The sequence below is a fragment of the Canis lupus genome, chromosome 33 (assembly GCF_048164855.1).
Source record: "Canis lupus baileyi chromosome 33, mCanLup2.hap1, whole genome shotgun sequence".
NCBI lineage: Eukaryota > Metazoa > Chordata > Mammalia > Carnivora > Canidae > Canis > Canis lupus.
The window spans coordinates 31937342-32425163 of NC_132870.1; the positions used below are offsets into that span (position 1 = coordinate 31937342).

Here is a 487822-nt window from a genome sequence, read left to right on the forward strand (position 1 = left end):
AACAAAAAGTAAAATCAAGATGGTTAGGAAAGAAAGAGATGTAGTCTTGCCAAACCCTCCCCCCACCCCACACACAGCATCCCTCAATCAGGAGGGATCTCACAAACTGAAGCTTCTCTCTAAGGAGTGAGCGGTTTTTGCCCCCCAGGCTCTCCAACCCAGGACCTACAATGGAGAAATGAGACTCCAAAACATCTGGTTTTGAAACCAATAGGGCTCACATCCAGGAGACCCAAAGGGCAGTAGGGAACTGAGAAACTTCTCCTAAGGGGCTTGTGTACAGACTCACTCACACCAGAGACCAGAGCAAAATCAGCAGTTTGAAAAGCACCTAGACTATATGTGAAGATGATTCATCTGGTAATCTTATAGCATCTGCCAGAGGGGCAGGGGTCTGTTGGCACACTCTCCAGAATTGGAGACACTGGCAGGCACCATTTTTGTGCTCTCCCTCTACCATGATAATTTTGATGGATGTGCCCAGACCCTGTGCTCTTCCACTGCCTCACAAAAAAATAGGTGCATCCTAGCCCTGTATTTTCCTAACTCCCTATTAAAGCAGGCAGCCATGCCCCAGCCCTGCACTCTCCAACTGCCTTGTTAAAGTCAGAGAGCATATGCAGTCCACAGTAAGAGATGCCCCTTTATCACCTGGATCTGGTGGCCAGGAAGAGATTTGCATACCTGAGTGCCACAGGACTATAACAATCAGAAAGACCATTTTTGGCAGACTACCATTCCAGGGCACCATAAAGACAACAAACTGAAACACACCCCCAGACTTTTTGTTAAAAAAGGCATATTTACTTTTTTGGACCTTCAACCTGAGAGGCAGACTTCAGATTTGCCACATATCCATAGGTTACAAAAGTGCTCTTATGGAATGTAGATGGAGGGATACCATCTTTGTGCTCCCCCTTGGCCTCATTACAACTCACCAGTGTCTCCCAGAAAGGAGCTCATACACTTGTCTGAAGCTCAAATTTTTGCCACTGTCACCCAGGAGACATCTCTAGATTGGTCTGATCTGGAGGCTGGCAGAGTATGATTGTGGTACCAAGGAACTATATGTATTTGTTTATTTTAAAAGCTCCTGTCCAAGGTTCTGGCTTCCAATTAGCCTAAAAGTAGGTGCTGACTGAGAGTCCTCTTTTTGGAACACTGACAGATTTTGGAACACCCTCAACAACTGGGAACTGTTAAGAGTAAGTCAGACTGCTTAGACAATTTACAAAGGTTTGAGAGACAACCAAGAGCCAGGGCAAGGTTAAAAGATAAGGTCCACCTCCTACAGAAAGCCAATTCTTAAAGACTGGAAGAGATAGCTGTTTCCTAGTACATAGAAACAAACACAGAACCAAGTGAAATAAGGAAATGGAAGAATATGTTCTAAACAAAGCAACAAGATAAAACTATAAGGGAAAGCCTTAATGAAATAGAGATAAATAATTTATCTGATAAAAAGTTCAAAGTAAGGGTCATAAAGATGTTCATGGAATTTGGGAGAAGAATGGATAAACACAATGAGAACTTCAACAAAGAGATAGAAAATATAAGAAAACACCAAACAGAAGTTATAGATCTGCCTTCAGTTCTTAATACTGAACTGAAAAATACACTAGAGGGGTTCAACGTCAGACTAGATGAAGCAGAAGAAAGAATCGGTGATCTATAAGACAGAGGAAGGCAGCTCACACAAACAGAACAGAAAAAAAATTTTTTTTAATGTGAAGATACCTTAAGTGACCTATAGAACAATATCAAGCAATATAACATTTTCATTATAGGAGTCCCAGAAGGAGAAGAGAGAGAGAAAACAGAAGAAAATTTATTTGAAGACATAATGGCTGACAGCTCCCCTAACCTGAGAAAGGAAAAGACATCCAGATCCAGGAAACCCAGAGAATCCCAAATAAAATGAGGCCCAAAAAATCCACACCAAGACACATTATAATTAAAATATCAAAAGTTGAAGGTAGAGAAAAAAATCTTAAAAGTAGCAAGAGAAAAGCAAGTTGTTACCTACAAAGTAACCTTCACTAGACTGAGCAAATTTTTCAGCAGAAAGTTTGCAGGCCAGAGAGGAATGAAATGATATATTCAAAGTTTTGAAAGGAAAAAACTTCCAACCAAGAATATTTTACCCAAAAAGGTTATCATTCAGAATTGAAGGATATGGTTTCCCAAACAAATGAAAGCTACAGGAGCTCATCACCACTAATCTAGCTTTAAAAAATGCTAAAGGTACATCTTCAGCTGAAAAGAACATTAATTAATAGCAAGAAAATATATGAAAGTATAAATCTCACTGGTAAAGTTAAATATATAGTAAAGGTAGTGAATTAATCAGTTATGAAGCTAGTATAAAGGTTAGAAAGCAAAAGTAGTAAAATAGCTATAATTACTATAATCAGTTAAGGGATACACAAAATTTTAGAATGTGAAATGTGAAATCAAAATATAAAACATAGGTAGGGAGACTCAAAGAGTACAGTTTTAGAATGTATTCAAACTTAAGTGTCTAGTAACTTAAAATAGAGTAATTAAGCTAGTATATGTAAGTTCAAGGTAACCAAGAAAAACTTATAAAAGATACAGAAGAAGAAGAAGAAGAAGAAGAAGAAGAAGAAGAAGAAGGAGGAGGAGGAGGAGGAGGAGGAGGAGGAAGAGGAGGAGGAGGAGAAGGAGAAGGGAGAAGGAGGGAGGAGGAGGGGGGAGGAGGGAGGAGAGGGGGAAGAGGAGGAGGAGGGAGTAGAGGAAGAGAAGAAGAAATGTATAAATTCCTAGAAACATACAAAAATCTCCTAAGATTTAATCATGAATAAATAGAAAATCTGAATAGGCCATTTAGCTCTAAGGAGATTGACTCAGTAATCAAAAACCTCCCAAAAAACTAAAGTCCAGGACCAGATGGCTTCACTGGCTAATTCTAGCAAACATTTAAAGAAGATTTAATATTTATTTTTCTCAAACTCTTTCAGCAAATTGAAGAGAGTGTTCTTCCAAATTCATTTTATGAGGCCAGCATTACCCTGATAACAAAATCAAACAAGGACACTACAAAAGAGAAAAATGCAGACCAATATTCTTGGTGAGCTCAAATGAAAAAATCCTCATCAAAATATTTGCAAACTGAATTCAACAATACAGTAAAGGAATCATTTAGTATGATCAAGTGAGATTTATTCCAGGGAAGCAAGGATGGTTCTATATCCATAAATCAGTATGATACACCACATTAACAAAATTAAAAAGAAAAATCATATGACCATCTCAATAGATACAAGAAGAGTATTTGACAAAATTCAACATCTATTTATATTAAAATCTCTGAACAAAGTGGATATAGATGGAATGTACCTCAATATAATAGAGGCCATATACAACAAGCCCACAGCTAACAACATACTCAGGAGTATGAAGCTGAAAGCTTTTCTTCTAAGATTGGGAACAAGACAAAGATGATCACTCAACATTTTTATTCAACAGGGTATTGGAAGTCTTAGAGCTATTAGGCAAGAAAAAGAAATAAAAGGCATACAAACTGGGAAAGAAGTAGTAAAATTGTCACTATTTTTGTGGACAACATGATTTTACTTATAGAAAACCATAAGAGACTCCTAACTATAGGGAACAAACTCAGGGTTGTTGGAGGGGAGTTGGGTAGGGGATGGGGTAATTAGGTGATAGGCATTAATGGAGGCACTTGATGTAATGAGCACTAGGTATTATATGTAACTGATGAATCACTAAATTATACCCCTGAAACTAATAATCCACTATATGTTAACTAACTTGAATTTAAATAAACTTAAAAAAAAAAAGAAGAGAAAACCTTAAAGACTCTATAAAAAAAAAAACTTTAAATAAATTAATTGAGTAAAATTACAGGGTATAAAATCAACATACAAATATATGTTGCATTTCTATACACTAAGAATGAACTATCAGAAAAAGAAATAAGAACACAATTCCATTTAAAATTGCATCAAAAAAATAAAATACCTAGGAATAAATTTAACCAAAAAGATGAAAGATCTGTCCACCAAAAACTCTAAAACACTGATAATAGGTATCAAAGAAGACACAATTAAAAAAAAAAAAAAGAAGAAGACACAATTAAATGGAAAGATATTCTGTGCTCACAAATTGGAGGAGTTAATGCTATCAAAATATCCATGTTACCCAAAGCAACCTACACATTCGAAGCAATCTCTACCAAAATACTAATGGGATTTTTCACAGAACTAGAACAAATAATTCTAATATTTGTGTGGAACTTCAAAAGACCCCACATAGTTAAATCAATCTTGAGAAAGAACAATACAAGAGGGCATCATTTTCCCTGATTTCAAACTATACAACAAAGTTAAAGTAATCGAAACATGATTTGGCATAAAAGCAGACACACAGATCAACAGAACAGAATAGCAAAACCAGAAATATACAGTAAATTAATCTGAGACAAAAGGGAAATATTTATAATGAAAAAAAGACAGTCTCTTTAATAAATGTCATTGGAAAAGCTGGATAGCCCCATACAAAAGAAAGAAACTAAACTACTGTCTTACACCATCACAAAAATTAACTTAAAATAGGTTAAAGACTTAGACTTCAGGCAGCCCAAGTGGCTCAGTGGTTTAGCACCGCCTTCGGGCCAGGGTGTGATCCTAGAGACCATGGATTGGATCCCACATGGGGCTCCCTGCAGGGAGCCAGCTTCTCCCTCTGACTGTGTCTCTAACTCTCTCTCTTTCTCTCTCTCTGTCTGTCATGAATAAATAAGCAAAATCTTAAAAAAAAAAAAAAGACTTAGACTTCACCATAAAATCTAAATCATAAAGCTTCTAGAAGAAAATATAGTTGATAATCTCCTAGACATTGGTCTTGGTGATGTATTTTGGGATTTAACTCTAAGAGCAAAGGCAACAAAAGTCAAAATAAATAAGTGGGACTGCATAAAATTAAAAGCATCTGCACAGCATGAAGAGGCAACCTGTTTAAAGGGAGAAGATATTTGCAAATCATATATCTAAAAAGGGTTAATATCCAAAATATATAAATAAGTCATATAACTGAATAGCAAAAAGATAAGATTTTATGTATTTATTTTTAAGATTTTATTTATTCATGAGAGACACACAGAGAGAGGCAGAGACATAGGCAGAGGTAGAAGCAGGCTCTCTGGGGAGACCCTGATGGGAGACTCAACCCCAGGACCCCAGGATCACAAACTGAGCCAAAGGCAGATGCTCAACCACTGAGACAAAAAGATAAGATTTTTAAAATGGGCAGAGGTATTTTAATTTTTTTAAATGGAAAATAGAGGACTTGGACAGTCATTTTTTCTAAACAAGACATACAGATGGCAAACAGGCACATGAAAAGATCCTTAGCATCACTAATCTTCTGGGAAATACAAATCAAGACCACACTGAGATATTACTTCAGACCTATTGGGATGGCTATCATCAAAAAGACAAGAGACAACAAATGGGGAGGAAAGGGATCCATCGTGCACTATTGGTGGGAATATAAATTGATTTAGCCACTATGGAAGACAATATATAGGATCCTCAAAAAATTAAAAACAGAACTATCATATGCTCTAGCAATTGCACTTCTGGCTATTTATTTGGAGAAAATGAAAACATACATCAAAAAAATATATGCATCTCTATGTTCACTGCAGTACTATTCACAATAGTGAAGATACGGAAACAACCCAAATGGCCATCAATGAATGAATGGATAAAGAAGATGTAATATGTATATATACAATGGAATACAACTCAACCATAAAAAAGAATGAAATCTTGCCATTTGCAACAATATAGATGGACCTAGAGGTTATTACACTAAGTGAAATAAGTCAGACAGCAAAAGGCAAATACCCTATGATATCACTCATATGTGTAATCTAAAAAACAAAGCAAAGCAAACTCATGGATATAGACAATTGGATGGTAGTTACCAGAGGGAGTGGATTTGGGGAGTGGGTAAAATGGGTGAAGGGAGTGGAGAGGTACAGACTTCCAGCTGTGAGATGAATAGGTTATGAGAATGGTGTGCAACACGGTTACTATAATCAATGGTATTATGGTGCATATTTGAAGGTTGCTGGGAGAGTGAATCTTAAAAGCTCTCACCATGGGATACACCTGGCTGGCTCAGTCGGTGGAGCATGTGACACTTGATCTCGGGGTTGTAAGTTCAAGCCACACATTGGGTGTAGAGATTACTTAAAAATAAAATCCTCAAAAAAAATGTTTTTTAAGTTTTCATCATTAAAAAATTTTACAACTTTTTATGGTAACAAATGATAAATAGACTTATTGTACTGATCATTTTGCAGTGTATACAAGTGCTAAATCATTACATTTTCCACCTATAACTAACATATGTCAATTATGCCTCAGTAAAAGATTAATAACTCTATTTTTATCATAATTATATTTTATACATGATTTATCTATTCCCTTTATGTGAACATTTAAGTTTTCAGCATTTTTCCAGAGATCAAGCCCTAAACTAAACACAAGCTCCAGAATGGCAGTTATCATGGGTTAAATTTGTAGAGTATCCATTCACATTTTTCCTTTCCAAATAATGGCCCAAGTTTCCTTCATGCATTCATCTCCTCCCCCATAAAACCCATATGTATAAAGAGGCAATTACCATATTGTGAGCTCCAGAGTAAACCTGATTGGTTTAAATCACCTCTGCCAAGATGAAATCAGAGAGGGAAACAAACCATAAGAGACTCTTAATCATAGGAAACAAACTGAGGGTTGCTAGAGGGGAGGGGATGGGGGGAAGGTAACTGGGTGATAGGCATTAAGGGGGACACATTATGTTATGAGCACTGGGTATTATATAAAACTGATGAATCACTGAACTCTACCTCTGAAACTAATAATACATTATATGTTAATTAATTGAATTTAAACTAAAAAATAAAAGCTTAGGATGACATACATAAAATAATAAAAATAAAATAAATCACTTCCACCACAGTGATCAGGTCAAGAATACAGACATAATCCTATTAGCATGATCACTGACCTAGCCACAGGATTAGTTCAGGAATGGATATATTATCCAATTTATTTATTTTTTAAAAGATTTTATTTATTTATTCATGAGAGACACAGAGAGAGAAAGAGAGGCAGAGACACAGGCAGAGAGAAGCAGGCTCCATGCAAGGAGCCTGATGTGGGACTTAATCCCGAGACTCCAGGACCATGCCTCGGGCCGAAGGCAGGCACTAAACCATTGAGCCATCCAGGGATCCCCTGTTATCCAAATTATTTTTTTTTTAGATTTTATTTATTTATTCATGAGAGACACACAGAGAGAGAGAGAGAGAGGCAGAGACACAGGCAGAGAGAGGGAGAAGCAGGCTTCATGCAGGAAGCCTGACATAGGACTCGATCCAGGGTCTCCAGGATCACCACCTGGACTGAAGGCGTCACTAAACCGCTGAGCCACCCGGGCTGCCCTGTTAACCAATTTAGACCAATGAAATGCAAAGAATGATTTACATAGAACTCATGGGAAATAGTTTTTCTCACTCTTAAAAAAAGGAACAGAAAAAAGTTCTCGCTTCCTCTGAAAATCATGAAGCAGCATTGTGAGCTTAAAATTACTGCAGTCATTTTACCTCCATGAAAGGAGCCAGCCTGAAGATGAAGCCAATACACAGAGGAGTGTGCAGCTGAGCAAACTGGAGAAACAGCCAGAGCTATTGGATTATGCCAGCCTGAAGCCCATCTCCTCTGAATTTTTGAGCATGAGCACTAATGATACTTATGTTTGTTTAAGCTAGTTTAATTTTGTATTCTGTTACTTGCAGCCCTAACTCACATATATAAATTCAGACTCCCTCGAGTAATTTTATACTACTATATCCTTTCAACAAACATCTATACAAAACGCCCTCTTGATACCAGTATAACATTCCTTATTCATGTGGAGTGGGACATTAATAACTTTTCTCTAAGATTTGAGGTTGTAGGTCTGTATTTTTCATTTCCGGAAATGTTGTTAACTTCTTTACTTCACTATTTCTCATCATTGCTACTCCCAGGCTTTTTTACAGTTTGTTCCTGGCTACTACATCATATCAGAGATCAGTAGAAGGAAGCTAAAAAGAACCTCAAGATTGTTTTCTGTATTTTATTCCTTATACTGCCTGAGTCATCCTTCACATAGGACTCTGATGCAATGACTGAGGGTCACATGGAAAGTCACTGAAATAACATTGGTCAAATTGAGCACTTACTGCAGTGAAATCTCACAGGTTAAAAAGTAGGGAGTGTGGGGGGTGCCTGAGTAGCTCTGGTGGTTAAGCGTCCAATTCTTGAATTTGGTTCAGGTCATGATCTCAAGGTCATGAGATCAAGCCTCACATCCAGCTGGCGCTGAGTGTGAAGCCTGCTTAAGATTTTCTCTCTCCGCCTCTCTGCCCCTTCCCTGTCCTCTCCCCCCTCTCTCTTTCTCTCTAAAAAACAATTAAAGAAAACAATGGAACAATTGGTAAATAGTTGAGGTCTAGGCACTTCAAGAAATATTATATAGTTATGCAGGGGTTTTTAAAATTATGATTCTAGAGACTGTGGTAAAACATGAAAGAAAAACTTAGTTATAATACCAAGTGGAGAAAAAAGTTGTATATACAATAGTTATTGTTATGTAAGAGTCACAAACCAAAAAGACAAAATAAAACATAATTTTTAAAACCCTGAAGCACATAAAAAGTAAAACAAACACCAAAATTACACTAACAGTAGTTGCCTTAGAGACTATAGAAATTTTTCCTATTTTTTCTTTCATGTTTTTTAATGAACATAGATGACTCAATAAGGAAATTTTTAATGTTTTAACATAGGATGCTATCATCATTTTCACTGACCACTTTTTTTAATTGGCAGACTTGAGGTGGACAAAGATAAGAAAGTTAAGGAGGAAACATTTAGCATCACAGAGCTTGAAGATCTCAATGTCCACTTTCCCAAAGAAGTTTTCTAGGTCAAAGGAGATATACAGGATCCAAAATAAGACCCTCCATAAATTTAAATACTGTCCCCCAGGTGTTAAGAAACAGAAGACCACCAGTCAGGTCTTCTGGGTCACTTGGCAATCTCTCAGTGTCCTCCAAGAGTAGTATCATGTAAGAAATAAAATAGCTGACAAAGGGACAAAGAGGAAAGGACAGAGTTGTGAATCAGTCCAACTTAGACTATGCAAAGTGAAGTAGAAAGAGGCAAGGAATTAGATGAACACTGGATTGTGGGATGCCTGGGTGGCTCCGAGGTTGGGAGACTGCCTTCCGCCCAGGGCGTGATCCTGAAGTCCTGAGATGAAGTCCCACTCCCTACATGGAGTCTGCTTCTCCCTCTGCCTGTGTCTCTGCCTCCCTCTGTGTATCTCTCATGAATAAATAAATAATATCTTGAGGGATCCCTGGGTGGCGCAGCGGTTTAGCGCCTGCCTTTGGCCCAGGGCGCGATCCTGGAGACCCGGAATCGAGTCCCACGTCGGGCTCCCGGTGCATGGAGCCTGTTTCTCCCTCTGCCTATGTCTCTGCCTCTCTCTCTCTCTCTCTCTCTCTCTCACTGTGTGCCTATCATAAATAAATAAATAAATAAATAAATAAATAAATAAATAAATAAATAAATATAAATAAATAAATAAATAAATAAATAAATAAATAAATAAAATCTTGAAAAAAAAAACCCACCAGGCTATAAATCTGTATGTACCATTATCTTCCAAAAGTGAAGCACAAAGTGAAAGGTGGAAAAGAAAGGGAGACAAGATGAAAATTCCAATTCACTTTTGAAGGAGATGGAATTGGGAAGATAGATGACAGAGATATGTATATAAAAGAACAAATTTTCAAAAAAAAAAAAAAGAACAAATGATAAACCAGAATTATGGAGAGAGAGAAAAGAGTTAATAGAAAGGGTAGAAAGAAAGTGAACAGGCAACCAAATGAGAAAGGATATTCCCAGTGGTGTCAGAATTGATGATGGAAACCTTAGTGAGACCCTGGGAAGGGAAGGTGGAGGTGAATGACAAATGTGCAGCATCAAAATAAATCATCTTTTCTAGATGTTCTGCAGGAATAAATTTTCCAGAGATTTAGATTTGGTAAACAGACCAACCTGGATCACAGTGAGGAACTTATAGGGGATTTGAGATGTCAAACACACAGAAGGCAAGGTTTGCCTGTAATGTGGAAAATAACACCATGCTTGGCCTTTTAGTATCAGGATCATTTCAAATAACTGCAGTTAAGAGAGATTTCTCTAAAAACCTAAGACAATATATTAGTTTTTCTTTAGCTGTAGGGTATCATTCATATTCAATTTATATACCCTTGTTAGTTTTCCTCACACTTGAAAACTATGTATTGTATCCATGTATGTTTTGTATTATTTAACATATTTACATTTAGTATTTGAAATCAACTCATTATTTATTTATTATTACATGAGAGAATTATCTGACTGAAAGAAAACACATTTGAAAATAATCTGTATTTCCTGACTTTTAAAATTAAAATTCTTAAAGCACAAACTGTTAACTAGAAGCAAATTTTGTGCTTGAAGTTGCTTTGTCAATTTATTACCAGAAAGATAAGCACAGCAATTAAGAGAATGGGCTCAGTGAGAGAGCCCTGCCTGGATCCAGGCTACAGTTTATTGGCAGGTTAGGCCTGTTCTTAAGCTCTCTGACCAAGAATCTCTCCATCTATGAGATGACAGTCTCAGTAACTGCCTCGTGTGGCTATTATGAAGATTCAACAAAATAATACATATGAAATACTTAACATAGTACCTGGCACATAATACTTAGTAAATGCTGTCACTAGTTCTAAAAGTCACCATACTTATTGTCAATGTCTTTGCTAATGTTATTGCCAATATTATTGTCAGTGAGAGTGAGAATTTTATTAAGACAGGAAACATCATTTCTTACTTACTTTGCTGTGTACTGTATCTCAGACATGCTGTAGTCTGTGATCTTTCATGTATGATTTCCTCTGCCTAGATCTCAGACGCTACCTCTTCCATGCTCTCTTTACCTAGCTAATTCCCACTCATCTCCCACTCTCAGCTAAAACATGGTCTCCTTCTAGAAGTCAGCCTTCTCTCACTCTGAAGGATAGAGTTGTTACCTAACAATCTGCTCTTCCCCTCTGCTGTTGTGATCCCATTACATGGTAATGCCATGTTTATTTTATTGATCTGTATTCCCTCTTATATCACACACACACACACACACACACACACACACACACAATTTCAAGTTCCTTGAGAACATAAATCTCTTCTAGGCCTTCATTTCTAACCCAAACATGTACTTAAAGCGTGCCTGGCAGCCTAAGTTCCTAATAACTATTCTTTTAAATAAATAGAGGACACTTAGCAAATGGATGTTAAGTTTTACAAACCCTATGTGCCAGGCTGAATCATAAAATATTTACTAATCAGAAGCATTCCATAATTTCTGAACTATTAAGTTCAATGACTACTTGCAAAGAGTATCCTAAATAATTTGACAATAAATAAATAAAATAGCTTGACATATTTATGCAGATCTTTGAAGTAGTAAGCTGAAAAATATGCCCTTCTAACTTTTTTAAATTTTTTTAAAATTTTTAAATAATATGCCCTCAAACAATTTTTACAAAATTTGGTCCTTTCCTGAGCCCAGCTATTTTAGTAGCTCCTTGAATAGAAGTTACTTTTATTGGAAGAGTCATAGAAAATAACCATCAGAACTGAATGAAAAAAATCATCTAATAAACTTCTGTACCTGCTATGCGTTAAGCGCACAAGCAGATCAAAGAAAGATGAAACACAGCCCTTCTTCTCAATAAGTTGACAGCTTAAGTGGCATAAATAATAGAGAATTTTTTCCATCCATTGACCTCTCCCCACTGAATTCTTCAATTAATGACATTTATTTGCACTTTATATGCACTTACTTAGTATTGAATCTAAGAAATGTCTAGTTTGAATCTAGAAATCTAATACGTCATTATTAGACATATATATGACATATTACTTATTTCCTTTGCAACTGATATGTACTGATGTATTTGAGATAAATTAAGGATGCCAGTTTGTATCACAACTTTATGATTAATTTTGTCTTTTGAAAATAAACCAATTTCTCCAAGAGCACATGCTTATAACATCCATCATATAGACAAGATGATTTGTATTTAGCCTCTAAAATTTTACCCCACAGCATCTAATTATTTTTCCTTTTGGCAAAAGCCTCTGAACACCTGTTGAAGTCATTACTGGTCAGTCCTCTGGGGGCAATAGGAGAGCTCAGCTCCCTCACACACTGCATATTTCTCAAGATTCACCAGGAACCTCATAGACTTGCTGCTGCACAACGTGAGCCATTTAACAGGTGGCTGGTCCTGCTTCTACTCCCTACCTTCTCCAAAAATGATATACTAGATTTCTTTTTTTTTTTTCATTTCATTTCTTTTCCCTTATGCAAATATCCAAAGTAGTGGAAACTTTCTCAGAAGAAGACAGAATTTAACCCAGAAGGTTAACTTCATGAACCTACATGGAACAAGACCTTTGCTTGTGAAACAGGAGATGGATGGGTTTTTTCCTTTTCTCAAAGCTGAGAAAAATGGGCGAGGAGTATAAAGGTATCAGTTTTTCCATAATATGAAAGGTTGGTAGAGAAAAAAAATCATTTCAACAAAATGATGGATACTAAATGGGTTATTGAGCACTGTGACCATTTCCTTTTGAGAGTTAAGAAAATGTTAATTTGTAATTATATATTTTGCCTTTTTCTCACCAGGGCAATGCTTGAAGCAGCACTTAGGCTGTATATGTGTATAAAGAAAGCTTTTGTTTGAATATGCTAAAGGACTAGGATGCTGTGGTTCCCAGCATCTGGTTGTTGAGTATTACCTTCCATCCTTCCTGCAATGCAGTTCAGCCTCAATTGGTGACAGTCTTATTTCAAATTCTGAGACTATGGTTCTATTGTCCATAATACTAATACCTCCTACGGTGTCCATCAGGATCGTCGTAGGAAACAGATTCAATCCAAACCATTCACATGAAAAGACTCCAAAGAAGCAAGAATTTACATAGTTTTAGGCAGGGTTATGGTAATAAGCAAGAACAGTAAGGCACCTGGAGACTTCAGTAGTGGGAAGCCATTACCACCAATAGTGCTGAAGAGAGAAGGGGAATAAATAGTATTCTAAGAAACCAGGGAGCCCTAATAATGAAGAGGAGGGACCACTGTAGCAGGAGCTGTAGCCACAGGAGACATTACAGGAGAAAGAAGTAAATATTCTGACCTTTCTCTCCTCTCATTCTTTCATTGATTTCCTATTGGCCAAACCCAAGTGGATGTTGCAAATCAGCTACATCTGGGTCTAGGGAATAGCCTGCTGAAAGTATAGCACAGGATAAAGAAGGGCAACAAATAGACTTGGATTGAAACAAATATAAAGAAAAAATGTATAGGCATATCCAAACAGAACTTAGCAAGTTATCAAGCTGGTCCAGACTACTATCCCCAGTAGTCTAAATAAAAGAATCATTGAGAGTTCTCCAGATGAAAACTTTACAATTATTTGTATGTAAAAGGATGAAATAAGGGTCCCCAAGAGAACTTCTTTAAAAGATTGAAAAGTCTGCTCCAGAAGAGCAGACTGCCTAGCAGTAACCTTGCTGAGGTACAGAAGTTCATAGGTCAACCCTCTACTACTCCTGGCACAGAGCAAGAGAGGGTCCTTAGCCTCTGTTCTTGGGAGTTTAGGGGCACAGATCCTGATATCTGACTGTATTTGGAGAAATAAAGACAGCTGCTGGCTAGAGAACATCCATGATAGCTGGGTGAAGAGAGAGTAAATTGGTGGGATCATCCTAAATTTCCACGGACTAGGCTGACACTGAGGAATAATAGATGGGCATAAGACAAATAAGAAAACATTGTCCAAATGGCTACTTTTCAGGGCCATGAATACCATGAGATAGAGGTTCTGTGGGTAGACTACAGGATGGAGGTGGGGAGGTAATGGAGGCAGGAACAGAAGAGGGCTAATGCAATGTCAAGGTCTCTGCAGGGGGAACTACAAAACACCCAAAAAAGGTGGTGTTCTATCTTTCTTTCCCCACCTTGAAGGAACCAGAAGGGAGAAAAGAGGCAAAAGCCAAAAACCTGAAACAACAGCTTACCAGATCCCCCTAGCCCGCTGCTCACCACTGAATCACTCAGCAACAAAAAGAGAGAAACTTTGATTTAAAAATCCGATAACCATCTAATGATCAGCTAATTATAACAACCATAATATTTGCTTCTCTTGATTAAGTGGTACAAGTGGGCCTTGTACACACTTGTACAAACCCAGATACTGTGGTCCTCACTGAATTCAGGAAGCCCATTTTCATCTCCAGCCTAGATACTAGTGCTACAACTACTATAGTACTTCAGGATGCTGGTATACCCTTTAACAATGCATTTCTCAATTTGAGGGTGAAAAGAATAAATTCTAAACCTGCTTGGATCCCAGGACTGAAATAGATAAGCAACTCAATAACATCTATAATACAAGGAGGAAAAAAATCTCTAAATCTGACAGAGAATTGATTTATATGACCACACTGGAAAAACTTGGCTCTTCACCCAATTATCACTCAAATTCAGTTTCCAAACCCAGAGCCTCTTGAATGAGAGAGATGTTTATGATAGGCAGAAGGAAGGAAAGAGGAAGCCTATGATAGCATCACCGTTAGCACATGGAGACTGGGGTGAAGGCAGGTGGGAGAACTGTGGGTGGCAAGGAAGAAGAGTATGTTACAGGTTTAAAAAACTAAACATTCATCTTTCACAATAGTTAATCTAAAATTGACAAATCAAGGAATAGGAGAGTAATGATGTTTTTTCAAGAGATAGAGGTAAATAGAAAAATTAGCTAGAAGAATTAGAAAGGGGTGCTTCTGAAGAGTTGGAATTAGGGAAGAGTAGGATAGGAACTGGCCCAAAATTTTTGCTATTATGAGCTCGAATGTATTATTTAAAATCTTAAATATATTATATATATATATTAAAATGTATACTCTGTGTGTGTATATATATATATGTGTATATATATATACATATATATATAAAACTTTCATACAGATTGAAGTTTATGCTAAAAATAAAGAATCAGCAATAAAGTACATTACACTTACAAGAGTGAAGAAACCAGTTGAATACTTAGAATTCCACATATGGGTCTAATAGGAGATCATTTAATCCACAAAGAAAAGGAAAGCCCCAATGGTCACCACCTAGAAATCATGTAAAGCAAAGAACAATGTAACACCAATAAGATAGTTTCCATCTCTGGCTAGAGTGACTTAATTGTGTCTCAAATTGGATACACTCTGTAATATTTAATTTTAACATAATATATGACAGACTTTGGCCCTTCCTTATACACAGAAAGGGTTAAATATCTATTGACTTTAACAATTGTACAGAAAACTGAATGCAAAAATCAATGAAGTCCCCACAATTCTTTTGCAAAATATAACTTGGTGGTAAAGGGCTTCTAATGTGCTTCCAAATGCGGAAGCCAACTGGGAAGAGCCAATGTCAAAATAATCAGAGGCAGAGTAGCAGCTAGTCACGATTAAAGGTGTGAAACAAAGTCAGTCTATCCAATGTCTAATTGGAGGGACTAGAAAAACAACATAAGGGGTCCCTGGGTGGCTCAGTTGGTTAAGCATCTGCCTTCAGCTTGGGTCATAATCCCAGGGTCCTCATTTTGAGCCCATCAGACTCCCTGCTCAATGGAGTGCCTGCTTCTCTCTCTCCCTCTGTCACTCCCCTTGCTTGTGGTCACTCACTCTCCCTCTCTGTCAAAAAATAAATAAAATATTTTTAAAAAGAAAAGAAATAGAAAAACAACATAAAGATTCCTACTTATCAGAAATGCCCTAAATCCACCCACACATGGTTAATTAATTTATGAAAAAGGAGCCAAAAATATTCAATGGGGAAAGAAGATTCTCTTTAATAAATGGTATTGGAAAAAACAGGCAGCCACAAGTACAAGAATTAAATTGGACCACTCTGTTCTGAGATACACAAAAATTAACTCAAAATGGATTAAAGACTTGAATATAAGCTCTGAAACCATAAAAAAAAAACTATACAAGAAAACATAGATGATAAGCTCCTTGACATCAATCCTGGCAATATTTTTTTTAAAGTTTGACACCAAAAGCAAAGGCAACAAAAGCAAAAATAAACAAGTGGGACTATATCAAACTAAAAAGCTTCTGCACAGCAAAGGAAACAGTCAACAAAATGAATGGCTACCTATCAAATGGGAGAAAATATTTGCAAAATATATATATGATAAAGCATTAATATCCAAGACATATAAAGAACACATACAAATGAATAGCAAAAAAAATCAATTAAAAAATGGGCATAGGATCTGAATAGGTATTTTTCTAAAAACATATAAAGGGCCAACAGAAATACGAAAAGATGCTAAACATCACTAATTATCAGAGAAATGTAAATCAAAACTACAGTAAGATATCACCTCACACCTGTTAGAAAGGCTAATATCAAAAAGACAAAAAATAACAAGTGTTGGTGAGGCTGTGGAGAAAGGGGCACTCACACATTGTTGATGAGAATGTAAATTGGTACAGCCACTATGGAAAACAGCATGGAGGTTCCTCAACAAATTAAAAATAGAACTACCATATCATCTAGCAATTTCACTTAAGAGCATTTATCAGTAAAAAAAACAAAAACACTCTCTCAAAAAGATAAATACAGCCCCATGTTCACTGCAGCATTATTTACAATAGCCAATATATGGAAGCAACTTAAGTGTCCACTGAAGCATGAATGGATAAAGAAAATATGGTATATGCATATACAATGTAATATTATTCAATTGTAAAAAAAAAAAAAGAGTGAGATTTTTGCCATTTGCAACAACATAGATGCACCTAAAGGACATTACGCTAAGTGCAACAGAGAAAGACAAATACCATATGATCAAAAAAACAAAAAAAAAAAAAACATATGATCTCATTTATATGTAGAATCTAAAACCAAAACAAAATCTGAGCTCATAGATACATAGAACAGATCAATGGTTGCTAAAAGTCAGGGTGGGGAATAGGTGAAATGGGTGAAGAGGGTCAAAAGGTACAAACTCCCAGTTATGAAATAAAGAAGTCATGGGGATGCAATGTACAGCATGTTGACTATAATTAACACTGTATTGTATATTTGAAAGTTATTGAGAGTAAATCTTAAAAGTTCTTATCACAAGAAAAAATATTTTGTAATTATGTATGGTGACAGGGGAGAAATTACATTTCCTTGCTCTAGAGGCAAACAGTTCAGCCAAATAGTGCAGTTGCCAAAGGCAAATTCAACAAGCTCACAATAAGCCTCAGTGAGGATGGTATATCATAAGGAATATTCCTATCCTGTTTGATGAAATAGGAAAGAACCCATTCATCCTCTGAATTAAACAAACACTTATATTCTAAAATGTCTACATAAAAATATGTCATCAGTGAAAAATGTTTACATGCAGAGATTTTTACCCAAAGAGAATGTACATTAGGCCCAAGCATAGTTCATCTGGTATGTACAAGTGCTGCAGGGAAAACTAGAACACCTGCATGAACATTTGATTACTTAACCAGGCCTTTTGTCTAGTCTGTCAAATCCCTCTGTTAGAAATCTCTCTTTCTGACCCAATAACAAGAGAACCAGTTTTTCAAATGAATGTTCTTTTACTCCAAAGAGCAAGCCAGGACTCGTACTCTCCGTGTGTGTCACCATCTCCTTTCAGGAGACAGTTGGTAATTACTGCAAGGCTTCACTCTGCAGAGGGTTTGCCCCTGCAACTTTCACTGATTTGTTTAACTAGCAGTGAAATATGATTTACATGCCTTTCTCCCAAGGTGGTCTTCTCTAAAAACCACAGCAAAATGATCATCTGCAAGCTGAGCTCATGGTAAATAAAACCAAGGCTCTTCTTTTCTAAAGTGGAAGGTCTAATCCTGTAGTCTTGATTGCTTTCCTAATTACAGACTCCAATCATTGCCACAGTACCTAGTGGTGGCAAGAACTCTGTAACTGGTTATATATCCCATCTTCATCATGAATCTTCTCATTTAACTGCAATACAGAACCAACTTAAACCCACAGGTTTCAGGTACTGAAAACTTCACTTAGGTGAGGGCTTCATTCCCCTTTTCATTCATTCTTCTTTCTCCCCACCACATTTTTATCTTTCTTACTATTATGTCATCAGAAAAATATGCTTTTTTCTTCCAATTAAAAAAAAAACTAGTCCAAATGACTAGTAGCATCTCCTATGAATAAACTACTGAGGAATAACAAAGCAACTCATATTCTAAAATCAAAAGGGACTTTGTTTTCTTGGCTCATTTCTCAAATATAGGATCAGTGGAGACAAGGAAATATACCCCACCACCACCACCAAGTTTGGCTGGATAGAGGACAGATACAAGTTAACTAAGAATGCAAAAGTCTTATAATAAAATAAGAGATCCAGGCAACTCATTTCAGGACTAAAATTCACAGAGAAACATGAGTACATCCCAGAAGACCTCATCTGAAGGAAACACTGGCCTCCATCTGCCCACACTTTTTCACCTGACCATATAAAAAAACCATATTCCCCTGAAGATATGCCTTTGTCCTGGGCACTACTCCAACTCAAATCTGGAAGGAGGAACAGGAAAAAAATTTAACTGAAACTTAGATATAAAGTTTAGTACTTTGCAATTCAGTAGCACCACTTCATATGTCTAAAGTACTTTGCTAGTATAAGGTTTTATTAAGCTTCTTTTCAGAAAACAAGAAAGCAAATTGAGATAAAGGACTCAAGTCTAAACTCAGCCTACAAAGCAGTAAGAAACAGAGGGAGGAGTCCAGAAGCCCTTACTGTGAACTGGGCCTCTGATGTCTTCAGATGCTGCCAGTCACCCCAGTTCTGAACTCCCAACCTTAAGAAACAAGGCAATACAACTATTTCTGAAGAGGATTAAAAAGGTGACAAGAAAAATCTCATCAGTGAAGAGGTCACTCTGAGGTCACCATCTACCACTCAACCTTGGAGATTAAGGAAGCAGGGAAGAAGAAACCACATCAGCTCTCCCACGCCCAGCTGAAGGTCTATTGCTTCACTGAATAGCAATATTATGATGCTAACTCAGCTGGTCCAGACAAAAAAGTGTGCGAGGTGAGTAGTGAGTTTTAATTTCTATAATTACTAACTCCAGTAAGAAATTATCTACCTAACCAGTTTTTTTCCACAAAAAGGGAGTGCAAATAAGGTAAACAGAGTCACATCTTTAGTTTCATTTTCCCCAACTAACTCTACAGTGAGTTTCATACATTTGAGGTGTTTTGTGACCATTAAAAATATGTAAGCAAGGACACTTTATATGTTTAAGGTAGAGAAATTATAAAACTGCTAACATTAATAATTAAGGTATTTCTCTCTTCCTTCCAGTAAGTTTCTTCTCACCCTCCTCCCTGGCAATGTGTAAACCGGGCAGATTATGATGTCCTAATGAAGGCCACACAGAAATAGAAATTCACTAGCATCCACTTTCAGAGAATATATTCACTTATCCCACATCTTTGCCTTGTAGGCAGTAATTCCTTTAGCCAATTTTCTAGAAAAAAAACCTTTCTTTTTGATCACCAATAATTGGTTAACCTGCCCAGTATCAATCAAGACAAAATCAATCAATCAAATTTCATCTGATGGGATGTATCAGAAAGATTAGATCTATCAGACTAGTTTATGTTCAAGGTCTTTATTGTCCAAATCATGGCCCACTTTCATGCATAAATATATACAGCTTGAATGAGAGACTATAAAGGAGTATATGATTTAATCTCACTTTAAAGATTCTAAAACATTTATATTTACCACTTCATATTCTTTTTTATCACTTTATATTCTTAAACACTTATATTTCTGGGTATCACTGACATTCTTTTGAGCTGAGCTATTCGTAATATGATTTCTAGTTTACAGATAAGGAAACTGAGGTACCAAAAAAGATGTTAGATCTATCATTGTTCTTCACAGTTAGGAGGCTACGTTGACAGTATTAAGAGAGACAACAGAGCAAGTCAAATACTGAGCTGGATTAAACCTTCAAGGTTTCCTAGGTTTATGCTTGATCAAGGAACCACCTTGTCATTCCCACATAATCATGGAGGTCAGTAAACATTTTATAATGTCACCAACTTTAAAGGAGTTCTATCTTTTGACCCTTTATCTTGGTCCTTCCTATTTCAGATCAGCTGTCTGCATATTTCCATGTTTTGAGTATACTCAAGAGCAAGATTGTAAAGAACACAAAAATAAATCAGTCCATAAAGATTATCAGCCTGAATGCCACTAGGAGACAAAAGAAGCTGCCACAAGGAACAAGGGAAATTAACATTCTTTCCTATCCACCTGGCAAGAACTGAGATCAAACTGAACTTGTTGTCAAGCTCTGTTAAAAGTTTGTCTAAAATATTCTGGAGCTACTAGTAATGAGGTTTTCAAGGACCTTTTTATCATTTATCATTCTTCCCCACTAACACCATGTTTTGTGAGATTCTCCTTATCAAAGTGCCTTGAATTCTTTCTGAAAAATCATAAAAAATGAATTAATGGTTGGATGAATAGTAGAATATGTGCAGGCTTTATAATTAGAAAGAACTTGGCACTGAATACCACCTTTTGCACTGACCATAGGTGACACTGAACAATTTGCTGAGCCTCTCTGAATGCCAGTGTTCTCATCGGTTAAAAAAAATAGGTAATAATGTTTTCTCTTACGATGATTGAAAGAGAATGTACATAAAGCACCTGGCACATAGTAGACATTCAGTAATTTTTGGCTATTAATTTTAAGCTTCTAATCAGCTTGAACTACCAGTAAACCATTCTGTATCAATGTAGCTGCAAAAAAGAGAGAGGTGTTATTTGAATTAGATGGTCTACTTTATCACATGCAAATAAAGCATTCTATCTAGACATTTTGGAAATAGTTTGCAGGGGCCCATTTATGATTTTCAAGATTCAATAGACATAAAGGGATTATAAATAGATCAAATACAATGTTAACATTCTCTACCTCTCTGTGCAAAAAAATAATGCATGTCATCAATGTCTTTGGAAAGAAATAAGAAGTTCAAAATCCCTTAATCTAATTCTCTGAGTCTGTTAAATGATTTAATGTAATATTCAATCTTAAATTCCAGTTACTGTAAAGTCTTTTTTAAGAAATTAAAAATTCCTCTATTACAATGTGGGTTCTTAGACTTAGTCAATTGAAGTTACATGATGTTAAATATGCCATTTAAAACCTTTTAGCTGGGCAGCCCAGGTGGCTCAGCAGTTTAGCTCCACCTTCAGCCCAGGGCATGATCCTGGAGACCGGAATCCAGTCCCACGTCAGGCTCCCTGCATGGAGCCTGCTTCTCCTTTTGCCTGTGTCTTTACCTCTCTCTCTCCTCTCTGTGTTTCTCATGAATAAATAGATAAAATCTTTTAAAAAATAAAAATAAAACCTTTTATCTGATTTCTCATATGTTTAATGAAAGAGCTGAAGTAGGTTTCTATTTGAAGTGTTTCCTTTTACCACATCATGCATATTGTGCTTTAATTATGGGCAGTGGTGGATAAGGAATACTAGTGTAGTGAGAGAGGGAAACAGATAAAAAATAATAAGTTATTGTCCTGCAAAATTGAAATATGTAATCCAGGTTACTCATGCAAGTTCTAATATTTTATGGTTCTCAGAAGACAAGGGTAGTATCATATATATCTCTTTTTTTTTAAGATTTTATTTATTTATTCATGAGAGACACAAAGAGAGAGGCAGAGACACAGGCAGAGGGAGAAGCAGGGTCCATGCAAGGAGCCCGATGTGGGACTTGATCCCGGGTCTCCAGGATCATGCCCTGGGCTGAAGGCAGGCGCCAAACCGCTGAGCCACCCAGGGATCCCTCATATATATCTTTTGATCTCTTCCCCACCACACGTCAATATAGTACTTTCCATACAGTAAATATTTAATAATATTTGTCAGTGAAGAAACAAATGAACACATAACTTTGTTTTACATCTAAACATTATAGTCTAATAACCAAAGAATTATCTAGAATTGTGCTCTTCTTATATACTTTGATTTCAACGCATGAATACACAACAATCACGATTTGTCTCTGGAAACATTTCCAGGGTAATCTCATAAGAATGGAGGACTCTATGGAAAATAGCTGCTATGGTGATTGATCACAAAATGGAAGAATTGCTAAAATTTTCTAAAAAGGGAAGCAAATGACATTTTCTGAGTTTCTATTTCAAATGAAAAGGCAGTGGAACAATCAGCAAAATGCCAAGAAAATTAATTCAATATGCATGGAAGATAGAACACCAAACAATCAGCTTCAGAAATCTATATAGCCATGTGGTAGGGACTCAGTAAAAGACCAAGGACTTCTGTTTTAGTTTTACACTTACTTTGACTGAAGCCACAAACTTTGCAAACCATGTGATGGATACTTTCTGCTGGATATTTTTAATTTGATCAAATTGTTCTCGACAGTTCCTTTTACCACATCATGCATTATGCACATTAAAGATGAGCAGTGTGTAGGGAAAACTATTCAAGTGGGAAAGGGAAACAAAAAAAATACATATTATTTTCCTTTAAAATTTAAATAAGCTATCCAGATCATGCTAAACTGTATGATTTTACATGAAAAAAAAAAGGAAATGAAGTTGGCAAAAATCACATTAGATTCAGTGTTGAAAGTGTTAGCTTAATTATCTTTTGAATAATTCAATAGATTATCACACCTACAGTGAATTTTATCTTTTAAATTATGTTAAATCAGTAGTCAAATTTTACTTAGGAATTAAGGTAGTGCTTTATTGAAGCCTTCATTTAAGTAAGCTGCCATTTCACTGTGGGATTGGAATGAGATTTATTAACACGTTTATACTCCCAGACTTTGTCACCTTTCTCATCTCTTCATTCGACACCTCTAGCAAAGCATTGGCTTGGTCACTCAACTTCATCTTCTTTCCAATCCTCTAAGGAGAGTTCCATCTTGCCAGTCTAGTGACCCTGCTCATATTTTACTGGAGATCTTCACAGATACTCTCAGAGTAACTTGAATATCTCCTGGGCACCATTAGTTATAGGCCCTGAATAATATTGATTTCTTACTAGTTGACCCTAGAACAATAGAGACCAGTGAGTCACATAATAATCAGACCAGCTGCTTGCAGTTCTGAATACATCTATTAAGTTATCTAATATTCTTTTTTGGATAGGCCAGCATGTGTTGTTAAGTGACCTATCCAAGTTTTGACTCTGACTTTTAAATATTCCTTGCTAAAATAGCTAGGATATCCAGGCAGGCTAGATTTCCAAACCCAAAAGAGGTTATTGAATTTAGCCAGTAAATAATAACAATATAAAAAATAATTAATAATACCATTAAGAAAAGTTTCAGTGGTGATGATATTAGGAATTAAAATTTTAAACATAAATAGGAGAGCAGAGAGTGAATAACTAGAGGATGTGGGTATATTATTCAAACAAATTTGTGAAAAGACATGGGGTAATAGTTGCTAGATGATAGAACATAAAGCATGAGCTTAGATCAGCAAACTATGGCCTACTGTCTGCTTTTGTAAATAATGTTTTATTAAAACACTTCCACATCAACTCATGTGCATATTATCTATGGCCGTTTTTGTACTCCAAGCATAAGTTTAGTACTCACAATAGAAACCATATGACATACAAAGCCTAAAATATTTATTACCTGGCCCTTTATTTAAAAAAAAAAAAAAAAGTTCAGCAAATTCTATTTTAAGCTTTAAAATTTAATGACTACATTGTGAGGCAAAAGACTATGATTCAGTTCATATTGTATGTTCACACCTCAAATTATTTCGCACTTTAGGCTATTTGAGTGATCTTAATTTCACGATTTGGTCAAAGTGATAAATTTAGATAAATCTTTTCTAGATTACTTATATAATTTTTCATATGTAAAGCTTCTTAGATAAAGTATACCCTTGTCTACTCCTGCAAAATATTGAAGAGCAGTATTTCTTTGCATATATGAATTGTAACATTTTTCAAACAAAAACTGGAGTACTGTAAAAATATTTGAGAAGGATGAAGAAAAATAAGAGGCCTTTAGTGATGTTTTAGATAAGGGAGATATTCTGAACGAAACTAGAGAAGGAGCAGGTATTGTCAAAGATCTTCATAGTAAAAAATTTCTGGTAACCCCATGTTAATTGCAGTATTATTTACAACAGTCAACATATGGAAACAACCTAAGTGTCCATCAATGGATGAATGGGTAAAGAAATTGTGATTTAGATATAGTGGAATATTATTCAAGCATAAAGAAGAATGAAATCTTGCTGTTTGTGAAAATATGGATGAACTTTGAGGGAATTATGCTAAGTAAAATAAGTCAGCAGAGACAGACAAATACTGTATAATCTTTCCTAAATGTGTAATATTAAAAAAGGAAAAAAAAGCTCATAGGGATGCCAGGGTGGCTCAGCAGTTAAGCGTCTGCCTTCAGCTCAGGGTGTGATCTCGGTGTCCGGGATGGAGTCCCTCATCGAGTTCCCTGCATGGAGCCTGCTTCTCCCTCTGCCTATGTCTCTGCCTTTCTCTCTCTCTCTGTCTCTCATAAATAAGTAAATAAAATATTTTTAAAAACTCACGGATATAAAGAACAGGTTGGTAGTTGCAAGAGGCAGGAATTGGGGGTAGAAGAAATGGAACTACTCTTTTTGTTTTTGTTTTTTAATTTAAATAAATTAAATCCTAAAATTTTTAAAAATCTGGTAACCATCTAGTGATCAGCTAATTATAACAACCATAATATTTGCTTCTCTTGATTAAGTGGTACAAGTGGGCCTTGTACACACTTGTACAAACCCAGATACTGTGGTCCTCACTGAATTCAGGAAGCCCATTTTCATCTCCAGCCTAGATACTAGTGCTACAACTATTACAGTACTTCAGGATGCTGGTATACCCTTTAACAATGCATTTCTCAATTTGAAGGTGAAAAGAGTAAATTCTAAACCTGCTTGGATCCCAGGACTGAAACAAATAAGCAACTCAATAACATCTATAATACAAGGAGGAAAAAATCTCTAAATCTGACAGAGAATTGATTTATATGACCACACTGGAAAATCTTGGCTCTTCACCCAATTATCACTCAAATTCAGTTTTCAAACCCAGAGCCTCTTGAATGAGAGAGATGTGTATGATAAGCAGAAGGAAGGAAGGAAGAATCCTATGATAGCATCACAGTTAGCACTGTAAATCTCCCCTCTACCCTCTCCTAAAGGGAATTGGAACCACTTACACATCCCCATCCATCCCAGGACTTGTTTAGTAGCTTAGTGCTACAACAGGACATATTTCAAAACTTATTTTCAGCCTCTATTGTGAGGAAATACCTCACAAGATATGGGATGTTTCAGGATGTGATATGCATTCTGAACCAGCACCCAATATACAATACTGTTTTCAAGTAGAAGTAATACGTGGGTTTAGGGAGCAAAAGATAAAAAGAAATGGCAGACTTCATTCTAAATCCCAATGATTCACTATCAAAATTTTTGCCTCTCAGTACTAGAGGTCCCTGAGACATGTCCAGCAGGTGCACGAGGTCAAACTATTTTCATAATTATGCTAAGATATCATTTGACTTTTTTACTGTTAATATTTGCCCTGATGGTGGGTAAACCAAAGCCATAGCACCAACTGTACTAGTAGCCATTGTGTTTTTCACTTCCTTGCACTCACTATATTTTACATATATAGTATATGTATTCCACATCTTCCATCTTCTTTATCCATCTGCCTATACATGGATACTGAGGTTGCTTCCATTTATTGATATTTTGTTTTCTTCAGATAAATACCCAGAATGGAATTACTGGATCATATAATATTTCTACTTTTAATTTTTGAGGAATCCTCATACTGTTTTCCACAGTGGCTGCACTCATTTACATTTTCATCCAACATTACATGAGGGTTCCCTTTTCTCCACATCCTCACCAACACTATTTTTTGTCTTTTTGATAGCAGCTAATCTGATAGGCATGAAATTATATTTCATTGCAGTTTTAATTTGCATTTCACTGATGATTAGTGATGTTGAGAATCTTTTCATGTGCTTGTTGGCTGTATGTATATCTTCTCTGGAAAATGTCTATTCAAGCCCTCTACCTACTTTTAATTGTTTTTTTTATATTAAGTTGTGTAAATTCTTTATATATTTTGAATGTTAACTACTTATTGGATGTATGATTTGCAAACATCTCCCATTCAGTAGGTGCCTTTTTGTTTTTTTAATGGAAGACAAATGGATTTTAAAGTAAGAGAGTACTAAAAGTTTACTATTGTAGTATCATATTTCACATTGCAACTAAACTGCAAAAAAACAAAATTTGCCAAGTTTTAGTGGATATCAAAAAGGATATTCACAATTATATGAAAAGACTATTAAAAAAAAAAAAGAAAAAAGAAAAGACTATTGAAATCCTCTCTTTTTCCCAACTACATATCTGTGTGAACCGGGACTGTTTATATATTTCAACTAAAACGGTTCATGCAATATTAAATCTAGAAATTCAGCTGTCTTCCATTAAGCCAGACATTAAAGAGACTTGCAAAAATAGAAAATGATGCCACTTTTCTCCTCTATAGTTAAGAAGATGCTTAACCATCTGAACTACCCAGGAACCCCTATACTTATTTTTCATTAAAATATATTCTATGTGTTAACATATAATGAGCTCATTATCACTGTTTTTAAAGAAGTGAGAGAATAGGGGAACCCTGGGTGGCTCAGCGGTTTGGTGCTTGTCTTTGGTCCAGGGCGCGATCCTGGAGTCCCGGGATCGAGTCCCACGTCAGGCTCCCGGCATGGAGCCTGCTTCTCCCTCTGCTTGTGTCTCTGCCTCTCTCTCTTCTCTCTCTCTCTCTCTCTCTCTCTCTCTATCATAAATAAATAAATAAATCTTAAAAAGAAAATAAGTGATTAAATATGTCAAAATTATCTTCAATTTAATTTCTAATATAATGAATATCAATCACTATAACCCATGTAAACAAATGCCCTTTGGGAACTTAAATACTTTTTAAAAGTATAAAGGGAATGGAGTAACAAGGAAATGGGCATTAAGGAGGGCATGTGATGTAATGAGCACTGGGTGTTATACGCAACAGATGAATAACAAGTCTACATCTGAAACTAATGGCACATTAGTTGAATTTAAATAAAATAAGCTTAAAAATAAATAAAATTATCAGCCTCTTTGGAAAAGCACTATTAAATAGAAATAAGCTTGGGTGGGGTCATCCAAATTTAAAGCAACTGCATAATTGGAAAAGTTTATAGACATTTTCTAATGACACCATAAAAGAAAATAATACAGAAGGAAATAAAAAGCAAATATAACTGATATTCCTCTGATTATTTGTGAAATGCATAATGCATTTTATAAAATGCTTATTTGAGAAATAAGACAGGAGAGATAACAATGAAGCATTGTATTAGATGTTGATATTTTCTCAAGAGAAATTACTCCAACTATAACTGACATCTATTTCTGTTTTCCACCATCGGTCAGTCAAATGCACTGAACTCTCATGATCTTCCCACTATTCCATGAAAAACAGTTTTTTTTTATTTTTTTTTTATTTATTTATGATAGTCACACAGAGAGAGAGAGAGGCAGAGACATAGGCAGAGGGAGAAGCAGGCTCCACGCACCGGGAGCCTGACGTGGGATTCGATCCCAGGTCTTCAGGATCGTGCCCTGGGCCAAAGGCAGGCGCTAAACCGCTGCGCCACCCAGGGATCCCGAAAAACAGTTTTCAAGAAGCTGATATTTATAGATTTACTTTATAAAGTTAATATTGTTAGAAGCTAAAGAAAATAAGTTATAATTCTGTGTATTCTAAATTCCTTTGGGAAAAAAAACTAGGATAATTAAGAAGATTAAAAACATCCTGATTTAAAATATTCATTATTCATAGTAAAAATTCCCAGAAAATATGCCTTTATTATCAAGGGACTACCTTTTAAAGGTTGTAAAAATCAAGAAAGAAAGAAAGAAAGAAAGAAAGAAAGAAAGAAAGAAAGAAAGAAAGAAAGAAAGAAAGAAAGAAAGAAAGAAAGAAGAAAGAAAGAAAGAAAGAAAGAAAGAAAGAAAGAAAGAAAGAAAGAAAGAATCATTTAGAAAAATTATTGATTCTGCAATTTTTGTGTTTCTAGAAAAAATAAATCATTCTAACCTTGGTTTTTGAGAAAAGTATCATGTATGGAGAAAATTCTCAAATAAACATAATTCAGTTCCTTTTAACTTTCAAAATAACAATCCAACCTACAGAGCTTTGCAGATTTTATGGGCATTGTAAGAATCCTATTTAGAAAATTAATATAGCAAAATAAATTGTTCCTTCTCAAGAGTTGGTGCTATAATGTCAAACTTCTAATAATCTTTTTCAACATAATGATCAAGAACTCTCTTGTTATCTTTATAAAACATAGCCATCCAACTCCCCCCCATAAGTATTTTTTAACGTAGTTAATCCATAAATTTTTCTCTAACAATTTTTTGTTTTGTCTGGATCTGAGTCTGAGTCTTACCGTTAAATCCCTACAATTCAAGATATATTTATTGAGATTCTCAAGTATGCAAAGCTTTGGGTTAAGCACTATTAAATCCCTGAATCCTACTGCAAAATCCTGTTTTGCCTACATCAATGAATCCATTTCACAGGGTAAATAACTAAAATAACCTTTTAACTGGTCCCTATAACTTCAAATTATTCCTCTCTAACTCCACCTGAAAACTACAACCAGAGAAATTGTAGACTAGAAATTTAATGACTTTATTTTTTAAAAAGCACAAAGCCTCACTTCTCTAAAGAAAGTTCACATACTGTTTTTAGCTATGGAGACCTCTGTTTAAAGAAAATATTTGAAAAAGTGCAATACACAAAACAAATGAAGGTAGTTATTTGGGTTAAGGCAGGGAAGAGAGAGCAAAGGATTCTTGGGTTCAATGGATAATGTTTAGACTTCTTGCCTTGCATCAAAGATATTCCTCAAAATAACCTGTACTCTTTAGCCACTATCTTCCTCATACTATCTCCATTCCTGAAACTTCTGGATCATCCAGACATAGTCATTTTCTCTCAAATAAACTCTAAATAATGCTACCTGTCCTTTTTTATGCTATTATTTATGCTATTTATCCTACCTTTTTTATGCTATTTATTCTACCTGTAATAACTTTCCTCCCACCACTTTGACCACTTCCATAATTTCTAACCATTATTTGAGGCCTAGTAAAATTCTGCCTGTTTGCATACCTGCCCTACTGCCACAAGAAATAGTGAACATCCTCTCCTATGCTTATCACATGGACTGCCATTCAGCATCATGAGGTAATTATGTTAAGGAAGCTTTTATATATTTTAAGATAGTTTTCCTAAGATTTCTGCATTGATTTATAAATATTCTCCTGGTTAAATAACTTCTAGGCAAACAGTCTAAAAGAATCTGCTTCTAAGCTCACTTACATGGATGTTGTCAGTTTTCAGTTCCTTGCAGGTTGTTGGACTAAGGACCCCTATTTCCTACTGGCTTTCAGCCAAAGGCCACCCTGGTTTCCTGCTGTATGACCTTCTTACATAAGCAGCTAACAACATGGCAGCTTGCTTCATCAAAGCTAACAAAGGAGAGAGTGTCTCCTTGCCAGACAGACATTATAATCTTATGTCACATAATCACATACACATAAATCATGTACATACCATTACCTTTGCCATAGTCTACATATCTAGAAGCAAGTCACAGGTCCTGCCCACACTCAAGGGGAGAGCATTATACAAAGGCATAACTACCAGGAAACAAGGGTCATGGGAGCTGCAAGTCTGTCTGCCAATCTGCTAAAATTACTATATCAGTGAAAGGATGCTTAGATTATATGAAGTCAAGAAAACTTTCAAGTTGGTTCCAGACATCTGAAAAATCGGCACACACATTAGTAAAAGGTGCACACATGTTGCAATACAGTTAAGTAGTTTTATCAATAAGTACTGTTAGGACATGGAAGGAAATTTTTTCAGAACATATATCAAATATCTGGTGAAAATTAGAAAGACTAATCTAACTTTGCTCTTCCAGAATACTTGTTAAGGAAAGAACCTAAAGCCTTGGAAATTGTGAATTCCATGAATGCTACTTACCAAATACAACCAGGTTTGGAAAAGACTAATTGATTTAGGACAGAGTGTAGTATATCATTATCAGTGCCTTACAGAGGCATAATTTTTTCTTCCAGAAAATTTGGCCAAAAGCAGAGGACCATGATTCTCCATAACTTTAGAGAACAGGGTTCAGTGAAAGTCTGGGTCAAACTCAAAGGCTAAAAATCTTCTGAGAGAAGATTTGAGGGGAATTCAGAGGAAAAACAAAGTGGATAAACTGTCCCTAAAGTGTCATCAAGTCAAGCTCCACACATAATTCAAAATTCTCAATCAGGAAATCTGCCAAGTAAATTAAGCAGGAAGACAGAGATTGTTTTAACTAAAATATTATCCAAAAGTGGAACTAGGTATAGAGTCAAGTCCCAATGTTTGTTTTCTTTGGCATGTCTCAAGCCCGGGCACTAAAGTCATTTATCCATTCATCCCTAGAAAGACGCACATGAAATATATATCTCAGTGAGGCACCTTAATCTAGTAAGCTTTTCTTAACTTCCTTGATAAGAGAAGAGATTTGGAAATTTTCACACTATAACACTTTGGAAAGGCTACATTAAGGTCAACGTATTTAGGCAACTATTTTTCTAAAAATGAATTCTAATGGCTTAATTAAATATTTTATATAGTTTCTCTCTACAGATTCCTTGTAGGAATAGGTTTGCGTCAAAGTTTTAGAACTCCCTAATCATTTTCTAGAATTAAATCTATGCAAAGATTATATCGAGAAGACTCAGATATTCTGTGCTTGCTTGCTTGCTTGCTTTGTTGTTGTTGTTGTTGTTGTTGTTGTTGTTGTTGTTGTTACAGATGTATCTCAAGTGCCTAAAGCAATACTTGGAATAGTAGATGCTCAACAAATATTAGTTTAGTGAATGAACAAAAAATTAGAACTTGGAGTGATTTCAAAGCTCATGTAATTCAGTTCATGATTTACTCAGTTTAATGGTCCCACAGCTTCCAAATTTTGAGTCTCTAATATTTGTAGAGTACTTTAGAGTTGACAAAGTTTATTTTTATATATCTATATTTTATTTTATTCTTTTTAAAAAAGATTTTATTTATTTGAAAGAAAGAAAGAGAGCACAAGCAGGGGGAGTGGCAGGCAGAGGGAAAGGGAGAATGCGCTGTGTTCAGTATTAGTACCTTTAACTTAGCAGAAGGAAAAACAGACTCCAAAAAGTGAAGTGACATGCCCAAGATAACACAGAAGTGGAGTCACTATTTTGTCCCATTAATTGCAATTTCATGTACTTGGCATTGAGGCTTGAGGTACCCATATAATAAAAACCACTTATACTGTTTCATGCCAGCCTGAACCTTCTCTTGAACTATAAAATCACCCCTTTGCGGGTAAGAGCAGGGTGAGCCAAGCACCTTGAGCAACACCAAGGCCACCAATTTCCTGGAAAGGCTGTCAGCACCCAGGCTGCTCTATGCCAAGCCATTCTTGTTGGGAAGGATGTCTGCCCTCTGTTCTAAAGATTCTGACAAAGACCTCACTATGGTAGTTCATACCATACCCCAGCACCTCATCAGCACATCAGCATAAAAAAGACTATAGTTGTTTGTCAATACCTTAAATCTAAGGCAAGAATGAAGAGAAAAAAAAGAGCTAAAATATTCTCACAATCACTGCAATCTAGTAGGCATTCAGTGAATATTATGCTAATTAGTTAAATAATTGTCAACTTTGTCAAATACAGGTTTTTCAAAAGCTGCTTTTACTAACACTATTTTTCTTTCTCCCTTAAAAATCTAGGTGGGGTTCTTGGGAATACAGATCAAAAGCAAAAAATAGAGGGGGAAAAAAACCCTGTGTTTAATTGTGGCAACAATATGAAACTAAAAATAACTAAAAGTTCATTCAAATGTAATCCAGATGCCAGCTCCCAGGATATCCACAGGTCTTCCAACCTATTAGGTCAGCCTTCCCTTTGAATCTTTTTTCCATTTATGGTAGGACATCTAGAGTTCAGCCCCCTGTTTCTTCAGAAATTCAGGATAATGGGGTAGTTTAGGTAAATTCTTTTTTTTTTAAGATTTTATTTATTTATTCATGAGAGACACAGAAAGAGGGGCAGAGACATAGGCAGAGGGAAAAGCAGGCTTCCCACAGGAAGTCTGATGTGGGACTCCATCCCAGTACCCAGGGATCATGTCCTGAGCTGAAGGCAGACACTCAACCACTGAGCCACCCAGACGTCTCAGATTAGGTAGATTCTAAATACTTCTGGCTCCCAGTTACTGCTCCACCATAATTCTCTAACTTTTAAAGCACATTGCAACTTTTCCCTATTCTGTTGCTCTTTTGAGACTAATCCTAGGGTACCAACAGAAGTCAAAATTTTATTAAAAGTTTAGGGCAAAAGATCACAATACAGAAACTTAAAACTTAGCATGGATGCATCCCTAAATATTATTTGGGGGGGGTTCTTTTTGAGCTTTATTTTAAAATGTTATAATTTAGTACATAATCTTCTGACACTTGCTTTGCATCCTATTTCTAAAATTTATCCATACAGTTGCTGCTTCAACAGTAATGATAATGTTCTCATTCTTAGGTGGTAAGTTCACAAGTGTTTGTTTTATTATTATGTTTAAAAATTAAATATCATTATAATTTCATATGTATCAAATATTATATCCTAAAAACATTTTAATTAAATATTAGCCACCTTGATTCTTAAAATTCCAACAGCTATTAACACCTCCAGGAACTCCTCCATTCTCCATCCAACTTCTCCATCTGTTCCATGGGGCTCAGTAGAAGACCAGGTTACTTGGCTCTAATCTCCCTTCCTTCGTCTTCTCAATTGCTTTCCTCTAATTGCAGCTCTTAATCCGTGGACTCCTGTTACTAATTCTTCTAAATGTATTATTCAATATTAACCTGCAATGAACAACTCCAAATTCCAATATCACAGTGGCTTCATTCAAAAGTCTTGCTCATATAAAATCCAAAGCTAAAGTTCTTGGCCAGGAGATGTCCTGGAAATCTCTTCCAAGTGGTCAGGTTTCCGGTTCAGGCTCTTTCCATTGTGTGTTCCACCATATCAAAATCTTTCCCTTCAGGTTGTGTGATTGGGAAGGAAGAGCAAAAAAAGATTGCATGGCAACTTTTATGACCAGGCTTGGAGGTGGCATGCATCATTTCTACTTGCTATCCATTCAGAGTTCATTGACACAGTACCCCCAGACTCCAAGGGCTGCTGGAAAATATATGTCTTCCTGTGTCTCCAGGAGAAAAACTAAACACTTTGATAAAATTGTTGTATAGTTTCTGATGTTTTGCTTTACCTTGCTTAAGATACTGTGGGAGATGGGGAGGCAGAAGGTAGGAAATATATATATATATATATACTTAAGATTGCATGTATAAGTAGAATAATATCAGGCTATTTTCTATACAAAACAAAACTCTTTATACGAGTGAATCTCTTACAACCATATTATGGAAATAGGGTGCATAATAATAAAAGTTTTCCCTAATAAGCCTTGTTTTGGTACTGACATTCCTTAAAATAGGAAAAGAGACCAGAATGTCAAAGTCAACTGAAGTACTGAATCTATTTATTTTTTTCAATTTTTTTTTTCATATTCACTTGCCTTGAAAATCAAGAGAGGACTTTAAGAGTGAAAAAGGTATACTTTAGTACAAAAAGCTTGGTTTTGCATATAAAGAGTCACAGCCTGGAGGACTAATATAGAGTTTGTGCCATAACCCTAGAGTATGAGAAATTTAATCATGAAGAAAGAAAAGTGATCTTAACTCAAAAGGAGGTTATATCATCCAGTAGATAGGAAAGGAAGAAATTACGGTGACTTACTAGAGCCTAAATATTGGTAGCTATTTGAGAAAAGATCTATTCTCCATCTTCTTGGGTAAATAACAGTTGGTAAAAGTGACAGGAGTGAAAGAGGCATCTTTGGGTATATGGACAGAAATCTGAGATAAGTGTGAAGAGATCCCAGAACAGAAGGATCATTGCCTGGCTATCAAGAGTGTAATCCAGGAGCTGGGTAAAGAAGTCCTCCATCCAATACTGCACTTGAAATAGTGTGGCTGAAGGGGGTGCCTAGATGATAGGCTTGTGAGCTTCCTCCTACAATTCTCAGCACTCCAGAAATGTGTGGATGCAGCAGCCAAGAGTTATCTAGCAACCTTAGCAGAATGCAGACTAGACTGAGTGAGAGTCAAAAGCCCAAAAAAGGCCTGCAGTGGGAATAATAACTGGAGGCCATGATGAGGTGTGAATTTAGTATCAGAGACAGAGGCCAACATCCAAGACCAGGAGAAATGAATGACACCTCCATGGAAGCCAAAATACAGAATGTCCAGCAGGTCAGCTGGCCAGCTCCTAATGCCAGAAGGAAACACAAGATAACCACCATTACCACCTCCCATGAGGGCCAGAATGACATAATCATAATTACTAAGTTGTTACCCAAAACAGGCTAAAAGTTTAACTGAAAGTGCTAATTATCTTAAATTGGCAACATTGAGTTGTCCCTCATTATTAAAAAATGGGGACTCGAGTCCCCATTTATAGGAAAACAAAGAATATTGATTTTTTTGGTTCATATCTAAGTTGTAACCATTTACAACTTTATCTATTCTTTAAACTACCTTTTCTTTTTGATGTTGCATTATGTTTTAGGCCCTGAACTAGGTGTTAAGTATACAAAGATTAATAAATCTAAGTTCCTTAACTCCTTTTATAGTCCTAGAGTGGAGTGAGTATATTAGCTAGGCTACGGGACCTGTTGTATCTGAATATTTGTATTTGAATACAAATATTCTTAAACAGGGGCTTAAGCAATAAAGTTTATCTTGCTCACATCATGGTCAAACTGTAAGCAGTTCAGAATAGACATGGTAGCTCCCCAGTATCAGGGACAATGGTCTTTTCTGACTTGTTGCTCCACCAACCTGGGGTGTTGCCCATATCTGTATAGTCATCAGGGACTCATCATACCCAGATTCCAGTAAGTGAGGAAGAAAAAAAGAGTAAGGGAAGGCCTTTACTTTAAAGGTGAAGAACTCAGTTACATAGCCACACATGGTGAAAGAAAGGCTGGGAAATGTTCTCACTTGTGCAGCCATATGCCTAATTAAATCCCAGCACTGCATGTGAACAGACCAGACATCGGGAGACAATTGTAGCATCCTCTTTAGTCTCCTTCTCTAACTTCTCAAATATGCCTGATACGTGATCCAACAAGGGAAAGACACTAACTTCTAAAGATACAATAGAGAAAAACAGAGGGAGCAAATAGCATGCCTATCAGGGAGGCCTTCGGAGAACTAATGCTTGAACAGAGTCTCATAAGGTGAGTAGAAGTTCACTAAAAGGACTGAGCAGAATTAGAGCATTTAGAGTAAAGGAAAATAAGAACATATGCAACATCACAGAAGTATGAACTTTGCAGTTACATTTAGGGAATTGCAAATAATTCTTTGAGGTCAAACCATATGGAAGAATCAATGGAGGTGAAATTAGCTAGATATAAAGAAGTCAAATAATAAACAGTCTTCTGTGGCTAAGAAGGATTTTGACCTTTGTTCTGCAGGTAAAAGGGAAATGCTAATGAATTTTAAGTAAGGAAGTGACAAAATCATATTTATATATTTAAAAAGTTGTGCTTGAGACAATGCTGAGAATAAATGAACCTGAAGAATGGGAATAAGATTTAGGAAGTAGCTCCAATTATACAAAAACAAGATTATAAGGGTATAACTTATGGCAATACGTACAACAAATAAAAGCTTTAGGTGATGGATTCTGTACAACTTGGCAATTAACTGGCAGTAGAAGTGAAGAGGCAGCGAGATTACTGGATGCCTAGGTGGATGCAGCTTAAGATAAAGAATTCAAAACAAGTTTATGATATATTGAGTTTGAAGGTACTATGGATACTAGGAAACATCTAACTTAAAGTGACAAATATTCATTTTTTAAAATGAGGATTTGGAGCTCAAAGGGGAGATCTGAATTGAAAATGCATATCTGGGAGTCATCAGAAGTCCGAGAAGCACCATGCCTCAAATAAATAGTCATCATGTGTATTTGGTAGTTGAAACATTTGCTATCAATCAATGAAAATACATAACTTGAGAAAAGAAGATATCTGAGAGTGGAAGTTTACTTAGTATGCAGTGTCAACTAGTATTAGAGACACTATAAGGCATTTCTGGAAGTCAGATTTCAAGGTTCTGGTCTACACAGGTAGTTATTGTATTCAAATACATCAAAAGTCAGTGTAATTGGGAGTTGACAGTGAATCAGTAAGGAGAACAGATTCTGTTGTGTTGTATTATGTTAAAGGAGAAACAAAAGTTTAAATAATTGTTATAATAAAGTGTAAATTAGGAGATCTGGATGCAAATTCCATATTCCTTGCTGGGAGACTGACCATGGACACAGAGAAAACAGATCTTCACAGAGAAAGGAGAATCATGTGCAGAAAGAAACGATGACAGGAAGTTGAAAGAAAACACTGTATTTCCAACATGTTCTCCATTACTGACTTTCTTTAGAATTCCTTCATTCGTAACTTTGAGTTCCATGAAATACCACTGTAATTTCTAATAGATTTCCCGTTTCCTCTTAGTTCAGAGTAAAATGATTCATTCCTTGCAACGATAAGACCCTAATACACAAGTACAAAATCTTTTCAGAGAGAGAAATTTTATTTTCTCCTACATGGATATGTGGTTTGTCTTAGTCCAAGGCTGCACTTTTGGATTCTAGGTAAGGGAAAAGGAAATGTGAGGGGGGCACAGGGGTAGGAAAAACTAACCCTAACTGTAGCATAGATGGTTAGTTATCACCTCGTATGCATTACTACTCCTGCCTCAGTAAGAAAACACACATTTTAATTGATAATTGGTTGAAAATACTTTTGCAGTCTCCCTTATAGTGAGGCACAACATGTGACAAAGTTCTGGATGATGAGATAGGAGTGGAAGATGATATGGAACTTTCTAGAAGACTACTGAAAGAAGACTAACTCATTTAGGAAATACCTGTTTGTCCTTTCTTCCTTCCTCCTTCCTGCATTCCGGGTAGCTGCCATGAGGGCAGGAATTCCAGCAGCCATCTTGGACCAAGACATGATTTTGAGAACTAAAGCCATCCACAGGGTGGTGGAATAGGATAGCAGAAAGAGCCCAGGTCTCTAATGACCACATTAGAGACACCATAAAAGCCTTGCATACTTTTCTCTGTTTTATTTTTACATGGAAAACAAATAAATGTCTATCCTATTTAAGAAATTTGGGGTTTGCTGTCATGTGCAATTAGACTTAATTATAGCAGATACTTTAAAAAAATCAATATACTTTTCTATAATTTATGCAACTCTAGTTCTTAATATTATTACTGCATTTACTTCAGTAAGTATTTCTTAAACTAAAACATTATTTATTATTTATTTCTTCCTTAAATTTCTTTGTAGGAGAAATCAAAGTGATGAGGTGGGAGAAATCAGCCAGAAAATTAAGAATCTTATATTTAGATGTTAGTTATATTACTTTATTAAACAATAAAACTTTAGGCACTTTTCAAAGAACTTTAAAATAAGGGATTTGAACTATAAGATCTCAAAGATCCTTTTCAATTACAAAAATTTCCCTTTATGTTTTGCTTTCATTACAGGATTATTGAAAAATTCAAGTGTATAATTATTTAGCAAAATACATGGCACTGTGCCAGGCACGTTGCAAATATTAATCAACATAAAAAAACTTATTAAGTAAGTGCTACCCATTTTACAGGTAAGGAAATGGAGGCATAGAGAGGTTAAATAACTTGCCCAAAGTCACACAGCTTATATTTGGCAGAAACTGGATTCAGACCCAGGAATCCTGACTAGATCTCTGCCTAGAGATACCCTGCCTATCATACCCTGCCTCAAATAAGCAGAGCAGTAAATAAGTTCTACTTAACCAAGAGACTACAGTTACTCAAGTGCAAATGAATCAAAGAATCTAACAGGACTTGTCCATTTTATTTATAAATGTTTTTTAAGATTTTATTTATTTTCTTGACAGAGAGACAGAGAGTACACAGGGAGAGGGAGAAGTAGTCTCCCCACTGGGCAGAGTCTGATGTGGGGAGGGGTGATCCCAGGACTCTGGGATGATGACCTGAGCCACCCAGGTGCCCTTATAAAATGTTTCTAAATATGATTTCTTCTAACCCTTTATACTCATTATTGGCAGAAAGCTCTTAGTACAACATTGACTTTAGAAGGGTGCCTGCACCATATTCTGAACTAGTTAGAATATACTCTTTCCCTGTGAAGCAATTCCCCTGAAGAAATTTTCTCACAAGAGCTTGGGGAGCGAAGGTGCTCATTCTTTGTAATATACCAAATTTTTTATTTTAAATGTTAGATAAATGAATAAATAAACCATTGTCTATCATTTTTTCAATGGCGCACACCATTGATCTTGCCACTGCCATGCAGCAGATGGGCTGCACTCTGGCATGCCTGATGCTGAACTTCCATCTATCAGTGGCCCCTGCCACTATTCCTCCTCACTTCCTCGGCATGTGAATATTGGGTTTCACATAGAAATGCAAAAAATGCCTTTAAGCTCATTTCTACATGAAATACAATATATTTGCCAGATAAGCTGGACCTTCATATTATTCATAAATCAATTATGTTTATCCTTAGCCAAGAAAGTACTAAAATCTTTCCTCATTTTGAAATCCAATCTGATATTCACAGTAATTATGCTGCCTTTCATATGAATCATTGTCTCATACTGTAATCGTTAGTACTATGGCTGATTCATTTTCTGCCTTATAGTATTTGAAATGATCATTTCACTTGTGGTAGGATTTGGAGAGTTATTGAAGTAAATCCTTTTATTCACTAGACTTTCCTTTTTTTATCTCATCTTCAGTCTCTTTGTTCAGATTTTACACCAAAGTTTACTGAAAGCTGTAGCAAGTAGAAGAAGAACAAACCATTAAATCCTACTGAAGCCAGCAAAGCCATACAAATGGATAGTGAAGCCTCTCTCTCCACCACTTTTTCTTGATCTTGCCTTTCCTACCAGAGTCACACCATACCAGTTCTATTTTCCTCTTTCATCTCTCTGAAATAGTGCCATGTCAATATTATGTGCTGAAATGCTTTTAAAATATTGAAGTCTTTATTTCTGATCATTATCCAAATATGCACAAATAAAGCATTATTTTCTAGGTATCATATACATCAGCATTTTGGAAAAGCCCCATTCAAAGACAGATGTCTGTTGCCCTGGCACCCACAATAATACACTATTCCATGCATATTAAAAAGGTGTCATGGGATCATCTCTGGTTCAGATCCCCTGGAATGTAAGGCTTGGTCTTGGGATTATGCCCTGCTACCCTTTCCACATTAAATGCTCCACTGTCAGGATGAGTGGAAACAGGTGGAACCAGCACAAACAAGAGCATCTGACTCAGATGACCAACTCCCAGGTGGAATGTAAGGAGATAGAAAAGCAAGAGCCTTTGTCATTGCTATAAAAAATGTAATTTTAAAAAGGGGAATTGTGTCTGCAGATATTAGTGAGGATCACTCCAATGAGAAACTCCTTTCCATGGCCGCAGTTACAAGTAGGTTCTATTTCATATCCATGATAGAACAAGTTGTTTATATTATACTGTATTTAAGAGCTATCCTTTGCCTAGAAAACTGACTGAAGCTTATCCTTCAAATTTGCATTTGAAGTACCGAGCTTTTCATTTTAAAATATTAGGTATGAAATTCCATCTTCATAATGAGAGTAGCCATTTATTGAATGTGTACAATGTGTAGGACACTGTGCTAAAAACTTTATAGTCACAAGCCCACTTGAAACAAAACAACGTTTTGAGGTAACTATTATCAACCCTTCTTTGTAGATGAGGACATAAAACATCACACAATATTAAAGGGAAGATCTATTTCAAAACCTAGACTTTGGGGACTCCAAAACCCATGTTTTTAACTAACATCTCACAGTGTATTTGCTTTTGCAATCACACGTGTATTGCCTAAGAGCTACACCCAATTTTTCCCCATGTCATAGCCAGCATGTCTTGCTGCCACCAGTTGGTTTTTAGAAACTTCCTTTTTGCTTTCCAGTTTCAATTTTCACAGTGTTGTTTTGTTTCTTTTTTAATAGAATCAGATTAAGTACAGAATAATGACAACATTATCCAAAAGCAGAATTTGTTTTAAATGGTTGAATTTCAATTATTTTCTTTATCAACACGCACATAAAAATATACAAAATTAGCTGGATTTTTTGACTGAAGATGATCCTGCATTTTGTAAAATGACTGGTTTTGTAAGAGACAGAATGACAACAGAGCAACAGAGCAGCTGGCCTTAAAACGTTGTCAGTAGTCAACCCCTCCCCCGCCCTTACCTTCTAATACGGAGCTGCCATGACATCTAGTGGCCAAATATTAGAAGAGATATTCTTAATTCAGAAAACCTGTAGGAGTTCTAATTTAGAAACACATTTACAATCTTACATAGCTAGTAAAATTTCAAATTAATACAGTACTTCGCAATTTTCAATTCACTGTTATATCAATTACTGATTTGTGGAGTTTAATGCAATGTCTTACCTACATTTAAATTTTTAAAATATTTATTATAATTATTATACTAAAGCCATTGTTTAATGAATAATAGGATTTGATTCTTTGTGTTTTCACTTCCAAAAAATCAATAATTCTTTAGGTTAAATATCAATGGTTAAATCAAACTTAAAGTTTAAATGAGGGTCTAAGTAAACAAGTAATGCATTTCTATTATCTCAAATAAATTAAATGACAATTCTCTGTGTCTTTTGCTGAGTTAATTGAAGGGAGATTTTTTTTTAATTGAAATATATTTAATGCCACTATAGGAAGAAATCGAATACTAGGTATTGTTTTTAAAAGAAAACAACTAGGGGATCCCTGGGTGGCTCAGCGGTTTCGCGTCTGCCTTTGGCCCAGGGTGCGGTCCTGGAGTCCCGGGATCGAGTCCCACGTCAGGCTCCCGGCATGGGCCTGCTTATCCCTCCTCCTGTGTCTCTGCCTCTCTCTCTCTCTCTCTATGCCTATCATGAATAAATAAATCTTAAAGAAAAATAAAAATAGAAAAAAATAAAAGAAAACAACTAAAAATGAACAACCTGTGGCCATTTTCATTAGATTTTTACATTTCAAAGTCATATTCTGTAGTAATTAAGTTTTCTGTAGTTGAAGCTAAAATAAAATAATTCATGGAAACCATAATATGCAAATGATCAGAAATAATTTTTTAAATATTATTTCTAATGTTTCTCATCCTAAGAAATGCCAAAAGCAGAGCCTGAGAGAATATGATGCATTAGTGGTTTATTAAAGGTTACAATCCCAGGAGCAGACGTAAGGGACAAGAAGGGCAAGAAGAGACAAAAGTGCATAGAAAATTAGAGATAGTCAATACAAAGTTGCAACATGGAGTCAAACACTCCTGGGTACAATAAGGTGCTAAATCTCTGGCACCTTCTGAAAAGATTTATTGAATGTACTGTATTTCCAAAGCATCTGCTGGAAGGATGAAAGAGTAAAGCATTTTTCTGTCAATATACATCCCACATTGGTCAAGATTTGCCTCATAAGTCACAAATTCCCACACCTGCAAGTTGTTCATGTGTGTTCAAGCATCTCAGGATGTGTCAGAGAGGTTCATGTGGGTTGAGGCAAAGCAATACTGATTACAAATACACAAAGCAGATCAAAGTCTATGTAGAATTGTTCCCTGGAACCATGACGAATGAAAGATGAGGCTAAGTGGACCTAGAATGGCACACAAGGGATGTCCAGTGCATATATATATATGTGATATCTGTGTTATGTTCATAATAAATAGGTCATTCACATTTATTGGTAGGGATACTTTTATAACTATGGACATTATTAAATATGTTGATTAATTGATGTAATCATCAGCCTGGCCAATGCACAGCAGGAGTCAAATTACAAAGAGATCTTGAATTAGCAGTAAAATCCATTCATCTTCATTGGCAATTATTTTTTTCCATTGGCAATTATTTTAGCAGTTTTACTTCAAATAATGTTCATAGCAGGAATTGTTACATGAAAATATTTTAATCTTATAAAAAGCCTATATTCAGGGGCACCTGGATGGCTCTGTTGGTTAAGCATCTGCCTTTTGCTCAGGTCCTCAGAGTGGTGGGATGGAGTCGCACAATGGGCTCCCTGCTCAGCGGGGAGTCTGCTTCTCTCTTTCCCCTGCCCCTCTATCCCCGCCCCTCTGCTTGTGCTCTCTGCTTTCTTTCGTGTTCTCTCTCTCAAATAAATAAATAAAATATATATTTTTTTAAAAAGCCCACATTTGAAATCAATTTTCTCAATGTGAAATCCTGTTATGGTGGGAATAACTGACTCCTGGGAAAAAAGTCTGTTAAGCTTTCATAGAAATCCCAAGAGTAGATGTTTTCCAGAAAGAAGAGAAACATAAAATGAGAGTGAGAATAATAGAAAATTAAAATCCTCAAATAATGAAAAAGATTTCCCAAAAGATAAATTTAAATTTTGCCTGACAAAGGAAGATTGGTATTTTGTGTGTCCTTGCAGTGCTCAAACTGTTCACTTTATCATCCTCAAAAAGTTAAGCTTTTCTTGGATACTTTTCCCCATTACTGCTATCAAATTCAATTCAAGCTAAGTCAGAGACTTAAATATAAAAATATATAAAATCATTAAATTCCATCAAAACAATATAGGTGAATTTTTAAAATAATTTTTAGGATGAGGAAGGCTTCTTCAGCCAGAAATCTAAGACAAGTAAATTTTCTTATATTCAGTGGTAAGGCTTATATGGTACAAACAAATGTCAAACAAAAAAACAAAATACTTGTAGCATGTATGACACACAGGTAGTTAATATCTATAATACTAAAAGAGCTCTATCAAATCAATAAATAAAATATGAATTTCATAATAGAGTATACTAAATAGCTTGAATATACAATTAAAGAATGGAAAAGTAAAATATTAGATAATATGAAAAATACGCCAATAACTAACATTTATTGAGAGTAAGTTTACCAAGAAATGTTATAAGAGCTTTATGTATATTAATTCATTTAATCCTCAAAACAATCCTACAAAGGATAGTACTATTATTATCACCATTTTGCAAATGAATCACCCACGAAATTAAAAAATTAAATAATCAGCACAAAGTCAAAAAACAGTTAAATTAATAGGTTGGATTTGAACTCACATAGTCACACTCCAGAGTCTGGGATCCTAACCAATTGCACACCTCCGTTATTAATCCAAAATGCAAAAGAAAATAATGCTTCAGTACTTTCCACCTAATCAACTAATAATGATCTTAAAGATTTTCAGCTCTATATGGACACTCATAAATTGGTGATGGGAGTGTCAATTGATACAATCTTTCTGAGACACTCTAGCAATATACATCTATGTTAAATATCATCTGTGTCTCTGATACCCTTCCTCTAATAGAATATCCCAAGAAAATAATCAAATAGATGTATAAACAAAAATGTTAATAATAGGAGGAAAAAGGAAATGGAAATAAACACAATGTTCATCAGTGGAATAGTAGTTAAATAGCTTAAAGGATAACCATACAATGAACAAACAAACATACAGCCTTAAAAGGGTGATCTATTCACTAACATGGAGAGTTCTGAAGAACACTGAGTACAAATTCTAATAATAAAGCAGTACATAGGTAATGCTTTTTGATATTTTGCTGTCACATATCATGAGAGATTTTAAACAGGCCACAAATAAAAGTGGCTCACTGAGTCAATAATTCTCAGTTGGTTAAATAAGGAGAGCATAGTCCCCAGTTATGAACCATTGGTATATAGTATGAGCATATACATAATGATTTATTTATTTATTTATACATATAATTATATCACTCTGTATGTGTATGTTTGCCAAAAAAAAATAATGGGTTGTTTGAATTTTCTATATAATTGGATATTCTCTATCAAATCAGAAAATAAACTTATTTTTCATCTGGAAAAAGAATTAATGGTTTTGACATGTTATTCTTAAGCTGAGGAAGACAAACAATCTTTGTTTCCCTATAGATCATCAAAGTTTATAGACACCTTATGACCAGATTCCTCTTCCTTCATCTGCTGGGTTACTTGTGGGCCTTCAAATAAGGGCCAATATATGTAAAATGAATGCTTCCTTTATCAGTGACACCATAAATATTAAGGTTAAATACTGAAAACACAGAAGGAAGAAATGTTGACCTGCTTTGTGACTTTCAAAGAGCCAACCTCCTCCTCCCACAAGAGGTAACTCCTTACATTCCTTAAGGCTTTAGCATATCCTTGTTCCCTGGAGGAGGAGAGTGCACCAAATTTCAGGAACCAAGGACTCCCTTATACATTAAGAAGTCAATAACTCACTTCTACCAGGATTAGATCATTGATTCCAATGTGATCTTCACAGAAATGTTTAATGCCAGCTCCCTCCCTGCTAAACCTCTTAGTATAGTATGTTCTTAGGCCATATCCTCCCAAGAGAACAGCAGAGTAGATTCAAGTTAAGAAACCTAAATCAACTCATCTTGGTCAGTAGCTCAGCTACATGGCTTCTAAAAAAAGTCTATGCTGCAAAATGGGAAACCCTATACCTTGAACCAGCCCCCCGTTTCTAATGAACCTAATAGAATCTGAAAAGCTCTTGATGTAGAATCTGAAAAGCTCTTGATGTAGGATTTTTAGGAATCAAAAATCATGTACCATATAAAAACAGAACACACTACAATAAACCAAATGAAAAACCAGAGCAGAATATTCTCAAAAGCCAATAATTTTTTTCTGTGAAAATATGCATCACACACACACACACACACACACACAGGATGTGGGGAGAGACAGAAATTAAAATGGCAAGGGCACCAGGCAGCTCAGTCGATTAAAGGTCAGACTCCTGATTTCAGCTTAGATCATGATCTCAGGGTTGTAAGATGGAGCCCCTGTCAGCTCTACACTGAGTGTGGAGTGGGCCCAGTGTTAAGCCTGTTTAGGATTCTCTCCTCCCTCTACCCTCCTTTTGCCCCTCCTTCTCCCTCTACCTCTGCCTCTTCCCACCCCTCACAGACTCTCTCCCTCTCAAAAAATAAATAAACTTTAAAAATGTAAAATGGCAAATAAATGTGGATAAAACAATCCTTTTCAGGAAACTATACATAATTCATCAGGGTTTGGTAAGTCATTTAGTAATGACTTTTAGTAAAAAGTCATTTATCCTCATTTAGACAAAAGTTGTATTGCAATACAATAACTATTTATTAAACAATTTTATTCTGCATGTAAAAAATCACTTAGTCTTTAAAACAAATGATCTAGAAATAGATGTTTGGGGGCACCTGGCAGTCTTCAGTGGAGTATGCAACTCTTGATCCTGGGCTGTAAGTTTGAGCCCCACATTGGGTATAAAGATTATTTTTAAAAATTAAATCTGTTTTAGAAAAGCAAAAGAAAGAAATAGATGTATGGCTGAAGAGATCTAATTCTAAATTCAGGTCAGAATTTAGGTTGTAATTTCATGCTGTACACCTATTCTGAGTAACAGGTATTATTATTATTATTATTATTATTATTATTATTATTTAAAGATTTTATATATTTATTCATGAGAGACACAGAGAGAGGCAGAGACATAGGCAGAGGGAGAAGCAGGTTCCCTGTGGGGAGCCTGATGCGGTACTCGATCCCAGGACCTCGGGATCACGACCTGAGCTAAAGGCAGACACTCAACCACTGAGCCATCCAGGCACCCTTGTAAAGTCAAACAGTAAGTAAATAGAAGGACCGGAAGTAGTGCCTAGATCTTGACTATGAAGTCCGATTTTCTTTTTGCTGCTCATGATTCCTCCAGGACATTATAAAGAGAAGTTTATCATTCAGGATGGCTAAGAAAGAGTTTTTTATTTGTTTAATTTTAAAATATATAAGAACACAACATATAATTTCTTCAAGAGAAAAATAATGGTAGATTGGAAATATTATTCATTACATAGAAAGTTTTGATGCCTTTGAGTGAGTTTAATTACTAAAGTAGTAAAAACAAAACAAAACCCATCACTATGGGTTTATTCATCTACATGAATCCTGAGGATAGTAGAGCAGCTACTCTGCTGAGGTTTCACATTGGGGCATTAGTTGATGGTAAGGTGGGACATGGGGCTATCAGTTTTCCCCAGGCAACAGGTTCCAATTTAACCACAAAATAGAATGTGTGAGTCAAATACAAGTTTTATAACAAGTCTGCCCTTTGAGGGAGAGAGGAGTGTGGGGATGTCTATCAAAATCATTGGAACAATGTTGGGAAAGGAGCCTACTTACCAAACACAGAAAGAATGATGCTTGGAAAAGAAATGAGGACTACTCTGGCTTGCAGGAGATATATCATTGCAATATTCACAGGTTTCAAGGCTGTATGAAGGCCCTATAAATGGGAAACGTGGTAGGACATCAGAACTAAAGCCAGAGTTAAAAGATTGGCTGAGGAAGTTGTAGAGGAATAATTACAACAGCTACTGAGAAGAGTTTGTGAGCCATCCCAAAAAGGAAAGAGAAAGACTGGAACAAACGGAGATTCTAACAATCAAGCTGCTGGTACCCAGAGCCAAAGGTTAGAGTGAAGCTTATGCTAATGTAACAACCAGCTCTACAATTATAGTATTTCAGGTTGACACATTTTTAATTCACATGGTCTATCAACCATGTTTCTTCCACCTTGCTACCCCACTATCCCTTAGGGCATTTTCCCCTTTTGCTTGGATGAAGCTGGGCTGCAGACACATCTGTTTTTCAGCTCATTAGATATGCCTTAAGACCCAAGCCCAGAAATGTCATACCTAACCTCTTATATACCTGTGGTAAGAATTTAGATGCATGGACATGTCTAGCTCTGAGAAAAAAAGGATATAGTATTTGATTTAGCTAGTATCATGTAGTTCTTAGTTTACCTTAGCTACAATTTCACTATTAGAGAAGGAGAGAACAAATTTTGGTGGACAATCAATAATCTCTATCAACTAGTAGTCTTTTATTTTCAATTACATATTTTTATTCACATGCCCATTGTTGTACCATGCCCCCACCCCAGAAAGCTAGAAGTTTGGAAAAGAGTACTGGAAAAGAGTACACTTAATATATGTACATGACTCCTACAACCTTTATGTGTGTAGTATATAAACCGCAGTGCAAGTTCAGATTTCCCTCAGTAAAATGCTTTGTTGTATCCATAAACTTCTAGGTTAGAAGAAACTCATAGTAGATTCCTTTGGGTGAAATATGTGAACCAATGCCCAGGATGTCAACAAGTACCCTTCACATAAGAGAATCTATACTTGCATATAAAATACATTGCTGCAGTGTATCTTTATAAGTTTCTCATCTATAGTCATTAGCTTTTACACATCAATGAAAATTTGTGGAAAGCATTTATTAAAAGAACAGATTTCACCTATAACTGAACATTTTTTCTATAAAAAAAGAAGATCCAACACAAACAGAGGTAAAACTTTGTTTTTGCACATAATTTATTTGAGGAAACTTAATAAAAATCAACACTCCAATGGTTCAACTTTTAAAACAACTATATGCTAAATATAACTGGAACTTTTTCAGCCAGATACTCTGTGTACAAAAACAAAGTATATATAGAACTTTTAAACAGCATCCTTTCAGGGTACTGTGTTACAATTACAGACCAAGAAATTGGAATTTTAATACTTAAAAGCTTCAAAATGTGGCTGAGTCTATAAAAATTCATATTGGCTTGGCCATTTTCAATGCCTTGACATAATTTTCTTAAAACAACACTAATTACATTTAGTGAAACAATTATAAATTGTTACTTAACATTAAAGAGTGTTTCCTTTTTCAAAAAGTTAATTTGGTGTCACAGAGATGTAATTTTAAAATTACCTCCATTTAACAGAGTCTACTGTACAGTCCTATTGTGTTTTAAATCACATTTTAATGATATTATTCTAATCAATGTGATTAAATAATTTTGAGACTGTATTAGGAATGAAAGAGATTTGAACAAATAAGGATTCTAATAATTAAGCTGCAGGTCCTCACTGCCAAAGATGGGTTAGACTGAAGATTTCCCAGTCTATGTTTTCTCAAGAAAAGCAAAAGTATGATAGTAAAAGAATGTTCCTTTCAACCCATGAGCAAAATACAAAGTATGCAAAATGGAAAACTATCTTTAGAAGAGAAATCAGAGAAATATCTGAATTTAATACTGAGATTCTGTTCCAGTTAGCATTGAATGTAAGGTCTAAAAAAAATTTTTTTTAGAGTTTTGTATTTCTAAAATTTTGTGTTTCAACACAAAAATATGGACCAGTTTGGTGAATTACATGTACCTCTATTTTTACATGGAAAAATCATCAGGCCAGCAGCAAAGCGGGCTCAAAACACACTGTGCCATCAAATTCTTGATCTTAAATTTAAAGAGAGAAGAAACAGACAGGAGGACAGTTGTTAAGGAATTCTGGAGGAATCTCTGCAGAGAGAGAAGTTAATAGGTGTAATAAATGACCCAGGGCACCGGGAGGAACAAATTATATAAATAAACTTAAGAAGTTATACAAAAACCTGCACCCAAACAAATGTGAACCTGTAAGCTACAAATGCAAACTCAGGATGGCACAGCCCAAGAGCTGTTTGGCTTGACGCTCTTCTATTCCTTTGTCAGTTATAGGAGTATCCTCTTAAGTTGTCACTTTTAAAAATGTAAGCAAAATAATTTTATAAAGAGATATTTTGTTTTATTAAACACTCTCTCTAGTATATAGGGAGAGTATGTAATAGTTCTTATTTCTCTCTTAGTTTGAAGGAAAAGTGAATGAATATTGGAGCAGAAGGTTTACATTAAAGTTTTTATTTAAATCATCATTACCATGGGGTCTTAAATCATCTAATGATTCGTTTGCTTTGCAAACCTAAAACAGAACTTTTAAGATAAACTTTAAGTTGCTGCAAATCATAAAATTATTTCCATATAAAGTCTGTTTATTAAATGTGTTAAGCTGTTATATGGTCCCTTTAAATTTATGGAAAGCCAAAGAATTGCCTGGCTGGAATACCTGCAAAAGCAATATACATCATAAAAAAAAAAGAAAGAAAGGGAAAAAAAACTTTTATACTATAAAAATAGAGAATACACACAGAATATCTGAAATATCCAAGGCTGGGAATTGAATTACTGTCTAACATGAGCCAAGATGATCTCATTTTATGTGGAGCCATCCTCAAGGCAAAGATTACAGCACTGAACTTTATCTATTAGACTTTCATTATTTTGGCGAATTCTAAGAGGAGGCATTTCAGACTTCTTCATCTCCTGATTACAAGGAATTTAATGACTGATTGGGGTTCAACAACACATAGCCTTTTCCTCATTTCTGAATGTAAACAAATTTCTTAAAAAGATAATTTTACAAATTACCATAGCTCCCAGCAAACAATGATAAGGTTAATATTTTAGCCTCTCTGGGATATACCTGTTTCTTGCAGAGATTTTAGCTGTAGAAAAAATCATAGCTCTCCTGCAAGGGAACTATCTATGGCCCGTTTAGTTTTGTAACACCTTGCAATTGGCATGTTAAGCCATTACAAAAATTATTAGTGACAAATGCCCTGTTTCTGTCAAACAACAAAAATTCCCTGAAGTAAAATTGTACTGCTGCATCAGCAACCAGACATTATTTTTTTTTCATGGCAACCTCATGAATTAACAACAGCAGAAGCTCTGCAAAGTGTCAGAGCTCCAAAGAGACTATATGGCAGATTTTATAAAGGCTTCTTTCTGAATGAGTAGCTATAACTTCTATTTACTTTTGGGATATTATACAGAAAAACAAGAGAGAGAGAGAGCTCCATGACTTAACTTCGTTAGTGCATGTCAGAATTAGCAGTTGTGAGAATATTACTTTAGAATATTTTTTATGTCAAGTCTTTAGCCCATAAATCTGTGGTCATTAGACATTGATTTTCTTTCCATATTTTCACAACCACAGTTCAAAATGAAATCATTCCTAACCTCCTACTACTCACTAAGTCAAATACCCTTGAACATGCACAACAGAGAGCAAGTAGTATAGTTCTCTAGAATGTTTTCTTATAGATTTGCCACTTTAATTTATTAATTTAATTGCCAGCAAAGAATATTACATTTTCTGATTAAGCACTTAAAAGTCTGTCAAGATAAAGACAACATTACATATGACTGTCTTGAAGTAGTGACTGGTTTCTTCATTGTCAATGAGAAATATAGGGAAAAATACGTGTAACAGGCTTCCATCTAGATATTATAGAGCATGAGGTCTAAGTATTCTGAACAAAACTCATCTTGGAGGCGGTTAGGTTTTTATTATTGCTATCGTTTTTTTAATTTAATGTTATTATCATTTTTTGACAGGTGTGGCATGAACCTGCCAAATATATATTTAAATAAAGTAGTGCAAGAAAAATGAGAGTTATGTAGTTTGTAATTTACAAACACAAATTCATTTGGTATGTATGTAATCTCCTCATCAAGGCCTGAAAAGCAGAATACAGTGCAGTTTAAAGTTTAATTAATATCTAGGACACACTTTGACTTGCCATCTCATTTAATTCTCAGAAAGAATCACATAATACAGATGTTATTATCCTCATTTTCCAGTATATTGACTGAAACTTAGATGTTGAATAATTTTCCCAAAGTTATAAAGCTAGTAATTGATGGAATCTGATTTTGAACCCAGGTTTTGAGATTTCAAATTCAATGTTCTTTCAACTACACCATGTAACATCCTTACACAACACTCAATATTCTTTTCAGCTGAAGGACAATACTGAAAAAGTTCACCAGATGACTCAACAGATGACTCTGGGGTACCTGTGTGCATTTCCAACTTAAGACATTCGTTGAGAGATAAGCAAGCAGCCAGGAGAACAGCAGTAAATCCCTAAGTGTCATTCAACAGAAAACACCCCAGAGCCATTCATCTTAACCCTGGCAAAGGTGTACTGACTTTGGTTTAGCTTCCCTTTTCTGGATTTCATTAAAAGATGGTGCATGCATAAATCAAAAAATATATATATATATACATATATACACAAGAAGAATGAAAATTGTTTTAAAAAAACTGATGGGTAAAGGAGAGCAGTTTTATTTCACAAATGCAATTTCTTTATAAACAAATTATTTCTGACACATTTTATGTAATTAATATAAATTAAATTTTATTTTAATTTTTTGGAGGAACTAAAGGAATATTCAAAGGAATATGTTGATTTAATTTTTTAGTAAATAGTAATTTTGAACATACCTGTCTATAGACAATACAACACAGTGCCTAAAAGCAGGGATTTCGGAGTCAGACTTCTTAGGATTTAATTCTGACTCCTCCACTTAGCCATGTAGTCTAAAGCAAGTTACTTAACTTCTCTGCATCTCGGTTTCCTCATTTGTAAAATAAGAGGCTGATCAAAGCAGTGTTGACCTCACGGGTTACTGGGAGAGTTAAAATGAATAAGTATATATATAAAAGTACCTGAAAAAATAAGTACTGGCAAATAGTACTGTTAACTAAACGATTATTATATTGCTTAAAACAATGTACACTTCTGTTACAAATTACTGCTTATTTGGGATCTGAATAAACACTGTGTAAACATGTAAACATAATGCAAAGTTATCAAAACCATATTAATACATTATTGACCATTATACTTTGCCTTTGGCTATAAGCTAAATCTCTATAACCAAAGATATAGTTAGACAAGTTTTCAAACACATGGAAATAAGTATTAAGGAACACATAAGTAAGCCTATGAACTGAAATAAAGAGATAGGTAGATAGGAACTATATCCTTACAGAGATAGAGATATATACACATTAGGTGCGCACACACACACACACACACACACAATATGGCAACGATATAGAAATACACCTGACTACTAAAGGGAAATGATAGTTTGCCTACCTAAGTGTACCAAGAAAATCTTAAGGTCTTAAAAATTGCTCCTTCTCAGATGCCAAGAGTCCAAAGCTCTGCTGCTAAAAGACTCATCTTATTGAATAAACTTCCCTCAATTTGTTTTTTTAAAAACAAAGTTGCTCCTAGGAGTAGCTAATCACACAGCAACTAATTCATAGTAAGGTATTAGTGACTGATCAGATTCTTTTTTCTAGGAAAATGGAGGAGCACAGGACAGAAGTTTCCATTCTTGTTAGCACAAAGCAGCCCTAGATAATAATTGAACAAGTGAGAGTGGTTGGTTTCAATAAAACTTTACTACAAATACAGGCTGAGGGCTAAAACTGGTCCCTAAGATATAATCTGCTGACCTCCACTGTAAACTAGTTGCTATTTGAGATTTTCTGATTAACTCCCCCATCATACTGCCTCATTTAAAATCAAGTTAGTGAGAAAACTTTGAGAAAAGTATTTCTGTAAATATGTATATACATATGTATATACACTCTATACTATATTATATACTATATACTATATATATACATATATATATATGTATATATATAGTAATATGTGTAAGCCTTTAATCCAAGTAAAATGCAGGGTAAACCAAAGCCCTTTTTGCACATATCTGTTATTTCAACTCCACAACAGAGAGAGCGCATAACCTCAGGTTATCTCAAGCTGATATTCTGGAATGCGATATTCTGGAATTTGTGAAGGTTGTTCTGACTCACTGTTTTCTTTTCCTGGACCCATCTCACATAAATCTCACAAAGATTTCTCCATTTTAACAAATAAGGAAACACATTTTGCTAAGGAACCCAAAATCAAGCTGGCAAATGGCAGCATCTGAATTAAAAGCTACATTGGTCTAACTCCAAAGTCCATGCTAACAAAAGAACTTTGACTTATCCCGCCAATGGACAAGTTATCTTCACTAGAGCCCATAAGATAATACTGGTAACATAAGCACCCATCAGGGGTAAAGCAGGATTATTGCAAAAGGGTTTTAACTCTGAAGGTTTTGATAAAGGTATCTGTAATAGTATCAGGACTCTAACAGTTACTATTGAGTATTTTAAGAAAATGTAGAATATATACACTCAGCTTACATTTTTGTTACTCTAAATATTTTGAATAATTCTTTTATTTTGGAAGTACTCAAACATAAGTCAATCATCATTTTTCAGAGTAAGATTTGTTAGTATTTCATTTAAAGCTATATCTTTTAAAAGATGTGTCCTGGAAGGGGGGAACATCTTTTTTTATTTAATTTTAAGTAATCTCTGTACTCAACATAGGACTTGAACTCACAATCCCGAGATCAAAATTTGCATGCTGCATCAACTGAGCCAGCCAGGTGCTCCCAAAAAGATCTATTTAAAATTTTGCTAAACATTGGGGTAAAATACAATTGGTAAGTCCAATTTTAAATGCTTATTGGTCTCTTACTCAAATAAACTTAAACATGTATACAAATTAAATGCTTGAAGAGATTTCATAATGTAAATTTTAAAAGAATAATCATGAAAGGTAGATGGGGCTTCAAATTAAAGAAATCCTTCTCACAAGAGGTCCGCTTGTAATTATTCACACAGTAAAACATATGATGTCAGTGTACATTTTATTTACAAGAGATTAGCTGGTTATATCCTGAGAATAAATACAACGCACTTTGGATTTTTACTAGGCTGCTGAGATTATATCATGACATTGATTTCTGTATCTGTCATCATATGGTAAACTTAAAATGTATAGCTGACCCAGTATAGACTATCTCAGATCTTTGAGTAAATCTAAAATTTCAAAAGAATCATGACAAAAATATTGCAATTTATTATTACTGAAAATCTAAAAAAGAATTCCAATTTTATATCATTTTCCCTCTGATATTCAGATAGTTTCTAATGACTAAATCAAGTACATTCTATATAAGACTTTCTAAAACATGGTTGTAGCAATCCAGGAATGACAAAGTAGGTAATTCAGACAAGTACTTAGGTAGAAAACCTGAGCAAACTATTTAAAACACACACACACACACACACACAAAACACACACACACACACACTTTCCAAGGCATCAGACCATGACAGTGAAGAATCACCAGGCCAGGATCTGGGGATAAGCCTGGCATTGGAAATTACTTATTTTCTGGGGGAAAATTCAGAAGGGGCAATTCAGTGGCTAAGATTCTGAAAAGTGCTTCCAACAGTTTTGTAGAACTAGAAAGAAAGGGGATACTAAGCTTTCTTTGAATTAATGCTTGCATGGCATATCTGGATTTAAACTCAAATAGGTTAGTATTTACATTAAATGAAAAATAAACTCAATTTCAATTAAAAGAAAAAGCTTTTCAGATTGAATTTTTTTAACTATGTGCTATAATAGACACACCTAAAGCAAGAAGATACAGAAAGTTGAGAGTAAAAGAATAATGTGCCATGCAACTCTAAACAAAAAACACAGCATAACTGTATTAATACAAAACACAGTGGGATCCCTGGGTGGCGCAGTGGTTTGGCGCCTGCCTTTGGCCCAGGGCGCGATTCTGGAGACCCGGGATCGAGTCCCACGTCGGGCTCCCGGTGCATGGAGCCTGCTTCTCCCTCTGCCTGTGTCTCTGCCTCTCTCTCTCTCTCTGTGACTATCATAAATAAATAAAAATTAAAAAAAAAACAAAAAACAAAAAAACACAGTAGATTTGAAGGTAAAAACCATTACTGGAGATAAAGCAGCATACTTTATAATAATAAATTATGAAACCTATGTCAAATTGTGTTTTCCCGATGCTTTTCAAAATTTAAATATGCTGGGAAAATAAAATAATTCTACATTTGTATACACAGTACGGTATAGCCTCATGATATATAAAACCAAAACTGACAGAATTACAAGGAGACCTAGACAAAGGTACAATCATAAATGAAGATTCTAACATAGCTCTTAGTAAATATTAGAATAAACAGACAAAATATCAGTAAGAACTTAGAAAATTTGGACAATATAATTAATAAGTTTGATCTCATTAACAGACACAGAACACTTAACTCAGTAAGCGCAAAGTAGGCATCCTTTCTAAGCATATATAATTAGTTTATAAAAATTGACCTTCTTGTGAGCCATGAAGCAAATTTCAAAAAATTTTAACAGGCTGAAATCTACACTGTAGTTTCTAACTAATTAAGGTAAAATACATTTTAAATTTTTTTAGAAAAAAACTCCTTATGTTGTACATTAATCAGTACACCCTAAACTGTTTATAGGTTCACCGCAACCCCAATAAAAATCTTAGCAGGATTTTGCTTTATTTGGTTTTATTTGGTTTCATAGCATTTAACAAGCTGATACTAAAGGTTTATAAAAATAACGGAGGCAGAAATTATCCTGATATCAAAATTTGTATAGAACTACATTAATTAAAATGGTATTGGCACAAGGATAGATAAAGACTCATGAACCAGAACAGAGAGCCAAGAAACACTAACTCATTTATGTACAGTTGGTTTATAACAAAGATGGCACTGCAAAGCAACAAGGAAAGAATGATCTTTTCAACAATTTCTGCTGAGACAGTTGGATGCTCATATGGAGAAAAAAATAAAAATTGACCTTGACCTCATACCATATGCAAAAATATGAAGGGCAAATTTTACTAGGTTCTGGAAGGTAATATTAGAGAATATATTTATGACCTTGGGGTAGGGAAATACTTCTAAGATGGAACAGAAAAGTCATGAAAAAAGTTGATATATTAGACTACATTAAATCTAGTCTAATTATAAAATATTATGAAAGAAAGGGTTTATAAATTGGAATGCATTAAAGTTCAAAACTTCTGTTTTTCAAAAGACACCATAATGAGAGTGAAAAAGCAAGGCACAAACTGGGGAAGATACTTAAAATACATATGATCAGCAACAGATGCAGATCCACCAAAGATCAATGAAAAAAGTCAACACAATAGTAATATAAGCAGGAGACTTAAATAAATACAAAAGAGGATATCTAAATAGCCCATAAACATGAAAGGTGCTCAACTTCATAAGTAATGAGAGAAATGGAAATTAAAGCCACCATGAGACACCACATGACCCAACCAGAATGAAAATGTCCAAATATATCAGTATTTGAAAGTATGTGGAATAGTGGGAATTCTAACACTGATGACAGTAGCATTAGTAGAAGTAACATGGAAGACAATTTAGAACTATCTTTTAAATCTGAAGATACGTAGATCCTGGGACCCACCATTTCCACTCCTGGCTATACAGCCAACAATATGTGCATATGTGCTTCAAGAGATGTGTTCAAGAATGTTCATAGCAACACTGTTCACCATATCAAAGAAATGGAAACAGCACAAATGCCAAATAAAGGGAAATTACAAAGCATAGTATATCATGCAATGGAATTCTATGCAACAATAAAAAATAAACAAACTACACCCAGACAATAACATGAGTGATTCTTACAAACAAATCTATCAAGATGATATCAGAAACAAAAGAACTTATGTCAATTTAATTTACATAAAGTTTTTCAAATAGACAAAACTAAACTATAGGGATTATGGACATGCACTTGAATTCATCTATAAAGAAAAGCAAATGATTATAATATTATTCAGGATATTAATTTTAGGAAGGATAGAAGGAGTATGGATGGAGAGGGGAGGAGATGTAGCAGGTGGTTTCTGTGGAGGTGACAATATACTATTTCTTGATCTGAATGGGTTACATGGGTGTTCACTTTGCAATAAGTTTCTAAGCTATATTTTTATTTTGTACACTATTTTATACATGTGTTACATTTCACAGCTTAATGGTATTTTTAAAAATTACCTTCTGTATTAGGACTAAAATTAAAATTCAAAATATTCTTTTGATGGCTATTTGGTACTGCAATGATGTGCTTGAAAATGAGTAAAAAATATTGACATTGCACAGAATATGTACCAACAATTAAGCCAAGCAAATAGTAGTGACAATGACAATATAATATTAATAATGGCTAAGACATATAGCACTTAAGCCCAAGCACTTCATGTATATGAACTAATTTAACCTTACAACTCCTATAAAACATACAGAACAGAAATACCAGAATGTATATCCTCTCTTCTAATCTGAATCATGGGGATACTATTTGTGGAGAAATATATGGCACAAGAAAAACAGCTCAGAATATAATAGCTACCATTCTTCCCAGGGGTGCACTCTTCTGCAAGTCACAGGTCACGACAAACAAAAACACTTGTCAAGGAGTTGATGCCAATAAATCAAGAAGAGATTAGATATTTTAAAGAGATCATATCTGTCCATCAGCTAAGGGTGGGAAGCACTATAAATAAATGAGTTTAGCAAAACATTTTTTTAATTTTTATTTATTTATGATAGTCACAGAGAGAGAGGGGGGCAGAGACACAGGCAGAGGGAGAAGCAGGCTCCATGCACCGGGAGCCCGACGTGGGACTCGATCCCGGGCCTCCAGGATCGCGCCCTGGGCCAAAGGCAGGCGCCAAACCGCTGCGCCACCCAGGGATCCCTAGCAAAATATTTTTAACCCAGATTATCTAATTAATACACCCATTTTTGGACATCTTTTGCCTTAGACTCTACCTCAATATTTGCATGTAGTATATATTTCTTTTTTTATTTTTAAGATCCCAATATAATGCTGAAATAACATTTACTTAAATCAGCTAATATCCCAAATGAAATTAAACTGATATTGTAAGGTCAAAATAAGAAATAGCCATCAATGTTTCATGGTTGAAATGATGTGCTCCACTAAGAAAGTAACCATTAACTATGTAAACATTGAAGAGTCTTTGAGTTGCTAGGAAGATATTTTGATCTATTTTAAATTCTGATTGAAAGCCCACTGAGAATTGTGTTTTAGTTTGTGACAACTTAAATATCCAGTCCACTATTTGGTAAAATCAGTTCCCTTAGACACACAGAATGGCATAATCAACTAATTCAAAATTGATTGAATATTTCATTTTCAATTCTACATGTGTGTTTGGTATAAACACACTGCTTGTTTGAACTCCTTGGCTCTCTCAATATATAAAATAACTACAGATGTAGAAAACTATTCCTCCTATAACTTTGATCAAAAAAAAAAAAAGATCACTGTGGGCCTTCTGCATAGTAACATCACTTGAAAGGCATGATAGTAGATATCAACATATAAATGTTTTTCTGCTAACTTTGACTACAACTCCATTAGAGAACAGTTCTGTTGCATCTGGATTTATTGAAAAGTTGAAAATATTATTAAACCATGGTGTTGAAAACATACACAAGATAAAATTATTTTACCAAAATCTATCTTCTTAGTAAATTAAATTATTTACATTAAGGAAAACTAATTTCTTTTTTTCTCCTTACAAATAGTTATATAGCCATTTTCACAATAGAAATATTATAATGATATAGTAAAAAAATAATTCTATTAAGTCATTAAATTGTATCTTTCTTTTTTTAATTGCATCTTTTTCACAAGCAGGATGCTATGAAGTATGATCCAAATTTTTAATAAGTTAACAGACTTAATTTAAATAGGAACATTAGGATACAATCCTGTGTACATTCATCAATTCAGTTCTGAGTTATATTTTGCAAACCCTACTATATGTTTCCAATTAAGCTATTATTTTGAGATCATTCTAGATCATATGCAGTTGTAAGAATAATATAGAGAACTCTCATTTACTGCTTACATCCTGTTTCCCAATGGCAACTTCTTGCAAATCTACAGTAAATATCACAACCAGGACAGTGATATTAACATAGTCAAGATACAGGCCATTTCTCTTACCATAAGGAATCTTCATATTGCTTTTTTATAACCACACCAGCTTCTCTGTCCCTCCTTCATGCTAAGTCCCTGGCAACTACTAGTCTGTTTATTTCTATAATTTTGTCATTTCAATAATGTATATAAATGTAATCATACTGTATATAGCTTTTTGGAATTGGTTTATCTCATTCAGCATAATTCTCTAACGACTCAGCCAGCTGTTACATGTAGTTTGTTATTTTTATTGTTGAGTAATATTCCATAGAATGGATATACCACAGTTTATTTAACCATTTACCTGATGAAGGACATCTGGATTTTTGCTAGTTTTTAACTATTACACATAGAGCTGCTATAAGCATTCATGTACATAAGTTTTTGTATTAACATAAGTTTTTAACTCTCTGGAATAAAGCCCAGGTCTACAGTCACCAAGTCATATTATAGTTGGATGTTTAGTCTTTTTGGGAACTACCAAGCTCTTCCCCCAAAATGGCTGTACCATTTTACATCCCCACCTACCATGTCTGAATGATCTAGTTTCTGCACATCTCAACCAGAATTTTGTGAACCCCACTATATTTTTTAATGTCAGCATCTTGCCAGGACACAAATATTCAGACAATGCATCTATGTAAGTAGTTCCATTTCCTTATAAAATTATTTGTTCAAATATAAATAAATAGGGATCCCTGGGTGGCGCAGCGGTTTGGCGCCTGCCTTTGGCCCAGGGTGCGATCCTGGAGACCCGGGATCGAATCCCACATCGGGCTCCCGGTGCATGGAGCCTGCTTCTCCCTCTGCCTGTGTCTCTGCCTCTTTCTCTCTCTCTCTCAGTGTGACTATCATAAATAAATAAAAATAAAAATTAAAAAAAAAACAAATATAAATAAATAAAAGATGACCAGGTACAAAAAATTAAGAATAAAATTGAAACCAATAAATTAGGTGACCACTACATGTCCAGTATTACTACACATAGTTCGGTAATATAATTTTTATGAGTCAATGATTTATCCTCTGTAAAAAATCATTTGGACAAGCTCATCTTCACCAATCACATTTTAAGTTCACAGTTTTTTATAAATATGCAAAATCTGTGTATACATATGTATACACATTTATCTACCTATCTCAAAATCCAGTCAAAAGAAATCAACCTATCAGCCTGAATAGATGACTAAAAACAGAGTATCATTACATGCATTCGCTTTATTTTATTTTTTCTTTCTTTCTTTCTTTTCTTGGAAGGGATATTTATTTTCTCTTCAGATTATTCATCTCAGCCAGTTGTTACCTCTCAAATACATTGTCAACAGAAGTGCTGCTAATCATTTGAAAAGACACAGAAAAAAAAGTTATAATCCATCTAGACTCAACTCACTACCTTAAGAAATCCATGGGATTATATGCCTATTCAGTTATTTAGGGAGTTAAACCCAGGTTTAGATATAATAAAAGCTTGCTAAAATGTCTTTTGTCCTTTTACTGGAATACACAGTCTCACATGCAAAACAGAGAAGCAGGAAGCAACCACAGGAAGAGGAAAGATAGCACTACAAACTGAGAATAACCAGAACTTGTTCTCTTGTGTTTTGAGTTAGCCTCTGCTTTCTATACCTTGAGAAGCATCAAATTAAAAGAATGTGACTGGAGACCACAAAAAAAAGTAACCGCATAGATTTACAGGCATGCTCATAAGTCCATGTAGTTGCACAGCTCCAGGCAGAAGGTTTATGTTCATTTAAGAGTGGAAAATTTTCAAGTTCTTCCAGAAGCACCATCTGTTTCTCCTGGCTGGTCTTGGTTTGAATTATTTATTACAATAATCTCAGATTTATCAGGTTAACCTTTGGATTGCCTCCGAAAAATAACCATGGAATATTTAGAATTTTTGAGTAATACAGTAGACAACAAGAATAAAATTCACTATTTTACTGGAAGAACTTTAAGGTCTTTATCATAACAAAAAAGATAGAAAAACATGTATCATTTATCACATTTAATAGGTTTGTTCCCTACAGATAGATAATTGGTCCACAAGGTGGCGCTAAGGTAATTAAAATTTTTACAAAGTTATTGGTGCAATTTCAAATAACTAAAAAAAAAAAAAAGAAAGAAAAGAAAGAAAGAAAATTTCCCACCACACTTATCACAAAATATCTGCCTTATCAGTCTGTTAATGAGAAATAGAAAAAAAACAGAGTTTCCAAAATCAAAGACAGGACTTTAAAAGCTGACAAACAGCTTTCTATGAATCTTTATGATCTGGTAAGTCTCAGTATCTTAAGAAAAATATAAGTGACTTCTTACAAGCAAAGTTAAAGATAAACTGCATACTATGAAGGGATTAAATATAGAAACATTGGGGGGGACCATTTCCAAAAGGCAGCAAAGCCTAATTCCCTAATGCAGAGTTATGTGAAAAAAAAAATTATATGAATCTCCATGAGAGCTATTTTTAAGAAATGGAGGGAGAGAATATAATTTTCACATATTTAAGAACTCCACTTACACCTTCTTGGATTTTATAGATTGGGACAACAAACTTTCAGTTAAAAATAGACACATTCGGAACAATTAGTTAAAAACTTAATTACCATATCAAATTGATTAGTCAATATCCACCTTTTTAAACTAAGTCACAAAGTTTAATGCCTGCAGGCATTAACACAGACAGTCTCATTCAACTACATTTTCTCAAGACCCAGTACAGGATGACTTCTACCTGGCTGAGGGCATTAAAGAGCAGTGGAGGTACAGGACTGCAGTTCCTCCTAAATGAAGATATCAACTTTTCTTTTTGTATTTCTTCTGGTTTTGTTGAGGCCATATTTTTTTACTTAAGTCCTTCCCAGACTTATCTCTAATCCTTTTTTTACTATTTGGGACCAGCAGTTATTTCTCATTTTTCTTCATTTGAAAGTGTCACTTTAGTGAATATTAGCCATTTATAAAGGTATGGATAAATTTTTAAGTTCATTAGCACAAAATTACACATGAAAAAATAAAATAAAGTCCTAATGGTTTTTGAAAGTATAAAAAGCCACCTAGAAGAGAAGTTCAAATCCTATAAGATCAATTTTTCCCTTCTGGGGAACATTTCAGAGTATGAGTCATGTGTAACTTAGCTAAGAATTTTAAATCTTTAAATCTTAATCCTTTGAATCTTTATGGAGGAGCATCCTTAAATGGAAAGCATTCCATACCTAATTCTTAAATGGCCTCAAGTATAGAATCAAATTTGCAATGCCATATTGTAGTTATATATTACTGAGCAAAATTTTCAGAATTCATTTCTTGATTATCATATTAATGGTCAATGGAAGGAAAAACATATCCCTTTCTGGGTTCATCTTCAGTTTAATGGCTATTCAATAATATTTATAGCCAAATGGAAGAGAAAACAATTTCACGGTAGCCTCTCCATCTTTATTTCTCTGCTCAGTAAACAGTATTGAGTCCCTAGGATATATTAGGCACAGATAAACTCAGACAGGAAACAGGAGCCCAGAGTCCATATCCCAACATCGAATGCTGAAGAACCCTGCCAGGAGCATTGGTTCAGGAAGATAGAGCATAAGATGGTAACATAACATTGCATTGCATAACATGCAAATGCAGTTAAGTATGACATATACTCTGAATCTGAAGCATTAGATTAAGTTAAAAACTTACCATATCAGGGATCCCTGGGTGGCGCAGCGGTTTGGCGCCTGCCTTTGGCCCAGGGCGCGATCTTGGAGACCCAGGATCGAATCCCACATCGGGCTCCCGGGGCATGGAGCCTGCTTCTCCCTCTGCCTGTGTCTCTGCCTCTCTCTCTCTCTCTCTCTCTCTCTCTCTCTCTCTGTGACTATCATAAATAAATAAAAAAATTAAAAAAAAAAAAAAAAAACTTACCATATCAAATTGATTAGTCAATTTGATGTTCAAGATGAATAAGATATTCATATATATCCAAGATGAATAAGATACCATCCATGGCCTCAAAGACTTCATAAGTTAGTTGGGAAATAGACACTTAACACAAATAATTACAATGGCACCACAAGTAGGTCTGAGATGCTGTGGATATAAGACCCTAACTGCATTTTCTACTACACTCAAAACAGAACTATTTAGAAGTATTCGTCAAACTTACCTAAATACAATGAATGATGTCAAAGAAGCATTAGCTCTTTACAATGTCCTTATATTCAAAATGCGATCTTTCTAGCTTAAACAAGAAAACTAATATACAAAGAACATTGGACAGAGTCCCAGCAAAGATGTAAATCCAACTGATATTGTACTACAGCAACTATAAAATCTCTCTGTATTTCATTGTTAATATCCTCAACCATGTAGAGCTAACACACAATAGAAGTGCTTTCTTCACAATCACACACAAAAAAATAAAAAGAGAACAGTGAGTGTCAACTTGACACTGACTCTAAATTATAGATGCTCCAAAAAGTTTAAGCAGCAGTAATAGAAGAAAGATGAAAAGAGAGGACTTTTAGCCTCTATCCTCTCTACCCCATTGAAGCTACACTTTTCAAGGTCAATAGTTTTCTGGAGGGACAGCATACTTCTGTTATGTTATTCTTTCTGCATCTCCCTCACCACACCCAGCCAGATGCCAAACCCTGTAGCTACTTCCACAATGTCTCTCACATCTACCAGTTCCTTTCCATTCCTACTATCTTTATCAGTTAGAGTTTCCTCCCAAAATTACCTGCACACACTAAAGGATTAACTGAAGGGGGTTAAAGAAAGGAATTATTCACAGAGACCTAAGGTATGGTGAAGCATCAGGGACTTAGAAGAGCTGGAAGCCACTATCTCCTCAAGACCTGAAAGAGTAAGAGCAGGAGCTTTGTTACCAGATGTCTGTGTACTTCTGAGAGAGGGGCACCTGACAAGAAATGTGGTTGCAAGGGTAAGGAAGGCAGCAATTGCCAACACCATAACCCAGAGGTATAGATGTGCAGTAAGAATATGCCATAAGGAATAAATATTCAGGCTTTTTTTTCTCCTTTTACTTTTCAGTCTCCTGCTCTTATCTCTAGTTGGCCATACTCAATTGGAAGCAAAAGAGCCCAGGTGATGTAGTCCACAGGACTCAGGAGGGCAGAGAATAGACTACCAGAGGCAAACAGAGAAACAGCACACTACACTCAGAAGCCCCAGAATGCCTAACCTAGATTATTGCAATTCCCTGACCATCCTCTTATTCAATCCTCCAGCCCATGTATTGTTTTCTTAGTTGAAGTCACACATCAGAAAGGCATTCTTTGACTTCCTCCCTATCTCTCTGTCTCTACCTCTTCCATTGTTCTTTTAGCACTTCTCTCTCTAAAATTATTATATTTACCTATTATGTTTATCTGCTCATCATAGATTTCCTTAAATCTACATGCAATTAAGCTCCCTAAGAGCATTGTCCTAGCCCTGTACAGAGAGGGCACTCAGTTATTGATGGATGAATAAATGCACATGAATGATCAGTGTATGCTGAAAAAAAGTGATCAGTGTATGCTGAAAAAAGTGATAGATACAAAATGAGTCAGTCACAGAAACTGAATCCAAAGATGTAGAAACTAATTCATCATTTTAGTGCCCAGCATCCAAATCTCCTTCATCTTTGGGTAGAATTCCCAAGATTGGGAATTCTGTATTATTGACAGGTTGCAGGGTCCTCACCTTTTATTACAAGAGCAAAAGGGGAGAAATTACCTGTTTCTCCACCCAATGGCAGTGAAGACCTGGGCACATAGTTTATGCCCAGCCATTCAAATGCTTTCACTTTGAACCTTGAAGGAGTAAGAAACAGAAAAGTATTTCAATCACATGACTTCTCTCAAGGATTCATCAGTAATGCCTATTAAGGTATTTTGTATTAAGGATAAATTTCTTGGGATGATAACCCAGATTTTCCAGATCCTTCTTGTCTATCATTAGATTAATAAAGTAAAAGTTGAAATCAGAGTTCAATTTTGCCAGATCTTTCCAACAACAACAACAACAAAAAAATGTTCTGCTCATATATACCTGTCTATTTGACAAATGTTACCTGTGACATCTAATGAGTGAATCAGTCAAAAAAGAATTAGTGAGTTGGGCATATATGCCTTTTTACTCTATAAAGCCAAGCAACTGATTTTATAATCACAAGATGTATCTTTAAAAGTTTCTAAACATGCAAAAAAATTTCTGAACATGCTTTTCAAGTGAGAATTTACTCTTATTCATTGTGAACATGCCTTTTAACATTAAATGCCATTTTTCATCTCCTATAAATTAAGCAAGCGACTAAAAAAAACAACAGCAAAGTAGTGTACTTCTCTAGCCTGTTCAAGACATTGATTTTGGTATTTTAAGTCTTTAAATCATGAAGCAATAAGCAGTATGTATAAATATTTGAGTTTTTTGATTTAACTGTTTTTTTTTATTTTATTTATTTATTCATGAGAGACAGAGAGAAAGAGACACAGGCACAGGCAGAGGGAGAAGCAGGCTCCATGCAGGGAACCCAACATGGGACTCGATCCCAGGTCTCCAGGTTCACACCCTGGGCTCAAGACGGCGATAAACTGCTGAGCCACCAGGGCTGCCCTAATTTAACTGCTTTATTGAAAATTCACCACTAATTATTTAAAGGAGAAGGGGAAAAACCTAAAAACAACATTTTAAAAGGTTCTTTAGAGACTAATCATTCCTAAGCTAAAACCACAGAATTTCCAGTTCAATTCAATCAGGTGACTATAAAAATATGAATTACTATTGCTGGTCAATCCTTAAGTGTACATGTAATCTGAGGCACCATTCTTACAATTATAGCACCATGAAGCTACAGAGGAAAAGAATTCAGGGAAGGTAAGGGTTATATTTAGGTTACATTTAGGGTCATGTTTTGTATCACTAATGATATAAATAAAATAATATTGCAATTCACCATTCATGGGTCCGGATAGTCTTTTTTTAAGATTTTATTTAAATAAATATTCATGAGAGACACAGAGAGAGAGAGAGAGAGAGAGAGGCAGAGACATAGGCAGAGGAAGAAGCAGGCTCCCTGTAAGGAGCCTGATGCAGAACTTGATCCCAAGACCCCAGGATCACCACCCGAACCAAAGAAGATGCTCAACCACTGTGCCACCCGGGTGCCTCCAAGTTAGTCTTATATTAGTCTTTGATTAAGAACCTGAATCTAGGTCCAACATTAGTAATTAATGAATTAATAATTAAGGTGATTTTAGGGATAACAATTTTCATGAAAAAATTCTTCCATTGGTGGAGAGCAATTACAGAATACTAGAAGTTAGATAAATAAATTATAGATAGAAAGAGATAGAAAATGATGATAGATATTGAGATAAACTGAAAGCTTTATGATATGGTACTGAAAATAATACTAATTTTCCTGGACATAATTTCCAGTATATAAACACTGGTGAAAGTTGAGAAATACTTCAATATATAATCTCTGCAATTTATCCCAAGGCAACAGGAAACCACTGAATGGTCCCTGGTGTAAGGAGAGTTTAAGTCATGTCATTACTTATTGAGGTTGTATAAAGCACATGTCAGCAGCATATCATACACCTACAAAAGTAATTACTGGTCTTGGTTTGCAACACTTTAGGATTTCGCTACTTATCTTGAAGAGTGTCATAAAATTATCAAAACAAAATTATCATCCTTGATTTTTAAAAATATGTCTTAAGACTCTGCAAAAGAAGAGAGGGAATATGAAAAGTAAACAATGAGATATTGCAGCTCCAAAATTGCAGGAAATCAACAATCTTTGCCTATAATAGCTAAACATATTGATGGCTAAAAGTCGGGGAAATTACTCCAAAAAAACCTATGGAGAGATTATTTGTCTAATGCTATAGCTCCATCCAGTGGCAGTTAATGCTAAGCTAGACCCTGAGGACTACAGCCAAATAAGAGAGCAAAGGAAGATGCTCTCAGTGGAAAGGGGGCTTCTGTAAATAATCAGGTCTCAGTCACACTAGGACTGCCTTTTACCAACATGACTGTTTCTAAGTATTCAAAGAGTCTCAAAGCTGCAAGATCACTTAGAGAAAAATAAATCATTCAATACACCACAATTATGTCTACAGTGTGTAAAGAATCCAGTGGAAAGTGAAAAATTAGGTTAAATGTCTAAATATTTGACTGCATAAATAAGAACCCTGGGATTGATTTTTCCACTATATATTCTTGAGTAACATGTATTTCTGAGACTAGAATCTAAGTATTTTTCCTTTATTGTTTTCTCTTATTTCCATGACATTTCTTGTGAAAGGTTTCTTTCTTTGGTATGTAAATTCAATGAAAAAGAATCCATCTGTCTGGTTATAGCTGCATTCTAGTCTCAAAACAGTGCCTATATCTCATATTTTCAACACATATTTATTGAGTTAATGAAGAAATGTGATTCTTCTAAAGGTACTTTAGAGATGTGGTTATTTACTTTTTATGTTCACAAAAATCTTTGAGAGCCTGATAAAAGTAATAAACTCTTCCTCCCAAAATATGCATATATAATTATTTATACGATTTCAAGGGTTTCTTGGACTCTGTCATTCATGTTTATGGGCCATAGGTTAAGAAGTTCTGCTCTAAAAAGAACATTAAGATCAACTTCATAATTGGGAAATTGAGATGTTCTATTGAATGCATTATTTTTGTCTGCATTGTTTCAACCACTAATTGTCTCAGATCCTGGTCTGAGAAGAGCCAGACTTACTGATGGTGAGATTAAAAGTAATGGGGAAACTGGGGCACCTGGGTGACATAGTAAGTTAAGCAATTGACTCTTGGTTTCGGCTCAGGTAGTGATCTCAGGGTCTTGAGATGGAGTCCAGCATCCAGCTCTGCACAGAGCTCGAAGTCTGCTAAAGTTTCCCTCTCCTTTGCCCCTCCTGCCTCACTTTCTCTCTCTCTCTCTCTCTCATAAATAAATAAATCTTTTAAAAATTAATGGGGAACAATAAGTTCTATGTGAAAGTCATACTAAACATCAAAAAATATGCAGAACACCAAAAAATAGATTAATCTGATAGATTAACAGAACATTCATTCTATGGTCATCCCCCACTGTTCTTCACTGGGATGTGTCCAAAGGGATGTAAATAATCTACAGCCTGAGAAGAATGAGATTCACCAGGTTCAAGACCCTAAAGAAAGCACTCCTATAATTTTATTCCTATTTGCCAGAAGGGCCAAGTCAGTGCCCAGACACTTCCCCACAAGGCAATGATTCTGCTTCTCAAAATGACTTGACACCAAGACAGTATGACCCCAGACCCAGCTCTGGGCCCTGAAATCTTTACTGCACCAGTAGTTGTACAATCTCCCTTTCATGTGCCCTAGGTTTTGCAACCCTTCCATACCTGCACCTTTGTTGTAGAATATAAGAATTGTCCAACTATTCTCTCCTAGAGTGTGTCTATGAGCAGAGCTGGCATTGGTTCTCAACCTTGGGAATTGCCTAGGTGAAATCTGAAACTGATCTCCAGTATATAGAAGGCAGGGAGAGACTAAAGAAAGACACAGGCCACTCCAGATTGGTGGGTGGCAAGTTGCAGCAAGAGAACTTACATATAAGGTTTGTTTTGGGTGGCCATAGACAGCCCTCTGCACCGGTGTGCCAGAATCGTAAAAGTTTATATTAGAAGCCTTAACAGAGTTCAGTCATAAATATAGCCCAGGTGGCTTCAACAATACATTACTCTCTCAAGGATGCATTCTTGGAGCTAGTATGGGAATGGTAGACAGAATATACATTCCAAGAACAAGGGAGGGAGTAAGGAGCCTCCGATTGCCTGGGTCCAGCTTATGGGTCAACTGGCAGTCACAGCCTCTTGATGACCTCCCTCAACAGCTACCCATAGCTCATGACAGCCATCTACTTTAATTCCGTTGAACCATTATTTATTGATTGATAAGCCCTAAGCCCTATGTCCCAGACTCTACTAAACATAGTGGAGATGGTGGGGGAGGGGGAATGCCCAGCAATTCCACTCCTATAAATGTGCCTGAGAGAATTAAAAACATATGCTTACATAAAAATTTGTTCATATCGTTATTGTTTATAACAGCCAAAAAGTGGAAATAACTGAAGTGTCCACCAACTGAAGAATGGCCAAACAAAATGTGATGAATAGCTAAACAAATTGTATTTCATACAATGGAATACTTATTCAGCCATAAAAATGAATAGTGTTGACACATGCTACAACATGGACGAATCTAAAAACATCATGCTAGATGAAAGAAGCCAAACATAGAAGACCAAGTATTGTTTGATAATGTTTGTATGAAATGTATAGGATATGCAAATCTATAGAGACAGATCATAGATTAGCAGCTACCAGGAAAAGTTTAAAAGATGGATTGGAACTAACTGCTAATAAACACATTCATTATTCGAGGGAGGAAGACGGAGAAATTCTGGAAATTAGATTATGGTGATGCTGCAAGGCAGAGTAAACATGCTAAAGACAACTAAAGTGTACACTTTAAAGTGGTGAATTCTATGTTGTGTGAAATATATCTCAATTTTTAAAATCCTATTTAAAAACTGTTAAGCCAGTCAGTATCTTTGGTAGGACAACAATTGAAAAGGGGCACACAGGGAGTTTGAGGGAGCTGGCTGTATTTTCTTTTTTTTTTTTTTTTCTTGATTTGGGTGGTAGTTACACAGATGTTTGTTTTAAAATAGTTTATTAAGCCATGTCTCTTCTTTTGCATAATTCTGAATGTATACTTATTTCACAATAGAATTTTTTAAAAGAAAGAAAGTAGGAGATAGTAAACTAATATCTATATGGTATTATTTCCAAAAAGAAACTTAAGTAACAAAATTAACATGGAATTTTATTTATTTAGAAGTTAGATAAATTAATATATATTTAAAACAGTGAATTTTTACATATGCTATATGAATCAGTATCATTACATATTCATATATTTCAAATAGGCTTCCTAGTAGATGTGCATTGTTGAGGAACCTCCTTTCTGGTCTCAACGCTGACCATTCTGTGCCCTTTGATCACTGAGCCTTGACTCCCAAACCTGCCATCAGTTCTTTATATTCAACCATCAATAGGCTGTTTCCCCTTTCTGAAGTATTTTTCACCCTGCCCCTTTCTATCCTCTATTCTTTCTTTCATTCCTCTTACTCATCCTTCAATCTAAGTGGAAGTGTCTCTTCCTCAGGAACCAAGCTACATGCTCACATTCTTGTCTCACAGCACTCTATGTTTCTCCTTCATACCACTTAGCAAAATTGAACTTGACTACTTGTGCAAGTGACTACTTAATATTTCTCGCATCTACTAGATTGTAAGCACCATGAAAACAACAAGCTTCTATGTCTGAGTTGCTGTTGTATCCCAGCATCTAACCTGGTACATGATACATAATAAATAAAGGAAGGAATGAGTGGAACTTTATATATTTATTCCCTTGCATTTCCTTAAGTTAAAACTTAAGAAATTTTATGATGAATGTAGATGCTAAATATACATACTTAGCCTAGGACAGTGTCAGGCTCCATAAATATTTATTGCTTAATAAATATTGAACAATATTGTTATGAGTCAATACCTGGCCATAAAGTCATAAAACAATTACTGTAAGTTGAGACTATTCTTAATCGCTCCCAAAATATTGAATTTCCAAAAATAAGAAGAAAATTTAAATGTGAGTTCTCTGTTTTAATATCTGTAGCATTTAATCAAAATTCTGTAGCAATGAAACCAGTATGGCCCATATCACTGGCTTGGAATGTTATGTTTGGTCACATCCTGTATTTTCCACTGAATTGCTCTCTCCGCCTCCTGCCTTCATTAAGTGAAGGTCCATTATCTCTCTTGAGACCTACCCTTCCCACTTTAAGCCTAGAGGCTTACTCATTCTAAATGCCTGGAGAAAACAAGAAAGCCCCCAGCCCAACACAGCTGTTGTTTCTGTCACTGCCAGAAGATGTCACTGTTGAGAACCAGGTCTTCATCTGAGGGATACAAATCTCTAACCTGCAACAAAACCCTTTACAATCCTAGTCCTTGCACAGTTCCACACCTGAATGTAAATTCATACCACTTTAATATCCTACTCATATACTCAATTTTTTTCCCTAAGGCATGACAATTAAGCATCAATGGCTGAGTCCAAGAGGGATTTACAGCCTCAGCTACATACAACGCCACAACCAACCTGTTTGTGACTTGCAAATCAGAGCCACTGGATTGGATTCATCTCTTTGATATGTTTTGCTAATCCACATTCTTTGAAAATTCACATAAAGTTTTTCACACAAAAGAACAGAATTTCCAGTACCTCTAGAATAATATTGCAATACTGAGCTCTTACCTAACACAGGGACAACCTCCTGAGGTAACTTGTAAGGATTTCCTTCAGACTCATACATGCCAGATGACACGAGGCAAGTACTTCACTACAGTCTTAACCACTCGACATTCATTCTTTGATGTTGGCTGTTACCTGCCACTGAATTTATGATGCCTGCCTGTTCTGGACCTTGATGGCTATCCAAGGTCAACAATCCAATTACTCTCTTTTCTCACAAGTGTCCCTATGTGAACCTGTGGGTCATTACCGGCCATCAGATGTCAGTCAATGCCATGTTTGTCCATGAGAGAGGTCTCCAAGGTCTTTCCTCCCACAAAACTCATTAAACCCCCAAACATCCAGCAACAAGCTCTGCAGACAAGGCCAGTTACATAATTTATAAAGCCCAGTGCAAAAGGAAAATGTGAGACCTCTTGTTCAAAAGGCAGGAAAAAAAAGGTGTCAATAAAAATACTACACTATAAAACACTTTCCTTTCTCCTTCTGTCCCTCTCTCAGAGTGTCATGGTGGTTTTTAGTTTTTTATTTGCTCTTTCATGGTATGCTCCCTCAGATATAGGAATACATGTAGGACAAGTGCAGACCTTCATAGGTAACCAAGGACCCCACTGCAATTCTATGTGTCTGGATCATCAATGCTGGGATTCATCTCCCTGTACTTTCTAGGCCCCTGCCACTGCCAGGGTAAGAAAGTCATCTCCCCTTCCCATGGCCCCACTATCCTAATCCATGGTGGATGGGCAACCACCCGGGGACCATAACATCCATGCCAGGATGCATTTGGCACCTAGACAGAAGGTGGGCAAAAGACTCTCCCCCATCAGTCCACCTACCAAATATGCCATGGAGTTGCCAACCCAAAGAAAGGACGGCCGCCACTCTGCCTTACTCCCAGATGCTATGAAGTACATGCTGACCATGAACCTCACGTGCCACTTCTAGGGCCAAAGAGGGATATTAGTATTCTTCCCACAGCAACCTCCCAACCTCCTCCTTGCCAACCCAAACTGGTTGCCACTCAAGCAGAGGGCTATAGCAGTCAGAAAATGCAGACAGAGTAGGGGAGGTTGAGTATGGCCAAGGTATAAGGGATTGGAGAGCAGACAGCCAAGAACCCAGGCTGGGGAAGTGATCAGAGGTACAGGAATGAGCTGAGGCTTCAGTCCTCCAACATATGCTTCACTGTGCCATCATACTTCACTTACAAAATACAAATTATAAGAAAAGATAATTAATAAATTCATAATAGCTACAGAGCATCAAGCCCCAATTGTGGGCTCTTCTGAGAAGGAGATGTGTGATTGCACTAGTCCCTCCCCATTGTGAGCCAGACCTGCCAGCAGACCATGGAATCTGAAGAAAGGTATCTTTGTCAAGCCACAAAAACTTTTTTTACACTTTTCCCCTAGGGCCGTGGGTTCCTACTCATTTTGTTTCATAACCTACTAGTGTACCCAGGTGACTCATGTCTCAAGGAAAGTCTGTTTCAAGGAAGGTGATTTTCTCTATGCACCTAGGCATAGAGGTGGCTGGCAGCTTCTTATCAAAAACATCATCATCATCATCATCATCATCATCATCACCATCAATTCTTTATCACCAAGCAGCAGCAGCAGCATCATCATCATCATCATCATCATCATCACCATCAATTCTTTATCACCAAGCACTATAGTTAGGAAAAGCATATGCTCTAATAAATTCAAATTTTTCGAGAAAAGTAATTAAATCATTAGCAAGATAAAATAATAACAATGATGATAAACACATAAACAACTTCTACATCAATGGTATCTCAATAAAAGAATTTCACAAGCACACTTGTGTTCATTCAGATCTGATTCCTGCTCTTCACTTTTAATTGAATTTGGTAGAAAAGAGACCTAATATATATGCATACTTTTTCAAGTGTCAGAAAGAAAAAGTAAACATAGTGTGTTTGATCTTTATCCACATTCCCGCACATATCTTTTGGAATATCCTACCATCCTATCCTTTTATCATTATAAGAATGATAAAGTTGTCTTGATATTCATAACAAACCCCTTTCAATCACACCTAAGTACATATTAATGAAGTGACTTTGGAAAGTACCTAAGGATGGGGACTGATCACGAGGAGAACTAACCACGTGATTAGAGTATTGAAACTTTCAGTCTCTTTCTTGGGAAAGGAAGAAAGGCTGGAAATTGAGTTCAATATCAATGGTCAATGATTTAATCAATCATGCCTATGTAAAGAAGCATCCATAAAAACCCAAAAGGACAAGGTTCAAAGAGCTTCCAGGTTGATGAACCAGATGCTTCCACATGCCACCTTGCTGGGTCCCAAACTCTATGAGGACAGGAGCTCCTTTGTTCAGGACCTCACCCTACTTAACTCTTTACCTGGCTACTAATTTGTATCCTTTGATATCCTATGTAATAAACCAGTAATCTAGCAAATAAACTGGTTTCCTGAGTTCTGTGAGCCACTCTAGCAAGTTAATTGAACCCCAGAAGAGGTCAGGAGAATCTCTGATTTACAGCTGGCAGGTCAGAAGCATAGGTATCAACCTGGGTTTGCAATTGACATCTGAAGTGGAGGACAGTCTTGTGGAACTGAGTCACTAACCTGTGGGATCGGATGCAATCTCTGTATAGACAGTGTCAGAATCGAGTTGAATTGTCAGACATCCAGCTGCTTCATGGTGTGGGAAATCTCATACCCATCCCACCATCACACACTGTAACTTGTGACCAGAATCACTATATAATATGTTTTATTATGAGAAGTTACCAAATCCTATTGGCCAAAGTTTTCTGAGGATCACCAAGAAACAAATATTAAAACAAACTGGCTATAGCTTAATGAGAAGGTTCAGCTTTCCTTCTTAAACAAGATCGGTAAGAAGCAGAAAGAATTTTTTCTTCCTTCACTTCATCTCTTTTCTCTTTCCATCTACATACATTACATTTCGAGTACCTCTGAACTTCACCACCTTTTCCTCTTTTATTCACATTATTTCAGCATGTTCGATATGAAGCATATCAGACTATGACCTTGATTCATAATTATATTAATTGAATTTGATGCTCTGTTAATGTAATTTCAACATTGAGGTTATCGTGGTTTCATTACAAATACATCACACTATAGTAGTGCTGATCACTGGCTCAGGCTATAGCAATAAAGATACTGGAGAAACAAAAAAGTATATTAGTTTTATAAAGGATAAATCACTGTAAAAACATTCAGTTTTATTTTATTAAATAAATAAATAAACTGGTTTATTATTTCAAAATTCCCTTCCATAATGTCAATGGTTTTCATTTTAATATATGAATGCATACAATACACAAACGGATTTGTGACTGTTCCTATAATAAGAAAACTGAAAAAAAATAAAAATAAATTTTAAAAAACTGTAATTAAATTAACATAAAAGGGGAAATTTTGCTATCTACTACTTTGGAGGATCACCCTATCATTATTCTTAATCTATTTAGTACATGATTATGTGATTTTCTGCCTCTATGTTACTTCATTATCTTTGGGGGAGAAAAATTCCTTTAAAAATCCTAGCTTCAAAGAGATTTGAAGTGTCTTCAATTCCAGGACTGCAGTATACTCTACCAACTCTATCTGACCTCCTCAATTCCAGCGGCTTCCATACACTTGAGTAAATCTCTCCACAGCCCTACTTTGAAATTTGTCTTCAACTAACTTTCATTCATTTTTTAAAACAACACAACCAAAAACATCTCCCAATCCCATAGTTCCTGACCCTTTTTCCTACCTAATGGTTTACATTTCACATCTTATTTTTCTCATCTTACCCTCATTCTATTTGTATGCACCTTGTTAAATCTTATTCATCTTTAAATTACAGTGCCTATATAATTTTCTTAGGAGAAATCATTTTTGCTGCCCAAGCTTGATCACTTCCTTTGTCAAACACTTTCAACAAACTATGTTCCATTCCTTTAGAGAATTATCCCAATTTGTAATTGACCCTGTTCACTGTGGGAAATAGACATTTCTTGAAGTTTCTTTCCTCCTCTGAAACACTTAATTTTCAGATTATTGCCCATTAAACCAAGTTATAGGCTATTCCTAAAAGGAAACTTTAGAAGTTTTGTTTTATATATCTACAAATATTTTGAAATCTCTTCCATTTATTGAGTACCTATATGACAAATGTTAATTTGGTCTATTGACTTGTTTCAAAGCAATATACTGTGTAGTAGATCAAACATCTACAGTGATCTTCATTCCTGAATATAACTACTTTAACATGCCGCGGAAAAAGTTTTCTTTACCAGAAGGAAGCTTAGCCAGACCAACTTCAACTTCACATCCAAACTAGGACTTTGATACCACTTAAATTCCCTGATGAAAAGATGATGAATGTGATGTAAAAATATGATAATGGAATGTCCATTTTTAGTGAGAAATTTTAATAATATATTAAAAATTAATTTTTCATTGATTTTACATGTGCCTTTTTTCCAGAAAATATGATTTTGGTTCTTTACCACAGAGTTTTAAAGGTTTATCTTTTTCAATACTCTTCTATTCCTATAATGCATTGTCCACCAAAGTGTCTGCCTTGGATGTCTAAATAAAATAAATAAAATAAAAAGAAAAGAAAAGAAAAGAAAAAATAACATTTTTAAAATGTTGTATTATGAATTTACCAAATGAAACTCCCATCAAAGAAAATGAGCTCCTCTTCCTCTCTTTATTTATTTACTTTTTCTTTCATGAATACTAAGTAGTAGGCTTGACTGGTCATCCAATAGTTCTACCATAGAATACATTTAAGTTAAATTCCTGAGGTAAGTTTCAGCTGGTATTTCTATTTCTACAGACATCATCATGTGGAAAGATGCTCTAAACTAATAATAATGTAAATCTTAAGGAAAAAATTTAGCTAAACAAATGTAGCTGGACTTCAAATAAAGTGTTCAATTATGTGTTATTGTATTGGAAGTAATGCTATTAAGCCCGAAAGAGTCCTCTTTTCAAGTCCTCCTAAATAAGTCTTCATTGTGTTAAGTTCTCATTATGTTAAGTATTATGTCCAGAGGACTGATACTTACTAGGGCTTCCTAATGATATTTAGCAACAATGCTAACGTAAGAAAGGAGACATATCTCAGCCAAATAATTAGGTTAGAAACATTTAGGGAATTAAAAGAGTTGTAAAGGTTATTAACACAAAGAGCTGCATAGCTAAGGAAAGGAAAATGAATCAGGGACTGTTAATGTTTCTCATAGACAGCATATAAGCCAAAAATGTGGATTGTAATTATGGTGTATGCATAGATGTGCTTTTAAAGACACATTGTGGTGAAGCCAACACAAAAATAAATAAGCTCAAAATAAGCTCAAAGCATTGGATCAGACCCTTTCTAGTGATAGCTATACACCACTAATTTACTAACAAAGGTATCACCTCAGTTTGCCTTGAAACTCCTTGCCTATGCTAGATAGGTGTCTTCTTTGAAGAGTAAAACCAGGCAGCATATCTTGATGCTCAAAACTGGCATTGTATGGTGATTCCTCAAAAGATTAAACATGAAATTACCAATAGTTCAGTAATTCCACTTCTAATATTGGGTATATAGAAAAGAATTGAAAACAAAAGCTCAAAGAGATATTTGTGCACCAATGTACAGCATTACACAAATGACAGCATTATTTACAATAGCCAAAAGATAGAAAGAACCCAAATATCCATCAACAAATGGAAAAACAAAAATGGGGTATATTCATTCAATGGAATATTATTCAGCCTTAAAAAGGGATAAAATTCTGATACATGCTACAATATGAACTTTAAAGAAATGCTAAATGAAATAAGCTGGTCACAAAAAGACAAAGATTACATGATTCCATATATATGAGTACCTACAGTAGACAAATCCATAGAAGCAGAAAATAGAATGGTAGATATCAGCGACTGGGAATGGGGAGTTGTTTAATGTATATGAAGTTTCAAGTTGGGAATATAAGAAAATTCTGGAGATGGATGGTGGTGATGGTTGCACAACAATATGAGTATACTTAATGTTGCTGAACAGTACACTGAAAAATGATTAAATGGTAAATAGTATGTTATATATATATTGCCAATTTTTTAAATCTTATAAAATAAATAGATGTTAACCATATACAATTTAGAAAATTCAGATAAGCAAAAAGTGCTTATAATTTTACAAATTTCATAAAATTACTATTAACATTATGGGAGGAACCCTAATATAAATGATTATACTGAATGTGACATGACTATTCACATTTCTTAAGGAAAAAGTAGAACAGTTTAAGCAAAACCAAGTTGAAAGGGATCTTAAAATTCATCTTTTACATATAAAAAACAGAAACAGAGTTCCAGAACACCTAAGAACTTCCAACTTCATAGAATTTAAAATACAAGATGACTGTTATCTAGTGTTTATTAACAAAATAGTTTGCATAGGGATCCCTGGGTGGCGCAGCGGTTTAGCGCCTGCCTTTGGCCCAGGGCGTGATCCTGAAGACCCGGGATCGAATCCCACGCTGGGCTCCCAGTGCATGGAGCCTGCTTCTCCCTCTGCCTATGTCTCTGCCTCTCTCTCTCTGTGTGTGACTATCATAAATAAATGAAAAAAAATTTTAAAAAAAGATAAAAATATGTTTAAAAAAAACAAAATAGTTTGCATAAATATTTTATTCTACATACAAAAAAAGCTAATTGAGGGGCACCTGGGTAGCTCAGTCAGTTCAGCATCAGACTCTTGATTCCTGCTCAGGTCAATCAGGGACATGAGATAGAGTCCCTCACAGCTCTGCACTCAGCAGAGTCTTCTTGAGATTCTCTTCCTCTGCCCCTCCCGCTCTCACACATGCCTGAGTGCACTCTCTCTAAAATAAATAAATATTTAAAAAAAGAAAAACAAGGCTAAGTGAGTCATAAACAAATTAAATCTATCCATGGTAATGTGTTTCACATTTAAAATCTTGCTGAATAGATATAGATGGCACAAGGCTATAGCACTTTAATAATTAGCAGATAGAAAGGCTGTGGGAAAGGATAATTAAGATGACAGCAGAGTTTCTATTAGGTAGATGAGTACCAGAAATGATGTCTATTTGAGTCCAACATGATTGTTACTGCTTTGTGTTTTCATCTTTTTTCCCCATACATATTGATTACTCACTATCACATGGCTTCTCAAAAGCCTAAAAGGTAAGCTTTGGTGTGGAAAGGGAAATTGATTAACACACTGAGCATGTGCCACGGTCTTACTCAATACTTCATGTGGGCTCACTGCAGTAAGATGGAAAAATCCACTTAATCTAGAACATAGTCCTGGAAATTCAACATGGCTTGAATTTTAAATAAATATGTATATGAACACTCCATGAGTGCACCATTCAAAGTTGAGGTTTATAAACAGTATATTTCTATTATGCACATGCTCAAAAGAAGTTTGTGGGTTTTTTAAGTACACACACCTGCATTACTTACCTCACAAACTCACCTAACCTGTTTCTTGTTGTGTAGCTAGTCCCATTCACGTGTCTTTTTTTTTAAGATTTTATTTATTTATTCATGAGAGACACAGAGAGAGGCAAAGACATAGGCAGAGGGAGAAGGAGGCTCCCTGCAGGGAGCCAGATGTGGCACTTGATCCCAGAACCCTGGGATCACAACCTGAGCCAAAGGCAGATGCTCAAGCACTGAGCCACACAGGTCCCCCCTCCTTTTTAAGAATTTTATTTATTTGAAATAGAGGAGTTGAGTAGAGGGAGAGGAAGAAGCAGACTCCTCACTGAGCAGGGAGCCTAACATGGGACTTGATCTGGGACCCTAGGATCATGACCTAAGCAGAGAGTTTAACCAACTGAGCCACCCAGGCACACCATTGATATTTCATATTCCAGAGAAAGGCAAGGTAATTTGTTACTTAAAATAAACCCTACTTCTCGGGACACCTGGGTGGCTCAGTGGTTGAGCGTCTGCCTTTGGCGTGATCCCGGAATGCCTGGATCGAGTCCCGCATCGGGCTCCCAGTGAGGAGCCTGCTTCTCCCTCTGCTTATGTCTCTGCCTCTCTCTGTGTGTGTCTCTCATGAATAAATAAATAAAATATTTTTAAAAATATATAAACCCTACTTCTCTCAAAAAAAAAAAATCATGGTGAAATTTCTTGGTAAGGTCCCAGCATTATTAAGGTATAAGAGAATACCATAGCAACTTATCCAGAAAGGGAATGTGTTCTCTTTCCAGTGATCCCTGACCTTATTTGTAACTGTGTTTCCTCCTTCCCTGAATGCTTATTATCCCCATAACCCCAAAGGAGAAATGATTCATCTCCTCAAAGATGAACTTTTCAGGATATTTATTATTTGAGATTTGGCTGACTCACACATACAATGGAATTTTTATTGTTCTTCTTTGATTTCTTTTGTTCAGAGGTTCCTGATCATGATCTTTTTCACCTCCCATGACTTGTACATGCTTTTCCTTAAGAAGAAATGCTCTTCCTCAAACACCACTTTCCTGATGAGCACCCATTTGTCTTTCAAGTCCAAGTTAATAAGAAACCCCCTCTGAGAAGCTTTTCAAGCTCCTCATTCCCATCTCTCATTGGACTGATCACACATACACCCCTATGCTACCAGAGAGTCTTGACACAGACATCTATTGTCCACTCACTCCACTATATTGCAATGTTCTCACATTCATAGAGGAGAGAAATGTGTGCTCTTCTACTTACTATAATATTGCTCTCCTTTCAGGGAGAGATTTTTTTTCATCTCTGTATTAACTGCACCTAAAATTGTGGGTGTCAAGTACTAACAGTTCCTCAATTAGTTTTTCTTCAGTGTTGATTATTTAACTCTAAATTCTAAAAAGTAGTCTATTTTTTAAAGATTTTATTTATTCATTCATGAGAGAGCAAAAGAGAGAGAGAGGCAGAGACATAGGCAGAGGGAGAAGCAGGGTCCCCACAAGGAGCCTGACATGGGATTCGATCCCGGACCCCAGGATCACACCCTGAGCCAAAGGCAGATGCTCAACCATCAAGCGACTCAGGTGTCCCCCAAAAAATAAATAAACAGAAAATAAAAAGCAATCTATTACCTCGCTTGAGGAGCTGAGACTCAAACCTAGGTTTGTGTCTAAAGCCTAAGACATTCCTCTTTCAGCAAGTTATCTTTTTACCTGTTTTTGCCTCCTGACCATACAGCTAGACTTCATTTCTCAACAATATGTAAGTAGAAATGAAATATGTCACTTTAGGGCCTTGTCCCTAAAAATCACTTCCTGTCAGTCTTCTACCACTTATTTCTTCTGTTTGCTAGATTTAGAAGATTCAGTAGAGGAATCTAGGACCCTAGAAAATGGTAGAGCCACCAGAGAGTTCCCTAAGTCACCATGTGATGGATACCAGATATACCCAAGTAAAACTATTGTGAGAGCAATAAATTATTTTATATGGCTTTAAGCTCCTAAAATATTTGAAGCTTTTATTCAGCAGTTTGCCTCCTTAATACATTTCCAGAATTCTAATTTTCATACCTTTTTTCCTGATTTTTAAAGATTATATATAATAGTTATGTATAATACACACACACACACACTGTGGAAATTTAGAGATAGAAAAAGAATAAAGAAGAGAAATAATCCTCACCATTCAGAGATAAACACTATTTTGTTTTTGTTTACATCTTTGCAGTCTTCTTTGTAGGGAGTTGGGGGCTGGTGATAGGAGGTGTAGATATAGTAGAACAAAGAGATATTATTTGAAAAATGAAAGCAGAGGTTTTATTAGAGAAGAGAACTATTTTTCTCCTTAATGGAGTATTTCACTGTAAAGTAATAAGCCCCGGGACATAGTAGGGAAAGCAGAAAAATGAAAAATTCTATTGCCTTGCACAATAAGTAAAAGAATTTTGAGATTCCCTGGGCAACGTAGCAGCTTAAGAGAGGAGTAAAGGAGCCAGGGGCAGGAGAAGGGAAAAAGGAGGCTGGTGAAAAAGAGAAAGTTTCTATCAAGATAGGAGAAGGCTAGACCCTAGAATGGCAATGCCTTTGAGAGGTTCCAAGCATTAAGAATTCCCGAGACACATTTAAGAAGAAGAATGTCTAATACTCACTCTTACATTGTTGCCACGTTGTGTCATGCTAGCCTATTGTGCAAACCCCCCTTCTACCCTTGAATATAACCTCATTAGACTTCAGAAAAATTAATAAAGTCTTACCTACATGAGTGTATGTATGAGTTGTGTTTTAAGAAAATTAAGGGAAATGGTAAGAAGTGAAACATAATAGAAATTGCAATCTCAGAGGAAGCAGGACATCAGAGGAAGAGAACCATGAAAAACATAGGGCCTTTCCCTCCTAAATAACATGTCATGTACTTTTGCCCAATCTTTAATGTCTCTGAAAATATGCTCTTTAATGGCTGGATGCCATTCCAGTGTATGACCGCACTATTTACTCAACTTCACCCCATTTGGTGTATTTAGATTGTTTCCAATTCTCCATTGTTAAACATAGTTCCTTAGCAAACTTCCTCTTCATAAAATTTGGGTTCAGATCCATTATTTCCTGGCTTAGCCAAGGCTCCTCTTGTTGTAATGAACAAAAATCCACTAAAATCTGCTTAGGTAAAGAAGTGCGACTTAAGGATCCAGAACTACTGCACAAAACCCACAACCTTTGTAATTAGCCCGATGAGAAACAGGGGAGCTATAAAATCACCAGCAATTGCATCTCAGTTGCTTCTTTCAAAGGACACTCATGCTCACTTATCTCTGCCTCTACGTGTGCACATGAGAGTTTACTATTAATATTCATATTAGATAAACTATAAAAGATACAGTAGGTTCTAGTTTATTCTTGTAAGAAACTGCTAGATGGGGGGATCCTTGGGTGGCTCTGCGGTTTGGCGCCTGCCTTTGGCCCAGGGCGCGATCCTGGAGACCCGGGATCGAGTCCCGCATCGGGCTCCTGGCACAGAGCCTGCTTCTCCCTCTGCCTGTGTCTCTGCCTCTGTCTCTCTCTCTTTGTCTATCATGAATAAATAAAATCTTAAAAAAAAAGAAACTGCTAGATGTCTTATAACTAATGACTAGACTATTTTCCTTACAAATCCTATGTCCCACATTTTTTAGTTTTCTTTTTCTCACATACATTCTTATTCCACGCGTTTGCAATGGGAAACCCTGTTCAGGGCTACCTTCAATCCCATTCATTCACTCCTTATCAACTCCAAAAATGTCTAGTTAGTACTTCTACTCCATCTCTCTCACTTGAGTGCTCTGTCCTTAGAGAATGCTTACTATATTCTGGCTGCAAAAGGAGGCTTCTTCAGTATAATGGGTTGGGTGGTGACAAGGATCTACGTCTTTTCCATAATCCCTCACCTTCTCCTGCCCTTGTGGCCACATTGGGATCTTATGTCTGGCAAGCCTTTGACTTCATCCTTGTTCATGACTTTGGTTCTTCTGTTCTTGTTGTGGTCCATGGAGGTGTTTGTCTTGTTTTTGGATCAGTCATGTTCTTTCATATATCTCCTCACAATCTATCTTTTTGACACAGAGAAAGATGTATCATAGCCTGGAAGTCCTCTCTACTTAACTCTTCTCTTCCTTGTACCTACTGACTTTCTCTCCACCTCAAACATTCTGACATGGGGGTCTCCCCCGCTCAAGGGTCTAGAGAAGGAGAGCACGGGCTAGGCAGTACCACAAAATATGTGTCGACACATCCTTAGAATAAATTTCTAGAAGTGGAATTTATGTCTCAAACGTGTAATAGTTACAGCTTTTGATATATATTATAAAATTGTCCTCCAGAAGACTTAAGTTATGCTTCTACTAGCAGTATGAGAGAATAGCCAACACAAAGTATCCTCAGGAGTTGTGATTAATAATTGGCATTTATTCAACATTACCCCTGGTGAGGTCAAAGTCCTGAATTATCTTTCCCTTTCATCATAGTCATACTTCAGGGAAAGCAATGTTGAGATAATAGCCTGGCACTTCCTGGATGCCCATCACAGAGTTCTCTTCCCAGACTGCATCTTTAGACTTACCTTCACGTTCTTGCATGAATGCATCTGAGCATATGGCATGTGCAATATTGTGATTTATAATATATATATATGTATATATATATATGTGTGTGTGTGTGTGTGAACTTCATCCCTATTTCTGGCACAGAGCCCCTAAAATCCTTGAAATTTCCAGAATGATAAGAGCCATACAGAGGTGTTGATATTAATAACAAATCCCTTCTAACCACACCTGTGTTTATATTAAGTCACCTGAGATGCTTTTGGAAGGTACATAAGGATGAAGGCTACTTGCCAGTGGAACAAACCATGATTAGAGGATTGGAAGCTTTAGTCCTCCCTGCAGATCACTGGGGGCGGCAGAGGGAGGAAGAGGGCTGGAAGATGAATCACTTGTCAAAGGCTGATGATATAATCAATCATGTCTGTGTAATAAAGCCTCCATAAAACTCAAAATAATAGGTTCAGAGAGCTTCTGGGTTGGTGAACATGCAGAGATTCTGGCAGAGTTGCACACCAAGAGAGCATGGGCTCTCCATACTCCTTTTCACATACTTTGCCCCATGCATCTCTTCTATCCAGCTATTCCTGAGTTATATTATAACAAACTGGCTGCAGTAAGTAAAATGTTTCTTTTAGTTTGATAGCCTCTCTATCAAATTAATTGAACCCAAGGAAATTTGGGTAACCTCTGAAATATAACTCGTGAGTCAGAAGCATAGGTGACATCCTGGACTTGCAACTGGTATCTAAAGGGGCAGAGGAGGGGAGGGAGACTTGTGGAATTGAGCCCTTAACCTGTGGGACCTGATACTATTTCCAGGTAAATAGAATCAGAATTGAGTTAATTACTTGATGGTGTTGGAAAAAACATATACCGTAGGATGTCTAGTTATCATTACATAGAATCTATGGACTAAGCATTAGTATTTTAGTACAAATTTTACCAGGATATCTGATACTAAATCCAGGTCACAAGACTTCTTAAAGGCATATAGGCATGTGCTTATACATTTTTATTATTTATTACTTCTAGACTAAGCACTAAGGGCTTGAAAGAAACTTTATTAGGAAAAAAATGTTATTACAATACACAATGTCAAATTCAGGTGGAATGGCTCTCTGTTTACAACCATCCAAAACAATCATGCTAGGGTTTGAGAAGATTATATTCAGGGTATAAAAGACTCAACAGATTCCGCTGTCATTTCCCCTAACCTGACTGGGCCACCTCCTGGATGCACATGGCCAAAGACTCACACATGAGAAAATTAAACTTATAAAAATAACCAATATAAACTTATAAAAATAACCAATTAAACTTATAACCAATAACCAATATAAACTTATAAAAATAACCAACCAGTAGAAGTTTGTTGTTTCTGCCCTCAGGCTCAGTTTCCCCTGCTTGTGATATTTGCATCTAGATTTTGTTAAATCCATGAAATTAAGGCAGTGTGGACTCTACATTACTTTTGGGGGTGTCTGTATGACTCAACATGGGCCATTCTGCTATCTTCTGATCACAAAGAATGCTCCAGGGATAGACACTAGTAGAAAGGAATAACTTCTTCTTCACTCTTGATATTTCCTTTGTTTTCAGGACATTCAAATACTGTAACCAGCCCTCTTTTTCCCCTTCTCTCACTCCACCCAAGAAGAGATGGAGAGATTTACCTGATTGTTACAGGTGAGAAAAAAAACACAGGGCATGTTCACCTCAACATCGTCAGGTATTCTCTGAAGAGCTAGTTCTTTGAGAACATAGGATCTGCTTTGCTCCCACAGTGACAAGTTGAATGAGCCCTTACAGTGGAAAAAAAATAGCTGCTGGAAAAACGTGGGCAAATCTACCATTGCCATCGCCTGTTAAGTACTCTGCGATATTCTCAGGTTCAGTCATCAAACCCATTTTGCTCTTATACTAAAATAATCTTCTAAATTATCTATCAGTAGCAAATACTATCAAATGCAATCCAACAATAATTGGCTTAAAAGTAGATATGAAGAAATTTTTCATCTCCACTTGTATGATGGCTACATATGAACATGTTTTTCACCATATAGTTTGCAAATTCTCAAAGACAGGGACTATGACTGGTTCTTTGTGATTCTCTTGGCACATAGTAGGTACTTAAAAAATATTAGAGGCTTTATTGAATTGTCAAATCAGGTTTTTTCTGGTTTTATTATTTTTTTATCGTCTAAAATGTGTGTCCATTTAATTGACGGGTTTCTATTGTTTGCATTGTTATAAGAGTAAATGGGAAAATGAGTTCAGTAGGGCACTGGTCCAAGAAAGAGAATACAAAGTGTTCCCAGTATTGTTCACAAAAGAACCTTAAGAAGATATTTAATCCTATTTACCTAATAAACTCCCCCAAGATAAAAAATGAGAATGTTCTTTTACAAGATACATGGAAACTTGACATTAAAAAGACTGAGGAAAAATAAAATAAAATAAAATAATTTAAAAAAGACTGAGGAGGAATAAGAAGCAGTCCCTGTTCTCAAAAAAAAAAAAGCATAAGGAAAAAATGAAGATAACAATAACTATTACTCAGATCATTTTCTTAAATTTAGGATTCAGACATACTATAAACCCAGGGAGTTTTAAGGTTTTGGGAAGAGATCTACAGTTTAATAAATAAATAAGTTGCTGCTCTCAAGATTATTTTCTTTTACCTCATTTTTTTTAATTGGGAAGCCTAATTAAAAGAAAATCAACTTTAAAAAAAAGTAAGTTCTGGGGGCACCTGGGTGGCTCAGTCAGTTTAGCGTCTGACTCTTGATTTCAGCTCAGGTATGATCTCAGTGTCCTGCGATCAAGCCCCATGTCAGGGTCCACACTCAGCATGGAAACTGCTTAAGGATTTTCCTTCCCTCTCCTTCTGCCCCCCCCCCCCACTTTCTCTCTCAAATAAATAGATAAATCTTTAAAAATTAAACTAAATTAAGTTCTGGTACCACTACCATTAACTACAACACTGATAACAGAAGCAAATCCCTTAGCCTTGTTGCGATAAAGCTATGAGTGCTCTGACCTTCTGGCAAATGTCTTGTTGATTAATGCAGTTCATGGAGAAATTGCCATTTCAGGTAATGTCTTGATTTTCTGCAATTGATAAAGCAATAGTTCCCAAATTCTAAAGGACAGAAGAGATTGATATGCAATATTTGTTTTACTGGTTGCAGACTGTACCCCCCTCCCCGAGATTTTGATTCAATAGACTTGGTGTGGGAATGTTTCAGTGATCATAAACCGTAGATGACTCTGAGGCAAGAGCTCTATGGGATGTGTTTTGAAAAATCACATAGGTGATTTTTCATTTAGGTGTCCTATATTTATTTCCTAGGTTTCCATGAATATCTGGATTTGGGTATGAATCTATGTACTATGGGCTCTAATAAACTATAGTGGCACAGATAAGGAACAGACTAATTTTGCTCCATGAAAAGGGAAAACAGGAAGAGGGTAAGAGAAATACCCCCAAAAAGTAGGTGATATTTGATTTGAGATTTAAAAGATGGGAAGAAATTTTACAGCTGGAAAGGGACAAGAAAAGAAACAATGATGAAGAAGGAAAATGTATGCATAAGAATGACAGGTAGATATGGCAAAATATAAGACCACAGGTGTAACTTGGGCTTCTTATATGGAGCCTTGAGTCCTCAGAAGAGAGGTTTACCCTGCGGGTTTGTGGATCCTAAGTACAACAGCTGCACCAGAAACCTCCTAATGTTTTTATCAAAATGTAGATTCCCAGGACCTCCAGCAGACTCACTGAATCAAATCCCTTGGGGAAAGATCTGGACATCTGGACTTCAAGAAGCGGCCCAGGCACTCTGATTAGCAGCCAGTATGGGAACTACTGGTAAACCAAGGACTTATCCAAACTGAGACTCTAGGTCCCTAAGAGAACACAGCATTTGACTATTAAGTCAGGAAATACCCAGCCAGCAAAGCACAATATAGTCAAGAAGAAGTTCTGAAGCCAGAAAAAGGACAGTCAGAAAATTTCCATAGAGTAAAGGATAGATTATAAAGATGAGAATTAGATAAATGAGTTGGACTAAAAAAAAAGCAGAAGATGTGGACACAGAAGGCAGTTTCTAGAATATTAGAAAATGTGAGACGGAGAAGTGTCCCATGAGAGATGAAGCAGAGGTAGACTTCTTGAACTGTACAAGGTATTGTCCAAGGAGATGGTTTAACAGCATCTGTAATCAAGCTATTGATGAAAAGATACATAGTTCAATCATAAATTGAAAAGACAAATTTAAGGGAAAAAATATGGATTGCGATTTGGAGATTATGATTCAATAGAAACCTGACTTTTAATCAACAGAATAGAGAAAACAAGGCACCAAATCATCAAAAGAAAAGAGGGTAGTGTGTGCTGGCACTCTTAGTTCTGTAAATCACATAGGTTTACGATTCAACTCGGTTTTCCTTCCTCTAAGCATATAAAACTGTTCTTAGAACTACCAGCAGATGGCGCCAGGGTTTTGGTTTAAAAAAAAAAAAAACGGGCAACACCAATGACAGTAAAGTCAGTATCTTGTTTTAAGAAAAGAAAAACTGTGTTAAAGAAAGACTAAAACCAAATCAGGAAACTAGATCAATATCTGAAGTCTATTTCTTGTCCGAGACTTATATAACTCCGATTTTTACACTCTACTAGTTTTAATTTACGACCAGTAAATTGTATAACCTAGCCAGCAATGAAACAGATCATGAAAGCCACCAAACATTAAAAACTCTGAAGAATGTCAAAAACGGTTGCCATTTAAGATGTTTATTTGCTCTACAGCAGCCAGCTATTTTCAGTGTGTTATGACTCATGGGCTTTGGGCACTTTTACTTTCATGGGTCTCTTCCTCCATTATATTTATATCATATATAAAATAAAGACAAATCTATTCCAAACTGGATTAATTTTCTTCAAGAAGGCTCCACACCCAATATGGGGCTTGAACTCCTGAACTTGAGATCAAGAGTAGCATGTTCCACCAACTAATCCAGCCAGGCACCCCTAAACTGGATTAATTATTAAATATTATTATTTTACTCACATTTTCATCTGAGTTTAAAATATCTTTGTGGATCACTGAAAGTGTCAGGGCTCCTATATACTGTGTCTATTATACCTAATGGATAAGTCCATCCCGGCTACTTTAAGTTATCCAAAGAAATGAGACTTAGAGACTAAAACTTGGGGGAAAGAATAAAACTGAGAAAGAAAATAGCCCAAACTGTCCGTTGCAAAAGTAAAATTCCTCTTAAGTTTCATGAATTTTCTTAAAGCTATATTCAAATATGTCAAGAAATGTTTTAAATTACTTCCCAAATATCAGAAAGGGAGACAGAACATGAGAGACTCCTAACTCTGGGAAACGAACAAGGGGTGGTAGAAAGGGAGGTGGGCGGGGGGTGGGGGTGACTGGGTGACGGGCACTGAGGGGGGCACTTGATGGGATGAGCACTGTGTGTTATTCTATATGTTGGCAAATTGAACACCAATAAAAAATAAAAAAATAAAAAATAAATAAATAAATTACTTCCCATCAGGGAAAAATAGGAAAAACAATTTCATAACTGATTCATTAGTCAATGCATAAGGTGCAACTGCTGTGAATCTAAAACTCTCAGAAATTAACTGCTGAGGGAAGCAGAATTCAGTGTGCACATATGACACTGATCGTGTGTAGTTGCAACAGGAAGTAGAACCAATCTATAACAAATCTAGGTTTCTATTTTGTCAAGAGGAGAAGGATGTAAAAGCAGAAGAGCACTGCTGTTATTTTTCTCAGGATCTAATTGTGAAAAAGGAAGTTTATGACTGCACTACTTGAGAGTCTACAGTTTTCAGTAAGGTCCTCCATTGTATGGTAGTAGCAACTTTAAATATAACTCAAAATCTTAAGTGTCAGAGAACTGGAGAGAAGGGCCTGGTAACCGAATTCCTTGGAGAAACAAGGAGAGACATTCTTAGACATTCTGAGACAACACAGCAGGGTGACATGATATGGGGTGTCCAGCAGCAGGGACCACAGTCAGGAGTATAGGGCCACTCTCCTACTGGACTGATGTCTTTGACCCTTGCTATGGAAATTGCTTTATTTGAGCCAATCTTCCATGATTTTTTGCTATTTTGCTTCAAGTACAGCTATTTTATGGGGAATGTTTTAGTTTTTTATTTGTCCTTAACATTTTACACATTAAAATAATAAAACCATCAAAAAACTTTCTATATTGGCAAACAAAAACCTCTTTCATTCAAATTAGAATGACATGATTTACTTTTTTTAACTCTAATTTTATTTTAATGTTCACAATTCATAAAGACTATGGGGAAAAAACTATTCATCTATATATTTTTTTTAAGATTTTATTTATTTATTCATGAGACACAGAGAGAGAGAGAGGCAGAGACACAGGCAGAGGGAGAAGCAGGCTCCATGCAGGGAGCCCGACATGGGACTCAATCCCAGGTCTCCAGGATCACGCCCTGGGCTGAAGGCAGGTGCTCAACCGCTGAGCCACCCAGGGATCCCCCTATTCATCTATATAATTAATTAATTCTCCCTATAACCTTTTTCAAAAAGTTAGAGCTCCAAAAAAAAAAAAAAAAGAAAAGAAAAATCTTAAAAAGTGGAAATAGTAGGTTTTTGTATGTCCTGCTGTAATAAAAACAAGCTAACATCAAATTGAAATTTATTCAAATTTCAAAACAAATAATTACTTATATTCAACTTAAAAACTTTTGGCACAAAAGTACCTGTGTAGGCAAGGACGATTTCCCAGAACCTGCTGCATTAATGATTCAGAAAAAAAAACAAAAAAACAAAAAAACAAAAAAAAAACTGTTGAACGAGTATAGCCTTTTATTGAGGGGTGATTCTCAGGGGATTTGAGTTCAGTACAAGGTCCCAAAAATGGTGGTGAAAGAGTAGCCCACCGTACCCACAATTTTTCTCAGACAGCTTGTTACCTGCTCTCCCCTGCCACTTTACCCCCGGAGAGGTAGAGAAGGTGGGAATAATAGTCTGTCCACCAGCTCCTGTTCTTTCAGAAGTCAGAGGAACAACACCACAAAATGACTTTAGTGGCAGTCCTCCAGTTCCAACCCACAAGTCTGATCATGAGATCTGGAGAAACTGGGTGGGTGTAGGATTCCTAGGGAGTAAGGTATACATGGAGAATAAACAATATGGATTGTTTATGCATCTCCAAACAATCCTGACCTGTGGCAGCTCCACTCTACTCATGTCAATCTAATGCAGGTCACTTGGCATTTGGCACTCATCTTCCAATCTGCCCATTAAGCTTGCACTACATCCATCGTGGAGAGTGAATTCCCTGATGACCAGCCATTAAGAGAAGAAAATAGGGTTTAGAATCAAATTGCCTGGGTTCAGATCTGGCCTCTGCTACTTATTAGTTGTTTGTTATCCATAACATGGAGATGATGATAATAATATGTACATCAGAAATATCTAATAAGGATTCAATATGATAATTCATATGAAAGCTCCTAGTTCATAGCACATGGCACAGAATGAAGAGTTCAAAGTTAGATATTAGTCATATTATTTGTTATTATGGGAAATGACACTTCAGGACATGTCTGTTAAAGATGGCTGAGGTCCCTTATATCACATAGAAAAAGCTGGGGCAGGGAAGTGTCCCCCAGTGCCCCAGCCAAAGGCAACTTAAAAGTTAGACTTTTGTTTTTGAATTGCAGAGGTTCAACAGCAGCAAACAAGAAATAAAGGTCACCAGCCGTTTCCTCTGGAATCTGGCTAGATTTGTCATCTGGGAATTGGCTCAACTTGTGGGTATAAATAAATAAATCTTCCTCCCTGTAACCTTATATAAGTATGTAGGGTTATTAGAACTCTCTTCTTTACCTAATCCTGACTTCCCAAAAATGTATAAAATAACTTCCTTTGTAAGCCCATTTGGCACTTTTGAGGTATGATCCTAAATGGCAAAGACGCATATTATTCTGTGAATTCTGAAATTGTTTTTATTATGGATTTAATAATAATGATGTAGACATGCTCTGTATTGAAATAGTATGTAACCCCTTAATGCCAAAATTTGGCCTTTATTTCCTTTCACATGCCACTCTTACTTTACAGTATATTACTATACTATTATTTATAAAGCATAGTTAGTCAATACTTGATTCAAAATCATTGTGAAGAGTTATCTCCCATAATTTCAGTTCTACACATTTTCCACCATACCCAATTTGTTTCCAGCAAAATAGGAAAAAAATCCCTTTCTGCACAAAATCATTGCTTTCTTATAGAGAATAGGTCATTTCATCAACATCCTTCAAGGTCTCTCAGAGATGAAGAATCAAGTAGCATAAGAAATGAAGTCTGTACCACAATTAATATCTAGCTTGTATTCATTGAGACTAGTTGGAGAATTTTTTAAAATCCCTTGCCTCAAGTCTGTGCTTCTATCCTTTAATTTGTGCTGTATACCACCTAAAGTGAAGTTGTCTAGATATCCATTTTCTAAATTATTCATCCTCTCTCTGTTAATAGACTACTCACAGAAATACTGTGAAAGTTTTAACATAATCAAGCAAACATCTTGATTTCTTCATTGATTCAAAAACATATTCATTGAATACCCTCTATCTCAGGCCTTGTGCTAGGTGTTGCTTATATAGTGACAAAACAATTATCACCTCATCCTCATAGGACTCACCATTAAGTGGAGGAAGCATATATGAGACAAATAAACAAACAAAAAATATATAATTACAAATTATAATGAGAAAAAAGTAGAAAGGAAAGCATATGTTATTATAACAAGGAGGTGCTCAACTGATGCTGATGGATTTTAGATCTATCTCTAAAATAGAATATGTAATTTCAGACCTACAGCATTCCACTGTGGTTAGCTATGTGAAGATTTGGGCGGGGGGTGATTGTTCTAAGCAGAGCACATATAAAGTCCCTAGGACAAGAGAGACCTTGTCACATTAAGAAACAGAGAAAGTCCAGCACTGGATGTTATACTATATGTTGGCAAATTGAATTTAAATTTTTAAAAAATGTTTAAAAAAAAAACTGAGAAAGTCCGATATGCTAGAACTTTGTGAACAATGGGGAAAATCCTAGCCTAAGAACTTAAGCTCATATAACTTCTTTGAATTCAAATTTTTTTCCAGAAAGTCAATTCAAAAAAAATCCTTCTAGATAATTTACAATGTGAATTTAAATTTCAAGTTCCTAGCAAAATTATGTAAATAAGCCTGTTTTCCAACTTGTCATATTCTACACTCTCCCATACCACTCCCGTAAGCCCTGCCTCTGCTTAACGATGCCTACATCTTTTAAATTATTTATCAAATAATAGTACAGTACAAATATGAAATATCAGTGCAGTACAAACATGAAATGATTTTTGTTTTTCTCTTTTTAACCATATTCTATAAAATCTCCTATTTTAACATCTTAAGTAGATTCCAGTCACATCCAGTTTTAATGTCTAATAACCTAGTCTAATTCAAATATTAACATTTCCATTTCAGTCCAGTTCTGTGTCTTCTTTCCCTCCTGGCACCTGCCATATTTGGCCTAAGTGATTTGGGAAGGAGAAAGGCAAGTTCTGCTCATCTACTCCTGTCCTATGCCTGGGTTCCTTTTTCCTCGAGGGTGTTGGTGAGAAAGAGGTAGGGACTAAAAGGTAGGCAAGGACTAGACCTAAAGAATCTTCTATGTAAAACTAAAGAATGTGGGCTTGGGGGGGGGGGCTTTTTTTTTTTAAGAGGTATAGAAAACATTAAAAGGGAATTACACAAATAGGATTTCATTTCAGAATGGTCCATTTGCTACACTTTAAAGGGGAGACAAGGCAAGGATTTGGATTACAGAAAGAATGCTGGCCTCTTGAAATCTCACTGACTGCTCCCTTCACAAGCTTCTTCACACAAACTTCCCCCAAACACCATGCAACCTCTGTTGGCTTTGAAATATCCCTAAAAATTCTTTCCCTAGACTTGGCAAGCCTGACCATCATTTTTAAAATTTATTAAACCCCGGTATGGAAGAAGTGGCATTTCTGCTTGATCCATCCTGGCTGTGAAATAGTCAGATATTAAAATGGGGCTCTTTTGTCTTTAAGTTTCACCAGTGGCCCAAAGCCTAAGAATAATGTCTGATTGAGGTGCTAGACCACTAAGCAATACATCCTAAGGACTATGAAATTGATTCTGCCAACATTGTTCAATCTTCATTGTTCAAGAAGACTACAGAGAATGCCTTTGAAAGAGTTGTGGATGCTATTGTTGCACTGACTATTGTCTTGTAACAAATTACATCCAAATCAGTAGCTTAAAGAAGCATTTTATTATGCTCACAGATTCTGTGGATCAGGAATTTGGACAAAGCATAATTCAAATACCTTGTTTGTGCTCATAGTCTGGGGCCTCAGTTGGGAAGACATAATGGCTAGGGGTGACTCAAGGGCTGGGAGCTGGCATCATCTGGAGATGTCTTCTCTCATTTGTCTGGTGGCTGATGCTATTTGTCAGTTGTGATGTCAACAGAGGTATCAATTGGAACACTTTCACCGGGTCTCTCCTTCTTGCCTGGACTTCCTCTAAGTGTGGCGACCTCGGGGTAATCCTTACTGATTGAAGAAATCAGAAACCTGTTAGACCTACCAAGCATTTCATTCAGATCAGGAAAGAATAAGTCCAAAAGTAAGTTTGAAAATAATAGAAAATAATTCACACGCTACAGAGTTTAATTTGTTTGATCAATGACTACACAATTTATAATGTCTTTTGAAGCAGATATAAAACAAGAGCTATGGAGTCAACAGAAAACAGGAATTACATAGAAAGCAAAAGCCAGGAGCACCTGGATGGTTCAGTTGATTAAGCGTCTGCCTGCCTTTGGCTCAGGTCATGATCCCAGGGTCCTGGGACCCATATCGGGCTCCCTGCTCAGCAGGGAGTCTGCTTCTCCCTCTCTCTCTGCCACTGCCCCCCACTTATGCTTTCTCTCTCTCATTCTCTCTTTCTCTCTCTCTCTCTTTCTCTCTCTCTCTCTCTCTGTCAAATAAATAAATAAAACCTTAAAAAAAATAAAAAGGAGCGCAAAAGCCATCTGGTGGCTGTATTGAGGCAAGCTAAAATCCCTGGACTGCTCAGGTTAGGATTCATATTATGAATGAAAAGATGAGATAGTACAATCATTCGGACAAGTCACAAAAAAAAAAAAAAAACACAACAACAACAGAAGAAAAACTGGGTTACACTGATACACTGATAAAATAACTCCTCATTATTTTATACTTTTCTGTTAAAAATGTATTGGATTCTTTTAAAATTTTTTAGTAATTCCTGGAAGCCCAGGGAGTGTTAAGCAACATGGGATTAACTTAAGAAGCATAAATTATTCTGTTGTAAGAAGACATACATGATGAGAGCTAAAGTGGCACTAATAAGCTAGAGTAAGCTCTATATGAATCTCTCTTTTCTGCATGCAGTCTGTTTTCTATTTCTTCCCAAAAGCTAGACAAGAAGCTTATATTTTTTCTTAAGGAAAATTATGTCTTTTATAATATGTCCTATAATTTAAATTTCCTAAGATAGATACATGTTTTGTTTTGTTTTAATGATCAGAAATTCTTCTGTCAGTAGATATATAGGACTTGTAACTCCTCTTCAAAACTCTGGTGAGTATGTGACCCACTTTTAACCAATATAGTAAGGTGGAAGTGATACAGCATGACTTCTAAGGCTACGTCAGAAGAGGCATTACAAGTCCTACTTTGTTTGCTTAAATACTAATTTTGGGACCCCTGAGTGTCACACAGAGAGGATTGCCTTGAGGTCATCAAACTTAGAGGAAGTCCAGGCAAGAAGGAGAGACCCCGTGAAAGTGTTCCAATTGATACCCCTGTTGACATCACAGCTGACAAATAGCATCAGCCACCAGACAAATGAGAGAAGACATCTCCAGATGATGCCAGCTCCCAGCCCTTGAGTCACCCCTAGCCATTATGTCTTCCCAACTGAGGCCCCAGACTATGAGCACAAACAAGGTATTTGAATTATGCCTTGTCCAAATTCCTGACCCACAGAATCTGTGAGCATAATAAAATGCTTCTTTAAGCTACTGATTTGGAAGTAATTTGTTACATGACAATAGTCAGTACAATAGATTTTTTGCAAAATATTGACCAATCTGGCTAATTTCTAGAATTTACAAACTCCACCAGTCTCTTTAGCCTATCAGCCCAATTTTCCCTTATACATCTGTTGAGTTGTGTCCCCCAAAACTTCAAATGAAGTCCTAGCTCCAGTACCTCAAAATAGTACCTCAGTATCTTACTTGGTGATAAAGTTTATTACAGAGGTAATCAAGTTAAAATAAGGTTATTAGAATGGGCCTGGTATTCTTATAAAAGGGATATTTGGAGACAAGTATATATACAAGGAGAAAGCCATGTGAACATAAAGATGCCCATCTATCAGCCAAGGAGGGAATCCTAGAACAGATTCTTCCCTCACAGCCCTCAGAAGGAACAACTCTGTCAATGCCTTATTTCTGACTTCTACCCTCCAGAAAATAAAGTTGTTTCTGAAGAATTATAAAGAATAATTTATGCTTTTTAAATTTCTAGCCTCCAATAAATTTCTGTTGTGTAAGCCATCCAGTTTGCAGTGCTTTGTTATGGTATTCCTAGAAAACAAATATAACATTGAAACTAGAGTTAATAGGGAGAATTCCCTAGGTCCAGGATAAGTGCAAGATTTCATAGCATCACATAATCTATTGTTGGAACTGTCCTGATATAGTAGTATCATCTAGAGTAGTACAAACATATATGGTCTGCTAGTTGATGTTATTTGTCAGTTGTGATATCAACAGGGGTATCAATTGGAACACATTCATGAGGCCTCTCCTTATTTCCTGAGCTTCCTCAAAGTATGGTGACCTCAGAGCAATCCTCTGTAGTGATAAGGATATTACTATGCCCCTAAAGCAGCCATTACATCCTTAACCAACTCTGTTAACTATTTGCTGCCAAAATCATCTTGGGATCCTACAGATCGAATTTAATCCACCTTATAGAATAGTCCTTATAGAAAGTCCTTTACATGTTCTCAGACAGCTGCCTATCTCATCTGATATATTCTTTTTTTTTTAATTTTTTTAAATTTATTTATGATAGTCACAGAGAGAGAGAGAGAGAGAGAGAGAGAGAGAGAGAGGCAGAGACACAGGCAGAGGGAGAAGCAGGCTCCATGCACCGGGAGCCCGACGTGGGATTCGATCCAGGGTCTCCAGGACCGCGCCCTGGGCCAAAGGCAGGCGCTAAACCGCAGTGCCACCCAGGGATCCCTCATCTGATATATTCTTTAACAAAAAACACATCCCCAGTCTCTTACAGATATTTCTTATGTGATATGATCCCATGTCTCTTCACCATCATGATTATTCCCTTTTGAATTTATGTCCATTTATGACAGAACAAGAAAGAAATATTTTACAATAAAAACCATCTGGTAATACCACGGACTACCTTAAATGGTGGTGAGTTAACTATCACTGACAGAAGAGCTTTGAAGATTTACTCAGAGATATTGTAGAAAGATAACTAAATCAGAGAAGATATTAGACTGGCTGTCTTCAAGGATATTTTTCAATTTTATGATTTTATAACATATTAGACACCTAAGATTCTGTTATATTCCCTCAGAAACCATAAGATATCCAGAAAAAAATGAGGAATTCTTTTCTAATCTTGAAAGGGGAATGGCCTTTATAAGCATAGCCCCAAATATCAAAGCCATAAAAGAAAACTGTTAAGTTTAACTTCATAAAATTGTAAAACCCTGAATGGCAGTAAATAAATAAAAGCAATGGCAGCAGAAAATGGGTCCTGGGATCAAGCCCCACCTCAAGCTCCATGCTTTAGAATTCTCTTTCCTTCTCCCTCTACCCCAGCCCTTGCTCTCATGCTCAATCACATGACCCTGGGTTCACAACCTAAGCTGAAACCCAGAGTGGGATGCTTTACTGACTCCACCACCCAGGTGCCCCTAGCATTCCTTTTTAAAAATAAGACCCAGTGTTGTCATGAGTTCAGGGAAATAGAGCTTCCAGATAAGTTCCTAGTCCTGCCAACACCTTGTTAGATACTAAGCAGAGGACCCAATAGAGCCACACCATACAGCAGTGTTGAGTTTGTGAGAATTTCATGGAGTTTTACCACTTATACTGTATGATTACTTTTAGGTATGCTTTTAGATATCCATAAAATATTTAAACAATAATGTAGCTATCAGTTGTAAGCTAATGTTTACAGTCCAGTTAGACATTGTCAGTAAATTTGTTATATACATTTATTTATACATTCAAAAAGGTAGTAGAATTGAGTAATTTAAATTTTTTAAATTAAAATGGTTTAAAGTATTACACAAAACTAGGCACAGTACTTTTTCTTAAAATAGTCTTTTTGCATAATGCTTCACATTTGTTTTTGTAGTTTGCTCTCATTTCTTTGAGAAACTTGTAGAGTACTTTTAGAGCACTTGATAAACCATCACCATGGTTTTATAAGGACATCAGAAAACTAGAGATGACTTGAGAAATGAATCGTATATATATCCTTGAAAACCTGCCAACACTTTCGATCTTGGTTCCTATCTTCCCTTTCAGTGTATATGCCCTAATACCTACTAAAAATCTATAATTGCTTTTTATCTGCTTTAGTTATGGCTATTTTGCGGGTATTTAAAAAGATTTTATTTATTTATTCATGAGAAACACAGAGAGAGGCACAGACACAGGCAAAGGGAGAAGCAGGCTCCCTGAAAGAAGCCTGATATGGGACTCAATCCCAGATTCCAGGATCATGCCCTGAGCCGAAGGCAGACTTTCAACCACTGAGCCACCCAAGTGACCCAAGTTATAGCTATTTTTATACCATGATCTGATTTTAGGCCAGACTTACTCCTAGAATTCCCTAAAGGGTCATCCATTCAATATCTTCTCCATCTCCAAGTCCTGATTCTTCCTGGTCTTCCAGGTCCTTCCCTCTCATAAGAAATATCTAAAAATGTGATTTTCACAAACTAAACACACCTGTAAAATGAGAGCCAGGTAAAGACACAGAACACTACCAGTATGCCTCATGGGGTAGTTTACTCAAAGTCTAGATGAAAATCTATTAAAATCACTTATTTATTCTATCAATATTATAGTGCATCCATAATGCCGGTCCCACTTCCAGATGCTGGTGCTACCCTGGAAATCCATGAAGCAAATTTTTACTTCTGGCTCTGCTATGTTCTTGCCATTTTGATCTTAACTGGATTAATTAATATTTCTAAGCCTCAATTTATTTGTATGTATATGGTATTAAAACATTTCTAAGGTTTTCTAATTACCTAAGGGTAAGCCTTTATTGGGAAAATATGAGTTAAGAGGGGAAAAGACATAGATTTCCAGTAAAGCATAATTAATTAGGCATATTTCTATTCTCTTTCCTAAATGAATAAAAAAGAAGAATTAAAAGGAGATGTAAGAAAGGAAATTGAAGGAGTATAAGAAAAAAACAAAGAATAGACAACAGCAAATGAGAACTATTTCAACAAATTTAGTAAAAAAGAAGATGGAGAGGGGATAACTAATTTAGCAATGTAATTTGTAACCTAACTGCAGAGACATATGCAAGTAAACAGCCAATTTGTTCTCTGGAGGCTCAGGTTTAGGATATTTGAGTTCCCATGGAACACTGTGCAGGGGAAAGTATAGCTCAAGCTAAAACCAAACAAGGGCCTAGTCCAGAGTCTGTGTGTGTGTATACAAAGCAGATAGAATTCTAGGTCCCCATCCCATCTCACTCATAAAGGACTAGAAAATAACTCAAAGAAGCACTGGACTCATGAAACCGAAGAACCATGTGGGGAATAGAATTAATTTAATAGGATTAAGTGAAAATCTGAATACTGAAAGCTGAGACTTTCAGCCACTTTTTTCTACCCTACTTTCAGAATAGCAGCTACACATACACACCCACTCCCTCACATTTACCCTCACTTCCCAATTCATGTTGCATTTAAATATATTCAAAATGTTGCTGACAAGCATATGACAGAGATGTAATATTTGGAAAAATTAACAAAAGGATCTTAGCAACTTTAGTAGATGAAAAGATGAGAGAATTATTATTAACTTCAGGAAAAAGTATTCCATGAGAAAGAGGTGTGGTGTACAACATGGCTTAAGAGTGCATAACATTTGCACAGTCATAATAATGTTAACAGCGAGTATTGATTTAGCTCTAAATTATCATGTACTACATTGGAGGTAAGGGAAGGAGAGTGGTTGGACGTGGGAGTGTGCTAAGTATGATTGGTCTTCAATATACATGCTCACCTTTTCAATATACCTCCTTAATTACAGGGGCCTGGGAAGCTAAAAATGGCCATATTTTCCAAATAGCCTTGAAGCTACAGCTCTGGATACAACTAAGTTCTGTCATAAGATGCACTTGCTTGAGATTTGGAAGGCCACAGTGTGCCAAAGGCCATTTCCTTGTGGCTGTGACTACTGGTAAACAAGGTTGAACAGATAAGAGTGTTTGCAGGGGACAGACTTCACATTCCAATGTCTATTTAGGACTTTATGGGTATGCCATGCACTGTACTCTATCTGGTATGCCATTGAATCCAATAGTCCTGGGCTGGCCTTTGCCTCGCATTCAATTATTGCCTGCCCCATCCCCCAACAGTTTGGTAATCACCTAGTTCTCTGCTTGAATGCCTAGAAGAGTCACAGTTTCCAGAACTGAACATTGGTACCGGGAGAAAACCTATATCCCAAATGACAAATTGAGAAACAGCAGTATGAGCACATTATTTAGAAATCTAGGGGATCCCCGGGTGGCGCAGTGGTTTGGCGCCTGCCTTTGGCCCAGGGCGCGATCCTGGAGACCCGGGATCGAATCCCACGTCGGGCTCCCGGTGCATGGAGCCTGCTTCTCCCTCTACCTGTGTCTCTGCCTCTCTCTCTCTCACTGTGTGCCTATCATAAATAAAAAAAATAAAATTTAGAAATCTAGAATTTCTTACCAGGGAAATCAGCTAACAGCATGGGACTGAGTAGCCTTCGGGATACATAGAAGTGAATATAATTTCTATATCATACTGCAGGTATCCTAAAAGCATAAACTGGATTTGGCCTCAGTCATCTAAGATTATTGTCATAAAATTAAAGGTAACATTACCATAGGACTGTTTTACAGTTTTACACATATGCATATGCCAATTCTTTTCTCTCAAAGTTTTTCCTATATCGGGTTTGTAGTATTCATATAGCCAAGGGAAGAAATATATTCAAGAATGTCACTATATGTCTCACCAGACATCCCTTCACTGACCTCTGAAAATAGAAGAATCACTATGTATTAATGCAGTGTTTTGATGCTTTCTTTTAAACCCCCGTATACAAAGAGTCTTACACCTCCCTTCCCCCAGATCTCTAGGAATTTTCAGGAAGCTTGTCTCTGATCATTTTTGGTTCTGTTTCTAACTGAATTACCATTTTGCATTTGCTAATTCTTGCAGCTTGGATGGGTTCACATAAGGAGCTTAGCTCCTTTTCTTGCTTTTCTTCATCCCATTCCTTCAACCATACACACACACACACACACACACACACACACCACGCACACACACAACCACTCATTCATATACTTTGACAGGTGCTTTTGAGAGAAGCTGATGGTCAAAATTTGGGGAAAAAAGAGGAAATTTACTTTGGAGAAAATATAAGCATCTAAAAAAATAAAGTTTTACATTTTTGTTCCTAAAAGACCTGTGATCTTTTCCACATTTGCTTCCTGCCATGCTGTTCAGGCTTCTAGGTCTTCTCTCTCGGGCTCCATCCCTCACAGGAGAAAAAAGTCATATATTCTTATACGGAAAAATTAAAGTCACGCCAACTTTCTCCTTCAAACTCATCTCAGGGCTTCCCATTACACAGTGTAGGAGTCAGCAGAAACTTTAAAATTACAGCTGTCAGGTCAGCCATGGAACATTTTCAGAACAGAGTCAAAACCTTCCCCAGGGCAGGTTTCTAGGAAGGGAGGTTTTTTGTTTTAAATTTTTATTTATTTATGATAGTCACACAGAGAGAGGGAGGCAGAGACACAGGCAGAGGGAGAAGCAGGCTCCATGCACCGGGAGCCCGACGTGGGATTCGATCCCGGGTCTCCAGGATCGCGCCCTGGGCCAAAGGAAGGCGCTAAACCACTGCGCCACCCAGGGATCCCTAGGAAGGGAGGTTTTAATTCACATTGCATGGAGAATGATTTTCTGACTATCAGAAAAATAAAATAATGAAATGAATGCCAAAAAGAAATGATAATGCATCATGTTTGAAAGTATTTTTTTTAATTGTTATTTATTTATGATAGTCACAGAGAGAGAGAGAGAGGCGCAGAGACACAGGCAGAGGGAGAAGCAGGCTCCATGCACCGGGAGCCCGACGTGGGATTCGATCCCGGGTCTCCAGGATCGCGCCCTGGGCCAAAGGCAGGCGCCAAACAGCTGCGCCACCCAGGGATCCCTCATGTTTGAAAATATTATGAAAAGATAAATAATAATCTCTCTTGAATGATTTAAGGAACATTTTGATTATCTTTTTGCCACTGTGTGATAAATCTTTATTCATTGCCTCCCTTAGGAGCACGTAGAATAAGATTAGGTAAAGAAATTCAAAGTTATCCTTGAAAATAAATTCCTTACTCTGTGTGTGTGTGTGTGATGTGTTTTTATTTAATAATGTCTTCATATCATTAAAATTTTTTCTGCTTTGGTAAACATGTCATTGGCAATATTTTCCAATCATCTTTGTAATATTTTGATTTCCATAAGAGCAGTTATTGGATTATTAGCATAACTCAAAAACATTTTCATTCAGGAAACTAGTTTTTAAAATTGCAGAGAGCTATCTTTTTCTTCAAAAAACTATACTTATTTAGTTTTGTGGACCCACTTTCCTCATTAAAGACTGAAGCCAGCAGATGAAAGAAGCTGAAAACTGAAAGGTCAAATCCCCGGAATATGTATTTATTGCTTCCATTTAGTAATAAGAAATATATAAGTGAATTTGTGATTTTTAAGGCTTTTTAAATCAACTTGATGGGGTTATAATTTACATGTCAGAGGATTCATCTGTTGTAGGTATACAATTATTTTTAGCAAATTTATAGGGCTGTGCAGCCACCATCACAATCCAATTTTTAAACATTTCCATCACCCACAAAAACTTCCTGATACCCATTTTCAGCCATTCCTATTCCTACTCTCAGTCCCAGGCAACAATGGATTTATTTTTTGTCTCTAGAAGTTTGTCATTTGTTAATATTTCTTACAAATGAAATACTATATGTAGTTTTCTGTGTTTGACTTCTTTCACTTAACATAAGCTTAAGGTTCATCCATATTGTAGTATGTATCAATAGCTAAGCCTTTTTGTTCCTAAATATCTCATTGTGTGGATGGATATACCATATTTTGTCTATCCATTCAGCAGTTCATGGACTTCTGGATTGTTACCACTTTTTTGGCTATTATAAATAAAGCTGCATAAACATTCATGTGAAAATTTTTGTATGGATACAAGATTCTAATTCTCTAGTTGCTAGGTCATATAGCAATTCTATGTTTTATTTTTTGATTACTTTCAAAGCAGCTGCATCATTTTTGTATTCACACCAGCAATGCATAAGAGTTCCAACTTCTACATATCCTGCCAAAACTTGTTATTGTTGCTTTATCATTATTATTATTATAGCTATTTTGGTAGGTATGTAGTAGTATCTCATGGTTTTACGTTGCACTTCCCTATTGACAAATAATATTGAGCATCTCTTCATGAGCTTATTAGCCATTTCTTTTCTTTTTGTTTTAAGTTTTATTTATTTATTCATGAGAGACAGAGAGAGAGAGGCAGGCAGAGACACAGGCAGAGAAAGAAGCAGGCTCCATTGCAGGGAGCCCAATGTTGGACCGATCTGGGACCTCAGGATCACGCCCTGGGCCAAAGGCAGACATTCAACCGCTGAGCCCCTCAGTCATCCCTTATTAGCCATTTCTATATCTTCTTCATGAAATGTTTATTCACATCTTTTTGCCCATTTTTAATTGAGTAATTTGTCTTACAATTATTGGGTTATAAGTGTTCTTTATACAGTCTGGATGCAACTACTTTATCAGATATATTATTTGCAAATATGTTCTTCCAACCTGTGACTTGTCTTTTAATTTTCTTAATACTTTCAGGGTTTAGGGCAGCCCAAGTGGCTCAGCGGTTTAGCACTGCCTTCGGCCCTGGCCTGATCATGGAGACCTGGGATCAAGTCCCACGTTGGGCTCCCTGCATGGAGCCTGTTTCTCCCTCTGCCTGTGTCTCTGCTTCTCTCTCTCTCTCTCTCTCTCTCATCCCGTGTCTCTCATGAATAAATAAATAAAATCTTTAAAAAAAAAAAGACTTTAGGTTTTAAAATGGGGGAAAAAACGTTAACTCAATATTATGTAAGAAAGATACTTAATCTCCTAATAACTTTATTTTTTAAATCCTCAAACACAAACTTTAGACCTTCTGGGTAATAATGCAGAGTGAATTTAACTGGAATTAAAGTCTACCTCCTAAAGGATAAACTATAATGCAAGAAACATCTTTTATAATAATATGCTTTGATGTAAGACTAGTGGTTTACAGCTAACTGGCTTGCATGAGGTGAGGGTGGGAGGTGATATGTGTGGAGATCCTGATTTATAAGAATTTCCAATTTCCATGGTGTAAATACTTCCCCTGTACTATTCTAAGGTACTAATGGTGTAACAACCAGCTCACAAAATACTTGAACATTTAACTATTGTATCTAGAGAGCCAGAAGAAGCTACCTCTAGTGCACTACTGAATATCTGTGATTGGACTGGTAATAAGAAGTCTGGAAGAGAAATTCCTCTTTAAAAAAAGAAAAAAAAAGCAACTGCTTTGGAGGCATTTATTTGCAGATTACTAAGAAGTCACTGACACTTCACATAAGAATGAAAGGAAGAGGAGTTTTTAGGAATCCAAGTCTACAAATTATAAAAAAAATATAAGTAAATTCTACACAGGATTAAAAACGAAAATAGAAGTATTTTCTGGAACAGAAAATGGAGAATATTTTCTAACAGTGGTATCACTACTATTAATCAGGCTAATCTACTGGTGTGAACTATGATAGTTGTATGGAACTCATTCCATGTGGTTTGAGTGGCACTGACCTTTCCCATCTCCCTATAGCTGCAAATACACAACCCTTGTCATCCAGAGCTCTCCTTGAACTTTTGCTGGAAGGAGCAAGAAAAAGGTCTACTCTTCTTGCTGCTGTCACAGGGCATGAGGACAATAAAATCCTGGAGTTGTGGTTTCTCAAATGGTAGACCACTCTTCTCCCACTAGTGATGGGATTTGAGAGGATTAAAAAACATCAACTCTTCCATCTCTCTACAGTGCAAAACATTCCCCCGGCTAGGGTGCTGATCTAGAAGTAATCCAATTAAAACCAAATTTAGGACTTTCAATTCTCTCTTTCCCAGGAAGAGAGAGACCTAGTGGCCTCTAGCAGTCTGAGAAAAGTCAGCCTAAAGATAAACCTAACACAAGGAGGATGGCAAAGCCTACAGATTCTCAGAAAAGGGTCCAAAGTCCTGATAAAGCTATTCTTGAAAATGGTGTGTGAATAAATAAGTCTTTCTCTCTCTCTTTCTGGTCAGTTTAAAATCAATGATATTTTACTTACAACAAAAGCTTTCCTATCTGGTTCAACATCTTTCCATCCTGAGTTGTTCTGTTTTTTCAACTCTTGGTACCATTGCTAAGGATACCACTGCCAATCCCTTTTTGGAATTTTGTCCTCCTGAGCTTCAACCTTTCACTCCTCTTCTGCTCTTTAAAGTATGCAGCATATCCACAGAAACAAGCATGGAGAGACATAAACAGCACAGAACATTGCTATCGATCCAGAACCATTTCTCCTTTTTTCACCAGCAATCTCTTTTCATGCAGATTTATGTAACCCAATTTTGGACTGTATGCTGACTCTAACCTTGCACACCATCAGTACAGGGCATCTGCTAATTATTCACTAACTCACTATGGAGAACTCTGATCCCATGGGTTAAGAAACATCCTGCTTTGGAGCCCAGCTCAGGCTCCTGAGACTTGTCCAGGCTGAGCCCACAGAACACCCTTGGCAAAGAGGGAATCACCTATGTGTGTCAGCACCTTCTACCAGTTCCCTTACTGCCTTTTCAACAACTCTTATTTTTTTTAAAGATTTATTCATTTATGATAGACAGAGAGAGAGAGACAAAGAGAGAGAGAGAGAGAGGCAGAGACACAGGAGGAGGGAGAAGCAGGCTCCATGCCAGGAGCCCGACGCGGGACTCGATCCCAGGACTCCAGGATCACGCCCTGGGCCACGGCAGGCGCCAAACTGCTAAGCCATCCAGGGATCCCCCCAACAACTCTATTTCCATTCTTTTCAATAGCTCTACCTGTCATGCCTACTTCCTAAACATTAGCACTTCCCCAGGTTTCGTGCCATATAGTAATCCCAAATTTTAGTCAAATAAAACTAAACCCACAGAAATTGAGTGACCTGTTTGAGTCCAAAGGGACAAAGTCAGACTTGGAATTCAAATTTCTAAAGCCCAGGGAAGTGTTTTGTTTACTTCTACAGCAGGTGGAACAGCCTTTGTTGAGCAAACTCCATGGAGCACTTTATATTTGATCCCGGGAATGATATTTTAAGCAGAATATTGATATTATATGTCACTCTAAGAAGGAAAGATCCAAAAGCCATTTTCAGGTGAGGATATTAAAGGGACTAAGAATTATCTCTTAGGAAGAAAACTCATAGGAGAGAGCAGACAGCTGTCTTAAACATCTGGGTTATGTAAGGAAAACCAGATTTATTTCATGCTTCTCATGAGAAAGATTAGCAACAATGAGCAAAAGGTACAATCAAGTCAATCTGGGTGACATACATAATAAGAGAAATTTCCAATAAGGAGAATTGTTCCCAAATGTTACCTTGTGATGTGGTGAGCGCCCATCAGTAAAAGATTTTAAGCAGAAAGTAGATGTCAAGAAGTTACAGATATAGGAGACACACACTCCTGATTTGAATGATCAGAAGGCTTTTAAGACTCCAGATCCTTTTTAAATTCTAGAATGTGTCTCAGATGAAATACAAGGAGTAAAATTTTAATTGGTGCTCCTCAAATTTCAGTGTGCATAACAATCACCTGGAGAGCTAGTTAAACTGCATACTCAGGGCCCCACCCCACAGAGATTCAGATTTAGTCAGTCTGAGGTGGAGCCCAAGAATTTGCTTTTCTAATAAACTCCCAAATGATGCTAATTCTGCTGGTCCAGGGACCACGCTTTGAATGGATCTATAAATCCTAAGTATTTATTAGATATTTGTGAAGAGATGAAAGAAAATGAAAAGGCTTTGGCAAGCAAAAAGGGAAATAAAAAGTAATGTGCACTTGGCATTCATATAGGAAATAAAACAGTGTAATGACTACTTCAAAGGAAAAAATCCTTCCAAAACATAGGCCACATCTACCCGACAGTATAAAAACATTTGGAGAGGAAATTAATTGGTACATATGGTTGTGGGTGTTCATTTCTAACCATACTAAACATTCCATCAAAGCCTTTCTTTTACTCATTCGGTTAAGAAATTCCAATGAAATGATGCTATGTAAAAACTTTCTATTTGGAGTCAGATATCAACTCAGACCCACGGTCTCTTCTGCTTATCTCTAACACCTTCTTTAGCAATTCCATTTGGACCATAATAAAACTGAGGGTGAGCTTGTCAGAAGTAGTAGAGTGCTATTTGGGACAAATATTATAATTCAACTTCTAAGTGCCTTTACCATTGAAATGGAAATCTGAGGCAATGATTTTAAAAACATTTTAAACACATAAGCTCTCCAATGGCAAAAGGAAATCCTTATCCATCCTTCAAAGTTCATCAAATTGCACTCCCCCATTAATTCTTTACTGATCCTATCAACAGACTGTGAGTTCCAAATCCTTATCTCATGTTCAGATGTTTTTCTTTAAAAAAAAAAAAAAAGTTATTTGACAGAGAGAGAGCACAAGCAGGGGGTGCTATAGAGAGAGAAGGAGAAGCAGGCTCCCCGCTGAGCAGGGAGCTTGGCTCAGGGCTGATTTCAGGGTCCCGGGATCTTGACCTGAGCTGAAGGCAGACGCTTAACCAACTGAGCCACCCAGGTGCCTCTCTTAAACACTATATCTATATGCTAAGTTGCAAATGTTATGTGTTGCATCAGTATAGGCCCAGTAACACAGTGGGTTAAACAGAGAGTGTATAACATAAATAATTATTAAATTCTGATACATGAATATTTAGGAACAAGTATAAGGAAGCTAAGTGGTAGCTTAGGGTGGAGGGAGAGTAGCCATGGAAGAACAAAGTTGAAAAGGATTCCTCTTCCTAAGGCTGAGGTTCAGATCTCACTGGAGAAGATATAGTTTAGCCCACTGGATAAAAAAGGAGTTCACTAGTTTGCCCTAGCCAGGGCTAATTGGGGTGACGGGGAACAGGAGGTATTCCTCTGAGGATAGCTGATCAGCAGCCAGAGGTGTGGGTGTGTACAACGGAAGGGGGCCTTGGGAACAGGCAGTTCACAGGGGCTAGAAGAGGGAGTGATGGCTCCTGGAATGAAAATCCTCCAGGCTCCTGACAATCCACATGCAGGCCTGCACTGGGAATTAGAGCACTGATGTGGGCAGGAAGCCTTCAGGACACCAGTCTCTACGTCAAGGAGGGGGGTGCTATGGGAATCTTATTACCAGGCTAGACTGAAGCTGCAAGATCACCTACTGATCACACATTACAGGCATATGGCTAAAGCAGAGCTCCACCAGATGTCCTCATGCACTCCACCAGCTGGAAATAGCAGGAGACACCCTCCTAAAAGCCTCTACTGAGAAAGCTTGGCATCATGCTTACTGTAAAAAAGAGGTACTTAAAAGAATTCTGTCCATTTCAGCATATACTGAAGAACAAATTTGAAGGTAAGAGGTAGTAAGTTGATAATTGACACATTTGTGTAATTCCTAGATTGTTGGTTCTTTTAAGACTAAGAACTATGTTTCATCTTAGTAGTCTCTGTGGTGCCTAATTTTTACAATAAACTATGCCTTAGTAAATATTGAGAATTTCCAGCTGTCTTTTTTTCTTCTTTTCTTTTTTTGCAGAAATTGACAAGATGATCCTAAAATTTATATGGAAATGTGAAAGACCCAGAATAGCCAAAACACTCTTGGGGGAAAAAAAGAAGTTGAAGGACTCATATTTCCTGATTCCAAAACTTATGTCAAAGCTACAGTGATCAATAAAAATTAATAACATTACAATAAAATACAATAAAAATACAAACCAATGGAAATTCATTGAGACTCTAAAAATACATCATGAAGTTTGTGGAAAAATTGGTTTTTGACATAGGTACCAAACTATTCAAAGGGAAAGAATATCTTTTCAACACATACTACTGCAACAACTGAATATCCATATGCAAAGATTCAAAAGAATGAATTTGGAGACCTACCTCACATCATATAGAAAAATTCACTTTAAATTGGTCTAAATGTTTAGAACCAAAAGAATAAAAGTCTTAGAAGAAAAGATAGGAGTAAATCTTCTGACTTTGGATGAAGCAATAGTTTCTTAGCTATGAAAACAAAAGCAGAAGTGTCAAAATAAAAAAATTCATTGGGGCACCTAGGTGGCTCAGTGGTTGAGCGTCTGCCTTCAGCTCAGGGCATGCATGATTCCAGGGACATCAGATCAAGACCTGAATCAGGCTCCCCACAGGGAGCCTGCTTTTCCCTTTGCCTGTGTCTCTGCCTCTCTCTCTGTGTCTTTCATGAGTAAATAAATAAAACACTTTAAAAAATAAAATTAAAATAAAAAGTACATTGGATTTCATCAAAGTTGAAAACCTATGTGTTTCAAGAACATCATCAAGAAAGTTAAAGACATCCCACAAAATGGGAAAAAGTATTTGCAAATCATGTATCTGATAAGGGACCTGTATCCAGAATACATGAAGAACTTTTACGAAGCAACAACATAAAACAAATGATCTAATATTAAAATTAGGCATAGACTTAAACACTTTTCCAAAGATACACAAATTGCAAGGAGAACATGAAAAGAGGCTCAATATCATCGTTGTTAGGGAAATACACATCAAACCCACAATGATCTACTCTCTCATACCTACCAGAATGGCAATAATCAAAAAGACACTAATAAGTATTGGGAAATATGTGGAGAAATTGGAACTTTCATATATTGTTGGGACTATAAAATGGTGAAAAATGATCTCATAGTTTTTCAAATGTTTAACATAGAGTTACCATATGACCATGAATTCCATTTTTAGGCATATACAAGAAAAATGAAAACATACATCCACATAAAAACTTGTACATGAATGTTTATGGCAGTATTATTTACAATAGCCAAAAAGTGAAAACAACTCAAATGTCCATTACTTAATGAATGACACAAAATATGCTATAACTGTACAGTGAAATGCTTATGCTGTAATTAAAATGAATAAAGAATTGATACATGCTAAACATGGATGAGTCTTAAATACATTATCCTAAGTGAAAGCAGTCACACACAAAAGGCTACATATAATTCTATTTATATTAAATGTTCAGAATAGAAAAATTCAGAGAGAAAAAAAGTAAATTAGTCATTGTCAGGGGCTGGAGGGGAAAGGAGAATGGGGAATGCCTGATAATGGATATGGTGGGGAGAGATTAAAATGCTCTAGAATTAGGTAGTAGTAATAAACACACAACATAGTGCACATGCTAAAAACCATTGGATCACACACTTCAGAGTGAACTTTGATATGTGAATTATCTCAATAAAGCTGTTATTTATTTTGAGAGCTAAGATTTCAATATTTACTTCCATTTTCTTCTTCCTTTCCAAGTACAGTTACAGTCAAAGAACCTGTATTGAAAACATAAAATTTATCTTTCTTTTCTTGGAACAATGAGGATATATAGAAAACTGGAATGTAACAATCATTGACTTCAAGTTTCAGACATCCTTTTTTTTTTTTTTTTAATTCATGAGAGACACAGAGAGAGAGAGAGAGAGAGAGGCAGAGACACAGGCAGAGGGAGAAGCAGGCCCCATGCAGGGAGCCTGATGTGGGACTTGATCCCGGGTCTCCAGGATCACACCCTGGGCTGAAGTCACCGCTAAACCACTGAGCCACTTGGGCTGCCCCCAGACATTCTTATTAAGATTTCTAATTACAGTTATGGTTGTCAAGAACTTTGAAAACTCATGAAAACAACTGAGACAGGAGAGACTATGGGGCTAGATAACCAATGGAAGAGAAAACTTAAGCAAGCCACTTCATCTCTTTCGGGGTTTCCAATTGCTCACCTGTGAAAGAGGGAAATTGGAATAGATGACCTCCAGCATCTACATGTCTCCCTGGAAAGTTAGCTTTAGAATCAAATTTTCAAAGGCCTTTAATGTTCATGAATTAAATAAATAGTAATAAGGATTATTTTCTAACAAAACATTTTATTAAATGTGGAATTATATATTATGCTTTTCTTTTTCTCCTGTAAACCTGTGTCTTTTTATCACTAGGCTAAAATATATAATTCTAACCCTGTGTGCATGTGTATTATATCATATTTTTTTAAAGTTACTTTTGTTTGTTTATATTTATTTACTTATTCTTGAGAGAGAGAGAGAGGCAGAGACACAGGCAGAGGGAGAAGCAGGCTCCCTGCAGGGAGCCCGACCTGGGACTCAATCCCTGGTCTCCAGATTCACACCCTGGGCCGAAGGCGGCGCTAAACCGCTGAGCTACCTGGGCTGCCCTATTATATCATATTTGAATTTTTATGTATTCTTTGAAGGAATCTTTACCCACTTGACAACTTGGCCTTCTGATTTCTATATATATACTTATGCATACTTTGATTACATAGATTTCATTTTTCTCTGTGTAAAGTTAAAATACAGGCAGCTAAAAAAAGCATGAGCTATTTCCGCCAGCCGTCTCCTGGGACTTTGTTCCCAAGTTAGGCAGTTATTTAAAATTGAGCAATTGTACTGTCTTTTCTTCTAATGGCTATCATTTCAAAAACTCATGGCACTTAAAAGACAACAACAACAAAGAATAAAGCAAGCGTCCCTCAGCTGGTCAGTGTACTCCCTTGAAACACAGCAGATACTCTTCTATCTATCTATGTTTGGATTTAGGTATATATTTAGACTCTTTATCCTAGGGAGCTGAGTGCTTTGCACTCTGAAAGCACATGTTCTCCTATTAATCATCTTAAGAAACCATTTTTTCCCTTCCCCCTTCAAGAAAAAGTATAAAGGCTAAGAAAAAATAATTTGATCAGAGCAGATAGGGAGTATAAACCAGTAAGAAAAAAAAGCTTGGTAAATCAAGTTCCTTGAGTCTTTATGTCCATCTGCTCTCCATAAAAGATCACTGCCTACTCACAAAGCTCTCCTTGATCATTGCAGTCAAAATTAACCCTGCCTTTCCTCTGTGTACTCACAGTGTTACTTGAGACTCTGTTTAATGCTTATTTTATTCTGCTATGCATTATATTACTTAAATGTCTGTCTCCCCCATCAGAATTGTATTTCCTTGACTAATGTGTCAGAATACCACTAAGTCACATCGAATAGAAACTAACTCATTTCCCAATTTAAATCTCTTCAAATTCTCCTAAAATGGGAAAGGATATCTACTCTATATTTATATTCCTTGAATAGCTCTTGATCATAGTATAATGATTTCATGAAGGAGGTTTCAATACAGGTGACTGAATTAAATTCACCTGTGATGTCATCAGTTAAACCATATGAAATGGCAATTTCCTCAGGTCAAAATTTACTAAGAATTCTATTACCCTGGCCCAAATGCATATCAGAAACCCACTGTTCGAGTGTCAGCTTTTTCTCTTCCTGTAGATGGGCTCTCCTATCAGGCACCTCACATTTAAGTAAATTTGTCAACATTTTATGTGGGTCAATTTAATAATATTTCACCAGAATATAGAACTATATTCATTATAAAAGCACTATATGACATTAATTTCCTCCCATTTCTTACAGACTTGATATTTAAAAAGTGTAACAAGGTAGGGTACCTGGATGATGTTCAGCATGGAGTCTGCTTGGGATTCTCCCTCTCCCTCTGCCTCTCCTGCTCATTCTCTCTCTCTCTCAAATAAATACATCAATCTTTAAAAAAAAGTGTAACAGGTCAACAGGGCCAGTTATTTGTGAATGGAATAAAAGGTAAAACAATGCTCCTTAGTCTTCTGGAGCAAAATAGTACCTTTGAAAATATGAACATATTTCCCAGAAAAATACACACACACACACAACACACACACACACACACACACACACGCACACACACACCATTTTGCACATAGTTTCAGCAGGTTAATAGATCTTTTCGTCCCCACAAAGCCATCAATTAATAACTCCTCTTCGAGAGAACTGCACTCAGAAGATTAAGAAAGTGTTGAGTAATTGTCCAGATTCTAGTCATTTCCAAATTTTAGAACCAGAGAAAAAACATAATCTGTTTTGGGATCTACCCGGTCCACAAACTACTAGATGGTTGCTACTCTTTGCCTGTATAAATACAATTAAAGTGGAAGATTGGGGATCCCTGGGTGGCGCAGCGGTTTGGCGCCTGCCTTTGGCCCAGGGCGTGATCCTGGAGACCCGGGATCGAAACCCACGTCGGGCTCCCGGTGCATGGAGCCTGCTTCTCCCTCTGCCTGTGTCTCTGCCTCTCTCTCTCTCACTGTGTGCCTATCATAAATAAATAAAAAAATTTAAAAAAAATAATAAAAAATAAAGTGGAAGATTGTGTAATGTATTGTCCAAACTGAGACATTTTTGAGGGTGAAAAGAGCATTAATAATTACAGTAAGACAAATCATCTGTTAAGAAAATATTATCATTAAATATTTAATATATCAGACTTCTATTGTCCAGATAACCATCTCATTTTTCCATTTTTCACAAAGAACTAATGTCCATCACCATAAAAAATGACCAAATTTATGGATTTTTTTTTCCTTTCATATTTCAAGTGGATTAAGTCAGTTAAATATATAGGACTTAGGGCAGCCCGGGTGGCTCAGCGGTTTAGCGCCGCCTGCAGCCCAGGGCGTGATCCTGGAGACCCTGGATCGAGTCCCACGTCGGGCTCCCTGCATGGAGCCTGCTTCTCCCTCTGCCTGTGTCTCTGCCTCTCTCTCAGTCTCTGTGTCTCTCATGAATAAATAAATAAAGTTAAAAAAAATTAAAAAAAAAATATATAGGACTTAGTCTCCTTACCAGTAAATCCATAGGTAGAATAGATAGATGCTCTCTTAAGGTTTTTTTTTAAATTTTCCAGCTCTACCATCCTATTAATCCAAAATGGAAGTGCTTTTTATCAGAAATGTTTCTATGTAAAGTTTTCTAATCTTCCTGATTAGAAAAAAAAAAAAAAGATTTTTAAAATCACAGTATATTTGTAAAAGGCAAATAAGCTTAATTGATTAAAAGTCACTAATGGTTTACAATCTACCAAAACCTAGTTTTGAAGCATAAATTGTTAAAATGTATTATTACTGACAACCATATAACTAACATGCATATATACTATATGCCAAGCACTGTGTTAATAAGCACATAATGTATTTTCTTATGTAATTATCACAAAGAGGTACATATCTTAGTTCCACTCTATAGACAAGGAAAACAGAACTTAAATACTTGACTGAGGTTATACTGCTAGTAAATAATAGAATCAAGGTCAAAACTCAGTCTGACTGCACAGCTTTGGCTCTTCACTGCTGCTAAATTAAAGCTAATGTATTTACTAAGTAATGTCCCTGCTTTGAACTTAGCTGTCATTTCACCAGTACCCCTGAGGTTAAAAAAATTACATTTCCTAGGTGTCATAAAAGATCCCTCTTTCACAATCACTTCATTGCTTATTATCATGGTAAATGATAAAAGCCACTCTCTTGGTTTAGATGGGGAAAATATAGTATATTCAACTACTGTTAGTACATATTAAATATATCAAGTCTGTTGAGACCAATCATCGAAGGAGTAATTCATAATGAACTATATTCTTGAATATGAAATAGCTGCAATCGCAAGGGATGTGACTCCATCTGAAAGGAATTTTAAAATGACAACCTAGAAATCATTCTATATTTTTATAAGTAGTACTTAAAATCAAGTCCTATTGAAGTTTTTTTTAAATCTTAAAATATAATTTAAATGTGAAATTGTCAATTGCTTTTATTTTTATTTTTTTAATAATAAATTTGTTTTTTATTGGTGTTCAATTGTCAATTGCTTTTAGTATTGAGAAGCTACATTAGCCCAACATACAGTTCCTACTAATACCATTCTTTTTTTTTTTTTTTTTTTTAATCCATGTGAGACACAGAGAGAGGCAGAGGGGAAGCAGGCTCCATGCAGGAAGCCTGATGTAGGACTTGATCTGGGAACTCCAGGATCACGCCCTGAGCCCTGAGCCAAAGGCAGGCACTCAACCACTCCTGAGCCACCCAGGTTCCCCTTACTAATGTCATTTTAAAGACCCCACCTTATATTACCTAAATACCACCAGAGAGAAAGTCATAGACTATAGTGAATTTTTAAAACTAACAATTTTGAGGGGCACCTAGGTGGCTCAGTGGTTGAGCGTCTGCCTTTAGCTTAGGTTGTGATCCCAGGGTCCTGGGATCAAGACCCGCATCCGGCTCCCTAAAGGAGCCTGCTTCTCCCTCTGCCTATGTCTCTTCTTCTCTGTGTCTTTCATGAATAAATAAATAAAATCTTTAAAAAATTAAAAATAAAACTAACAATTTTGAAACCTAATATTATAAGTTAACATGAAAGATTATAATGCAGATTTTCCTGAAGATATATGGATACAACAAGCCAAATTTGGGCATTTCATTAAATAACAAAAGTGAATCACTTCACCAACACTTAAATAAAATTGTTGAGGACTATGCCATTTTATATGCTCAGAACTATACAGTAAGTATATAGTTAACAAACATAAACAACCATAGGGTATCTGCCTGTAATTGCCCTCCTTTCCTTACATGAATTGGCTAATTTAGGTCTGGGACAAGGAATTTTTTTTTTTCAGAATAGAAGTCTTTGAAGACCCTGGGGATGTCCCACTAACTCATTCTGACATTTTCTCAGCTCCAAAACATTTCTTAGTTGTATAAATGCTTTGTATTCCCTGTGAGATTTTTTTTTCCCTGTGAGATTTTAAGCACTCAATAACAAGGAAGATCTTTTAAGCAAATGTGTGATGCTAGCAAAATAACAAAAATAATAATATCAGAGGATGTAAATATTAAATTAGTCTAGAGTCTTGGTGATCTAAAAGCTATAAACTTTAGGAAATATCTTAGAAAAGACTTAAGTGTTTTTGTGCCTTTCATCTAGCACTTAAGTTCACGTAAATCTTAATACTAACATAAATTATAACCAATTTATTTTCCTCCTACAATTATGCTGAGAGTAGTATAAACTTCCATCGGGAGGCCATATCAAATTGGGATGTATACAAAATTACACAAAGCTAAAAGTAAACATTTGTGCAAAATGTATCGAATAGAAAGCCAAAGCTGGAGATAAACTGACTTGTAAATTGTATAAAAAAATACGTCCAAAATCAAAGGCATCTTTAAACACAGTCCAGAAATTGTATTAAATCAAAGGCAAAACTTGAAGGTTGTTATAGCACTACTATCCAAAAACTTAAAACCAGCTGGGTACAGGAAAAATAGAGGGAGGTTTCTTCAAAACCACCCACACAGTGGCTGTCTTCCTCCTACCAGGGCTGCCCATAGAGACCAGCTTCCTGCTCAAGCATGAGGAGCACACAGTGCATATGGAAAACTATGGAGTCAGCCAAATTCCCACCCACTTCAGTTCCTATCCTCAGCAGCTCCCTGACAACCCACAGAAACCAATCAGTTCAATGTGATGGCAAGATGAAAGCCGAGACCCACTTCTCCTGTAAATGGAAATGTTTAGGTACATTGCAGAGACTCAACAAAGCCCCCAGAGTAGATTAATGAAACATCAATAGTTTTAAAAAGCAAAAGTTGAAAAGGAGCATTTTATTAGAAAAGGAGATTTGAGGCATGAAGGAATGGAGTTTTCTTAATTATAAATGGAGAAAGGAGCAAAAGATATTAAGTATAGTTGATCTTTGAATAACATGGGTTTGTGCTCACTTGGGCAGCACATGTACTAAAATTGGAACAAAACAGAGAAGATTAGCATGGCCCCTGTGCAAGGATGACACACAAATTCATGAATAACATGGACTTAACTATAGAAGCCCACTTAAACACAGATTATTTATAGTGTGATAAGTGTATTTTTCTTATAATTTTCTTTTCTCTAGGTGACATTATTGTAAGAACACAGTATATAATACATGTAACATACAAGATATGTGTTAATTGACTATTCATAGTTAAGCCTCCAGTCAACAGTAGGCTATTAGTTGTTAAGTTTTGGGGGAGTCGAAAGTCCTATGCAGATTTTTGGCTCCACAGGGGTTGGCACTCATAACCCCTGCATTGTGTGAGGGTCAACTGTGGTCATACAAAGAAAACTACTATGAAGAAATAAATCCCTTTCAAAGGCACTAGGTTATAAGAAAATAAATGGAGTGATGTAAAAAAAATTAAAAGTTTGTCTCTCCAGAATCATTAGTGATTGAATTAAGGTATGCAGAGTTTTCAGAGAGCTGCAAGTATATCCTTTAACACAGATTTAAAACAAATTTAACCATCTAGGGGCCCCTGAGTGGCTCAATTAATTGAGTGCCCAACTCTTAATTTCAGCTCAGGTCATAACCTCAGGGTCGTGAGATCATGCCCTGAGTTGGGACCCCAGCATGGAGCCTGCTTAAGATTCTCTCTCCCTCTCCCCGCACCCGTGTGTGCACTCTCTAAAAAAAAAAAAATTAACCATCTTGAATGCAAATATTTCTAAAATCTACTGTATATCATTTTGACTTCTTAAATGTGCTTATTCTTAAAAGTTTTTGATAAGAAACATTGTGCAATGATTTACAAACTTCAACGTGAGATCAGGTGGTAGGTTGACTGATAAGAATCATTTGGGATGCCTCATAAAAAATATAGAGGGTTGCCTGGGTGGCTCAGTGGTTAAGCATCTGCCTTTGCTCAGGGTGTGATCCTGGAGTCCTGGGATGGAGTCCCACATCAGGTTCCCCTTGAGGAGCCTGCTTCTTCCTCTGCCTGTGTTTCTGCCTCTTTCTCTGTATCTCTCATGAATAAATAAAATCTTAAATATATATATAGAGAGAGGGGGGTGAAGATTCTGATTTTCTAGGGCAGGAGTAAAGCACAGAAACCTGTGCTTTTTAAAAACTTTCTCAGGTGATTCTGATTCAGAGCCAGTTTCATCAACCGACTATAAGAGAAAGAACACTTGCTTAACTATTAGTATTCAGGTAGCTTTATTTGTAATAGTTGCCCATGTCTCAATACACATTGATTTGGCATCTAATATGTCCTAATATTCAACACTGAAAATGGGCTTTGGTATATAAAGATGAATAAAACATGGTCTGTCAAAGAGTTCATATTCAAATAGGGGAGCCAAATACATAATTATGGTACAGTGAATCAATCCAATTACAGGATGCCATGAAAAACAATCACTGGACAGTGAAAGACATCTTATTCTAGCCAGAGCTTCCTGGAGAAGACGGCATCTGAGGTGAATCCTAAAGATTGAGATATTAGCCAAGTGAATTTGGAGTGAGAATGAGAAGGGAGAAGTGGGCAATGTACTAAGTCTCCCCCTAATTATACATATAGTATCAGGAGTTGATAGAAAGCAGGGAAGGAGCAGACAGCAGTTCGGAGTTCATCTTGCAGGAAGCAGAAAGCTGCTGTAACATAAAGTCACAGAGTGTCACTATCAGACTTGCATTTCAGTCAGATGTTCTTGGCTGGATAAGTGGTATATAATTTTAAGAAGGTTAAGAAATGGAAGGAGAAAGAGGATTTAGGTATCTATGGAAGAATTCCATGTATGATATATCAGAGATCTGATAAAGGCAGTGAAAATTGACATGGAAAAGGGAATACAAATTTGAGAAAAATGGAGGCAAAAAGACAAGATGATTGATTAGATGGGTATGGCAGGTGGGGAGGATAGAAAAGGATTGGGAAGGAAAACAGATCCAAGGATGACTCCACCCATTTGCAAGACTGTACGGCAAGTAACTTATTCTAAGTGTCATTAATAAAACGTGGAGCCTAGGCGTGCCTGGTGGCTCAGTTGGTTAGGTGGTCAGCTCTTGATTTCTGCTCAGATCATGATCTCAGGGTCTGGGGATCAAGCCACACGTTGGGCTCCCCTCTGAGCAGGGAGTCTGCTTGAGATTCTGTCTTTTTGTCCCTCTGCCCCTCCCTCTGCTCTCTCTCTCTCAAATAAATAATCTTTAAAAAAATAAAATAAAAATATGGAATCTAGATGGCCTTTAAGAGAACTTCTATTCTAAAAGCCTATGAATCACTATAATACAGATTACTGTATGATTAAATGATATCCTCAAAGCTTCTTAAAGTTGACCTTACATTAAGTGACTCCTGGACATTTTAAGTTCACATACCTATTTGCTAAGTTCTCTCTTGGTTATTTTATCAGCTGTAATAGTAGCTGCTGACAACATGCCTGCTTCCAACAGTTCTTCTCTCTTCTAAGTTTTCTATTTCATATGTATACTGTAGGTATGGAGTCTAGGTAACTAATCTCCCTCTCTTCTGAACTACATAGCACTTCATTTGTAATTCCCTATGACATTTCTTCATTCCACAGTGCTTTTTCTCTTGGTTGTATAAATGTTTTATGTGCCTTGTAAAGGTTAAAGCAACTAAGAATAAAAACGGGTCTCAAAAAAAAAAAAAAACAGGTCTCCATATTCTTTGTGCACTTTTCCCATAAGTGACCCCATACACAATCACACTGCATACAGAACTTAAATAATCCATTAGGTATCTTTTTGCACCAAAATTGTTAAAATTGTGAATACATTATAAATCAACAGGCTGAGGACCCAAGCAGCATTTTTTTTTCCCTCAGTAGAGGTACTATAATGTTCAAAAGATTTAATGGTTTTTCAGGTTTTTGCTTAGTTCCTTATTCCTGTGTTCTGCATAGATAATATTAAGAGTCAGAGATACAAAATAGAAAAAACATCATTAGCACAGAAAAAACTGAAGATACTCAAGTGCGATTTAAGAAAAGAAGCAACTATCAAAAAAATAAACAGAGGCAGCCCCTGGTTTTGCACATAATGAATTGCTATAATTCTATGTGAGGGTTAAATATTTACATTTTTGTTACAAAAATCCTTTAGATCCACACATCTCATTAGTGTAATTTGAAAATATATATCTACCAGTTTGTGTCAACTTTTTACTCTTGTCTTCCCTGATAATTGTACCTCACAGATGAACTGAACAAATTAAAGCTAAATAGTGTGTTGTCGATGCCAAAACTCTGCCATGAGGGACATGCCTGATGATTTTGACCTTTGTCAATTACAATTAACTTTATGAGGCCCGTACATACTTATAAATGTCTCAACAGAACTTTTATTTTTCTAGCACAGTGCCTCTTTTATCTATTAAAATGTTATATCAAAATTCAATTGAATAGATAATTGAATAATTAATAATAATTGAATTGATAATTGTCACTTGTTCCAAAAAAGAATGCAGTGGGGCCAAACTAATCTATTGACCCTCTTCCTCTAATGCCTCAAAAGAATCATTCTCCAGCTGCTGAACATCAGAGTACACATTTTATTTATAAAATATGTCAATTAATATGTCAATTAATATGTAGAAAGTGCAAGTTGGAAAAACTCTAAGAAATTGTGAGTTAACAACTGCCTACAATTTGAATATTTAAGAAGGTAAGGAATCACTGAATTTTTATTTTTAATTTTTTTTAGATTTTGCTTACTCATTTATGAGAGACATAGAAAGGCAGAGACATAGGCAGAGGGAGAAGCAGACTCTTTGTGGAGAGCCTGATGAGTGACTTGATCCCAGGACCAGAGGATCATGACCTGAGTCAAAGGCAGACATTCAGCCACTGAGCCACCCAGGTGCTCCAATTTTTTTTCTTTTTTCAATCGATAATATGTCCAGTGTGCTGCAGAAGCAGAAAGGAACTGGTTAGTAGTCACAGAAGGCCTAAACGTACTTGTCTAGAGTCTCTCAAGTCTACTCCCTACTTAAATTCTGTTCTACATGAACTCCAAAAAAGAATTTAACCATCAGGGGCTTACTGCTCCTGCTCTATAATGATTAAACTTTGGCAAACACCTTTTTTGGTCTTACTTTGGTTAATACAAGATGGCAATTTCCCAAAAATAGTTTTAATAGGAAACAAAGCAGAGCAGGAGGCCTAAACATGGACAAAGACATGGGATGAGTTTTATAGAGTAGGCCTTTTAACCCAAACCTAATCAAAATTTAGAAATGGCTGAATTAGCTCAAACATTGATTATACACCTACTACATACCTGGCACTTGGTAAAGCACAAAGGAAAACAGTGGATATTCCCTCTAGAAACATATAGTTCAATTAGAGAGAGGAACACATAAGTAAAGGAGTTACTATAATGAGGCAAATGCTAGAACAGACATATACACATATTGGTTTACTAACAGGCTTAATGGAACATTTCATTTAAATCTACTAATTTTTACTCTCAACTGTCTTAATAGTATATATTAGCCAATTGTCAAGGTCACTCCCTATTCCTAAAACACGCCTCCTTTTCTTTTATATCTAAATCCAAGATGGCAAATATAAGCACTTGTGTCATCTCTCATATTTCCCTTGCCATGGCAGTCATTCTTTTCCCAAAATGTTCTCACAAGCCATCTTATACAGTATACCAGGCAGTCACTAAGAGTAATTGGCACGAGATGAAACCTATCTTCTTCCTTTATCTGGATTTACTTCCACTAGTACCACATTGGCAGATGCTGTTTGAAACTTTCAGCATGGGGTGTGATTTCTTGCCCAGCCAAAAACACATGTTCTTTAATTTCTGTTTAAGCGCTTCATATTCCCTTTTGGGCCAACCACTAATTTATTTCCTATGTTAGGAAGCTTAAGGTCCAAGCTCATCTGTAGAGCAGAAATAACTATATGCTTTCCATATGCAATGAAAAATCACATACATCTCATATTGTTAGTTCTACTCATATAACATTAATACTAATTAATATGTTTTGAGTATGAACTTGAGTGCCAATAATACCCGTATAATGCAAATACAAAAACTGAAGATTATGGGGCACCTGGGTGGCTCAGTTGGTTGGATGTCTGCCTTTGGCTCAGGTCATGATTTCAGGATCTTGAGATCAAGCCCCATGTCAGGCTCCCTGCTCAGTTGGGAGCCTGCTTCTCCCTCTCCCTCTTCCCCTGTTTGTGCTCTCTCTCCCTTTCTCTGTCTCAAATAGGTAGGTAAATAAAATCTTTTAAAATTAATAAATAAAATTATTAGGAAAAAAAAGAAAAATGAGGATCAGAGAGAGTCAGGATTAGAATTCAGGCAAAGTCAAGACTCTTGAATTGTTAACTTGTACCCTTCACTACCTCCACTCCTCCACTTCTCCAGATCCTTCTCTTTTTTTGTTTGTTTGTTTGTTTTTTTGTTTTGTTTTGTTTTGTTTTTTTCTCCAGATCCTTCTAAATGCTCCCAGTTAAGGGTAGCACCCCTCTCAGAAGTCCTTAGTTGTTTTTTTTTTTAAAGTCCTTAGTTTTCTTTACACATTATTTTAAACATACATTGAGAATAATAGACTTTCTCAGGAAAACACACACAGGAAAGCAAATATGACAAAACATTAACATCTGGCCAATGTAGAAGAAAACTCTTGGTATTCATTGTACTTTTCCTGCAACTTTTCTGAAGGCTTGAAATCTTTCAAAATAACAAGTTGGAGACAAAAGAATTATAGACCTAATTTTTGCTAAAGTAAAGGGTTTTAAATTATAGATGCCTTAGAATATTAATAGGACAATTTACATGTTCATTAAAACATTTTTAAAAATTTAAGGAGGGTACAGAAAATAACTGCATGTAATTTAAATATGAGTGATAAGGGAATATGCATCATAGAAAAACTGTTTCTATCCTTTTGCTTTTGAGAATAATTGAGAATAATTGTTTCTATCCTTTTGCTTCTGAGAATAATTGAGAATAGTTGTTCTCTAATAGGAACAATTTGACCAACTGGAATAAATGCAAAGGACAGCAGCCAAGACACACAGGCTAGATCTAGAGGCAAAGTCATATGGAAATCATAGAATTTTAAAGCAGTTAAGAAGTTTTTAAAATTGTCTACTTCAATCTGCTCATTTTACTGATGATGGAATTCAATACCAGACTTTAAATGAACTGTCCAAATTTCTACAATCTGATAACAGCAAAACTACTCATTTCTTCTATATCTCAGTAGAGCCTGTATCATTCTAATTCCTTTATAAAGTGACAAAGTCATCCCAAGATTGCTTATGAGAAAAGCGGTGTGGGGCACAGTGAACATTATGGTGATAGATTCATTGGCCAACATGACTGAAAAAGGCATACAGAGGTAACTTAACTTTTAGAGGAACTGGCTAAAAATGTTCATCTCTCAGTCATATATTCCACTAGGTCAAGTTCATTATTAGACTGTAAGATGGTTCTCCTGTAGTTCCAACTTCATAGCATCACACACCAATCCTGTAGATAAGATTTTGCTTTTCTTAAAATATGAACAAAAGTCCCAGAATTAAATTTTATTGACCCTGATCAGCCTGACTTGGGTCATGTGCCCATCCTTTAACCAATCCCTATGGGAGGTAAAGAAGATCAAATGCATTTGATTTACTTAGTAAAGGTCATATTCCCTGGTCCTAGACTCAGGAATAAAATCATATTCCCTGAAATCACAGACTGAGAGTAGAAGAGAATTGGATCAATTAAAAAAAAAAAAAAAAGCTGGCATACTGTTAACACAAGAAGTAGGTACAGATAACAAATGGCAAAATCCAAAAATTCTACAACATCTATCCATAAGTAACAGTTGAAAAAATAAAAGTTAAGAGAAGACAAAAATTGCCTTTTAAAAAAACACCCAAAAAGTATCTTGAGAAAAGAAAGACTAATCTGTTTTCTTATACTTCAGGAAAAAATAAGGACCAATAGGCAGAGGAGAAAAGGATACAGATTCAATTCAGTAGACACGAAGAACTTTCTAACAATTAAAGATATCCAGTAACTGAGCAGGTGGCATCATGAAGTAATGAGTTTCCCATAGTTGGAAGCCTTCAAGCAGAAGGAGGGTGACCATCTGTCAGGGATGTTATAGAAGGGATCCCTATACTGGGTGGGAGGTTGCTCTAAACTGCCTGTTAGATTCCTTCCAACTCTAATTCTAAATTATTGAGAACAGCATGAATAAAAGATCCAAACCCATTCAAAAACTAAATTATTCAACAAAAGGTAATAGAACTTTCAGCTATGAAGTTGAATCAACCAGACTTTGGGTGTCATCCATCCCACTTTATAAGGAAAATAGAAACAAATCTTTAAAAATGATTATTTTTAAATTACAACATTAAAGTTAATTTTACAAGGGAATTTTACCCTCTCCCCCAAATTTCAGAATTTTCTCTTTCAAATTTGATCAGTAGGTTTACATAATTTCACTTCTACCAGACTTACTCCCTAACTGGACAGAGCTAACTTTTGCATTACTCTTTTTATATTCCCAGCTCCTAGGATATAGGATAGCTGGGTGGCTCTGCTACTACCAAGCTATACTTTTTCACTTAGCATTATATTAAAAATGTTTACTACATGTTTAAACATACGTAGTAAACAGATTTGATACAAAATCTCCATTATTAACATTTTAACACCTTATACATTCAGTTGTGTTGGTGTATCATATTTACTCAGCCATTTACCTGTTGAATAGCATTCAGGCTTCTTTGAACTCTTCACTATAGTTCTACCATGAACATCTTTATACAAACAGCCTTTTCCCCTTTTGAATTATTTCCTAGGTCTGGAGTTAGTGGGCCAAAGGCTATGGATATTTTTATGGTTCTAAACATGTACTACCAAAAAGAATGTTAGCAGTTTGCAGTGCTATTAGCAATAACTGAGTTTAACATTTCCTTAAGGCATTGTCCATATTAGCTTCAACATTTTAAAAATTGCTAATATATATTAATTGGTACTTTATAATTATTTACTTTTTTTCCCCTCTACTAATGAGTTGGAATAGAATTCCCATTTTTTTTTTATTTTAAGCTAAACACAACTCTTAATCTGCATTCCTACTGTAGGGAGTGACTCAGCAGTGCACATGTTGTAAAGTCACATCAAAGGAAGAAAATAAAACAGTGTTAAAGTAACCAAATTAGGCCCTAGTTGGAGTCCACTCAAGCTAGGCCCACATTAGCAAGCCAAAACTTAACTAAACTTCTATGCTCAGCTCTCCGAGGAACCAAATGCCTAGATCAACCAGTCAACACAAGTTACCTAACCCTGCTCCAAACTTCCCTTTGCTCCAATCAGCAAATGCCATGTTTCTGTCCTGCTCCTGCTCACTTTGGTCTATAAAACTTTCTCAAATTGAACAATTCTTTGGAACTCCTTTCTATCTGCTATACTGGATGCTGCTCAATTCATGAATCGCTGAATAAAGCCAATATGATCCTTAAAATCTACTCAGTTGAATTTTGTTCTTTAACAGAGAGTATAAAAATTAATTCCAAGAAGGAGAACTTCTCCTCTGAATCAGAGTGGAGTTTCTGGAAAGGCTAGAGAATATTGAGCAAGCATTGGTTCAACATGTCTCTGATATAGCTTCCTGAAACTGAAGGAATGCTAAAGAAAGTGAGGGTTCTCCAATAAGCTCCTTTTCCTTTAAATTCACATATATCAATTCAGATGCCATACTTTTTCCTGGGATTTTGTTTCAGATTCCAAACATTTCAAAAATAATTCCCCATACTGAAGGCTCTACTATGCAGGAAAGAAGCAGATACAAAAAAAATCATATATGAAGCAAATATTAAAGCACAGGAAACATAATAAATTAACATCATAGTAATGTGAAAAAAATCAAACTGAAAATGAAGTTTTCACAAATAACCACACTTGTTTTTCTAAGGTTATATTACTAAATGAGTACAGATTGCTCCAACTTGTTCATTTTCCTCTGCAAAGACATCCAAATAAGAGTGGAAAAACATTAAAAATAAGATATTAAAAGTGTGAAAGTGAAAGATTAAAAGTTCTTGTTCCCATAGCAATTGCACAAGACAGATTTATACTACATAGGCCACTCCTTGGACAGGCATCAGTTTCTTGCCACTTACTAATTACTGTGAAAACACAAGGTAAATGCACTAATAAAATCACAATTAAACTACACACAATTTGAGACCAATATGTCATAGTTGCCTGGGCAATAGCAAATATATTTGCCACATAAACCAGCAATAATAGTTTTATACGTATAAAATCCATATTATGCAGACCAGTGAAAACAGCCTTCCCCTCCCATAAGAAAGTATGTTATCTGGGATGTAACTTGAATAATGTCTTTTTCACAAAATACTATTATTAGATTTTTTTAAAGAAGTGATTCCCTAAATCTCCAAAGTCTTTACGAACAAAAGAATCACAGTTCAAATTGAAACTCATTCACTAAATGAAAGGTAGACAAAACTAAGAAAAGGAAAAAGTTGGGACATCAATCCTGGACTAGGATCAGAGGATTCTGGCCACCCTTTAGTGGAAGTTCTTGGATTTTGCCAGATAGCAGACTAGAATTTGAAAAAGAATGGAAGTTTTTTAAGAGTAGGAACCTGGGTCTAATGTCTACTAGTGTTCAATAAATATGTGTTAAATGACTGAATACAATTCTTGAAGAAGAAGCCTGAATCTCTGAAAGGCCGGATAATATATTCTAGACTAAAGGACTTCTGTTAAGACCTAACCCTCAAGTTGAACAAAACTAAGCTCTGTATTACTCTTTTTACCTGCCCTGCTATATATATATTCTGTGCCTTCTGAGTCCTCATGTATATAAGGAACTTCTGTTCACTCTGTACCCAGACTGAAGAGTGCATAGCCTCTTGACTTACCAAGTTGTCAGACATAAGCCCAAAGAGGGGGGGACCTCAAAATGTGCCTTAAGCTCCACAGAGTTGGCAGTAAAAGGATGATGGTCTTTGTGCCACTATATATAATTATAAAGCTTTTAGTAAAAAATGTATAAGTCCACTTTTCATAAGAAACACTACTGACAGCCAAAGCAAAACTTCAAAAATGAAAATGTTGTCATTAGAGTAAAGCAAAGAGGCCCATCAGGGAATGTTTTTGGTTTTCCATGGTGACATTTGTTTCTGATTATATATATAATATTAAATACTTTCCCCCTGGGTTTTAAAAGGCTTTTAAGAAAGGAAATAAACCAGATTCATTTTCTTTCTAATTTGTGATATTCAAAGGCATATTTTCTAGTTTCTATAGTCCTGCTTACAGGAAATAGGTCTTTAAAATACGTCTTTAAATTTCTGCCTATTTTAATTCCCTCTCTGGGCCTGAAAACATTTTAATAGAAGATCCCAAATAACTCATTCTCCATACACAGGCATATTTATTTTCCATTGATAAATAGCCTCATATTTTATCTATACAAGTCTATAATTTTCTCAAAGAACAGATGAAAGATATAAAAAGCTCGTTTGTTTGCTTTTAAAACACCCTCCAACTTCCCTTCCACAGAATAGGTAGGGTAGTTAGATGTGTGTTTCCTAACACCACCAAGCAGTTAACTCAGTTCTGACACTGTCTACCCGGAGATAAGGTCACAGATCTCACACCTTAAGAGCTCAGTGCCACAGACTGCCCTCCTTTTGATGCCAATTGCAGGTCCAGGTTGTCACCTGTGCTTCTGACCAATTGGCTCTAAATTGGAGATTTCCAATGACATGGTCCTTGGTTCAACAGCTCGCAGAACTGAGAGAAACTTTTACTAGTTTATTGTGAAGGATAATATAAAGGATACAGATGAACAGCCAGATGTAGAGGTACACAGTACAAGATGTGTTGGAAGGCGTCCTGAGCTTCTATGTTCTCTGTGTGAACCACTCTGCTTGCCTGTTCACATGTTCGCTTATCAAGAAGCTCCCAGAACCTCTGTCCTTTTGGGCTTCCATGAAGGTTTCATTACATAGACACGATTGATTAAATCATTGACCACCATTGATTGATTCAACTCAGACCCTCTCTACCCTCCTGGAGTTCAGGGGTTGGGACTAAAATTTCTAACCCTCTAATCAACATTTTTATTCTCCAGGCAACTAGCCCCCATCCTTCGTTAACTACTTCCAAAAGTGTCCTCATTAGCAAAACAAGAGATGTTTACAGCTCTCCTCAAGTAGGAAATTCCAAGGTTTTAGGAGCTCTGTTCCCAAAATGGAATGAAAACCAAATATATGGTTGACTCTTTTTTTTTTTTTTTTAAGATTTTATTTATTTATTCATGAGAGACACAGAGAGAGGGGCAGAGGGAGAAGCAGGCTCCATGCAGGGAGCCTGACATGGGACTGGATCCCAGGTCTCCAGGATCACACCCTAGACTGAAGGTGGCGCTAAACCGCTGAGCCACCAGGGCTGACCCTTGAACAGAGGTTTGAAATGTGCAGGTCAACTTATACTTGGATTTTTTTACAGCACTATTAGCATTTTCTCTTCCCTATGATTTTCTTAGGAGCATATCCTTTTCAAATACAGTATATAATACATGTAACATACAAAATATGCTAATCAACTATATATGTCAGGAGTTATGGCTTCCAGTCAACACAAGACTATTAGTAATTACGTTCTGGAGGAGTCAAAAGTTATACAGGGATTTTTGATTGTGCAGGTCAGTGTCCCTAATCCCTGCATCCTTCATGGGCCAACTGTATATATTTCTTACAAGTCACAATATCACGGGTAGTGAGGAAAAGATTTATGAGTTAGTATCCCCTTTATCAACCACTGAGAGAGACAGACATATCCTGGCCCATTTGTAGAAATACACACCAAGGCCTTGGGAGCATTTGGTAGTGCATACATGCTCCAAGGCTCTAACAATCAACACACCCCGGAGAAACACTTAACAGAGACAAAGACACACACCTTCCGAGAGATACTACACAGAAGACAAAAGGAACAAAAGAGACAGAGAAGTGTGTATTACTTGCAAAGGACGGACGGCACTCAGGGCAGGCCTCCAGCAGCACACTCAGGCACAGCCTCCGTGCCGCGGAAGAACAGGACCACCCCGTTGGAGTGTAACTGTGCATCACACACACACACACACACACACACGCTCTCCTCTCTCCCTCACACTCACCCTCTCTTACATACACTGTCTCTCACAGACTCCTAACAGTTTCACGCGTACACAATTTCTTAAAACCTGTTACGTACATTCTCACACGTTCCGTCTCACACACACAACCTCACACACAGACCATCTCTCTCACACACGTACCTACGGCCTCTCAGTGTACATAGCCTCACACACGCGCCTTCGCTCTCAGGGCTCCCCCACACGCCCCCGTCGGCTCCGCCCCCGCCGTGGCCCTGCCCCCGGGTGGGCCCCGCCCCGGGGCCGGGGCCGGGCGGGGCGAGCCAGTGACAGGAGAGGCCGGGCCGGGCTGGCACTTCGGGCACGCTGGCCAGCGGGGCGCTCCGGAGGCTCCTGTCTGTGGGCAGCGCGGCCGGTCTCCGGGCGGCCCGCGGCTGGCGGCGCTGCCTCGCGTTTCACGCTCGGCTCCTCCGGCGGCCGTCCCGGCCGCGGGAGTTGGCGACGGGATGTGCTCGGCCGGGGATCTGCTCGGCGGCGGCGGCGGCGGCGGCGGCGGCGGCGGCGGCGGGGAGCGCGACGAGGACCGGGACGCGCTGGCGGAGCGGCCGGTGGCGGGGACAGAGCCGGAGCCCGGGGCGAGCCCGCGGCGACGCGGGCAGCGGCCGCTGGAGGAGCGCGAGCAGGTGAGCGGGGGGGGCGGCGCGGCCCGGCCGGTTTGCCGAGCCCCACCCGGCGGCGGAGGGAAGTAGGCGGGCGGGCGGCGCCTGGGCTCTGCTCGGCGTGGGGCGCCGGTCGCTGGTCGCTGCGGCGAGGAGCCGTTGGACGGCGCGCCCCGGGCCGGGCTGCGGGGTCGTGCGTGCGCGGCGGCGAGTGCCCCGGGTCGCGTGCCTGGCGGGGTCGGCGCGGCCCTGCCCCTGCTGTCGGGCGGGCGGGCGCAGGCCGGCGCCCCGGGCTCTGTGGAAGTACCCTCCGTAACGGTCACTTACCTAAAAGCCTCACATGTAAACACTTTTTTTTTTTTTTTTTTTTTTTTTTGCGACCTCCAGTCCAAACCCCTGTGCTGTGGTGTAGGGGACAGCCGCTCCCTCCCCGCCCTCCATCTTGGCAGTTCCGAACGCACACCTAGCGCCTCCGAGGAGGTGTGGGCGTCTCTCTCTAGATGTGCAGTCAGGGTCTGAAAGCGTGTGTAGGAGCGGGTACTGCGATAGATACCTTGCCTGGGACTCTCCAAGAGAGCAGGTTCCTCACATGAACGCAAACGAAATCAAAACTTCATTTTAAAAGTGAAAAAGCAAGAAAATTGCTTTCAGTTAGCACCGAAGGGAAAGAAGTATTCAGAGGACAGCGGTAGGAAAAGGAGAAGTTGGGTAATTTTTGAAACTCTCAGAATCTGTTCTCACCAAATGAAGTATGGTAATAGGCGTTACAACATATCAGATGTCCTCAAGATTAGGCAAGAGATTTAATAAAAAGAAATTGGATTATATGTAGGGTAGATTTTCACCAGCAAAAAACAGGAATTAAACTCTCAGAAATACCTGAAATAAGCCTACCTTCAGCATCACATTAAGGAGTAGTCACATGATTATTTGCCTTTGCTACGGCCTGTACTGTCGGGACAATCCATTAATGTCTGTCTCCTTTCATCATTGTCCGTCTGTCATTTTGTCACATTTCGCAAACTCCAATAGCATCACTAAATGCATTAGTAGATAAAGTGTAACTTCTGGTATTTCAACATTTTATTTAGAAAACAGAAATACCATTGTGTGGCACATACAAAATATGCCCTAGCATCAGGCTCATTACCATGTGGAGGTGTAATTTTTCATCCTTTTTAAAAAAATATTTTATTTATTGTAAGTTTTCATCCTTATGACAATATAAGAGATGGCATGGTGACTGAAGCAAATAATTAGTCTCTAGGAGATCTTCCCTGTTCCCTTCCTAGTGTACCATCCAACTGGACCATGACTCAGTAGCTAAAGGGCTTAGTTTCCTCTTGCTTTAGTTGTTCAACTGGAAAAGTGAAGAAAACAGCAAGCTACAAGGAACTCCCTTGGTGGTGGTGGTGAGGGGGGTACAGTAGAATTGAGGTTCTTAAAGTACATTTTCGAATGTTTGTAAGGGAGCATGTAAAATATTGCTTCATTTATACTTCTGTAGATTTCACATCATTAGTATCTCTGGTCTTACCAAAATTATTTGGTACAATGAAAAAGGATGAAAACAAACAAAAATAAATGATACATATATCCTAGAAAACATATCCCCGCACACCTGCTTCTTTCAGTGCCTGTCATGGAAATTTCTTTCCTTTGAAATGTTGAAACTGTTATTTTTTTTATCAGATAATGTATTTACGTACCCTAAGCCTACATACATAGTAATGGAAAATTACACCTGAGATATGCACTTACCCCAAATCAGCACCAAAGAAGAACTTCTTATCAAGAAACCAAAAATGAACAAAAAATTGGGACAACACAACCCTTTGGTCTAAGAAGTAAGCTTTTGAGATAAATCATTTGTTGATAATATTGTCACCAAGGCTTGTTTTCTTCTTTTCTTTGCAAGTCCTGCAACTGAAATTTAAAAATTTTATGCACTCCCTTGCATTGATGGTAACTACAGATATAAAAATACTTGAGGGAGAAGTGAATGAATTCATTGACTATGAAATATAACCTAAAGAGTTGTTTCATTTAGTTTTTCCATAGGATGTGTTTGGTTTCCTTAGGTTTCCTTAGGTTTGGTTTCCTTTGGTTTCCTTAGGATGGTATGTGTTTGTTTATTTTAAGGGCACACAGACTCCAGATTACAAAATAGAATATTTTTGAAAACTTGGTTTGTAGACTAGTTATTTAGAATTTAGAGTGAATTTTTCCACAGAAACAATGATATAAAATAAATGGAACTAAAACTAATTAGCTGGAAATGAGGCAGAGGCCATATTCCTGGTGTCCTTTCTGCCTGGCACACTCACTTGGTGTTCCACAGTCTCAGCCTTATGGATGTTGAAAGAGAACTGGTGGCATCAGTGGTAGCGGTGGCGATGGTAGCCGCCTCCACAGAAGCTCCCTTACGTCTGGATCCAGGCTGTGGTGGTGTGCTCTTGAACGCAATAGTTCCAGAAGACATCTGACTTTTGCTCCTCCAGCTGTCAGTGATTTTTTTTTCAGCCCCTAATTTTTTGTATTAAATTCCTTCCTATTTCTGTTTGCTTCATTACCTGATAATTTGATGAAGCATGTTTCTTCCATTAGCTATTCTCCAGGCTAAAGGCTCCTCCACAGGCATCCTTTCCTTCACTGATTTTTCTTTCCATTCCTGTCAGAAAGGTTTATGCCCTTCCCTCATCTTGGGAAGTCTCTTGTATCAGCTTTGACTGTACAAAACCTACCTTTGGCTCATTGATATGATACCAGCTCAGAATGGTCTATATCTTGGTATTTATTTCAAGTAACACAGAAATAGTAATATAGGTATTTTCTTAATAACTAAGATTGTCAGCATCATTTTTTTTTCCCTTACTACTTGTTCTTTTTTTTAATTTATTTATCATGAGAGACACACACAGAGAGAGAAGTAGAGACACAGGCAGAGGGAGAAGCAGGCTCTGTGCAGGGAGCCGGATGTGAGACTCGATCCCAGGACTCCAGGATCATGCCCTGAGCTGAAGGCAGACGCTCAACTGCTGAGCCACCCAGGCATTCCCCCTTACTACTTGTTCTTAAATGCCACGCCATTTGAGAAAACTAAGGTTCTTTTGTCTCTCTAGGTAGGATGATTGACAAAGGAGGCCTAGTTAAAATCAAATATCTTAAGAAAGGAGGACTTAAAAGAATCGAACAAGTCCTTTAGATGAAGGAACTGTGTCAAGTTTGAAGTACATGTCAGGCATCTAAAAGAGATAAGCAAGGGAGAATGGCAAAATGCCCAAGGGAACAAAGGGAGAGGGCATAACTATCCCACATATGTGTTGTTCATTGTGTACATGAGACATGGTTCAAGTATGTTCATGACTGTGAACATTAGGTGGCTTTATATAAAAGAGTCTGAACTACTGCGTAACTGAAAGGCCAAACATCTCTAGTCCTTTTATAATATGCCTACAATGTGAATAGCATCTGCTTAGATGTGGCAGTTCACAACCTGAATAACCTAAGATGGCCCTTCTTACCTCCTAGAGCATAGAGGTCCCATTATCCTCAGATTGACATTAGAATCATTATCTTTAGCTCTAAGGCCTTTCTTTATGATTATTGAAGTAATGTACTTTGGAAAATGTAGAAATAAAGAAAAATCTAAGGAAGAAAACAAAAGCATTTGAAATTCCAATCTAAGCAATATTTTGTTTAAAAATATCAAATATTTAAAAAACATATCTCATACATTTGGTATTATTAATCTCTCCCTCTCTCTTATATTACTATACTTATATGTATATACACATATATTTTTAACATGTTTTAGTATAATATGAAATTTACTTTCTTGTTTTGACTACTTAGCATGTTGTGTCATTTTCCTGTGTTATGAAAAATTATTTGTAAAAATTATTTTTAAGGCTGCCTAACAGTCCGTTTTCCTACTAATATACATTTAAGGTGCTTCAAAATTTCTTTTTAAATAATGCTGTAATGAAAACCTTTGCATGTAAATCTTCAGAGTTCTACCTTGCAATAGATTCCTAGAAATGAAAGAACTAGGTCAATGAGTCAAATTCGTTGAAGCCTCTTGGAACATTCTATAGGATTGCATTCAAGAAAGGTCACACCAATGTACACTTCCAGCATGGGTGTATGAGTGCCATCCATGCCTGTAAGGAATGGTGTTATTTGTAGATTATTAATCTTTGCCAATTTAGTAGGTCAAAATTATCTTATGTTGTAAAATATTGCTGGAGAGGTTTACTAAACCTTGCATGTGCATGTATTTATTGAGCATTTGCATTTTTTAAAATCATGTTCTTTGACCTTTTTTGACACTATTATAAGATATTAATCTCTTATTTCACATTGATTATAAATATTTTCCCTGATTGCTCTTGACTATCATTTTGTTTATGATGTTTTTGATTTAGAAATGCTTTAAGTTTTTATCAGCTAAAGGAATTTATTTTGATAACTTCGTCCACGTCTATCAAACATACACACACACAATATATATATACACATATCTATCTATATCTTTAGAACGTTCTTTTTAATCCTACCAATATTAAATATAATACCCACCAATATTTTAAATATTAAATATTTAAATATCACTTGGGTGCTTATCCCAAGTTAAATATCCACCAATATTTTCTTGTGTGTGTGTATTCTATGTTGTATTATTTTTTAAAAAACTCTGTATATTTAGTCTCTTTAGAATAACTTTAAGTATTGTGTGAGGTATGGAGCTAATCTGTTTTTTTCCCCCAATCATTGAATAATCCATTTTCTCCCTAGTTTTACAATCCTTTATAGTAATTACAAATACTAAAATCTATATTAAGCTTTTATGTTTTTGTTGGTTTTGTGAAAGGGATGTTTTTCCCACAAATCATCCTTTTGCTGCTGGTTTCTAGCTACTGGTTTTTATATATTTAGTTTTTAACTAGTTACCTTTCTGAATTCTTTTGTTAATTCTTATGTTAATAAATACCAGTATCTTTTGCATCTTCTTTTGATTCTTTTGCATCTTCTAGATATATAATCATCCAGTCTATAGATAAGGTTGATTTTGCTTCCTTTCGAGTGGTAATGCTTCATTTTTATTTCTGGCCTTTGTGAAACCTAGAACTTTCAGATCAATGCTAATTCATAGATATGTAGGTGAATAAATGAAGAAACCTTTATAAAGGTACTTGCCAGTGGCACTTGGGTGGCTCAGCCAGTAGAGTGTCTGACTCTTGGTTTCAGCTCAGGCCTTGATCTTAGAGTCCTCCCTGGCTCCACGCTCAGCCAGGAATCTACTGGAGAAATTCTTTCTCTTTCCCTCTCCCTCTGCTCCTCCCTGTCACGCATATGCTTGTATGCTCTCTCTTTAAATAAATTAATTAAAAATAAATAAAATAAAAGCACTTTCCAGAGTATGTTCCATAGAAATCTCACTTACTAACTATAACTTTGGGCAAGTAAATTAACCTCTCCAGACTTTAGTTTCTTCTCTGTATAAAGGGAATAATAATTGTATCAACCTTATACGATTGTTGGGAGGATTATATAAGTTAATAAGTGCTTACAGCAATCCCTAGCACTTAATAATCATATATATGATTGCTTTGGGGCATAATTTTCAAACAGAATCCACACTAAAAAGAAATCTAAGAAATGAGGTTTTCAAGTTTTCTAGCCTCTACATTTAGGTCACTGTAAAGGGAAGGGGTTCTGTAGTTCTAATGTGCATTAAAATCATCTCTTGTTAAATGCAAATTGTGATTTCCTTGGTTGGGATGAGGCCTAAGATTTTGCATCTCTGTTAAGCACCCAAGTGATACTGATGCTATGTCCACATTCTGCACTTTTGAGTAGCAAGAGAATACAGGATAGCAAGTCAGTCCATAGTATTCACCATATTTGCCCTTCGACATAGTAGATATAGATATAAGGAAGTCATTTAACTATTCCCTAGAAGGGTACATTTGAGCTCTTGGTGAGGTATAAGAAATCAACAGTTGTTCCTCAAGCCAGTGATTTGTTCTAGATCCTACAACTAACTAGTTCTGGAGAAGACCAGAACCCAGGTCTCCAAATCCTAAAGCTAGTGTGTTCATATATGCAGAGAGGACTCCAGCATAATGGGAGAACAATCTCTACAAAGCTCCTGCTCTCCCTTAGACTGCGTAGTTCAAAACTAGATTATCTGGTTATATCTACTACTTTTCACACTTTTATTTTTTTACATGTGTATTATTTCTCTCATAGAGGAATTTGGTCTTAAGCAATTGTGGGAACTGTTTAAGCAGTCTGTAAGTCTGATGTTGGAGCTTGAGGTCCACTGGGCAGGCAGTTAGGAAGGAAATGTATGTAGATAATGGAGAGAATCAGGAGCAGCCTAGAACCCATAAGCATGTGCTGAAACTCCATGAGAACTAACTGGAACTTTGATTTTCACTGCTTCCCCTCTTGCCAGTGTGGATGACCTGCAGCAGCCAGGGCCTTTTCTCAAATAGCTAAACACACACATCTGGATGAGGAGTTGGAGAAGCTTGAGGAGAACCCTGGGAAAGGGAAAGCAACTGCGGGCCCAGATGCTGCTGCTTTGTGCTGACCAGGTGAGGCAGCTGATCAGCAACAACACATGAGCTGCAGACTGGTGGCTGCCTCCGTTCTACCCTCCAATCTTCCAAGAACCCCATAGCCCACCCTAACTTTGTGTTGTGCAAGAGTCCCTCAGTCAAAAGATTTAAAGACAGGCTCCACTACCATATCTTGCCGAATGGTATGTCCTAGATAGTGTTTCAGTCAATCAGGTGGGTGTGATGCTGGGGAAAAGGGGGTCCCAAGGTCTGGATTGAGGAAACTGGATGATGTTTTCCTAAGATTGCTAGGGACATAAGTCCAAAATCGTCATCGAAAAAAGCCAAGAGCATAACCGTGCCTCTTGTTAAAATGCAGTTTCTGATTCAGTAGATCTGGGGTGAGGCTAAGGTGCTTCATTCCTAACAAGCCCCTATATGATGCTGATGCCACTGGTGAAGGCACTGCACTTTGAGTAGCAAGATCTGCTCTCTTTCATACTTCTCAAGTTTTCAAGCAATAACTGTAACAAGTATTATGAGCTTAGTGAATTCAGCTTTAAACTTAACCTCATCCTGTTCCCAAGGGCGTCCAGTCTTTAGAGTAACTCAGGGAATAATTTCACATATGGTAGGCATCTTTTATTTGTTTTTATCATTATACAGAGTGGAACCTCTAAATCAGTGGTTCTTAACTGGGGCAATTTTGCTCACAGGAGACACTAGCAATGTCTAGACATATTTTTCATTGTTAAGACTAGGGGGATACCACTGGCATCTAATAGAAAGAGTCCAGGGGTATGGCCAAACATCCTCTACTACACAGAACAGTCCCTTACAACAAAACATTATCTGGCCCAGATGTCAATAGTGCCAAATTTGAGAAACCCATCTCAAGATGTATTAGGTTACAGTGGTTTGAGTTGTTGAAAATAATTACTCTGCTAATAGATATTTCAATGGATAATAAAAATTATTTATTTATTTTCTGAAATCTACATGCCAAACATGTAGTCCCTCAACTGATCATTTCTCCTCTCTCTTCTTTCAACAACTTCTTTTAAACAACTTTCTATATTTTGCTTTCTCTCTCACATCCTTTTCCACCCCTCCTTCCTACTATTCATCTCCTTTCTCTCTCTTCCCATTGAATGTCTCATTCTCCCACAGTCTTTTATTCTCCCTAACCATCTCAGCTACTTTCTCTTTTTCTCCATACATCTCCTGTCTCCTACCTTCTCTCCTCTGCAGAAGCTAATCATTATGGAACAATGAAAAGGGTTTTGGAGTATAACAGTTCTAAGTTTGAATTCTGGCTTTACTATTTCACCAGCCTTGTCATTCTAATCACTTAATCCTTCAGAGATCCTATTTCCTCATTGTAATGAGTATATTGCGACCTACTTCTTAAAGTTCATATAAAAATTCAGTGACATTTTGTGTACAAAATACCTAGCATATAGTAGACCTTCAATGAATATTAGCTCCTTATTATATCCTCACTTTTCCTCTCCTTTTTTCCTCTGGTTCCCTTCTTATCCCTCTCAACTAACCACATCATAAAACTTAGTATATATAATGTTCAGATTTATAGAATAAGTATTACTTATGTATTGAATAAACTATTAAGATTTGCTAATCTAAAAATGAAATAAATTAGCTATTTAATATTTATCTTAAAAAAATTAACTTGCCAACCTAAATTATGATAGTGGGTATCTTCAGTTGATTACTTTTTCTATTGTGAGCCACTGATTCTTCCTAGGAAAAAGAATATCCACCTTCCTCTGTACAAGTTATTCTCAATTTCCTATTCAACAGAAGTGATAAAGCAAAGTTAAAGGAAAAAAATGAAAGTACCATGACATTAGCTTGTCCAAAGAGGCCTAAGTATATGTAAAGAAACTCTTTATCTTTATTCCCACCTTCTTCAAGCCTTAGGACACTATCTTCATTTTTTGCCTTCTTCTCTAGAGTTGCAATCTTATCTTGCTGTAGCAGCCTTCAAAAAACTTTGGAGTCCCTACTAGTCATGTTTTGGTTCGTTAAGTATGTTGTGTGTTTGTGTGAGATGTGTGTGTATATGTGTGTGTGTTTAAGGGAAATGATAAGACAAGCAAAGAGTGCTTTCATTTCAGCAGAGAAACTGAATTTCTAGTTAACTTGATGCAAAAGATGTATTCTGTCTTCTGTTTCCCCATACACAGTGTTTTGTTTTTGTTTTTGTTTTTCCCATTTAACCTCATTGGCAGCTATCTTGGCAAAGGAGGAGGAGATGATTGGCTTTATTTGTTGTTGCTGTTTTCTTACAGCATCAACTATAGCTTATCAGTGTTCTGATCAAAGGGAAAGCAGACTGCAAATGTTTTGAACTTTATGGAAAATGTAGGATAAATCATTAATACTTAATATCTAAACACAGTGTTAAGAAAATTAAATTTTGGGAGACCTGGGTGGCTCAGGGAATGAGCGTCTGTCTTTGGCTCAGGGTGTGATCCTGGGATCAGGGATCAAGTCCCGCATCAGGCTCCTTGCGAGGAGCCTGCTTCTCCCTCTGCCTGTGTCTCTGCCTCTCTCTGTGTGTCTCTCATGAATGAATAAATAAAAAATTTTTTTAAATTAAATTTCTATTTGTGGTTTTTACTATTCTCTTTGATATTATGTTTTTAACATCTCTGAGATTTTTAAATTCTTTTTTCAGTTCATCTGAAAAAATTGATTTTTTTTAATCTTCTGGATCAAAATTTCACTTGAACTTACACAGACCATCTACAGAGGCAGGGAACTTATATTTGATTTCCCATGACCAGCAAATTTCGTCAATCTGATTGAATTCAGAATTCCTTATTCATGGTGCTCAGAAGTAATAACATATAATAGAAATATTATTATTTCTCCCCAAGTTGAGAGTTAAAAAGGAAAGTCAGGGTGCCTGGGTGGCTCAGTCATTTAAGCATCGGACTCTTGGTCATGATCTCATGGGTTGTGGCATCAGGCCCCTTGTCAGCTTACGTGCTCAGTGAGGAGTCTGCTTGAGGATTCTCTCCCTCTGCCCCTCGCCATTGCTCATGCATGTGCATGTGCACTCCCTCTCAAATAAATAAATCTTAAAAAGGGGGGGGAATCATTTTTAAGGAAACATATTTGACTTTGACTATTTTCAGTAGACAAGCTGTTCCCTCTTGTGGTAACATGTAGTGTACCGCCCTGCACATACGAGGTATTTAATGTCACCAGATACTTCATATCTTAAAAAATATGTAGATTTTAGGAAAAGTACAAAATGTAGAAATTTTTAACCTGTAGTTTGAATTAATCATATTCTTCACTTTATGGCCTAATTAGTTCATGCATAGCCCTTTTCTTCTTATTTAATTATATTTTTTATTTTATTTTTTTTAATTTTTTTTTTATTTTTATTTATTTATGATAGTCACAGAGAGAGAGAGAGAGGGGCAGAGACACAGGCAGAGGGAGAAGCAGGCTCCATGCACCGGGAGCCTGATGTGGGATTCGATCCCAGGTCTCCAGGATCGCGCCCTGGGCCAAAGGCAGGCGCCAAACCGCTGCACCACCCAGGGATCCCTTATTTAATTATATTTTTTATTATGTAACAATTCTCCTCCTCTATAATAGGTAGCTTTTTTTTAAGTAATCTCTACCCCCAATGAGGGGCTCAAACTCACAATCCTGAGATGAAGAGTAACATGCGCTACTGACTGAGCCAGCCAGGCACCCCATAGACAACTTTTTAAATATGTTTAATAGCTTTGGCTGAAATTGTGTGTTATCTTTTTGAATACTTGATGGTTTCATTTGGGTATATTTGCAATTGTGATTTAACAGCTTGGATCCTAACTCTTAACTATAGAGAACAAACTGCTGGCCACCAGAGGGGTGGTGGGTAGGAGATGGGTAAAATAGGTGATGGGGATTAAAGAGTACATTTATCATGATGAGCAGTGAGTAATGTATAGAACTGTCATATCACTATATTGTACACCTGAAACTAATATAATACTGTATGTTGACTACACTGGAATTAAAAATTTAAAACTTAGTAAAATAAAATAAAATATTGGATCCTATTGGTTGAAATGGAAATGAATACAAATTTTAGTATTTTTTGGTTTATAGTAATTTAACAGACTAATTCAAGAACTAGTCAATAGTACACTTGAAACTAATGTGTGTGTCAATTATGCTTCAATAATTTTTTAAAAAACAACCTACAGTACTGTATATTAAAAAGGGTGACTCAAACTATATTTAAATTATACCTTAATAAACCAAACTAACTTAAAACAAACAAAAAAGAACTAGCTGATATTCTCATTGATTTTTCTCCTCAAAAAGTTTTTTTTTTCCTTTACTGGTTCCATGTAATTTAGTGGGAGTTAAGTGGAAATTAATAATAAGTGCTATAACTTTAGCATTTAGTTAGAAATGGCAAACAAGGAGCATTTGGGTGGCTCAGTCAGTAGAGCATCTGACTCTTGATTTAAGTTCAGGTCATGATACCAGAGTCGTGAGACTGAGCCCCCCACATTGTGCTCTGCATTCAGTGGGGAGTCTGCTTCTCTTCTCTCTCTTCCTCTCCCTCTGCCACTTCCCCCCACCTGTAAAATAAATAAATAAACCTTTAAAAAGAAAGAGAAATGGCAAACAAGTATAAACCTAATAATAAACATGTTATAAAGTATAATATATAATGCTGCAGTTAGGTGAAGCTTTAGATAGTAAATATGCTTAACATTGTATTTTTGTACATTTTGTATGAAATGAAAATGCAACTATATTTAATATCCAATGAGCAGGAAAACATGCCCAGCCTCACTAGAAATAAGAGAAATGCGAACTTAAACTATTAGGAATTATTTTTCATCTAATAAATTGTTAAAGATTAAAAAGATAAGTGGTGTGGGTTTAGAGAAATTATATGATCTAAAGAATACACTACAATTAAATATATAAACTGGTTCAGTGTTTCTGGAGGGAAATCTGGTGTCAGATCTCATGATATATACTATTATTGCCCCCACTTTAAAGATGTAAAAACTGTAGCACAGGGGGGTTAAGTAATTAATTGAAAGTGTCACAGCTAGTAAATTGTGCAGTTGAGATTCAAACCCATGCTTAAAGCCTAAGTTCTTAACTATCAAGCCAGTGTTGGGCCATGAAATTTAATGGATTGTGAACAGGATAGTATAGTCAAAAAGTCTGTCATACATGGTATGAGTATCATTTTGTAGAATTTTAGTTTATATGTACTGGTATGTGCTGGGTCAAGGTATAAAACATATTTCTGATATGGATCATAGTCAAGATCAAGATCATAGCCAGCTCCATTCTGTCTCAGGGCTTTTGGCTGGCCTCTTTTCCCTAGAACTTCCCTGACAGATCCATCATCAACCTGTTACTTCTCTGAGATCCCAGCTTGGTTTACAGTGCAGAAAGAACCTCCAACCCACCTCACCTTTGTCTATTCCACTACTATATTTTCCTCATAGCTCTTGTAACTATTTGAAATTATCTTAAAATTTGTTTGTTAAATTGTTTATTCTCTGCCACCCTCCACTCTCCACTCACAGGCTCACAGAAGAACATGAGAGCAGAGATCATATCATGTGGCAAATGCTTCAATTATTGTGGCATCTCTGAGGTGTAGTACAGAGTATGTAAAAACTTCTATCCAAAACAACACTACTGGTAAAACCTCAATTGATGTTTTGGCTGAAGTAATGTGGCTCCCAGGGGCAATTATGACAAAAATTAGTTTTGAAAGAGAAAGGACTTTGTGTATAACAGGAACATACTCCGTTGTCAGAATCAACAGGAAAGAAGCCAGTAGTGTTGTGCATTGAGCTAAGGATCCTGGTAAGATACTTGTAAGAATTTAGGCAAGGATTATGTTCCTTGATATGCCATATTTTATAATTTTTAATGGTGGGGTTTTTTAAATTTATTCATGAGAGACACAGAGAGAGGCAGAGACATAGGCAGAGGGAGAAGCAGGCTCCCTGTGGGGAACCCAATGCAGGACTTGATCCCAAGACCCAGGGATCATGCCCTGAGCCAAAGGCAGACACTCAACCACTGAGCCACCCAGGGGTCCCGATATGCTATATTTTAAAACTACCACATTATTGAGGAGGTGAAAGGCTAATGAACATAGGATCTTGGAATATTAACTGGTATTAAGTTATGTAAATGGTCTAAATTTGCAGTTTTATTTTTAATTTTTCTTGAGTTCAACATAGAAGATAGTAGAAAAAACCCAGAGACAACATAAAATTTTAAATTCAGATCATTTTAATAAATGTATTGTTAAAGGATGATTTTCTTTTTTTTTTTTAAGATTTATTTATTTATGATAGACATAGAGAGAGAGAGGCAGAGACACAGGAGGATGGAGAAGCAGGCTCCATGCCAGGAGCCCAACGTGGGACTGGATCCCAGGACTCCAGGATCGCGCCCTGGGCCAAAGGCGGCGCTAAACCGCTGAGCCACCCAGGGATCCCCTAAAGGATGATTTTCAAAAAAGCTTAGTGGTCATTAAATAGAAAATGATCACATGTTAAGGATTTTACTTAACTCATCATTAATGAGGGAACCAAGCAAATGTTATAACTGATTCACAGGTAAAATTAAAAAAAAAAATGTATATGGGAAAAGATATGTTGAAATAAACTTACAAATGGATTAGAAGCTGGCTTTTTCCCATAGGCAGGAGAGGGAAAACAATTGAACTCCACTGGAACAAAATTTATTTGTGTGTCTATGGATAAAGATTATTTTTCATTGCTATTGGTTATCTGTAATTATAGATATAAAATACCTCAAAAGCTATGAAGGCTAAACAATATTCTAAACAATGCAGAGTTTTCATATTTTTTTTACTTATTCTTAGTTGTACTAATAAAGAAACAAATCTCTAAAATTTGCTACATGGATAGATTAATTTTTGGATAGTAAGAATACTTGATCTCTCCTCTTACACTGTCTCATGCTGCTAGAAAATATTAATTCTATTCTAATCTTTTCCCATGGTAATACTGTTTATAAACATCCAGTGTGCATATGAAAAAACATGTTTTATATATATATATGTGAAAAGAAAAAATTGATTTAAACTTGAAGTTCTTTCTGTTGCGTTATATAGCTAAACTTCACCTGATGCTAACATAACTACTGAAAAATTTTGGTGAGAACAAGACTGCTGCTTCATATCTATGTCGAGTTTTATTTAGCACATAAATCCCAACTGCTTGTTCGTTTCATCATAACATGTTTTGAATGGTTATTGACTTCAAAGCCAACTTTGTCAACTCAAGAGTTTCACAGGAGTATAAAAGTACGTTAGTTTAAGCTTTTAAATTTACAAAAGGGTAAGAACAAAGTGATTTCTTCATAGAGAGTTAACCACTTAATATGACCATCTTTGGTATCAATAAAGTTATGCAGTATAAAACACTGGAGAATAAATATATGAAGAGGAAATTAGATCCCAAACTTCTTCATTATTCAATATGTATGCATATTTAACAGTAATATAATTAAAAGGATATAACAATTCTGCCATTTCTGAATAATAATATTTTACCTTTGGAGTTTTAAATGATTAACTATTTAGAAATCTGTCTTTCACACTTTATACTTAGCTACTGTTTTAAGACTTCAGTTGCTTTAACAATCTGTCCATATACTGAAGATATTGTCTTTCTCCATTTGTATCATAGTAAACATCAGATGCTTTAATAACTGATTATAGTTATTGTATTATAGGTAGTTTTCTATATTGTTTGTTCCTTATTTTTCTGTTTAGCATATATTTTCTCCATAGCTTTTTTTTCATTTATTCAAAAAATTTACTGAGCATCTACTATTTTCCAGGCACTGTTCTAGGTACCCAGGATACAAAGAAACAAACAGAAACAAGCCCAAATTGCTCTCCTCATTAAACTTGCATTGTAGTAGGGGGAAAGACAATGAATAAATGAGCAAGTAACAGGGTTATAAGTGCTATGGAAAAAAATGAAAGGAGGGAAGGTGGTAGGGAGTGTGGTTATGGGGTAGGGTTGCTGTTTTAAATAAGGTGATCATGGAAGGCCTCACTGAGGTGATATTTGAGCAGAGAACTAAAGGAAGTGAGAATTACTTGGCTGTGCCCCTTCTTTTGCTTTGACTTCCTAGGAGGGTAGAACCAAATTTGAAGTTTGGTTTTAGTAATTGTGGTAAGTTATCTTTCCCCAATCTAGATTCTCAATTCTTTCCCACCCATCCTACCTTCCAGTTCTCTGTTTTTTATTATTTCATTTGTTCCTACTGTAAGTAAATTCAAATCCTTTGTGGAAAGAAGAGAGGAAAAAGTAAATTAATTATGGACTTATAAACTTCGTCTCTTAAAAAATATATTTCTTAAGGAGTATCATATATATAATCACACCTTATAATGAATTTAAGTATTTCCTTTTTTTTTTTTTTAATGCCTGCTTCAATTCTTTTACATGAAGGTTTGCATCACAGTTTATTGGAAAGTTGGAAAGAGCTCAGCTTTATAGTCAGAAGCCTCCTGCCTCAAATCCTGACTGGTTGTCTGATTCTGGGGAAGTCACTTGGCTTCTGAAGTCTAACAACACTCACCTAATGGTGTATTGGGAGGACCAAACACTTAGAATGTGTGTGTTTAATAAGTTTATTAACTTGGAATGTGTGTGTTTAATAAGTTTATTGAACAAATGACTAATAAGCAAATAAAAATGGGGGAGGGATTCCATTTAAAAATGGAGGAAAGGGCAGCCCCGGTGGCTCATCAGTTTAGCGCTGCCTTCAGCCCAGGGCCTGATCCTGGAGTCCCGGGATCGAGACCCATGTCAGGCTCCCTGCATGGAGCCTCCTTCTCCCTCTGCCTGTATCTCTGCCTCTCTCTCTGCCTCTCTCTCTCTCTGTGTGTCTCTCATGAATAAATAGATAAACTCTTTTTAAAAAATGGAGGAAAAATAAAAATTAAACTACAGGGTTTTTTGTTTTATTTTATTTTTTTACTGAAGAGCTTAAAAATATTTTGCTAATACTTTTCTCTTGGCCAGGGTGTGATTTTAAAAGTGAGAGTCTTCAGCACATAAACCATATAACCAGGAATAAAATCATTAGAGTACATGGAATCTTCAACAGGAAAGACTATAGAGTAAGAAGAGAAGATGGCCTACAGATAAGTCTCTGAAGAGTTCTAACATAAACTCAAAGGAAAATGAGCCAACAAAAGTAGACCAAAAAGGACAAAGGAAGTAAAGACATCTAGAACGACTAACAGGCTTCTTGCTTGTACTTCTGGGTTGTTCCATTCTCTGAGATAGGAGACCCTGGAGGAAGACCAATTTTAGGGAAATTATTATGAATCTGGTACAGAGCATGTTGAGTTCGAGATTCCTATAAGAGACATCTACATGGAAATGTTGAATACAGAGTTGAGCATTAAGTCTAGAAATCTGAAGAGTTGCCTGAGCTGAAGAGTAATGCTCAGAAAAATAAAAGGAAACTATGAATCTTTTATAAAAGTGAAGGTCATTTTAATTAGTAAGGGAGAGTGCAGTGGTATTTTAATATGGTAAGTTGAGTACATATCCTTCCTTAAATATTAAACAGCTTAATGGGAGGGAATATGGATAATTTAATTTGTGTACTCCACAGCACTTACCTTGCTCATGGTAGGCATTCAATTATTATTTATTGGGATCCCTGGGTGGCGCAGCGGTTTGGCGCCTGCCTTTGGCCCAGGGCGTGATCCTGGAGACCCGGGATTGAATCCCACGTCGGGCTCCCAGTGCATGGAGCCTGCTTCTCCCTCTGCCTATGTCTCTGCCTCTCTCTCTTTCTCTCTCTGTGACTATCATAGATAAATAAAAAAATTTTAAAAAAAAAATTATTATTTATTGAGTTAAACTAATTTGACTAAAGCCAGGCTGTTCTGTGAGTCAAGGATTGTGAATTATTGGAGTTGGAGTTAAGTAATCAAAGGTTAGAGGTACTCAGGGAGGACGTGACACACACCAAGAACCAGAGTGTGGTTTCCTGAAAGTAAGTAGCTGTCAGTCTGGTAAATCAGTCAGGTCTGTGCAGGTTTGCCACAAGTAGGGCATAACACATCTTGCATAAAATGCAGGTGCAAAACATGCTGAGAGGAGAGGATCATGACTTTAGAATGTAACTACAGACTTTATTATAGTGGTCAGAAAACTTGTAGTCATTTTCACTCTATCACCATTTACCTAAAATTAAAACAGCTATTATATATACTTCATTATAAAATAAGGTAGCTTTATGTAGATACACTGTTTTCAAACTATTTCTTCCAGGAGAAATGTAATAACCCAAATACTTTCCCTTATTTATAACACCAGATTCCTACAGATTCTTTAGTGCCATAAACAATGAAGAGCAAACTTTCCCTCCATCTAAATGGTTGATTAATAATTTAATAGGCATTTCCTTTTAAAAGAATTGCTCCACGATGGTTAAATCAGAACTGCAAAGAAAAATATCATCCAAATCATTGGATTTGACAAAAAGTGCAGTGTAAAAACAAGAAGCTATTATTGTACAACACAATAAACAAGTTCCAAGCATTGTTATATGAGTGGCATTTTCATAGCTTTTTGAAAAATTGTCATATTCATTTGTACTGTTAACTTTGCTATGAGACTGAGACAAAAATCTCATTATAGACCTTAGTAAGAAATTAATGATAAAGAGATAACTTTAGGGATCCCTGGGTGGCGCAGAGGTTTGGCGCCTGCCTTTGGCCCAGGGCGTGATCCTGGAGACCCGGGATCGAATCCCACATCGGGCTCCCGGTGCATGGAGCCTGCTTCTCCCTCTGCCTGTGTCTCTGCCTCTCTCTCTCTCTCTGTGTGACTATCATAAATAAATAAAAATTTAAAAAAAAAAAAAAAAAAAGAGAGATAACTTTAAAGGCAACTTAATTCCAACAAGAATGGTTCATATATTTGCACAGTTCTGTTAGACATAACAATCATGTTTACCTTTAACTCTTCACATGTAACATGGAGAAGATTATTTATTTATTTATTTATTTTTGGAGAAGATATTAATAACATAAGTAGAATTTTCAAATTTTCATAAAGCTATACTTTTGTGGCCTAAGTACAAACTTAACAACTCCTGTCTTAAAATCTGATTTTTTTCCTAATGTTTAAGTTACTCAAATTCCAGTTACTTAACATATAGCGTAGTATTAGTTTTAAAAGTAGTGTTTAGTGATGCATCACTTCTATATAACACCCAGTGCTCATCACAACAATTGCCCTCCTTTATACACATCACTCACCTACTTCCCCTCCAGCAACCCTCAGTTTGTTCTCTGAGGCTAAGAGTGGAGCGCCTAGGTGGCTCAGTCAGTTAAGTTTTTTTTTTTTTTTTTTTTTTTTTCAGTTAAGCTTTTGACTCTTCATTTCAGCTCATGTCATGATCTGGGATTGTGGGATTGCTTCACATTGGCCTTTGTGCTCAGCACCAAGTTGGCTTGAGATTCTCCCTCTCCCTCTCCCCCCTCCCCACCCCCATGTGCAAGCACTCTGTCTCTCTCTCTCAAATAAGTAAACACAAATAATAAGAAAAAAAGTCTCTTATGGTTTGCCTCCCTCTTTTTTTCTTTCCCCCGTGTTCATGTTTTATTTTTTAAATTCCACATATGAATGAAATTATATGGTATTTGCCCTTCCCTGACTGACTTATTTCACTTAGCATAATACCCTCTAGCTCCATCCACATTGTAGCAATGGCAAAATCTCATTCTTTTAGAATCTGATTTAAAAGAGGTATTCATGAAGTCATAATGTTGATGATTCTTTTAGTGGATTCCAGCAACCAGAACAACAGCCTTCAGTAATAGATCTTTTAAGAACAGTACTTTTAAGAATCCATCTTCATCTAGATGGTGCTTTAGATTCTGACTAGTGCTTCTAATTTTGTAACATCCTTGCCTTTCTTGGTTTTGTTTTTTAAAGGAAGTATGACTTGCGTAATCCATAAGTGTTATAATTCCAATCAGGATCTCTATTTTGTTTCTTTTGTTTTAGGAATAAGAAGGTGTTCTGTTACAGTATAAAATCCATTTTTGTACTTAGATGTATGAGTGAGAGCATTTGGAATTATGAATATAGATTAACCTGAAAAAGAAATAATGATACCTCTTAGGAAGGAGAAGATAAAAGAGTAGGAAAGGTTTGGAACAATAAATAGGAAGAATTGGATTAACAGCAAGAAGCAGCTGAAAGGACTTGAGAGTATGGAAAGAGTAACAGGAACCCTGAACCAACAGTGTCTTATAACGAGGCATCTGAGCACAATTTTTACCTTAACAGACTAGAAAAAGGAGCAGTTGGAGGCTACTAAAAGGGAGTGGGAGAGAACATGGGACTATGAATTTATAGTTGAAATGGTAAGCAGTTCTAAATTGCAAGGAGAAAATAAAACCCAAAAAGGCTTAATCTGTAACTGACCCAGAAGGTTTTGCTTGTTTGTTTTTATAATTTATAATTACTAATTTCTTATTTGTTTTCATGTATTTGTTTATCTCTATATGATACTGTGTCTTGTTGGTGTTTTGGGAATGTGAGATTCCTGCCCTTTTGAAAGAAAGTAACAAGATCTTTTTCAAAAAAAATGTCTTTCTTTTGAGAGGCTGAGTGGGATAGTGGTGGAGTGGATTGAACGAAAAAGAATACCAGGGTTTGGAAGTGAGGGAAACTCCTCAGTCTAAAAATGCCTCTGAAACTGACTCCCAGCTTGGTCCTATCATTTTTCCTCCTTCATTTTTGTCTCTCCATAATTCATTTGAAATTATGTTATTTATAAAGGCAGTCTTCCTGTGATAATTGGAGCACATTCTACTATGTTAGTACTATTGTTCATACTACTAAGGCAAGACAATTGCAGGAGGGAATAAAAGGGGATTATTTTCTGTCCAAATAAGATACATTTTTCTTTTTTAACTGAATATAGTTAGAAAAATGAAACCCCAAAAATCTGTCCATTAAGTATTCTATGTGCTTAGTCTTTATGTTAGTTTATGTTGCTTTTCTTTTATTGGAGGTAGGGGGCAGTGGTGGGATTAAGAATTGGAGATTGGGGGGATCCCTGGGTGGCTCAGCGGTTTGGCGCCTGCCTTTGGTCCAGGGTGTGATCCTGGAGTCCCGTGATCGAGTCCCACGTCGGGCTCCCGGCATGGAGCCTGCTTCTCCCTCTGCCTGTGTCTCTGCCTCTCTCTCTCTCTCTCTCTATCATGAATGAATAAATAAAATCTTAAAAAAAAAGAATTGGAGATTGGTTTGACATTTTTTTTTTTTTTAAAGACAGGTTTTAAATCCTAGTCAAATAGTATTACACTTGAGACCAGGGGTTATACTCTAGAGTAAAGCAAAGGTAAACACCACAAAACCATTTTTAATAATTTAACGTTAATTTTTGCTGAACATGAGTGAATCCAGACAAGTTCAACTGTTTGAACTGCTGATAAAAATTGATATATTAAAACAAATAGAATGTGAATAAATTACAAGATTGATTTTATATTTATAAGAAAACATATAGTGTAGGCCTTTAGAATATGGACTTTAAAGCGGAATGCCTGAATGTATGTCTTCACTCCACCAGTTACCAGGTGATCTTGACAAAATTACATAATCCCTCTTCCTCAGTTTCCTTTATGTTTTGAAGATCGAAGTCATATTCAGTAAATGTTAAGATTTTTTAAATTAATAAATATGTTGTGAAATTCATTAAAAACTTCAGTTAAACATTATTTAGTTGTTTATAAGGGGATCTCTACATAGGGCCAGCCTTTAAGATGAAGAGAAATAAAAAGCAGAAATTAGTTTTTGCAGGTGATTAAATGCTGAAGTAAAGATATTTTTGATAACCACAGAATCAGTTTATAGTACATTAGTGCTATATACAACTGTTCTATTATATAACAAGGCAAAAGCAATTAAATGCACCATATAATTTTCTTTAACATCATTTAAATACTTGAAAGCATTTGTTAATGATTGTTTTTGTTGCTGCTGGTGGTGGTTTTTTGCCAACTCTCCTGATTTAATTTTTTTAACCAAATTGACCTTTTTTGAATTAAAGGTCAAAAGTACTTTGCAACTCTTAAACACATATTTTGCCTTAGAATATACTTATTTTTACATAAATGTTAATCTCCTTACTAAATTTTTAGCTTCTTAGAGTTTCATTTATCTAATACATTACAGGCACCAGAAAAATGTTTGGTTTGGGAATTTTTTTTAAAGATTTATTTATTTTTTAAAAAAAGATTTATTTATTTGAGAGAGAGTATGCATATACAAGGGGTGGGGAGGGGCAGAAGGAGAGGCAGAGAATCTCAGGCAGGCTACATGCTGAACGCAGAGTCCAATGTGGGACTCTATCCCACTACCCTGAGATCATGACCTGAGCTGAAACCAAAAGTCAGATGCTCAACTGGCTCAGCCACCCAGGTACACGCCAGAAAAATCTTTTTTTCATTGAATTGGTTCTATAAATAAAGGTGTTTTTACAGCAATATAATTATAAATGTTACATTGAATATGTATGATAACTTAAGGTAGTTTTATTCTTATATATATTTGGCATATTTTCTTCTTTGCTTATTATTTTCTTTGGGGGCTACCAGGGATTTAATGTGGGGAATAGGAAGAGGGCAATGATTTTAATGCTCAGAGCATTTTTTTTTCTTAGAGAGGGGGTGGGAGAGGTAGAAGGAGAGAGAATCTTAAGCAGGGTCCATGCTGGAGCCTGATGTGAGGCTCAGTCTCACAATCCTGAGATCATGACCCTAGCCAAAATCAAGAGTCAGATGCTTAACTGATTGAGTCACCCAGGAATCACAATGCTCAGAGCATTCTTGATTTACTTCTGACATTTCTGCATCTTTTAAAAACATTTCCAAGGGTTTATAAATACTAATTAAAAAGTATTATTTAAAAAGTATTTTAATTAAAAAAGTATTTTTAATTAAGGGTTTATAAATACTAATTAAAAAGTATTATTTAAAAAGTATTTTAATTATGCTAAACATTATTTCAAAAAACAGATTTAGGTGTGACATTTAATGTATTGATAGCAACTAGAGAAAAACAGGAGTATTCTGAGATTTTAATTTCTGGTTAATTTTCCTTTAAAAAATGAATTAAATCAGCTAAAATACTTGCTAGACTCTGCTAAACAAAGAAGGAACATTGCCTCTTTAATGTTGGGTGTGAGAGGAACTGAGAAAGGAAGAAACATATTGATTTTTATTTGTTAAACTTTAAATATAAGTAAATAAAGACTTTTTTTTAAGTTTTAGTAGAAGAACCATTTGATTCAATGGATCCTCAGAAGTTGAGCTTTTGTACTCAGAATTTGACCATTACAGGACATATGAAAAATAATAAACACTCTTCAAAGGCTTAAGATCCCAGGACTGAATCAAAAAAGACTAGTCGTCAGGTCATGATCTCAGGGATGTGAGAATCGAGCCCTGTGTCAGGCTTCACGCAGGGCATGAAGCCTGCTTAGGATTCTCTCTCTGCCCCCATCTCCTTCACCCACTCATCCTGCTCTCTTGCTCTCTTTCTTAAAAAAAAGAGCAACAACAACAAAACCCTGCCATCCACCATCCAGGATCATCCAATTTACTCTTACAGGAATTGTACCTCACTTCATCATCAAAAACAATTAATGTCCAGAAACAACCAAAGCAGGATTTCCAAAACAATGAAGTAAGGAACTCAGTGGGCTTTTCCCCCAGCAAAACAACAATTTAACTGGTGAAAATTATTTAAAAACAGCAATTATTCAGTCCTTGGGAATTATCCTATGGGCATACAGCATATCAAGAAACATTCATTAGAGAAAATCTACTAAATATCAGAACAGTGAGTTTTTGTGGCATTTGAGCCACCACCCATTATCTCTCCCTCATTATGTCCCCCTCACAGTGCTGTGTTACAGAAGCTCTAACCCTAGCATGTTAGCCAAGAGGCCAAAAAGAAGATGAAGTTTCCTCACTCCCTACCCCCTAGCTGCTTAGAGCTGTAGTTTGACTATGGAGGAGAAACCATTGTTTCTCATCGCCCCCCTTACCCCCATCAGCACCACGTTATAGGAACTCTATTCCACATAGGCATGACTGAGAGGACCAACTTTCTCTTTCTTCAGCCAGTCCCTACTCTCAGCAGAGCAAGCTGAGAACACTGTGGCCTAATTATCCTGTCCTAACTCACCATAGGGTAGGGGTTCCACACCAAATGAGGCAACCCAAGACCAGAGCTGCTCCCCCATTTTCAGGGTATACTTGTAGAGCAGGGCTATCACTGGAAAAAGAGAGTCTCTATCCCCAACTCCAGTGCATTGATGGAGAGGTTCTGCCCAGGGGTAAAGACAGACCATATGAGTGAAGAATGACTTTATTTGTAAGGAGTGTAGAATTTCATGCCTAAGGGTGTATAAAACATTGAGAGGAGCAATGAAGAGCAATTGAGAGGAGACTGCATAGCTCCATAATGCATCAAACCAACAGAGCAGCCAAAAGTTTTAAAGAAAGAACCAGGGTAAGAGTCAGCCCAGAAGAACCCTCCTGGCATCAAAATCAACTGTGATGATCAGGAAGGTAATGTGCATGTGCAAAGCTGCGCCTACTGAGGAGCAATCAGAGCAGGATGTGGGGCAGACTTGAAAGCATTCTCCAAGCTGCACACAGACCCATCTACACAGGGCAGAAGCCTCACAGGAACAAGGGGCTTCAGCACAGCCTGTGATCAGACACTTCTCGAACAATAGTAAGTTACTCAGACCCAGAGTTAACTCCTAGGAAGTAAGGCCCCAAAATAATATTACAATCATCCCTGGCATTCTGGAAAACTGTGCACATGTCCAAGGCTGTGCCCTCTCGGAGCAACCAGAATGGGAACCTCCAAACCACTAGTCCTGTGCTGCATGCAGGGCAAACAACTAAAATCCCTGAACTAGGATAGCAACGTCTAACCCACAGATACAGCCGATAGCCCAGAGTAAAATTGACTGGCAAAAGAGGCTTAGGCACAACCATGAACCAGTGGCTGTGCGAACTCAGGAGCAACCCCTAAATAATGAGGCTAAAAGATAAAAATAGCAGGGGAAAATATGAGTAGGAATATTAGAAGCTGCACACTGCAGGGAAACAGACTTTGCAGAATTAGTTCAGGTAAGTCACTAAGCAAATAGACAATCAAGCAAATAACAACAGCTATTCACCTCTGGGGGGGGGGGGAGAAGGGGACCTGAGATCAGCATCTGGTATTGCTAAAATATATTCTCCAAAATGCCCAATTATCAACACAAAACTATGAGACATGGAAAGAAATAGGCAAGTATGACCCAAAAACGGAGGAAAAAGGGAGATAGAAAATGCCATTGATGGGTCCCAGATGATGTACTTAGCAGACAAAGACTTCAAAGCAGTAGTATAAATACGTTCAAAGAACTAAGGGAAACCATGCTTAAAGAATGAAAGTATAATGATGGTGTCGCAGCAAATAGTGAATATTAAGAGAAATTTTTTAATTAAATGGAAATTATGGAAATGAAAAATATAATAAATCAAGTAAAAATTATTTGAGCTGGTAGAAGATAAAAATCAGTGAATTTGAAGATAGATCAAGAGAGATTATACATTCTAAAAAACAGAGAGAAAAATAATGGGAAAAAATGAGTAGAGCTTCAGAGACTTGTGGGACATGAATAAGCACACCATGTACAAATAATGGGAATAACAAGGAGAGGAGAGAAAAGGAGAGAAAAAGTATTCTAAGATAAAATGGCTGAATTTTTTCTCAAATTTAGTGAAAAGCATCAAGTTACACATCCAAGAAATTCAATGAAGTCCAAATAGAATAAACACAAAGCAGTCCACTTCAGCAGACATGCCATACTTAACATGTTGAAAGGACAGAAAGAAAACGACAATCTCGAAAGCAGTATAGGAAAACAACTCATCGCATACAAGGGAACCCTTGTAAGAATTAATAGTTGACTTCTCATCAGAAATACTGGAAAATAGAAGGCCATAGGGCAACACATGCCAAGTGCTAAAAGTAAAAACCTGTCAATGAACAGTCTTATTTCCAGTGAAATTATCTCTTAGAAATGAAGGTAAAACATATTCTCAGATAAACAAAAACAGAATGTTTTGCCCACAGATCTGGCTTACAAGGATCAAACAAGGTTATGAGGATGAAAGCGTGTAACCCCAGTGAGTACTTTGAACCCCCCACACAAAAACAAAGAACATTTGTAAAGGTAATTATGTAGATAATTCCAAAAGATAGTATAAGTACATACATCTTCTCAACTGATTTAAAAAGCAATTGCATAAAACAATATATATAATTGCATTGTTGGGTCTAAGACGTATTGAAATATAGTTCACTTGATAATATCAGCACAAGAGAGGCAGTGGTATTGTGAGAGCTTTTATCAGAGTGAGGAAATGATACCAAATCGTAACTCAAATCCACAGGAAGAAATAGAAAGAACCAGAGAGGGAGCGATGTTGAGAAGACAGATTTTATACCAGCCAAAGATCAAAAGATACTTAAAAATCTATAAATGCTTGTTCTTTTATCTTCTTCTGAGGACACTTCCTTGCAATTGCTTATGACTAGGAACTGGTACCTTTTCCCTACTTAGGGAAGTTCACTTACAAAGACAGAGGACAAGATTTAGAATAGAAGACAAGGGTTGTGCACATGTGTGCGTGTGCACGCATGTGCGTGTGTTGTGAGGAGGGAGCATACAAACTAAAATAAGCCCCTTGAACCATTAAAGTACATAATCTTGCCAGGTGCTATGGTTAGTGCAGTAAGGAAAACATTATTCTGGGATTCAATCTTTTAATTAATTGATAAAGTACAATTTATTAGTGTTTCTCACATATTGATTTTCCTTGGCATGCAGTAATTGGGATCTTGACTATTATTCAATTACATCTTACCGATCTTCAGTATTCATGCATTAATCCTCATGGAGAGGAAATCTCCTCCATTTAAGAGGCTATCCTTGTCCCAGTCCCCAAATTTCCTGTCTTATCTAAAAATTTAGGTTTTGGCTTTATAAATGCTCAATGTATACTTTGTGGCTAAGCTATAGTGAAACTTCTACATACTGAGTTTTAAAATGGGAATAGTGTTACCTAACCAGTAGAGTGCCATAGTTTTGGAATCAGTCCAGAATTCAATCCCGGTTCTTCCATGTACCAAATACATATTATTACAGATCTCTGTTTGAGTAGTCTCAGACACATCTTAACACACCTACCTCATAAGGTTATTTTGGATTTTAAATAGAATAACATAGGAGACAGAGATTAGCAGGTGTTTAATACAATGTTTGTTACCTTAAGCCTTAAATGTGAGTGGGGAGGATGCAGAGAACAGAGAGATGTGACCAGAATAGGATTTACTGGGACACCTGGGTGGCTCAACAGTTACGTGCCTGCCTTTGGTTCCAGTCATGATCCTGGGATCCGGGATTGAATCCCGCATTGGGCTCCTTGCGAAGAGACTGCTTCTCCTTCTGCCTATGTCTCTGCCTCTGTGTGTGTGTGTGTGTGTGTGTGTGTGTGTGTGTGTCTGTCTGTCTCATTAATAAATAAATAAATCTTTAAAAAAACAGAATAGTATTTATTTTATGAGACAGTTAGAAAGTAAGATGAATTAGTAAAATGGTTACAGAGAATACTTCATAAGATTTTGTAATCTAGATGGAAGTGCCTAATATATGGCAGACACTGAGAATTAGAAAGTTAATGGGGAAAAACATGATTTTTCTGTTTTGCTACATATAAGCCATTGAGAAAGATAAACATAAATTAGGTAATCACACAAACAAAACACAAAATTCATCTGATGTGAGGATAGCTATGTGGTATGATAAGAGCATTTAATAAGGAGATTTTTCTAGCAGAAGTCAGGACAGACTTTCTTGAGATCTGAAGAATAAATAGGAGTTAATAGATGAAAAAAAGGTAGAACATACTGAGCTGAGGAAATAACTTTAAAAAGCTTTGGTTCAAGAAAAGCAAGTGAGTATGAGAGATGCAAATTAGGACAGGGAGGAGAAAGTGAAGAAAGTGAAGGAGGGAGCAAAGTATAAGATGAGGCTGAGTGAGAAAAGCAAGTAGAATCATGTAGGAAAAATTAGGTAGATTAAGGAAATATTTAGGATTTAGATGTTAGAATCAACAGGACCTATTGATAAATTGGATGTAGGAAATGAGGGGAAAAGCTTCTGCAGATCATTCCTAGGATTCTGGCTTGTAGAAATTAAAGATGGATTTCATTCCTGACAATCTGTTCATTGAATGAAGGCCAGTTTTGAGGAGGGAAATGATGGGTCTGGCCTTGAATGTGTTGAATATTGAAGTATATTCAAGATATTCAAGTGTAAATGTCAAGAAGGCAGTTGAATATATGCGTCTAATGTGCAAAAGAAAGGTCTGAGCTGGACATAATATTTATATAATTGATTTATTGGTAGTAAATATAACTAATTTTTAGGGGGAAAATGTGGAGTGAAAATAGATGAGGGCTTAGGACCAGAGGTTGAGGGTCAATATTTAATAGCTAGGTTGAGGATGATGAATCCACAAAGGAGACTAATAAGGCGTAGCCAGATGGATTAAAGTAGAACCAGGAGAATGTAATGTCATAAAATGTAAAAGAAAAGGAAAAAAACGGTCATCACGAATGCAACTTAAGAATGGAATAAATGAGACCTGAAAAAATATCTATTTAATTTATTGATATGACAGTTTATTGGCAACCTTTTCAAGAGCTGTTTTGGTGGTGTACTGGGGACAGAGACAGACTGGAGTAGGGTAAGTTGTGAATGGATGGAGTAATTCTCCCTGGATCTCTTGAACTAAGAGCTTTTGTTCAGGACTGTTTTTTCAAGGGCACTTGTTAAATGAACAGACTTGGAAGATAGGGACACTGTCTCCCTCTGGAACAGAGAACAAATCTGTTTGCTGTCCAGTATAATAAAGATAATGTCTCCCTCTGGGACAAAGGTCAGGTAGGTTTTGCCTGTAGCCCATAATAAAAGATTAGAGTTCTCTAAGTTCAGACTTGCTCGGCTGTGATGCATACCTACTGCCTGCAGCATCTACCTGTGCCACTCTATGTCACCTTGTGGGACTTAGGAGGAAAGGGGAACCAATCTCAACATGAAACTCATGCCGCTTCATGTGGCCTGAGGAATAAAGTCCTTTGCCTCCAACCCAGGCGTCTTATGTTGTCTGCAAGCATCCATGAAACTATAATAGGCTAATTTGTTGGCTTGCATGTAGAATAAAATCAGTCTCTTACAGTTCTTGATACCATGAAAAAATGGAAACTAGCCAAGTGAATTGTTTCAAATGGTTGGGCTACAAAAGAGAAGAAAATATAAGGCTGAACTAATAGAGGATATACCATGGAGGGAGTTTCGTAAAGAAGAGTAAGAGCTAAGCACGTGTAAGTATTGATGAGGGGCCAGTTGAGGGGGAGAGATCGAATATATTTAAGACAGAGGATAATGGAAGATGGATAATCTAAGGTAGGAGAAGATCCTACAGATAGGTAAGAGGAATTGGACAGAGAAGAAGGAACACTTCCTCATTTCTTTATGTGTAATAGAGAATTCAGGGAAGAGAGACATAAACTGAAGTGGTTGTTACATTTAGTATCACAGTTAAGGAAGCTCTTTCTGACTGTTTCTCTTTTCCCTGGGAAGTAGAAGGTCAGGTAATTTGCTGGAGGAGGGGAATAGAGGAGCAGAGGTTTGAAAGAAAGAAGTTTGAAATAGTCTGTGGAGAGAGCAGAAAAAATAAGCTGAGCAGAGAAATGGAGTAGGAATGAAGGGTCTTTGGAGATCTGTTGGGGGTTAATGGTAAGAAACTAGTGGTACCAATATACCCAATGGTATGACTTTCTCTAGCACCACTCAGATTCAGGCAGAGAAAATAGTTAAGTTCCCCTAAAATTAAGGTTTTGCCCAATAAGACAATGGAGTTTAAAATTTTATTGAAATTCTGGGCCATAGAACTCAAGCTGAATGGGGATAGAGAAGAAAGGAATGGACTGGGCTAGTGGGTTGAGAGGAGTTAGAGATCAGTGGACCACAAGCCCAATGAGGTTGAAAAACATTCATTGGGAGTTGTTGAATAAACAAGGTAAAAGGAGGGATTCCTGAGTGGTTTAGCGCCTGCCTTTGGCCCAGGTCATGATCCTGGAGTCCCGGGATCAAGTCCCACATCGGGGTCCCTGCATGGAGCCTGCTTCTCCCTCTGCCTGTGTGTCTGCCTCTCTCTCTCTTTCTCTCTGTCTCTCATGAATAAATAAATAAAATCTTTAAAAAAAAAAAAAAAAAACAAGGTGAAAGGAGAAAAGGTTGCAGTGAGAAGATTTAGGAATTGTTCATTCATTCATTAGTTCATTCATTCATTCAATAAAAATCTCAATTCACAGACTAGTATGTGCCATCTAAAAATTATTGTCCTCTTGCTTGGTATGCATCTTGAGATGTATCCTTAAAATATATAATTTACCTACCCAGTAACAGTTTCCTTGGTCTACTTTATTGTGGCTGGTTCTCCTTGATAGCTAGAGAAGACCAACCAAAAGTAGCAAGGAGAAATCAGCATTTTAGTTTTTACCCTATATTTTCTTGTGTTGTCTGAATATGTACAATAACCATTTATCCATGTGTTTCTAATTCAGTTTTTTAAACAACTTTTAGAAAGTTATATCTAAAAATTTCCACTTGGATAACCCTCATTAATTGATGTTTTTAATATTATTAATACATTTGCTATATTAGTTATTGCTAGTAACAATAATCCAAACTAGTGAGGAAGTAGTTGAGCACTATAGTGAAGAACAAAGAACACAGGCTTTGAAATTAACAATACTTTCTGTAAAAAATGGAGACTAAATGTCATAATGAATATAAAGTACTTAACATAATCTCCAGCATATAGTAAAATCCAGTTAATAATAGCTATTATTTTTATCATCATTGTCATCATCATCATCTGTAGTCAGAACTCTTGGTTCCAAGGGACAAAAATTCAACTCCTGCTACAGTTTGCAAAATAGGAATTTATTGGCTCATGTAATTAAAAAGACCAGAGGTAGATGCAGTATCTAGACACAGGTATCGAAACTATATCAACTATATCATTTCTTGGTTTCATTAATAACAAGCTTTCCCCCTCATGGTAATAATATGCCCTACATCTTACCAGCTAACCAGTAGCAGTGAAAGAAAAATGTCTCTTTTTTAATAGTTGCAGCGAAAGTCTTAGGTAGAGGTGCTTCATTGGCCTGTCTTGGGTTACATGCTAATTCCTTAACTAATCATATGTCCAAGGAAATGGAATATTCCAATTGGCCAGGAATCGAACTGGGGAATGGGAACATCTTCAACCAAAACACAGGGACTGAGAGTGGATGGGGGATGGTTTCTCCAAAGTTAAATCAAATTTCTGCTAAGTAGGAAAAGGTGGAATAAATGCCAGAGGCAAAACCAGCAGATTTCCAATACTGCACATATAGTTCTGTGCAGTAATACAAATGTAATACTGCAAACAGGAGAACAGTTGAAAGTACATTTTAAATTGTCACCCACTTAGCAAAAGCCTGTTTATATAATACAGCCTGTACTTTTCTTAAAGTGAGAAAACAGAGGTCTTCCCATACTAATATGCACAGATTGTGTCATAGGTTAAGGATGTTCCACAGAAAACATCCCACCTCAATTTCTATATAATTAAATGTCATAACACTTGAAGAAAAATGCAATTGAATTTAATTATCATAGAAAGATGATCACTAAGGTATTAGTTATCTCAAGCAACATGGCACAATAGAAAAAGAAGTAAAAATCACAAATATAAATCTATCAAAAATATAGTAATAATAATATTTACCATATATTGAATGATTAGTATGTGTATTCTAAAAGCTTTTTTTTTAGGTCTTATTTATTCATTCATGAGAGATACAGAGAGATAGACATAGGCAGAGGGAGAAGCAGACTCCCTGTGGTGAGCCTGATGCGGAACTCGATCCCAGGACTCTGGGATCACGACCTGCGCCAAAGGCAGATGCTCAACCACTGAGTCACCTAGGCATCCCTCTAAAAGCTTTTTATCCATTTGTTTTATTATCACAACTCTGTGAGTTAGGTAATCATTATGTTCCTTTTATTTGTGAGGAGACTGAGGGTGAGTGGTTAAGTAATTTGCCTTGTATGTGTGCAGAGCAACATTTGACTCTGTTCTCGGTGCTTCCAAAGCCTGTGTTATCAATAATCGGGCAGAGTGACTTAACCTCTTATTCCTTGCTTCTAAAGTAGGAGATTTTGTTTTAATTACCTTTAAGGATACTTGTCTCTTAAAAATCCTAATTATGTAAGGGCCCACCTTTAATTTCTCATTAATTTTTGTATCTCTTAAGAAGATTTTGAATCAATTATAACACTTTTATTTTTATGTATGTCTTTAATCATGGATGAAAAAATAATAATATCACTATCTTTATAAGAATACTTGAGTGTGCAGGTCATAGCATTATTCTATGGTCATGAAGGAAACTGCGCTTTTGACAAATGTTCTTTCATCAGGACCTCACATACAAAGAATAAAATTTGGCAAATACACAAAGTGGTTAATATTAAAGTAGAGGGAAAAGCACCATCTGAATTTCTGCATCCCTTTACGTATGAAGTGTTCTGTTTGGTTGGTTTTTTAGTTTTTATTGTATGTTGCCTTATTGCAACTCTGCCAAGTATATCTCTGCATTCTTGTTTGGAATCTTTTTTTCCACATTTGAATCTGAAATCTAGTCAATACTGAAAGGACTATGAAAAATCCACTGAACTGTTGCAAATAGCTTTGCCTTGTTTACATTTTTATATAAGATTAAAAATTTTTGAGTAATTTTTTGCTTAATAAACTCACTTCCAATATGCTGCAAATTGTGAGTAAAGATGTAAAGCAAAAAACATGCTAATGATCATTTCACTTTGTTAAATGTATTCATTCTGTAAGAAATGAAAACGTGCTTACATAGTTTTTCTTTTTGCAGAGCTCAGATATGTAAAAATTCTTTGAAAACTAAGCAACATTAGACAGCTACTAGCTATTAATACTATAATAATAACTGGCAGGAGCATAGTATACATATAAATGAATAGTGTGGTCTTTGGAGTAAAAGCTCCATCATTTACTAAGAATGGGTCAATGGCAGACATTTAATACCTATGAAATTTAGTTTCCTTATCTGCAAATGAGGGAAAATAATAATGCCACCACAGCTTGTGAAAAGATCAAACAATATGAGGCTTGTAAAGCGCAGTGCCTGGCACATAAGAGGCACTCATTGATAATACTACCACTATTACTATTACTCTGAAAACTACAAACATGTGAGAGAGTCAAGTACTCAAGAACAACTCTGTATTACTCTCTACTCTTAAAAAATACCAATAGTTTAGGAATTGAGCTGAGCATGTAAATTTTTTTAAAAAAATTTTATAGAGAGTATGTGGATGAGTGGTGGGGGGAAGGGCAGAGGGAGAGACGATCCAAGCCAGCTCCATACCTCACATGGATCTGAGGGGTGGGCTTCATCTCACAATCCCGAAATCATGACCTGATCCAAAACCAAGAGCCTCAACCAACTGAGCCACCCAGGCGCCCCAAGCGTGTAAATTTTAGCTAGCAGCTACCATATTTTGTAATCTAGTATGGAATATATTTATAAATATTTGGACAAATTCACATCTTACTCATGGAGGAATAAAATATTTGATGTTACATGTAAGTTTTGTGGGCTTTTTTGTGGGTTTTTTGTTTTGTTTTGTTTTGTTTTGCTTGCCTAACATACTGTTATTGTAAAATACTTCTATTGTTCATTCAACAAATACTTATTCTGAGCCTACAATAGGCCAAGGACAGTGCAATAGACTGAGTAATCATGTTAAAATTTATGACGTGGTTCTTGCCCTTAATGGCAATGCCCTTCTTATCAAGGCTAGTGACAGGAAATAGATATATAAAGAAATAATTTTTATAATAAAATATTGTGGTAGGCAGAATAATGCCTCCCCAGAAGTGTCCATATTTTAATCTTTAGAATTTGTGAGATTTTGAAGATGTGATTAAATTTAAGGATTTTGAGATGGGGAAACTATCCTGGATTATCCCCCTAGGCTAGATCTAATCACATGGGTGATTTAAAAGCAGGTAACTTTTCCCTGCTGTGGTCAGAAAGAAAAGTTAACTACAGAAGAATGGTCAGAAGAGCTGCAACATTGCTGGCTTTGAAGATGGAGGAGGGGGGCCAGGAGCCAAAGCATGTGGACAGCCATTAGGAGCTAGTAAAGATAGGCAAATAGATTGTCTTCTAGGGCCTCTAGAAAGAAATGCTATCCTGCTCACATGACTTCTAATCTACAGAACTATAAAATGATAATATTTTGTTGTTTTAAGCCACTAAATTTATAGTATTTCTTACAGCAGCAATAGAAAACTAATACAAATACAATAAATTGGAGAAATAGAAGAAGAGAAGAATCATTTTCCAAAGTTGTGTCAGAAGAGCTAGGAAGACTTTTCCAGGAAGACTCACAAAAGTTATTGTTCCAGCGTGGATCACGTGCTTTTTCCAAAGTCAGCTTCTGGAAAGAAGTTTATTACTCTTAAGACTTGTCATCTCTAGAGCTGTAGGTGGGGTCTGCCTCACCTGAGGAATGTGGGCTGGAAGAGGTTCTAATAAGAAAGAGGAAAGCAGAGGACGCTTGGGTGGCTCAGTGGTTGAGCATCTGCTCAGGGGATGATGTTGGGGTCCCCAGAGTCCCACATCGGGCTCCCTGCATGGAGCCTGCTTCTCCCTCTGCCTGTGTCTTTGCCCCTCTCTCTCTGTGCCTCTCATGAATAAATAAATAAAATCTTTAAGAAAAAGGAAGAAAGAGGGAATACATGCTTCATTTTCAAAACTGCTAACTCCATTAAAACCTATACATTGTTTAGAAATTACTATAATAAAAATGCTTTGAAAATAAAGAACATCTTTTGTTTGGCAAGAAGTAAGCAAGGTAGAAAATTTATCAAGGTATTTTTTTTTTTTTTAATTTATCAAGGTATTAACTTCAGTGCTTACAGACACATGATAAATTTTCTCCGTTTTTTCAACAAATATTTATTGAGCTTCTTCTATGTGCTGCTATTCCCAAGGCAGCCCCTGCTGTATACTGATATTAGAGGATTAATGGTCAGCAAAAATAGATACTGTCCATATCCTCAGGTAGAGGGATAGATACAGTAATCAAATAATCACACGCACATTTACACCGATTTAGAACATTGACAGGGCATTATATGGTGCTCTGAGATTGAGTTGAGACTTAAACTGAGACTAAATGAGAAGCAGGCATTAACTGAGCAAGGGAGGGAGGAGAGCGTGCTCGGCAGAGAAAATAGCATGTGTAAATCTGTGGCAGGCAAAAGCATGGCCTGTTCAAGAAGTGTGGCTGAAACAGAAAAAGACAGAGGGAGGCTGACGATGGGGTGAGGCCAGAGATCCAGAGAGAAGGCAGACTAAGCAGGGCCTCATAGATAATGTTAAAAATTTTGGCCTTTATCCTAAAAGCAGGGTGTAGGTGGAGTAATTGGATTAGCAATTTAAGATCACTTCAGCTGCAATGTATTAAATAGGGGAGCCAAGAAATAAACGCCAGACCGTTAGCAAACTACTGGAATAGTCAAGGTAAGATATGTTAAAAGATTGTTTGGGGATTGCAGCAGCAGATGGAATAGCAATATACACAATAAGAAAATATTTAGAAGGTAAAATAAAGAAGATATGTTGATGAGCTAGATGTGGAGGGGAGGGGAAGTGGGAGGAGTCACGAATGCCTCAGGTTTCTGATCTTTGATTCTGGTGGTGTCATTTCTTTTTTAATACAATTTTCCTAATTTCAATATGTTGTATTGCAGTAATCCTTAATTTAATTTAATTTATTTATTTGAGAGAGAGAGAGACATAACAGAAATAGTGAGAAGAACACAAGCAGGGAGGAGAAGGAGAAGCAGTCTCCCCACTGAGCAGGGAGCCCAATGAGGGGCTCCAGAACCCTGGGATCATGACCCCAGCCAAAGGCAGACACTAACTGAGATGCCTCAGGCACCCCTGTATTGCAGTAATTCTATTTAAGTATCCCAACTTACCAACTTTGCGAACTTAAAAAAAAGCCCTCAGTAAATGCACTAATTGATCAAACTAATCAATTATAACCATGCAGGTCTTTATCTCAACTAGTGTTCCTACAGTGAAGTACTGATGGCAGCTCTTACCAGACCTCAAGAGCCAATTGTTAAATTTTCAAGAACCTTGCAAGTTACTTGTAAGTAGCTTGAAAATGACCACAGTGAGAGGACCAGCTGCGGAAACTGGAAAAAATTACGGAACCAGCAAACAACTTAAATCAGAGATCCATCCACTGCAACTCCCACCCCCTACTTTCCCGCCTCAACAAATCCTACTGTTAAACATTTACCAGCACGCCAATGCTTGTACCTTTTAGAAGTTATGATACTTGGGGTGGATATGCTGCATATAGAAAATACAGTCATGAGACTAATCTCACTGATTTAAAAATGCTGCCTGTTTTTTTTCCATGTTCTTAAATGTCTTGTCTTTAGGATTGTTTGAAACCCATCTAATTCATTGCTAGGTATTTTGGATATTTCCACAGAATTTCATTTGTGAAGATATGCCACTCTTAGGCATTATTCTAATGATTTTTACTTTTTCCTCTCCTTTAGATTGCCCAGATTAAGAAGTGCTGTGGTAAAGCGGCAAAATTTTAGTAATTATTGAATCTAGTTATAGGTGTATAGACGATTATCGTACTATTTTTCTTTAATTTTGTGTGCACTTGAAGTTTTTCCTATTACAAAATGAAGGAGGCTGTAGCAGCCACATCTTGCCCAGACTAGTCCCTTCCTGGGTCTTCCATTTACAGTCTCAATCCCAGCAGGTATTCTAGGATCTGAGATGATGTGATCCATTGCTGCCTCCCCACCTGGCCTCTAGGAGTTAACCAATTCCTTGTTTTCATTAAGTCTTGCAACACCTACTTCCCTGAAAAACCGACAAGCAATCTGTAGAAAAACTTAAAGCAAATCTTCAGAAAGAACCATATCAGATTAGGGTACTTTCTTTGTACTACAACCACAAAAATACTGAAAAAAAAATCCTAAGTAGCAATAGAAAACCCCAAGTACATTGAGTACATAGATTAAAAGAGATTGGAAGAAGTAAAAAAGAAAACAAACTTTAACAAAAAGTGAAAAAGGAGGCCAGAAATGGTATCAACAATGCAAGACACTGGAGGCATAGAAAGAAATGAGGCACTAGAAGAAATACAAACTAAATCCAATAGTCTTCAGGTTCTGTCTAAAGAGAGAAGGGTTCGCTCTCAGCCAAAAACAAATTTTTTTTCTTTTATAATGTAAAATATTATCATGGAACACATAAAATTATGAGAAGCTGAAAAACATAAAATTCACCCAATCATAGCACATCAGTGAAGAATAAAATAATTTAGAAATGAAACACAAAAACTAAGGAAAGGGGTTAACAAATACATTATAATTCAAGACAAAATTATCAGTATCAAAAGGAATCATGTAAATCCATTTTATGGATTAGAAACTGAAGCTCACAAAAGTGAGTTGGTCAGGGTCATTCAGTTTAAGTGACGAAGCCTGGATTTGAACTCCCTGGATTTCACTTCTCTCTACACTTCTCTTTGTTTTTCTCACTCTTTTTGATAGAAATGCAAGTCTAAAACGTATTTTAAAATTATATTTAAATATAATTCAATAATAATTCTGGCTTAAACTTAAAATATAGACTTAAAAATGATGTCTTATTTTTCTACTACTTCATCAACGATCCCCTGTTCTACAGTAATTTGCTGTACTATGGGGAATGATCACCTTAAAGTCCTCTTGAAATCATTTTATCTGCTATTACAAACAAAAATTAGATTTTTTCACTCTTTCTTTCCTTCAATAAATACTTTAAATTGTATGTATGTAGACTAGATAATAGGCATTTTTAAAGGAAAAAATATTTTTATATATTGATGACTGAAATGATCAAGCTTTGGTTTCTACTAAAGGAATCTCAGTTTGATTCATATATTTGACGAATGCCTCAAAACTTGCTCAAATTCATTGGCTCTTTTGGCAGGTGACTTTTATCTTCTAAGTTTACTTTCTTCTGGCATAGATAGCATACTTAATGATACTTAGGACTTTCTTTTTATTATGTCAAACCCTATACCTATACCTAAAGATTTTTTGTTATATGAATAATTCTCCATCTTGTACCTACAGTGAGCTAATAGGTCTTCAGTAAACAATTACTGATTTGATTCATGACTCTAAATACAATTAAGTTTAATAAATTATGATGACAACTATGTCACCTACATGACTAGTTTTTCTTTTGTGGCTGTATTAGGGTCTAGTGAGGAGAAATTATACCAATATTTTCAACAAAGATAATTTATTTTAAAGAGTTGTTAATTAGGCATTGAAGAATGGAAAAGGCAGAAAGAGAACAGTAAGGCAGTGATTTTTCAAATGATAGTCACCAGACCAGCAACATAAACATCCACTGGAAACTTGTTAGAAATACGAATTCTGACTCCAAGCCCTAGCTTGGTTTATGAATCAGAAACCCTGATGATAGGTCCAACAATCTGTGCTGTGACAAGCCCTCTAGGGGATTATAAAGTATGCTAAAATTTAAAAATCATGTAGGTAACAACAGCTGGAAGCAGCCACCACTCCTAGGCCAGGGCAGCAAAGAAAAGAGCTGGAATTACTAAAACTGAGAAGATTGGGGAAAGGCCCTGTGGAGTTGAAACTCAGATTTTCAAGAATCCATCGTTTCTCACCCAGTAGTAGTGTCTCTGTGCTCAGAGGGGGGACCCCATAGAACTAAGAACAAGATATCTGAGGAATAGGTGCCCACAAATTGGATCTAGTGTCTCAAGATGGCACATTGAGATTGATTCTGCAAGTGTTGGGAAATCCCCAACTTGAAACCAGTGGCTGCTGGTGGAAGAAATTTCTACTACCAGAGTGAAGAAGAACTGTTGCTAGAACAAAACTGACAGCACCGACAAACCCACCAGAAGTATACAAGAGCAAATCCCTTCTTTTTTCTCCAGCTGTGCAATGTCTCATTGATCCCTCTATTGGCAGAGATGAACAGGAGCCAGAAATATTTGTAGAATTTTAAGGATTGGTTTCAAGCTGAGAGACAATAGCTCAGTAACTGGCATGAAGGCCTTACTTGTAATAAGATTGAGAGGTAATAGAAATAGTAAACTTTTTTGGAAATAGTAAACATTTTTTGGTGTGTATATTGGGTACATATGGATTTTTTTTTTTTTGGACATTTTCTTAGGAGCAGATCCTAGATTGACTTTGGACTTATTGTACAAAATTATTCCTATTTGAAAACTATGTTTCTCTTGATGAGATTAATAAGCTGCACTTAGGACATTTCTAGAATTTGGACAAGAAACTATGCAAGGGCCTACAATGAGGTCTCCCTAGCTAGGGCTAAGACTGAACAATCACAGCAGTGATGGCTTAAGGATTGCTCAATACTTAGCAACAAGACTCTCTCAAGTCAGCTGAGGCTACATTCCTTAAAATCTCGGTGTCAAGGGAATGGACTAAAAAGCTTACTTACACAAGACAGAGCACTCTGGGTCCCTGGCTTGGAGGTTGGTAGGAAGGTTATTTTGAAATCATGGTAAAGGATAAGGGCAGTATGAACACAATTCCTCTTTTGTAATCTCAGGAAACTAGAAAATGAATGGAAATAAATCAGCTCCTTTCCAAATCTCCAAATCAGTGTTCTGGTAGTTGAGGGTCCAGTGTTGATTCTACAGAAATCAATAAATCAGTGCTTTCCATATTCCTGAAAGGTGGGCACAGACATGGTTGTTCTATAGGTCAATCAAAAGGAACATTCCCAAATATTTACTGAATGATTATCAGCCCAGAGAACTATGAGATAGTCATTATTCTTACAGACCTTCACCTATTTCTCATTTTATGTTTATGTTTGTTTTGTGGTTTTTTGTTTTTGTTTTTGTTTTAAAGGATATTGAAGAATCACAAAACCACACTGGCGAGCCTGTTGGAGATGACTACAAAAAGATGGGAACACTTTTTGGTGAATTGAACAAAAGCCTCATCGACATGGGCTTCACAAGGATGTATTTTGGAGAAAGAATTGTGGAACCAGTAATAGTCATTTTCTTTTGGATTATGCTGTGGTTCCTTGGCCTACAAGCTCTTGGATTAGTTGCTGTTCTTTGCCTTGTCATTATTTATGTGCAACAGTAAAATATGGCCGAATAAGCTGTTGTTTGACATCTGGTAGCCATATATGTGATTAGTGAAGTTATATATTTCACTACATGGAAGCCGAGAAGTTTGCCTTGTTTCAAATTGTGTGCTGTTTTGTAATTTGTAAGTGGATGTTGTTTAAAGTTAAACTCAACTCTTGATTATAACAGGGTTGAAAATATATTTTGTAGCTTATTCAAGTCTTTACTACTGTGATCTGTGCCCACTTTTAAACACCCTTCCCTTATTCCCATGCCAAATCTTAACACCACCAAAAAGTGAGCAGGAAAATAGCGGGATATGGAATTCAAACTGGGCAATATAGGTCTTGAAAGAATTCCAAAAAACATTTTAGAAGAAAAAGGATGAAACAAGGAACTAAAAAATAAGTTTTAATGGGAGAATTGCCCCCAACCACACCCACCAAATAACCCCTTATTATTTGAGAAATAATTTGGATGTCTATTGTTCCTGCTCAGCCAAACCAATATAAATGGTAATTATGATACACTACCTTAATATTGTGATGAAAATCAGTAAACCTAGCACATTTTCTGAAGATTGAAAAGGATATATTTATTATCACGGATGAAAAGTATATGTAACTTTTTTATGATGCAATATTTGGGCCTCAAATCACTTCAGTACATCATTTGAAGTTTTAGACAATTTTGGTGCTAATTACCTTTTGTGAATTTTTTAAGTCTCATAAGCCATGTCTATTGCTGGCTGCACCCCATGGTAATGCTATATTTTCTTGTATCTAACAAGTTATGTATTTTTTTTCTAGAGAAACATTTTCCATGTATTTTTTTCCAGAAATTTACATTTTATAGTTCTTTTATAACAATTATCTTAAGATTTAAAAAAAAAATCTCTTTCCTATCTTGGCATGGATATTTCCCCCCAAAAAATTGATTTGTATTATGGCTGAAATATTTTACTATGCCTTTAAGGAAAAAAAATCAGCTCATTTTCTTTCGTATCTGTGTTGGAAAATACAGTACTACGGTATAAAACCAAATGCTTAATGAAATTTAACAGCCAATGTAATAGTATTCCTTTAAGGCTAAAGCCAAATCATTAATTTACCAGTCATGTTATTAATTTGTCTTAATTCAGCACTTTGGGGTTTTATATTTCTTTGAATACACTTTAAAAATAGAAAATGGCTTAGTGATATTTTGGATTTTGTTAAAGAGCCTAAAATCTGTACACTTGTGTCTCAGAGTCCTTCTATATAGACAAAGGAGGAGTATTAAAGATAATTATCTAGAAATTCAAGTTATAAGAGGGAAATGGGACAATTCAGTATTTTTATCTTTGGTAGCGCAGTTACTAAAGTATATGAAGTGTTTAATATTCTGCTTTGAAAAGTTTTTACCCAATCCTGTTTTAAAAATTTATAAGTTCTCAGTGTCTTCCATGCTGAAGCAGAAAACTGATGAAAAATGTTCAACTTAAATTTCTAAAATCAGATAACCCCTGAACAAAAATACCAATTGAAGGGCACTAAAAAGTATTGTGGATTTGTAGAAATACAGACCTTTTAAAGTTTGACAAAAGAGAAAGACTTTGTACTATATCATTGTGTTTTTATTGGGTTTGAAATATTTTTATAGAAACCTTTATGAATTTGGCATAAAGGCAAGCTATTTGAAAAGGTGTCTTCATTCGTGCACAGTAGAATTGAGAGGTTTTTAATAGAAGTAATGAAATTTTATATATCTGCATTAAATATTAAAAAGTGCACTCTTTTCTAATGCTACCAAGAATTTTAATTTTTCCTTTGGAATATAAAAAAGATACAGTATGCATAATAATAGCTCTAATTCCACCAGTGCTAATATTGAAAAAAAATGTTTAAGTTTGAATAGTAATGATTTAAAGTATACTGTCAATACTATGTATCTGCACACTGCTGTTAATAGGGTATATATTAAATCACATAAAGAAATGAGATATTTTGCTGCTATTCTTTCTAAAATTTTTATTAGAGCAGTATACCATCAAATTGTTTGCTTTGGTAGGGAAAAAAACAAACTTTGCTTGTTTTATAGAAATAATATATTTTCTTTTATGAAATATATTAGAATGTAGATTATACTTGTGCCCTGAAATGAAAAGAAACTGGTTATTTCTTTGGTTCATGGTATAAGAAATTAGATGGAAAATGGTTCTCAGTCATTTCAATCTCAGATCCAAGCCAGTTTTAGAAACTGTTATTCCTTATGAATAAGGACATAGAAGTTACAATGCTAAGATTATTAGATTATTAATGTATGCATCATTCATATCACAGTTCTCAATTAAAATGGAAAAGGTTAAAATCTACAAATAAACTGGCTAGAGATGAATAAGTCAATTTTCCTTAAAGTAGAAACTCAGTGTTTTATAGAATTCAGTCCTCTCATATCTTAAGCTGTGATATGCAAGGTATTTTCCCATTCCTGGCCACCAGTCAAATCATACTTGGTCCAGTAGTGTACTGGAGCCAGCTTGCACTTACTTGCAAATAACAATTACACATACTTTCCCCCTAGTCCTCCTTCAGTGGCATCAGTTGGTAGCTTGAAATGGTCTATGAGGGGAGAATTTATGCTACCAAAATTGGCAAACACAATAAATCAGGGCCCTTTTCTCCTAGCAAGCCAGTTGTTAAACATATGTCTGCATGCCACCTATTAGCCACTCTAGAGGTCACATCCCTATTTTGACTTCTACAGATATAAAAGGAAGCATATTGAGGCAAATTCCCATCAATCCATCCAAAACTGTATTTGGATCTTTTCCATGTGGTAATTATGAATTATGGTTGTCTTCTGACCAACACAAACACATCTCTATAATCACATGTTTTGATCAGAGAAAATCTCTCTGGGCTGTCACTGAGCTGCACATCCATTAAAGGCTATCCAGATGATCAGGAAATAAACAGTTACAGAACTGATGGAAGGCAAATTACAGCATAAAGGTTTGTTGTAAAGTAGAAAGCTTAAATTAGTCAAAGCTAGGTATTGAGCAATCAAGGGCTGTTTATATGGTTTGTAGAGTATATTAACAGTTATTTTATAAATGTTTACTGATTTCAGGTTATTTTAAATGTTTTTATTGGCAATTCATGGCTTCAGAAGGTCAGAAAAGAGAAAACAATAAGACTTTCATACCTGTTAATATTTCCAGTAATAGACTTGGCCAAGGAGAATATAAGGAAAACATAGCCTATTCTCTCATCACCCTGCACATTGCCTTGGACAATGTCACCACCCCAATGGCTTCAGCTACCATTGCAATCTGTATCTCCAGTTGAGAATATAAAATCCACACATTCAATGCTTGCCCAATATTTGTACCTGCCTATCCCTTAGTACCTCAGATCTGGTATACATAAAATAAAAAGGAACTCAGCATCCTTCTCCCGAACCATCTTTTTCTTCCTATTTTTCCAATCTCAGCAAATAACAATTGTCTCCTACACTGCCCACTTATAACCAGTTGACAAGTCCTGTCTATTTTACTTCCTAAAAAACGTCTTTAATCTTTATGCCTCTCCCAGATTCCCAGTATCACTAACTTAGTTCATATCACCATCATCTCCCTAGATTGCTATCACAGGATCTTAATTGGTCTCCCCTGCCTTCATTTTTCACTCTATAATCAGAATACTCTTTCTAAATCATGATTCTGATTTCCTTGGCCTAAATCTTGCCAATGGCTTCCTGTTTCCATTATGATAAAGACCCTACTCCTTAATATATTTTACAAGGCCCCTCTGGTTCTTGCATGCTTCATCTCTCTGTACTACTACTGTCCCTTTCCAACACAGCTTTACTGAAATTTTTTTTTCAGTTCCTTGTGAGAGATGTGCTTACTCACTTCCAGAACTCTGTACCTGCTTTAGCTTCTCTCTTTAACCCCACCCCCAAACTGACTAACATATCCACAACTTTAAGACCTTTAGACATAATGTCCCCCAGGAAAATTTCTCTGATTGTTAACTCCAGTTTGATATTTCGTGTGTTTTCAGAGAACCCAGCACTTCCCCTATCAGCACTTATCATGCTATATTGTAATAGCTTGTCAGTTTCTTCCTTTTTTAAAAAAGATTTATTCATTTATTTGAGAGAGAGGGCACCTGCACACACATGCACAGGAGTGAGGAGGGGCAAAGGGAGAGGGAGAAAAGAATCCCAAGCAGGCTTAGCACTGAGCATGAGCCCAAGGCAGGGCTCTATCCTTCCAACCCAAGATCACTACCCTAGCGGAAACCAAGGGTCCACCACCCAACCTACCAAAGCCAACCAGGCACCCCTGGCAGCTTCTTCCTTTAGACAATAGGCTCCACAAGGGCAGGGAACATTTCTATCTGGTTCATAAATTGCATTGTCTAACACAATGCCTGGCACATAATACATGCTCAAAATATTTGGCAAATTAATAAATCAACTTCATTTATTCACGTACTTCCTGTGGTGCATTAACAAAAATTTAGCATTGGTTGTATTTTAGAATTCTTTCACTCCAAAAGTATGCTTATAGTGCATAAAGAAAGTGAATTGATGTATATATTATCATTTATAAGGTTTATTCACTTTTGATGGAAGAATATTGCTATTATTTGCATATGCAGTATTACTACTATACACTTGCATATTTTTAGGAGACTATGTATTTTCAGTGTTGTACTTAGTGGAATCACTATTTCTTCAAAAGGAATATTTTAGAATGCATATGGTCACTGATGCTACCTAAATTTCATATTTTTCCAGTATTTTTCAATATGGACTTTTATCTACTAAATTTTAATTTTTTAAAAAAAACTCAGAAGTTGTGATCAGGAACTCTCAAGTATCTAAGCTTGGGTATTTCAGGCTGCAGAATAAATCCGCTCTAAAATGTTTTAGTCGCCCAGATCATATATGTTAAATAACATGTATATAAAGTACTTTGTTACTTTTCCAATAAATAATACTCTTTCACAACCCTGCATCCTGAGTCTCTCTTCTGACCCCCGATATCATGTTCTGTGTATCAGCTAATTACAGCCACATCCAGTTCGGAAATTGCTAAAGCAACAACGTACCTGAGCGTGAATCATCCCTAATGCTGCAGCAGAAAGCTAAGGCCTGATGTGTGTATGGCTTCCCAGGTGGTAGGAAAACCTAGCTCGAGATCAACCTCTGCATTCAAACTGTATTTCTCCTTTGTTGCCTTGACTCTTGTGTAAGTTAGAATTAGTGAATGAGCTCTGCAGGGACCTGCTAAGATCCAGAACTTAGTCATACACATGCTTATTAAACTTGAGTTATCTTTTCAGCAGCTTAAGTTTGATCATTTAGCCTTCTGCAACTTAATTAGTTGGAAATTTCCTTGATAGCTTTCCAATGTATCACAGAATACAATGAACTTTATCATAAGACCATGGTCCTTTTTTGTTATTGATTTACTCCTTTACTGCTTTATTACAAGAAACTACTTGATGGTAGGTTTTTTAATGTGAATTGTTTTTTACAGAAGAATGAAAATTCTATTTACAATATCCTTATTTATACCCTGTTTTAAGACAAACTCTTAGTTATTTTTTGAGAGTAGGGGATGGGATATGTAAAAACTTCTATCAATATTTGAGTATATATGCCATCTACTGAATGCCCTTCTCTGGTCTGCTACAATTGCTTCTGTTGTATAGTTTCTTGGTTTTACATATGTAATACCAAAAATACCTACGATTTCATTATTTAGTGTATTTTCAGCTTTATCAGGCACATAAGTATATATGTAAATGCAATATACAAATAAAGGCTAAGAAGAAACAGTTACAAAAGGAAAATACAGGGCTTAGCTGTTGGTTTGGAAGGATTAACTTACATTGATCTTGCATAAAACTATAATAATGATTTTTCATATAAGGTGGAGCATTTACTTAAACATTAGATCAGTGGCTTTCAAAGATTTTTATTTTGGTTTGCCCTAAGTGAAATCTTACATGAATAGCCAATATTTATAAATGATAAAAGCAGAGCTGCTATAATTGATTTTGCTGTAGGTCCAGTTCCCTGGGAAACAGACTCAGAAGAAATTAACATGCAGGAAGTTTATTAGGGAGTGCTCTGGGATCAGCAACTGTGAAGGAAATAAAAGAAACAGGGTTAAACAAAGGGAGGTATGCAATACAGTCACAGCAAGGCCTCAGTGACGCTATGGGGTGCCCTCAAACAGAGACAGCCCTTAATCACTGACCTATGTTGGGACAGGAGAGCTCTTCAGCCAAAAGCAGTTCCCAAAGAGAGCTGACAGCTGGGGCTTGTCATCTGGCAGCCCTCCTAGCAGTTAACAGAGTAAATCCTTTGGCTCTAAAGAGAGGATCTGAGCTGCCCAATACAGCATCCACTATCCATTCTTGTTCTCACCTTGCCCTCCATGATACCTGAGTCACTTTCAAAAAACCCCACTCTTCAGAGTACAATATGAAGATGACTAATTTAAATCATAAACACATCAATCAAGATGGATTTTTTAAAAAAATACGGGTTGAGGCTTTAGTCTGTTGTGTTGCCTGCTTCTACTGTAAGATTCAGGTCTTCAATTACAATGAAGTTTTAGTTGACTAAGCATTATGCCCAGGATTCAGCAAAGGCTTGAAGCTACTAGGAACAGGTGAACAAATAATTGACAGAAAAGCCCATTACTTAAAATTAGGAGTAGGAAATCCATTAGATATTGTATATATAAACTGTTAAGATGATCTATAAGCTAATAAGTCCCTCAGATAGGGCCTCACAAGACAACAGGACAAATCCTAATTAGGGTGTGTCTTGGAAGCTGGGTATGTTCAAGCCTAGATATAGGTAAGTTGACTTTGTGCTTTCTGGCCTCTTTACCAAGTTCCAAAGCAATTTTAATTCTCAAATTTTTGGAGCATGTTTAAAATAAGATTTTCAACAGCAGAGCAGAACTCACTTGTAAAGAAGCTGTATCTTCCCCAACCCCCAACACACTATTGTGACTGATTTATGACTTGGAGATTTGGCCCTAATCATGACTTTCCTATTTAATTTTAGCACAAAAGTTCTCAGCAACCGGAATTGGTAATTGAGTCGGCACTTAAAAAGAGCTTTCTCCAGTCTTGGCACAGAATATTTGGGGGGCCCCTAAGTATAATTTTAGCTGCTATTTTTATTCCTGGAATCTTAGGTGGTGGCAAGATCAAGCAAGACAGTGGCTGCAAGCCAGTTACATACTGAAACTATAGCAGTGTTTAGGCATGATTTACCCCTTTGGTTATATGAAAATATTCAAACAATATGCAAACCAACTTCCAGATAAAACGATCTGAATTTAAGACTTGGTTCTGCTATTGACGAATGGTATGGTTTGTATAAGTCATACCTTCATTTCTTTAAAATCCAAGATCCTCATCATAAAATGGGGTAACATAATTAAAAAAATAATTGCCTATCTTTCTGTTGTGCTTTACACATAGCAAGCTTTCAATAAATACTGGTCGTTATTATTAAGTATAAAGTCATATTTAAGAGAGGACATTCTTCACTATCCATGGAAGAAAGCTCATACATTGAGAGCCATAAAAGTCCTGATCTATTTTATTGTTGACAAAATATTGATAAATGCAAGGAAATTCTATGCTGTAATCCCAAATCCTCATGATTGAAATCTTTCTGAATTCTCTTATTAGTGTCAACTATTAGTGATTCATGAATCAAAATGATCATAAAAAGCAGGAATGAAGAACCTAAAGAGTTGATGAACAAATGAAATAAATGTGCTCTGTGCAACCACACCTTCTTTAATGAGATACTATGTTTTCTTTAAACATCTACGTACTACCATCCCATGCATTTTCTGTTGCTCCTTTGCCTTAGTAAAAACTTATGTGCAGAATTACACTCACCAGTGCATGGGTAATTCTGCTGTGGGCTTGAAAAATTCACAAAATAAAATCAATTCCAAGAATATTTTTCTGTCTTACTCCAATTGCATTAGGCCAAGAGTATTATGCTATGTTTATAGAATCACAAACATTAGCTTGCTTTGATTTCAAACTGAAATTTCAGACTAATCTGTTGATCTGTTATGTCATGTTTTCAATACAAACTAGATATGTGTTACCAAGATAATTATAATTGTATGTTACTCTCACTTAAAAAAATCCTGTACCTGGGATCCCTGGGTGGCGCAGCGGTTTAGCGCCTGCCTTTGGCCCAGGGCGTGATCCTGGAGACCCGGGATCGAATCCCACGTCGGGCTCCCAGTGCATAGAGCCTGCTTCTCCCTCTGCCTGTGTCTCTGCCTCTCTCTCTCTCTCTCTCTCTGTGACTATCATAAATAAATAAAAATTAAAAAAAAATCCTGTACCTACCTATACACATGGATACATTTTGTGTATAGCTACATAGTATAAGCCAGTAAACACTATTAATATGAAGTGTTTACAAGAATATTAATAGTTCATAGTCTTGTCTTTTTAGTCTGTGAAAACATGTTAAAGGCTTAGCATGATCTTAGCTAATCTTTGTTTTAGCAAATCTTCAATTACTGGGTTCCTCTTTCTTATTTCCTTTTCTTTCAAACAATTCTCCCTACCTGGAAAGTGGCAGTTTCTCAAATCAGATGTTTACAGACATGAATGTTTTATAAAAAGCTATGGCATATCTTTAGTGCCATCTCCTAATGCATTTCAAAACAGGTTCTCCCACATTTTCCTTAACTGTCAATTTATGCTTTCAGATATTTTTATAAGATGCTCAGATAGAGCTGATGTTGGCCAAATACAGTTCTCCTCAGGCGTTTCTCCCTTTTTCAACTTGTAAGAAACATTTCATAAGAGCTCCATGCCTGGCTACCTGCTCATCAAAATCACTTCCCTCTGTAATGGAAATCTACTGTGCTTTTCCTTCTCTCACCATATCATTGACACCAAGTTAATGGCATGGGCTTTTTTCCCACTAACATGGTTTGGAGAGGCCCTAAACTAACAAAGAAGACATTATTTTTGCAATGCAGAAAGATTCAGACACAAAAAGACGTGAACTTTAATACTGGTCTTAAATTACAAGCACCTTACTGATACCATTTACTAGTGCTAGGTGCTCCTGCTTCATCTCTGCCAAGTCAAGTATAATAAACTGCTATTAAAACTACCTTTACCAGGTGAGTCACTTCTCTTCATCAGTTACTGTCAGAAATGTTCATACCAGGAAAAATAATAATGCTGTATCCTCAAAGTATATCTATATTTGATATTTCATATCTCCATTGGCACCTACTCAAAGAACAAGATTGTTGCACCACCTGCCTGGCTCTTCTATACCCCTAATGTCTACTGCACTTCTAGTTCAATGCAGCACTTTCTTCCCAGCAGAACTATGCTTTTCAAAGCAATCTAATCTTCAGAGGAGGTCCAGAGGATGAACAATGATTTTTTGAGTCGATTTGGCACATACAATCAGAACAAGACTGAAATAAAACTTGCTGTGAGACGCCATCTGTTGCCAACTTTTTCTTTTAAATACAGAACAAGGGACATCAGTATGAACTCTCATGTTCAGTTTAATATAGATACAGATTTAAAAATATGGAAATAAGTATAGATATGTGTGCATATTATACATTATATTATAGATAGATAGATGATAGATAGATAGATAGATAGATAGATAGATAGATAGATAGATAGAGCATTTGTACTGAAGGAGTTCACGACATGCCACCCCAAAATATGCCACTTTGGTACCTTGATTATTTTGAGCTAAAGGCACTTGAAAGACAGCAAATGCAGGGAAAGGCATTTTCTGAACTCCCTTTTTTCTACCTAAAGACAGATTCTCCAAAGGGAACTCAATTGTCATAACCTGCCTGGCTGTTTCACCAACCAAGGAACGTTAACTCTTATCATAAGAGAGGAGATTAGAATTCGACACCACACCCAGATAAACTTTGTCATAAACGACCATATCACCTATCTATTCTTCCAAGAGCCCATTATCTCCCCTAAAGATCATGTACTGTCCCCAAATCCCTACATCTCCACTCCCTTTTCTCTATTAAGATAGTGTATAAATTCTCAACTCTCACTGATTTGGGGGGTATTCACTTTTTTTTCCTGTGATACCTCTGTGCATGCAATAACAATTAATAAATGTACACCTTTTCTCCTGTCAATCTGTCTATTGTCAGTTTATTTCATAGACCCAGCTAATAAACCTGGGGGTGGGAGGTGGGTAGATAGTCTTTCTGCCTATAATATACACTCCATGTATATCCAAGTTGAGATCACTTAAAAATAACAACGTCCCAGTAGTAACCAGCACACCAGCACCCAGATTTTCATGTCTAATACTATTGTTCCATAAAAGGAACCCAGGATCACTGGAGAAATGGCCAATTCTAGGACCGGGCAGGGAATATACAAGATGAACCTGGGATAACTTGTAGTGCCAGTTTGTAAGGAAGTGCTAAAATCACACAGACACAGAATATAAGAGGCAATTGAAAGGGTTCCCATGACCAAAGCTGGAACAATTTGAGCAAGAAAACACATAAAGTAGTTTTGGATTATAACCCAAAGTATGAAATACATATCCACAAGTTCATCCTGATTAAACAATAATTACATAAATAAATCAATGGGAAAGAATAAACAAATCTCCTGTAGAAGAATAATTCCAAATAATTTATGGAGATAATGCCCCTTCAGAAAAGTGGAGCATTACTTCCCACCCCTTAAATGTGAGCTTTTACTTTCCAAAGAGTACAGTATGGAAAGAGTAGAGGGAGCAACTTTATATTGAAGAAGCCTGGCACATACTACTTCAGCCATGTCATCAAGCTTAATGCTATCAGTGATAAGTCATGTTGACAGCATATGCCCTTGATAGGATATGATGAGAATGTCACTTTACATTTGTGGTCTTCCTCTCAAGGAACCATAACTCTAGGTTGATCATGAGAAAAACATCTGACAAACTCAAAATATCTGACTGGTACTCCTCAAAACTGTCAAGGTCATCAAAAGCAAGTCAAGTCTGAAACACTGTCCTAGACAAGTGGAGACTAATGACACATGATGATCAAATGTAATGTGGTATCCTGGAAAGGACTCTAGAACAGAAAAAAGACACTAGGGAAAACTAAGGAATTTGAATAAAATATGGACTTTAATTAATAACAGTGTATCAATATTGGTTCAATAGTTACACCAAATGTAATGTACTGTGTAAATGTGTAAATATTATGTTAACAATTGGAGAAACTGCATGCTAGATATACAAGATCCCTATGTGTAATCTTTACAACTTTTCCATAAATCTAAAACTATTCTAAAATTAAAAGTTTATTTTTTTAAAAGTAATTAAATAAATTCTACCTGATCTCTTAGTCATGTCAGTAACTACCTATTATCCCCTTTACAATAAATATAATTTATGTTATAAATCATGAGTTTCTAATGACTTCTGCTGTTTTACTTCCTTTTTATATATTATTTTATAGCAGCAATATAAAATTCACATCAACTCACTCTCCTTTGTAAAACATCGATCTGTAATTTTCCATGTGAGCATCCGATCAACATTTAATAATTTTCCCGGGGGGGTGGCAAGAAATAATAGGAATCTACTTGTTGCAATACAAAAGCGATTAGTTCACACTCAAGAGGGTCTTTGTGTTCGACATAACCCCATACTTGTAGAGGTTCCTAGTAAGTATGGGGTGTGCCTCTAGAACACCCTGGAAGTGATCAGGCTGTGTCAGTAAGAGTCTATTGGCTTAGAGGACCTGAAGAGCCTCACCACTGTTGAAAATTATCTGCTTTGGTAAACACTGTACAGGAACACCCTCTCCTTCCCTCACCAACTCTCAAGGAACAGCCTTAATCTCAGAGACAGTCTACCAATAAGAGAGTTCAGAGGCCCCAAAACATTTTAAAAAGTCTTTTAGGTCAGTTTGCCAGGGTTGATATCAATGTGGCCCTGTGGCTTTAGAGGACCCTGGAGAGGAAGCATGCAGGGAGAAGTCCTGCAACCTGGCAACCCCATTTGTACTCCTGCCTAGCCATGGAACATCCTCAATATGTCTTCATATCAATGAGAGGCCCCCTCCCAGGAGGAAATAACAGGTACTGGTTACTCTCTGGAGTGTAAGGCTTTAACAAGATTTGATAGCTGCTTCTGACAGCAGCACCTGTTTTTTTCTTAGTAAGAGACCTCTGGCTTACGAGAATTTGAAAACATTTCTGCCTAAATATCTCCAGGATACTCTATATCATACTTTGAAGGTCAGTCACTCTGAATATCCAATGGTTATTATGAAGACTATTTGTACATTGAACAGATGACATAATAGAGAAAAGAATTGCACTTACTATGTATTTCTTAACTCCTGCCCTCTAGGAATCAGGTTGGGTCTTGGCTTTCCTATTTGTAAATTGTCAATTTGATCTAACTCTCAAAGAGGCAAAATATTATCAGACAAGGTTTTAAAAAAATCTTGAGTTGGGTTAAATATTAAATTTAAATTAATTTGGTTATATTTATATATTAAATATATTTTTTATTATAAATGTGTACTACATTTAATTTTCTATAAACATATTCCAGGAGTATAGTAAGGTGCTAATAGTGGTGACCTTCAAGTGGTGGACATATTTTTATTTAATATTTTTGTTTAATTTATCTTCTATATTACCTGTACACTAATAATACAAGGTTATTGTTTTTAATATATGCTATTTTGTGCGTTCAAGTGCACTAAATTTCTCTACTTTCTACCTGTTCCCTGCCTGGAGAAAAGTGGTTTTTAAAAGGATAATCTATTTAATGAAATAGAAAAGCTACAAAAATACATACTAAGAATGTTAATATACTGAGTTTCTATTAATAAATAAAATGCGTTTCAAAGTTTTCCATGAGGTGTTGGACTTCGAGATGGAAATTTCCAAACTATTTTCACTCGCTACTATAAAAATTGCATGAGTGGTCAGGCCTAAACACAGATGGGAAAACCTGGTGATGCCTGGATGACAAAAAGGATAATAAGGACCAGATGCTGAGCTGTTTTCTTTACACTGCACCTTGTCTATGAGGGCCCAAAGTGCCCCAAAGGTGATGGCATAATTGGTTGTTGAGAAAATGAACTTAATGTCATGGAAAGGTCAGTTGTAACACTGAAAACTATTTGAACCGAGAACTTATTGTCAAATTACTTTGAACCTAATTTTTATACAGTTTTTTCTTCAACTGTTTTCATGCCTGGGATCAGTTTAAATTCTGGAACCCCTGAGAACAATGTTTGATAAAGTTCTCTACCTCTGCTGCTTATTAAATCCTACCATAATAGAATGCCAGGCAGGAAAGGAATAATTCCAAACCAAGGCTGAAAGAAGTTCCTTCTGAAGCCCTCTTGGGTCATCTGCGGAAGCAGTCTGTTTTTACCCTCAAGTCGACAATAATGCCTATTTTAATCTAACTGATCAAATAAATAACAAGCCCCAAATTCTTATTTCTTAAATCTTATATCCTCTGTGATACTCAAAGCGCGTTGCATACCTGTTCGACCCGGCTTTCCCACACTCTGGATAGCCTTGGGAGTTAGGCATAGCAGCTGAAACCAAAAAATTTGGTCCAGCTCACAAGTGATTTGCTTATCTATGGACAATTAATTGTCTATCTACCAAGCCCTACCTCCGCTTTCTTTATTTCCTTTCATGTCAATTTATATAGAGCTTATTACTTAAAACACTGCAAAAGTAAAAATCAAGTTTAAATACAGATTTTTAAAAGGTTTATTACTTCTTTCAATATTCTCTCAAAACAATGGTCAAAGTAAAAAGTTCTTACCTGTATGTTATCCAGACATTTGATAGAGAAGAGAACTCTTTGGAAGCGGTTTGTGACTTTACTTGGCATATGCATTCTGCACTGAGATTTTGGTTTTGTTTTGTTTTGTTTTGTTTTGTTTTGTTTTTCTGCTAAGATTTTGGAGGTGTGCTTTTTCTTTTGAATCACTCAATCCACAAATACTAAACACCTACAATCTGCAAAGCAACACAGACATTGCATGCTCTAAGAAATACAAGTTACAAGGCCTAGTACTTACTATTACAGTTTATAATCTAGCTGAAGAAATCAGAAATAAATGTAAAAGTTTTAATAGCAACAGCAAGAGGTAGAAATAGGTTATAAATCCGATTCTGTGGCTGAATATGATAAAGTTAGACTATACTTAGATGGAGGAGGACATCAGCAAAATGGTGGCATAGGAATTTCTAGTGCTTTTACAGAGCATATTGTAGAAGTAAACTTTCTTAGGAATACCATTTATAAAAATTCAGAACTTAAAGTGAATTTGAAACATACACAAAGTGATAATCCCACAAAATAATAGACAAAGAATAGGACCAATAGAAGTGGAATAAGTAAAAAGTAAAAGAAACTATATTGGGCCAGAAAAGAAACCATTGTCTTAAATCATCCGTGATTTATAACTTTCACCAATACCTGAAAGAGGGGGAATTTAAAACACTTGTGTGTGTATGTATTATGTATATGTGTGTAATATCTCTGGAAGATTACACCAGACATTGATAAAAGAGGTTGTTTCTGGGTAGAGAAACTGGGACACAGGGAAGAAAGAGAGACTTAACATTTCACTGTGCACCCTTTTTATTTTGTTTCATGAGTATGCATTAACTAGTTTTAAAAAACAAAGCAAACAATTTTTAAATGAATGCATGTAACATCTAAAAGGATTCATACCAATGTTAATATTGGATTTTTTCTTTTGTATTTTATACTTTTCAAATTTTCTACAGTAAATGTGTTTCTAATTTATAATCACAAAAATACGTATTTTTAAATTTCTCTGAAAACAAAAAATAATGAATAACCAATAAATCAAAATAAATAAAATTAGTAATATCAATATTCCCACTATATATTATTAGTTGTTGAATATAATTTCACTTAAGTCAACAATATAGAAAACTAAATACAGTTCTCATTAAACAGTATTCATTTTCAACTAATCTCTTTTGTTTTCTTCATTAATGCCACATCTAAAGGACCCTTATTATCAGGCATTATTACAGATTCTTGAATTAAATGGTCCCTGCCCCTGGATATTGAGGTGTCTGGGAAGTACAAAATTGGATAAGTAGCACCCCTAAGATGCTTTAACATGGTTAATTTCTATATATTATCTACTCAAGGCTGGTCCTAGAGAAGGAGATGCAGCTAACAAAGAGTAGTTTACAAATTAATATTTCATAAATAAAATGTCTTTAAAACATTTGTACCTATACCTACTGATGTCTTGGATTAGTAGGTGACATGAGAAATTTCTAAACTTTTCATTATGACATTTCTCCAAAGAAAATATACAAATGGACAGGCAATAAGTCCCTAAAATGATACTCAACGTCATTAATCATTAGGAAATAAAAATGAAAATCACAAGATACTAGTTCTTCCATGAGAATGACTATAATTAGTAACAGACACTAACACTGGTTGGCAAGGATGCAGAGAAATTGGAACCCTCATGCATTGTCGATGGGAATATAAAATCATGCAGCTGTTTTGGAAAACAGTTTAGTAGTTCCTCAAAAAGTTAAACCTAGAATTCCCATATAACCCAGTAGTTCTACTTCTACATATATACCCAAGAGAAATGAAACACATATCCACAAGAAAAACTTGTACATGTTTATAGCAGGATTATTATAAACAAAAAGCAAAAATAGCACATTTGGCCATCAGCTGATGAATGGCTAAATAAAATGTATATCCATAAAATGGAATATTATTTACCATAAGAAGGAGTGAAATACTAATAAATGCTACGACATAAGTGAACCTCGAAAACATTACATTTAAATGAAAGAAGCCGGGGTTCCTGGGTGGCTCAGTTAGTTAAGCCTCTGACTTCGATTCAGGTCATGATCTCAGGGTCCTGGGATCGAGCCCCGCATTCAGGTTCCCTGCTCAGCGGTGAGTCTGCTTCTGCCTCTTCCTCTCCCTTTGTGATCTGTCTTGTTCTCACTCTCTCTCTAATAAATAAATACAATCTTAAAAAAAAAAATGAAAGAAGCCAAACACTGAAGACCACATGTTATTGCATGATAACATTTATATGAAATGTCCAGAGATAGAAAGTGGATTAGTGTTTGCCAGGAGCTGAGGGGAGGAGGAATTGGGAGTGACCACTAATAGATACAGAGTTTCTTTTAGAGGTGATGAAAATGTTCTGGAATTATAACAACCTAGTGGTGATGGCACTAAAAACTGAATTGTATATTTTCATGCAGTGAGTTTTGTGGTATGTGAGTTATATCTCAATGAATTTTTTAATTTCATTATGAGCTTGCCTAAATTTATTGACCCAATGGCATAAGAATCATGAGGGCTGATTCTTTAGGAGACCATGATGATATTATTACTTCTTAAATAGCATGTTTAACCCAATGCAATACAGACCATATTTAAAATCTCTTCAGGGGTAAACTAATTCTTAAAGTTTACTTTGGAACTTATTACTAAAAGAAAAGTAATATGACACACAAATATCAGCAAATTTGGTTTTTTTTACAAACTTTTACTGTAACAGTATAGTGGTTCTGGCTGTTTGTAGAATTCTTATCACCAAGCTTGAACTACCACACAGAGTAAACTGGCAACAATATGGCCTCAAATATCAAATTGGACGTATTACAGCAAGTGTGTGACAGCATATAGAAATATGACCCAAGTCTTGACTTCTAATATCCATCAATATATTTCCTTCTATATTATACACAAAGATTGTGCAATCTGTGTTTTTATTAACATAAACTAAACATTATCATGACAGATTTAAAATTATAATCCTTTTTCAATATTGAAAGTACACTGTAGTTTATTCAATTTCTATGTATTTTGACTATTTCAACAAAAACATCTAAATTTTCTTGGTTTGTCTCCTGAGTTATTTGTTAATATAACATTGTAAAAGGAAAATAAAATTGCTGAATAACAGTTCTCAACCCCTCATGTCCCTCTCCTCCCCCATACACATCAAGTACTCAAATTTTACTTAGAAGTGTTAAAGTGCTAATTAAAACATTTTTATTTAGCACTTTATTAGGACTATTTTACAAGCCAATAAAGAAGACGTTATTTTATAAGGCTGAATTAACTATTTACTGCTGCATAACAAATTACCCCCAAATTATAGTGCCTTAAAACAGAAGCATTTATTATCTCACAGTTTTTCCGAGTTTGGAATTTCATAGCAGCTTAGCTGGATGACTTAGGTTCAGAAATTTCCATAAGATTGTCAGAGCTACATTCATCCAAAGGCTTAACTGAGACTACAAGATCCACTTCTATAATAGCTCACCTACATGGCTTTTGGCAGGAGGCCTCAATTCATCACTGAACATACATAGAGCTTTTTAATGTATCCTCAAAACCTGTCAACTGGCTTCCCCCAGAAATCAGTGACCCAAAAGAGAGAGCAAGAAAGAAGCCATGATACTTTTGTGATCTTGTCCTGAAAGTCACATATCACCATTTCCACCATATTTTATTAATATAAAGTGATTCCAGCCCACACTTAAAGGGGTGAATTAGGCCCTACCTTCATAAGAGAGGAATAGCAAATAATTTGTGAACATAATTTTAAACCTCCACAAGCCCTTTAAAATCAATTAATTAGCATAATTATAGTTAAAGCATTGAAAATAAACCTTGTATATATATATTAATTTGGCTCCAAATTTTACTTGACTAAGTGAACTTTGGAAGTTCTATAATAGGACTCTAATTCTTTTGTTTGGAAAAATTTCCTCTATTTCATATATCACTATTTTCTGAAAGAAAAAGTCAAGGATTAACAATAAAAGCAATGTGACAGAGACTATTAATTCTCATCAAACATGCCAGGGCTTCTGTAAATTTCATAGCCTTCCTTACAGTTTGTTTGAGGTCATATAATAGGTTCTGAACAATAAAATGTAAGTGGAAGTGATGAATGTCACATTCATGCTGAGACAGATAAGGCTGGGTTGCTTTATTGGAGCCTTCTTTCCTCCCTTGGCAACCATGAATAGCACATGTTCTAGCTGTGGATCTACAAGAAGGAAGATGTCCCAACAGCTATTGGACTGTGTTGTAAATGAAAAGTAATCATATACTGTGTTAAACTACTAAAACGTTAGGATTGATTTTTTTTTATCCAGCAGAGCATAGGTGACTCTGACTCATAAGGTGACTAATTCATACTGCTAATGCTTTAGTTAAATATTTAAAGGTATAATTCTCTTATGTCCTAAACAAATGTTTTTATCCTTACTGCAAATTAAGGTGTTCCCTTTCAAGAATAAATGAAAGCAACCGATACCAGAATATTCAAATCCAGTCAATGGAGCTTCATACTGAATCTCAGTTAACTATAGTCTAATTGTAGACATAAAGAAAAATAACCTCAAGAACAAAGAAACTTTGAGAAAGAAATAAGGATGGCAACTCAATCTAAGAAAAACACAGAGATTAAGAGAAACAATGAAAGTTCATGATTTTATGTTGAATTTACTCCAGTATTTCTTAAAGCTGAATCTAAGACTTAAAAATAATTCATGGATGAGTGAAGACAAAAAACAAATAAGCATATTCGTAATCTTTGGAGAGTACAGTCTGAGATAAATTATTGTTTTGCATGTCACATAACCTAGGGCTATTTACATATCAAATAATATAAAATTAAATTCTTAAATCCAATCACTATTGTTTAGAAATCTTGTCACAGGTGTCTTTTGGTGTACCAGAAAATAGATTAAGGGAGGTGAAGAGGATGATGTTGCTCAAAACAACAAATGAGAATTGGGAATTTTAAAAAAACTAGCAACAAAGGAAAAGCAGGAAATATCAGTAAATCAGTGAAATAAAGAGAGAGCCAGATTATTTTAAATTAAGAAAAATAGGTATTGATAATGAATTCAACTTTATTTGAAAAGAAAAAAGAAAAAGAAAAAAGGACCAGTGATTTGTTATTTTATTTTTTGCCTGCAGGTGGCAGCTTCTGCTAGATATATAATGGGAATGTGTCCGAATAATTTCTACACTATCATGATGTCAAGCTCTCACTTTAAAAAGGTGTGGGGGTAGGAGTAGAGCAAAATTGTATTTCAGTTATTTCTCATATAATACCAAAGTATATAATTTTTCAAAATACCGTTAATTCTCAAAAAATATAAAACAAATACTTTCCTGGGGCATATTAGAAACAAAATAACAAATGTATGTACATGTCTTCCAATGTAGCAATTCTCAGTTACTTCTTAAACCTTTGAGGATTGTGTCTTGTTTTGTTGTTTTGTAAGTTTTGAATTGTTAGAACCCATTGGTGTACTGTGACTCAGATCATGAAATGCCAGGATTGGGTGGATGGAACAAGCGCTATACTCATTACATTAAAAAATGAGGGGCACCTGGGTGGCGCAGTCGGGTTAAACATCTGCCTTTGTCTCAGCTCATGATCCTAGGGTCCTGAGATTGAGCCCCACATCTGGCTCCCTCCTACGCAGGAAGACGGCTTCTCCCTCTCTGCCTGCTGATCCCCTTGCTTACGCTCACGTGCTCTCTCTCACGCGCGCTGTCAAATAAATTTTAAAAATCTTTTTAAAAAATGATAAATATATGCAAAGACCACTGTTTATTTTGTCAAGGATACGTATATTTCTTAATAGGTATCAGGACAGTGTATTGGAAGAGCATGTATTGCATGTACTAATTCTAGAGTCTGTGGAGGAGAGGGAATGGAATTAGGGACAGAAAATGAAAGGAAAAAAATTAAATACATTTAGCTTTACCTAAGTAGTTTATGGTTTTGTTGCTTTGGTAAATAGTATGTTTTTAATTTCAATTTCCAATCACTTGTTTTTAGTATAATAGAAATATATTTCATTTTTATATATTGATCTTATATCCTAAAATTTTGCTAAATTCACTTATTGGCATTACTATATTTTTTGTAAATTCACTGAGATTTTCTATGTAAGATTATGTCATTAGTGAATAAAGACAAAGAATGCCTATTACCAATCTGCATTGCCATTATTTCTTTTCCTTGCCTTATTTCACTGTCTAGAACTTCCATGTTAATAGAAATGGTGAGAGCTGATATCCTTGCCTAACTCCTGGTTTTAGCAAGAAAATATTCACTCTTTCATCATTCAGTATGATAGTAGTTGTAGGTATTTAATAGACTCCATTTATCAGACTGAGAAAGTTTCCTTGCATTCCTCATTTGCTAAAAAATTTTATCACGCATGGATATTAAATGCTGCCAAATACTCTTCCTGCAGGTAGTGAGATCATATGTATTTTTCTTTTTAGTCTGTTAATATGTGGAATTATGCTGATTAATTATTGAACTGGAACCAACCTTACATTCCTAGGGTAATCCAGTTAGGTTATAATGTGTTATCTTTTCTTTATATTATTAAATTTGATTAGCTAATATTTCGCTGAAGACATTTACATCTATACTTATATTTCTTCTTGACATGTTTGGTTGAAATCACTAGTGGAGCCATAAATCCATAAATATAATTGGAATATTATATTATTATAATATTTTATAATTTTCCTTGTGGGGAGTTTTTAACTACTGGAATTCTCCTTGTGGGGAGTTTTTAACTACTAATTCAACTCCTTTAATAGATCTATTCCTTGATCTATTAAAAATAGATCTATCTAAATTAAATATATCTATCTACTTGATCTATCCCTTGTTGAACTTTAGTATTTTGCATATTTCAAGGAATATTTCCATTTCTTTGAAATTATCAAATCTATTGGCATAAAGTTGTTTACACATTAGCTTATTTTCCTTTTCATGTTTGTGAGATCTGTAGTAATTGTGTTTATTTCACTTCAAATATTGGTAATATGTCTTCTCTATCTTTTATTAATTAGTCTAGCTGGCAGTTTAACAATTTTATCCATGTTTTCAAGGAAACAGCTTTTTATTTTATTGACTTTCTTTATATTCCTGTTTCCTATCTCACTAATTTCTGTTCTTATCATTATTTCCTTCCTTCTGCTTATTTTGCCCTTCTAGTTTCTTAAGGTAAAATTTGAGGTCATTATTTGTGAATTTTCTTCCTTTGATACAGACATTTAATATGATATATACTTTTAATGCTATACATATCTCTCTTAACTGCTTCAGATGTCCCACAGTTTTGATATGTTGTGTTTTCACTTTTATTCAACTCAAAATATTCTCTAATTTTCTTTATAATTTCCTTTTTTTCCAAGGAACCCATTTAGAATTGTGTTCTTTCATTTTCTGATATTGCAGGATTTTCCAGATAACTTTCTGCTACTGATGTCCAGTTTAATTCTTTTGTGGTTGAAGAATATCTTTTTTATGACTGCAGTCATTTTAAATTGGTAAAGATTTCTATATACAGTCTACTTTGGTGAATATTCTATCTGTACTTAAAAATATTTTTGATGTTATTGAATGGAATACTCTATACATAACAATTAGATCAAGTTGATTGTTTAGGTTTTCTAGATACTTAATGATTTTTGGTCTACTTTTTCTATCAATTACTGGGATAGGAATATTGACATTCCAATTATATTTATGGATTTGTCCACTTTCATTTCTATCAGTTTATGGTTCGGTTTTTTAAAATTGTGTTATTAGGTGTGTAGATATTTAGGATTACTATATTTTCTGATACGTTGATCTCTATCATTATATAATACTTCTCTTTATCTTGGGTAAAATTTCTTGCTCTAAAGTCTACTTTCTCTCATATGAATACAGCCACTCAAGCTTACTTTTAATTAGCTAATGAAAGGCTAATTTTTGTGAGACATTTTTTCTTTTCGCTGGTATATGTTCTCAAATTTAAGTTGCACTTATTCTAGGCAAATATAATTGGGTCTTGTTTTTATATTCAGTCTAACCAAGTCTGCCATCTGACTGGGGTGGTAGAAACATTTATATTTGATGTAAATACTTATATAATTGAATTTAAATCTACCACCTTGCTATTTGTTTCCTTTTTCCCCAGCACTAGACTGTCATTGCTTATTACTTGATGGGCAGCTCATAGTGGGATAGAGAGGGTTCTCATGTCTCCTGTCTATCTTTGGCCTTAGGCAGGCTATGAGTTTTCAGGACCTTGGCTATGGGCTTTTTCAGTATTTCTGCCTCACCCTGGCCCAGGAATCAAACACTTGGTAGTCGGGTTGGAGTTTTCTATTACTCCTCCAGAACCCCTTTCCTATTTCCTTAGTGCAGGGCTCATGGTAGTGGCGAAGGGCTTCCTGTTCGAAGTTCTGTGACAAATGGCTTTTGCTTCTACCCCTCCTTCAGCAGACCTGTATCTCTGCCTAGGTCCAACACGACCCACTCCCCCACCATCACCCCGACACACACACACACACACACACACACACACACACACACACACACGCTGAGGCAATAGATCTTTGACTGGGTCCTAGGAACAGAATGGTTTCATGGCCCTCCCCTGGAGGTTTACAGTTTTTGTTTTGCATTTGAGAAAAGTCTAGAAAGCGGACAGATTTTTATGTCTGTGTGGCTCTACCTGGTCTTTACAAGAAAGACTCGATGTGAGTAGGGAGATCTGAGAGCATGGCAATGGAAAAGCACTGACAAATGAATGAAGACTCTAGAACTCCCAAAGATGCTAGCCTGTCATACAATTGTTTCATCTTTGGCACAGCACAAAAGGAAGAGGTTGCAGCTATAAAAGAAAACAGTTAATATACAGGATTAGTTTCAGGTGTACAATATAGTAATTTAACCATTTCATGCATCACTTTGTGCTCGTCACAAGTGTGTTCCCTAATCCCGATCACCTATTTAACCCATCTACCCACCGACCTCCCCTCTGGTAACCATCAGATTGTTCTCTATACTTAAAAGTCTGTTTCTTGCTTTCTATTTTTTCCCACTTGCTCATTTGTTTCTTAAATTTCACATAGGAGTGAAATCATACGGCATTTGTCTTTCTCTGACTGACTGATTTCGCTTACCATTACACTTTCTAGCTCCATTCATGTCATTGCAAATGGGAAGGTTTCATTCTTTTTATGGCTGAATAATATTCCATTGTGTATAAATAGCACATCTTCTCTCCGTTATTCCACCAATGGATACTGGGCTGCTTCTGTATCTTGGCTATTGTGATTAATGCTGCTGTAAACATAGGGGGTGTATGTATCCCTTTGAATTAGTGTTCTTGTATTTTTTGGGTAGATCTAGTAGTGCTGGATTTTAGGGTAGTTCTATTTTTAACTTTTGAGAAACTTCCATACTATTTTCCTCCGTGGCTGCAACAGTTTGCATTCCCACCAAAAGTGCATGAGTGTTCCTTTTTCTCCACATCCTCACCAACACATATTGTTTCTTGTGTTATTGATTTTAGCTATTCTGACAACTGTGAGGGGATTTCTCACTGCAGTTTTGATTTGCATTTCCGTGATAATGAGTGATAATGAGCAACTTTTCATGTGTCTATTAGTTATATGTATGTCTACTTTGGAGAAATGTCTGTTCAGGTCTTCTGCCCATTTTTTAAATGGATTATTTATTTTTTGGCTGTTGAGTTTTACAAGTTCTTTATATATTTTGAATACCACCCAATATCAGATATGTCACTTGCAAATATCTTCTCCCATTCTGTATGTTGCCTTTCAGTCCTGCTGATTATTTCCTTTGCTGTGCACAAGCTTTTTTTAAAAAAAATAATTTATTTATTCATGAGAGACAGAGACAGAGAGAGAGAGAGAGAGGCAGAGACATAGGCAGAGAGAAAAGCAGGCTCCATGCAGGGAGCCCAATGCAGGACTTGAACCTGGCACTTCAGGATCATGACCTGAGCCAAAGGCAGATGCTCAAAACCACAGAATCACCCAGGCGTCCCTGTGCACAAGCTTTTTATTTGGATGTAGTCCCAGTGTTTTATTTTTTGCTTTTGTTTCCCCTGCCTCAGAAGACAAATCTAGAAAGAAGTTGCTATAGCTGATGTCAGAGAAGTTACTGCCTGTGCTCTCTCCTACCATTTTTATGGTTTCAGGCCTCACATTTAGGTCTTCCATCCATTTGGAATTTACTTTTGTGTGCGGTGTAAGAAAGTGGTCCAGTTTCATTCTTTTGCATGTTGCTGTCCAGATTTCCCAATGCTATTTGTTGATGACATTGTCTTTTTTTTTTTACCATTGGATATTCTTTCCTGTTTTGTTGAAGATTAATTGACCATATAGTTATGGGTTTATTTCTAGATTTTCTATTCTGTTTCATTGATCTATGTGTCTACTTTTGGGCCAGTACCATGCTGTTTTGATCACTACAGCTTTGTAATAGAACAAGAGGTCTGGAATTGTGATGCCTCCAGCTTTGCTTTTCTTTTTCCAGGTTGCTTTGGCTATTTGGGTCTTTTGTGGCTCCACACAAATTTTAGAATTATTTGCTCCAGTTCTGTAAGCTGTTGGTATTTTGATAGCAATGGAGTTAGATGTATAAAATGTTTTGGTTGGGCAGCCCTGATGGTGCACCGGTTTGGCGCCACCTGCAGCCTGGGGTGTGATCCTGGGAACCAGGGATCGAGTCCCGCGTTGGGCTCCCTGCATAGAGCCTGCTTCTCCCTCTGCCTGTGTCTCTGCCTCTCTCTGTATGTCTCTATGAATAAATAAATAAGTAAAATCTTTTAAAAATAAATAAATAAATAAATAAATAAATAAATAAATAAATAAATAAATAATTTTTGTTAGTATAGACATTTTAACAATATTTGGTTTTCCAATCCATGAGCATAGAATGTCTTTCCACTTTCTTGGATCTTGTTGAGTTTCTTTTGATCAATGTTTTATAGTTTTCAGAGTACAGGTCTTTCACCTCTTTGATTAGGTTTATTCCTAGATATCTTATTATTTTTGGCACTATTGTAAATAGGATTGTTTTCTTAATTTCTCTTTCTGCTGCTTCATTATTATATAGAAATGCAACAGATTTCTGTACATTGATTTTGTATCCTAAGACTTCTGAATTCAATTATCAGTTCTAGCAGTTTTTTGATAGTCTATATATAGTGTCATGCCATCTGCAAACAGTGAAAGTTTTACTTCTTTTTTACTTATCTGGAGTCTTTTTATCTCTTTCTGTTCTCTGATTTCTGTGACTGTGACTTCCAGGACTGTGTTGAATGAAAGTGGTGAGAGTGGACATCCTTAGCTTCTTCCTGACCTTAGGGGAAAAGCTCTCAGTTTTCCCCATTAAGGATGATGTTAGCTATGGGTTATTTTCATAGCTAGCCTTTATTCTGTTGAGGTATGTTCCCTCTAACCCTATTTTTTGAGGTTTTTTATCATGCATGAATGTTGTGCTTTGTCAAATGCTTTTTCTGCATCTATTGAAGTGATCATATGGTTTTTATCCTTTCTCTTATTGATGTGATGTAACACAGTTACTGATTTGCAAATGTTGGACCACCGTTGTAGCCTGGGAATAAATCCCACTTGATCATGGTGAATGATTCTTTTTTAATGTATTGTTAAATTAAGTTTGCTAGTATTTTATTGAGAATTTTTGTATCTGTGTTCATCAGGGAAATTCTCCTGTATGTATCACTTTTTTTTAGTGGTGTCATTATCCAGTTTTTGTATTAGAGTAATGATAGCCCCATAGAATGAATTTGGAAGTTTCCCTTCTTTTCCTATTTTTTTGAAATAATTTGAGAAGAATAGGTAGGTATAAACTCTTCTTTAAATGTTTGGTAGAATTCACCTGTGAATGTGTCTAATCCTGAAATTTTGATCTTTGGCAGTTTTTTGAATGCTGATTCAATTTCTTTGCTGATTATGGGTCTGTTCAAATTTTCTATTTCCTCCTTTATCAGTTTTGGTAGTTTTTATGTTTCTAAGGATTTATCCATTTCTTCTAGGTAGTCCAATTTGTTGGCTTATAGTTTTTCATAATACTCTCCTATAATTGTATTTCTGTGGTGTTGTTATTTATCCTCTCTCATTTGGGATTTCATTTGAAATCTTTCTGTTTGTTTATCAATTTTATTTTTTCAAAGAACCAGCTCTTGATTTCATTGATCTATTATTTTTAGTTTCCATATCATTTATTTCTGCTCTAATCTTTATTATTTCCTTCCTTGTGCTAGCTTTGGGTTTTGTTTGTTGTTCCTTTTCTAGCTCTTTAAGTTGTTTGAGAATTTTCTTGCTTCTTGAGGTAGACCTGTATTGCTATTAACTTCCCTCTCAGAACTGTTTTTGCTGCACCCCACAGGTTTGGACCATAGTGTTTTCATTTTCATTTGTTTCCATGTACTTTTTAAAATTTCTTCTTTGATTTCCTCTTTGATTCATTCATTATTTAGTAGCATGATTTTTAACCTCTAAGTATTTGTGGCCTTCCCAGATTTTTTCTTGTGGTTGATGTCTAGTTTCATAGCATTGTGGTCAGAAAATATGCATGGTATAATTTCAATCTTCTTACATTTGTTAAGGTTTGTTTTGTGGTAATATGTGATCTATTCTGGAGAATATTCTGCGTGCACTTGCAGAGAATATGTATTCTGCTGTTTTAGGATGGAATGTTCTTAATATATCTGTTAAATCCATCTATCTGGGGCACCTGGGTGGCTCAGTGGTTGAGCATCTGCCTTTGGCTCAGGTCCTAATCCCAGGGTCCTGAGATTGAGTCCCACATAAGTCTCTCTGGGGGGGAGCATGCTTCTCCATCTCCCTATGTCTCTGCCTTTCTCTATGTCTCTCATGAATAAATAAATAAAATATTTTTTTAAAATCCATCTATTTCCATCTGTCATTAAAACCATTGTTTCCTTGTTGATGTTGTATTTAGATATCCTATCCATTGATGCAAGTAGGGTGTTAAAGTCCCCTACTATTGTTGTATTTTGATCAATTAGTCTCTTCATGTTTGTTATTAACTTTTCTGTATATTTGAGTGCTCCCATCTCAGGGGCACAAATATTTATAATTGTAATTATTTATAATTATAATTGTTATATCTTCTGGTTGTTCTCTTTATTATTATATAGTGCTCTTCTTTGTCTCTTGTTACAATTTTTGTGTTAAAGTCCATTTTGTCCAATATAAGTTTTGCTACTCTGGCATTTTTTTTAAGATTTATTTATTTATTTATTTATGATAGACATAGAGAGAGAGAGGCAGAGACACAGGAGGAGGGAGAAGCAGGCTCCATGCCGGGAGGCGACGTGGGACTTGATCCCAGGACTCCAGGATCACGCCCTGGGCTAAAGTCAGGCGCTAAACCGCTGAGCCACCTAGGGATCCCCGCTACTCTGGCTTTTTTAAAAATCCATTTGAATGATAGATGTTTATCCATCCTCTCACTTTTAATCTGCAAGTGTCTTTAGGTCTAAAATGGTTTTCTTGAAGGCAGATAATGATGGGTCTTGTTTTTTATCCATTCTGCCATCCTATGTCTTTTGATTGGAGTATTTAGTCCATTTACATTCAAAGTAATTATTAATAGATATATATTTGCCATTTTATTACTTGTTCTGTGGTTGTTTCTGAAGATTTTCTCTGATCCTTTCTTATCTTTCATGTTTTACTGATTTTCTTTAGTGATATTTGGATTTCTCTTTATTCTTTACATATTTATTAGCCAGGTTTTTTTTAAGGTTTTATTTATTTATTCATGAGAGACACACAGAGAGAGGCAGAGACATAGGCAGAGGGAGAAGCAGGCTCACTGTGAGGAGCCTGAAGCGGGAAGCAATTTCAGGACCCCAGTCGAAGGCTGAGTTGAAGGCTGACGCTCAGCCTCTGAGCCACCCAGGTATCCCTTATTAGTGGTTTTGATATATGGTTACCATTAGGCTTCTGTATAACTACTCCATGACCTCTGCATTTAGCAGTCTTCTTATTTGCTGCTGTTGTTAACTTCACTCAGTGTAGAGAAGTGAATTTTCTTGCCAAATGAATCGAGTGTGTTCTTTTCTTTCTTTCTATATTTCTTTTTTTTTCTTTTTACCAGCTATTGGAAATATTTGTATAGATTTAAATCTTGGAAGGACTCCAATTATGAAGAAATTTTATGAAATATTCCAGTCCTTAATAAAAGATTCCACTATTTCTTAAATCACTTTTTAGTAAATTTATTTTTTATTGGTGTTCAATTTGTCAACACATAGAATAACACCCATTGCTCATCCCGTCAAGTGTCCCCCTCAGTGCCCACCACCCAGTCACCCCCACCCCCCGCCCACCTCCCCTTCCAGCACACCTAGTTCGTTTCCCAGAGTTAGGAGTCTTTCATGTTCTGTCTCCTCTTCTGATATTTCCCACTTATTTTTTCTCCTTTCCCCTTTATTCCCTTTCACTATTTTTTATATTCCCCAAATGAATGAGACCATATAATGTTTGTCCTTCTCCGACTGACTTATTTCACTCAGCATAATACCCTCCAGTTCCATCCACGTCGAAGCAAATGGTGGGTATTTGTCGTTTCTAACGGCTGAGTAATATTCCATTGTATACATAAACCACATCTTCTTTATCCATTCATCTTTCGATGGACACCGAGGCTCCTTCCACAGTTTGGCTATTGTGGACATTGCTGCTAGAAACATTGGGGTGCAGGTGTCCCGGCGCTTCATTGCATCTGTATTTTTGGGGTAAATCCCCAGCAGTGCAACTGCTGGGTCGTAGAACAGATCTATTTTTAACTCTCTGAGGAACCTCCACACAGTTCTTAAATCACTCTTGATGGCTTCTTTTTCTTCACATAATTCTAATGTTCCTCAACTACCCCATTCATTCTTAATATAATCATGTATAAGTTGCACAGTATGTGCCAGGCACTATGGTAGAAACTTTTATATACGTTACCTTCACAGCACATAGCCTCTCTTTATATTTCTTGTTGCCTTCTTCTGCTCTGTCTTGATTTTCAATTCTAGTATCTCTAGGCCTGATCTTTGTCCACATATTGAGGTATACATTTCCAACAGATTTCTGGTTTGTTGTTTTTTTTATATATTGTCCTCACTTGCCCTTCAAACTTGATATGCCTGACATAGGAAGCATACATTTATACTTTTACACATTCATTTATGCCATTCCAGCTGCCATTTTATATCACAACAGAAAATATGTCCTAAAAAAATTACCACAGAAAGTACTGTAGCATATTTCAATATTGACATAATTCTATATACCTCAAACCCTATAAAATTATATTTTTAATGATTTGATATTCCTTTTTTTTTTAAATGGGGACATGACCCTTTTTTTTTAATTTTTATTTATTTATGATAGTCACAGAGAGAGAGAGAGAGGCAGAGACACAGGCAGAGGGAGAAGCAGGTTCCATGCACCAGGAGCCCGATGTGGGATTCGATCCCGGGTCTCCAGGATCGCGCCCTGAGCCAAAGGCAGGCGCCAAACTGCTGCGCCACCCAGGGATCCCTGATTTGATATTCCTTACTATATTATTGATCATGATAAAAGGAAAATAAAGGGAGCTGAAAAAAAATCACAAAATATATTAAGCACCTGCTTTAAGTTAAACATATGAAAATATAATTCCTAAAAAGGATGAATTTCACAAAATTTGGAAGAGAGTAAAAAAATCATTCTCTGAATTAACTTTTACAGTGTTAGAGTGTTCCCCCAAATTCCATCAGAAAGATTATAACTCTTTCCTTAATTTTATCAAAGAGAATAAATATAAAAATAAACTTCTGGTATTTTTTATTGTTGTCTACAATGGTGTAATGGTAAGTAACTGAAGGATAATGATCATTATAGAGTCTAAAATAAGAGAACAATGATTTCCCAATATTTGTCCACTTAATCCATAGCAGAAGGTATTGTGATTGATCAATGAAGCACCTGGGTCAGACATACCATGTCTTTATAGTAAGAAGTTATTCTACTTTGATAACTACTTTACACACGCTTATCTATCCACTTTTTCTTTTTAGTGTACCAAGTTGTTTTTCTTATTGGGAGGAAATACACTCAAAAAACCAACTCCCAGATAATTGAAAAATTGAATTCCTGTGTCTTGAAGCTAAGACCTGGGCCTTTAACCAGAGATGACTGACCCATTTATGACAGAGCTCCTCCTTGTGGCTAAGCAAGAGGAATCTATTTTCTCATTCCTCCACCACATCTTATAATAAGCTTCATTTGTGTAAAATTCTGCTTGGTATGACTTAACAAAGTGTTCCAGTTTTTATTATTGACCTAGAATTTTGTTCTTCATTCAAATAGCAAATCCATTTGCTTTTGCCTGAAATTCTTGAATGAATTTTTATAAAATTTGTTTTAAGAAAAATTATCAGTGTCTTACCTAAATACTTGAAAAACAATTGTAAAAGGAGAGAAAATTCCATAATTTTGTTATTTTAACACAGCTATTTTCATTTTTTGGTCTTTTGTTCTGGTCAGATTGCTTTATAGAAGAGTGACAACAGCTGACAAATCAGTAATGTATGTATACTGTGGCAAGTTTTATTTCTTTCTTCAAAGGGCCAGATGGTAAATATTTTAGGCTTTACAGTGCATATAGTCTCTGGTGCAACTATTTGACTTTGCTTTGGTAGCACAAAAGCAGACATAGACTTTATGGAAATGAATGAGTATGGCTCTGCTCCAAAAAAATTTTTTTTTAATTTTATGTAACTTTCATGTATCACTAAATATTCCCCTTTTGATTTTTTTCAGCATCTAAAAAGGTAAAATACAGTCTTGGCATATATGCCATACAAAAGTAGGCAGTAGGCTGGATATCCATGGGTCATAGTCGGCCTGTCCTGTTTAAAACCATAGCTCTAGTTTTGATCTATATGCTCAGCTCCTCAGCCATATTTTCAGGTTTTTCCTGTCCATCTTGATATGAATATCCCAAGAGCACCTCAAATCGAAATCATTTAAATCCTAACTCAGAACATAAGCCTCATCTAAACTATCTGCTTCTCTGAGATCTCCTACTTCTTTCCATGGAATATTGTATCTCAGTCATCCAGATCTGAAATTTAAAAATCACCCTTGTCAAGTCCTATCCTGTCTCAAATATATCTTCAGTTTGTAATTCCCACATCCAGCATCTGAGTTCAGCCCTTCATTACTTAGCCTACATTGTGGCTATGGCACTATAATTGGTTTCCATGATTCTAGTTTCCCATACTCCAATGTATCTAATATACTGCTGTCAGAATAAGCTTCCTAAAGTGCTGCTCTAATTATGTCACTACACTACAATATTTTAAAACCTTGTACAACTCTATTGTTTGCCAAATCATATTAAAACTCTTTAACTAGCATTCAGAGCCATCCAAAACATTATCCCAAATATATTTCTAAACTTGCCTCATCCTAAGCCTTTGTTCATTCATTCAACATATATGAATGAACATCTATTAGTGCCAAGGCAGTGTGATGGATGCACAAGGAGATAAAATGATAAGAAGAAACCAATCAAGACCTGTGGTTTTGGAGATTATAGCCTCCCTGTGGAAAAAGACATCAGTTAAATAATCACATAAAAGCTACAAGAATAAAACTGGCATGTAAGAAGAGCATGAAAAAATATTTTCAAAATAGTGAAAGAAAAGAACTTTGAATCTAGGATTTTACATAAAACTAAACTATGTATCTAATTGTGTGGCTGAAATAAAGATATATTCAGGCAGACAAGGAATCAGAACAGTCATCACATTCCACCCTCCGTGGAAACATTGGGAGTAAGGTCACTTAAAAGTTTGATATGGCCAGGACACCTGGGTGGCTCAGCAGTTAAGCATCTGCCTTTGGCTCAGGGCGTGTCCCGGGTTCAAGTCCCACATCGGGCTTCCTGCATGGAGCCTGCTTCTCCCTCTGCCTATGTCTCTGTGTCTCTCATGAATAAATATATAAAATCTTTTTTAAAAAAATTTGATATGGCCTGGTTGTGGTGATACTTTGTGCACATACATCAAAGCTATATGAAATCATATGCTTTAAATATATGCAGATTATCCTATGTTAATTTTACACTAATAAAACTACTAAATATTCAATAGCAAAATTTTATAGGAGTATATAAACCTAAAAATAAAAGAATAAAAGAAACACCTGTGTAGCCTATATCTCAGTTTTTTAAAAAATCACATAAATAAGTACAAAACTATGACTATGACTGGTGCTATGAAGAAAGGTACAGTGAGCCTAGAATAATGTTGTTGGACTTGGAAGCCTTCCCTGTAAAAGCCATGCCTAATCTGAGATTAATCAACTAACAGCCAACAGTTACATAGCTATGCTATATGCCAGGTACTATTTTATGTGTTTCACATGTGTTATTAACCCATTTAACCCTTACAACATTGCTTTAGTTGGTTCTTTTGTTCTCCTATTTTTACAGCTGAAAAATTAAGGTACATAATAGTTAAGTGTCTTGCCCTGAGATTGCACAGCATTTAGTAGTAAAATTGAGATTATAAATTATATTTATAAATTATGAGATTATTATAAAGTCTGGTTCTAGGGTACACACTCTTAACTACAGAATTAGTAAATGAAGAGAGAGGAGAAAAATCACAGGCAGATGAAACAATACACAAAATGATCCTATGGTCTTGGCAAGTGTGAGGCACTTAGAATAGGCCAGTGTGGCTAGGGCTGTGAGGAGAGAGAAACATAAAAATGCCTCTGGAGAGATGTAGAGACCCATCATGCAGAACCCTCTAAACCAGGTTGTAGAATGTTATCCTTATTTGTAGGGTGATGGAATGCCATTTAAGTATCTCAAGTAGGGGATAATAGAAGACATCACTGTTGCCACTACTACTGGATAATGCCAGCACTACTGTAAATGACTTCTCACCATCCTTTAATCTTTGCCTTTAAATCTTGTTCCAGATGTAAAGCCCTGGCAGGAATGTCCTGATGGTGAAGTCTAGCTCATATGCCCATGTTTTTTATTAGAAGACATAAAAAAGGGAGGAGTCAGCCTCTATGGCTTCTAAGCTTACAAATAGTGGGGGGCGGGAACCTTGCCACCAAAAGAAAAGATGAGGAGGAAGAGCATGTGTTCAGCTGTGGATGTGTTGAGATTGAAACATCCAAAGATGTCAAGTAGGCAGATGTAGTACAGGTCTGAAGAGTATAATCTCTTCAACAGCCTCCTGTGTGAAGTCTCCTCCAGCTCGGGGACAACTGGGTCACCCATCACCTATACAATGCCTCTTACATAGTTGACAGTTGCTAAGTATTTGTTGAAAGAAATGAATAACCCTGCCTTATTAATTCTATTCTCTGAGCTTCCCTATATTTTACATGATATTTCTTCAACCTGAAATAGCCTTCTTTCACTCTCTCTGCCCAATTAAAACTATTAAATTTTATCCAACCTATATTGAGGAATGCAGTCTCCTTACCTTAAACCTCTTCATGAAAGTTTAATGATTCCCCATACAGGTTGTGATTGTCTCTACTTTGAAACTTCCTAGTGGTTATTTATACATAGAGTACTTAACACATTCTCTCTCTTCATTTTACCCACCATTCTTGAACAAGTATCATTATGTATTGAAATATACCTTCTTGTTTTGCTTTAAAGTACTTATGAATATTTAAAAAAACTAATGAGAACTTACAGTTGGAAATAAAATCTACTCAGGATATTAATACTTATATATTTACCATTAAAACCCTGCATAAAGAAGGTGGTTCATCATGAGACATCAAAAATTTCAGAAAACTGCTGAGTATAATGTATCACAAGCACCTTCAGGCAAATAATCCAATGATATTGTGAAAAAATTTTTTAAAGGTTTTTAAATTTATTTATTCACGAGAGACACACACACACACACAGAGAGAGAGAGAGAGAGAGAGAGAGAGAGGCAGAGACACAGGCAGAAGGAGAAGCAGGCTCCATGCAGGGAGCTGACATGGGACTCGATCCCGGGTCTCCAGGATCAGGCCCTGGGCTGAAGGCAGGCACTAAACCGCTGAGCCATCCGGGCTGCCCGTGAAATTTTATTTGAAGCAACTTTATTATTATTGATAAGAAAATTAGCAACTAGAGCACCTAGGTGAGCCCATACTACAATAACATCAAAGTCTACTATATTAAAGCTATGATAAAAGTCAGCTTGCATAATAAATACGATAAAGGAATGATGAAAGTAAGACAAATTGGAAATAGATTTTAATTGAACAATAATAATTCAATATATCTTTTTTCAGTGAGTTCTATGTGCCAGATGTTTGTCTTGGTTTGGGATACAAAAATGACTAAAAAATGGAATGCCTGGGTGTCTCAGCAGTTGAGCATCTGCCTTCAGCTCAGGGGGTGATCCCGGGGTCAGAGGATCCAGTCCTGCATCAGGCTCCTCACAGGGAGCCTGCCTCTCCCTCTGCCTATGTTTTTGCCTCTCTCTCTGTGTTTCTCACGAATAGATACATAAAATATTTTTTTAAAAAATTACTAAAACATAATCCTTGTTTTGACCTTGAGGTGTTCACATCCTACTGGATGATTAAATTCAGTAAGTAAAAGGATAAATTGCAACATGGGGGATAATTGCAACGTGTGTAATTATTGTAAAGCTTTATTAATATAGTTTTGTGGGAACCCAGGCCTTGTTATTCACAGCCCTTCTGCTCTTAGATCCAGTCAATCATTTTGTCTATTCATATGGCCCAATACACACAATCACAGTCAAACTAAAATAAGAAACATCTATATTCCAAATTAGAGAAGCACTAAACTGAAAGTGAAATAAGTCTTGTCACAGGTATTTTTCACAGCATGCATACTGTGAAAATCAGCATTTGAAGCCTAAAACTTTCGTGGTTCAAAATTCAACAAAATGACATGTTCCTCATAGATTTTTCCATTTACTTTAAGAACATTCTAGCTATCAAAGAGGAAATGTAACCTAATAATAATAATAATAATAATAATAATAATTAAATAGAAATTCTATTTGCAGCTTTATGATTGTGGGAATCCATCCTTATAAAGATCATTTTTATTAGATTAAGATCTCAACATCTTCACATTAAGCAAAGTGTTAAATGCATTAAACCCAGAAAAGTTCCTGATAAATGTGGTAGAGGACATTTCTTCTCTACTCAGCATCCTTTCCTTTGGAGGACCCTCACCCATTTCACATTAATATTTTCAGTTCATGTAAAGCAGGTAGGACTACTGTGACGTAAGCAAAACCAATCAAAATATCTCTGAATCATCAGAGATTTCATATGTGGTCACTAGGAGAAAGTAGGATATTCTCTTTTTCTGGAAAAAATAATTTGTAAAATGAAGCATATCTGAAGCTAACAACAGGCATCTTTCCATTATGATATTTTCTTTCTGAGAATAATGTCAGGCAGAGATGGGCAATCTGAAAAACAGACAGATACAGAGTCCTAATGACATCATTTCAACCCTTGTATTTAGATGTGTCTTAAAACTCTAGCTCCTCCTACAGATGAAAGAAATTTCCAGATGTGAGCTAAACCAATACATTTTCTGCTTAAGCTTGTATAAATTGAGTTTCTGTAGTCTGCAACCAAAAGGTCCTGACCACTTCATGCAAGAAGTACATAACATTTATTGCTATTATTTAACAATTATTCAGGGCATCCCCAGTGGCGCAGCGGTTTAGCGCTGCCTGCAGCCCGGGGTCTGATCCTCGAGAGCCAGGATCGAGTCCCGCGTCAGGCTCCCTGCATGGAGCCCGCTTCTCCCTCTGCCTGTGTCTCTGCCTCTCAGTCTCTCTCTCTCTCTGAATAAATAAATTAAAAAAAATTATTCAGCACCAGCAAAATGCTGTTGAGGTATTATACAATATAAAACATATGCTTATTGCAATTCCTATCATCTAGGAACTTACCATGTAAGTTAGGTCATGAGAAAGATATTATTCCTTTGCCAGGAAAGAAACCAAGGTCGATAAAAAGGGAAAGACTGTGATACTACATTGATCTCCCCAAAGTGCTTTTCCTCAGACTTCTCCCTTGCTAGTTTGGAAAGCAGAAATTTGCTGATTAAATCAAGTGTGAAAAGGTAGATTAATGTCTAACAGGAGGATAGTTAAATTACCATATACTCAAAGAACTAGAATATTAACAGCAGTAAAAAAATGAACCACACCTTCACACATTCATATCCCTGAACCTCCAAAACTATGTTGAGTGATAAAGCAATATCAGAATACTATAAAAACATAAACACTTAATAATATATCATTAGAAACATTTATTAATATATAATGCATTTTATATATTAATAATACTTGTTAATATGATATATAAGTATTAATGGTATATAATATATATGTAGTAAAACTATGATGAAAAGTGAGGGAATGATAAGATTAATAGAATAGTTGTTACCTTTGGTAGAAAAGGAGAGAAATGTGACTGGAGAAAGGTATACAGGTGTTCTTAGAGGCATGGTTAATGTTCTATTGATCAACGTGGGGATCTGATACTTAGGTATATTAGTTCTCATTGTCACTGTAACAAATTACCATAAATTTAGTAGTTTAAAACAACACAAATTTACTACCTTTCAGAGTTCTAATTCAGACATCTAAAATGGGTCTTATGGGCAGCCTGGGTGGCTCAGTGGTTTAGCGCCGCCTTCAGCCCAGGGTGTGATCCTGGAGACCCGGGATGGAGTCCCACGTCGGGCTTCCTGCATGGAGCCTGCTTCTCCCTCTGCCTCTTTCCCTGTGTCTCGAATGAATGAATGAATGAATGAATGAATGAATGAATGAATGAGTGAATGAATAAATAAATAAATAAACAAATGGGTCTGATGGGGCAAAAATCAAAATGTTGGCAAAGCTAAGATCTTTCTAGGATCTAGAGGAGAGAACATTTTTTGGCTTTTCTATCATCTAGAGTCTGCTACATTCCTTCATTGCTGCTACATTGCTCCCATCCCTGCTTTCATCATCAGATCTCCTCCGATTCTGGCCTTCCCTTATGATTACATTAGGCTGACACATATTATCCAGGATAATAGCCCCATTTCAAATTATTTAAGTTAATCATACATGCAAAGTCTCTTTTGCCATGTAAGATATGATATTCACATATTCCAGGGATTAGGACATAACAGTTGCATTATTCTTTCCAACATACTGGTTGTATGTTTTATTCTGTATGTCCCATTTATATGTTATATTCATATGTATAATATATGTTATATATGATGTATATATTACATATATTACATTATATATGTTATACAGTCATATATATATAAAAGATATATATGGTGGGGCAGCCCCAGTGGCACAGCGGTTTAGTCACCGCCTGCAACCCCGGGTTTGATCCTGGAGACCCGGGATTGAGTCCTATATCAGGCTCCCTGCGTGGAGCCTGCTTCTCCCTCTGCCTGTGTCTCTGCCTCTCTCTGTGTGTTGCTCATGAATAAATAAATAAAATCTTAAAAAAAAAAAAAAAGATCCTGTGGTGTACCACCCAGATCTCTGTTCAGACCTAGGGCATTCTTTCCCCTGGCTTCTGGGAGATTTGGGGAGTTGACAGCCCCGTTGAGTTCTCTCCAGGAATTGCCCTTAGCCAAAGAAAGTCACCTCACCCAAGGCCTTGCCCTTTCCCCAGGATAAGCCTGCATCCCATGACTGGTAGATATAGGAGTACAAAGCCTGGTCTCCAGAGATACTCAACTCTTCCCTCTCTTAAATCTTTTCTTTTTTTGGTAAAGTCTCTAAGATTTTTTTAAATTAATTTTTAAAAAATTTTAGTGTCATTGACACACAACATTATATTAATTTCAGGTGTACAACATAGTAATTCAATAAGTTTAAACATTATGCCATGTTCACCATAAGAGAAGCTACCATATGTCCCAGACAATGTTATTATAGTATCACTGACTTATGCTGTAACTTTTATTCCTGTGACTTAGTCACTCCATATCTGGAAACCTGTATCTCCCACACCCCTTCATCCATTTTGTCCATCTCCCACCCCCCCTTTACTGCCACCCATTAGTTTGTTCTCTATGTTTACAGGTCTGCTCTTTGTTTTTTGGTTTTTTGTTTTTGTTTTTTTTAGATTCCACATATAAGTGAAATCATATAGTATTTGTCTTTCTCAGTATGACTTACTTCACTTAGCATAATACCCTCTAGGTCCATCCACATTGTCACAAGTAGCATGAGCTCACCCTTTTTTAAGGCTGCTTAATATTCCTGTGTATGTGTGTGTGTGTATAACACATATTATATCTTCTTTATCCACTCAAAGTCCTTTATCCCCTTAAAGACATAGCTTCTTTATCCACTCAAAGCTGTATAATCAAAACAGTATGGTACTGAAACAAAGACACATAAATCAATGGAACAGAAAAATCAGAAATAAACCAAAATTATACTGTCAATTAATCTATGATAAAGGAAGCAATAATATACAGCAGGGCAAAGACAGTCTCTTCAACAAATGGTGTTGGGAAAACTAGGCAGCTACATGCAAAAAAGTGAAACTGAACCACTTTATTACACCATACACAAAAATAAACTCAAAATGGATCAAAGACTTAAGTGGAGGCCTGAAACTATAAAAATCCTAGAAAGGGACACAAACAGTGATTTCTCCAACATCAGTCACAGCAACATTTTTCTACATATGTCTCCTAAGGCAAGGGAAACAAAAGCAAATATAAACTATTGGGACTATATCAAATTAAAAAGCTTTTCCAAGTAGAGGAAACCATCAATTTCAAAAAAGGCAGCCCTGAATAGGGGAACATACTTGCAAATAACTTATCTGGTAAGGGGTTAATATCCAAAACATGTAAAAAACATATTCAACTCAACATACACACAAAACAAACAACTTAAAAATGCTAAGAGGATCTGAACAGATGCTCCAAAGAAGAAATCCAGATGGCCAACAGACACATGAAAAGATACTCAACATCACTCACCATCAGAAAAGGGCAAAAATAAACCATAATAAGATATCACCTTGCACCTCAAAATAGCTAAAATCAAGAAGACAAAAAAAAAAAATAAATAACAAGTGTTGGTGAGAATGTAGAGAAAAGCGAATTTTGGTGCACTGTTGGTGGGAATGTAAATTGGTGCAACCACAGGAAAAAAGTATCAAGCTTCCTCAAAAAAATTGAAAACAAAAATACCAGATGATCCAGTAATCCCACCACTGGGTATTTACCCAAAGAAAATGAAAACACTAATTTGAAAAGATATATGCACCCCTATGTTTATTGTGCCATTATTTACAATAGCCAAGCTATAGAAGCAACCTAAGAAACACTCTCAAGACTTTCTTTACTCCCCTTAAAGGTACTGACTCCAAGAGCATGTCCCAGTAAACTGCTTAAGCATAAATCTCCCTTCCAGAGTGTATTTCTTGATCTAAGACTACATTATAAAGATTAAATATTTCATAACCATTTAAAACATTGTTAAAAACTATCTGGGTTACTTAGTAAGGAATAAATAAATTCAGAAATGAAAACAAGATGAACTGGTGTAAAAAGAAACTAGATGCACAAAGTCTAATTTAAAATACTGTAGAAAAAAAAATAAAATAAAATAAAATACTGTAGATATCAGGATACCTGGGTGGCTCAGTCAGTTAAGTGGCTAACTCTTGATTTTGGCTCAGGTCATGATCTCAGAGTCATGATTTCAAGCCCTGCATTAAGTTCCAGGCTCAGTAAGGAGTCTGGTTGTGGTACTCTCCCTTTCCCTCTGCCCCTCCACCATAGTCTCTCTCTCTCAAATAAATAAATAAATAAATCTTTAAATATATCTATAAGTAAGTAAGTAAGTAAATAAATAAATAAATAAATAAATAAATACCATAGATATCTAGGAGCATTAAATGCTTAGATTGAGGGATTAGCGGTGGACTTGGAAAGAGTTAGATCAATCCAGTATTTCAAAATAATTTTCAACAAGATTTAACAACTGAATTATTTAGGGAAGGTAGGGTTAGCATTCTTAATTTGGACTTCTGAATTCAGTTCTAACTCTACTTCCTAACTTTTTGGGTTGTGGTTTCCTTGCTATGAAATGAGGTGACTGGCTGCTAATTTTTAGTCTAAATAGTTCTAGAATCTTGTTTTGTTTTTTTAAAAGATTTTATTTATTTATTCATGAGAGACACAGAGAGAGGGGCAGAGACACAGACAGAGGGAGAAGTAGACTTCTCACAGGGAGCCCAAAATGGGACTATGTGTCTCGATCCCTGAACCTGGGATCATGCCCTGAGCCGAAGCCATATGCTCAACCACTGAGCCACCCAGGTGTCCCAGTACTAGAGTCTTAATCTAGTCATAAGAAATAGAATTTATGCCAATTAGAAGACCTGCAAAAAGAGGGCAGAAGTAAACCAAACAATTTGACTTTGGAATAAATACTGTATCTTTTGGTCTGATAGCCATCATATACTCAATGGTTCCTAAGTCCTGAAAGAAAAAGCATGGAAAAATCTGGTCTTCCATAGAGTCAGTGATAGTTTAAAATCTGCATTTGAAAATATTTTCCTCCCTACTGACAAAAATATGAACAAGTTCTGATTTTCATATTTTACCATGCATAAATTTCAAATATAATTAAAGATTAACTCAAATTTTCTATTACTCCTCTTAGAATATTAAAATTGTTTTGTAGATCCATGAATGAATGTATTTATTATTTTAGAATAGTACTTTTCATGTCTATTATGTCATTACAAAAGTAAGTTAAATATTGTATATAGCTACTATCCACAACAGTGAAAATTTATTTGGCTAAGGAAAATACATTACATGAACTGACAAACCTGGGCTGATGTTCCCTGTAATCACTGAGTCACTGGTTTCGAGCCAGCCCTAGAAGCATAGCTCTAACCATCATGAGCTCACAGATTGGAAAGTAGTCCATTGTGGAGTAAAAACTTGTTCATTAGCAAGTACAGGCTTTATGACAGTGTGTATCTAGAACTCTGACCCTGGCCTACAGCCCAACACAATTTTAGAATTCACTAAGTACTCTGAATTAAAAATAATAAGTGATTTTGAAATCCTACTTAGTGAAGTTCTAATACTTTATTTTTGCTTTTGTTTCTTTTGCCTCAGGAGACATATCTAGTAAGTAGTTGCTACAATCGATGTCAAAGGGGTTAGTCTGTGTTCTCTAGGATTTTGATGATTTCCTGTCTCACATTTAGGTCTTCTATCAATTTTGAATGTATTTTTCTGTTTGGTGTAAGACAGTGATCCTGTTTCCTTGTTTTGCATGCTGCTGTCCAGTTTTCCCAACACCACTTGTTGAAGAGACTGACTTTTTCCCATTGGATAGTCCTTCTTGCTTTGTTGAAGATGGATTGGCCATATAATTGTGGGTTCATTTCTGAGTTTTCTTTTCTCTCCCATTGATCTATGTGTCTGTTTACATGCCAGTACCATACTGTTTTGATCACTATAGCTTTGTAATATAACTTGAAGCCTAGAATTGTGATGCCTCCAGGTTTGCTTTTCTTTCTCAAGATTGCTTTGGCTATTCGGGGTCTTTTGTGGTTCCACACAAATTTTAGGATTCTTTATTCCAACTCTGAAAAATGTTGGTGGTATTTTGATAAGGATTGCATGAGATGTATAGATTGCATTGGGTAATATAGACATTTTAACAATATTTGTTTTTCTAATCCATGAGCATGGGATGTTGGAACTTCATCAAAATAAAAAGCTTCTGCAAAGTGAAGAAAACAACTAACAAAAAACGGCAACCTATGGAATAGGAGGAGATAATTGCAAATGGCATATCTGATAAAAGGCTAGTATTCAAGATATATAAAGAATTTATAAGGCTTACTATCCAAAAAACAAATATTCCAGTTAAAACATGGGCAGGAGACATGAATAGACATTTTTTCAAAAAAGACATACAAATGGCTTACAGATACATGAAAAGATGCTCAGTATTACCTATCATCCGGGAAATACAAATCAAAACTACAATGAGATACCACCTCACACCAGTCAGAACAGCTAAAATTAACACAGGGGGGAAAAAAGGTGTTGGTGAGGATGCAGAGAAAGGGAATCCCTCTTACACTGTTGGTAGGAATGATAACTGGTGCAGCCACTCTGGAAAACAGTATGGAGGTTCCTCAAAAAGTTAAAAATAGAACCATCCTATGATCTAGCAATTGTACTACTAGGTATTTACCCAAAGGATACAAAAATACCTATTCAAAGGGATACATGCACCCCAATGATGGAAAAAGCCCAAATCCATTAATTGAGGAATGGATAAAGAATATGTGGTATGTGTGTGTATGTATATATAGAGAGAGTATATATAATGAAATATTATTCAGCCATAAAAAGAATGAAATCTTGCCATTTGCAATGATGTGGATGGAGCTAGAGAATATTACACTATGTGAAATAAGTTAGAGAAAGGCAAATACCATGATTTCACTCATGTGCAACTTAAGAAACAAGGCAGGGATCCCTGGGTGGCGCAGCAGTTTGGCACCTGCCTTTGGCCCAGGGCGCGATCCTGGAGACCCGGGATCGAATCCCACGTCGGGCTCCCGGTGCATGGAGCCTGCTTCTCCCTCTGCCTATGTCTCTGCCTCTCTCTCTCTCTCTCTCTGTGACTATCATAAATAAATAAAAATTAAAAAAAAAAAGAAACAAAGCAAATGAACATAGCAGGGGAAGAGAGAGAGGCCAATCATAAGACAGACTCTAAACTACAGAGAACAAACTGAGGGTTGATTGAGGGGATATGGGAGGGGATGAATTAAATGGATGGGGATTAAGGAGTGCACTTGTGATGAGCACTGGGTGTTGTACATAAGTGATGAATCACTAAATTTTTTACCTAAAACTAATATTACACTGTTATCTACCTGGAATTTAAATAAAAATTTGGAGGAAAAAAAGAAATCCTATTCAGACCCAAGTCATGATTTTGTCCCGTGTTGGCTTTGTGAACTTGGATGACACCATCTAATTCTTTCAACTTTAGCCTTCTCATCTGGAAATCTAACCTACCTCATTGAGAAAAAATTTTTTAAAAAAGTAACCGAAACTATTTTAGGATTCTCAAGGGCTCTGCAACTGTGCTTTGTTTATGGTAGGGTTAAGTATTGATGTGATGGTAAGAGTGATAATGTTACTACCTTTTCCATAATCATTAGAATCAAGATGTTAGAAAAAAAAAATTACTACAACAGCAGCATACAAGAGGCTAGATGGGGCATGCTTTCTTGCCATTCAATAAATGACTAGCAAATGCAATTACTAATATTAATATTGGACTTATATACTAAATCCATTCACCTTCTAGGCAGCTGTCCTATTTAACCAGTGAATCTTGCTAGCCCTTCTTTCCAGATTTATAATTCATAAAACATGCCTACCTCATAGAAAACAGTTAACTGAGCTATATGCTCATTCTCATATATACTAAACAAGAAGAGAAACCACAAAAATCATTAAATGGATGTTCTCAAGATTGTGTATCTGATAATTGCAGGAAAATGCTAAACATGAGTTCAAAAAAAAAAAAAAAAACATGAGTTCAATCCTCTTTTCTTGCTAATGGTTCTAATTAAGGCTGTTGGTTCAAAGGCCTAACAGATTATAGAAAAGGAGAGAAGAAACTAACTTAGAATATTAAAAAAAGACACTAGTCTAGCTGTCAGCAAACTGAATTCAAATGCTAGCCTTTCCGTGAAGGAATAGTTATACTTGTATAAGCCACTTTGGCTGTCTGGGCTTCTACAATTACAAATGCATTCATTATTCATTAGCTTGTTTATTCAACAAATATTTCCTGATCATATGCTATACACTAGCCATTGCATTGGTAGGGATTCAGTAGTGAGCAAATATGGGTATAGTCTTCACTATTGCAAAGTTAACACTAAAACAGGTTTCACTGGATTATTTTGAGAATGAAACATGTTAATATACTAAAAAATATTGTTATAATGAACCACATTAAATCCAAAAAAAACCTCACTGTCCACCACTCTTGAATTATTTAATTTTTGAAGCATTTAGAAAAGTATAGAAGATAACATAAACCTACATGTACCTATCCCCTAGTACTGGTTGATCTTACCATATTGCCTCTTTCGGTTTTTCTTTCTTTTTTAAAGCTCTCCTCTCCTCTCCTCTCCCTCTGTTTTTCACCATCTTATTTCCCTTCCTTCTTCCCTAGATAAACATACTGTCCTAAATGTTGTGCTTATTATTCGTATGTGACTTTTTAAAAAACATGTACTGCATTTATCAGTACCTGTATGGTAGTAGCGTGTTTTGGAATTCCACATAAATTGTATTACACTGTAATATCATTCTGTGGCTTGTTTTTCATTAAAGTGTTTATTGATGATTTAAAAAATATTGTAGTTCATTTTTTTCAGTGCTATACAGAAAGAATTGGCAAAATTTTTTTTCTGTAAAGAGACAGATACAAAGTATCAGGGTTTATAAGCCATATAGTCTTTGTAGCACCTACTCTACTGTTGTGGCACAAATGTAGATATAGATGACACATGATACACAAGGATGGCTATGTTCTAATAAAACTTCACTTACAAAAATAGGCAACGGTAGGCTTCATTTGTCAATCTGCTGTTGAACAGTGGTTCTCTTCCTTGGTGGCACACTAGTGTTACTGGGAAGCTTTTTAAAAATACTCCTGCTTGAGTACTGAGACTAGAAGGATTAAATCAAATCTTAGAAGGTGCACCCTGGCACTGGTAGGCTCCCCCTCCTTTTCTCAAGAAATTCCAAGATACTAATAAAAATATTTTACAATTTGAAATCATCTAAATTAATATAGAAATCAATATGTGGATTCACAGATTTAAAATGTACTTTATCCCCTAAATATATTATAAAATTATATAAAACTGCTTGTTAGTAGTATAAGTTGTAATGTGCATCATTCATTAAATCATTCTACTAATTTCCAAATCACTTACTGAATTTCATAAGTTGCTGGTGCAATCTTTTATTTTACATAGGTGTCCCTAGTTAAGTGACACTTGTCTCTTAGTCATAACTTGATATTGGAAACTATGTCAAACTGTTTTAATAAATTCCTCACTAAATTGAAAATCAGTAAGTAACTTGTTATCCCAATACCTAGAGAGGTTCTCTTAATAATTTTAAGAGAATTAAAACCAAGAACCAACTAAAATATTGTTCAGCAGTGAGAGCAAAGTAAAGGTAAGAAAGCCATACAACTATGGCATTTACTGTTAAGATAACCAGAATGCTTTCATACTGGTTGGTAAATAGCTATTGCCCCAAGTCCTTTGGATGTCCCATAGGACATTCCCTCCCCTCTCTCTAAAATCCAGCCATTAGAAGGTTAATGCCTGGCATATAAAGGGGCTTCCAGGACCTTGTTCCAGCCCTGTGATTGGTGTCTATCCTGATTAGTTGGGCCCTGCCTCTGCCAAATTCTACATCCGAGGCACTACCATTGGATGTCCAGGGAACCCCCAAAGAACTGGCCTATTCCTTGCCTGAGTCTATCACTTGACCCAAGTGGTGGTGGGAAGGCCTTGTGGGTTACTGAAAATATATGTAGGTGCCTGTCAGCCTAGAGGCCTACAAGCCAGGTTGCTGGGACTGCCATGTGCTAGCTCCCATAATGCAAAGTTCACCAGCTAAAGTGGGCCTCTATTCCATTGTAACAGCACTTGTACTATGAGAGGCAAATGCCCAGTACCATTCTGGCTCCCTTCCCAATGCTGTGGCCACCTTCTGCAGGCTGGTACCCCTTTGGAGTCACCTTTGAATGGCCACTTAAGGGAACTGTAATCTCCTTAGGACTTTGACTCTGAGAAGCCATGGAGAAACAGAGAAATCACTTAATAGCCAGTAACGAATGCCACCTTTGTCCTTGGCCAAATATTACAAGTTCTTCCAGCACAGAAGACATTCTGTGACAAGAATGAAGCCATGGAGAATGGGCAGACCCATATGGGTAGTTTAGAGCCAAGGGATGCCCTTTTTTAGTACCATACTGATTTTCAGTTTTATTAAATGGGATGATTTTGCTAAAAACCTATTTTATATACCCTCCCTCACAGGCACACATTTGTTTTTATAATAAAAAATCAGGACTAAATTATATACTGCTTGCTCTGTGCAGGCATCACTGTAAAATATATTAGTGCATTTGGATGGATAATAATCATTATCACTCTCATTTTACAAATGGCAATACTAAAACATAGTAAAAACTTTGGTTGAAGAGGTGGGATTTGAAAGCCTACCTAAATGCAGAGCTAGTTGCAATCATTGCAATGCTATGCTCTTTTTTTTTGGATTGTAGGAGGAGGTTCAATCTACTTATGATATTTCAGTAAGAGATAATAGAGATAGCAACTGTGTAAAGATATTAGTAATATAAGAATTAGGAAAAAAATCTAATGGAGGCCAGTATTTCTGTCATCTATGGTTGCATAAAAAATGCCCCCAAAATTATTGCCTTAAAACAACTTACTATTTCTCACTATACTGTGAGGCAATAGGATGGTTCTTCTGCTTCATAAAATATCAGCTAAGATGCTGGACAACTAGAGGGGCTAAATGATCTCACTCCCATAGCTGGCAGTTTGTCTTTGTCTTGGCTGCCAGCTGGAAGCTCAGCAGGAGCTGTCAGCTAGAGCATTTCAGTTCTCCTCCACATGGTCTCTTTATGGCAGCTGGATTCTCAGTCAATTACTAGATATATATACACAAGTTAGGATTGCTATGCTTTCTTAATTAATTCACCTTCTTCTCACAATGAAACAACCCTCTGAAGAGGCTCAGAAAGTCTCCCCAAAATATGCCACTTGGGCATGGGGATTATTTTGAACTAATGGCAATCAAGACCCATTGGCCTCAGGAAAATCTTTACTTCCCTCTTACCTGTATAAAAGAAATAAAAATTTCCCCATTTATGGTGAAATTATGCAATTACAAAGGAAATTTATACCAGAAAGTGGGCCTGTACCAGAAAGAGAACTATTATCAGAGATAACTTTTTACCTAAGAAACTGGTGCATAACAGCACAAGATTGCTTTCCCAGACATCTCTTCTCCCCTTCCTATGAATGGGCTTCCCCCCCCTTGATAACCCGACCTCTGTACTTTTCCTTAACTCAGGATGTTACAGAAACCTCAGTTGTCTGGCTGCCTTTTAAGTTTCATACCTTTTGGGGACTCCCATACATATGTTATTAAGTTTGTTTTTCTGTTAAAATCTGTCTTTTGTCACATTAACTTTTAGACCAGTCACAGAACCTAGAAGGGTAGAATGAAAATTTTTCCTCCTTAAACCTGTTTATCACTAGTAATGTTCTTTATATTGATGTGTAATTTGTCTGATATTAATATAATCACACCAGCTCCATGATTAGTGTTTATATGGTTATATTTTTCTTCATCCCTATTTTTAATCTATGTTTTCACATTAAAAGTACATCACTGTGAACATGTGGTGAAGTCTTTTTTTTTTTTTTTTTACAGTGGGGTGGGGGATCCCTAGCTTTTAATTGGTGTGCTTAGCCCAATTGCATTTAAAGTAATTATTTAGGGATCCCTGGGTGGCGCAGCGGTTTGGCGCCTGCCTTTGGCCCAGGGCATGATCCTGGAGACCCGGGATCGAATCCCACATCGGGCTCCCGGTGCATGGAGCCTGCTTCTCCCTCTGCCTGTGTCTCTGCCTCTCTCTCTTTCTCTCACTATCATAAATAAATAAAAATTTAAAAAAAAATAAAGTAATTATTTATAAGGGGGCACTTGAGTGGCTCAGTCAGTTAAGCATCTGACTGGCTTGGGTCAGGATCCCAGGGTCCTAGGATCAAACCGCACTTCAGGCTTTCTACTCAGTGGAGGAGAGCCTACTTCTCCCTCTCCTTCTGCCTGCCACTCCCTCTGCTTGTGCTCTCTCTGTCCAATAAATAAATAAAATCTTTTTTAAAAATAAAAAATAAAGTACCCATAGAATTGGTTTAAGTCTACCATCTAATTTGCTTTTCATTTGTCCTATCAATACTTCCTTCTTTTTCTCTCTTTTACTGCACTCTTTTGGATTGAGTTCTTTATCATATTTCCTTGCTTTTAATATTCCCCTTTACCTCTTCTATTGGCTGTATAGCTATAACTAGTTGGGGTATGTTTGTGTATGTGTGTAATATAAATTAAAAGACCATTGCAGAAATAAAGGCATTTGAGAGCAGAGATTTTTAAAGAGCTAAACCACTCTGCATAACAATGCAAAGGTTTGCACTGTTGGCAGAGTTGGTTCACTTGGACTTTTTTTGGAGAAATGTTGGGCTTTTAGACATTAAGCTATGATGTGCCTGCAAAATGTTACTCATTCTGATGGAAATATGTTTTCCCTTGAACCACTGTTGAGCACTACATTGCTGCAGCTGGGCTTAGTGAACCTAAATTTTCACTTTATAATGTACATAAATATGTACAAAAGAACTACGCAATGCTGGATCAAGGTAACCTAGACTGGACTATTGTTCTTCTTCTTTTTTTTTTTTTTTTTTTTTGGACTACTGTTCTTTCAGGTATTATTAAGACTAAATATATAAGACTTTAGGAACCATAATGATACTGGATTATTGTATTATGAAGAGAATGTTCTATTAGTGTTCCCAAGACACATATTCCTAGTTGGTAGGGAGTGAGGTCTCCCCATAAATCAGTGAATAATCTTACTTTCAATCATCCTGAAAAGAAGCAGATCATGGGACAGACAACCTGAGAGGTGAATATTTTCCTCCCTGTAGGCCACACTTTCTTAGACCCTGACTTCAAGCAGTGGTATGGAGCATGCCTGAGTGCATGTCTAAGAGGTAGTATTTTGAAAAGGTTAGCATTTTTAACAGAATGCTAGACACATAACTACAAAGGAAAAAATAACTTGTTGATTAACATCTCCTTCAATCTGAGGATAATAAAAACAATAGCTAATATTTATATTATATTTAGGGTATTATAAGTAATTATAGTTATGGTATATATAGTATATTATAGAAATTATGGTATAATCATATTATACTAATATAATAGTATATTATACTTGATATTATACCAAGCCCTTGCTTTTAATATTATACTAAGCACTCAGTTAAATGCTTAATCATTTATTGTTAACAACAAACTCATAAGGTAAATTTTATTATCTCATTATCTGTAAGTTACAGCTATTGTATCTAGTATCCTGCTCTGCTGAATTAAAAGAATGTATTCATGTCCATGTTTGGACCACTGTGGTAATGGAGCACAGAATCCTTCCCCTTGAAGGGACCTCCTAATCCTCAGAAAAACATGATTGTAGCAACTGATCTCAAAACAACAAAAAGTGATTAGTAGCCAATACAGGAATTCTGAGCAAAAAAGGATTGTATTTGGAACCATATAATCCAGAAGACAATTAAAGGTATAGATTGCATGCTGACTCCAGAGTATCCATGAGATAAACTCTTCTTCAACTTCAGAATAAACCACTAGAGAGAAAGGAACTTTGCAAGGCATGGGGAAGGAAAAGTTCCTGCTATTTGGAAGGTGGGTAGATGAGGTCTCTAGCAAGCTGATAAGTGGCCATCACTGTAACTAATCTATGTCTCTTACTGGTAAATTGAATAATCTGCCTGGCAAACCGCCATGAAATTCAATGTTCTAGGTGTGAGAATTAACAGAATATACTTGACTATTGTTTTTACTGATTTCATAGCCATGCCCAAATGTAGGATTACACAATACTGTGCCCTGGCAGAAACACAAGCTTTGTTGTCCAGAGACCTGGAGTTTCTTCATGTCTTGCCTTTAATTCAGTGACTCTGTGCAAATCATTTTAATTGCTCTAGGAGTCTTCTTTCTCATCTATAAAATGAAGTTCACCTGCTTTACAAAACAGCCCTTCCAGTTACAGGGTTTCTCCCTGCTAATTCTGCTTAACTAATAGCAGATCATTCAACTGATTGTTTACAAACTTTTAAAGCTACATTACAACGAAGATAAGATTCTTGATGTCAAATCTGGTGAAAAACTGCATGATAAAGTCCAGTAACCTCTTATGCTTCATAACTTATTTCTGGAAAAACATTAAGTAACTCAACTCATTAGAATCCATCAACATTTAAATCCTCATCACTTTCTAAATGTCTGCATTTACCATCAAATTTAATTAAGCTCACTATCAATTAATCCTTCCTGCTGATAGGACAGATTAAAAAAATTTTCTGATTATTTTAAAAATTTGAGAAAACATAAAGAAAAAAATTCCCCCAAATCCACATTCTTTTTTTTCACATTCTTGATATAACTATTATTGTTATTTACCAAATAGCTCTTATTTTCCCCTAGGAATATATGTAAGAAAGAATGTCTATGTATTTAAGAATGTATATGCTTTGTTTTAAACATGATTTGGAACACACATTATATATAATTTTCTATCCTAATTTTTTTCATACATTATTCTGCAGCATTTTGCCATGCTATTAGTTTTTTTCAAAATAGATTTCAAATGGTTATATAATATTATAAGACCAAACCAGCAAATTTAACCATCCTTCAATTATTGAACATTAAGTTTGTTTCTGGCTCTTGACATATTTCCAAACGATTTTTCAGAATGAGTTTCACTATCCCCAGTTCAGGAGAATACTATTTCACTGTCTACTTGCAAAAACTGAAAATTTCATTTGTAAATTTTTGTCAACCTGACAAACAATAACTTTTCTTTGTGTTTGATTTGCATTGTTTTGATTAGTGAGGTCAAGTTTTAAATGTTTTAATCATTTGTACTGATTCTGAGGATCGTTCATATCCTCAACAGAGTCAGATCTACTTTTTTTTTTTAAGATTTATTTATTCATGAGAGAGAGAGAGAGAGAGAGGCAGGCAGAGACACAGGCAGAGGGAGAAGCAGGCTCCATGCCCGGAGCCCGACGCGGTAACTCAATCCCAGGACTCCAGGACCACGCCCTGGGCCAAGGGCAGGCACTAAACGGCTGAGCCACCCAGGGATCCCCCCAGATCTACTTTTAATAGAGGCTTATACGAATGCCTAAAGCAAAAAGTATCCATCAAGTGTCCATAGTTGCGTTAATTGTGGTGTCACAAATGCAATTGTGAAAAATAATAGAGAAATCACCACATATATCCTTTACCCAGTTTTCCTCAATGGTAATATCTTGCAAAACTGCAACGTAGTATCACAAATAGAAAACTGACATTGACACAGCCAGGACACGGGTTTTCCATCACCACAAGGATCCATTCCCTCCTCCTAACCCCTGGCAACCACATAAGCTGTTCTCTGTTCCTATAATTTTGTCATTTTTAGAATGTTATATAAATGGAATTATACAATATGCAAGCTTTTGAGACTGGCTTTTCAATTCCATATAATCTGTAGATTCATTTAATTTGCGTGTATCCATTTGATATAGCATGTTCCTTTTTCTTGCTGAGTAGTATTCCACAGCTTTCTTTAGAGCTTTATAGTTGAAGTTTTAAAGATTTCACAAATATATTTGCTTGATTTTAGGGGCTGAAAGAGGGACAGAGAAAATGGGTGGGCAATATCAGGAAGATAAACCGTGAGAGACTCCTAACTCTGGGAAACGAACAAGGGGCAGTGGAAAGGGAGGCGGGCAGGGGGATGGAGTGACTGGGTGACGGGCACTGAGGGGGGCACTTGATGGGATGAGCACTGGGTGATATGCTCTATGTTGGCAAATCGAACTCCAATAAAAAAATACAAAAAAAAAAAAAAAAAGAAAAGAAAATATAGTTGCTATTTAGGGAGTCATTTAGTCATTCCACTAACAATCACTGGCTGCAGCCTACTGAGCCAAATATATACTTACGCACTTAATTACAAAAACGACTAAGACCCGAATAAGGTCAAAATTATTTAGGTAGCAGTTCTAAAATCGAAACCCAGGTCGGCCTAGATAGATTTCAGGAAACAAGTAAATGAATAGCTCAAAGAACATTTTTTTTCATCAAATAACAATTTTCTAAAATGTAACAATTTTCCTAGGGTAAATGAATGCAGGCTTAAAAATATCTGTTTGTTTCTTTTTTTAAAGGCATTTTTATCCAAAGGACGAGGTGTTTTATTAAACCACGCCTTATACCCGATTTCCCCACCCCTAAATTCGATTGTCAGGCCAACCACCACGTCTCTCTCCACCTACTAGAGTTCCCGGCCGCACGCTTGGATCCTCAACGCTGGTGCCCCTGAGAAACCCGGGCCCTCTTACTGCTTCTGGACAACACCCCCCCCCGAAATTATTTGAAGATTTGATTTTAAACAAAACAAAAAGAGGCCAGTAGGTCGCCATTAAAAAGTCTCTCTAAAATACTCAACAACAAAAAATAAAACATAAAAATAAAATAAAATAAAATACTCAACAGTACGGGGGGAGAAAAGCAAACTAGAGACCAGACGAGAGAAAAATTCTTGGTGGGTTCAAAACTTCAACGAGCCCCCTGGCTGCCACTCACGGTGCCGTGTTAACAAGACCTGAGCACACGCCCCACGGAGGAGCGCCCGTCCGCACACCCGACGACTCCCGGCCTTGGGCTCCAGCCGAGCTGCTCACAAGGCTTTGGTACAAAGTTCGAAGGCTCAGCCCTAACCGTCGCGACACAAAACGTTCAGGACCTAGAGGCGGGAAAAGCGAGGAGAAAGAGATTTCTAGTCAGGTCAAGGTCCAACGAAACAAAACACCCCCCCACGCGGGAATTGAACCCGCCGCAAGGCCGAAGCCGCGGACACCGGCGCTTGTGGAAGTGACGTAAGAACCGGTGGCCGGAGGAGGCGGGGCCGCGGAGGGCGGGCGCCCTATTAGCGCCCGGGAGCGGCCGGGGGTGTGGCAGCGTCGGCCGCGAGGCGCCGGCCCGGGCGCGCGGGAGGGCGGGGCCTGAGCGCGCCGGTCGCGCGGACTGGCTTCCTTCAGCGGCTGGAGGCGGTCACTAGTGCTCGGCTGGGGTCCCGAGGCGGGCAGGCGGCCATGCGGACGGCCGGGGAGTGCAAAGCCCTGAGCCCGACACTCCTCCCTCGAGCGGCGGCGGCGTGGTGGCCGCTGGAGTAGCCGCTGCCTTTGTTCCGAGCGCCCAGCCTCCCGTCACCCGGCCCCTCACGCCGCCGCGCTCCGGCTGGCCCGCCCTCGGTCCCCGAAGCCTCATTCGGCTCGTGCCGCGCGGATGCGGATGCGGCTGCCGGGCCTGAGTGTGGGCTTGGAGCGGGAGGAGGAGCAGCAGCGGCGGCGCCTGGGCGGCATGCGATGGGGAACTGCTGCTGGACGCAGTGCTTCGGGCTCCTCCGCAAGGAAGCGGGGCGGCTGCAACGTGTAGGAGGCGGTGGAGGGTAAGCCCGCCGGGGGGAGGGGCCGGGCTCCTGCTGGCCCCTGGCGTTCGGCCCCTCGCGGGGAACCCCGTTCGCTGCCTTGGCTGCAACCGCTTGGCGTAGGCCGGGAGCCCCTCCGCCCTCGCGACTTGCCGGGCGTCGAGCAGGTGGTCGGAGGGGAGGCCCCGAGCCCGAGGGGCCTCCCAGGGCAAGAGCGGGAGAAGGGGGCGGGCGTCGTCGCTCTTGCCGCCTCCCGCAAGGCTCCCTCCGGTCGCGCGGCCACACGGGGCGGGAGCCCTGAAGGGCATCATCTCCGGGAAGCCTGAGGCCCCTTCTCACGAGAGGGCAGTGGGGCCGGCGACACAACGACCCGGACACACCCTGCGTCGGGCTGGGGCTTGATGCCAGAGGTGGCAGCTCCGGATTTGATCCTCCCTTTGGCTCTGACAGAGCCGCGGAGAACCTGGCCCCAGAAAGTTAGGTACCACAGAGGGAATTTGAGTAAAAGTCATCTGGATGCTGTAGTACAATACGGTTCCGGACATTGAGTTAACTCTTTGACGTGGACGAAGACTTGACGAATTGCAAGGTTTCCAGTGGGCAGTCGCATTCTTGGTACCGGTAACCAGAGAAGCAGTGCGTAGCTTTTCCGTATTAGTTTTTTTGGTTATTTCCAGAGAAATGCTGTGCTGTGATGACTACCCATAAGCTCTGTAAGAAGAGAGAAGTAAAATAATAATAATAATTAATAATAACAATAATAATAAAGGAGTAAGTCTTTCAGAACCTTACTTCGCTTGTTTAAAACTGGCATATGTAAAACCGACCTGCGTAGGTTTTTCTACCCACAGCATCCATAGGATAATAGAATTTCATGATATTCCGGTTTTTGCGGGGTTTTTTTTTTGTTTGTTTGTTTCTTAGGGTATTGAGAAAAATTAGAACAGATTCCTTTGAAGCTGGCTTTGTTGTTGTGAAATGTTTCCCAGAAATTTAGACTTTGAATCAAAAACCGGAAGCAAACCGCTTTATGTAAGGAATAAGACTTTTTTGCACTTTATGGAACAGATTGCCGAGTTTTCAGGATCTGTCTCATTTTAAACGACGTTAATAGGCAATAAGGCGTTCTGAATACACAAACTGAAGCTACACGATTTATAATTTGGATCTTACATGTGATTCACTGATTTTAGTTCATTAATTGCGTTCATGGAGTCACCTCTCTGGTACAAAGTAGCCAAGATTATAGACTAAGTATACCTGAATGGAAAAATAAGGAGTTAAAAATTTTGTGCCTGGTTTAATATTTTGATTTCCCTGACTTAAGAGCTATTATTGTCAAAGGGGAACATGACAGCTGTTTTTATCATGTCAGAGAGAATCGTCTAATTTATTTCTGATTTTTGTGTGCAGGTGTACCTGTGTAGTCAAGCGTGCATAAATTTGTTTGCCTAAAGACTAAATACCACAAAGTCTCTGGCTTTGTTAATATTTTATTTGTAGTTCTGTTGTAGCTTGTTAAATCCCTATTGTAGAAATGGGGTCTTATACTCTAATTGGGTAAGCAAAAATCGTTTGTATTTGATTTTGAACTACGGTGTGGTATCTGGGATTTTTGTTTTGTTCTTTCATTGTGATTTTACAAACTAATTATGTTTTCCTTAGAGGGTAGTGTTAAAATTGTGGATTTTACTCCCTGAGCAGGTGAGCTTGGCAGCATAGGGAAGGGGCTGAGAGAAGACAGTGGATTAGTGTGTTAATTGTCTGTAGATATGTCAAAAACATATTAGTTGGATCTCTATTCTTTTGTTATGGACAAAATGTAAACAAACAAACCTTGTTGAAACAATGAACATCTGGGGGTGTGGACACTGTCATCTAAAACCATATTTTGGTGATACTGATACTGTTTGTTTCAGTTCATAAACAGAAGTTTAGGCAGTTCACTTACTTGAATATTCTGAATAACTTACTGTTTTACATTAATTTTAACATTATTTTAAGAGCCTCCAGTAAGCATGCAAGGACAGGTAGATATAGTTAATTTTTATTTACAGAATAAAGTTCAACTTTGCCTCTCATTTTAGTTGCTTTTCTGTTTTCTTAATCACCTGGTAATTCGGATTTTCTTTTAGGTTTAGGTCTAAACAGTTAAGTAATCTTTCGTCTAGGGGCATAAAATTTAGGGATGATCACAAAGACTTCATCTGATTTATATTTGTCACTGTAATGGCCACAGGTAGAATAATCCTGGGCTTTCTTAGACTGTTTTAAGCCGGACATCACAAGAATGCTTTATGATCTAGAGCCTTAGCCTGATAGATTTCTCAAGGGCATCTCAAAAGTCAGATCACTCAGTTTTCACTATCCAGTTTCAAAACCAGAATTACTAATGTTTTAGTTTATAAGATATTAGAGAATTCTGGGTTTTACATTCTAGAATATCTTTCACTAGTCATATTAATATGAGAATAGAGATATGTCAGGAACCTTGCTACTAATAAAATTATTTGGTGATTAAAGCAAAGAGAGTTAAATATCTTTAAGGAATAAAATTTAGAAGTCCTAATGAGTCATCCTTTTTCACTATAGGGAGTTTTGTTTACCAACACATTTTTAGAGGGCTCCACCTGCTGGTCGGTTTTTAGGTAGTATAGAAATCTTTTGTATAGATATTTTTGGTGTTAGTTTTTTCTCAAACTGAAGACTCATTTGTGTTTTGTTGTGTTGTATTTTAATTATCATTTTTATCTTGCCGTATAATTCCACACAGTGGTTCCAGTTTTGTTGGCTTTTAGGCTCCTGTGGCAAGTTGCCTTCAGACAAAGTTTACAGTGATTTTTCATTTTCTTTCCTGGTTTAAAAAAATATATATATATATATATATATGTATGTATATATATTAGAAATAGCTGCCAGCATTCAGTTACTTCCTATGCAGGCTCTGTTATAGGTACTTTACATTATCTCCTTTATTCCTCACCACAATCCTGTGAGGAAGATAAGTACTATTATATACATTACAGATTGAAAACTGAAGCGTGGAAAGTTTAACTTCCTCAGGATAGCTGAACTGGGATTGAGCTCTGAATTCAGAGCCTTTATCCTTAAACACTAATAGCTCATGGCTCTTTATTTTGTAGGTAATATATGCATACATCTGAAAAACTTGGCAATTCTGTGGGATAAAACTATTCTTTTCTTGAAACTATGGACTTGACCTCTGCCACATCATTTTTATTATTTTCCTGTGTCTGTCCTGACCTTACTCCGTTTGCCTATTGAATACAAAATTATTCTTTGTCTCTTCTTTGCTTTAGTTAGTTCCCTTCACACATATACCCACCCCTGAAGAAATCTCATCCATTCCTATGATTTCAACCACCACAACTTCCAAATATGACGTTCTCTGAACAGATCTCTTTTCAAAGGTTCAATACCATATATTCAGTTGCCTACTGAAGGGATACACTAGGATATATGAAGCCTCCTCAGATTGGCCTATCTCAAATATCTGATATCTGTGTTCCAACAGATATCTAGAATAGATAGGTCTTTTCCTCAAAATTTCTTTTTCCTATGTTCTGTGTATTCTCTCATTCCCTTAACAGTTACATTTATGGTTTTCCAAGCTACAAACTCAACTTCATAGTCCTCTACCTCTTTCTCATCAACTAAGTTAGTCTCTCCTTAATACATACTGAAGCCATCCAATTCCTTTGTTGGTACTTGTGTCTTAAACTTTGTCTTTCGAGTCAAATCTCCCCTTCTTCTCGACTGTGCTTCCCTCTTGTATCTCTCATACTTCAGTCCCATCTTCCCTTTCTGTTATTGAAGCTAGGCTTTCTAAAACCCATACTAGATCATACCATGCCCTTGCTTAACCACATTCTCTGTGTCCTATTTCCTACAGCTAACTTGCTCAGGCTTTTTCCCTTCTATGACAGATGATGAGTTGCATGGCATTCAGATGTGTGACATAATATCCATTTGTATGCTCAGGATTTTATGCAGTTTCCTTGTTTGGGGATAATTCTTTGTTCTCCAATTCAGAAAATAATGTCAGAATACAAATCAGTGAGAATAACATTAAAAGGAAAACAATTACTCTATTCTAATTTTAAAAAACTTAAACTCATTCATAAACCTTCATATCTTAACTTTTTTGATAAATGATAACCTTCCATTCATTGAGAGTAATATCAAATTTAAACTCCTGACAAGGGTGCGTGTGTTGCTCAGTCCATATGTGTTTGAGACTTGATTTTGGCTCAGGTCATGTTCTCAGGGTTGTGGGATCAAGCCCCATCAGATTATCTCTCCCTCTCAATTTATCCCTCCTATCCGCAGCATGTGTGCTCTCTCACTCAATAAATAAACAAACCAACTCCCAACGAGATAACCTAATCTTAGTCTATTATACCAGCCTAATTGTGTTTTCTAATGATATTTTTCCTAGAATATACCGTTAAAATTGTAGATTTTACTTCTACTCACATGAGCTTGGCAGCATAGGCAGGGAAAATCAGTGAAAGTATTCTCTGCCATTCTTTCACTTGCCACATCCCCAGTATACTATATACTAGGTAGACCATATGCATTCTTGTTTTCCTGAAATACAGTGTTTTCTCATCCTTGCCTTTGTGTGGAATATTTCTTCCTTTCCTGTTGTTGGTGAGCTTTTACTTATCCTTAAGTATTGCTTTTTCTTTGAAACCTGCTCCAGCCCCCTGAGACAATATAATCTCCCTGAGGAAATAGTATTTTCTATGGGCTTAAATCTGCTTTATGACAGGGATTGGCAAGCTTTTCCTGTAAAGGGACAGATAATATGTATTTTAGGCTTTGCAGTCTTTCTTGAAACTACTCAACTTTGCTGTATTAGCACAGAAACACAGACAATATGTAAACAAGTATATGTGACTGTGTTACAATAAAACTTCACCTTTCAGAAACAGGCATTGGACCAGATTTGGCCCAATGGACCACAGTTTGCTGATTTTTAGCATCTTCCATGGTATGGGTTGAGAGCTCCTCAAGGTCAGGGACTCTGCTTTATCTTTATCTCTCTCTATTCTCAGTGTCTTGTGTTTGTTGAATGAATAGCCAGAGTATTATTTTTGAACTTTTGAGATAGAAAACAGTATTCTCTTATCCTTCTTTTTCTTTTAGGCAATTGACTTTGGCAACAACATCATTCATTCACAGAGTTAAAAATATATCCTACCAGTTTTATGTTGATTTAGTTAAAAAAAAAAAATGACCGTATAGAGTACCAATGAGAATTTAATATTTTATCATTATATGTGTTGCTAAAATGATAATCAATAGTGTCATTATTGAGAGATTTAGTTTGGTTTTCTGCGTGTTTGCCAGCTTTGAAAATACATATGAGATATTTCTCTTGAAATTTCAGAAATTAGGAAGGAAAACAGTAGATTTAAATGGATATGAATCTCTGAATATTCTGTATTTTATCTTAAAGACTCCCCCAGAGCTCTGTTCTGAGCCTCACTCTGTTCTTCCTTAATGTATTTTTTCTTCTTTAATGTACTTTTTCTGGGTAATGGCATGAAAACACATGGCTTTACCTATTATGTGCATACTAATGAGCCTGGTCAACTCAGTGTTAGCTCTGAAATACCAGATTGCCCACTCAGTATTTCCATTTGGTTTATCAAACATAACTTCAAATTCAGTTCGTAAAGCTGAGCTCATCTTTCTTTCCTTCCTAGCCGTTTCCTCATTTTTTTCTTTTTTAAAGCCCCAACCATTTCTGCTACTTTGTGTGCTACCTTGTGAGTGGCAAAAAATGTATAGTCACCTAAGCCATGAGAATCATGTTAAACTCCTCCCTTTCATTTTGCTACAAATCCAGGTTGCCAAATCCTGTAGATTATACCTTCTGAATGCCCCTACCTACATCTTTCCAACTTCTACATCATCGTTGCCTTTGTACAGATGCTTCCGTCTTCTAAATTTGTAGCTCTTTCTGTGGCTGATACCTTTTTGAGTTTATGTCTCTCTAATTTGAAAACCTAAAAGAAAGAAACATAAACTTACTTAGACTCCTGCATCTTCTGTAGCTACTACCCCATTTCCTGTCCTTTCCCTTTAACAACCTAAAAAATTCTTGATATCTCCATTTCCTCACTTCTCACTCAGTTTGCGAGACAGCTAAAATTCATTCTCCCAGCCACTGCTGCCTTTGTTGCGCTCCACCTGCATAACATCAAAACAGCCATCACAATCCAGTAGGTATTAGTAATCCTTACTGTACTTGATCTTTTAGCTGCATTTGATGTTGTTGGCTCATCCCTTAGCTCCTGTAATTTCCCACTCACCATATTTTATATCTGCCTCCCTGGGTAGTGCAATTTAAATTGATCTATCTTCCCTATCTCGTATGAATGTCCATTTTCCTCGCTTCAGTCATTAAATGTTGGAGTCCTTCAGAACTGAACTAGAAACAAAACAAAACAAAACTGAACTAGATTCTTCTCCTACTCTACTTTTCTTAAAGCATTGGATGCATGTAGTCACTAATCTAGGAGCATCTTTGTGTTCTCCATCATCCCACATTTCTTAGTCAATCCTCATAACCAGATTTTTTTTGGTACCTCATAGTTTTTCAGCCTACCCATTTCTCTCACTACTGCCCCCTTGTCCCAAACTGTCCTCATCTCTTGCCTAGATTTCCAATACTCTGTGTTAAAGTAATACTATTCCTCATTCACCAATTTCTGACACTGCTTTAAGCTCTCATAGCACTTACCACTCCATGAGTTTGTAAAATCTGAATATTTGTTTGTTTGTTGTCTGTTCCCCTTTAATGAAGTATAAATTTTATGAGGTCGGAGACTTATATTTATTTATTTCTATATATCCAGTATAGCAACAGTGGTTGCCTCATATTAGGCACTCAATAAATATTTCTTGACTGAGTGGGTAGATTACCTTTGGATCCATCCACCCACATCTATTTCTGACCTTTATCAGTTGATCATATATTTTGGAGTCAGAGTAATCATAAGTGCAAATCTGTAATACAAACACAGTTTAAAATTCTTCAGTGGCGTCTTGTAGGTTTCAAGGCTTTACATTATCTATTCTTTGCCTTCCTTTTTGGGGGGTGGGGGGACCTCACCTGTGTTATACTCTACCTTGAATCCATTTCTTTTTACTTAGGTAACTCCTGCTCATCTTATAGATGCCAGGTGAAGGATTATTTCCCACAGAAGGCTTCCTAAACCACCTTCTACTCTCAGGGGATAAGTCATCATACCATCATTGAATCATCTTCCTTTTCTTCTGAGCACTTCTTCAGGTTTTTATTATACCTGACATAGTGTAATTATTTGGTTAATATCTGTTTTCTGCTTTCAACGTAAAGGAAGAAGTCCATGACTTTTTTTTTTTTTTTTTTTTTGCTGACCATTGAATACTCAGCTCCAAGTTATATGCATAGTATGTCCTATGTAGGCAATAAATACTTGATCACAGAATGAGTATGCTTCTTAAATGTATCTTACTCTTTTCATTCCCCCTTGCCTTTGGTACCTGCTACGCCCTGAAGCATTCTTTTTTTACTACTTGGCCTGGCTAATTCCCCTTCCAGCTGATTTTTGATGCCCTTCATCTGAACATGTGCCATTCAAAGCACAGTGGTTGTTAATTTACCTCTGCATCCATCCCATTAGATCCTAAGCCTCTTGGATACATGGCTCTATTTTTATTCAGTTTTGTACTTTAACAAAAAGCTATGCCTGTCATTCAGTAATCCAGGGAACTTCAGTTAGAATTAGAAAGTTCAATATCATAGATATATAAGTAGCAACAATTTCTAAAAGAAGGTAGTCAACAATTTCAGATGCTACACACAGATTACAAAGGATGAATGAGAAAGAACCAAAAGACCTCTAAAGTCCTTTCTAGTTACTAGTTTCCTCTAAATCAAGCCCCTAATAAACAGCAGTGACCTTCATACCACGCATCCTTTTTGACCATAATACTATGAACCTAGAACTCAACCACAAGGAAAAGTTTGGAAAGACCACAAATACATGAAGGTTAAATAACATGCTACTACACAATGAATGAGTGAAGCAAACAATCAAAGAAGAAATAAAAAAATTCATGGAAACAAATGAAAACGAAAAGATGATAGTTCAAAACCTCTGAGATGGAGCAAAAGCAGTTCTAGAAGAAGTTTATAGCAATTCAGGCCTACCTCAAGAAGCAAGAAAAATCTCAAACAACGTAACCTTGCACCTAAAGGAGCTAGCAAAAGAACAACAAACAAAACCCAAAACCAGCACAGGGAAGGATTTACAAAGATTAAAGCAGAAATAAATGATATATAAACTTCCAACAACAACAATAGAACAGATTACTGAAACCAGGAGGTGGTTCTTTGAAAAAAAATCAACAAAATCGATAAGCCTTTAGCTAGACTTATCAAGAAAAAACAGGATTCAAGCAAAATTGCAAATGAGAGAGGAGAATTAATAGAAATACAACTGTAAGAGAATATTATGAAAAATTATATGCCAACAAATTGGACAACCCAGAAGAAATGGATAAATTTCCAGAAACATATAACCTACCAAAGCTGAAGCAGGAAGAAATAGAGAATTTAAATGGACTGATTATCAGCAAAGAAATCACTCTGTAATAAAACTCTAAACAAACAAAAGTCCAGGACCAGATGGTTTCACAGGGGAATTCTACCAAACATTTAAAGAAGAGGTAATACCTCTTCTCAAACTCATCCAAAAAAATAGGAAGGAAAACTTCCAAATTTATTCTGAGGCCAGCATTAACCTGATAGCAAAACCAGATAAAGACATGACCAAAGGGGCACCTGGGTGACTCTGTGATTGAGCATCTGCCTTTGGCTAAGGTTATGATTCCCAGGTCCTAGGAGCCTGCTTCTCCCTCTGCCTATGTCTCTGCCTCTCTCTCTCTCTCTCTCTCTCTCTCTCCCTCTCCCTCTCCCTCTCCCTCCCTCCCCCCCCTCTCATGAATAAATAAAATCTTAAAAAAAAGAGAGAGAGAGAGAGAGAACTACAGGCCAGTATCTCTGATGAACACAGCTGCAAAAACCCTCAACAAAATATTAGCAAACCAAATTCAACAATTCATTAAAAAAATCATTCACCACAATCAAGTGGCATTTATACGTGCATTGCAAGAGTGGTTCAGTATTCACAAGTCAATCAGTGTGATACATCACCTCAAGAAAAGAAAGTATAAAAACAATATGGTAATTTCAATAGATGCAGAAAAGGCATTTCACAAAGTACAACATCCATTCATGATTTAAAAAAAAAAAAAACTTTAACAAAGTAGATTTAGAAGAAACCTACCTCAACATAGTAAAGATCATATATGAAAAACCCACACCAAACGACATACCTGTTGGGGGGAGACTGACTTTTCCCCTAAGGTCAGGAAGAAGCTAAGGATATCCACTCTCACCACTTTTATTCAGCATAGTCCTGGAAGTCATAGCCACAGAAATCAGACAACAAAAAGAAATAAAAAGACTTCAGATCAGTAAAGAAGTAAAACTTTCACTATTTGCAGATGGCATGATACTATATATAGACTCTATCAAAAAACTGCTAGAACTAAAAATTGAATCCAATAGAAAGTCTTAGGATACAAAATCAATGTACAGAAATCTGTTGCATTTCTTTTTTTTAAAAGATTTATTTATTTATTCATGAGAGACAGAGAGAAAGAGGCAGAGACACAGGCAGAGGGAGAAGCAGGCTCTTTGCAGGAGCCCAATGCAGGACTCAATCCCGGGTCCCGGGATCACGACCTGAGCCGAAGGCAGCCGCCCAACCGCTGAGCCACCCAGGCGTCCCTGTTACATTTCTATATACTAGTAATGAAGCAGCAGAAAGAGAAATTAAGAAAACAATCCCATTTGCAGTTACACCAAAAAGAATAAGATAATCTAGGAATAAACCTAATCAAAGAGATGAAAGACCTGTACTCTGAAAACTATGAAACATTGATCAAAAGAAATTCACGAAAATCCAAGAAAGTGGAAAGACATTCTATGCTCATGGATTGGAAAAATATTGTTAAAATGTCTATACTACCCAAAGCAATGTACACATCTGATGCAATTGCTATCAAAATACCAACAGCATGTTTCACAGAACTGGAGCAAATAATTCTAAAATTTGTATGGAACCACAAAAGACCCAAATAGCCAAAGCAACCTGGAAAAAGAAAAGCAAAGCTGGAGGCATCATAATTCCAGACCTCATGTTATATTACAAAGCTGTAGTGATCAAAACAGCATGGTACTGGCCCAAAAATAGACACATAGATCAATGAAACAGAATAGAAAATCTAGAAATAAACCCATAACTCTATGGTCAATTAATCTTCAACAAAACAGGAAAGAATATCCAATGGTAAAAAAGACAATGTCATCAACAAATAGCATTGGGAAAACTGGACAGCAACATGCAAAAGAATGAAACTGGACCACTTTCTTACACCATACACAAAAGTAAATTCCAAATGGATGGAAGACCTAAATGTGAGACCTGAAACCATAAAAATGGTAGGAGAAAGCACAGTAACTTCTCTGACATCAGCCATAGCAACTTCTTTCTAGATATGTCTTCTGAGGCAGGGGAAACAAAAGCAAAAGTAAAACACTGGGACTACATCCAAATAAAAAGCTTGTGCACAGGGACGCCTGGGTGATTCTGTGGTTGAGCATCCGCCTTTGGCTCAGGTCATGATCCCGGAGTGCCAGGATCAAGTCCTTCATTGGGCTTCCGGCATGGAGCCTGCTTCTCTCTCTGCCTGTGTGTGTGTGTGTGTCTCTCCCTGCGTGGAGCCTGCTTCTCTCTCTGCCTATGTCTGTCTGTCTGTCTCTCTCTCTCTGTCTCTCATGAATAAATAAATTAAAAAAAAAAAAAAAAAGCTTGTGCACAGCAAAGGGAATAATCAACAGCTTCTAAAAGGCAACCTACAGAATGGGAGAAGATATTTGCAAATGACATATCTGATATTGGGTGGTATTCAAAATATTAAAGAACTTCTAAAACTCAAGAACTCTAAAACATTCCAATTTCAACATGGTCAGAATATATGGACATTTCTCCAAAGAAGACATACATATGGCCAAAAGACATATGAAAATATGCTCATCATTACTCATCATCAGGGAAATGCAAATCAAAGCTACAATGAGATACCACCTCACAGCTGTCAGAGTAGCTAAAATCAACAACACAAGAAACAACATGTGTTGGTGGGGATGTAGAGAAAAAGGAATGCTCATGCACTTTTGGTGGGAATGCAAACTGTTGCAGCCACGGAGGAAAATAGTATGGAAGTTTCTCAAAAGTTAAAAATAGAACTACCCTAAAATCCAGCACTACTAGGTCTACCCAAAAAATACAAGAACACTAATTCAAAGGGATACGTGCACCCCTGTGTTTACAGCAGCATTATTTTACAGTAGCCAAGATATGGAAGCAGCCTAAATGCCCATCTGTAGTTGAATGGATAAAGAAGATGTGGGGTATACAATAGAATATCATTCAGCTGTATTAAAGAATGAGATTTCTCTGGGCAGCCCCAGTGGCCCAGCAGTTTAACACCACCTTCAGCCCAGGGTGTGATCCTGGAGACCCGGGATCAAGTCCCACATCAGGCTTCCTGCATGGAGCCTGCTTCTTCCTCTGCCTGTGTCTCTGCCTCTTTCTCTCTGTGTGTCACTCATGAATAAATAAATAAAATCTTTTTAAAAATGAGATTTTTCTATTTGCAATATATATGGGGTTAGAGAGTATAATGCTAAGTGAAATAGAGCAGTCAGAGAAAGACAAATACCATAACATTTCAGTCACATGTGGAATTTAAGAAACAAAACAAGCAAAGGGAAAAAAAGACAAAGCAAGAAACAGACTTTTTTTTTTTTTAAAGATTTTAAGTCCCCGACGTGGGACTCAATCCTGGGTCTCCAGGATCACACCCTGAGCCAAAGGCAGACAACCCCTGAGCCACCGAGGTGTCCCAAGAAACAGACTTTTAAAGAGAACAAACTGATGGTTACCAGAGTAGAGGTGGGTGGGAGGATGGATGACATAGGTGATGGGAATTAATAAGGGCGCTTATCCTGATGAGCACTGGGCAATGTATGGAATTGTTGAATTACTATATTGTACATCTGAAACTACTATAACACTGTATGTTAACTATACTGGAATTAAACATTTATTTAAAAGAGCAATGACCTTTTTTTAACCCATGTTTTCTGTCTTAAACATACTTAGCAGAAAGAGTTGTCTTTCTCTTCCAAGACATAAAATAAATTTTCTGAACATCTATTCTTCCTAAATTTATCTTAATTAATGAGGGACTTAATAAACAGTAAATATTATTACTTTATTAAAATTACCTATTTTGATACTATCCTTACTTGGAAAATCTATTGATGGATTATCCCTTGGGATTTGAATTTTTTTAAAAAAACCCCATTGAAGGATTTGATAATAATTGAAAAATGATGTGTCTGTCACCTTTATTGCAACAGTTTTTGTAGGGCATCTGATTTGTAACCTTTCCAATCTTGTTGAGAAAAAAAAAGTCTTGAGAAGCTTTTAATTTTTAATATGCTTTGGAACAATTTACCATGGTTCTTCATTATTTATTTATGATATCAAACAGAAGATGTAAGGAAAGACTTTTCTTATTTATTTTAACATATATAGGACAGTATGAAAAAAGGAGCAATATCAATGTAGGATTTCTGAAAATTTTTCAGTTATCTTTTACTTAAGTCACTTTGGTGTAAAAGAGTACCTGCTATGCAAAATAACATGTAGAAGCATAAAAACCTGCATTTTCAGTCTATTCTTTGAGACTGATTTTATTCTTTTTGAACAGTCATCTTGATATCTGCCTTGATAACAGTGATATGCAAGAATCTTCAACGTAACACATTTACTTTTAAACTCTTCCAAATTTTTTAAAAAGATTTATTTATTTTAGAGAGACAACGTGCAGTGGGGAGGGGAGAGGGACATGGAGAGAATCTCAAGCAGACTCCCTGCTGAGTGTGGAGCCTGTCACAGAACTTGATCCTACAATCCTGAGATGATGACCTGAGCCAAATCAAGAGTCAGAAGCTTAGCCGACTGAGCCACCCAGGTGCCCCACCCTTCCAATTTTTTTTTATGTGCCACCACCATTCAGAACATGATAACCTGTCTTTTCTACCTCTTTAATACCCTTTACATGTTTTGAGTTCACTCTCACATTTTCAGCAGTAATAGAATGAATAAACAGAAACTTTATTTTGTTTAGAGACATAAGGGATATAAGGATTATGTATTAAATGAATGTCCATAGATGCCTTTAGGAAGGTCTAGACTGTTATGGAAGAGGAAAAATAACCTACTACTTTCTCTAAATCATTGTTTTTGGAGACACTTTATTTCAGCAGCTCAGCTTTCACAATTAATATGCCTGAATATATATGCTCTTAAATAGAATAGTGGATTGTTGTCCATATTCTTTCTAACCTCCCCTTTCCCTCCAGGGCATATGGCTGAATTCATGAAAGTTAAATGCACACATGATGTGACTTGAACCATTTTCTTTATAGCTTAGCTTTATTTTTTGTGATACTGGATTCCTAAGGATTCTTCCAGCTTCTCATACCACTTTATTTGTTTATCACTTTATCACATCATTTATTTATCACTTTATCATATCATATTTCTTTATTTTTTTCACCTCTAGCATTTAAGTCTTATGCCTTGGATTTGCCACATTTATTTTTTCTCTTGTACCTCCATTCTTGGCTTCTGCTTCTTTCATATTATATCCCCATTAGGATTCTGACTTTCCCCATCATGTCATTTTCCAGTCCATCCTCCACCCAGATGATTTTTATTTTGTAAATGTTTCTTTCATCTATCCATTTCTCTCACTGACTCCACTATAGTACATCCTATCATCATTTGTAAACATTATTTATGCATTCACTTTTTATGCATTTATCTCTCCTTATTTGTCTAGGAGTTACATGGTTCCTGGCACTTGGAGGAGCAAATTTTATGTGGGCCTAAATTTTCTCCTAATTTGAAAGGAAGAGTGGTATTTTTATTCCCCTATAGTCTGAATACAGTAAACATTGATTAATTCTTTGAGGATATTGATTCTTTCTTGGAGTATTTAGAATTTCCACTTTCATGCATGCAGTTCTGGTTCATTCATTCATTTATGCTCCTGTTTCGTGTGTCATTATATAAATAGGCTATAATTAATTTATCCATTCTCTTATTGATGAGCATTTAGATTATTTTGAGGTTTTCTTGCTATTGCCAACTACTTCAGTTCATATTCTTATAAATGACTCTTTGTAGGGACTCCTGGGTGGCTCAGTGGTTGAACATCTGCCTTTGGCTCAAGGCGTGACCTGGGGTCCTGGATGAAGTCCCACATCAGGCTCTCTGCAGGAGAGCCTGCTTCTCCCTCTGCCTATGTCTCTGCCTCTTTGTATCTCTCATGAATAAATAAATAAAATCTTTTTTAAAAGTTTTTTTAAAAATATCCCTTTGTATATGTATATAAGAGATATTTTAGATACCTGTATACATAGGAATGAAATTGCATAGCTGGCATGCATCTTCAAATTTATTAGGAAATTTCAGACTTTTCAAAGTAATGTTACCAGTTTATACTTTTACCAGCAGTGGGTTTTCATTGTTCCAGTTCCTAACACTTGGTATTGTCAAATATTTTTCCCTATCAATGAGAAATCCTATCTAAAATTATACTAAAACTTTATTCCTGTATTCCAGCAACAAACAGATAGTTTATATTTTAAAAATCATTTTCCATGCTAGCAATGAAAACCATAAGAAACAAGGAATATATCAATGTTGGACATGTAAGACCAAAATATTTAAAAACAAAAACCTGAAATAAATGGAGGATAGTGCCATGTTTATGGATGGAAAGATAAGAATTGAGTGCAGTTCCAACAGTTGCACTGAACATCACAGGCTGATTCCAATGAATTTTATGAAAACAAGAAACCAAAGATAGTCTCTAAATTTTGAGGAAGGCAACTTGTCTTATCAGATAGGTTCTAATAATCAAAACCCTGTTATATTGGCATAAGGCTAGATGAATAGATAAGTAGAACAGGATATACTCCCCAGACTTTGGATATCAACCTGAGAGGGAGCTCAGTAATCTTCATTAAAAAAATAAAAATAAAAAAAGGGATCCCTGGGTGGCGCAGCGGTTTGGCGCCTGCCTTTGGCCCAGGGTGCGATCCTGGAGACCCAGAATCGAATCCCACATTGGGCTCCCGGTGCATGGAGCCTGCTTCCCCCTCTGCCTGTGCCTCTGCCTCTCTCTCTCTCTGTGTGACTATCATAAATAAATAAATAAAATTTTTTTAAAAATTATTTATTTATTTATTTATTTGAGAAGGGGGGGGCATTAGCAGGGGGCGGGGCAGAGGGAGAGGGCAAAAGCAGCAGACTCCCCACTGAAAAGGGAGCCCTGGAACATGACCTGAGCCAAAGACAGATGCTTAACCAACTGAGCCACCCAGGCTTCCGCAGTAATAATTTTTTAACAAAGTGATTGTTACATGCCGAAGTATAAGAATGGCTGATTTACTAAAACAGCGATTAGAACTAAGTGTATATTATTGGAGGTATTTTTACGTATTGTGTCCAGTTCAGGGACTCACTTTTTTTCTTCCTTATCTCAACTATCAGAGGTGTACAACAGTCTCCTGTCAGTAATAATAACTTATTAATTGATTTTTGCCCCCAGGATGGGGAATGGATGCCTTCCTAGATTTACTGTTGCTATTTTCTCATGTTTTCTCTCATACTTAATAATATTCACTCCTCCAAAAATCTCTGGTCTGTACAAGCTTGAGAATTTTTTCTTGGAGTTTTGTTATTATAAATTAAGTGCATTTGAGATTCAATAGTGTTACTCAAGAGTAACAAATACTAAAGGAGAGAGTATGGTTTTTAGCTGCCTATTTTTATTTTTAAGCAGTTATGTTTGCTTAATGAAAAATCTTAAATTGTTCTGTACTGATATACTTCAAAAATTTTTTTAGTGAAATTTAGGGAGCTTTGTACAACATGACCCACTTATATGCTAACAATAGGTCTACAAAAGTAGGATGGCTATTCTTTATTTTTAGATTCTTAAGGAGTTAATGAAAGTATTAGACCAAATTTTCTTATAATTTTAAATGTCATCAGATTTATTTACCCCTAATATTTAGTGAAGAACTTTATTAATAATAAAACAAATACTCTATGGATAATAGTAAAAGCATATATTGTAAGCAAAGTTACATATAAAATTAGCATACTTTTATTTTTTTTTTAATTTTTATTTATTTATGATAGTCACAGAGGGGGGGGGCGGGGGGCGGGGCAGAGACACAGGCAGAGGGAGAAGCATGCTCCATGCACCGGGAACCTGACGTGGGATTCAATCCCGGGTCTCCAGGATCGCGCCCTGGGCCAAAGGCAGGCGCCAAACCGCTGCGCCACCCAGGGATCCCAAAATTAGCATACTTTTAGATTCTAAGCTACACACATTGGAACATGCACATCAGTGTTTTCAACTGAAGAACTATGACCAACTGAACTTAGAGGAAGGAGGAATTAAGGAAGATCTAAAAGATATTTATCTATGTTTGATCATGGATATTTGTTGAAAAGAGCTCAGTTATTGGAGTTAGATCATTTTACTTTTTTTTTCCAGTTTGTACGAAGTCTTCAAATCCAGTGTCTATTTGAAATATTCAGACTGAATTCTTTATTCAGACTAGCCACATTTCAAGTGCTCAATAGCCACACATGGTTAGTGGCTATCATATTGAACAGTGCAGATCAAGAAGATTACAGTACCTTATAGGATTACTGTGGAAAGGCAAGTATATAAATATACATATAAAAACTCAAGTTCATTAAAAAAACTCTGTTCATACGTATATAATAATACCTGGCCTATTGTAGGTACTCAGTAAATGTAAATCTCTTTGCCTACCATTACAGTAATAAGGTTGTTATATACTTTGGTTTTGTAACATTATATATACTAGGAAGCTTCAAGTCAATAAAACATTTTTTTCAAATTGAAGAAAGCAAGATGTTATTTCTCTAAGCCAAGTAATAGTAATCCAGAGGTAGGCCTTTGCAGTAGACATTGCTGATTATAATCATTTTGTTTTTTATCTTTCCTTCTAAGATTTAATTTTGATCAAAAGTTGTTGGAAATGTAGTTTAGTTGTTATTGAATTTCTTTTAGACTGATCCAGTTTCTTTTTATCTCATTTTCCTCTTCTTTTTTAATGGTGACACTTATATACAACTAAAACTTCATTCTTGAAGAAAATATTCTCAACTAGGACCTATGTACTCTAATGAAATATTACTGCATAGGACTTGGGAGACCTGAATAAGACAAGTTCTAGGATTTTTCCTATGGCTAGTTTTGTTGTTTCATTAACACATAGTAATTTTGTCTCAACAATCACATTAGTGATTTTCCCTTGCCCCAGGCTCTTACTCGCAGCTTCACTGGGTCAAGCAGAGAAAACTAGAAAACATATTTGGTAATTAAAAATGTGAAATATAACTGTCCAGGAACTGCATAGTACTTGTATCTTCAGTTAAGGACATTCTTTCACTATGAGTAAAGAATAATGGGATGGAAGTTCTTAGTGACTATAGATTCAGAAAAAGTTAGGCAATTCAAATAACCCATCACCTTGGAGCACTGTCAGTATACCACTAGGGCCAGACAGCTCAGTTCCTTGAACCAGGGACTCTTCTACAGATAGGTTTTGGATTAACCCTCCTAACATTTGCTTTTCTGTTTTCTGTCTTCCATTTCCTCCACTTTAACATATTTTTCTTTTAGATATTAACTATTTCTCTGTACTTTAAGTCTCAAAATCCAGGAGCCATTCTGTTTCTTTAAGGTAATTTAGCTTGTAAAGATAACAGGTACATTAATGGGATATTGCTTTTATCATTTTAATTTTTGTTTCTTATATTTCCATCTTCTTGGGAAATAACTCATTCTTCCTCTCTTTCCCAAGAATAAGCTATATTTCTATTTCTCCATAGCAGTTAGAACTAAAATCCTTAAAAAAACAATAGGCACGTATATATATTTGTGATAACATGAAGCAGACGTATGGGAGAAAAAAAATTGCTGGCATTGCATCTTTGTTAATAGGAAATCTTCCTTTAGACAGGAGAAGAAAAAAAGATAAATTTCCTGGGTTTGAAACCAAAAAGAAAAGAATGGTGTTCCTACGGATCTGGAATTGAGAAGTAGCCCCAGGGTTAATTATAGACAGTATAAGAGGTTTTTGGACTGGTTTTTATCTTTTTTTTTTTTTTTTTTTTTTTAATGATAGTTACAGAGAGAGAGAGAGAGAGGCAGAGACACAGGCAGAGGGAGAAGCAGGCTCCATGCACCAGGAGCCCGATGTGGGATTCGATCCCGGGTCTCCGGGATCACGCCCTGGGCCAAAGGCAGGCGCCAAACCGCTGCGCCACCCAGGGATCCCTGGTTTTTATCTTAATGTGCTGGACTTAGAATTTGAATAGAGGACTCTCATCCAGACTCTTAACTCTGTGTGTATGTCAAGCTTAAGGCATCTAAAAATACCAGTCCACTTCTTTCCTAGCCTTTTTCCTCTCAGTAAATAGCAATTTCTCATTCTTCTAGTTGTTTGGGATAAAAACTTAGGAGACATCCTTGATTCTTCCTTTTTATATACGCTCCTAGGACTAATTCATTAGCAAATTCTGTCAGTCTTTTCTTCAGAACTGCTTCTTAGAACTTCAACTTGATGATCCAAGCTACCATCATTTCTGTGCTGTACTATTGTAAAAGATTTCTAATGGGCCTCTTAAAACTTAGATCTATTCAGGATCTTCCAATGAAGTTCTTATACAGCTAATAAATTCTTAAGGAATGATAGAATTAGAAAATCATAATTTTGTACTCATGAAATAATGGAGCTAAGCAGTGATTAGCAGTGGATGCTGAAATCATTTGATAAAAGGTTGATGGGAAGCTTTATAATGGATAAATTAGGCTGATAATAGCTGAAGCTACAGATCATTCTTAGAATCAGTAAAAGTAAGGCAGACAAAAATAAAATTCCTTATAATTTGGTTCAATAGCAAATACCACATATGAAGTGTTCTTGCCTTAAAAAACTGCACTCGGGGGCAGCCACGGTGGTGCAGCGGTTTAGCGCCGCCTGCGGCCGGGGGTGTGATCCTGGAGACCCGGGATAGAGTCCCATGTCAGGCTCCCTTCATGGAGCCTGCTTCTCCCTCTGCCTGTGACTCTTCCTCTCTCTTTCTCTCTATGAATAAATAAATAAAATCTAAAAAAAAAAAAAAAAACTGCACTCAGGGATGCCTGGGTGGCTCAGCAGTTAAGCGTTTGCCTTCGGCTCAAGGTGTGGTCCTGGAGCCCCAGCATCGGATGCCGCATCCGGCTCGCTGCATGGAACCTGCTTCTCCCTCTGCCTATGTCTCTGCCCCTCTCTCTCTCTCACTGTGTGTCTCTAATGAATAAATGAATAAAATCTTTAAAAAAACAAACCACTCAATTTAAATCAAATTATTAGTACATAGGAAACAGAATAGAGGAAGCAAACAATACCAAGAGGAAAAAAGTCGGTCAAATCTAGGAAGTGAGAAATTCTCCAGGACAAATGACACAATTTCTCCAACAAATCAGTGGCATGAGAAAAGGTAATGGTGTAGCAAGGAGGGCTGTTATAGACTAAAAGAGGCCTAAGGGGCCTAACAAGCAAATGCAGTGTGTAGACCTTGTTGGAAATCTGATTTGACCAAATCATGTATAAAAAGATAGGGAGATTAAAATATAGACTGGCTGTTAGAGTTAGAGAAAGAAATGATTTTTAATTTTGTTAGGTGATTATGTGGTTAGTTGTTTTTTTGTTTGTTTGTTTGTTTGTTTGTTTAAAGGTTCTTAACCAATAGAGATGTTAACTGAGGTAAGGATGAAATAACATGTCTAGGATTTGCTTTAAGATACTCTACCAAAACACAAAGAGAGTTGTAGGAATAAGATTGGGAAAAAGGTAACTCTATAAGTAAGATGATGGGTATAAGATGCTTCCTATCTCTACTTTGGTGTATATTTGAAAATTCTCATAATAAAAACTAAAAACAAAAAATGATAAATGCCAAAGACTGAAATATCTTTTGTGAATTCTCAGCTATTAAGAATAAACTCCAGAACCCTTTCCTGGCCTACAAAGGCCCAAGGACCCTGGGTGTTTCTCAGACCTTACTTCTTTCTCCTGAACTCCAGACATTCAGGTCCCCCATTTACTTAGAATATACCAGGCACAATTTTGCCTTAGAGCTTTTTGTGTTTGTCTTTCTTCTGCTTAGAATTCTTTTCCTCCAGTTGTCTCACTGGTTGGCCTTATCATAGACTTGGAACAAAATTGTTCCAATTTTGCTTTAGCAGAAAGACCCTGACCACCCTATATAAAATAACCTCCCTCTTCTAGCTACTATCTTTGCTTACTCTGAGGTATTTATTTTTTCATAGCATTTCCCATCACCTGATCATTTATGTACTTGCTTATTGTCATTCATTCCCAGGAATGTTAGCTGCAAGGCGACAGATTCTTTATCTGTTTACTGACAGTTGTATTGTCAGCACTTTAGAGCTGTGCCAGGCAGTTAGGTACTCAATAAATATTTATGAAATAAAAATATAAACATTTGAGGCCACATTTGATAAATAAGTACTTTTTTCCCTCTTCTCCTCTGTTCTACTTAAACCTTTCACTTGTATTCTCATCTATATCTAGAAATGAGTAGTAAAGGATTGCCAAAGAGCCTCACTCCTTATTGTAGAACAAAACTGTGAGGTAGAAAATACAAAACATCAGGTCAGTTAATTACAGGAAACACTAAAAATGTTATATTCCAAATGTGTTAGCAGCCAATAATATGGAAAGCAGCCAATAATATGGAAAGATTTTAGTTTTCATTTCTTTCATTTACTGATTAAGTAGTGGAGAGTTCTCTGAAATCTGAAATGCTCTTTCAAACAGTTGCCTTTCTAATTACGTTGAAAATGTAGATCACATTTCTTGACTTTTCAGAAAAATCCCAAGATAACGCTATTCTAATAAAAAAATTTGCCCCTGAGTTTGCCAAGTTGAGTAGTTGCCTTAATCTATTAATGTAATCTTGGCATTTATGATAGTAGGAGATAATATATGCTCTTTGTCAATAATAAAGTCTCAGTTTATCTTAAGGAAAGCAGAAATGTTTTTTCACTTATTTTCCTTTTCTGTTTACCTTCCATTTTAATTGTTTTGGTTTTTTTGTTTGTTTTGTTTTGTTTTGTTTTTCCTATTAATTTGTTCTTTTGCCATTCTATTACATAGACTCATGTTTATTTATTAGGGAGGACTTCCGTTGTGGGGACGGAAATCCAGATCAAACTATCTTAAGCAAAAGGTAGAATTTCTTAAAAGAATACTAGGTTTCTCAACTACTAACCAAACCATGGGCAGAGTAGGAATGTAGCTGGTCCTTAGGGATGACTCAACACTATCAGAACATTCTTTTGATTGATTTCATTCTTCTCTTTACAGATTTTTAGATGCTTAACTCCTAGCACCTCCCTAGAGCTCTCAGGAAGATATTGTCTCTCTGCTTAGTTTCTGTATAACTGAATCAATCAAATGAGGTCTGGGGGTGGGCTATGGTCTAGTTTGGTCAGATAATCAGAGAGTCAGAGTCATGCAAGAGCATGAGTATCCTCACTATAATTAAATGTGGATAAAAGGGACAGAAAACAGACATTTACCACAGCCAACACCTTGGACTTCAACTAAAGTTAGGCATGGATCTGTGTATAATTAGAATAGAGCACAGTGCTGTGCCATCTAATAAGTATAATAGGAAGTATAGTATTACTTCCCTTGGTTTGGACAGTGTACCACCTGGCTTTAGGCTCTGCTTTAGCAATGAAGTCACACTGATGGTTTATTTATTCAGTTACATCACTCAGTAAGTCTGGAAGGAGAAACAGATAAATCAGAGACAGATTCTTCATCCTGGGAAGAGAATGATAGTTACAAGGAGAGAGCATACAGTACTTTAAGCATGAATCATAATGCCAGAACACAGTGCTATTCGAAGGCTTAACTCATTTTTGTTTTTGTCTGAAAAATAGGGAAAATAGAAGAATGGGGACAACTAAATGATTAGAGAATTAAGATTATTTTGTTTGTACTGGATATGTTTCATAAATTAATAGATCTGTGAAATGACAACCCCAGGATTCTTCTCATCTCTTAAAGGGATATTTTCTTTTGGATCCTGTCACATAAGGAAACCTCAGTGTAACTTTTGATCTCTGTGGGGACATGGAAGTCTTCTCTTCCAGTAATTTGAGCAGCTATAGTAGGAACCACATTATAAGTTAAAGTCTTATAATCTCCTGGCACTTCCAGTAGTAAAGGAGTTTGGGTACTTCTGCCCTATAACCAACTTTCATGCTATAATAGAGGACATAGAGTTAATAGAATATGGACAGGTCTTTGGAGCAAATATAACAAAGGAGATTCTTATTTGATTACATGTAAATTTCACTAATAGGCACAGAAGAGAATGATTAAAATTTGTATGGGCATGGAAAGAATAAAAAGCATCTAGCTTTGTATAAACACAAGACTACCATCTGGAGGTAACCCCTCTTAGCATTTTGGCATATATCTTTTCAGATTTTTATTGTTTTGCATATATTTAAGAAAATTGAAGACATACTCTTACGCATTTAACACATCAGTATTTTAACATGATACTTTCCTTGATATAGAAAAAATAATAAGGTAAATTTTTAAAATTGTATTCTGTTCTATGTAGTAAATACAATAAATTAATTTGTTATTACAGGTTTAGTAAATATTAGTATCAGTAGAAAAATACTGGCTGAACACTTTTAAACTTGTAACTTAGTTTGAAACTCTGGAAAATGTTTTTGTGGAAATGTTTTTATTCTATTATATTGGCTTGCTTTTAGTATTAATTGTGATTTTTAAATTTTTTCTGTTTATCTTCCCAGATCCAAGTATTTTAGAACATGCTCAAGAGGGGAGCACTTAACTATAGAGGTGAGTAGAGTCATGAATCTGATTGGATGAAAGTCCCTTCAGGAAGGCAGGAGGCACATTTTTCCTTTTGTTAAATTTAGTATGGATTTTTCTATTTCAATATTATTGATGCTAGTGAAGAGGGAAAAAATTGAGGTGGTGAGGGGAGCGGTGAACAGGGAGAAGTTTGCAGAAGATTAAGGTCCTGTTCTTCTAATAGAATTGCTATTTCTTCTTAAGAAGTGGTGTTTTTGTTTTTTGTCTTTTTTTCACCCCACCTAATTCAGAGAGGGTATACTCTTTTAGCAGTTACAATGGCTCAGTAGGCATTGATTCTAGAGATAGATGTTTGACCTGCCCCAGGAGAGAGGTGTAGCAAGATCAAAGCAGAAGGCTGATTTTAAGCAACTCTACAGTATGAATCACTGAGCTGCTTATTCTTTGTATGTAAAATATAATAGAATCTCCTCAGCCTCTGCTGTGTACCACCTACATCAATATACAGTTTATAAATATCATCACACATAATTTTTAATACAATTGTGTTGAATGGGTGGCAGTAATTCCATTGTATGGATGAGAATCAGAGGCTTGGACAAGTTGAAGAAGTTGGGCTTTATTACACAGCCTGTAAGTGACAAACCTAATTCCAGTCCCAAACTGCCTGGCTTCAGAGCTTGAACACTGTATTTTACTTCCTTCTATATTAAATAAGGAAGCATGTAAACCAGGAAATAGTTTTGTTTTTAAATCACAAAAAAAAAGTTCAAGATAACAATTTTAAATAATTTTAAGTCATCTCTATAAATTTTTGTCTTTCTTTTTTTTTTATAATAAATTTATTTTTGATTGGTGTTCAATTTGCCAACATACAGAATAACACCCAGTGCTCATCCCGTCAAGTGCCCCCCTCAATTCCCGTCACCCATTCACCCCCACACCCTGCCCTCCTCCCCTTCCACCACCCCTAGTTCGTTTCCCAGAGTTAGGAATCTTTATGTTCTGTCTCCCTTTCTGATATTTCCCACACATTTCTTCTCCCTTCCCTTATATTCCCTTTCACTATTATTTATATTCCCCAAATGAATGAGAACATATAATGTTTGTCCTTCTCCGATTGACTTATTTCACTCAGCATAATACCCTCCAGTTCCATCCACGTTGAAGCAAATGGTGGGTATTTGTCATTTCTAATGGCTGAGTAATATTCCACTGTATACATAAACCACATCTTCTTTATCCATTCATCTTTCGATGGACACCGAGGCTCCTTCCACAGTTTGGCTATTGTAATTTTTGTCTTTCTAAACCTTTTGAATTCATTGTTTTCTTGATCTTTAAGTAATAAGACAATGTTAACAATAAAACTTTTTTCCCCAGTATATTTAAAATACAAATATTTTTGTTATACAATTTAGTAGTAATGACTTCATCTGGTCATTTGACATAATAGTGTTATCATATCATCATCAAATTGTTTACATCCCTAAGCTGTAAAAAGTTAAACTGTATTTGGGAGTAGTGACTACCATCTGGCAGATTTTTAATAAATAGTTAAATGAATGAGTAGATGAATAAACATTATAAGATAAATTTTTTAAAGATTTTATTTATTTACTTATGAGACACAGAGAAAGAGGCAGAGACAGGCAGAGGGAGAAGCAGGCTCCCTGTGGGGAGCCTGATGTGGGAGTCAATTCCAGGATTCCAGTATCATGCCCTGAGCCGAAGGCAGATGCTCAGCCACAGAGCCAATCAGGCACCCAGATAAATTCTTATTTGGTTATCTTTGAAGTCCCTGTTTCTTGAGTGAATTCTCCTTCTTATGACATTAAATTTGTTCTGAACTCAAATGGAAAATTCTGGTTGTGGATTTAAAACACCCATATAAAATAATTCGGTAAAAGTTTTAGTTTATAAGTTTTAAAGTTTCTGATTTATGAAAAAATTGCTATAATTCTCCTTTTTGTTTTTCATAAAAATCATAAATAACAGTATATGCTTATCTTGGCTATCTTGTAGGCTTGTTGGATATATCAACTAGTGTATGAAGGGACACATGACTCAAATATCTTAAAAGTATAAAAGTATATTATTTTTTAAGAAAAAAGGGACAATATTTTGTGAGATGTGTACCTTAAACAAATATCCTTTCTAACATTTACTTTCTTGTTCTTTCAGTTTGAGAATCTAGTAGAAAGTGATGAAGTAAGTATTTCCATAGTAATACAAAACCTATATTTATTCTCTTGAGGCATCTCATTAATTCCAGCAATTATTTTTAAAATTTTGATTTTATTGTCTTTTATTTCAGAATTTTTACTTTTTGGTTTTTATTTTTACTCTTTAGTCACTTATTATGTCCTCTTACTAATTTATATTAGCATATAATTCAGAATTTTCTCATATATAACATATATAATAATAGATGTATGGTATACATAGGTTTATTAGTTTATTCCATGTATTATATATAACTATATGTTTATCATATTTTATTTTATTTATTTTTTTGTATATCATATTTTAAAGCATACTATAGAACTCAAGGAACTTTAAAGAGGGATATTTCTAACCTCTTGCCATTAGGCAGGTTAAATTCCTCAACAATCCAGGATAGATCCACTCTTTAACAATAGTTTTCATCGATTTTTCAGGGTAGAAGTTATACATGTCCATTCTACGATCACTTTCTGACTGTGACCATTATCCTTTTAAACAGTTATTCTTTTTATTGATTTTTTTGCATTTCATCTCATCTAAAACTTAAATGTAAGATCACTTCCAAGTACAGATATGTGAAAATTTGAAAAAAAAAGTATGGTTTAGAATTAGTGAAATGTGGTATATATTTCTTATGCACTGATTGTAGTTAGAACTGAATTTTAGTTTGTGAGCTAAGTTTTTTTTTTAATTTAATTTTATTTATTTATTCATGAGAGACACAGAGACAGAGACAGAGACAGAGGCAGAGACAACAGGCAGAGGGAGAAGCAGGCGCCATGCAGGGAGCCCAACGTGGGACTCAATCCCAGGTCCCCAGGATCACACCCTGGGCTGAAGGCGGCGCCAAACCGCTGAGCCACCCGGGCTGCCCGTGAGCTAAGTTTCAACTTCACTAGACTAACTATATGAGTGTAAAAGTTACTTAACCTCCCTTGGGCCTACTTTACACAACCCTAAAATGAGTTCTACTATAAGCTCTGACCTTTTGTCACTTTTTGTTTTCTAAGGAAAGAGGAAAATGTATCAACCTAAATTTAAATTATTATTTAGCCCAACATTTCCCACAGTGTGAACAGAATACTAGTCTCAGAATGAAAAATTAGCACATTAAAGCTTCTAAGAACTATTAAACTGTTGAGAAAATTATTTAAATCTATTCAACTTAGCATTTCTCAAATTAATTGGGTATAAGTCCTTTTTTAAAACGATAATACATGTTTATTATCAAGTAAAATATATTTGAGAAACTAGCTTAGCCTTTTGTGTCCCAGTAAAATTTCTCCCAAATATTTCTTTTTTTTTTTTTTTTAAGATTTTATTTGTTTATTTGTGAGAGAGAGAGAGAGAGAGAGAGAGAGAGAGAGAATGAGCAAGGGAAGAGTGAGAAGCAGGCTCCCTGTTGAACCAGGAGCCTGATGTAGGGCTCATTCCCAGGACCCTGGGATCATGACCTGAGCAGAAGGCAGATGCCCAACTGACTAAGCCACCCATGGCCCGTCTCCTAAATATTTCAATGTAAAGAACCTAATTTCTTTCCCATTTCAAAAGTCACTTTAATTCCATGAATTTTTTAAAATAAGTATAAGCAAATACTTAACATAATATTTTTAAAGTTTCTAAACTTTAAAAGTGCTAAATGTAAGAGTTATTTCAACTTTTATTATGTTTCATCTCAGCATCACACTGCATTTTAAAAGAATGTGGTTTCATGTATTTTCCTTAAGATACTTTTTGTTTGGTTGAATTTTTGTTCGCTTTCATTTTTACTAACCAGTCTTTTCCTCTTTCTTCTCATATTTTGTGTTTGGTTTAGTTGAACATCATCTTGTTTTATAGTGCTATTTCATATCATTTAGAGTTTTATTCCTGCTGTTATTTGACCATGTATTTTAATTACCACATGTGAATAGCTTACATGTATAAGAAAGATATATAAGTCCAAATCAGTCTTGAAAGTAGTTATGGTTTACTTTGGAGGAAAAAAAAAAACAAAACTGTAGGTAATTTCTTGACCATATGAAAAAAAAACAATTGATTCTCATTATTTGTGGTAGTTATGTCCTATAAAGTTGTCATAAATGCTGAATTAGTAAATACCAACTAGAACATTACTCTCAGGGGGAATAGAGAGTTAGATTCCTGTAAGCTTCTAGTCACAACAGTTTCATCAGCCAATCAGTAAATTACCTTAAGTTTCTTTTTGACAACTTATTTTCATATATATTATTGATTCATTAACTTTGAACTCCTGGCCAGCAGCACTATAAGTCATGCCTGAACAGAAGCCTGTCCAACACCGACATTTTCTCCCTTAGCCTTGCTCCAGGCTTCTAGGATCATTAGATAGCACTTCAACACCACACAGGGGAGTCATTTTAAACAGTGAAAACGCCAAGAAAAAGGATAAACATGCAAAAAAACCATGGTACTCAATAGACTGTAAAGACGACAGTGTGAGAACTGAAACAAGAAGGCAGAGCATCACCATCTCCTCCCTCCACAGGGAATATGCATATTGGACAACTTGAAGTTTTTGCTGTTCTGTGAAAGTCTTTTCATGATCTCAAAAGCACAGAGATTATTAAAGATGTTACAAATATGTTTTAACTCAGGTGATTTTGCAAATATGGAATCTATAAATAATGAGGATCAACTGTGAATGATGAGAGCATAGAAAATATGTTGTCTAGTACCATCCTGACTCTAGGAATTTATTTGGTATAGAGTATATATTTATTTTAAAAAATTAAGAAATGTCCAATAATTAGTTGTTATATAATTTAGATATTAAATTTTGCTTTTGAGAAATAGTAAAATTTTAAAGTTTTTTGTTTAAAACATTTTAATAATAAAATTTGTTTACTATGATAAATAAAATTTGCTTACTATGATAAAAGCAGATAAGCAGAAAGTATTTTGATTAAATAAAAATTTTATTGACTTGCCTTACATAGAATTCAGCTAGAGAAATTTCTTTAATTGTTTAATTTTTGTACAGGGGGAAAGCCCAGGAAGCAGTCATAGGTAAGGCTTTTAATTTTTTTTTTAAACAATATCTGTGTGAACCAGGAGAAGCTTTCTAAGAATCGAGGCTCTATCATTTGCTTGCTGGAAGCATTGAATAATTTACATCTCAGAACTTTAATTTTCTCTTTCTGTAAGTTTGAAGCAAATAATAACATCTCAAAGTATTGTTTTGACATTAAAGAATTTAATGTACTTAAGTCCCTAGTGCTCTCTTGTTAAACCTAAGTCACGTATTTTTTAGTGTAAAAAAAACCCATTGAATATCAATAAATACATTTCCTTGAATTTTTAAAAGATTATCCCCTTTTCCTTCCTCATCACATTCTAAAACTTGTTTTACTAACTAGGTTAACTAGAACCTTGATACTCTAATTTATTTAAGCTGCCTTTTCAGATTCTTTTAAAATCATATGAACTACTTGAAAAAGAACCATCTGTCTTTAACACGAGAATTCTTAATATCAAGAGAATATTTTCATACACTGTTTTGTATTTTGAATGCATATTCTTTACCTTATTTAGTTTAGCAAACATTTATTAGGCAGTTATGTGGCACTGTGCTAGGCACTAAAATGAAAAAATCAAACATGTTTCTCTACATTAGATGGAAGAATATTCTGGTCTGGGAGGTAGTTTGTATAAATGACTAATGTCAACATAAGATGGAAGAAGAGATTAAATAGCAGTTCTAAAACATGCAAAGAAAACCTAAAGGAGAGACCATTTGTCCAAAATGTGTGAGAAGATGTATGTCCAGGCAGACTGCTTTAAGGAGATAACACTTAGGTTGATCCTGGAAGTGTTGGCTAGTGATAACCAACCTTTCAGACAGAGGAATAGAGCCTTTCTGACAGAGGAAATTGCATGAAAAATATGGGTTGACTGAAAAGAGGCACAAGAGAATTTTGTGGAGGAATGGATATGTTTGGATCTTAGAGTGTATGCAATTGCCAAAACTTAATGAACTGAGCACTTAAAATTTGTATTTTATTTTATGTAAGTTATACCTCAAAAAAAAAAAAATACAAAAACCTTGGCAGAAGTTAGGGGCTAGAGGAACCAGAAGTAAGAGATACTACTTATACTGATGGTTAAAACCATGATAATGGTGATATCAAGATTACCTACCTGAGATTGGGAACAGGAGGAAGTGGGATGGTTGGAGCATGGAGGGAGAGAGAGCAGCAGTCTGAGGATTGAATAGGCAAATATCATAAGAGGATTCTGAAGACGACCAAGACTCAGTGAGCAAAAAGAAGTAATCGTGGAAAGCCAAGGGAGGACATAAAGACAAACTGGCAGACAGATGGAATGGAGGGAATGGCCAACGCTGTTGCATCAAACTAAAGAAGATAAGAACTAAAAGTATCTACTGTATTTGGCAACGTAGAAGTCACCTTTGCTAGAGTTATTAGAGTTGAAAGCAAAGAAAGACTGCCATGAGGTAATGAGCAAATGGGAGATAAGAACATAGAAAGTAAGATAAGCACAGAAGAGCAAGGAGCCAGACTACTTGGATTCACATCATAGCTTTGTCACATATTATGTGACTTATTGGACACAATCTGTCTTCACCTCATTTCCCTCATATATATCATCTCTATATCTACTTGATAGTGTTGGTGTGAGGATTAAAATTAGTTAATATGTGTAAAGCACACAGAAGAGAACCTGACACAGTAAGTTCTAGATGCACTATCAGTGTACATTTAGTTTCACTAAATGTGAAGGAGAGATGGAGCAGTAGCTAAAGATAAATATAGGTCAAAGGAAGGTTTTTTCTTTCTCCTTTTTTTCTTTCTTTCCTCCTCTCTTCGCATGAAAGAGAGGTAAAGACAGATAAGAAAAAGTAGGCTAACATGAAAGAGAAGTGCTAAATGACAGAGCAATGTCCCAGAGAGTTCCCTAGAGTAGGGGAGGGACGGTGGCATCAGTGGTGAATGAATTAAGAGTGTAGAGCCGCCGCTGCCTCCAGACGCTCTCAAGATGGCGACCTCTATGGGTTCCAACACCTACAACAGGCAGAACTGGGAGGATGCGGACTTCCCCATTCTGCCAGACGTGTCTAGGAGAAAACCCATATATCCGAATGACCAAAGAAAAGTATGGGAAAGAATGTAAAATCTGTGCCAGGCCATTCACAGTGTTTCGCTGGTGCCCCGGGGTCCGCATGCGTTTCAAGAAAACTGAAGTGTGCCAAACCTGTAGTAAATTGAAGAATGTCTGTCAGACCTGCCTTTTGGACCTTGAGTACGGCCTGCCCATCCAGGTTCGTGATGCAGGATTGTCTTTTAAGGATGACATGCCAAAGTCAGATGTCAACAAAGAGTACTACACACAGAATATGGAGAGAGAAATTTCTAACTCTGATGGAACGCGACCAGTTGGCATGTTGGGGAAAGCTACATCCACCAGTAACATGCTGCTCAAGCTGGCCCAGACCACACCCTATTACAAGAGGAATCGACCCCACATTTGCTCCTTCTGGGTAAAAGGAGAATGTAAGAGAGGAGAGGAATGTCCATACAGACATGAAAAACCCAACAGATCCAGATGACCCCCTTGCTGATCAGAACATTAAAGACCGATATTATGGTATCAATGACCCTGTGGCAGATAAGCTTCTAAAGCGAGCTTCCACAATGCCTCGTCTGGACCCGCCAGAGGACAAGACTATCACCACACTATATGTTGGTGGTCTGGGCGATACTATTACTGAGACCGATCTAAGAAATCACTTCTACCAGTTTGGAGAAATCCGGATGATCACTGTTGTGCAAAGACAGCAGTGTGCGTTCATCCAGTTTGCCATGAGGCAGGCTGCAGAGGTGGCTGCGGAGAAATCCTTTAATAAGTTGATTGTCAATGGCCGTAGACTCAACGTGAAATGGGGAAGGTCCCAAGCAGCCAGAGGAAAAGAAAAAGAGAAGGATGGGACCACAGACTCTGGGATCAAGCTAGGGCCCGTTCCGGGACTGCCAGGAGCTCTTCCTCCTCCTCCTGCAGCAGAAGAAGAAACCTCTGCCAACTACTTCAACCTGCCCCCGAGTGGTCCTCCAGCTGTGGTGAACATTGCACTGCCACCTCCCCCTGGTATTGCCCCACCCCCACCCCCAGGTTTTGGGCCACACATGTTCCACCCAATGGGACCACCCCCTCCTTTCATGAGGGCTCCAGGACCAATCCACTATCCTTCTCAGGACCCTCAGAGGATGGGAGCTCATGCTGGGAAACACAGCAGTCCCTAGCACATTATCACCACTCCGGGGCTTTACAGAAGAAAGGGCGCTTCAGAATCCCAGTACATGAATCTTGGAATAAATATATTTTTCCTTCCTTTGTAGTTTCCATGGTAGCTGAATGTGTTCAGATGTGGGCAGTCGGAGAAGGATAGCCATGCTTTCCTACACGTATTCCAAGGATTGATGGACCTCAAATAAGCTGCCATTAACACGTCTGGTTACTACTCTAACATACTAATAAAACTTATCGCCTGTTCTCCTTATTTCTCTGGTGAACAAGCAACCGGGTGAATTGGAATGTCTAACTGAGTTACCATCCCAATTATATGTTCATTTTGTATCTTTTTTTGGGGGGAGGGGGGGATTGACCTGCGGTAAAATCTTTTTGACCATTTTTATGTCCAGTGGGTATTTTTCCTTTTTATCATCTGAAAAAAGATTACTGGTACTAATTGTAGTGGCATGAGTGTGATTTAACACTTCAGAAGTCACATTCTCAAAAAGAGACAAGTAGAAGCCAGCACCCAGCACAGCCCAGATCTTTTCTTACCTCTCCTTTCCTCATTTATTACTAAAGGAATCTGGCGGATAGTTTTCTCTCTCTGCGCTACCAAAACAAGGCAAAAACAAAAAATGCTTTTTATTCCTGTCAATTGGATGAAAACACAAATGTCATGGAGCTGTGTATCATTGAAGGAATCTGGTGTCTGGGATGAAATTCTTTTTAAAGAGCTTCCTGTAAAACACGTGAACAAACTGTGAGACGAAAGGCACGGGCGCGTGTTGGAAGACTTGTGACCTGCAGCTGGGACTGTCACCTCCAGCATTCACCTTCATGTGTCTTCAGCCCCCGCTTCTGGGCAGGGGACTCTGTTTGGTCTTAGAATGTTTGGATATAACTGAATTGTAGTTGGTAAAAATAATTTGATGTTGTGTTGTGTTTTTTGTTTTTAAAAAATTAAAACGGGTCAATTTTCAAAAAAAAAAAAAAAAAGAATTAAGAGTGTAAGTGTAGCAGATGACCTTGAACAAGTTGAAGAATGCCACCTCCTCAGAGGATGGAGGGAAGAATAGAGAGAATAGTTAAGTAAGAAGAGGAGTGGCAAGAAGTTGAAGGAGTTGGTTTTTGATGCTCCCCATGTCTCAAAGTGGGGTGAAATTGACTTTTAAGAGAAGAGTTTGAATGAGGAACTTAGCATACTTGAAGATTTGAAATAGCCACCTTAGGATGTGAGAGGGAGTTGACTATGTCTAAGAAATGGGTTATTGGTAGGGAACAAATAGATGTTAGATTTTCTCTAACAGCTCTCAGGAGAAAGGGCAAATCATGGAACTGATCCAAGGTCAGAATGTAAGCTGGGTGAAGAAGGTATCATGATAGGAGTACAAAAAGGTGAGTATGTGGTAAGAAAGTACTTCAAATTTGCCATGGTGTCCATGTTGGCTGTATGTGAAGTGTGGCACGGTAGACTAGGAGAAAAGGGAAAGACCAAGGGCCTGGACTGGCCAGAGTGATTGAGCAGGATAAATAGAGGGTAATGGGTATGAGAGTTAAGAGTCCCAGGATGGTAAGACGGTTATCAGAGCATAGCGTACTGAAATTTATACTATATGGTGAACATTTTGGGATATGGTCAGATGGCTGAAGCAGAGCCAAAGTAAAGGTAAATGGAGTCCACATTTCCTAAAAGTGGTTGTAGTGCTAAAAAATGCTCTGATAATATATCATTCTATTCGATGTATATGCTAAATTATGGCAAGTGTTAGAATGTATGTCTTTTTACTCTTAACCATTGAAATTATAGCATTTAATACATTTTTGACAATAAAATTTTAGTATTTTTCTGGTTGATGATTTTCTTTTGGACTTGTACTCATCAGAATTTTTTTTTCTTTCTTTCTTTTTTCTCCCTCATTTTTTCTGTAGGCCTCTTACTGAGGAAGAAATTGTTAATCTAAGAGAGAGGCATTATGATTCTATTGCTGAAAAACAGAAAGATCTTGATATGAAAATTCAAAAAGAGGTAAATAGTCTTTTATGTTGCTTAAGTATATGTTATCATAAAGCCTCTGTTTATACCATGGAGAAAGTTGTCATTAATATAATGTATATGGACAGTCACTGGACCTGCATTTAGATATTATACAGACAAAAATTATTTAAAAGTAAAAAAAAAAAATCCTAGTCTATTATAGTTTGTTTTATTTTAATTTATCAGAAATCATGCTGCCAAAAATGAAGATAATACACTCTTCTAAAACCTAATTTCTTAATTCACAAGTAGAATCTCTGGCAAGATACATGTATTTTTGTGTTTAAAACCAACTTTTAAAAAGTCTGTTTCACAATAAATATTTTTTGCCTTTTGTCTTTTTGTTTGTCTTAGGCTTATTTATTCTTAGTGAACCATAACTATAATCACAAATGTTATATTTATTTTAATGTGTTTATGGGAATGACCTATAATTTAGTTTTGCTATTCACTAAATGGAATTAGTCATATTCTGTTATACATTTAAGAATAGCCTGTTAAGTACCAATTCGTGATTTCAACAGCATTAATTTAAGCTATGCAGTAGATTTAGCCTAATAGATATTAGGCTAAAGAAAATGTTGAAATTTTATTTTTAAGTTTAATTTGATGTGCAATAGATTATCACTAAAACAGTTTGTATGCCATTATGAGTGGCAAGAGTTTAAATTTGAAAGTGATTTTTTAATAGCTTGTTAGTAATAAAATTCAGGATATGTACATCAGTGAGACATCAACTTTGTGAAAGCTTACTTCACTTTGATAGATGGTGATATAATTGGCCTTAGTTTAAAGACCTTGGACTTAAAAGAGCCAATACCATTAAATTAGTCAGGGGGATAAGCATTGGAACATTTTTGAGAATGAAGATCACTGCATATTCTAAAGGAAGAAACAATTTTGTATTTCTGCAAATGAAATGCTACTACTTCATCATTAATCTTCTAAAGAGTTCTATAATATGTCTGGTATCATTTGAATTATTTTGTAAAAGGAGAAATTGAAATAAGTCACAAAAATTTCAATTCTATTATGCTTTGTAGAGATCATTTATTTTTTTAATAATTTATTTTTAATTTTACAAACAAACATTTTATTTTTAGAGCAGTTAGACAGGTTCTGGTTTTTGTTAATCCTTATTGTTTTGTTCATATACAGTTAGCCTTACAAGAAGAGAAGTTAAGACTAGAAGAAGAAGCTTTATACGCTGCACAGCGTGAAGCAGCCAGGGCAGCAAAGCAGCGAAAGCTCTTGGAGGTGAGGGGAAAAGACCCCAACATATATTAAGGCTGCTTTTCTCCTGATTTTCTCTGACAAATCTTAGTTGAGACTTTTCCCCCTCTAGAATCAAGGGCTTCTTGTTTAACAACAAATGCATTTATGTATATATTCTTAGGAATTTTAAAGGCAAATTAGCTTGTCTTTAACAACGAAAAATAACATCAAAGTATATGCTTGATATGGAATGCTGTTTAGCTTTAAATTATCAGAAGCTAATTTTTGTTTATCCCAAAGATGAAATGTAGCTTTCCAAAATCCAGTATTTGGGAAAAATAAATATACTCTTAGGTGGAAACATTGCAAAACTAGTCTTTAAATATAATTTCTACAGCATTTTTTTAGTTTACTTTTGTGAGTATTTTTTTAAACAATTCCTTGAACTGCTGGAATTTCTTATACTTCTTTGAATCCGGTAAGGTGGGCAAAATGCCTCATTTTCGAATATTGTGTATTTCTCATCTTTATTCTTGTGTCTTTGAGAGACTTGGGATTTGAGTTTTTATTTTATCTCACCATACTATCTGCTAGTATGGTATTACTGTAATACCAGATCACAATTAAAAACATGCATTTATAGTATTACTGTTTTAATTAGTTTACGTTTTACTTTAAGCCTCACAACAATCCTAGGAGATAGGTATCATTTTCAGTCCTCATTTTATAGATGAGGAAGCCAAGGGACAGAAATGTTAAATAACTTGCTTAATAAGATCCTATAGTTAATAAGTGGTAGAGCCAGCATTCAAGTACTGTGGTGCTTAGCCAGTTCTCCTACTCATTGTTCTCTATATTTTGCCTATGTGAACTCTCTGCTGTGATATTCACTGAAGTAGTACAAAGATCATGTCACTTAATAATTACAGTAACTTAGAAAATAAAAATCATGTGTCATATTGCTATGAGTTTATATGTGACCTGTGCCCTTTCTCTCTCTTCTTCTCCCTCTCCCTGCATTTTGATTAATCTATTTCAGCAGATTAATTAGATTACATGGGAGAATGGGGTCTTTGCTTCGGGGTTTTTTTGTTTTTTTTTAGTTCTATCTAGTGGAAAAATTTAAAAATTAATTCACCTTCTAAAAAATAAAAATATTTTTCTGGCTCTAATTTAGATAACTCTTTTTACTATTATAAAGTCTCTACTGCTCACCTTTGAAAGACAAAAGCAGTCCGGGCAGCTTTCTCGGGTTCCCACTCTCTCTTTGGGAGTTTTGTACTGTCATTCAATAAACTTTACCATCACTCAATAAACTTTGTTTTGCTGCTCTTCCCCCCCCAAAGGTACAAAAGCATTCCATATGCAGCATCTATTTGGGTTCTCTGGTTTTTCCAGAGTGTTTTTCTGAGTGTTTTCTTCCCTGACTAAATACTAATGCAAGAACACCTAACAGTCTGTACAACATACATTGGCACACAAAGGTATACAGATATATACAAGTTCATTTGATTTTCACAATAGCCCCATGAGCTTGCTAGGGCAGTATTATAGCCTATCTATATTATCTCTATAATTTACAGATGAAGAAACAAAGTAAAGGATGTGCCACCAATACACAAATGATAACTGTCAGAGCCCTAACTATCTGACAGGTCTTCTAAATCCTTTGCTTTTATTATTTCTGAGTCAGCTCAGCCAGGTCTTCTGGATCTTTTGTTTTATTGCTATTTATTTGAGCCAAAATAGAGTTTCATATGCTGTTTTAACAAGTTTTTTCTTACCCCTCATCCTTCCAGTTATTAGATGTTCTTAGGTATAATAAGAATGTTGAGTACACCAATATATATCTGTTTTAAAAGTTATTTTTTAATAACACTGCAAATATTCTGACCCCTCAAGGATTATACACTGAAAGATTGAGAGAAATTCCACCCATAGATAAGAGGATATAGAAATGAACAATGATATATTTAAGGAAAAAGACTTCAATAGAATAACTTAAAGTTTGGTGGTTTTTTTAGGAACTAGAAAAAAATACCTTTGGGTGTTGCATGAATGATGAATGATTTTTTAAAGTATAACTTTACAACAGAGTGATTTTGTATTGCATTATGTTTCCAAAGCAAGAAAGGCAGAGAGTTGTGCAGCGATACCATCCTTCAAACAATGGAGAATATCAGAGGTAAATAGTGAAACATATTACTTCACTTTGTGGTAGAAAATCTTATTTCCAAAGAGAGCACAGTTCAGCTCTGGGTGTTTATATACATACTATGTTTGTGTGTTCCCTAAAAAAAGAGACACTACCTTGTAAGAATGCTGAGAACATTTGCTTTCTTTATATAGGAAAGTGATCATTATTTATTTGAATTGATTTCATTGCATTTTTTAGAGTGGTCGTATCTTCTATACAGAAAATGATGCAAAAAAGAAAGAAAGAAAATGATGCAGTAACACATTGAATGCCTTTGGATAAATTGCTTATGCCTTGCCTTGTTTGTGTTTTCCTTAACATGTCTCATTTTCTTATAATAAAGTTTATATGTGACATTTTTTATTTTACTTATTTTTGTAAATGTTTCAACACTGTTTTTTCTTAAGATTTTATTTATTTATTCATGAGACATACAGAGAGAGGCAGAGATATAGGCAGAGGGAGAAGCAGGTTCTATGCAGGGAGCCTGATGTGGGATCCGATCCTGGGACCCCAAGATCACGCCCTGAGCCGAAGGCAGACGTTCAACCGCTGAGCCACCCAGGCATCTCTGTGATCGTTTTTTAAAAGACACATTCCAGAGTCACATTTTACACTCATTCAAAGAAACTTGTTCATGATTCATTATTGTAAATTATGAAGATGGACTTATTACTAAGCTTTGATGTCAAGATTAACCAAAGTGTTATCATTTTGAGTTTACTGCTAGCATTAAGAAAATTAAGATCTATTTTCAGTAGGTTACTCTAATTGTAATTATAAACTTATATGGAATAGACCTTCAAACTAAAATGCCATAAATTAACTTAAGCATACATTATGTTGTGTCTACTATGAATATATTTCTTTTACTTTAATTACAGTGCAGGACCAGAAGATGACTTTGAATCTTGTTTGAGAAATATAAAGTCACAGTATGAAGTTTTTCGAAGTAGTAGTAAGTGTCTTAAAATATATGCATATTTTTTTTTACTTTATGCCATAGTAAACAGGTAATTGGAGATTCTGGTTCTGTTCCTATAGAAGAACTTCCTTGCCCTTTAAATTTGTCTTTTCTAGATAGGTCAGTTAACTCATCCTTAGTTATACAACTTTATCTTAACTTTTTAAAACATTTTTATTTTTTAAGTAGGCTCCGCCCACAGCGTGGAGCACAACGCGGGGCCTGAATTCATGACCTAAGCTGAGATCACGCCCTAAACTGAGATCAAGAGTTGAACTCTACGCGACCATGCCACCCAATCACCCCTTTCTTTCCTTTTTAAAAGGGAGTTGGAGCAAAGAAAAACCTCAGGCTATTGCTGTACATCTGGATGGAGAGTCAGGCACTCATTTTTCCCATTTCTACTCTACGTCTCCCCCTCCCAGAAAAAGGGAAGGTGGGAAGTAGTACAAAAGTGTACTTATTTTACTTATTACAAATTGATTACAAATCAATTTATAAGATTAAAGTATTTTTCTCTAAGTTTCAAAAGTCAGAACTCCTGTGCTTCCAATAATGGAAGCATAGTTGTGGTTTCTCTTGAAAACAGACTATTTTCATTTTTATTTTTTGTACCTTTTTATAATTGACTATTAAAAATATTACCTACAGTTCATTATATTGGAAAAGTTTATAATTCATTTAAATTTGCAATTTATCATGCTGCGTGGCAAAAAAAAATAAGAAAGGGGAAAAAAGCCTTATATTGTTCCTAACAGAAACTTACCAGTGTGATGATTTCAGTGATCGTTTCTTATGATGTTAAAAGGAATAATAATATTTGGAGAAAATATTAAAAAGGAATAATAATATTTGGAGAAAATATTATAAAATAAATGGTTGTGGTAAAAGAGTACAAATGACCACATTATATTTGGTGTATGTTCTAGGATTGTCATCAGATGCCACAGTTTTGACACCAAATACAGAAAGTAGTTGTGATTTAATGACCAAAACTAAATCAACAAGTGGAAATGATGACAGCACATCCCTAGATCTAGAGTGGGAAGATGAAGAAGGTATTTTTATTCACAATTTCACCTGAAAATTTTAATCCATGTTAATCTATAGAAATCTACTTGATGTTTTAAATTGAAATGAGTTCAGGCCTTAAAAATATCAGTATCAAAGTTTCTTAGTCTCTTACTGTATTAGTGATTATCATTTGTTAGTAAATGGTTTAGAAAGTTGCTTAATTCTTAGTGTTTCTTGAGCTTTAGAAAATAAATGTTAATTTTTCACTTTAAGGTTTCTGTAATCCAGCCCAGATTATTCTATTACTCAGTAAGAAGAATTACTGCCCCCTTGTGGTCAAACCTAAAGCCAAAATTTTATTATCTTTTGGTTCATTATGAATTAGCTGTTTGTTAGGGGTTTTCTTGTGTAGTTCAAAAGCTATAACACGGACATGGGTTTGAATTTTAGCTGGTATGTCTTCCTAGCTTTAGTACTTCAGTAGATTTCTTATTCTCTTTAAGCTACAGTTTGTCCAGCATAAAAAGTTAATAATAAACCTACTTTAAAGGATGATTATTCACCGTTGTATACCCAGAGTCTAAAATTCCTAACACATAATAAGTAGTAAATAGTTGAACAAATAAACATCTGAATGTTGTGAGAATGAAATAAAACTTATATAAAACACCAGGTACAAGGTGTGCCACATAGCAAGAACTCAAGAATTGAGTAGCTAAAATGTGAAGAATTGTAGCTAAAATGTGGATTTTTTCACAAGTTTTCATTTTTACTTTAAGAACTAGGTAATCCATGAAAATGAAGAACGAATTACAGAATGTAGGACTTTAAGAAAAATACTAAGCATTAAATAGTTCATAGAATTTTGAGATGGAATGAACTTTGACTAGTCCTCTAGTCAAGCCATTTCTTTTATCAATAAAGAAACAAAGATACAGGGCCTTGAATAACTTTACCAAAGCTTGCATTAACTTATTTACTTACTTAAGTCTTCTTCTCAGCTAAGCACTGTTTCCACAATCCTGTACTTAAGTTATTTCATATCTGGATCCCAATCAGCAGACTTTAATAAAATTTATTTATTGTAGCATCTTGTTCAGTTTGATCTTTTAGATCTTTTAATTCCTGATTCTGTCATCTACACTCTATGCTAATTAGATTTGTAGATAATATGACTTTTGAGGTTCTTATTCAGGTTGTTAACACAGTTACTAAACTAGAATAGGTAGAGGACAGAACCTACTAGAAACCTTCCCTTAACAAGGCCTCCATAGGACTGACTCTTCAAGTAAATTTGCAAATCAAGTCTGATTGTTAAATAAATATTATTAAACTGTAGAGTCTCTTAATGTAGCTTTTAAAATTTTCACTGAGATTCTAATAACTCTTTCCAAATAATAGGAATGAATCGCATGCTTCCAATGAGAGAACGTTCCAAAACAGAGGAAGACATTCTTCGAGCAGCACTTAAGTATAGCAGCAAGAAGACTGGAAGTAATCCTACATCAGCCTCTGATGATTCCAACGGGCTGGAATGGGAGAATGATTTTGTTAGTGCCGAAATGGATGATAATGGCAATTCAGAGTATTCTGGATTTGTAAATCCTGTATTAGAACTGTCTGATTCTGGCATAAAGCAATCTGATACAGATCAACAGAAACGATAGGGTAAAATCATATGACCCTGTTTATTAGTTGTGACCAAATGTTAAAAACCAACTAGAATGTATAAACGATTGTGCTGAGCCTTTTTGTAAGAGGGAGATAAGAAACCATGTTGTAAGTGCTTATTAGAAAGGAATAGAAATGATAGGCTATATCTGAGTTGCTTCAGAATTAAGTGCAATTTCATCATCTGCCTTCTGCTTTTCAAAAACAATTTAATGGTTCTGTCATGTCATCAATTAAATTAATTTCGACTCTTTGTAGCATTCCTGTTTACTATTTGTAGATTTTCACTTTTAAAAATAGTTTTATTAATTTTACTTTGAATGCTTTCTTAAGCCTATTTCAGTAGTTGACTGTGAAAATATTAAGGCATTTTATGTTTATTCTCAGCAGACGTGAAGGGAGCATGAAGACCATCTGCCAGATCAGATTTATAGTGGTGTTCCCTTTTCCACCTATTCCAGCATTATCAATTCCTATGACTTATTTAAATTTCATTATCTAATAGTAAGCACAATTGAGTAGATGACCCTAAAGAAATGCTGAAATATCCGTTTTTTTTCTATACCTACTGCATACCCTAATACAATAATGATGATTTAGTCTGAACAAAGGATGTATGTGAAAATAAGCTTTCAGAGTTCAGACGCTTGAAGCTAGTAATCAAAAGTAATATTTAAGAAAATATATATATTTAGGTTTTTCACTTCCTTTTACATGCTGCCACTATAAATGAATATTTACTTTAAGTTAATTGATATATTAAATTTCTAGGTGTTTTTTTAAATTCTATATTTCCGATGAATAGTCTTAGAAAGATTTTACACAGAACATTCTCTGTGCATGACTTATTAAGAAAGGAAACCTAAAAATGCAATACGGGTATTTCAAAATAAAATCCTTCCTGGTGTGAAAGGATTCATTGATTTTATTAAGCTTTCCTTTGCCTTGTAATACAAGGTGATTTAATGGGATGGAACTAAGTCTATCAATATATATAACTGTATTCATGATGTACAATGAACTCTTCTTTTCCCTAAAGTTTATGTATCACTTTGAAAGGCCAAGGCTATAAAGCACTCCCTAATTGCTTGTCTTAATTTTGCTGAGGATTGCATATGATCTTAGTAAGTAAACTGTTTTTCTGATTTTTCCTTGGTGTTTTTTTTTTTCTTTTTTTCTTGCAGCAATGACAGTGCATGTTCTCAAAAATATAGGAAGGTCCAGATATAAATAGTAACTTAAAGTTCCTGCTGTACTTAAAAAAAATCATGTGGCCCTTTCAATATTTGAACTGCTAGGCAATGACATCTATAGTTTCATCTTTTTTTTAACCTCCTAGAAATAAATAGGACACTTTAAATATGTAAATATATTAGGTAATGCTATTATTTATGACTGTCTTAACATGATTTAAGTTGTAGCTTTGTCACTGGAAATATTTTAAAGGTAATCTATATTCACATTGCCTGTGTTATGCTTTTTAAAGTTTGTATACATCAGATGTATATTTTTGGTTTGGCATAAGCTACTATTGTAATTTTTCTTGGCATTTTGTTCATAAAAAATTTTTTGAAGGAATGGTAACTTCTCAAGGATTGTGAATAAACACATTTTTACATTTAAAAATAATAAATTATTTGATTATTACTAGTTTTGTTCTATAAACATGTAATAATTCTGACTGATATAGGAGATAAAATTATTTTATTAAATCTGCTATGAAGACAAAAGGAGTGAATTAGGAAAGCAGGATAGAACTAAATTTGAAAATGTTTGTGCTTTAACTGCTAAGGAAAGATACTAATTTTCCTGTTTTATATATTTATAAAAAACATTGGATATAACATTTTTTATTCAGCAGATATTAGAGAATCTACTGTGTCTGATAGGGTTTTAGGGACATAGTAGTAAAAAGACATACAATGTACAACCTCTTTTGCCTACAGTCTAATAAGAGAGACAAGACAGCATAATAACAAATAAACATATAAATAAGAAAACCACAGAATACAACTAGGAAATATAAAAGATGATAAGAAGCAGGATAGCTGGGGACCAAATGCGTACTTTGGTAAGTCAAGAGAGTCTTCTCTGAGATAACGTTTGAGCTGAGACCTAACTGTTGAGCAGGAACCAGCCTTAACTTTAAAAGCTTGGTGAAGCATGTTTATAAAGCTCCTGAGGTATAGAGAATATTTACTATGTTCTGAGAATGAAAAGACCACTGAGACTGAAGCATCGTGAGGTAGAGTAATATGAAATTATTTTGGAAGGGTATTTAGGGGCCAGATCATGTAAGGTTTTGTAGACCATGGTTAAGAGCTAATTTTATTTGATGTGTAAAGCCACTGACTTTTTTTGTAAGCCAGGGTGTACAGTGATCAGATTTGCATTTTTAAAAAATTCCTCTACCTGCTCTGTAGAGAACGGTTATACAAGAGGACAAGAGTGTATGTATGATACTTACAATGGGACGTGGTGTGACTTGATAATGATGATAGGAATGCAGAGCTAATAAACCTCAGAGGTAGAATTAACAAAATTTTCTGATGGGTTAGATATGGAGGCAAAAGAAGGGGTGAAATCTAAGATAACTAGGGGTAATGCATCCAGCATGGTACCCTGGCGACCTTGCTCACTGCATACCTATATAGCAACTCTCAACCTGACAAAGCCCTGTGATCCTCCCTGGACCATGGCAAGATAGGCAGTCTTTGAGATGTGACAATGCCATTTATCATCAGCTCCTCTGTCTTGCAGAAGGCTGCCATGGGGCAATTTCTTATCCAACTCCCTGGTTCTAGAGAAGCAGGGATTTCCACCTCACTCCCATTCACTACAGATATAATCTAATAAAACTGCTTGGCTGGAGTTTAGAGTTGGCTCTTCAATAACAGAGCTACCTTCCATTTATGTGTCATTTGGCCTCCCTGGTCCAATGTCTTAGGGACATCTCTAGTGACCAGGGATGTGGGACACTGACTCCATGCTGATTTAGCTTTTGCTATCTGTGTAAGTAATAAATTAAGTCTATTCGAGCTCATTGGTCTCCTTGCTGGTTAAACCTACGGAAATGTGACAGCCAACCTAGCAGCTACAACTATGCTTGACAATAACTTAGTTTCTAACTTAATAAATATAGTGGGAAGAACAGATTTAGGAAGGTAAAGGAAATTAAGAGTTATGTTTTGGAAGTCAAATTTGAGGTTTATGTGAAATTTGAATGAAGACATCAAGACAGTGATAGGATATATGTCTGTAGTTCAGAAAAGGCAGAGATACAAGTTCAGAAGTCATTAATAGGTAAATGGTATTTTAAGTCATTATACTAGGTAAGATCACCCTGGGGAACAATATAGGCAGAGAAGCCCAACTAAGTGTTGATAGTTAGAGGTCAGGGGTAGAGAAACAACCAGAAGAAACAGATTCAGGAGGGATGCAGAAACCAAAGAATGTGCTATTACAGGAACTACTTGTGACCATGTGCCACCATATGGAGTGAGGAACATGGAAAATGAGCCAATATGCATTGAGGGGCAGAGCTGAAGGCATCTTAATCCCCAGCCACAGCCTCTGCCTGAGGTTTCTGGCACTCCTCCCTTAGAGTAAGCAGCCAAAGAATAGTTCTTTCCTTTCTTCAGAAAGAGTTTCAAAGAACATGGTTACAGAATTAAACTTTGACTTTATTATATGTAAGGGTGCTGTTAAAATTTCAAATTCATGGAATTTAAAAAATGTGTGGTACATAAAAATCAATTTAATATTTGGTGAGAAAACTGAAAAAGAATTCTAAACATAGCAATGGTTCATTAAAATGTCCAAAATATTGGTTTTAGATGCTGAATATACATGAGAACTGTATTTTTGGAAATAAACACTATTATTCTACAGAAAGGAAATCATAGCAAAGGTATTATTGTTCAAATAAAGCTTCCATATTAAAACCACAATGATTCATAGACATTGCTCCAAAACACATTACAGTAGTACTCCAGTACTGCAGGTACCAACAGGCTACACTGCCAGTAACAACCTGCCCATAGCCTTGACCTTGAAAACAAATGGCTGCTTGTGAAATAGTATGACCAAACCAAGAGATGGTTCCTTACAAAATAAAACATAGAACTAAAAGCAAGCATAAAAAGAAAATAATATAACCTTGAGAACACTATTCCTTCATTACCAAAGATACTTTTTGTACATTAGCCCTCACAGATATATACTCAAATACACTTAAACATTCTTCATACATCTAGGAATGCAACAGATGACTAAATCAATGACTAATACAATTTAAAGACTTCAAAATGATAATAAGAGATCCCAAATTTGACAACAGATGACAGTAATATACTAATAAACTATGAAGTCTCTATAAGACATTTACAGATTTCTTCATCCTTCATGATTCTCCTCTTAGCTGTGTTCACAATTCATTTTCATCCATTTCTGTAGGAGAAGTGTTTTGGGTGAAGCAGGATGAGTAACTGCCATACTCAGGAATGGGCTTCTGTATTGGCCAGTTGTTTTCTTGTAAGAGTGATCTTGGAGACAAAATAAATTGAGTTTCAAAAAATTCTAATGACTCTCCATCTTCCTTCTCTATCAGGAACTGATACTCACCAAATCTGACCATGCACTTGTAAGGCAGGTCTATTTTGTTTAGGTAACACAGCTCCTTGTTGTCCACAAGCAGGTTGGTCTTCTTACTCATATTTTTAATTTCAAAAGAGAGAACTGAACTATCAAACTTTTTAAACAGCTGCAGAGAAAACTGAACTCGTGAAACCTGTTTGTCCTGAAAGGTATAACGACAGATGTTGGAATTTCGGCCAAATTTCACTACTTCACTGGAGGGAAGTTTTTCTCGGTTATAAAACCTTATTGATTGGAAAATTCCATTTTGCAGCTGGCCAGGATGGTAAACAGTTATCTGGAGACAAGTTACTGTCTCTTCTGTGTCAGCATCTTCAAAATTGGACATCATGTGTTTCAGAATCTGATCTGCCTGCAATAATCAAAACAGCATGTTAGTTTACTCCCATACTTCAGGCATCAAAGTCTTTAATTCTAATTCTTTTATGAAAATCTTCTGATAGGTGATTTATTTAGACTTTAAGAAGACAATACACAGAATACTTTCAATTAAACAACACAAATGTGAAATTTTACACCAACTCCCATGAGATCTGGTGTATTAACTTTTTCTATCTCTATTTCTCACTTCTAGTTTGACAATAAGACCATACATAAAATCTGGACAATAATAAGGAATGCTTGTCAATAACAAAGTGATTTGGCAGGGGTATAAAGAAACGTCAGTTCCTTTCTCATTTAAATAGAGTGACTTGGCCCAGAGAAAACATGACAGTTACATTTTTTAAATCAGGAATAAATATCTTTGGTTTGAATGCCCTCAGAGGATATACACATAAAGAAAGCCTACAGTTTATTAACTAGATTATAATTAGATATATTCTGAATTTTAAATCCTGATTAAAGAAATTCAAAAATTATAAACAAATAATTGCAACATTTAAATATGCTTTACATCTTCACTTAGATTTCTAGTAGGTAAAGGATTAAATATAATAAATGCTTAGCTAAGATAGAGAAGCAAGCTAAGTGTCCATCAATAGATGAAAGGGTAAAGAAGACGTGGTGTACACACACACACACACACACACACACACACACAGGAATATTATGCAGCCATAAAAAAGGGATGAGATTGCACCATCTGCAACAACTAGGATGAACCTAGAAGGTATTATGCTAAATGAAATAAGTCAGACTGAGAAAGACAAATACCATGTGATGATACTCATATATAGAATCTAAAAACTAAATAAACAAATAAAAAGCAGAATATGACCTGCAAATACAGAGAATAAATTGATAGTTGCCAGAAGGGAGAGCAGTGGGTTGGACAAAATGAGTGAAGGGGAGTGGGAGATAAAGGCTTCCAGTTACAAAATGAGTAAGTCACAGGAATAAAAGGCACAGCATAGGGAATACAGTCAATAATACTGTAATAGCATGGTATTGTAATAGATGGTAGCTACACTTGTGATGAGCATAAGTATAGAAGAGTTGAATCACTATATTGTACACCTGAAACTAATGTAACATTAATGGAACATTGTACAACAACTACACTAAAAAAAAATAGTAACTGCTTTATTTTTTTTAAGATTTTATATATTCGGGATCCCTGGGTGGCACAGCGGTTTGGCGCCTGCCTTTGGCCCAGGGCGCGATCCTGGAGATCCGAGATCGAATCCCACATCGGGCTCCCGGTGCATGGAGCCTGCTTCTCCCTCTGCCTGTGTCTCTGCCTCTCTCTCTCTCTCTGTGACTATCATAAAAAAATAAAAAATTAAAAAAAAAAACTTAAAAAAAAAAAAAGATTTTATATATTCATTCATGAGAGACACAGAGAGAGGCAGAGACATAGGCAGAGGGAGAAAGAAGCAAGCTCCCTGCAGGGAGCTGGGACTTGGGGCTTGATCCCAGGATTGAGGATCACGACCTGAGCCAAGGCAGATGCTCAACCACTGAGCCACCCAGATGCCCTAGTAATTGCTTTAAAAGTTTATTTTATAATTTTAAATTAGATATTACATAAGTTAGTTCTATAGTCTGCACTCCTACTGGAATTATTTACTTTTATCAATTGTTCCTAATGACTGGACAAACTTTCATTAACCACATTCTAACTGCTGTTAAGAGTTAACAGCATCCCTCTCGAGCTCTTGGCCCTGTGGTGCCTTCCACCTACACTTGCTTACATGTATCTTTAAAAATCAGTGGAGTAAAGTAGTATTACAGGATAATTAATTAACAAAATCTTTGAGAGATTATTCTGATACAGAACTGCCATTCAAAACTAATTTATTTCAAAAGAATTAAATGCACACAATTTAAAAATTGATACAGCAAAAAAAGGATTTTTAAAAAGAGTATCTTCTCAGGATGCCTGAGTGGCTCAGTCGGTTGGACTTCTGCCTTCAGCTCAGGTCATGATCTCTGGCTCCTGGGCTGGGCTTCCTTCCCTGCTCACTGGAGAGACTGATATTCTCTCTCTCTCTCTCTCTCTCTCTCTCTCTCTCCCCCTTGGCCCCTCCCCAATGCTCATTCTCTCTCAAATAAATAAAATCTTAAAAAAAAAAAAAAGACTGCCTTCCCTCCGCCCCAATCCTTCTAGAGTCAACCACTGTAAAAGTTGCTTTTATTCTTAAACAAATTTTCTTTATACAAGCATAACTATGGGTGTGCTCATAGATGCAAACACCTGTTTCTACACATAGAGAAAAATTTTTCTTACACAAATAGGAATACACTATATTCAGTTCTAGACCTTGCATTCTTAAATTAATAATACAAATAGGTGATTTGTTACCATATCCACACATACAGACATGCCTTATATTTAAACAGCTACACAGCAGTTGAGCATCTACCTTCAGCTCAGGACGTGATCCTGGAGTCCTGGGATCGAGTCCTGCATCAGGCTCCCTGCAAGGAGCCTGCTTCTCCCTCTGCCTGTGTCTCTGCCTCTCTCTGTGTGTCTCCCATGAATAAATAAATAAAATCTTAAAAAAATAAATAGCTACACAGAATTCCTTTAATCTAGCATGGTGATAAATTACACCAATAGAGTGATGCTGAGTATTCCCTGCATTCCTTAAAAACTGTTTAGGGTCTGGAAATCAATAATCTTAAGTGAAGTTGATTTGTGGTTTTGTCTGCCATCTATATTAGATGTTAGTATCAGAACTATTATGCCAGTTTAAAAAAAACAGAATGCTTTCCTTTTCTTTCTATGCTTGCTATTTACTTTTAGTATATGATCTTTTCTCCTGTTTTGCAAAATTATGGTGCTATTTTTCTTTTTAAAAATTCTTTAGTGAAATTCAATTTAGTTAACTTATACTGTATTATTTATTAGTTTTAGAGATAGAATTTAGTGATTCATCATTTGCATATAACACCCAGTGCTCATTTACATCAAGTGTCCTCCTTAATGTTCATCACCCAATTATTCCTTCCCCTACCTACCTCCGCTCCAGTAATCGTCACTTTGTTTCCTAGAGTTCAGCATTTCTCTCTTTTTATTTTAAAGATTTTAATTATTTATTTTTACAGAGAGAAAGTGTGTGCACAAGCGGGGGATGCGTAGAGAAAGAGACACTACAGGGCTCCCTGGAGGTTCCATCCCACAACCCTGGGATCATGACCTTAACCGAGTGAGCCACCCAGGTGCTGGAGTTCAGCATCTCTTATGCTTTGCCTATTTTCATCTTATTTTATTTTTCCTTCCCTTCCCCTATGTTCATCTGTTCTGTTTCTTTTTTTTTTTTTTTTTAAGATTTTATTTATTTATTCATGAGAGTCACAGAGAGAGAGAGAGAGAGAGAGGCAGAGACACAGGCAGAGGGAGAAGCAGGCTCCATGCACCGGGAGCCCGACGTGGGACTCGATCCCAGGTCTCCAGGATCGCGCCCTGGGCCAAAGGCAGGCGCCAAACCGCTGCGCCACCCAGGGATCCCCATCTGTTCTGTTTCTTAAGTTCCACACGAGTGAATGCTAAAAATCAAACTCAATTTATTCAATTTTTCAACAAATGTTACAGCTAAGCAAAATTCCTTTTTTACTGATTTGGAAATATATCTTTAATTTTAAATTTACTTTTGTCATATACTCTTTTTTGGACATTATTACTTCATATCACATTACCCAAGCAGATAAGACATGCCCAACTAGAAGCAGAAAATGTGAGAGGAACCCTCAAAATCATGGGCCAACAATGGTAAAAATTACTATGAAACCAAGGCAGAAAGAAAAATCACACAATAGGTAGAATTGTGATTTGAAGATACTTTTTAAAAAAGAATTTATTTATTTATTTATTTATTTATTTATTTATTTATTTATTTATGAGCACAAGCAGGGGGTTGTGGCAGGCAGAGGGAGAGGGAAAAGCATGCTCCCCACTGAGAAGGGATCCCAATGTAGGGCTTGATCCCAGGACCCTGGGATCATGACCTGAGCAGAAGGCAGACGCTTAACTGACTGAGCCACACAGACACCCCTGAAAATAGTCTAATTATAATAATGAAGTCTCATTATTCAAGAAGCTGACAACATTAAAGAGAATACTTACAAAAAATCATCAGATGATACAATTAATGGCTGGCAAGAAAAGAATGAGCTGTTAACAAGTAAAGAACCTAAAAAGGAAAGGCAAGAATCTGTCAGTGATCTCAGGTTTATCTAGGAAATACTGCTATCGGTCTAGTTCATTCTTGGACTTTGGACAATGACAGTTCCAAAAGGACATCTGGATTAAAAACCGTGGTGTAGAGCAGCCCAGGTGGCTCAGTGGTTTGGCGCCGCCTTCAGCCCAGGGTGTGATCCTGGAGACCCAAGATTGAGTCCTGCGTTGGGCTCTCTGCATGGAGCCTGCTTCTCGCTCTGCCTGTGTCTCTGCCTTTTCTCTGTGTGTGTGTGTGTGTGTGTGTGTGTGTGTCTCATGAATAAATAAATTAAAATCTTTAAAAAATATAAAAATAAAAACAATGGTGTATTCTGGACACAGTTTTTTGGTAACACCCAAATTTTGTTTTCTTACTTCATATAACTTCTTATATGAATTAGAATGAACTAGAATTCATTCTTTTTGAGCAAATCTACCACCAAGAAAAGTTTCTCTCATACAACTTCTTATGCCGAGTTCTCAGGGTAGATATATTATTCACGTAAGGAAAAAAAAACTGGCATTCTGGTTTATCAAATCAGTGACTACAAATATCTTGGTGTGAATCAACTCTCAGGGTTTGATAAACTTTTGGGATCACAACTGTGGCCCTCCAAAAATACTGAGGTAGATGGTAAAACTGTCAAATATTTGCTGCCCTTCCCTACCAGGCCTACACCTACTGGTTCTGCTCCTTAAGAGAGATAATACAACCATGTCAATGAAACGTGAATAGAAGTGACACAGAAGCTTATTTCCAAGCAGAAGCTTTGAAAGCCACTGTGAGGTTCCACCAATCTTCTCTGCCTCTACCACATTGGCAGTCCCCCAAAGCAGCTCAGTCTCCATTCCAGAGGGAAGAGCCAAAGACAGAACCAAAAAGAACATGTAATATGAGCAAGAAATCAAATCTGCTCTTTTTAAGTCATTAGTTCCTGAAACCTAACGTAGCCTGGGCTGACATGCGTTCACCTAGCCAATGAAGGTATGAAATGATTGCAAATCCTGACAGTTAACAGGGTTACTACTTACTGTATGCCCTTCACATGCCAGGTACACATATTGTCTCATCTTCAAAATAACCCTATGAATCACCACTTCACAGATGTGGGAGCTAAGTTTTAGAGGGTTAACCTGGGCTACTTAGCCAGGTTACAAACCCAGTATCAAAGTCAAGATTCAAATAGAACAGAAAAACACCCTCTCTTACCCACAACAAATAAGGCTCCCTGTTACCAGTTACTCCACAAGCTCTAGCAGTTAATCTGTAGAGAGGAGGGCCATGCAAGCTTACTAAAACCAGCAAGACACCAACCTAGAATCTAGTGTTCGGGAGGGAAAGATGTTGTTACTGCTGCCTCATAAGAGAAAGAGGCTCTGTAGCAGCATGTTACTGTATTAGTTATCCCTCAGTCTTTACCTATGGATGTTAGCATGGACCCAGTATTCACCAGTAATTGTTTGCAGGTTGTTTGGGGAGCTCCAAAATTGAATAAATCATGGTCACGGTCTCTAAACTCAAGGAACTGAGAATTTGTTAATTTCCAGAGCTGCAAGTTCCCTTTACAAAGTGGCCTGAATCTCTGCCATTTCTGAGTGGTCAATAGAAAAACAGGAAAGACTGAAACGAACAACAACAAAAAACCTAAAATAGGGGATGCCTGGGTGGCTTAGCGGTTGAGCCCGTTGAGCCCGTCTCCCTTTGGCTCAGGTCGCGATCCTAGAGTACTGGGATTGAGTCCCACATCAGGCTCCCTGAATGGAGCCTGCTTCTCCCTCTCCCTATGTCTCTGCGCCTCTCTTTCTCTCTCTCTCTCTCATCAGTAAATAAAATCTTAAAAAAAATAAAACCTAAAACTAAGATTGGTAGATCTTTTTTATAGAGCTTTTTAAAAAAGAAATCACTAGTGTACAAATGCTAAAAGGCAGCTTTTTGAAATCTGTTTGACATAAATTATCAAAGACAGAAGAACAATGAGGTTAAATACCAGTAACAGTGGTTACCTTGGGAGAGGGAAACGGGTCAGGGGTAGAAAGAAGACTGTTCATTGTATACCCTGTATCTGTGAAATTGTATACCATGTGTACTTAATATCTAACCAAACATAAAACAAATATTTTCTTTACAAAATTACAAACCATGTGATTCTTATGGAATTACATGGAGGTGCAGATTAGCTAAGTATTGAAATGGGAAACTGTGATATCTGACACCAAAAAATTGTAAAAAGGGTTCGCCTGGCTGGCTCAGTTAGTAGAGCATGCAACGCCTGATCTCAGAGTCCTGAGTTCTAGCTCCACGTTGGGTACAGAGTTTACTTAAAGAAAAAGTTGTAGGGATCCCTGGGTGGCGCAGCGGTTTGGCACCTGCCTTTGGCCCAGGGCGCGATCTTGGAGACCCGGGGATGGAATCCCATGTCGGGCTCCCGGTGCATGGAGCCTGCTTTTCCCTCTGCCTGTGTCTCTGCCTCTCTCTCTCTCTCTCCCTCTGTGACTATCATAAATAAATTAAAAAAAAAAAAAGAAAAAAGAAAAAGTGGTAAAACATTGCGATGATATCTGATACACAGTAGCATCTACATTCACAAATGAACTACAACAAATAGATAAATATATAGAAATAAAAATGAGCCCCGCTATCAAGAACTTTATCACAGAAAGCATAATACAGAAGGCGAGTGCTCCATCCTTGAGTGTCAGAAGAAGAGTAAACCTCTCCTTTGCTGGTTCCTCCTCTCGAAGGAAATAAAGGATATATACGTATAGAGGTGTTATGTGCAAAAACATGCTCTCTATGCCTGCTCACACTCCCACACCCCCCATGCTTGAAACTCTCCCTCCCCCTCCACCTCTCTATCTCTCTTACACACACACACACACACACACCACCCACCCCTCCCAAAGTTGGGCAAAGCCAGTAAAGAGATGATACCCTAACATTGCAAAAAAACTGTTTGAACCTCAACTGTCATGAACAAAAAGATATTTTTGCTCAAAGGAGGAACCAGGTGTCCAAGCAGTTTAACAGAAAGTCTGGTGCCCCTGGGTGGTCATGCATGCCAAGAGGACTCTCATGCTTTAAGTTTGTTTTTTAAGATAAGATCTACTGCAATATTGGAGTGTGTTCTGAGCAACGTGTTAAGGGAGGTATTCTAAAAGTTTTACTTTCATCCCTCCTCAGCTCCCACTATCAATAATCTCAAGAGAAAGTATGACTTTTGTCTTGTTGCAAGTAGCCTTTTTTCAAAGGCTCTCCCCACCACCAACACTCAACACTGAGCTCATAGGAGAGAAGAGAAACTCTGAAGCACAGCAAAAGACAGGGCACTCCTCCTGACCATCCTCCCTCCTGACCACCTTCCTCCTGACCAACCTCCCTCCTGACCAACTCCCCCACACTGGGGTCATCACCCCAGTGTGGATTCGAAGACATCTATGAACTCTACTACTGTTCAGCAGAATCAACTCTTAAATAATAGGTTTTGAAAAAAAAAGAGGGGAAAAAAAGGTCGTGAAAACCAGAAAGAGCAAGGTAAAAACCTTGAGAGAGCTCACTTTTTCCCAAAGACAGTGTCTTCTTTGTCCCGCTCTGTCTGAGGAGCCTGTACGCAATCAGATTTGCAGAGTCCAGCTTCTTCGGTGGCTGGGGACATCCGCTATGAGGTACAGCGTGGGTTCTGGCTTCCGGAGGATTTGGGAAATTCCTCCTTTCAATCTGAAAGCTGGGAAGTCCCAGAAAACAGCCGATTACCCTATTTTTCTAAGGAACAGCTAAGGTAAGGAGGCCAGGGCCGGAAGACCCCGCAGCAGAGAGCTCCAGGGAGCCCGCGGCCCCGTAGCCAAGTCCCTGCAGGTGGGAAGGGGCCTGGGGGACGCCCGGGGGTTCACGCACCACTGCTGAGCTACACTTGATAAATGGAATTCTTTTTTGTTTTCTGATGGGGGGGGGGGGGGACACCTTGCAAAGCACAGAAAAGCACAAAGAAAACACACCCCATCTTCTGGTATTTCCTTTCAGTATTCCCCCCATCGCATTTATAAATATTCCTAAATTTCGTAAAGCTGGGGCCGTGCTGTAATTGCTCAAGCGCGCCCGCGCGCTGGGCCGGCGGGAGCAGGGGCTGTGACTCTCTGTAGCGCACCCCGAAAGACCCCTACACAAAGGAAGCTTCCCTCTCGGGGCGATAAACAGGCCAGACACCCTCCGCACTTCACCCCCAGACCGCAGCCCGCCCGGATACCTCGGGGCCGGGGAGTCGGTGAACTGGCTTCCCCAGAGCGGCTTCGCTTTTCCAGGCCCCGCACGAGACCAAAGGGGCCTGCGCGGAGGCTGGAGTCCGCCGACCGTCGGAGCCCCCCGCGCGCCCCCCGCCGCAGCTCCAGGGGGCGCCAGAGGGCGCTGGGAGCCCAGGGGAGGGGGCGGGGCCGAAGCGGGGGCGCGGGGGCGCGGGGGCGCGGGGGCGGGGGCGCGGGGGCGGTGCGCGGAGGCGGCGGGGCCCGCACCGCTCCTCCCGCTCCCGGCGAAGTGCGCCCTGTAGACGCCCCGAAGCCTTTATAAAGGGCGGAGCGTGGCGCGGCGGTTCTCAGGCCCCGCCCCCGCGCGCCCCCGCGTGCCCCCGCGCGCCCCCTCCCCTCTCCGCCGGGTGTGCGAGGCTGCTGAGGCGGGGTGCGCGAGAGGCCCAGCCCCCTGGCCGTCTTTCTGAGGTTCCAGGCCAGGTTTGAAGCGCAGTAAAACTGGCGAGTACCTTACCCCCCCAAACAGGTGGCCCCTCAAAAGGATGGGGCTAGTGAGCTAGAGTTTGAAAAGGGAGCGGAGTCGCTTCAACGCCCTGCCCCCGCCCTGTGCCGCCCGACCTCGAGTGTGGGCCCGGGACGGGGTAGGGGTGGGCGGAGAGTCGAAGTGACTTCCTAGACAAGCGAGGTGCACGGCCTGTAGGATTTCATTTAATCCTCGCGGTCGGGAGAGTGGGTCCCCCTTACGGGTGAGTGACCTGCAGCCCTGAGGGTGGCTAAGTGTCCCGTGGAGCGAGCCAGGGCAGAGACCGGGTTTGGGGGTGCCGCAGAGCTCCTAGTCAGCACCCACCCTACACCAGAGCAGTCCAGGGCTTCCTCCTCCGCCCCGTCCACCTGGAGGGATCTCTCCCTCATCATCCAGAGTCTGGGGTTCCGCACGTATAGGCTGGTGCAAGGTGCATTGAGAAACGCTTAACCCGCCCAGGAGTCCTTTAGGGCCTCCAGTGAAAAAAGTAATAGTATTTTTCTGCCTCAGGGAGAAGGTTCGGAATAAACTACAGGTGGAGGAACTTAAAGACAATCAGTGTCTAGAGCGGGGTACGAGTAAGACTATATCGAGAGTGAAAGACTGAGGAGAGAGGACAAAGCTAGCAGTGACCAAGGTTAAACTGGCCCACTTACCTCGGAGCTTCGGAATCTACCCACCAATTCTGGTAGGTGTCAGATGGAAACTACTCATCTGTCTGGATTCTGACCCTGATTTGCAGGAGAGTTGCTCCTTTGCAGGTCAGTTTCACTGGCCGTAAAACGACATGGATACTTGCTACTTCCCCATCTGATAAAGAGATTCTCTGAGGGGGTTAAATTTTGACCTCTCAGAGTTGGTTAGGTATAATTAGGAACCATAAACCTGAGGAAGGAAGAGTATAACTACAGAGGAAGCAGATTCCTGTAAGGCTGCAATTTTGTTTGTTAATCATCAGCATTTATTATTTCTTCTCTGGAGTGGAGATAGCGAGAGTATCATCTCTCAGCTGAAGAACATTAGAGCATGTAGAAGGTAAGATACACAACTTAACTATACCAATAAACCTATACAATAAAATAACATTATCAGAATTGTAGTTTCTGATCTCCAACCTTTGATATTAAGATTTGAAAATGCTTTATAAGTGGCAAAGGACTAGTATAGTAGATGCTATTAATAGCACGAATAAAGAAAATGCAATAATTGCCAAAATTTATGATGCTGAATATTATTTCATTTTGCTGTTCCCTTACATTATTCCTAGGCTACCGATTTAGGAAGAGATTAAAAGGAACCTTCAGGGAAATGGATATCTCATAAGTCAGGCTGGAATTGTTTATCAAGTCAAAATAGAAGAAAATAATAGGCAGATATGTTGTTGATTCTGAAAAGAGTGATTTACTGTTTGAACTATCCGTGATGAATCATTTAATGTAAAAATAACATAAAATGCCCACAATCTAGTATATTTTTACATGGAAAGAATCTTAAAAATAGTTTTAGATACTTTTAGTAGCCCATAATTTAGCAGATATACCTGAAAACCTATTGCATTTCACTAAGATCGAAAAATAATTGTGGTAATACAGTCACACCTTAGAGAAGGAAAAAAAGAAGCATTGCTTGTTTTTGTTGCTTGCTGGTAATTGGGTTATATGAAACCCACCTTCTATTCAATACACTCTAACCCTCCTGGATGCGCTCTAACTCTCCACTGCCCAGCTCAGATACTCAGATTTGGGGTAACTCAACTCAAGAGTGCCTCACTCCACGGCTGAAGCTCTCTACCAACCTATGAAAATACTTCGAATTACTTGAAACAACTCACTTAACTTTTTCCATTATTCTCCAAAGGAGGGAGACATGTGGATACCCAAAGTGTTGAGATTGAGACAAAGGAAAGCTAGTGTGGACTTCTCTTCCTCCTCCCTATTCCTGGAGTCAAGTGACTATGATTAAAATAAACAACTTAGATTTATGCGGAAAGATCTGCGAGATGCACTACTAAAGAAAAAATCAAAGTGCTGAACAAAGATGCTGCTCATTTGTGAGGAAAAAAAAAAAAACAACCTGTCTGTAAATGAGTGAACTATCTGCAAAGAAAGCTCAAAACAGAATGATTAATCTGAGAAAAAGAATTTGGAGGGAGAAGGCCTCCAAATATGTGGGGAGGTATTTTTCACTGTGTGCTTTTTCATACTATTTTGTCTCATTTGCATGCATCATGGTTACACACACACAAAAAAAAACCCAGCTTTTAAAAGAAGAGCCAGGTAAGAGAAGCCTCCCAAGAGATAGGTTTCAACGTTCTAATGCCTCAATATTTCTCAAAAGGTGGAAGGCTGCAGTAGAACTCAGGTTCCCAAGAGTGTGGTCAGAAGGTAAGGTTGAAATTAGAGCCTGTGCTCCCTGAATGGAGCCTGTTTCTCCCTCTGCCCCTCTCCCTCTGTGTCTTTCATGAATGAATGAATGAATGAATGAATAAATAAATAAATAAATAAATAAATAAATAATCTTTAAAAGAAAAAAAAAAAAAAAGAAAGAAATTAGAGCCTGTGAAGGCAGGGCACCGGATGGTGGAGGAGGAAGAGTCAGCCTGTTCGGGGCCATCTGTTCTGTGCCTTCCTGGAGGCAGTTGTAGGAAAGTTCCGGTGGTAAGCAGGGTTCTAAGATAGCCCCTAAGATACCAACCCACTGGTAAAAGCAATTTATATAACCTCCTCCCCTTGAGTGTGGGCAGACCCTGTGAATATGATGGGATACCACTCCTATGAGTGGGTTTGTAATCATTTGTTTTTGAGAGATAATTCAAAGGGAAATTATCTAGCTGGGCTGGCCCTAATCGCATGAATCCTTAAAACGGACTGAGCCCTTCAGAAAGGGAGAGACACACGCCCAGATTGACCAGGAACTGCCTATGGAAACCACATGGCAAGGAACAACAACTAAAATTCTGCCAACAATCTGAATGAGGCTTGAAGGAGACCCCAACCCTCAGATTAGAACTCTAGCATGCTCTACTATAATGGGCCCAGACTTCTGACCAACAGAAACATAGAAATAATAAATGGGTGCTGGGTTTTTTTGTTTTTGTTTTTGTGTATCATAGAGCCTTTATTATTTTTTCCTCTAAATTTTTAAATATTATATAACATCCATGTTTGAGTTATGATACAATTTACAGATATTTAAAATACATCTTCATGGGACACCTGGGTGGCTCAGTTGGTTGAGCACCCATTTTTTATTTTGGCTCAGGCCTCGGTCTCAAGGTCATGAGATTGAGCAGTGGGTCAGGCTCAGCGCTAAACAGGGAATTTGCTTGTCCCTCTCCTTCCCCCTGCTGGTGCACACGTGTGCTGTCTCTAAAAAAATAAATAGAATCTTTTTAAAAAATAAATAAAATGCATCTTCATTTAGAAATATTTTACATTTTGTCTATAGAACAGATAATTGAATGAGTGCTGCTTTATGCTGCTAAATTTGTGGTAATTTTTTATGCAACAATAGAACACTAGTATAGTTTATTTTGTTAGATCTCAGTGGTGGGATCCCTGGGTGGCTCAGTGGTTTAGCGCCTGCCTTTGGCCCAGGGTGTGATCCTGGAGACCCAGGATCGAGTCCCACGTTGGGCTCCCTGCATGGAGCCTGCTCCTCCCTCTGCCTGTGTCTCTGCCTCTCTCTCTGTGTGTGTGTCTCTCATGAATAAATAAATTAAAAATCTTAAAAAAAAAAAAAAAGAAATCAGTGGATTATAAGAGTTCCCAGTAGATCCTGGTACTAATAACCCATTATGAGATCTCGTGGCTTTGTAAACAGGAAAAGGGCCAGTTTGGGAGGGTTACATTATTTCTGTCAGATATCCTTTAAACCAAGTAACTTAATCTTTCTTGTTCAATCTAAATTTTGTCATATAGTACTCCTTACTGGTGTAATTTTTAGTAAAAAAGTAAAAATCCAAACCCCCCCCCCTCCTTTAGTATTACTGAAGTACTTACTAATACTTAATAATACTTAATATTTACAATGCATTTGTTAGTGCTTCTTGATTAATTTTTAAGATTTAAGGAATCGCTAGCATCCTAACAAATAACATTTTATACTACTAACGAGGGATCAGAAGCTATACATTATTTAATTTATAATTCAGTGATTTTATTTTCTCAAAAAAAATGTTACCTTGGAGAAATGCCATACTTGGAATAAGTTCTCCATCTATCCTTTATTTCTAGTTTTCTTTTGATGTTTACCATAATTGCGCTTCCAACTAAGTACAGAATTCTGGGAAGAAAGTTCCAGAATGACATTCTGGCCATGTCCCCATAGAAATGTCTCTATTACTTGCTGTTTGTGGCCTTCAAGTTTATTATATAATAAATTATATAATGTAATTAAAGGGTAAAGTTAGTTTTGAGATCATCTTGCTTCAACCCTGAAATAACTTCAGAAGTGTAACCGCCTCTGAAAGTAGGCTCCATGTGCATATTTTATTTAACCTAGGCTTGGATGGAAAGGTTCTCTTTCTACTCTACTTATTTCTTACTTTTTTGTATTTAAAAATATTCCACCTGCCTTCTGCCACCACTTCACTGATTTTGTTCCTGTTAAAGCTATCTTTGACTTACTATACTAGCCAAGCCAGTGGACACTTTTCTGTCCTGACCCTTTTTCACTTCTCTGTTCCATTTAGTGCTGTTGACCACTCCCACTTTGAAATGGAGCCCTAACATGAGTTTGTCTGTTGATAATAGATCAAAAACAATGCCATGTTCATTGCTTCTTACTGCCATTCTCTTTCCTTGGCCCTCAGAGGACTGTCTCTCCATTCTGACTTAATTCAAATAAGGAGTTTCCTTGGACTTTGTTTAAAAGAAGAATCTTCTCCGTAGTAATACAACTCCCAGAATACATCTCACCAAAGCCATCCCTAAAGGGGTGTGTCCTATGGTGCAAAACTGCTGAAAGTCCCAGAGTTGAATTACACAATCGGATTCTGAGACAATGACAGACTGTTTTCTTTCAAATTTCTACTTCCTGAAACCGAGGCTGTTTATGAGAAACAGTGTATTTCAGGGAGATTGTGCTAAAATTAACCGTTTTCAGAGTTAGATTTGCTGGCAGTATAAGTGCTTACTTATCCTTTTCTTCGAGACAAAGGTGAGTATCAGCCTTTAAATGACAAACCACAGATGTGGGTACAAAAGATGGTATAATGTATAGACAGTATTTTTTTGAACTGTGACCTTGTTTCTAATTCCTGATCTTGTTTACATTTAAATAACTTTAGAGCTCTAAGAATACTTGCACTTCTAAAAATGCCACAGAAAGGGGGTGAGGGTTGGGAAGAGGAAGGACCAGTAAATGTAGATTTCTAGAGAAAGGAGAAAAAGACCTGTTTTTTTTTTAGAAGATGTGAGGATTTTTAAAGAAAGTTTTAATAACAAAGTCCTATGTCAAGGAGCTTGCTACTGGACACCTGAGTTTGTCACTGAATGAAGATGTTTGATTAAACCATTAAAAGAGGTAGGCTCACTTATGTGAAAAAGTAACCTGGGACTTTTGCCTCAAGTACATATGTAATCATAAGAGAAGCCTTCACTTGTATGATGACCTCAATGATTTTTCCAGGAAACAGATAAGAGTGGAGAATTACTGTTTTCATATGGGAAGAACTGATAGGAATTCTGGGCATGATGAAGCATTATGTACACAGAAAGGATCTAGAAAAATTAAATTCTTTCACGCTTTATGCAAAAGAGTCCCTTCATTAACACATTTTTTTATTTGAAATCAGGGCTCTAAATCACTTTGGAAAGCCACAAATTATGACCTTTAAGATAGTTTGGGACTTGCAGGTGGGTGAGAGTGCAGAGGCAGTAGTGTCAGGAAGGAGGGAATTTATGTCACAACATAATGGCACCTCTAGAATATTTATTTCTATCTCCCTCTGTCTTTTCTTTCTACTTAGTGCAGCTACTGTTCTTATGAGAAGCAATATCTGCTTTTGGTTAGCTGATACCTCATTGTTAAAAACATTTTAAATTCCTTAACACATAATCACTGTTGCTGTTCGAGTCTCTGCTGTTGTCTCTATGTGATGCTTCAGCATAGTCTCCACCCTCTTTAGTTTTTCCTCTTTCCTTCTTGGCCTCAAATACAATTGAGTAATTGTACCATAGAAGCTGTGCACCTCTTTCTAGATGGGGTGTCATCAGATTACATGTCTGTATGGTGAGCACGATTTTGGGTCGGGGTGGATATAGATCAACTTACCACCTGAGAGACACACCAACCAGACCTCAACAAATGCCAAGTCAAGCCGTTATATCCACTGATCAAAATAATTTCCACTTCTCTCTTTCCACCTCCTCCTTCCAAACTCTGTCAACCTGCAGCCTCAAGAGAAACAAAACATTTAAAATTATTCTAGCAATAATTTACTCGCCATCTCAAATATCTTTTGAATCCAAGATGAATGAATTCCCCAAGTTCTCTCCCAACAAGACACCAGAATTTTATAGTATCCTTCACTAGCATGAAGGATGGCTAGTCATGTCAGGGTGGCTGGTATTGGGAACAACAAAGAATTTTACAAAGAGTGGGGCAACAAGCAAGGGAGAGTTTATTCACTCTCCAAGGGAGGATAAAGGCCAGACATCAAGAGAGATGTTAGCCTGAGTTTCTTTTAGGCTGGACCTTTTAAGGGTTTTTTTTTTTTTTTTAAGATTTTATTTATTGATTCATGAGAGACACAGAGAGGCAGAGACACAGGCAGAGGGAGAAGCAGGCTCCATGCAGACGTGGGACTCGATCCCAGGTCTCCAGGATCTTGCCCTGGACCGAAGGTGGCGCTAAACTGAGCCACCCGGGGTTCCCCTTTTAAGGGGTTTTGAAGGATTGTGAGAGGGTTGAAAATGTGCCTCTGAGGAGGAGGGCGGGGAGTTGGAGGAAGGGGGCCAACTGTTGGCCAGGTAGAGCAGGAAGTGACAGGTTTCTTGAGGAGCTCTGTCCAGGGCTTGTCCAGAATGTGTGTTGTGGTCAAGCTAGAGAAGAATATGTTTTGTAGATGGGGTCTATTTTCTGAGAAAAAAAAGAGTACCATGACCTAGAAAACAAAGAGTTATGGCCAGGTATAAACACCTGTGAGTTTTGTCTATAGAATTGGCTGGGGAGGGGGCTTTGATTAGATTCCTTTCAAGTAAGGGGCCAATAATTGCTTAAACTTTAAATATATGTGTATTTTAAAGCCATATGTAAATCATGATGGATGTTATAAAATCTCACATAGAATAATACTGTGTAATGAACACACTCGACATATTAAGCATAATAATCTCCACTTAAGTCCTATGTGATCTAAGTTTGGGTTTAGAACCTGGAATTTTCTTTAAGAATAAATGTATTTACTTCAAAATATTTCAGAAACTCCATGGTTCCTTCCATTCCAAAATAATTTCACTAACCCCTTTACCCCAAACACAGTACATATACTGCTTTTTCATCTCTTTCAGATGGATGGCTTTTTAGCATAAAATGTTTATTGAAAATGTTTTCCTGAAATGTTAAGTACCCGTGTTTTGAAGAATTTTAATAGGGATGTACATTCAAACTTTTGTTGTAAACTCATTCCATATTTTTGTTATTGTATCTATTGCTTCTCTATATGGGGGAATCTTTGTTTCTTGTTGACAGTGACATTGATTCTTGCAGGATGTTGAGATTTCCTGTGTTCATAGAATTCTGTCAGACAAATTTAAAAGTAAGAGTATTAAAAAAAATAATAAAAAAATAAAAGTAAGAGTATTATCTGGTGCTATTACCCTTCTATGTCTAAAGAACAAAGCTGATTATAGCTTTAATATCAGTTATATATTAATACAGTTTTTCAAAGTATAGTGTACAAACTATTGATTTTAGGTGGCACATGTCCAAACTTTGAAAATTTGAATTACATCCTTAATTTAATGTGAATTAAAAATATAATTAATCAGGGGAGCCTGGATGGCTTAGTTGGTTAAGCAAACTCTTGATTTCAGCTCAGGTCATGATCTCAGGGTCCTGGGATCAAGCCCCATGTCAATCTCTGAGCTCAGGGTGGAGTCTGCTTGAGATTCTCTCTCTCTCTCCCTCTCTCCCTCTCCCTCTCTCCCTCTCCCTCTCTCCCTCTCCCTCTCTCCCTCTGCGGCCCCACCACTCCTGGCCGCTTATACATACGCTTGCTTTCTAAATAGGTAAATAAATAAGTAAAATCTTTCTAAAAACCATATAATTAACTCATAACATTTATGATTTCATGGATATTATTGCTCAGGAGGATGTTAGGTAAAAAGAAAGTGAGGTGTTTACTACTGATTTCAAGAAAATGAGTAAATTGTGCTTGCTTCAGCAGCACGTACACTAAAAAAAAAAGAAAATGAGTAAATAAATACTCTCATAGATAATATGCAGATATAGTAAAAGTTGTGAAGGTGGCATGTAAATAGCTGAAGTTTTGGAAATATCGAACTGATGTATTTGATAAGTGGATATTTTCTGAACCAGTGCAGAAATTTGAACCTCACTGGTCCTTAGTTATAAAGCTCAATTAATAATATGATCTGGGGCAGCCCAGGTGGCTCAGCAGTTTAGCGCCGCCTTCGGCCTAGGGTGTGATCCTGGAGACCCAGGATCGAGTCCCATGTCGGGCTCCCTGCATGGAGCCTGCTTCTCCCTCTGCCTTGGTCTGTTCCTCTCTCTCTCTCTCTCTCTCTCTCTCCCCCATGAATAAATAAATAAAATCTTTAAAAATAATAATATGATCTGTTAAATTTCTTAATTATAGCTATACAAAATAGTTGGTTAAAAATGCTTCATCATTTTAGCATATCTGCAGTCCTCATGAATTGTCAAAAAATTGAAGGGAGTTAGAAAGTAGCCAACCTGGTTGAGCAAGCCACTGAGATGCACTGGCAGATGCTCAACCATTGAGCCACCCAGGTGCCCCTGTTATTTAACATAGTACTTTGGCTTGCGTTGTGATCCCAGGGTCCTGGGATTGAGTCCCGCATCAGGCTTCCCACAGGAAGCCTGCTTCTCCTTCTGCCTATGTGTCTACCTCTCTCTGTGTGTCTCTCATGAATAAATGAATAAAATATTTAAAAAAAAAAAGAATCATGGAGAGAATAGAGGCACCTGGGTGGCTCAGTCAGTTGGGTGACCAACCTGATTTTGGCTCAGGTCATGATCTCAGGGTCACAGGATCCGCCCATTATGGTCTCTGCACTCAGTGTGGAACCTGCTTGGGATTCTCTGCCTCTGCCCCTTCCCTGGCTTGCTCTCTCTCTCTAAAATAAACAAATAAATCTAAAAAAAAAAAAAAAGAGGAATCATAAAGATGATGAATCATCCCAGAGTAAGCACTATAGAGTTCTACTCAACCTGCTTCACCCAGACACTGATATCTTTGAAAGGCAGGGAGGGGTGGTATGAGGAAAGGGTGAAGAAGAGAGTGGGACCATAAACATCATCTAGGTCAAGGGTCATTAATGTATCATGAAGTGTGTCAATGGCCGTTTAAAAATGACCATACTGGCAATTTCTTTTGAGGAATCCATTCTTGGAAGGATATAATTCTTATTATAGAGAAAATTCACAAAGGTGTTTATCATAAAGGTATTTATGATAAGAATTGTAAGCATTCTAACAAAAGGGAAAGGTTAAGCAAATTATAGTATAGTACTCCCTCCCTTAACCGTGGTTTTGCTTTCCGTGGTTTCAGTTATCTGCCATCAACCATCACCAGAAGCAGATGATCTTCCTTCTGACACTTCGTCATATGCCTGCATCATTCACCTCTCTTACTCTCCTCACATAGGCTTTTTACTGGCTCATATCACCACAAGAAGAAGAACGGTGAGTATGGTACAGGCATATCTCATTTTATTGTCATCACTTTATTGCACTTTACAGATACTGATGTTTTTGCTATCTGAAGGTTTAAGGCACCCTGAGTCAAGCAAGTCTTTTGGCACAGTTTTTCCAATAGCATTTGCTCACTTTGTGTCTCTGTGTCACATTTTGGTAATTCTCTCAATGTTTCAAACTTTGTCATTATCATTGTGTTTGTTATGGTGATCTGTGATGAGTGATTACAACTTACTGAAAGCTCAGATGATGATTAGCATTTTCCAGTAATAAAGTATTTTTTTCAGCAAGGTATGTACATTTTTTTAGGCATAATGCTATTGCACACTTAATAGACTATAGTGTAAAAATAACTTTTATATGCACTGGGAAACCAAAAAGTTTATTTGACTCGTTTTATTGCAATATTTGCTTTAATATGGTAGTCTAAAACTGGACCCAAAATATCTTCAAGTTATACCTGTACACTAAGATATTTTGAGAGAGACCACATTCACATGTTTTATTAACAGTATGTTGTTGTAACTGTTTTATTTTATTGTTGTTGTTAATCTCTTCCTGTGCTTAATTTATAAATTAAACTTTATGTATGTATGTATAGGAAAAAATATGGTATATATAGGTTTCAATATGGCTTCAGGCATCCGTGGTCTTGAATGTATCCCCTAAGGATGGGGGGGGGGGGAACTACTGTATATCTGTAAGACAAGATGAATAATAATACCAGCGTAGAAAATGCTAAGTGAGGGGAATCTAGATGACTCAGTCAATTAAGCATCTGCTTTCAGCTCAGGTCATGATCTGAGGGTGCTGGGATCAAGCCCTGCATTAGGCTCCCTGCTCTGGAGACCTACTTCTCCCTCTTCTCCCTGCTTGTGTTCTCTCTTGCTATCTTTGTTTGTCTCTCTCAAATAAATAAATAAAATATTTTTAAAATTCTGAGTCAAAAACAGATTCAGGGTCAATGAACTATTATACTTACAATTATGTAATACATATAAAATATAGATATAGATAGATATAAATTCACAAATATTCTAAAAGTGGTTATTGTCTTACAGTGACTAATTTTTCATTTTCTTTTTTCTATGTCTGTATATGTATTTTTACCCTAACTTTTTATAACATACTTATATATTACTTTTTGACAAAACTAATAGAATGTGTTAAATAAAACTATGCTGCTATACAGTAACTACAACTGTGCAGTCTTTGGAAGATAAATCTTACCTTTATTTACTTGGCATACAAATAACTAGCTATTTGAAAAAGAGGATTGAGTCTCAGTGCTAGAGTGAATGAACATAGGAGAGTCAGAAAACATAGAAAAACCAATTGAAATACTATCAGTTGATTTTTCTTGCATAAATCGCTTCTGTCTAAGCCATAGTTTTTACTGCAGTCAACGTATACTTCTATTTTGAAGAAAGGAAGAAAGAAGGGAAAGAGGAATGGGAACTTTACTTGATATGTATGCTAATAATTTCCTAATTTGTTTCTCATTCTCTTGAATTCCCATAACCTGGATTCATACATTTATACATATACGTGTTGTATTTACATTCATTTTTGCCGTATCTTTGCACATATTATTGTACCTCAAAGTATATCATGTCATTGGCTTGGCCAGAAAATATGGCTTAGAATCTTAACCCTAGCGCATCTAGTTACTGTGGTACATTCTCCACTAGTGCATTATAAGCACTAGAAAATATGCAAAGTCTTCAATAAAAGTCTTGTCTGTTCATAGTTTTTTTTCTTTTCTATAAAAAAATTCTTAGAGGGAATTCCTGGGTGGCTCAGCAATTTAGCGCTGCCTTCAGCCCAGAGCATGATCCTGGAGACCCGGGATCGAGACCCGCATGGGGCTCCCTGCACAGAGCCTGCTTCTCCCTCTGCCTGTGTCTCTGCCTCTCTCTCTCTCTCTCTCTCTCTCTCTCTATGTGTGTGTGTGTATCTTTCATGAATAAATAAATAAAATCTTTTAAAAAAATGCTTAGAGCCTCATCATATGTCCTTTTATTTGACCATTTGTTTGAAATGACTTAATCTCTGGTTAAAGCTTGGCTGCTATCAGTCATCATTTTCCAAGATAACTATATTCCTACCCAGAAATTTGCTTCCCTAAATCATGTACCGAGTTAGTGCGAGGGATAATAAAATGTGAGTGAATAGCACCTCTTCTGAGATATTCATCAGGTCTGATTCACATCTCCAAAAGTTGCAGATTATTTAATAAGAAACATCTGAAGCCTTTTGGGCCCAGATTCCCTGCCACTCCTCCTCCCCTATTCCCCAGTGGGCAAGAGAGACTGGGAGGACACCAGGAATTAGTGGAGCTTCTTTTTTTTTTTAAGGTTTTATTTATTTATTAATGACAGAATGAAAGAGAGACAGAGGGAGAAGCAGGTTCCACGCAAGGAGCCCGATGTGGGACTTCCTTCAGCTCAGGGCGTGGTCCCCACTCCGGGATCACACCCTGAGCCAAAGGCAAACACTCAAGCTCAACCACTGAGCCACCCAGGTGTCCCTAGGTGGAGCTTCTAAAGGCCCAGCTTGTCAGCAGCTGAGAAGCAGACAGAAACACCCCTCCCCAATTAATTCCAGGCTGCAGGCTCCAGCCTTTTAAGGTAGATGTAGCAAAGCACGTCATCTTTGTAGCTCTCCTTAGGAATTTCTTGAGACATATTCTTTAAATATGTTTTCACTCAATAAAATGACCTCTCATTACTTAATCCAAATCCAGAGGTCACTTTTTAGACTTCATCTTTCTCTCTTTTTACAATTTTGACACTGTTGACTTCTGCAAATTTTCTTTTTTGGTTTCCATATCCCCTTGCATTTCTGACTTTTCTCCTACTTCTCTGGCTACAGTTCCCTTTTATATTTTCTTTCTCTGCCCACTTCATTTACTACATTCTGCTCTCTGCTTCCTCTTTCTCTTGCTGCATATTCACATTGGATGAGTGCCCGTTGCTGCACTTATACCAGGTTACACTAAGGCCCCTGTGTTTCTTCTCCCAGAGTTCTGGACTCTTACATCCAAGTGTAAACATCTATTACTAAATTTCTCTATTCTGCATCCCACAGGCATCTCACATATAACATTTTCAACAGTAGACCCATTTACCACCTCCCATCAGTATTTTTTTACATTGATATCTGGCACTAAAAGCCATGTACTTGCTCAAGCTCAACACGTGGGGCTCTCTACACCCCTTATTTCTTTACCAACAATGTCTAATCAATTTTAAAGTTACATTGATTTCATAAATATCTTTGAGAACTACCCATATCTATTAATTATTGGTTTAGGCCCTCAACATCTCAAGGCATATCCTGATCTCCTCAGCCTCTAGCCTTTGTCCTGTTGGATTAGACATTTCCTAGGACCCAGAACATTCTTCTACCCCAGAACATTTTGCAGTAACCATTTGGAAAAGTAAGATATGTCTTCTATCTGAATTCCCATTTCCTAGCCCAGTGCACGACACATTGTAGATAACTAATATGAATTTGCTAAATAAAAATTTCTTGGATTCCTACTTTTCTGCCCTATTTCTTTTGTTTAAATGAGACTTAGCACTACCTAAAGCTCCCTAGCTCACAAAGGATGTAATTTTTCCCCGGAATAAATAAAAAAATAAATCCATCAACTCAACACTTGAAGAATTGCATCCACTTCTCCACACATATATAATGATATCTACTCCACTAGAGACAGTAGGAGGTTGAGACATTTAAGAGGCTCTGGGCCTTGGCAAATGCCTCTTCTAATTTGGTATTGTTTTTAAAAAAAAATCCAGAATTTTTGCTCCATTTAAATATATATAAGGATTCCCAAAAGGAATACTATATATTCTGTATTAACAGGCTCACATTTTAAAGCAGCTTGTCCATAGCATGGCCTAGTTTTTGCTTTTGTGCTATTATGTTATTTTTTTTTAAGTTTTTACTGTCTAGTCAAAAAAGAAAAAAAGATCTATTCTAGGCTACTTTTATCAAGTATAAGTGCTATCCTATGATACAGGATGCTTTTGCTCTGATAAATTGATTACCCCTGTTAGAGTCAGTTTTGTCCTTTCTTTTTTTTGCTACAAGACTTATATATATTTTTTAATTTAATAGTCATTACAGTGAGTCAGGTACTATTATCAGCAGTATTTGTTCAATAAATGGTAATAATTATTTCCATTTCTTTGCTACGTTGTCATTAGCATGGCTTCATTATTCTACCTCATTTCTATATACTTCCTCCATATCTAATTCTAGCTGTTTACTACAACTATGCCATTTGTCCAATAATAGCTCTTTTGAGTGAGATGACATACTTGCCAGACAAGATTTTCCTTATCTGTGTCTATAGTAGCTGCAGATGTGTCTGCTCTTCAATGTACCTTCCTGATGTAAATGAATAGCTCCAGAGGAGGTTCTGGCCCCACTCCAGTCTCTTCCATCCTGCTACATTTACATTATGCTTGTCCTAGACACAGTATGAGAAACCTTTTCCTAGGATAAGTTTTGATAAACATTAATATTCACTGATGAGGGATGGCTACTGGGATTATTAGTCACTTGTATTAGATGGAATGTAAAGGGGGCAGCAGAGTGGTGAGAATGTCTAGTTCCAAAGCAAGGCTGAAAGAAAAATGGAAGATGATACATGCAGAAAGCATGCTTAAGTTAACCATAAGACATGAGTGAAAGGAAGTGTCACTAAAATATGTTCAGTGTCACAGTGTTTTGTTAAATCACTCTGACTACACTTAAGCACCTCAATTAAGAGGCAAAAATCAGAGTGCTCAATTGTTGTCAAAGAATACTTAGTTAAGTTTTGAAAACTTACACTTTTAAAAAGTTTATTATAAATATGAAGATATATGTGTATATATAACAAACATATAAACATATCTATGCAGAGAAACGATATCAAAATTTTATAGTGCTTATTTCTTTTTATTTAATTTTATTTAAATTCAATTTTTCAACTATATGTTGGCAAACCCAGTGCTCATCTCATCAAGTGCCCTCCTTAGTGCTGCTCGTGCAGTTACCCTATACCCCCCACTCTCCTCCCCTTCTGCAACCCTTTGTTTCCCAGAGTGAGGAGTCTCTTATGGTTTGTTTTCCTTTTTAATTCTTCCCCACTCAGTTCCCCCCCTTCCCTTATGAACCCTTTCACTATTTCTTATATTCCACATGTGAGTGAAACCGTATGATAATTGTCTTTCTCTTATTGACTTACTTCACCCAGCATAATGCCCTGCAGTTCCATCCACATCAATGTAAATGGTAAGTATGCATCCTTTCTGATGGCTGAGTAGTATTACATTGTGTGTGTATGTGTATATATATATAGTTTTTGGTGGGGGGTGCTTATGAGAGATACACACACAGAAAGGCAGACATAGGCAGAGGGAGAAGCAGGCTCCCTGCAGTGAGCCTGATGCTGGACTCGATCCCAGGACTCTGGGATCATGACCTGAGCCAAAAGCAGATGCTCAACCACAAAGCCACCCAGGCATCCCTGTATCACATATTTAATATCCGTTCATCTGTCAAAGGACATCGTGGCTCCTTCCACAGTTTGGCTATTGTGGACATTGTTGCTATGAACACTGGGGTGCAGGCATCCCATTGTTTCACTGCATCTGTATATTTGGTGTAAATATGCAATAGTGCATTCCTGGGTCATAGGTTAGCTCTATTTTTAACTATTTGAGGAACCTCCTCACTGTTTTCCAGAGTGGCTGTATAGTGCTTATTTCTTAGTGGGACTATGGGTAATTCTTATTTTCTTTTTTACTGTATTTTTTCTCCAAATTTTTAAATAATACCATTTTGCACTCATTATAATGAAATGTTTCAAAATCTAGATCTTTAAAAATACATCAGAGACCACTATCCTAAAATCTTCAGGATTTTCATGACCCAAATACTTGATGGAGCCTATTGGAAGACCTCCAGTAGACTGGTAATACCTCTCACTTGTGAGCCAGAAGCCACTGTGTATGAAAAAGCAAGTTACAGTGAAAGAAAAGAAAAGTGCTACTTATTATGCAACATAGATTTCAGAAGTCTTACAGTATCTCAACACACTCATTCCCCAAATCACAGTTGTCAAGGAAAAGCTTTTTAGACCACAGCTGCACATGCACAGAGTGTGAAAGGCTGAGTGAACATGAGGGAGCCAGGGAGTTCCCCCTTGCCAAGTTTTCTCCAAAAGATGTATTCCTTCAGGGAAAAAAAGAGAAGGGTAGGAAACAAACCATAAAAGACTCTTAACGATAGAGAACACACTGAGGGTTGCAGAAAGGAGCTGGGTGGGGGATGGGCTGGATGGGGAGATGGATATTAAGGAGGGCCCTTGTTATGTTGAGCACTGGGTGTTGTATATAAGTGATGAATCACTGAATTCTACTCCTGAAACCAATATTGCACTGTATGTTAACTAACTAGAATTCAAATAAAAATTTGGGGGAAAAAAAGATGTGTCCCTTTAGATTCTGTGTCCCTATCTGTTCCCATTCAGCCTCTTATGAATGCACAGCTCATCTAAGAGCTGGCCTTTCATTTCACTTTCCTGGAAAGGTAGAGTCATTAACTAAGACTGATTGGGAGTTCAAAGTGAACATGTTGAGAATGTGATGTTTACTGGATATCCAAGCACAGGTATCCAATAAACAGTTGAAAATATGCATCTGAAAATTTCAAGAGTTTTTGACAGTTGAAGTTTGGACTGGAGATACAAAGTTGGTGATTGTCAGCCAATACATGATATTTACAACTATGAACTGAATGAGATTACCAAGGAGTAGATTTAGATAAGAAAGAGAACAGGGTCAGAGACTGAGCCTTTGCACATTTCAACATTAAGGAGTCTAGGAGAAGAGGATGAACCAGCCAAAATGGCAGAGAAGGAGAGATCAGTGAGGTAGAGGAATAAACATCAAGAGAGTGTGGTATCCCTTTTTTTAAAAAAGATTTTATTTATTCATTTGATAGAGCACAAGCAGGCAGAGCAGCAGGCAGAGGGAAAGGGAGAAGCAGGCTCCCTGCTGAGCAAGGAGCCTGATGATGGGCTCATCCCAGGACTCCGGGATCATGACTGGAGCCTAATGCAGATGAATAACTGACTCAGTCACCCAGGTACCCCTGAGAGTGTAGTGTACTGATGGACAATAGAGGAGGAAGGGTCTGTGTCACATGCTGTTGGTAGGTTACCAAGGAAGAGGAGTGAGAATTGACCATTGGGTGTTGCAATTGAAGTTTACCGGTGACTTTGACAAGGGCAGTTTCAGTGGAGTAATGGAGCAGAAGTCTGATTGAAGTACATTTAAGAGAAAATGGGAAGAGACAGGTTGAAAGCTCAAGTAGGAGCAATTCTCTCAAGGAACTATGCTGCAAAGGGCAATAGCTATGGATGGAAGCGAAGTCAAGAGACTTCTAAGATGGGAGAAATAATGGCATGTTTGTAAACATCAGAATGAACCAATGGAGAGCAAAAACTCAGAAGAGAAAATTCAGCAATGAGATTGAATAGGAAGAAAGGTGGAATTATTGTTTGAATGGAGTGACTGGTTCTGGATAAGAGAATGGATGACTTATCTCTGAAAGCAAATAGAAGGTCAGAATATGGGATGCAGCTGTTGTTAGATTGGTAGAGGTGAGTGGGAGTCTGTGGAAGTCCTCTTCTGATTGCTGAGAATGAGAGTAGAGGACAAAGGGAGAGAAAGCATGAAATAGGCCACTAAGAGTGGAAGGACCTGAAAATCACAGTATGATTGCCGGGCACTATTATTGGCATCACTGAGTTTTAGAGTCAGAAATTTAAATCAGGGGGCATGGTTATTTTTTTCTCCAGCATTGTTCAGCTGTGTAAAAGTTGTATTTAACTGGAGTTATGATTTTGACATGCACATATTAAAAACAAGGGAATCAAAAGTGTATGCATGTGGTGATTATCATGATTGACCACGGAAATTAAACTGGGTAAAAGGGGGAGAGAGGACCTCAAGTTGGTGTGGACCCATAGAAAGGGTAGGATCAATGGATTATATAGGTCCCAGTGGGATTTTAGGATTGTTGGATTTGGGAGAGTAAAAGAAGACAAGATGGATGGTATTGGACAGAAAGTTGGATACATGAATTTGAGAGCATGAAAGAGTTGTTATTTTTGCTAAAAATAAAGTCTAGGCAGTATGACCTTGAAAGTGAATGCCTGAGGTTAGGTGAAGGACAAGATCTTCAGAGGGAAGGATTTCAAGAAACCAAGAGTCCCTAATCACTAAATAATTGTTGAAATATCCAAAAATAGAGGTGTTTAGAGAGAGTAACAGTGATGCGGAATCTAAAATGTCCTAGGAGCTGGTAGTTGGCATTAACAGTGAGAGGCAGAGGGTGATGACATAAGATTCAAAGATTAGGGAGAGGTATGCAAATTAAACAAGGAAGGTAAAAGCAAAGTCCAAAAATGGCAATGGTCAGGAGGCTGCTCACTTAGAACCAGTGGTTCAGGGGCTTACAAGCATAAGCTGCACCTTGAGAGATTTTTCAAGGTAGTTGAAAATGTAAAGCACTTTATGATATGTAATATATTGCTATTTCTAGCATATGAAAAAGTAGTAATTATTATTGCAAACTCATTTAGCAAAATATTTATAAAAAATAACCAGGAGGATTTTCTTTTTCTGGTAATCCTCAAAAAGTAATAAATAGATTTTTTTTTCAAGTTACTGAGTAGAAGTTCAGAACTTCAAGATAAAATATCATTCAGAAAGGTTTTTCAGCAAAATCTCTTTATTTCATAATTTCTTCATTACAAAATTGTCAGTACCACCCCTGATTATTTAGACCTCTGATAGTGAGGTTTCTAAAATGTCTAAGGAGAGATTTGAAACCCTACCTCTATTTAAGGGAATGAGGGGAGAGATTTGTTCCATTACACACTTTGGACGGGATTTGGTCTTCCTTGATTGACATTTTTCCTCTATGTGTTTCTAAAGTGGTGAACAGGAATGACCAATTATAACTTCTCCACTCTCATTTGGTACTCAGGAAGGTGAGTTCCTCTGTTTCTTACCTGGATATTTCAAGTAGCAATCATGCAACAATGCCGATGACATAATGCAAGAAATAAAGAGTAGAGATTATTCCTTATGCTGTCCATTCTTTTATTATAATAAAATCCTCTGTGTTTAATATTTTTTAAACTAGAAAGTTCTAAATTAGGAATGGATCAAAATTATGAACACCAGTTTTGGATGTTTCTACATGAAACTTTTGAATTAATTATTTTTCCTAAATTATATAGCTACACACAGTCATTGTAGAAATTATTAAAAGAAGGGGGAAATAATTGAAAAGTATTACTGAGAGCTGGACTCTTAATATTTTGACAATTTTTTCTGATTATTTTATGTTTAAAAAATTGTGGTAAAATACACATAAAATTTTCCACCATAATCATTTAAAGTGTACAGTATAGTGGTACTAATTTACCTTCAATGGTTATGTTACCATCACTCCTATCTATCCACAGAATTCTGTTCATCTTGCAAGATTGAAACTCTGTCCTATCAAATGATAACTTATCATTCTCCTTCTTCCCTCATCCCTTGCAACCACTATTCTACTTTCTATCTCTATGAATTTAACTACTAGGGGTACCTCATGTAAGTAGAATCATGCAATATTGTCTTTTTGAGACTGGCTTATTTCACTTTGTATAATGTCCTCAAATTTATCCATGTTATAGCATTTGTCAGAATTTCCTTTTTGAATAATATTTAATTTAATATAAATAATATTCCCAAATGCTATAGCATGGCAATAATATTCCTAAATAATATTCCATTTTGTTTATTCATCTGTTGAAGGAAACATAAGTTACTTCTACCTTTTGGCCACTGTAAGTGAGTGTTGTATGAACATGGTATACAAATGTCCCTGCAAATCCCTGCTTACAGTTATTTTGGATATGTCCTCAGAAGTGGAATTCCTGGATTATATGATAGTTCTATTTTTAATTTTTTGAGGAAACACCGTAATGTCTTCCATAGCAGAAATACCATTTTATATTCCCACCAACAGTGTGCTAAGATTCCGATTTCTCCACATCCTGGCCAATACTTTTTTATTTTCTGTTCCCCCACACACACACGCACACACACAGGAGCCATCCTAATAGATATGAAGTGGTTTCTCATTGATTTTTATTTGCATTCCCTAATTATTAGTGATGTTGAGCATCTTTTAATGTACTTATTGACCATTTGCATATCTTCTTTGAAGAAATGTCTATTCAAGTCCTTTGCTTTTTTTTAAATTAGGTTGTATTCTTACTGTTGAGTGGTAGGAATTCTTTATATATTCTGTTTATTAACTCCTTGTCAGCTATATGTTTGACAAATATTTTTCCCTTTCCATAGGTTTCCTTTTCACTCTGTTTAATATGAACTTTGATGCACAGAGGTTTTTAAATTTCTTGTACTCCAACATATTTGGGTTTTTGTTTTTGTTTGTTATCTGTACTTTTGATATCACACCCAAGAAATCACTGCAAAATTCAGTATCATAAAGATTTTCTTCTGTTTTCTTCTAAGACTTTTATAGTTTAAGGCTTGATGTTTTTGAGTTAGTTTTTGTTTCTGGTGTAAGGTAAGGGTCCAACTTTATTCTTTTGCATGTGGATATCCAGTTTTTCCAATACCATTTATTGAAAAGATTGTTCTTTCCCCCACTGAATGGTCTTGACATCCTTGTTAGAAATCATATGACCATATATGTGAAGGTTTATTTCTGAGTTCTCTGTGCTATTTCATTGGTCTGGATGTCTGTCTTTATGCCAATGCCTCACTGTTTTGTTTTAAGATTTTATTTACTTATTCATGAGAGACACAGAGAGAGAGACAGAGACATAGAGGGAGAAGCAGGCTCCCTGTGGGGAGCCGGATCCATGTGAGACTTCATCCTGGGACTCCAGGATCATAACCTGAGCCAAAGATAAATGTTCAACCACTGAGCCACCTAGGTGTCCCCACACTGTTTCGATAACTGTAGCTTTGTAGAAAGTTTTAGAATTAGGAAGTGTGAAATCTCCAACTTTGTTCTTCTTTTTCAGGATTGCTTTGGCTATTTGGGCTTTCTGAGATTTTACATGAATTTTAGGATGGATTTTTTTCTATTTCTGGAAAAAATGTCATTGATCTTCATTGACTTTTTTTTTTAAACATAGCTGTCACACTGAGTGAACAATGATATGTTCTGCTTTTCTTCCTTAATATTATACATATCTTATTAAAAATAAACATTACTTCTTGGGGTACCTGGGTGACTTTGTTAAGTGACCAACTCTTGATTTCAGCTCAGATCATGATCTCAAGGTTGTGAAATCGATCCCCACACCTGGCCCTGCACTGGGCATGGAGTCTGCTTAAGATTTTCTCTCTCCTTCTCCCTCTGCCCCCCCTTTCTAAAAATATAATAAATATAAAATAAACATTACTTCTTTTAATTTAAATTTTTCATAAATGTACTTTACAATAATGACATAAAGGAAAATGTACAAATGGAAGTGTAATTGAAAGATTAGAAAAGTTTCTACCTCAAATTATGTGATTTTGGTATACTTTAGATACTATAAACATAAAAATGAGAAAAATTTGATACAAGACTGTAATCCTTATGTTATTTATTACCAACTACAATTCTGATTCTGGAATTCATTTATTTACTCAGCACATAACTGAGTATTTTTGAAGCCCTGGAAACCTAGATATAAATTAGGTATGATGTTCATCCTCAGGGAAAGGGAACAAATACTAAAATTTAGCAAAAGTCTAGTATGTGTCATGAGTTTTCACTTTCTGTTTTAATGTTTGCATTAATCTTAAGAGGAAGTAGTGTTAACTCCATTTAGAGATGGGGAATATAAGGTTCATTTCAGAAAGGCTGAAGTCAGCTGTCAGACATGACACAAAGAGTGAATGGCAGGGCTGAGATACAGCTCAGGGTTAACCGCTTCTAAAACTTATGCCTTTTCACTCTCACTAGTTGCCTTTTAGCACTTACAACCTAGAACAAGAGACGATACATATAGCTAAGTGTAATGTGAACAAAAACTATTATAGTTATGAATTCTGCTAGAAAAGAGTCAACAAAGGATTTAGAGAAATAGCATTATAATTTAAGACTTGAAAACTGAGAGTTTCATTAGATATAATGAAGAGAGCAACGTTCACTCATTCATCCATTCACAAATCTGCATTGAGCTTCTACTGTATGTTGGTCACACAGCTAGCTCCAGCGGTGCAGTGAAGATTTGAAAAAGAATGAGTGTGACACTGACCACCACCCTCAGGAATCAGTCTCTTGAAAGACAGTTAAGTAACTGATGTACAACAGAACCTGGTGCCAAGCTCTGCCAGAGTCAAAAGCAGAGTGCTGGGGGACATTCTTCCAGGGTACTTAGTGCAAGTGCAAAGTGGCAGAGGCCATGCTGAGCACAGCAGCCTGGATTCTCCATGCCAAGTTCAGATGTTTGGACTTCATCCGACAGGCAGCAGACATTTTTAAGTAGGGAAGTGACAAGGTTAATTCTGCTTTTAAGAAGCTATCTGGCAGTGTGTGAAATACAGAGTGTGGGAACATGGGAAGAGATAGGTGGCAGGAAAACTGGTCTGGAAGCTAACAGTCCCAAGTAGAGATGGAGGGAACCCAGTACAGGCAAAAACAGAAGTGACAGAGAGTAGAGACCATGTTTACAAGAAGATAGCAGAATTCATTGGCTGTAAGATGTATAATGAGAATAAGTTAGGAGTCAAGAGAACAGCATAAACAAAAGCTTCAGGTTATATATATATATATATATACACATACACACACACATATATATATATATATATATATATATATATATATGTATATTCAGAACCACTACATTGCTTATAAGTGAAGGACTCATTTGGCATTTTATCAATAAGTGATGAATGTTATTTGAACTATCAGTATTCCTTTTATTTATTTAGCTATTCTAAAATCCTCTAATAGTTTATTGGATTTTTTTTTTCTCCCAAGCAATGGCCTGCAATGCTATGTACACTATTGATTCTGTTAGCAAACTCTTTCTACATATATAATATAAGTGAAATTTTTATCATTGTTGTGTTGAAACATCATAGATTTTGAAACAATGGATTAGTGAATTTTTTTCTAGAATGAAATTCAAAAGATTGACCTTTTTCTGAAATGGGGTTCAGGAAAATAATAAGCAAAACAATTTTAATGTTTCACAAAAGTTTTCCACTTTCTTAGGTTATTAATAAGTCTTGAAATTGATTTGGTTCTTTTTTGTCCTGTAGAGTCGCATTCATTTTCTTTATTAAGCAAAGTTATACATCTGGTTAAGTGGAATCTCTCATGCCTGTATTGTTATGTGTGACCAGAAGAGGGTGGCAGTGAGGCACTAGAAAGAACCAACAGGCCCTTAAATTGCAGGCAGTTAAGACCATCCTGTAAATGACATAAACATTTGTTGGGGCTGACATCTTAATTAACTGATTCATTTTCTGAGCCAGAGACTATGATGTAAACATTGTCACAATTTCAGAAACATCAGATAATGTTCTCATAATTCAATAGGGTAATAAATGTGTGGGAATTCCTGTTAAGAGTGAGGACCATTGGGGCAGCCTGGGTGGCTCAGCGGTTTAGCACCGCCTTCAGCCCATGGTGTGATCCTGGACTCCTGGGATCAAGTCCTACATTGGGCTCCCTGCATGGAGCCTGCTTCTCCCCCTACCTGTGTCTCTGCCTCTCTCTCTCTCTCTCTCTTTCTCTGTCTCTCATGAATAAATAAATAAAATCTTTAGGGGAAAAAAAAGAGTGATGACCATGAACACTGAGAAGTATTCTGAAAATTTTACATCAGTCTGAAGGGAAAAGATTAGAAAATAGATTAAAAGTTAGAATTTTTTCTTGTTTAAGAGTGTAGGCAGAGAATTTAATAGTTTACAAAGACAATAGGAGGAATCTTATTTTCTTTGAACATTGCAGATATCCCTGAAATAAAAAGAAATATTTCCAATTTGTCAAATATATAGTAAGCAAAGCATAGGATTAAGCAACTAAGAGAGGTTGCCTAGATTCAGTTAATATCTCCTTTTATAAACAATTAACGAAAACAAATGCTTTTTGAGTACCTCATATGTGCTAGGAATTATTCCAGGTACTAAATATTCCAGACTGTGGAAGGGAACAAAACAGACACACGCCCTGCCCTATTGGAGTATTTATTATAGTGGGGAAGATCAACATTAAACAAAACCACAAATTAAAGCATAGTTACAACTGAGAAAAAAATGGAAAGCAGTCTACCACAGGGCCTTAAGTAAACTTATTTAGGTTCATTTTCAAAACTGGAAATTAAATAAAATTGAAGATAGGACTTAAGAACAACTCAAAGTTCTTGATACCTATTTATATTATGTATTTCCTTTAACAATAAATAAAATGAATAAGGGGAAATTTACATATTAATGAAAATAACATTGCAAAAGAGTATTTGGGTAGTTGATATACAGCAATAAAACACAGTCAGTTTAAAAAAGTGTCGTAAAATGCCCCAGGGTTTCTCTGACTGCCTGAACTTGATTAAACACCGTGTCAGTCATCAGGCTGGCCCCAGCTGCAACTGAGGATCTGTCCTCACTGGTCCACTCTAAATCCCAGGTCCCAAACCTAGAGAACACTTGTGTAAATATAATCTGCTACCTCCTCTTTTTCATTCATCTTCTTTTTTTTTTTTTTGGCTGAGTACAGTATACTTTATTGATGGTACATGACAAGGTAGGGCTCCCCAAGCCCCTCCCCTTCCTCGGGGTCTAGGATGTAAATTGGAGGTCAGGAGATTCTCAGTGTGCTGGGGGATTAAGTTGAGCAGGGACTCCCCAGCAACTGAGGGCCTCTCTCTTCCTCTTGTTCTTGCTGGGGCTGGTGGTCCAGGAGGCTCTTACTCCTTGGAGGCCATGTGGACCATGAGGTCCACCACCCGGTTGCTGTAGCAGAATTCATTGTCATACCAGGAAATGAGCTTGACGAAGTGGTCATTGAGGGCAATGCCAGCCCCAACGTCGAAGGTGGAAGAGTGGGTGTCACTGTTGAAGTCACAGGAGACAACCTGGTCCTCAGTGTAGCCCAGAATGCCCTTGAGGGGGTCCTCCGATGCCTGCTTCACTACCTTCTTGTTGTCGTCATATTTGGCAGCTTTCTCCAGCCGGCAGGTCAGATCCACAACTGATACATTGGGGGTGGGGTCACGGAAGGCCATGCCAGTGAGCTTCCCGTTCAGCTCAGGGATGACGTTGCCCACAGCCTTGGCGGCGCCAGTGGAAGCAGGGATGATGTTCTGGGCAGCCCCTCGGCCGTCACACCACAGCTTCCCAGAGGGGCCGTCCACGGTCTTCTGGGTGGCAGGGATGGCATGGACGGTGGTCATGAGGCCCTCCACGATGCTGAAGTGATCATGGATGACTTTGGCTAGAGGAGCCAAGCAGTTGGTGTTGCAGGAGGCATTGCTAACAATCTTGAGGGAGTTGTCATACTTCTCGTGGTTCACACCCATCACAAACATGGGGGCATCAGCAGAAGGAGCAGAGATGATGACCCTCTTGGCCCCGCCCTTCAAGTGAGCCCCAGCCTTCTCCATGGTGGTGAAGACCCCAGTGGACTCCACAACATACTCAGCACCAGCATCACCCCATTTGATGTTGGCGGGATCTCGCTCCTGGAAGATGGAGATGGACTTCCCGTTGATGACAAGTTTCCCGTTCTCAGCCTTGACTGTGCCGTGGAATTTGCTGTGGGTAGAATCATACTGGAACATGTACACCATGTAGTTGAGATCAATGAAGGGGTCATTGATGGCGACAATATCCACTTTGCCAGAGTTAAAAGCAGCCCTGGTGACCAGGTGCCCAATATGGCCAAATCTGTTAACTCCGACCTTCACCATCGTGTCTCGGGGTCGTGGCTGGCACTGTACCAGAAGATGCGGCTGTCTGTCGAACAGGGAGGAACAGAGAGCCTTTTCATTCATTATCATTGGCATCTCTGACATTCCAGTTTGCCCAGGCTAGGAGCCCACTTCTAGGCCCTCCAGCCTCTCTCCGAGCCTGGACGCCTTGGCTCAAAAGGTTATCTCTAATTTGTTTGTTTGTTTGTTTGTTTGTTTGCTTGGTTTTTGTTTTTATTGAAGTTTGACTTGCCAACATATAGTTTAACACCCAGTGCTCATCCCATCAAGTGCCCTCCTCAGTGCCTATCGCCCAGTTACTCCTTCCCCTCACCCACCTCCCCTTCTGCAACCCTTTCTTCATTTCCCAGAGTTAGTTGTTTCTCATGGTTTGTCTGGTTATCTCTACTTTTAAAGGCACTTTTGACGTGAATTATGTTCCTTCCTTCTACCGTATACACTTTCCAGATGTAGATTAACTGAGACAGCCCCTGGCTGACTCTGTGATAGGATCCATTGCTGATGAACCACAGCTGGACCATCACTGATTCTTTTATTCATCCTTAACTGACTGTCTTTCCAATTCTCTACAGCCCCTGTTTCAATCCAGGATCCCCCTTTTCAAGCTGAACTCACTCCTGCCACCTTACCTTCCAGATCTTGATCTGTTTGACTTGGGATACTGGGTTATCCATGATGAACTCTCAAGTTTTCTCTTTCCCTTCTACCTCAGAGAGACAATATTCTACCTTGTACCTAGGTCTATTCCTTCTGACTTCTTAAACCAACTCCTTTTAAACTTCTTTTGTTATTTTTTTCATTCATATTCCCTCTCTTTCACCTTTTTTCTTTTCTTTTTTTTTTTTTTTTTTTTTTTTTTTTTTTGCCTTCTGACACCTCCTTGGCCTACACACATGTTCACATCCAATGATTCTTAAGAAATGTTCATTTCTCCTGAGACTGTATTCCGTCTTTCTCCTTCCCTTAACACAGTGCTTCTCAAAGTAGTCTATATTTATCCCTTTCACTTGTGTAGCACTTGCCCATCCATTTTTTTCTGGTCTGCCTTCTTCTGAAATATCTATTTAGGTGATCAACAAGAACTTTCCAAACACCTGATCTAATCCCCTCTTCCTAGTGGTTACTCTGGGGCTTCCTGTGGAAATTGTTGCCTAGTGTCATGTCTCCACCATTCTCACATTTCTAGCTATTTCTTTGGATGCCATTATTTTGCTATTTGGTTCCCAACAGGAGGCATTCTCTAGAAGTCCATGTCTTCTTCATATCCTACCTTTGCTTCCTTTGATCTAGTGCAGTGGCTTCTATTGTTACCCCCATGTGAATGATCCCCAAATTCTTCTCCAGTCTTAATCTCTCTCTCTCCTGAGTTTTTTTTAATTTATTTTTTATTGGTGTTCAATTTACTAACATACAGAATAACCCCCAGTGCCCGTCACCCATTCACTCCCACCCCCCGCCCTCCTCCCCTTCTACCACCCCTAGTTCGTTTCCCAGAGTTAGCAGTCTTTACGTTCTGTCTCCCTTTCTGATATTTCCCACACATTTCTTCTCCCTTCCCTTATATTCCCTTTCACTATTTTTTATATTCCCCAAATGAATGAGAACATATAATGTTTGTCCTTCTCCAACTGACTTACTTCACTCAGCATAATACCCTCCAGTTCCATCCACGTTGAAGCAAATGGTAGGTATTTGTCATTTCTAATAGCTGAGTAATATTCCATTGTATACATAAACCACATCTTCTTTATCCATTCATCTTTCGTTGGACACCGAGGCTCCTTCCACAGTTTGGCTATCGTGGCGATTGCTGCTATAAACATCGGGGTGCAGGTGTCCCGGCATTTCATTGCATTTGTATCTTTGGGGTAAATCCCCAACAGTGCAATTGCTGGGTCGTAGGGCAGGTATATTTTTAACTCTTTGAGGAACCTCCACACAGTTTTCCAGAGTGGCTGCACCAGTTTACATTCCCACCAACAGTGTAAGAGGGTTCCCTTTTCTCCGCATCCTCTCCAACATTTGTTGTTTCCTACCTTGTTAATTTGTCCCATTCTCACTGGTGTGAGGTGGTATCTCATTGTGGTTTTGATTTGTATTTCCCTGATGGCAAGTGATGCAGAGCATTTTCTCATGTGCATGTTGGCCATGTCTATGTCTTCCTCTGTGAGATTTCTGTTCATGTCTTTTGCCCATTTCATGATTGGATTGTTTGTTTCTTTGGTGTTGAGTTTAATAAGTTCTTTATGACAATGAGACTGAAGAAAGAGAAATTAAGGAGTCAATCCCATTTACAATTGCACCCAAAAGCGTAAGATGTAAAGGATCTATACCCTCAAAACTATTGAACACTTCTGAAAGAAATTGAGGAAGACACAAAGAGATGGAAAAATATTCCATGCTCATGGATTGGCAGAATTAATATTGTGAAAATGTCTCTCCTGAGTTTGACTCACATTTCCCACCTCTTACAGAGAGCTTCATTTCTCTACAAGATTTATGGGTACTTAGAACTGGAAAAAAAAAAAAAAAAACAGAACTGAGCTGGACTCAGCATCTCTCAGTGGTGCTCCATGCACCCCGGGCCACCTGCTAACTCTAATCATGATCTGCAACGTCCTCTTGTGCCTTTGCTCTTGCTGTGTTCTCATCCCAGCCCATCTTCTGGAATGCATCTCTTTGTACCACTTTTCTTGTTCCCCAGACCTTGCCTCTCTCATTTTCTCCATTTGTTGGAGTCCTACCTATCCTTCAGTGTTTAGCTCATATTTGGCCTTCTTAACAAACAAGAACTTAACTAAATCTCACCTTCCCCATTCTTCATCCATTCTTTGCTTGGAATTCAAACATACCTGATCCCCCTCAATCTTGTATTTGAGATACACATTTATGTTTGTCATCTGTATTAAACCCTGAGGACTAAAAGTGCTGGGACTGTGTTTTATTCATCTTTATCTCCTGCAGGACCTGACACATAGGAGAAACCCTAGAAATTTTGGTTAATTTGCATTGTTGGAAGAAAAGTGTCACAGACCTTAATTTTTAAGAATTATAAAGAGTGTGAAATTTATAATGTGCAGGCTTCAAATTTGAGAGACTATAGGAAGTAAGAAAACAAATTTACATCAAATATGGTTAACATTTTTCCTTTGTTCTATTTTAGGTAAGGCAGATTTTTAGAGGATTGCATAAAATTTTGCTTTGTAAGGGCCTTTTTTAGGGGTGATGAAATTCTTGGGAATGAAGATCAAGTTTCAGGGTCTGGGAATTTCTTTTACTCTCTTTAAAGTTAATATATTAGCCTGCTATTTTTCCATGGGTGCCGGCAAAAGACATGAGACTCTTGGGCCAAAGATAAAGGACTTTATTTTTGAAAGCACAGCAAGCATCATGAGCATCATGTAGACATCAGTTTCTCATGTTCTCCAAGTCACAAAGGAGTGATACAGAGCAGTCCAGGTAGATGTGGGTGGGTTTGTGCTGAAGCCAAGAACATTGATCTTGAGGAAGCCACTGCTTTTATAGCAAACCTGCTTTTGTCCCAGAGTGAGACATTACTTCATTCCTCAAGGTTGCTACAAATACAAACCTGATTAATAGCCCAGGAGAAGGGAAATGAGGTTGGTATTCTTGACACACTCAGCAAGAACTTGCAGAGATGCCCACAGTCCTTGGTGGATTGCCTTTCCCAAAATCATTCTGTGTGAGTAAGACTTTTGGTTATCCTGGTGCATTGGAGGGACTCAATAAATATCTGTTGAATCAAATTAATTAATTAGTGAGAAAAAGGGGAACCATTGAGGAATTTAAAAAGTCGAATAGAGTGAATCCCTGAGGGAAGAGTTCTAGATTTCGATCTGATTAGGAGGAAAAATCAGAAGGGTAATGAGAGCTAAGACTTTGTAGACCACCTGGCTTAATAATAAATAAGATTTCTAAAAATTTCACCTCGTGGGAAGTGAGAAGGACTCATATACAAAGCAATCAGATTAAATCCAAAAAACCTAAGACAATGCCTGTAGCTTGCTAAATTAGTATTACAATAACTACAGTTCTTTACATCTTCAGAGTTTTGCCATACAATAAGTTTCGTTGAAAGTTTAGACACTGTGCTCATTTGGGATCTATTAGCACACATTTCTTAAAATGGTGAATTGAACTACAAAGTAGATTATGCTAATGAGTTTGATCAGAATTAAATACTTGCCTTAAAAGTTGCAAACAAATGAAATATCTTAACCTCTCAAGATTCCTTTTAAAATTGAAGTATAATTAGGGCAGCCCTGGTGGCTCAGCGGTTTAGCACCGCCTTTAGCCCAGGGCCTGATCCTGGAGACCTGGGATCAGGTCCCATGTCGGGTTCCCTCCATGGAGCCTGCTTCTCCCTCTGCCTATCTCTGTGTGTGTGTGTGTGTGTGTGTGTGTCTCATGAATAAATATATAAAATCTTTAAAAAAAAATAAATAAGTAAAATTAAAGTATAATTAAGTATTAAATTAGTTTCAGTTGTACAACATACTGATTCAGTAATTCCATACATTACTTTGTGCTCCCCACAATAGGTGTATCCACCATCTGTCACCATATAAAGTTATTACAATATTATTAACTAAATTCTCTATACTGTACTTTTCATCTCTATGACTCATTTATTTAAAAACTGGAAGTTTGTACCTCTTGATTCCATTTATCTATTTTGCCTATCCCCCCACCCACCTCCCCTCTGACAACCACCAGTTTTTTTCTCTGTATTTAGGAGTTTATCTTTTTGTTTATTTGTCTTTTTTGTAGATTGCACATATAAGTGAAATCATTGGGTGTCTTTTTCTGACTTTTTCACTTAGCATAATACCTTCTAAGTCCATCTATATTGCTGCAAATGGCAAGATCTCATTCTTTTTTATGGCTGAGTAATATTCTCTCATATATACCACAATTTCTTTATCTATTCATCTATCAATGGACACTTGGGTTACTTCCATATCTTGGCTATTATAAATATTGCTGCCAATAGAAATAGGGGTGCATATATCTTTATGCATAGTGTTTTCGTCTTCTTTGATTAAATACCCAGTAGTGAATTATTAGATCACATGGTATTTCTATTTTTAATTTTTTAAAAAACCTGCATACTGTTTTCCATGGTAATTACATCAATTTACATTTCCAACAGCAGTGCCTGAAGGTTCCCTTTTCTACACATCCTCATCAACGCTTGTTATTTTTTGCCTTTCTGACACTAGCCATTCTTTTTTTATGATTTTATTTATTTATTCATGAGAGACACAAAGAGAGAGGCAGAAGAATGTGAAAGAATGTGAAATGTATAATGTGGGGAGGAAGAGGGAGAAGCAGGCTCCCCAGGGAGCCTGATGCGGGACTCGATCCCAGGTCCCCAGTATCATGACCTGCGCCAAAGGTAGAGACCCTCAACTACTAAGCCACCCAGGTGCACCCTGATACTAGCCATTCTGAGTGATATGAAGTGGTATTTCATTGTGGTTTGATTTGCATTTTCCTGGTGATTAGTGATGTTGAGCATCTTTTCATGTGTCTGTTAGCCATCTGTATGTCTTCTTTGGAAAAATATCTATTTAGGATCTGTTCCCATTTTTTAATTGAATTTTTGTTTTTTTGGTGCTGAGTTGTATAAGTTCTTTATATATTTTGGATATTAACCCCTTACCAGATATATCATTTGCAAATATATTCTCCCATTCAGTAGGTTGCCTTAGAAAACCATCAATAACAAAAAGGCAACCTAGTGGATCAAGATTCTCTTGAAGAAAGAATTAACCTAAAGTATCTTGTCAGGGGATCCCTGGGTGGCTCAGCAGTTGAGCGCCTGCCTTCTGCCCGGGGTGTGATCCTGGAGTCCCAGGACTGAGTCCCACATTGGGCTTCCTGCATGGAGCCTGCTTCTCCCTCTGCCTGTGTCTCTGCTTCTCTCTCTCTCTCTATCTCTATCTCTATCTCTATCTCTATCTCTCTATCTCTCATGAATAAATAAATAAAATCTTTTAAAAAAAATAATAAAGTATCTTGTCAGAGTATAGAAATGTGATATTTGAGGCATGCAGGTTGGAAGTCCAGATTTGTAAGGGAAGTTTATAATTGATGATTATAACTCTTGTCTGTCAAGCCCAAGTGACTAAAAAACTTTCAGCTACAGTCACAAAATTTTGTTACTGTTTATCTCAACTTTTAGCATCTCTTCTTTCCTTTCTTTTCTAGATGCTTTCCAGTCCTTACAAACTACTGTTGCAGTACTCTGTTCTCCATCTGCTATTCTCAAAATTGGAGATTGATTGCCTCCAGGGTTCACAAATGTTTCTGGCAAACTCAGATTCTTTGAACTTTTAAGCAGCTACTACAGGAAGGCTTTGTGTCTAAGATCTATAGTCTCTCTACTCTCCCAAGGAAGGTCACCCAGGTTCCCCTGAGGCAGCGGAGTTAGGAGACTTTTTGAGTAACCCATGCCTCACTCAGAGATTTACACTCAAACTCAAAACTGGTGTCCCTAGATAGGCCATACATCTGGGAACACTTCTCTACTCCAAGGTGAGTTCTCAGCTTTCCTGAGACACTTTCCTTTTCTTTCCTCAAGTTTATAGAAACCTTCATCATCCATTTGTCTTTGAAAATCTTTATAATAGGGCAGCCCCGGTGGTGCAGCGGTTTAGCGCCGCCTGCAGCCTGGGACGTGGTCCTGGAGACCCGGGATCGAGTCCCACATCAGGCTCCCTGCATGGAGCCTGCTTCTCCCTCTGCCTCTGTCTCTGTTTCTGTCTCTGTCTCTGTCTCTCTCCCTCTCCGTGTGTGTCTCACATTAATAAATAAAATCTAAAAAAATTTTTTTTCTTTACAATAGAGATTGTCATCATTTCCTTCACCAATTACATCCTCTTTACCAACATTCCTTTTTCACACCATTTGCTCTATTCTCCTCTAATTGCTGAGATTGTCCCATGAAACGCCTCTTCCCTGAACTATCAGAGTCATTGTTGCTATACCTGAGTGGACCAGTGGACAGTTGATGCCAGAGGTAACAAGCCATGTGTTTGTGCTAAGATTTTGTCTTTGAACTAAGGATGCTGAGACTGAGTTAGTTTCTGTTGAAAGTTTGAATCAGAAGGTCATGTAAAACCATGGTAAGTGGATCAAATAAGAATGGTCTATAGAGAAGAATAAAGCTCGTCTCTTTTGTTTGCCTCTATACTCTTACAACCTGGCATGGTACCTGATATATAGTAGGCTCTCCATAAGTCTTGGTGGAATGAATAAAACAGACTCTGCAGGGAGAAAAAGAGAAAGAGAGTTAGAGAGAGAGAGAAGGAGATTACTTTTGCTTCTAACAGCTTTCTATTCCTGACTATAATCCCTCATGAGAGCTATCTGCATTTCCTGTTCTTATGTCCATAAGAGATCCCTGTATCTATCCAATAAATCCTCCTTTAAACTAAAGCTAGTTTGGGTGTGTTATGTTCCTTATAGCTAAATTAAACCTAAAGATCTCTTAATATAAGGTTCCTAATCATTAGACTTTAAAACCTACCTGTCCCCAAGGAGTTATGGTTCCTCATGCAAACCAGAAATCTTGATGACTTGTCCAGAAATCGTTGAGTTCCAGAAGTAGGCACTCCACTTTGCCTAATTGAACCTCACATTTTTGGGACAAGGAAAAGAGTAGAAATGCAAATTGACCTGAAAATAAAGGAATTACCTCCAAAAATAAAGCTTGACGGTCTTCTTTAAAAAACAACCTCTCAGGGCACCTGGCTGGCTCAGCTGGAGGACCATGTGACTCTTGATCTTAAAGTCATGGGTTTGAACCCCATGTTGGGTGTAGAGATTACAAAAATAAATAAATAAACTTTTTTTAAGTAGCCTCTGAAGAAGAGCTCTAGAAACTTCAACCTGAAGATCTTTTTGCAGAAAGGGCCAGGCCCTAGGCATTGTTGATTGAATGTGACTTTATTAAAGATCAGGCATGATCAGGAGACACTTGCCAACCTAAGCTCCAGGTGGTGGAGGAGCAGGTCAGTTTCACCTCGACTTCTGGAATGCTTTTGGACTAAACTTGGTGACGCAGGAGACTTCTTTGTAGTTTCTAGTTGTAGTCTTCATTATTATACAGCACATGGAGAAGAAAGGTTATTCTTTTCTGTTCACCAAAGTAGCAGGAAGACAATGCCTGTTTGAGAAGGCAGTATAACCTCTGAAAGGGGAAGGAGGTAGTTGAAAAAAGCCATAGGCAATCATTCTAGAGTTGAAAAACAGAAAATAAAATACTCGGAGGCAGTATGGTGGGTTTGCCAAGAACATAGAAAGTGAGACAGGTCTCCAAAACCACTTATCCAACTTACTAACTTAGCTCTATGCCCTGGATTAAGCTGCCTAAACTCTTATAACTTCAGATTTCTCATGTACAAGATGAAAATAATAATTTGTAAATTAGCTATAAATATTAAATTAGATAACGTCTGTAAGTTTCTTGGCCAGGGTACCAAGCTAAGTGCTCAGTAAATGGTAGGGATGATTAGGATTGTTAGTACTTAGTAATCCAAGCATTAGTGAAGAGTGTATCATTTTATGTTGACCAAAGGGAGACTGATATTTTTTTAAGTTAAAGAAATATGTCACTAAAACATATAAATAATAGCTCTTCTTTATTTTTTTTAACATAAATCTCTACATGATAGAGTAATATAAAAAAGACCAGTAAAGGGGATCCCTGGGTGGCTCAGCGGTTTAGCACCTGCCTTCAGCCAGGGCGTGATCCTGGAGACCTGGGATCAAGTCCCACGTTGGACTCCCTGCATGGAGCCTGCTTCTCCCCCTGCCTGTTTCTCTGCCTCTCTCTCTCTCTCTCTCTCTCTCTCTCTGAGATTAAATAAAATATTTTTAAAAAAGACCAGTAAATATCTAACAAGATGATAGTTGTACAGTAAACAGCCTTTGATTGTGGTATCAACCAACAGTTAGAAGTATAAACTTTCTTTTAAAAAAGGAGAAGAAGAAGGTCCCTAAATAGGAGGCACATCTGAATTCTCACAGGCAATCTTCTGACCTTAAAAGTAGTTGCAAACTGTATGACCTGTAGATGGCGAACTTGGATAGGGTGAATACCTAAGCAATGCCTACCTAGAGAAGAAAGCAATGGTTTTTGTTTTGTTAAAGGAAGGACTAAGTAAAATTGATACGTTAATAAAGGCTATACGCTACAAGAAGACAAGAGAATTCTTTGCTGACACACTCTTGTTCCTTCCTTTAAAGGGACCATCCATCTGCCTGTTGAAGTGAGTCTACCACTAGTCATATATGCTGTCAAAGGACAAGACTTTACATTAGTTTCTTGGTTCAGCATTCATGCTGGCTATTAGTCACTGATACAAGAGAACTGGTTGCTAGTCCTGATACAAAAGAACAGAGTATCAAGTAGGGAACATAACTATATTTCTTTTTTTTTTAATAACTATATTTCTTATAAGTCTTTTGAAGAAAACAGAAATGTTACCCTCTCCGAATAACCATATGTAACACTTTAATTATCTGAACCTCTGTACATGTCCAAAGTATCCATATCTTTTCAACTATATAAATAATTATATCCTCCTTTGCCCGCTTATTGACACTCTTGAGTATTTGTTCTATACACTTCCCAAGGCAATCCTTTAGGGACCAATTACCGCCCTTTATTGACATCATCTCCCTGGCTGATGGAGATTTCTAGAGTACCACAAAGGGCATTCAGGATTCCTAAGGGAGCTTTGTGGTACTTTACATATAACCTATGTGCCTGCTTGAGAAACATTTTCTTCCTTAAAATTTTACTTTGGGGTATTAGTTTTACCATATTTACTAGTTTGACCAGATCATAACTATATATAATATATGAATTAGTAGGAAAATTCATGTGACTTTCGAAAACTGTCTACTCATGCAGTGGCTTGAGATGTTTTGTTCATTCTTCCAGTTGTGAAAAAGCCTAGTAACTCACCCAACATGATGGACTGATGACCTTTTGCTGCATTATAAAAGGGTCACTGTTCCCAAAGCACCTCTCAGTTTGTGGGACAGGTGAAGGGACATCTGTAGACTTCTATAATGCCTCTGTCCTGTCATTTATCACAAGGAGTAATTATTGCCTACACATTGGCCTCCCCACAACTATGTACTTCTGGAGTCCAGAAACTGTACCATATTCATCTGTTTATCCTCAAGCACATGGTGTCTGGCACATAGTAGAAACTTATGAAAATGTTGAATGGATTAAAGAATAAGTATATGCACTTTGAAGAATAAGAGAAGGCAGATGGAAGAGAGAGCAGAACAATTTAGGAAAAAAAGAGGAAGATAAGCTAACCATCCATGAGGAATTGTATCTATGTTAGACAAATATTATTCCAAAAAGTATAGAAAAAAAGAAAACAGCAGTAGATTGTGTTCAGCCCAGTACATTTGTGTCCAGCTTACAGCATTGCCCTTACCCAATCCCATCTATTTCACATCTTCATTCATTTCAAAATGAAGAAAGGCCTTAACTTTCAGGATGAGACAGTTCTGGTTTTCTAGTAACTTCTAAAAGTTTCTAAAGAGTTGCAATTACTCTAATATATGGTAGATAGAGAAGTTATCAGAAACTTCAGAAATTGTAAGATCTTATCTAAGAGTAGATTTGGATTTAAAGATCCCACTGGTGAAAAGCCATATTCTAGAAGGTAAGAGTGAGCAACAAACAAAAAGAGGCTCTGAAAGACAGTCCAAATAAGAGGAGCCCCACACTACCCCAAAATGTTATCCATGGAGTTTGCCATAGGGCATCTGACATGAAATAATAGGGATGGCAGAGGGCATAAGGACCATACACAGGGATGGAGAGTGTAGGACAGTCATGTCTGCACATAGTAACCACTCTGTAATGCTGACTGAATGAGCAGGCCATTGTGTGCCTGAGCTTCTGCTAAGGGAAGTCATGAATTGCTTTGCTAACAGCAGGGTTTATTTATTTACTTATGTATTTACTTAGCTACATCTAAGAAGGAACTGAAGTGATGTGCACTATTAAAATGTACATAAATCGGAGTAGGAAAAGTTAAAGCAGAAAGTACTTAGAAGAAAGGGAAAAAAGCAACGTCCTGGAAACCTGAGTCAAGAGGATCATTACAGTAGAGCTTATTGGAAGCTCAGAGCTTCCTGAAACCAGTTCAAAAGAGAAACATGCTAGATTGTACATTCTCATCAGCCAGTAAAGGGAAATTTGTAAATTCACCTGGAAATGGAGACTTATTCTTGGAACTTAATTCTAGAAAGAATTTATTGCATGGACACTTAAATGAGAGGAAGAAGACATTTAATGCATTTTGCAAAAGCTACATACATGTTATTCATATACCGAACAATAAAGGTAACCAACAACAACACACCCTATATAAAATAATAGGTGTCAAGGACAGAGAGGAGAAGGGGTTAATTTATGAAAATACACACTACCACTCAAGAGAGAAAATATAAATATTGACTACAGTCCCCATGTATGCAACTAATTATGAGAAACATTTATGACTTCTTTACTGCCTGCACTGTCAGTAAAGAGGAGGCAGATAGTATGGGTGGTTCTTTTTCTACTTGTTCCCTACAGTTTCTGGACCCATGTAATCTGTCCTTGGGTGAAACAACACCATATATTGGTTATTGATTTGGAGCATACACCGTTTCCTCTGGACCAGTAAGTACCCTCACCTCATAAGATGTCCTCCAGCTGGCTCTGTAACTGAGTCTTCAGTAGACTATTGCTTTGCTCTAAAGGCCAGCTGCTCCTGGGTTATGGTAAGACTAGTGAATCCTGTGGGAGATGGCCTATAGCATCTTCACCACAAGCAATGTTATATGGATTACTGTTGGTGAATTAAGCCTTTCGTAAGTACACAGAAGATATTGCTAATAGAAGCATAGCAGGAAAGTCAAATTTATATCCAAAATCTCTAGTGAGAAAAATGGCTACCACATCCACAATGAAAGGGATTCAATATAATCAGTCAATAGGAAGTTGGTCATGCCACCTGCATTGTTCACATTTGGAACTGTATGCAGGGCTCAGCATGAGTCTCTGCTGCTGGCAATTTAAGCATTGAATAGTGGTAATAGCCAGATCTGCCTTGGGAGGGGAAGTTCATGAGGTTGAACCCATGAATAACTTCTCTCTCTGTCACCATGGCCACTCTGTTTCTGAACCCACTGAGTAATACTAGTGATGCCCGGAAAGAGGACAGATGACAATTGCAATTCAAGTCTTCTTGCCCATCTGATTCTGGAGAGTCTTCTCTGCCCATTGGTGAGCTTTCAGACGCAAGCATTCTCACACCATCAATGTATTTTGAGAGGTCCATGAGTGTACCTCTATGCTAAACCTTCTTGTAATCCAATATTGTTCCTTTCAGCTTCCTCCTCATCAAACCAAACCTTTAGGTTCTATGTATGAATCTTCACTATAAGAATCTTCCCTTCTAGGTAAAGTGTGGAGTTTGATCTACTTCTCAAAGTTCTGCTTATTGTGAAGATTTATCTCCCTACTTGTCCTTTGTAGCCAACAGTGAGAAGAGCTCTAATGCTATATCAATTTATTTATGGCTGGTCCCGGTATATTGTATTCATGATCACTACTATATCTTGAATCTTTTTTTCTCTGCCTACAGGGAAATTCCATAAGGATACATTAATGAGTGAGGGAGAGGTGGTATTGCAGCAGGATTAGGTGCCATAAGAGTTGAAGCAATTCTCTCATGAAACTTTCTTGTGCATTTAGAACTTGCTCAGGCTGCTTTTGTATATACCACTGCAAGTTGAGGATGGAGAGCTGCAGTGCACAGACAAATTTGAGAACAGGTCAATCAAATACCATTTAATTTGGAAGGCAGCTCAGGTCTCATAACCAGTTCATTTCCCATGGCCAGATATTTAGTCTCTACCAGAACCCAACAGTAAACATCAGGAGATGTTTCTCAAGGAAAATAGTTATTTGTCAGAGAAGTATGGCTTTGCTCTCAATTATGGGGCTGCACTATGGTTCTCTTATTGGGGAGTTTTATAGGCTCAATGAACTATTACAGACACTTTGTACACATTAGACTTCTGAGTCACGAGATCTAAGTAGCAAGAGTGGCTTATTCTTTGAACTGGCTAAAGAATATTCTTTTGCTTTGGGTTTCCCTTAAATTAAGAGCCTTATGGTTTATTTGGTAAGTAGGAAGAAACAACACCATTGTAACAACATTATTTTGCCTCTGTAATACTTAAAGCCCACCAAATGTGTGTGGCTCTGCCACTTTCTTCATGGAGCTGGATACAAGGTGTAGCAAATTGTCTTTCACTTTGGAGAGGATACCTCTAAATATTCCAGATGTCTAGACTCCCAGAAACATCAGTGAATTAGTAGATCTCTCATGGAATTTATCTCTTATCCTCAAATATGTTTCTTATCAAGGCATCTTATGTATTTGTTATTTTCTGACCAAATTGTGATAGCCAAACCCACCTAGTGGAACTAGCACAAGGAACCCAGAACCTCTGGTAAAAGTACCCATGTTAATAATTTTGACCCAGGGATGCCTGGGTGGCTCAGTGGTTGAGCGTCTGCCATTGCCTCAGGGCATGATCCTGGGGTCCCGGGATTGAGTCCCACATGGGGCTTCCTGGATGGACCCTGCTTCTCTCTCTGCCTATGTCTCTGCATCTCTCTGTGTGTCTCTCATGAATAAATAAATAAAAATCTTTAAAAAATTAATTTTGACCCAAAGGAGCTATGTTGCTTTTTTCCTCCTTAGTCTAGCATTTTAGAATTCATTTTCACACAAATTCCCTGGCTTCTGCTATAGAGAAAAGTTTTACAAGTCTTTTGATATACAAGCTGTCTCCTCTAGGTATAACCTGGTCAGACTCTCCTTGTATTTAGATACCTCCACCCTGCAGTTCCAAGAAATAAGACACTGAAGCTCCTTAATTCTTTTCTTTCTTCTTTTCTGTTTCTTTTATATTTCCTTCCTCCCTCCCTCCCTTCCTTCCTTCCTTTTCCTGGGTAAGCAGCATATATTGGCTTTATTTTTATTTTTTAACTTGATATACAGTAAAAATGACCTTTTATTTGGCCTTTATTTTATAATTTTAACACATATATAGATCTGTGTAATAACCAACATCACAATTAGGATATGGAACAGATTTCCCTCTAAGCACTGCTTTAGCAGCATATCATAGTCCCAAAGGGAAATAGTGTTCCTAGTCCAGACTGCCAACAATTGAAACTTTGTCAAGACCATTGTTAAAACTAGCACATATTTAAACAGTTATTCAAATAGTGTAAACTTTGGGGATATTAAGTTTTAGAAAGTGATCAGCATGGTTCTGGATATATAGGAATTTTAGTATATTAGCAGGGGATATATATCTCCGAGAGTGGAAAGTCAGGATAAGGATGAATATTTCATATTATTTTAAACCAGGTAACTCAGAGACTTTACTAAGTTAACCCAATTCCTTGAGCTTATAGGGTCCCTTTGAATCTGATTACTCTACTAGAAGCTGGATAAGAAAAAATCTTGGGATAATTTGTTTTATAAATCTTTATTTCTTATATACTGTTTCTGCTAGAACCAGGGAGGCAGACTGGATGATGAAAATCTGTGCATTTGCTTTTGTCAGTCCTGTCACATTCCACAGGGAGGCAAGGGAGTCTTCATGGTAGTTATAGTAAGAATTAGAAGAAAACAGCCATTTGTTTTGGGGGGTTTATTATTGTCATTCTAATCATTGAGATATAGTCTTATCTGAAAGGAAAAAATAATCCAGATGGTTAAGTTTCTTTTCATTCTTCAAAAGATGGGCATTAATATTTTTGAGGTGTATGGGATGGTTGGGATACTGGTCTCCTGGAATATTGGATGCTTTTAGCTGGAGTAGAAGCTGGTGCCATCTTGGGTAGAAAGGAGTGAACTCATTGGGATTCTATTTGAGGCAGGACAGAAACTAATATCAGTATGAAAGTGAGTCTCAGAATCTCAGCTTTGGGAGAACTGCATTATAGATATATTAAAGCCACATAAACAAGAAGCAAAAATCTAGCTTCTTATATTTTTCAATGACTTAATATAATCTCAATATTAATATGCCATTTCATCTGGGATATGGGAACGGTTGACCTAATTAAGTCCAAGCAGATTCTAATAACAAACATTTTTTTCCAATAATTCCAGGTTTTCTTGGATTTCTGAGGATGATAGGTACAAGGCTTTCACAGAAGGTCAGTTCAACATCTTTGATTCATTGCATGAGTTCTTGGGATCTTTATCCAGCCTGAATAGATGGGGAAAATGTTTATTGTTTATAGTCCTTCGCTATGAATTTTTCATGTGGCTTTGCATTTTGGAAAAAATAGATAAAAACAAACAATAAACCCAGGCCCTTGACTTGAGTCTCTCTTTCAAAACTATTAAGGCTTCTTTTGTTTACTGCTGTATCCCTAGGGCTTAGAATAGGGTCTGGCACATAGTAGATGCTCAGTAAATATTTGTTGAATATCTAGATGAAAGTGAGTAGATGAATGAATAAAAAGTCTAGACTTTTAGGGCACCTGGGTGGCTTAGTCAGTTAAGTTCTGGATTCTTGGTTTCAGCTCAGGTCTCATGGGTCTTGAAATCAAGTCCCCTCCTGGGCTCTGCACTCAGAGAGGAATCTGCTTGAAGAGTCTCCCCCTCTGCCCCTCCCTCACTTGAGTGCTCTCTCTCTCTCTCTCAAATAAATAAATAAATAAATCTTTTTTTTTTTTTTTTAAAGTCTAGGCTTTCACTTGTTCCTTTTAGGCATAGTTTCCCCAGCAGAAAAATAATCAAATGAACAACCATATACACTGGGGATAGAAAAGGAATTAGTAGATTCACTAATAGAGCAGGTAATATGAGATTCAGTTAAATGTCTTTCAGTATTGAATCAGAGACAGGATTCAGACAGAGACTATATTTGGAGGTATAAATTCTAATGTAAAAAAAAAAAAAAAAAGCTTTAACTGTAAGCAAGTTACTTAATTATCTCCTTGAGTGAGTCTCCTTTGCCTATTCTCTACATAAGGATGACCAAAAATAAATGAATGAAATTTAGCTAAATTTATAACATCTTTACTGAGATATAATTTATAAACCATAAAATATATTTAGGTAAGTGTACCATTAAATTTTTAAGATAAATTTACCAAGTTGTGCAAATATCAGAAGACAGTTTTAGAACATTTTAGTCACCCAAATACAATCCCTTATGCTCATTTACGTTTAACCATTGTTCCCATTCCCAACCTTCATTCCCACTATATTAATTCTACTTTCTATCTCTCTTGATTTGCCTTTTCTTAAAATTTCTAATAAATGAAATCACAAAATACTTGGTCTTTTGTGTCTTGGCTTCTTTCATTTAGCATGGTTTTGAATTTCATCCATGTGGTAGCAAGTTCCTTTTCACTGCCAAATATTTCATTTAATGGATTACATTTTATTTATCCATTCATCAGCTGATTCCGTTGTTTCTACTTTAGGGCCATTATAAGTAATGCTGCTATGAACATTTGTGGGCAAGTCTTTAGGAAGACTTATGTTTTCATTTCTTTTCAGTAGATTTGATAAATTTATGTTTAATTTTTAAAGAAACCATCAAATTCTTTTTCCACAGTGGCTATACATTTTATATTTCCACTAGCATAGTATGCAGGCTCCTGTTTCCCCATATCCTTGCCAACTTCTGTTATTTTCTGCCTTTTTTGACAATAGGGAATATAATTTTATGAAGAAAAAGCAATCACGTGTGTTTATTTATGCCAGCTTTATTGCTAGTGATAAAATGACAGCTATGATTGGGATTGGGCAGCCCCGGTGGCGCAGCGGTTTAGCGCCACCTACAGCCCAGGGTGTGATCCTGGAGACCTGGGATCAAGTCCCACATCTGGCTCCTTGCATGGAGCCTGCTTCTCCCTCTGCCTGTGTCTCTGCCTCTCTCTCTCTCTCTCTCTCTCTCTCTCTCTATCTCTGTGTTTCTCATGAATAAATAAATAAATAAGTCTTAAAGAAAAGATATGATTGGGATCATTTAAAATATTTGGAATGGGAGTTATAAAACTTGAAGAGAAACTAACTCTCTGCCATCCTGTTAATTTTCTTAAAGCTCTGTCTTTTTCTAGTCCCTCTTCTATTAGAAACTCTTCGGGACCCCTCTTGGTAGTCTGCTGGGGTTGTCTCATACAGGGGTTTATGAGAATAATTATTACATTTTCAGGAATTTTATGGGCAACTTGTTAAACATAACCCCAAAATTAAATATATAAACTTAAAATTAGCTATTTAAAGACAAAGACAAAACTTATTTCTTAATTATTTTATGGCATTTTACTATAATCTATGTTTTGAAGTTTCCTATGTCTATTATATTTGCATAGTAGACACACTACATAGTGGTGTGCTACTGCACATCTCTTCCCAAAGCTATTTTCAGTGATCCCACTTCAATAGCTTGAAGTCACCTATGGAAGGAATATTTACACCACAGAAATTGGCATGTGCTACAAACCAGGGCTTTTTATTTTCCCTCCCAGAAAAGTGGCTGTTAAATATGTACTAAGTCTAAATTTATCCTGTTGGTATTTTTTAATTTATTTTTTTTTATGATAGTCACACAGAGAGAGAGAGAGAGAGGCAGAGACATAGGCAGAGGGAGAAGCAGACTCCATGCACCGGGAGCCCGACGTGGGATTCGATCCTGGGTCCCTAGGATCGCGCCCTGGGCCAAAGGCAGGCACTAAACCACTGCGCAACCCAGGGATCCCATCCTGTTAGTATTTTTTATTAAATTTATTAAAGGTGTAGATGATTTTGGAGAGAATTACATCATTAAAATATTGAGGCAATTATTTGGTTGGTTGTTCTTCTACTCACTTCAGTAAAATTTTCTTTCCACTTATAGCTTGAATCCACTTCTTAGTAATTTTATACTTGGCAATTTATATTTTGGAGATAGAAGTAGGCAACAACTATGTCTATTATAGTTATGTATTTTTCTCATTGTTTTGGTCAGGTATTAATTATAGTATTACCTCAGCCTTATAAAATTAATGCGAATGTCTTTCATATTTTTCTATCCTCTGTAATAATATAAATTTTCTAGGAATTACATATTTCTAAAAGATTTGGTCAAAATTAACTATGACATCATCTGAAACTGGCACCTTTCTTGGAAATAATAGATAATTTTTTTTACTCATTATTAGTCTTAAATAGATTTTAGATTTTTTTCTTCAATTTTAATGGTATATCACAATTATCCTAGAAAATAATACATTATAGACAAATGTTCACATTTTTTAGAAGGATTTGTACATGATAGCTCTCTCTCTCTCTCTCCCTCTCTCTCTGTCTCTCTCTCCCTGTCTCTCTTTTTGAAGATTTTATTTTTAAGTAATCTCTGCACCCAACATGGAACTGGAACTCACAAGCTTGAGATCAAGTGCTGCATGCTCCACCAAATGAGCCAGCCAGGCACCCCATGATAGTCTCTTACACTTCTAAAATCTTTTTTTTTAAGATTTTATTTATTTATTCATGAGAGACAGAGAGAGAGAGAGGCAGAGACACAGGCAGAGGGAGAAGCAGGCTCCCCACAAGGAGCCCAATATGGGACTTAATCCTGGATCCTGGGACCACACCCTGAAAGGAAGGCAGATGCTCAACCGGTGAGCCACCCAGGCATCCCATACTTCTAAAATCTTTTTTATTTTTTAAGGTTTTTTTTTTTTAAGATTTTATTTATTTATTCATGAGAGACACAGAGAGAGAGAGGGAGGCAGAGGCACAGGCAGAGGGAGAAGCAGGCTCCATGCAGGGAGCCTGACGTGGGACTCGACCCCAGGTCTCCAGGATCAGGCCCTGGGCTGAAGGCGGCACTAAACCGCTGAGCCACCCAGGCTGCCCCATACTTCTAAAATCTTAATCATAATGGTGTTTATACCGCTTTTCCCATTCTGAAATGATTCTTTCTTCTTTTTTCCTATTAGGTTTTCCTGAAAGCCAATTAATTGGCCTTTTCAATTAGCTACCATTTTGATTTATGTGCTATTTCATAAATCGTTATTTTTAAAATTTTTATGTTTATTCTTTCTACTTCCCTATGACTTAGTTCGTTACTTCCTTTCCACTTCCTTAATATGAAAGCATAGTTTATACCTCTTAATTTTTATTATAAAAAGTTACCAAGCCATGGATTTTTTTTCTGGGTATAGTTTTCTTTGCATTCTTTAAGTTTGGAAATATACTGGAAAAAGGCAATAAGGTGAGTTGAAAATGCTATTGAAATGTGCAAGCAGGCCAATTATAAAATCTAATTTTTTGTTAGTAATTTAGAGCTTTTATGAATTATGGCCAAATAATTTTTTCTTTTGGGGGTTTGTGATGTTTTCTAAGACTACTGTATTATTAATTTTTTAAATGCTCAATGGTAACACACATTTAAATATATATTTTGGATAAAAGCTGAAGGGCTTGCATTTTTAAGTCATTCTGATTAATAAGCTATTTTATGTCATTTTAATTCTTAAGTATAATTATACTGAATGGAGATTTTTTTTGAAGATACTTTTGAGTAAAATATCATTAACTTTAAATATAGTTCTCTACTTATTTTCCTACCTTGTTTGAATTAGAAGTATGGAAAGAAGGTGATAATAAACAGTCAATCAGGAAGATATGTGAAAACTAACAATCACACAAAAGAGATGCTTTAATAAGTTTTAAAGTGGCACAGACATAGAAAAGGCACACTATCTAGGAAGGGTATTAGAAAATACCTAGATGATTAACGTAAAATCTTTCAGAGTATGTTTAACCTTAGAAATGACCAGGATATAAAAATAAGCAGAGAATTATACTAATTATAAATGAGACTTCAGTTCGATTTTAATTGACACCGGGATTAAAGGGCATACAGCATGACAACTCATAGCAAAGTTTTTTCCTACCGTCTGAAAGTGCCCAAGTGGCTCACAGCAAGAGAAATAATTGGTCACCTGTCTCAAAGCTTAGTCATCTCAGAAGAGCAGGCAAATAATGCCTGCCACATAGTAGATGTGTGACAAATATAGGCCTACTTAACTCTAAACCCTGAATTCTTTCCATTTGCCATAAAGCCTTTCTACCATATGCTTATAAAGAATATGGCCAAATTAAATATGGAACACTATTGTGAAATATATTTTAACTTGCACACATGTTCAAAATTATTTGAAATTACCTGTAATGAGAACACAGATGTGTCTAGATAGGTTTTTTTTTTTAAATTTTTTATTTATTTATGATAGTTACAGAGAGAGAGAGAGAGGCAGAGACACAGGCAGAGGGAAAAGCAGGCTCCATGCACCGGGAGCCCGACGTGGGATTCGATCCCGGGTCTCCAGGATCACGCCCTGGGCCAAAGGCAGGCGCCAAACTGCTGTGCCACCCAGGGATCCCCACAGATGTGTCTAGAGCTACTAAACTAAGGGTAAATAATGTAGGCCAAATAATGAAGGGCCTGAGTTAGATGATTTGTACAAGATTATCTAAGTGAAGGACACCCATGGAATTGTTTATAGAACCTGGTTCTGAGTTTCCTGGGAGTAAAGGCAAAAAGGGACAATGTGATGGGGTTTAAATCCTCATAATCTAATAAAAAGAAATGCATCCATTTGGTATGAAAATCAGAATGTCTCCTGCTTTAATCATATGAGAATTTATTATTTGGGACTTTAAGTAAAGATAACACTAAGCAGTATAATAAACATCTTCAATGGCAATTTTTTACAAAACAATTATTTTCAAACTTACAATTTACAAACCAATTCTATTTTTTACAAATTAATGATAAAATAAGGAAAACAAAATTGGTTTTGTTTATAGCATAGCACTTTCCTTTAAAAAAAAAAATCTAAGCATTAGTAAGGGAATACCATCAATCATAGAACAATGAACTTCACTTGTTTTCCATTGCTTTAAATAAAAAATTACATACATTTTCTGCAATGTCATAAAATTTTCAATGTTTGTTATATTTTACTGAAATTGGATACTGGGGCAGCCTGGGTGGCTCAGCAGTTTGATGCCTGCCTTCAGCCCAGGGCATGATCCTGGAGTCCCAGGATCCGGTCCAGGGTTGGGCTCCCTGCATGGAGCCTGCTTCTCCCTCTGCCTGGGTCTCTGTCTCTGTCTCTGTCTCTGTCTCTGTCTCTGTCTCTCTCTCTCTCTCTGTGTCTCATAAATAAATAAATAGAATCTTAAAAAAAGAAAAGAAATTGGATACTGGATTATCTACTTGCTCTTTAGTTGGGAACCATCATCTGAATCATCTTCGTCTATAGGAGCTACCTACAAATTACTACATCTAAATGTTATCCTATAACATCTAAATGTTATTCTGTAAAAATAAGGTAAAGGAAAAAAGACCTGTGACATCACTGAGTCTCCTTCTCCTGATTATCCAGGATCAGATTCCCTAGACAGAAGATGTGGTTAGCATTTGATCCTAATCAAAGGACCCCAAATACTTGGATATAGTTCATTTTAATCTTAGTTGAAAAGATTGTGGATAGACACTTAGGAAAAAAGTGAAATCAGCATAATATCTCCTCTTCAAGTGCAGTCCAGCTTTCAGAGAGGTAACGTGGATTTCAGCCTCCTCATAATTGTCCTTGATGAAAATAGAAGGATTTCACAGCACAGAAAGCAGTGGTTTATGAGGCTGGGTACAAGACAGACGTACAAGAGAACTCTGTTCATCGTCTTCAAAGTGATGCAGCGATGGCACGGCCGCTGCTGTGGCCACATGTAATATAGCCTGTAGCTCTTTAAAGAGGATTAGCTTTAGCGGCTGGGAGCATTCAATGCTGGATTTCATGTAGAGTAGAATATGCTAATGAAATGTAAATGTCCAAGGCAAACATTGCGTAATATCAAAAACCCTCAAAACTGAGCTTTGTCTCTTGCAGAGTGAGAAAACAAACTTTATCATCAGAAGAAGTAGAAACGGAACGACCTTCCACTTTTCTGCTTTATGTATCTGCTTCTATAAAAAGTGTACTTAAATATATATACATATATTTATATTTAAATTAAATTTTAATGTCAGTGGAAAAACCAAAGTTCAGTCATTGAAAAACATCTTGATAGATCTATGCCCAGAGATGGATGTGTAATAGTTTATATTTGTAGAAAAGGATATATACATAATATATATACGCAATAAAAAATGTAATATTTTAACACTATTTTTTAAATGCTATTTTAGGTTTACAAAGGGCTTTGCAGAGCAGGTCCCCACTCCATTTCACCTTAAAATTTTTTCTGCATAATGTCCTATTGCTCAATGTTGAACTATTTTGTGTCTTTATCATAATTTTCCATTCAGTGTTTTTACTACCTTATAGGAAGCCAGTATGAGACTTAGTCTCTCAAAGCTGCATATGCACTCAATTAATATTAAAGTTATTTTCACATATTTAGAATTTCAGAACATATCTGACATTGAGAAGGTGAATTCACTATAAGATGTGTGATTTGCAATCCATGTAACTTGGAAGTGTGAAGCAACCTGAAATCCATACACAGGGTTCCCAAAGACTGAAAGTCCCCTAAACAATTTCATTCGAATTGCTGGGAAATAAAGATCCTAAGAAACACACAGAACCAGGTGCTATGTGCTCTTTCGTTAGTTACTAGCATTTCACTACACTCAACTGAGTAGCTTAGGTTCTCTTAGTTTTGTTGGTCAGTGGTGTGTGTGTGTGTATGTGTGTGTGTGTTATACTTCAGTTTTGAAGGTTTGTCTCTGCAGACCCAGAGGAGGAATGGTGATACATATTCATGAAAGAGCGCTCTTTCCAGGCCCTGCTACCACTGACAAAGCCTTAGCTGTTTCACACAGCAAGCTGACTGGGATTGTGTGGGGGGGCTGCATGGCCAGATGAGTGCAAACAGCAAGCCCACTCCTCTGCTTGTTAGGCCTTGCCTTCCTGACAATTTCCCCAATTGTCACTTGTGACAAGGCTGTCATTAGGTGATGGCTTCTTTTGGCCATTTTCAGATAAAGATAATTTCCTTAACTTCCATTTTATTTGACAACAAGCAGTTTGGGAGAGAAAGGAAGTGCTTCAGTAGTTTATGGATTAGGGTTTTGTCACTTCAAAGGCATCTTTGATCTAAAAATATGTGCTGTACCAAATTCATTATGTCTTTCCTTAAAGAGCCTTTAAATTTATTGATCTTCTCCTCAATTATTCTCCTTTTACGTCCAGTAATGATGTGTGAGATGGTAGTGTTGGGAAAAGCCTAAGGAGGAGTGTGGGGAAAATGCAGCCAACTGGTCACTTCTAAGGCCATTACAAGAACGAAACAACAGGTGCTTTTGTTTAGTGTCGATTCTCTTCTGAATCCCTGTGCGCACAAAGGCCCTTCTGCTGTTTATCACCCAACACAAAGATATCAATACCAATAGGATAAGACAAAATTATATTTGGTATTAGAACCTAATAAAGATAAAAACTTCACAATTTGTATAAAAATTGTGCCTGTAATTGTTTTCATTCTCATCACTGACTACATGAATTTCAAAAGCCTGGGTATGAGTGATAGAGACAGAGTGGGTGACTTCTTCATGGACCAATAATTTGGCTTCCCTTAGAAGCAATCTTACATTGTGCTGAGGCTCAGGTTGCTAAAATTCTTAAAACTGAATCTTAGTCATAGCAGAAAATAAGAAGGTAGGAATCCATATGTGAAAATTTAGTTTAAAAACCTAGCAAGATGAGCATTTACAGCTTCCATAGTAGCTTTTCTTGTTTAGAACATCTACTGTCTCTTTGCCCTCCTTTTGTTGTTGCTATTGTTGTTGTTCAAAACAATTGCTATGTGGAATTATTGTGTTTTAAACAACACCTGGGACAAAGAAGTAAAGAGTTTACATCTGAACTATCATGATTAACCATTGTCTTCTAACACTTCACATATAATAACTTCAATTTAGGACAGAACAAGGTACTTACTCCGTTTCTGCAACTAGAAAAAGGGAATTAGGGATCCCTGGGTGGCGCAGCGGTTTAGCACCTGCCTTTGGCCCAGGGCGCGATCCTGGAGACCCGGGATCGAATCCCACGTCAGGCTCCCGGTGCATGGAGCCTGCTTCTCCCTCTGCCTGTGTCTCTGCCTCTCTCTCTCTCTGTGACTATCATAAATAAATAAATAAATAAATAATAAAAAAAAAAAGAAAAAGGGAATTAAAACAAACAGCTTAATTTCTTTTTTTGTCTAAATGTATATTATTAGCCTCTTGGCAGACTCTTTTATAATTTAGAGATATCCAGATGCTTTTGATAGTTAGAAAGTTCATTTTAGCAAAGCATGATTTTAAAATCTTACATATTAGGGATGCCTGGGTGGCTCAGCGGTTGAGCATCTGCCTTCAGCTCAGAGTGTGATCCCGGGATCCGGGATCAAGTCCCACATCGAGTTCCTTGCAGGGAGCCTGCTTCTCTCTCTGCCTGTGTCTTTCATGAATAAATAAATAAAATCTTTTCAAATAAATAAAATCTTACATATTAAAAGAAACATGTAATTTAAAAGCATGACCTTAGGATCCTAAAAGCAATAAAAATTGTTTGAAAAGTCCATTTTCTGAATTTCCAAAGACTAGTAGAACATTTTTCATTTTGAAAAATTAGTTTATATGTTTGGGACTCTACCCTTAGGCCATAATACTCCTCTCTATAAAGTCAGGATAAAAAATAGCCCTCAATGCAAATGTCAGAAACATTTTTCATGTATCAGGTTATTTTATCCTTATTAAGAGACAGATACTATTGTTAATTCGATTTCACAGAAAGAAACTGAGGCACAGAGAGGTTAAGTACCTTACCCATTATCTCATATCTAATAAGTGGTAGACCCAGACTAGGGTACCTTGGTTACAAAGCCTTTGTTCTTAATGCTAGGGCCTAGAGGACGTAGGATCTGGACTATCTCCCGGTCCTGAACAAGTAAGTGTTAGTTCTCTTCTCCTTCCCATCCTTCAGCTACCCAATCCTGGTCCCATGCTCCACACAATCCAAGAAAATGGGAAAAGAAAGAAGGAAAGAAGAACATGAGGGGAGTCAATCCAGGTTTCCTTCCGCCTGCATGTCAAACACAGAGGGGTTGACATGCCAAAAATCTGATAAATTCAGACAGTGGGGTTCATGGTTCATCGTGCTCTTTTCAAGGAACCCTCCACCAATTCACTACAGACCTCTGATGTAATTTCTCTTGACTTCATTTTAACCAGGAAATCTTAATTTTGACTTCCTTGTGAAATCAGGAAGGAGGAGGAAAGGAGTACTTTTTGAGCAAGAATGATTTGGGGAAAGATCTGTGTTTTGTCTTAGAGTTCACCTGCTTTGTGACACATGAATACACCACACATAAACTGGCAGGCAGCAACACCATCAGCCTGCCTCAGAAGAGACAAAAGTAAACTCATTTCAAAGAGATTGCACTGAAATATGATATCAGCTGCAAGAGAGGGCCATCTCCTCTGGTCAAATGAGAAAAATCATATTATCCTCACTGTGGTATACAAATAGCTTGTAAGCCACATTCTCCATTTGAATGATAACAATAAAGTGCTAACCTCACTGCTGCGGGCCAGGGCCAGCCTGATCCCATCTCCAAACACAAACACTTCTGCCTCGGTTTTGGCTGGGGGCTGTGCAGTGGCCTCCCAACCCCCACCTTTTCTCCCCCCCCCCCCCCCCCCCCGTTAATTGGCTGAGACCACCAGAATTTGGAGGACACAGATGTCACTGATAGTTTTCCTAGGGAGCACATTCATGCCCATCTGTTGCAGCCTAGAAGGCTGTTCATATATCCACAAGGCCTTCATTTAATTCTTGTCAGAAAGTAATGTAAATCCAGTTTACCTCAGAGGTCGCAGCCGAGATTTATGCCAATGAGCCCCCTGCAATTTACACACACTGTAGTTGTATAGGATGAAAAGAAAGCCTTTCATGTTGGTGCATATTAACAAGAAAGCCTGCCTTCCGAGAGGGGCTTTTTGATTGAGGTTTCTCCTGATTTTAATACAGCCGATGCCAGTTGGTATACCCAGCTTTAGAAAAAGGAAAAAAAAAATCTAATCTTTAAACTAAAGTTTCTTCTTTTATAAGATGTAAAAAAGAGAGAAATCCTAGCAAGTGGCACTGCTATGTCTTTAATTATCTGTTAGGAGACAAAACTCCCCTGAACGTGCAGAAGATAGAGTGTGATAGGAAAGCATGTTCTGGCCCAGAGTCTAGGGAAAATTCAGTTGTACGCAATTGTCTTTCTGACATGAAAATAGTAGGAGTGACCAGTTGAATTAGTCTCTGACTTTTCAGTTGTCTCTTTGTAGTATGTTTAGAGGAAATTATGGAATTTGATTAAGTTACTTTGGACCAGGCTGGTAGAAATTGATTCATTAGAAAAGTATATATCACATATGTGATATATACATATATGTTTATAGAATTCTTTTATTTGGGAATCTAAGAGTACTTAAAAGGACTTCCATTAATCCTATTTTTCTATATATTTTGAAATACTCAGGACTGTGCCAATTAAGCTGGGAGGCAAAAGGTTTTAAAAACACCCATCCTGTCAAAATCTTCTGGAAAGTCTGAATATGCTTTTTATGAAGTATGAGACCTTGGGCAAGTTACTTAACCTCCAAAACCTCAACTTTCTCAATTCTAAAGTGGAAATAATAAAGCCTATCCTTTAAGATTATATGTCTGAGGTATCTCCCATAGTACCTAAAATACAGAAAGGATTCAACCAATGATAATTTCCCTCTCCACCCTCCCTTTTGGCAGTGTCTATGAGAGCGAACTATATATTAAAAGTATTGGTTAACTTAGTTTAAAAACTCCAAGCATTCAAATCATCAGATTACTTTTCCACATTAAATAAAAAATTAAAGAGAGGTGAAGTTGGAGATTTTCTTTCTACAGTTTGGAATTTTTGTTTTGAGTTGTTTAAATTTTTAATTCTGTAGAAAGTAGAATAACAGAAGTGTGTGACATAGTTTTGTTAAAATCCGGCTTGGCTTCTCTACTCATTCAGGAGTAGCCTGTGATTTCCCAAGACAGTGTTAATAGGGGGCGTGCTTCTCTTGTTTTTGTAGACAGTGCTCATTTACCCGTGCTAATGGCTTTGAAGTATTGGGTATGATTATTTTTGCACACGTTTAGCTTTTTGTTTATATTTTACTTCAGATAATATTCAAATTGGGTTGTGATTTCTAAGCACACACTACTAACTGGGAAGTGCAACAGAAAAGCCTAAATTATATGATGAGGATGTGGGTGGAATGAGCTGAGATTAAAAACACATGTTGTTGATAACTCATTAAGCAAACACTTGAAATATACGTAATCATAGTCTGGACTTAATTACAGAATCAGATGAAGCAGTGGCTTCACTTTACAGAGTAGGGTTCATATCAGGAAGGCTAAAGCCCAGTTTTGTTGGCTATCTAAACCTGGGACTAGGCAGATATAAAATAATTTCAGAATGGTCTTTTTCTGTTTCTCAGAGTTTATTAAGACCATTTCTTTTTGCTTACAGTCCTTGAAACAATATTTAAACTTTTTTTATTATAAGAAATTTCAAGCATATTAAAGTGGAGGGGGTTGTATAAGAAATCATATATTTTATTCAGCTTCAACATGTAACAATCTGTAGCCAATCTTGTCTAATTTGTACCGTCACTTTCTCCCCACCTCTATACCCCAAATTATTTTGAACCAAATCTCGAACTACTTGCAATTTCATCTGTAAATATTTAATATTTAATAATATTTAATTTTAAATATTAGATATTTTCCCTAAAAGACATGAACCCCTTTCTTTTCTTTTTTAAAACAAACTCCTTTTTTTAACATAACCACAGTACTGTTCTCTCACCTTAAAAATTAACACTAATTACTTAATATCATTTATTGTGACTTAATATAATCAGTGAGAAAATGGAGGGGCCCCCCCTTTTTAAGGAAATGGATTATTTGGCTTTCATGTTACAAATTTGCTCCCATGACACAAGAGTTTTCATGGGTACTCTTTTGTAACAACTTTTATTGTTGATTTATGTGGTTGCAATGTTTTGTGATATATGGTAGTATCTTCCTAGAATGAAAAGTTGTCATTTTATTGGAAAATAAAAATTGCATCATTATTCTAGTCCTACTCCACCTTCATTGATTCATTTGGATAAGTGTTTTCCTAACTTAGCCTCAAATGAAATTATACATGGAAAGCCACTATGTAAAACGGATGGAAATGAAATTGCTCTGGGGCCATGCTGCCCACCACTCGTTTGGCCCAGTCTTTCCCCATGTGGGGTCTTGCAGGTTTTGGTAAGTGAAATGCCTTTTTATAAATGTATACAATTTTCCCATTTTGCTTTTAGAGCAAGACAAATTACTGCATGAAACAGTGTAAAGAATAAGAGAGGTTTGCATACACAGTTGAAATGACCAAAAATGACAGTACAGTATGTAATTTTTAAGCTTACTACCACTAAAAAGAATGTTTCACTTAAAGTAATTAAAATGTTTATTGTAATGGGAAAAATCCACTGTGCTCATAAATAATGGCCCCACTTCTTAGTTGACTATACTGGGGCCTCCTGGGAGGAGATGTATTTGCTCCCTGTCAGGATTAATCTATAAATGCAATCACCACTTAGACCTCATCAGTTCTTTCCTTCCCCTTCATTGGTCCCTCTGGAATTATATTGTAGCTTGAATAAGGTCAAAATTAGGATACTTTTTCCCCAGGAAAAACACAGCCGTTGTTATTCCAGCACTTTAAAATTTGAGAATCAACCCGCAAGATGTTTCTTTAAACAGCCTAGCATACACATTTCTGTCATAGAATCAATATTCTACCAAAGTAATGCATTCTGTTTTTCAGTGTATTTATTGGTTCCTTCCCCACAAAAGCCAGGGATTCAGAATGGTCTCACATAAAACCACAGTGCATTGGATGTTTAAAAGCTTGTATTAACACCTATGGATAATCCCAGTAAGTTGCCATTTGAACTTGGACAAACCACTGAACTTCTGACTTTATCCTCAAATGGGGGCCATATTACTAGCTATCTTCCTCATTGTAATCTTGTAAAAGTAAGATAATTCTATTTCCTTTTGTCAAGATTTAATATGAATGCCTTTGCTTCTGTAATAGTGGAAAGGATAGAATGAATTCTCCAACTTGTCTAAATGTAAGTAAACTCATCCTGATGAGTCAGAATATTGCTTTGGAATTTTTTATAAGCTAAATCATAAACTTATTTTACTTCCCCAATAAGGCTGTCTTTGAGGGGTGTCTATTCTGTTTCAACACTCAGAAGTATCAAGTACAATATATAATGAGTGGGTACTCAACATATATGCTTAACTATCATTCAGGAGTTTGCAAAGGCAGTACCTATTATTTTTATAATTTAAACCTGTAAGTTAGCTATTAAAGCCAAACTTTAAGGAAACAGTAGGAAACACATCATTAATTTTTGCCAGTAAAAGATTGTATAAAGGGATGCCTGGGTGGCTCAGCGGTTGAGTGTCTACCTTTGGCTCAGGGTGTGATCCTGGGATCTGGGATCAAGTCCCAAATCGGGCTCCTTGCAGGGAGCCTGTTTCTACCCCTGCCTGTATCTCTGCCTCTCTCTGTGTGTCTCTCATGAATAAATAAATAAAATCTTTAAAAAAAAAAAGATTGTATAAAAACTAATGTGTTTCTCTTGCTTACTTTGATTTATTTATTTTTAATTTTTTTCTGTTAGTTCTACAGTGGCAAATATTCCTTCATTAGCTAAAAGCAAAGAATAGAATTAACACTAAGTCTCAGATCTTCATCCTCCTCATTAAAGAAAAGAGAAAATGTGAGTTCTTCTGCTTGAGGAACTACCAAAGAAAGTGAGTGGAGTAGTTCAAAAACAATCAAGTTATCCCCCAAATCAGGTGATTGATGCCCTGAGCACATTCACTCTGTGACTGAGCAACATTTTACCCAGTAACAGAACTCTTATAGAAAAAGTGGAGAATCCTGACATTCTAAAACTATACTCATTTTCCAAACCAGCCTGATAAAAGGAGGGCCTCAAAGCTCTCTGCAGGTTAAAGGGAGAGCAGAATTAAGTCTGGTTTTCTAATAGAATCTTTCTGGCTCCTAAAATGACCCATGTTAATTAAGGACTCTGTAATTTGTATATACCGTAGGATGCATAGGAGCTGTCAAGAGGTAAGTAAAAAATAAATAAATAAATGTGCCGCCTTTTCTCTATAGACACCTTTTCCCCCTTACAAATCACACAGGAATAGTAAAATCCTACTGTGAACTGTCCTACAGATCTTCTTGCCTCTGGGCTCTATTGGTTATCACTGTGTTGAAGTAGTTCAGTGTGTGGATGTTTGCCTCACTGAATGTTACTTTTGCCTCTGTGCCCTCAAAGTGTGTGGATATCCCGGTGGTTCTGCCTCAACAGACTCTTGCCACTAGAGAAAATGAAAGTCGTATTTGTTCCCAGGCCAGTAGGAGGCTCCCTGCCAAGACCCATCCGTTGCTGGTGACATGCACACGCTGTGTGAATCACAGGGCCACATGGTGGACTTTTATTATGTCAGCCCAGGAGTGTGGTCTGCCAATCCCCAATCCAGAAGCCCACCCCCAGGCGCCTTTGACATTTTAAGTAAAAAATAAATAAAGAGCTTTGTGTGTATCTCAGGGTGAAGAAGATGATGTGGGCCTGGGGGTGTTTCAGTCTGATCTGTAATCCCATGGACTCTCTTTCCCTTAGCCACTTTAGGGCTCACTTTCCTGCCATCTCAGACAGAGGGAAGAATGGCTGAGTGCTGGACACAAACAGCTGGTTAAACCAAGTTGGCTGGGTTTTAAGGGCTTTTTTTTTTTTTTTTTAAGCAGATAAAACTCACATCTTCCTGAAAATATCTAACTGGCCATAATATTTCAATTCTCTAACAGATTTTTATTCATTAATTGAATGTGGATCTAGGGAATTACTTAAGGAATAATACAATTATTATAGGACTTTACACTGGGAAAAATATCGAGACTCCAAAAACTGTGTAGCCAAGCAATTTTCTGTCTTAAGAACATAAATGCTAATTTAGTCAACAAGCAGATCAAACCCAAATAAGATAATGAAAAATTAGGTTAACTTTAAAAAGTTAAATTTCATTTCCTGAAAATTTTATTGATAACAATAACTAATAACTATGGAGCATATATTACATGCCAGGCCATATCCCTTGTGTTTTACATATATATTTACATTTTTATATTTATACAATATTACAATATAATTCAATTGATCCTTATAAAACTCTGCGAGATTGGTCCTATTACTACCCTTTTTTAACAGATGAGAAAGCTGAGATATGACTTGTGTAAGCCTGCTCAGCTAACAAGCAACAGAACTGAAATTTAAACCCAAGAACCCTAATTGCAAAATGCATGTGCCTTCCTTGGCTACCTGCTGATGGCTCAGAGAGCAAAAGTACAATTCTTCATTTTAAAATCATCATTTTGCTGCTTCTGTCATTTCAGAGCCTACTCATGCCTTTTCTCCGAGATAGACTGTTTCTTTTGTAAGCTACCTCTGACTCAAAATCTATGTTGACTTTGCAAAATATCTTTCCTGGCTATGAGAATTATGAATAGAAATTTGAAAATGTATTGTTGCACAAGTAACCATAATCCCTACATTTGCTGGCTTCATCAAAAGTATGTAATGCTTCATAGCCTTGGGAATTTTATATCATAGTATACTACATGCCATTTCCTTATACATACCACACCATCATCTGGACTTGCCTCCTACTCCACCCCTGGAAACATCCAATAGGTTTGCCTTTCCGACTGTTAAACAGAGCATTTCAGTTGCCTCAACCACCAAAGCAGAGGCTATAATAACAGTTGAGTCTGCACCATTTCTCCTTTTAAAGATTTCTCTTCCAGTGAATTTATTCTTGCTGTGTTTTTCTCTAGAACTCTGATATCTATTTAATGAGAAGGTAAGTGTGTTTTGAGGACAAGTCAGAACCCCTGAATTCTTAATCTTGATCTTTGCTTGGGACTTTGGGCAAGTTACTCAACCTCCTCCTGACTCAGATTCTCAGAGTTTGGGTGGACAACATCTGCCTCCTAGAGTATACTCCTCAGTTTGAAGGCCAATCAAAATTTGTAAGGTAATTTTTTCCTGCTTTATGAAGGCCCCCTAGTGTCATAGCAGCTCTGGATTTGAGAACATATGGTGTTAGTATATGTGGCAACTCTTCTCTCATTTAAGGTGCAAAAATACAAAGAAAGCTCTTACTGAAAATACCCTTTGGAAGTACAGGATTCTTGAACAGACCAGATGGCAGGTTTGGCTCACCTTGACCTGAGATGTTGCTCTTCTAGCGATGGGGGCCAGGCTCATGATTCTTCGGATGTCACCATAGCTGATGGAGTGGGTAACCGTAGCTGGAGAGTGTGAGCAACAGCCCCTGTGATGATGACCTTTTTTTCCCCTCCTCTTTCTTCCTGAGGCCAGCAAGTAACCCATTCGTGACCCGGAACATTCTGATTGCACTTTTCTGTGCAGTCACATTTGATAAACACCTTGAGCAGCCGGGAACTGGAGAGGGTGGGGCACACAGGCATGAGGGACAGACAACTTGAAGAGTAGTTCTCCCACTCTGACAAGGTGTGGTGCTTAGGCTGGAATTTTTGAGATAAATAGAGCCATTGGAAAGAACTTCTCTTTCACTTATAGAAATCCCTACCTTTTTTTTTTTTTTTTTTTTTAATCACAGCACACTTCTTCATTTTCTTTGTAAGTGGAAGGAAAAGGTGAATTTCTTGGCAATCTAGTGTTTGTTAAACTAATGGTTCAAACTGCCTATCTCATCTTTATTTCAATAGGCCCTGCTAACTCATGGATCCTTAATACAAGATGAGGATCTCCTCCTCAAGGTCTCTTGTCACATCACTCTCCAGCTAGGTTTCTTTTCCTCATTTCTTTTCCCAGCTATTCCAAGTCCTAGTCCCATGAGAAGTCCTAAGACAAGTGCTCCTCCATGCTCTGAAAGGCTCCTTTACTATCTCTCAGTGGAATCACTGAGTCCAACCCTAAGGACAGGAACTGATATTTATTACCTATACAATATTCCTAGACTGGAATTTCTATTTCCCTCTTTTTAATTTTTTCATTAAATATCAATATCAAAAAATTATAAAATAGGTGTAATATACCCAGAACATGATGGATGGATATTAATCTAAGCAAAAAACATACCACTTTCTTTGAAGTCTTCTGTGTTCATACGTTTCCCTCACATCTTCTTCACTCTTTCCTCAGTAAATCCACTGTTTTGAATTTTTAGTTTATCATTCACATCCTTTTCTTTGTAACTTTACCATATATGTTTGTATCCTATAATGTTATATTGTTTAGCTAAAAATGTTTTAAATTTTATGCATGTATCATCTGTGACTTGCTCTTTTATATTCCTAAGATTCATCCATATTGCTATATGTAACTGTAATTCTTTCATTTATTTGCTTATTCTATTCCAGTGTATGAATACACTTCAGTTTTTTTATCTATTCTCCTGTTGAGGGACATATGGATTGATTCCTTTTGCTTATTTGCTATTACAAACTGTCACTGTAAACATGCTTATATTCCCTAGACACAGGTCCAAGATATTCTCTAAACTAGAGTATATGTCTAAGAGTAGATACCGGATGGAGCACCTGGGTGCCTAAGTCAGTTAAGCATCTGCCTTTGGCTCAGGTCATGATCCCAAGTCTGAGATAGAGCCCTGCATCAGGCAATAAGGAGTCTGCTTCTCCCTCTCCTGCCCCTCCCTTCCTTCTGCTCATGCATTTTCTCTCTCAAATAAGTAGATAAAATCTTCTTTGTTTTTTAAAAAGAGTGGACACTGGGTTACAGTGTACCCACTATGCACATTTTTCATTTTACTGAATAATGTCAAACTATAGTTTCTAACAGTGGTGAATGGAAGTAACATAGACTGTTCTTGACAACTGTTAGCCAACATAAATTTTTTCCCAATTAAGAAGTTGTGAATAGTTATGGTTTGAATTTGTATTTCCTGATTACTAATGAGGTTGGACACATTTCATGTGTTCATTGGCCATTAATGTTTTCTCTTATGTGAAGTGTCTGTTCAAGTCTTTTGCTTATTCTTTTTTTTTTTTTTTTTTTTTTAACACATCATCAACATTTATTGTTCAGTTTTCCCCCAACTGGCCAGTGCTGGGCCCAGGGGGCTGGGCCTCTATGAGAAGCAGTTGGTCTGGGGGCACACTATGGCCCCCCTAATGTGCCCTGAGGCCTGGTGGTAACCCCTGGGCCTGTCAGTCCTCCCCTTAGGCTTTCCAGGTCCTGAAGTCCTGGTGGGGCCTGGGGCTATGTAAGACCCAAGAAAGCTGCCTCAGAGGAGGAGCAGGCCACGTGGGGGAAGGTTGCATGGTGCCTCAGAACCTACCAAGTCCAACATCAGCAGGTGACAGGAGGGAAACTGAAACAAGATAGAACTCAGAGGAAAAGGTGACAGGGAGTCTGAAGATGAGAGGGAGACAACCAGCATCTTTCAGGCCCTGAACCAGAAAGGGTTAGGAGGGAGGCTTCCCAGTAATCCTCCTTCCTGGCTTCTGGAAAGTTGAGCAGGAAGGAGCAGGCCTATGTGGTAGGTCCTGAACAGCTCCATCCCCGGGATGTCCAAAGGGAGCCCTGGCTTGAGGGAGCCGTGGTGCCTGGATGGGTCCTGTGCACCCCCACCCTTGGAGGGGTGGCAGAGGGGTGCCACCAGCCTCAGCCCCACTGGGCCTTCACTGAGCTTTTTTGGTCCCCTTCTGGTTCTTCAGCATCACGTAGGTGATGAACACTCCCACAAACAGGAGCAGCAGGAGGCCAGCAGCCAGTGGGATGGCGACAGCATAGGCTCTGGGCAGGAACTACTTGTGGATGACATGCTGACTGTCGATGAAAGGCAAGAGAATCACCCAGGCGGTGTAGTAGATGAAGATGATTAGGCTAATGGCGATGAGGCCGAGTCCCACCACCTGGTCTGCCCCCGTGGCCATCTCCCCCACGATCTCACAGCCCAGCTGGAAGCCTGCTTATTCTTTTTCTATTATGTGATTGGTCCTTTTCTCATTGATTTATAGGAATTCTTTATATATACTAAAGAGAAATTATTTGTCAGTTACATACATTACAGATACTTTCTCCCAGTTTAGGACTTGTCTTTTCACTTTCTTTATGGTGTCATTTTACTAATCAGAAGTTTATCCCTCCAATTAAATATCAATCTTTGGTCATTTGCTTTTTTTTTTTTTTTTTTTTAACAAATGTTTGAGAAATTCTTCCCTAACTAAGGGATCAAAAGGATGTTCTCCCTTAGATACTCCCCTTTAGAAGTTAGATATTTTTGTCTTTTACATGTAAGTCTTTAACTAGCATTGATTTAAAAAATAACCAATTAGCAGGGTACCTGGGTGGCTCAATCAGTTAAGCATCTGCCTTCAGCTCATGTCATGATCCCAGGGTCCTGGGACAGAGGCATTGGGATCCCTGCTCAGTGGGGAGCCTGCTTCTCCCTCTCCCTCTGCCTGCCGCTCTCCATGCTTGTGCTTTCTCTCTCTCTGTCAAATAAATAAATAAAATCTAAAAACAAATAATAAATTAGCTCAATACCATATGCTGAGGTAGTGTAATAAACTGAATTTCCATATATACATATGTCTCTTGCTGGACTCTATTTTATTTAGAAAGTCAATTTGCCTAGCCTAGTGCCAATAACTTTTGCATCATTTAATATGATTTTATGTTAATTATTGACAAAAATTATGACATTCCCCCTCCTTCTTTGTTATTTTTCATTAAAAGTATTTTGAATATTCTCGAATGTTATCCTCCCACATAAGTTTTAGGATCATTTTTTCAGGTTGACCACAAATACACACAGAGCTGTAGTGATTGGAATTGCATAAAGATAGATAAATTTGGGAAAAATTGATATTTTAACAATACTGAGTTTTCCAGGACCCTACCACAGAATATCTCCTAATGCATTTAGATTTTCATTAATGTCTTTCAATGAAGTAGGTTTTATAATTTCTCTCTGGAAGTCTTACATATTTATTATTAGAATTATTCTTAGGTTACCTCATATATTTATATATATATGTATATATATACACACATATATATACACATATATATTTTTATTATACCTTACATATTTTTGCCATGGTAAAAGACATATTTTTATTAAATTACATTTTCTAGCCACTTGTTGCTGATTTAAAGGATATTTTGCATAAGATTGGATTTATTGGCCTATTGAATGTTTGGTAAGATTTTGCTGGTAAAACGGTATATTCCTGGTGTTTTCCTTGTAGGAAGATTTTTCAACTACTAGTTACATTTCTGTAAGATTATAGGAGCATACAGGGTCCCTGGGTAGCTCAGTTGTTTAAATATCTGTCTTTGGCACAGGTCATGATCCTAGAGTCCCTGGATCAAGCTCCCCGATGGAGCCCCATGATGGAGCACCAGCACGGGCTCCCTGCTCAGCAGGGAATCTGCTTCTTCCTTTCCTTCTGCCCCTCCCCCTGCTCATGTTCTCTTTCTGGCTTGCTCACTCTCTCTCAAATAAATATATAAAAACTTAAAAAAAAAAAAAAGATTATAGGACCATAAAGTTTTTCTGTTTCTTCTTGGTTACTTTTAAGTAAGTTATGCTTTTATAGAAATTGCCCATTTTATTGTTTTCAAATTTGTTAGTAAAAAAATGTTTCTAATATTCCCTTATTTGCTTCTTAAAAATCTCTGTAGAATCTGTAATGCCCCCTCCTAAAATGATTTGTTCTCTATCTCTTGAACAAGTTTACCAAAAATTTGTCAATTTCAGTGGTCCTTTGAAAGAACTTTATTTTGTGAAGCTTCCTTTTGAATATTTGTTTTTTATTACATTAATCTCTGTTCTTACTTTTATTTCCTTTTACTTTTTTCATTTATTTTTTCTATTTATTTCCTTACTTTTGGTTATTTCAGCTCAACTCATTAATTTTCGAACATTCTTTATTTCTAAGTATTTTGCTTATAAATTTCCTTTCATAAAGGGACACCTGAGTGGCTCAGTGGTTGAGCATCTGCCTTTGGCTCAGGGCATGATCCTGGGGTCCTGGGATCGAGTCCTGCATCAGACTTCCCGCAGGGACCCTGCATCTCCTTCTGCCTATGTCTCTGCCTCTCTCTGTGTGTCTCTCATGAATAGAGAAATAAAAATATTTTTAAAAAATAATAATAAAAAAATTTTCCTTCTATGTTCCACTTTGAATTCCACATTTTATCTCTATGATTATATATTTGCATATTTTTCTTTATGGTTCTTTCACTTTTTGTTTCATATATATTTAAAGCTATGCTTCTAGATGCTACAAGTTTAAAACTACTATAACTTCCTGGTGAACTGAACCATGTATCATTAAGTGGCTTTTTAATCTTCATTAACATTTTTTTTGCCTTAATGTCTATTTTGTCTGATATTAATATACGTATACTTTCTTTTAGTTAGTATTTTTTTAAAACAGCTTTTTCTATATTATTACCTTTGAGCTTTCTTTATTCTTATGCTTTAAGTAAATCCATGTAACTATTTTTTTTATTTTTATTTTTTTTTAAAGATTTTATTTATTTATTCATGATAGTCACACAGAGAGAGGGAGAGAGAGAGGCAGAGACACAGGCAGGGATTCGACGTGGGATTCGATCCCGGGTCTCCAGGATCGCGCCCTGGGCCAACGGCAGGTGCCAAACCGCTGCACCACCCAGGGATCCCCTCCATGTAACTATTTTTAAAAATCAAATCTATCTCTATCTTTTTACTGTAGCATTTAGTTCATTTATATTTATTGGAAATACTGATATATTCAAATTTATTTCTACCATCATATGTTGTATTTTAAATTTATTCTGGTGTGTCTGAGTGGCTCAGTCATTAAGCAAGTGACTCTTGGTTTCAGCTCAAGTCATGATCTCGGAGTTGTGAGATCAAGCCCTGCATCAGGCTCTATGCTCAGGATGGCATCTGCTTCAGATTCTCTCTCCCTCCCACTCTCTTTCTCTCTCACAAATAAGTAAATAAATAAAATCTTTTAAAAAAATTTATCCTGACTCTTCATTAGTTTTTTCCCCTTTCTTTTCTTGTCTTCTTCTTAAAGATTTTATTTATTTATTTATTTATTTATTTATTTATTTATTTATTTATTTATGAGAGAGAGAGGAATTGAGAGTGTATGAGCAGGGCTCTTGCTCAGTGGGGAGGAACAAGCAGACTCTGCACTGAGCATGGAGCCCAATGTGGGACCTGATCCCAAGATCCTAAGATCATGATGAGCTGAAATCAAAAGTGAGTCACTCAACCAACTGAGCCATCCAGGTGCCCCTCTTGCCTCTTTTGGATGTTTTCTTTCTTTTCAAAAAGTTTTTACCTTCTACTAGTTTAAAAGTTATAGTTTTTTATTTCAGGTTTTAAGGATCACCTTAGAAATTTTTATCAGTCTAAAGTTAATATCTCCCTTCATCCTACAAAATCCAAGATCTTAAAACACTTTAACATCACTCTCTTCCTGATATATATGCTGTTTGTATGTGTATTTTTTCTAATTTTTCATCTCATAATATGTTGTTATTGTTGTAGCTTTATACAGTCAATATTTATATTTAGCCAACAAGTCACCTTTTGTTGCATAGTATTTTTTCTTGAATCTCAGGCCCTTCATCTGTGATCACTTTCCTTTTACCTAAAGTAGATACTTTAGAGATTTGTTTAGTAACAACCTGTTGATGTTTATTTTTAAATATTTTTATTTTTCAAGGTTTCTCCCCCAGCATATTGAAGATATCCTTTCATTGTCTTCTAGTTTCCATTGTTGCTTTCAGTAGGTAGCTATAAATTCATTGTTGTTTCTTTGAAGTTACTTTGTCTTTTCTCTCTGGCTACTTTAAAGATCTTCTGTATGCCTTTGGTGTTCCCTAGTTTTGCTAAGATATTTCTAAGTATAGATTTTTATTTATTTGTTTAACCTGCTTGAAGATTATAGATATTTTAATTACTTTCTCCTGTTCTAAAATTCTTAGTCATTATCTCTCCAAACATTTCTCTTGCTTCCTCCCCTTCTTTCCATCTAGGATTCTCATGAGACACATGTTAGAGTTTTTCCATGAATGCTCTCTGTTTCTTAACTTCTCTTTTGAATTTTCCATCTCTCTGTCTTCTTTTGTTGCATTTTAGATGAGATGTTTTGATTTATCAACGAGTTTAAAAATTCTAACTTCAACCAGAACTAGTATTTTACCAAACCTAATTCATGGAATATTACATTTTAAATTATTATTTTTTAATGTATAGAAATTCTATTTGATTCTTTTTCAACCTTCCTATGCCTTTTTATACTTTCTTACTCATAACTCATACATTCAACATAATCTTTCAGATCTTTAAACATGTATATTTTATAGTCTATATGTGATAATTCCACTACCTAAATTCTTTGAAGTTCTGATCTATCTGTTGTTTCTTCTTTCACCCATTATTTCCTCTTACCTTATGCATTTTGTGAACATTGATCAAGAACTCATATTTCTTGGTATTTTAAAGATGGAAATTCTTTCAAGCTTATTTTGAAGCCGGATTCCTTTTGAGAAGATTATGTTTCATTCCACCAATTGCCTGGAAAACTACAAACCTAGAACCTTTCTTTTTTTTCCATGGACTTCACATATGTAAAATCACCTCTTATTTGCTATAGCTATTTTAAATAGCAAACACAGGGTTAGAATATTATTTATCTCTGGAGATCTTGAGAAACATTGTATAAAAGCTAAAGAATAAATGAAAAAGATGTCTAGGTATTTGACATGTTTTCAATAAACATAGTTAATTTAAGAATTTACATGAAATCTGCATGATCCAAGGTGGGGATGTCATTATGTTATAAATTGGAGTTTACAAGGTGTGTCCTCCTGAAGCTTTAGGATCATTTTTAAATAACGTATTTTAAAGTAATTATCAGGTAGAGGTTTTGTGGATCTCATGACTTCAAATTCTCAAGGGGAAAACATTTCATTTTCCTCTAAGAAGGAGTATGTTTTGCCACAGGCAAATTTCTTGGGAGGTGGCAGGAGAGGATGGGGACTTATTTTTAGCTCACCCTTACACTGAAGATTCAACCTTTTAGGACATAAGTTTTATGCAAGGGAGAGTTTCCTCTTATATGTCCCACCTTGGGGAGGCCTTTGGTTTTATTTCCTCTCTTTCCACACTCCAAGATAGTGAAAACCAAAGTTTCGTCTTACAGTGTTTGCAAATACACTCAAGACAAAAGCTAGCTTCTGTGTTCGTTAACTTTCTGGGTTCCACTTTTACTTGGTTGGTGTTTTCTGAGTAGTCTCTCCTTTCTTACCATGTTATTGATACATTTTAGAGATGTTAAAGTGTTTTTCCAGCATTTTTACTTGTTTTCAGTGGGAATATTGGTCAGGATGTTTAGACTTCCATACTGCTAGAAATAAAAGTCTACTCTTTCAGGTTTTGGTGACTTAGAGTTGCCTTCTCTTATCCCTTTCTATTCAGTTTTAAAATGCTAACAATGGCCATTACCCAGAAATATCTATCCAAGGCACACAGTTGTCTTACACTCCAATCAGACTTCTCTTTCTCCTTTTGTTTCCCTACTTGCACCAACCAGTACCAGAGACAGTATGGTCAGAGTTTGTGTGTAGGGTTACTCAGGGGAGGGTGAAAGGGTAGAAAAAAGCTGGATTGTCATTGCTAGTGACTGATTGGAGAAATGCATTTTGTTGTTCTATGTTGAAGACCAGAATACATTTTCTCATAGAAGCAATATGATAGGTGATTTTGAATGTAGATCAAAAAGTATGTTTAGTGTAATTATTTATGTACATATGAATTAAATGAGCTCTGTGGGTTTGCTTATGAATCTAACTGGTCATTAATTGAATTCCAACAAAGATATTTTAGACTGAGCTTTTGGACTATAATCATATTAAATATGCCTTGTGTGGTTCATTTCAAAGTATTTATGTCTTATTCTTGTAATTTATAAACTCCTTGACAGTATAGACCATCTTTCCTACTTCTTTATCTTCCCTACATCTTCTAGTTTAAGAATTATGAGTAGATGGCCAGTGGATTATTTCAGAATGTCAGCCGGTAGACCATGGAATATCTTTGGAACTCTTTTATTTTCCCTAATTTATCCCCCATCTGGGTACTAATTGTCCAAGGAAAAAAACCTCACGAATTCCAAAAGAAATGGGGCTTTGAATAAAACTTTTAATGATTGCTGATTTGTCAATTGTAACTCAGCCACTCAGTTAAATTCTAGGTCACGAATAGAAATGAAGTACACAAGTATCAAAATCAAACATGGAATGTATGAACACGTGATCATTTGGCTATGGGTATGCCTGTGTGCCTTAGATTCTAAACTTTGTTGGGTATCTAGTGTTATTCTAAAGGTATCTACTTGTATGTCCTATTGCTTTTGCTGACCTCTTTCTGTTTAATTTTTAGAAAAAAATATATTGGGGGATGTCAAAATAGAAAAACTAATCCATACATTACAAAAAATATAGGGAAACTAACGTTCTTCAATTTAGAAATAAGTACAGCTCGCAGAATGCCACAGTTCAGGGAGCAAAAATTGTTATGTTTTGAAATTGAAAATGATTCTTTTATAAAGGAAGCTGACCACAATTTCCAGCAGGACTGTTGCCTGAAGGAAAATTTCCTAGGCTTCAGCCTCTGTTATGCTTAACAATGAACCATACAAGTCTGGACAGATGGTTGGATTCCAAAGTGTTTCTCATGTTACAGTATTTTTTTCCTATTGTCTTTCCTGAATTCTGCAGGGAAAAGAGAAAATGCTATAACTTTCAAAAAGTATAAAGAATATCCTCAGTACATTTTGGGAAGTCACAAGTACTAAATATTAATTATCTCAGAAATCTCTTTTTGTTTTTTTAGAAATACTTTCTTGGTTAAAATCCAATTGCTAAAAAAAATAAATAAATAAAAATAAAATAAAATCCAATTGCTTATTCTGGACAGTATGACCTATCTTCCTTACTGTCTTTATTGCTAGAAATACAAAATGTAAGATGTATTTATATCTTTTCATAGAAGATCTCTTCTATGTTCCTTGTCTCAAAGTATGGTAAAATTATCCATTCCACTTTGAGCTATGGTAAAGTAAAAAAAACTCAGGATTCTTTTCAAGGACATTCATATCCATCCAACAGCAATACTGCATTTATTCTCTAAACAGCCCTCAAATTTGTCCAATTTTCTGTATCTCTATTACTCTGGTCTGGTGATCTGATATTTCTCACCTGGATTGTTGCAATAAATGCCCAACTGATCTACCTGCAATCACCTTCTTCCTCTCTTCCCCTAATATACGCTACAATCCAAACAGGATGAATGTTTCCAGATGCAAATCTGCTCATGTTCCTCCTGCTACCAGTAGTGTCCTATGACACTTAGGGTAAGCACAAAATTCCTTACCTGGCACACAGGTGCCAGCTAAACAACCTGAACAACCCCTACTTAACTCTCCAAACTCACCCCATATCAACTTTCTCCTTTTATCTCTAGGTCAGCTAATTTGGCCTTCTTTCATTTCCTCTATATTTCTTTCTACATCAGGGCTGTTCTTCACCATTTTAACTTCATTAAGCCCTGTTCTTCTTACAGAGTTTAATTCCAACATCACATCCTTAGGGAATCCCCCATTCACCTTCTCTTGTTTTACCCAAATTATTAGGTCAAGTCCTGTTGTTTTCCCTCACAGAACCACATAGCTTATCTCTCTTTCACAGCACTTAGACAAAAGGAGGAGATTTATGATCCTGTGCATTAGGCATCCGGGTTTCAAGTGAGGGAACAAAAGCAGAGTTATATTTATTTAGTAATCCACCTCTAAGATTCAAGCCAGCATTTCTAAACCACAGAAAAAAGTGTACATAAAAATATTATACTTAAGTGTTCTCAAAAGAGCCAGGAATTATTCAGTAAATAAGTATCAGATGTTCTTCAGCAATAGATAGGCTGCTGAGTATGTAATTTAAGACCTAGAAATATATTAGCAATTATTCCCACTTAACCCCCATAAATACAGAGAAGAAAAATGAGTCTCAAAGTGAATCTCAAAGGTATCACAAATACTTAAAGATGAGAATGAAATAGAATTAGTCACAAATATCTGTTGAACACTATTATATGTAACAATTTTCCTATAACCAAGTCTGCTTTCTATTACTACATGCTATTTCTGTTTAAACACTTACAGAAACAGAGCAATTAAGATTTATTTTAATTTTTCAGTATAACAAAAGACAGCTTTCTACCTTAAAAGGATAATATGGCACCAATAAAACATTACTATATGCCTTTTAGACAAAGGGATGATGTAAAAGTATATTACAGTACAGTATTATTTCTTTGTGCATGAACTCTTCATATTTTCTTATTATACCCCTCTTTCTACACGAAGTCCTAAAAAGGATCCTAGAAAAAAAAAGAACCTCCTTCTTGGTTTTATTTGAAGAAAAGGGAATGAGTCCTATTCACCCATAGCTAATTGCAAGCAAAGTTTGTTAACTTTCCCAATCACCAACTGCATTTCTCAATCACCATACTAACCTCCCATTCTAGCCACATCTCCCTTTTTCAAGAATGGTGGGAATGGAATGCCATAGCTACATGGCCTCTTACGCACAGTAGTCCACTAATTAGCTCTCTGACCAGCCCTTACTTCTTGATTCCTTTCGTAGAAAGACAAGCTAATGGTCAGCTCTTACTACACAACATTGACTTAAAAACACTTGAGCTAAAAGGGACATTGAAAAACAGTTAGTCCAACAACCCAAACCATACAGGAGTACTTTCTCAAACGTCTTACACAGAAGAGAAATTTAATTTATAGTTATGCTTAAATGTTTCTAGTAACTAATTCCTCACGATCTCAACTTTTTTTTGGGGGGGGGTTATGATCTCAACTTTTGTGAATATTCTTTCAAGTCATAAGAATTTTGTATTCAAATACTCTACTTATATTCTTCACCAACAATACACAATTATTTTAATGAAACAAGCCTGTAACATCCTAAAATTTTGTTTTGGCCGTTTATCTGTATAAAGAGTGTGTGTGTGTGTGTGTGTGTGTGTGTTTAAATCCAAAGCATATAGAGTATACCAGTCACGTTAGAATGAAAAATGAAAAGTGTAGATTATACAATTAGTTCATCCTTCATTTTGTGTTCCTGTTAAGTCTTAGAATAAAAATAAAATAGAAAAAATGTTATCTTGCTTTTTGAAATTCAAAACTAGCTTCTTAAAGTGAGGCCTTTTTATCCAACACTTACACAATAATTCACAGCTTTAAGATTTTCAGTGATTACTTCATTGCATGTATTAAGTTAGAAGACAAAGGGACTGGAGCCATCCATTTATCTGTTACTCTCTTCCCTTTCAGACTCTCTTGCTTTGGTAATAAAATTCTATGTGCCCTCTAAGGGTGTCTAAACCAGACAGCAGCTCCACATTCTATTCTGACAAACTCAGAAAGAGTTTCTTTGTTTCATTTGTTCATTATAAACAAAACAAAAGGAAGTTTGTTTTGTTTACAATGTACATTCTTTAATAAAGGGAAGGCAGACAAAAAGATTTGTTAATCTAGTGACTTTCTGGTATTTATTTGCCAGGCATTTTTGTACTGTCAGTAATTTATTTTGTTCTTTAAATTACCTTGACTGCCATAGATTATTACAGCATATTCACATTTACATATGAAATCTCTCAACTGTACATATGTGAAATAGCAATATAAGTAGATTCACCCATCCATATGATAAACTCATCCATATGATAGATCTAGGAAATTGAGTTATCTAAGATACATTTCTCTATTTTATTTGGCAACCTGCCTGGCTGTGAAGAGCTTTAAATTTGGCATCTGTCATTGCCTATCTTGGTCCAAATTATATGATGCTAAGTACCATGAAGAATACTTCACAGGGGAAATCAGTAGTGGGTTATGAGAATGGTAAACTTCGTATCACCATGGGCTTGTATCTGAATATTAGAACTGTTAGCCAGATGCTTCCTGTAGACTTCCAGACAGACAGAAAGTGTGGTGCCACTGGGATCCAGAGACACTGATGTAAAGTATGCAGGAGATACATAAATCATAGGGTATATTCATTTCATTTGGCTTCGTGGGACTCCACTGACATCACTGCGGGTAACCAAGGTCTGCACGAGGAGCCTCTCCCTTTTGCTCTCTGACGCCTTCGAGGTGCTGCCCATCTAGACCAGGCCCTGCAGTAATTTCACACACTCCCCTAATAAAGTCTTCAGGGGCTGTCATGTATTTTCATGTGTTTGCCCTATTATCCCTCCCTGCTTGAGTCTTACAGATAATTGATGATGCTTCAGTTAATCATCTTTCTCCCGCCTTTGTTCACCAGGTACCTCCGCCTTGAAGGGACTCTTTTATTGAGAATCGATGTCTTCTTCTGAGTAATTGATCACCATAGACCCGGGGACACTTGACTCATCATTGAGGAAGAGTAATTATCATGAATAATCAAAAAGCTATAGCTACACTACTGCAAGAGTGCAAGCAAGTGCTGGACCAACTCTTGTTGGAGGCGTCAGATGTGTCGCAGGAGGACAAGGGCGAGGACCAGCAGTACAGAGGTGAGGTCCTGATGGGGGGCACTGGGGGAAGGGGGAAGCCAGCAGGTTTGCTCTCAACTCCCCTGCCTGAACGACATGTTTTCATCTCTGCCCTATTTTTCTTCTCTTGGCAGATGACCACCGAGAGATGAGTGGATTTCTAGGGCATGAATGGGACATGGGCTGCAGGCGGACGGGCAGGGGAGGAAGCCCACTTTGTTGCAGTGAATTGCTGTCAGTTCTAATTTTAGGCTTCAGTAAACATGAGGCTACAAGAAAACAGTTTAGTTCAAGAAGAACAAAGCGTGCAAGTGGGCTGGTGCACGTAAATTTCAATTATTAAAAAATTGAAGCAACTTCTGAATGGTGGCACATACTTTTTTTCAAACTAGGCTTTTGTGCCTCATCAGTTTTCATAGGCTTCTATGGTTTCCATAAATATGTCATCTCATTGGTTCAATTGACACATTTCTCATGATGCATTCACATGCCGTTTGTAAAATAAATCCTCTCCTACTGATAAATACTGATTGCATCATTATTGGGGTATAAGAATTTGGCCTTTTGCTCATTTCATAGTTTATGCCATTCATGGTTTTAGATAGGTCATTGTTTGGGAAGTTTTGATCACAAAGTCTAGAGAGTTAAAGTATTTCTTATTTCTTCCATAGCCAGTTTTGGAGAGAAAATCTTTTTTCCTTAGATTTCTTTTTAGCATTTGAATAAATTTTCCTCTATTTCTACAAGTGTGTCCCTTTTATGGCCTTTTAATATTTTTCTTTGTATTTTTAGTGATTTTCTATTCCTTGCAGAAATAAGATTACTACACAAAATACATACTTCCCATTTCTTTTGTTGTTGAGGATTATGTGATGGGAAAACATTCTGGAGGAGCCTTTGCCCTACATTCTTGTATATAGGCACACACATTTTTTACAGTCACTTTTAGGTACCTATAGATGTCTTAAATTTTTTGTAATCTGTCATTTATGCTTCTTTCAAGATTAAGTGCCCTATGTTCCATTGTTTCTCAATACCTTAGTTTATGCATTTTCCTTATTTACTGGCCAGAAACACAACAGTGTGATTTTGCTTGCTAGTTATTTGTACCCATCAGCCTGAGCACACAGTGGCAGGTGTTAGCCCCTTGTCAGGGAACAGCAGGTACCTCCAGAACATGCTTCACTGCTGCTTGTTCTAGTTCTCCCCAGGGGCAGTATGTTGTGTTCTATCTACTGAAGTTTTTCTCTTGTCCTTTTGTTACATGGCATCCTTTGTCTCTTCAGCCCAAATTCCTTTAAGTTTTGTGTTCTCCCTAGTGAAAATTCAGAGCCCCCAATTGGGTAGCATTTTCTTCTTTTTCTTCCCAAGTGCCACAGAATAGGAGAAATAATCAGTTTAGTTCCAGGTATGGCAAATTAGGGCCACAAAATCACTCAATTAGCAATGGCCCTTCAGGTAAGCTGCTTGGAGTAGAGAAGCAGAAGAGGGTACTGCTCTTTCAGGGGCTGACTGCTGGGCTTGGCTGAATCTGATAAGCCAATGGGAGAGGAAATCTATGCTGAGCCATTGACAATCTATCTCAGCATTAATTGATCCCCATGGGGGCAAGCTGCATGATCCACTCCAAGCACCATCAGTACAACTGAATGTGGTCTGAGCATTCAGTTCTTCCCTTAGTAGGTGGTTTCTGATTAATACAGGTGGGCAGACTGTGGGCAGACTGTGCTGCCACCAAAGTTGTCATTCGCATGTACTCCAAGAGAAAAGCATTATTACAAGGTCACCTATGGTGACAGGACAAGTCAGAGGACTTGAACATGATTTCTGTGATTTTATTTGTTCCCTCTCCTCCTCTCAACCCTATACTCTTCCCTCAGAAATTGTCCCTGTCAACCTGGGAGACTACCCCTAGCAACTTCCTCAAAAATAGAGAAGGAACTAAACTCTAAATGTAGACATATTTTTAAAATGTATTTCAAAGGCACCATTTACTTCAATATGTCACAGTGGACTATCCAGGTTCTGGCATGATCTTCAGGGAAAGGTGTGGTATGAGGAAGGCAAAAATGAGTTGTATGGAATAGATTTTTCTCTGTCATCATGAAAAAAAAAGAAAATATTTATATAGTGCCAGTGTATGGTGAAATTCTTTGAATCCAAAAATCAGATTCCAGTTGTCATTTGACTACCCATTTGACTCTTGAGCTTGATCCTTATGGACAGAATGTCCAAACAATTTATCAGTCAAATGGGACACTTGAGAGTGAGAAGGAGCACTATTAGTAAGTACACTGGGACCCCATTGGAATGACCTAAGTGAATAGGACTAAATAGTGATCCTAATGCTTACTATTTAGAAATATCATTTAAGAAACTTTTTCTAGGGGCACCAAGAGTGGCTCAGTTAGTTAAATGGCCAACTCTTGGGTCATGGGTTCACTGTCGTCGGTTTCAGCCCTGCATTGGCCTCTCTACTCAGTGTGGAATCTTCTTTAGATTCTTTCTCCCTCCCCCTCTGCCCCTCTTCTCCCTCTCTCTCTCTCTCTCTTCTCTCACTCACAAATAAATAAAATATTTAATTTTTTTTCTCTACATATATATTGGAACACTTTTGGCCATCAGAGGGCCAGGCTTTCTAACAGATTATGACCACATAGCCTCCTAATATGGCTCTGCTTTCTTTGGAGGAGTGCTATCACATAGCTGGTGCTCAGTAGTTTTGGATTGCTGAATCAGAGAGCAATGGTTTCAGTGTGATATTTGTAAATCATCCTCAGAAGTCCATACAGATTACTCATTGCTGTGGCCCATTTGATATCTCCTCAATACCAAGCAATGTTTTCCCATCAGCAGTATTCCTTACATTTGCCCAGTTGGTGGCAAGGACACAGATGGGCATCATAGACTAAGGCAGAGTTAGGTTTTCTTCCTTCTCTTCTTTTTGTTTTTCACTCTATCATATCTCTTTTTTCCTATTTAGCATGTCTCATGTAGATATAAGACTAATCCTTCTTTTAACCATCATGGTGTGATTTACAGCAATGATAAGACATGATGCCTGTCTTGAGGGAGCTCAAAGTCCAATGAGAGGACAGTGTGATTACAGAGCAATGGAATGAACACTGAAAAGCCATGCATTTTGGAGTCTGGGAGCACTCAGGAGAGACATTTTAATTCCACAGGGTAATCATGGCAGGCTGATAAGAAGTAGCCATGTTTGCCCTGAAGCCAGTGGGCCTGAGCTTGATCATGATAAAACTGGGAGAGAGCAATGAAAAAATGAAGACAAGATATACAAAACCATTAAAGAATTTTATACAGGGCAATGGCCTGGTCTATCTTGTGTTTTAGCAAAATGAGGACCAACAGTGTGGAAGTTGGAGTGGATGGAGCAAGACAGGAAGTGGTGATTCAGACAAGAGTTACTGATAATGAAAACGAGGAAATGGATTTTTAGGATCTATAGAACCCGATAACCAGTTAGATTGAGGGAGGAAGAAAGCAAAAAGCCTTGACTGACTTCTAGATTTCGGCTTGGGTGACTCAGTGAATGGTGGTAGCATTCATCAAAATAAAGAATAGAGAAACAGATTTAGAAAAAAGATGGTGAGTTCAACTTTGGATACTTTTTAAGTATGAAATGTCTGCAAGACAAGCACCTAAGGATTTATAATTGGCAGTCATATAATCAGGTCCATAACGCCATATCCAAAACACTGGGAGTTCACATGTGCTTGGGAATTCAGAATTCTTTCAAATGTTAGGAAGATAGTCTGGTGCAGGGGCCATCTGTTACATTCACACTCCAGCAGAAGTTGGGGCAGCATCTACAGTCAAACATTAAAATCTTTGCAGCAAAACTTTTGGCTAATCTCACTAAGTAAGATAAACAAGACCATAAAGAGCCTTTAGTCAATTCAAGTCTGGTTTGGATGCTAAACTTAAGAAAAAACATTCTCGTTTCCAGAGCTTTTTGCGTTTTCCAAGTTTGGAAAGGAGATTGTAGACCTCTATAATTAGGTTTGGCACCCAGGAAGAGATCAAATGTATCTACTAATGTAAAACAGGGACATTTCACAATACATTGATACCATTTCAAATTGCATTTGGGTTTTTTGTATTAATTGTCTATATTCAAATGTAGTCCATAGTGAAAGTATGAGATGAAGTGAGGTGAGGTCTTGGAGAAGTAAAAAGAGTTTATACAAATTGACTCTGCATTACCCAGCTGCCACAAGTCCCAGGTGTCATTCCATCACAGGCCCATTCTCATTTTACAAGGAAAATAATATTTCCTTCATTCCTTTCTCTGATTCTTCATGCAGAGATAGTCACTGAAGTGTTTTACTTCCTGCTAAAAACCTTTCTTAATGCCTGACTACCCCAATTTACCTGAAGGGCAAAGTAGACCAGGGCCACCCCTGACAGATAGCTTTGCGCTATTATTCTTTGAGTCAGAACCACCAGCTTTAGACTAACCAGCAAGAGGTAAGAAATTTTTTTTTTTTTTTGCCACTGAGGTGCTTCATCATAACATTGGTAACTCAACAGCCTTTTCTTTGACTGCCATTTCCTTACCTGAACTCTGACCTTTTCAGCTTCACTCCCCAGCGAGTTAAGGACCCTGATCCAGGAGGCAAAGGAAATGAAGTGGCCCTTCGTGCCTGAAAAGTGGCAGTACAAACAAGCCGTGGGCCCAGAGGACAAAACAAACCTGCAGGATGTGATTGGCGCCGGGTTGCAGCAGTTACTGGTAGGAAAAGCCACACCACCTGTTCCTCTGACACCCCAAAGTGAGGCATTTAGTCTCTAAGTGGTCTAATAGATTAAATTTCTTTGAAGCATAAGACAGCCCCTACCCTTATGGTCAGCTCTGCCAGATTGACTAATGTGGGGGAAATACCTTTTAGAAACATTGCTTGCCTATAAGGCCTTCTGTTGGAAAGCCAAATCAAGTAAAAGTGAAGAAGGGTGGTCAGTGGGTCTATCAAGAAACCTGTCATCCAGAAATATGTATTATATCCTTGGTAGGCTGGAAGCGGTAGTTTTGATCCTGCCATATGTCATAACATTTTTATTTTGAAATGCTTTTTTTTAAGTTGACTAGCTTAAAAAAATAAATTCACCATTATTTCATCAATATGACTTGCTGTCTGCCGCACACCCACCACCCCCTGCCCAAACCCAGGATCCTCCTCACTCCCTTATCTCCTCACGACACAGGCTATTCAGGAAGCATGGAATCAGAGTCACTGACCTGTTTATTCCTCAGCTCTCTTACTGGAAATTAATCAAACTGATATCTCTACCTTGGATAGAAGAAGGACTCAGGAATAGCACATGAACTCAGACTTGAGCTCAGATTTCAGCCTTAGGTTCTGGGGATGCTACAGGGAGTGCCACTATTCTTTTTGGTAGCATTGTTTGTTACCTACAGTCTCTCTGACAATTGCCAAGGAAGAGAGTCTATTAGCTTTTATATTTTTTTTCTCATATAAAAATATTAATTATCTGGAGATCAGGCATTACAAGCACTGATATCCTAAAATCTTTGTTTCAGTTTATATGGGAATGTGTTTTTGGATCATCTCAAAATGAATGTATAGACTTTGTCTTTGCCTATCAAAACAGAAATCTGAGAAAGATTCCCTGATCTACATACATAAAATGGCATTTTTTGGAGGCTTAATAAAAATAGTAAAGCCCCCACTTTTCCCACACCCCTCCCCCAAAAAATAAACAAATAGACTGGGGCTAAGTAGACTGGGAACTGCAGGCAAAGGAGAATGAATATCTGGAAAGAAGGCAGTGATGAGCCAGGGATTTTAAATTTGCAGTCTTGGTATAGGTGGAAAAGCAGAATGGAATAAAAACTATAATTTGTCTGTCACTGTAGATTTTACAAAGTGCTTGCACATGAATCACCTCATTTAATTCTCAAAACGGCCCTCCGGTGATTATTACCATCATCATCCCCATTTTGCAGATGAGGAAATTAAGGTGCAGGGAAATTAATGTGTCCAGGGGAACAGACCAGTGAGTGGTGGCACTACTCCTTCCTCCATCTCACTGCCAATTCTCTGTCAGGTGGAATCCTTGAGACTTGTTTACTCTAAAGCAAGATGTAAGGCTGTCCAGTAGAATTTGCTGCAATCATGAAAATGTTCCATATCTCTGCTGCCCAATACATTAGACCCTGGCCACCTATGGCTCTCCAGCACTTGAAAAGTGGCAAGTATGACTGAAGAACTGACTTTTTTAAGTATTATTTAACTTTTTAAATCATTTTCTATATAAATAGCCACATGTGACTAGGGCTACTATTTTATTGAACGGGGAGCTCTTCAGCAGTGATGCTTAAAATAAGACCTCACATCAGGAGCACTTGATTACCTGGAAATGTGTGGGATATTCAGATTCTTACCCTCCGCCCCCAGTCTTACCAAATCAAGAACTCTGGGGCTGGGAGTCTAACAATGAGCGTTAGACAAGCTCTCCGGATGATTCTTGTGCATGCCTGAGTTTGAGAACCAGCCTTCTAAATAAAAGAATAGAATGAAGAGCGAAGGGGAAAATTAGAGAGCCTGACCAGGGATATGAGGGGAGAAGGGGCAAGGTAAGGTGTAAAGGAGACTCCAATGTGAAGGTTGCAGGAGACCAACAATAAAAGCAAACTCTCCTTCCCATCAATTCCAGGAACTTGTTTAGACTGAGACCAGCTCCTGAAAAGCCAATGGTTGCTTTACTTGCTTGGAGAGCCTTGGGTGATTTGGCCATTGGTGGCATAGAACTCTCAAGGCTTCCAAAGAAGGTGAGAACAGGATCGCTTCAGAGAAGGAGGGAACCCTGCTTTTGACCTTTGGGGCTTAGAAAGTTCCTCTGAAATTCAAACATAGGCTAAGTGGGGATGACAGAGCACACCACCATAACCAGTCCATCCCACAACCACCAGATCCCCCTCAGTGCATGAAGCTGATAGTGACTTTTGCAGAAAAACTTTTGAAAATTTGGTCTTGGTGCATTTGGGGGTTAATGTGAGTTGGGAGACAAGCTGCTTAGTTAGACCGTTTTAAGGATCCATTTATTATTTCTTCTACCTTCCCTCTGTATACTGCACGGATGTCATGGTTGGGGGAAATGGAGACATAGGGAATTTAAGATGTTTGTGTCCAGCTCACAAGATTACTAGTGGCAGCTCTAAGAATCAGTCCATTAGGCTTCTTTGGCCCCTGATGTATTTAACCTGGGAGCTTTTTGAACTCTCAGCATCATTTTCTTTAGCTTCCCCAGCAAGCTATAAATTAAGTAACCACACCTCCTAAAGACTCTTAGGATGCTTTCCTATTGTGTCAGACCCCAAGTGCACAATTACCAAACCACTCTGTTTTGTAAATAAGAGAACTATAGCACTCTGTGAACTCGTGCGACTTTTGATATCTTAGCTTGTCAAAAGTATCTCAAGTGAATTCCGTGATTTGTTTTTATCCCATTCTCCATTGATTTCAATATTATACTTTACTGAAGCTGGATGGCCCTGATTTAATAATCAATTAATTACGAAACTCTGTTCTGAAATAAAAAATTAGTCAAAGGCTGCTGACCTTGTCTTTTCAGCCAAGTTATCTCTTCTTACGGTTTTTTCACAAATCTAAACTTGCCCTGGTTTTCTTTGCCTTGAAATGAATCCTTCCCATAAAAAGTTTCCCCTCTACTTTTAAAATTCGCATTACACTTAGAGTGTAAACACTGCTAAGTTTAATTTAATTAAACTTAATTCCACGAATAACAGATCAAAGTTAAGCATAGACTTATGCTGAGTGCCTGAGTTTTGGTGAAATTAAGAGTCATTTATAATGTTATTCTCCTTAGACTGAACATAATCAAGAAAATTATATATGTTGTACGCTTCTCTTTCTGTTCTCCACAGCCTCCCTCATTTCCTACCTCCCTATATGCACCCCCCTCCTTTCCTACCCCCAATCTTTTCTCCTTTGGTGTGTGGCCACAGACAGAAATTTATGGCAGGGGCCAACCTCTTTTACATTCCACACAAAGCTTGCTGACTTGAGAGAGTTTGTTCACTCTCTCCCAGAAAAAACACCTGCAGTACGCTCCCCAAGAAACCTGGAGAGATGGGAGATGAATGTGGCTGTAATAGCTGGGCAGTGTTTTTGGTATTATGCCCTCTCCCCAGGTAGATGGGTCTTTTCTGAGATGATACCAATTATTTATTGCTGAAACATCTGTTGATAACTGCAGCTGCCCTGTGAAACAAAGCATATCATGGGGTCACGGGCTATAGGGACCTAAAATCCTACCTCATGCTAGTTTGAGACTATTCAGTAACACTCTCAAGCCCATGGGTTACCATCATCTTTAATGTCTCATCATGCCATAGAAAATACTTTGTAAACACTGCACTGCCCTGCCCTACAGGCTTTGAAGTATTATTTCATCTTCATCGGTAATTTATATTCCAGTGCCATTGTGCTGTGGGAAAAAGAGGGGGAACCTTTTTTGTTTTCCATTTAATTGTATATTGCCTGACACTTTGACCTGTATTATTAGTATTAGTCAGAAAAAGGATTTTCTCCCTCTCTTATTTAAAAATAAAATTTCAAGGGAAAGTAAGCGCTCCTTCAGCTCTTTTCACTCAAAACAATGTTTACACTCTAAGACGGGAAGATGAAAAGCACAAGTGATTTTTTTTGAGTGTCGGAGAAGGGCATTTCAGTTTTTGAAAGAGAACAGTAAGGCCCTTATAAATATCATTCAGCAAAACCTTTGATGGATTTTTTCAAAAAGTATTGAAGGCATTTACCATTAGCTTCTGTTTAGCTTGCTCTTAGGCAGGCACAGTAGAGTTCTTAGTAGTAAAGCTATCCTTGCTTCTGAGATGCCAAGGAATGATGGCACCAGCCTCAGTGTAGATGCCAACTTTTGTAATTTTTCCAGTAATTTTTACACTTCTAAAAAAGATAATTTCTGCACAATTCTTTAATTGAATTGAATATGAAAATAAAACTTCTAAAGAGGAGATAAAGAACATGCTTGGATTTGCATATCTGTGGCAGTTGAGAGCAAGCTGGATTGCCAGGCTAAGAAAAAGTGTTGGGTAGGCCCTGGTTTTGAGCATTCCCTGCAGCTTTGGGGGCCCTGATCTTGGTGAGGAACTGGCCTCTCCTCAGCCCTGTTTCTAAAGGAATGGAATCTAAATTTCGTGTGGTGCCTCTGCAGAGATACACAGTAATTTTTAGAGGTTGACTAAAGTAAGGTCCAAGGAGGTAAGACAGTCTCAGAAAAAAGATATTTTTTCTATTTTCTTTTCAATTGTACAACCATAAAAATAGGTAATCTGATAAACTTTTATTCCACAAGTATTTTTAGAAATATCTGTGCTACCTTGCAGTAATTTGAAGAGCTACCCCCTCCCCGCCAAAATGATTAGTTGTTTTCCTATCCTTTTTTTTTTTTTTAAGATTTTATTTATTCATGAGAGACACAGAGAAAGGCAGAGACATAGCAGAGGGGGAAGCAGGCTCCATGCAGGGCCCGATGTGAGACTTGATCCTGGGACTCCAGGATCATGCCCTGAACCAAAGGCAGACACTCAACCACTGAGACACCCAGGCGTCCCTTGTTTTCCTATCCTATCTTGGGTAAAAACTTTTGTGGATGAATACAGTTTGATATCTTTATCTTCCAGAATATTTTTCTAATATGTCTCTTCAGTTAATCTTGGTGCCTTTAACTTATTGATATTTTTATTTTTAAACTATTTAAAATACTAAGGAGTCAAAAATTAAAACATAAATAAACATGAGTAAATATAAGAGTTGATCATTACAATATTGCGGGGAACTGGTTCAAAAATGTCTAGTGTAATTAACCTAGGAACAGAGAGGGGCAAGAGTGTTTAGCAAAAATAAGCATAAATTTATTAGATAATGAAAAATCAAGTTGAAGAAAGATACATGGTGTGAGGATTAGGAAAGGCGAGATGCTATCCCTGGGAGCAATAAAATTCCCTTCCACGAATAAACTCTGGGTTAATAAAGTTCTTAAAACTCATTTAAAAAATGTTTTCAGGTAGCAGTTTTCATATTAATAATAGAAGATTCAAAAGAAGTAATAGGTGATTTTTGGATTTTGAGTTTTTACCAAGTGATTTTTTCAAGTGAAATGTTCATCTTTATGTGCTTTGGGGTTTTAGTAGCTGAGATCTTTTTCATCAGGATGTAAAAAGCAAGATGAATGCAAGCTTCATATTCATTCATTTATTCACAGAAACTTTATTGGGTATTAACATGTGCCAGACATTTGATATATAGAACATGGAGAGAAACACAAAAGAAAAAGAAGATGTAGTTCATGTCCTGGAAAAACTACCAGAATGAAAAGATGGGGCAACCAACCTTTTGTCAAAAGACTCGCTGTTGAAATGGTTCCTCCCATTTATTGACCACCTAATATGTGGCAGGTGCTCAATACATATTCTAATTCTTACAGTCTTGGCAACATGACCTGTCTTAGCCAATGAAGGGTGATTTGAAGTGACATATGCAGAAGCTTTATAAGCCATTGTGTAGTTCAGCCATTGGAAGTTTTCCTTGCCACATGAACAAGATAGTGACTACTCCTTCAGCCTGGATCCTGAAAATGGCAAGATACATGGAGCAGAGTCTCAGAGTTAGAGCCAAACTGCAGCCAATGCCAAATATGAACATCAACCAAAATAACTTTGTTGTTAAAGGCATTGAAATTTTTGGATTATCACAGTCTTACCAAGTGATATAGGTTAATTTATCCCCACCAAAATACATTGAAGTCTTAACCCTTAGTGTCACACTATATGACTTTATTTGAAAATAGGGTAATTGCAGATGTAATTAGTTATGGTAAGCCTTTATTCCAATCTGGCTGGTGTCCTTATAGGAAGATGGCCATGTGAAGAAGACACAGAGATAGAGAAAGAATGCCATGTGATGACAGGAGCAGAGAGTGGGTTGGACAGCTATAGGCCAAGGAATGCCAAGGATTTCTGGCAACACCAGAAGCTGAGGGAAAAGCATGCAACCTTAGAGAGAGGATGGTCCTGCTCCCAACCTGATTTTGGACTTCAAGCCTCCAGAACTTGGAAGTAATACATCTCTATTGCTTTAAGCCACCCAATTGGTGATACTTTGTTATGGCTGTGGCAGGAAACTAATACACTAAGGGAAAGCTGGATGATGTACATGTGGAAGATAATAAGGCAAGAAAGCTGTCAAACAACTTCAAGATTCTTAGTATGTGGCCCTATGCCTCTATAGAGAAGAAGGCAAAATACACCACAGTCCACAATCAAGAACAAAATTTGTTCAAAAGAACATTTCAACAAAAATAGTGTCTAAAGCAAACAAACACAAAAAGGTAGGGTATAGTATTCACTATATTATTTCATACTTAAACATGAGTGAAGAAAATAGATTGGAAAAAACGTACTATTCTTTCTACTTCATTCAGTTTTGGGCTGCAGTACAGTCAACCACCCATTAACCATCTCCATTCAGATGTCCCAGATATCTCAAGTCTACTAGGGCCCAAAGTGGCTCATCATCTTCCAACTTTTTTTCATATCCTCAACCACATTTTGTTCTCCTTCAGTGATCACAATATCAATGATACCATGAACCTCCCAGTTACCCAAATCAAGACCTAGGAATCATCTTTAGTTCTATCTTCCCCTTCAATCCTCATATCTTTTTGATTATCAAGCCCCGCTGTTACCTCTTAAATGTCTGTCAAATACATCTTCCCATCTGCAAGCCTACTGCAACTATCACATCTCCTTCCGAGGTTATATCCAACCCCTCTTCCTATCTCTAGTCATGTCCTCTGTATAAATAACCATGGTAAGGTTATGCTGCAGAAAAAACAATGCCAAAGCTGTAAAGACTTAAAGCAATAAAGGTTTGTTTCTTCATCTTTCTGTATGTCTGTCCGAGGGGAGGGGGCAGAGAAGAGACCTCTGCTTCATGTCACTCTCCCTCAGGGACCCAGCTTGATGGAATACCTACCACTTAAAATATTGCTGGTTGCCAGGGCAGGAGGAAGGGTAAATGATGAATTGCACTATGGCTTTTGAATACGTACATACAGAAATGACCATAGGTCACTTTAAGGTGGTTTTGGTGGTGACCATGGGTCAAATTAAGCCATGCAGTCACACCTCACTTCGAGAAGTCAGGGAAACACAATTCTACCAAGTGCTCAGGAGGAGACACAGAAAAAGATTGGCAGATAGCACCCATTATCACCATGGCTTGATAGCTTTACTCCACACTGCAACCAAAATCATCTTTCTAAAATAGCAGTCTGACCCTTTTTCTTGCTTAAATCACTGGGAGGAATTTCAATTAACTTAAAAAAAAATTTTTAGCATAATCTTACAAAAGTAGTTAATACTAATCCTGAACAACAAAATCTAAATAAATGTGGATGAAACGTTTTCATTAAAGTCATAGGATTACTAGTTACTTTTATTCTTTATATATTTTTCTATTCTTCCCATTAAACATCTCTTACCATTACAAAAAAGGAAGGGGAGAGAGAGAGAGAAGCGTATCTGTATCAGTCACCTTTAAATCTAGATAGGGCCCAATGTTCAGAAAAACCTAAGTAAGGATACTAAGGCTATGCTGCACTACTTCTCTCAGAGCAAAAACAAATACTGAATTGCTTGTATCGTAACAATGAACAAGCTAACGTCATTAATTAGGTGATTCAGACAAGGCATCTTTCATTGATAAAGTAAGGAATATTCTTATTTCTGAATCTTCTATTCCCATTTGATGGCCTGCTGTAAGGTATCATTCTCCTGCTTTGTCTCTGGAGATCATTTTAAATGCACACAGCTGTGTACCCACACATACACATATGGAATATATATGTGTATATATCTATATAATTGGTATTCACCAATACAAGTTATTTCTTTATCAAATGATAGAATATGAAAGCTGGAAGGAAATTTAGAGATCATCTATTTTGAGCCCATTATTTGATAGTAGGGGAACTGAAACCCAGAGAGAAAGAAGCGGCTCACCATAAATCACAGAGCCAGTCCGTAGGAACAACAGGAGCAAAACAGGTTGCCAAAAACATGGCAACCAGGTTTCCTGATCCTGACCCTGACGTTTCCTCTCTGAGTCTGCACAGTCCCATCCTTTGCAGAGGCCAGTTGTAGGACTGGGCCAGCCTTTCCCTGCTACCTTGCTATGCTTCCTGCTTCCCTGTAATCTGCCCTCGGCATTCCCTCTGTTAACATGACTGGACTTTTTTACTCAGAGCAGAATCAGTTAAGACAAATTTTAATTTCCAGTTATCAACATTTAAAACTTTAGTTTCTTCTACTGAAGAAAGAAGAACTTCTAGTTCTTCTCTTGAAAAGCAGCCAGACAAAATGTTCAGGTTCATCAAAAGTTTCATTTAATAAGTGAAAATTAGGTGCCCTTGGAAGACAAATATTAGCCCCAAGGCCTATGAAGTTTCAGACTTTAAGATAGAGTATGATTAAAATCACCAAGGACTTAAGCCCTGCTCTAAAACTGTGCCAAAAACTGCCCCTTTTAATACGGCACTTTCAAGTTTCAATGGAAGATAAATTAAAACGATGACTTGTTTTTAAAATTCTACCAACGAAACTTTGGTTGCCACAGAATCAGGCATGCGAGTTATCCCTTTGATGAGGGCTAACCCTGTGGCATGAGTTTCATGTCTCCCCATAATGAGACCCAAAGGCTGAGCCAAGCCTTGGAGGAGTTGATCCGACTAAGATGAATGGGCAGAGCAGCCCAGTTCAAAATGCAGGAAATGAACAGGTTGCAAAACTGGGCAGACATAAAAAAGCAAGGACTCTCAGAAAACGGTAAGTCCTAGGGGTGTGTTTGTTTATTCTTGTCAGAAAGAAAGAATAACATCACCTAAATCTTATATGTGAATTAAATAAGGAGCTTAAACAATAATATTATCTCTGAAAATACATCTCCATATACTGACGCTGTTTGTGTTAAACGATATGAAAATATTGTCTTTGTATGTCAACAAATGTCAAATAGTGGCAATTTAATATGATTCAATCTGATGTGTTTTTCACAACATACACTCTTGAGGAAAACCCTGGAAAGTAAATTTGATTATGCCCATTTTGCAAATGAAATGATTGGCTCAGGGAGCTTGAGAGATTCTCCTAAGCCACACTACAATGTGGCTAGGCTGAGATATAACCCAGACCTCTCCCTTGTGCCACCTCCCTTTGCCTGCCATCATCCTGTTATCATGTGGAATCACCTACCAGGCTTATTAAACCAGCTTGCCTCACTCTCAAGGGCAGACATCCAAAATTTTTAAGCTCAACAAATTTCACAGGTATTTGGAATTAGCCCTTTTTTTTAAGGATGTATTTGTATAGCACAAAAAAAGAGACTTGAATTATCCCACTGATAAATTTATTCTGAATCAGTTGCCTTTAATCTTTTTTTTATTGCTCATCCCATCAGTAAAAACTTATTAGCAGGCACCCTGATATACATTTAATTTTTCATATAACAAACATGTTAAATGCATGTACTATGCATTCTTATGTTATATATTTCTATAGAATGAAAATTTAAAAACAACACAAAGATTAAATGACTATTTTAGAATATTTTTAATTGCATTATTGGGGCACCTGGGTGGCTCAGTAGATTAAGGGTCTGCCTTTGGTTCAGGTTATGATCCCAGGTTGGGGATCTCTGCTCACCATGGATCTGCTTTTCCCTCTCCCTGCTTGTGTATGAGTTCTCTATTTGTCTATATGTCTTTCTCTCTCTTTCCTTCTCAAATAAATAAAATCTTTTTAAAAATAAATAAATTGCATTATTGGCATGAGAATCTTTTTGTTCATGTTAAAATTATAATTGAGTATATTTAAGTAGTTTTTGAAATCTTAGCACTGTACTTTGAAGATGTGGCTAGGACAGGTTTTTTTCAATACTAAGTTTTAATGGCAGTCATAGTTGAAAAAAATTATGCTTCCAAGCTTGGTAGATCCAAATAAAAAGAGGTCAGTTAATTTGTGCCACTCATATTTCAATTCATCCACCAATCCTGAAGAATCATTTGTTGAAATTCAGCTACTAAATTTCCACCTTCCTTAGTGTCAGTTGTGTCTTTTTGCAAGTTAATTGGGAGATATCTTTTTTTTTTTTAACAAAGGATGTAAAACTCTTCGTGTGGAAGATTTTTAAACAGGTTAAAAGTTTCCCATTTGTGTGAGTTATTATTATGTGGTACTTTATTTTGGTATGAAGATCACAATGATGAAAAACATTTCCAGCCCTTATTATCTGAAAAATATTTTTTCAAAATACTGCTTGGATAGAACACTATTGTCAGCCACCTATCACAGGAAAAGGGGGAAATTTTGGAGAACATGTCTTTTTATAAAAGAAAATGTCTAAACTCTTCAAATTTGACAATTCTTTAAAGAACTTTGCCTTCAGATGTCTGTAGTCTTTCCCTCTCTCCTTATGAATTATTCCAAAGTATCTATGACTTGTGATAATGTAATCTGCCAATCTACTTAAGTAGGTATGTATAAACTGCAATACAAGCAATTAAAAACTGAGTTCAGTACTCTCATTGTTGGCCCCTCCAAGATGAGGAATTCCCCAAGGACCATCTGTGACAAATGGCCATCTGACATCCAGGCAAAGTAAGGAGCTGGTGTCCATCCATTTTTTTAAATGTCAGTAAAGTTTTTTTTTTTTTTTTTTTTTTTTTTTAAATGTCAGTAAAGTTTAATTTCCTTCTTACTGGTAAATTTCAGTGGAATTTTTTGTAAATTTTCTTTCTATTTTGAGATCTGAAAGACTGATTCCATAGACCTACTCCCAATCCACTCTCAAAATTATGAGTTATTATTTTTTAAGCAGCTACTAGTGAGCATTTTACATACATTTTCTTTAATTTTCTCAGTAATCTACATAGTATTATTATCCTTATATATATATAAGAAAGTTGAAATTAAAAAGTCAAAAAATTACCCCAAGTCAGGTAGTACCTCAGTAGACTCAAAGCACCCACTTTTGCACTTGCTTGCAGTATCAACTGTAGCAACTGAGGTGACTAGTTTCCTCATGAGAATACCCTCAACAAGTTGGCTTCTTTTCTAGATACATGCATAATCTGTCCCATTTTGAAAGTATTACCAACTCATTCTGTAACTAGTTATATTTACTCAACTTAAAGACTGGAAGCAAAATATGCTTCTTTATGGTTACTGAAAATTTATCATACTAGGCATGAATTATTCCCACTGACACTATATATGAAATTGAAATCTCTGGGCTTTCTTGAGTCAGTGTCAGGTGGAACCATAAAAGGGCTTGCTTAGAAGTCATAACCTTCTCTCTCAGCAGGTTTCTCATTTTATTATTTTGAGCACAAGAGTGTGACAGCTTCCCTTCATATACTTGAAATGTGCATTACTTATACCTGTTTATGACTTTAATGGCTTATGCCAGAGATTCCAAATACTGTTCAATGAGCTGACTGAATCAAGATGATCTAGGATATGTGTGTGAGTTGGGTGGGAGGATGGGGAAAGGACAGCTTCTTTAAGATATTCCCTGGAGATTGTGATTTTAGATCTCTATTGAGATCTAAGAATCTGTATTAATAAAACATCACTAATGACTCTAATGCACAACCCAATGGAAATCTCACTATTGTACTCCCTTTTTAAAGTATCTTGTCATTAGTAGTATATTTATAATTGAATCATATTTAAAATACATTAGAGAAGCTCTAATTCAAGAATATTATAGCGAATCATGAAGACTACTTTGTGACATGAATAATCATTCCTTACATTGACATTTTCTAGTATAGGAATCTGAGATTTTTTTCTTAATAAGTGTTATATTAAAATAAGGCTAACCCTTACTGATTGATTGAACATTTATTTCTGCCCTGTTTATGTGAATATGATTCCCTTGGACTATAAGATTCTAATGTGACAAATCAGTCCATTTGTTTCCCTAAGTATGCATAGCTGTTAAAATTGCAACAGGCACAAGTAAGCTTTTAATCCTTTCAGTGATAACTAATACTTTAAGAACCAGTAAAAAGCCCTATGGACAATGAGGTCCAAACAGTTTTCTTTGTACTTATACTGCCACTATTCTAGTATATATTTTTTAACAATGACAATGACAATCTTGTTAAAATTAAGACAGTATAGGTAGGGGCTAAGGAAGCTGACTTGGTAGCTATACTGCTTGAGTTTGAATCCAGGTGCTGCCCCCTTATTAGCTTGTCATCATGGGCAACCCATGTAAACGGCATCAATAACAACAACAACAACAGTACCTACTTCATAGACTAGAGGATTGAGTGAGTGGATAACATGGAATGCTTAGAATGACTGGCATTCAATAAATGGTAGCTATGATAATGGAATAAGCTAATTGACAATAGGACATGGCCTAGGAATAGATGAGATTTTTATACTTATGAGGCAAGACAGAAGCTCAAGGGAAACAAAAGCAAACAAACTATTGGCAGTACATCAAAATAAAAAAACTTTGCACAGCAAAGTAAAAGGCAACCTACTGAATGAGAAAAGATATTTGCAAATGATATATATGATAAGGGGTTAATATCCAAAATATACAAAGAACTTCTACAACTCAACACCAGAAAAGCAAACAATCTGATTTAAAAATGGGCAGAGGACCTGAATAGATATTTTTTCCAAAGAAAATATACTGATGTCAACAGACACATGAAGAGATTCTCAACATCACTAATCATCAGGGAAATGCAAATCAAACCCACAATAAGATACTGTCTTATACCTGTCAGAATGACAAAATCAAAAGGACAAAAAATAACAACTGTTAACAAGGATGTGGAGAAAAAGGAACCATCATACACTGTTGGTGGGAATGTAAATTGGTACAATTATAGTATGTAAGTTTCTCAAAAAGTTAAAAATAGAAATGTCATATGATCCAGTAATTCTACTACTAGATGTTTATCCAGAGAAACAAAAATACTGATTCAAAAAGATATATGCAACCCTATGTTTATTGCAGCATTATTTACAATAGCCAAGATATGGAAGCAACCTAAATGTCCATCAATAGACTAATGGATAAAGAAGATACGGGGTGTGTCTGTGTGTCTGTGTATTTTATATGTAATGGAATATTATGCGACCATAAAAAAGATCATACTATTTACAACAACATAGATAGACCTAGAGGGCATTATGCTAAGTAAAAAAAGTCAAACTGAGAAAGACAAATAGCATATGATTTCACTTATATGTAGAATCATTTTAAAAACGAATAAACAAATAAAAAGCAGAATCAGACCCGTATATACAGAGAGAAAACTGATGGTTTCCAGAAAAGGGGAGTGAGGGGACAGGAAAAATGGGTTAAGAGGAGTGGGAGATAAAAGCTTCCAGTTACAGAATGAATAAGTCACAAGAATAAAAGTCATAACATTAAAAAAGAAGGCAAATATAAAATATTTTGTGAATTTTCAAATATTTTGATATTCCAATGTTACCTTTACTATTCATTTATATTTTTTAAACATACTATTTAGTTGTTAACAGACTGAATTATTATTCCTAAAAATCCTCTCAGGGCACCTGGGTGGCTCTGTCAGTTAAGCACCTGTCTTTGACTCACATCATAATCCCAGTGTCCTGGGATTCAAACCCACGTAGGGCTCCCTCCTCAATGGAGAGCCTGCTTCTCACTCTTCCTCTGCCCCTGTTCCCCATTGTTGTGCTAAATTACTCTCTCTCTCTCTCTCTCTCTCTCTCAAGTAAATAAATAAAATCTTAAAAAAACAAAAACAAAAAAAACCTCTCTGGAAAGACACATAAGAAATTGACAAGGTCAATCACCTTCTTGGAGAGGAGGTAGGAGCCTGGGCCCAGGGTGGCACACTTTTCAGTGTATTCCTAAGTACATTTTGAACTGTATGACTATACTATCTACACAAAAAATGAATGAAATGTAAATTTTTTAAAAAGACAGAAGGTAAAATCAAATAATTAAGCCTCTAGCCAAATTTTGCTATCAAGACATCAAAAATGACTGAAATATTTTCAGACTTATCTATTAATGTACATAAGCAACGTGTTAAACAATGCAAAGAATTTAACATTCCAAATAGTATGTTAATGAGTCTGACAGGAACTTCTTCATAAGTTCCTCCCTCACTACCAGCAGACACACACCACCACTATTTAAAAAAAGAGAGAGAGAGAGAGAAAAGTTCTCACTAATGTAGCCATGAGAGAACCCCAGACTTCAGAAGTGATTGTCAAGCTGGACTCTTTCTCTGCAACCATTGATAACAGCCATTGAGATTTAAAAAAACAAAAACAAAAACAAAAAACCGTAAGTGGTGGTAACCCAGTACTTTGGATTCCTCCCTGAAATGCCTTAAGAGCAAAGCCTAAGACTTCTTAGCTATAACCCTTCTCACAGAATCTGTTGGTTGTTAAGAGGAGTAATACTGGGGTGCCTGGGTGGCTCAGTCCGTTAAGTGTCTGCCTTTAGCTCAGGTCATAATCTCAAGGTATTGGGATCAAGCCCTGCATCAGCCTCCCTGCTCAGTGGGGAGCCTTCTCCCTCCCCCTCTGCTGCTCACCGTGCTCACGCTTGCACTCTCATGCTCTCCCTGTCTCTGTCAAATAAATAAAATCTCTTTAAAAAAAAAAAAAAGAGGAGTAATATCCACATGAAGTAGACTTAGTTCCCACGAAACAAAAGAACACCTTGTAACATTAGTTACAAGAGTCTTCCAATTCACTGTTAGATAAGAAGGACTTTTGCCTTTGACCTTAGTACCCTTTGGGAAGGGAGGGCATCTCCCCAGGAGCCAAGGTGGCTAGGACATGGGAGAAGAATATATGTTGTTCAACAAATAATCCTTCCTCTAGGGACCCATTTTTGGACTTGCGTTCAACGTGTTGACTGAGATTGTAATGCTAAACGTATGGTCTAAATATTAAATTTTTGTTTTTACCCCTGACATTCATATGTTTTATATTTTCTAAAAGCCACCCAATCCATTTTTCTGGGAATCTGCATCTTCAGAATGTTTACGATCAGATAACACCATGTGTGTCTTTGTTATTACTGTATACTCAAAGCCTATAAGATGCATCTAGGAGATGCTCAGGAAATATTTTGTTTGGTGAATGAATGCATTCTCAGTAAACCATATGCCAACAATTATTTGCTACATTGTAAGGCTTCATGTGCAAAGTTTTCCTCTATTAATAGAGTGTATATTGCAATGATGAGATCCCCCACATTTTTGAGATTAAGCTCGTGGACCCCAAATCAGTTAAGTTGTGTCCACAGACAAGTGTTACATCAACTAATATAGACTTTTGATTTTGCTTTTCATTTTATGTTTATTTCCATTGAAAAAGCCCTCTAAGAAAATAGTTTTGCTATAAGCTTAGAGACATTTTCATAGTTAAAAAAGAAAGAATAACGATTACAATTTCTCAGGCTTCACTAATATTTCTTTGTCACCACATATAACCATGACATTAGCATCAATAATATTGTAGACATATGTACATAGTTTAAAGGCATAGCCAACAGGATTTGCTGATGGATGGGACGAGAGAAGAGTCATAAACTTGGAGTCAAAACCCTAAAGTTTTGTCCTAAGCAAATGAATGGATGGGTTGTCTTTACTGAGCTGGAAGACACAGAGGGAGAAGCAAGTACAGAAGAGAAAATAAAGATCTCTGTTTTAAATATGTCGAGTTTGAGATACCTAATTGATAAGTTGGCTATTGTCTAGGCAATTTCATATACAAGGCTGCATTTCAGGGAAGAGACTTAGGATGATATTCAAATTTGGAGTTCACCAACAGAAATTATATTTGAGGCTATGGGACAGTCTAAGTGAATGTAGCTAGAGAAGAGAAGCAGTTTCAGGACTGAATCTTAGAGCATTCAACATTCAGAGGCTGGAAAAGAAGGAAATTCCAACAAAGTAGAATGAAGAAGAGAAGCCAGTGAAGTAGAAAGAAAACCAGGAGAGTGTGAAATGCCAGAAATCACATCAATAAAAAGGAGGGATTAATTGGCTCAACCAAATACTTCTAGGAGTTACAATGAGGATTAATAAATGGTCATTAATAAATGGTCATTGAAAGTTGTTGGCAACCTTGAAAAGGATGGGTTCAGTGGAATGTTGAGGATGAAAGATAGAGATTTAAGAAAGAATGGGAAATGAGGATGTAAAGACAGTGAATTTAGACAACTCTTGAGATTGGCTGTAAAAGTAGGCAGAGACAATGGGATAGGAGCTGGGGAGAGATTATCATGGACCAAGTATTTACATCCCCTTACCCACCCCAAATTCCTATGTTGCAATCCTAACCCTCAAGGAAAAGGTATTAGAAGGTGAGGGCTATCGGAAGTGACTAAGCTGTGAAGACAGAGTTCTTATAAATGGGATCCATGCCTTTATGAAAGACGACCCAGGGAGACCCAGAGAGAAGATAAATTCCGAAGTGGGCTCTTACCAGACACTAAATCTGCCAGTGCCTTGCTCTTTGACTTCCCAGACTCCAGAACTCTGAGAAATAAATTTCTGTCGTTTATAACAGAGTTTATACCACCCAGTTTATGGCATCTTATGTTATAGAGTGTGAATAGACAAAGACAAAGATGTATGGGTGGGGGAAAACTTTAAAGATGGAAGATAACTAGATTTGGATGCTGAATGAGAATGACCCAGCAGATATGAGGAAATTAATAATGCAGAAAAAGAAAGAGGGTGTTTACAGGCAGTGTCCTAGAGCAAAGAGGAAGGGATAGAAATGAGTATATAAGGGGGAGGCTGACCTTAAACCTGCCAATGGGAGGGTAGGTGGGAACATGGGCTCCACAGCAAAAGGGTTGATAAGTCTGGGTAAGATAATGCGGAAAGTCACTTCTCATTGAGGGCTTTCTCAGTGAAATAAGAAGCCAGGTTGTCCATGGGGAGTGTGGCAGCTTGAGAAGAGAGCAGAAAGTGTGAGCATAGCTAGACTGTCAGGTGCCGAGGGCCAACATAAGGTTATGGTCATAGATTTAAAGTGTCATGGTTAAAATAAATAAATAAATAAATAAATAAATAAATAAATAAATAAATAAATAAATAAAAATAAAGTGTCATGGTTGTGTGTTTTTCTCCAGCCACATTCAATTGCTTGAGTAGAAGCTCGGGTTGGGCAGAGAAGTAGGTATAATTTGGGGATTGTAAGTGGCAATAAATAACATTCATCTCCACCTCCTGTGTTCAAAACCAACTGAAAGATAGATGCAAAAGAGCAACCTTCATTATTCTAAAATGGATAGGAGAATGTAGCTTTAGGTATTCAGACAAGTGGGTTGGTAAATTCTCTATCCCAGACTTATCTTATGGCTAGTGGGCTCCTTCTCTTGTCAGAACAGGGAGGTAATTTTTAAAAGATGGGAATGGAGGGTCTGAGGCAGGTGGGCCACTCTCATTAGATAATTCATTCCATCTTTAGCAAGAAGGAGGAAATGAGGGATGGGGAAAGGCTGACAGGCTAGTTCGGGGGTTTGCAGCTGTACCTGCACTTTGGAATCACCTTGGGGATATTAAAAGAAATCCATGGGTAGGTACACTTCCAGAGAGTCTGATTTAACTGGTCTGGTGTGCCATCTGGACATCTGAACTTTTTATTTTATTTTATTTTATTTATTTATTTATTTATTTATTTATTTATTTATTTATTTATTTATTAAATTTTACTTATTTATTCATGAGAGACACAAAGAGAGACAGAGGCATAGGCAGAGGGAGAAGCAGGCTCCCCACAGGAAGCCCAATGTGGAGCTCCATCCCAAGACCCTGGGTTCACGACCTGAGCTGAAGGCAGAAGCTCAACCACTGAGCCACTCAGGTGCCCCTCATCTGAACTTTTTAAAGTCCCCCGAGGTGATTTTAATATGAGGCCGGCATTTTCCCCTAACAATAAATATGATTGGAGTTCTGACAAACTCCGGAAGCAGAAAGTGACAAAGGAATCAAGAATACTTTTTTAAAAAGTCACTATATTAATGCACCTTGGGAATTTTAAGAGTCAAGTGAGAACATGAGGGGATTGGTAGCACAGCAAGAAATAGGGTCAGTGAATTATGTCGTTGTCCCTAAAGAGTTGCAGAATTGTTGGAGTTGAGCTATTGAGAAAGGCAGCTAGAATACAAGATAAAGATCAGAGAATCAAGTAGTCAAGTTGAGGTTCAGACTGTGCCACCGATAAAATGGCAAGTTCTAGGGTATGAATGACCATGGTAGTCGTACATACCATAGTCTTAGGGACCAAGGCTGGGTGTAGAACAAAATCATTGGAGATTCAGGGACTGTAGCAAGAAAGACCAGTGTGCTGAGTGAATCATGGTTGTGGATGTTGAAATGACCAATGATGACTGGCTTCATGGTGGCCATAGCAACCTGGAAGAGACTAAGGCATGGAGGTCCCCGGCTCCCAGGGGCCATGAGATTCACTGTGATCCTGGGTAGGTTGTTCTCGGTTTTGAAACTCTCTTTTTCTTTTAAAAGACAGTCAATTACATCTACGGTAGATTTGACAGAGAGAGAATGAAAAGAGATGATTGAAATGTTATCTTTAGGTATATGGAGAAATATATAACTATTTTCCAAAAGGACTTGAATCTGCATGTCCCACAGGTAAAACAAAGGAAGGTTGATTAAATGTTAACGGGCCTTGGGCATAAACCTTAGGAAAGTTCAGGATTTTTTTTCCCTTCCTCCTTCCTCACGTTTCAGTGGGTGGACAAATACGGAGCACGACATGCTTGGTCTTCCACTGACCTTGCAAAATCCAGTTCGATGGCTTCTACTCTTACTCTTCTTCCATTGCTGATGTATAACTATGCAGGCATCATCACTTTTTATTTGTTTATTCTGCTAATTCCTCACCTCAGGACATCTTCCCTGCACTTTCCCCTGCCTTTTTCCAATCTCCCAATTTGCTATGCAGCAATAATTTCCCTTTACACTATTCCTGCCAATTGCAATGCCAGATGGCTTCAGTTCTGAGTCCTCTCACCCAGCCCCCCTAGAGAACAGCTGCCATTGTCATTGCTGCGAACACATCCCAGCTTTGAACCCATAGCTGGGATCCAAACTTGATGCTTGGCGTTGGGAGGGGCTAGCACTAATGCAAGGAACCATGAAAACGGCACACACTTTTCCTTGCTGCTGTTCAGCCAAAGCCCTTAGAAAAGGCTCTTTAGCATTTTTTCAATCATCTGTGTATTGAAATCTCATTGTGGAGTTTAATTCCTTTACCACCTGACTCAGCTTTCTAGCCATGAAGTTCCCTTTGTGCCATAAACTCAATTAGAACCCTGTCTTTCCATTCTGAAAACAGATGTGAAAAAACAACTGCTGAGTTGTTGCACACACATGCACAAGTACATTTGTAAGCCTGTCTCTAGAAATCCAGCACACTCTCTTATCTATATCTACATATTTGTATCCGAACATGATCAGTCAGCAAGAGAAACAATCTGGTGGCTTTGTGGACATGGACAATCTGACATCCCTTCCATCAGGCTGAAAGAAGACAAAGGGATAGAATTTCTGTTTTTTTTTTTTTCTTGAGTTATCCTACATTGATTCCAACACTAAAATTCTGTTACTGTGAGAGTGTCTAAAAAAGATCATATTTTTGAGTCCTCTGTGATGGCAGGTCAGTCATAGGCCTACAAACCCAAACAAAAGAATCCTGAATCAAATTCCATGTAGACCAATATGCATTTCAAAGGCACTGCCCATGTAGGCAGTGGGTGAGGGTTTTTGTGTTGTTTTCTTTTTCTTTCTTTTTTGGGAAGTGGGGGTGGGGGAGGGACTCTCTTTCATGTTAATCTAATTGTGCATAACCCAGGCACATTTGACCATGTAGGGAAACCTTCTCTTTTAGTGTCCTCCCCTGCCACACTCTCTGGCCTCCTTTCATTCCCCTCCCTCTGAAGTCACAGTGCTCCCCCGGCGTACATTTGGGGGAGATTCCCAGGATGGTGATGTATTCTGCATTGCTGCCGAGGAATTTACTATCCCCTTACTTGGCAGCAAATGAAAGTGGGTATTAATTTCTCAGAGTGCTGGTAGAAACGCGAGAGAGGGGCTACAAGAATGATACCCACCTAAATCTGTATGTAGTGCACAGCATGCTGCTGTTTCAAAAGAGGGAGAGGAAACACAATGGCAAGAAAGAAAAGATTCTCCTGAGTTGACTTCTCTGCATTTTGCATCGTTAGGTTTTGGAGAGAGATGCGAGAGGTTCGGCCCTGAACGGAGTTAAATTATGCAGCTGTGGGGATGCCAGGTCCTCCAGAATAGGATGCTTCGTTTAGATTTTTCACAATGCTATTGAAGTGCTTATTTTCCTCCTGAAGAGACACAAACAGATGCAAACTTCTGTAAACACTTTAGAAATGAATTCAGTGAGTTTGGCCTCTCAGCAGTGCTCAATAGCTGACAGAAAAATGTCTAATTAGTGCAAGTGGAAATAATAGGGCCACTTGGATTCCTTCCATCCTCCTCCAAGTCTACTTTTCCAAGGAACTCAAAGGGCCTTTGTCTGGCAGGTCACCCTCTCTCAGGCTTTTGTGCTCCAATCTATTAAGAGTAGAAGGGGGAAAAATAGATTAGGCAATGTTCTCTGCTCAAATATATGGCGTGTTCATGCGGGATGCAGAATAGGGTGTTTGCAGCATCAGTTTACAGGTGCTTGGGGAGGGATTCCTCCATTGGCCACAGGCAAAAGCAACTCGCACGTGCTGAGAAGGCCCCCTTTCAGGAACCAGCTTTCCCTCACCAACTCCATAAAGCCTGCTCATTTTCCTTTCTCTTTCTCAGTTTCTAGTAACATCGCTCCTCAGAGTTGGTGAAGAGAAAAAAGAGATTAAAAGAAATTAGAGGCTTAGCCATTTTCTGAAATAAGCCTTATAGATGCTATATACATGATCTATTATTTCCTTTTTGCTCTATTGAAAATTCCACTGACATTGATTTCCAGAGCCTGTCTTTTCTTGTTATTTCGTCATGCAGGAGAGTAAGAATGCATAAACTGATTTTTTTCCTTATTTTTTCCCCACAGTGTTTCCTGTCATTTATTAAGCACCCACCATGTGCCAGGCTCTGTGTTGAGCACTTGACTCACATTTCCTCTAATCCTGAAATAGCACTGCAAATAAATATTATCCACATTTCACAGGTGAAGCCAATGAGACTCAGAGAATTTAAATAACTTGCCATGGCGAATAAATGGCAGCTAGGAGACAAACTCAGATATCTGTGGTTTCATTTCAGGCATTGTATATTTTTTAATCTCTAGAAGTTTGATTTGGATCATTTTTATATCCTCCCCTCCCATGTTTTTAATTCCACTTAATTTTTACTCTACCTTCTGGAACTGATGAAATAAATACAGGTATAAAATAACCATCATTTTGAGATCAGTTTCTATTGATTTATTTTTCTCTGCAATATGTGCTTTTTTTCATGCCTGGTAATTTTTGACTTGATGCCAGACATTGTAGATTTCACCACATAGGGTGATGGGCATTTTATGAGCCTATAAATATGCTTGAGCTTTGTTTTGGGACTCAATAAAGTTAGGAAATTGATCTTTTTCAAACTTGCTTCTAAACTTTTGGAGTGGGCCAAGAGCCATCTTATTCTGATTTGTTCTCACTATTGAAGTGATGCACTTCTGAATACTCTATCCAATGCCATGTGAACAACAAGATTTTCCTTTTCAGTTGGTGGGAAACACAAGGCCTACATGAAGCCTGGGGACTGTTTCCTCTAGTCCTTCAGGTGGTTCTTTCTCCAGCTTTGGGTAGTTTCTTTCCATGCATGAGCCCTCTTCATATTTCTGGACTTCTTGCTTTATGCAGCTCTCTCTGTGAACTCCCAGGCTCCTAGAAGCTCCAGTGTCTCAAGTCAGGAAGATCACCTCATAGTTTCCACTGGACTCGTAAAATGTCTTTACAACTTAGTATGAAGAATGTCCACTGGAATAATTTCCAGATAATCACCAAATCATCATTTGCTCTCAGGGTACCAACTTTTACTAGAGAATTTTAAAATACTGAAATTAAAGGCCATCTCCTATAAAGTTTTCTTTTCTTTCTTTTACTTAAAAGACACAATGAAAACACTCTTTTAAATTGGTACCTTTTTTTGTCCCTTTTAGAATTTGCTCCTCACAATAAATGATATGGTTTCCTTAGAAACTGTTTGGAGGCAGTGAGTGACAAGTTTAGCCCTTCCTCCAAAGACCAGCTTCCTCTGCCCAGATTAGGCACTGAGCAAAATCATCTCGATCAAACCATAGGGAGAAAACAGAAGAAAAACTGACCCTTAAGTCATTTGTGTTCCTCAAGTGTTGGCCAAGAATATGGAGAAATTGGAACTCCTTTCACTATTCGTGGGATTGTAAAATGGTGCAACCTCTAAGGAAGACAGTCTGGAACTTCCTCAAAAAATTAAAAATAGAATTATACTACGATTCATATATTCCACTCCTGGATATCTAGCCACAGTAAGAAGCAGAATTTAGAAGAGATATTTTCATGTGCATGTTCTTAGCAGCACTATTCACAATAGCCAACAGTTTGAAGCAACCCAAATGTCCATTAACAGACGAATGGATAAACAAAGTTTGGTATATACATACAATAGAATAATTCAGCCTTACAAAGGAAGGAAATTCTGTCACATGCTATAGATGGTTGAACCTTGAGAACATTATGCTAAATGAAGTAAGTCAGTCACAAAAAGACAAATACCATATGATTCCACTTATTTGAAGACCTAGAGTATTCAAAGTCATAGACATAGATGGGCAGCCCCGGTGGCACAGCGGTTTAGCACCGCCTGCAGCCCAGGGCGTGATCCTGGAGACCCTGGATCGAGTCCCATGTCAGGCTCTCTGTATGATGCCTGCTTCCTGCTTCTTCCTCTGCCTGTGTCTCTGCCTCTCTCTCTCTCTCTGTCCCTGTGAATAAATAAATAAAATCTTAAAAAAAATAAAAATAGGGATCCCTGGGTGGCACAGCGGTTTGGCGCCTGCCTTTGGCCCAGGGCACGATCCTGGAGACCCGGGATCGAATCCCACGTTGGGATCCCGGTGCATGGAGCCTGCTTCTCCCTCTGCCTATGTCTCTGCCTCTCTCTCTCTCTCACTGCGTGCCTATCATAAATTAAAAAAATAAATAAATAAATAAATTTTAAAAAAATAAATTAAAAAAACAAAGTCATAGACATAGAAAGTAATATGGTGACTACCAGCAGCTGGAATATAATGGGGAAAGGGAGTTATTGTTTGATCAGTATAGACTTCCATATTCACAAGATAGAAAAGTTCTAGAGATCTATTCCACAACAATATGCTTAACACTGCTGAACTGTACACTTAAAAATGGTAAAGATGGTAAATTTTATGTTATGTGTTATTTACCACAATAAGATTATTTTTTAAAGAAAGATATAGACTTGGGTTCCTGCCTGACCCTGACCCTTTGGACTTTGTAAATTTGGAAAGTTATTTAACCTCTCAACTTGTTTCCTTACCTTACTTAGATTTTATAGTTACTATAAATTTAAGTAGGATAATGTATGTGAATGTTTTTCATAAACCAGATGGTGCTACAATGATGGAAACCATTTTTATCAGAGAGGTAAAGATTGAGAATCACCTCTAGAAAATAGCTTGTCACTAAGCATTGCATCCCAAGTAGGTATACAATTATCCTAAAACTGAAGTGGGGCAGCTGTGAGAAGGGAGAGCAGAACTGACCATCAGGCATACACCAAAGTGCAACCTCCAAGAGAGGGAATTCACTATGGCTTGCTGAATCATGACCAGCGTGATAGCAATAGCATTACTCTTTCCAAGAAGTTTCAGGAAACCTAGCAGTGGAAGAGGCTGCCAGCCAGTTCTGCAGATAACAGCTGAGACTGCAAACTAAAGAATTGTGTCACAGGTACCTAGCATAGGAAGGACTCTTGACTAGAGACCAGCCTTAGTGAACAGAGCTGGGGCATACATAAAACCATAAATTTCCCTTTCCATTTGAATGTAGAGTTTATGAATGTCAGTTGGCTGACTTGTTCATGTTTTAAAATTTGACAATTCTCAATAGAAGCTTTGAACATTTCAGTTTTAGTTTTTTTTGGGGGGGTTGTTAGAAACAGAGGTTCACTCGAGCAAATTCACAAAATGAGGTGTACATTTTTACAAAAACATAACGGAAAAATAAAGGAGGCCTGTAACTCTAAGAATAGCAGTCATGAAAAAGTACATTTGGATTCAGAGCTGTCATTTGTCCATCTTCAGTCAGCTGTTGCCCATAAATGTAACTTAGCTACATTCTGTTTTCTGCTTCTTTCTAACCTGACTACCATTCTTTCTATGTTCCTTAGTTCAGATTTGAAAGTTCATTTTTTCAAGCCAGGCCACAGTCATGGGGCCAGGGATAAGATGAGTATCTTAGGTTAGCTTTGACTGGTGGGCATTGGAAATGGGGTCAAGGTTGAGTAGCAAAATGCATGCCAATTTCAAAGGCAGGAACTGTGAGCAGAGCAGTTTTCCTTAGAAAGGATTATGGTATATTAGGCAATGATTAACGTTGGAACCTTTAAAAGATCCAGGAATCTTTCATGCCTGGATTCTGAGCAGACTGAGAAATAAAACAAGAGTTAGGCAAATGAGAGGTTAAACATTACCTTTATTTCTGATAAAGGCTAAACTGAGAGATGTAGCTTCATATTAAAACACAGGAGGTCTGCTAGCTGAACCCCAGAATTATGTAGACAATCCTCATTCAGTCACACAGATTACTAGGGCAAGCAGCACACCACATATAGGGTGGCTTTCTAGGTAAGACTCATGATACATAAGAGCAGAGTATCCTGCTTCCCTTAGACAGCTGTTCCCACGGGGGAAAAAAAGAAGAGCGAAGTCAAGCATGCCCAGTTTCTTCTTCCCAAATTTCCCAATCATATTAGTCAGTCATTCCACCTTCCCTGGGGCAGAGTGGGTAAAGGACTAGAGAGGCCAGGAGTGCTTCAATAAGTAAGCTTCCTTCACAAGGAAGGTAACACCAAGGGGAAGGGAGATATCCTACCCCCACCCCCTATAATTGGCATCTCTATCACAATGAGAACAGTGATCGGTTTGAACAAAAGAATAAATACAAGTGCAAATTATCACTTTCTAGACTTAATAAACACAGTGATAGTTTAAAAGACTTAATGAGTTAAGAATGCATCAGTATGAAAATAGGGAGGTTATTGTGCTGGTTGTTGGTAGGCATTACCTGATTGATGAATACCTATAAATATAAATGTTATGTTCTACATGCAGTGCTATAGATCAGCACACCAAAACGTATATATCAAAAGTCAAATCACGTGAATAAGCACCATTGATAGAACTCTAGAATGGACCAGATATAAAAGTTTAGGCCTGTTTTACTTAGAGATACATACACAAGTATCAAATTAAAACTCTAAAAGAACAGTTCTAGGCAGAAATTGAAAAGCAGAGGTTACTCCCTCGCAATTTTAATGCATCTTCTCTTAGTTTCAATTTGTTAAAGTAAGTTATGCTCAGACCAGCAAATGTAACAACACTGATTACATATTTGGTATTTATTTACTGGTATCACTGCAAGTATCAGATAATTGATATCCAACTCCTGTTTTCCTAAAATAAAGTCGGTACAACATGGGACTTGAACATGTGAGACTGGGACCTAAACATCCTGTGTTCAAATTTCCCCAACTAGTCACAGGTCATGTGACCTTGGGCATGTTACTTAACCTCTATGAGTCTCAGGGTTCCCATCTGTAAAATGGGGGTATTGATTGAATCTACCCATTGGGATTGTTGGAAAGAGTAAGTGAATTAGTACACGGAAAGCACTTAGCACTGTGCCCCACATCTCGTTTTACCCAGTATTAGTACTTAGGACTATGTGGGCATTGTGTGTAATAACATTGCACTGGGAAAATAAACAGTGCTTTCTTGGACTTCCTATGTGAGCTAACATGCTCAGAAAACACTGCTTGATTTAGTTTAGCAAATGAAGAAAGGACTACTGAGTGGGAAACTCACTGATGCTGTTGGCTACATGACTTTGCAGGTCTTTAGTATAACACCTTGGAGACCAAAAGATGATGTGTTTCCATAGAAGTTTGCCTCATTTATCTCTACTTCTCACTCTTTGTTACCCCTTCAGTTCATGCCTGTTTCCTTCTTTTTCTTGTTTCGTTCATTTAACTAAATATAAGATAAACCAAATTTAAAACGTTACCTAATATCCTACATTTCTTCTTAGTTAAAATGTAGGCAATACGTGAAGCCTATAAATGTCATGAACTGATGTGGAACGCTCTTCTAAATTGTTAAGATGACTGAAAGAACCAACCAGCATAACATATCTGGTGTAATCTCATGTAATAAGAGAGAAAAAGAGGGAGAGGAGACAGGGGAAAGAGTAAGGCAAGACAAGGAATCAATGTCTAAATATACCTAAAAGAGTATGAGTTTCTAGAAGGATCGCTCTGAAACCATTATGAGCTTGAATGAGAATGAGATTGGGGGAGGGGGAGGAAACATCAGGCAAAGAGTAGGGAAACTAAGGTGCGCTTCTCATTTTTACCTTGTGTGGTCCAAATTTTCTAGTAACGGGAAATATGCATTTATCACTTGCATAATTCTAGAAATGTGGTGGGGAAAATGAAAGAAAGGTTCTCTCTCACAAGTGAATTGGATTTTTCCTCATCCATTTTTTCTTTCGGTTCAGCCGCCCATACATAGATTTTTCTTGCCCTAGGTCTAGGTTTTGTTGTTCTTGTTTGGATTAAAAAATAAGATAAAAACCGGGCAGCCCGGGTGGCTCGGCGGTTTAGCGCCACCTTCGGCCCAGGGCGCGACCCTGGAGACCCGGGATCGAGTCCCACGTCGGGCTCCCGGTGCATGGAGCCTGCTTCTCCCCCTGCCTGTCTCTCTCTCTCTCTCTCGAATAAATAAATAAAATCTTAAGGGAAAAAAAAGAAAAAAAAGATAAAACCCGCCTAGAAGGCTAAGCTTGGCGCCTTCCCTGCTTCCCGGCTGCTGCTCCAGGCGTCCCTGAAAGCCTCCATCCTCGCCGGCGACTGCGCGACGGCGGCGGCCATTGTGTTCCTGAGCGACCGCTTCCTGTACGGGCTCGACGTCTCGGGCGGGCTCCTGCGGGTCGCCCAGGCGCTGCACCGGCTGCGGCCCGCGACGCCCATGGCCCCGCAGCTGGTCATTCGCCAAGCGCGGATCTGCGTCAACTCAGGTAGGCGCCCTCCCGCCGGCCCCTCCCCGCCGGCCCCTCCCCGCCGGGCGCCGTCGGGCCGGCGGCTCGCCTTCCCTCCGCCCGCCCCCCGGGGCTGCCTGACTTCCGCGCGAGGCCGGCGGGCGCCCGAGGCCTGCGGGGCCATCTTTTCAAGCTGCGGGCTCTCCCCGCCCCCGGCCCTCAGAGGTGCCCTTGCACCCGCCTCCTGCCAGCACAAAGGCCCTGGCATAAAGGGTTTCAGAGCCAAAAGCGGTAGAGAAAATTGTGAAAGGGTGTGGAAAATACTAATTGGAGCTTTTGTCTTCTAACAAATCTGTCCTGCTGCTTTCAAACAGGGGTATCTGAATTGCTATACTTCTGACCAAGAGCCTTTAAAAAGCAGATTAAAATTCTACTATTTTCTCTTAGTTCTCCTGTCTCCTTTCTGTAGGGCCACTTGACTATGCTCACAATAGAGCTGACAAATCCACTGAAGTAATTTGAGGGTTTTTTTCCATCACTGGGAACACCGGTACAGTACCTGATTAGGCCTTAAAGTATCTTTTTTTTTTCCTTCTGTCATTTTGAATGAAATGAAAAATGAGGCTGACATTCTAACTTAGGATGTAATGTGGAGGGGCGTTGGAGGGAGAAAAAGGCCTGCTAATGTATTACAGTGAAGTGTCCTTCTATAGAATTTTTGAATTCTTTAAATTACTGATAACCTCGAGGTTTAGAAATGTGTAGCCTGCTATTCTCATTTCTAAGAGTGAAAGAATAAAGGACAAAAGTAGAAGGCAGATTTGCCTTTCCCAGGAACAGGACTGGCTCATTCTTTAAATGGATTTTAGCTATTGTTATTGTTTTAGTAAGTCTGGCCCTTCAAAGGGTTAAAATATCTTTACTTCATTTCCTTTGAAAAGGAACTGTACAGACATACTAAATGGGACAATTGTTAGATGCAGAGAGCCGCAGAGATAAAAAAAGACATGAGAGAAATGGGCTTGTGAAAGTTAACTTTTCAAAAGCCCAACTTCATTCACTTTCAAGTTCTTGCAGCTGTGCATAAATTGTGTCCGTGTTTATTGCTTTTCTAGAGTAACTGCAGGGACGGAGTTGAACTTAGGAAAACTTCTCACTTACAATATCCCTAATTTGGGACATTTTACAATGTTTGGGGTTTATATTGTCTGGGGTATGAGTGAAACCGAACTTTGTGTTCCTTCGGATGGCATCAGATGGCAATGATGTGTGTGCATGGCATTCTGTGGGGAGAACAGAATGATGAGGGCTGGGTGTGCCCAGGCAGAGTTCTAACATTGGTTTCTCCTCAGGTAGAACTTGGAACAGGGATGCCTGGGTGGCTCAGTGGTTGGGCATCAGCCTTCAGCCCAGGGTGTGATCCTGGAGACCCAGCATCGAGTCCCACATCGGGCTCCCTGCATAGAGCCTGCTTCTCCCTCTGCTTCTGCCTGTGTCTCTCTCTCTCTGTGTCTCTCATGAATAAATAAATTAAATCTTTAAAATCCCTATCAAAATACCATGGACTTTCTTCAGAGAGTTGGAACAAATTATCTTAAGATTTCTGTGGAATCAGAAAAGACCCCGAATAGCCAGGGGAATATTAAAAAAGAAAACCATAGCTGGGGGCATCATAATGCCAGATTTCAGGTTGTACTACAAAGCTGTGGTCAAGACAGTGCAGTACTGGCACAAAAACAGACACATAGATCAATGGAACAGAATAGAGAATCCAGAAGTGGACCCTCAACTTTATGGTCAGCTAATATTCAACAAAGGAGGAAAGACTATCCACTGGAAAAAGGACAATCTCTTCAATAAATGGTGCTGGGAAAATTGGACATCCACATGCAGAAGAATGAAACTGGACCATTCTCTTGCACCATACACAAAGATAAACTCAAAATGGATGAAAGATCTAAATGTGAGACAAGATTCCATCAAAATCCTAGAGGAGAACACAGGCAACACCCTTTTTGAACTTGGCCACAGCAACTTCTTGCAAGATACATCCATGAAGGCAAGGGAAACAAAAGCAAAAATGAACTATTGGGACTTCATCAAGATAAGAAGCTTTTGCACAGCAAAAGAAACAGTCAACAAAACTAAAAGACAACCCACAGAATGGGAGAAGATATTTTCAAATTACGTATCAGATAAAGGACTAGTATCCAAGATCTATAAAGAACTTATTAAACTCAATAATAAACAAACAATCCAATCATGAAATGGGCAAAAGACATGAACAGAAATCTCACAGAGGAAGACATAGACATGGCCAACAAGCACATGAGAAAATGCTCCATATCACTTGCCATCAGGGAAATACAATCAAAACCACAATGAGATACCACCTCATACCAGTAAGAATGGGGAAAATTAACAAGGCAGGAAACAACAAATGTTGGAGAGGATGTGAAGAAAGGGGAACCCTCTTGCACTGTTGGTGGGAATGTGAACCACATGTGCAGCCACTCTGGAAAACTGTGTGGAGGTTTCTCAAAGAGTTAAAATAGATCTGCCCTACGACCCAGCAATTGCACTGTTGATACCGATAGATATCAACCCCAAAGATACCGATGCAGTGAAACGCCGGGACACCTGCACCCTGATGTTTATAGCAGCAATGTCCACAATAGCCAAACTGTGGAAGGAGCCTCGGTGTCCATCGAAAGATGAATGGATAAAGAAGATATGGTCTATGTATACAATGGAATATTACTCAGCCATTAGAAATGACAAATACCCACCATTTGCTTCAAGGTGGATGGAACTGGAGGGTATTACGCTGAGTGAAATAAGTCAGTTGGAGAAGGACAAACATTATATGGTCTCATTCATTTGGGGAATATAAATAATAGCGAAAGGGAATAAAGGGGAAAGGAGAGAAAATGAGTGGGAAATATTAGAAACGGAGACAGAACATGAGAGACTCCTAACTCTGGGAAATGAACAAGGGGTGGTAGAAAGGGAGGTGGGCAGGGGGTGGGGGTGACTGGGTGATGGGCACTGAGGGGGATACTTGATGGGATGAGCACTGGGTGTTATGCTATATGTTGGCAATTTGAACTCCAATAAAATATAACTGTAAAAAAAGGGAAAAAAGTAAAATCTTTTAAAAAAAGAACTTGGAACAGTTATTGTGTCCTATTTTATGATATATGGATTTGCTATAGTATGACATGGAAATTGAGGTCAAGTGGTAAACAGGCATGTTGATAGCTTTGCTTTACACAGTCAAACTGATCTTTTCACTTGTTTGTTTTGTTGTTTCTCTCATGCTTCTAACCATGATAACAAGTGAGCCTAGATATCATCATGAGCAGTACGCTCCTCTGCTGATACACATCCTATGTCTAAGATAAAATCCTAGATCTTACTCCCAACAGTTGGATTATCTTTTCCTCAAAAATACTATCAGAAGAACCACAAGAAAATGAATACAAGCCCTCAGAGTTAAATGATTTTTGTGAACTTCTGCCCCTAAACAACTCTTATTTTTTTAAGATTAATTTATTTTAGAAAGAGAATGGGAGTGCATGAGTAGGAAGGGCAGAGAGAAGGTGGCAGAGAAACACAAGCAGACTCCATGCTGAGCTCAGAGCTCCACGCAGGCTCAATCTCATAACTCTGAGATCACTACCTGAGCCAAAATCAAGTCAGGGGCTCAACCAACTGTGTCACTCAGGCACTCCCCTGCAAACAACTCTTAAGCTTCCCCATACTCTGGATGTCTCAGAGAGAGAGGGACTTAGAGTGGGCGTGGTGTCCTAGTAAAGAAGATACCATGAAAAGGGGTCTCCATTCTCAGCAGTTGGGACTCCTGGAATGGAGAAATGAGAGGATTGATTTTATAAGGAATATGAAAGAGGTTATATATTTTCTTAAAAAGTTTGCTCAAGTTTGGGTCCCCAGGTATCTCCAGGTAGCTGGAGAAGCCACCTATGTTGTAGGAGGAAGGCACAGGAGAAGCCAGTGGTTAGAAGCATGATCATCAGGTCATGATACTGGGATCCTGGGATCAAGCTCCCTGCTCAGTGGGGAGTCTGCTTCTCCCTCTCCAGCTGCCTCTCCCCACCCTTGCTTATGCTTTCTCACATGTGGATTTGCTTTCTCAAATAAATAGATAAAATCTTTTAAAATAAATAAATAATTTTTTAGACTATCCAAAAAGTCTAAATACGTGCCCATCTGTTAAAAGTGAATGGTAACAACCTTCCAATAAAGATAAATTTCCTGGGCCAGTTTCTCAGGTGTTCCAACCTCCTAACTGACCTATCTGAAATTCATTCCTGCTGCAGGCCTAACAGCAAAAGAAAGTGATGGAACTGGACATTATATTTAAGGAAAATACTGAGAATGAAACATGTAGAGTTAGATAGATGAAGATATGAAAGATCAATTTTTAAAACTTGGAGAATAGAATGAAAAAAACACAGAAGCATAATAGGACTTCTGAGAGGACTTGAATTGGAGACAAACATGTCTTTGTGTTGAAAAGGGGGACCCAACCTTGAGCAAACTTTTTTAGAAAACCACCTAGACGTACTGTGGTGAAACTACAGAAAATCAAACAATGAGAAAATCTTAAAGGAAACAGAGAAAAGATAGGTTTTATATATATGGGAACCATAGTTAGGCTGACAAAAAGCATCATCTTATCAGGAACAACAGAGTCCAGAAAGCAATAGAATCTACCAAAAAAAAATTGAGAGGAAATAATTTCCAACCTAGAATATATACTCAGCAAAGTCATCATTCACGAGTGAGGACAAAATAGACATTTTCAGATAAAGACTAAAAATATTTGTTACCCTCAAGACATCTCTCTTTCTCTCTCTCTCTCTCTCACACACACACACACACACACACACATTAAAGAATGTATTTTGTGAATTGTGAAGGAGGAAATTGAATCCATAAAAATGGAGTAGGAGATTCCAAAAGCAATGGTAGGTAAAGAATTGGTAAATGCACAGGTCAAACTAATTAAGATCAAAAATAAAAGGAAATTATATAGTAGTATCACATAGTTTATCAGATGCAAATATCTTACAATATTACCAAATTGACAAACATTGGATTCAATTAATAATAATACATTGCAGTCAAGGAAGGCTTGTTCCACATATATAAGGATGGTTAAATATTTAAAAGTTGATTCATTCAGGAGTGCCTGGCTGGCTCAGTTGGTAGAGCATGTGACTTGATCTCAGAGTCATGAGTTCATGCCCCTTGTGTGTGGAGCTTACTAAATAATAATAATAATAATAATAATAATAATAATAAAATAACTGATTCATTCAATTCACCTTGTGGACGGAATAAACAAGAAAACTATGTGTTCACCTAAATTGATGTGAGAAGTGTTTTATAAAATTTTCAGCCCATTTAAGTTAAAAATACAAACTAGGGATCCCTGGGTGGCGCAGCGGTTTAGCGCCTGCCTTTGGCCCAGGGCGCGATCCTGGAGACCCGGGATCGAATCCCACGTCGGGCTCCCGGTGCATGGAGCCTGCTTCTCCCTCTGCCTATGTCTCTGCCTCTCTCTCTCTCTGTGTGTGACTATCATAAATAAATAAAAATTTAAAAAATAAATAAATAAAAATACAAACTAGAGTTAGAGATGTAATTAATCAGGTTCCAGTCAGAAGCCAAAAACAACACAGTAATTTGAACAAGGAAAGTTTAATATGAAGAGTTGTTAACTCGGGGATCCCTGGGTGGCGCAGCGGTTTGGCGCCTGCCTTTGGCCTAGGGCGCGATCCTGGAGACCCAGGATCGATTCCCACGTCGGGCTCCCGGTGCATGGAGCCTGCTTCTCTCTGCCTGTGTCTCTGCCTCTCTTTCTCTCTCTGTGACTATCATAAATAAATAAAAATTAAAAAAAAAAAGAGTTGTTAACTATATCAGGGGGTTAATGAGGGATTACTAGTAAGTAGTAAAAAGAACTATAAGGAATACAGGATAAGCAGTTATAAGGAATAGCCACTATCCCTTGTACTGAGATAGAGCATGCAAGAAAAAGTTCACAACCCTACAGCCAGGCACATCAGGAGTATGATCCAGACCTTGTTGGAAAAGGCACAGCCATAACTTACTGGATGGCAGAGAAGTCAAGGAGGTTCCATGCCAGCAAAACTCACTGGAAATCCACCTTTTTGGGTGCCGGGGGACCCTGTTGACAAAAAGATGCCTTGGAACTCACCACAAAGCTGCCTTTATGGAATGGCAGGAGGAAACATTCATGGGGAAATCCCTCACTGGCAGCACTGTACTGTGAATCACCTGAGAGGATGCTGTGGGAAGCTGCTGGCCGGGGGTGCTGCTGACCTCTGCACACTGAAGAGCCAAGTGCTGGAGAAGCCACCTATGTTGTAGGAGGAAGGCACAGGAGAAGCCAGGAATGCTGCAGGAGGCGGGCATTTGAGAAGCTATATGCACTGCAGGAGCCTGGCAGGAATTCCACACTAAATCAGAAAGAGAAGCAGCCTCCCCTTGCAGTGTCTCTCCACACCCTCCAATGACGAAGCTGGTAAAGGAGAATTATTTACAAGATCTATTCCCATTATTGCAAAGCAGGCAATGAAGGGTGAATTTGGAACTAAACAGCAATAATCTGATAGCTGCATAAGAAGAAACTTTTTTTTAAGATTGTATTTATTTATATTTAACAGAGAGAAAGAGAGAGAAAACACAAGCAAGGGGAGTGGCAGAGGAAAAGGAAGAAGCAGACTCCCCATTGAGCAGGGAGCCTGACATAGAGCTCCATCCCAGGACCCTGGGATCATGACCTGAGCCAAAGGCAGATGCTTAACCCGACTGAGCCACCCAGGAGCCCCAAGAGGGAACTTCCTAACCTGATAAAAGGAAGCAACTGAAAACCTTGGCAAAACTACTGATAAAAAATTAGAAATATTCCCCTTAAAATCAAGTAAAGAATAAAATGTTACTTATGATCACTTCTATGTGATACTGACCTGAAGTCCTCCCAATGCAATGAAAAAAGAAAAAGAAATAAGAGATATAAAGATTAGAAATGCGTAAACACAACTATCAGGATCTGTAGACAGTATGATTGCTCACATAGAAAACTTCAAGAAATACACTGATTATTAGAATTAAGGCATTCAGCAAGTTTGGTGATTACAAATCAATATATGTTTAAAATAGCCATGCTGGGGCAGCCCCAGTGGCTCAGCGGTTTAGCGCCACCTTCAGCCTAGGGCATGATCCTGGAGACCTGGGATCAAGTCCCACGTCGGGCTCCCTGCATGGAGCCTGCTTCTCCCTCTGCCTGTGTCTCTGTGTGTCTCTCATGAATAAATAAATAAAATTTATTTAAAAAATAATAAAAAAATAAATAAAATAGCCATCCTTAGCAGCAAAACCTAATTAGAAGGGCACCTGGTGGCTTAGTTGGTTAAGCGTCCAACTCTTGATTTTGGCTCTGGTTATGATCTCAGGGTCCTGGAATCAAGCCCCACATAGGACTCCCCACGCAGTGGGGAGTCCGCTAGAGATTTTCTCTCTCTCTCTCTCTCTCTCTCTCTGCCTCTATACTTTCCTCTGTTCGTGTGCTCTGTCTAAAATACATACATACATACATACATACATACATACATACATACATACCTAAGTAGAAAATATAACTTTTAAGAAGAAAGATACCTTTGGTAAAATTCATTTACACAGGTATTTCATGCTGTCTTTCTAAACACATTCTTTCCTTCTTTCCTTCCTTCCTTCCCCTTTCATAGTCTCATTCATTGAAAGAAGACGTAACGTTTTACAAGGGTTTGCTTTACTTCTTAAGCCTTATTCTATATGAATGCATGTATATGTGTGTGTATATGTGTATAGATCTAATTGCCATTTCAGATATAGTACAACTTTCCACCTTACCAATTCCTGGAAATGTTATCTTTTCTGTTCACTTTTGTGTATAATGTAGTTATTGATTTTAAATTTTATTTTTTTAAAGATGTATTTATTTTAGAGAGAGAGTACATGAGAACACACATGCGTTGGGGGGGGGTGTGGAAGGAGAGGAAGAGAGAGAATCTCAAGCAGACTCCCTGCTGAGTGTGCAGCCAGAGGTGGAGCTCGATCTCACCACCGGAGATCAAGAGTCCATCACTTAGCCAACCAAGCCACCCAGGCACTTCTGATTTTAAATTTTAAAATAGAATGTTTCCAAGACAGGTTATGTTCCCTATTATAATGTGTTAATCTTAAAACATAAACTACTAGTAATATTAAAGGCACCTGTTCAGAACTAATTGTGTGATGTTTGGTTGCTTCTTTTCAGGGAAACTTTTAAAAGCAGAATATATCCTGAGCAGTCTAATAAGCAATAATGGAGCAACAGGTAAAGTGCTTTCCTAACTTCACAACGACCTTCACGTGCGGCTTTGGTCAAGAAACTTAATTCTCTGTTTCTCCGTTTTCTCCAATTAAAAATGAAAACAAAACAACCAAAGTTCTAATATTTCCCTGTTTTATTGTAGAGTGTGTTGTCTAATGAACAATATGCTGTTAAAGCATGTAACTCTGTGGGCCTCAGAAGAGACTTAGTAGCACTCTTTAGGAGAACTATAAATGGAAATAAAGCCTGTAAATTAAGAAAAATACATATATGGGTTTATGTATTTAAATGCCTTGGAAAATAAATTTGATTTTACTCTATATGTATTTTAATAAGAGCTTATTTTGAAGTGGATTTCTTTCAATATTTAATCATACACAAAAGGAAGCGCATCCTACTAGTTGAGTAAGATATCATTTATACCTCCAGATATCTTGTCTGAATTTCTGGGCATTAAAGTCAACAAGTTTCCCAGTAAGTTGAAGACAACTTCTAGTAGACTTTTAATCCCAATGTGTTTGGATACAAGGCCCCAAGTTTCTTGACACTTGTAGCCACTTCCAGTGGGGAGGCAGTTTGAAATACAGACTTTAACTACATACCCCTCATTTGTGGCCATCACTAACCTAGGATGTGCACACTTCCCATCTTCTACACCACACCACACACACACACACACACACACACACACACACACACTGGGATTAAAAGCTGGGGAGAAAATAGAGAAGGTGATGTGACACAAAATCAAGAGGGGTGTAATAATGAATTTGACTCTATTTTTGGTGTTTGACCACCAACAATTTTCAGTCCCATAACTTGGCAGGCGGGCATGGGGGGGGGCTATTTTTGGGTTGTTTTATTATTTTTTTTTTAAGATTTTATTTATTCATTCATGAGAGACACACAGAGAGAGGCAGAGACACAGGCAGAGAGAAGCAGGCTCCATGCAGGGAGCCTGACGTGGGACTTGATCCTGGGTCTCCAGGATCATGCCCTGGTCTGAAGGTGGCACTAGACCGCTGAGACCCCCGGGCTGCCCTTTTGGGTTGTTTTAAACATACTTATCAGTAAACTGAGCATAGCTTGTGGGAGACCGTACCCCAGCCCCACACCCTAATCACAATTAAAACCAAAGCCACTCACCATTCTTCATTCAAGTCAAAAGGACCAGCTTGGGTGTCTGCCTGCCAGAAAGGCTCATTATATGAGTACTTAGTCTTTTCATACCTTCTTGTCATGTGTGTGCATCAAGTCCCAACCTCCCAACCAATTTGGGGTGGATTGGAAAGAATCGCCGGTCTCCTCAGGAACCAGAAGGAAGAGGATCCCAGGCCTCTTAGTGCAGATGCCATAAAGCAAGAGATAGCTCCAATGATAAGGAACACAAATGAAGTCAGTGTGACAGAACACAGTCCATTGGGAAACCAGACAGGAGTTCATTTCTGTGAAGCCTTGGAGGTTACAGCAAGGAGTTTGGACCTTTCCCTATATGTAGAGAAAAGATGGTCTCTGGAATCTGTATTACTTGTGTTCATGAAGACTTGTGAGAAAACGGTGTCATTTCACCAGGCTATTTCCTTGATAATTCAATGCTAAAACTGCTTTACTGTTTTCTCTCTTTTGTTGTAGGTACCTGGCTGTACAGAAATGAAAGCGACAAGGTCCTGGTACAGTCAGTCTGCATACAGATCAGAGGGCAAATTCTGCAGAAGTTAGGTACGGTCATCAAACATTTGCTCCTCTCAGGGCTCATTTACAAAGTCCGGCCGTGAGAGTTTACTGTGGAATTTTTGTATTGTATCTGGTTAAAATTACTAATCCCCACATCGTTTAGTTTCCTCATCAAAAAGAAAATGACATTTAAGATCCCAGAAGTGTTACAAACACTAATAAAATATTTTCTGAGCAGCCCGGGTGGTTCAGCGGTTTAGCGCCGCCTTCGGCGTTGGGCTCCTTGCGTGGAGCCTGCTTCTCCCTGTGCCTGTGTCTCTGCCTCTCTCTCTCTCTGTGTCTCTCATAAATAAATAAATAAGACCTAAAAAATAATAATAATAAAATAAAATATTGTCTGTTGAGTTTTGTTACAGAAACACACAGCTGTGTGATATTAACCCTAGGGTTCTCAAGATTATTTCTGGCGTCTGGCTTTCAATTCTACAGGACCCCATGTGTTAGAGTGACACCTTATTGTAAACCACCCTGACACCATACCCATTCATTCCCCAGAGGGCATTCCTGACTTTGTCAAACAAAAGTTGTAGAATGCTAATTGGGCTTTAAAATGCATGGCCCCGCCCCCGCTGGTTATAGCCGGGCAAAGCTGAGTGCTGTGCCAACAGTCCACAAGAGGGCTTCTAGCACTGCCCCCACAGACAGGGCAACCTGAACTTGGGGGAGTGGGGGGGATGGTGAGTGTGCCGCACTAGGGGAGGGGGTCCTGAGGAGGGAGGGACACAGGGCTGAGGCTCTGCTGTAGGCTGGAGAGCGGAGGGAGATGCGCTGGGAGGGAGGAGGGAGCTTCTGGGGCCCCTGTGGGCTTCCTAGCCTATCCCCACCTGAACACAGAAGACTTTCAAAAACATCAAAAAGGAAGAATAAAAAGGAGCTGCAGGTGCTCAAATAAATAAATAAGTATGCAAACACATCTGAAAAAAATTTTTAAGATCTTATTTATTTATTCATGAGAGACACAGAGAGAGAGGCAGAGACACAGGCAAAGGGAGAAGCAGGCTCCATGCAGGGAGACGTGGGACTCGAGCCCAGGTCTCCAGGATCACGCCCTGGGCTGAAGGCAGTGCCAAACCACTGAGCCACCCGGGCTGCGCACATCTGAAAATTTTTAACACAGAAAATTAGTATTCTTGTTAATTATGGGGCTAATTATTTTTTATTTATATATATTGTATATGATATATAATAATTCTTTCTGTTTCTCTGTGAAAGGGAAGAATTATCTGTACTGAACCAACTGGAAAAATAGGTTGCTGTTTTTCCAGCAGATTGCTATCGATTGATTGCCGTCAGTGTAATTCAGCCTTAAATTTTCCTAACAGGAAACAATGAATCTTCTTTCCGTATTAGTTTTCAAAGATATTTTCTAACACAATAGGCAGATACTAGCAGTTTGTCTCGTCTCCCCTTTTTCTTTTCAGGGATGTGGTATGAAGCAGCAGAGCTAATATGGACCTCCATCATAGGATATTTGACACTTCCTCAGCCAGATAGAAAGGTGATATATCTAGTGTTTTGTTTTGTTTTTCTCCTTTCTTACATTTGTCTTTGGATGATTATCTCCTTAAAGCACAATTCACTGTATCATTTATTAATTTTATTGGTTCTATTTTTCTTTGTATTGGTTCTATTTTTATCGATTCTTCATGGGCATAGGACCAGAAACATTTGGTAACTTTCTCTTGTGTCTTGCCTTGTCCCCACTCACAGCTAGACTCCTGGCATGTATTTAGTGTTTCTGCATTCATTTCTAACTATCTATTTATATATTTATTTCTATGATCCATTCATCTATTTATTTTATTATAGATTTAGTCTTTACCTGATTCCATAGCAAAGTTGAAATAGCCAAGTTCCTTATTTATAAAATCATTTTTCCTGAGTTGAGTGGACAGGCTTCAATTAATTGTTTATGTGGCATCTTTATCCAAGAAGTTGAGAAGCAACATTTGTTTTCCTACTTGATGTTTTCATTCTCTGTACCTCTGTAGGAATATTCTCCTTGTTAACTGGAACACTGGGTCATCTTGTTTCCCTGAGCTATATAGCAGTGCCACTGCCTACAATCCTTTTATGACCCAAACAGAATGGGACAAAAGGCCTCTTGCCTTTTGTCCCAATTCTTTAGGCCTAGCAGTATGGAGAAGTTAGTGTTGACAGTCCAGTAAAGCCCAACTAAGAAATAGTTGTGTTTACATTGGGTCTGTGTCCTCAGGATGTGATGATTTTTCAAACCCTGTGGCATCCAGTTTAGAAGTATTTTCAGTCAGAATAACAATAACAATAAGACTAAGAAGAATCAGCAGCAGCAGTAGGTAATCTGGAGAACTAATTGTTGACTTTAGGCCTTGAGATGAGAGCAGTAATTGACCATTAATTCCTAATCTGTGTTTTGTTTGTATTTTTCTTACAGGGTATTTCCACGTCACTAGGTATACTGGCAGACATCTTTGTTTCCATGAGCAAAAAAGATTATGAAAAGTTTAAAAACAATCCACAGATTAACTTGGTAATTATCAAGTGTCAAAATCATGGTGCAGAGTGGCATCACTTACAAAACTGCCAGTGTTTTTGGTGATTGGTGTATCAATCTCATTCCTTCTCCAGGAGTCAGGGAGCACAGTGTCTCCCCTCTTAAAGTCACATGAACAATCCTGGGTACAATTCTATTGGTGTCCTACCTAGCACCTAGCACAGTACCAGACATACGAGGGTACTAAAAAAATGACTTGTGAATGAATGAATATCATTGAGGTGATAAATGCTTTGAATCCCACTTACTTCCTTTCAAATCATCACAAATTCAGTTTCCACACTTGGGGCACCTCAGTGATAAGGTAAAGGGGTAACAATTTTAAAGATTTCATTTTTTAAAGTAAGCTCTACATCCAACATGGGGCTTGAAATTACAACTCTGAGATCAAGAGTTGCATGCTCTACTGACTGAGCCAGGCAGGTGCCCCAAAGGGATAACAGTTTTAAAACTTTAATTACCCTCTACTCAAATAAGACCATGAGTTACTTGTCTAGGTTTTTATCCTTAGTAATAATGATTACTAGTATTTATCTATTCTTTTACAATTTAATATATAGGAGCACATAAAACCCTATGAGGTAGGTAGAGCAAAATGTATCATTCTCATTTTAGAGAAAAATAAACTGACGTCCTGAGAAACTAAGTGAGTTCTATAGTTTGCACCCTGTAAGAAAGAATACTAGGAGCAGAACCCAGGTCTCTGACCAGTCTAGAGCATTAGCATAGACATTGACCTGTTCTCCTGCACTGAACTGGTATTGAGATTTTTAATATTATCATGAAGGTTGCCATCTTTATTAAATACTAAAGTGACATAGTAACCATATTTAATAGTAATTAGTGTAGCATAAGAGTACATGCAGCTTGCTGCTAGCACTCTGAGTCTTAGCAAAATGTTGCTTTTGCTGTCAGACCAACACACAAGAAAAGGGTTATATCCCTTGTTCAGTGAAGTTGTCTTTGATGATTGCTTAAAATTATAATCTGCCAGGCTGCCTGGCTGAGCATGTGACTCTTGTTCTCAGGGTTGTGAGTTCAAGTGCCACATTGGGTTTAGAGCTTACTTAAGAAAGAAAGAAAGAAAGAAAGAAAGAAAGAAAGAAAGAAAGAAAGAAAGAAAGAAAGAAAGAAAGAAAAGGAAAGAAAGAAAGAAGAAAGAAAGAGAAAGAAAGAAAGAAAAGAAAGAAAGAAAGAAAGAAAGAAAGAAAGAAAGAAAGAAAGAAAAAAAGAAAGAAAAAGAAAGAAGAAAGAAAAAGAAAGAAAGAAAGAAAGAAAGAAAGAAAGAAAGAAAGAAAGAAAGAAAGAAAGATTAAATTAAATTTTTTAAAATTGTAAACTGCCTCCCTACCCTGAACCTCTTTGTGGCCCCTTCCCGCTTTTTCTCTAGAACAGTTATCACCATGTCAGATACCATGCATTTTACTCATTTTGTGTATTGACTGATCTCTTCCCCTCAACAGGAAGTAAGTTTATTGTAGACTCACTGCTGTCTCCTTCATGTCTAGAACAGTGCCTGGCACATGGAGGTACACACATTTCTAGGATGAATGAATGAATCTTAATTGCCGTGAAATCATACATTAAAAGGTTCTTTCCTAAGAACAGTGTAGAAATCATCAGCTCATCTGGCTGCAAAATATGCAGAGTTCCTGTGAACAAAGAGTTGCATGATCCTCCAGAGAAACTTGTGTAAACTATTTTGTATAGGCAGGCATTTGTGAATTTTTGCACACATTAGGCCCTCTCTGAGGAGGGGGGGGGGATAGGTTGTGTATGGGTGCTGGGGGAAAGGACACTCACTCAACAATCTAGGGGTTTGGGGCCACTTAACTCTTTCTTGGCACTGTTCTGAAAAGGTTGTGATGAGGGACAGTGTTTTTCAGAATACTGAAAGAAAAGCAAAGGAATTTCATAGCCTGACTTTTGCTAATGAACAAATAATTGTTAATACAACACTTGGCTTCCTATTTTTTCACAGGGTTTGCTGAAGGAGTTTGACCACCATTTGCTCTCAGCTGCAGAAGCCTGCAAACTGGCAGCTGCCTTCAGTCCCTACACACCTCTGTTTGTGCTCACAGCTGTGGTAAGGAGGGTGCAGCCCCTTGCTGAACTGCTCCCCAGTGAGAGGAGTAACCAGTGAGAGGGAAGGTCTAACCTAAAGTGGGCTTTGTGCACATCATTAGATCATTGTGATCAGGCCTTAAGTGTAGAAAAGTTTTATCAGAGTAGTGACATCCTGTTGGAAGCTAAATTAATTCAGCCTAGGGGTATGATATTGTCTGCCTTAGACCAATGGCCAAGCACATCAGAATTGCCCAAGGAGTCCTTTAGAAATGCACATTCCTAGTCCACCCTATATCCACTAAATGCAAATCTCTGGGATTGGTACCCCGAAATCTCTCGTTTTGAAATACTGCCCAGGTGCAGAGGGGTTTGGAAGCTGCTACTCTGTTGTTTTGAGTACTATTAAATAAATGATGTTTTTGTATGTAGCAGCCTCCTTTTCACAGAGAAAATTACTATGTCCATTTCCCATATATAGACTCTCTTTGTTGAAACTAACAACAACAGTAACAGCAACAACAAATTTATCATCTTTGATCAAAAAGTATCAGGCCTGGGGCCGCCCAGCTGGTTCAGTTAAAGGAGCATGCAGCTCTTGATCTCAGGGTCATGAGCTCGAGCCCCACATTGGGTGTAGACATTACTAAAAAGAATAAATAAAAAAAAAATTTTAAAGTATGAAGCAAACAGCAAGATTGTAGTTAAAACTAATTTCTTCCCCCTCATGCCAACCAATCACATGTATCCCAGGCCCTGCTCCTGATTCACCAAAAAGATATTAGGTCCTTGACTCAATACTTGATTGTATATATTTTTTAGAATATCTGGCAAGTGTTTATTTTCCTAAAATATTTCTAATTACTGCCCCCCCCCCAGGAATGAAGTTTTTCCTGTCACTTCCAGTTTCTAATTCAATTTCTGATTTTGTATTTGGTATTTTGCTCAGAATATCCGTGGCACATGCTTGTTGTCATACAGCAGTTCTAATGACTGTCCTCCAGAAATGAAAAATTCATATCTGCATGAGGCCAAAGAAGCGTTTGAAATTGGCCTCCTCACCAAGAGATATGATGAGCCAGTTACTGGAAAACAAGAGCTTCATAGTCTTCTCAAAGCTGCTTTCGGCCTTACCACAGTGCACCAAAGACTCTACGGGGAAACAGAGATGATCCATGTAGCAAGTCAGCTCTGTAATAAAGCTATGGGAAAGCTGTACAGTTTCAGTACTTCCTCTGGAAGTCAGGAGAGAGAAGTTCTCTCTCAGGAGATCTTGTCAATTATTGCCCATGTAAAAGATCATTTACAAATTCAAAGCTTCTCAAATTTAGATGACAAGTCTTATGTTCCAGAGAATTTCAAGCATGGGTTGGATAAACCCATCTTGCATGGGCAAGTGGATTTCCAAAAAATCCTTGAAGCCTATTCACAGCACCATACTTCAGTGTGTCAAGTATTTGAAAGCTCTTGTGGAAACAACAATAAACAGAAAGATACAAAAACAGAAGTCTGTATCACTACTCTAAAAACCGAGACAAGAAACATAGATACTGTATGTACTACTGAAGACAAACCACATTTTCAAAAAAGCATGGTAATATCTTCCTCCCAAATGGTTAAGAATAATCAGGAGAAACTCAGGAGGAAAGGAAGGAAAAACTGGACTCATTCTGATACATTTCGAGTCTCCTTGGATCAAGATGTAGAGACTGAGATTGAGCCACCAGACTACAGCCATGGTGAAGGAGATGTTTTGAACAAGTCTCTGAGTGACAGTCATTGCTCTAGTTCTTGGAGCAAGTTATCAAGGGTTAGTTCTTCTACAAGCTGGGAAGAAGTAAATTATATTGATGACAGGCCAACCAGAAAGGAGCCTTGCAAAGAAGAACATCTTGTGGATATTCAGTGTTCCACTGCCTTGTCTGAAGAGGTAGAGCTCAATGAGGAAAACAAAGCTTCACATCCACTGTCTTCAAAGCTTTATGGTCTCTCTCTCCAAGTGTCCAAGGATGACAGTTTAGAGTCTTCTCAAAATCAGCTACAAAAACATGTGCCCTTGACAACCTTTTGTCCTCATAATACAACAGGCATGTTCTTGGCCTCTGGTGCAGAGCTGCTAGGAGCTCCAGAAGGTGTACAGAAAGTCAGAAACACGGGATCCAGAAATACTTCTCATTCCAGACGCTTGTTTGATTCTGCTTCTTTGTCCTCTTCTGATTCTGTTTGGCCCAAGAACATAGCCACATATCCTTTGGTCCAAGAAGAAGAAACCTTTGAACTAATTGAATCTCCAGAAATCAACTGTGATGCCAGAGACAGGCATGGAGAAGAAATCAAGAGAGGCACGGACCTTACATTTAAAGATATCTCCTCCTGGGTTGACCTGGAAGGAGAAACAGTGGAAAAAGAAGAGGCTATGCCCTTAGACTCTCACATAGTCATGGGGGATTCTCTGGACAAAAGTTCCATGATGGCATGTAGCTCTTTCACTTTTCCTTGGCCTGTTCAAAATCCTGACTCAGGAAAGAGTAGTGGCTCAGTGAAAGAGCAGGACATTGACCCTGAGGCCTCCACAGTAGATGAGGAGGGCCAACTGCTTGACAGCACAGACATTCACCCCACAAGTGGACGTGGCTCTTCTAGCCTATGTGCTCTGAGGCAGCCGCATGGTCAGGGGGCTGAGACCCCTAACCCATCTGTAAGTAGTAATGTTGCCTTCCTTGATCTTAGCAAGGACTGCACTACCACGGAGGAAGGAAACAAGCCAGGAAGTATTCTAAACTGCAGCCAGAACTCCAGCTCATCTTCAGCATGGTGGTTGAAATCACCCGCATTTTCTAGCGGTTCTTCTGAGGGGGAAAACCCATGGTCCTTTCTGAATTCCAGTGGAAGTTCTTTTGTTTCATTGCCAGGAATGACAAGGCAAGAGATCCTAGAGGCTCGAACCCTGCACCCTGATGACTTTGAAAAACTCTTGGCAGGGGTGAGACATGATTGGCTATTAAAGAGACTGGAGAATACTGGAGTTTTTAAGCCTAATCAACTCCACCAAGCACACAGTGAGTACAACCTTTTCAGTAGGTATAGCCTCAGGAAGCCTCTATGTACGTTTGGGGTCCTCTGAAGAACTTGATATGTAGATCACTTAAAATTCATGAAAGACACAGACCCCAGTTGCTTTGTGAATATACAGAAAATATGTACTTCAGGGATTTCCCTCACTCTTGGTGTGGTGGACTGTAATGGTCACAAAGACTAGAGGCTTACTCAGGCCACCTCATATATTGGGGGCTTGCTATAAAGATACACAAAGCAGTAAGGCAGACAAGAATCTTACAGGGCAAAGGAACAGTCATTAGGATTTAAAACAGCTCTGTGTGCCATATCCACTCCGCATCTGTCTTTTCCATGGATTCTCATTACCAATCACCTGATTTCTGTTTTTCCCTTTCAGATTCTAGAGGGCAGTTTGACCTAAACATCACTCTTCTGCTAGGCAGAGATTTTCACACCTGTCCACAAGGTTTCTTTCCAGCCAGTGAATTGAGCAAGTGCCCCCTACTGTTGCAATCAGCAACTACTTCTTGCTTATGGAACAACTCAAGGTCACTTACCATAGCAGGGAGCCTGGATTGGGGCCACCCAGTAGTCAGTGTGTCTATCACAGCTTAGAAGTGGTGGAGAGTCTGGGAAGAAGACCAAAGAAGATTCTTCTCTTAGCCCAGAGGATCACATCATAGCACCCTCCAAGATACTGAAGAATTATTTGAAAAGAAAGAAACAACTCTTTGGGTTGCTAAGCACTAGATACTAAAGCAGTAGTTCTCTGGGTATCTGGGTGGCTCCGTCAGTTAAGTATCCAACTCTTGATTTCAGCTCAGGTCATGATCTCAGGGTCCTAGGATCCAGCACCCTGTGGAGCATAGCATCAGGCTCTATGCTCAGTGGGAAGTCTGCTGGAAGATTCTCTCTCATTCTCTCCTGTCCCTCCCTCCACTCATGCATGTGCTCTCTCTCTCTCAATCTCTCTCAAGTAAATAAATCTATAAATAAATAATTAAATAAAATAAAGTTGTGATTCTCAATCTTGGGACCATATAAGAATCCCCTGGGGGGAGGGAGCTTTTTAAATTTCCAGTACCTCACCCCTGAGATTCCAGTCTAATGGGTGTCTGAGGTTTGGATTCAGGCATCAGTATTTTTTAGTAGCTCTTCAGTGAGTTTTTAGAAAGACAATGTCAGTAACTTTGCTTCAAAGTATTCCAGTGTTTGGCCTGCTGCCTTGAGAAGACTAAAATACAGACCAGGTTGTTAAAAAAGAAGCAAAATGTTCTTCTATAATAGGTTTTCCCTATTCACTATTCCCTTTTTAGGGATTTTGTAGGTTCAGAATCACATTTCTTAGAGTTAGGTAACTGCTTTATTGTTATGCCTATGTGCCAGTTTATGGGTAAAAAGCCACATGTACATGATCTCAAACCCATTATGGGAACATTACCATCCCTAGTGTTCAGATAAGAAAAACAGAGAAAGCCCAAAGAAACAAAGCAAGTTATACATCCTCCTTCTTTCTTCCCTCAGCTCATTATCGTTCGTATGAATGTGTGCAAGCAGCTCACCTTGTTTCCACCCTCAGCTTCTCTGATTGAGAGGCCCAAATGTGGTCACTCTTCACAGCCGCCAGTCTTCTCCCTCCCCAGCCCCAGACCTGAGAGTTTATCTTACTTTGCATACTTTCTCTCCTGAGTCTCCTGTAACTTCACTCATAATCACAACCTTGGTACAGAAGGTCCTTTTTCACTTCATTTTAACTTGGATCCCAAAATGTTGCACTTCTTCCTCAGAATTCATGTCTTTCCTCTCAAATAAATGCTTTCTTGCTAGCACTGTTCTGCCTTTCCTTAAGGTAGAGACACTTTTTGTTTTTCCTTCTGTTTTTTTAAGATTTTATTTATTTCTTCATGAAAGACACACAGAGAGAGAGAGGCAGAGACACAGGCAGAGGGAGAAGCAGGCCCCACGCAGGGAGCCCGATGTGGGACTCGATCCTGGGACCCCAGAATCATGCTTGGGCCAAAGGCACACGCTAAACCGCTTTGCCACCCAGGGATTTCCCCCCTTTGCTTTTCCTTCTTATCTTTTCCTTTTTTGGTTGAGTAGCATCTTTGTACAGTTAGCTGTGTTTTGTCAAGTAATTCCTGGACTTTCCCAACTTAAAACAAGAGAAAATTAAGGTGCACTCTTCTGGGTAACCATGATTTCTGGAGTTGCCAGGAATCTCTGAGATATATTTCATTTATTTTGATCTATATCATTTGGCACAGGTAGTAGGCTGCATTATCTGGCGCCCCCAGATAATTAGAAGGTGCAAGCATATATCACTCTTCCAAGATGGTCTCTGGGGTTTTGCTATTTAAAAAGCCCTTTGTTGGGGCCCCTGGGTGGTTCAGTCGGTTAAGCATCTGCCTTCGGTTCAGGTATGATCCTGGAGTCCTGGGATTGAGCCTTGCATTGGGCTCCTTGCTCAGGAAGGAGCCTCCTTCTCCCTCTCCTCCCTGCTCATGCTCTCTCCATTATCTCTATCTCTTTCTCTCAAATAAGTAAATAAATGATCTTTACAAAATAAAAATAAAATAAATAAAAAGCCATTTGTTTTCCACCATTTTCATATAGAAACTCTGGTCTTACCCTAATCTCTCGCCATCATAAGCAAGGGATTTTGCGAATCTTTGTTATATTTACTTTTTTATTGTACTACACTAGCTTTGTAGTAGTAGTCAGAGAGGAGGCTGAAATATGAGAAAATGACTAAAGAAGCTGAAGATTTCAGACAAGCTGGATTCAAATTTGTGTCACATTGATTTTATTCATGAATTGTAACATCTCTTTGAAAATAACATCCATTTTTATTTTATCTTTTGTTCCCAGATGCTCTTTTATTAAAATACTCTAAAAAATCAGAATTATGGACAGCCCAAGAAACTATTGTATATTTGGGGGACTACCTGAATGTGAAGAAGAAAGGCAGACAAAGAAATGCTTTTTGGGTTCATCATCTTCATCAAGAAGAAACTCTGGGGAGGTATTTCTTTAAAACATCTATACCACTAATGTAAAATGGGCTACTTATGCCTTTTTGCTAATTAATCATTTATGAGATTTTGAAAGGGCTGGAAAAGTTGTCCACATTGTATATTTTCAGATTCCTACTTCCTCCTCCTCCTCATTAATTAATAGCAAGTTACCACACACTGACCAACATTATTCAGCCATTTTACATAGACGTACATGATGTCAAACCTCTCAGGGAGACATTGTTACTCTCATTGTAAAGATAAGAAAAATGGAGTTTCTGGCCATATGGCAGAACAGAGAGCCTCAAACACTCCCACTAAAAATGCTGGCAAGAAGTCTAGTTCAACTATGGAAACCATTTATACGTAAATAAATGAGCCTGCAAAAAAGGTAGGAAAATTCTGTGAGGCTAGGGATGAAGACTATCCAGGGATATGGGTGCATAAGCCCTTACGACATCACTATAGAAGTTTTGAGTGGGGTGGGATGAGATGGCATTGACATCTGTAATATGAAGTTACACATGTAAGGGAGTGAGTTTAGAGACCATCCAGATAAAGCAGGGATGCAGGAATGGCTACATACTGAAGGAAAAAGCTATCTTAAAACAAACAAACAAACAAACAAACAAACAGGGATTCCTGGGTGGCTCAGCGGTTTAGCACTGCCTTCAGCCCAGGGTGTAATCCTGGAGTCCTGGGATCGAGTCCCATATGTTTCTGCCTCTCTCTCTCTCTGTCTCTCATGAATATATAAAGAAAATCTTAAAAAAAAAAAAAAAAAAAAAAAGCACAACACCTCTGAGTGCCTGGGTGGCTCAGTTGATTAAGTGTCTGACTCTTGATTTAGGCTCAGGTCATGCTCTCAGAGTTGTGAGATCAAGCCCTGCATTAGTCTCCCCATTCAAGAGGGAGTCTGCTTGAGATTTTTCTCTCCCTCTGCCCCTCCACCTGCCTGCACTCTCTCTCACTATCAAATAAATAAATAAATCTTTTAAAAAATTCTAAAAACACCCCACTGAGGTAAACACTTGAAAAATTTTTTGTTTGGCCTTAGTTCTTGATGACAACTTCAAGCAAAAGCTCACCTGAAAAGGTTAGTCACCTCAGGTGGTCCCCATTGTGTTTGAGGCCTAATTTTACATCATCTGTGTATTTAAAAAGATCTGTAAAGCCAGAATTTTAAGGTGGACCCTGTTATTTATCCAAATCTAAATAATGTAAGAAATAAATAGGAAGAGAGGGAATGAGAGACAGTGAGAAATTGGGTGATTTTTAAATAGTGGAAGTTTATTTCTTGAAAAGGTTGTTGATGATGATAATAATAATAGAAACATGTAAATATAGTTACCAAGTATTTAAGTGCCAAGCCTTATTTTATTTATTTTTATTTTTATGTTTTAAAATATTTTATTTATTTATTCATGAGAGACACACTGAGAGAGAGAGAGGCACAGAGACACCGGCATAGAGAGAAGCAGGCTCCATGCAAGGAGCCTGATGTGGGACTCGATCCCGGGTCTCCAGGATCATGCCCTGGGCCAAAGGCAGCGCTAAACTATGCTGAGCCACCCGGGCCGCCCATAATTTATATACTAGTTTAATTAATCATCACAAAACACTATGAGATAAATATTATTATCCCCACTGTACAGAAGAAGGAACTGAGGCACAAAGATGTTAAGTTACTTGCCCCATATCACATATCCAGGTGATGAAGCCATGTGTTATAGATTGAATGATTTTTCTAAGATTTTATTTATTAGAGAGAGAGAACGCGAGCAGGGGTAGAGGCAGAGAGAGAAGCAGGCTCCCCACTGAGCAGGGAGCCCAATGTGGGGCTCAATCCCAGAACTCTGAGATCATGACTTAAGCTGAAGGCAGACATCCAACCAACTGAGCCACCCAGGGACCCGAAATGATTTTTTAATAGTTCTGTACTGTAGTCTCAAATTCATATGTTGAAGTCCTACCCCCTAGTACTCAGAGTGTGATCTTATTGAAATAGAGTCATTGCAGATATCATTAGTTAAGATGAGGTCATGCTTGAGTTAGGTGGGCCCCTCATCCACTATGACTGGTGTTCTTATAAAAGGAGACTTGGAGATAGACATGCACAAGGAGGATGCATGTAACATTGTAGCTGTGTTGCCACAAGGCAGGAACCAACAAAAGCCAGGAGAGAGGATTGGAAAACATCCTTCCCTAGTGGCTTCAGATGGAACATGACCCTGCTGACATTTTGATCTTGAATTTCTATGCTCCAGAACTGTGAGGGAATCAGTTTCTTTTGTTTAATCACTCAATTTATGGCACTTGGTTATAGCAGCCCTAAGAAACTAATACAGCAGGATGCATCATAGGAGAAGCTGAGTTGGAAAATTAAAGAGAGCATACAAAATGTGGAAGATGGATTGAGAGGGTCCAACGTATGTCTGATCAGAAAGAAATAACAGAGCAAATAGAGAAGAATTACTGTTTGAATAGATAATATATGATAATTTCCCAAAATTGTCAAAACACATTAATCTTTGAGTACAGGAATCACAGTGAATCCTAAATAGGATAGAGAAGGAAGGAAGGAAGGAAGAAACTAGGAAGGAAGGAGGAAAGAAAAGAAAAGAGGGCAGGCAATCAAAAATCCACTTCTAGCTACATAGTAATAAAACTTCAGAACACCAAGGATAAAGATCTTATAATAATCTTAAAAGCTGTCAAAGAAAAAAGAGTTTACAAATAACAAATCCTTACTAAAGAAAATGATCCCCACAAAATGGCATAAGATGCCAGAAAGAATGAGCCTCTGTTCCCAGATTAATGATCCTGTACCTAGCCCTGGAGGTCCTCTGATAGAATATTTGGGAAGTGCTCCAGTACCGGGGTTTGCTCAGAGTTCTGAACTGATTCAAAGTTATTGCAGGCCCAGGGTCTGCCCGTAGTAGAAATGCTTGCAGCACAGGACCCCCGTTGTGACAACTGCTCCTCTACTGGCTGCTTTCGGATGCCATAGAGGTTCCTCCTCTGTCAGATTTCCTTTTTTTTTTTATTTTTTTTAAAGATTTTATTTATTTATTTATTTATTTATTTATTTATTTATTTATTATTTGTTTGTTTGCTTATTTTCCAGAGAGATAGCTCAAGCAGGGAGAGGGGTAGAGAGGGGGAGAGAGAGAGAGAGAATCTCAGACAGACTCTGCACTGAGTGCAGAGCCCATCACTGGCCTCAATCTCATGACCCTGAGATCAAGACCTGAGCCAAAACCAAGAGCTGGACATTCTGGAGAGAGTTTTCTCTAGTTGAAGTCTATAACTAACAATTCTCTTTGATTTTTGGAGGTCGATCTAGACACATGCAAATTCCTTGTAAATTGACACTAGCTTACAGCAAAATATAAACTATGGTAAGGTGTGACAGTTACTGTTTTGCTCCTTTCAGCACCTAATCATTGACTGCCTCATATCTTGTTTCCAGCTATGCATAAGTCCTTGAAATATACAAATATTTCACACTTCCTTTAAAACACTCAGGACTGGCACAGTGCTACACACATAATAGGTGATGATGGAAACAAGTATTTGTAACGAAGTAATCACATAAGGAAAGGATAAAGGAAGGCTTCAGATTGATTAATTGACCTGTGTATGGCCACATTGCAGGTAGTAAAAGACCTGGTTGCAGAGTCTGCACTTTCCAGGGTCCATCCTGGCTCTCTTGGCTTACCAAGGAAGTCTGACAAACTGCTACAGTACGTGGACACTCTCTCTATAATCAGTATCATCCTTAGTCAGTGTATCAGACAGTACTCTTCAGAAAAAAGAACCAAGAAGATGTATATACATATAGACAGAGAGGTATTGTCAGGAATTGGTTTGCATGGATAGAGGCCAGAAAATCTCAAGATCTACAGCTGGCAAGCTGGAGACCCAGGAGAGCTAATGGTATAGTTTCAGGACAAAGGCCAGCAGGCTCAAGACGCAGGAAGAACTGATGTTTCAGTTCAAGTCCAAAAGTAGGAAAAGACCAGTGTCCCAGCTCAAAGGCAGTTTAGCAAGAGGAATTCTCTCTAACTTGGGAGAAGGTCAGTCTTTTTGTTCTACTTTTGTCCTTCAACTGATTGGATTAAGCCCACTCAAATTAGGGAGGGAGACCTGCTTTACTCAGTCTATTGATTTAAATGTGAAATTCATCCAAAAACACCCTCACAAAAACATGCAGAATAATGGTTGATCAAATATTTGGGCACACTGTAGTCAAGATGGCACATACAATTAACCATCACCGTCAGCCAACATGAATTATGTTCTGTTGTTCAGGAGGGCCTTACGAAATTATTTGAGTCCTGAGATAAGTCAAGATAACGAATATTGACTGTCTAAGGTAGAGAAAGAGTAACATCTTTCAAGCATTTTTGCATATCTCCTCTGGTCTCCACTCTCATTACTCTGTGATAAGATCACTTTTGCATTTCTTTTGTGTGTTTTTTTTTTCTCTGGTCATAGATATGTTGGGAAAGAATATAAGGAGCAGAAGGGACTCTGGCACCACTTCACTGATGTGGAACGGCAAATGACCGCCCAGCACTATGTGACAGAATTTAACAAGAGACTTTATGAACAAAATATTCCAACACAGATATTCTATATCCCATCCACGGTATTGCTGGTAAGATTGAAGAGAGCTAGGGTTTGGTTAAGTGGGCCTCTAAGTATATATTAGGTTAGATTTTTGGTAAAATCCAATAAACTTGGGATGCCTGGGATGCCTGAGCATTGGGATGCTCCATGGTTGAGCACCTGCCTTTGGCTCAGGGCGTGATGGGTCCTGGAATTGAGTCCCGCATCGAGCTCCCCACAGGGAGCCTGCTTCTCCTGCTGCCTATGTTCTGCCTCTCTTTCTGTGTCTCTCATGAATAAATAAATAAAATCTTTTTTAAAAATCCAATAAACTCAGTTACCAGAATCCTTCACCTACTTCATCTGCTTCATCTACTTCGAGAAATATGTAAGAACCATGACCTTCTACACCCTGAATACATCATTTGGATCTTCCAAGTCACTCTTTTAATTCTGGTATCTGGTCCCACATGGTCAAGTTAGAGATTTTAGCGTCCTTTCTCTGTGTACTGTCTGTACTTTCAAAGAGAGAAGAAGGACCCTAAAGATTTTATGAAGTGCAAATTATCCCAACATGATGCATGAATTCCCTGTTTTACATCTGTTAGTCCCTATCCCTGGCAACAAAGTAATTACTAAGTAATTACTTTAGCTTAAACACTTTTATGTAGAAAAAATAATTATTCCCTTTTCCCTTTCAATTAATTCCAATTGTTAGGAAGTTCTTAGATTTAGCCCAAATCTCTCTTCCTCTGATTTCTACCTATGAATTACAGCTCCGCCTTGTGGGGTCATTGAGACCAATCTGTTTTTAACTATATAAAAGCAACCATCCATCTCCACAGACTGTTCTCTCTTTTTTTTTTTTTTTTTTTTTTTTTTTTTTTTTTTTGTTCTCTTTTTTGGATTAAGAATACCCTGCCTCCCAAATAGATTGGATCCTTAGCTCATTCACACCTAAAAGATACATATTATTTTACTTTGGCCAAAGACATTTTTAGACTCATATTTTATTACTTCCAATAATAGCTATCATTCACTTTCTTTGTGTCAAGCACTATACCAGGCATTTAGCACATTAACTCTAACCTTTGAAACAACTGCAAAATAGATCATACACACAAATGCTTGAGATGATATTCCAGCCCAGCATTCCAATGCATGATCTATCTACATGTCCTGACGAGCTAGCTCCCTAGGGTAGGTCACTTCATGGCCTCATTTTTAAGTGAGCATTTTAATAAAAGAATAATAATAATTTTAGGTTCTATTATATGCCACATAAAGTGTTAAGCACTTTACATGGATTTTTCTAATTTAATTCTTTTAACAGGGATCCCTGGGTGGCGCAGCGGTTTGGCGCCTGCCTTTGGCCCAGGGCGCGATCCTGGGGACCCGGGATCGAATCCCACATCGGGCTCCCGGTGCATGGAGCCTGCTTCTCCCTCTGCCTGTGTCTCTGCGCCTCTCTCTCTCTCTGTGACTATCATAAATAAATAAAAAAATTAAAAAAAAATACATTTAATTCTTTTAACAATGGTATAAGGTAGCTGTTATTTTAATACCTGCTTTACAAATGAGCAAACCAAAATCTCCAGAAGTAGTAGAGCTCCCAAGTGGCAAAGTGAGGTCTACCCAACCCCAAAGCCAGAGGCTTTCGTAGCCATAATGGTACATTGTCTTCCGTTTCTATTTTTCAGATTTTGGAAGGCAAGACAATAAAGGGATGTATCAGTGTGGAACCTTACATACTGGGGGAATTTGTAAAATTATCGAATAACACAAAAGTGGTTAAAACAGAATACAAAGCCACAGAATATGGCTTGGCTTATGGCCATTTTTCCTACGAGTTTTCTAATCATAGAGATGTTGTAGTCGATTTACAAGGTATGTGAAATTAAGATTTATTTTTTATGTTAATGCTATTCATATTAAATGTGAGGTCTTGTAACTAGCTCTTTCCAGTCATTATATAATAGACTGTTCGTTCAATGCCTAGACTACTATTTGTAATTAAATTAATTGATTTTACTGTATGTAGCAAATGATGTCTGGAAAAAAAGCTTCTGCAAGTGTCTACAGGGTCACATAATCAGTAAGAAAACCTGGCTCATATTCTACTGAGCTTAATTCTAGAGCAAATCATGAGGGACCCTGGGTGGCTCAGCGGTTTAGCGTCTGTCTTCAGCCCAGGGCATGATCTGGAGTCCTGGGATCAAGTCCCACATCAGGCTTCCTTCATGGAACCTGCTTCTCCCTCTGCCTATGTTTGTGTGTCCCTCTGTCTCTCATGAATAAATAAATAAAATCTTTAAAAAGAAATTCTAGTGCAAATCCACAGTGACTTTTTAAAATTTCACCTGTGTGTTTGAGTAATGTAGGTTTTTTAATATTGCATGTTTTGATATGTGAAAATCTTTCCACCCTTTCTTTTCTTCAACACTTTACCTTTATTACAAGTGTGATATTCATTATAGAATAGAAAATTGTGTGTACTTAAATCTGACTTTAAAAATTTTTTTTGCATTTATATTTTAATTTTATTTCAGTTCATCTAGTGTTTTATTTCTCAGAATTATTAGCCGATACTCTTCACTTCATTTAAATGATAAATGAGGTTTATTATCATTATTTTTAGTAATGATACTATGACCATCCCCCAAGATCTTCTCTATCCTCTTCCATAGCATTTATCATCACTCTGTTGTATTATATAGTTTGCTTACCTATATTGCTTATTAATCTGTCCCACTTTACTAGAATGTTAGCTCAGTAAGTATAGTGATTTTTTACTCACTTGTTCATTGTTAAATCCTCAGTACTCAAAACAGTGTCTTGTAGTATGTATGCTCAGTAAATATTTGTTAAACAGATGAACTAATGAGTTAGACACTAAAGCAACTTACGAATCATGAAAGAAATATTTGATATATTGTGACTTTAGTAATTAAACCAAGTGCATTTTATTGCTCTCTAATTCCTTGAAAACTGGTGGTCTAGGTATGTCATATTTGACAAATTTAATTACCTAATATTCAGTTTCCCTTCTTAAACCAAAAATTGGAATACGCAAGACAAATCCCTTAACAGAAACTTATCAAACATTAACCTCAATATGACTGAGTTATTAAAGTACCTCTTTAAGTATATACATTTTCATTTTTCTGAACTACTTCACTGACATTTATAGAGGATTTAATTCTCAGACATGTTTATTTCTCTTTTAGGCTGGGTGACTGGTAATGGAAAAGGGGTCATCTATCTGACAGATCCCCAGATTCACTCTGTCGATCAGAATGATGTCTCTACCAATTTTGGAAAGAAAGGAATTTTTTACTTTTTTAAGCACCAGCACGTGGAATGTAATGAAATATGCCATCGTCTTTCTCTGACAAGACCTTCAGTTGAGAAACCAAATAAATCATAGATTATGTGGCACGGTAATGGGATGAGCTTGGCGCTCCACACCAGTGTCAAGTCCTCCTCTCCTTGCAGGCACACACGGTATGGCATAGCCTGGTCTCCTTGGGCATAGTCAGGGCCTTGAACTAGTTCTGGCTAATAATTTGTGAGATGAATGTGTATCAACTTCAGGCCCATTTAATTGCCAGGGCATGGACTCCTGGATAGCTCAGCGGTTGAGCATCTGCCTTTGGCTCAGGGCATGATCCTGGAGTTCCGGGATAGAGTCCCACATCAGGCTTCCTGCATGGAGCCTGCTTCTCCCTCTGTCTGTGTCTCTGCCTCTCTCTCTGTGTGTGTCACTCATGAATAAATAAATAAAATCTCTAAAGAAAAAAATAATTGTGAGTGCAAGATGCCGTGGAGTTGCTTTCATCCTGCCACAATTGCCAAGAATATATGGAGGATATAGCTGCTTATCAGTGTAAGTCCTGCAGTGAGGGCAACATGGTAGAGGCCTCCACTGACCCATCATGGACACAAAACAGATAAGAAATAAACTCTTATGGCTTAAGCCATTGAGATTTGGAGGTTTTCTTCACTGTCTATCAGCACTGATACTATGAGTGTTTTCTTACTCATTCAGGAGTTCTCTGTATGTATAAAAGAATTCAGGATATTGTGATATGAATTTCAGTTTTCTTCTGTTTGTCTTCTGACATGTGACTTCGTATGAAACTTTTTTTCCATGCAGTATTTATTTTATACAGTTGAATTCTTTAGTCTTGTATTTATTTTATGGCTTCTAGGTTATATGTTGTATGTAAATCCTCCCTGCCATGGGTTTTCTTTATTCTTAATCCTACCATATTTTCTTCTAGTACATTTGCATTTGGAAAAGGTACAAGGGAAGAATGGTATATTTTAACAGCCATGATAGTCCACTCCTTGCATCACACAGATCTGTTTCTTCACAAAGATTTTGGGAGCAGCTCATCCATGATCTTGCTAAAAGGAACTTACAGAAATGATATTGGTGAGGTATTCCCTTACTGAGGTTAGTTTTTAGGAATGCAATTGGTGTTCACTCTCCCTCTACTATTAATTACTTAATTTCCCTCATTCTTTTTTTTTAAGATTTTATTTATTTATTAATGAGAGAGGGAGAGGCAGAACACAGACAAAGGGAGAAGCAGGCTCCATGCAGAGAGCCCGATGCAGGACTTGATCCCAGGACCCCAAGATCACACCCTGGGCCAAAGGCAGGGGCTAAACCACTGAGCCACCCAGGGATCCCAATTTCCCTCATTCTTAAGTATTACTTCAGCAAGTCTTAGTGGCTTACCTGGTGGTATGACTCAGACCTACAGACATGAGGTTTCTGTCTACTTGATAGTTAGAGCTTTCTCTAACTAGAGTTTGGAGTTACTGTACAAGTCTGTCCACAATTGCATTTGGGGCAAGTGAGAACCTTTATGGAGCTCCTCCTGGGGGGTTGGGAGTGTAGTTGACTGATATACCAACTTCCACCCCTCTGGACCCACCACTGTGTTCAAACGAAGTCATGCTCCCCGGGGTGCTCTCAGCCAGTGACTCAGCAAGACCAGGAAACCAGGCTAAGAATATTCTGAACAGGTGACCATCCACACAGTCTTCACGGTGGCCTGATCACAGCCTTCTTAATGCTGTGCTGTCGTCTGAGACTCTTCCTGCCCAGTCCTCCTTTGCCCTCTCCTTTCACAGGTACCACACCTGCATACCCCTGTTCCCACCACATAGCCTTTAGAGTCATTTCTCCCAATAAATATCTTATTTGTCTAATATCTTTTTGGTATCTGCTTCCAGAACAACCCAAACCAACACAAGTTTATTAAAGAAATGGAAAAAAACTTCATCCTGATAACAAATTAAAAAGGGAAAATCATACCATCTCAAAAGATGCAAGAAAGGTCATTTAATAAAATGAAAACCAATTCTTGGTGAAAAGCTCTTTGCAAACCAAGCATAAAGGAAAGCTTTCTAAATCTAATAATGGGACTTTTTTAGTTCTTTTAAAGCAATAATATAATTAACAGTGAAACATTTAACTTTTTACATTTGAGAAAAGGAACAAGACACATTTGCTCACTATCCAAACTCTAGTCAACATTTGTGAAAAAATTAAAAATATGTATATTGGTGTCTGACCCTGGTTTCTGGCACAGAGCTCCTAAAAGCCTTGTAATTCCCTAAGTGATAGGAGCACTAGGAGCATTTCTTGTTCTAATATTTGGTCTCTGACTCCAGTCCTGACAGAGAACTCCTAAACCCCTTGAAATTTCCTGAGTAATAAGAGTATCATTTGTTTTCACGAGGCAACTCTTGATGAGCTCCTAGATAACTTCTGGATAAGGACTGGTCACCAGAAAGACCAAGCGATGATTAGAAACTTAAAACTTCCAACTTCAACTCCAATTCTCCTAGAAGTGGAGAGGGACTAGCAGTTGAGTTAATAATTAATCATGCTTACATGCTGAAGCCCCTGTAAAAAATCCCTGAAGTTTGGGAGAGCTGCCAGGGTGGGAGAGTTTGGGAGAGCTGCCAGGGTGCTGACCTACCTGGAGGTCCTGGGAAGGCGATGCTGCTGCAGAGGGAAGGGAAGCCCTATGGCATTACCACCGCCTACACCCTGCCCTACACATCTCTTCCACCTGAGGTTCATCTATATCTTTCCTCATATCCTCTTATAATAATCCAGTGAATAACTGTTTCCCTGAGTTCTGCGAGTCAGTCTAGCATAGTATCAAACCTAAGGAGGGGATCATGAGAATCCCAGTTGGGAGCCATTCAGTAAGAAATACAGGGAACACCCAGGACCTACAATTAGTGCCTGAAGTGGGGGAGTCTTGTGAGACTGAGCCTTTAGCCTCTGGGATCTGATACTAATTCCAGGTAGAGAGTCTTAGACACAAATTAAATTAGAGAACATCCAGCTGGTATCAGAGAATTAATTGGTGTGGGAAGAAAACCCCACACATCTGGTTTCAGAAGTATTGTGAATGTGGTGTTATTGTATGTGAGCAAAGGAGAAATACAAAGGGGTTCCCCCCCCAAAAACATACTAGAGGAATTCCAGCTAATAAACACAGAAAAAATGATAGAATTAGGAAATTACCAAACATCCCTTAATGAAATAATGGACCTGGGCAAAAATCATTGATAACTGCTAATACTATTAGGAGAATAGTTGATGAGGCACTTTACAATGGAAGAATCAGGCTGATGCTACTCACACCTCAGTCAATTGTATCACCAAAAGTGGGACAATAAATCAATGATAAAATAACACTTTGGGCATAGTTCGGGATTTTTAGTGTTTACTGAGTGTTAGATAAAATTAGTGAAGTGGTATCTTAAAATAACACTAAAGCCAAAAAAAAAAAAAAAAAGTGAAAGTGGAAGTAAGAAAAACTTGATTCTTTCTTGATAATATTGAACCAGGGATAAGGGTACAAGGAGATACATTATATTAGTCTTTCTCCTTTTGTATTTATTTTTAAATGTCCACAATTTTTTCAAATCAGAAGGTCAGAGAAAGGAAGAAATACCAAGGATAATCATCCAAAGAATGGGTAAAAAATAGAGATGATGAATACTATGATGTGTATCAAATAAGCTAATCAGAAAAGAATATAAGAAGTGTCAATGATGTAAAGTCCAACAAAAAATCAAGAAGAAATAGAGTATGTACTAGGTGAGGTCCTGAGGATAATGAAGAGAGATGGCTGACAGCAAAAACAAGCCCTTGATTGACAGAGTGCCCTTTTGGATATTGTCGAATAGAGATCAGCAAACTATGGCCCCTGAGCCAAATCCCATCACCACCATTCCAGGTTCTATTGCAACAGGGCCACACTCACTCAGTTACATATTATCTGTGGCTGATTTTGTGTTACAGTGGCAGAGTTGAGCAGTTGTGTCAGATACTGTGTCCTTCAAAGTCAAAAATATTCACTACCTGGGCCTTTACAGGAAAGGTTTGTTAACTCTTGTTGTAGAAGATGAAATCAGGAATGAAGGTCAGGATGTCTAAATTTGCAAAGAAATATGGGTGTCTCTACCAACAGAAAAGAAAAGGAGGTAACAACAATGGATGAAGAAATTGGAAATTGGAGGCAATAAAGAAGGTTGATGAAAAGCATGTGTCAGAGCACCCTTTTCTTTGTAAAGTTGAAAGCCCAGCTACCTGTTGAATGAAATGAGGCTAGCAACGTCAAGGCTTTGAGAGGAGGGAAGGTTATGAAACACTACATATCTCTGTATCATGAAGAGCAGAAATAGCATCACTGAGGGGAATTTACAGAACATTACCTTTTAAAAATCTCTTTCAATTGTTATCTATTTACACCAACACCAATATACCCAATGACTGGCTTTAGAAATTAAATGTAATATTAATGTTGAAGCCTCCAATGATCTTTCCCTAATCTTCACCTCCACCTCTATCCTAGAGGCAATTACTAACCAGAAAGTGTTGGTTATCATTCCCTTTAATACTGTTATACATTAATTTTATTTAATGTTGTTATACATTTGTATTTTGTGTAAAAGCAACAATAAATATCCAGTGTTAGAATTTTTTTTTAAAAAAAATACTTTTAAGGTTTGTATAAATACAAAAAAGACCAGAAGCATTTAAAATGAGTCAGATTGGCTTTATAGAAAATGAAAATTACAGTAATTGGTATTTATAATTTGATAGAAATGTTAAACCGCAAACTAGACATCATTCAGGAAAGAATTCCTGCAATGCAAGTTAAATGTGAAGAAATTAACCAAAATGCAGTAGAAAAATAGAGGGATGGAAAATAAAAAGAAAGAACATGAGATTTGGAGGAAAGAAGAAGGTCTACCATCATCTAGTGGGAGTTTTAGAAGGAGAAAAAGACCATGAGGGAGAGGGAATCCTCTTAGTCACATGAAGAAAATGAATCAAGAAGGGCATGATCAATTGTGTCAAATGCTGCTTAGATAAGAGTACTGTGAATTAAATTGTCTACTAGTAACCTTGGTGTGAGCAGATATAGTTGGGTATTGGGGGTGAAAGCCCCAATAGAAAGATGCATTTATTTTTTATTGCTGCATAACTACCACACACTTAGCAGCTTAAAACAACACATATTTATTATCTCACAGTTTCCATGGGTCAGAAGTCTGGGCACAGCTTAGCAAGTCATCTGCTCAGTGTCTCCCAAGGCTGCAATCAAGGGGTTGGCCAGACTATGTTTTTATTGGGAGGCTTGATAAGGGAAGAATGCACTTCCAACTTTACCAGGTTGTTCCAAAACTCATCAGGAGATGAGTAGTGGGACTGACATCCCCACTTTTTTGCAAGCTGTTGGCTGAGGTCAATCTCAGCTCCTTGGGGCCAACATAGCTTGTGACCATGTGACTCTGCCACAGGCTATCTCATCGGCTGAACTTCTTCAAGACCAGTGGAGGAGCATCCCCTCCTTCCAGGAGGCAGAGTGAGTTTTATGCAACATAACTTAATCAAGAAGCAACTCACAACTTCTACCCACCATCAAGGGGAGGGAATTATACAAGGGTGTGATTCATTGGGGGTTCCCGTAGGGTGCATCCACACAAAAGAGTTCAAAAGAGGACGCCTGGGTGTTTCAGTGGTTGAGCGGCTGCCTTTGTTTTGGCTCAGGTCGTGATCCTGGGGTCCTGGGATCAAGTCCCGCATCGGGCTCCTTGCTTCTTCCTCTGCCTATGTCTCTGCCTCTCTGTGTGTGTCTCTCTTGAATAAATAAATAAAATCTTAAAAAAAAAAAAGAGTTTAAAGGAGAAGAGAGGGATCCCTGGGTGGCGCAGCGGTTTAGCACCTGCCTTTGGCCCAGGGCGCGATCCTGGAGACCCGGGATCGAATCCCACGTCGGGCTCCCGGTGCATGGAGCCTGCTTCTCCCTCTGCCTGTGTCCCTGCCTCTCTCTCTCTCACTGTGTGCCTATCATAAATAAAAATTTAAAAAATTAAAAAAAAAATAAAAAAAAAAAAATAAAGGAGAAGAGAGAAAAAGAAATGGAGCAAAAGGATATGGAATACTGTGTGAGTTTTTCTTCAACAGAGAACAAAGAAATGGGGTGCTGGGTAGTGGGGGAAGTGGAATCAAGAGAGATAGAGAATATTTTTTATATAGATAGAAGTCACAGCATGCCAATGGGAAAGTTACAGAAAGTGAAGAAATGATGATACAGGGGAAAGAGAAGGGAGAATTGTGGGTGCAATGCCCTTGAGGAGGCAAGAGGGATGGAATCCAGTACACAAGTGGAAGGGATAGCATTAGATTAAAGCATGCATCGTTTATCTGTGGTAACAGGTGGCATGGCATGGTACTAGAGTGCAACATCTGTGGGCATGAATAGGTATAGTAGGTAGTACTGTGTGGAAATTCTGTACTACATCCCTCAGTCTAGCTCTTTCTGAATACAGTTCTTTCTCTGTCCCCATGACCAGAACCTTAATTGAGGCCTGCATGATCTCTGACTCCAGTGTTGCCCTACATCCTCCTCTGAGACACCAGTGATCTCTCTCAAATACAAATCTTACTACATCATTAACTTGCTTTAACTCCTCCCAGGAAACACAAATAAGGGGTTAAAAAAATAGAGAAAGGATATGAACAGAAAATTCGCTATTTTCACTCATCAAATTGTGAATATGTTAAAAGGTAATACTCAATTCTGGAAAGGTTGGAAGAAATCCTGTTTTAACTGATGATAGGAATGTGTTTTATAGTAGCCTTAATGGAAAGGCTACTATATGCCTTGACAATATATGGTGTCTACTCTTGGACCTAGTAATTCTTCTATGAATCTCTAATGAAGAAATAATCAGAAATATGAACAAATACAAGTGCATCTATCATAAGCTTACTCATGACAGCTAAAAATAATGAAATAATTTAAAAATTCGAGAGTAGGGGAGTAGTATTACATATTATAAAGCATTACAAATGTTAATCATCCATTGAAATTGAATGTTTTCAAAAATATTTTATTTATATACAAATTCTAAAGTAAAAAAGCAATTTATAATTATATATGAATTTTAAAGTTAAAAAAAGCATTTACAGTATTGATATCTGTATGTAGGTATCTATATGTATGTATATGTAAGTAGAAAATATAATGTATAATATATGGAAATGGTTATTATATTTTTTCCCTAGCTAGTGAATTTATGGTAGTGGACATTATTTTCTTCTTTGTCATTTATATTTTCTAAATGTTTTAGAATAAGCATGCACCACTTATCAAATATGTATTTATTTGCACATGATGTAATGAGCATGGATAGTATTTAAGACTGATGAGGTGGGGATCCCTGGGTGGCGCAGCGGTTTGGCGCCTGCCTTTGGCCCAGGGCACGATCCTGGAAACCCAGGATCGAATCCCACATCAGGCTCCCGATGCATGGAGCCTGCTTCTCCCTCTGCCTATGTCTCTGCCTCTCTCTCTCTCTCTCTCTGTGACTATCATAAATAAATTAAAAAATTTAAAAAAAAAAAAAAAAAAGACTGATGAGGTGCACCTGGGTAGCTCAGTGGTTGAGTATCTGCCTTCAGATCAGATCATGATCCTGTGGTCCCGGGACTGGGTCCCACACTGGGCTTCCCACAGGTAGACTGCTTCTCCCTCTGCCTGTGTCTCTGCCTCTCCCTCTGTGTCTCTCATGAATAAATAAATAAAACCTTTTTTATTTATTTTAAAAAATAAATTTTATTTTTTAATTTATTTATAAAAAAAAAACTGATGAATCAGTGACCCCTACCTCTGAAACCAGTAATACATTATATGTTAACTAATTTAATTTAAATTTTTTAAAAAATTAATATAAAGAAATATATAAAATACTTTTTTAAAAAGATGTATTTAATATGAAATTTAAATGGTTCTCTTTTTTAATAAAAGTCTACATTATCAGATGACCGTATAGGGCCCATCATTCTCCTTAGCCCACCATGCCTCCTAGTCTTGTAATCTACTCTCTAGAAACACCAAACTGCTAATGGTTTCAGTATGAGGTCACCCTGTCTCCTCCCACCCCACTACAAGCTGCTTTGTCACTTGATGACTATTTTCGTGCTTTTCTTACATCTGCAGGGACAGTCACTCCCTATGTCCTCTCATCTTTGAAGATTCACCTCAACCAACACTTCCTGAAAAAATCCTCCTTGATATCCTTTATCCCCATTCTCTTTTTCTCCACAACCTAAGTAAAGGACTCCTCCTTTGATGTCTCAAAATAATTGTGCAACTATCACTGTACAGTTATCATGGAAGCTAATACACACTTGTGTCATATTATCTACACTATAATTGAATTTTAATTATCTATTATATTATTTCTCTATTGCTGCTTGACAAATTCACCCAAAACTTAGAAGCTTTGAATAACAAAGGATTATTATATACAGAGGATTATAAAAGGCTGTTAGCTTGAAATTTCTACAGATTAGAAATTGGAGAGTGGCTTTGCCAAATAATGCTAACTCAGAGTCTCCTTAAGTTTCCATCACAATATCCGCTGGGGCCGCAGTCATCTGAAGGCTTGACTGGGACTGACGCATCTGCCTCCAAGCTCTCTCACATGACTGGTAGCGGAAGGTGTCTTCCTTGTTGGCTGTTGGCCAGAGGCCTCGGTGCCTCACCACATGGGCCTGTCCCTAGCACAACATGGCAGCTGGCTTCAATCAGAGTGAAAAATCTGAGGGAAAGAGAGAAACAGAAGTCACAGTGTCTTTAATGACGTAACCTCAGAAGTGACACACCATCATTTCTATATACTGTTGGCTGCACAGATCAGCTGTGATATGATGTGGGAGGAGACCAAAGGGCATGAATATCAGGGATCTTTGGCTGGCTTGGAGATCATTCTATCTCACCAGCCTAAATGGAGCCCTCTGTACCCGCAGCACTTGTTTATATTACTGTCTGCTTAACAGTTGGGGCTTAGCTCATTTTTGTTTAAATAATTGAATGAATAAGTAGATGTTAAGTCTATACATTTTAAATGCTCAATAACTGCTTATTAGCTAACTACCTCTTGCTACATAAGGCAAGAGGCAATAAGGTTTTATGTCTTAATTACAGAAGAATGTCTGAGCTCTCCAGACTTCAGGAAACCATTCTAGGACAAGGTAGGATATGGGTAGATATAGTGGATGGACAGAAGGATGGAAAGTTGGAAGGAAAGGATTTCTTCAGTTCTACTTCTAATTTATGAAGAAAGTTGTTTTGCTTCCTTATGTTTAAAATTTTCTAATTTCCTCCCCCACTCTTATTCTTTTTTTAAGATGTTATTTATTTATTCATGAGAGACACACACACAGAGAGGCAGAGACACAGGCAGAGGGAGAAGCAGGCTCCATGCAGGGAGCCTGACGTGGGACTTGATCCCGGGTCTCCAGGATCAGGCCCTGGGCTGAGCCACCTGGGCTGCCCCCCACTCCTTTTCTTTAATGCTTGTTTCTTACAGCAAAGTGGCCGCTGGGATATTTTCAAGTAACTTTTAGAAAAACTCCATCGTCGTGTCTCTAAATTGAATAAATAATTAATTTTTAGTTTAATCTTTTGTGTGTAGTGCCAAATGGCAATATGTAAAAAGCTAAGTTTCAAGAGTTGGATTCAACTTAAAGAGACTTAATTAATTTTTGTCCCTTCAGACATCAGAAATGGCAGCCTTTTGTTACTGTCTTTTTGCACTGTTATTGTTTTGGAGATGATGTTTGGTCCGTGTAGTTTGGTTATACAGATGTCCTCTGCCCTCACAGTTCAGTAGAAACTAGGTGTAAAGTGTAAGAAGCAAGAGTGAGAGAAAAAAAATAAATCTCTTTATTATGGTGCATAAACCTTCAGTGAGAGGGAGCTTTGCAGCTGCACAAGGAGAAAAATGCATTCAAAACTATAATGCCAGTGTGAATAATCCTTTCTCGAATGCTGCTTGCAGACTGCTCCAGCTTTGTCAGGTGAACTTGAACCGGGCCATCAGATTTGCCCCCATTCCCATTGCACACTCTGTCTATCACCCCGGGGCATTCACCATCTTGACTGTTGTTTAAAGAGAACAAGCAATCCATCATTGAACCAGGGAGTCACTTTCTCATAGAAAAGTAAAATCAGCATGTGACACTACTCAGCCCTAGTGTTTTGCAGATTAAAATGATACATGGCGACTCACGTGTTACTAGGAAGATTAAGTCGGTTATCTTGTTCCGCTGCTCAGACAAAAGAATTCCCCTCGAGCAGTAAGTGGGAGCTTTCCACAAGCCGAAAAAGTTGGACCCCCACTATACGGTGGTGAAACAGAATTTAACAGGAAGACAGAAAAAGAACGTTATTTACATCTCCACACCTTCCCTGTGGAAGATGGTACAAAGCAAAGTCCGTCCCAAAAGGGGGAGCTGTTAAATCTTTGTGGAAGCCTTTACAGTTTGAGATGCCAATTTTATGACCAGACACACACACACAATTTATTGTCTGACTGCCTCCTCAATTGATTTAAATATAGTGAAATAAATGAGCAGCCGCTGGCCCTGGGGCAGTTTGCTTCATAAGAGTAGGTTGCAAATCCTGCAGCTACAGTATCAAGTTATTAACACCGTTATTCCATTGTGTGATCTACACAGTAATAAAATTTTAAATGAATCTCATACAGAAATGAGCTCACAACAGACAGCCTTTAATTTGCCAAGCCCAGGCAAATATTTATCATATAACAGAAAATAGTATTTTCTTTTCATAGTTGAATCTGTAACTGTTATATTTGCTTTTACAAAGTAATTTTCCAAAGAAAGACAAAAATAAGTATCCAAGTGTTTGATTTTGGAATAAGTGCATTAATTGAAATTAACGTAGGAAAAATACATTTCTTTCTAATTAAATATTTTTGAAAACTTAAAATAATTTTAAGGCTTAATATATGGTTTGCCATTTAGATCTTAACCCTGTAAATGATGCAGGTTAAAGAGAAAGAGTATTGTGTTTTCTTTCGGGTTCTGATGAATTTTAGGAAACAACTGTTGTTGCCAAATGCTTTCTTAAAATACAGACCATTTTTCTAGTTGAAAGGATTTAGAATCAGAGAATGCCCTCTTCTGCTACTTCTAAGTAAATTTTCAAACATTGCTCATCTATAACCATCTATATGTCATAGAAGTGTTCTGTAAGAGTGAATGCCAGCACCGGAATATGTAGGCTTTCACTGCCAAGGACAGACACCAGATTCAACCTTCTTTTCCTACACAAATCACCAGAAAGGAGAAGGACTGTTTAAACACTTTTGTTAGACATTTGACATGGTCTTTTCCAAATAACAGAAGGACCCACAGCGACTGGCTTTGAGGGGCCGTGTTCCCAATGTGCTTTCAATAGGGAACATTCTCTCTGGGCTGAGCACCTGGATCATGTGCAACGTTCCCTTGGGCTGGACAGCAGTCACTGAGCCACCTGCATCAGAGAGGATGGTAGATGAGGGACGGGAGCCTCTGGCCAGCTGTAGCTTTCCCCAGCCTGCAGGGCATATTGGAGCAGGAGCCAGGCCAGGCCAGAGCAGCACATGGGCATCCATCTGAGTGGCTGTCCTCTTTGCCCCACCATAGATGAGTTAGCAAGAACCTTCAATGGGTATAAATAAAGGTTAAGAGCATTGGAGCCCGGGAGCCTTTGAAACTTGCCTGTGCAAAGACTCGAAGGCATACACTATTCTGACAAAGGCAGTTTAAAATATCAGAGTCCTAGGACTTTCAGACAAGCACCAAGGAAGATGACCTGAGACAGAGCTGGATACTAGAGTAAGCTTTACAATTCAGCATGGCCTCAACAACCTACTGCAAAACAGACCTAAGCTCATCCTCTTCCCCCCATTCCCTCTTGCCCCTCCACCTTAGCAGCACAGCCTCTGCACTGTCTGAGCCGAGCAAGGAGAGACACTCAACAAACAAAGATTATTCCTAGTATCTGGAGACAGTGTGATCACATACTTGACATCTCTAAAACTCTGCATCGCTAAATACTAGCTTTTTTTTTTTTTACACTCAAGTCTTGGTTACCAGAAAGAAGACTATTGCTTTATATTCGTCTATAGGCCGATAACAGTTTTGTTGTTGCTATTCAGTGGCTACACAGCAACTGATGACTGGGAGGTAGACAGCCTCAACATGCCCCGAATGTCAGGAGAATGCCAGACTTTGTCATCTGTAACCTAAAAATTAAGCTCAAATGCAGATCAAGATGAATTAAGTGCTTGGTCATTTGATGTATATCAACTATTTCACTGCCTTGATGGTTTTGAAACTGTGCCCCAAATGCCATGCTCAGAACATCTACCAACCAGAATATATCTCAAATGGTTTTTAAAAATAAACTGAAAAAGATACTTGAGGAAAGTTAATGTTTTATAAATTTTGAAGGTCAAGTTATCAAGAAAATATTGTTTTCAGGAAGCATTGGTATAGCTGATTATAGTTTGGTATAGCTGATTCATTGGTAAAGTAATTGCTAAAAGACAGAAGGGACCCTACTAGGAGGTTTGCATATTTACTGTAGTGTTTTCCATTGGAAGGATTAATTATCTATTCCACTCTGCTGAAAGTGGCTTCCCTTCTGCCCCTGCAAAATAACCTTACAGTGATTTTCTCTTTCAAACTCTAACAAAGTCATGTTTCTTATGGGAGAAGTAAGCCTCAGAGAGGCACCTAAATCTAAATTCAAACATGTGATCTTTAAGGAAATACACTTACTTTTTTTGTTGTTGTTTTAGAGAAAGCTGTTTAAAAATCCAGACTATGAATGGCTGCCTCTCAATTGGAAAGGTCACTTTGAGTGCACTGTCCACAACATTAACTAGAAATGACCCTTGTCATCACTCTCAGCATGTGGGACAGAAGAAACAAATGAAAAGACACACCCAAAAGATGGTTTCTAGAATAGGCCACTTGGATAATAGATGAGATGCTATACTCATGAGTTGCATGGGCCTCCTGAGGCATTGTTCCCACTGCGCATTGTAGTGTGCTGGGTGGCTTCAAGATTACAAGGCCACAGGGGACCACAGGGTCTCAACTGGGCCGCCATCCCAAAGCAATGGAAATGCCATCTAACTTTCAAATTTCCCAAGCTGAGAACACTCCTTTAGTAACATGCTTCAAGTTTTCCTGACAACGTTTGGCAAAACACATATTATATTCTATGTGCATTTTTTCAGGCAATAAATCAAGAGAAATGTTTTCGTCAAATGATGTCCACACTGTTTTCTCCCCCTGCTATGTGACTGTTGTTAGGAGGGACTTCACTAAGCAAACTGTGCTCTGTTCTTGCCACAGTAAACAAAGAGTTAAGTTACAGAGCCAGCTGGTTGCTTGCCCTGGAGGTTAGAGAGGAAAGAGCAGCCTGCCTGTGCTTTTCTTCCCATATCACCAAAGTAAGCCTTACACACTCCCAACCCCATCTCCTGCCTCCTCCCGTCTGCCCCTTTCTACCTCCCTAAGACCAAAACAATTCAAATTAAAAAGCAAGGACTTCTGACACTGAAGTTATTCATGAGGCTACACCCATCATCTGGTCTTTCCTTTTCTGGGCAATACTTAAACATCAGTTCATGCTCAGTCCCTTCAGGTTCCACCAGCAGTCACTCTCATCAGGCCGCCTGGAAGGAGGGTGGAGGTGGTGAAATCACGTGAATGCACCCTAGCAGAGGAGTGGCACCTAGCCTTAGAGTTCCACGATGTCAATAGGTATAAAAAGACACACCTAGTGGGTGCCTGGGTGGCTCAGTTGGTTAAGCGTCTGCCTTCGGCTCAAGTTTTGATCCCAGGTGTCCTGGGCTGGAGCCCCACATAGGGCTCCCTGCTCAGTGGAGAGTCTGCTTCATCTTCTGCCCCTCCCCCTACCCACTGACATTCTCTTTCTCTCAAATAAATAAATAAAATCTAAAAAAAAAAAAAAAAAAAACACCTAGGGACGCTGTCGTGAGGACTAGAGATAATGCACGAGAAGGACTTAGCACAGTAACCAGCACATTTTGGTGTTCAGTAAAGGAAAGAGTTTTATTATCATTATATCCATGCTCTTTCCACAGTGCTGTCCTGCAGAATCCATTTTTCCCAGTCCCACTCACGCTGACTTTGGCGGCCAAGCCCATTTACCTGTGTGTAACTTCAGAATCACCCCAGACACAAAAACAGTCCTGGTCCTAGGGACAAGTCATTTCTGATGGGGGTGGGAAGTGGAAAATGCAAATTACAGCACCAATAACAATAGAATTAGAGTCTATTCATATATTTACTGATGCTCAGTCATCATGATCACATCATCTTGGAATATAATTTAAACCATATCAAATTGCTGTTTTTAAGTCAGATTATTTGTCAATAATCTAATATTGGCAAATTCATATGATTTCAACCTAAATAATACCTGGATATGATCCTCTCATTTTCTCTCTCTCCAACCTCATTCCCAGATAATCCTTCGTCCTCCAGCCTCTCCTGACTGTGGTTCCCCAAATGTGACAAGCCATCCCAGGGCTCCTCCCTGTGCCTGCAGTATCTTCTCCTACCTCCCCCCTTGAAAATTCTTGTCAATCAAGACACTGCGCTTGTCACTTTTTCAGGGAGCCCTTCTCTGGCCGTTCTCCTCACACTCAAGCACACACACACACACACACACACACACAGAGGCTCCATTACACCATCACAAAACTTTATGGTGGGACCTCAGTTGCACTGTAAATTCTTGTTTATGAATCTGCCTCCCCCATCAGATTATGAGCACATGAAAGCAGAGATGATGAGCTCATTTTATCAGCCTCAAGGCCTAGCCCAGCACTCGCTTGTTAATCAGGCCTTGTTGAATGAAAGAAGGAAATCATTAAAAATCTTCAAGATTAATGAAGAGTGTAGTTTTATGATTGGCCCATTGTGGGATAACTCTTAGTATAATACAGTGTTTAACATCGTGCCATGCATATAGCACGTGTTCCATAAATGTTTGTGAACTGAATGAATGAATGATGGCAGGTGAAAAATCTCTTAATTAGATCCAGAGGGTCCTCTTTATTTGTACAATCCAAATAAGAAAGGCGTTCTCAGACACTGAAAAAGCTATGCCGACATCTTTGTCTTACAAAAGACTCATCTGAATGATAATGAGCATGGAAAATGGATTAGCTCTTGGGTGGACAGGGGTTTTTTTTGTTTGTTTGTTTGTTTGTTATTTGTTTTGGAAGGTCTTTTTGGTCTACGTGCAAAAGTAAAAATGCTTGAGTGCTTCATTATTTAAGGAGATTCAGTTCCCTCTTATTTTCCATGATTTTGATTTTAATACTTATTTAATTAAGAAAATTAAATTATCTGTGAGAAGCAAATTAAAACTGGCAAAAACTAATGGTTCATTGTATTGTATTAATGTTGATTTTTATTATATTTTATATATCTGCTAATTAGATAACTCTGGAGAATTGATTACCATCTCTTCTTGGACCCTAGTGATAAGGCATAATTATCCCTAGGTATACTTTACTACTGTGTGATCAAGAAGTGTTGGTAATCTAATTTTTTAAGATGATCAGCTGGGAAATCTGACTGGCTCAGTCAGAAAAGCATGTGACTCTTGATCTCAGGGTCGTGAGTTCAAGCCCGATGTTGGGAATAGAGATTACTTAAAAAAAAGATGATCAATATATATTGTTAACTCACAATATATATATTATATGTTATGCTCTAGATAAAGCATATGGATTATTTTAGAAATACAGAATGTCTAATTTATTGATCCTGGCTCAGAAACCATCTGTTTAAGTCTGTCTTAAGTGCATATTTTTCAAATCACATAAATTAAAGAGTTTACTTCCTTTTTAGCCTGAGCAGATAAGCATTATTGAGATTAAGGGCACATTGCAAAACTATAACAGGCACTTAAACTTGCTGTACCAAAATGCTACGATTGTTTCCTGACTTTTTCCTGATTAATCTCAGGATCATTCTTCATCACCCCCACCCAAGGGTTAAAAGAAGACTAATAGCATCAAGCCCAAAGATTTTAAGATTAGAAAAAGCACATGTGAAGTTCAACAACTGTGTCTGGTGCAGAGTATTCTGTAAATGGCTATTGTTGCTGCTGTTTTATACCATTATTATTATTTATCCACCACATTTTCATTCTCTAAACCAAAGCAGAGCCACACTTAAGTATCTTAGTTTTGCCTTGCTCTTGACCAAGGCTATTCCTATATGATTGCCAGTTGCTCTAATTCTTCTTTACTGATAGAATCTGCTTTCTGTATAGTTACCTCCCCATCATCCCACTGTTGTTTCATGGCATCTCCTCCATATTTTCTTTGATCCAATCTCTGCTAAAAGTCCATTCAACATCATCCTGATTATGAAAACATGTCTTTCCAAAAGCCTCTTATTCTGGTAACAAAGGATCACAAAATCATTTATGATCAGGGCTGCAGCATTGCCCAGCCTCAGAGGGTTCCATTCACCTGAAATCAACATGTATTAGCTTTCTATTGCTATTGACAAATTGCTACAAATGTAGCATCTTAATACAACACAATTTGTTATCTCCCAATTCTATAGGTCAGAAATCCAGAATGGTGTAGCTAGGATCTCTGCCCAGCAACTCACAAGGCTAAAATCAATGTGTCAGCTAGCTATGTTCTCATCTGGAGCCTAAGTCCCTCTTCCAGTCTCATTCCTGTTACTGGCAGGATTCAGCTCCTTGCAGCTATAGAACTGAGGTCCCCATTTCCTTGTTGGCTGTTAGCTAGGGATTGCTCCAGGCCACATGTGGCTGCTCTCCTGTCCTTGCGCAGAGCTCCCTCCACCTTCAAAGCCAATGGTACAGTGAAATTCTTCTCATGCTTCAAATCTCTCCGACTTCTGCTACCAGCTGTAGAAAACTTTCTGCTTAGAAAGGAGTCACCTGATTGAGTCAAGTTCACTATAATAATCTTCAGATCTTAAGGTCAGATTTTACATCTGCAAAATCTCTTTAGAGCGGTACCTAGATAAGTGTTTGAATAACCAAGGTATGAGAATCTTGGGAGGCCGTTTCTAAAATCCTGCCTACCACACAATGTGAGTTTAGTTCTTCTGATTTTGAGATGCTGAGTTTCATGCATGTTTTAAGGTTTTTAATTGGAAGGAACAGACACTCTTTGAAGATAATTAAGTTGAGTCCGTATGAGATGATAAGGGAAGTAGTTGCATGTGAAAATCCAAGACCTGGAGCAGACAAAGGATCCAAGGATCCACAGCAGGTGTGAGTAAATTTTTGCTCTGGTGATTTTCCCCATAACATAACTTAGCCACTTCCCCTGATTGGCTCCCATCTGTCTTTCAAGTTTAAATTTCTAGAGTTTGCTTCTATCTAGGATGTAGAATACCAGAAGAAAAACATGGTTCCCACCTTAGCAGCCAAGAAAAGCTAGAAAATCTACAAATTGTTCTTGAGCCCATATAAGAGCTGAGGTTACAAGGCCACTAAATGAATTAAATCCCAAATAATTGCAAGCCCCTCCAAGGAGAGATAAGAAACACAAACTCTCTGACCTTTGGCAACACTTAAAAAGAAAGAGATGGCCACGATATAAGTCACTAAGAAAAAATTAACTAAAAACTTAATGAAGTCTTTAAAAAAATGATTTTATTTATTTATTCATAAAAGAGGCAGGGTGGCGGGCAGAGACCTAGGCAGAGGGAGAAGCATGCTCCATGCGGGAAACCCCAATGTAGGACTTGATCCAGGATCCCAGGATCATGCTCAACCACTGAGGCATCCAGGCGTCCCAACTTAATGAAGTCTTAAAGGACAAGTATGGACTAAAGTATGAGTTTGTAATAGCTGGGAGTCAAAAACACAAGGGGACTTTGCCGTAATTCACAAGTTCTTTTCCCCTGGAGTCTCATGAGAAAACCTAGGGACAGAGTAGGCATGTAGGAGGTGATCAGTGGTACAGGCATATAGAAAATGTGGGGCTGTCACTGTGGCAAAAGTGTGAAAGCCCCCCCGCCCCCCCAGCCACATGGGTCATTCTCTCATAAAAAGCAAAAAAGCCTGAACTTGCTGAAGGAAGGGGGCACACCTATTGCTTCTGGGAGCTGAATAAAAGCAAAAGCCCTATGCCCCTTAGCAAAAGCAGGAAAACTCTAGGACTCAGGATCCTGCACTGGTGTAAGGATAGGTATACTATTTCTGGGAATAAATAAGAAACTCTTTTCTATCCATGATTACAAATCAGAATTCAGCCCGCAAATACTGATAAAGCCCTGTCCTTGAGAATCAGGCCAAGGGTCTGCTGAAGACTGAAGCTATTCCAGAAAAATAATCCCGTTTCCCACCATAAGCCTACCAGACAGTAATAAGAAATGGTAGCTAATAGCTGAAGGAAGATAAAGCACATGTAAGAGAAACAGGCATACAGGAAGTATAGAAAGCTGAAGATAGAGCAGGAGCAATAAGGAAAACAAAAAACAAAAAAAAAAACCAACAACCGTCCACTGGCCCAGGCCCACCCAACTCCAGGCACGAAGAACAGTAGCCCACTGCAGGAATTTAAAACTTACACTGCAGGGCACCTGGGCAGCTCAGCCAGTTAAGCGACTGTCTTTGGCTGAGGTCATGATTTCAAGGTCCTGGGATGCAGCCCCAATGTCAGGCTCCCTGCTCAGCAGGGTGTCTGCTCCTCCATCCTGTTCATGCTTTCTCTCTCTCAAATAAGTTAATTAATTAAATCTTTAAAAAAACAATAAAAATAAAGCAAGCTTACACTGCAATGAAGAAAATGAGAGTAACAACAAAACCCAAACCCAGATGAGCTTCTGGCTAAACGAACTCAACCTCTGACATGAGAGCCTGATAAAAGAAGCATGCCCATTTTCAGATTTAAATATTCTTTAGGGCAGCCTGGGTGGCTCAGTGATTTGAGTGCCTGCCTTCCACCCAGGGCGTGATCCTGGAGTCCCAGGATTGAGTCCCACATCAGACTCCCTGCATGGAGCCTGCTTCTTCTTCTGCCTGTGTCTCTGCTTCTCTCTCTCTCTCTCTCTCTTTCTCTCTCTCTGTGTCTATCATGAATAAATTTTTAAAAATCTTAAAATATGTATATATTCTTTAACTCAGCTTGTACTACTCTTCTACAAATGATGTCAAGACCGCTGAAATGATAAAAATTTTTAAAAAGCATAAAAATCATTTTTAACAAATAAAGCAATCAACAGAACTAGTTATCAGAGATGACCCAGATGTTGGAAGTATCAGTCAGAGATTTTTTAAATCACTATGATTGATATTTAAAAGAATTAATAACAAAGGCTGATAGCATGTATGAGAACAGATAGGGAATTTCTGCAGAGACATAGAAACTTTTTTTTTCAAGTCGAATGGAAATTTTACATAAAGAAAAAAAAACACATTATCAGAGATGAAGAATTCCCTAGATGGGCTAATCAGCAGAGTGAGCACAACTGAAAAAAAAAGAACCAGTAAATTTGAAGATAGATCTGTATATATTATACAAACTTAAATGAAAAGAGTTAAATAGAAAAAAAGAGCTGTGTAGCAGTATCAAAAGAACTAATATATATGTAATTGGATTTCCAGAAAAAAAAAAGTAGTGGAGAATAAAGCAGATGAAATATTGAAGAGGCAATTTCTGAGAAATTTCCAAAATTAAAATCCAAAAACCCAGAGAATTCCCCAAAATAGAAATACCAAAAGAAGCCATACCTAGACACTTTACAGTCAAACTCCTGAAACCAACGATAAAGATAAAATCTTGAAAGCGACCAGCAGTGTGAGTAGGGTAAGATGGAGGGGATACAACATACAGAAGAACAGAGATAAGAATTATAGATTTCTTGTCAGAAACTATACAAGTCAGAAGCCAATGGAGAAATATATTTGAAGTAGTGATGGGAAAAACAGTTAAATAGAATTCTATATCCAATGAAAATCTGTCTTAAAAATGAAGACAGAGGGATCCCTGGGTGGCGCAGTGGTTTAGCGCCTGCCTTTGGCCCAGGGCGCGATCCTGGAGACCCGGGATCGAATCCCACATCGGGCTCCCGGTGCATGGAGCCTGCTTCTCCCTCTGCCTGTGTCTCTGCCTCTCTCTCCCTCTCTCTGTGTGACTATCATAAATAAATAAAAATTTAAAAAAAAAAAAAAATGAAGACAGAGGGGCAGCCTGGGTAGCTCAGCGTTTTAGCGCCACCTTTGGCCCAGGGCCTGATCCTGGAGACCCGGGGTCGAATCCCACATCGGGCTCCCGGTGCATGGAGCCTGCTTATCCCTCTGCCTGTGCCTCTGCCTCTCTCTCTCTCTCTCTCTCTCTCTGTGTGTGTCTCTCATGAATAAATAAATAAAATCGTAAAAAAAGAAAGACAAATATTTTAAAATAAACAATAGCTGAAGGCTTTCATCACAAGAAAAACTGTGCTACAGGAAATGTTAAAGGAGTTTCCTCATGCAGAAGTATGATACCAGACGGAAAGCTGAATCTACAAAAACCAGAGTGGCAGAAATGTTTACACTCAACTAAGTAATTAAGGAGAAATAAATAAATATAAATGTATATGTAAAGGATGATTTTCTTATTTGTAATCACTTAAGATAATTGTGTAGAGGGAACCCCGGGTGGCGCAGCGGTTTGGCGCCTGCCTTTGGCCCAGGGCGCGATCCTGGAGACCCAGGATCGAATCCCACGTCGGGCTCCCGGTGCATGGAGCCTGCTTCTCCCTCTGCCTGTGTCTCTGCCTCTGTGTGTGTGTGTGTGTGTGTGTGTGTGTGTGTGTGACTATAAATAAATAAAAATTTTTAAAAAATTGTATAGAGCAAAAATTATAGCAATGTATTATAATAGCACAAAGGGTAGGTAAGAGTAAATTAAAAATAATTATTGTAAGTTTCTTATATTATACATGAAGTGAAATGATATTATTTGAAGATAGACTGTGATAAGTTCATGGTAGATATTGTAAGCTCTAGAGTAAACATTATGAAAAAGTCCAAATGGGAGTATAGTTACTAGTCCATAGCAAAGATGAAATGGAATCATAAAAAATAATCAAAAACAAGACAGAAAAAGAGGAAAAAGGAGAACAAATAGAAAACAACTAGAAAGATGGTAGATTTAAACCCAATCATACCAGTAATAGTGAAAACATGGATGTGGGGGGAATTTAACACCAAACACTAATCAAAAGAAAGCTGTAGTAGCTATAGTAATAACAAAGTAGACTTAAAAGAAAAAAAAAACATTATTAGAGATAAAGAAGGATTTTGATTGGAATAGCATTGAGTCTATAGATCAAATTGGAACTCTAATAAAGTGTCTGACTCCGTTTTTTTTATTTTTTTAAAGATTATTTATTTTAAAGACAGAGAGCAGGGGAAGGGGCAAAGTGTGAAGAAGAGAGAGAGAGAAAGAGAAAATCTCCAGCAGACTCCCCACTGAGTGCCAAGCCTGGTACACAAGGCTTTATCCCATGACCCTGAGATCATGACCTGAGCCAAAATCAAGAATTGGCCACTTAACTGACTGAGCCACCCAAGTAGTGCCCCTCCATTTTTGATGTTTGATTGTTAACAGCTTTGAAGCCCCACCACTTTTTCTTACTTTTCTGCCCCCCATCTGGACAAGGTGACCAGAAAGCCCAGGTGCTTTTTCCTTTGGCACCAGCAGGAAGCAAATTCCAACTTATGGAAAGGGTTCTCAACCAGCACCACCCTCTAAACACCATAAAAAAACCTAAGCCCATTCTTTCAAGCCATTTTAGACGTGTTTGGAAGCCCAGGAAGTTTTATTACATGAGTGGTGCATATGCGGCACCATCAGTCTCAACATCCAAATTTTGCATCTGCAGGCTGGTCACAATAGGGAAAAATTGTCTATTGTGGCAACAAAGCAACTTCTGATCCATGAGTACCATACATCTCTCCATATATTTAAGTCTTCTTTAATGTTCCCATAAATATTTTCTAGTTTACATCATGTCTATCTTTCCCATATTTTGCTATATTTATCTTTGAGTAGTTGTATTTTTATGCTATTGCACAAAGTATTATTTTATTTATTGTTTTCTGTTTCAATTTCCAATTGTTCTTCAATAGGTCATAGAAGTATAACTGAAATGCCATCAGCAAGATGGCAGGGTAAATGTTCTCCACCTTTATCTCTCCATGGTACATCAATTTTGGCAGTCACTCACAGACAAGAGTCCATTTATGGGAGTCCAGGAGTCCAGCAGAAAGGAAGCATACCATTATAGCAGAAGAATCCAAGAACAGTTGCATTGAAGAGGGTAAAAGGAACAGTATCACATTGCCTCACTCTACCCCCAAGGTAGGATGGGTCAGAGCCACATGACGACTCTGCAGGCATGATTTCTCCCATAGGGAAAACTGAGAACATGTGACTCAAAGCCCAGCTTCCCTAGCCATGCTGGATGCTACCCAAGAGACCTACTTCTTTCTCACCTTGCCCAGATTACAGAGGTGATCTGCAAGTCTAAGGGGTTGGAAGAAGTTAAGAGTATAGCAGCCAGGGCTCTGAACTCATCAAAGAGGTCCTACTGCTTCATGGTTCTTCTACTAACCAATTCACAAACTCTGTTAGGAAGCCCACTCACAAAAGACTGTGGAGACCTCAAATGTGCAGCCCCCAACTGCCCCATATCCATCCTGAAGGCTCCCCATGCATAGCCCTACACTCCTCTCTCCCTGGAGGGCCAGATACCATAGACAGTGAGGAGACTTTGCAAATGACTGCAAGCAAGCTCAGAAAGCCAGACTAACTCTAGGAGATTAAAGAAGACTCCCAAGCATTTCAGGGCACCGCCCACAGCACCCAGCCTGATTTTGCAGGATTGAGAGAAGTCATTCAATCTTAGTTATTTCCCCTAAGAGCAAAAAGTGTAGAGTAGCCACCCCCACAGAGGAGGTCTGAAACAGCTCCAGAATCCCTAGCTGGACTAACATGTGAAGGTATCACTCTCCAAAAACCAGTCAGTAAAGCCTGGAGGAGATAACCACTTCTTCAAAAGTGAAAACAGCAATGTAAGACTTCAAGGAACATGAAAATCTAGGGAAACACAACACACCAAAGGAACACAATAATCTTCCAGCAACTGACCCCAAAGAAATGGAGATCTATCAATTGCCTGACAAAGAATTCAAAATGATTGTTTTAGGAAGCTCAATGAGGGCAATTCAATGAGTACATAGTTCATGCTATGAACTCAGTAAAAAATATATATAAAAATAAAACGAGAATTTCAACAGAGATATAAACTATCTGAAAGAGAAATTAAGAAAGGAATCTCATTTACAATAACATAAAAAAATAGGGACGCCTGGGTGGCTCAGTGGTTTAGCGCCTGTCTTTGATCCAGGGTCTTATCCTGAAGTCCCGGGATAGAGTCCCGGGATCGAGTCCTGTGATCAAGTCCCACGTCCGGCTCCCTGTATGGAGCCTGCTTCTCCCTCTGCCTATGTCTCTACCTCTGTGTGTGTGTGTGTGTGTCTCTCATGAATAAATAAATAAAATCTAAAAAAACACACAAAAATAAAATTCCTAGGAATAAATCTAAGGAGGGAAAAAAATCTGTACTTTGGAAGCCATAAGACACTGATGAAGAAATTGAAGCCTGAAGTACATGGGAAGATATCCTGTGTTCTTGGATTGGAAGAATTAGTATTGTTAAAATGTCTATACTACCCAAAGTAATCTATAGATTCAATGCAATCCCTGTGAGAATTCCAATGGCATTTTTCATAGAATTAAAAAAAAAAAAATCCGGGGATCCCTGGATGGCTCAGTGGTTTAGCGACTGCCTTCAGCCCAGAGCGTGATCCCGGGGTCCTGGGATCGAGTCCCACATCAGACTCCCTTCATGGAGCCTGCTTCTCCCTCTGCCTGTGTCTCTGCCTCTCTCTCTCTCTCTCTCTCTCTCTCTCTCTCTTTGTGTCTCTCATGAATAAATAAATAAAATCTTTAAAAAAAAAAGAATTAAAAAAATCCTAAAATTTTTCTGGAACCACAAAAACCCCAAATACCCAAAGCAATCTTGAAAAGAAGAACAAAGTTAGAGGCATCACATTTCCTGATTTCAAGCAATACTACATAACCATAGTAATCAAGGATACGGTATCATTTTATGATTTTATGTCAGTGCCATACAAACAAACACATAGACCATAGAACAGAATAGAGAGTCCAGAAATAAAATACAGGCAACTAATCTTCAGCAGTGGTACAAAGCATGCACAATGGAGGAAGGATAGTCTATTCAATAAGTGGTTTTGGAAAAACTGGACATCCACATGCAAAAGAATGAAACTGGACCTCTATCTTATTCCACTCCCCAAAATTAACTTGAAATAGATTTAAAAAGCCTTATGTATAGATCTGAAACTATAAAACTCCTAGAAAAAAATATATGGGAAAAGTTCCTTAAAATTGGTCTTGGCAGTTTTTTGTTTTGTTTTTTTTTTTAATAAGAAACCAAAAGCACAGGGAACGAAAGCAAAAATAAACAAGTGGGCTACATCAAACTAAAAAGGAAAGGGAAAAAATCAACAAAATTTAAAAACAACCTAGTGAGTGGGAGAAAATATTTGCAAACCATATATCCAATGAAGGGTTAATATCCAAAATATATAAGGGACTCCTACAACTCAATAGCAAAAAACAAGTAAGTAAAGAAGAATACTATTTTAAAATGAGCAGAAGAACTGACTAGACATTTTCCAAAGAGGATATACAAATAGGCAACAGGTATATGAAAAGATGCTCAACATTACTAACCATCAGAGAATTGCAAACCAACCAAAATATCATTTCACACCAGTTAGGATGCCTAGGACCAAAAAGATAAGAACTACCAAGTGTTGGTGGGGACATGGAGAAAAGGAAACCCTTGTACACTGTTGGTAGGATTGTAAATTGGTATAGCCATTAGAGAAAAAGTATGGAAGTTCCTCAAAAAAAAAAAATTAGGATTGCTATATTATTGAGCAATCCACTTCTGTGCATATATTCAAAGGAAATGAAACCAGTAACTTGAAGAGATATCAGCATTCCCATGTCCATTGCAGCATTATTCACAATAGTTAGGATATGGAATTAACCTAAATGTACATCTACTGATGAATGGATAAAGAAGATGTGAGACAGAAAATGCAATATTACTCAAGGAAATCCTGCCATTTGGAACAATATAAGTGAAACTGGAGGGCATTACACTAAGTAAAATAAACCAGACAAAGACAAATGTTAGATGATGATCACTTATATGTGGAATCTTAAAAAAAAAAAAAGTTAATTTAGTAAAAACAGAGTGTAGAATGGTGGATCCCAGGAGCTAAAGGTAGGATAAGTGGGCAAATGTTGATAAAAGAGTACAAGTTATAAGATGAGTAAGTTCTGAGGGTCGAATGTAAGGCATAGTGACTATAGTTAATACAGTATGCATATTTGAAATTGGCTAAGAGTAAATCTTACGTGTTCTCACCACAAAAAGAGAAAAAGAGGGGCACCTGGTTGGCTCAGTCTGTGGAGCAGGCAATTCTTATTCTTGGGACTGTGAGCTCAAGCCCCACATTGAGTGTACAGATTATATATATATATAATATACATGTATATATTTATATATATATATAAGTTTTAAGAGTATACTTGACTTCTGCAGTATGTGTTTATATCCTCTGATCCTTTTCAATTATCTTAGTTCTAGTAGCTTATTTATAAGTAATCATGTCACCACTGAAAACTGGTATTTTACTTCTTCCCTTCTAATCTTTATGCCTTGAATTTCTATTTCTGGCCATTATCACTGATTAGGAAATCCAGTATAATATTGAATATAAGTGATGAGAGTAAACATCCCTGCTTTGTTCCCAGTCTTAAAAGGAAAACATACAGCCTTTTATTGCTAACTATAATAATGGTAGGTTTTTTTGTTGGGGTCTGTCATTGGGTTACCAACATAATTTCTTTCTATTCCTAGTTTCCTGGGAGCATTTCTGATGAATTAATGTTGAATGTTGTCAAATGCTTTTTCTGCATCTATTAATAATTATGTGGATTTTCTTTTTTAGTTTTTTTTTAATATGGTGAATTACACTGGTAAATACTCAAATGCTGAGCCAACTTTGCACTCCTGGGATAAGCCCTATTTGATCCTGATGTATTTTATATATATATTGTTAGATTCAACCTACTAAAATTTTGTTAAGCTGTCTTGTGTCAATATCCATCAAGAATATTTATTTATTCACTAAACAAAATAAATATTTAATAAAATGAACTATAAAACTAATTATCTAATAAAATAAGTTTCTTTTATGATAATATCTTTGTCTGATTTTATTTTATTTTATTTTTTTGTCTGATTTTATTATCAGGGCAATCCTTGCCTCATAGAATGAGCTGAGAAGTATTCCAATCTCTTTTATCTTCTGGATATGTTTGTGTAGATTTGGTGTTATTTCTTCCTTAAATGTTTGGAAGATCTTGTGAGTAAAAACCAACTGTGCCTGGACTTTTGTTTTATTTTTTGTTTTATCTTTTGTGGGAAATTTGTAAGATAACACATTCAATTTCTCTAACAGATATAGACCTGACACAAAGAGAAAAGTAGCCATGTTCTGGTATGATTCATCTGGTACAAAGTAGCTCTTTAAGGAAATAGAGATTGTCTTTCTGGTTCTATCTTAAAGATTTGAAAGAGTGAGAATCTGTTGTTTAGTAGATACTGAGTTTCTGTTTGAGTTGATGAACAAATTCTAGAAATGGATAATGCTGATGGTTGCACAATATTGTAACTGTATTAAATGCTGCTAATTGTACTTCAAAGTGGTTAAAATGGTAGATTTTATGTTAAGTATATTTTACCAAAATAAAAAAGTAATATGTGTTCAATGTCAAAAAATAGAAAATACCAAATAAACCAAAGTTATACATTTTTAAACATTCATAACCCTAACAGACTACTGTTAATATTTCAAGTTTGAATGTGGGACATCTGGATGGCTCAGTGGTTGAGCATTTGCCTTTGGCTCAGGATGTGATCCCAGGGTCCCAGGATCAAGTCCCACCTCAGGCTTCCTGCAGGGAGCCTGCTTCTCCCTCTGCCTATGTCTCTGCCTCTCTCTCTGTGTCTGTCATGAATAAACAGTCTAAAAAATAAATACATACACATACATAAAGTTTGAATGTCTTCATCTATAAAACAGAAATAATAGTGCCTACATCATTACAAGGGTTATTGTGAGGCTCTTACACAATAATCCATGTAAAAGACTTAGCAATGGCCTTCACATATAGTAAGCCCATGATGAAATTTAGCTGTTACTATGCCTATTATGTGATAATTTTACACACATTATTATAATCTGCTCCTTTTAATCTAATGATATATTGGGAAGATGTTTCAATGTGAATAAAAAGACACATAATATCTTATTCCTGTGCCTTCCCCCAGTGTAAGAAAATTAATTCTGGTGCATAGTTTAGCTACAACGCTATTATTTACTACAGCAATGTGTAAACCAAAGAAAAACCGGAAATACTTTGAATATCCTGTGATAGGAAATATAGCTACAATCTAGGGGTTGAACCAAGAGTTCAAAAAGGCTAAAGAAAAAACAAAAAAAAAAAAAAAAGGCTAAAGAACGTACTCAGAATTACATAGAGAGCTCAAACCCAAACCAAACTCTTTCATTACAAATGATGTGCTTTTCTCTCAATATACTCCTTTTGATTATCAAACTATTAACCATTAGTATAGTATAGGCAAGAAGGTCTTTTGTTAGACGTTGAATTTTTTGAGAGACTTTTTTTCAGCTTGCAGGAATTCTCATTCTCTCTTCTATCTGTTGTCACAGCAAAAGGCCACTGTTAGAACCTTCTTCCAACACATGCACCTGCTTTATTCTCAGATCAGCAACTGATCGGGACACCTGGGTGGCTCAGTGGTTAAGCATCTGCCTTTGGCTCAGGGAGTGATCCTGGAGTTCTGGGATTAAGTCTCACATCGAGCTTCCTGCATGGAGCCTGCTTCTCCTTCTGCCTGTGTCTCTGCCTCTCTGTGTCTCTCATGAATAAATAAATAAAATCTTTAAAAAAAAGTTTTTAAAAAATTAGCAACTGATCAGGAGCCTTATGCACACCAGATGTTTTGAATATGTGGTCATCTTATCCTGGGAGACCTTTTGTCAAATTGCCCTTCGTAGTTCTAAAGTCCCCTTAATACTCAAAATATATTTAATGACTTTATCCCCTTTTCATAAAAAAATAAAATAACAGGGGTGCCTGGGTGGTTCAGTCTATTAAGCAAGTGACTCTTGTTTTGGCTCAGGTCATGATCTCAGGGTCATGCTATAGAGCACTGAGTGGGGCTCTGTGCTCAGCAGGGAGTCTACTGAGATTCTCCTTTTCCTTCTGCCCACACATTACCCCTGCTCATACACAATCCCCCCTCCTCTCAAATAAATATTTTTTAAAAAGTGAAATAAGGGCGCCTGGGTGGCTCAGTAGGTTAAGCGTCCGCCTTCAACTCAGGTAACCATCTCAGGGTCCTGGGATCAAGGCCCCTGGTGGCTCCCTGCTCAGCAAGAGGTCTGCTTCTCCCTCTGCCCTCCCTCCCTGCTCCTGTGCTCTCTCTTTCTCAAATAAATAAATAAAATCTTTTAAAAGATGAAATAGCACATCGTAAATTATTTTCAGGTAAGTCCCACCATTATCACTGTGCATCTTCCTTAGAAAGAAAAAAGCTTCGCAACACAGCAACAAATGGAATGGAATGTTTGTCAAGTTCCTTTGGGTAATTTTTTTCTCCAAAAATTATACCAGCTTACTATTTAATGTTTATTGAAAAACCAAGAGTCACTTTGACTAAAATGAAGAAATGAAGTTAGGATTGGATGATTCCATTGCCAATCTTATTTGCCTGAGCAGAAGCATCAAGATGACTTGAAGGTGACTTTGAAGAAGATGCCAGGTTAAGGGAAAACCCTACTGGAGAATCTAGATTTGCTTAAATAGATGTGAAAAAAAGAAATTTCCCAAGGAAGGGGTTGAAACTGATTGGATTAATCTGAATGTTCAGAAGCAGAAAATAAAAGGGCAGTAAGATTACCCCATGACAGGTCACCAGGTCTCTTGGTGTCCTGAAATCACTGCCCTCTTTATTTGTTGTTGAAGCAAAGTAAGGCATGATTTAAAGAAAAGGATAAGGGGCACCTGGGTGGCTCAGTTGGTTGTCTCCCTTTGGCTCAGGTCATGATCCTGGGGTCCTGGGATGAAGTCCCACATCCGGATCCTTGCTCAGTGGGGAGCCTGCTTCTCCATCTATCTCTGCCTGCTGCTCCCCCTTGCTTGTTCTCTCTCACTCTCTCTCTCTCTCTCTCTGTGTGTGTGTGTCAAATAAATAAAATCTTAAAAATATAATAAAAATAAAATAAAGGAGTCATTCCCCAATTTGGCAAGTGCCAAATATACACCCTGACAGAAATTTAGGAGACTCATCTTGACCGTATTTCATGTGTTTATTGGCTATTTTTAATTACCTAGGTGATATAAACTTCAATATTTTATACCCTATTGTATATAGTACAAAAAAAGGGCCCTTCACACTCCACCAATCTATCCCATTCCCCAATGGGAATTCCCCTACTATTATTATTTGGTGTATATTCTTTCATATGCTTTTCTATGCTCATAAGAACAAATGGGTATAGATAAAAAATATGTTGATATTTTTATTTAGGTTGGATGATTTTTAATGCCTGCATTAAGCTTTGCACTGGCAAAATCCTGCATTACAATGGCAAAATCCACAAAGTTAATTCAGCAGCAGCTTGAGAAAGAACTCGACACTTGAGTCACCTGTTCTGCTGTCCCTGCACACTGGACAGTTCCAGTACTGCCTGCCTCCCCCGTGCCTCACCTCCACCCCGCTCAGCTGGGAAGGAAAGGCAAAGGATCTAAGTTCTCACAGGTGCCCCTCAAAGCAGAGTTCCTGGAATGCGGTGCCAAGGGTGGAAGAGCACTGGCTTCGCTGACATCCAGGCCCTGGAGACATGGCAAGCTAAAATCTCCTGAGGACAAATCCAAAGTGCAGGACATGAATGTGTGTGTGTGTGTGTGTGTGTGTGTGTGTGTGTGTGTGTGGCTGACAGTTTGGAAAAGGGTGTGGTAGCCTGGAGCTGATAAAGAAGGGGTGCAGAATGTAATTAGAAACATTTTCTTGTCCTGAAAACACATTACTGTTGAAAGTAACTTGGAATATTTTTAAGTTTAGTTCTCCCTCATTGCTTTCTAGTCACTTATTCAACGTGTGTGTCTTCCCTTTGCTAAGGTGTATGTCACATTCCTTTAGCGTATACTTGATGTAGGGTCACAGTCTTTGTGACCATAACAAGTAGGTCCACATGGAGAGGATATTATCATGAGAGTATTGCTATCGTCTGAAAAGTTTATCCTCCGCTTATATGTTTTGGTCCCTTTGCCTGAAAACAAACTTCTCTGTGTATGGAGCCAGTTGGTTTCCAGTTTCCCTTGACATTCATGGGCAGCACATCATCTAGTCCTTTGTGAGTTCCCAGATATGTGGTTATAGTTACAATGTGATCTTCGGACATGTGAAGACAGGTAGAAAATAGCAAGGTTATGTTGACAGTGGATCTGTTCATCAGCTTGGTGACTTGTCACACTCCAGGCTCATAGCACTTAGGCTTCAAAAACATGTCTTGAACCCTGGGACTCATTCCCAAATGACAGAATTGTAAATGCTAAATCCCCAAATGCCAAGGGTCTAGTGTGTTCTAGTGGTTTCTTAACTGGGGAGTAGTATATGGAGATTTGGAAACTCTTATGTTTTTCTAGATGGCTGAGGGCTCCTGGGCTATGTTCATGTGCTGTTTGACCAGCCCCTATTTTGTACTCTTAACTAGAATGCTATGGAACACGTGTGAATAAAAAAAGTTCTCTATCAAAAAAAAAAGGTTGAGGGGCACCTGGGTTGCTCAGTAGTTGAGTGTCTGCCTTCGGCTCAGGGCATGATCCTGGAGTTCCAGGATCGAGTCCCACATCGGGTTCCCTGCATGGAGCCTGCTTCTCCCTCTGCCTATGTCTCTGCCTCTTTGTGTCTCTCATGAATAAATAAATAAAATCTTTTTTAAAAATTTAAAAGTTAAAAAATCAAAAAAAAATTTTAAAAGTTAAAAACATGTAAAAAGTTGGATAATTCCATATATAATATTCTACAAGTTGATGTTTTCATCTACTAAAATATTGTTGACAATTTGCCTCTTGCCTGTTTTGCCCAAGGCAGACTTTTCCAGGAATAATGTAAATGAGAAGCGTGACTATAGCTAATTCAACCCTCTGGCAAAGAGGCCTCCCAAATTATATACACGTAGTTTAACCAAGGTCATCTGGAAATAATCCTTCATATTTGTTTTTATTGTCTTATTCTTATTCCTGAATGCTCATCCCAGACTGGTGCCAAATTGGTTGCATCAGAATCATTTTAGTTCTTTAAAAAAACATAGATTCTGGGCTCTAGCTTCAAAAAGTGCCATCCATAAGTCCTGGGAAAGGGCTGAGAATCTATAAATTATAACACCAGTGATTCTGGTGATCAGCCAATTTTGCAGACAATGAAACCATCGGTGTTCCTGGAGACCACATTGCTGATATAAGTAATGGAAGATGAGCTTGTGATCATCCCAGCAAGTCAGTTCACTTAGCAATACTCCATTATTTTTTGATGGTGTATAGTGTTCCAGCACATGAATGCACCATGCCTCATTTAACTTATTCCCTTCTAATAAACATTTAAATTGACTCCAAGCTTTTTATTTTATAAGCAACACTATAATAAACATCCATGTGTGTGTGTGTAAAGACAGAGAGATAATGAGAGAGTTTCTGTAGGAAAACTTCCTAAAAATGGAATTTCTGGTTCTAAGAGTACATGCTTTCTGATTCTTGAAACAATCCCTTCAAAACCACATTACATAGACTCCTGTCTTTTTTCATGATATATTATCAAAGGATGAAGTATTTTATTTCATCTCTCAAAAACTTATATTAATTACAGTTATTAACTATAAATAACCTCACTCTAAAGTCAATGGTAGTGGGACACCGGGGTGGTTAAGCATGGGACTCTTGATCTCTGCTCAGGTCTCTATCTCAGGGTCATGAGCTCAAGGCCCTTGCTGGGCATGGAGAATACTTTAAAAAAAGAAATTAAGTCAATGGTAGTTATGATTATTCTACATTTTTATTAATATGGATTTTCCTTGATATTTCAATAGAACTCATGTTATTTCTGAAATAACTAAAATTCTAAAGCCTGTAAAATTTTTATACTTAAAATATCATGTACATTTGGTACTCAACTATTTCAAGAAAATAATAGCGACCATTTATTAGGACTTACTGTGTGCCAAACACATGAATGATATGTATTAGCTCATTTTACTCTGTTAGAAATAGGGAACTAAGGGACACCTGGGTGATGCAGGTGGTTAAGTGTCAGATTCTTGATTTTGGCTCAGGTCATGACCTCAGGGTCCTGGGATTGAACCCCATGTTGAGCCCCCTTGTTTAGTGGGGAGCCTACTTGAGGATTCTCTCTCTCCTTCTCCCCCGCCCCCCGCTCACTCTCTCTCTTTTTAAGATTTTATTTATTTATTCATGAGAGACAGAGAGACAGAGACAGAGGCAGCGGGAGAAGCAGGTTCCATACAGGGAGCCCGATGTGGGACTCGATCTCAGTACTCTGGGATCATGCCCTGAGCTGAAGGCAGACGCTCAATCACTGAGCCACCCAGGCGTCCCACTCTTATCTCTCTCTCAAATAAATAAATAAATCTTTTAAAAGACATAGGGAACTAAGGTCAAATTAAGGTGCTTAAGACCACACAGATAATATATATTAGAAGTGGGATTGGAGGGGATCCCTGGGTGGTTCAATGGTTTGGTGCCTTGTGTCGGCCCAGGGTGTGCATGCTCCTGGGGTCCCAGGATCGAGACCTACGTCGGGCTTCCTGCATAGATCCTGCTTGTGCCTCTGCCCCTCTCTCTCTCTCTCTCTGTCTCTCCTGAGTGAGTAAATAAAATTTTTAAACAAAAAAAGAAGTGGGATTGGAAATCAAGCAGATTGATTCCCAAACCAAGCATATAATACTCAGAGTATTCGAATTTAACTTTGTTCTATTGTGATAGCAACATGAATGGAGGCTCAGGTATATTACAATGCATGTAGAAAGGCAATACAATTTCCTTATAACCTATTCAAATAATCATGTTTATATAGACTATATTATGAACAGGGTGCCTGGGTGGCTCAGTCCATTGAGAGCCCAAGACTTGGTTTCAGCTCAGGTGATGATCTCAGGATGGTGAGTTTTAGCCCAAGTTGGGCTCCAGGCTCAGCAGGGAGTCTACCTGAAGATTCTCTCCCTCTGCCCCTCCCCAACCCCCTACGTGTGTCTCTTTCTCTAAAATAAATAAATGAATTTTTAAAAAAGGAATATATTCTGAACCCCTAACCCATACCTCATCCACTACTTCACAGTATTCGTGCAAATATGCTTTTCTCAGCTCTGGAAGATTCTAGGTACAGCTGGAAAAGATGAATTGCTGTATAAAGAAGAAAAATGATTGTTTAGACAGACCCATTTATGACCACATCTATGACAGAAGTTGGGGGAAAGGTTAACACTTGAGAAAAACTACTTTCTTCTTGAAGAAAAAGGGGGATATTGGATGTCTTAATTGAGTATGCATATAAATAGGAATTTCAAACTGACTGTTCTTGGTCTATAAAAAATTACTTAGTCTACATTAACACAACAAATATTTATTGAACTCCTACTGTGTGGGAGGCAGTGTTATAGGTGATGGAGATAGCACTGGACAAAGCACAAACTCATGCACATGCACACACACACACACATACACCTGTCCTCCTGGAGCTTGCATTCTAATGAGGATGACAATGTAAGCAAAATACAAAATATGTTACTTTTGGTTACAAGTGTAAGAAAAGTAATGATGGTTGGACATTTCCAAAGTAACTGTACCTCATAACTGGAACAAAAGTTTAAAAAATCATATATGTATTTAATACATTGTCTCTTACTGAATCAGTACCTAAAAAAGCCGCAAGTTTATAAAAGAAAAAGGTCACCTATTGACTTGGATCTCTTAAAGTCTCCGCATCATGAAGGGAAAATAAAACCTTCTGACTAAAAGATCAATACTTTTATTACAAAAATATACTTTTATTACTTTTCATGAAATTCAGTGACAGAATAGTATACTTCATCATCCAGCCTTCAGGAAAAAAAGTATTATTCTAAGTTGATACTAGGAGAACCCTAGTTCATAGGAGTGAAGAAAAAATTCCCAACTGCAGTGCTTGGAGCTGTTTAGTTCAGATTTCTCTACCTCTCTCCTGTTCTACAACTCTCTGCTCTGAGGGCCCCCCCCCCACACTTCAGCAAACCAGACCATCATGTTAATAAGAGTTGATTTGTAAATAGCGTCTCCCTCACCCCATCTCTACCCCCCCTTTGGCCAGGCTCCTACTTTCTGCTCAATGGCACAGATGCGGCTTTGAGCTGACTGGGACCAGGCAGCTATTAGCAGCAAATCCAGTGAGGGAAATTAATGAAGGGGACAACTAATAAAAGACAGCTCAGGACAGCCAGACTAACTTGCTCGGAGCAGTAATTAACTTTTTTTTCTTTTTTTCTTTCTTTCTTTCTTTCTTTTCTTTTTTTTTTTCTTTTTTTTTCTTTCTTTTTTTTTTTCTTTTAGCTCATGAAGGTAAATATGCCATCAGCACTGGTCCAACTCTTCTTTATTAAAATGGCGAGAGCAGAGCTTTTCATGGGACCTGAGACTTAATCTGCTCCCCCCCCCCCCAAGAAGAACAATTTTAAATTACTTGTGTGATGTGTTTATAGATCCATGATGTCCAAATCAAGAGACGCCTTTAAAGTTGAGAAATAAAGGAGAAATAAAGTTGAGAAATAAGAGTCTGAATAAAAGAAATAGTCGTCCTCTGCCTGGAAGCAGCTTACAAGACAGAACTCTTTTTCAAAGGTTTGCTTTTCTTCCTCACCTAAAATGATTGGCTTCTGTTCAGTGCAAGTGCTAAATGGAAAATAAGATGGGATTCAAGGTGCATGGCAAGTCTTATATGTCAGTGTTAAATACCAGCCTAGCTTGAGGGACTTCCCGGTTGTCTTCTTCAAGCCTTCAGTTTCCATTTTTAAAGACACATTTATTAAAGGTGACTTAAAATTTGGTTCCTCCACCTATTTTTGGAAGTCAATGTCTCTTTCAAAAGTAAATCTTTCTAAAACTATATCAAGATAAAACTGTTAGGGGGGCACCTGGGTAGCTCAGTGGTTGAGCGTCTGCCTCCGGCTCAGGTCATGATCCCGAGTTCTAGGATTAAGTCCCGCATCAGGCTCCACACAGGGAACCTGCTTCTCCCTCTGCCTATGTCTCTGCCTCTCTGTGTGTCTCTCATGAATAAATAAATAAAATCTTAAAAAGAAAAGAAAAGAAAATCTATTACATTTTATAAGACCTTTGATAATCAGAACTAGAAGAGATTTTGGACATACTTAGTCCCACTGTACGCAAATCAGGCTAAGGAACTTCCTCATGGTCACTCAGCTAACTCAGTAACAAAAAGAACTCTCACCAGGAATTCATCCTCTTGACTGAATCAACTGCTCTGGCTTCTCCAAAATGAAAAAGCCTCATCATATACCCTAAATTAATAAGTTATGTAGTACTGCAGTTAAACATGTAGTTTAACCACGTGTCCTCTTTAGGCTTGGGTAAAAAACAGGATCAAATGATATTATCACAGTGAGTCTCATCCACAATGTCCCAGGAATCAATCTACTATTTAAGTGAACCTCCAGAACCTATCAAACCACCTCAGTCACGTTCTGGACAGAATAAGGCAAAAACAATTACCTTCAGCACTCTCTTGAGATTAGGTGGCTTCATTCAAGAGGGACAGATACCCAGATAATGGTGCCCTCCCGCAAAATTGCCCTCAATCAGCCATCTCTATACAAAGGAGAGTACAGCTCCCTATCATGAATTATTTCCCACAACATAGCAGAAAGCGCAGGTGTGGCAAGTGATAGAACTTTATACAATGTTCACTTTTACATCAGCAGTATGGAGAAATAAAATTAAAGTTTATTAAAATGAAATAGAGAAAAGTGGAGTCAGGGACAACAAGTGCTTTAAAAATGAAAATAGCTTTTGTTATATAAAGTATGTAAAGGAGTCAAATTCATAGACACAAAAAATAGTGGTTGTCAGGGTAGGAAAAATGAGAAGTTGTTATTTGATGGGTATGGAGTTTCAGTTTTGCAAAATGAAAAGTTCTGGAGACTACTTGTACACCAATGTGAATATACTGAAAGCCATTAGACCGTACACTTACAAAATGGTTAAGATGATTTTAAAAATCACTTTCAGGATGGCTATAGATTCCAAGAAATGAAACTTCTTTGCATGGCCAAAGAAAAAAATTAAAATGGCTTTTATAAGAGAATCTTCAAACTTTTTCAGAGATGAGCCACCAAGTTTTAGATAATTATAAAGCTTTTTTTTTTGCTACAAATACGTAAATATACACCTGTATCAAACAGAGTAGGCTGTTATAATGCAATAACCACCAAATCCTATAATGGTTTTATTTATTTATTTATTTATTTAAATAGAGAGGGTACCAGCATGTGACATGGGGCTGGAGGCAGTGGGCACAGAGGGAGAGAGAGATTCTCAAGCAGGTTCCCTGCCCAGCATGGAATCCAAGATGTGTCTCCATCTGAGAGCCGGGAGAGCCCTGAGCTGAAATCAAGAGTTGGACACCCAAAAAAAAAAAAAAAAAAAAAAAGAGTTGGACACCCAATTAAGCCACCCAGGTGCCCACCTAGTGGCTTTTAACTCACAAGTTTTTGTTTTTTTTTAAGGTTTTATTTATTTATTCATAAGAGGCACAGAGAGAGAGAGAGAGAGAGAGGCAGAAGGAGAAGCAGGCTCCATGCAGGGAGCCTGATGTGGAACTCGATCCCGGATCTCCAGGATCACTCCCTGGGCTGAAGGCAGGAGCCAAACCGCTGAGCCACCCAGGGATCCCCATAACTCGCAAGTTTTTTTCCCCTCATTCAACATCCATTGTGAGTTTAGGTGACTGATGAGAACCACTGCTCTTTATATGGTCACTCAAAAGCTCAACCAGCTTTAATATTTTGTCCTCACCATCTCAAAAGAAGACAAAGATGGAGGTGGGAGATGGGGTCCCACCCAATTGGAAAGGGCCTGAGCATGTCCAGTAGAGTTGGAATCTCAGATACTTGGTGGAGACCAGGCAGGTCCTCCATAATACCCAGCAGCAGCATTTTGTCAGATGGAATGAAATGAAATAACAAGCTTTAAATAAGAGTTGCAGGGCAGCCCCGGTGGCTCAGCTCCTGGAGACCCGAGATCCAGTCCCACGTCGGGCTCCCTGCATGGAGCCTGCTTCTCCCTCTGCCTGTGTCTCTGCCTCCCTATCTCTCTCTCTGTGTCTCTTGTGGATAAATAAATAAAATCTTTAAAAACAAATAAATAAGAGTTGCAGAGTCGTGTAAAGATAGTACCAATGAAATTATGTTTCCTGGAACATGCAGGAATATGGCTAGAGTATTTGGGAGGCACTGTCAGGACAAGAAATAATTCTACTCGATGACACAAGCTGAAGGGCAACGGCTGTGAATATTACACGTTCTGTGAGACGCAGTGAGGATACTCTGGTATCATTCATAGTTGCCTTGTTAAATGTTGCTTTTAAGACTCCTAGTCCCTTCAAACATACCATCAAAATTTCTAAAATTAAAAAAAAATCTAAAATTCAAAACGATCACGAATGCCAAAAAGTTGAGAAGCCTAATGTTTATGAATACTTCCCTTCTAGTCCCTCACCAAAGATCTTATGATATCACTTACTTTGCTGGGGTAGAAAAAGGGAACCATTGAATTTTGGTCTCTTTTAGGTGGAAAAATACATAAGTAGCACTTACCTGGAGAGCAATAACCAGTAGTTGCCACCACAGAGATTTGCTCCAGCCTGCTTTGTAATGTCTTATCATCATTATCATCTTATACATGTTGTTATGGAAGACATGAGTGTTCAAGAGATTCAGAGCAATGTGAAGGTGGGAAGATACCACTGGCGGGTGCCTTCATCGGGTCAGCTTTTTCTGCTGTAGTTCGGTACCCTTTTGATTTGAAAAAACTCTAGGAAGTCTAGAAATCTCTCCCCTGTTATAGGAGAGCAGAGTTGTCTAAGATTCTAGAACAGTTTTACTCAAGTAGAACTGAAGTCCTTTTTAAATTATTTGATCACAAAAAATAAAACTCATTTTTCACTGCACTCTTTCTGAACTTCCCAGACTGAAGATGTTGTCAGATGAACTCTTTGGGTCTCCTGAAAAGGATAGGAGCTTCTTTTGCAAATGCCAAGCAGAACTAGGAGGGGCTTTCCTGCACACATACCCACTGTCACGTGGATGTGGCGAAACATTTTCTTCCAATTAAGAGAAACTGGATTTGAACTCAGGACTTCAAGATCCTTTACTGCTCCCCCAAGAAAATCATGTTTTCTTCCTGGTCTATTTCCACATTTCTGCCATGGCAATTTGAGAGTTAAGGAAAATAAGTTTAGATGGGTTTGACTTAAAAACCTTTTTGATCATGTTCTAGGCATTGTGATATGAAAGATGCATTCATGCGTTAATACCATACTTATCTAAAGTTATGGTTAGACTTTCCTCCACATAGTTTTAAAGGTATGTTCAAGGTTTTAACCCTATTTGATTTCTCTTCCAAAATTATCTGGAAAATAAAGCAAGACAAAAATTAATCATATCCTTACATTTGATTGGTTTTCTTGTATTTGTTTGCATATGGTATTTCAGTAGATAAAAGAGGTTGAAAAACACGAAATAAAATTAGAGTTATACCCAGAATCCTTCATTTTTAATTATTCAATGCATACGAAGATTTATGAATTACAGAAAGAAAACAAGGGCAAGCCTGTGGGGTTACTCTTTTGTTACACTGGCACTAGTTTGGCTTCTTTCTGCTATTCTTATACCAAGGAGGCAATAAACCCCCTTGAGAGTCATAGAGCTGCCCGTGGAGCCCTGACAGTGCTGAGAAGCTTTTATGCCAAAATACAATGCACAAAAGGATCATAAACACGTTTGAAAAGGAAGATGACCTCTTTGTCACAAGGAATTAGGCTTTATTGCAAGCTGCTGCCATGGAAACCAGCCCTGCGTTCTCTCTGCTTATTTTGAAGATTCCAGTTTCCATTTTACATGGACTTCAGCACTTTTACTTGATTGTTTCTAGATCAAATAAAATAGGTGAAAGGTTTTGGTTCTTTGCTCCATTGTTTAACATCTCTAGGTATGCCTCCAGGGACTAGAGTGAAGACAAAAGGAGAGAAGGTGAGGATGGAATCATTAAAAAGAAAGGAGAGATGAAGAAAAACTACAGTGGCTACCGGGTAACATGAATCTCAAGCACTGTCCGCAACGTCCAACCAAAATGCTTCTTTGGGGAGGAATCTTAAATCCCGAAGTCCTTTTATTTCCTAATATGATTTTGGTCTTGTGAGAAACTGGACACGAAAACCTAATGCTTCCACAGTTACAGTCTTGAAAAGTAATGGGAAAAAATAAGTGAACAGAGAATTGATAATGAGCTAACCACCGTTGAAGTTCTGCGATCCAAAAGCTGGGAAACACCTGAAGAGTGGCCGAGAGTCCGCTGGGAGAGAGGCGGGGGCCGGAGAGCGCGAGGAAAGCCCCCGGAGCCCCCTGCTCCGCCTGCACCCCCTCCCCGCGGGATTCCGGCGCTCAGACCCCGGGGGGCTGAACGTGTCTCCCGCAGGTGGGACCTACCCCGGCTGCAGCGCAGAGCTGGCGCCTGTCCGCGCGCTCCGGGGCCCCCCGGCCCTGCACGGGGTGTTCCTTCCTACCCAATAATCCAAGTTGACTTTCCCTCTTTGCGCTTCGAGGGGCTGGAGAAGCAGCCGCGGGCGAGCGAAGGCGGACTGGAGCGCTCCCATCTTCCTCCCCCCTCCTCCAACCCTGGCACTGAGGGGGGGGGGGGAAAGTCATCTGCTGTAGTGCGCGCACCATCAGGATCCTTTCCCACTCCGTCCTCCCGACTCCGGCCACCTCGCAGGAAAATAATAGCTTCGGCCACACTGGCTTTCCAGTTCTGCTTTCCGGATGACTGCATTTCTTTGCTCCTCTCTCCCGTCGGAGACCATCTGAAACTGCCCCCAAGTTGCGTTCCCAGGATCCCCCCACCCCCCGGATTCGACTCGGGGACTAAAGAGCAAACTCACTTCGGCGTCCCTCGGTAAGAGGAGCTCATCCAGGCTGGATAAACCCAACCGGGAAAAGAGAACCGGGGCGGCGTGGGGGAGGGGTGCGGAGAGACCCGCTCCTGCCGTTCTCGCTCCTCCCCGCCGGGCGGACCTGGCCGGTGCCCACTGCGCGCCACGTGGGGCGGCCCCCGGGAAGGCGCGTCCCCCCCCACACACACCCCCAAAGGCTTTGGGGGAAAAACTGCCAAGAGCAATGAACCCTAAAGGACAGAGAGAAGTAGAGGGGGGTGCAAACCTTCGTTTTCACACACACCCCATTTTTGGACATTCCTTAAGTGTAATCATTAAAATGGATCCTCAAAAAAAAAAGGGGGAGCTTAACGCTGCCGTTTCTGACAATCTGCCCCCACACAGTTAGCGAAGTGAAAGATCTGGATCGAGCTTTGTTACTCCGCTACCAACAGCAGACTTGGGGAGACCAAGCCTCCGATTTCTGGCCACATCAAAGCAGTGATTATGCAAATACCCCCACACCTTTTTTTTTAAAGAATAAAATGGAAGGGGAATTATTTATCACACAATGAACCCCCTGCCAGGGAGGGAAACAATAGATCAGACCAGATAGCCCTTCTAGCCCCAGGCTGGGGGAGCCAGGAGGGGGGTGCTGGAGCCCTCACGTTTTATTGGTCTAACCTAATTTCACTAATTCTCTTTTCACACATTTTCTTTTGCGGATTCGGAGGCCGGGACTTTTCACGCTCCCGGGAGCGCCCTGCATCGGTTCGATTCAAGGGCTGCCTGCTTTATTTAATTAATACATTCAAAGCTCGCCCGGGAGCCCTAGAGCCGGGGGGACAGCGGGGGTGGGGACACCGGGGGGGGGGCGGGGGCTGGGGAGCGGGGCTCAAGGAGGAGGCGCTTTTAACGCCTTCCAGGTGTCGGTGCCCAGAAGTCACAACCTGCCCAAGGCTGTGCAATGCAGGGGGTGCGGAGGGCGAGGCGGGTGGGGGCGCGCAGGCCTGGGCTGCCGCAGCCCGGAGCCCCTGCACCCGGACTGGCGGGCGGGCGCGGCTACAGCGGGCCTGGGGCCCACATGTCCTTCTGCGTAATCGGGCTCGGGGAAGGACGCACTGGACCCTCGCTCTCTCCCGGACGAGACCGCCCGGGGCCTTCGGGTGCATGGGCCTCAGCCCGGCCTGCAGGGCTCCCCGGCGAGGGCGCCCACACACCCCCTGCTCGGGCGGCGGGACCCCCGGCGCTCAGCCCTGCGCTCGCCTCCCGCCTCGGCTGAGCCCGGCCTGGGTCCCGGCGTGGGCCGAGCCCCGGCAGCCCGCCTCTGCCGCTTGTTTCCTCCTTGCTTGGCCCTCGGCTGGATTCATTAAACATCTGGTGAAGGAAAAATAAGTCAGTTATCAAGGCCTGGGGAGTTCAGAGCAAATAAATACCACCGGTCCTGGAAGCCTGATGGCGAAGCGGAGCCTCCAACGAGGACAGGACCAACCTTCGCACCTCTCAGCCCCTAAGTCAACACGCGCAGCGCAGCCGCTGGCGCTGGAAAGATCTAGCAACCCCGGCCGCGTGGGACTGACGTTGCAAGAGCATCTGGGCCCCGTCCGAGACGTTTGCCATCAGAGAGCTGCCAGAGAAAGACTGAAGAATGGCTGCTCGGCCGCCCACCTGCCTGCTCCACGCAGGCAGACCCAGCTCATCAGGTTGCGGTCATAACAACGTGGGGAGGAAATGAATGAAAGAGGAGAGCGACTGTGTTCCCTGCTGCAGAAGCTGTGGCCTCATGGCAGGTTCTCCGGCTTACCCTGGAGGGCCAGGAGGTGGCTGCGCGACTTCCAGCGCCCGGGGAGGCAGAGGGAACCTCATCCTCCACCGCGGAGAGAGATTGGACGCCCTAAATAACCATTGCACCAATTTAGTGTAAAATAAGGTCTGCTGTAGGTGAGGAAGGGAAAGCCTGAGTATAGGTTACAAATGGTAGGCGGGATTCCTGCCATTTATGACTTGCTGCTGCTGTGTGTGCGGAGCTCCACGCTCCAGCTCCACGCGTGTCTCTGGTCCTGTGTAGGGGTGGCTGCTCCATTCCGCTAAGTAGTGGTTTCAGTTTTTCCGTTCAAGGCTGCGATTGTTAGACCATCTCCCCATCCGTGCCTCTCCAACTAAACACTTAGGGTCACCTGGTTACGGGATCGCCTCACCAGTTGAGGAGGTTTCCCATAGTCTTGGGAGACTAGCTGCCCCTGAGGGTTTGTCTCCACAGTCCTGTGCCTTGAAATGTGTCTTTGGCAAACTTCCAAAAGAAGCACCCTCTATCATCATAAGCATCATCACTAGAACAGTTATTTGGCATTAAAACTGTGACGTTTTAAGACTCCCCTACTAAGATTGTTTTACTTGCTGGCTTAGCTTTTTAAACCCTAGAAACATAAAAGTGAATATAAAAAATATAACACTTTCTCCTCATATCAGTGCATCAAGAGTGGCTAGGAACAACACAGGCTTTACATTAGAAGGGTTTTCCAACAGGTCTCTTTTATGGTCAGCTATGAAAACAAAAAAAGCAAACCCCTGGCTGGGTTCTTCCTTTGATTAAAAAAAAATGCTATTGAGATATTAAACACTTAATATTTTCCATACAGATAGAGAGGAGGAGGAGTTTCAGATAGATATCTCAGGAGAAATTACTGTTACTTAATGCAGAGGAGTGGAAGAAATGAAATCCACAGTGGGTGGGGGAGGGGAGCATGAACAACCAACTTTTCTTTGCTTAGGTGATTTTTTTTTTTTTTTAAGTTTGTGTTGTTCAGTGGACACCCTGGGCCAAGGAAAGGGGTTAAACCTAGAATGTGGTCAACTTTCACTTGGTCATCTTTGATCTATAGTGCTATTCATTTCTGCTTTGGAGGTTGAAGTGCAAGTTATAGAATTATGTGTTTGGGAGATTAGGAAACCATTTTTGCTTTCTCTTTGAGGAAGTTTTGACTATGTAATTATTTTAACAATAATGCAAAGCTTAGCTATTTCCCTCAGATACAATTTTATCCCAGTTCATTCCGGATAGTTTTTCTCCAGTTTACTTTTCAAACCAACAAGTTTGTCTAAATGGCTAATACAAAACCAGCTTCCAATAATGAATTACAAATACATCATAGATGTTAGAGCTGGAAGGGACTCTTGGAAATCACCGTCCAAACCCTACAATTTACAGGTGGTAACTGAAACTCAGAGTATAAGATCTATACATTCTAACAAGAAACTTCAACTTCACTATTTTTTTTACATCAAGATTTCCGAACTGTGGAATTCATTATGATTTAATTATCTTTTAACCCTCTCTCCCCTTTCCCTGATCTTATTCGCTCAGAAATTGATTTCTTAAAAAACAAGTTTCGTTTGTATGCAGTTATACTCTGATGTCAGTGTCAGTGTCTCAAATACGATTCTGCTGCTTGTGATTTCTTAGATCTTACATGTCAGTGAAATTCTACACACAAAACCCACAAAAGTGGACAAAAGTTAGAATACAACACACAAAAATTATGAAAATTATATATTTATTTATAGTTTAATCACAAGAACAATTTTTTGTTCCAGATGTAAATACATACTAGAATAAACTCTGTAAAATATACAAAAAAATACATACTTTTCCCATGAAAAATTTCTTTATAATAAATAGAAGGGAACACGTGTGTGGCTGATCCTGATAATGCTCCGTGTCTGCTTAGGTTTTCAGTCTGTTGATTTATTTTTAATCTCTTGAAAGAATGGGGGAGTTCCTTCTCCCCTAAAAGGTCGAGATAAATAATGCATGAAGCAATCCTCCCTCCTGATTTTTCCCTTTTCCTCCACATTTTTCCTTTTGATAGAGAGTTCAGCCTAAATTTCCACGCTTGCATTCAATCATTACAAAGCCTACAAATTATACAATGACTTCTAACCTGGCCCTCTAACAAAACAACTTTTTTCCCCTTATAAATCATAAGAGACAGATGGCAAAATGGAGAAGAAAAAGGAAAGAGAAGGACGGAACAATGGGCATTGTGACGAATCTGGGAAACAGAACAAAGTGCACATCAGAGAGGGAAAGTTTGGTTTGACAGGTGAAATTCCCACAGCCCGCAGACAGCAATGGGAATAAAGCAGATGCCAGCCATTGCAAATCTGTGGATAATATTATTACCGGTAAAATCATTCAGATGCTAAGATACATTTCTTTCTACTCGACATTAACATCTCTATGTAGAAGCAAAGGTGAAGAGATCAGAGGAACCAGTTGCATTCCCCCTGGGAGATTCACACGAACCGCTCCGAGTCCCTCGGGCCTTACAGAGAGGGGGAGGAGCGTCAGTCCGCTCTGCAAACTCCTTAGCCGTGCCACCTTCAGCGCTTCCCAGCATCTTTTTTTTTTTTTTTTTTTTGCCTTAAGAAACGCCCCCACAATTGTACCATCCTCTTTGACAACAAGCTCCATCACACCGTCAATAAATTAGAGACCGTCCTAAAGAAGGAAACCCTTAGTCAAGGAATGCAGCAAACAACCCAGGATTCAGAACGGCTAAAACTGCCTGCCCGGTGAAGTGAGATGGTCTCCAGGGCATAGACAGAAGAGGGGACAGAAGGGTGGCAGGAGGGCCAGATCAGGGACGGCAACGGGGACCCGCTAAGGCCTGGCGCCGGCGGCGCGGATGGCAGTTCTAGATGCAGTCCCTGACCATGGGGAGGTGAGGTGCGTAGCGGTGCTTGTCGGGAGGCGGGGGCTGCCAATAGTCCATGTCGGAACCGGCCGGGCTGGCGGGAGATAAAGTGCAGCTGTAGGGGGAGGTGGAGTTGGAGGACGCCGAGGAGGACGGCGCCGGGCTGTTGCTGCAGCTCCAGGTGGAGGCCGGCGACGGGCTGTCTCCGCTGCTGCTCAGGGTGGCGCTAGCGCCTCCCGGGCTCAGCAGCACCGTCTCGGGGAAGAGCGCCCCCGGCAGGCCTCCGCCACCCCCCCCGCAGTGGTCCGCCAGGCGCAGGGTCTCGGTGAGCGCCCAGATATAATTGTGGGCGAAGCGCAGGGTCTCGATCTTGGTGAGCTTGGCGTCCTCGGGGAACGTGGGGAGTACCTCGCGCAGCGCGTCCAGCGCCGCATTGAGGTTGTGCATGCGGTTGCGCTCGCGGTTGTTGGCCTTCAGTCTGCGGGTCTTCTTGATGCGCTGCACCGTCTCGGCCGTCTTGGCGCCGCGGGAAACAGCCCGCGCCCTGGAGGGGCGCCGCTTGCACTCGTGCACCAGCCCCAGCAGCCGCGCCGGCCGGCAGCCCTCGGCTCCCGGCGGCGAGCCGCCCCGCGGCCCCGGCCCGGCCTCCGCCGCACGCGGCCGGCGCGCCCCGCCCGACGCGCCCAGCTCCTCCTCTTCCTCCTCGTCGGCGCTGGACGACAGCGGGGTGAGGGCGGCGGAGGCGGGGGAGGCCGAGCCCAGCAGCACCAGCACGTCCTCTTCCTCCTTCAACTCCAAGGTCTCGGATTTGACAAACATCCTACCGAGGAGAGCGGGGAGAGAGAAAGAACGGAGGGAGACGTGAATACAGAGGCAGCGGCACAGCCTCGGCGCCCGCGAGGACGGCCCGGGAGGGCGCCGAGGCCCGGGAGTGCTCTCCGCGCGCGGCCGCGGCCCCCGGGACGGAGACTCGGCTCGAGCCCAGGGTGCTCGGGCCTGGTGGGGCAGGGTCCCGGCAACAGCCGCCGCGTCGGGAGCCACGCGGCGGATACTCACGTCGCTCGCCCTTGGGCGTGTGCCGCGCCTCTCGGCGCCGCGGGCGGAGCGCAGCGCTGCGTCCCTCTGCCCTGAGGCCGGCGGGGCTGGCGCGGCTCCGCGGGGGACCAGACCGGCGGACCAGTGTGCCAGGAGCCCCGGCGGCCGCGGCGATCCGCCCGGGTCTCGTGTGTTGTGCTGGTGGTGCGCGTCCGTCTGTCAGTCAGTCCTCGGCCGTGCGGCTCCTGGCACGCGACTCCCGGGCACTCCAGTTAAAGCGAAGCTGCTTGCGGTTCAGTGGCTGCGTGTCTGGCACACGACTCTCCTTAAAACCCCTTATATACCACCAGGAAAACAATCAGATCTGCCCTCGGGGCCCCCACCTTCCCCCCACCCCCGGCCGCCGCCTCCTCCCCCCCCCCCCCGTGCCGACCCCCGCTCCCCCGCTTTTCCCTCCCCCGGTTTATTCTTTTCATTGCATTATCATCATTCATTTCTTTCTCTCTCTTCACCCACTTCCCCCGCCCGCCCTGCCCGGGCCTGCCATCCATCCTCCCCCTCCCGCCGCCCCCGCCTCTTTCCCCCCTTTATCTAATCAGCATAAAATGGTTCTAAAGCTCCTGTTGGAGCTCGAGGCTGCGGTCGCAGCGCCCGAAGCCGCGGTGGCGGCTCCAGCTCAAGCTGCGGCTGTTGTCGCGGCCGCTGCCCATTGTGATTGGTGGCTCGCGCTCGGCTGGAGCGTGCCGCTAATTTATTAATGAATGGAGGTCGCGAGGCGCAGCTGGCCAATCAGGGCGCCCCGGACTCCGGGAGGCCTGCGAGCCACGCGCACCGGAGCCCGCTCCCTTTCAGCCGCTCATTAGGGGCCGGGGCGCGGGGGGCCGTGGGGGAGACCGAGGCTGCCGCCCCCGCCCCCGCCCCGTCGCGGCGGCCGCAGCCCAGCCCCCGGCCCCGGCGCGCGCGCTCGCGCCCTCCCCGGCGCCGCCCGGCCTCGGCCTCTCCGCTGCGAACCGGGGGATCCGGGGAATTAGTTAATGGGGGTCAGAATGCCGGGGCGGGGTGGGGGGGAGCGAAGCCACCCTCTGGTGCTGCCGGGCGTCTGCCGGCAAAGCCTCGCAGGAGCGGTCTCAAACAGCAAATGATTTTAAAACGCATCCGTTTGGTTGAGCGCGGAACGGGGGCTGCGGGTGGCGGGCTGTGGGCCCCCGGCGGGCAAGCGCGCTGAGGGTCCCGAGAGCTGGCGGGCGACGGGGACGGCAGAGGACGGCGGCGGGTGCACCGGGGCGCCTCCGGGACGGGACGGGGCGGGACGGGACGGATCGGGTGGGGCAGCGCCTGACGCGCGCTGGGAGGACGTGAGCAGGAAGGCCCCACGGGTTGGAGCCCAAGGAGCTCTCCTCGTTTCACCTGTGACAGACGGTGAAATGTCTCCGGGAGCAGACACGGGTTTTGTCCTGTTCTGTTCGGTTTCTGGGGTTCACCCCACTTTGCCGCAGGGCCAGACAGCAAGGTGGCTCCCGGCGACGCGGGCAGCGAGCGGGGTGGGCGGGGCGGCCGACCTGCGGCCCCAGCCCGCGCCCGGGCTGCGCTGACACTTCCGTGACCTCTGCTCCGCGCTGGGGGGCGTTGTAGGGACAGGGGCCCGTCCTCCCGGGACTCCTGGCTTTTCAACGGGAAAATAGGGCTGAGGCTTACTGGACTTTGGGGAGGAAACTTGTCCTGAATTGCTCGCCAGCCGCCCCCCCCCGTCCCCTCCTCCCCACGCTCATGCCCACCCTCTTGTCGACGCGGCTGTCGGAGAGACCGAAGCAGAGCCCCCGGAGTGCGTGCTGGGCCGAGCGGTAGGCTGTGCAAGGATAGCGCCGACGCATCTGGACTCCGGTAGATGGGACAGGACGCCCTTGAGACCCCCCGTGCAAATTAAGTCTAAGCAAGGCGCATTTGGAATGTTGGGAGGTGAAAAGTGTCAAGAGGAAAAGATAATTGTCTGCAGGTCTGTCTCACTCAGTTTGTAGGAATTGGAAATTTCGGAGAAGGGCATGATGAAAATGGCTGTTAGTGTTTTGGCATGTTTTTCATCTGTTTAATATTTTCTGCAGGGAGTAATGAGCAGGGTTGGAAGGCATAGAGTAAAGAAAATGAAAACTAGAATCCCACAAAGGAGACTTTCGCCCACGTCAGCTCTCCAGGCTCCAGACCTCCTTCGGTCTTGAAATGATTGTAAAACTGCTACGATTTTCATTTTGCTTGCTGATATTTGTGTTTTGCCTATTCTCCCTTTTGAAAAACAAGTTCCCTACATTTAGAAGCTTTGTTTCCCCAGGTGGCCTCCTCCATCTTCTCAGGGCTTCATTTTGAGGAGTGCAAAAATTTATAAAGAAGGGAGAGACACTTTCAGTCTCCAAAATACAGCATCTGTCTCTCTCACACTTCTTTGGGTCTCTGGTTCTCTATCATGAACCTGCAGAACCAGAACCTCATAAAAGAGTTGCATCAAGCGGAAGACGTGTCCGTAGTAAAAGTTACCAGAAGTGCTTACCGCGGTTGCATGTACACCTTAGCATTATTTTCCAGGTGATGATCACTGATAGCAAACAAACAAGTAAATATTCTTCACAGTCTCCCTAAAGGAAAGCCTTCAAAGTCTTGGCTAGCAAGGTTCAGATCGAAAGAACACAGGAACATTGAGTAGATGTAGGATTTGGGGGTTAATTTGAATGCAGCAGGAGATGAGAAAGCTGAGTTCTGAGGAAATGATCAAAAACTGCTAAAAACCAATCCTGGGAGGATGGGAGGAACCTGTGATGTCAGTCTGTAGGTAGCTACATCTCGCGCTGGAGTTGCCTGCAAAGAAAGACAAGCTAATAGGCTAACAAAGCAAAGAAAGGTTTATTTTAGTATCAGTAGAAAGGTACCTCTTTGGACAGGTTGTTTTAAAATTTTAGTTTGGCTAGAAGTGATGGTTTGATCTGATGATAAAATATATTGGGGGGGGGGAGGGGAACAGAATCAGAAACCAGTTAAGAAGAGGCTTAAAGGAAAGCCTGACCAGTTCTGTATGACTCTAAACAGAGGCAGAGATCAAGCTGGCTCTAATGCTTGTGCTAGTGAAACACACAATGGATTTCTTTAGTTGATTGTTAACAGCATTTGGGTGTCTGACTCCCCGGTTTTTATGTTCCTCCAGGATTTTATGTTTTTATGATGCACGGAAAGGGTACATGCTTTCTCTTGTCAAAATCCAAACTTTTTATACTGTCTGTAAGAAGTTAATAATGCATATTGAGGTGTGCCCTCTACAGATATTTAGTAAAAGTATAATATTATTAGGGTAAATTGCACACTTCTGATTCCAGAAGTTTCTTTCAAAAGGAAAAATTATGAAAAGAAAGTTCTGTATATTTTCAAACATTGACATCAACCTCTAATCCATGTAAATATAAAGGTATCACGGACTTTACAGAATTTTGTCTTCGAAATAAGCGCTTCTTTGGGTGTATGCGGTAGTGTATGCTAGATTACTGTGTCAAGTACAAGAGTTTTAACAAATCACCCCTAGATCATCTTGGAATTCTAAGAATTTTGGTTGTATGTTTATATTGTAGCTTTCAAGAGAAGCGTCACTCAGTAATAGAACACTTCTGGAACTATTTCCCACTATGAAGAATATTATTTTAAAAAAGAAAAGAAACCACCTCAAGAACCGTTTAACAACGCTAGTGAAATTCAGAAGCCAACTATTCACACCCAGTCGCAGGATTCTATTTGTTCAGCATTTTGCCCAGTTTTGCTGAAAGAAAGAAATTTCGATTTCTTTACTCTGCTTTGCGAAGACGTGACCAGCCCCAAATATCCTTAGCTGGACTCTTCTAGCAGTCTTTTAACTTAAATAAATTCAAGAGGCACTTGTGTGGTCTAAAAGATTGTCCAGATGAAACGAGGCTGAAATGTTATGCGAAGGGGGAGGGGAGCGCGTGAATAGCATCAGGGAGGATGGTGACCGAGGGCCGCTCCTGTCCACTGCGTGAACTGTCCTAAAGGGTCAAACTGTTCATCTTCAGCCCCTCTTTCAGTGTGCAATCCTACTTTAAGAGAACAAAAGCTCAAAGCAGGCAGTTATCAAGAAATGGGAGCACAATGATTTAAACTCATCCCTAAGCCTTCGAAAGAAAGGGGGTCGAATGCGTGCAGCCAGAGAAGAGTGAAGTAAGGGGAGGGTGGAGATCTTTAGAAAGTCTTTGTTGCTTCTAAGAAGCTTGAACTTTGAGGCGACCCAAAAGCCCTAAAGTTTAGGGTAGGTGTTGCTGTGGGGCCATAGGCTACATCCCATCCACACTTCGACCTCACAAGTGGCCTAAAGAGGACAAACGGTCTCCTCCCCAAACTCCTGCTGCGGCAGGTGAATGGGGGGGGGGGGGGGGCGCGAGGGAGGGTGCTTTTCCCAGAGTGCGCGGCAGGGAAAGTTCGCCTGCGCCGCGAGCCTATCCCCCCAATTCCCAGGAAACCACCCTGCTTGCAAGAAGAGGGTGCGTCTACGCTCTGCTAAAAGGACAGAGTGACGTGCCTGCCGGGGGGGGGGGGGAGGGCTGCACCCCAAGTCCTGATCCTCCGAGTGAGCTCTCAGGCGGAAAAAAAAAAAAAAAAAAAGGCAGGAACACGTTAGCCAATCGCGAGCACCGGGAGTGCTTCGGCGGGGGGGGGGGGGGGGGGGGGCGACAAACGCAGCCTGCAGAGGAGCCGGGGCAGCCGGGCTGGGAGGGATTAGCTTGCCCCCCGGGGACTCCTCGCCCCGCCAGGGTTCCTTGTGTGTGATGACAAGTGCTGGGAGCCAGTGTGAGCTCGGATCTTTCGGTGGTCCCCTTCCGGGGAGCCAAGGAAACCCAGAGGAAATAGCCGTGTAAACTCACGCCCCAGCTTCGTCTCGAACCCCTGCACAGAAATCTCAGTCTCCCCTGCTCCCCCCGCCCCCGCCCCCCGCATCCTGTCTGTCCGGGGAGGCGCGAGCTTCACCGCACCAGCCCTTGCCCGACGAGACGCGAGGCAGGGAAGGCCATGCCCCGGCCCCGGAGCCCCCTTCCCGACACCCTTGCCCCAAGCCCGCGCGAAGGGCTTCGGTGTCTCAAACCACGTACTCCGGAAACCGACCTGGACGCCCAAGGCCGGCTCGCTGGCGGCGAGATCTGCCCAGCAAGTGCTGGGAGGCCCCGAGCCTACCAGCTCCCCTCCCGCTCTGCAGAGGCAGCGCCTTGCAGGCTTCTCTTGGCCCCCGACGCGACCCAAGGGCCTCTCTTCTTTCCCAGGAAGGAAAGAAATCGCTGTTGGAAGACTTTGCCAATCCCCGCCAGCTTTCTGATTGTTTTCCTCAGGTAAGGGGAAAAAGAACAGCCGGCTCGTGAATGGGGGCCCCGGGGGCCCGGTAGGGAAAGAAGGCTCCCCCACCCCAACCCCTCTGTGCCTGCAAAAAGGGACATTGGCTATCCAGGGGAAAGTGCAAGAAAGAGAGCACTAATCGCTGAACCAGGAGACAAACACGATTACCAGCTCCGAGCCTTGAGTCAGAAAGTCTCATAGACTTTAAGATGTTAATCCCCAGCATAATCCTTCCTTTGGCGTGTAGGAATAGTGCAGCCACAAGAGTTGTTTTGTTATTTATATTGGCGTTTAATAAAACTCAGCCAGTGGTGAATGGGCTGCCCACTCTCCAATGGTAATTAATTCCCTATTTCAGTGACCCAATTGTCCTGGGACAGAGCGTTGGGCCCGTCCCGGTGCCCCGGTCCCCCTTTGTGCGGATACACGGCCCTCGTGCTTCAACAGCTATGGAAACTCATTCTTTTGATGTCATTCAAGGAGTTTTCCTTGGGCATCTTCTAAACTTCAAGGACCCTTTTCTTTCTCCGTTTCATGAAAAGCAGTGCGAGCTTGACCACCTCTGTAGAATTTAATGATTTGGTGAAAGGGCCCTTTGGGGTTTGTATAAGGAGTTAGACGGAGAGAAAGGAAATTTGGCAGCCTGCTCCCCAGCCCGGACAGTACCGAACCTGGAAAACACAAAACTTATTCAGAGCAATGGATAAAGATCTGAAAGCTGATTTTTTTCCCCCTCTCCTTCCCCTTCCCCACCCCCCCAGGCTAAAGAAAAAACAACACCCCCCTCCCCAAACACCGAATTCTCTTCTGGGAAAAAAAAATGCATTCTTTATTGTTGCTGATAAAGATTAAAAGGGTGAGATTGCGGTATAGAAATTCGAATCTTCAGGAGAGAAGTTTCTTTGACCGTTATCTTTGGAGAATAGGCCATCAGCTTAGCACTTTGACCCATTCACTCCGTCATCCCTCCTTGCTACGTTCAGGATGTACTTAACGAGCACCCAGTGTGTGCCAAGCACTGCCTCGACCTCTGGGAACCGTGCAACGCACAACACAGACACGATTCCTGCACCATCAAGCTTGCATTCAAATTAGCGGGTAAAAAATAATGATAAAAAAAAATCGCCTAAGTCAGTGTCCACTTACGTAGACACAGTAAGCGTGATAGTGTCGGTAGCCGCGTCTGCTGGGAGAGAGCGCGAGGCTGCGTTTTGTTTTCCCGAGGCCCAAAGTCTATTCTAGAACCCCCGACATCCGGGCTCCACCCTGGTAGCCGGGGTTGCCGATGCTTTCATCGCCCCCGAACATTTCTGGGCGCCTCCTGTGTGCCAGGAGCGGAGGCGACAGCTGCGGCGGGCGCGGCGGCCGGGGCCAGGGCGAGAAGCGGCCGCTGACACCGCGCTCGGCCCCGCGCGCCGCCGCCCGGGGTCTCCGGGCCGGGAGGGGGCGGCCGCGGCGCGCCCGGCCCGCGCTCCCTGCACAAGTAGCTCTTCTATGTCTTTATACGCACTTCCAAAAAAACTTCGCAAGTCACAGAAACAATACAGAATTCAACTAAGAAAATACAGAGTGAACCATATGGCCTGGGTGGCTCGAGTCGGCTGCATTTTCCTCCAGACAAAGAAGGGATTGAGGGTTGAAGGAAAGGAGAAAAAAACCCAACTTTCCGGCTGATGAAGCTGTTGTCTGGAGGCAATGATCCCAAATCTGAAGGCTTTATTCCGGCTCCGACGGAGACGTGATATGTCATATGATTAGCATCTTTCATATTTACAAGAGTGGTATGGGCTGCCAGTCTTGAGAGAAAGGCCAGAGAAAGAAGGGGGCATATGCTGAAATGGATTTTGCATTTGAAAGAGAGAAAGGAGATCGGATAAATACACTTAAACGAGGATTTCGTTTTACTCCTGTTGAGTTCTAATGGATTGTTGATTGAGATTTTAGGGGCCTGGAACCGAGGTGTCAGCAGTAATTTAAAGAAGGCATTCAGTCCCCCAGCGCCTCTTTTCTCCATTTCCCCCTCCCGCCCCTCCCACCGTCTCTCATTTACGCCTTCAAGCAGTACCGGGACGGGGAAGGCTTTTAAAACAAAACACAAAACAAGATCTCACGCGAGGGCGATGTCCGAGGGAGCCCGAACGCTGATGGGCTTGGAGGAGGCGCCCCCTACCGCCGGGCGCGCCCCGGGGTCACGCTCCCCTCCTCTCGCTCCTAGAGCTTACGGGCCGCGCAGCTGCTCCGGGGCGCGGGCGCGCGGCGAGGCCCTGGCGCCCCCTGGCGGGATCCCGCGGCACTACGACCGGGCCCGGGCCGCCGGCTGCAGACGAGCCTGCGCCGGCCTTGCTCCCGGGAAGAGGGCGCGCTCCAGGGCCTCCGTCCCGACTGCGGTTACGAGCGCGTGGCGCCGGCTGCCTCGGGCTCAGACGCCAAAGCGTCCGCGGTGTGGGCCTCGGAGCCGAAATAAACATCCAAGACGCCAGCCAGCCCCAGCGGTCCTCACAGCAGCCAAGTTTGGGAACAAGAGGGCCTAGGCCCCGAAACTTTGGTTTTGAGGGTTTCTCTCTCCAACAGCTAGAGGTGAGGCCAAGACGCGACACACTAAGGAAGAGCTTCGGTTCCAGACTGTGAAAAGGCCTTCATATGCACGACTGGGCGTACATTCTGTCTGTATAGTATAGAACGTGTAGGGATGAATGGCAGAATAGACTTTGGTTCTAGAATAGACTTTGGACCTCTGAAAAACACAAGGTGGTCTCGCTCTCTCTCCCACACACGGAGCCACGCACATACACAGAGCAGCTTTTCAGAGTCCTCCTCAGATTGCTTGTTGTCCCCCTGGTGTATGTTTTTCTCTTCCAAATTGATAGACGATACACATTTTCACTCACCCTAGGGGAAGGGCCTATGAGGCACATAGCCTCATACTAGATATTGAGATGCCCAAATTCCTATTCCTGCTCCCCATTTTTATTTCGTTCCCACCAAGATTTACTTGTCCTTAACTCTGTCAGGCAAATTGTGCGTGCCCAAGTGTCAAAGATGGCAAGGACTTGGGCTTTTAGCACTTCACCTGTGAATCTTTTAAGCTTGCCCATATTTATCAATAGTAGAGTCTGACTAATAATAAATTATATTACTGTCACAATAATGAAATGTCATACAGAAGTTATATTTTTGGCAGATATTTAATCTTTAAAATCATGCTGTAATGCTTAGTGTGACTCCAATTTGTAGACAATATGTATATCTGGATAGTTACAGGGGAATATAAACACACCCTGAAGAGAAAAATATTTATAGCGCTTTTTTTTTTTTTTTTTTAACCATTGGGTAGCATAATTTCGATTTTCTTCTTTGTGTTTTCCAGGTAAATTTGAGAACACTTAAAATCAGAAATTATTATTTAAAAGCCACTGGCCTTCTGGAGACCACCTTTGTCTTTTGTAGTTTTTGTCAAAGATTGGAAATAAGTTTCAGATTACAGATGTCTGAGATGAGGTGAGTGATTCCATAGAAGTCCTCCACAGTTAAAATTAAGGACAAGTAGCTGGACCATTTGGTTTGATGCGGGCTTCTGTGACTTGAAAAAAAAAATCTAAAACTTGTTCTTGAACTACAATGTAAACATTATATAGAAGAGAAACATTTAGTGCTAATTTCAATATTTTTGTAAATCACAACTCTTGGGGTTAGATAGAGAAAGGAAATCTCCTTGATGCTGTTATTTTCTGTATTCTGGGTAAATCACATCTAATTTTCCCAAAGAGATGAGATCTCTTCCTTGATAAGGTTTTGATAGATATCTAAAGAAAAATAAAAAAAAAAAAAAGAAAAATATTTTACCCATGCCTCAAAGATATCCCTTTTACTTTTTTATAGGTTTTATTTATTGAGACAGAGAGGCAGAGACACCGGCAGAGGGAGAAGCAGGCATCATACAGAGAGCCTGAGGTGGGACTCGATCCTGCATCTCCAGGGTCTCCAGGATCAAGCCCTGGGCTGCAAGCGGCGCCAAACCGCTGCGCCACTGCGGCTGCTCCAATATCCCCCCTTTTAAATAACACTTGTTATCAGAAATTTCTTTGTGTCTAATCTTTCTTTTATTTCTTCTTGACCTGTTCTCAGTAGTGATTAAAAAGTTTCCTCCTCTCTCATTCTATGTTTGAAAATAACAGCATTTAGTGCTTCTATTTTAAAAACAATCAAGATCTGGGCAGCCCTGGTGGCACCGCCTGCAGCCCAGGGCGTGATCCTGGAGACCCCAGATCGAGTTCCCACGTCGGGCTCTGCATGGTGCCTGCTTCTCCCTCTGCCTGTGTCTCTGCCTCTCTCTGTGTGTCTCTATGAATAAAAAATAAAATAAAAACAATCAAGATCTAGAAATTGTTTAATTCTGAATGTTCCTTCCCATTGCTTTTAGGGTTGTGGATTTCTCTGTTGACAGAACCCATCTTTACCCTGAAGGAGGCTACTGTGGGTTTCTTTCTTTCTTTCTTTCTTTCTTTCTTTCTTTCTTTCTTTCTTTCTTTTTTTTGTGGGTTTCTATTTAACTTTGCATTTTTATGGCACCAACAACTACACTGGAACTATGTTGTGCTACTGTCCAGGCATAAGGGAGTAGGACTGAGAATAAGAGAAAGGAAAGGATTTGCAAGAGGTTAATGGCATTCCTCTCAGCAAGTTCTCTTTTTCTCCAAGGTTTTTTATTTTTAAGGCTTTGAGAGTTCATTTTTTCTTGAAGGAAGAAAAAGAATAATCTCACAATTCAATATTGAGGAGGAAAATCAAGAGATACTTTCTGAAGTTTTTTTTTAAAAAGAGTTTATTTATTCATGAGACAGAGAGAGAGAGAGAAAGAGAGAGGCAGAGACATAGGCAGAGGGAGAAGCAGGCTCCTCACAGGGAGCCTGATGTGGGACTCAATCCCTGGACTCAAGATCACGCCCTGAGCTAAAGGCAGATGTTCAACCACTGAGCTACCCAGGTATCCCTAAAGTTGTTTAATGATAAATGTGTGCTGAGAAATTTCTGAAAAAGAAAATATAGCTTGTTTTTAAGGTTCCCAGCATCATAGACTCTAATATGCCCCTAAAAATTAGAGGAAAATATGGTTTATTATTTGTATGAATATGACGACATCTATCCTTATACTTTAAATTACTTGAGTTACACTGGATTTGAGGTCAACACTTTCTCAGAAAATGAGTCATTGGAAGGCTTAAAAGAATATGTTTTAGGGTTAACTGCATTGTTCCTTAGATAAATTGCTGGCTGCTTCCAAAGAATCACATAATGCTTGGTTTCTTCTCTGAATGAGTATTTTTTTGGCTCCAGGTCTCATGAAATAGGTATCAACAGTGCTTATCTTCCCCCATAGTGATGCTTAGGAACAATTCTTTTGTTCAAGATAAACTAATTAAGGAGCGGTATCTTTTTTTTTTTTAAGATTTTATTTATTTTTTCATGAGAGACACGGAGAGAAGCAGAGACATAGGCAGAGGAAGAAGCAGGCTCCCTGCAGGGAGCTTGATGCGGGACTCGATCCCAGGACCCCGGGATCACAACTTGAGCCAAAGGCAGATGCGCAACCACTCAGCCATCCAGGCACCCCAGGAGCAGTGTCTCATTAAAATAAAAGCTTTTTCCTTCCCTCTTATACCAAAAGCTCAAAGTGCTTTTTCTTCGTCTCATAAAATAGCGATGAAATCAAATAAGACATACAGACTTTTTTGAACCTGGGAGGCTCAGTCAGTTAAACCTTCTACTCTGGACTTCAGCTCAGGTCATGATCTCAGGGTTGTATGATCAAATCCCATGTCAGACTTCACGCTGGGTATGGAGCCTGCTTTAGAATCTCTCTCTGCCCCTCCCTCTGCCCTTCACACCCCCCACCCAAATTAAAATAAAATAACAAAAAATATTAAATAAAATATATGCATAGAGTCTAACAAGAAGTCAGTAATACATGTCTTGGTGCCAAGCATTTGGCCAAGAAAGAATACTTAGTGATTTCAATCACAATTTGGCAATTGGAAATGTATGGAGAAATCTAACTAGAAAGCACAGAGTAAATTTATTTAATCATTGTAGAGAATCAGGTCAAAATTTAGGTTAACATAGTAATCACAGAGGTGAAGACCATCACTTTTTCCTCCTCTTTCTTTTCATCAATCAAAATTGATTATGTAGTACATAGTTCATAGCTGTGCCAAGGCTGTGTCAGATCAAAATCAGTGATCTTAACAAAATTGTCTTCTAAAGTAATGAATTTCTTTTGCCATTTTTTTCTCCATTTAGTCTTTCCCAAATTTTTAGGTTGCAGTGAACAGTCAAAAGACATAGTGTTAAAGAGAGAGAGAGAGAGAGAGAGAGATAGTGTTTTCTGACTGATATCTGATTCTGATGGAAACTTAGAAAATAGAAAATATTTCTTGTAGAGGGGAGGCAGACTTACAATGAGTCAGGCACTGTACCAGATAGCAACTTGCAATATATTATTATTTCATTTAGCCCTCACACAAATCCTAAGTATGACATTATTGTTGTGACCATTTTCACAAATGAGGAAACTATGGCTGAAGGGTGCATTTTAATTAAAGGTCAGGATCCCAGTCACAGGCTAAATCTATCACACTGTGTACCCATACTTGAGGATTCCAAGCCTATGCCCTTGAGAAATGAACAGAAGAGATATTTGAAACAATAATTCCCCCCACACACAAATTAATATTAGACACCAAACCACAGATCCAGAAACCTCAGAGAATACCAAGCAGGATAAATGCTCCCCCAACACACATACACACACAAAAAAGAAACCCATCTAGGCCTATCATTTTCAAATTACAGAAAATTAAAGATAAAGAAAAATCCTAAAAGAAGCTGGGGTTGCGGGGACACTTTACCTGTGGAGGAACAAAGATAAGAATTACAGCTGACTACTCCTCAGAAACTATGTAAGCAAGAAGAGACTGGAGTGAAATATTCAAAGTATTGAAATAATTGAGGGGCCTGACTGACTGGCTCAGTTGGTTGAGCTCCCAACTCTTATTTCAGGTCATGTCATGATCTCAGGGATGTGAGATTGAGTTCAGCATCAGGCTCCATGATGGATGTGTAGCCTGCTTAAAATTCTTTGTCTCCCTCTGCCCTATCCACCTGCTCATGCTCTTTCTCTAAAGAAAAAAAAAGTGTTGACACATAAAAAAAAAAAAAAAAAAAAAAAAAAACACCCACCTAATATTCTGTACCCTGAGAGGTTATCCTTCAAGAGTGAAGGCAAAATATGGACTTTCTCATAAAAACAAAAACTGGAGGGTTTTTTTGCTAGTAGACCTACCTTAGTGGAAATTTTAAAAGAAATTCTTTAGAGAGAAGGAAAATAATGTAGTTCAGAAACTCAGATCTACATAAAGGAGATGAGCATCAACTAAGGAATAAATGAAGATAAATTGAAAACCTTTATTGTTCTTATTTTTGATTGATCTAACAGACAATTGTTCAAACTAATAATAGAACAATGTATTGTTATGTATACTTATATGTGTGTGTGTATATATATATATGCCTATTTCTTCTCATTTATAGGTGAAATGAATAAAAGCTAAGACACAAGGCATGAAAAAAAGGAATTAGGATTATATTGTTATTATAAGGTATTTGTATTACCTGAGAGGTGGTATAGTGTTATTTGAAAATGGATTTGGATTGGGGCAGCCCAGGTGGCTCAGCGGTTTAGTGCAGCCTTCAGCCCAGAGCCTGATCCTGGAGACCCAGGATCGAGTCCCACGTCAGGCTCCCTGCATGGAGCCTGCTTCTCCCTCTGCCTGTGTCTCTGCCTCTCTCTCTCTCTCTCTCTCTCTCTCTGTATGTTTCTCGTGAATAAATAAATAAAACCTTTTTTAAAAATGGATTTGGATTAGTTATAAATATGTATTGCAAACTCTAGGGCAATCACTAAAAATAGTAAAACAAAACTAAGAAACAACAACAAAAAATAAGTATAGTTGATATAATAAGAAGAAGGAGAAAATGGAGTCATATAAAATGTTCAATTAAAACCAAGAAAGATATAAAAAGACAAGAAGACAAAAGCGGGAATAAAGATCAATGGCAACAACAATACTGAACATGGTAGATATTAATCCAACTATATCAACAATCACATTTTGAGTGCCAATGGTCTAAATGCACCAATTAAAAAACAGAATTTGTCAGAGTGGATCAGAAAACGTAACGAAACTGTATGCTGTCTGCTGGAAAACCACTTTGAATATAGACAAACATAGTTTAAAAGTAAGTGGAGGGAGAAAAATACACCACACCAACACTAATCCAAAAAAAGCAGGAGAAGCTATATTAATTTCAGACAAAACAGACTTCAAAGCAATGAAAGTTGTCGGGCATACGGAAGAGCATTATATAATGATAAAGGGGTCAAGTCTCCAAAAGATATAACAGTCCTTAATGTGTATGCACCTCACACAGAGCATCAACTTAAGGGAGGCAAAAACTGATAGAACTGAATGGAGAAATAGATGAATCTACTATTATAATTAGAGACTTCAATATACTCCCAACTCAGGAATGGGCAGATTCAGCAGGCAGAAAATCAGTGAGGAGATAGTTGAATTCAACAGCGCCATCAATAAACTGGATATAACGGACATCTCTAGACTACTTCACCCAACAATAGCAGAATACACATTTGTCAAGCTAAAACAGATTCAGGGCCATAGAGCATCATAACACATTTAAAAGTATAGAAGTCATACAATATTTGTTCTCAGACCACAATGGAATTAAACTAGAAATTATAATAGATAAATGAGACTAAATAATATATTTTTTAAAGATTTTATTTATTTGAGAGAGAGTGCACTTGTGCAGAGGGAGGGGCAGAGGGAGAAGGAGAGAGAGAGAGAATCTCAAGTGGATTCTGGCTAAGCAAGGAGCCTGACTTGGGGCTCAATCTCACAAATCTGAGATCATGACCCCAGCCAAAATCAAGAGTGGGATGCTCCACTGACTAAGCTACCCAGGCGCCCCTAAACAACACACTTCTAAATAACACATGGGTCAAAGAAGAAATCTCAAGAGAAATATTTTAAACTAAATGAAAATGAAAACACAACTTATTAAAATATGTGGAATGCAGCAAAAACAGTGCTTTAGGGAAGTGTATAGCACTGAGTGCACATATTCAACAATAAAAAAAAAAGATCTAAAACCAATAATCTAAGTTTCCACGCTAGGAAACTAGAAAAAGAATTAAACCCAAAGTAAGCAGGAAAAATATAAGAGGAATTAAAACAGAAATCAATGAAATTCAAGAGGAAATAAGTAAATAAATTAAACCAAAAGGTGGTTCTTTGAAAATATCATTAAAGTGGATAAGCTTCTAGGCAGACTAAGAAAAGAAGGAAGAGGACACAAATTACCATCATATCAGAAATAAAAGGGAAAACATCACAGATCCCATGGAAATGGACCAACTCCTTGAAAGATAGAATCTGCCAAAACTCATAGAAGAAAAGCAATCGGAAAAGGCCTATCTTTATTAAAGAAATTTAATCAGTAATGGATAGCCTTCCAAAACAGACAGCACCAGACCCAGACATTCACCAGACTGGTGAATTCTACCAAATACTTAAGGAAGAAATTATCAATTATAACAATTCCCTGCACTCTCTTTCAGAGGATATAAGCAGAAGGAATTCTTCCTAACTCATTTTTTTTTTTTGATGCCAGCATTACCCTAATACCCAAATCAGTCAGATATAACAAGGAATCAAAACTACAGAACAATCTCTCTCATGAACATAGATGCAAAGAATCCTCAACAAAGTTTGAGCAAATCAAATCCAAAAAAGCACAAAAAGAATTATATACGACAACAACATGGAATTTATCCCAGATATGCAAAGTCTGATTCAATATTCAGCAATCAATTAATGTAGCAGTACCTGGGTGGCTCAGTCAGTTAAGTGTCAATTCTTGATTTTGGATCAGGTCATGATCCCAGGGTCTACAGATTGAGCCCCTTGATGAGCGCCATGCTCAGGGCGGAGACTGCGTGAGATTCTCTCTCCTCCCTTCTGCCCCTCCCCTACTCATATACTTTCTCTCTCTTTCTTTCTTTCTCTCTCTCTCAAATAAATAATATCACTTAAATAAATCGATTAATATAATCCACCACATCAAGAACTGAGAGGAAAAGTCAGATGATTATCTTAATAGATGCAGAAAAGGCATTTGGCAAAATCTAATACCCATTCATGATAAAAACTCTCAGTAAATGAGGAATAAGAAAGGAACTTTCTCAACTTGATACAGGCTATCTACAAAAAAACCTACAGCTAATAGCATGTGTAATGGTGAGGAACACCAAACTTTCCCAGTAAGATAAGGTACAAGGCAGGATATCCCCTCTCATCACTCCTTTTCAGCATCATACTGGAAGTCCTTAGTAATGCAATAAGGCAGGACTAGGAAATAAAAGGGACAGAGGTTAGGAAAGATGTAAAACTGTCTTTGTTCCTAAATGATATGATTGATCTATGCAGAAAATCCAAAAGATTCCCTAAAACTAATATACAATTACAGCAAAGTTGCCAGTTACAAGGTTAATAAACAATTGTTTTCCTATGTAGTGACGATGAACAAGTGGAATCTGGAACACAATACTATTTACATTTGCACTTGATTGAATGAAATACTTAGGTATAAATCTATCAAAATAAACAATATATGAAGAAAATTACAAAGCTCTGAAGAACAAAATCAAAGAACTAAATAAATAGGTATTCCATCTTCATGCTTAGGAAGACTCAAGATGTCAGGTCCTCCCACCTTGACCTACCAATCCAATGTAATCCCAGTCAAAATCCCACAAATTATTTTACAGATACTAATAAACTGATTCCAAAGCTTGTGTGCAAGTTATAAGACCCAGAATAGCCAACATATTAATGAAGGAGAAGAACAAGATTGAAAGACTGATGCTACCAACTTCAAGACTTACTATAAAGCTTTAGTAATCAAGACAGTGTGATATTGAAAAAAGACTATACAAATAGATCAATGGAACAGAATAGAGAGTCTAGAAATAGATCCCTATAAATATAGTCTATGGATCTTTGACAAAGGAGCAAAAGCAATATAATGGAGCAAAGGATAGTCTCTTCAACAAATGATGCTGGAACAACTAGACATGCATATGCAAAAAAAAAAAAAAAAATCAAGACACAGACCTTACATTCTACACACAAAAAAAAGCAAAGGGGATCATAGACCTAAATGTGAAATGCAAAACTACAAAACTTCAAGGAAATAACATAGGAGGAAACCCGGAGAACCTTAGGTATGGCAATGCCTTTTTTGATACAATGTCAAGGGTATGATTCATAAAATAAATAAATGAGGGACACCTGGGTGGCTCAGCGGTTGAGTGTCTGCCTTCAGCGCAAGGCGTGATCCTGGAGACACAGGATCGAGTTCCACATCCGGCTCCCTGCATGGAGTCTGCTTCTCCCTCTGCCTATGTCTGCCTCTCTCTGTGTCTCTCATGAATAAATAAATAATCTTTAGAAAAAAAAAGAAATGATAAGTTGTGCTTCATTAAAATTAAAAACTTCTGCACACACACACACACACACACACAAAGTTCGAAAGAATGAGAAGACAAGCCACAGGCTGGGAGAAAACATTTGCAAAAAACACATCTGATAAAGAACTATTGTCTCAAAATGTACAAAGATCTTAACATCTCACTAAAGAAAATATACAGATGGCAAATAAGCATATGAAAAGATGCTCCACACCATGCCACCAGGGAAATGTGAATTAAAACAACAATAAGATATCACTACACATTTATAAGATGGCCCAAATCCAGAGCACCAACAACACCAAATGCTGGTGGGACTATGGAGCAACAGGAACTTTTATTCATTGCTGATGGAAATGCAAACTGGAACAGCCACTTTGGAAGACAGTTGGGTAGTTTCTTACAAAACTAAATATAGGGGAGCCTGGGTGGCTCAGTCAGTTAAGTGTCTGCCTTGGGCTCAGATCATGATCTCAGGATCTTGGCATTGAGCCCTGCCTCAGGCTCCCTGCTCAGTGGGAAGTCTGCTTCTTCCTCTTCCTCTGCCTCTCTGCCTCCCCCTGCTCTTACTTTCTCTCTCTCTCAAATAAATAAATAAAATCTTAAAAAAAAAAAAAAAACTAAACTAGGGCAGCCTGGGTGGCTCAGTGGTTTAGCGAAGCCTTCAGCCCAGGGCGTGATACTGAAGACCCGGGATCAAGTCCCACATCGAGCTCCCTGCATGGAGCCTGCTTTTCCCTCTGCCTGTGTCTCTGCCTCTCTCTCTCTCTCTCTCTCTCTCTCTCATGAATAAATAAAAATAAAATCTTAAAAAAAACTGAACTAAATATACTCTTCTCATATGATCCAGCAGTCACATTTCTTGATATTTACCCAAAGGAGTGAATGTCCAAACAAAAAACTCAACATGGATATTTAGAGACTTTATTCATAATTTTCAAAATTTGGAAGGAACCAAGAGGTTCTTCAGTAGGTGAATAGATAAATGACTTGTGGTCCATCCAGACAATGGAATATTATTCAATACTAAAAAGAAATGAGCTATCAAGCCATGAAAAGACATGGAGGAACCTTAAATGCATATTACTAAGTGAAAGAATCCAATATGAAAAGTATATAATTATATGGCTCTAACCCTATGACATTTTGGAAAAGACAAAACTATAAAAAGATCAGTGGTTTCCAGGGGTGAAAGGAGGAGATGAATAGACAGAGCACAGAGGATTTTCAGGACAGTAAAAATATTCCGTATGATAATAATGGATATATGTCATTATTTGTTCAAATCCATAGAATGTACAATACCAAGAAGAAACCCTATGGTAAACTATAAACTTTGGGTGATTATGGTACGTCCATGTAGGTTCATCTTGGTAAAAAAAAATGGACCATTGTGGTGAGTGATGTTGAAAATGGGGAAGGTTAGGCATGTGTGGGTCAGGAGTATCTGTGTTTTTCCTTCTCAATTTTGTTGTAAGCCTAACTGCTCTAAAGTTTCTTAAAACAACAAAAGAGGGCACCTGACTGGCTCAGTCAGAAGAGCATGCGACTTTTGACCTTGGGGTGGTGGGTTTGAACCTCATGTTGGGGGTAGATATAAATAAACAAAATTTAAAATTAAAAAAATAAAACCACAAAAGATAAATTCTAAGGAATCTCCTTGAGTGTAGGGGCGAGGGAATCAAAGATATTAGACAACATTAAGAATAAAATGCTTAGATCAGTCCAGAAGTTCATCATCTAACCAAGTTTCAGAGAAAATAGAGATGATGAAATTACACTCAGACGTGAAGGACTGGTGAACAGATTTAAAACAACTACTGTATGTTCATAGGATATTAGAATTAAAAGGGATGAAATGCTGATACACCTAATAACATGGATACACCTCAAAAACACATTGAGTAAAAAGACTTGAAAGAGTAGACACTGGGGCACCTGGGTGGCTCAGTGCTTAAGCATCTGCCTTCGGCTCAGGTCATGATCCCAGGTTCCTGGGATGGAGCCTTGCATTGGGTGCCCTGGTCAGTGGGCCATCCACGTCTCCTTCTGCCCTTCTCCTCCACTTGTGCTTTCTTTCTTTCAAATAAATAAATAAAATATTTTTTAAAAAATAGATACTGTATGAGTCCATTTATATGAAGTTTTAAGGCAGGTAAAACTAATCTATAGTGACAGAGTAGATTAGTGGTAACCTTGGGTGGAGGGGGGATTGAATTCATGGGATTTTTGTATGTTAGGATAATCATTCTGGTGGAAGAGTGGAGACAATGAGCTGAAGAGCTTATTAGGGACATGATCTTCTGGGCACATGAGATCTGTGAGATCAGTTATCATAAATGTGTTGTGGCACCCATCTGCACATTAGCATAATTTTCTCCAGAGCACCCAGCAGCCCAGGTGTGAGAAATGGAAAAGGAATGTTTGGACTAATCAATCCATAGTTAAAGTTTTATCAGCTAGAAAAAAAAGTGTAGTGGAGTCAATGCACTTGTAGTGGAGTCAAGGCAGTTGAGCATGATTAGACACAATGCTGTCTAGGCAGACAGGAAAAGATCAAAGGAGGCCTATATATTGGCAGAACAGTAAGGAGTCAGGAGATGAGAGATCATGATGATGAAGCCAGGTTGGGAAGTGAGGGAAAGGCTGTGGTCAGTGGCATCTTGGAGTATTTATGGTGATGACAAATCGCAAGTGATTTTTTTAAAAAGTATAGACAACATGGAATGAACTCTGATAATATTGTTCAGTGAAAAAGGCAAGGTACATACAAGAAAGTGTGTATAGTAGACTACCATGTAAAAGGGCAACACCACTGAGGTTTATTTACTTGTATGTTAGTAAAACATTTCTGGAAAGAAATATAAGAATCTTATAATATTGGTTGACTGAAAAAAACTGGGTAGCTGGGGGACACTAGACTTTTCACTCTACTCCCTTTTGTTCCTCTTGAATATCAAATCATGTGCATGTTATTACCTATTCAAAAATATATTTAAAAAGTAAACAAAAAAAGAAAAAGAAAACATGGCATAATGAATAAAAACAGAATACAAAATGAGATATTTATTCTTCAAGTATATATATTAAGCATACATATTAACAAATACTAGAAAGTAAGATAAATAAGCTCGGTTTGTTTAAAAATATAGGAGAAAATGTTTAAAAAGAAGAAAGGAAAACACAACACCTGGACATTCCAGATTTTATATTATTCAATGGTTAAACACTGAGCACCTATTGTTCATGCTGATCTCAAATTAGAAATGCAAAATATGGTTCTGAAGAGTGCCCTTGGCACTAAAGTTTCAGTTCTGAAGAGCCATTGGCACTAAATTCCTTTGAAATATGTTCTTTATTTTGTTCTTAGTCCCTTATATTCAGTCAGCTTGCTTATACAGTATGCCTGGCACATGAAAGCAAGTCTCATATAACAATAGATTCAGCAATTACCCTGAAATACTGTTGGTTACACTTTGTCTGATACCCTGAGATTCTGTACTCATGTGATGTCTCCTTGTGGGCCTGAAAGGTCATCATTATCCACTCAAAGCACTAGATAGGGCCTGTGATACCTACATAGAGTCACAGAACAGTTGGAGATGTCATCTGGTTATACACACATGCACACAAACACACACACACCCCATCTTTTCTGAAAGACCTGGTATCTTTTCATGCCTCAGAATTTGCCAACCATGTGTCTTCTCTACTAGTTACCTCCCTCCATACACAACAAGCCGTCTTTTCTTTCTTTTTTTTTTTTTTTTAAGATTTTATTTATTTATTCATGAGAGACACAGAGAGAGAGAGGCAGAGACACAGGCAGAGGGAGAAGCAGGCTCCATGCAGGGAGCCCGATGTGGGACTCGATCCTCAGTCTCGAGGATCACGCCCTGGGCTGAAGGCGGCGCTAAACCGCTGGGCCACCCAGGCTGCCCAAAGCCGTCTTTTCCTTTTCAGTGCCTTACCTAGTCTTCAAAGATCTGGCCTCTACCGCACACCTCAAAGCCTGACACTGACTCTAGGATAAAGGAACCTGAGAATGTAAGAAATCCTGTGTTTGAGCTCCCAACATCATTATGGCTCTGGTAGTTCTTGGTTTATTTAGAACTATACACTCCAAAAGAAGGGTCAAAAAAGCTTGATTTTCTTATCTCAAGAATTCCGCCAAATTTCTCTATCAGGAAGCTTTAGCTTGTTCCACGTAGGGGCAAGGTACATAACTAATTCACCTATACTCCATGCCTGGGCTGACAAATAAAACAAGCCACACATACGTGTTCCAGAATATCTAACCAGTCTGCTCTCCATTGAATACAGGGCCAGCCACAGAGTAGATGCTTAATGAATGCATGGACTTCAACTGAACCAAAGAATCCTTTCTATTTCCCAAAGCCACAAATCCATCATAATTCAGCCAATAAAGTATATGTACTCAAAGTTTTTGTTTTAAAAGAGGTGCCCTAAGATTCTCACTTAGTAAGTCTTTGCTCTACGGGATTTTTAACCTGAAAGTTGACTGCTTCCTGATTTTTACACACACAGACACACACACACACACCCTCATTTACTCTAGTGTCAGGACCAGATTTGCCTGATTAGAAAGGACTAACAGAAAAGTTAAAAATATCAATTTAACTAGTATTTCAGGATGAAAAGAACTCAGAGGCTTGCAGAGATATTTGGATTGTATTTTTCCTTTACTTTATAATCAAGTCATGCTAATATAAACCAAAAACATAACTTGAGCTAAATGCACATTTCACTCATGACTAATTACAAAGCAGGCATTTCAAATCCGCATTGAGCTAATGTTTTTAGAACAATTATTTAATTTTCAAGGTCCAATATCTGTCGAGCAAATCACCAATTTCCATTTCATTCTTATTTAATATAAAAAAATCAAATTAGTATAAAGCTATTTCACAGCTGTCTTTAAATTAAACCATAGCAAGAGCATGCAGCATTTGGGATTTGCAGGGCATTGACAAATCAAACATTCTTTTTGTTCAAATATTAAAGGACACTACAAAAAGTTACATTTTACTGTTAAGTTTAAAGCTGGGCTTCATAATCTCAGATTTTAACTTGTGATTTTTCACAAGTGACTCAAATACTGAACTATATATTTCTATAAGGACGGGTTGGCAGCAGAGCATTATATGAAACATACATTCTTTTTAAATCAACTTTTGCAAATAAGATTTTTTTAGAATCACTAGCTTAGCTATTAAAATTTTTGTTGATAATCAGTTTTTCTTGCATTAAGTAGCAAACTGAATCCTCTAGTAGCAATGTAGACCTTCAAAGATCTTCAAAGAGAAATCAACAATCTCATTTCTTCACAGTTTGGATAAATGCTTAAAAGTGCAATTGTTGTCACAATCAGTAACATTTGGGACAAGGCTTAGAGAATTATGTAACATTTTATTTGTATACTGGCTCTATTTTTCTGCCAAATATAAACGAATAGTTTATAGAAGTAGATTGATCTTTTTTACTGTAAAATAATTCAAGTAAGCAATTTTCTTCATCTTTAAAATAACTATTTAATGACCTGGGTCACTGACATATTTTTTATTTTGTTTTTATTTATTTTTTTAAAGATTTTATTTATTCATGAGAGACACACACAGAGAGAGGCAGAGACACAGGCAGAGGGAGAAGCAGGCCCCATGCAGGGAGCCCAATGTAGGACTGGATCAGGGGTCTCCAGGACCACACCCGGAGCTGAAGGCAGTGCTAAACCGCTGAGTCACCCCAGCTGCCTGACATATTTTTTTAATTGGTAAAGACAAACACTTCATGAGGGAAAGGAGGGAAACTGAGTGGGGAAAAATTAGAGAGGAAGACAAACCATGAGAGACTCCTGACTTTGGGAAACAAACAAAGGGTTGCAGAAGGGGAGGCAGGTAGGGGGATATAACTGGGTGATGGGCATTAAGGAGAGCACGTGATGAGCACTGGGTGTTATGCTGTATGTTGGCAAATTGAATTTAAGTAGAGTATTTTTTTAAAAGACATACATGGTTATTAATTATAATCAAGCCCTTGCCATTTTTCCATATAGAATGAATAAATGTTCCTTTGTTAATGTCTAAAATCATACAACAAACAGATTAACTTAATATATATACATGTTAGCAATGATTATCTCTGGGTAGTGGATCCCTAGGTGCTTTTGGTTTTCTTTTGTATATTCTTTTATGTTTTCCAAACTTTCTGCAAAGAGAATGTATCCTTTCCATAATAAAAAAAAATTAGGAGTGACATTAACAAGACGGTGACACAGGCTCTTCCTGATTTTGCTCCCCCTTACAAAAAGAACAACTGTTCAAGAACAAGATATTACTGAGAGAATCTTAGAACACAAAGGTGAGACTAAAAGCATCCCCTGCCACACAGAGACTAAGACAGACTGCACTGGAAGAGAAAGAAATGGCTACGTGTTGACCACATTGTCCGTCCCCCAGGCCAACATACCAGCACATGGAGAGGTTTGCCCTGAGCCTCTGGATCTTCCAGTCTCTCTAAAAGAGACCCAGGAGGGACAACCAGTCATCCCTAGCACTGTGGGTCACTTTAAGGGAGCCCCTACGCTGGTCTCACACCATGGGTACTATAGGGGAATCTGCAGGACCCAGCCACTGGGAATGTGAAAGAAACAAAGGCGAGAGGGTCTTATGATAACCAGCACAGGCAGACTGAGTTCACACCTGCAGTGTGATCCATGAGTACTACAGCCGAGAAGCCCCCAACCCCATTCACCTCACTGTGGACACCAGCCTCCAGAATGGCCGCATGAGCATCAAGGTCTATGTCAACTAGTTATCTCAACCAGGGGGTTTGCTTATCTGTAGAACCAAGACCAGGCCACACTCTGGCCAGGGAATTCAGCAGTACGGACCTGCCTAATTTGGTTCCTCAAATGAGTTCTGCCAACCCTAAAGCTGGGCTAACCCCAAGCCCAGATCAAGGAGCTAACCACAGCTCCACCTGCTGTGGAGTGTCTTATCCATCTGATCAGAAGCACCAGCAACAGCTCCTGGAATCTGTGCAGTCCAGCAGCAATAATGCAGAGAAGTGGGCCAGCAGAGCTGATTGCCCCCAGAACAAAGCCAGTACTTGGAGTGGAGTGTTCCTATGCTACACACAAGCCGAGGGGTTAATTCCTAGCCAATACTGAGGGTAACTCCTGGCACCTCCCAATGAGAGAACCTCTTCAGAGCAGCCTGAAGTAGCCCCTCCCCTTCCGACTCAGACAAAGGAGCTTCAACATAGCCCCATCCCTGGAACAGTGTGTTGTGACCCCACTGACCAGCAGGGATGTGACAACTCCTGGAAACTGTGTGGCCCAGCAGCATTCAAACCACGTGGTATGCTGCAGAGCCAATAGTTTGACAAGCAAAGGCAGTGGCCCTGTTCAGTTGGGAAACTTGGGATACTGGTTGGATTGAGTTAAGACAACAAAGAGCTTTAGCAGCTTTAAAGCTCCTTCTCCCACTGCATCTGAAAATCTAATTCATAGCCCTGTTCACGGCTAAATACAGCCTTCAGCCTGTCTGACCAGACAACCTAACACACAGGAAGCCACAGAGCCCATTCAACAGGACTACTTACTCTGGCACTAGAGCAGAGAGCACAGCCCAGGCTAACGCCATCTGCAGAGAAAAATCAGTGGCTTCACCTGACCAGGGAATTCAGTGAACACTCTGGCCTGATTTGGGTTCCTAAACAATGAGCAGTATAGGCCCTGGATCCTGTCCTGCTGCCCTGCCAGGCAGGGCAGGGAAGCTCACTCATAGCCCCATCTAGCAATGAATGTAACACCTAGTCTCAACCATGTAATAAGCCTTACCTAAAGCTCAGGCAACTGCAGAGACGATCCTACAGCCTCACTTGGGTAAGGGAACCAAACCAGCAGTTCTAACCAACCGTTCTCCACCCGGGGCACGATCCCATTTTTTTTTTTTTTTTTTTTTTTTTTTGTCCGCAGGGGGGATCATGGCGACCGGGGTTCGAGTCCCGCAGCCGCCCCTCCAGCTTGCGCCTTGTTTGCCGTCACCATGGAAACCTCCTCTCCCCGCCCCCGCCCGCCTCGTGGCCTGGGCGGGGCTTCGGGTGGGGCGGGGCCAGCAGCCCCGAGTTTCCGCTCAGCCTCCGCGAAGAATTCTCCTCGGGCTTCTTTGATCAGGGTTAGCGGGTCCCCTTGATGCTCCTGGAAGCACGGCAAACAGGAACTGAGTCCCCGCGCTGCAGCTCGCTGGCAGTTCCAATGAGGTGCACGGTCACCTTCGCTGGCCGCCAGTTTTATCATCATTATTTATCCCGCTCCTTTTCTTGAACGAGTCAGGGATTCCTCCGCCTGTCACAGGGCTTGTAAATAGCATCACGAATGGCGACCGACCACCCATCAGTCGGTCAAAGTTTCCTACTGCTGGAAAATCCTCTGCACCAAATCCTCAGCACTCACCCAAAAGTAAACAATAGCATGCCCCACCTGCCCAAGGACAAGATCAAGAAATCCAAACTGAGCTGACTGGTGAAGAACTGTCTCTGCCAAAGCAAATATGTAAAGACTGGAAGAGGAGCCTGATTTCTCAAATGTACAGATACCAACATAGGGAATCAAGGATTGTGGGAGGGGGAAAAAAAACTTGAAAAATCAAGTAAATATGACACCATCAAAGAAAATTAATAAAGCTACAATAATTGACCCTAAAGAAACAGAAATCTATAAATTATCAAAGAATTCAGAATAATTCCCTTAAAGTTTAGTGAACTACAAGAAAACATAGACAACTAAACAGAATTAGGAAAACAATGCATTAAAAAAAAAAAGTTTGACAAGAAAATAGCAACCATCAAACAAAAAACCAAAGACTTCCCCCCTGCCATTTTAAAGACTTTTAAACTAGGATTGTAAGTGTTGGTGAGATTTACACTGTTTTTATGGTATTAATTAGCATTCTTTTAGTTACATTCAAAGAACTTCCTTTAGCATTTCTTATAAGGCAGATCTGGTGCTAATAAAGCCCCTAGGCTTTTGTTTGTTCAGGAACTCTAATCTTTCATTTTCTTTTCTTTTTTTTTTTTTTTTAAGATTTTATTTATTCATGAGAGACAGAGAGGCAGAGACAAAGGCAGAGGAAGAAGCAGGCTCCATGCGGGAGCCTGACATGGGACTCCATCCCGGGTCTCCAGGATCACGCCCTGGGCTGAAGGCTGAGCTCAACAGCTGAGCTACCCGGGCTGCCCTCTTTTCTTTTCTTTTAATACTTATCTATCTGAGAGAGAGAGAAAGCAAGGGAGGGAGGGGGGCAGAGAGAGAGGGGGAGAGAATACGAAGCAGATTCCATGCTGAGCATGGAGCCCAATGTGGAGCTCCACCATGGCCTGAGCCGAAACCAAGGGTTGGATTCTTAGCCAACTGAACCTCCCAGGCATCCTTTTGTTTCTGAAGAACTTCACTAGGTATAAAATTCTTGGTTGTCAGTTCTTTTCTTTTGATATTTTGAATATACCATCTCGTTCTCTCTTGGCCTGAAAAGTTTCTGTTGAGAAATTTGTCAATAGTCTAATGGAAGTTCCCTAGTATGTAACTTCTTTTTTTCTCTTGCTGCATTTAAAATTGTCTTTGACTTTTGACAACTTAATTACAATATGTCTCAGTGTAGCCATTTGGGTTCAACCTTCTTGGGGTCCTTTGGGTCTCATGGATCTGAATGTCCATTTCTCTCCCACAGGGTCTCTGATTGCTTTAACTATATAGTTTCTGTCCTTTTCTCTTTCTCTTCTCCTCCTGGAATTCCTATAATGTGAATATTGTTTCTTTTCATCGTGTGTCCTAATTCACATAGGGTTTCTGCACTTTTTTTCATTTTTTAGTTTTTGCTCCTCTGACTGGATAATTTTCAATATCTGTTTCAATGTCTTCTATGTCACAAATTCTTCCTTCTGCATGGCTAAGTACTTTTGAAACTATTGAATTCTTCAGTTTAGTTATATTTTTTAACTATAGACTGCTGCTTTGTTTTTTGTTTCAGATGGTGCCTACTTCCTTGTTGAACTTGTTTTATTTATGCATTGTTTTCCAAATTTACATGTGCACTAAAAGGATCATTCACCATAATCAAGTGAGATTTATTCCTGGAATGCAAGGATAGTTCAACACATAAAAATCAATGTGATACACTGCAAAAATAGAATGAAAGAAAAGGATTTTATAATTTCAACAGATGCAGAAAAACCATATGACAAAATTCACTATCCATTCACAACAAATTCTTAACAAATTAGGCATAGAGGAACAGAGCTCAACATAATAAAGGCTTTATATGACAAGCCCACAGCTAATATCATACTCTATAATGAAAGGCTGAAAGCTTTTCCTCTAATATCAGGAACAAGACAAGGGTGCCTCAACTCACCACTCCTATTGAAGTGGTACTGAAGTTAAGCTAGGGCAACAAGGCAATAAAATTTTTTTTAAAAATTAAAAAAGGAAAAGGTATTGGAGTTGGGAACAAAGAAGCAAAAATGTCTCTGTTGCATATGACATGACATATATAGAAATCCTAAAGACTCAACAAAAACCTGTTTGATCTAATCAATAAATTCAGGAAAGCTGCAGAATACAAAATTAACACATAAAAATCAGTGGTGTTTCTATAAATTTTCTGAAAAAGAAATAAAGAAATTGATCTCAACTATAATTGCATCAAAAGAAGAAATACTTAGGAATAAATTTAAGGAGGTAAATGATCTCTACTCTGAAAAGTACAAGACATTGATGAAAGTAATCAAAGAACAAATATATGGAAAGGCTTCTCTTGTTCATAGGTTGGAAGAATTAATATTGTTAAAATGTCAAAACTTACCTAAAGCCATCTATAGATTTAATATAATCTCAAAAAAATATATAATCTCTATCAAGATTCTAATGGCTTTTTAAAAAAATCAAAGTAGATAAAACACTCCTACAATTTATATGGAACCATACAAAATTAGGAAGTGTGATGCCTCCTGCTTTTTTCTTTCTCCACAAAAGACCCCAAATAGCCAGAATCCCTGAGAAAGAACCAAGCTGGAGGCATTACACTTCCTAATTTCAAGCTATCCTACTAAAGCTGTGGTCATCAAAACAGCATGGTACTGGCACAAAAACAGACAAGTAGACTAATGGAACAGAATCAAGAGCTCAAAAATAAACCCAAGCTATACAGTCAATAGTTGACAAGGGAACAAAGAATACCAATAGAGAAGAGACAATCATTTCAATCAATGGTGCTGGAATAACTGGATATTCACATATAATGAAAGAAAACTGGACCCATATATTACAATACTCACAAAAATTAATTCAAAATGGATTAAAGATTTAAATGTAAGACCTGAAACCATAAAATCCTAGAAGAAAATATAGGAATAAATTTCCTTCCTTGACATGGACTTTGGTAATGATTTTTTTGTTGCATAAGCAACAAAATAAAAAACAAGTGGGACTACATCAAAGTAAAAGTCTTCTGCACAGCAAAAGGAACTCTCAACAAAGTGAAAAGAACATCTACAGAATGGGAAAAAATATTTGCAAGTCATATATCTGATAAAGAGTTAATATCCAAAATGTATAAACAACCTATACAACTCAGTAGCCACAAAACAAATAACCCAGTTTTAAAAATGGGCAAAAGACCTAAATAGACATTTCTTCAAAGACTTATGAAAGACCAAGAGGTACATGAAAAGATGTTCAACATCACTAGTCATTAAGGAAATACAAATTAAGACCACATTGAGATGTCTCTTCATGACTGTTTGAATGGCCAGGATTAAAAAGACAACATATGCCAGTGTGAATGTGGAGAAAAGAGAATCTTTGTGCACTGTTGCTTGTAGGATTATAAATTGATACAGCCACTATGGAAAACAGTATGGAGTTTCCTCAAAAATTTAAAAAATGGAAGTACCATATGATCCAGCAACTATGCTTCTGGAAATATATCCAAAGGAAATGAAAACTCTAACTCAGAAAGGTATCTGCACCCCTATCTTCATAGCAGTGTTATTTATAATAGCTTAGACATGGAAACAACCTAAGTGTCCATTGATGGATGAATGGATAAGGAAGTTATGATATAGGGGCATCTGACTGGCTCAATCAGTGGAGGGTGTAACTCCTGATCTTGAGGTTGTGAGTTTAAGCCCCACATTTGACATGGAGCTTACTTTATTTTTATTTTTATTTTTTTTTTTATAATTAGCAAACAAGGACTTTATTTATTTATTTTTAAAGATTTTATTTATTTATTCATGATAGTCACAGAGAGAGAAAGAGAGAGAGGCAGAAACATAGGCAGAGGGAGAAGCAGGCTCCATGCACCGGGAGCCCGACGTGGGATTCGATCCAGGGTCTCCAGGATCGTGCCCTGGGCCAAAGGCAGGCGCCAAACCGCTGCACCACCCAGGGATCCCCATGGAGCTTACTTTAAAAAAAAATAGAAGTTGTTATCTATCTATCTATATGAGTATTATTCAGCCATAAAAAATTAGAAGGGATCCCTGGGTGGCGCAGCGGTTTGGCGCCTGCCTTTGGCCCAGGGCGCGATCCTGGAGACCCGGGATCGAATCCCACGTCGGGCTCCCAGTGCATGGAGCCTGCTTCTCCCTCTGCCTATGTTTCTGCCTCTCTCTCTTTCTCTCTCTGTGACTATCATAATAAATAAAAATTTAAAAAAATTAAAAAAAAAAATTAGAAAACCCTACCATTTGTGACAGCATGTATAATGCTAAGTAAAAAGAGTCAGACAAAGACAAATATTGTATGAGCTCACTTACATGTGGCATATTTTAAAAAATTTTTGGTAAGATTTTTTTTTAAAATTGCAAGAGAGCAAGATATGAGCAGGGGGAGGGGCAGAGGGAGAAGGAGAAACAGACTCCCTGCTGAGCAAGGAGCCCATTGTAGGCTTTGATCCCAGGACCCTGGGGTCATGACCTGAGCTAAAGACAGACACTTTAAGCCACTGAGTCACCCAGGCGCGCCTATACATGGAATATCAAAAACCAAAAAACCAAACTCCTAGATAAAAACATTGGACTTGTGATTACTAGAAGTGGAGTATAGAGGGAGGAGGAATTAGAGGAAGGTGATCAAAAGGTACAGAGTTCCAGTGATGTCATAAATAAGTACTAGAATGTGATACACAAAACAATGACTACAGCTAACACTGCTGTATGATAGACAAGAAAGTTGATGAGCTAATATATACCAACAGTTCTCATTACAAGGAAAATATTTTCCTTTTTTCCTTTCTTTTTATTGTATCTATATGAGGAGATGATGTTAGCTGAATCCACTGCGGTAATCATTTCACAACATATGTGAATCAAACCAACATACTGTGTGTCTTAAACTTATGCAGTGATGTATGTCAATTATTTCTCAAAACTGGGATAAAAAAGAGTAGTATAAATAAGTGAATTGTTATTTTTACAGAATATTAAACAGGAATGAGAATATTAAAAACTATTAATATTCAAAACATGTGAATCAATCTTATGAGAATATTTAATAAATCAGATGTAAAAGCATAATGTGATTCCATTTATAAAAAGTCTGCACGTGATAACACACATTACAAATATGTTTTTAGAACTTATGATATCCTGAGAATAACAGTTTAGTATCACTGAGGTGACATGAAGAGGCTTCCTTGATGTTGATTATGTTCCATGAAGAGAGTGCTTGTTATAAAGATATATTCACTTTGTGAAAATTCACTTAGCTATATACTTGTAATTTATGTACTTTTCTATATATATGCATTAAAAAATACTTCAAAAAAATCCATTATATAGTCCATATGCCAATAACTCCTGTGTGAATAAATGCACAGGAAAAAGACTAGAAGGACATGACCCAGAGGTAGTCTTTCACTCATTCATTTGTTCATTCATCCAGCAGATACTTATTGAGCATCTGCTATACCAGGTATGTGCTGGGTATTGGCTATGGCCAGGTACTGGACCCTGCTAACTCCAGGAGTGAATTTCTAGTGTTTTTCTTCTTTTTATACTTCTAAAAAGTTTTATTGTG

At 37.9% G+C, this 487822-nt stretch overlaps 7 protein-coding genes, 7 long non-coding RNA genes, 1 other non-coding gene and 1 pseudogene across 42 annotated transcripts; 8 read left to right on the forward strand and 8 right to left on the reverse strand.

The window, feature by feature from the left end:
* Positions 1-117157: 117157 nt before the first annotated feature.
* LOC140624062 (U6 spliceosomal RNA) lies at positions 117158-117264 on the forward strand. Its single transcript, XR_012023599.1, has one exon. It is a non-coding gene; the product is annotated as a U6 spliceosomal RNA (small nuclear RNA).
* Positions 117265-129709: 12445 nt separating this feature from the next.
* Positions 129710-174118, forward strand: FAM241A (family with sequence similarity 241 member A). Its single transcript, XM_072810338.1, has 2 exons — positions 129710-130055; positions 168888-174118. The coding sequence occupies exons 1-2, from the start codon at positions 129879-129881 to the stop codon at positions 169131-169133; spliced, it is 423 nt and encodes a 140-aa protein (XP_072666439.1). The 5' UTR covers positions 129710-129878; the 3' UTR covers positions 169134-174118.
* On the forward strand, positions 130286-137446 carry LOC140623747 (uncharacterized). 2 transcript variants are annotated; one of them, XR_012023293.1, is made up of 2 exons: positions 130286-130373; positions 131724-137446. It is a non-coding gene; the product is annotated as an uncharacterized lncRNA (long non-coding RNA). The 2 variants fall into 2 exon arrangements; XR_012023292.1 differs by having other exon boundaries at positions 130304-130719.
* On the reverse strand, positions 141877-149458 carry LOC140623746 (uncharacterized). The gene is made up of 3 exons (XR_012023291.1): positions 147948-149458; positions 146298-146486; positions 141877-145962 (listed from the first exon to the last, which is right to left on the reverse strand). It is a non-coding gene; the product is annotated as an uncharacterized lncRNA (long non-coding RNA).
* A 589-nt stretch (positions 174119-174707) lies between the features above and the next one.
* On the reverse strand, positions 174708-222032 carry LOC140623998 (uncharacterized). 2 transcript variants are annotated; one of them, XR_012023561.1, is made up of 5 exons: positions 213481-222032; positions 205749-205912; positions 205072-205198; positions 182993-183189; positions 174708-175259 (listed from the first exon to the last, which is right to left on the reverse strand). It is a non-coding gene; the product is annotated as an uncharacterized lncRNA (long non-coding RNA). The 2 variants fall into 2 exon arrangements; XR_012023562.1 differs by having other exon boundaries at positions 174709-175259; positions 221727-222032.
* A 113-nt stretch (positions 222033-222145) lies between these two features.
* Positions 222146-265007, forward strand: AP1AR (adaptor related protein complex 1 associated regulatory protein). Of its 8 annotated transcripts, none has more exons than XM_072810424.1 (10): positions 222148-222591; positions 245758-245806; positions 247967-247993; positions 248728-248882; positions 256208-256304; positions 257472-257570; positions 259655-259713; positions 260610-260683; positions 261619-261747; positions 263105-265007. In XM_072810424.1, the coding sequence occupies exons 1-10, from the start codon at positions 222509-222511 to the stop codon at positions 263368-263370; spliced, it is 1038 nt and encodes a 345-aa protein (XP_072666525.1). In that variant the 5' UTR covers positions 222148-222508; the 3' UTR covers positions 263371-265007. The 8 variants fall into 8 exon arrangements, with proteins under 8 accessions (XP_072666527.1, XP_072666525.1, XP_072666526.1 ...); XM_072810425.1 differs by having other exon boundaries at positions 248734-248882; XM_072810427.1 differs by lacking the exon at positions 248728-248882 and adding an exon at positions 251010-251035 and having other exon boundaries at positions 222151-222591.
* Positions 251105-256282, forward strand: LOC140623762 (pre-mRNA-splicing factor RBM22-like). Its single transcript, XM_072810423.1, is given in 3 exon segments — positions 251105-253089; positions 253091-253577; positions 253579-256282. Coding segments are annotated over 3 exon segments (1260 nt in total). The 5' UTR covers positions 251105-253024; the 3' UTR covers positions 254287-256282.
* A 2029-nt stretch (positions 265008-267036) lies between the features above and the next one.
* TIFA (TRAF interacting protein with forkhead associated domain) lies at positions 267037-277500 on the reverse strand. 3 transcript variants are annotated; one of them, XM_072810434.1, is made up of 4 exons: positions 276875-277058; positions 276189-276355; positions 272541-272607; positions 267037-268382 (listed from the first exon to the last, which is right to left on the reverse strand). In XM_072810434.1, exon 4 carries the CDS (start codon positions 268359-268361, stop codon positions 267801-267803), a length of 561 nt encoding a protein of 186 aa, XP_072666535.1. In that variant the 5' UTR covers positions 268362-268382; positions 272541-272607; positions 276189-276355; positions 276875-277058; the 3' UTR covers positions 267037-267800. The 3 variants fall into 3 exon arrangements, with proteins under 3 accessions (XP_072666535.1, XP_072666534.1, XP_072666533.1); XM_072810433.1 differs by lacking the exons at positions 272541-272607; positions 276875-277058 and adding an exon at positions 277384-277500; XM_072810432.1 differs by lacking the exon at positions 272541-272607 and having other exon boundaries at positions 276875-277054.
* Positions 276251-410909, forward strand: ALPK1 (alpha kinase 1). 16 transcript variants are annotated; one of them, XM_072810406.1, is made up of 18 exons: positions 276251-276409; positions 277903-278080; positions 278351-278427; positions 287153-287286; positions 318580-318626; positions 349046-349277; positions 353858-354012; positions 381520-381718; positions 390030-390089; positions 391719-391805; positions 393242-393318; positions 394234-394329; positions 396335-396439; positions 397367-399476; positions 402346-402499; positions 406992-407154; positions 408806-408992; positions 410333-410909. In XM_072810406.1, exons 6-18 carry the CDS (start codon positions 349157-349159, stop codon positions 410530-410532), a joined length of 3714 nt encoding a protein of 1237 aa, XP_072666507.1. In that variant the 5' UTR covers positions 276251-276409; positions 277903-278080; positions 278351-278427; positions 287153-287286; positions 318580-318626; positions 349046-349156; the 3' UTR covers positions 410533-410909. The 16 variants fall into 16 exon arrangements, with proteins under 16 accessions (XP_072666507.1, XP_072666506.1, XP_072666509.1 ...); XM_072810405.1 differs by having other exon boundaries at positions 278374-278427; XM_072810408.1 differs by having other exon boundaries at positions 278379-278427.
* On the reverse strand, positions 302253-303606 carry LOC140623589 (glyceraldehyde-3-phosphate dehydrogenase-like). Its single transcript, XM_072810034.1, has one exon. The coding sequence runs from the start codon at positions 303413-303415 to the stop codon at positions 302309-302311; it is 1107 nt and encodes a 368-aa protein (XP_072666135.1). The 5' UTR covers positions 303416-303606; the 3' UTR covers positions 302253-302308.
* Positions 337850-338580, reverse strand: LOC140624002 (dolichol phosphate-mannose biosynthesis regulatory protein-like; annotated as a pseudogene).
* Positions 410910-418476: 7567 nt separating the features above from the next.
* Positions 418477-450529, reverse strand: LOC140623516 (uncharacterized). The gene is made up of 5 exons (XR_012023128.1): positions 450375-450529; positions 448679-450086; positions 444132-444215; positions 420732-420840; positions 418477-419258 (listed from the first exon to the last, which is right to left on the reverse strand). It is a non-coding gene; the product is annotated as an uncharacterized lncRNA (long non-coding RNA).
* On the forward strand, positions 449953-460664 carry LOC140623517 (uncharacterized). Its single transcript, XR_012023129.1, has 2 exons — positions 449953-451034; positions 460349-460664. It is a non-coding gene; the product is annotated as an uncharacterized lncRNA (long non-coding RNA).
* Positions 455516-457106, reverse strand: NEUROG2 (neurogenin 2). The gene is made up of 2 exons (XM_072810004.1): positions 456765-457106; positions 455516-456528 (listed from the first exon to the last, which is right to left on the reverse strand). The coding sequence occupies exon 2, from the start codon at positions 456525-456527 to the stop codon at positions 455709-455711; it is 819 nt and encodes a 272-aa protein (XP_072666105.1). The 5' UTR covers position 456528; positions 456765-457106; the 3' UTR covers positions 455516-455708.
* A 1716-nt stretch (positions 460665-462380) lies between the features above and the next one.
* LOC140623492 (uncharacterized) lies at positions 462381-481762 on the reverse strand. The gene is made up of 2 exons (XR_012023107.1): positions 481583-481762; positions 462381-462784 (listed from the first exon to the last, which is right to left on the reverse strand). It is a non-coding gene; the product is annotated as an uncharacterized lncRNA (long non-coding RNA).
* On the forward strand, positions 464438-466193 carry LOC140623491 (uncharacterized). 2 transcript variants are annotated; one of them, XR_012023106.1, is made up of 3 exons: positions 464438-464690; positions 465481-465611; positions 465993-466193. It is a non-coding gene; the product is annotated as an uncharacterized lncRNA (long non-coding RNA). The 2 variants fall into 2 exon arrangements; XR_012023105.1 differs by lacking the exon at positions 464438-464690 and adding an exon at positions 464845-464953.
* Positions 481763-487822: the final 6060 nt, after the last annotated feature.

Excerpts from the sequence above, each read along its gene's own strand:
- FAM241A (XM_072810338.1), top strand. The coding sequence starts at position 129,879 with ATGTGCTCGGCCGGGGATCTGCTCGGCGGCGGCGGCGGCGGCGGCGGC. Across the intron at positions 130,056-168,887 it reads CGCTGGAGGAGCGCGAGCAG|GATATTGAAGAATCACAAAA; the intron begins GTGAGCGGGGGG and ends TTTGTTTTAAAG.
- AP1AR (XM_072810424.1), top strand. The coding sequence starts at position 222,509 with ATGGGGAACTGCTGCTGGACGCAGTGCTTCGGGCTCCTCCGCAAGGAA. Across the intron at positions 245,807-247,966 it reads GGGAGCACTTAACTATAGAG|TTTGAGAATCTAGTAGAAAG; the intron begins GTGAGTAGAGTC and ends TTGTTCTTTCAG. Across the intron at positions 259,714-260,609 it reads AACAATGGAGAATATCAGAG|TGCAGGACCAGAAGATGACT; the intron begins GTAAATAGTGAA and ends CTTTAATTACAG.
- TIFA (XM_072810433.1), bottom strand. The coding sequence starts at position 268,361 with ATGATGTCCAATTTTGAAGATGCTGACACAGAAGAGACAGTAACTTGT.
- LOC140623589 (XM_072810034.1), bottom strand. The coding sequence starts at position 303,415 with ATGTCAGAGATGCCAATGATAATGAATGAAAAGGCTCTCTGTTCCTCC.
- ALPK1 (XM_072810406.1), top strand. The coding sequence starts at position 349,157 with ATGAATAATCAAAAAGCTATAGCTACACTACTGCAAGAGTGCAAGCAA. Across the intron at positions 354,013-381,519 it reads CCGGGTTGCAGCAGTTACTG|GCGTCCCTGAAAGCCTCCAT; the intron begins GTAGGAAAAGCC and ends CTGCTGCTCCAG. Across the intron at positions 407,155-408,805 it reads TCCCATCCACGGTATTGCTG|ATTTTGGAAGGCAAGACAAT; the intron begins GTAAGATTGAAG and ends TCTATTTTTCAG.
- NEUROG2 (XM_072810004.1), bottom strand. The coding sequence starts at position 456,527 with ATGTTTGTCAAATCCGAGACCTTGGAGTTGAAGGAGGAAGAGGACGTG.